At 46.5% G+C, this 576,716-nt stretch overlaps 3 protein-coding genes and 1 pseudogene across 5 annotated transcripts; 1 reads left to right on the top strand and 3 right to left on the bottom strand.

Moving 5' to 3' along the window:
• Window positions 1–12,801: 12,801 nt before the first annotated feature.
• On the bottom strand, window positions 12,802–26,889 carry LOC134932014 (uncharacterized). Of its 3 annotated transcripts, none has more exons than XM_063926086.1 (7): window positions 26,632–26,889; window positions 25,880–25,964; window positions 24,467–24,634; window positions 23,800–24,298; window positions 23,182–23,706; window positions 22,947–23,075; window positions 21,806–22,871 (listed from the first exon to the last, which is right to left on the bottom strand). In XM_063926086.1, exons 5-7 carry the CDS (start codon window positions 23,279–23,281, stop codon window positions 22,186–22,188), a joined length of 915 nt encoding a protein of 304 aa, XP_063782156.1. In that variant the 5' UTR covers window positions 23,282–23,706; window positions 23,800–24,298; window positions 24,467–24,634; window positions 25,880–25,964; window positions 26,632–26,889; the 3' UTR covers window positions 21,806–22,185. The 3 variants fall into 2 exon arrangements, 1 of the variants encoding a protein (XP_063782156.1); XR_010179246.1 differs by lacking the exons at window positions 21,806–22,871; window positions 22,947–23,075; window positions 23,182–23,706; window positions 23,800–24,298; window positions 24,467–24,634 and adding an exon at window positions 12,802–12,964 and having other exon boundaries at window positions 26,632–26,826.
• Window positions 26,890–113,609: 86,720 nt separating this feature from the next.
• On the top strand, window positions 113,610–400,633 carry FBXO10 (F-box protein 10). The gene is made up of 12 exons (XM_063914662.1): window positions 113,610–113,795; window positions 169,779–169,867; window positions 170,758–171,348; window positions 185,405–186,262; window positions 217,012–217,161; window positions 224,912–225,048; window positions 333,086–333,156; window positions 340,818–340,970; window positions 355,972–356,247; window positions 384,203–384,513; window positions 385,368–385,549; window positions 400,127–400,633. Exons 3-12 carry the CDS (start codon window positions 170,764–170,766, stop codon window positions 400,302–400,304), a joined length of 2,901 nt encoding a protein of 966 aa, XP_063770732.1. The 5' UTR covers window positions 113,610–113,795; window positions 169,779–169,867; window positions 170,758–170,763; the 3' UTR covers window positions 400,305–400,633.
• Window positions 400,634–420,481: 19,848 nt separating this feature from the next.
• On the bottom strand, window positions 420,482–561,275 carry POLR1E (RNA polymerase I subunit E). The gene is made up of 12 exons (XM_063914661.1): window positions 561,082–561,275; window positions 559,348–559,451; window positions 543,912–543,988; window positions 530,477–530,574; window positions 528,889–528,944; window positions 489,323–489,467; window positions 486,830–486,937; window positions 468,901–468,997; window positions 467,322–467,452; window positions 466,549–466,630; window positions 457,626–457,757; window positions 420,482–420,831 (listed from the first exon to the last, which is right to left on the bottom strand). The coding sequence occupies exons 1-12, from the start codon at window positions 561,140–561,142 to the stop codon at window positions 420,678–420,680; spliced, it is 1,245 nt and encodes a 414-aa protein (XP_063770731.1). The 5' UTR covers window positions 561,143–561,275; the 3' UTR covers window positions 420,482–420,677.
• On the bottom strand, window positions 501,733–501,842 carry LOC134961421 (U5 spliceosomal RNA; annotated as a pseudogene).
• Window positions 561,276–576,716: the final 15,441 nt, after the last annotated feature.

Here is a 576,716-nt window from a genome sequence, read left to right as displayed (position 1 = left end):
GTGCAAATATCCCTCTGTGCATCTCGCATATATAGAAATGCATCCTTTAAATGCTCTATAGTCAATAAAATACTGTCCCTGTCAAGGGTATCAATATTTTCAGTCAGGGAATCCGACCAAGCCACCCCAGCGCTGCACATCCAGGCTGAGGCGATCGCTGGTCGCAGTATAACACCAGTATGTGTGTATATACTTTTTAGGATATTTTCCAGCCTCCTATCAGCTGGCTCCTTGAGGGCGGCCGTATCTGGAGACGGTAACGCCACTTGTTTTGATAAGCGTGTGAGCGCCTTATCCACCCTAAGGGGTGTTTCCCAACGCGCCCTAACTTCTGGCGGGAAAGGGTATAACGCCAATAATTTTCTATCGGGGAAAACCCACGCATCATCACACACTTCATTTAAATTTATCTGATTCAGGAAAAACTACAGGTAGTTTTTTCACACCCCACATAATACCCTCTTTTGTGGTACTTGTAGTATCAGAAATATGTAACACCTCCTTCATTGCCCTTAACATGTAACGTGTGGCCCAAATGGAAAATACGTTTGTTTCTTCACCGTCGACACTGGAGTCAGTGTCCGTGTCTGTGTCGACCGACTGAGGTAAATGGGCGTTTTAAAGCCCCTGACGGTGTTTGAGACGCCTGGACAGGTACTAATTGGTTTGCCGGCCGTCTCATGTCGTCAACCGACCTTGCAGCGTGTTGACATTATCACGTAATTCCCTAAATAAGCCATCCATTCCGGTGTCGACTCCCTAGAGAGTGACATCACCATTACAGGCAATTGCTCCGCCTCCTCACCAACATCGTCCTCATACATGTCGACACACACGTACCGACACACAGCACACACACAGGGAATGCTCTGATAGAGGACAGGACCCCACTAGCCCTTTGGGGAGACAGAGGGAGAGTTTGCCAGCACACACCAAAACGCTATAATTATACAGGGACAACCTTTATATAAGTGTTTTTCCCTTATAGCATCTTAATATATATAATCATATCACCAAATAAGTGCCCCCCCTCTCTGTTTTAACCCTGTTTCTGTAGTGCAGTGCAGGGGAGAGCCTGGGAGCCTTCCCACCAGCATTTCTGTGAGGGAAAATGGCGCTGTGTGCTGAGGAGAATAGGCTCCGCCCCCTTTTCGGCGGGCTTCTTCTCCCGTTTTTCTGAGACCTGGCAGGGGTTAAATACATCCATATAGCCCCAGGGGCTATATGTGATGTATCTTTTAGCCAGTATAGGTATTTCATTGCTGCCCAGGGCGCCCCCCCCAGCGCCCTGCACCCTCAGTGACCGCTGGTGTGAAGTGTGCTGACAACAATGGCGCACAGCTGCAGTGCTGTGCGCTACCTCATGAAGACTGAAAAGTCTTCTGCCGCCGGTTTCTGGACCTCTTCACTCTTCGGCATCTGCAAGGGGGTCGGCGGTGCGGCTCTGGGACCGGACTCCATGGCTGGGCCTGTGTTCGATCCCTCTGGAGCTAATGGTGTCCAGTAGCCTAAGAAGCCAATCCATCCTGCACGCAGGTGAGTTCACTTCTTCTCCCCTAAGTCCCTCGTAGCAGTGAGTCTGTTGCCAGCAGGACTCACTGAAAATAAAAAACCTAACAAAACTTTTACTCTAAGCAGCTCTTTAGGAGAGCCACCTAGATTGCACCCTTCTCGGCCGGGCACAAAAATCTAACTGAGGCTTGGAGGAGGGTCATGGGGGGAGGAGCCAGTGCACACCACCTGATCCTAAAGCTTTTACTTTTGTGCCCTGTCTCCTGCGGAGCCGCTAATCCCCATGGTCCTGACGGAGTCCCCAGCATCCACTTAGGACGTCAGAGAAAATAATAACATAATTTCTGTGTTTCTCTCTCCTTAGGCAGAGCACAAAGGCAGGTGGCAGGACCTGCATAAGAAGGTTCCTCCCCCTCTCAACCACCATCCTCCCATCAATCATCCTCCCCCTTTCAACCACCCTCCTCCTCTCAACCACCCTCCCCCCATCAATCTGCCTCCTACTACTCGTCCTCCTCTCAAGCTGCCACCCCGCATAAATCAGTCTCCTCCTCCCCCTCTGAACCACCCTCCCTCCATCAATCTGTCCCCTCCTCCTCCTCCTCCTCCTCTCAACCACCCTCCCCAAATCAAAACACCCTTGACATTCCCACACCCTCACAACACCCTTACAAGACTCTACCCCCATTCAAACTACCACCCCCTTTCAAGACCCTTCCCCCATCCAAAGTTCCACACCGCCTTCTAATGTGGACGAAGGAGAGTGGGCAGCTGAGGCTCCGGAGGGAGTTGAGGGTGATTTTCTGGCCTTGGTGAAGAGTAAGTCATTTTTATATTTCAAACAGGGCCGGTTCTTGCCCTTGTGGCGCCCCTGGGCAAAACCTTAGGGGTGTGGCTTAATACGGGGGCGTGGTCAGTTACGCCCCCATTTGTAGTGCCGCTGAAAGAAAAGGGAAAAAAAGTATACTTACATCCCCGCTCCTGATTCCAGACCGCTGCAGACCTCTGCCGGCGCCGCTCCTCTCCTCGGATGCATAGACACTAGAGGTCAATTATGACCCCTAGCGTCTGTGCCACAATGCTGTGCGGTGCGCGATGACATCATTGCGCACCGCACAGCAAAGGTCCTCTCCACAAAGGGAAAGTAGACGCGTAGCGTCTGTTTCCCTTCACAGCGGGGGGGCACAGTGGTGGATCTTGCCATGGTACGGCGCCCTCCGGAAGGTGGCGCCCTGGGCAAAAGTCCTGCTTGCCCGTGACAAGATCCGCTACTGACTACAAATGTATTTGTAAGTTGTTTTACCATTTATAGCCAACAACATGTGTTTTCAAACTGTGTCGCTGCAACTGCTGTGCTAAAACACATTCCAACATTCCCTGTCACAGTTTAGGTATTAAGGCATGCTATCACTGAGGCAGGACATGCTTGGATATGTAGTTCCACAGCAGATGTAGATCCGCAGGTTGCTGACTCTGGACCTAGACTAGAAATGGTGAACCTTTGGCACTCCAGATGTGGCTGAACTACACATCCCAGCATGCCCTGCTACAGTTTTTGCATGCCCATTTTTGTTAGAAATTGCAGGCCATGCTGGTATGTATAGTTCAGCAACAGCTGAAGGGCCAAACGTTCACCATCCCTGACCTAGCTAGTGAGCTGTTGAAGTGTGCTTTGTGCCTTGCTTCTATATTGCGTAATGTGTGTAATTAATTTTGTATTATTTACAAACATTCATTACAGATGCTGCGGTTGGAGATCCCAATGCGGAAATGCGGTGACTGGTTTCCAGGATGGAGATGCATTGCTTGCCGGGGGCTCCTGGATGGAAATAGGTTTAGGCAAAATGTTAAAATGAAAATTTATCATCAATACACTTTTATTACATTTTTTGTTAACAAAAAAATAAAAACATAATAATCAACATTTTGTGTGTTGTGTTATATCAAAGGGAAATTACATATATCTACAGATGTATCAGCACTTGTAAAGGGTTAAAATGAAGAGCGAAAAATTAGTAGATAATAAACTACTAAATCACATTTAAAAATCAAAGGCTGTGACATGACAGTTAGGAGCTGATTGTTTGTTACTTTATCACTCCCCATTTTAACACATTCAAAACAATGAAGCATATATGCTAAACTGTAATGTACAAAGGGGGTAATTCCAAGTTGATCGCAGCAGGAAATGTTTTAGCAGTTGGGCAAAACCATGTGCACTGCAGGAGGGGCAGATATAACATGTGCAGAGAGAGTTAGATTTGGTTGGGGTGTGTTCAAACTGAAATCTAAATTGCAGTGTAAAAATAAAGCAGCCAGTATTTACCCTGCACAGAAACAAAATAACCCACCCAAATCTAACTCTCTCTGCAAATGTTATATCTGCCCCCCCCCCCTGCAGTGCACATGGTTTTACCCAATTGCTAACAAAATTGCTGCTGCGATCAACTCAGAATTACCCCCAATATGTCAGTCAGGGAATTTAATTTAATACATTTTGGGGTATTGAGCAAATAGGCCAACAAATATATTAAAATTCTATATTTGTTGCCTCAATTGATGAATGTTATTGTGCGATTAGGTTGTCAAACTCTTCATTTTGCAGAGTTTGATCACTTAATTGATCAATCACATTACAATTCCTTCAGCTAATTGTTTTATTAATTTAGAAAGGAATGGAATGTGAAAAAAAAAACCATTGTGCGAATATTTGCAAGCTACCGACTGAATCGCACATGTATGACACTCCCTGTGTTGCTAGCGATGCGTTTGTCAGTCATGTGAATGCATCGCTACCATGAGAAGCACAATAGTAAACACCTACTTTGTGCATTGCTGCACAATTGTTTGCAGTTGTACGTGGTGGGCATTTGTTTGCACTTGTGCAGAGTGTATGCTGCTGTACGAACACTGCTTGCGTGCGCATCGAATAGCGATCAACTTGGAATGACCCCCAAAGAGTGTGTTTCATGTAAGGCACAGTGTTCCTTTTCTCCAGAAGGTTCACTACAGTGTACTCAGTGCACTGTACCTTTTCAGGCTAGCAGGGCAGAGCCAGCTTGGCTGGATTCCATTAGGGGAATGATATCCAATATTTCTACTAAATTATCTCGCAAGGAGAAAGAGACGCAATACTGAAGAAAATCGATGACTGAGTTTATGAACAGAGACTCAGTACCCAAACCAGCGTCTCAGTCCCCTACCATTTGTCCGCAAAAACGTCCTTTGGCCCATGCAGTCTGACCCTGATGATGAGGGGTCAGACATGGAGGAGAGGAGGTGGACTCAGAGGTGGGGGAGGCTACTCTGTCACAGGGAATAGAGGCTCTCATAGAAGCTATCAGAGAAGTTCTACATATCCCTGATAAGGTAACAGAGGAGACTGAGGAATCTTATTTTAATATAAAAAAGAAATCCTCAGCCACTTTTCCTGTGTCGATGGAACTAAATACCCTGTTTGAAGAACCATGGGTTAATTCTGATATGAAATTTCAAATCCCTAAAAGGTTGATATCATCTATTCCCTTTCCTCCTGAGGATAGTAAAAAATGGGAAAATCCACCGATAGTGGATGCCAGTGCCGTAACTAGACATTTTAGCGCTGTGAGTAAGATAGGGCATCGGTGCCCCCCCCCCTATGTAAAAAAGGGGCAGTATGCGCCATAGGGGAGTGGCTTCATGGGGAAGGGGTGTGACAACAAAATAATACCAATTCACATTACATATTATAGTAGTCTCCATTATTCAAATTACGCTGCACAGTAGCACCACTTCACCAGGTACAACCCCTCTTACACATTACGGCAGACAGATTCCACTTTTTACACATTACAGCAGACATAGTCCCCTTTTTACACATTACGTCAGACAGCGTCCCCTTTTTACACATTACGTCAGACAGCGTCCCCTTTTTACACATTACGTCAGACAGCGTCTCCTTTTTACACATTACGGCAGACAGCGTCCCCTTTTTACACATTACGGCAGACAGCGTCCCCCTTTTTACACATTACGGCAGACAGCGTCCCCCTTTTTACACATTACGGCAGACAGCGTCCCCCTTTTTACACATTACAGCAGACAGTGTCCCCCTTTTTTACACGATAGATATTCATGGGGCATGGTCACATAAATAGTACCAATTCACATTACACCACACAGTAGTGTTATACGCATTACATCACATAGCAGTGCCACTTATACATATTGCGCCAGGTAGAGCACATTATACACACTGCGCCAGGTAGAGCACGTTATTCACACTGCGCCAGGTAGAGCACGTTATACACACTGCGCCAGGTAGAGCACTTATTAGTTATGTATAAATTGCCTACTTCATGACTTCACTACACAGCGAAGCACTAATAGCTACACGTAACATACAGCAATGCAAACAGAAGGGTATTTATATATTGTTTGGGATACATGACAGGATCATTCACATTAACTGGGCTGACAAAGGAATCTCGCTTGCAGGTCGCATTACATCTCAGTATCAGGGAAAGCGGCATTGGAGGGGTTAGCGGGAAAATCCAGGGGGTGGGGGTCACAGCTCCCACTGGATGGTTGCAGGGTTCCCATAGTAACGGTGGATTGTCAGAAGCAACTGGTGAGTGGGTTATTTGGCCAAACAATGAGGTCTGTGCTCTTATCAGGATACCAGCAGGCAGCTGCACAATCCACAGCAATGTGCACAGCCTGAAATGACCCAGACCCCTCATTGGCATGCAAATTATTGGCATTCAGCGAACCCGCTAGCAAGTCCAGTCACACCATACCCACACCACCCCCGCGGGAACTCCCAGCCGCATTTACAGCAGGCCCAGCCACCTCCCCAGACCCCCAGATACCGCGGGAAACCCCACCCGCTTGGGACCCGCTCACTGCCACTGGACTCACCCGCGGGTATATGGCAGTCACCACCGCTACATGACTCACTCACCGGAGACTGAGTCACTCCTGGCAGTTTCTGTATGCTGTGGAGACTGTGTGCGCTGCTTGAGGTGGCCGGGGGGAGTAGGGTGCCCAGTCCGCTCTGTTCCCTCCGGCGTCTCCCCGGTCTGTGGTGCAAGGAAGGAGTCTCCCCCATGCGGGAGGTGTCATGGCCGAGCCTGGCATAGAGCACACTGGGCTGCTTGGGGACCGCATGCAGCTTACTGTAACACTGCTCCCGGCACTCTTCCAGCAGCCCACAGCCTGATCGGTGGTGGCAGCAGTGACAGTGGCATCCACGACCACGGGACAGTCAGTCAGTGCCCAGCATCGGCCTATCCTTTAGGGGCGGGGCCTAATGGGAGCGCGGGGAACAATTTGGATGGGATGCAGCACTGATTGGGTGGGAGATGAGTCTGAGGATTCCTATTCGACGCAGTGAGATGTGGAAGGAGAGGGGACTGCTGCAGCAGCGCTGCTACCAGTTACATAGCGCTGCTGCGGCTCCCTGCTCCCTCTCCGGCACAGGTGGCTTGTAATGAGTCAAATTACTGCTGTGGCAATGTCAGCACGCATGCCAGTGGACTGCTGACACGGACTCCAGGAAAGGTGTGGAAGGCCTACCCTTCACAGGAGAGACTTTATTTGGAGATGAACTAGACAAATGTATCTCCAAAGCTACTGTGGGTAAGTCCACGTATCTTCCTTCTGCAGCTCCCCCAGAAAGGAAGGCCTACTCAGGAGCTAATCTACAGTCCTTTCGGACTGCCAAGTTTAAGGGCAAAACCAGAGGTTCTTCTACAGCCACCAGAGGTGCTAGAGGTAAACCACGAAAACCAGCATCTGCCGGTTCACAGGAGCAGATCTCAAGCTCTGCTTCCTCAAAGCCTTCAGCATGACGGTGAGCTGCGATGCCTGGAGAACTGGCAGGTGGGAGTCCAACTAACATTTTTCAGTCACATCTGGACAACATCATGCCAGGATCCCTAGGTCATATATCTTATTTCCCAGGGCTACAGACTGGAGTTTCAGGAGCTCCTACCTCACAGATTCTTCAAATCAGGCTTACCAGTTTCACAGGAAGCAAGTATAACCTTACAGGACACCATTCAAAAACTGGTACAGACTCAGGTCATTGTTTCAGTTCCACCTCATCTGCAAAACAAGGGATATTATTCCTACTTGTTTGTAGTACCGAAACCGAACATTTCGGTACAACCAATTTTGAACCACAAGTCGTTGAACCCGTATTTATGAGTGTTCAAATTCAAGATGGAGTCTCTGAGAGCAGTGATCTCAGGTCTGGAGGAGGGGAAATTCCTAGTATCTCTATATATCAAGGATGCCTACCTTCACATTCCGATCTGGCCACCTCATCAGGCTTATCTATGGTTTGCACTGCAGGACTGCCACTACCAGTTCTAGGCTCTGCCATTTGGTCTCTCCACGGCACCGGGAGTGTTCACCAAGGTGATGGCAGAGATGATGTTTCTACCCTTCAAACAGGGAGTGAACATAATTCCGTACCTGGACGATCTTCTGATAAAGGCACCGTCCAGGGAACGGTTGTTGGACAGCATTGGCCTCTCAACCAAACTACTCCTGGATCACGGGTGGATTCTGAACTTACCAAAATCTCACCTGGAACGGACACATAGGCTCTCCTTCCTGGGAATGATTCTGGACACAGAGTCTCAGAGAGTGTTCCTTCCCTTGGAGAAGGCTATGGAAATCCAGTCGATGGTTTGGGTGGTCCTGAAGCCAATCCGAACCTTAGTGCATCTGTGCATTCGCCTTCTGGGGAAAATGGTGGCCTCTTATGAGGCGCTTCAGTACGGAAGGTTTCATGCGAGGCCCATCCAGCTGGATCTGTTGGACCAATGGTCCGGATCACATTTTCACATGCACCAGAGGATCTGTCTGTCACCAAGAGCCAGAATCCCCCTTCTGTGGTGGCTACAGACTTCTCACCTTGTCGAGGTTCGGAGGTTCAGGATTCAGAATTGGATTCTGCTAACCACAGATGCAAGCTTCAGAGGTTGGGGAGCAGTCACCCAGGAGGTACAGTTTCAAGGAAGATGGTCAAATCGGGAAGTCATCCTTCCAATAAACATCTTGGAAATCAGGGCAATATACAACACCCTTGTGCAGGCCTCATCTCTATTTCGGAATCAGGCCATTAAGGTCCAGTCAGACAATGTAATGGCAGTAACGTACATAAACCGACAGGGTGGAACGAAAAGCAGAGCAGCAATGTCAGAGGTGTTAAGAATTCTCCTCTGGGTGGAAAAACACACTATGGCATTGTCGACGGTCTTCATTCCAGGAGTAGACAACTGGGAAACAGACTTCCTCATCAGACACGACCTGCACCCAGGGGTGTTCCGGTAGTTGACACGTTGGTGGGGATATCCACAGATCGACATAATGGCCTCTCGACTCAACAAGAAGCTTAAGCGGTATTGTTCTAGGTCGAGAGACCCACAAGCAGTGGCGGTAGACGATCTGATAACTCCGTGGGTCTACCACCTGGTGTACATGTTTCCTCCACTTCCCCTGATTCCAAGAATTCTAAAAAGAGTAAAAAGGGAAAAGGTTCAAGCAATCCTCATTGCTCTGAACTGGCCTCGAAAGGCCTGGTGTGCGGATCTTCTCGAGATGCTGATCGAAGATCCATGGACTACCTCTTTGCGAGCATCTTCTGTAACAGGGACCATTCGACTATAAAGACTTACTGCGGCTATGTCCAACGGCATGGAAGTTGAACGACCGATTCTAGCCAGTAGAGGGATTCCTGACAAGGTCATCCCGACTATGATCCAATCCAGGAAGCGGGTAAAGTCTAAACATTACCACCGTATATGGAAGTAGTATGTCTCTTGGTGTGAGAGCAGACAATATTCCGTGGTGGAATTTCATCTGAGACGTTTCCTGCTTTTTCTGCAGTCGGAAGTGGATGTGGGCCTACGCCTAGGCTCTATTAAAGTCCATATTTCGGCTTTGTCAATTTTCTTTCAGAAACAATTGGCTTCTCTCCCTGAGGTCCAGACATTCTTGAAAGGTAAAAAAGGACAAATTCCCCGGCGCCAACCAAATACCCATTGTTTAAACAACAGATTTGTCACAGCTTTCACCAAATCAGGGGATACTCAGCCCCTCTTAAAGACAAGTAAAAGAAAAATAGAAATTGCGAGCGCTGACAAACTTTATATGTATATAGTAATTTATTTTTATTAATATTTTAATACCATAAACTAAATAAAATCTAAAACATCAAATCAGTAGAACAATTAAAAGTACATTAATACATTTTTCCATATATCCCCTGTGAAATCACTCCTTTCTAATTCTCATTGACTGTTTCCATTTAGATATTGTCTTAATTATGTTACAATGTATTCAACTAGTCTCTGTAAAGTAGAAAGGTTCACAGCTCCCTTTCACTTTGCAACAAAGTAATTTATTCACTCTACGTACAATAATATGCACATTAAAAAACTGTTATTAATCTATCTGTAAATGTCGGATTATTTCTCTCATATGGATTAAAATTACATAATATCCATGCTGCAGAAGTGCTTGCTGTATAGTAGTAGAGTCCTTGTTTTAAACACAGACTTTAATTAGCAAATTTAGCAGGGACACGTTGAAGTCTTTACTTAGAGAGGATTTAACCAGTGTGTTTTGGCGTTAATATGCTTGAATCCTCTATTGCTGCACAGGAACAGTTAATCACACACATTTGGTGAGTTTTTATATAAACATGGCCATGTTCTGTTTTTAAGGTATAAAGCAACTTTACCCCTTTTACCGTCCGTGGATCGACTGCGCTGGTCAGTAAAGCTCCCGGCTCTGGAAGCAAATTCATTTTAATTGAGCCTTATCCGGAGGTCATTGTCCAGTTCCACGTGAGGTAGTGGGGATAAGAACAAATGTGCATTTCTGCTGACACCACTCAATACGCATTTCTTATATCACCGTTGGCGGCTTCCTCAGTTGATGAACGTCCTTGGCATCCCGAGGCACTTTTTATTTAAATTTTTTGCATTGCGCGCATGCGTACATCCGCTGCGTTCAGTGGTGGATTTAGCGGGGTGGCGATTAGGGCGAACGCCCCCCCTACACATAACGGCACCGGGATAGAGGCCGGGTCCCGCAACGGTGTTGGGAGCGGGGTGGAGAGCGGTGCAGCGCGGCAGGGGAAGGGGAGAGAGAGAGAGAGCGTCCTGACGTGCGTACAGGGAGGAGGGGGCGTGGTCAGAACAGAGGCCGGCGGGGACAGGCTACAGTGATTGTATACACTGCTGTCTCTGCCGTCTGTTCTGACCACGCCCCCTCCTCCATGTACGCGCGTCAGAACGCTCTCTCTCCCCTGCCGCGCTGCAACGCTCTCCACCCCGTTCCCAACACCACGGCGGGACCCGGCCTCCATCCCGACTCCTCATGCTGCTGCGGACAAAATATGAGTAGGTGTCAGTGTATGCCATGTCTCCTCCCCTGAGAGAGAGAGAGAGAGAGTGTGAGTGCCACGTCTCCCCCCCTGTGTTTTTTTTCCCCTTGCTGCCCCAGTGTAAGTTAATATGGGGGTAGGATTCCCCTTGCCCCCAGTGCCTGCATTATTTTGGCTCATTCAGTGTGCTATAAATGTGAATTTCGGCTCATTCTGTGTGCTATAGAAACATAGAATTTGTCAGTAGATAAGAACCACTTGGCCCATCTAGTCTGCCCCCCTTTTTTTTTTTTACATTATTTTTATCTCTAACCTTATTTGATCTTTATTTCTTTGTAAGGAGATCCTTATGTCTATCCCATGCATGTTTAAATTGCCCTACTGTCTTAGCCTCTACCACCCCTGATGGAAGGAATGGCAATTCGCCAGTCTGTATCACCAGTGCGCAGGGTTCTCTCCACTAACTGGCAACATTTTATTAGTAATGGCAACAATAGGAAATTTTAGAAGCGAACGGGAAGGGCATTACTAAGTGGGAGGGGCTATGATTAGGGGAGGAGTCATTATTCTTAAACCGCCCCCCCCTAAAAGTTAAGTCTAGATCCACCACTGGCTGCGTTTCAAGCCTCGTTTTCAGTCTAATTCCATAGTATGTAGCCTCGGTAATCATTTAACTCTGTTTTCCCGAGAATCTATGCATTCAGCACCTCAATCCATTTCAATCAGTATGGACCCATACAATACCAATATAACCATGTGTCTATCCTTAATTGGATCTGCTCCAAGTTCTTACTTAGATTCTCTGCTATGCAGACTTATTATATATCACACATGTCTTTTAAATTCAACATAGCTGCCGTGAGGTCGGGCAGCTGAGTGACATCCAGCTGCAGCACTACTGTAGTGCTGATCTCCCTTGTATGCCAGCCGGCTGTCCCCGCGTTTCCCTGCGCCCCCCTCTCCTCCTCTGTGTCCGCATCTCTGTCCAACATCTTTTTGATGTCGGACTGAGATGGTCGAAAAGGGGGCCAAAACCTGTCGGTTTTGGCCCCGTTTTTGACTCAAGCACGTGGATCGGCAGCTATTCCGCCAATCCACATGCTTTTTGACAAGTCGAACTCATCGACTTGTCGAAAAATTTAGGGATTAAATAGGTTGAATCAGGATTCGACCTTAAAAAGTCGAAAACTGCTGTCTTTTCAACAGACGGCAGTTTTTCGACTTCAGTTGAATATACCCCTTAATGACATCAAAATCAAACGAATTGAACAGATTAAGCTCACAAATAGAAGGGGAGATAGGTTTAGCCACCAGTGCCGAAGAGAAGCATTCTAGATATATCGATTAAACACGATGCTTCCGAATGGACTCAATGACACAGTGGAACTTACCCTGTAATCTCCTTATTTTTGTCAGGGAATGGAGGTTCATATGAACAGTTAGGAAGAATGAATTGTTCTAGCTACAGAATATATATATAATAAATCATCAGTTTACAGAATATATATATATATATATATATATATATATATATTTTAAATCATCTTTTAGTATGTGCATTTATGTACAACATGATTATTTTTGCTTGGCATACATATTCTGGATGACATCAGAGGTCCATCTGAGCCATCCAGGATAGAAAGTTAAGTTATGAAAGAAAAAAAAAAAAAATAGATAGATATATCTATCTATCTCTGTAGAGATGTAAGACCTTTCTCGCGCTAAAGGTATAGAGAGCTACACCTTAGGGAAATACAGTACTATGAACAATAAAGAAAAATATTTCCCCAGGTAGCTAATGTCGTTCTTTGGTATGTATAAGTTTGTTGTATAATGAAACAATCTTAAAAATTAGATTTTTATTCATTAAAAAAACAATGTATAAAAACTGTTTACAATTTGCCCAAGATGACAATAAATGATGTTTGTACAGACAATGGTTGTGTTGGTATTAATCCATTTCAGTCAGAACAATATCAGAAATATTCGTCCTTGAAGAAAATGACAGAAATCGCTGTCTTAATTCCAACGCGTTTTGTCCTACAGACTTCATCAGGGGTTTATAATAATCTAAATAACACAAAAACATTTATAAACAATTTTTCTTATCTATTTACAGTGTACTTATACCACTTAAAAAATACATCAAATACATACCAAAGGATCACAATATGGACAAATATCTTATCGTGTCTTCAAAAGGCAAATATATAAATATTAAAAATGGTATCGGACCAGATTTCACCACACGGAATATATGTTAGAGATGAGCGCCTGAAATTTTTCGGGTTTTGGTTTCGGTTCCGCGGCCGTGTTTTGGGTTCGACCGCGTTTTGGCAAAACCTCACCGAATTTTTTTTGTCGGATTCGGGTGTGTTTTGGATTCGGGTGTTTTTTCCAAAAAACCCTAAAAAACGGCTTAAATCAGAATTTGGGGGTCATTTTGATCCCAAAGTATTATTAACCTCAAAAACCATAATTTCCACTCATTTTCAGTCTATTCTGAATACCTCACAATATTATTTTTAGTCCTAAAATTTGCACCGAGGTCGCTGTGTGAGTAAGATAAGCGACCCTAGTGGCCGACACAAACACCGGGCCCATCTAGGAGTGGCACTGCAGTGTCACGCAGGATGTCCCTTCCAAAAAACCCTCCCCAAACAGCACATGACGCAAAGAAAAAAAAGAGGCGCAATGAGGTAGCTGTGTGAGTAAGATTAGCGACCCTAGTGGCCGACACAAACACCGGGCCCATCTAGGAGTGGCACTGCAGTGTCACGCAGGATGTCCCTTCCAAAAAACCCTCCCCAAACAGCACATGACGCAAAGAAAAAAAAGAGGCGCAATGAGGTAGCTGTGTGAGTAAGATTAGCGACCCTAGTGGCCGACACAAACACCGGGCCCATCTAGGAGTGGCACTGCAGTGTCACGCAGGATGTCCCTTCCAAAAAACCCTCCCCAAACAGCACATGACGCAAAGAAAAAAAGAGGCGCAATGAGGTAGCTGTGTGAGTAAGATAAGCGACCCTAGTGGCCGACACAAACACCGGGCCCATCTAGGAGTGGCACTGCAGTGTCACGCAGGATGGCCCTTCCAAAAAACCCTCCCCAAACAGCACATGACGCAAAGAAAAAAAAGAGGCGCAATGAGGTAGCTGACTGTGTGAGTAAGATAAGCGACCCTAGTGGCCGACACAAACACCGGGCCCATCTAGGAGTGGCACTGCAGTGTCACGCAGGATGGCCCTTCCAAAAAACCCTCCCCAAACAGCACATGACGCAAAGAAAAATAAAAGAAAAAAAAGAAGAGGTGCAAGATGGAATTGTCCTTGGGCCCTCCCACCCACCCTTATGTTGTATAAACAAAACAGGACATGCACACTTTAACCAACCCATCATTTCAGTGACAGGGTCTGCCACACGACTGTGACTGATATGACGGGTTGGTTTGGACCCCCCCCAAAAAAGAAGCAATTAATCTCTCCTTGCACAAACTGGCTCTACAGAGGCAAGATGTCCACCTCATCATCATCCTCCGATATATCACTGTGTACATCCCCCTCCTCACAGATTATCAATTCGTCCCCACTGGAATCCACCATCTCAGCTCCCTGTGTACTTTGTGGAGGCAATTGCTGCTGGTCAATGTCTCCGCGGAGGAATTGATTATAATTAATTTTAATGAACATCATCTTCTCCACATTTTCTGGATGTAACCTCGTACGCCGATTGCTGACAAGGTGAGCGGCGGCACTAAACACTCTTTCGGAGTACACACTTGTGGGAGGGCAACTTAGGTAGAATAAAGCCAGTTTGTGCAAGGGCCTCCAAATTGCCTCTTTTTCCTGCCAGTATAAGTACGGACTGTGTGACGTGCCTACTTGGATGCGGTCACTCATATAATCCTCCACCATTCTTTCAATGGGGAGAGAATCATATGCAGTGACAGTAGACGACATGTCCGTAATCGTTGTCAGGTCCTTCAGTCCGGACCAGATGTCAGCATCAGCAGTCGCTCCAGACTGCCCTGCATCACCGCCAGCGGGTGGGCTCGGAATTCTGAGCCTTTTCCTCGCACCCCCAGTTGCGGGAGAATGTGAAGGAGGAGATGTTGACAGGTCGCGTTCCGCTTGACTTGACAATTTTCTCACCAGCAGGTCTTTCAACCCCAGCAGACTTGTGTCTGCCGGAAAGAGAGATCCAAGGTAGGCTTTAAATCTAGGATCGAGCATGGTGGCCAAAATGTAGTGCTCTGATTTCAACAGATTGACCACCCGTGAATCCTTGTTAAGCGAATTAAGGGCTCCATCCACAAGTCCCACATGCCTAGCGGAATCGCTCCGTGTTAGCTCCTCCTTCAATGTCTCCAGCTTCTTCTGCAAAAGCCTGATGAGGGGAATGACCTGACTCAGGCTGGCAGTGTCTGAACTGACTTCACGTGTGGCAAGTTCAAAGGGCATCAGAACCTTGCACAACGTTGAAATCATTCTCCACTGCGCTTGAGACAGGTGCATTCCACCTCCTATATCGTGCTCAATTGTATAGGCTTGAATGGCCTTTTGCTGCTCCTCCAACCTCTGAAGCATATAGAGGGTTGAATTCCACCTCGTTACCACTTCTTGCTTCAGATGATGGCAGGGCAGGTTCAGTAGTTTTTGGTGGTGCTCCAGTCTTCTGTACGTGGTGCCTGTACGCCGAAAGTGTCCCGCAATTTTTCTGGCCACCGACAGCATCTCTTGCACGCCCCTGTCGTTTTTAAAAAAAATTCTGCACCACCAAATTCAAGGTATGTGCAAAACATGGGACGTGCTGGAATTTGCCCATATTTAATGCACACACAATATTGCTGGCGTTGTCCGATGCCACAAATCCACAGGAGAGTCCAATTGGGGTAAGCCATTCCGCGATGATCTTCCTCAGTTGCCGTAAGAGGTTTTCAGCTGTGTGCGTATTCTGGAAACCGGTGATACAAAGCGTAGCCTGCCTAGGAAAGAGTTGGCGTTTGCGAGATGCTGTTACTGGTGCCGCCGCTGCTGTTCTTGCGGCGGGAGTCCATACATCTACCCAGTGGGCTGTCACAGTCATATAGTCCTGACCCTGCCCTGCTCCACTTGTCCGTGGTTAAGTGGACATTGGGTACAGCTGCATTTTTTAGGACACTGGTGACTCTTTTTCTGAGGTCTGTGTACATTTTCGGTATCGCCTGCCTAGAGAAATGGAACCTAGATGGTATTTGGTACTGGGGACACAGTACCTCCAACAAGTCTATAGTTGGCTCTGCAGTAATGATGGATACCGGAACCACGTTTCTCACCACCCAGGATGCCAAGGCCTCAGTTATCCGCTTTGCTGTAGGATGACTGCTGTGATATTTCATCTTCCTCGCAAAGGACTGTTGGACAGTCAATTGCTTGGTGGAAGTAGTAAAAGTGGTCTTACGACTTCCCCTCTGGGACGACCATCGACTCCCAGCAGCAACAACAGCAGCGCCAGCAGCAGTAGGCGTTACACGCAAGGATGCATCGGAGGAATCCCAGGCAGGAGAGGACTCGTCAGAATTGCCAGTGACATGGCCTGCAGGACTATTGGCATTCCTGGGGAAGGAGGAAATTGACACTGAGGGAGTTGGTGGGGTGGTTTGTGTGAGCTTGGTTACAAGAGGAAGGGATTTACTGGTCAGTGGACTGCTTCCACTGTCACCCAAAGTTTTTGAACTTGTCACTGACTTATTATGAATGCGCTGCAGGTGACGTATAAGGGAGGATGTTCCGAGGTGGTTAACGTCCTTACCCCTACTTATTACAGCTTGACAAAGGGAACACACGGCTTGACACCTGTTGTCCGCATTTCTGTTGAAATAGTTCCACACCGAAGAGCTTTTTTTTTTGGTATTTTCACCAGGCATGTCAACGGCCATATTCCTCCCACGGACAACAGGTGTCTCCCCGGGTGCCTGACTTAAACAAACCACCTCACCATCAGAATCCTCCTGGTCAATTTCCTCCCCAGCGCCAGCAACACCCATATCCTCCTCATCCTGGTGTACTTCAACACTGACATCTTCAATCTGACTATCAGGAACTGGACTGCGGGTGCTCCTTCCAGCACTTGCAGGGGGCGTGCAAATGGTGGAAGGCGCATGCTCTTCACGTCCAGTGTTGGGAAGGTCAGGCATCGCAACCGACGCAATTGGACTCTCCTTGTGGATTTGGGATTTCGAAGAACGCACAGTTCTTTGCGGTGCTACTGCTTTTGCCAGCTTGAGTCTTTTCATTTTTCTAGCGAGAGGCTGAGTGCCTCCATCCTCATGTGAAGCTGAACCACTAGCCATGAACATAGGCCAGGGCCTCAGCCGTTCCTTGCCACTCCGTGTGGTAAATGGCATATTGGCAAGTTTACGCTTCTCCTCCGACAATTTTATTTTAGGTTTTGGAGTCCTTTTTTTTACTGATATTTGGTGTTTTGGATTTGACATGCTCTGTACTATGACATTGGGCATCGGCCTTGGCAGACGACGTTGCTGGCATTTCATAGTCTCGGCCATGACTAGTGGCAGCAGCTTCAGCACGAGGTGGAAGTGGATCTTGATCTTTCCCTAATTTTGGAACCTCAACATTTTTGTTCTCCATATTTTAATAGGCACAACTAAAAAGGCACCTCAGGTAAACAATGGAGATGGATGGATACTAGTATACAATTATGAATGGACTGCCGAGTGCCGACACAGAGGTAGCTACAGCCGTGGACTACCGTACTGTGTCTGCTGCTAATATAGACTGGATGATAATGAGATGTAGTATGTATAAAGAAGAAAGGAAAAAAAACCACGGGTAGGTGGTATACAATTATGGACGGAGTGCCGACACAGAGGTAGCTACAGCCGTGGACTACCGTACTGTACTGTGTCTGCTGCTAATATAGACTGGATAATGAGATGTAGTATGTATAAAGAAGAAAGGAAAAAACCACGGGTAGGTGGTATACAATTATGGATGGAGTGCCGACACAGAGGTAGCTACAGCCGTGAACTACCGTACTGTGTCTGCTGCGACTGGATGATAAATAATGATATAAAAAATATATATATCACTACTGCAGCCGGACAGGTATATATTATATAATGACGGACCTGCTGGACACTGTCAGCAGAATGAGTTTTTTATTTTATAGAATAAAAAAACACCACACAAGTCACACAACGTGTGTTTAACTTTTACAGGCAGACATTCACAATATAGTATACTATATACTGGTGGTCAGGTCACTGGTCAGTCACACTGGCAGTGGCACTCCTGCAGAAAAAAAGTGTGCACTGTTTAATTTTAATATGTGCTCCTGCTATAACCTAACTGCTCCCCAGTCTCCCCCACAATTAAGCTGTGTGAGCACAGTCAGATATTATACATAGATGATGCAGCACACTGGGCTGAGCACAGATATGGTATGTGACTGAGTCACTGTGTATCGTTTTTTCAGGCAGAGAACGGATTATATTAAATAATATAAAACTGCACTGGTGGTCACTGGTCAGTCACTAGTATAACTAACTAATACATACTATCAGCAAAATTCTGCACTCTCTGTCTGAGTACTCCTCCTAAGCTCCAGTAAATGAAGTGTCACTCTCACTCTCCTATCTATTTCTTCTCTAAACGGAGAGGACGCCAGCCACGTCCTCTCACTATCAATCTCAATGCACGTGTAAAATGGCGGCGACGCGCGGCTCCTTATATAGAATCAGAGTCTCGCGATAGAATCCGACAGCGTCATGATGACGTTCGGGCGCGCTCGGGTTAACCGAGCAAGGCGGGAAGATCCGAGTCGCTCGGATCCGTGTAAAAAAAAGCTGAAGTTCGGGCGGGTTCGGATTCCGAGGAACCGAACCCGCTCATCTCTAATATATGTAAAATTATAACATATGTCACAAAAACCATATTATGACAGAATATAGTATGTGAGGTACAGGAAAAGGAGGACTGGTTCAAAAAGTGTTCTAACGGGCTTATTTTCAGCCTCACAAATTTGTATTAACATATACAATGATCAAAAAAATGATATCTCCAAAGACTTTACCATATTTACAACATATCATTTCTATCATATTGAAATACTAAACATAATTTATACTCATACATTCACCACTTATTAACGAGTGTAGAATGAAGTAGGTGAAAGAAATGGCAGTGTATTAACCGTATTAAGGGGTATATGCAATTGCGGTCGAATTCCTGAAATTGTCAAATTTCGGGACTTTTTTGCCAAAAAAAAAAAAAAATTCAACAATGCAATCCAGTACTTTACGCCAAAAAACGGACATTCAAAATTCGACTTTTGGAAATTCGACTTTTGTCAAATTCGACTTTTTTTACAATGGTACAAATGCTGCAATTCGACCAAAGTCTATTCAATGGAAGTTTGGAAATTCGACAATAGTGCTTTTAGACAGCAAATTCGACATTTTCAATCCGCAACACTTTGGTGGGTGAAACAAATAAAAAAAATTAAAACATGTTTTTTTTTATTGATAATAGCATATCTATTTATATTAGGAGGGATTAGGTACTAGGTTTGTATTTTTTGGAGGCACAAGTATTATTTATATATTTTAATAAAATATATGTATTTTTTTTATAAATGGTAATATTCTGTAAAAAAAATGGCGTGGGGTCCACCCTCCAAAGCATAACCAGCCTCGGGCTCTTCAAGCTGGTCCTGGTTCTAAAAATGCAGGGGAAAAATTGACAGGGGATCCCCCGTATTTTTAAAACCAGCACCGGGCTCTGCGCCTGGTGCAAAAAATACGAGGGACAAAAAGAGTAGGGGTCCCCCGTATTTTATACACCAGCATCGGGCTCCACTAGCTGGACAGATAATGCCACAGCCGGGGGGGGGGGGGGGTCACTTATACAGCGCCCTGCGGCCGTGGCATTAAATATCCAACTAGTCACCCCTGGTCGGGGTACCCTGGGTGAGTGGGGACCCCTTCAATCAAGGGGTCCCCCCCAGCCACCCAAGGGCCAGGGGGTGAAGCCCGAGGCTGTCCCCCCCCCATCCAAGGGCTGCGGATGGGGGGCTGATAGCCTTGAGAAAATTGAAAGAATATTGTTTTTTCCAGTAGTACTACAAGTCCCAGCAAGCCTCCCCCGCAAGGTATTGAGAACCACAAGTACCAGCATGCGGGAGAAAAATGGGACCGCTTGTACCTGTAGTACTACTGGAAAAAAAAAATACCCAAATAAAAAACAGGAGACAACACCGTGAAAGTATAACTTTTACACAACTGCCAACACACATACTGTACTTACCTATGTTGACCCGCCGACTGACAGTCTCCGTCGATCCAGGGTACCTGTGAAATAAATAACACTCACCTGATCTCTAGTGTCCAGAGATAAATCCACGTACTTAGCAAAAAAATAACACGACAAACCCGGACCAGCAGACTGAAAGGGGACCCATGTTTACACATGGACCCCTTTCCCCGAATGCAGAGACCCCTTTGTGACTGCTGTCACTGAAAGGTCTTTTAAGCCAATCAGCGTGCACAACATCCTTGCACTCTGCTGATTGGCTGCACTTCTGAGCTGTCAGACAGCGCATCACAAAGCCTCTCCATTATATTCAATGGTGGGAACTTTGCGGTTAGGTCACCTGGCGAAGGTTTGCGGCATGGTAAATGCATGTTGTATTTTACACAACATGTTTCGCAAACCATTTGCCGATGACTCTTTGCTTTAGGATGCGGGAAATGTTCCTCTGCTCTATTGGTGGGTATGGACGAAGATGATTCCTGGTGGACAGTGTTCCAAAACTTTACTGTTGCCTGTGAGTATACATTTGTATTATCGTGTAAACATAACTAATATTAAAAAAAAAAAAAAAAACTTTATTCATGTATTTCAGAGTTTTCCATCCTGTTGATGTACCTTCCCAGGCCTGTTTTTAAAGTTTAGTCCTGTTGACAACTCATCACTCCATTTTCTCCTGTTGTTGAGTTTCTGCAAATATTGGACCCTTTTATCCAACTCTACCATGGGCAACCTACTTGTGATGTGGACCTGAGCCTCCGCCATGTAGCAGACAACCCCCCTCAGGTGAGATGTATTGCCCAAAACTCCCTCTTGTCCCAAGTCACCCCGGCATGTCCAAAGTGCAGCCCTCCGGCATTTGCAAAACTGCACATCCAATAATTCCCTGATACACCAATGCTGGTCAGGGAATGTTTGGATGTGTAGTGACGCAAGTGCCGGGGGATTGCATTTGGGCCCACTGTAACCTGCTTGTGTAGTGTTGATTGTGTACCTCTTCTTTTCAGTACCAGGGTGACACTTTACCAATAGCTGGACCCTCATACTGTTCTCTTCCACAGGTGTTTCCTTCCCAAGTGGCGTGGATGTGAAGAGACAACAGTTCCCCAGATGTTCCAAGGGCGACCAACTTCTATACAATTCTACTTTATATCAAATATTTTTTAATAAAAACTACAGAAAAATTCTCTTTTTAAAAATGTATTGAAGAAAAATTGTATTTGATTATTGAAATAAAAATTGAAAGGTAATAACAAAAAAGTAGTTAGTTATTCTTTATATTCTTTTCTTGTGTAGATAGATATCTGTGGGGAAAAGAAAAAAGTATATTAAGTAAAGACACTAAAGTCATGTTCATTTCTTTCCCAAGAACATTTGTTGAACCACACAGCCCAGCATGACCCATTGCTGGGCTGTGTGGTTCCACAAAGGCAGGCGGTCCAAAGTGGAATAGTGGCGTCAGTGGTCAGCACTTTGAAACGCTAACATTTGTGGAACCACACAACCCAACATGACCCATTGCTGGGCTGTGTGGTTTCACAAAGGTAGGCGGTCCAAAGTTTCTAGAATATATACATTGAAACATTGCTCTACTCACCTTGGTACGCACAACACGAACTTATGCCGTCCACTTCAATTTTCCACCCAATCCTATGAATAAGCCAAAAACACACTAGTGAATAGTAAATTCACACAACAGTGAAAGACTATTGTACACCATTACAAAAAGGATTTTTTGGGTAAAAGAGTGGTATCAGAATTGCTCTTTGGCCCATCATACATGTAGCCACAAGGAGCTTTCATCCGTTACCACACGCGCCCGCATACATGCCCATGTATGCCTACACAAAGCTCCTTGGTAGTACCCGGTCACGGGTGGGGAAGCCCAACAAAGAAAAACAATAGTAAGAAAACAAACAAATGGGAGGGGAAGAAAAGGATACATGAAAAACATATGAAGTAAATAAAACAATACGACCGGGCTTATGGTGAAAGTCTGTCCGGATCCTGGTGTTCCTCCTGAGTGTGGGGTGTCGATGTCCTAGGAGGCATGGTAGTACGTTGACTGGGCCTCTGTGCCCATGCGGCTGTAGATGTGGCGGCCGGTGGTGGAGGCATCTGGTGGGTGGGGTACATCCCCGTATATCCCTGGTACATCTGTGACTGTCTGTACTGGGATGGTAGTTGAGGAAGGGTACGAGGCATCCTTGTGGCTTGCGACGGCGGAAATGGTGGATCACCAGCGTGTTGATGAGCTGGTTCTGGGAGCTTGTCATAGATCTGCAGTGTGGTTGCGATGAGCTGTTGGCTGGATGAGGATTGTCGATGGCTCTCCGACATGTTGGTATTGCTGTGTGCCAGACATGTTGTGTTCTCCACGAGCCGGCCCATGGATTCGGCCAGAATGTGAAGGACGTCCATAGTCTCCCTATGATCGTCCATTCTGACCTGTAGCATTGTGGCCGTGCTGTCGGCAAGAGCCTTCTGCATTTCAAGCAGACTGTTTGACATCTTCTCCATTGTCCTCTCAATGTTGTCCAGTCTGCATCCAACAACATTTGTGTAGGTATCCTGGCGGGAAGTAATCTCCGATGCCAGGGTGTTCACCCTCTGAACAGTTGAGGGATTCTGCCCTTCCTGGGCGTCTGCCACCACTTGCATTTGGGCAGCTGAAAAGAAAATTAGAAAATTTAATACTCATTCATCATACATTTGTTTGAAGGCTCACAATTCTATTTACTCACACAGGGATGTAGCAACTGCAGCCTGCTGCACTTCCACCTCGTCATCCTCTGACGACTCCTGTAGGAGGAGATCCGGCCTGTAGTAGGAACCAATTCCCAAAGCTAGTCCGCTGCTGGTCCGTGGCACCACTGTTTGCAAAATAAATTTTTGTTTAAGTTAATAAACTATACAAAACTGCTGCACACACCCCCCCCCCCCCCCCCCCCCACACACCCCCAAAAATTAAATACAAACCTTCTACATCCTGTGGTGCCGCTGCTCCAGGAGCTTCACTTGTCCTCGTATCTGAAGACTTTTCAAGGGTCTGGCTGGATACGTCTGTCCTCAAACCCATAACTCATCTGTTAACCCTGTAGACTCAAACAGATCGGGTGATGGGTCCACAAGGGTTGTGTCTTGAGGCTCTTCAGTCAGTCCCTGAGCTCCTGGAGATACGACGATCTGGTGATGACCTGCGCGCAGGAGCTGTAGTTTGGCGCCCATCTTGTGGTGTGGTCGCCGACGGTGTATGGGGCACAGGTGAAGTTCTGTGCGCTGATGTCTGGCGCACAGGTGATAGTCTGCGCGCCGACGTCGTCTGGTGCACAGGTGACAAACTGTGCGATGACGATCTGTGGCGCACAGGTGAAGATCTGCGCGCTCCTGATGCTTGCTGCGCAGGTGTCAGTCCGCACGCTGCTGTCGATGCCTGCTGCGCAGGTGTCGGTCCGCGCGCTGGCGATGTCCTGCGCGCAGGTGATGTCCTCTGGGCAGGCCTGTCTGGAAAAAGAAAAAAAAAAAAAAAAAAAAAATCACATTAGCAAGTACAAAACAATTTTTTCGTTAATACAGCTCATCTGAATTTATTCTTACCATCAGGCCTCCTTATCTCCCGCCTTCTGGGCGGTTCTTCCTCCTCGGGAAAGCCAGCAGGACGGCTAGAGTCCACACCTCCGCGAACTCCTTCGACCATGGCAGGGTTCATGCGCCTTCTAATAACATTCTCCCAGGGTAGCCACTTCAGGTTGAGAGCCGGTCCACCTCCTGTAGCGGTCTCATGTCGGCGCTGAATCCCCATCTTCTTTTTGGTCTGTCTGCGGCAATCACTGTACCGCTTCATGCAGTTTCTGGTGCTCCGGCAGTTTCCAGATACTGCAGTGACTTGGCTCGCGATGGCATCCCAGATGCTTCGCTTTGTCCTAGCTGATGTGGTCTGTGCCCTTTGTCCATACAGAACGTCGTAGGACCTGTCGACGCCATCCACTAGAGCACAGTTTTCCGCCTCAGTGTATCTGGGGCCACGCGGCTTTTTCGGTCCTGCATCTTCACCAGAGGCTTCCTCCTCCGACTGCTCCTCTGGCTGGCTTCTTGCCTTTAGGGATTGAAAAAACAAAAAACATGCATTTAATAAGATCGGTATGTACCTGTGAGTGTCAGTATCCCTGGCATTGCGCACATATACCTGTAGGTGTGCATGGCAGTGCGCAAACTAGGGTGGGTCAAGTTGGATGCTATTTGTGTCTGCAGGTGTTGTCAGTACCTTTCTACTAGGCTTTTTCTTAGTCTTCTCATGGGCCCTTGACGACCGCGGCTGGTCACTGCAAGCCTGGTCGGTCGTATCCCCCTCCTGGGTCGGTTCCCACTCCTCGTTGCTATGCAGGGATAGATCCGAGTGGGTGGGGGTTCGGGGCTGCTTGTCCCTTGACACCTGTTTTAAAAAGACAAAAAAAAAATAAAAAAAAATTATATATATTTAATAATTTAACACATTACATAATTAAATGCAATCACATCATGCTGCTGGGACCCCAGTTCTCAAGCAGGACCAAAGCACAAAACAAAAAAAACAAAAAAATTAAAATAAAAAAAAAAAACCCTGTACAAGCATCCCTGCACATACTGGAAATCAACCATGGCCGACACCGAAAATGGCTGACACTAGCCAAAAAGCATCCCTGCACACTCAGGAGGTACACCAGAGCTAAAAGGGGAGGGAAAAAAAAAAAAAAAAAAATCATGTTTGGCATACAACCGACACCACATGCAGACCAAACTTGCTCCAAATCACCCCAAACTAACCGAAAAGCATCCCTGCACACAAAAGGAGGTACACCAGAGCTAAAATAGGAGGGAAGAAACATGTTTGACAAACAAACACCACATGTCGACCGCATTGCTACCGACACTAAAATCAGCCCAAACTAGCCAAAAATCAATCCTGCACATGCTGGAGGTACACCAATGTAAAAGCAAGACCCAAAAAGTAATTTTAAGAAAGAAAAAAAAAAAAAAAACACGTGAAAAACTACCCCAAAACACAAAAATCCACACAAAAAAAATGCAGCAAAACAAGCAGGAGCTATACACATTCCCAAACACCCCATGTACACCTCATGGCAACCCCCACTACACAAACACATACATGCAACACCAGACCCACATGTGGTACTTGCCTACAAATGCTGTAAAAGCTCCGAAAACGGCTCTCCTCCGGGGTAACAGGTATCCTCCTGTCTGTCCTGGAATAAAGCCTGCTGGGGTGTCCAAACGATACCACAGCAAACAACCAATTTGCTAGCTCTGCACCTCCTCACACCTCTCTGCAGGTTCACAAAATGGCTGCAGAGCACGCAGCAAACAAGCCCTAATAAAGGGCTGCTTTCGGCGGGAAGTCGAATTCGGGACGCCCACTACTCGCCGATTGGCCCGTTATCCGCCAAGGGGTGTGTCGAATCCGTTATGCATTGCATATGGTGAATTCATGGTCCCGGCGGCAGGGCTGCGGCTGTCGAGTGCTGCCGAATTTTTAAACGGGCGGAAAAAAGGCGCGATTCGCCCCGGGATTGCATATACCCCTAATACTCATACACCAATTCAAGGTTTATATAAGGTGTATGCATACGTACACATAAAAATAATTTCATTTAAATTGGCATAAATTAGTTATACATACCAATTGAAAATTAGATATGGCCCATTTAGTGATTTTCCACTGAGCAGTGCCCGGTTCAAAATAATTTACATAGGAAATTTTAAACCTATAATGGAAAAGAGATTTATGGTACTACATGGGTGCAGTAGTTATTCTATATAATCGCCCTTATTGTGTTCGTCATACATAACAATTAGGTTAAATCAAGCCCATAGAGCAGCTAGTCACTTGATTACGCCCAGGTTTCAATTTGAACAAGGCGGGTAACTGATAATGCCTCTGATTAGACAGAATGTGTATATAGTATAATTCTAATATAAAACAATATTCCTGGTAAATATTGCGTGTACCAGTGAAACAAGATGCATTCACCATATTCAATGAATGCAGGTGTAAGAAAATGGCCATCCTTAATTTAAATTTGAATATTACACCCAGGTGTCAATTTGTACAAAGCAGGGGACTATGAGAATGCTTGTGATTAGACAATGTATATATAGTATAATACTAATATAAACCAATATTCCTGGTGAATATTACATGTACCAATATAACAAGATGGATTTACCATATTAAATTAATGAAGGTATAAGGAGATGTCCATCTATGCCATAATCCTTATTTTGAGTATCATAACCTGCATTGAAAGTTCATCTAAAATTATTATAACAGGGCAACATAACAAACAGGGCTAGTAATTAACCCCCAAAAAATTTTCTTTCAATAATAACATATCAAAATAACATGGAGAACCATGAAGTCGGCATGCTTACCTCTCACCAGTTAGTAACACTCCTAGCTGCTGCATAAACTGAAAGCTGAATCTGATGGGTTTTTAAACCCTATAATGAACTACATCACTTCCTGTGTGGTGATTAACTAATATTAGATTTATACTCAATAATTTACCATTTATTAATATAATATCAAATTGGGTATGCTTTAATATCTACATGTATATCCATACTTATATATGCATCAGGCATAGTGTTGAACTTATAGGGGAAGAGAGATAGATTGAATAATTGCGCTCCAAAGCCCCACCGTGGCGTGCGTTCCACCATTCTTATAAAGCTTCTTGTTATTACTCGGTCTCCCAGACAACCGCTTCCCCTTTCCCTATCGTGGCGCGCCTCCGTCACCCGGCGCACCACGGCAACAGCGGCGCCATGGCAACGTATATAACACTGTCATGATGCACCTGCTCCGCCCGGCGCATCATGCGTTCCACTGCTATTAACTTCCTGCACCCGGCGGTTCGTCTAGCCAAGGTGTTGCGTTCCACTTACTGGCTATCGCTGGCCTAATTAACTAAATGAGAGCTTAATTGACTAAATGGGGGCGTGCTCCGACGCCGGTACAAATCTGTATAGAGTTAACACCTTGATCGGAATGCACAAATCAAAATAGAGTATAAACTACATAGAGACACGTATAATGATCATTATAGCACTATTTTGGGTCATATGCAAACAGCTATACGATTTAAGGCTTTTATTTAATAATACCGTATAGGCGTATTCAATTTTTATATTAATTCTGTTGATTAAATTTAATTTAATTTATTTGATTTTAATTTATTATTAATTTATTAATACGTGAATAAATTGTGTTGGCATAAGTCCTTAGTAATGAAGAGTGTGATTAATTAATTCATATATTATTTATTACACAAAACCAACTATGAGTGCCATTATAAAGATTTTTTTAAAAATATATATTAAATTGTGATACATCGGTGTGTGAATGTGTACATGAATTCTCAATATTTATTGTTTACTATTACCAACAAGTGTAAACTTATTCTGTGCTTATCCTATTACTTTGTAACATTATTAACCCCAATATAACCCAATAATATACACTACCCCAGTTAGAAATATTACAAATTATGAAATCTGATATGGTAAGAATTCCTATAATTAGCCTTATGAAGAATTGAGCCGCTACAGTCGTCAATATGACTTCATATTTAATCCAACATATATAAATAAATAAATATACAATAAATAATACATGTACCGTGCAGTTGAAGTACCTAGCATAAATATACAAGCATATATGCATATACTGTACAGTTGGAGTACCTAGCATAATCAACTTCATGATTCTCCATTTATATCACAATACATTACTCGTACAGAAAAATTGCTCATACAAAAATTCATGATGCAATTGTTCTTCACCAATCTTAACGGACCATTAAAAGACATATAATGGCCCTACATCATCAAGGTACATCAAAGAGCATACCAATTGTAAGAGAGAGGAAAATGAAGAAGAATATGAAGAAAAAAGAAGAAAATTGACCTTAATGATTAACATTAATCCAAGTAATGACTGATATTCAGACACAAGTTTAGGAAAAACTATAAAAAAGAGACAATATCAATGCCCTCGTTATGACCACTAGGGAATTGAGTGTTTAAAGTGTAACTACAAAACGTTTCACGTTTGGACAATGTAAGTTCTCGGCTACTACCTCTCGCATCTACTGGTATAAACTCCAGAATTGTGAATGAAAAGTTCTCCCTGTTAACTAGAGAGTTGTGTTTTTCTCCATAGTGTCTTGACAGACTATGGGTGGTCATCTTGTTCTTTATATTCCTCATGTGCTCTTGTATCCTAATCTTGGCTGCTCTCTTAGTCTTCCCTACATATGACATATTGCAACGACAGGTTATTCTATACACTACAAACTCAGTGTTGCAGTTAACCAAGTGATGTCATTTGAAAGTTCTACCTGTATCGAGCTTGTATCCAAAAGATTTCCGCTGCATATGTTTGCAACATATGCACCTAGAGCATGGGAAACAGCCCTTAGTGGGGATGAAAGGATTAACCTGGGATTGAGATGTTTCTGGCCCGGTAATCCTACTCTGGGACATTTTACTTTTCAAGTTTGGTGCTCTTTGGAAAACTATGTCAGTTTTTTTTGTAAAGTGGGGCCCAAGATCGGATCCAGGATTTTTCTAATGGCATAATTTTCACAATTGTACTGGGTTACAAAAGGTCTAAAAGGTTGTTTGTTATTTTCAGACTTCTTAATCTGAGGTTGTAGCATCTGCTTTCTGTCCCTGTGTGATGCTTTTATTTTAGCTTCATTGATTAAATCATGGGGGTAACCTCTTTCGATGAATTGGTCTTGTAACAAGGTGGCTTGTTCCCAGTAGTCATTGATATACTACAGTTACGTCTCAGGTGTAGGAATTGAACAAATGGAACTCCTCTCTTCCATGTAGGATGATGACAGCTTGACTGTGGGATGTAACTATTTGCGTACACTTCTTTGAAATGCGTTTTAGTATTCACCACTTCTCCAGGATTGCCTATTAAAACTAAATCTAGAAAGTCAATGTTTCTTGAATCTACCCTATGGGTGAATTTTAAATTGAAATCATTGGTGTGTATAAATGAGATGAAGTCGGTAATACCTGTTTCATCTCCTTTCCAGATAAGTAAAAGGTCGTCAATATATCTCTGATAGAATAATATATTGTTAATGAATTTGGATTTGTACACAAAAAGTTCTTCCCAGACTCCCATATAAAGACAGCGTGCGCCGTGCTGGTTGCCATGCAGCGGCTGGGGATATGGCACATGCTGTCTATGCAAACAGCAGTGCCATGTTTGGAGCCTGAAAGCGCCGGAGGCTGGGGGCAGCACAGCAGCTTCCAGATTGCTGTGCTTGCCCCTGGCGAGATGTTCCGGAGTCCCGCTCTGCAGTGTTTCCTGACGCTTGAAGATGACATCATCTCTAAGTGCCAGCTGACAAGACAGTGCACCCGGGTGCAGTGTAAATGGTGCCGATCCAGGAATATCCCGGATCGGCACTGCAGTGTAAATTAGGGGAGTCGTGGGTCTGACCCGGCTTGGAACCGTGTTTCAAATCCTGGGTCAGACCCGTGATTTTGGTGTAAAAGGGGTATTACTTGGTTAAGTATTCTGGTTTGTTCAGCTATTAATGTTGATGTTTCAAGTTTGGTTAGCATGGCTTTCCTATTTTTCTGTGTGCTGGTTCGTAATCTCACCACTCTCCTTATCTATCCTTCTGTCAAAGTATGTCCATCTCCTTGGGCACAGTTTTCTAGACTGAGTCTGGTAGGAGGGGCATAGAGGGAGGAGCCAGTGCACACTATCAAATTCTTAAAGTGCCCAAGGCTCCTAGTGGACCCGTCTGTACCCCATAGTACTAAATGGATTCCCAGTATCCTCTACGGACTACGGGAAAAGGATTTGCCGGTAGGTAATTAAAATCCTATTTTTTGTTCTCCATTTCACAGGACAGCATCCCTTTATTATTACAGCACACAGAACAGTGCCCCTTTATTTTCACAGCACCCCAGTATTTTTACAGCATACAAGTCAGGGCCAGTGTACCCTTGCAACACCCCTGTATTTTTTTACATCATACAGGACAGAACCAGCAGCCCTTTATTTCTTACAGCATACAGGACAGTGCCCCTGTACAGCACAGTGACAGGACAACACCCCTAACAGCACACAGGACAGTGCCCCTAAAGAGCACACACAGACCCCACCCAAAGCCACCACCTACAGAGAGACAGAAGTCTGTCTCCCTCACTCTCCAAGTCCAGAGTGAAAATGGCGGCGATGCATGGCTCCTTATATGGAATACAAAACTCGCGAGAATCTGACAGTGGGATGATGACATTTTGCCTCAGTCTGGGATCCGAGTTTGGCAGGAAGTCCCTAGCTGGACTCAGATCGTGAAGTTCGTGGGGGTTTGGATCTTGGAGATCAGAACCTGCTCATCTCTAGTTTTAAATATGATGATGTGATGTCTACTATTACTACACATTTTCTCTGTAGAAAAGTGAAATATTAAACACAAGGCAATAACCTACAGTATTTTGCCATAAAGGAAAACTCTAAAAAAAAAAAAAAATACATTTTAAAGCGCAACTGAATTTGCTGCACTATATAAGAAAATGTTAACAAAAAAATATATATATATTTATACATACAAATATATAAATATATCTTATCCTTGGGACCTGATACAGGTGTCCCCTCTGACCTCCCATGTTAACGGCCCCGACTACATCAAAGTGTGTCCCAGGAAAAGGCACCATCAAAGCTTATTGGATAAAGGTCAGTCTCATTATTCAGGCACAGCGTGCTAACTGACAATATGTCATAAATTCCCTATCCAGATACTGGAAAAAACTTTACCGAAATAGGTCATAATATTTAACAAATGGTGTAGTGTCTTCTATGGAAGTTTATTAATTTAGGGGGTGATTCAGATCTGATCGCTGGGCTGCTAATTTTGCTTTCCTGCGTTCAGATAGTCGACACCTACAGGGGGAGTGTATATTCGCCGTGTAAGTGTGCGATGCTATGTGTACACTGAGTTGCAAAAATCCACTTTGTGCAGTCTCTGCGCAGGCCAGGACTTACTCCTACATTGTGATCACATCAGGCTGATCGGGGCCGGAGCTTACGTCACCCTCCCTGAAAATGCTTGGGCATGCCTATGTTTTTCTGAACACTCCCAGTAAACGATTAGTTGCCACCCACAAACAGCCTCCTCCTGTCAATCACCTTGCGAACTCCCGTGCGATCGGATTTATCGCACCATCCCATCGCTGACCATTATCCGTTGCGCGTGAGCATTGCAGTGCATACGCATGCACATTTAGTACCTGAACGCCCGCTGCGCGAAAACGCACAGCAGCGATCAGGTCTGAATGGCCCCCTTAAACTGATGCTAGTGACGCCACCATGTACATTAGTTACACTAGATGCTAGGGACAATAGAATACTAATTTATACAGCCCCAAATATTGACTAAAAATTTGCTGTTAATACATGATCAGGAGAAACAGAAATGTATTATGGATTGTATTAAAAAAACAAAAAACAATGGAGGAGTATATTTGACTGGGTGATGCCATATTTGAGAAGATTCGTTTTGACCAAATATATGTACAAGTGCCTTTTATTAGAAACGGAAATTGTGACAATTTATACTATATGTGTTCACCATTGGGTAACAATATAATGTTTATGTTCTACACAAAACTTGCCAAAAACCTGCCAGTAGGTACTGCTATTTTGAATGAGATCAAATATGACCCAAATATACAACTTAGGTGTGTGGCTTCGGCAGACATGGAGTAGCACACAGGCTGGGTGTCTCTCCAGCTACCTCATCCTGACTTACTATCCTGTGTCCCCCCCTGGGCCTGCAAACCGCCCCAATACCTGCAACACAGTGTGGAGGTACCTCTGTGCCGCTCTGGGACCAGTCTGTCCTCTATCCGCTGCGGCAGAGCGATTCTAGTGTGTGGGGGTCCGGGGCCTGCTGGATCACGTGGATCCTGTTGCCTGCGCTGAGAGCCTGCACTCGGCTCCCGTCTTGAGCGCTGCCCGCACCCCAGTCCGCGGCTTCCCCTCTGCCGCTACTGGAGAGACTGTGGCAGGCGCTTCTCCTCCCTTGCTCCTGTCTGTGCCTGGGAGCATCTGCGAGCGGTCCCCGGCTGCGGCATCATCACGTGACCTGCTGCCGCTCTCCTCGCTCGCTCCGGCGGCCCCAGCCTGTGCTCTCCCGCACTGTCCTCCTGAACTCTGCTGCTGGGGATGGGGTGCGCAGCACGGCTGTGTATTATAAGTGCCTGTGCCCTCCCCATGATATAAGTGATGCCCTTCCATGCTCTGCTCCACATAGGGACGGGGAGGAGTGCGGTATTAACCCCTGGAGGGCTTACATGTTGCTCAGTCTCAGCATTCCACAGGGCATATCTGATCAAGATCTACGCTGCATGTGTCCCTTATGCTGAGGAATATCCTGTTGCATTTTCTCATTCTGTGCTAGCAGAGGCTGATTCTTCCAATATAATATATGTTCACTGGTCAGTTTTGATATACAGGTTGAGTATCCCATATCCAAATATTCCGAAATACGGAATATTCCGAAATACTGACTTTTTTGAGTGAGAGTGAGATAGTGAAACCTTTGTTTTTTGATGGCTCAATGTACACAAACTTTGTTTAATACACACAGTTATTAAAAATATTGTATTAAATGACCTTCAGTGTGTGTGTATAAGGTGTATATGAAATATAAATGAATTGCGTGAATGTAGATACACTTTGTTCACTGCACAAAGTCACAAAAAATATTGGCTAAAATTACCTTCAGGCTGTGTGTATAAGGTGTATATGTAACATAAATGCATTCTGTGCTTAGATTTAGGTCCCATCACCATGATATCTCATTATGGTATGCAATTATTCCAAAATACGGAAAAATCCGATATCCAAAATACCTCTGGTCCCAAGCATTTTGGATAAGGGATACTCAACCTGTACTATACTTACCCGCAGGCAGCGATTGGACAATTCTGATATACTACATTCAATTATTTTTGGCCTCCCCTGGACAGTTCTTGATATACTATTTACTATACTTTCTTGCTCCCTGCCGTCCGCTCGGCTATAATGGTCAAACCGCATCAGTCTGCCGCGGCTGCGGCGAAGTTAGAGAAGCTTGCCAGAAATCCGCCGACACAGTCCCAACAGGGGGGGAGGTACGGTCAACCTCGGCACCGCCTTCTCCGTCGGCTAGCTCCTCATCTGTGGAGGCCACCGCTGCTGCTTTGCAAAATGTGCTGTATGCGGTCACGGCCAGTGAAGCCCGCTTGGCCGACAGGATCGGTCAGGTCCAGACGGACTTATCCATTATACACCAAGACCTTCAGCGGGTGCGAGAGAGGGTCGGTGAAGTTGAGACGCGCACCTCCACGCTGGAAGACACGGTTACGCCTCTCGGTAGACGCACTTCTGCTCTGGAGTCTCAGATGACGGAGATACATAAAAAGATGACAGATATGGAGGGGAGATTGCGATGAAATAATGTCCGTTTCGTCGGACTTCCGGAGAAAGAGGGTGCCTCCCCTGAAAAATTTCTTGAACGTTGGCTGTTGGATGCGTTCGGAGCGGAGGAGTTCACCTCACACTTCGCAGTGGAGCGCGCCCATAGGGTCCCGATGCGCCCATTACCTCCAGGGGCACCTCCCTGTACGTTTATTGCCAAACTCCTTCATTATCGGGATAGAGATGTGATTCTGAGACTGGCCCGCACTAAGGGTCCCCTTAAGTGGAATGGTTCCCCAGTTTCAGTTTTTCCGGATTTTGCTGTCGACGTCCAGAAGGATAGAGCTCAGTTTGTCCCTGTGAAATGCAGGCTGCGTGAACTGAATATCCCCTATGCCATGCTCTTTCCATCTAAACTGGTGGTAGTTTCGGATGGAGAAACAAAATTCTTCATGACCCCTCATGAAGCATCAGTGTGGCTGGACGGACGCTTTCCGGCACGGCGGCCGTTAGCCGCTGACTGAACTTATGCATTTGATTCCTCTACTTGCAAATATACTGCTTCTTTTATGCCTGCTATGTTATTGTTATATTGTCTCGGGAGGGATGTATAGTTGTTTGTGGATATATTCTTTATGACTCCCCGTGAGATGTCAGTTTGGCTGGATAGACTCTTTCCGGCTCGGGGAGCAGCAGCCGCTGATTGCACTCCTGTATATGATTTCTCTACTAGTTAATATGCTACTGTTTGTGTTGTGCTGCTATATTGCTCACATAGGGGCTCTCTGAGGCTCTTATAGGCCTTCACTGGGAATGGGTAGCTCTGTGGAGACGGGAGTCTGTTAGATGCTACTTCTACACTGTTCTTAGGCCTTATGTTCTCGGTGTTTGCTCTGCCATAAAAAGTATTTAAGGGGTAAATGGTTATTTAGTTGGGGTGGGTGTAGTGGTCTAGGGGGGGATTGGATTTGTTTTGAGTTTAGCTGGGAGATTCTCCTGTCTCAATGCCATTATATTCTTGGCCCCTTAGTGGATATAGGAATTTGGCCTTGTTTGGTATCGGCGGAGTATGTTAAGGTGTTCTCTGCCTTAGCTGTTATTGTTAGTAGTTAGGGTATTTTGATGTTAGGGAACCAGGTATGCTGCTAGTTTTAGGTGGTATACTGGGTGGGGGTTATTTTAGACTTATTATTGATGTGTTTTCATTTTTTGCTGTGCAATGTGCTTATTTCCGCTATGTCTATGTTGCAACTAGCTGCGGGCGTATCTTTTTTGATATTCACTGGGGGTGGCTGGTACTCTGCAATATTACAACAATGCTCTGCTATGGCTTTGGTTAAGTTTCTGTCATGGAACGTGCGGGGGATCAATGACAAAATTAAGCGCTCCCTGGTCCTTCGACAGATTAAGCTTTATGCTTCGGATATAATTTGCCTGATGGAAACCCACTTACTGTGTCCCTTAAAAAGCATGGGTGGGCTGGGCTTACCATTCTATGCATACTGCAGCGTCCCGGGAAGTGTCGATCCTAATTAGGAAGTCAATTCCCTTTGCGCTTGATTCTGTGCAAACGGATCAATGGGGTAGATATGTATTTCTCAAGTGCAAAATTAACTCCGTCCCCTTGTTATTGCTGGCTATGTATGTGCCCCCTCCATACTCGCATGATGTACTTAAAAAGGCATCTGCCTTTATGGCTGCATCCCCTGGGGTAGCTGTTATCTGTATGGGGGACTTCAACAATGTTTTAAACCACGAGATGGATAGGTTGTCCACGGCATCCTCCAACCCACAGCTCAAGCGTTCCCCATTTGCAGACACTGTTTCGGAGTTGGGTCTGATTGACCCCTGGAGATTGAAGAATCCCGATTTGAGGCAGTACTCATGTTTTTCATGCTCTCACTCTTCCTTCTCTAGGATAGTAGATTTGTCTCTTCTGTCCCGGGAGCTTTTGCCCAAAGTTCAAAATGTCAAATATGAGACTAGGGGTATCTCGGATCACTCCCCTATATCGTTACATATTGACTTATACTGTCAGCGAGGCCAAGCAGTGTGGAAATTTAATCCCTTTTGGCTGACGCATATGGGTGAGGGATCCGACTTGGAAGCTAGCTGGTTAGAATTCTTTGTTATGCATGATGACATCTTGGATGTGTCTCTGCTGTGGGACACTTTCAAGGCTTTAAGAGGAACATTGATTAAACGGGTAGGGAGTCTTAAATCCTCCTTTAGAAAACGTGAATCTGAATTGGAGGCCCGGGTGGTTGCTTCAGAGAAGACGTATGTGCGGGATGGCTTGGGCGCCTCTAAGTTGGTGTGGCTCCATGCGCAGGGTGAATGGACGGAATACCTGTGGGGGAAAACCCAGCACAGACTTCTCTTCTCCTCGCATGTCCAATATGCTACTGGGGATAGACCAGGTTCTTATTTGGCCAATCTTGCAAAGGGTGACTGCTCCTCTCATACTGTAGTGGAGATTTTGGATTCGGCTGGGTCTGTACTGGACCGCACCCCCAGATCGTGGCGGAATTTGTCTCATACTATCAGGCACTATATAGTTCTAAATTGACCTGTTCCCCACTAGAACTGTGTGACTACTTGGATGGAGTCAACTTGCCCCGTATCTCCAGTGAGGCGAGGGCCCTTCTCGACGCTCCTTTGTTGCTGGAGGAGATTGAGATTGCGATCTCTGCCTCCCCCGATGGTAAGGCCCCTGGCCTTGATGGCATCCCATCAGAACTGTATAAGAAGCATACAAAAAATTTTGCCCCTCAGTTGCTTGAGTTGTTCAATGAAATTTTTGCCCAAAGTGCGCTTCCCCCGTCTATGGTGAAGGCTTTGATTATGGTGATTCCCAAGTCAGATAAGGACCCCAGGAGGGTTGAATCCTACCATCCTATTTCCCTGTTGCCCACGGATATTAAAATCCTAGCCAAGGTTCTGGCTTCCAGACTTAGCCAGGTTATCTCCCAAATTATTCACCCTGACCAAACGGGCTTCATGGTTGGCAAGTCCACTGCTGTGAATTTGAGGTGCCTGTTCACTCATTTCCAGGTTTCTCGGGTGGGGGGAGGGGGGGGGGACTGCTCTGCCATTATAGCCTCCTTAGATGCCGCAAAGGCCTTTGATTCGGTGGAGCGGGCCTTCCTCTGGGAGGCTATAAGTAGGTTTGGCATAGGCCCCAACTTTATCAGTTATGTTAAATTATTGTACTTTCAGCCCATGGCCAGAGTCTTGGTGAAAGGGTTTGTTTCGGACTCCTTCCCCCTATCCAGGGGAATGAGGCAGGGCTGCCCTCTGTCACCGACTCTGTTTGCCATTGCTATTGAGCCACTGGCATGTTTGATTAGAGCAGCTCAGGATATTGTGGGTATTAGGGTTGGCGCAAGAGAGGACAGGATAGCGTTATATGCTGATGACCTATTGCTCTTTGTGGACGATTACGTTTCCTCCTTACCTAAACTCCTTGACTTAATAACCGACTATGGACGTTTCTCCGGGTTCAAACTTAATTGGAATAAATCCACCATTACTCCACTTAGAGGCCCAGTCTCGGTGGCCCCAGTGATTCATACCCCCCTTAAATGGGTAGATTCTTTCAAGTACCTGGGTATATGGGTATTGAATGACCCTTGTACCTATGTTTCCCTTAATATCATGCCACAGATGGTGCATCTTTGCTCGAAGGTCAAAGTTTGGGGGACTCTGCCCCTGACTGTTACTGGCAGGGTCAATTTGGTAAAAATGGTATACTTGCCTAAACTCCTTTATGTCCTCCAGCAATCCCCTATATATATTAACTTGAAGACATTTAGACAGATTGACAGTTTGCTCTCTTCTTTAATATGGGCCAGCAGGAGAGCGCGGTTGAGACTTGACGTTCTGTCCAGACCGAAAGTGCTGGGAGGCTTAGCTCTCCCTATATTTCGATTTTACTATTATGCCACGCAGTTGGCACATATATGGGAGTGGGTGAATGCCCTAGATGCTCTCACTTATACACTCCCAAATGCTCTTACAGGTCTACCCTGATGGCTCTCCATTACAGATGCTTATTTGTGGTAACCCTAACTTGTCCAAGATCCCTACAATAAAACAGGCCGTCCTCATATGGAAACAGGTACATGTTATTCTATTGGGCCAAGGTATTGACCCAGATACTCCTCTGGACAATGCCTTTGGCTTCCCAGAATTGGCTTCACTGCAGACTGGGGCGGTGTGGGGGAGGTGTCCCTGGGACACTTGTATAACGATGGTACACTGAAATCCTTCCTGCAGCTTCAACAGGATTACAGTATACCTTCTCATTTTTACCGATACCTGCAGCTGAGACATGCGCTTCACGCACAGTTTCCCGAAACTCCTCCAATGATTGCTGACTCCCCAGTCAAGTCTCTCCTGCAGTCCCTGGGAAACGGACATCTGGTGTCCAACATTTATACAAGCATGCTTCGATCTCACTATTCTGACCCGTTGTCCCTCTTCAGGGACAACGGGTCAGAATAGTGGGAATCTGACTTGGGTGCCATCTCTGATGAGATCTGGGAGGGTGCTTTATGTTCTCCACCATTATCCACTACCACCACTAGATATCAACAAATCCAACTGTTTATAATACACAGAGTATATATGACACCAGTGCGTTTGCCACATATAGGGGGTACCCACTCCTGCAGATGTCCTAAGTGCGATAGTCTGGATGTGGACTTTTGGCACATTATCTAGCTATGCCCCAAGGTAGCCGTATTCTGGTCGGGTGTTATTGACGCCCTGGTGTCAGCGGGTATTCCCTCGTCTGTATGCTCCCCGACGACATGTGTGTTATCTGCTGTGGAGGATGCCCTGGACCCCCGTACCAAAAGGTATGTAATTTATCTGTGTGGCCTGGCCAAGGTGTGTATCGCCAGGCTTTGGCTAGCCAACGATGCGCCCACATTGCGATCCTGGGTCTCACTTGTAAACGATACGGCCTCTCATGAGAAATATGTATACTTAGCGAGAAAAGCGGGGGGGGGGAAATATCAGGACTTGTGGGGTAGATGGCTTGAGTCTTCGCGCTCTAGGACCCAGAGTGTCTGAGCACCCGCTACTGAGGGCTCCATGTCTGGATGAGTGGGAGGTGAGACATGTAATGGGGGGTTAGAGTGGGCGTGTGATTCTAGATCTGCATCGGGTGAGCTGCCTATCTTTGTGTCGTCCCCTGGCGCCCGCGGTCAGCCATTCCCGTGATGTAGCTGTGTGATTAGCTCAATAATTATGTTTTGTTGCCATAGACGACTATGTACAACATACATTGTTCTATAAGTTCCATGCTAACGTGACATTAGTTCTAATTTATAATCTATGTCTCGGAATTTAAGCCTGCACCTGTTTTACTGTGATAAAGGGTCCCTACTGGAAATGGGAATATGCGTATTCCCTGGGTTGGGGATTTGGTTTGGTTTGCTTTGTTTTTACTTTGTATTTTTGTTTCACTGAAAAACAGAAAATCAATAAAAAAGTATTGAATTCAAATATACAACTTAATGTGGTGTCTCAAAAATATATAGTTTTTTTTTTACATAACTTAATAAGAATATGAAGACTCATATAGATATAAATAATTATACATAGTTTCCCAGATAGAGTTGGCCTGATGTAATTAAACATTTATATAAAAAAATATAATTTTAACCAAATATGTGATAAATATAAAAGTGCAAAGCATATAATCAATACATACAAATATATAGAAGACAGGCCCTACTCCCCCCCCCCCTGCAGATGTGCGAAAGCATCGCACAGCGGTGAAGCTTTCATACCTGCCGAGTAGCTCCCTGCCTACGCAGCCTAGCTGCGAAGGCAGGCGGCTACCTGCCACGTTTTTGGCCGCAGTGGCTGCGTGTCCAGACCATGCCCCGAAAAACGCCACCGCAACGCCATTGACACCCCCTGCGACCACCTCTGCCTGTCAATCATGCAGAGGCAATCGCACTAGTTGCCTTTCGCTGTGTGCACATAGCACAGGGCTTCAGCCTGCGACCGCTGTTGTAGCAGTGTACAGGTCTGAATTAGCCCCATATACATAACAATGCGCTGCCCGATACTTTATATATTTTCATGTAATCAGTTTATCAGTTAATGGTGATGATGCTCAACAATGACTAAGTCAAGCTTGTCACAATCAGAAAAATCTGTATTATTCTTTTACAGAGAAAAGTGTTCTTCTAGTAAACAAGATCTTGTAATTCTATTTTCTAGTAAACAAGATACTGTATTTCTATGATTAAATTATAGTAGTTAAGAAATTAATAGTTTAGCTAAATGGCAAAATTAAGGAATTTTCCTTCTCTTCCTATAAACATTACTGCTGTCTGCATTAAATAACTCTTTCCTGTCTAGACTAGATGTCCACATTTACAGTAACTGGCCAACAACAGTGATCATGGAAAATATTTGATATTTTCTGAGCTTTTAACCTTGTTGTGTATATTAGTATTGGATGCCATTACCATATCTTATGGTGTGTACACACGGTGAGATTTTTTCTTACAATTTTGACTATATAGTCAAAATCGTAAGAAAAGTCAGTGCAGATCACAAGGTGAAAGTCACCTTGCGATCCCGATGCGATGCCGATGCGTGGTCCCGCGCAGTCTGCATCGCAAGCCTAGATAGACTGTGCAGGCAAGTCAGTTTTGACTATCTTGTAGAAAAGATAGTCAAAATTGACACTTGGCCAAAATCGCACATAGTCAGTATCACAAGCACAGTCATTATATGCTTGCGATGCTGACCTAGTCCCTGTCGCATAGTGAGAATCGGGGTTAGCCCGAATCTCACCATATGTTCACACCATTACAAACAGAACTCTGTGTTGCTAATTCAGAGTCGTGGAGCAAAGCAAAAAAAAAAAAAGGAAGAAAACCGTGTTGCAGGTGGGACAGTTTTTAAAAGTGCAGAGAGATTTAGAATTGGAAGAAGCATTTTAAAATGAAAGCTGTCCAATATACTGTATGTGGGCTAAATGCAAAAACAGACAGTATTCACTCTGCATGCAAAACATACTTGCCTGCTCTCCAATACATTGTTGGAGACTCCTGATTTTTTGGCCAGTTCCCCCGCACCCACGAAAGAATGACCAGATCTCCAGCGTCCTGCCTACTTCCTAGTGAAGTGGACAGGATGAGGAGATTGTGCATGGAATTACGGCATCGTATTTAGGACGCATGGCTAAATTAAATGAATTTACATCATTTAGCCCCACCCTCTCCCACGGACCAACAAAACATGCTATTTTGGGCCAACAGCTCAGCCCCTCCCCCAAAGTGGTAAGTAGCGACTCCTCTCTGGGTTTCTCCCAGAGAGGAGACTTCAAAAGTAGGCAACTATGATACAAAAAATGAAAATGTATTTACACCCATTGCATTACAATAGGTGCACTGCATACAGTAGTTATTACTTTTTTGCTTGCTCCTACCTGTGAATCAGCCCCTATGAAGAACATTTACAGACACAAAACAGCCAAGTAATGCCAAAAAATAAGCTTTGCTACTCTTGTCTATTGTTTCGACTAGAATTCAACCAATGTGTTTGCATAGTAAAATGGCGTGAGGATTAGGGTACAGTAAGATATTCTTTACAAAGTATACAGAAGGCACTTCAGTGTGCTTAGGTTTGCAGAGCTAGAACAAGATTTCATTATTCTAAGCAGAATTACCGAAATAAGAGACACAGGTGGAGCTAGGACATGTTTACGGATCTTCCTGGCTGTGCAGCTGTTTACATTTTACAAAGGGGGAATTAATGTTGTACCATTTCAGCGCTGGTAGAATATAGGTTTTACAAGATGACCAAACAGGCGCTACCTAGGGTGGCTGATCCAAAGCGGCTATAGAAAATCAGAGTAAGTCACCCTCCAATGAATAAAGAAAATATCAAATGGTACAGCACTTAAGAATAATTAGAATGATAAGCATTGTGATGATCTGGGGTAATTTAGCTTTGTAGAGGGGTGCATTAGTAAAGTGTCTAAGGGCCTTATTCAGGTTGGATTGTTTTTGCCATGGGGGTCACTTTGGACATGTGGGGTTATGCAAAAGTCTAATTTAGCGCTGTGCGCAAGGAACGATTTTGCTTTTACCTGAAAACACACTACAATACTTAGAAAAATTAGGTAGACGTGGGCCACACAAGATCTTGGTTTCTAAGAATCACAGAATCAGGACTAGAATTTGTAAGTTTAATTCCAAGAATATATCAGAGCTTTAGTTACAAAAAGTGCAACAAAGATTATTAAGAATATTTTAAAAATACATACAGAGTACAGTACAATCTCAAAAAAATAAAGACATAATAGTTCAGAAACCTAGACTTACACACAAATCTAGAATCCGGTTGCGCGGATGACACATATGAGTTGATCGGTCCACTTCTAGCTATAACTACATCCCATGAAGAATGAACGACACATTTTGAGGGAGAGAGTTAGTTATACTCTTCAGCTGCACTCACTTCCCCCCACCCTTGGGATTTTTAACCAGCTCAGTGCTGAACAGGGAGGAGGATCATATATTTTCCATGTAGCTGTCTTGCAAACACAATGGGGAGGGGACACACACACACACAGATATTCTATTCACTGCATCGTTATCTGATCAGGTTGTTTGAAAAATGGGCACTGATTAATGCAGTCTTCCACCCCCCCCAAAAAAAAATTTATGACAGGATGAGAGACCAGAACCTCGAACATAAATTTCTTCTCCCACTTTATTGCTGAGTTTAGATCTTGTCACTACTAACCACATTTATGGCCTCAGGACAGAGTGGCTTGGGGAAATGCACTCAATGAAAATCTCCTGGCCCCACCTGGGGTTATTTCCACAATATTTACAACCTAGCAGAGGGAAATGGCAGGCAGACCTCTTAGCACCCTGGGGTTATGTCCACAGGCAGTTCACAGGAAATAAAATCTTATATCACGCACACAATAGGAGAAATATCATATTCTGGAATCCGATCATGGGATGGATCGTGACAGCCAGAAACATTCATGTGGAGGGACAGGCGCGGGGTGGCCCCGTTTTATGGGAGTGGCAAGACCAAGGACTGCATCACGAGACACAGTGTCCTTGGCCGCGCAAGCCTCCCGGTGACGGCAAGCCTGAGTAAGCTGAGGCTTATTCTGCCTGCCATCGTAGATGAACATCACAACCGATAGTCACGATGATCATCCAGAGCTGCGATCGCAGTGTACAGATTGCAAATGCAGGAAGGAGGTGCTATGCACCTTCTCTTGCATTTGCATTGCTAAGGATTGCGAGCAGCTTTGCAAATACAATCCTTACTGAATTTGGAACTAAGTGCTCAGTCAGTGTCCACACACAGCTTTTCCGGTGAATAAATTAAATACTGCTTTACTGTCTGCATAAGTCAATCAGGAAAACCAAAAACAGCCTAGCCCTTGTGTAGGGGGTATAGTATTGTATAATAGGTCAACAGTGTATAGGTCAACACCAAATGGTTGACATGCACAACATCAACATGGGTTAAAAGTCGACCCAAGCAAAAGGCTGACATGTAAATGGTTAACACATGAAAAGGTCGACACAAGTTTTTTTTATGTGTTTTTTGGATATCAATTTGTAGGTTTCAGCATGTGAAATCCCAATTAGTGTACTGCATCCCCTCAAATTACTCACTTAACTTGCCTTGCTTTGGCCAGGTTGCCGTTCCCAATCGTAGTCCACGTGGGTTGGTAAAGTCAACCATATGCTGTGTCGACCACTGTCATGTCAACCAATTGAACCTGTCGACTTTTTGACCATTATTATTGATTATTTGAAGTCAACCTATTGACTGTTGACCTATGGACCGGATACCTGTGTAGGGCACTATCTCACTGCTCCACCCCTAATATAGTTGGGCAGCTAGTCTGCAAATAAAAAGTGTCAGCCCAACACTGAATCAGCTGCTCATCAGTGTCACCTTTGGTGATACTGCCACAGTATTCTTATTAAAACAACATAAAACATGCGGATGGAATAATACATATTAATATATAATAAAATGTAATATATATTAACATATAAAGTAATATGAGAATAAAGCACAATTATAAATGTATTAGTCCAGCCAAAACAGCTAGACTTATACTACACTTTGGGGCTCATGCCCTATTGGACAATGCAATATTTGTAAAAGGACAACCACAATTATTATCAGCACATTCACAGATATCACTATTATGAATTATCTTTTATCTACCTAAAACCTTATTTGGTGGTTGATATTTGTGCTTTTTTCTTGTATTAATTTATTGTTATTTATGATAGAACAGTAAAGCAACATAAACAGCAAGGTGGGCAGCACTCAGGGGCCTGTAGGTCAGATGCATCATCGCTTGGAAAGTGATAAAATGGAGAGTGAAAAAGTATCAGCCAATCAGCTCCTAACTGCCATTTTTAAAACAGACCCTGTGACTTGGCAGTTAGGACCTGATTAGCTGTGACTTTTTCTTTCTCCATTTTATCACCCTCCAAGCAATGATCCATTTAGCCGTTAGTATAAAGCTCTGACACAGCTGTCTTATGCCGATGTTTCAGAGCATCAGCTCTTTTATCAAAACATGTATGACAATACATAAAACATACCTTTATACACCACCATGTGCTCTCACAGCCAGGGGTGGATCCAGAATAAACTGACAGGGGAGCACCATGAATGGACGAGGGAAGGTGTTGTGCGCACCAAATGGAAAGTGGGTGTGGCCTTGCAACAAGGGATGTGGCCTCAAAGGGAATGCTGTATTTACGAGTCAGTGGGTGACAGGAAAGGTTGATGGGGAGAAGCAGTGGGTGATGAGGAAAGTCTGACAGGGAGAGGCAGTGGTTGACGGAGAGAGGCAGTGGGTGACAGGAGTAGGTGGCAGGGAGAGGCAGTAGATGATGCCAGGGAGAGGCAGTGAGTGACAGGGAGAGGGTGATGGGGAGCAGTGGGTGATGCCAGGGAGAGGGTGACAGGCAGTGGGTGAGAGGATGGGGTATACAAGGAGATACAGTGGGTGATATATGGGGGCACTGGGCTGTTGTTGGGAGTGGGTACACTAGGCTGGGGGGGTTCTTGCTGAGGGGAAGTTAGATGGGGCAGTTGGGTAGTTGGGGGAGGGAAGGGGAATACACTGGGCTGGCAGGTGCAGGGTGGGATACACTGGGATGTGGGATCAGTAAATGGTAAGGGACACTGGGCTGCTCCCATTTGTGAATGGGAGCACTAGGCAGGATGGTAAGGGGGGAGTGAGACAGAGGTGGGAGGGGGAATACTGGGCTCGGGTGTTCTAAATGGGAGGGCATTACCCCTACCCACTGATTTACCTTCCCTGTACCCCCACACTACAGTGTTGACATCCCATCTCTCAGCTGCTGATCTGCACTGAGGATGCTGTTCTGTACTAAGTCTGCCCTGCCATGTGAACTGCTGCCTAGACCCATCCCTGAGACAAGCTGGCGGCAGGTACCGAGGGTAGGACGATGTGCCTTTTGAAGAAACTGCTATACTATGACAGTGGAGAAACGCGTCAAGGAGCACTCCTGTGGAGCTGAACACTGAAATCCTGCATCTCGCCAGCATCGCACTGATTGCAGCCACATACTCCCTCCTCGTTCTTTGGTTGCTGGGTGCCGCTTCACCACCTTGCCCCTCCACTCCGGCAACCGGTATTTGGGTGCTGATTCCTGGCAGAGGCTTCCGGCAGTGATATCTTCAACCATCTACACTTGCTCATGCCGCATCGCTATAGCAACAGGTGCACATTGATCATCACCGCCGATCTGCGATTATCTGGAGTTTTTGCAAAGGAATACTAGCAGCGGTGAGCATTAAAACTATTTGGTGAGGGGAGGCTTACTACAGTGCTGACTGCAGTTACAGTGTGGGACTTCTTGTGCTAAACATCTGCGGGTCTATACAAGCCTAAAGTAGATACTTTACCAATGATACATTATTATACCTTTGAACTAGTAATCCGGAAATAGAGAACTGTGTTCTAATTCTCCATAGAAACTGTGTTCTAATTCTCCATAGGAGGTGATAAGCAACCTAAATTATTGCAATTGTGTTTTATTATCTATGTCTGAATTACATTTTTTATCTTTCAATTGTATCTGTGCGCCCATCGGTAGCTGTTAAGGTCGGTACACTTTAGACGATGCCGCTCTGTGAGCGACGTCGTCTAATGTTTCCCCTCCCGGGCCGGCTGGTCGGCGGCCGACTGTACACACTGAGCGATATGACCGCTCATATCGCTCAGTGATGTAACGCCTCCGCCAGCCCTGCATGCAGGTGGTGGACGACAGTCCAGGTCCTGCATGCATGCACTGGCGACAGCGGCGATCATTGCCGACCCGCGAGGCCGCGCATCGGTTGTCTCTGGTGGCATACACACTTGCCGATAAAATGAGCGACGTCGCTCAGGGAGGGGGAAAATGAGCGGCATCGCTCATTTTATCGGCAAGTGTGTATGGGCCTTTACATTGTATATATTTTACCTAAGAAGATCCCGGTGTAGACGGAGACAGCAGGACACTGGCTGCAATCACAGACACTTGGGAGATGAACAGGGGGAGGGCACATGCTTAGACTAACATCTGAATGCAACAGGACTGAACCATCTCACCCCATGCTATGTTGCAGTACTGTTAATGAAAAAACAAAAATTTTAAATGACAGGAGGGGCACATGCCTTGGTGCACCCCCCACCACACAAACAATATCCGCCTTTCCATTTATGCCCACAGCCATTGCTCATAGCGGAGAGGAGACCCAATCACATTACACAAGTGGGAATAGCCACGGCCCCCTGCTGGCATTCTGGAGGCCTGAGATCCTGGTATCATGACTACATCCCGAGTAGAAGCAGTATGCCAAAAGCCATCATAAAAAGATATTAAGATTGTGAAGCTCTATTATATTATTATTTATTATATATTACATTTTCAATTTATATTCCATATGCATGTTTATATGTTGTTTTAATAAGGATACCTATAATTCTAATTATTCTTAAACACTGTACCATTTGATATTTCTGTAGAATATGAGTTTTGTAGTACTTTTTTTTTAATCATCATATTTAATAAACAATTATGAAATAATATAATACAAATTGTGTATTAGAGAAATGAAAGGAAAGTGTTGATACTGCATGAAAGTGCTTGACTGAGCAGCATAGTGAACAATAAAAGAAGTTGTGAAACAGATTACATAGTCATTATACAAGTATATCATTAAACAATTATGCAAAATGAGTAAATCGAGAAGCAAACCAATAAATAAAAAGAACCCAAAGAAGTGAAATAAGAAATAAAAAATAAATAGAAAGGCAAAAACCCACACTATTCAAGCAGCAGTAGAGTCAACATCTATCATGCATAAGAGATACCAGGAGGTGTTATGCAAACCATGGTAAATTTGGTGCCTTATCTTTATAGACAGCGTGGAGACAGAGCTTTTCCACATACTAAAGAGTCATTTTCCAGGGTCACCTCCACCCAATCCATGTGGAACAATAGAAAGACTTGTACCTAAACAGGGACAATGATGGAAGAGATGTTGAAATCCATTCCTGCAATATTGCTTTGCGGGCAGCTGCACTAATGGCCAGGAGTAGTTGCCTACCCCCTTTATTTATCCGAGCAGTAGTCGGCAAAAGGCCAAACACACCCACTCTGCAGTAAGAAGGATATAATTAATCAGGTGGTCCTCAGCAAAGCTCATAACCTGGAACCAAAACCACCTAACCAGTGGACAGAGCCAACACTGTGTCTATGGCTAAGTTGAATAGGAGGAGCAAGAGGAGACAACCCTGCTGGGACCCTCTGAACATTTCTAGGCGAGTACCCCGATAACCATTAATCATTAAAGTAGTTAGTGGGGATGTATATAAATATCAGACAATGGGCCACATTCTGATTTGCAAGCAAAGCAAAAAGCAAGCAACCGGGCAAAACCATGTTGCATTGCAGGCGGGGCAGACGTAACATGTGCTGAGAGATTATGATTTGTTGGTGTGTGTGGTCAGGGCAAGACTGGTCCAGAGAGGTATAGGGAAAATCCCCGATGGTCCCTAGTGCCTGGTGGCCTCAGCCCTTATTCTAATGTCAGGTACCAGACTCTGCACTCAAATTATTAATTGTTACTCTATTAGAGGGTCATATACATAGTCTCTTATTACTGTCCAAGCCAATGTGGGGGCTGGCCTCACATCATTGTAACTGGCCATATCCCTTAAGCATGGGCCCCTACCACTGAATTCCTCCGGTGGGCCCTTCATGCCCTGGTCCGTCACTGAGTGTTCAAACTGAAATCTAAATGCAGTGCAAAAATAAAGCTGTACAACACTTGTAAGCTAAAATCAGCCAGTATTTACTCTACACAGAAATAATATAAATGTATCTGCTACCCTTGCATGGCAAGATGGTTTGTTTCAGACACAAAGTTACATGCTATTTTTGTTTTACGTACAAATCTGCATCAGGCACAATGTTAGTAAAAACAAGACCAAACTCTTGTGTCTGGAGTACAGCAAACAGATGTGGCCAGAGGATGATGTGAAATGCCCTAGTTGTGTACAGGGGCGGTCTTCAGTATGCCAACTGACGGGATCCCGGCGCACAGTATACCGGCGCCGGAATCCCGACAGCCGGCATACCGACACTTATTCTCCCTCGTGGGGGTCCACGACCCCCCTGGAGGGAGAATAAAATAGTGTGGCTCATTTGCGCTCGCCACACTGTCGGTAAGCCGGCAGTCGGGCTCCCGGCGCCGGTATGCCAGTCGCCGGGAGCCCGACCGCCGGCATACCATACTGAACCCGTGTACAGGACCAACAGTGTATTTTAAATAAAAGCTATGCCTGAAGCGGCCGGTATAGTCGCCCGCACCCCACTTACAGAATGGCGATCCTGTACAAATCCCAATTGATGAGTAGTGAGCAAACCCAGCAGTGTAACCTGTAAGCGATCCGCCATGAAGTTTGTCATCTGTACTTAATAGACTTATGGGCCTATAACTATCTCCTCAGTAGATGTCACAAGCATATTTGTTAGAGGATCCCAAAGCACAGTGATATATGCTTATGGCAAGGCTTTGACATTTAGGGGGTCATTCCGACCTGTTCTCATGCGGCGGTTCTTCGCTGAGGTGCGAACGGGTCGGAAATGCACATGTGCGGCGGTCGCTTTGCGCACGCGTGGCATTGCCTGGCGATGATCGTCTCCTGGCAACGCTGCCGCCAGCGACAAATGTGATCGCAGCGGTGATCGCAAGAAGATGGACAGGCAGGAGGCGTTCCGGGGTGGATACTCACAGCCAGGGCCGGATTAAGCCCTTGGGGGGCCCAGGGCACCCAAGACAGGGGGCCCCCCACCAGCAACCACCATCCGCAGGGGCAAAAGCAGGATTCGGAAGGGGGTTTCCTTTGATGCACGCACGTGTACGTGTGTGTGTGTGTGTGTGTGTGTGTGTGTGTGTGTGTGTGTATATATATATATAGATAGATAGATAGATAGATAGATAGATAGATAGATAGATAGATAGATAGATAGATAGATACAGTGGTCGAGGTGGAAATTTTGAAGTGAAGGTATGCAAAAGTCAAGGACACAATTATGCACGCGCAGGGGGTGCGGTCACACAAAAAGGGGGGGTAACACAAAAGGGGGCGTGACCAGTGTAGTAGAACCCCTTAAACTATCTAGTACTGGTGCCCCTTTCACCTTAATAGCACACGGTACGAGCTGAAATTCACATTATAGCACACGGTATGAGCCGAAATTCACATTATAGCACACTGAATGAGCCGAAATTCACATTGTAGCACACTGAATGAGCCGAAATTCACATTCTAGCACACTGAATGAGCCGAAATTCACATTCTAGCACACTGAATGAGCCGAAATTCACAGTGTAGCACACTGAATGAGCCGAAATTCACATTGAAGCACACTGAATGAGCCGAAACTCACATTGTAGCACACTGAATGAGCCGAAATTCACATTCTAGCACACTGAATGAGCCGAAATTCACAGTGTAGCACACTGAATGAGCCGAAATTCACATTGAAGCACACTGAATGAGCCGAAACTCACATTGTGGCACACTGAATGAGCCGAAATTCACATTGTAGCACACTGAATGAGCCGAAACTCACATTGTAGCACACTGAATGAGCCGAAATTCACATTGTAGCACACTGAATGAGCCGAAATTCACATTGTAGCACACTGAATGAGCTGAAATTGTGACAGCAGGGAAAGAGAGTGACGACAGGGAGAGAGAGTAACGACAGGGAGAGAGAGTGACGACAGTGACAGCAGGGAGAGAGAGAGAGTGACGACAGTGACAGCAGGGAGAGAGAGAGTGACGACAGTGACAGCTGGGAGAGAGAGAGTGACAGTAGGGACAGGGAAGGTAACGACAGGGAGAGAGGTGACAGCAGGGGAACATTACCACATTTGTTGCGGGTGAGCGGCGGGTGGCTGGCGGTGGTGAACGGTGGGAGGCTGGCTGCCGTGAGTGGCTGGCGGTGGGCGGCTGTGAGCTAGTACAGCGCTGTACACAGCCGCTGGCTGCCGCGCAGGGACGTGGAGCAACATGTGCAGCAGGATGGCCACTTCCTTCGCCTCCTGCTGCACTTTAATTTCCTCATTTTGTATACCGCCCCACTTCGACCATTATATATATATATATATATATACATACACCATAGGTGGCCGGCACTCGGAGAGCCTCCGTGGGCTTTCTGGCTCAGGTGCCATCCTTTGAGGTTTCCACCTCCATGCATAAACCCAGTGAGAAAGGAGGCACTCAGAGACTTCCAGATGCAAAAAACTTTTTAGTGGACACACTGCAAAATTACAACATGATCAACGTTTCGGGGCCCGTAGCCCCTTCTTCAGCATCCTGAAGAAGGGGCTACGGGCCCCGAAACGTTGATCATGTTGTAATTTTGCAGTGTGTCCACTAAAAAGTTTTTTGCATCTGGAAGTCTCTGAGTGCCTCCTTTCTCACTGGGTTTATATATATATATATATATATATATATATATATACTCCAAAAGTATGTCACTCAGTGGGCTTCTTAATCACATATCACAAACGCCAGCTAGTTTAGCAACGTTTTGGGTTTTATTTACCCTTTGTCAAACAGCACATATACGACAAAAGGGTAAATAAAACCCGAAACGTTGCTGAACTAGCTGGCGTTTGTGATATGTGATTAAGAAGCCCGCTGAGTGCCATACTATTGGAGGTTATGTGATGGCAGTGTAAAGAGAACCACGGCTGCTGATTAAGGAGAGGGAGTGGCGGCCAATCGATTTTGTAAATTTATATATATGTGACTCTGTTCCAATCAGCGGCACTCGGAGACTTGTAGAATATCATAAAACGTGCTTTAATAAGTCATGGTGACAATCACCATGATTTATTAAAGCACGTTTTATGATATTCTACAAGTCTCCGAGTGCCGCTGATTGGAACAGAGTCGCCTATGAAAATGGATCTCCAGAGGGCACCGGAGCATGTAATCACCAGCTAGGTGAGTGCCGATCCGTCCGCAGCATCTATCTATATATATATATATATATATATATACACACACACACACGTTACATAGAACTCATACCCCCACATACACACAAATACATAACATACACATAAAACACATACACACGCATAGAAAATATACACATATACATACTGTATACACTAATAGAACATATATACACATACATACAGTATACATATATAGAGCACAAACTGTGCACACACTTACATGGAAGCCTGCCCTGAGTAAAGGGGTGAGGACTGAGGATGCCACAGCCAGGAGATATTGCTGGGTGCCAGGGACACAGTTCACCATTAGGCCCCGCCCCCACGGCAAAAATGCCGCGATTCGCGGGTCGCCGGGGAGGGGGCGGAGCCAATATGACGTGAATCTATAACAATGATCTCATATTAGCTCCTCCCCCTCTGCTCCGACCCCCAAATCGCGGTATACAGCTACAAGGGGGCGGAGCTCCGAAAGCCTGCCGTAGGGCCGGACAGCGGGCATTGAAAACAAAAAAACATTTGGGCCACCCCCCTATTCTCTCTCTCTTTCCCCCCCCCCACCCCAGCTCCACGCTGCAGCAGGGAGGAGAAGACTGCCGGCTGCTGGGGAGGGAGGATTCCGAGCTGCCAGCAGGTGTGTGATGTCCCGCTCGCGGCTGTTTCATGTGGCTCCCTCCCCACGGGTCAGCGGCTGATACAGGGCAGAGGGAACAGCAGCACCAGAGCGGTGCAGAGCAGCTTCGGCTGGGGGGCCCCTTATGCCAGGGGGGCCCAGGGGTACTGACCCCCTTGGCACCCCCCTTAATCCGGCTCTGCTCACAGCCGTTTTTGGAGAGTGGTAAGAGAAACGCAGGCGTGTCCAGGAGAACGGAGGGCGGATGTCTGACAGGACCTTCATCGCTGGATCTGTCGCACTGGGTAAGTAGCTGCAGGGCTGATCTTGTTTTGAGTGAAACTTTTTTAGCATAGCAGGGCTGCACAAGCGAACGCAGCCCTGCTATGCTAAAATACACTCCCCCATAGGCGGAGATTAGTTGATCGCACCAGCAGCAAAAATTTGCTTGGTGCGATCAACTTGGAATGATCCCCTTAGCCAGTAGAGGACCAGTTTTATTCCCTCATTTAAAGAACTTATGTTTGGTAAAAAGAATGTCCTTTTTGGCCTGAGCTGGTTATCAAGTAATTGCTTCCTCTGTACATATATCTCGTGCAAGGCCGTGGTATGGTTACTAGTGTAAGCTTGCAAGGCTGTAGATAATGCCTTGGAGAGTCATACTGTAGAAAACCTGATCATCCCTCTGGTGCTAGGATACATATTCAATTATATGCCCCATCAAGACTGCCTTTGACATCCCCAGAACACCGCTGTGGAGTGTTCCATACATCTCAATTATTGTATGCTGGGAAGCACCAAAGACCTGGGTCACTAGTAGCATGTCTTAACGTTAAAGCCAGAGACACTGGAGCAAGATCGGATACCAGTATCTCATGAATCCCAATATCCTGAATAGAAGATACCAACATGTCTATTTTGGATCAAGACTGCTGCACTGCTGAGTGAAACGTAAATGTTCTATCAGTTTGGTTTAGTAGCCTCCAAATGTCAGTGAGCTGGATGGTTGTTTAGAGATTCTGGAATTGCTGACATACAGACATTAATTGAGATAGTGGGCATTGAAAACAAAAAAACATTTGGGCCACCCCCCTATTCTCTCTCTCTTTCCCCCCCCCCACCCCAGCTCCACGCTGCAGCAGGGAGGAGAAGACTCCCGGCTGCTGGGGAGGGAGGATTCCGAGCTGCCAGCAGGTGTGTGATGTCCCGCTCGCGGCTGTTTCATGTGGCTCCCTCCCCACGGGTCAGCGGCTGATACAGGGCAGAGGGAACAGCAGCACCAGAGCGGTGCAGAGCAGCTTCGGCTGGGGGGCCCCTTATGCCAGGGGGGCCCAGGGGTACTGACCCCCTTGGCACCCCCCTTAATCCGGCTCTGCTCACAGCCGTTTTTGGAGAGTGGTAAGAGAAACGCAGGCGTGTCCAGGAGAACGGAGGGCGGATGTCTGACAGGACCTTCATCGCTGGATCTGTCGCACTGGGTAAGTAGCTGCAGGGCTGATCTTGTTTTGAGTGAAACTTTTTTAGCATAGCAGGGCTGCACAAGCGAACGCAGCCCTGCTATGCTAAAATACACTCCCCCATAGGCGGAGATTAGTTGATCGCACCAGCAGCAAAAATTTGCTTGGTGCGATCAACTTGGAATGATCCCCTTAGCCAGTAGAGGACCAGTTTTATTCCCTCATTTAAAGAACTTATGTTTGGTAAAAAGAATGTCCTTTTTGGCCTGAGCTGGTTATCAAGTAATTGCTTCCTCTGTACATATATCTCGTGCAAGGCCGTGGTATGGTTACTAGTGTAAGCTTGCAAGGCTGTAGATAATGCCTTGGAGAGTCATACTGTAGAAAACCTGATCATCCCTCTGGTGCTAGGATACATATTCAATTATATGCCCCATCAAGACTGCCTTTGACATCCCCAGAACACCGCTGTGGAGTGTTCCATACATCTCAATTATTGTATGCTGGGAAGCACCAAAGACCTGGGTCACTAGTAGCATGTCTTAACGTTAAAGCCAGAGACACTGGAGCAAGATCGGATACCAGTATCTCATGAATCCCAATATCCTGAATAGAAGATACCAACATGTCTATTTTGGATCAAGACTGCTGCACTGCTGAGTGAAACGTAAATGTTCTATCAGTTTGGTTTAGTAGCCTCCAAATGTCAGTGAGCTGGATGGTTGTTTAGAGATTCTGGAATTGCTGACATACAGACATTAATTGAGATAGTGGGATTGGTTGCCTGTGAATAGAAGGGTTCTCCACTGAGTTAGTCACCCACCAAAATCAATGGAAAATTGGAATGTTGGTCTAAGATTTGCGGGGGTAATTCAGATCTGATCGCAGCAGCAAATTTGTTAGCTAATGGGCAAAACCATGTGCACTGCAGATGGGGCAGATACAACATGAGCAGAGAGAGTTAGATTTGGGTGGGTTATATTGTTTCTGTGCAGGGTAAATACTGGCTGCTTTATTTTTACACTGAAATTTAGATTACAGGTTGAACACACCCCACCCACATCTAAATCTCTATGCACATGATATATCTGCCCCCATCCCCCCCCCCCCCCTCCATGCAGTGCACATGGCTTTGGCCATTAGCTAACAAATTTGCTGCTGCGATTAGAATTGAATTAGGCCCTATGTTATATGAACAATAAACTCATGGGAGGCGACCTTAAGAGCATAAATCTTAACCATGGTATACTTTGATCCATCAGTCTCCATGTCCAAGATAAGATAGGGTCAGCCACATTATTTAAAATTTAATTATGCAGATTTCTGTGACAAAGAATAATCACTCCTCTGACCTTTTTGCAGTTGCTCACCATCACACCCCCCCTATCCAAGGAGTCCTTCAAATGGAACCACTACCCTCCATCCAGTGGGTCTCTTGCAGAAATATTACGTCTAAATTGTTTATTTATCTTTTTCAAATACGTAGTTGGTTACCCTCTTCATTTTAATAGGCACATTTAAACCTACCACATTCCAAGAAAGACATTTAATAAGGCACTATGAACATAATTTGTTAACACACTGATGTCATCAGCCATAGTCAATCTATTCACAATGGGTTTTGTAATCCTTTTGTAATGGAACCTATTTTGCCTTTCAGTGATGCATTTTAGTGGAGAAGAACATTTGTAACAGATATCTTAACACATGCATAACTGTGACAAGCAATAAAATTAGTCCAAATTTTCCCTCACTTTCATGGCTAACTTAAGATATGAATGAAACTAAAATGAGCAACATTTTAGGAAAAAAATCTGAAAGCTTGGTGCAAGAAAAGGGTGGTTCTAATAGGGTAGCAGGCAGGACTGGTTGTTATGCTTAGATTTTGGCACAATGTGTCTTTTGAGGTTTTTCCATATCTGCACATACTTAGGTGCACTAGTACAGAACAGGTTCTATCTCGTCGCACTCAGGGCCTCCTAGACCACAGCCTGATTGACAGGCAGCAGCCGTTTGGGGGTAAGGAATGGGTGGCTACAGGAACCGTTTAACAAAACAAGGGCGTGTAACCCACATTTTGTAGGTGAGCTGAGGACAGGGTCTGTGTTTTCCGAAGCAGATTTCCTGGCCATGGCGGAATTCCAACAGACATTCTGAGTAAACTTAGGCTAACTCAGATGGCCAATGGTTTCCTGATGGTGATCAGATCCTGTGTCTTCAACGCAGCAGCAGATCACAGAAGCCGGTGATGGAAGACTTTTCACACAAGACATTTCCTGCGACTTTTACATATTTTCGCACAGTCGATGAATCCAAAGACAAATGTGCCCCACATAGACATTGGTTTTTATGCATCCTTTTAACTTTTTCTGAAATTCAACATCTTACTTAGATTCATAGAGGGCTAGAGAGAAGTAGGTTCACATACAGCTTATTTTTAGGTAGGTACCATTGAGAGATGTGACAGCAGAGTTATGGCAGCAAATTAACTTCAAGGGATGTAAAACTCGCTTTGGCTTTCACTGTGCTTTATGACTTGAACTTCATCGCTTCACTTTCTCTATATGCAAATGAGAAGTAACTAGACGTAGACATAGACCTCACCTCTATTACTTAAGTCATGTAATTAGTAACTGATCTAATTAAGAAGTAGAGATGTGCACCGGACACTTTTCGTGTTTTGTGTTTTTGTTTTGGATCTGGATCCCCGGTCGTGTTTTGGATCTGGATTGGTTTTGCCAAAACCACCCTTCCGGGTTTTGGTTTTTGATCTGAATTTTAAAAAAAACAAAACATAAAAACAGCTAAATTCACAGATTTTTTTTTTTTTTTTGTTCCTACAGTATTATTAACCTCAATAACATTCATTTCCACTAATTTCCAGTCTATTCTGAACACCTCACAATATTGTTTTTAGGCCAAAAGGTTGCACCGAGGTAGCTGAATGACTAAGCAAAGTGACACAACTGTGCGGCACAAACACCTGGCCCATCTAGGAGTGGCACTGCAGTGGCAGACAGGATGTCAGTTTTAAAAACTAGGCCGCAAAGAGCACATAATGCACAGAGAAAAAGAGGTGCAAGATGGAATTGTACTTGGGCCCTCCCAACCACCCTTATGTTGTATAAACGGAACATGCACAGTTTAATAAATCAATCATTTCAGTGACAGGGTGGCTGAAATGATTGGTTTGTTTGGGTCCCCACAAAAAAAAAAGCCATTAATTGTCTGACATAAAAAACACAAGTACCAGCGCTGGCTGTAAGAATTATATAAGGACGGTTTGCTGAATAAAATGTCAATTTATTAAATCATTTAAAAAGACAGGTGTGAAATCCTGTTATTGATCTAAATAACACTTAAAATATAAAGTATAATAGTGCCCACTGGGTATAGTCACTTATACATCCACTTTCCTTTGGGACATATACAGATTTACACGGCTAGGACAGTCTCCAAAGTGGCAATCACTGTAGCAGCAGATAATTACCGGTTTCCACAGATGAGATGTTTAATGGCATCAGCTTTAGGAAGGGTCCATTGCTAGCTGTTTGTGTGGATCCGGTTCTTTATCCTTGGGGAATGAATCCCAGTGATAGGAGCAAAGTCCAAATGAATGCCGAGAATGTCAGAGTCCCAATGTGTCGTGGAGTGGTGCCCAGGTGGGGTATAGGGCTCAACGCGTTTCGCTGGCAACAAGGTGATCCAGCTTCCTCAGGAGCATAAATACACTGTATATTGGGTCTCTATTTATACCCTGCTTCATTAATTGATCAAAAACACCTGTCTGGTGCTTAATTAAAAATGTTGCAAACCGTCACAAAATATAATTATAATCATATCCTTATTTGCACAGAGATCTGCTGTTATATATAAAGCAAATCCCACCTCAAAACGAGCATTAGTATTTAATTTATACATAGAATTACATTTGAATGAAACCGGTCACGTGACCTGAAAAGACACGTGATCGGGAGTCTAGGTAGGACTCTACAGGTTTCCTTGGGAAGATCTAAAAGCCAAAAATTGTAAACTTAAATCTAAATCAACTCCCGTTCTGGAGGGTATACACACATGTATATATATCTATTTAATAACAAATGACAAATCCCTTATGAAAAAATGTGTACCATAAAGGTCTAATTAATAATTGAGCACCCTCACATGTAACCAGTGGTACAAATCAAATTTAATTAAATTATCTGTGGGTATACCTATTCAAGGTATATTATGTCTTAAGGCGTAGCTGTGTTTACAGATGCAGGTATGTGTGTTATATACACACATATATATTAGTGGTAATTAAATCTTATAGAACTACAATTACATTCAAAATGTGTTTTAAATTTATTATTATATATATTTTTTTTATTATCATTATTTTTTCATTCTCTATTCTCGTTTTTGTGTTATTGGTTTTAATTTGTTTTAACTATGTTTGTTTACTATTTATAATATTATTTATAATATATTGACAAGTATACAAAGAAACTCTGTTCATATGTATTATTAGTTACAGTGACTAGCTCTAAATAAGAAACATCCTGTACCGAATCACTGCAAGGAAAACTTGACAAATATTATATAATGATTCCAGTGCGTTCTCCCTCTCTCATATATACTTTACATCTTTTCTATCTAACTTGTACACAATGTATCTCTGTTGCCAATTAAAGCCATACTATTTGCGTGATATGTAACTAATTAGTAGTACTGAAAAGACTAGACAGTACTCTCCATGAAGGGGATTTTTCTCCTATGAGATCACCAAAACCATGTGACGTTTGTGAACCAATGATAACACGGTCACGTGATCGGAGACTCGGGGTCACGTGACTGGAGAGGTTTCTCTGAGCATGTAAACTGTGAACAGTGTCCTCTGAGAAGGGGATGACTGAGTCTCCGATCATGTGACTAAAACCACATGTTATATCGGACCAATAGGACTACCTAGACTCCCGATCACGTGTCTTTTCAGGTCACGTGACCGGTTTCATTCAAATGTAATTCTATGTATAAATTAAATACTAATGCTCGTTTTGAGGTGGGATTTGCTTTATATATAACAGCAGATCTCTGTGCAAATAAGGATATGATTATAATTATATTTTGTGACGGTTTGCAACATTTTTAATTAAGCACCAGACAGGTGTTTTTGATCAATTAATGAAGCAGGGTATAAATAGAGACCCAATATACAGTGTATTTATGCTCCTGAGGAAGCTGGATCACCTTGTTGCCAGCGAAACGCGTTGAGCCCTATACCCCACCTGGGCACCACTCCACGACACATTGGGACTCTGACATTCTCGGCATTCATTTGGACTTTGCTCCTATCACTGGGATTCATTCCCCAAGGATAAAGAACCGGATCCACACAAACAGCTAGCAATGGACCCTTCCTAAAGCTGATGCCATTAAACATCTCATCTGTGGAAACCGGTAATTATCTGCTGCTACAGTGATTGCCACTTTGGAGACTGTCCTAGCCGTGTAAATCTGTATATGTCCCAAAGGAAAGTGGATGTATAAGTGACTATACCCAGTGGGCACTATTATACTTTATATTTTAAGTGTTATTTAGATCAATAACAGGATTTCACACCTGTCTTTTTAAATGATTTAATAAATTGACATTTTATTCAGCAAACCGTCCTTATATAATTCTTACAGCCAGCGCTGGTACTTGTGTTTTTTATTCTATTATATTCTGGGATCTGACCATCCCCATACCAGCTGCTGCTGACTGCGCACTTACATATTCTTTTACTTTTCTATATTGTTTGGTCCGTAAGTGCTGCAGCCATGAGCTGTTTTTCTAATGTTAAAGAACGTAATGATAGAAGACAGTCCTATTGGTCCGATTTAGGAAATTCTAATACCAAATCAGCTGTACCTGATAAACCAGATCTGATTAGAGATTTCAATAGATTAGAAAATCTTCTTAAAACTGAATCCAAAAATTGGTTGGACAGTGTTAATTTACAACAGTATGTAAATAAGAAAATGATCCCTAGAGGTCTTCGACTTTTCAAATCATCTATCTTTCATGATAATCCTAATTATCAGAAAGAATGGGACCAATTACTAGATAATTGCTCCCTAGAACTAATGAAACTGATTATCAGGTACAGGAATGATAAGGTATCTTTGATTGAAAAAGAGATTGAAGAACTCAATAGAACTATGGACAAATATAAAAATGATGAACAATTTGAAAGGAAAGATAGAGCTGTAAATGAGAGAGTTATAAAATTTGAACAGAGTCTTATGGAAACAAAACAGAAAAAGTTTAAACGTGATGTATACGATTATGAGAATGACTCAGTACGTACATATAGACAGAAACAAAAACCCACAGAAAACCCCACTCAATACAAACAAAATACCTATTGGGGTAACGATAGAAGACAAAGACGAGATCAATATACTTCTAGACAACGAGACTTTACTAATCACAATAGATTCCAGCCATTAATGGATATACAAGATAGTGATACAGAATCACCATTAAGACCAAATGCTAATAGGTATAGGAACCCTAGAGCAGAGTTGGGGAAGGGTAGTGAAAGACAAACCCCTAGAACTACTGAGAATTATGAACAAAAGGGGATTTTTTTAGGAGCACGACCAAAAACCTATGTCCGGTGGATGACAGACACCGAACAACGAGGCACTCCCAAAAGAAACAGAGATCTAAGCACAGAGGATGCAGAGGAGGAGGAGGGAGGTCACAAAAACCCAAGGAGGTTCTAACAAACCCGATATCTAGATCCAAACCCACTGTTTTCAATTTATCAGATAAAGTATTGTCGAAATCAGAACTCTCTTTATTAGAAAAGGGACTTAAATTCTCACCTACAAGCGGTCCCAACATTTTTGACCTTTATGTAGACCTTAATAGGTATATCCGCACCCTTTGTAGAAAAAGGTATTTTGCCAAAAAAAGTTTAACACTCAAGAAAGATGAATCAATACCCATTATTCTGGATAGCTCTGATTATCCTTTACTTACAACATTAGAAGAACTGTGGGAAGAAAACCATATACCCACTGATTCAGGAGAGAATGAGATTAAAATTTATGATATCAAAAAAGAGGAGTCCAAATTTAAAGTAAAGTCGGAATTCTTTCCTATTTCGGCCAAGAGCAGCTGCATAGAATCATTTTATAAGATCACACTGGAAGATTTTAAAGAGCTGGTGGGACAAAATGATTCTAGACCCTCATCTAAATTTGTATCCAACCTTACCAGACAGGAGAAACGAGCTATCAAAGAATTAACACAAGACACATCCATAACAATCAAAGAGGCCGATAAAGGTGGAGGCCTAGTTATCATGAACACGTCATATTATCTGCAGGAATCCTTGCGTCAATTAGAAAACAAATTCTTCTATACCACTCTTACTCAAGACCCCACTCCAAAATTTATAGAGGAGCTTAAGATCTTATTAGATCATGGTTTCGGTCTGGGGGTCATATCCAGAGAAGAATTACGATTCCTTTCTTCACAATTCCCCACCACTCCCACCTTTTATTTTCTTCCTAAGATACACAAGTCCCTCACTGCACCCCCTGGTCGCCCCATTATTTCTGGGATCAATTCCCTCACTTCCAATCTTTCCTTCTACATCGATTCCTTTCTTCAACCACACGTCACGTCATTAAAATCACATTTATCAGACACAAAAGATTTTTTAAATAAAATACAGAATATCCAGTGGAAGGATACATATGCGTTCCTGACACTGGATGTGCAAGCATTATACACCAATATCCCTCATAATTTGGGTGTCCAAGTTATCTCCAAATTACTTAAAAGGACCTCTACACTTGATAAAAAACACCAGGATTTCCTTACACAATGCATCACCTTTATTTTGTCACACAACTATTTCATTTTCAATCACAAATATTATTTACAGCTCACTGGCACCGCCATGGGGACCAGGTTCGCTCCCAGTTATGCCAATCTATATATGGGTGACCTTGAGGACACCCATGTGTGGTGCACTGACTGGGTAGCGAACCTGGTCTTCTATGGTCGGTATATAGATGACCTTTTTATTATTTGGGATGGGGATTCTATTTCTGCCTCTTCTTTTGTTACCAGTCTCCAATCTAATTCACATAATCTCACTTTCACTTACACCTATGATAGGAGCCGCATGAACTTTTTGGATGTGACCCTCCAGATACAAGATAACCAAATAACCACATCCAATTTTGTCAAGCCAGTTAACACTAACTCATACCTACACTATAGAAGTGCCCACTACACACCTTGGAAAGATAACATACCGAAGGGACAACTAATGCGTCTGAGACGCAACTGTTCTGATATAGAGACTTTCAAAATACAAGCCGAGGAACTTCTGGAATCTTTTAGAAATAGAGACTATCCACCAAATCTTCTGAAAAAAGCATTAGAAGAGGTCCTAGACATGAATAGACAAGATTTGTTACGCCCCTCCTCCCCAAATAAGATGGAAAAATATGACAGAAAAGAGAGAGAGATGGCCTTTATCTGTAAATATAATAACTGTGCAAAAGAGATCAAGACAATAATTGAAAGAAACTATAGAGTTCTGAAACATGATAACATTCTTGGGAACCTCCTACCAAATAAACCTCAAGTGATTTATAGAAAAAACAGAGCTTTAAAGACTATACTGGCTCCCAGTTTCTTCAAAACCCCAACAATAGAGAAAAATACAAACAAAAATGACTCAAACTGGTTGACAAAGAAACCTTTGGGTTTCCATAGGTGTGGAAAAAATGGATGCACAATGTGTCAACACATGGAACGCAAAACTACTTCTATTTCCATTCCACCGTCTAATGAAAAATACCTATTGAGATCCTTTTTAAATTGTAATTCAAATTTCGTGATATACTTGTTGACATGCGGATGCGGTCTAAATTATGTGGGCCGAACCACAAGACCATTACACACGCGATTTATGGAACATCGACGGAACATAATACGCAAATACATGGCTCACAGTGTATCACGACATTATTACAATGAACATAATAACAATCCTGCTTGTCTTTCGATAAAATGTCTTGAACATATCGCCCCTACGGATAGAGGAGGAGACCGATTTAATAAACTCTGTCGGAGGGAAGTCTTCTGGATGTTAAAGTTTAACTCTTTACATCCAGATGGACTGAATGAAGCAATTGAATTAAATTCGGTCCTCTAGTCTGGAGCTCTTATATTTACCCTTGTTCTATGGTTCCCTCTCTCCTCTCCTTATGCACATCATTAGAATGTATAGGTCCTATAGACTCTACAGGTTTCCTTGGGAAGATCTAAAAGCCAAAAATTGTAAACTTAAATCTAAATCAACTCCCGTTCTGGAGGGTATACACACATGTATATATATCTATTTAATAACAAATGACAAATCCCTTATGAAAAAATGTGTACCATAAAGGTCTAATTAATAATTGAGCACCCTCACATGTAACCAGTGGTACAAATCAAATTTAATTAAATTATCTGTGGGTATACCTATTCAAGGTATATTATGTCTTAAGGCGTAGCTGTGTTTACAGATGCAGGTATGTGTGTTATATACACACATATATATTAGTGGTAATTAAATCTTATAGAACTACAATTACATTCAAAATGTGTTTTAAATTTATTATTATATATATTTTTTTTATTATCATTATTTTTTCATTCTCTATTCTCGTTTTTGTGTTATTGGTTTTAATTTGTTTTAACTATGTTTGTTTACTATTTATAATATTATTTATAATATATTGACAAGTATACAAAGAAACTCTGTTCATATGTATTATTAGTTACAGTGACTAGCTCTAAATAAGAAACATCCTGTACCGAATCACTGCAAGGAAAACTTGACAAATATTATATAATGATTCCAGTGCGTTCTCCCTCTCTCATATATACTTTACATCTTTTCTATCTAACTTGTACACAATGTATCTCTGTTGCCAATTAAAGCCATACTATTTGCGTGATATGTAACTAATTAGTAGTACTGAAAAGACTAGACAGTACTCTCCATGAAGGGGATTTTTCTCCTATGAGATCACCAAAACCATGTGACGTTTGTGAACCAATGATAACACGGTCACGTGATCGGAGACTCGGGGTCACGTGACTGGAGAGGTTTCTCTGAGCATGTAAACTGTGAACAGTGTCCTCTGAGAAGGGGATGACTGAGTCTCCGATCATGTGACTAAAACCACATGTTATATCGGACCAATAGGACTACCTAGACTCCCGATCACGTGTCTTTTCAGGTCACGTGACCGGTTTCATTCAAATGTAATTCTATGTATAAATTAAATACTAATGCTCGTTTTGAGGTGGGATTTGCTTTATATATAACAGCAGATCTCTGTGCAAATAAGGATATGATTATAATTATATTTTGTGACGGTTTGCAACATTTTTAATTAAGCACCAGACAGGTGTTTTTGATCAATTAATGAAGCAGGGTATAAATAGAGACCCAATATACAGTGTATTTATGCTCCTGAGGAAGCTGGATCACCTTGTTGCCAGCGAAACGCGTTGAGCCCTATACCCCACCTGGGCACCACTCCACGACACATTGGGACTCTGACATTCTCGGCATTCATTTGGACTTTGCTCCTATCACTGGGATTCATTCCCCAAGGATAAAGAACCGGATCCACACAAACAGCTAGCAATGGACCCTTCCTAAAGCTGATGCCATTAAACATCTCATCTGTGGAAACCGGTAATTATCTGCTGCTACAGTGATTGCCACTTTGGAGACTGTCCTAGCCGTGTAAATCTGTATATGTCCCAAAGGAAAGTGGATGTATAAGTGACTATACCCAGTGGGCACTATTATACTTTATATTTTAAGTGTTATTTAGATCAATAACAGGATTTCACACCTGTCTTTTTAAATGATTTAATAAATTGACATTTTATTCAGCAAACCGTCCTTATATAATTCTTACAGCCAGCGCTGGTACTTGTGTTTTTTATTCTATTATATTCTGGGATCTGACCATCCCCATACCAGCTGCTGCTGACTGCGCACTTACATATTCTTTTACTTTTCTAATTGTCTGACATGCCTACTTGGATGCTGTCAACGATATAATCCTCCACCATTCTTTCAACGGTGACAGCATCATATGCAGTGACAGCAGACATGTCAGTAATTGTTGGCAGCTCCTTCAGTGCGGACCAGATGTTAAAACTTGCTCCTGACTGCCCTGCATCGCCGCCAGCGGGTCAGCTAGGAAGTTTTATTCTTTTCCTAGCAGCCCCAGTTGCGGGAGAATATGAAGGAGGAGCTGTTGACGTGTGTCACGTTCCATTTAAGCTGACAATTTTCTCACCAGCAGGTCTTTACACCTCTGCAGACTTGTGTCCACCGGAAAGAGAGATACAACGTAGGTTTTAAACCTTGGATCGAGTACGGTGGGCAAAATGCAGTGATCTGATTTCAACAGAGTGAATACTCTTGAATCCTGGCAAAGCAAATGAAGGGCTCCATCCACAAGTCACACATACTTAGCGGAATTGCTCCATTTTAGGTCCTCTTTCAATTTCTCCAGCTGCTTCTGCAAAAGCCTGATGAGGGGAATGAGTTCACGCGTGGCAAGTTCGAAGGGTTGGAGAACCTTGCAAAACACGGAAACCATTCTCCACTGCGCTTGAATCAGGTGCATTACCCCTCCTTTGCCTATGTCATAGGTGAATGTATAGGCTTGATTGGCCTTTTGCTGCTCCTCCATCCTCTGAAGCATATAGAGGGTTGAATTCCACCTCGTTACTACCTCTTGCTTCAGGTAAAGGCAAGGCAGGTTCAAGAGTGTTTGCTGGCGCTCCAGTCTTCGGTACGCAGTCTCTGAATGTCGAAAGTGGCCCACCAACAGCATCTTCTGCACGCCCCTGTCTTTTTTTCAAAAACATTCTGCACCACCAAATTAATTGTGTGAGCAAAACATGGGACGTGCTGGAATTTGCCCAGATCTAATGCTCACACAATATTGGTGGCATTGTCAGATATCACAAATCCCCAGGAGAGTCTAAGTGGGGTAAGCCATTGTGTGATGATGTCCCTCAGTTTCTGTAAGAGGTTCTCAGAGGTGTGCCTCTTACGGAAACCGGTGATACACAGCGTAGCCTGGGAACCAGATGGCGTTTGTGAGATGCTGCTGCCACTGCTGTTGTTGCTGCGGAAGGCAATACATCTACCCAGTGGGTTGTCACAGTCATGTAGTCCTTAGTTTGCCCTGCTCCACTTGTCCACATGTTCGTGGTTAAGTGGACAGTGTGTACAACCGCATTTTTGAGGACACTGAGGACACTTTCCTTAATGTCCCTGTACAGTCCGGGAATCGCTTGCCTAGTGAAGTGTAAGCTGCATGGGATTTGGTAAGGGAGACACAGTATGTCCATAAACTCGCACAGGTGTACCCACACTTGGACTGTTGAGCCAGGTGCGCATACATCATGCACAACATGCACTGAGTGAGATCCTCAATAACGGCCCCACCCATATTTAATATGCTAACTCTCTATTACCCTCCGAAAATTATAAACACTGGAGGAAGTCCTGGTGGGCAAATGAGCTTACAGGTCGCAGCCCCCAGGTGAAGATGGAAGAAGACACTGCCACTGAAGCTGCAAACCCTGGGGAGGCTGTTGATATGCAAAAGAACTTACAGGCCAACACTCCCCAGGTAAAGATTTAAGAAGATGCTGACACTGATGCCACAAGCCCTGGGGAGTCGGCAGCCATTCAACAGAGCTTACAGGCCGCTGCCACCCAAGTGATGATCAAATAAGTCACCACAAGTCCTAGGGAGGTGGCTGTAACACAAAAGAGCTTAAAGGCCACTGCCCTCCAGGTGAATGTGCTGACCAATAAATTATTACAATATTCGATGTCCTGTTGATTTTTTTTAGATTTCTTTACAGGTGACTACAGATGCCAGCAGGCTCTTAATGTTCAGGCACACTGGCAGTTGTGGTTCTCCAAGTGCCAGCATGCCGAGGCCAATCTGCTGGGTCCTGTCGACTGCCTGTAAAAAACAATATTACCCTGCACCCACTGCCGCTAGGGGTGCAGGGCATAGTCCTGGTTGTTGCTTGGGAGGTGGTCCTTATTTTTTTTGGGGTCCCCACATTCCAAGGAATTCCACCAAGCTGTGTGTCCCCATGCTATTGCATTCTCCCCCCAGTTGGTTCAGCCTGGTGATGGTTATAGGAAAAATAAGATTTTAATCACCGGTAAATCTATTTTTCGTAGTCCGTAATGGATGCTGGGGACTCCGTAAGGACCATGGGGAATAGACGGGCTCCACAGGAGACTGGGCACTCTAAGAAAGAATTAGTACTACTGGTGTGCACTGGCTCCTCCCTCTATGCCCCTCCTCCAGACCTTAGTTAAGGAAACTGTGCCCGGAAGAGCTGACATTACAAGGAAAGGATTTTGGAATCCAGGGTAAGACTCATACCAGCCACACCAATCACACCGTATAACTTGTGATAACATACCCTGTTAACAGTATGAACAACAACAGAGCATCAAACAACGGATGCCAACATAACATAACCCTTTATTAAGCAATAACTATATACACGTATTGCAGAAAAAGTCTGCACTTGGGACGGGCGCCCAGCATCCACTACGGACTACGAGAAATAGATTTACCGGTGAGTAAAATCTTATTTTCTCTAACGTCCTAGTGGATGCTGGGGACTCCGTAAGGACCATGGGGATTATACCAAAGCTCCCAAACGGGCGGAAGAGTGCGGATGACTCTGCAGCACCGAATGGGCAAACAACCTCCTCAGCCAGGGTATCAAACTTGTAGAATTTTGCAAAAGTGTTTGAATCCGACCAAGTAGCTGCTCGGCAAAGCTGTAATGCCGAGACCCCTCGGGCAGCCGCCCAAGAAGAGCCCACTTTCCTTGTGGAATGGGCTTTTACTGATTTTGGATGTGGCAATCCAGCCGCAGAATGAGCCTGCTGAATCGTGTTACAGATCCAGCGAGCAATAGTTTGCTTTGAAGCAGGAGCACCCAGCTTGTTGGATGCATACAGGATAAACAGCGAGTCAGTTTTCCTGACTCCAGCCGTTCTGGCTACATAAATCTTCAAAGCCCTGACTACATCAAGTAACTTGGAATCCTCCAAGTCACGAGTAGCCGCAGGCACCACAATAGGTTGGTTCAAATGAAAAGATGACACCACCTTCGGCAGAAATTGCGGACGAGTCCGTAATTCTGCCCTGTCCATATGGAAAACCAGATAGGGGCTTTTACATGACAAAGCCGCCAATTCTGACACACGCCTAGCCGAAGCTAAGGCCAAAAGCATGACCACTTTCCACGTGAGATACTTTAGCTCCACGGTCTTAAGTCGCTCAAACCAGTGAGATTTCAGGAAACTCAACACCACGTTAAGATCCCAAGGTGTCACTGGTGGCACAAAAGGGGGCTGAATATGCAGCACTCCCTTAACAAACGTCTGAACCTCAGGAAGTGAAGCCAGTTCTTTTTGAAAGAAAATGGATAGGGCCGAAATCTGGACCTTTATGGACCCTAATTTTAAGCCCATAGTCACTCCTGACTGTAGGAAGTGCAGGAACCGGCCCAGCTGGAATTCCTCTGTAGGGGCCTTCCTGGCCTCACACCAAGCAACATATTTTCACCATATACGGTGATAATGTTTTGCTGTCACGTCCTTCCTAGCCTTTATTAGCGTAGGAATAACTTCATCCGGAATGCCTTTTTCCGCTAGGATCCGGCCTTCAACCGCCATGCCGTCAAACGCAGCCGCAGTAAGTCTTGCAACAGACAGGGCCCCTGTTGCAACAGATCCTGTCTGAGAGGCAGAGGCCATGGGTCCTCTGTGAGCATTTCTTGCAGTTCCGGGTGCCAAGTCCTTCTTGGCCAATCCGGAACAATGAGTATTGTTCTCACTCCTCTTCTTCTTACGATTCTCAGCACCTTGGGTATGAGAGAAAGAGGAGGAAACACATAGACCGACTGGAACACCCACGGTGTTACTAGTGCGTCCACAGCTATCGTCTGAGGGTCTCTTGACCTGGCGCAATACATTTGTAGCTTTTTGTTGAGGCGGGATGCCATCATGTCCACCTGTGGCAGTTCCCATCGATTTGTAATCTGTGTGAAGACTTCTTGATGAAGTCCCCACTCTCCCGGGTGGAGGTCGTGCCTGCTGAGGAAGTCTGCTTCCCAGTTGTCCACTCCCGGAATGAACACTGCTGACAGTGCTTGCACGTGATTCTCCGCCCAACGAAGAATTCTGGTGGCTTCCGCCATCGCCACCCTGCTTCTTGTGCCGCCCTGGCGGTTTACATGAGCCACTGCGGTGATGTTGTCTGACTGAATCAGCACCGTTCGGTTGCGAAGCAGAGGCTCCGCTTGACTCAGGGCGTTGTATATGGCCCTTAGTTCCAGGATATTGATGTGCAGACAAGCCTCCTGACTTGACCACAGCCCTTGGAAGTTTCTTCCCTGAGTGACTGCCCCCCATCCTCGGAGGCTCGCATCCGTGGTCACCAGGACCCAGTCCTGTATGCCGAACCTGCGGCCCTCGAGAAGGTGAGCACTCTGCAGCCACCACAGAAGAGACACCCTGGCCCTGGGGGATAGGGTGATCAGCCGATGCATCTGAAGATGCGATCCGGACCACTTGTCCAACAGATCCCACTGAAAGGTCCTCGCATGGAACCTGCCGAAGGTAATGGCTTCGTATGACGCCACCATCTTTCCCAGGACTTGCGTGCAGTGATGCACCGACACCTGTTTTGGTTTTAAGAGGTCTCTGACCAGAGTCACGAGCTCCTGAGCCTTCTCCGCCGGGAGAAACACCTTCTTCTGGTCCGTGTCCAGAATCATGCCCAGGAAGGGCAGACGCGTCGTAGGAATCAGCTACGACTTTGGAATATTCAGAATCCAGCCGTGCTGTTGCAACACTTCCTGAGAGTGTGCTACGCTGATCAGCAACTGCTCTCTGGACCTCGCCTTTATGAGGAGATCGTCCAAGTATGGGATAATTGTGACTCCTTGCTTTCGAAGGAGCACCATCATTTCCGCCATTACCTTGGTAAATATTCTCGGTGCCGTGGACAGACCAAACGGCAACGTCTGGAATTGATAATGACAGTCCTGTACCACAAATCTGAGGTACTCCTGATGAGGTGGATAAATGGGGACATGCAGGTAAGCATCCTTTATGTCCAGAGACACCATAAAATACCCCTCTTCCAGGCTTGCAATGACCGCTCTGAGCGATTCCATCTTGAACTTGAACCTTTTCAGGTAAATGTTCAGGGACTTTAAATTCAATATGGGTCTGACCGAACCGTCCGGTTTCTGTACCACAAACATTGTAGAATAGTAACCCCTTCCCTGTTGAAGGAGGGGAACCTTTACCACCACCTGCTGGAGATATAATTTGTGAATTGCCGCTAACACTACCTCCCTTTCTATGGGGGAAGCAGGCAGGGCCGATTTGAGGTAACGGTGAGGGGGCATCACTTCGAATTCTAGCTTGTATCCCTGAGAGACAATCTGTATAGCCCAGGGATCCACCTGTGAGCGAACCCACTGGTGGCTGAAATTTCGGAGACGCGCCCCCACCGCTTCCGGCTCCACCTGTGGAGCCCCAGCGTCATGCGGTGGATTTAGTGGAAGCCGGGGAGGACTTCTGTTCCTGGGAACTAGCTGTATTGTGCAGCTTCTTTCCTCTACCCCTGCCTCTGGCAAGAAAGGATGCACCTCTGACTTTCTTGCCTTTTTGTGATCGAAAGGACTGCATTTGGTAATACAGTGCTTTCTTAGGCTGTGAGGGAATATATGGCAAAAAATTTTACTTCCCAGCCGTAGCTGTGGAAACTAGGTCCGAGAGACCGTCCCCAAACAATTCCTCACCCTTATAAGGTAAAACCTCCATGTGCTTTTTAGAGTCGGCATCACCTGTCCATTGCCGAGTCCACAGGACCCTTCTGGCAGAAATCGACATTGCATTTATTCTAGAGCCCAGGAGGCAAATGTCCCTCTGGGCATCCCTCATATATAGGACAGCGTCTTTTATATGCCCCAGGGTCAGTAAAATAGTATCCTTGTCCAAGGTATCGAGTTCCTCAGACAGAGTATCTGTCCATGCTGCTACAGCACTACACATCCAGGCCGACGCAATTGCCGGCCTCAGTAGAGTACCTGAATGTGTATAAACAGACTTCAGGATACCTTCCTGCTTCCTATCCGCAGGATCCTTTAGGGAGGCCGTATCCTGTGACGGCAGGGCCACCTTCTTAGATAAGCGTGTCAAAGCTTTGTCTACCCTAGGGGAGGATTCCCAGCATAACCTATCCGTTGGCAGGAAAGGGTACGCCATAAGTAACCTTTTGGAAATCAGCACTTTCCTATCAGGAGAATCCCACGCTTTTTCACATAACTCATTTAACTCATGTGAAGGGGGAAAAGTCACCTCTTGCTTTTTCTCCCCAAACATATAAACCCTCTTGTCAGGGACAGGGTTTTCCTCTGATATATGCAATACATCCTTCATTGCCATAATCATGTAGCGGATGGCTTTAGCCATTTTAGGCTGCAATTTTGCATCATCGCCATCAACACTGGAGTCAGAATCCGTGTCGATATCTGTGTCAACAATTTGGGATAGTGGGCGCTTCTGAGACTCTGACGGCCTCTGCGCTGTAGGATCAGGCATGGGTTTAGACCCCGACTGTCCCAAGGCTTCAGCTTTATCCAACCTTTTATGCAAGGAGTTTACATTATCATTTAACACCTTCCACATATCCATCCAATCAGGTGTCGGCGCCGTCGGCAGAGACACCTCATTCATCTGCACCTGCTCTGCCTCCACATAGCCTTCCTCGTCAAACATGTCGACACAATCGTACCGACACACCACACACACAGGGGATGCTCTATTTGAGGACAGGACCCCCACAAGGCCTTTTGGAGAGACAGAGAGAGAGTATGCCAGCACACACCCCAGCGCTATATAACCCAGGAATTACACAGTAACTTAGTGTTTACCCAGTAGCTGCTGTATTTGTGATAATTGCGCCAAATTTATGTGCCCCCCCTCTCTTTTTACCCTCTTTCTACCGTGAGTCTGCAGGGGAGAGCCTGGGGAGCTTCCTCTCAGCGGAGCTGTGGAGAGAAAATGGCGCTGGTGAGTGCTGAGGAAGAAGCCCCGCCCCCTCAGCGGCGGGCTTCTGTCCCGCGATTTTGTGTAAAAATAATGGCGGGGGCTCATGCATATATACAGTGCCCAGCTGTATATATGCCCTATTTTGCCAGAAGGTACTCAATTGCTGCCCAGGGCGCCCCCCCCTGCGCCCTGCACCCTACAGTGACAGGAGTGTGTGGGTTAGTGTGGGAGCAATGGCGCACAGCTGCAGTGCTGTGCGCTACCTCATATGAAGACAGGAGTCTTCTGCCGCCGATTTTGACGTCTTCACCCGCCGGCTTCTGTCTTCTGGCTCTGTGAGGGGGACGGCGGCGCGGCTCCGGGAACGGACGACCAAGGTTAAGTTCCTGTGTTCGATCCCTCTGGAGCTAATGGTGTCCAGTAGCCTAAGAAGCGCAACCTAGCCGCAGTTAGTAGGTTTGCTTCTCTCCCCTCAGTCCCACGTAGCAGAGAGTCTGTTGCAAGCAGAAGCTCTCTGAAAATAAAAAACCTAACTAAAATACTTTCTTATTAGCAAGCTCAGGAGAGCTCACTAAAATGCACCCAGCTCCGTCCGGGCACAGATTCTAACTGAGGTCTGGAGGAGGGGCATAGAGGGAGGAGCCAGTGCACACTAGTAGTACTAATTCTTTCTTAGAGTGCCCAGTCTCCTGCGGAGCCCATCTATTTCCCATGGTCCTTACGGAGTCCCCAGCATCCACTAGGACGTTAGAGAAATAGGGAGAACCAACAACATTTTTTTTTACCAGTCCAGGTTCAGATATCCAGGGCTGTTTATTGATTTGGGGAAGGAAGACATCATGCAATTTTAGAAATAAATAAAAATCTCTTTTTGTCTCTATATAGTTTGTGGTGTAGTATAGCCCTTTATTTAAATGTTGTACATGTGACCATCCATTGAGTTCATGTATGGGCACTTTCATGACTTTCAGATCCTATCTATGGATGAAAAAAATCTGAAAATCACAACAACAAAAAAATATGTAGTGTATGGGCACAGTTTGGTGGATTGGGAGATCTTCAGATCTGGAATATAATCTTAAAATTGATACACACTATAAGATTATCTGTCCAATCTTTCTGGTTGGGCAGATAAATTGGTTAAATAAAATGGATTTAATCAATTTGTCTGAATATCCATTTTTGTCTGTTTTCCAGTGTTTGGAAGCAAATGGTCATTTGTCATTTGTTCCCATACTATACATTATCAAATTTTCATTTCAACAAGAAAGATTGGACAGATAATCTTCCAATTTAAGAATCTGCAAATTGCTTTTTTTTGTACTGCTGAAGTATGGGAGCCTTGACCCTGCAGCTGCTTTTCCATTCTGCTGTGGCTGCCTGCACAGTGACAAACTGAGTCATGAAGGGCCCACTGGGAAAATGCAATGATAGGGGACCATACATAGAGGTGTGCCTAGTCTCAAAAGGGGTGTGTTGCCAGCCTCCATAGAGGATTAATATGCATAGAGTGCAAAGTCTTTGGCTTATATTTACTTATATTACTCTATCTTAATAAATAAAAACTTTATTTGCTCCCTAAAATCATTATCATGATTGTAAACAAGACTTTAGGACTTCACTTCAAATGTACTATACCTAATTTACTATATTATTTGTAAACACAAGCGTATTTAATTTCCTTTGCAGTCCCACGAGTTTATTGATATGCTAAAGTAGATAATTTAGAGCTGGTCATTAATAAATCTGGTATGTATGTTGATTAATTTTATTCAATACTAGCGGTACTACCCATTCTTTGCACAGGAGTTTCTGATTTTTGGGGTTGTAAATATAAATGAGTGTAAAAAATGTTGTAAATCTATACAGCTGTAAATTTGAGACGTCTTATTGTAAGTAAATATTAATCCATGCTTCTTGGTGTTACCCGAGGAGCACCTGTAGCAGATACGGTAAAAAGTAACAGGACCATTTTGGAGTTTATTACATTCTGCACACAAGAGGAGCAATCTAAATTTTGATCCGATTGTTCGTTTGGGCGTTATCGTTCACGCAACGCAAGCCATGCATCGGTAGTGACGCCATTATGTCAACTCCCTTTTCTTCCACTTAGGAAAGGTTTTATTAAAATTCTAATTATGTCGTTTTCCAATTTCCCACCTGAAGAATCTATGCTAATTTAATCTTCCTAACATGGGGAAGTAACAGAATTAGTGACGAGTCAGTGAGTGAGTGAGGGCTTTTGCATTTATTTATATAGATTATTTTTTAATATAAAATATATTTTTATTAATTGAATAGTTTATATCTTACTTTTATAATTTTAATTTCCTTTTTTACAGTGTTAAAATCAATAACAATAACCATAACTTTTTCTAAAATGAAGAAAAGACACAAATATTCACTTGAATTGTGTGGCAACATTCAAACTCTTTCTGAAGAAGGCTATACTCATCGACAAATTGCTGATATATTCAAAATTCCACAGTCCAGTGTAACATATACATTACCTCAATACAAAGAAACAGGTACAAAGTTGACTAAAAAACGTTCTGGGTGATCCAGGTCTACATCAAAATAGGAAGATAAATACATTATCATGAGTCAGTGAAACCGAAGACTCCCAGCAACTGCAAACAAAGAAGAACTAAATAAAATTAGAGAATCTTCAGTATCAGTTGATACAGTTAAAAGACGTCTGGGTAATGTAGGTCTAAATGGTTGCATAGCTTGCAGAAAACCATTATTGAGGTCTTTGATGGGCTAAAGAACACTGGTATTGGACACTGGATCAGTGGAAAAAAAGTATTTTGGACTGACAAGTTTAAATTTGAACTTTTTGGAACCAGAAGATGTCAGTATGTTCGAAGAATGGTCGGAGAATGTGTTTTACATAATTGTATAAGTCACACAGTTAAACATGGTGGTGGTCATGTCATGATTTGAGGTGTTTTGGTGGAGAAAAGACAGGAGATTTAGTTATTAAAACATCACCTATCGATAAGAACTGATACCATTTATACACATTATGCCGGGTAGAGACCTTACATCTTACAAGCAGGCGTGAGAGGGTGTCGGGGACAGAGAGAGAGAGAACAAGAGCGTGTGTGTGTTCCATCTGACCATGTAGGCAACCAGTGGCCTGCCTGCTTCTCCTCCCCCCCCCCCCCTGCAATACCGCGTGAACATCCAGTCAGCATCACCAGAGACAACTACTGCGGGGCTCAGCTCGGGACTCACCCTGCTATACGAGTACATCCTACCCCACTCCCTCACCCCTGTGTCCGGTTACTTACATCTCTCCAGTGACTTCCTGAGCAGCTCCAGTCATGGCTATGACTCGCTTAATAGCCTGCAGTCTGGTGGCAGATGGGTGGGCACTGGCAGCGTGACTGAAGATGTGCCCTCAGGACACAACTCCCTGTTTGCCCTTGTCTAGAACTGCCACTGTGTATACACACTGTGGCAGGAGAGGTACTTTGCCATCTGTAAGCTACAAAAAGGGTCCTGGGGGTAGGTGGGAAGTGTGGATGGACCGGGTTCCCATCCATTGGGCCCAGACCAGGTCTTATAGGCTTAGCCCAAGAAGCTGCTTCATCAGCCAGCACCTGGCTGCTGGGTTTAAAGCAGAGTCTCTCCCATGAGTCAGGGCTCCTGAAGGCAGTTAGTGTCAGGTGATAGGCCTGCTAGGGACAGTTGGATCCGGAGGGCTGGGCCACTAGTGTCAGGATGCCGGGACCTGAACGGTTCCTTATTAAGAGGGAGTAAGGCAGGGCCTAACCTCCCTGGTAGTTTATACTAAAGACTGTGATCTTTGTTTTATCTATATCTTTGTTTTTGAGCTACCTGAATAAAAGGTATTTGTTGTTTTTGCACAAGCCTGGAGTCGGTCGTTGGTGGAATTTTTGTAGCAGAGTGCATTCTAGCAAGACTCCTGTTACAAATGGCACCTGAACAGGGACCCTTCTGCTAGTCATGTCACACAAGGCAGAGGACCCAACAGCAGCAAGGTAGCGGCACACATACTAGCGAACTCCAGACCAAGCTGAACTCGTGTGCATCAGTACCAGAACAAGGGTGTTGTGAGTAGTGGTTAAACCCAACCCCACGGGGTAAAAATAATATGTTTTGTTTAAACTGAATGTGTTTGATTTTGGTGCAAAGGTTTGCATTGGCAGCAAAGAGGTTAAACAGGGTACATGGCCTGTTCTGTTTTAAATGCTTTGCACCATTCATTGAAAGTAGCTGTGCTGATTTGCTCTAAGTGGTTGCAAGCAGCTGATAATTTATGACTGAATTTCTTTCCCAAGCTTATTTTTACCTGTGCCTGCAAAATCTGGTAATGGGAGTCTGGTGTCCCTGTTAATTAGCTCATTAAGACCAATCAGGCAAAGTTAAAACTTTTAATAAATGTGGTTTTATTTATATAGAGAAATTTTGTGGCACTATATGTCCCAGCAATCCCTGAGTTCTAGTTTTAAGAGCCTGAAGGGAGAAGTTATTTATTTGCACTACCAGTGTAAGGTATTTGGGACCACTATGTACATGCTACCTTTCAGTGCTTTGTTAAAAGCTTAATCTGTGCTAAAAAGAAAAAAATATTTTTTATTTTCCCTTTCACTTACAGTTTTCAAAGGTAACAGGGTGAATAAAGATTTTCAGATATACAGCATATTCTGAAGTGTCTCTTCAAATGAGTAACAAAAACAGAATTCATGCTAAAAAAAACAAAAGGGGTAACAGCTCTAACACCTCAGGTCAGGAATTTATGTGACCCTATTAAAGCCCCACAGTTGGAGAGTGATGTGGAGAGCTTATTGGGGAGTAATCCAGATCTTGGGGAAGATTTTAGCATGGAACCTTTTTTTTTTGGTGTCACACGATAAGTGACCTTGAAAGCAATGTCCAATTAAAGGACCAGGAGCTAGAAGAGCTTAAGGAAAAATGTGATTTCCTTCAAGAGCAGGTGAACACCTTAACGCAAAAGCTGGAGAAGGAATCTCTTTTGTCTGACTCGGACTAAATTGGGAAGGAGTAGAGAAGAGATTGCCAAGCTCTCAGGCCAGGTGTCAGAGTTGCAGAAACCCTTTGCAAAGGCTAAATCCAGATCTGAAAACTTTGTAGTATATAGCCAAGGACTATTAGAGGAAATCTCCTGTGACCAGACACGATATGGGAGTCTGGTGCTGGCCAATAAGGCTCGGTCGCAAGACTTGGCGGAGCTTCAGGAGGAGGTTTCTAAGCTAAAACGGTTGGCTATGCCTAGCTTCAGTTCAGAGACAGGTGTAGCTACACCAATTGCTGAAGACATTGTGCTGAATGTTGGGTCAGAGATATTATCAGCCGAAATGGAAATGCCATCTTCGGGGGCAATGATGCCAACGGTGGTGCAGGCTGCAGAAGAATGGTACCATACTGCAGTGAGCCCTGGCTATATTGGATTCCCTGTTCCAGCCAGAAGGAACAGAAGTTGAGCCAGAGCTGCCAGTGCCTATGGCCTGGAAGGCTCCCTGCTATGCCACTAGTAAGGCCATCTGCCTGTAAAGTGAAAATGAGGGCCCTTCCTCAGAGGTAGAGCATTTACAGGCACTAATGTCCATTCAGTTGGTATTGCCATTCCAGAGCATGGAGGAAGCTGCAGCCATTATTGCCAGCGCACAGAAAATCCACAGGAATTTTTCAAGCAGCAAGAGAGCTACATCAGATGGCAGTGTTTTGTTGTTAACCTCTAGGATGGCAGTGAGAAGTTCCTCCGAAGCAGGACCACCTCATTCTCCAGAAAAAGAATGTCGTGATAGCTTGGGTGAAGAGTGGAACAAAGCCCTGAGTTCAGTGGAACCTGTTCAAGATGGAGCATGGCAGCCACAGGGGCTCACAGATGATGTGTTTATGGAGACACAAGATGAGGATGTGGGTTTCCCGGCTGCTCCTCAGTTGACAGAGTGTGAGGAGGAAGCGGGTATGGAGCTGGGAGAGGTTTACTCGATGTCAAGTGATCATCCACCTCCAAAACAAGAATCCTCTAATCTGTTGGATCTGTGGCAGAATGATGAACCCCAGGAATCTACCTGGACAGATAGCAATTTGATGACTACTCAAGAGCCTATCCTAGAACAGGAAGTCTTATCTGAGCTGGAGATTGTTTCTGTTGAGGTATTGGAAACCCAGGATCTTTCTCCTGTTGACACGATGTATGTTCAGAAGTTAATCCCTGATGGGACATCACAGGTTCAGAAGCCCCCGGTTCTGGATATCCAGTACACATGGAGACTTTCTCTGACGAATCACAGACAAAGACCGTACCTTTGGAGGTGTGTCGCCTACGTGAGCTAGTCATGGCTAAGCTAGTTGCAATACAGGAGTCCACTTCCGAAGTCATCCAGGAATCTGCTTCTGAAGGTGTTCCCCTCGTGTATGAGGAGGATAAGGTGCAAGATTTCGATCTTGGGGTTGTTGTACCCCGGCATGATCCACCACGAGGCTCAAGATCCAAGTGCTGAACTGGGACAGTTCATAAAGGACACACTAAGTAAGGAGCAAGAACCTGTCTCCGAGGAATCGGAGTCCCATTTCTGAGGTTGCTCTACCCAGGGAGAGTTCTCTATATGAGACACGAGAGCTGGAAAACTTGTGGGGGGAGTTCCAAAACCTGGCCATAAGTAGCAGCCAGGTAAAAGAACCAGTGATGGAGATTCCTAAACTACACAGTCGAATAAGAGACCTGGACAAGAGACTCAAAATGGGTTATGTGCCAGTCATAGAACGGCAGGAGTCGGTGACTAGGGACAAAGATGGGAGATCGGAGGACGAAGCAGTCACGTTAATGAAGGAAATGTTATCAAAGCTGGAAAGACTGAAGGAAGCACTAAAAGTTCAACAAATTAAAGGACTTTCTGAGACTCGGGACCAGTGCCTCACTCTGAGGGAAAGGGTGGGGGCAAAGTTGGACCATGACCTCAGAACAATTAAAGTCAGGGCAGAGACTAGGTGTTACCAGTGCCAAGAGCTTGGCTATAAAAGGTGGAATTGTCCATATAGGCCAAGACCAGTGAGGGCCGGGGCGACTACTAGGCCCAGAGTGAACTTAAAAACCTTCCCTAGTCCAGAGTTGGTTAAGGTCAGGTGTCACAAACACCCAGACAAGAATGAAGCGACTTCCTCAGTAGCCAGTAAATCCGAGCCCGATAAGGGAAACATCCCTAAAGGTGGAAAGGTGAAGAGGAGGGAAAGTTTAGTGGGCAACGGGAAGTTGTCCAATAAAATGAGCACTTTGGCCACTATGCCAAAGTGGAGGGAAAGGGAAGGTGGCACAGTGGAGTCGGTGCCACCAACCTTTAATGGAAATAGCTTCCAAGGCCAGTTAAAAGGGCCTCGGATGTTTACTTGGTAGAGGAACTTGGGGCCCAGGTGTATGGGCCCAAGTTATGTCCCAAAGATTTGTCAGCCCAAAATAATTGGCGAAGGTGAAACCTTGCCAATGTCACATGCTGCTTTTCTGAGCCACGAAAAGCAGAGGGAAAGGGTATGTGGCAGGTGAGGTACTTTGTCACCTGTAAGCTACAAAAAGGGTCCTGGGTGTAGGTGGGAAGTGTGGATGGACCGGGTTCCCATCCATTGGGCCCAGACCAGGTCTTATAGGCTTCTTAGCCCAAGAAGCTGCTTCATCAGCCAGCACCTGGCTGCTGGGTTTAAAGCAGAGTCTCTCCCATTAGTCAGGGCTCCTGAAGGCAGTTAGTGTCAGGTGATAGGCCTGCTAGGGACAGTGGGATCTGGAGGGCTGGGTCACTAGTGTCAGGATGCCGGGACCTGAACGGTTCCTTATTAAGTAAGAGGGAGTGAGGCAGGGCCTAACCTCCCTGGTAGTTTATACTAAAGACTGTGATCTTTGTTTTATGTATATCTTTGTTTTTGAGCTACCTGAATAAAAGGTATTTGTTGTTTTTGCACAAGCTTGGAGCCGGTCGTTGGTGGAATTTTTGTAGCAGAGTGCATTCTAGCAAGACTCACATATAGCGCTACACATACATAGTGCATACACATATATATAGATCTACACACACCACATAGTGCACACGGAAAGCGATACAATACTGCTAGTCGGGATCCCGGCGGTCACAATGCCGATGCTGGAATCCCGACTAGCCATGAAATCCCGCCGCCGGAATACTGGCGCCACCGGCTATTCTCCCTCTGTGTCCATGACACCCTCAGAGAGAAAATATAACCTGTGGTGAGCGCAGCGAACCACCATGCCTGCAATGTGTCGGGCGCAGTGAGCCCGCAAGGGGCTTTCTTGCGCTCGTCCTGCTGCCAGCATACTGGTGGCCGGGATGCCGCTGTCTGTATACTGACGGCCGGCATCCCAACCACCAGTAATTCATACCGAACCCGTGCATACAGATATATAGATCTACACACACACACATACATAGTGTATTCACACATACAGATCTACACTGATAAAGCCTACTCTTTACCTTATAACATTCACTATATATTTGTACCAGACTCAGTACGCAATTGGCGTATGAAGTACCGTAATGGTACGCTTATAGCGTAGCAGACGCTGTGCCCACGAGAACACGAGCGGCGCAGACGCTCACAGAATGACACTCAGTAAACCTTGCTAGCAACACACTGAAAGGATATGCTTATACTGTAAAACCTTGTTACTGTAATATTACCACAATGTAATGCTGATTAACCCTTATCATATGAAAGCTGTTGGAGCGATTAAGACACTCAGAAACCCTATATAGTAACTAGTAAAACACACACTCCTTGCTAAGGTTCCAACACCTTTACTAGATGATATTAGTAAGTAAAAAGGGAAAAAGTACAGTTAACAGCTTATACACTACAAAACTAACATTAATATCTAAACAGAATAACTAGACATGAATATACAATAGCGGCACAATCGCAAACAATAACAGAGAGAGAGAGAGTAAATGGCTAACACAGAAGGAGAACAAAATGGTCACAGGGAAACTTACACACGTGGGAATGACTTCGCCGGAGCAACCTGAATTCAGTCCTCAGCTTATCAAAAAGAAAGCCTTGCAGAGTCTTGTGTGACCAAACCTATTGCAAGCTATATTTATTCACTAGCTCAAGACATAATACAATAGATACTGTGTGCTCTCTTTCCATTGGTTAGGGGGTGGGACATGTACTGCACCGGGGATCATTGGTTAGTTCAAGAAGTGGGCGATGGCTAGGACTTGTTAGTATTCTAAATTCCTCTTTGTCTGGTTATATTGTGGAAAGCTATTGTTTTGGATCTTCCAAACAAACTCTGTCTCTGGGCTTTGTTCACCCCACTGTCCCCTCCTTCAGTTGAGACAATTGACAACTTAGCCCTCATTATTCTGGAGAGAAACCTGGTCCTATTCATAAACAAAGGTGTAAGCCCTCTTCATAGAATCTCAAAGCTTAGTGTAAATAAGGCTATTGTATTCAGTCTGTGGGAAAGAAATGACTGAATTCCATTCACCTACCCTGCACTTATGTGTAATTTATTCGGAATACAATTAATCTTATTTTCTACTTCTGCGCATAACTATGCGTAGGAATATGCGAATCTTTCCTAACTATCATAGGCATAATACCCTTTTAATACCCTACAGTTGGATACTAAACACTACCTTCCAACCTTTGTCTGAGCCTTCCTAGCATGTAAAGAGGAATCTCTCCGGTCCAAGAAGTTTTAAACTTACCATACTTGCTGATATTGTTAAGGGGAATTAATATCTACAAAACACATTATATTTGTTAAATATGTAGCGATCGAGTCGCTCGCTAGTCGCACACAAACTCTACCGTAAATGCACATCCCCACGCGCAGGCGACGTCGGAGCGTCCCTTACGCAACCTGAGGGGATGCGTACGCACGGGGGAGTCAGTGCACGAGCAGCGGGCATGTGCATTGGGGTTAGTACATGGCGATGAGAATAACGATATTTTTCGACTTTGACAGTCCACCCTTTGGCAGTCACCAATAACTGCCACTTCCTAAACAATTCAAACAGAAAAATATATGTCATCATGTTAATACCTTTTTATGATTGGGTAAAGGGAGGAGAGGAGAAGGTGGGAAAGATATGACCTAGTGAGATAGTAAAGCATGTGTGTATGAATCCATGTCTGAGGGGTCATGTATCATTGTGCCGTACGTGTTCTAAATCAAGCTTCGAGGTATTGCGAAGTATACATTTGAATCCTTCTTATCCCGTATTAAGGGTCTGTGGATGGGCTGTCAAACTCTACCGAGCTCTTTTCGGCTTTTGGTTGCAACAAATGGGGTGCACATTAGTTGATGATACATGAAGGGGGAGAGTATGTGGATGCTAATATGTGAGAATCACCTGTCGACTATGTGGGATACTACCTGGGGGTTGTAGAGATGAAGATAAGAAACAAGCGTTATAAATGCAGTCATATAACTATGTGAGTTTTAGTAGACAGTCGCCGATTGGGGTCTTGTTGATGTCTTGTCTGATGTACGTGTTGTCTGATGTCTCGCGGTGCTTTTGCTGTAAGTGGTGAACAAAAGCTTTTCCAGTGTCCATAAAATTACAGTCTCTAAAGTATTGGGTGTCTGTGACACAGTTCATCAATGGTCTGTATAAAAGAGGTTGTCAAATTCTTCTTACAAGTGGATGTCCTTGTACCTCGGAGGAAAACAAAGGAGAAACGGGTGAAAGAAACGGACCGTGGAATCACATTTTCATCACAACATTGTCTCTATCGTTGGGTCGTAAATTAAAACCAATTGGTATTACAGTGTCCTCGCTCCTCAGACTCATCACTCTGGTACTACGTTTACACTTCATTAAAGTCCGAACGCATCTAAATATCAGACCAATCAATATGACGACTCCCAGAATACACAAGAGAAATTTCCCTACATCCATGATAATGCCTTGGGCCCATTCTCCTAAACCCGAGAACCAATTTCGTGGGTTCAACCATGACACCCAGCCGGTCAGCTCATTACCCACTGCAGCGAGTGTAAGGTTGTGTCTCCTTCAGAACTCCCACTTCAATTGCAAAATGTCATCCATCTTTTGGTCTATGACCTCGGTCGGGTCCTCAGTGCCGTTTGTAATATACGTGCAGCACTTTACACCATACTGAGTTGCTAGGGTAACACAATACCCGCCTGTCACTGCTGTGAGGTAATTGAGAATCATCCTATGCTGAACCAGCTCTGTTTTGTAGGCTTGTAGCTCTCTCCCAGTATACCTCAATGTGTCGTCATACATTTCGGTGATATTGTCTATCAGGTTCGCAAGCGCGTTTATATACCTAAAGTTTATCACTCCTCTGGCGGTACGAGTGATATCTAACGCGAGTAGGAATTGAATCCCGGTGGATTCATGGATCAGATCAGAGGCCGGATGCTCTGTCCTCTCTATCAGGTGCCTTTTAACGACGTGCTCGTAATGAGTGTGAGTATAAAGAGCTTGGGCACCGCGGTGAATGTCTTTCATTTTGTTATGGGATATAGTCATTACTTCAGGCAGTACTTTTCCAATGTGACATAATCCCTCTGAGTTTGGGGCAAGCCACTTATACGCCTTCCTCCCGCATATGAAATATGCATAATCGGGGAGAACATATGGGACGGAGTATGACATAACCATGTTACAAACTTTCCATGTGAAATCTCCTAACCCTAATTCTCCCATCTGTCTAGTACACGTATCCGGTTGTACGATATGTGCACAGTATCCTGGTGATACTTCTCCAACTCGCATGATCCTATTTCCTAGGGTGTACCTATACTGGAAATATTTTCCACTGTTGGCTATCTGGCGTATAAGTTCTGAATCTATGGGCATTCTATCGGCTCTATGTGAAAATGTCATGGTTTGATTACTCCATGACACTTCCCAATTTCCTGGCTTTCGGGGATTGGAAATGTTAAAGCATACTAAGGACCTATCTACATGATATTGGTGGAGCTTCAAACTAGGAGGACTAGAGATATTAAACCTCTTGTCCACCGGCCTCCCACCACTTAACTCAAGTACCTCTCCTGTCGTTAAAGGGAATGGTACTAGTCCTGATTTGTTATGACCTTGAGGTACTTGAGAGCACACCCAACAGTCTGTCTGGTTTAACACTTTACCCACTAAGGAGTGATAGTCACTCAATGGATGCCGGTCCATGTGGATATTAAAACTGGACTGACATTTCTTGATGCACCCATCCTCAACTATACTGTCACAATGCCTACAGATGCAGTTCTCTTCAGCTAACAATCCTTCACAATGTCTATCAATAACATGGCTACTAGATCGTTTTCTGGTACTCGCCTTTGCTCGGTGATTATGTTGCTATTGGAATTCTACGAATCCATCCTGATCATCAGAACCCATTCCAGATCCTTTCTCGACCTCACTGGTACTCTCACCGAAACAGACTGCTCTGGTCAACAACAGGGTCAACAGGAAAACACGGACTGCAGTCTCTTGGGGCGAGTCCATCTTACAGGAGGAGAAAGAGAAATTTGTAATGGGGGTACAGAAAATAATTGAGGGGAAAGAAAAATGTTACGATGATTTTTTTCTTTTTTTTTTTCTTGTCTTCTAGTCTTGTTGTTCTTCTTGCTCTGTCGTCATCTCAAAGGTGCTGTCTTTCAGTCTTCCAAACGAACATTCCGGTGATGCAATATTCTTTCCGACTCAGCGATCTTTCTGTAAGGAGAATAAATCTTGCATTACCATTTGTCTAACTGATGTGTGACATACCATCTGTAAAGCATGAAAACATGAGAAAAAACTAAAGAGAGAGAGAACAATATATATATGTTACATAAGACACAACAAAAAAAAACATTATCAGATCTTCCGTTCACCATCAGGCTGTCACATCAACACATCCATTGGTATCTTTGCACAGTCTCCCCCACCAGTATTTCCACACTCCACCCTTTTGTGCCTGGCCAGGACACAACGATGCTGGTAGGACATACTGGGGTTGGGTAGACCTCTGAAAATACCAAGTAGTCATGTGACGTTGGAGCTGTCGTGGTGAACATCAGAGATGGGAAAAATAAACATTTACAGATAAATTACAAAGCTTACCCGGCCGTCCCTGTGTCTTCAAGGAATGACCTCCCAATTACATTGACTGTAACCTCAGGCTTACTATCAAGGCTAATGACCAACTATCCTGGTTGCAAATTATAGGTGTAGCTCAAAGTTTTACATATATGGTACCTGATTACAATTTCGTGTGTCATGACTTTGCTCGTGTTCTTGTCTAGGGGGTCTGACTTTATGTGGGCTGTTACAGTTGCTGGCATAATGCCCTTCTCTTTTACAAAGTTAACAAACCCTTGGCTTCCTCCATGTGCCAGTGGCCTGGGGTTTCGGTCGATTTGATGCCTCCTCTAGTGTTTGGATGCTCATCACCATTGACCGCTCTCCCTGTGCTTCCCTGATTCCTTGGATACCACGGTTATGTTGTTGTCTAGGGGGTTTATATACCTTCTGTAGATCTTTAAACATACAATCTCATGCATAATGACCTTCCTTCTGGCAGCTATAACATCTTATCACATTCGACTTACCCACAGGGGTCTGGGGCTTCTTACCCTCCTGTGACTCCCTGTGTCTCGTGATGTTCCGATCATGATCAATAGCGGCCTCTCTCAAAGTAGCCACCGACAAACCTCGCCAACATGGTTGGGTGGTCTGTACCCTTGTTCTCAACACTTCCTTTAAACCATCCATTAATACATAAACTACTACTTTATGAGGTGCATTTGTCTGTGTATGACATACAATACCGTACTTACCTGTGGACACAACCTCACCTGACCCTCCGTTAGGGGGTTTGACTACTGCCTTTACCGATTGGGCCGTGTCCACCTGGATGTCTTGTATGATGGCTGCTGGAAAAGGTGCAGACATCGTGCTGGGCTCACTTTCTTGCTTGTAATCCTGAGGGAAGTTTAACATGGGGTGCAACTTGCACGGGTTAGAATTTGTACATTTATCAGTTTTACTTCTATTATTATTACATTTATTCTTATCATTATTAATACAGTTGCTAAGTGCACAATTATCATATACCAGTGTGCCATTCTCTGCAGCCATTTGTTCTCCTGTTGCCATAACTGTCTTACCAAAGTGAGAGTCAGCTGTGTAAGCTAATCCTCCTTGTATCTCACCTTCCCGTTGCCATAACTGTAAACAATCATAATGCCTAATCCTCTGTTTTGCAGATGTTATTAGACATATCCTTTTCTTTAAATTTTGTAACACCTCAGGACTAAAACTGCCTACTCGTGGGAACTTTTCCCCATTATGCACAGTCATTCGTTCCCACTCATTGCATAATACCTCTGCGTGTGATCCATATTTCTCACACATTATGTACCTCGCTGACCCGGCTGGGCGCGGAATATCATCAACCTGAACCTTGGTTGATCGCCCCTTACTTGAGCAACTGGCCCCCATTATTTGCAGGCGTTGCCTTCTCAGCGAACCCTTACAAAAAACCTAGTTCCCAGAGGTAAGGCAACGGTGAAAGTTTACCGAGTACCTTCACACACTCTCGCCCACGTCGACCAATATGCCCACACGCTGCCTTAGCGCTGGCGTACTCAACCCAGGGCCCCTGCAACCTGAACCTCTATTTACTGGGACATGTGGGTGTGATCCGCAGAGCACTTACCCTTCCCAGTAAATATCAGTTGCTGGAGAATTCCTGAGTGATCAGCGAACCTCCCTTAAAATAAAAAATTTTTACACAAATCACGTTAGAATGTACAAATAGCGTTTATGATCCCACAGCAAATTTTTAGTGGGTATCAAGGTAACAAACTAATGCACACAATTACATGCGGTACAGTCGCACTGCGTATAAGTAACTATACTTATGCGCCTTACGACCAGCGGAATCGATAATTGCGGCTGCGAATTCCTTTCAGCCAGAGCGTAATGGCCTATATGGGTATTGCACCAACCCTCCCGGGGTTGTGCCTCTTTCCACTGACCTTACCTTGTCAGGAACTTACTCTATCTCTAGCGGACTTCCTAGTCTGCTGTCCCTGGACCTCCTGGTCTGTATCTACAGTAGACTTCCTAGTCTGCTGTACTTCTAATGCTCTTACTTCAATATTAACAAGGGATGCCTCCCAAGCCACCACGTGCTATCACTTTCACGGATGTACCTCACGAGAACTCGATTTCCTGGGGTTCCAACCAAAATGAGAAACTTATATATATATATACACACTCTTTCACCACATATACTCTTTACTTTTTCTGTACAGAAAATTCCTTTCACTCAGGTAACACAGGCTAGTCCCAGAGGAGTTGCAACTAGAGAAGGATTAAAATTTTTGACACTGAGATTAACTTGCGCTATTATCGCGTTGCTTCCGTATCGCCTTACTAAAACAATGCTATCGTGTGATTTGTATTACCTGGGCGTACCCGTACACTCCGTTGCGTAATATACGCTACGTGTGTAGGCCCTTGCGTCGCGTACGCTTGTCCCGCCCTTTGTTAGGGACACGTGTACACAGGCCAGACACGTCCGCAGTAACACAAATAACACGTGTCTATCAATGCAAATGATATTTAGCTATAATCATTTACCGAACACCACACAGATTCCACTGTATCAACCTTTAACTAGGCCAGGCTGTGTGCGTGTTTTTATAATTACTCCCTTAAGTATTAATTTTATTTTTAACTATCAATAGCAACAAATCTTTCTCAGCACGTTATCAAATGCAAATGGCAAACAGGAAGGTAGATAGGTGAAAATACACAGATACAATACAATTCTAAATTAATCTAATAGCATACATTAATGTAAACACACACATATAATATTACATCTATGTACTAATCACTATTACATCTATGAGACCCATTCACTTCTCTAATTTGCATATGAATGTGCCCTTGACTGTGTGTGAGGGTGAGTCTCTTCACTGCTGGGGAAAAAAACCAGCCACACAGGTTAACTTGCACTTCAATGGCCATCCCACAACAAGCAGAGAATCCCAGAAGCCTGGAGGCAAAGAAATAAAAAAAAAAAAAAACCCCGTTCTATCTGCGCATCGCTCTTAAATCAAATATTCATTTTACTATTAACTTACATTAAACTCCATCTAAACTATTTATAATTGATTATGATATGGATTAAATAAATGCATTGGAAACTCATAAATGGTGATTTCTTTTTTTTTTTTACAAAGGACGGCTGATTATTCCTGAGTCAACTGAAAATCAGCCATTCAGAAAAAATAATAATATTTTTTTGACCTTCCCAAAATGGCCGCTGCTCCTCCCCCTTCCACATCCATGAGGGTTACACAAAATGGAGGACAGACCATGCGGCTTCTTTTGTCACAAAGAAAAAAAAATCACCATGCAAGCCCCTGAAGTTATTTTAGGCCTGGGTTAAAAATAAAACTATCAAGCTATGCAGAGCGATTAAAAATACTTTTAAACCTATTTAAACAGATAAGCAATCCAATCTGAATCAAACACGATATAACTTATTTGAACCTTGTTTTGCAACAATATAATCGGATATGCAGAGTACAGGTGTATGCTTGTATTGTGTGCGCATTTGGAGCCAAACAAAAATTAAAAACAGTTCAAAAAGACAATAGCGTAACGTTCCTACCTTCCAGTCCTGGATTCCACCAGCATTCCTACAGACCAAGCGAAGCAGACGCTTATCTGATCAGCACTACCGTATCCCCAACCACAAACACGGATACAGGGGATACTACCTTTTCCGCCCTTTGCTGACGGATAAAGTCTGCCTGGTTTCGCTTGACTGCGGATATGAGGTGGACTGGACGAGATCCCCAATTGATAAAGCCTACTCTTTACCTTATAACATTCACTATATATTTGTACCAGACTCAGTACGCAATTGGCGTATGAAGTACCGTAATGGTACGCTTATAGCGTAGCAGACGCTGTGCCCACGAGAACACTAGCGGCGCAGACGCTCACAGAATGACACTCAGTAAACCTTGCTAGCATCACACTGAAAGAATATGCTTATACTGTAAAACCTTGTTACTGTAATATTACCACAATGTAACGCTGATTAACCCTTATCATATGAAAGCTGTTGGAGCAATTAAGACACTCAGAAACCCTATATAGTAACTAGTAAAACACACACTCCTTGCTAAGGTTCCAACACCTTTACTAGATGATATTAGTAAGTAAAAAGGGAAACAGTACAGTTAACAGCTTATACACTACAAAACTAACATTAATATCTAAACAGAATAACTAGACATGAATATACAATAGCGGCACAATCGCAAACAATAACAGAGAGAGAGAGAGTAAATGGCTAACACAGAAGGAGAACAAGATGGTCACAGGGAAACTTACACACGTGGGAATGACTTTGCCGGCGCAACCTGAATTCAGTCCTCAGCTTATCAAAAAGAAAGCCTTGCAGAGTCTTGTGTGACCAAACCTATTGCAAGCTATATTTATTCACTAGCTCAAGACATAATACAATAGATACTGTGTGCTCTCTTTCCATTGGTTAGGGGGTGGAACATGTACTGCACCGGGGATCATTGGTTAGTTCAAGAAGTGGGCGATGGCTAGGACTTGTTAGTATTCTAAATTCCTCTTTGTATGGTTATATTGTGGAAAGCTATTGTTTTGGATCTTCCAAACAAACTCTGTCTCTGGGCTTTGTTCACCCCACTGTCCCCTCCTTCAGTTGAGACAATTGACAACTCAGCCCTCATTCTGGAGAGAAACCTGGTCCTATTCATAAACAAAGGTGTAAGCCCTCTTCATAGAATCTCAAAGCTTAGTGTAAATAAGGCTATTGTATTCAGTCTGTGGGAAAGAAATGACTGAATTCCATTCACCTACCCTGCACTTATGTGTAATTTATTCGGAATACAATTAATCTTATTTTCTACTTCTGCGCATAACTATGCGTAGGAATATGCGAATCTTTCCTAACTATCATAGGCATAATACCCTTTTAATACCCTACAGTTGGATACTAAACACTACCTTCCAACCTTTGTCTGAGCCTTCCTAGCATGTAAAGAGGAATCTCTCAGGTCCAAGAAGTTTTAAACTTACCATACTTGCTGATGTTGTTAAGGGGAATTAATATCTACAAAACACATTATATTGGTTAAATATGTAGCGATCGAGTCGCTCGCTAGTCGCACACAAACTCTACCGTAAATGCACATCCCCACGCGCAGGCGACGTCGGAGCGTCCCTTACGCAACCTGAGGGGATGCGTACGCACGGGGGAGTCGGTGCACGAGCAGCGGGCATGTGCATTGGGGTTAGTACATGGCGATGAGAATAAAGATATTTTTCGACTTTGACAACACACACACACTAGTATTTGTACCCCCCCCCCCCCCTTCACATATGCACTTTTTATGGCTGCTGGAATGGCTGGGTCCCGCAGTAAGGCTCTTCTCAGGCTGCTCCACTGTATCCTGACATAAATCCACATTGCATTCAGTGCGCGTCAACAATGACGGTGAAAGGAAACTCAGAGCTGCAATGGTGAGGGGAGAGTGGCCCCTCCTCCCCTCCCTATGGCCGGGGCCCGAACACCGATTGGCTGCAGCTCTGACGGGGACACTTGCGGCGGTGCAGCGCATCGCTGATGGCAGCATACAATGAGTCAGTGTGACTCATTGTAAATGCCGACAGCGTTTGTGGGCCCCTTCACTGCAGTGGGTCTCAGTGCAATGCACCGGTTGCACCACCGCAAGTTCCGCCACTGCTAAAAATGCTTAGTATGAAGACTGGTGAGTGCACTCATCTTTTTTTACTTTTACATTGGAATGGACACATTTTCTGTTTTTCCCTAATTGGATGCCACCCTAGCAAAGGATTTTTGAAGCGTGAGTGTGAACTATATGTGAACTGTATATATAACACAGTAACATAGTTTCTGAGGTTAAAAAAATATAATTTGTCCATAGAGTTCAACCTGTTAATGATCTCCTACACTGTAATATTTTAAAACTAATTTAACTGTGGTGAATGGTTAGCCATTAGATATTCATCTATTTAAAAAAAAAAATTATATAGTGCATGATTTACCCATCATAACTCTGTATATCCTTATCCGTTAGGAATTTATCTAGCCCATTCTTAAAAGTAATGATTGGGTCTACCATTACTACTCTCTCAGGCAGGGAATTCCAAATACGTATTGTCCTTACTGTGAAGAAATATTTCCGTCTCTGGGTGTGGAATCTCCTCTCCTCTAACCTGAGCGGGTGTCCGTGTGTTCTTTCTGTTGATCTTACCAAAAACAAATCCTCTGCAAGCTCTGTGTATTGTCCCCTTATATATTTGTAAATGTTAATCATGTCCCCTCTTAACCTCCTTTTTTCCATTGTAAACATGCCTAGCCTAGCAAGCCTTTCCTCGTATTCTAGCGTGTCCAACCTCTTAATCAATCTGGTTGCTCGTCTCTGAACCTTTTCTAGTTCCAGGATATCCTTTTTATAGTATAGTGCCCATAATTGTGCGCAATATTCAAGATGTGGCCTCACTAGTGATTTATATAATGGGAGTATAATACCCTCATCAATTGTCCACTTTATGCATGCTAATACCTTGTTTGCCTTATTTGCTGCATTCTTGCTTTGGGTACTACTGCTAAGTTTGTTAGCTATGTTAACTCCTAAATCTTTTTCCAAAACCGAAATCCCCTAATTATTCCCCATTTAGTGTTATGAACCACAAGCAGTGGTTCATTCCTGTTCATGTATTTTATGTTATAGTTCTCTTGCAGGCCAGGATTTCCTTTGCTCTGGTTTAGAAAGACTCTTGTTGGCCGCCGGTGGTGAGTCTGTGTAATTGCAGCCTGTTTTCATGTGTTTAGCCTCACCTGTTTGTTAATTGCACCTGTCAGTTTGGAGTCGTGCAGCAGGGCAGCTGCACGACATAATTAATTAGGGTTCCTGCTGTGATTGGAAGAAATCCTTGTTATATTGTGTCTCAGTGCATTACACAGAGGCCGGTGATAGCTTCTGTCTAGCTGCTTCCTGCCTTGAAGCATTCCTGTCCAGGAGGCCTGTGTCTGATTCAGTGTCTGATTCAGTGTCTGATCCAGTGTCTGATCCAGCTTCTTGACTTGAAGCGTTCCTGTCCAGAAGTCCAGTGGCTTTGTCTGTTCCTGATCCCGTATCCTGTTCCTTGGTGTCCACTGGTCAGTCGTTGGAACTCTGCCTGTCCTCCGGTCCTGAGAGCCTGTGTCAGCTACATTGGGGGTTCCTGTCCGTTAGACAGTATTTGTACCTGTTTCATGAGTAGCGGCTTTGCCGCGTCCGTCGGCCAAGGCCGCTGTATTCTTTAGTTATACTAGTTACTGGTGTTTTGCGGAGGGTTCCGCCCTAACTGTCCTCCCCGGTACACGAAGGTGCCGTGTAGGGTGTGGACAGTAGTACCTTTGTTGTCCTTTTCCTTTGGCGGCGTGCCACACATACGTTTAGTTTTAGGTTTTTAGTAGCCCCTAGCTCTGAGTTTGCTTTAGTTAGAGGTCCCCTTGTTATCATCCCGTCTCGGTTTACGCCTTGTTTCATATTAAGACCTGGGGGCATCGGAGTTGGGCAGACCTAATCCGCCCTTCAAACGCGGCTGCCGTAGGCCCAAGAAACCACAGTCTCGCAGGCGTAAACTGACCACACGGGTGAAACAACGGAGGTAGGCTGCTAGGGGCTATTACTACACCTTGCCTTTATTTCAGCGTCACGTTCTGGTGCTTTGGACTCATTACGCAACACCTCTTTCGTTCTGAGCACCAAGAACGTAACATTTAGTGTGTAGGCAGTATATCTGTTCTTGCCACCAAAGTGCATTACCTTACATTTGTCTATATTGAACCTCATTCTCCATTTTGATGCTCATGCTTCCAGTTTGAATAAGTCATTATGAAAAGACTCAGCATTCCCCTCAGAATTTATAACCTCACAGAGTTTAGTATCATCTGGAAAAATTGACAATATGCTCTCTAGACCTACTTCTAGATCATTTATGAAAATATTGAACAATAGTGGTCCAAGTACAGACCCTTGTGGTACACCACTTAGTACTTCAGTCCATTTTGAAAAAGTTCCATCTACCACCACTCGCTGCTCCCATTTATACAACCAGTTTCTAACCCAAGTGCATATTGTGCTCCCTAGCCCAAGTTCTCTTAATTTGTAGATAAGCCTCATGTGAGGTAATGTATCGAAAGCTCTAGCAAAGTCTAAAAAGATTACATCCACCTCTTTACCCTGATCTAGGTTCGCACTAACTCATACTTGCCTACTTTTGAAAAGGCATTTCAGGGAGATTGTGAAAGTAACACCTATGAGTGCAGACGTGTATGGCTACATCTGAGAGACATGCCATAATAATGACTGACATCCAAATGTAAATGAGACCCAAAGTTAGTAAGATCTAATTGTTGAAGAAGAGACACTGATATTTTGCAAGATTTGTTTACGTATTATATTTTACAAGTTTCCATATACTGTAAGTGGCCATGGGAAATCTTATTTAAAATGCATGTAGCCAATGGGATCATTGTGCCTTATAACCAATACAGGGAAATGGCACTGATGATCCAATTTGAATTTATATATTTCTGCTTTCTTTCTCCCCCCCCAGTTGCATATATCAGGGATATTGCTGGTCTGTTTAGGGAATCAGGGAGATTGCTACTATTTCAGGGAGTCTCCTGCAGAATGAGGGAGGGTAGGCAACTATGCACTAACTGTTTCATAGAAGCCTATTAAGTTAGTTTGGCATGATCTATCCTTCACAAATCCATGTTGGTTCCTATTAATAACCTTATTGGTTTCAAGGAACTCCTGTATACTGTCCCTTAAAAATACCTTCCAGTACTTTCCCCACTATAGATGTTAGACTAACTTGTCTATAATTACTCAGTTCAGATTTACTTCCCTTTTTAAATATCTGCACTACTTCTGCTATGCGCCAGTCTTTGGGAACCATGCCTGATGTAAGCGAGTCATTGAAAATCAAAAACGGGGGTCTTGCTAATTCAGAGTGTAGATCCATGAAAACCCTTGGTTGAATTCCATCAGAATTAGGTGATTTGTTAATTAAATTATTTTTTTTAATCGGTCACAAACTACTTCCTCGCTTAAATGAGCATTTAGCAGTTGGACATTATCTTTGCTGAGGTTATGCGTTAATACCGCCATCTGTCTTCACTTATGAATATAGATGAGAAAAAATAGGATTTTAATACCTACCGGTAAATCCTTTTCTCTTAGTCTTCTCTTAGTAGAGGATGCTGGGGTCTCCAAAAGGACCATGGGGTATAGACGGGATCCGCAGGAGACATGGGCACACTATAAGACTTTGAATGGGTGTGAACTGGCTCCTCCCTCTATGCCCCTCCTCCAGACCTCAGTTATAGGAACTGTGCCCAGAGGAGACGGACATTTCGAGGAAAAAGGATTTTGTTAAACTAAGGTGAGATACGTACCAGCTCACACCACAACACACCGTACAACATGGCATTTAACTAAACCCAGTTAACAGTGTGAACCAAAACAGATCAGCAAAAGGCTGACCCCTACCAAACACAATCTTTGTGTAACACAAGCAATAACTATATACAAGTACTGCAGATAGAGTCCGCACTGGGACGGGCGTCCAGCATCCTCTACGGACTAAGAGAAAAGGATTTACCGGTAGGCATTAAAATCCTATTTTCTCCTTCGTCCTAGAGGATGCTTGGGACTCCAAAAGGACCATGGGGATTATACCAAAGCTCCAAACCGGGCGGGAGAGTGCGGATGACTCTGCAGCACCGATTGAGCAAACATGAGGTCCTCATCAGCCAGGGTATCAAACTTGTAGAACTTTGCAAAAGTGTTTGACCCCGACCAAGTAGCTGCTCGGCAAAGCTGTAATGCCGAGACGCCTCGGGCTGCCGCCCAAGATGAGCCCACCTTCCTAGTGGAATGGGCTTTCACCGATTTCAGTAACGGCAATCCAGCCGTAGAATGACCCTGCTGAATCGTAATACAGATCCAGCGCGCAATAGTCTGCTTAGAAGCAGGAGCGCCAACCTTGTTGGCCGCGTACAGGATAAACAGCGCCTCTGTTTTCCTAACCCGAGCCGTTCTGGCTACATAAATTTTCAAAGCTCTGACAACATCAAGAGACTTGGAATCAGCCAAGGCTTCAGTAACCACAGGCACCACAATAGGTCGGTTCATGTGAAATGAAGATACCACCTTTGGTAGAAATTGTTGACGAGTTCTCAACTCCGCTCTATCCTCATGGAAAATCAGATAGGGGCTTTTGTGAGACAAAGCCGCCAATTCGGACACCCGCCTTGCGGACGCCAAGGCCAAAAGCATGACCACTTTCCAAGTGAGAAATTTCAACTCAACCTTTTGTAATGGTTCAAACCAATGTGATGTAAGGAACTGTAACACCACGTTAAGGTCCCACGGTGCCACTGGGTGCACAAATGGAGGTTGGATGTGAAGTACGCCTTTTACGAAAGTCTGTACTTCTGGAAGCGAGGCTAATTCCTTTTGAAAGAAAATTGATAAAGCCGACACCTGCACTTTAATGGAGCCTAACTTCAGGCCCGCATCCACACCTGCTTGCAAAAAATGGAGAAAACGCCCCAGCTGAAATTCTCCCATAGGAGCCTGCTTGGATTCACACCAAGACACATATTTTCTCCAAATACGGTGATAATGCTTCGCCGTTACCTCCTTTCTAGCTTTAAGTATAGTGGGAGTGACTTCCCCGGGAATACCCTTCCTAGCTAGGATTTGGCGTTCAACCGCCATGCCGTCAAACGCAACCGCGGTAAGTCCTGGAACATGCACGGCCCTTGCTGTAACAGATCCTCTCTCAGAGGAAGAAGCCAGGGATCTCCTGTGAGTAATTCCTGAAGATCCGGATACCAGGCCCTCTGTGGCCAATCTGGAACAACGAGTATCGCCTGAACCCTTGTTCTTCTTATGATCCTTAACACCTTTGGAATGAGTGGAAGTGGAGGGAACACATAGACCGACCGAAATACCCACGGTGTCACTAAGGCGTCCACTGCTTTTGCTTGAGGGTCCCTCAACCTGGAACAATATGTCTGAAGCTTCTTGTTGAGACGAGATGCCATCATGTCTATTTGAGGAAGTCCCCAACAACTTGTCACTTCTGCAAAGACCTCTTGATGAAGACCCCACTCTCCTGGATGGAGATCGTGTCTGCTGAGGAAGTCTGCTTCCCAGTTGTTGGAATGAAGACCGCTGGCAGAGCGCTTGCATGTTTTTCCGCCCAGCGAAGGATCTTGGTGGCCTCCGCCATTGCCGCTCTGCTCTCTGTTCCGCTCTGGCGGTTTATGTGCGCCACGACCGTGATGTTGCCCGACTGAATCAGGATGGGCAGGTCGCGAAGAAGATGGTCCGCCTGCCACAGGCCGTAGTAGATGGCTCTTAACTCCAGCACGTTTATGTGCAGACAAGCTTCCTGGCCTGACCATTTTCCCTGGAAATTTTGTCCCTGTGTGACTGCTCCCCAACCTCGGAGACTCGCGTCCGTGGTCACCAGAATTCAGTGTTGGATCCCGAACCTGCGACCCTCTAGAAGGTGAGAACTTTGGAGCCACCACAGGAGAGAAACCCTGGCCCTGGGGGACAGACTTATCTTCCGGTGCAACTGCAGATGGGACCCTGACCACTTGTCCAGCAGGTCCCACTGAAACGTTCTTGCATGGAACCTGCAAAACGGAACGCCACCATTTTTCCCAGCACTCGAGTGCAGTGATCAATCGACACTCTTGGCGGTTTCAGAAGTTCCTTGACCATTTTCTGGATTTCCTGAGCTTTTTCCAATGGGAGAAAGATCCTCTGCAGTTTGGTGTCCAGAATCATGCCCAAAAACGAAAGCCGATTTGTCGGAATCAGCTGCGACTTTGGTAAATTTAGGAGCCAGCCATGCTGTTGCAGCCCTTGCAGGGAAAGCGCAACGTTTTTTAATAACTGCTCCTGTGATCTCGCCTTTATCAGGAGATCGTCCAAGTACGGGATAATTGTGACCCCTTGCTTGCGTAGGAGCACAATCATTTCCGCCATTACCTTGGTGAAAATCCTCGGGCCGTGGAAAGACCAAACGGCAACGTCTGAAATTGGTAGTGACAATCCTGAACAGCGAACCTCAGTGTACGCCTGATGAGGAGGATAAATGGGGACATGTAGGGAGGAAACGTTACCTCCGGTTTCTTCCCCTTAAACATACAGATCCTCGTCTCAGGGACAGCGGGGTCTTCCGTAATATGTAACACGTCTTTTATCGCCACTATCATATATTGAATACTCTTAGCCACTTTAGGATGCAACTTCGCATCATTATAGTCAACATTGGAGTCGCAATCTGTGTCGGTATCAGTGTCTGCTATCTGGGTAAATGAACGTTTTTGGGACCCTGAGGGGGTCTCAGTGTGTGGCACCATGTCACCCATGGATTGTCTCCATGCTTGGTTCTGAGACTCAGATTAGTCTAACCTCTTATGCAATAAAGCCACACTGTTATTTAACACACTCCACATCTCAACCCAATCAGCAGTCAGCGGTGCCGACGGAGTCACTCCTTCATTCTGTTCAGCTCCCATACGCACCTCCTCCTGGGAAGAGCATTCAGTTTCTGCCATGTCGACACACACGTACCGACACCCCCAAACACACTGGGCTAAAGGGGACAGACTCACAGTAAGGCCTTTCAGAGAGACAGAGAAGGAGTTTGCCAGCTCACACCCAGCGCCCCACCGGTCTGAAGAAAACAACAATGCCCCAGACCTATAAGCGCTTGTTATATATAAATAACCAACACCAAACTTATGTGCCCCCCGCCTTGTTTTTAGCACCCTGTTACTTGTGACAGCAGTGAAGGGCCAGGAGCAGCGTCTCTGCAGCAAGCTGTGGAGAGAAAATGGCGCTGGTCAGAGCTGAAGGACGAAGACCCGCCCCCTACATGGCGCGCTTCGGTCCCGTTATTAATTATACTGGTGGGGGTCTCCTAACAGTGCCTATGCACTGTATATAGCTGCCAGTCCCTATAAATGAAGTTTTTATTGCTGCCCAGGGCGCCCCCCCTGCGCCCTGCACCCATGTAGTGCCTGTGCGAGTGGGAGCAATGGCGCGCAGCGCGACCGCTGCGCGGTACCTCAGGAAGACTGAAGTCTCCTGCCGCCTTTAGACGTCTTCTTTGCTTCGGTTACTCACCTGTCTTCTATCTTCTGGCTCTGTAAGGGGGACGGCGGCGCGGCTCCGGGAACGAGCAGCTAGGCTACCCAAGTGATCGAACCCTCTGGAGCTAATGGTGTCCAGTAGCCTAAGAAGCAGAGCCTATCAACTCACAGAAGTAGGTCTGCTTCTCTCCCCTCAGTCCCACGAAGCAGGGAGCCTGTTGCCAGCAGTGCTCCCTAAAAATAATAAACCTAAAAAAAGTATTTTTAGAGAAACTCTGTAGAGCTCCCCTAGTGTGTGACCAGTCTCTGCTGGGCACAGAATCTAACTGAGGTCTGGAGGAGGGGCATAGAGGGAGGTGCCAGTTCACACCCATTCAAAGTCTTATAGTGTACCCATGTCTCCTGCGGATCCCGTCTATACCCCATGGTCCTTTTGGAGTCCCCAGCATTCTCTATGATGAAGGAGAACTTTGTTTAATTTTTCCGCTATGCCATTGTCATCTTTGATTAGGACTCCCAACTTGCCTTTCAAGGGGCAGGCCTTCAGAGACTGAGGAACAGATAAGGCTGTCGACACATAGGCCTGTTGGATAGTAAGATCATTCCCTTAATGGAATTTAAAAAAGGGGAGGTAGAGGACTGCTGCGCCTCAGAGAGCTGCAGTAGGGATACCAACAGATGATCACTCAATCACCCTGGAACACAATGCACAAGAAAATAAGGGATCCCTTCTGCGCTCATCCAACAACAATAAACAGTAATGCAATAAATGATAGGTTCCCAATGGATAAGTCTATGACTAAATTATAGTCTCTTTTAGTTCTTATACAAAGCGGAAGTGCTGGATGTAGGGAGACTCAATGCATACCGTACTCACAAGGAGTCGTGGTATGTCCCGCATGTAGAGGTGTCTTAAGTCGCTTGGTTCTTCTTTACCTTCTCCGAGGTGGAAAGTTCTTATCCTCGTAGTTGGATGACCTTAAATGCAGAGATCTGACCCATCTGGCTCCGCTACCGGTTCGCCCTCCCTGCCGTCCCCGGCTGCTGCTGCTGCGGGCGGTGGCACTGACTGGACGGGTCGCTGTATCTCCGAACTTGTTTGCAGAGCTCTCATGCCAAGTTTGTTTTCACCGCCCACAGGAGACGACAGAGGAGGAGCCTGAGGCGAAGCAAAGGTTTCCTGAGCCTTCCTGGCCGCCGTAGCGGCATCTGATTGGGCTGTGCCGGCTTCCGTAATGCTCTCCGCTGTGATGGAGATATGTCCGCAGCCACGCTGCGCCCTCAGCACTCACCCTCAGTACGTTTCACACGGACATATCTCCATCACAGCGGAGAGCATTACGGAAGCCGGCACAGCCCAATCAGATGCCGCTACGGCGGCCAGGAAGGCTCAGGAAACCTTTGCTTCGCCTCAGGCTCCTCCTCTGTCGTCTCCTGTGGGCGGTGAAAACAAACTTGGCATGAGAGCTCTGCAAACAAGTTCGGAGATACAGCGACCCGTCCAGTCAGTGCCACCGCCCGCAGCAGCAGCAGCCGGGGACGGCAGGGAGGGCGAACCGGTAGCGGAGCCAGATGGGTCAGATCTCTGCATTTAAGGTCATCCAACTACGAGGATAAGAACTTTCCACCTCGGAGAAGGTAAAGAAGAACCAAGCGACTTAAGACACCTCTACATGCGGGACATACCACGACTCCTTGTGAGTACGGTATGCATTGAGTCTCCCTACATCCAGCACTTCCGCTTTGTATAAGAACTAAAAGAGACTATAATTTAGTCATAGACTTATCCATTGGGAACCTATCATTTATTGCATTACTGTTTATTGTTGTTGGATGAGCGCAGAAGGGATCCCTTATTCCCTTAATGGAATTTACCCACTCCGGTTCAGCCCCGCTATTCTGGGAAGGTGCACTGCCCTGAGTACACAGTAGTGAGCCCCCTGGTGAAGAGGAACAAGAAATACACTCTTTGCCTGACATAATGTAAATGTGACAGCACACACATACACAGGAAAAGGTTAAGCACAATTAACCCACAAAGAGTCCTTCAGGGTGACACAGAGTTATTTGGAGCCAGCCCCCACTGCGCCCTTATCGCTAATGCCAAGCTTAGCCAGGTCGCTGACTAAGTACCCTGATAGGGGACTTATTACACTAATAATCCCTGTCAGTCAGCGTCTGTGTCCACTACAGAGGGAAAATGGTGCTGGTGAGCTGCTGGATCCGCTCATAGTGAAGGCCTGCCCCTTCAATGACGCGCGGTCTTCAAGCTTTTTTATACTGGCTGAGGTAATCTGGTACTTAAAATGGAGAGAAAACCGTTTTAAGGCTGTTTTTGCCAGTGTGGGTACTGTGTGTCAGACGCAGCTGTGTACTGTGTCTGGAGACGCATTCCGCCCTGGTTAGAAGCGTGCCTCTCCGTACCCTCATGCCGTCATAATGGCCGGCGACCCACTAGTCAGAACGCCGGCTTCGTACTCACCACTCTTCTTTCTTCTGGCTCTCTTAGGGGTGGCGGCGTGCTGCGGGAATATACGCTCGCCGTGGTGGGGCTTACGAATAGTTCCCTCAGGAGCTCAGTTTCCTGTCAGCGGGGAACAGACCATTAACCCTTCAAGAGGATGGGACGTCCCCCCCCCCCCCCCCCCCCTAAGTCCCACGAAGAAGGCAGGCTGGTGCCACACACCCTGCCTAAAATAACAAACATATAAAATAAATGCAGAAAACTCTTTAGGAGCTTCCATAAGCATCACCGGCTCCTCCTGGCACATTTTCTAAACTGAGTCTGGTAGGAGGGGCATAGAGGGAGGAGCCAGCCCACACTATCAAATTCTTAAAGTGCCCATGGCTCCTAGTGGACCTGTCTATACCCCAGGGTACTAAATGGAACCCCAGTATCCTCTAGGACGTAAGAGAAATATGGTTTATCTCAACAATGGAGAAAATTACTGCATCTCTACATGACAGGTCTGACAAATATAATAAAGTTTGGGACCCATGGCTCGCATACTCTGAGGTGCCTATCCCTAGGATTTGAACTGTTAATTTTGAAAGCATGGTTTGAAATGTATTTTTGTTGGTTCTGCTTGTTACTGTGTATACTCTCTTGATGGGATGTACCATACACCTACCCAAATTGTCTACACATGTACTTAATATGACCCTAAACGGTCAAGGTTGTACTCCATTTATTTGTAACAAGTGTTTTTGGTGTCCTCAATTTATCAGCCAGTCACTTTAGCTCTACATGGTGATCCTCCCGCCTTCTTTCTTTCTATCTATCTATCTATCTATCTATCTATCTATCTATCTATCTATCTATCTATCTATCTATCTATCTATCTATCTATCTCTCTGTCACGATCCGGGTAACTAGACGCCGGTTCCTACCTGTTAGGTGCCTCCTGAGATTGGCTCAGCGAGCCAGGGCCAGGCTATAGCTATGTTTTCGGCTACTGCCTGCAGCGCTGGTTTTAGCAGCCTCCTCAGTGTGTGCACTTGCGGTGGTGCGGCGCTCTCAGTCCCGTCGCGGCTGTCACTGCCGCGCCCGTGGTCCTCTGCTGGATGTGCGTCCTCTGTGTGCTCCGGCCACCGCTTCCATTCCTGTGGCCGCTGTGCGCGTCTGGGCGTGTGGAGTTTCTGCTGTTGCGGCCTCCGCCGCCATTGTTGTACAACACATGGTTTCAGAGTGCTTCTTTCCCCTTCAATCTCCGTCTATGGGCGCAGCCATTTTGGACTTGGATCACATGTCACCATTCTCACCTATCCACAGTGCTGAGGGCATGATTGTCAGCCAATCCCTGCTATCCAGCAGGTATAAATATCCTGTCCCAGCACCCAGAAGGTTGTCAGTGCTTCAATTGTCTCTCCAGCGATTCCAGTGTGCAGTTCACTGTGGACTCTCCTGTGGACCTTTCCTGTAGCTTAGCCTGACTCCCTGGTGGTTGCCCTCTGCGGTGCAGTTCCAGCTCTCCTGTACTAGTGTCCTGTGGTGCAACCTGCCTCCCTTGTACTCGCACCCAGCACTAGCAGAGTGTATGACTCCGGCTTTCCAGCAGCCACTCTCCAGCAGTCCTCTGTATACATTCCTGCCGGTACTCACTAATATTGTGGAGTACAAATCCTGCGGACCCCAGCTTCAATCACAGCTTACCTGCGAACCCCAGTTTCATTCACAGTTTACCTGTGAACTCCAGCTTCATTCACAGTTTACCTGTGAACCCCAGCTGCATTCAGTTTACCTGCGAACCCCAGCTTCATTCACAGTTTACCTGCGAACCCCAGCTTCATTCACAGTTTACCTGCGAACCCCAGCTTCATTCAGTTTACCTGTGAACCCCAGCTGCATTCAGTTTACCTGCGAACCCCAGCTGCATTTAGTTTACCTGCGAACCCCAGCTTCATTCACAGTTTACCTGCGAACCCCAGCTGCATTCTCAGCTATTCCTGTGAACCCCAGCTTCACTCTCAGCTTTATCTGCGATCCCCAGCATCTCCTTTTACCTCACCTGGGTTCCCAAGTATATACAGCACTCCCACTCACATTCTGGATTACTGGTCTTAACCAGTTGAGGGCTTATTGTTCACTTGTGACGTTTCTTGTTTGTTTGCACATTATTGACTCTTATGATTTAATAAAAACCCTCAAAGACATCTCCTGTTGTCATGGTCACGCCTTCAGGCATCTGGTACTACTGTCTAGCGCATGTCTAGGAGTCCTCTCTCACCTCCTAAATTCCGGTACCCGCCAGCCCCTACAACTTCCAGTTCCCGACACCAGCCCTCAGTTGTGACACTCTCCTTCTTTCTCTTTCTTCTCCTTTCTCATTTTATCTTTGTTATTATGTTATTATGTTTTGCATTCCTACCTAATAAGGTTTATATATAAAATCTCATTGAATGTGATGTATATGATATGTATGTTTTGTCATATTGTTCCTGGGCCAGTGGCCCTTGTATTCTCTGTTTCGGATATCTTTTTATCTGCCTGTTTGTATTTGCTCATTCGATGTCTTACAATAAAAATTCTTAAATAAAAGAATAATTAGGCTTCACGGGGTTTGCTAGGAACTGTAGGTCACTAGTAAAAAAAAAATCAAAAAAAAAATCTTATCTTTCACATGAATATTCACATTAAACACACCTCTCAGGGGATTTGGTAATAGACCTACTGTTGTCAGCATGGGGCTGGTATTTTCTAGGAGGGGGAGGCTGCACTATTTTTTGTGGTCCATTCTCTATATGGAATACAGCCCTAGGCATACCAGTCTAGGGTTAGTAATCACTACAGAAAGAGGACATAAGGGCCCTCATTCCGAGTTGATCGGTCGCAAGGCGAATTTAGCAGAGTTACACACGCTAAGCCGCCGCCTACTGGGAGTGAATCTTAGCTTCTTAAAATTGCGACCGATGTATTCGCAATATTGCGATTACTAACTACTTAGCAGTTTCAGAGTAGCTCCAGACTTACTCTGCCTGTGCGATCAGTTCAGTGCTTGTCGTTCCTGGTTGACGTCACAAACACACCCAGCGTTCGCCCAGGCACTCCCACCGTTTCTCCGGCCACTCCTGCGTTTTTTCCGGAAACGGTAGCGTTTTCAGCCACACGCCCCTGAAACGCCGTGTTTCCGCCCAGTAACACCCATTTCCTGTCAATCACATTACGATCGCCGGAGCGAAGAAAAAGCCGTGAGTAAAAATACTTTCTTCATAGTAAAGTTACTTGGCGCAGTCGCAGTGCGAACATTGCGCATGCGTACTAAGCGGATTTTCACTGCGATGCGATGAAAAATACAGAGCGAACAACTCGGAATGAGGGCCAATGTTGGTAATTCTAAATGCTTTTTGTGCAAAATTTAGGCAGCCTCATGCTCTTTCCACTAGCAACCTAAGCTGGCAGTGCCAGAGCTGGTTTCAATTTGGGGGAAAAGATACTCAGGTGTTTTCTTTTTAAATGTATTTATTACTTAAACTAAGTAAAAACGGGGATTGAGTCTAAGTATGTGTGTGTATGTATGTGCGAGTGTGTATGTGCAAGGGTGTTTATTAAAGTTCTACATGGATTCCCTCATCCAACTGCTGAGCAACCTCGTGACATCTGTCACTAGAGGACCCGGCAGCCAATCAGGGAATGCCACGTAGTAGCTGATTTGCATATCGCTGCTGGGCTGTCAATCATAAGGAGTTCATATGGTTCTATGGAGAAAAGTCCCCATAGAAGTCTATGGGTGGGAACCGGCAGTTTGCAGTAAGCCACAAGGTTAATTGAGGTCAATCTTGTGTTTGACCTCAATTAAGCTTGTGCCTTACCGCAAACTGCCGGTCCCCACCCATACGGTAATGGCGTCCAAGTTTGTCAGAGGTGCGGGATGCTGGCCAAACTCGGATGTTTAAAAAAAAAAAAAGTCTGAGTTCGGCCGGCATCGTGTCCTGCACCTCCGCTACTAGGTGGCACTCCCTGATTGGCTGACGGGTCCTCCAGTGACAAACGTCGGGGAAGGGGATTCCCTTATTTCTTTTTAGAATCAGGTTTTGTTGTTTTTTTTTAACCCCAGGAAATAGGGTTTTTTTTTTTTACAGGTTACGTATGGATTTCTACAGGAGAAGGGGACCGAAGGGCCACAGGGATTGATTGTAGGTATGTGTGTATGTACGTACTCACGTACGTACATGCGGAAGTGTATGTGCAAGGGTGTTTATTAAACTTCTACTTTGAAGTGTGTGTGTGTGTGGTGTCTCTATTGTAATAATTGTTTTACTGGTGGGACTACAGATACCAGTGGGCCCTTTAATCCCCCACATGCTGGTACTTGTGGTTTTTCAAGTACCAGCATGCAGGGGAGGCTTTCTGAGACCTGTAGTTCCACCAGTAAAACACAATATTAATTTTTACTTTTACACTTAATTGCTATGAACTCACCACACACAGCCCTCCCTGGCCCCTGGGTGCCCTGAAGTGGGGGGATCCCTTTATTGAAGGGTCCCCATTCCCCAAGGGAACCCCAGCCAGGGCTGACTAGTTGAGAGGGGGGTATTGCTACAGCTGCTGGGACCAGTACAAACGTGTACCCTGGCTGTGGCATTATCTCCTTGGCTAGTGGAGCCCGGTGCTGGTGTTAAAACGAGTTTTATGGTAAGAACTTACCTTTGTTAAAATTCTTCTGTGAGGTACACTGATCTCCACAAGGATAGACATTGGGGTGTAGAGTAGGATCTTGATCCGAGGCACCAACAGGCTCAAAGCTTTGACTGTTCCCAAGATGCATAGCGCCGCCTCCTCTATAACCCCGCCTCCCTGCACAGGAGCTCAGTTTTTAGTTAACCAGCCCAATGCAGTAGCAGGAAAAAGACGACAACAGTTAGTAGCCACATACATCACACTCTCACGACAGGAGAAGTGTCAGCGGCTAATGCCATACCAACCCAAAGAAGCTAAGTGCGTCAGGGTGGGCGCCTTGTGGAGCCCAGTGTACCTCGCAGAAAGAGTTTTAACAAAGGTAAGTTCTTACCATAAAACTCGTTTTCTGCTGCGGGGTACACTGGGCTCCACAAGGATAGACATTGGGGATGTCCTAAAGCAGTTCCTTATGGGAGGGGACGCACTGTAGCGGGCACAAGAACCCGGCGTCTAAAGGAAGCATCCTAGGAAGCGCAGTATCGAAGGCATAGAACCTTATGAACGTGTTCACGGAGGACCACGTAGCCGCCTTGCACAATTGTTCAAGGGTTGCACCACGTTGGGCCGCCCAAGAAGGTCCAACAGACCAAATAGAATGGGCCTTAATGTGATCAGGAGCAGACAGACCAGCCTACACATAAGCATGTGCAATCACCATTCTAATCCATCTGGCCAGGGTTTGCTTTTGAGCAGGCCAGCCACGTTTGTGAAACCCAAACACAACAAAGAGAGAATCAGATTTCCTAATAGAAGCAGTTCTCTTTACATAGATACGGAGAGCCCGTACCACATCCAAAGACCGCTCTTTGGGAGACAAGTCAGGAGAGACAAAGGCCGGAACCACAATCTCCTGATTAAGGTGGAACGAAGAAACCACCTTCGGTAAATAACCGGGACGAGTCCTAAGGACTGCCCGGTCACGGTGAAAAATCAGATGTGGGGAACTACAGGACAGGGCACCCAAATCCGATACTCATCTAGCAGAGGCAATAGCTAGCAAGAACACCACCTTAAGGGAAAGCCACTTAAGATCAGCTGAACCAAGGGGTTCAAACGGAGGTTCCTGTAACGCTTCCAAAACCACCGTCAAGTCCCAAGGAGCCACAGGCGGGACATAGGGAGGTTGGATACGCAACACACCCTGAGTAAAGGTATGAACATCAGGTAAGGTCGCAATTTTTCTCTGAAACCACACCGACAAGGCAGAAATATGAACCTTGAGGGAAGCCAGACGCAGGCCTAAATCCAAGCCCTGCTGCAGAAAAGCCAACAGTTTGGCTGTACTAAATTTGGAAGCGTCATAATTATTAGATGCGCACCAAACAAAGTAGGAATGCCAGACCCTATGGTAAATCCGGGCAGAAGCCGGTTTCCGGGCCCGCAACATAGTTTTAATGACCGCCTCAGAAAAACCCTTAGCCCTCAAGACGGAAGCTTCAAGAGCCACGCCGTCAAAGACAGCCGGGCTAGGTCCTGGTAGACACATGGGCCCTGAACGAGGAGGTCTGGGCGTTGTGGAAGTAGAATTGGACGCTCTGACGAGAGGCCCTGCAGGTCTGAGAACCAGTGCCGTCTGGGCCACGCCGGAGCTATGATCAGCAGGATTCCTCCTTCTTGCTTGAACTTCCGAATTACCCTGGGCAGGAGTGACACCGGAGGGAACACGTACGGCAGCCGAAACCTCCATGGCACCGCCAGCGCATCCACGAATGCTGCTTGAGGATCCCTTGTCCTTGTTCCGAAGACCGGAACCTTGTGATTGTGTCGAGACGTCATCAGATCCACATCTGGAAGGCCCCACCTTTCCACTAAGAGTTGAAACACTTCGGGATGGAGGCCCCACTCTCCGGCGTGTACATCCTGACGATTGAGAAAGTCTGCTTCCCAATTCAGAACCCCCGGAATGAATATTGCCGATATCGCCGGTAGATGGCGTTCTGCCCATCGAAGAATCCGTGAGGCTTCCTTCATAGCCAGGCGACTTCGAGTGCCGCCCTGATGGTTTATGTAAGCCACTGTGGTGGCGTTGTCCGACTGAACTTGAACAGGATGGTTCTGTATCAAATGCTGGGCCAGGTCCAATGCGTTGAAGACCGCCCGCAATTCCAGAATGTTGATCGGGAGGAGAGACTCCTCCCTGGTCCACCGACCCTGAAGGGAGTGTTGCTCCAACACTGCGCCCCAACCCCGTAGACTGGCATCCATTGTTAACAAGACCCAGTCGGCTATCCAGAAGGGACGAGCCCTGCACAGTCGCTGATCCTGGAGCCACCAGTGAAGCGACAGACGAACCTCCGGAGTCAATGAGATCATGTGAGACCTGACCCGGTGAGGCAGGCCGTCCCACTTGGCTAGAATCATCCTCTGGAGTGGGCGAGAGTGAAATTGAGCGTACTCCACCATATCGAATGTTGACACCATGAGGCCCAGCACCTGCATCGCCGAATGTATCGACACTTGCGGACGAGATAGGAAGCAACGAATCCTGTCCTAAAGTTTCAGGACCTTCTCCTGAGACAGGAACAACCGTTGGTTGTGAGTGTCCAATAACGCTCCCAGGTGCACCATGCTCTGAGCAGGGACCAGGGAGGATTTCTTCCAGTTGATGAGCCACCCGTGGGCTTGCAGAAACCGGACCGTCAGGTCTAGGTGACGTAGGAGAAGTTCTGGGGAATTTGCCAGGATCAACAAGTCGTCCAGATACGATAGGATCCTGACCCCTTGATGGCGGAGTACCGCCGTCATCACCGCCATAACTTTGGTAAAAACTCGCGGAGCCGTGGTTAAACCAAAAGGTAACGCCCGAAACTGGTAGTGGAGGTTGCCCACCGCAAACCTCGGGTAGGTACTGCTGATGCGACACTGCTATAGGAACATGCAGGTAAGCATCCTGTATATCCAGGGAGACCATATAATCCCCAGGTTCCAATGCCAGAACTAAAGAGCGAAGGGTTTCCATATGGAACTTGGAAATTTTCACAAACTTGTTCAACGCCTTGAGGTTGAGAATGGGCCGAAAGGACCCATTCGGTTTCGGGACTAGAAACAGCGGAGAATAGTACCCCTGGCCTCTCTGAGCAAGAGGCACCTATACTACCACTCCTGTGTCCAGGAGGGTTTGTACCACCGAATGTAGTGTCTTTGCCTTCAACTGATCCAAAGGGATGTCTGTCAGGCAAAATCGGCAAGGGGATGGTTCTTGAAGGCTATGGCGTAACCTTGAGTGACGACTTCCCGTACCCAGGCATCTGAAGTGGTCTTCAACCATTCCTGGGTATACTCTAGAAGCCGGCCCCCCACCCTGGGGTCCCCCAGGGGGAGGCCCGCCCCGTCATGCGGCAGGCTTATCGGTCTCGGAAGCTGGCTGACAGGCAGCCCAGGCTCTTTTTGGCTTTGGCTTACCAGGTTTGGAAGTGCGGGCCTGTTTATGGTACACCTGACCTTTTGCTTTTCATGGAGGATGAAAGGAAGTACTTTTAGCCTTCGACACAGAAGGAGCGGTACTTGATAGACAGGCTGTTTTGGCAGTAGCCAGATCCGCCACTATCTTATTCAAGTCCTCCCCAAACAGGATATCTCCCTTAAAAGGGAGTACCTCCAGGGTTTTTCTAGAATCCAGATCCACAGACCAGGATCTCAGCAACAATATCCGGCGAGCCAGGACTGAAATAGTAGAAGCCTTGGGTGCCAGAACACCGGCATCAGAAGCCGCCTCTTTAATACAATGAAAAGCTGTGACAATATATGACAAGCATTGTCTGGCGTGGTCATAAGAGATTTCAGCTTCCAACTCTAGGGCCCACGCTTCAATAGCTTCTGCGGCCCATGTCGCTGCAAGAGTGGGCCTATGCGCAGCACCCGTGAGGGTGTAAATCGCTTTCAGACACCCCTCCACACGTTTATCCGTAGGCTCTTTCAGAGACGTGACGGTAGTGACAGGAAGACCTGAGGAAACCACCATCCTTGCCACATTCTGAGTCCACTGGAGGAGGTGTCTCCCAATTTGTCGATAGCTCTGGTGCGAGGGGATAGCGAGACAGCATTTTCTTGTGAGGCACAAACTTCTTTCCTGGATTTTCCCAGGATTCCTGACGTATATCCACTAGGTGGTCAGAGTGAGTTAAAACTTGTTTAACCACCTTCTGACGCTTGAACCTGTCTGGTTTCTTAGGAGGAATGGATGGCTCAGGATCATCCGTAATCTGTAGAATCAACTTAATAGCCTCCAAAAGATCAGGAACATCCACATGCGAACCACCATCCCCATCAGTATTATCTGTGTCAGAATCTGTGGGATCAGTGTACGCGCCATCTTCGTCAGACGAGGTGTCAGTGACAGCCGTGGATTGGGAGGAGGTAGTAGCTCACTTAGAGGACCTCTTGGACGTAGGAGAGCGAGAGTCAGACTTTTTAGTAGTCAGAGACTGGTTCAATTTCTTCAATTGAGCGGCTAAATTATCTGCCCATGGCGGATTAGCCGCAGGGACCACATACGGTTGAGCCGGCATAGGAGGTCCCATAGGAGGCGTTAGTTTAGTAACTAGCGTATTCAGAAGCGTGGAGAACGTAGCCCACGGCGGGTCATGATGGACCCCCGTTGCCACAGTTCCACTGGGGGTCAAAGAGCCCCCAGAACCAGATCCCGTAGCTGCTATATTTTCCTCATAGGTATCTGTGGCGTCAGCGACGCTAGCAGTGTGTTCAGCCCCAGAACCGTTACCCTCAGAAGCAGACATGTTAAAATCAGGTAACACAGTACAATTTTCAGCAGCACAATACCTAACCCAAACCCCTGCGCAGTGTAGTCAGCACAAGCAGGGACCTAGGAGAGATATGGTGACTAAGCTCACAGAGAAAATACAATTATAGTATATCTTGTGAATATCCTATATTACAGTTCTTATAAACCTGACGCACCAAGCCCCCTCAGGTTATAGAATATAGGGATAGCAAGCTGAGTGAGACACGAAATGAAAATCACCCAGCAGCTAATGCATTGCACACACATATATAGTCACAGTTGTACAATGCAGAGGTTATTACACACAATAATACTGCACTGGACTAGCTTACATATATAGCTATGTAGTCAATAGATATAACACTGCACAGTAACAAACTGGATGTATATCACAGGGTGCTTGTACCAGAGAACCCTGACTAAATGCACTCTTTCTTAACTATCACTGTCTAACAGACATGTAGAATACTTAAGTGTCTTGTAAAGTCACAGCGCTGACTATCAGGAGGCTTTACAAAGGAGGATTTGCCCAAGCAGTCCAAGGAAGTGTAGCTGAGAGAAATGGCGCCCACACACTGACTGGGAGTGAGGGAGAGACAGATATGCAGCTCCAGGGTGGGAACATTTACTGTAAATGGCGCCCTGGGGCTGGGGGAGGGGCTCCAGGTCTAAGCCTTTTCCCTCTGCTGGCAAAAGCAACAGGTACTGTGGGTTACTATACAAAAGGTTTATGAGAGAAACCTGACCTGCACCCATGCCCTGGTGATCTAGTGGGATCGCCTGTATGCCACAGACCGCACCGGATCGCAATATAGCGTGGGTCCCGCGAGCGGGACCCACTTACCACCTCCCAAAGCGTGGCCAAGCGATCCCGGAGAGCCCCAGCCGTGTGTGTCTGACCAGAAGAAAACCGGAGCCTCCTGCTGTAGTTACCCGGCAACCAGGGCTCGGGAGTGTACAGCGCGGCTGGGGAGAGATGGAGCTGCAGCAGTGAATGTCTTCTGACATGTACACACTGCTACAGCCCTTGAAGTCTTCACTTTTCTTCTATAAAAAGCTCTTCTTAGGGCTGCCAAGAGCAGCCCCCCTGTTTAGTGCCTGCTATCTGCAGCACCAACTACAAAACTGAGCTCCTGTGCAGGGAGGCGGGGTTATAGAGGAGGCGGCGCTATGCATCTTGGGAACAGTCAAAGCATTGAGCCTGTTGGTGCCTCGGATCAAGATCCTACTCTACACCCCAATGTCTATCCTTGTGGAGCCCAGTGTACCTCGCAGCAGAAAAAAATATTACATCCTTTTTCCCCATATTTTTGGAACCATGACTGGTCCAAGAGCCCAGTGCTGGTTCTTTAAATACAGGGGGACCTCACGCTTTCCCCCCACTGTATTTTTAGAACCAGGACTGGCTCAAAGAGGATGGGGCTGGTTATGCTTAGGAGAGGGAACCCCACAAAGTTTTTTTTACAAAAATATATTTTAACTCTTTTACACAGGGAAGCCTGCACGTATCTCACTGATCCATACAGGCTTCTCTAAACACGCTGATCAGGGGGAATGTCTGTTTGAAAAGTGCATTTTTATCGGAGTTTGCACTATTCATGGGTGTATTTGCAGAAACAATTCTCGGTTTCATTAATGTCTATGGGAAATCCAGCCAAGTTTGGCCGATTGTCAGTGGCGCACGCAGGGGGGGGTTCCGAGTACCTGGAAACCCCCCCTGATTAGCCGAGTTATCTTTTTGAGACGGAGACAGCTGTGTCTCCGTCTCAGCAAAAAAGCCGCGACCGCGGGTGCGGAGCTGCAGCAACTACAGAAAGCTAAAGGCCAGTACACTACTCACGGCCCAATGCAGCTCTCTGCTTACAGTCATGAATGTCCCGGGGGCCGGCGGCTCCCTCTGTCCTCACACGTCCGCCCCTCTGCTCCCAGCCCACTGTGTACACTATATGTAAGTTTAACTGTATATGTAAGTTTTACTTTGTTTCTGTGTGTATTTGTATGGTATGACACTATGTATGTGGGTTTGTTTGTGCTTGTGTATGTATGTATGTATGTATGTATGTGTGTTTGATTATATGTTTGTGTATGTATATATGTGTGTTATATGTGTGTGTGTGTGTGTATATATATATATATACATATACAGTTCAGATATGCAAGTGGTGATATCGGCACTTAATCTGTAGTAAAATAGATCCAGTAGACGGCAGTGCTTACTATTTTCAAACTGTTTTCAAAGATACAAAAAAACAACCATACATGTTCTTACCTCTCTAGGATAACATTCAGTGATCTCTATGCCGCTGTCCTTGCAAACGCCGTCCACTCCCAATGACGTCAGAGATCACTGGGTGTCATCCTATAGAGGTAAGAACATGTATAGTTGCTTTTTTTGTATGAAAACAGTTTGAAAATAAACTGTAACGTTGGAGTAAGCGCCGCCATCTACTGGATTTATTTTGCTGTAAATTACATCCTGAGAGTGCCACCCGCATATCTGAACTGTATTCTAGCCGACACCTGGGTATTTATTTATGTATGGATGGAGTGCAGATTGTCCGGGACTAATATATATATATATATATATATATATATATATATATATATATATATATATGACAAATGGCACTCCTGACTAATACCACAGAATCAGAGGCAGGACGGCACTCATAGAGACTGGTAAATCATAGAAAATCAGCACAGGACGCTGTAGCTGTTTGACAACGTTTCAGAGTTACTGTAGACTCTGAAACGTCGACAAACAGCTACAGCGTGCTGTGCTGATTTGCTATGGTTTACCAGTCTCTATGAGTGCCGTTCTGTCTCCATATATATGTATGTGTGTGTGTATATATGTATATATATAATATATTACACATACATATACATACACACCCAGCCACGGAAACCCCCATCGCTAAATCCTGCGTTTGCCCCTGGATTGTGTATTTGATCGTATATCCCTATTGTCCCGTATTTTGTACTTCTATTTGACTTAACACTCCCAGTTTAGGTGTTTGGTAAATATCCGAGATTGAAAATGCTCCCGTGTTGGTCATCTTGACCAAACGCAGAGCTTACTAAATTTACTCCTCAGTATTCTATAAATGCTGTAAATATATATAGAGAGAGAGAGCTTTGGGGATTCATTTTAAGACAAATAAAATAAAGCAAACTCCTTTACGATATTCCTCATTTTAATACAGCTCAATTAGAAGTGGAAACATTTCTAAAATGATACATATTGAACCTAAATGACTTAAAAACCACAGGTAACAGGTGTAGAGTGTCAGTAGTGTATATTACTGTAAGTGGGTGTATAATGTCAGTGGTGTATATTAGTGTCAATAGGTGCAGTGTTCCTGGGTATATATTAGTTTCAGTGGGTGTACAGTGTCAGTAAGGGTATAGTGTTAGTGGGCATACAGTATCAGCATCAGCAGGTGTTTAGTAGGTGTAAAGTGTTATGGGTATAGTATATATTAGTGTCAGTGTCGGTAGTGTTAGATGGCATATCAGCATCAGTAGGTGTATAGTAGTGTTAGTAGGTGTATAGTGTTAGTCTGTAATGGGTATATATTAGTGTCAGTGATTGTACAGTGTCAGTAGGTGTGTACTGTAGTAGTGTCAGTGGGTGTGTACAGTGATATGTTAGAAAACTTGAATGAATAATGAATAACGGTTTTGTGTTACAAGCAGAGGGAGCCTTCACTGCCACATGATGGAGTAACATCAGCACCATCGAGCTAGTCCTCTCCTTTTATCTTTACGAGTCCTGCGGCTGTTTCCTTCATGCTCTGAAGTCTCTATGGTATGGTACATGGCTGCTGTATTCATTATAAACTACAGGAGGGGCTTCTCTAGTGATCTCTCCTCCTGCTCTCTATGGTTTGCTGCTGCTGCAGCTGCAGGAATAAGTGTACAGGCGGCAGCAGCAGAGCACAGTACTGTATTCTCAGTACTAGTACTAGTACTAGTAGCAGCAGCAGCAGCAGCAGGCGGCGCATCCGTAGTGTGGAGGATCCGGTACAGCAGCAGCGGCGGCGTGTGTGCAGTCACTGCGGGCTGTTAGGTGGGCAGCATCTGCAGGTAGGCTCCGCCGTCTGTCTTTCTGTCTGTGTGTGTGTGGAACTTTGTGCGTCTTTGTTCTAATGATTAATTAATAGCTGCCTGCTTTCATGTTACTGTTGCTGTGCTGTAGCATTGGTTCTGTTGTTGCTATTTTAAGTGTCTATAGATCCTGTAGTTCCCCCTGGCTGGTAAGATGTGTGCAGGAGACTGCTGCCTGTCTCTGTGTGCTGTATGTGACCCTGAGATGATGAGGAGGCATACACTATCCCAACACCATTGTCTGCTGTAGCCTGATAGTGTGGGGATAACCGTGGCACTACTAGACCCAGCTAGCTATCTCATTATGTACAGTAGCTTCTGTATTATGTATGTCATTCAGTTGGGATTCTCTGTAGTGATAGAACTAGCTAAACACTTACCTGAATATGTGTGCTTGATAAATCAAATGACAGCATTGTTTTAAATAAGTAAGAATGACAGGTCAGGAAATGGATGTAGTATTGTTATGGCTTCTTATCAGTTTGTGACTTGGATACAGGTAAAACACATTTTCCAGTTCCCGATTTGACACTTCCAAGGATGTACACTTTGTTTGCTTGGTAACGTTGCACATTTACAAATAAAACTTTGAAAATGTTGGAACCAGCCCATAAGAAACCTGAGCTGGGGCCACATTGTACGCCTCATTTGCCGTTTTGCAGAGAAAAAGGTGCAGCAATACAATACATGCTCGCAATTAGTTTAACTATGTCAAGAAGTATTTTTACGCACAAAAGTGAAACATTTAATTTAATAAAAGGTATTGCTGGGTGGCTGTACATTGCTGTGATGTGTACCTTTCCGCTACCCTAAGCTAGATAGAAAGGTAGGTGTGCACAATGAGGTGTGCGGACTGGATCATTTTAGAGCATGAGTTATATATATGCTGCACATTCAGTGCTCTTGATAATTGGGGACTGGCTTGTTTGCGCAGTATGTTTATACTGCCTCCTGAGAAAGAACGCGAGGGACAGCCCGTACGCGCCGTCAAGCCTGCCACTGAGCCACACCAGGTAAGCAGTCTCATCCCCGCACCAGCACGTTACCGCGCCATCTCGGCCCCCTCCATTGCTTACGGCTCCATCGACGGCCCCACCCCCGCCGCAAGACATTGCACACATAGCGCAAGGCAGCATTGTCACTGGCAGTCCATTCAGCTGCCACTTTAGTAATTGCATCCTGCTGGGTCCCCGCTCACACAGGGAGACGCTGCCGGACACTACAATAAGTTGCCCGTGCCCTCCCTACCCTGACACTAGTCCTCCCAGGTAGCCAGCCTCATCCCCCGGACCCGCTATATGGAGGGAGCTGGGGACACAGGGAAACGCTGCTGCCAACAGGACAGCGAGGGACATGCGGGACAACCCGTACGCTCCATCCCCTGCCACTGCGCCCCCCCCCCCCCCCCAGGTAGCCGGCCTCATCCCCCGGACCCGCTATTTGGAGGGAGTTGGGGACACAGGGAGACGCTGCCGCCAACGGGACAGCCCGTACGCTCCATCCCCTGCCACTGCGCCCTCCCCAGGTAGCCAGCCTCATCCCCCGGACTCGCTATATGGAGGGAGCTGGGGACACAGGGAAACGCTGCTGCCAACAAGACAGCGAGGGACATGCGGGACAACCCGTACGCTCCATCCCCTGCCACTGCGCCCCCCCCAGGTAGCCGGCCTCATCCCCCGGACCCGCTATTTGGAGGGAGTTGGGGACACAGGGAGACGCTGCCGCCAACGGGACAGCCCGTACGCTCCATCCCCTGCCACTGCGCCCTCCCCAGGTAGCCGGCCTCATCCCCCGGCCCTGCTATATGGAGGGAGCTGGGGACACAGGGAAACGCTGCTGCCAACAAGACAGCGAGGGACACGCGGGACAGCCCATACGCTCCGTCCCCTGCCACTGAGCCCCCCCCAGGTAGCCGTCCACATTCCCCGGACACGCTATATGGAGGGAGCTGGGGACACAGGGAGACGCAGCGCAATGATTGACACCTGCTGGCTGCACCTGACACAGAACCACCCCTGGTACCCGGCCTCACCCCCCGTCCCTGCTGTCTGGATGGAGCTGGGGATGCTCTGTAGCACGCACACCTGCACGGATCCTGTGCTGCGGGTAGGAGGGCGGCTGAGCACGGCCACAGAATGAGGCCGCTTCCCGCCGCACCTCCCCGAATCCCCTCTCACTGTCAGCTACTATCTGCCGCCGGAGACGCCCCCAGTGTTACTGAGCGGCGCACTCCCTCCCGTCACCTGCTACGGACTAGCCACGACCCCGTCTCTGAGCCCCTGCCGCCGTTATCCGGACAGAGGGAGCAGCACCAGCAGCAAGTGTGATGGATCACGCATCCAGTTCACTGCAGTGCTGCTACTGCTGCTCCAGGAGATTGTGTTTGTGCTGTCTGGGGTATAGTGCATGCATGGGAGTGTCTGCCTCATGTGTGAATGGTTGGCTGCATATACAGTGCCCCTCTCCCACACACACCACCACCGCACCTGCCCCTCCACCACCCACAGGAACCTCGCACCCACCCCTCCACCACCCACAAAGCCCCCGGACCCCCTCCCCCATCCGCGAAAACCCCACACTCGCCCCTCACCCACCTGTGTCGCCTCCTGGCCCCCTACCCCACTTGCGATACCCGCCCCTCCCCCGCCCTTAGCACCTCCCCAACCCCTCCCCCACCTGCGCATCCTCACCCCCCACCCCCCCATACGCACCTCCCTCAACCATAGCACCTCCGGACACCCTCCCTATCCGTGATATCCCCGCCCCCGGCCCTCCCCCACCCATGAAACCTCCGCAACCGCCCCTCCCCAACCTGTGGCTTCCCCTCCCCCATCCACGTCTCCCCCGCACCTGTCACTCCCCCAACCACAGCACCTACTAGGTGACTTATTGTGCGCTCTTCACACCATCACATGGGACTACGGCCCCTTAACCATCGCACGCCCTTTGTCCATGCAATATTTCACCACTCACTAAATTATGATTGGCGTAAATACTCCATATAATAAAAATGTTGGGGCGTGCAAGGGTTAAGGGGGCGTAGCCCCTTCCGACGGTGTGAAGAGCGCCCGTAGGGCGCGATGAATCACCTAGTGTGTTTATATATACATGGTTGAGTCGCATTATTATGACCACCAGCTAATAGCCATAGTAACCACTTCGGAGCCCTATATGCAGCAGGCTGAACTGTCATTTTAGACACATGTCTGGTAGCCTCCAGTTTCATTTTGTCGATGAGCTACTCCACTGTTGTGTGTCTGTTGGCCCTCACGCACCTTCGTAGCCGACATTCACCTCTCACATCAACGGCATGTGGTGCTCCGCAGTTTCCACATCGGTTATTAGCAATGGTGCTTGGATAAATTGTTCCTTTTACCCATGACAGCGAATGATATGTGTGCAGAGTGCCTATCGCACACCTTATATACCCACCAAGAAAGTGCACAACACATGACATACTTAATGGGCTACGCGCTGCTGATGTCAAATGTAGGAGGTGGTCTTAATGTGACAATGTATATACACACACATACACATCGCCTATGCTCGCTGTTGGGATGTGTATTGAGAGAAGGTAACGTTAATAAGTAGGGAATTTTTTTTTTTTTTTGAAAGAATTTTGGACTATGATGTTAGAGACTTTCTAACTAAAGGCCCATACACACTTGCGCGCTCCCGCTTCATCGCTGGCAGCCGCCGTTCATCTACTGGTATTACCAGTAGATGAACGGCGGGGTGAGTGACTTTCCATAGCGTCCTGCTATGGAAAGCCGCTCAGCCCTGCTGACATCGCCGGGCAGGGGGGAAAAGCGCTCAGTGTGTATGCACCTTTAGACTTATATATATGGGTATGTTGCATGAATTTCTGGAATGCAGAATATGTCAGGCTTTAAGGATTTATGATTAAAACAAAACTCCTATGTAAACGTCAACAAAATTCAATTCGGCACTATTCCCGGCTGCATACATATAGGACACTTTAGTAGTGCTGACATCGCAAGTTTCTCCTCGCACCCCATAGATGCTCTCAGGATGCGATGTGCCCTTCTGGATCGGTACATTGCATCAATATAAGACAGTGAATTGCCCGCACAGTATTTATGCATGGCCTCGCATCAGGCAACACTAAATTGACACAAAGTGAGCCCTTGTCAGACACTGTATGTATCTGCACATTCACATAATATTATTTTGTTAACTATGGGCCTAATTCAGCATGGATCGTTATTCTGAGAAATTGCAGTTGTCTGCGAGTAGAAAGGGGCCGGCCCGATAGAAAGAAAAAATGCCCTATGCAAGTTTGTGAATGCATCGCAGATTGTTATCCATTCGTAGATGCATACGCAATTTCCGGAACATCGACGATTTTTTGCCATCTGAGCAAATTTAAGTAGGTCTGAGTCTTCAACTAATCTGCAACTGATATGGCCTGGAAGTGGTCTGCACTGATGTCAGAGACCCTCCCCCCAAAACGCCTGTCCACACCTTGCGTTTTTTCTGGCACACGCAGAAAACTGCAGGTTTCAATGCCGGCTTCCTATCAGCCGAACAGCGGCTACATTGCGATTATGATCTGTATGTATTTTCTGTTGCTAAAACCCCTGGCAAGTGCGCAATGCGAACACTGTGCAGTCGTTCAATAATCGCTCAATTTGCGAATTCTGTGAATAGCGATCCATGCTAAATTAGGCCCTATAATCATTTAGAAAAAAAAGTGTAATTGGCTTTAAACAAGAGTGAATGAGAGTAAATTCTCAATCCTTTACCACAGTGCTAGGTTGCTTGAGATCTCAGGAGGGTGATGTGGAAAAGCCTTGAGTTAAACTTCATAATGTGCCTTGTTTACAGCAGAGTGTTATAATTGATGTGCGGTTCCCCCCCCCCCCCGGGGCCTGGTGCTCCCTAGGTTTATCTTTCTCTGTGTCAGATGTGAAAGTATATTTGTGTGCCTGTTTACACTAATTCCCTAATTCCGTTTTATTGTATTTCTTTAAATCTGCATCTATTTTACAGGTTTTTTTTTAGTCAGATACTATAATACCATTTCCTCATCTTTTTGACTGTGAAGTAACATTACTCTGCTTAACATTTTTATTGGTTATCTCTGTCCAAAGAGAATTTATATTAGTAATATTAGTAATTTGCGTATAATATTAAAAATTCAACATACAAGCAGGGCGCAATGCAAATTTTAAGGTGCAGATATGCCTCTTGTGGTGTTAGCAACTAAGTGTGGCATCTGTCCCTAGCAACAAACTACGTCAGGCTTATTTGGGGTTTGTTGCTAATGCCTTCTATCTGTGCCAGATGTCACTCTTATACATACAACTGTTCATGCAACCGATCTGGAAGAGTGCCAGGGTAGGCATCAGGGGACATACTGTACAGTATGCATTAATGTGATCTGTGAATATAGGCTGATGAGGACTCCTGTCGCTAAACGAACTTGTTGCAGAAAATGAGAAATGTCTTCTGCTATAATATCCAGACAGTAACGCCCCATACACACTACCCGATCCCCGCTGACGTCGATATTGACGTCGATAATTTGCTTATAATTTTAGCAAGTTTTCTTGTTAAAAGACAAAACAAAACAAAAACACACTTTTAAACTGTTTCTATTTATTCTCTTGTGTGATAGGGATCTGTATCAACTTATTTTTAAAATGTATTGGACTTCATTAGGTTTAAAAGATGAACAACGCAAAAGCATTATTGACATGCTGCAACATTTGGGAGCAGAGCGGGGGTGGCAACCTGCACCATTCTCCAAAACGGGGGGACATTTGCCCCCTTTTGGTAGGCAAGCCGTGCCCAGGGTCTACGTCATCGTACACAGACTTCCTGGACCCAGCTGTGCAGATCCTACATTAAGTCTGAGTAAGCTTTGGCTTACGAAGACTGACCATGGTCTGTTACCATCTTGAGTCGTGACCGGTGGTGACTCGATGCTGCATCCCCAGGCAGAGCACTCAGATCTCACAAATGCACGCCGGAGGCATCTATCTCCTACAGTCACCTGCTGCATTTGTACCTTATTTATGCAGAATTTCACAGCCACTGTCCTGCAGCTGTGCAATTCCATACAAATACATCATGGTGCATGCCTACACTTCATTTAGGAAATGCATTTGCAACCACAGATTGCACTTTCATCGCCTGTTCCTTAAATCAAGCAGTTTTATTGATACATTGGTGGTTTAGAAACGTGGGGAGAGTTCCTTACACTATCTAACAACAAACAGACATTGGGGGTAATTCAGACTGCATCACTGCAGCAGCCGCTGTCCTGCAGCAGCAGCGATCTCAGTCTGAATTACTTTGTGGAGTGCACACACGCAGCGGCAGCACTGCGCATGTGCACCCCGGGAGCCCAATGAGATGCTATCAGCATCTCAGGGCTGCATTCGCCTCTGCCTGAGGCAGTCGCGGGGCGGGAGGGGGCGCCGTTGGCGGGGCGAAGTTCTGGACAACAGAGACGTGTCTGGACCGTTGTGGGGGTGGGCCGTGGCGGCTGCGTGACATCACGCGCAGCCGCTGCAACCCGGGACGTGGCGAGTAGCGGCCTGCTAGCGCACAGGTGTTGCGCTGGCAGGGAGCTACTCAGGTACAAAAGCATCCCCGCCGTTCAGTGCTTTTGTACCTGTGCGGAGGGGGGGTAAGGCCTGACATGCAGAGCGGACTAGCCCTGTGCTGGGTGTCCCCCCGCATGTCTGATTAAATGATCATAGATGTGCTGAATTTAGCACATCTATGATCAGATCTGAATTAGGCCCATTGTCAGACATTTACCAGTAATATGTATTTTATTGTAAATATGTTGCAGTTCAGTACAAAAAATAAAACAAAACCTGAACACTTAGAGGAAAATTCAATTTTCGATTACCGCAGGTACGTGCACGGTATCCAATTTAAGAAAACTGGTTGCATGGTATTCAGCACTGAAAACCATGCAGTGCGAATTTGAAAATAAAAATGTACCTCTCCAGTGGTCTCTGTGGCTCCCACCGGCTGCCTCCAGGGGGGAATACACATGCTTACACACACTTTACACTCACCACTGCTGCAGAATACCCGGATCCTGATGATGGAGAAGACACCGCTTCAGAAGGTGAGTATATATTGACAAATGAAGCTAATTGGAAACTTCCAATTGCTTAATTAGTCTTCAGCGGGGGTACCACTAGGGTCGCAGGGCAAGTCCCAGTGATTTTTCTTAAAAATAATGATCTTAGGAAAAATCAGACTTGCTTTGTAATATCTTTATTGGTGACATTGCAAATGGTATTGAAAGTATGCCATTTTGCAGATGACACAAAGGTATACAACAAGGTAGACACACCAGGAGTGGTAAAATAAATTATTGATGATCTAGGTAAACTAGAAGAATGGTCAAAAGAGTGGAAAATACAGTTTAATGCCAAAAAATGCAAAGTCATGCACTTGGGTCTCAAAAATGCAAAGGCTAAATATTATATTAATGGCACTATACTGGAAACTACTGAGGAGGAAAGGGATCTAGGAGTCACTATTTCAGGTGACTTAAAGGCAGGTAAGCAATGCAACAAAGCAATGAGGAAGGTAAGTAAGATGATTGGTTACATAGGGAGAGGAATCAGCAGCAGAAAGAAAGAAGTAATAAATAATGCCACTGTATAGGTCAGTGGTACGGCCTCATCTAGAATACTGTTTTCAATTCTGAAGGCCATATCTGCAAAAGGATATTAATACATTAGAGACTGTACAAAGAAGAGCAACTAAAATGATACCATGGCCTACATCACAAACTTACCTGGAAAGACTGAAAGATGTATAGTTTGGAGCAGAGAAGGGAAAGGGGATACATTATAGAAACTTTCAAATATATCAAGGGTTTCAAGGGTTTTAACAAGGTACATGTAAGAGAAGTAAAGGGCCGTATTCACGGCCCGATTTGGGGAGAGATGTGTGCTGAGCGAACCGCTCAGCACACATCTCTCCCCCCGCTCAGCACAGTGCGATGTGTGCTGAGCGTGCGGGGGGAGACGGGGGGAAGGGGGGGGGTCGCTCATTTCACCCAGCAGGTGAAGTAAGCGACCTGCAGGCCAATCTAGCACCAGCGATAGCGATGCGCGGGGCTGCGCATCGCTATCGCTGTGAGGGCTACACACGGAGTGATCACTGCTTAAAATCTAAGCAATCTAGTCAGATTGCTTAGATTTTAAGCAGCGATCGCTCCGTGAGTACCCCCCTTAAGAGAAGTATTAGAATACGAGGACATGCACTGAAATTGGAGGGAAGTAGATTCAGTGGAAACTTTAGGACAATTTTTTTCACATAAAGGGTAGTAGACAAGTTGAATAGCCTCCCAGCGGAGGTGGTAGAGGCTAAGACAGTAGAGCACTTTAAACATGCATGGGATAGACCTAAAGATATACTTACAAAGAAATGAGAATCAAATAGGATTGAGATAATAATATGGTTAAAAAAGGGGCAGACTAGATGGACCAAGTGGTTCTTATCTGCCATCAAATTCTTTGTTTCTATGCTCTGAAAGTGCAGGAAAAAAGATGCAGTGATTTCTATAGAAATCACTGTGTCCCACTTTTGGTCCACTAATTGAATAGGAAAACCACGCAGCTGTGGGAGAAAACCCTCACTGCTGTTTTTTTATTTTTTTTATTTACTGCCCTCAATTTAATTCCCCCCTTAGGATTCAAATGTTTGCAATGCAATGTATTAACACTAGTGACATGGAAGTGAAACCACATGCCGGGCACGGGAAGAATCAATTTACCCAATAGAGTGGGGATAGATCCTGTAGCGAGCCACCGAGCCCACATAGGGCCTCGTAGCGCTCGTCCTGCTGCCAGCATTGTGGCGGGCGGGATGCCTGATGGGATTACATATATATTCCGCCGGGCACAACATGCAACATGCATAAACTAGTGGTTTTCCTCGCGGTTGGAGATCCCTGTTGGCTTGAATAATGTGTTTACCTGTGTTAAATGCATGTCGAAAGTAACATGCATGGAGAAAACATAAATAGTATCACAATGCTAGCAAATGTTCTATATATAGAACCCATTATAATTAATTTTTAATTACGTTGGTAAAAATAAAATTGGTGGGGCAGTGGACGGAGACGCTGAGCGGTCAGCATCTCCCCTCCAGCAGCTCAGCTACAATGAAGCTGCTGGCAAGGAGGGCGCCGCTGGAGGGGAGACGCTGAGCTGTCAGTGGCTCCCGTCAGCGGCTACGATAGAATGAAGCCGCTGGCGGGGAGGGAGCCGCCTGCAGGGAGGTGAGCAATGTCACATTGTGGACATCGCTCATCGCGGCTCCGTACACACATGCGGTGATGAGCGATGTCACAATTAACATTGCTCACATTGAGCATGCTGCAGGGGCGACCGCAACCTGCAATCAATGAGCGCGGGTGCGCGCATCGTTGATTGCAGGACCATACATACTAGACAATGTGAATGATATATCGTTCACAATCGTCTGTATCGGCCATATTGGCCAAAAAAATCGTCTAGTGTGTATGGCCCTTAAGTTTTTAAAGTACAAATCATTGCGTTTTGATACATTTAGAAATATAAACTAATTTTAAGGAATATTTTTTAAAAAAAGTCATAAATCATTATTGATAACGTACAGCAATCGCCATTTATACAGGGGAGCATTGTAATAAGTTAGACAATGCTCCTCTGGTTAAATGGTGAGTTTAGCTTCATGTGGCAAAGTATCAGTAAGTGGAATTTCCAATCCTGAATATATCTGATAGGTGTGACACTATAGAGGAATATTTTTTATTTACAGTGGTCTTCCTGGTAAGAGTCATTTGCTGACCAGATTTCCTGACTTGATGTTGATCCGGATTGCTTGGCTGGTCCTCTTATACAGTGATATGGAGCATATTCAGACTAAAATGTCTAGACCAGGGGTTCCCAAACTCTTTCCTCAAGGCACCCTAGCGGTCAATGTTTTAAAGATAACCATGCTTTGGCACAGGTGACTTGATTGGTACCTCAGTAAATTTTAATCAACCATGTGTGCTCAACCATGGTTATCCTTAAAATCTGAACCGTTAGGGTGCCTTGAGGACCGAGTTTGTGTATCTGATCTAGACAAAGTTTGATGAACGTGCAGAATGTGAAAGGTGTAGATGTAAATACATTGTAAAATTGTTCTATATACTAAATTCTGCTTTTTCATTTTTTCCAGTACAATGACTGTGTTCTGCAGTGTGAATACTTGTTACTTTAATATATTTGGAAAGTGCTCTCAAAATAGTTTAACAGGACAGGTCTAAAAAATTTTTTTTAAAAACTTTGTGTATCTAATAAAACTTAAAGAAAGCTTCCTAAGGACTATTATCTGAGGGCACCCACGCATTCCTGTGCCAGAATCTTATTGATGACTCAGACACACCCAGCATGAATATTTACCATTCCTTACAGAGCAGGACTGGAAAAAGTAGTACAATTATTATTTAGATAGAAAAATAGAAGTGGCAAAACCCACTAAAACTCCCAGCGCAAATTAGTTTAAATATATATATATATATATATATATATATATATATATATATAAATAAAATCTTAAAGGTAAAAATATTTCTACAGCAGGGTACATACATTGCTTTCCACAGGATGTGTATCTTTTTTAATTAAAAGGAGTGTTGTGGTAGACTTACCATTGTTAACACTATTTCTGCGAGGCACACTGGGTTCCGCAGGGAAACATCGAGGTGTAGAGTGGATCTTGATCCAGAGGCACCAACAGGCTAAAGCTTTAGGCTGTCCCAGGATGCATTGTGGCCTCCTCTATAGCCCCGCTTCCAGGCACTGAGAGCACAGTTTTGAGTTGGTGCCTGCAGCAGCAGGTCACCTAACAGGAGGGCTGCACTGGGCAGCCCTATAAAAGCTTTTTGAAAGAAGATTCTTCTCCGGGCTGTCAGCGCTGTATATCAGAGTGACAGTTCAGCGTTGCAGCTGATAATGTCGATATTATCTTAAACCATAAAGCTATACCTTTAAACACACTTTTACCTTGGAGCCGCTGCGGCCGCTAGACTTAATATGCACTCTACGTACTTTGTACGCTATTTGCGTACAGAGTCCCATACCTTGTACGGACTTAGCGTACAAACGCCGCGCTGGGGGTACAAAGTACACACAGCGCGCACACACCCAGAGTTATACTTTACTCCTTAGTAGTAATGCAATGCAATGATATTACACCTTAAACCTTGTGCAGCAATGCAATGCAATAATGCTATTACACTTTAAACCTTATGCAGCAAAGCACTGCAATGATGTTACACCTTAAACCTTTTGCAGCGCTACGGTACAAAGTACACACAGCGCGCACACACTCTTGATATACTTTAAACCTTAGTAGTAATGCAATGCAATTATATTACACCTTAAACCTTATGCAGCAAAGCACTGCAATGATGTTACACCTTAAACCTTTTGCAGCGCTACGGTACAAAGTACCCGCAGCGTGTACACACCTTATCAATACACTTTTAAACCTTATACAGTTAGGTAATGTAATTCGCTTTAAACCCTAGCAGGGAAAAGAGGACACAACACCGATTTGTAGTTAAACACTGGGTTCCGACACCACAGAGTATATATCTGAAAGGGGGTTAACAATACAATTTATACACTACAATACAACAGAGTAAATGGCTACAGTCAATGTATACGTGAGAATATTCGAATGCGCTTCCTGGTCCAGTCATCCGCTAATCAGGTAGATAGCGTTAAGAGTCTTCTGACCGGCCAGGCAGCAACAGGCTTTTTATACACTACTTCCAAAAGCAATACAATGGATACTGTAATCCCTTTGTCCATTGGACACAGGGATGCATCTTTACATTACAGGAGAGGTCATAGGTTGATTTGAAAAGGTGGGCGATGTCTTTCTCAACTGCTCTTGTGGGTGGTCTCCTCTGGATTCCCGCCGCATACATAATATACAGTAAATACAGTTTATATCTATATTCTATTTCTGCACATAACTATACGCAGGAACATGCTGAGGGACACAATGGGCAACGGCTCCTCTGTGGTCTCCTGGATTGGAGCAAAACTCTGCGAGAGCGCATCAGCCTTGATGTTTTTTGACCCAGGGCGATATGTTATCAAAAAATTAAAGCGAGCAAAAAACAAAGCCCATCGTGCCTGCCTGGCATTGAGACGCTTCGCTGACTCTAAATATGCCAAATTCTTATGGTCGGTGAGAATTGAGACCACAAACTTAGCCCCCTCAAGCCAGTGTCTCCACTCCTCGAGTGCATCCTTAATAGCCAACAATTCCCGGTTACCCACGTCATAATTCATCTCGGCAGGCGAAAATTTACGGGAAAAGTAAGCACAGGGATGAAGGCGATTATCAGACACTCCCATCTGAGAGAGCACTGCCCCAATACCCATCTCAGAGGCATCCACCTCCACCACAAAAGGACGCTCTGGATCTGGGTGTCGCAGCACCTTGGCCGAGACAAATGCCCTTTTGAGACGGCCAAAAGCCGCTTTGGCCTCACGAGACCAGTGAGCAACATCCGCCCCTTTCTTAGTGAGTGCCACCAAGGGCGCCACTATAGACGAAAATCCAGCGATAAATCGTCTATAAAAATTTGCAAAGCCCAGGAAACGCTGAAGCGCCTTCAAACTAGTGGGCTGCACCCAATCCAGGACTGCCTGTACCTTGGAACCCTCCATTTGGAAACCTTCTGGGGAGATAATATATCCTAGAAATGCGATTTGCTGAACTTCAAATTCGCACTTCTCCAGCTTCGCCCCAAGCCGGTGGTCTCTGAGTTTCTGGAGGACTAAGCGTACATGCTTCCGATGTTCCTCCAGGGAATGGGAGAAGATTAGGATGTCATCTAAGTATACAACTAAGAATCTATCCAAATATTCCCTGAGCACATCGTTCATGAAATCCTGGAAGACTGCCGGGGCATTACAGAGCCCAAAAGGCATCACCAAATATTCATAATGCCCTGAGTGGGTATTAAAGGCAGTCTTCCATTCATCCCCCTCTCTTATTCGGATTAGATTGTACGCACCGCGTAGGTCAATCTTAGAAAAAATGGTGGCAGTACGAAGCTGGTCAAACAAGACCGAAATGAGAGGCAGTGGGTATGAGTTTTTAATCGTGATACGGTTCAATTCCCTGAAGTCGATGCAGGGTCGCAATGAACCGTCCTTTTTACCCACGAAGAAGAACCCCGACCCAACTGGAGACTGTGAAGGTCTGATAAATCCTTTAGCCAAGTTCTCCTGAATGTACTCTGCCATAGCCTGAGTCTCAGGACGTGACAGGGAGTACAACCTGCTCTTGGGAAGCTTAGCATTCGGCAACAAATCAATGGCACAGTCATAGGGGCGATGGGGAGGTAGTACCTCTGCAACTTTTTTGGAGAACACGTCCGCAAAATCTGCATAACACCCTGGCAATCCTGGCAAACTTAGCTGCGAGAGCCTGACTGGAAGGCTCAAGCAACTCCTGAAACAATCAGTACCCCAACTAAGAATCTCCCCAGAGACCCAGTCAAATTGAGGATTGTGGGCCCTTAACCAGGGTAACCCCAACACCAATGGGGCAAAAGTACAGACAGTCACATAAAAGGACAATTTTTCAGAGTGTGTGGCTCCAATAAACAAATAAATCTGGCTAGTGAAAGAGGTAATTTTACCCTGGGATAATGGTTCCCCGTTTAACCCACAAATCTCAATTTCCGACGCCAAGGGTACTAAGGAAACAGAGTGTTTCAGGGCGAATTGGCGGTCCATAAAAACCCCGTCGGCCCCACTGTCCACAAAGGCCTCAGTCTTTACAGTTTGACCGAGGATCTTCAAGGTCACCGGAATGATAAAAGTCTTCTTGGGAAATTCTGACTTCTGGCCTGACAGGATATTTCCCATCACCCTCAGGCCCTGAAGTTTTCCGGCTTTTCTTGGCATGATACTACCACATGACCTTTATTCCCACAGTACAAACACAACCCCTGCTGTCTCCTCTGCGTCTTCTCACGCGAGGAGAGGCGGGTAGCCCCAATCTGCATAGGCTCCTCGGAAAATTCCTCAGAGTCTGAGGTTCCCTTGGGAAAGAAGGAAACCTCGGTCTCCCCTTTAAGCCTACGCTCTCTCAGCCGTCTATCCACCCGGATGGATAACTGCATGAGCTGATCCAAGCTATCAGGCAAGGGATATTGTACCAGTTGGTCTTTTATCTGGTTAGAAAGACCTCTTCGGTACTGGTGTCTCAGGGCTGGGTCATTCCACTGGGTATCATGGGCCAACCTCCGAAACTCCGTACAGTAAACCTCAACTGGCCTTCGCCCTTGCTTAAGGATCGAAATCTGAGCCTCGGCTGAGGCCGTCTTGTCAGGGTCATCATACAACATGCCCAGTGCCGTAAAAAAAGCATCAACACTTTTAGGCGACGGACAGTCAGGCTGCAACCCATATGCCCAGACCTGTGGGTCTCCTTGTAGCAAGGAAATCACTATACCCACCCGCTGAATCTCTGACCCAGAAGACTGAGGTCTAAGCTGGAAATATAACTTGCAGCTCTCCTTGAAACAAAAGAACTGCGAGCGATCTCCAGAAAAACGGTGCTGCTGCTGCGGGAGCTCTGCCAGCGGCCTGGGAGGTGTGCATTTTAATGGACAAATCATTAAATTGACGAGTCAGGACCTGCACCTGATCGACCACCTGTTGCAACGTATTTTGAGGGGTATGCTCCATATTCCCACAAAATTTCAACAGGAGTATTGGGCTGCTGAATATGTTATGCACACCAGTGCCTGCAGGAATGTACTGGTGTTTGAACTGTTATGCACACCAGTGCCTGCAGGAATGTACTGGTGTCTGAACAGAGAGGGATGCAAAACAAATGAACTCACAGACAGACTGGGAAATATGACATAACGTACACAGAAGGTGATAGGGTAACAAAACCAACACAGAGTGAACAGAGAAGCCCAGAGGCTAAGAAACTGGGTGTCTCCCTAGTATTAGAAATGCTCAGATGGAAAAAGCAAGATGTTGTGTTTTAATACGTAGAGAACCCGAAATGCTGTTGCTAAGGGCAACAGCAAAACCCTAAAGGGTTACCAACGGGTGTGGCAGTAAACTCCTTGGTCAGAGATGGAATAATAGACACAAGGAGAGTCTCCACAATCCTAATTCTCACTTGCAGGGCCCAGGTTCAGCTTACTGCCACTAAACTGACACATGGACGCCCTGCACAGTGAGAGAGGATTATGCAGGCAGGTCTGAAAGTACAGCCACAAACCTGCTGGGTTCACAGAATAGCAAAAGAACCTCAGCAGGCTAAATGACTGACTCCAGTCTTACTGCTAGGTCTGGATTGGCAGAGTGTAGTACCAAATCCCCAGGCCTATTTGCAGTAAGCAACAACAAATACAAAGCTACACAGTACTGGCTAACTTTCAGGAACTGACTAACCAACAAAGATTCAGCAGCGTCTGCTTAACCTGAGAAGAGGCCTTATAAAGCAGGTGCTGTCCACGCCCCCCTCAGACCTCACAGACTGTGAGCACAAAAACCAGCACCGGATCCCCTGCCTGTAACCACTGCATAGCAAAAGACCCGAACCGGAGTATCAGCTGCGCTCAGGTTACTCCGCTAGCACTTGTCTCCCGGTTGCCTTGACGACGTGGCAGCACAGGGCAGGAGACCCTAACAGCTGACTTACCCTTGGCCAATTCACACGCTCTGGTTAGGGCGACCAGCTCAGCAACTTGTGCTGAGTGCGGTGGGCCAAAGGTTCAGCTTCTATGATACCTCTGTCATCTACGACTGCGTATCCAGTACACAAGTCTCCCGAGTCCGTTTGTCTGTGGCAACTACCGTCCGTGTAAAAGGTAAAATCTACACCTTCCAGTGGGTTGTCACTAATGTCGGGTCTTGCAGTGAAAGTCTGGTTCAGATGTTCCATACAATCATGCGTGTCAGTATCTGCACTAAATCCTCCTTCACCATCATTCTCATCCTCCACCCTTTGTGCCTGTCCAGGCACACCCGGCAGATAAGTTGCAGGATTTAGTGCGCTGCATCTCTTTATGGTGATGTTTACAGGGGCCATTAGTGCTAATTCCCACCTTGTAAACCGTGCTGATGAGACATGTCTGGTTTGGGCGGAGTTCAGTAAGGCTGACACTGCATGAGGCGTATGGACTGTCAGGTTGTGTCCTAACACTACGTCTTCGCTTTTACTTACTAGCAAAGCTATCGCTGCAACACTTCGCAAGCATGTGGGGAGAGACCGCGCTACGGTGTCCAACTGTGCACTGTAGTAAGCTACCGGCCTGCTGGCATCACCATGTCTCTGGGTTAGGACACCTGCCGCACACCCAGCTCTTTCCGTACCGTACAATTCAAAGGGTTTCCCATAATCTGGCATGCCTAATGCAGGTGCCTGTGATAGGCACTGTTTGAGTCTCTCAAATACCAGTTCGGACTCATCTGTGTGCGAGATTCGATCTGGTTTGTTCGAAGAGACCATCTCTTCCAAAGGTAAAGCCAGTATGGAGAACCCTGGGATCCAGTTTCGGCAGTACCCACACATTCCAAGAAAAGTGCGCATCTGCTGCTGGGTTTGTGGGAGAGTCATGTCGCGAATCGCCTGTATTCTATCAGCGGTAAGGTGTCTAAGGCCTTGCGTCAAGCAATGTCCCAAATATTTTACCCTGGTCAGGCACAACTGCAACTTATCCTTTGAAACCTTGTGTCCCGTATTAGAAAGGTGAAACAGAAGCTGTTTCGTGTCTTTCAAGGACGATTCGAGTGAATCAGAACACAGCAGTAAGTCATCTACATACTGTATTAATACTGATCCGCTCTCAGGTTGAAAGGATTGTAAACAGTCATGCAAAGCCTGGGAGAAAATACTTGGGCTGTCAATGAAACCTTGGGGTAGGCGAGTCCAGGTGTACTGTACTCCCCTGTATGTGAATGCAAACAGGTATTGGCTGTCAGGGTGCAGAGGGACAGAAAAGAAAGCAGAACAGAGGTCAATGACAGTGAAAAATTTAGCAGTAGGGGGAATTTGCATGAGGATGACAGCTGGATTTGGCACTACTGGGAATTGGCTCTCAACTATCTTGTTTATCCCTCTTAGATCCTGCACTAGCCTGTAACCCCTCCCCCCACTCTTTTTCACAGGGAAGATGGGACTATTGGCAGTGCTGGATGTCCTAACCTCGGATGCCCTGTTGTAGCAAGCGCTCTATGACTGGGTACACTCCTAATTCCACCTCTGGCTTCAGAGTATACTGTGGGATTTTTGGAGCTATCCTACCATCTTTTATTTGCACTACTACGGGAGCTACATTCGCCATCAATCCAGTGTCTTGTCCATTTTTGGTCCAGAGGGATCCCGGTATTTGTGAGATCATTTCCTCTACCTTGGATGGACACCTGTCTATACCAGCAGAGTGTGACATTAGCCTTTGTGGGGTGTCTAACATATCCTGCACTTCCTGAACGTGATTCTCGGGTATATCCAAGAAGACACCCTCAGGAGTACAATATATGACACACCCCATTTTACACAATAGATCTCTCCCAAGTAGATTAGTCGGAGCTGATGCAGCTAACAAAAAGGAATGCTTGGTCTGCAAAGGCCCTATCGTAATCTCCGCAGGTCTACTCAAAGGGTAGTGTTGTACTACTCCTGTTACTCCCATTGCCGAAATTGTTTTACCCGTGGTTTTCATACCTACCGTTGAATTTAACACTGACCTGGCCGCCCCTGTATCTGCAAGAAAAGGTAGTGATCTACCAGCTACATCAACTGTGACCTCAGGTTCACTACCAAGGCTAGCAATCAACTTCACTGGCTGCAGACTACAGGTGTGGCCCAACCCCTATTGTATATTGTGACCCTCCCGCAGCGCGCTGGCAGCTACAATATGTGAGGGGGATAGCTGAGAATTTTCAGAGGTCTGCCAGTCCCTCCTTGTTTCCCCTGCATGCGGCTCATAACTTCTCCTATGCGATCCCTGATCCCTATCATGTGTATTATAATGTGGTTCATATCCTGGTCTAGGGGGTCGATATACCTTATGTGTGCCTTTATAACTACAGTTCCGTGCAAAATGTCCTTCCTTCCGACAGTTATAGCATACTACTAAACGTGACTTACCATTAGGGGTCTGGGGTTTTGGCTGATGCGGTTTGGTTGTAAGGGCATTTATACTTACTGTCATCAGCTTATCCCCCTGTGACTCCCTGTGCTTAGTGACGTTCTGATCGTGCTCGATAGCGGACTTTCTTAATGCAGCCACCGAGATACCTCTCCAGTTAGGTAGAGTGGTTTGTACCCTTGTTCTTAATGTCTCTTTTAACCCGTCCATTAATACTGACACAGCTACCTCCCTGTGATGTACATTTTCCTTAATGTCCTCGACCCCAGTGTATCTAGCCATTTCCTGCAGTGCTCGGTGGAAATATTCAGATGCCGTTTCACCTTCTTTTTGTCTTATGGAAAAGATTTTATTCCATTTGACAACAGTAGGGAAATATACTCCTAATTGCAGATTGATCTGTCGTACATTCTCCTGAGTGTACTCATCTGTGAGAGGTACTTCTGCGTCTAATTTACAATCAGTAATGAATTTCGCAGGGTCAATATTGGAAGGTAAACATACTCGTAGCACTGTTCGCCAATCTTTGTTTGTGGGTTCGGTGGCGTTACCTAATTCTTTAATAAACCTCTGGCATGCGACTAGATCCTTTCTGGGATCCGGAAATTCAGACATAATTGTCCTCAATTCTGTCCGGGACCAAGGACGATGCATAGCAATGTTCCTGATGGGAGTGACTCCCTGAGCATCAGTCTTCCCATTGGGGACTGCGATCACCCTGACAGGATTTAATTCAATTACATCATTCTGAGTTGACTCCACAATCTGAGGTGCTATTGTCTCTGCATAATGTATGGTACCGTACTTACCTATGGACACGACCTCACTTATCCCTCCGCTAGGGGTCCTAACTACTGATCTTACTGGTTGGGCCGTGCCCACCTGAGTGTTCTGTATGGTGGCTGCTAGAGAGAGTGCCGATATCGTGCTGGGCTCATCTTCTTGTTCGCAGTCCTGAGGAAAGTTTAAAATGGGATACAACTTGCACGGGTTAGCATTAGTACATTTATCAACTATACTTTTATCAGATACCAATATGCCATTGTCTGTAGCCACTTTCTCCCCTACAATATATGGTGGTGGTGGTGCGGTTGCCATCATTTTCCTGCTAGGTTTGGAACCTGCTGCGTGAGCTAATTCTCTTTGCATATCGCCCTCTTGCTGCCATAAATTTAAACAGTTTGTGTGTCTGACCCTTTGCTTTCGGGATTTTATCAGACATATCCTAATCCTTAAATTCTGCAATACCTCTGGTTCAAAACTGCCTACCTTAGGGAATGGTTCCCTATCTTCTGTAGTCATACGTTCCCATTCATTGCAAAAAACTTCTGTGTGTGGTCCATGCTTCTCACACATTATGTACCTCGCGGACCCCCTGGGCCGCGGAATGTCAACCTGAACCCTGGTTGAACGTCCCTTACTTGAGCAACTGGCCCCCATATTTTGCAGGTATTGTCCTTTTGGCTAATCCCACAAAAATAACCAAAATACTCAATATAAGGCAACGGTGAAAGTTCTCCGAGTGCTTTCACCCACTCACGCCCACGTTGGCCAGTACTACCATACACTGTCGATAGCGAAGGCAATGTACCCAACCTAGGGCCCTGTGTAACCTCTATTCACTGGAAGTATCTGGGAATAACTTACCCTTTCCAGTAAATGTAAATTGTTGGAGATTTCCTGAGAGAGACCAGCGAAAACTCCCTAATCCTTTATTATACACAAATCACTCTTGCGTATGCAATATCTAGCGCTAATGATACCGCGACTTTACGCAAAGCTCGTAAAAAGGGTATCACGTTGCGTTAAATATTGCGTTAAATATTGCACCCACCAACGCGCGGTCCAATCGCACAGCGTATAGGTACTTGTTACTTATCCGCCGTACGACCAATGGAATCGATTTTTCAGGCTGCGAAACCTCAGCCGGAGCGTATCAAAAACAAGCCTATATGGGTAAACCTCGCTAACCCCCTGGGCTGCGGTACTCTAAACCTCGCTGACCTCTTGGGCCGCGGTACTCTTAACCTCGCTGACCTTCTGGTCTGCGGTACTCTGCTACCTTGCTCCTTTGTACTTCAATCTATATTAACGTGAGTCAGCTATTCTCACGCCACCAAGTCTCCACTCACCTGGTGTACCACTCGACGGGATCCCGAATTCCCTGGGTCCACAAAACCTTTTATTATAATTGCTCACTCACGTTCGTTCACTCAAATACACTTTGGTTTTTCTGTACAGAAAATTAACTTTCATTCAGATAAACAGCCTTAGTACCAGAGGTAATACAGTAAAAAAGGTTTTATTTAAACTAAATGTTGGAAACCGAGCAATTTGTGCTATTGTAGCGTGGCTACTGTTCCGCCCCTAAACTAAACAATGCTATTGTGTAATTTGTACTTAGCGGTCGTACCCTTATGCACGTTGGGTAAACACGCGACCGTGCGTATGTCTTTACGTTGCGTACGCAGTCCCGTACTTTGTCCGAGACACGTGTACAAAAACCATACGTCCGCAATAGTACAAATCCCACACTTCTATAAATGTAAGCGATATTACCTATAATCGTTTACTTAACACATCACAGTTTCTTTCTGTATAAACCTGTTTAACTAGGCCAGACTGTATTTGTGTTTTACGTTTACTTCCTTAATATTTAGTCTATGTTTTAACTAAATAGCAACAAATTTCTCCGTACAGGTCTAAATGAATCTAGTAATCAGTATTTATGGCAACAATACGAGCAGGTATACAAATACAAAGTACAGGTGTATGCTTGTGTTGTGTGCGCATTTGGCGCCAAATAGAAATTCACAGATTTTTTAAAATAGCTTTGCGTATTTACTTTACGGGTCCCACCAGCATCCCTACAAACCATGCAGAGCAGACACCATCTAATCAGCAATAAGATAGGGTTTTCCAGTGTATTCTACGGCCAGGAAAAGGTTTACGTAGGATACCTGTCCGCCCTTTGCTGATAGATTAAGTCTGCTTTAACCTGCTAGGCTGCGGGTATGTGGAAAAACCGAACGATGCGCCCAATTGATAATGTCGATATTATCTTAAACCATAAAGCTATACATTTAAACACACTTTTACCTTGGAGCCGCTGCGGCCGCTAGACTTAATATGCACTCTACATACTTTGTACGCTATTTGCGTACAGAGTCCCGTACCTTGTACGGACTTAGCGTACAAACGCCACGCTGTGGGTACAAAGTACACACAGCGCGCACACACCCAGAGTTATACTTTACACCTTAGTTGTAATGCAATGCAATGATATTACACCTTAAACCTTATGCAGCAATGCAATGATATTACACCTTAAACCTTATGCAGCAATGCAATGCAATAATGCTATTACACTTTAAACCTTATGCAGCAAAGCACTGCAATGATGTTACACCTTAAACCTTTTGCAGCGCTGACGGTACAAAGTACCCGCAGCGTGTACACACCTTATCAATACACTTTTAAACCTTATACAGTTAGGTAATGTAATACGCTTTAAACCCTAGCAGGGAAAAGAGGACACAACACTGATTTGTAGTTAAACACTGGGTTCCGACACCACAGAGTATATATCTGAAAGGGGGTTAACAATACAATTTATACACTACAATACAACAGAGTAAATGGCTACAGTCAATGTATACGTGAGAATATTCGCATGTGCTTCCTGGTCCAGTCCTCCGCTAATCAGGTAGATAGCGTTAAGAGTCTTCTGACCGGCAGGGCAGCAACAGGCTTTTTATACACTACTTCCAAAAGCAATACAATGGATACTGTAATCCCTTTGTCCATTGGACACAGGGATGCATCTTTACATTACAGGAGAGGTCATAGGTTGATTTGAAAAGGTGGGCGATGTCTTTCTCAACTGCTCTTGTGGGTGGTCTCCTCTGGATTCCCGCCGTATACATAATATACAGTAAATACAGTTTATATCTATATTCTATTTCTGCACATAACTATACGCAGGAACATGCGATCTTCCTCTAACCAACACCGGAATGTTACCCTTAAAATACCCTACAGCTGGATACCAGACATCACCTTATAACCTTAGTCTGTCCCTTCCTATCATACAAAGGCGAATCCCTTAGTCCTGGAATCATTTAAACTGTTGATACTTGCTGATGTGGTGCAGGAGGGCTATGTGTACAATGTGCACTATTTGGATTAAATATGTTATGTTTTGATAACCCTCTATGCGCTCACAAACTCCGCCGTAAATACCCATACCACGCGCAGGACCACGGGAGCGACCAAATTGCGGATATGTGCAAGCACGGCGGAACAAGTGCCTGCGCAGCATGTGTGTGTTGTTAGTACGTAATGTGTGTACTGGAATATTTCTCTAACGTCCTAAGTGGATGCTGGGGACTCCGTAAGGACCATGGGGATTAGCGGCTCCGCAGGAGACTGGGCACAACTAAAGAAAGCTTTAGGACTACCTGGTGTGCACTGGCTCCTCCCACTAAGACCCTCCTCCAGACCTCAGTTAGATTCTTGTGCCCGGCTGAGCTGGATGCACACTAGGGGCTCTCCTGAGCTCCTAGAAAGAAAGTATATTTAGGTTTTTTATTTTACAGTGAGATCTGCTGGCAACAGACTCACTGCAGCGAGGGACTAAGGGGAGAAGAAGCGAACCTACCTAACAGGTGGTAGTTTGGGCTTCTTAGGCTACTGGACACCATTAGCTCCAGAGGGATCGACCGCAGGACCCGACCTTGGTGTTCGTTCCCGGAGCCGCGCCGCCGTCCCCCTTACAGAGCCAGAAGCATGAAGAGTCCGGAAAATCGGTGGCAGAAGACTTCGGTCTTCACCAAGGTAGCGCACAGCACTGCAGCTGTGCGCCATTGCTTCTCATGTACACCTCACACTCCGGTCACTGATGGGTGCAGGGCGCTGGGGGGGCGCCCTGAGGGCAATATATGACACCTTGGCTGGCAAATCTACATCATATATAGTCCTAGAGGCTATATAGATGTAAAATTACCCCTGCCAGTATTCCAGAAAAAGCGGGAGAAAGTCAGCCGAATAAGGGGCGGGGCTTCTCCCTCAGCACACTGGCGCCATTTTCTCTTCACAGTGTAGCTGGAAGACAGCTCCCCAGGCTCTCCCCTGTAGTTTTCAGGCTCAAAGGGTTACAAAGAGAGGGGGGGCACTAAATTTAGGCGCAATATATGTATACAAGCAGCTATTTGGGGAAAAATCACTCAGTTATAGTGTTAATCCCTGCATTATATAGCGCTCTGGTGTGTGCTGGCATACTCTCTCTCGGTCTCCCCAAAGGACTTTGTGGGGTCCTGTCCTCAGTCAGAGCATTCCCTGTGTGTGTGCGGTGTGTCGGTACGGCTGTGTCGACATGTTGGATGAGGAAGGTTACGTGGAGGCGGAGCAGAGGCCGATAAATGGGATGTCGCCCCTTGTGGGGCTGACACCAGAGTGGATGGATAGGTGGAAGGTATTAACCGACAGTGTCAACTCCTTACATAAAAGGCTGGATGACGTAACAGCTGTGGGACAGCCGGCTTCTCAGCCCGCGCCTGCCCAGGCGTCTCAAAGGCCATCAAAAACGCCCGTTACCTCAGATGGCAGACACAGATGTCGACACGGAGTCTGACTCCAGTGTCGACGAGGTTGAGACATATACACAATCCACTAGGAACATCCGTTACATGATCTCGGCAATAAAAATGTGTTACGCATTTTCTGACATGAACCCAAGTACCACATAAAAGGGGTTTTATTTTTGGGGAGAAAAAGCAGCCAGTGTTTTGTTCCCCCATCAGATGAATGAATGAAGTGTGTAAAGAAGCGTGGTTTCCCCCGATAAGAAACTGGTAATTTCTAAAAAGTTACTGATGGCGTACCCTTTCCCGCCAGAGGATAGGTCACGTTGGGAGATATCCCTTAGGGTGGATAAGGCGCTCACACGTTTGTCAAAAGGTGGCACTGCCGTCTTAGGATACGGCCACCTTGAAGGAACCTGCTGATAAAAAGCAGGAGGCGATCCTGAAGTCTGTATTTACACACTCAGGTTATATACTGAAACCTGCAATTGCCTCAGCATAAATAGTGCTGCTGCAGCGTGGTCTGATACCCTGTCAGATAATATTAATACGCTAAGACAGGGATAATTTTTTGCTAACATTGAGCATATTTAAGATGTTGTCTTATATATAAAGGATGCACAGAGGGATATTTGCCGGCTGGCATCCAAAATTAATGCAATGTCCATTCTGCCAGGAGGGTATTAGAAACCCGGCAGTGGATAGGTGATGCTGCCTTTAAAAGGCACATGGAGATTCTGCCTTATAAGGGTGAGGAATTGTTTGGGGATGGTCTCTGGGACCTCGTATCCACAGCAACAGCTGGGAAGAAAATTTTTTACCTCAGGTTTCCTCACAAAAGCCTTAGAAAGCACCGTATTTTCAGGTACAGTCCTTTCGGCTTCAGAAAAGCAAGCGGGTCAAAGGCGCTTCCTTTCTGCACAGAGACAAGGGAAGAAGGAAAAAGCTGCACCAGTCAGCCAGTTCCCAGGATCAAATATCTTCCCTCGCTTCCTCTGAGTCCACCGCATGACGCTGGGGCTCCACAGGTGGAGACAGGTGCGGTGGGGGCGCGTCTCGGGAACTGCAGGGACCAGTGGGCTTGCCCACAGGTGGATCCCTAGGTTCTGCAAGTAGTATCACAGGGATACAGGCTGGAGTTCGAGGCGACTCCCCCTCGCCGTTGCCTCACGTCAGCCTTGCCTGCTGCCCTCGGAGAATGGTAGTACTGGCGGCAATTCACAAGCTGTACTTCCAGCAGGTGAAATCAAGGTACCCCTACTTCCACAAGGCCGGGGTTACTATTCCAAAATGTTGTGGTACCGAAACCAGACGGTTCGGTGAGACCCATTCTAAAATTGAAATCCTTGAACACTTATATACGAAGGTTCAAGTTCAAAATGGAATCGCTCAGGGCGATTATTGCAAGCCTGGAAAATTTCAGGGTATCACTGGACATCAAGGATGCTTACCTGCATGTCCCTATTTACCCTCTTCACCAGGTGTACCTCAAAATTGTGGTACAGGATTGTCATTACCAATTCCAGACGTTGCCGTTGGTCTGTCCCCGGCACCGAGGGTATTTACCAAGGTAATGGCCGAAGTACTTATCCCGTACTTGGACGATCTCCTTATAAAGGCGAGGTCCAGGGAGCAGTTGTTCGTCGGAATAGCACTATCTCGGGAAGTGCTACAACAGCACGGCTGGATTCTGAATATTCCAAAGTCGCAGCTGGTTCCTACGACGCGTCTACTGTTTCTGGGTATGGTTCTGGACACAGAACAGGATAAAAAGGGTTTCTCCCGGAGAAGTCCAAGGAGTTGGCGTCTCTAGACGGAGACCTCCTAATACAAATACAGGTGTCAGTGCATCACTGCACGCGAGCCTTGGGAAAGATGGTAGCTTCTTACGAAGAATTTCCATTCGCCAGGTCCCATGCAAGGATCTTCCAGTGGGATCTGTTGGACAAGTGGTCCGGGTCGCATCCTCAGATGCATCGGCGGATAACCCTGTCTCCAAGGGCCAGGGTGTCGCTGTGGTGGTGACTGCAGAGTGCTCATCTTCTAGGGGGCCGCAGATTCGGCATACAGGACTGGGTCCTGGTGACCACGGATGCCAGCCTTCAAGGCTGGGGGGCAGTCACACAGGGAAGAAACTTCCAAGGCATATGGAAAAGTCAGGAGACTTCCCTACACATAAATGTTCTGGAACTATGGGCCATTTACAATGCCCTAAGTCAGGCTAGACCCCTGCTTCAACACCGGCCGGTGCTGATCCAGTCAGACAACATCACGGCGGTCGCTCATGTAAACCGACAGGGCGGCACAAGAAGCAGGATGGCGATGGCAGAAGCCACAAGGATTCTCCGATGGGCGGAAAATCATGTGTTAGCACTGTCAGCAGTGTTCATTCCCGGAGTGGACAACTGAGAAGCAGAATTTCTCAGCAGACACGACCTCCACCCGGGAGAGTGGGGACTTCATCCAGAAGTCTTCCAAATGATTGTACACCGTTAGGAAAGGCCACAGGTGGACAGGATGGCGTCCCGCCTCAACAAAAAGCTACAAAGATATTGCGCCAGGTCAAGGGACCCTCAGGCGATAGCTGTGGACGCTCTGGTAACACCGTGGGTGTACCAGTCGGTGTATGTGTTCCCTTCTCTGCCTCTCATACCCAGGGTAATGAGAATAATATGAAGGAGAGGAGTAAGAACTATACTCATTGTTCCGGGTGGCCAAGAAGAGCTTGGTACCCAGAACTCCAAGAAATTATCTCAGAGGACCCATGGCCTCTGCCGCTCAGACAGGACCTGCTGCAGCAGGGGGCCTGTCTGTTCCAAGACGTACCGCGGCTGCGTTTGACGGCATGGCGGTTGAACGCCGGATCCTGAAGGAAAAGGGCATTCCGGAGGAAGTTATCCCTACGCTATTTAAAGCTAGGAAAGAAGTGAACGCAAACCATTATCACCGCATATGGCGGAAATATGTTGCGTGCTGTGAGGCCAGTAAGGCCCCAAAGGAGGAATTTCAGCTAGGTCGATTTCTGCACTTCCTACAAGTCAGAGGTGACTATGGGCCTAAAATTGGGTTCCATTAAGGTCCAGATTTCGGCTCTATCGATTTTCTTCCAAAATAGAACTGGCTTCACTGCCTGAAGTTCAGACTTTTGTTAAGGGAGTGCTGCATAGTCAGCCCCCGTTTGTGCCTCCAGTGGCACCGTGGGATCTCAACGTAGTGTTGGATTTCCTGAAGTCGCATTGAGTTGAGCCACTTAAATCCGTGGAGCTACAATACCTCACTTGGAAAGTGGTCATGCTGTGGGCCTTGGCGTCGGCCAGGCGTGTATCAGAATTGGCGGCTTTGCTATGCAAAAGCCCTTATCTGTATTTTATATGGATAAGGCGGAATTGAGGACTCGTTCCCAATTCCTTCCTAAGGTGGTAGCAGTTTTTCATGTGAACCAACCTATTGTGGTGCCTGCGGCTACTTGGGACTTGGAGGATTCCAAGTTTCTGGACGTAGTCAGGGCCCTGAAAAGTATATGTTTCCAGGACGGCTGGAGTCAGGAAAACTGACTCGCTATTTATCCTGTATGCACCCAACAAGCTGGGTGCTCCTGCTTCTAAGCAGACTATTGCTCGCTGGATCTGTAGCACGATTCAACTTGCACATTCTGCGGCTGGACCGCCGCACCCTAAATCTGTGAAAGCCCATTCCACGAGGAAAGTGGGCTCTTCTTGGGCGGCTGCCCGAGGGGTCTCGGCTTTACAAATTTGCCGAGCTGTTACTTGGTCGGTTTCAAACACTCTTGCAAGAGTCTACAAGTTTGATACCATGGCTGAGGAGGACCTAGAGTTTGCTCATTCGGTGCTGCAGAGTCATCCGCACTCTCCCGCCCGTTTGGGAGCTTTGGTATAATCCCCATGGTCCTTACGGAGTCCCCAGCATCCACTTAGGACGTTAGAGAAAATAAGATTTTACTCACCGGTAAATCTATTTCTCGTAGTCCGTAGTGGATGCTGGGCGCCCATCCCAAGTGCGGATTGTCTGCAATACTTGTATATAGTTTTTGCCTAACTAAAGGGTTATTGTTGAGCCATCTGTTGAAAGGCTCAGTTGTTATCATACTGTTAACTGGGTATAGTATCACGAGTTATACGGTGTGATTGGTGTGGCTGGTATGAGTCTTACCCGGGACTCAAAATCCTTCCTTATTGTGTCAGCTCTTCCGGGCACAGTATCCTAACTGAGGTCTGGAGGAGGGTCTTAGTGGGAGGAGCCAGTGCACACCAGGTAGTCCTAAAGCTTTCTTTAGTTGTGCCCAGTCTCCTGCGGAGCCGCTAATCCCCATGGTCCTTACGGAGTCCCCAGCATCCACTACGGACTACGAGAAATAGATTTACCGGTGAGTAAAATCTTATTTCTCTGACGTCCTAGTGGATGCTGGGAACTCCGAAAGGACCATGGGGAATAGCGGCTCCGCAGGAGACTGGGCACAAAAGTAAAAGCTTTAGGACTAGCTGGTGTGCACTGGCTCCTCCCCCTATGATCCTCCTCCAAGCCTCAGTTAGATTTTTGTGCCCGAACGAGAAGGGTGCAATCTAGATGGCTCTCCTGAGCTGCTTAGAGTAAAAGTTTAAATTAGGTTTTTTTATTTTCAGTGAGTTCTGCTGGCAACAGGCTCACTGCATCGAGGGACTAAGGGGAGAAGAAGCGAACTCACCTGCGTGCAGAGTGGATTGGGCTTCTTAGGCTACTGGACATTAGCTCCAGAGGGACGATCACAGGCCCAGCCATGGATGGGTCCCAGAGCCGCGCCGCCGTCCCCCTTACAGAGCCAGAAGAGCAGAAGAGGTCCGGAAAATCGGCGGCAGAAGACGTCAGTCTTCAACAAGGTAGCGCACAGCACTGCAGCTGTGCGCCATTGCTCTCAGCACACTTCACACTCCGGTCACTGAGGGTGCAGGGCGCTGGGGGGGGGGGGCGCCCTGAGACGCAATAAAAACACCTTGGATGGCAAAAAATGCATCACATATAGCTCCTGGGCTATATGGATGCATTTAACCCCTGCCAGAATACATAGAAAAACGGGAGATAAGGCCGCCGATAAGGGGGCGGAGCCTATCTCCTCAGCACACTGGCGCCATTTTCCCTCACAGCTCCGTTGGAGGGAAGCTCCCTGGCTCTCCCCTGCAGTCACTACACTACAGAAAGGGTTAAAAAAGAGAGGGGGGCACTAATTAGGCGCAGTATAAACAATACAGCAGCTATAAGGGGGAAAACACTTATATAAGGTTATCCCTGTATATATATAGCGCTCTGGTGTGTGCTGGCAAACTCTCCCTCTGTCTCCCCAAAGGGCTAGTGGGGTCCTGTCCTCTATCAGAGCATTCCCTGTGTGTGTGCTGTGTGTCGGTACGTTTGTGTCGACATGTATGAGGAGAAAAATGATGTGGAGACGGAGCAGATTGCCTGTAATAGTGATGTCACCCCCTAGGGGGTCGACACCTGAGTGGATGAACTGTTGGAAGGAATTACGTGACAGTGTCAGCTCTGTATAAAAGACAGTGGTTGACATGAGACAGCCGGCTACTCAGCTTGTGCCTGTCCAGACGTCTCATAGGCCGTCAGGGGCTCTAAAGCGCCCGTTACCTCAGATGGCAGATATAGACGCCGACACGGATACTGACTCCAGTGTCGACGGTGAAGAGACAAATGTGACTTCCAGTAGGGCCACACGTTACATGATGGAGGCAATGAAAAATGTTTTACACATTTCTGATAATACGAGTACCACCAAAAAGGGGTATTATGTTCTGTGAGGAAAAACTACCTGTAGTTTTCCTGAATCTGAGAAATTAAATGAGGTGTGTGATGATGCGTGGGTTTCCCCCGATAACAACTGATAATTTCTAAAATGTTATTGGCATTATATCCTTTCCCGCCAGAGGTTAGGGTGCGTTGGGAAACACCCCCTAGGGTGGATAAAGCGCTCACACGCTTGTAAGGGCTCTACCCTCTCCTGAGATGGCCGCCCTTAAGGATCCTGCTGATAGAAAGCAGGAGGGTATCCTAAAATGTATTTACACACATACTGGTGTTATACTGCGACCAGCAATCGCCTCAGCCTGGATGTGCAGTGCTGGGTTGGCGTGGTCGGATTCCCTGACTGAAAATATTGATACCCTAGATAGGGACAGTATATTTTTGCCTATAGAGCAGTTAAAAGATGCATTTCTATATATGCGTGATGCACAGCGGAATATTTGCCGACTGGCATCAAGTCTAAGTGCGTTGTCCATTTCTACCAGTAGAGGGTTATGGACACGACAGTGGTCAGGTGATGCGGATTTCAAACGGCATTTGAAAGTATTGCCTTATTAAGGGGAGGAGTTATTTGGGGTCGGTCTTTCAGACCTGGTGGCCACGGCAACAGCTGGGAAATCCACGTTTGTACCCCAGGTCGCCTCTCAACATGAGAAGACGCCGTATTATCAGGCGCAGTCTTTTCGTGGACAAGCGGGCAAAAGGTTCCTCATTTCTGCCCCGTGACAGAGGGAGAGGAAAAAGGCTGCAGAAATCAGCCAGTTCCCAGGAACAGAAACCCTCTCCCGCCTCTGCCAAGCCCTCAGTATGACGCTGGGGCTTTACAAGCAGAATCAGGCACGGTGGGGGGCCCGTCTCAATGAATTTCAGCGCGCAGTGGGCTCACTCGCAAGTAGACCCCTGGATCCGTCAGGTGATATCTCAGGGGTACAAATTGGAATTCGAGACGTCTCCCCCTCGCCGTTTCCTAAAGTCGGCTTTACCGATGTCTCCTTCTGACAGGGAGACAGTTTTGGAAGCCATTCACAAGCTGTATTCCCAGCAGGTGATAATCAAGGTACCCCTCCTACAACAGGGAACGGGGTATTATTCCACACTGTTGTGGTACCGAAGCCGGACGGCTCGGTGAGACCGATTCTAAATCTAAAATCTTTGAACACTTACATACAGAGGTTCAAATTCAAGATTGAGTCACTCAGAGCAGTGATTGCGAACCTGGAAGAAGGGGACTACATGATGTCTCGGGACATCAAGGATGCTTACCTTCATGTCCTAATTTACCCTTCTCACCAAGGGTACCTCAGGTTTATGGTACAGAACTGTCACTATCAGTTCAGACGCTGCCGTATGGATGGTCCACGGCACCCCGGGTCTTTACCAAGGTAATGGCCGAAATGATGATATTCCTTCGAAGGAAGGGAATTTTAGTTATCCCTTACTTGGACGATTCCCTGATAAGGGTAAGATCCAGGGAACAGTTGGAGGTCGGTGTAGCACTATCTCAGGTAGTGTTGCGGCAACACGATTGGATTCTCAATATTCCAAAATCGCAGCTGGTTCCGACGACTCGTCTTCTGTTCCTAGGGATGATCCTGGACACAGTCCAGAAAAAGGTGTTTCTCCGGGAGGAGAAAGCCAGGGAGTTATCCGAGCTAGTCAGGAACCTCCTAAAACCGAGCCAAGTCTCAGTGCATCAATGCACAAGGGTTCTGGGTAAAATGGTGGCTTCCTACGAAGCAATCCCATTCGGCAGATTCCACGCAAGAACTTTCCAGTGGGACCTGCTGGACAAATGGTCCGGGTCGCATCTTCAGATGCATCAGCGGATAACCCTGTCACCAAGAACAAGGGTGTCCCTCCTGTGTTGGTTGCAGAGTGCTCATCTTCTAGAGGGCCGCAGATTCGGCATTCAGGACTGGGTCCTGGTGACCACGGATGCCAGCCTGCGAGGCTGGGGAGCAGTCACACAGGGAAGGAATTTCCAGGGCTTATGGTCAAGCCTGGAGACATCACTTCACATAAATATCCTGAAGCTAAGGGCCATTTACAATGCTCTAAGCTTAGCAAGACCTCTGCTTCAAGGTCAGCCGGTGTTGATCCAGTCGGACAACATCACGGCAGTCACCCACGTAAACAGACAGGGTGGCACAAGAAGCAGGAGGGCAATGGCAGAAGCTGCAAGGATTCTTCGCTGGGCGGAAAATCATGTGATAGCACTGTCAGCAATTCCGGGAGTGGACAACTGGGAAGCAGACTTCCTCAGCAGACACGACCTCCACCCGGGAGAGTGGGGACTTCACCCAGAAGTCTTCCACATGATTATAAACCGTTGGGAAAAACTCGACAGGTATTGCGCCAGGTCAAGGGACCTTCAGGCAATAGCTGTAGACGCTCTGGTAACACCGTGGGTGTACCAGTCTGTGTATGTGTTCCCTCATCTGCCTCTCATACCCAAGGTACTGAGATTGATAAGATGGAGAGGAGTAAGCACTATATTCGTGGCTCCGGATGGGCCAAGAAGGACTTGGTAACCGGAACTTCAAGAGATGCTCACGGAGGATCCGTGGCCTCTACCTCTAAGAAGGGACCTGTTCCAGCAAGGACCCTGTCTGTTCCTAGAACCGCGGCTGCGTTTGACGGCATGGCGGTTGAACGCCGGATCCTGAAGGAAAAAAGGCATTCCGGATGAAGTCATCCCTATCCTGATCAAACCCAGGAAGGATGTAACCGCAAAACATTATCACCGCATTTGGCGAAAATATGTTGCGTGGTGCGAGGCCAGTAAGGCCCGATGGAGGAAATTCAACTGGGTCGATTCCTACATTTCCTGCAAACAGGAGTGTCTATGGGCCTGAAATTGGGGTCCATTAAGGTTCAAATTTCGACCCTGTCAATTTTCTTCCAAAAAGAACTAGCTTCAGTCCCTGAAGTTCAGACGTTGTAAAAGGGGTACTGCATATACAGCCTCCTTTTGTGCCTCCAGTGGCACCTTTGGATCTCAATGTAGTTTTTGGGTTCCAAAAGTCACATTGGTTTGAACCACTTAAATCTGTGGAGTTAAAATATCTCACATGGAAAGTGGTCATGCTGTTGGCCCTGGCCTGGGCCAGGCGCGTGTCAGAATTGGCGGCTTTATCCTGTAAAAGCCCTTATCTGATTTTCCTTTCGGACAGGGCGGAATTGAGGACTCGTCCTCAGTTTCTCCCTAAGGTGGTTTCAGCGTTTCACCTGAACCAACCTATTGTGGTGCCTGCGGCTACTAGGGACTTGGAGGACTCCAAGTTGCTAGACGTTGTCAGGGCCCTGAAAATATATGTTTCCAGGACGGCTGGAGTCAGAAAATCTGACTCGCTGTTTATCCTGTATGCACCCAACAAACTGGGTGCTCCTGCTTCTAAGCAGACTATTGCTCGTTGGATTTGTAGTACAATTCAGCTTGCACATTCTGTGGCAGGCCTGCCACAGCCAAAAATCTGTAAATGCCCACTCCACAAGGAAGATGGGCTCATCTTGGGCGGCTGCCCGAGGGGTCTCGGCTTTACAACTTTGCCGAGCAGCTACTTGGTCAGGGGCAAACACGTTTGCTAAATTCTACAAATTTGATACCCTGGCTGAGGAGGACCTGGAGTTCTCTCATTCGGTGCTGCAGAGTCATCCGCACTCTCCCGCCCGTTTGGGAGCTTTGGTATAATCCCCATGGTCCTTTCGGAGTTCCCAGCATCCACTAGGACGTCAGAGAAAATAAGAATTTACTTACCGATAATTCTATTTCTCATAGTCCGTAGTGGATGCTGGGCGCCCATCCCAAGTGCGGATTGTCTGCAATACTTGTACATAGTTACAAAAATCGGGTTATTATTGTTGTGAGCCATCTTTTCAGAGGCTCCTCTGTTATCATGCTGTTAACTGGGTTCAGATCACAGGTTGTACGGTGTGATTGGTGTGGCTGGTATGAGTCTTACCTGGGATTCAAAATCCTTCCTTATTGTGTACGCTCGTCCGGGCACAGTATCCTAACTGAGGCTTGGAGGAGGGTCATAGGGGGAGGAGCCAGTGCACACCAGCTAGTCCTAAAGCTTTTACTTTTGTGCCCAGTCTCCTGCGGAGCCGCTATTCCCCATGGTCCTTTCGGAGTTCCCAGCATCCACTACGGACTATGAGAAATAGAATTATCGGTAAGTAAATTCTTATTTTCTCTGACGTCCTAGTGGATGCTGGGAACTCCGTAAGGACCATGGGGAATAGACGGGCTCCGCAGGAGACTGGGCACTCTAAAAGAAAGATTAGGTACTATCTGGTGTGCACTTTCTCCTCCCTCTATGCCCCTCCTCCAGACTTCAGTTAGATTTCTGTGCCCGGCCGAGCTGGATGCACACTAGGGGCTCTCCTGAGCTCCTAGAAAGAAAGTATATGTTAGGTTTTTTATTTTACAGTGAGACCTGCTGGCAACAGGCTCACTGCAACGAGGGACTAAGGGGAGAAGAAGCGAACCTACCTGCTTGCAGCTAGCTTGGGCTTCTTAGGCTACTGGACACCATTAGCTCCAGAGGGATTGACCGCAGGACCCGTCCTTGGTGTTCGTTCCCGGAGCCGCGCCGCCGTCCCCCTTACAGAGCCAGAAGCATGAAGATGGTCCGGAAAATCGGCGGCAGAAGACTTCAGTCTTCACCAAGGTAGCGCACAGCACTGCAGCTGTGCGCCATTGCTCCTCATACACACTTCACACTCCGGTCATTGAGGGTGCAGGGCGCTGGGGGGGGGCGCCCTAAGCAGCAATAAAAACACCTTGGCCCTCATTCCGAGTCGTTCGCTCTGTATTTTTCATCGCATCGCAGTGAAATTCCGCTTAGTACGCATGCGCAATATTCGCACTGCGACTGCGCCAAGTAATTTTACAATGGAGATAGTATTTTTACTCACGGCTTTTTCATCGCTCCGGCGATCGTAGTGTGATTGACAGGAAATGGGTGTTACTGGGCGGAAACAGGCCGTTTTATGGGCGTGCGGGAAAAAACGCAGGAGTGGCCGGGGAAACGGGGGAGTGTCTGGGCGAACGCTGGGTGTGTTTGTGACGTCAAACCAGGAACGACAAGCACTGAACTGATCGCAGATGCCGAGCAAGTGTGGAGCTACTCTGAAACTGCTAAGTAGTTTGTAATCGCAATATTGCGAATACATCGTTCGCAATTTTAAGATGCTAAGATACACTCCCAGTAGGCGGCGGCTTAGCGTGAGCAACTCTGCTAAAATCGCCTTGCGAGCGATCAACTCGGAATGAGGGCCACCTTGGCTGGCAAAATAATCACAATATATAGCCCCAGAGGCTATATATGTGATAATTACCCCTGCCAGAATCCATAAAAAAGTGGGAGAAAAGTCCGCGAAAAAGGGGCGGAGCTATCTCCCTCGGCACACTGGCGCCATTTTCTCTTCACAGTGTAGCTGGAAGACAGCTCCCCAGGCTCTCCCCTGTAGTTTTCAGGCTCAAAGGGTTAAAAAGAGAGGGGTGGCACTAAATTTAGGCGCAATATTGTTTATACAAGCAGCTATTGGGGAAAATTCACTCAGTGATAGTGTTTATCCCTACATTATATAGCGCTCTGGTGTGTGCTGGCATACTCTCTCTCTGTCTCCCCAAAGGGCTGTGTGGGGTCCTGTCCTCAGTCAGAGCATTCCCTGTGTGTGTGCGGTGTGTCGGTACGGCTGTGTCGACATGTTGGATGAGGAGGCTTATGTGGAGGCGGAGCAGATGCCGATAAATGGGATGTCGCCCCCTGTGGGGCCGACACCAGAGTGGATGGATAGGTAGAAGGTATTAACCGACAGTGTCAACTCCTTACATAAAAGGCTGGATGACGTAACAGCTGTGGGACAGCCGGCTTCTCAGCCCGCGCCTGCCCAGGCGTCTCAAAGGCCATCAGGGGCTAAAAAAACGCCCGTTACCTCAGATGGCAGACACAGATGTCGACACGGAGTCTAACTCCAGTGTCGACGAGGTTGAGACATATACACAATCCACTAGGAACATCCGTTGCATGATCTCGGCAATAAAAATTGTGTTACACATTTCTGACATTAACCCAAGTACCACATAAAAGGGGTTTTATGTTTGGGGAGAAAAAGCAGCCGGTGTTTTGTTCCCCCATCAGATGAGTGAATGAAGTGTGTGAAGAAGCGTGGTTTCCCCCGATAAGAAACTGGTAATTTCAAAAAAATTACTGCTGGCGTACCCTTTCCCGCCAGAGGATAGGTCACGTTGGGAGATATCCCCTAGGGTGGATAAGGCACTCACACGGTTGTCATAAAAGGTGGCACTGCCGTCTTAGGATACGGCCACTTTGAAGGAGCCTGCTGATAAAAAGCAGGAGGCTATCCTGAAGTCTGTATATACACACTCAGGTATTATACTGAGACCTGCAATTGCCTCAGCATGAATAGTGCTGCTGCAGCTGGGTCTGATACCCTGTCAGATAATATTAATACCCTAGACAGGGAGAATATGGTGCTAACATAGAGCATATTAAAGACGTAGTCTTATATATGAGGGATGCACAGAGGGATATTTGCCGGCTGGCGTCCAGAATTAATGCAAGGTCCATTCTGCCAGGAGGGTATTAGAGACCCGGCAGTGGACAGGTGATGTTGACTTTAAAAGGCACATGAAGATTATGCCTTATAAGGGTGAGGAATTGTTTGGGGATGGTCTCTGGGACCTTGTATCCACAGCAACAGCTGGGAAGAAAAATTTCTACCTCAGGTTTCCTCACACCCTAAGAAAGCACTGTATTATCGGGTACAGTCCTTTCGGCTTCAGAAAAGCAAGGGGGCCAAAGGCGCTTCCTTTCTGCACAAGGGAAGAAGGAAAAAGCTGCACAGACAGCCAGTTCCCAGGATCAAAAATCCTCCCCCGCTTCCTCTGAGTCCACAGCATGACGCTGGGGCTCCACAGACAGGTGCGGTGGGGGCGCGTCTCGGGAACTTCAGGGACCAGTGGGCTTGCCCACAGGTGAATCACTGGGTTCTGCAAGTAGTATCACAGGGATACAAGCTGGAGTTCGAGGCGACTCCCCCTCGCTGTTACCTCACATCAGCCTTGCCTGCTGCCCTCGGATATAGGGAGTTAGTACTGGCGGCAATTCACAAGCTGTACTTCCAGCAGGTGAAATCAAGGTACCCCTCCTTCAACAAGGCCGGGGTTACTATTCCAAAAATGTTGTGGTACCGAAACCAGACGGTTCGGTGAGACCCATTCTAAAATTGAAATCCTTGAACACTTATATACGAAGGTTCAAGTTCAAAATGGAATCGCTCAGGGCGATTATTGCAAGCCTGGAGAATTTCAGGGTATCACTGGACATCAAGGATGCTTACCTGCATGTCCCTATTTACCCTCCTCACCAGGAGTACCTCAAAATTGTGGTACAGAATTGTCATTACCAATTCCAGACGTTGCCGTTGGTCTGTCCCCGGCACCGAGGGTATTTACCAAGGTAATGGCCGAAATAATTATCCAGTACTTGGACAATCTCCTTATAAAGGCGAGGTCCAGGGAGCAGTTGTTTGTCAGAGTAGCACTATCTCGGGAAGTGCTACAACAGCACGGCTGGATTCTGAATATTCCAAAGTCGCAGCTGGTTCCTACGACGCATATACTGTTCCTGGGGATGGTTCTGGACACAGAACAGAAAAAAGTGTTTCTCCTGCAGGAGAAAGCCAAGGAGCTGTCATCTCTAGTCAGAGGCCTGCTGAAACCAAAACAGGTGTCGGTGCATCACTGCACGCGAGTCCTGGAAAAAATGGTAGCTTCCTACGAAGCAGTTCCATTCGGCAGGTTCCATGCAAGAACTTTTCAGTGGGACCTCTTGGACGGGATCGCATCTTCAGATGCATCGGCTGATAACCCTGTCTCCAAGGACCAGGGTGTCTCTGCTGTGGTGACTGCAGAGTGCTCATCTTCTAGAGGGCCGCAGATTCGGCATACAGGACTGGGTCCTGGTGATCACGGATGCCAGCCTTCGAGGCTGGGGGGCAGTCACACAGGGAAAAAATTTCCAAGGACTTTGGTCAAGTCAGGAGTCGTCCCTACACATAAATATTCTGGAACTGAGGGCCATTTACAATGCCCTAAGTCAGGCAAGACCTCTGCTTCAAAACCAGCCGGTACTGATCCAATCAGACAACATCACGGCAGTCGCCCATGTAAACCGACAGGGCGGCACAAGAAGCAGGATGGCGTGGCAGAAGCCACAAGGATTCTCCGATGGGCGGAAAATCACGTCTTAGCACTGTCAGCAGTGTTCATTCCGGGAGTGGACAACTGGGAAGCAGACTTCCTCAGCAGACACGACCTACACCCGGGAGAGTGGGGACTTCATCCAGAAGTCTTCAAACTGTTGGTAAACCGTTGGGAAAGGCCACAGGTGGACATGATGGCGTCCCGCCTAAACAAAAAGCTAAAGAGATATTGCGCCAGGTCAAGGGACCCTCAGGCGATAGCGGTGGACGCTCTAGGTACACCGTGGGTGTACCAGTCGGTTTATGTGTTCCCTCCTCTGTCTCTCATACCAAAGGTACTGAGAATAATAAGAAGGCGAGGAGTAAGAACGATACTCGTGGTTCCGGATTGGCCAAGAAGAGCTTGGTACCCAGAACTTCAAGAAATGATATCAGAGGACCCATGGCCTCTACCGCTCAGACAGGATCTGTTACAGCAGGGGCCCTGTCTGTTCCAAGACTTCCCGCGGCTGCGTTTGACGGCATGGCGGTTGAATTCTGGATCCTAAAGGAAAAGGGCATTCCGGAGGAAGTCATTCCTACGCTGATAAAAGCCAGGAAAGAAGTAACCGCAAACCATTATCACCGTATTTGGCGAAAATATGTTGCATGGTGTGAGGCCAGGAAGGCCCCTACAGAGGAATTTCAGCTGGGTCGTTTTCTGCATTTCCTACAGTCGGGAGTGACTATGGGCCTAAAAATTGGGTTCCATTAAGGTCCAGATTTCGGCTCTGTCGATTTTCTTCCAGAAAGAACTGGCTTCACTGCCTGAAGTTCAGACATTTGTAAAGGGAGTGCTACATATTCAGCCCCTTTTGTGCCTCCTTTGGCACCTTGGGATCTCAACGTGGTGTTGAGTTTCCTGAAATCACATTGGTTTGAGCCACTTAAAACTGTGGATCTGAAATATCTCACGTGGAAAAAAGTGGTCATGTTATTGGCCTTGGCTTCGGCCAGGCGTGTGTCAGAATTGGCGGCTTTGTCATGTAAAAGCCCTTATCTGATTTTCCATATGGATAGGGCAGAATTGAGGACTCGTCCCCAGTTTCTCCCTAAGGTGGTATCAGATTCAAAATCCTTCCTTATTGTGTCAGCTCTTCCGGGCACAGTATCCTAACTGAGGTCTGGAGGAGGGGCATAGAGGGAGGAGCCAGTGCACACCAGATAGTACCTAATCTTTCTTTTAGAGTGCCCAGTCTCCTGCGGAGCCCGTCTATTCCCCATGGTCCTTACGGAGTTCCCAGCATCCACTACGGACTACGAGAAATAGATTTACCGGTGAGTAAAATCTTATTTTTTTCGACTTTGACACAGCTCCATCACCTCTCAAGCAGCGTTGCATACTCCCGTGGCTCAGTTCCCTGGTACTTGCGGCGGAGACGTCCCGGCTTAGGCACACAGTCGCGGACTGCTCTCCTGGTTCGCGTGGCTGCTACGGGGAGGAGGTAAGAGGGTCACCCAGGCAGGACACGCCATTAAATCGTGTTCCGTCCGTGACCTAGGGAGACAGGTCGCATCGCTGGCGTGGACACTGTCACCGAGCAGGAGCTGTGCATAGGCCCACTATTGCTGCCTCCTGGGCTGTAAAAGGTATTGAAGCGTGGGTTCAGGCGTTTGAGGAAGAGCTGCCCGAGGGTATTTCTGACACTGCCATACAATACCTGTCTCACATTACCACCGCCGCCTATTACATTCGGGAGGCGTCCTCTGAGGCGGGTGTGTTGGCAGCCAAGGCGTCGACTACATCTGTCCTGGCTCGCCGTATTCTGTGGTTGAGGTTATGGAAGGTGTACCTAGACTCCAAAATTACCTTGGAGGTACTCCCCTTCACTGGGGACATTTTGTTTGGGGAAGATCTAAATAAAATTTTGTCTGAATTAGTGGTTGCTAAAACTGCCTTTCTCCCAAATACTAATCCTTCTGCACTGAAGGCAAAAGGTACCACCTTTCTTACCTTTCGGCCTCAAGGGAAAGTAAAAGGTCAGGCATACCCGAGACAGTCTCGTGCTCCCAAAACCATCAAGCCCAAGGCAAAACAATCCTGGGCAGCTCATCAGCCTGCTTCTAGACAAGACAAGCCTGCCACATGATGCGGCGGGCCTCCCTCTGGGGAACCCCAGGGTGGGAGGCCGACTTCTACAGTTTGCCCAGGTCTGGTTAAAGATCACTTCAGACTCATGGGTGCTGGGAGTTGTCTCACAGGTACGCAGTCTCTTTCAAGAGATGTCCCCCTTGCCAGTTTTGCACCACGTTTCTCCCTTTGGATCCATTAAAGGCGCAAGCTTTGCAAACCATTGTCAGTTCTCTCCTGAGTACAGGAGTGGTTGTGTTGGTACCGCAATCCCAGAGAGACAGAGGTTATTTCTTGACCCTGTTTCTAGTCCCGAAACCCAATAGGTCTTTCCGGCCTATACTCAACCTCAAATCTCTGAACAAGTTTGTGGGAGTGTCCAGGCGGTGGAGCCTAGAGACTATATGGTATCCCTGGATATACAGGATGCGTACCTGCATATACCTATTGCCATGTCGCTTCAGCAGGTTTTACGGTTTGCTATTGGCAACCTCCACTATCAATTCCAGGCTCTGCCAGTTGGACTGGCTATAGCTACTCGGATCTTCACCAATGTCATGGCCATGATGATGGCCCATCTCCGTTGCCAGGGAGTCAGAATCCTGTCGTATCTGGACGACTTGCTGATTCTGGCAAATTCTCACAATGTCTTTCTCAGTCATCTGCAACTGACGATAAACTTCCTGCAAGCCCACGGGTGACTTATCAATTGGAAGAAGTCCTCGCTGGTCCCAGCTCAGAGTATGGTGCACCTGGAGGCACTCCTGGACACACACGGTTAACAACTGTTTCTGTCTCCAGAAAAAGTCCTGAGACTTCAAGACAGGATAAGATGTTTCCTTTGTCGCCCCAGAGTGTTGATACACTCAGGAATGCAAGTACTAGGCCTGATGGTGTCGGCATTCAACATGGTAGAGTATGCTCAATTTCATTCTCGCCCCATGCAGAGGTTAATCCTTTCAAAGCGGGATGGCCTACCTCATCGGATCAGATCTCACATGATCACTTTGACTCTGGAGGTTCATCTGTCGCTGATCTGCTGGCTACAGGACCAGCAATTGAGCAGGAGCCGTCCCTTCTGGATCCCCGACTGGGTCCTGCTGACAATGGACGCCAGTCTGAGGGGATAGGGTGCGGTGTTGGAGCAACACTCTTTTCAGGTTCGTTGGACCAAGGAGGTTTCATTCATTCCTCCCAATAAACATTCTGGAGCCGAAGGCAGTGTTCAATGCGCTATCTCTCGCCCTGCCTCTGGTACAGAACAGGCCTGTTCAAGTACGGTCAGACAATGCCACCACAATGGCGTACATAAACCATCAAGGCGGCACTCGAAGCCACATAGCAATGATGGAAGTGTCAAAAATCCTTTGTTGGGCGGAACGCCTTCTGCCAGCAATATCGGCAGTGTTCATTCTGGGCATTCTAAACTGGGAAACGGACTTCCTCAGTCGCCAGGACGTGCGTGCCAGAGAGTGGAGTCTTCATCCAGAAGTCTTTCAACTCCTAGTGGACAGGTGGGGCCTACCAGATGTAGACCCGATGGCATCTCGACACAATTACAAGGTTCCGATCTTCAGATCTAGTAGGAATGCTTCTTCCTGTCGCTCCAAAGTGGCCCAGATGGCATTGGTTCTCAAACCTGCAGGGTATGTTGAGAGGGCATTCCCTTCTACTTCCTCAGCAGCCAGACCTCCTCGTACAGGGCCCTTGTGTCTACGCACCCCTGGCCAGACTGGGTTTGACGGCGTGGCTCTTGAAGCATCACTCCCGAGTGCCAAAGTTTTTTTCCGAGGCAGTTATCCAGACTATGTTGAAAGCCCGCAAACTGGCCTCTGTCCAGATTTATTACAGGGTTTGGAATTCTTACTTCGCCTTGTGTGCTGATAAGAATTGGGACGTCTCTAGGTTCAGAACTTCCAGAATTCTGGCTTTTCTGCTACGAGGTCTTGACTTAGGTCTTCGTCTGGCCTCCCTCAAAGTTCACATATCTGCCTTTGTCGGTATGGTTTCAGAGAAAAATTGCGTCTATACCTGACATTCATACCTTCACTCAGGGTGTCCTTCGGATTCAGCCTCCTTATGTCCGTCCTGTGGATCCATGGGATCTGACTGTTGTACTAAAGGCCCTGCAAGAGTCTCCAATTGAACCTTTTTAGATGGTGGACCTTAAATTGCTCACGGCCAATGTACTGTTCTTGCTGGATATTGCCTCTGCAAGAAGGGTGTCGGACTTTGGCGCCTTGTCCTGTCGTTCGCCCTTTTTGATATTTCACAGTGACCAGGCAGTTCTACGAACTCGACGGGGTTATTTACCTAAGGTGGTGTCATCTTTCCACCTTAACCAACAGATTGTGGTTCCAGCCTTTACCTCTTTGGACTTGTCTCCCAAAGAATGTTCTTTGGATATAGTTAGGTCTCTCCATATCTATGTGGAGAGGACTGCCTCTATCAGGAGGTCAGATGCCCTTTTTGCCCTGTTTGATTTCCACAAATGTGGTTGGCCTGCGAATAAGCAAACCTTGGCCAGATGGATTAGAATGGTGATTGCACAAGCTTATGCGCAGGCTGGACTCCCAGCTCCTGCTAGAGCCCATTCTACTCGGTCTGTTTTACCTTCTTGGGCGGCCCGCTGTGGTGCGTCCCTAGACCAATTGTGCAAGGCGGCTACGTAGTCCTCAGTGAACACGTTTTTGAGGTTCTATGGCTTTGATACTTTCTCCTCCCAGGATGCTTCTTTTGGCCGGATTCTCATATCCGCTAAGGCGTGTCCCCTCCCTTGAGGAACTGCTTTAGGACATCCCCGATGTTTCCCTGTGGAAACCAATGTAGCCTGCTGCAGAAAAGGAGTGTTATGGTAGACTTACGATGGTTAACACTCTTTCTGCAAGGTTTATTGGGTTCCACAGGGTGCCCACCCTGACACACCTAGCTTCTATCGGTTTGTATGGCATTAGCCGCTGGTCCCTTCTCCTGACGGGAGAATGTGGTTCTATGTGACTAACATCTGCCTTCTCTCTTACCTGCTCCTGCATTGGACTGGTTAACGAAACTGAGCTCTCAGTTCCTGGAGACAGGGTTAAAGAGGAGGCCCCAGTGCATCCTGGGACATCTTAAAGCTTTAGCCTTTTGGTGCCTCTGGATCAAGATCCTCTCTACACCCCGATGTTTCCCTGCGGTACCCAGTGTACCTCGCAGAAAGAGTGTTAACCATGGTAAGTCTACCATAACACTCCTTTTACTTAAAAAAGATACATATACACACATCTAAATATTCGCAATAGTAGTTGTTAATCACTTGACACAAATATAACAACTACAAAAATTGTACAAATTTATATAAAAGTAGAACAAGCCACTTGGTACCGGTATCACTTAGAATTATGCAGGCTGTCAGTGTATTTATAAATCATGGAGTTATCCAATCACAACAATGTAATGCCGTAATATAATTGATGAAGCTGGTTCGCTCCGGCTGTTTAATAAGGCACTCAGTACTACTTGAAATAAACTGCCGCTGTAGGTGACAGTTGTGGGGTTTACCAATAGCAGCGGTGCAGTCCCGTATTGAAATACCTATTCAGTTTAAAGAAAAAATATCCAATCCACCTGTCACTGGCGTCCCAGTGCAGGATTGCTCCCCAATAGTAATTTTACCCGATTAAGCAGGAATTGTTTGATAAACAGCATGAAATAGCCACTCGATAGTTACCCCTCCAGATATCCGCTCAGCATGAGCGTTGCATACACTGTCACCGCCGGCACTATAGTTGGTGCAGACAATCTGTCCTGGCAGGTGGGAGTGTGGTTATTCCAATTACTGGAAGAGGTGAGTAGCCACAGACGGCAGGAATACCAGTACTCCAACAGGGGATGACGTCGACGCGTTTCATCCCATCAGCTCTTGGGACTTTCTCAAGACTAAAGGCCCGTACACACTGGTCGATATATCGGCCGTTCTCTTGAACGGCCGATATATCGCGGGACCGTCTGCCAGTGTGTACGGCCGATACGTCTGTGAACTCCGTCGTTCACAGACATATCGCGTCGGCCGCGCAGCACAGCCGACGGCCAATATATCTACCGATATATTGGCGCGTCGCTGTGTGTGTACGGGGCGGTCAGCCGACCGCCCGTACACATGCTGCGGCGGCTGGCGGTGATTGACAGGTGAACTGGGCGGGCGTGTGTACACGCCTGCCCAGTTCATGACGTCAGGCCCCGACGGATCGGGCAGTGTGTATGCTGAACACACTGCTTGATCCGTCCATAGATATATCTGCAGATCAATTGATCTGCAGATATATCTGTTAGTGTGTACCCACCTTAAAGGGCTGTTAGATTTTAGCCCTTTTAACTTCCCCTCCATGAGGCCATCAACACATGCAGATTCACCTGTGTGTTCAAACCGCATTACAGACAATATCACAAATACTTTGCTCACATTTTAGGTTCATCAATTAATGCTCCAAAATAAATCTATGGGTCTAATTCAGTAAGGATTGTTAATTAGCAGAATTTGCAATCATTTGGATCTCATGCTGGGGGCTGCCCATCGCAGGGCAAGGCCGCCCAGCATGCTGACCAGAGCCTCCTCCCGTTGAACAAGCAGAAATTGTGAATGCATCGCAATTTCTGCATGTTAACAGAAACTAAGGAAGCCTCCTGCCTGTGCAGCTTAGCTACGCCTACAGGAGGCCCGCCGCCATCTTCCTGATCACGGCGGCTGCGTGTGACATCACGCAGCTGCCGTGATCCCGCCCCTGACATGCCCCTATTTAGACGCCTTCGCCCCCCCCCCCCACCGTTCGCGCTGCACCACCCTTGCAACGCTCCATCTCCTCCCTGGAGACAGTGTTGCCTGCCTCCACCCTTCACCGCCCCGCAACCGCCTCTGGCTGATTGACAGGCAGAGGTGATTGCATTTTCTGCATTTCCTCAATATTTGCAGTTGGATCACTTACTGCAATCCAACCTGAATTAGGCCCTAAATATATGTTCCAGCATAACTCTGGAATGCCTGGAGCAAATATCACCAAACTTGATACACATATCACTGACAATCTGGAAAAAATACTGTGGGGGTAAGAAACACCCCTAGCACCCCTAGGGGTGGGGGTGGGAAGTGGATGACAAGGGGGTGACATATAAAAATCCATAGTGTTCGGGATCGCGGATATGAATAGTGACACTCCCGATGCCGTTTAGGTCCAAGTTCAGCCCCCATCAGCATGGGGTTGAGAAGGGGTGAAAAATAAAATGTCCAAAATGACTGACATTAGTGTCAAAGCCATAGTTTTCGGGGTCGCTTAGCTGATCGCATTTTGAAAATTCATATGTTCCTTAGACTGTCCGTTAACATATAGGCTATGTATCTTCACGACAATTCTTTTATGGGTTGGGTAGTGAACTTAAACTTTAAGATGGGCGCAATGAAAATAGTCTTATTATATTAAGAATTCCACGCAGGCGAAGTCGCGGGCAAAAGCTATAGTATATAAAACTGCTAAAAAAAAGATCTGTATAATAATGTGTACATTTCAAGATAAAAATAAAACACAAAACAATTAAAACATTACAAATGTAAACATGAAATTAGTTAGATACAAATCTATAATAAGATTTTGCTTACCGGTAAATCTATTTCTCGTAGTCCGTAGTGGATGCTGGGGACTCCGTAAGGACCATGGGGAATAGACGGGCTCCGCAGGAGACATGGGCACTTTAAGAAAGAATTTAGATTCTGGTGTGCTCTGGCTCCTTCCTCTATGTCCCTCCTCCAGACCTCAGTTAGAGAAACTGTGCCCGGAAGAGCTGACAGTACAAGGAAAGGATTTTGGTAATCCAGGGTAAGACTCATTCCAGCCACACCAATCACACTGTATAACTTGTGATAACTTTACCCAGTTAACAGTATGAACAATCACAGAGCATCAGATAAACTCCGATGCAACTATAACATAACCCTTATTTAAGCAATAACTATATACAAGCATTGCAGAAGAAGTCCGCACTTGGGATGGGCGCCCAGCATCCACTACGGACTACGAGAAATAGATTTACCGGTAAGTAAAATCTTATTTTCTCTAACGTCCTAGTGGATGCTGGGGACTCCGTAAGGACCATGGGGATTATACCAAAGCTCCCAAACGGGCGGGAGAGTGCGGATGACTCTGCAGCACCGAATGAGCAAACACAAGGTCCTCCTCAGCCAGGGTATCAAACTTGTAGAACTTTGCAAAGGTGTTTGAACCTGACCAAGTAGCCGCTCGGCAAAGCTGTAATGCCGAGACCCCTCGGGCAGCCGCCCAAGAAGAGCCCACCTTCCTTGTGGAATGGGCCTTAACTGATTTAGGCAGCGGCAACCCAGCCGCAGAATGAGCCTGCTGAATCGTGTTACAGATCCAGCGAGCAATAGTTTGCTTTGAAGCAGGCGCCCCAAGCTTGTTGGAAGCATACAGGATAAACAAAGATTCTGTTTTCCTGACCTTAGCCTTTCTGGCTACATAAACCTTCAAAGCCCCGACTACATCCAGTGACTCTGAATCCTCCAAGTCAGTAGTAGCCACAGGCACCACAATAGGTTGGTTTATATGAAAGGATGAAACCACTTTCGGCAGAAATTGTGGGCGGGTCCGCAATTCTGCTCTATCCGCATGGAAAACCAGATAAGGGCTTTTATGTGACAAAGCCGCCAATTCTGACACACGCCTAGCCGAAGCCAAGGCTAATAGCATGACCACCTTCCACGTGAGATATTTTACTTCCACCGTTTTGAGTGGTTCAAACCAGTGTGATTTCAGGAAACTCAACACCACGTTAAGATCCCAAGGTGCCACTGGAGGCACAAAAGGGGGCTGAATATGCAGCACTCCTTTTACAAACGTCTGAACTTCAGGCAGAGAAGCCAGTTCTTTTTTAAAGAAAATGGATAAGGCCGAAATCTGAACCTTAATGGAACCCAATTTAAGGCTTAAAGTCACTCCCTACTGTAGGAAGTGAAGGAAAAGGCCCAGCTGGAATTCCTCCGTAGGGGCATTCCTGACCTCACACCAAGCCACATATTTTCGCCATATATGGTGATAATGTTGAGCCGTCACATCCTACCTAGCCTCTATCAGCATAGGAATGACCTCATCCGGAATGCCTTTTTCTGCTAGGATCCGGCGTTCAACCGCCATGCCGTCAAAAGCAGCCGCGGTAAGTCTTGGAACAGACAGGGCCCCTGTTGCACAAGTCTTGTCCTAGAGGCAGAGACCACGGGTCCTCTGTGAGCATATCTTGCAGATCTGGATACCAAGTCCTTCTTGGCCAATCCGGAACAAAGAGTATTGTTCTCACTCCTCTTTTCCTTATGATTCTCAGCACCTTGGGTATGAGAGGAAGAGGAGGAAATACATAGACCGACGGGAACACCCACGGTGTCACCAGTGCGTCCACAGCTATCGCCTGAGGGTCTCTTGACCTAGCGCAATATCTCTGCAGCTTTTTGTTGAGGCGGGATGCCATCATGTCCACCTGTGGCAGTTCCAACCGACTTGCAATCTGCATGAAGACTTCTTGATGAAGTCCCCACTCTCCCGGGTGGAGGTCGTGCCTGCTGAGGAAGTCTGCTTCCCAGTTGTCCACTCCCGGAATGAACACTGCTGACAGTGCGCTTACGTGATTCTCCGCCCAGCGAAGAATTCTGGTGGCTTCTACCATCGCCACCCTGCTCCTTGTGCCGCCTTGGCGGTTTACATGAGCCACTGCGGTGATATTGTCTGACTGAATCAGAACCGGTTGGTCGCGAAGCAGGGACTCCGCTTGACGTAGGGCGTTGTATATGGCCCTTAGTTCCAGGATGTTGATGTGAAGGCAAGTCTCCTGACTTGACCACAGCCCTTGGAAATTTCTTCCCTGTGTGACTGCCCCCCACCCTCGGAGGCTTGCATCCATGGTCACCAGGATCCAGTCCTGAATGCCGAATCTGCGACCTTCGAGAAGGTGAGCACTCTGCAGCCACCACAGGAGAGACACCCTGGCCCTGGGGGATAGGGTGATTAACCGATGCATCTGAAGATGTGATCCGGACCACTTGTCCAGTAAGTCCCATTGGAAGGTACTCGCATGGAACCTGCTAAGGGAATGGCCTCGTATGATGCCACCATCCTTCCCAGGACTCGAGTGCAGTGATGCACTGACACCTGTTTTGGTTTTAATAGATTCCTGACCAGTGTCACGAGCTCCTGAGCTCTCTCTATCGGGAGATAAACCATTTTCTGGTCTGTGTCAAGGATCATGCCTAGGAGAGTCAGATGAGCTGTAGGAACCAACTGCGACTTTGGAATATATAGAATCCAGCCGTGTTGCCGTTACACTTCCAGAGAAAGTGATACGCTGTTCAGCAACTGCTCTCTTGATCTCGCTTTTATGAGGAGATCGTCCAAGTGCGTGATAATAGTGACACCTTGCTTCCGCAGGAGCACCATCATTTCCGCCATTACCTTGGTGAATATTCTCGGGGCCGTGGAGAGACCAAACGGCAATGTCTGAAATTGGTAATGACAATCCCGTACCGCAATTCTGAGGTACGCCTGATGAGGTGGATAAATGGGGACATGAAGGTATGCATCCTTTATGTCCAGAGTCACCATAAAATCTCCCCCCTCCAGGCTTGCAATGACCGCTCTTAGCGATTCCATCTTGAACTTGAACCTTTTCAGGTATATGTTCAGGGATTTTAAATTCAATATGGGTCTGACCGAACCGTCTGGTTTCGGAACTACAACATGGTCGAATAATAACCCCTCCTTGTTGAAGGAGGGGAACCTTGACCACCACCTGTTGAAGATACAATTTGTGAATTGCAGTTAACACTGTTTCCCTCTCGTGGGGAGAAGCCGGCAGGGCCGTCGGTGAGGGGGCATCTTCTCAAAGTCCAGCTTGTATCCCTGAGACACAATATCTATTGCCCAGGGATCTAACAGGGAGTGAACCCACTTGGTGCTGAACTTACGAAGGCGTGCCCCCACCGGGCCTAGCTCCGCCTGTGGAGCCCCAGCGACATGCGGTGGATTTTGTAGAGGCCAGGGAGGACTTCTGTTCCTGGAAACTAGCTGTGTTGTGCAGCTTCTTTCCTCTGCCCCCGCCTCTGGCAAGAAAGGACGCACCTTGGACTTTCTTGTTTCTTTGTTCGAAAGGCTGCATTTGATAATGTTGTGCTTTCCTAGGCTGTGCAGGAATATAAGGCAAAATATCAGAATTACCAGCTATAGCTGTGGAGACCAGGTCCGAGAACCCTTCTCCACACAATCCTCAGCCTTCCATATGCCTCTTAAGTCGGTATCATCTGTCCATTGCATATTCTACAGGACACGTCAAGCAGAAATCGACATAGCTTTGACTCTAGGACCCAGTATACTCGTGTCTCTTTGGGCATGTTTTATATATATATATATCTATCTCTTAAGACAGCATCTTTAATATATATATCTCTATATATACATATATATATCTCTATATATACATATCTCTATATATATCTCTATATATATATATATATATATATATATATTGGAACAAATAGCCCGGCACTCCCACGAATGATATCAACTTGCCCCGGTGCCCTCAGGAACGGCTGACATAAGAAAGAAAAACTGCGGCACTCGGGGACTGATGAAAAGATAATGTTTTTTCATCAGTCCCCGAGTGCCGCAGTTTTTCTTTCTTATATATATATATATATATATATATATATATATATATACATACTAGGGTCTCAATCTCTGCTGATAAGGTACCTGTCCACGCTGCCACAGTGCTATAAACCCATGCCGACACAATCGCCGGTCTGAGTAGTGTACCAGAATGTGCACGCTATCTGCAGGATCCCTGAGAATAGCTGTTACGTCAGGGCTACCTTTTGGCCAAACGTGACACCCTAGGGGAAGATTCCCATCATATCCTGGCCCTAGTGGGGAAAGGATACTGCCTGAGAATTCTTTGTGGGAAACTGCAGTCTCTTGTCTGGAGATACCCGCTCTTTTTCATCATGAGAGGAGGGAAATTTACCTCAGCTTTCTTCCCCTAAACATGTGTACCCTTGTGTCAGGGACAGATGAGTCATCAGTGATATGCAAATCATCTTTTATTACAATAATCATATATTGAATACTTTTCTGCCATTTTGGCTGTAACTTTGCATTATCGTAGTCGACACTTGAGTCAAACTCCGTGTCGATATCAGTGTCTATTATTTTGGATAGTGAGCATTGAGAGACTCTGAAGGTCTCTGCGACATAGGGACAGACATGGGTAGATTTCCTGTCTGTTCTCTAATCTTTTGTGCAATAAATTCACCTTAGCACTTAATTACACATATCCCAACAGGTGTCGCCGTTGTCGACGGAGACACCCTCTCACACACATATTTGCTCCATCTCCTCCTTAGGGGAGCCTTTTACCTCAGACATGTCGACACACACGTACCAACACACCACACACTCAGGGAATGCTCATCTGAAGACAATTCCCCCATAAGGCCCTTTGGAGAGACAGAGAGAGAGTATGCCAGCACACACCCCAGCGCTATTAACCCAGGAATAACACAGTAACTTAATGTTAACCCAGTAGCTGCTGTTTATATTGATTTTTGCGCCTAATTATGTGCCCCCCCCCTCTCTTTTTACCCTCTTCTACCGTGTAACTGCAGGGGAGAGACTGGGGAGCTTCCTCTCAGCGGTGCTGTGAAAAAAAAACATGGCGCTGGTGAGTGCTGAGGAAGAAGCCCCGCCCCCTCGACGGCGGGCTTCTGTCCCGCTTTCATGTACAATTTTGGCGGGGGCTCATACATATATACAGTGCCCAACTGTATATTATGCAAAGAGGTCTCTAATTGCTGCCCAGGGCGCCCCCCCCCTGCGCCCTGCACCCTTACAGTGACCGGAGTATGTGGGTGTAGTGTGGGAGCAATGGCGCACAGCTGCAGTGCTGTGCGCTACCTCATATGAAGACTGGAGTCTTCTGCCGCCGATTTCGAAGTCTTCTTGCTTCTTTCACCCGGCTTCTGTCTTCCGGCTCTGCGAGGGGGACGGTGGCGCGGCTCCGGGATCGGACGACAAAGGGTGAGATCCTGTGTACGATCCCTCTGGAGCTAATGGTGTCCAGTAGCCTAAGAAGCAGGACCTATCTTCAGAGAGTAGGGCTGCTTCTCTCCCCTCAGTCCCACGATGCAGGGAGTCTGTTGCCAGCAGAGCTCCCTGAAAATAAAAAACCTAACAAAATACTTTCTTATAGCAAGCTCAGGAGAGCTCACTAAGTAGCACCCAGCTCGTCCGGGCACAGATTCAAACTGAGGTCTGGAGGAGGGACATAGAGGGAGGAGCCAGAGCACACCAGAATCTAAATTCTTTCTTAAAGTGCCCTGTCTCCTGCGGAGCCCGTCTATTCCCCATTGTCCTTACGGAGTCCCCAGCATCCACTAGGACGTTAGAGAAATATTAATAGCAGAAGGACAACTTTAATGAGTGACATTGCTATGATGCTGTTGTCTAGGCAGGGTTATACATCATATACTAAATTAAAGGTCTTGGTCTGTAGAGTTGCAGAAAAATATTGGCATTGTAATTGGTTGCTTCGTTTTGGAGTTATGTGGCAAAATGCCCGCCTGCCATTTGCAATGCATCACCATTGTGCTCTAAAAATTGTGAACTATCCCTATGCACCTGCTGTGTGACCTGGACCATGTGATCTGCACGGTTGTCTGGAAACTGTGACAGTTATTTGCAGCCACCCACAAAGCTGTTATTTAAAAAAAAATTTACTTCTAAGGGGGGGAAAAAAGGGGGAAAATGTTCCACCCAGCAAACCTTTGTCCGCGTGAAATCGGGCACGTCAGCTAGTATACATATAAAAGTTACACATTAAATTAGCACAGCATCTAATATTCTATAGGCAAATAGATAATAGCAAGTCTCTTGATACTCATAAATATCTTGTGATAAATGTAAAGCACAGTCTCACATTTATAATTAATCCGAGATAATGTGTTCTATTCATAATAAAATTAGAATACCAGCAGGATATGTACTATATATTCTCATATTATATAGCTCTACTGTATATTAATAACTGAATCCTAGTAGTTTAAACATACTCCCAATAAACTACAGAGAGTATGAGTAACAATTTAGTCTAAGGAGATATAATCTAGGGCTTCATTCAATCCATTTGAATTTAAAGTGTCCAATTTGAAGATCCACGAGGACTCCCCAACACACAACTGCTGAAATCTATTTTGCCCCCTTCTAGTGCTCAAAAATTGTTCAACTACCGTTATGGACAATCCCTTAGGGTCATCATTATGAGCTCTGATAAAGTGTCTCAACACACTATGGTTAAGAGATTGATTGATAATATTATGTATATGCTCTCTAAACCGACATTTAATGGATCTTCTAGTTTTACCTACATATTGTAATGAACAGGGACACTGTAAAACATACACACTGTATGTAGAAGCACAATTCAGGTATTGTTTGACTTGGAAGTTCATTCCATTAGCATTAGAAGTGATAGAAAGAGCTTTGTTAGTCATATGCTTACAAGTGAGACACAGACTTATTACAACTATAATTACCTATGGGTTTAGAAAGTAACCACGTATTAGACTGAACTTTCTCCTGCACTTTCAGATCAGTAGGTGCTAAAATATTTTTCAAATTAGCATTCTTTTTAAATGTGATCCTTGGTTTCTCCCCTATGTAATCACAGGGGATAGGATCTTTGGTGGTCATTCCGAGTTGATTGCTAGCTGCATTTGTTTGCAGCGCAGCGATCAGGCTAAAAAACATCAGTTCTGCGCATGCGGCGCAATGCGCACGCGTGACGTACGGGCACAACAATTAATGCAGTTTTGCACAGGGTCTAGCGATGCATTTCAGTCGCACTGGTTGCTGCAGAGTGATTGACATGAAGTGGGCGTTTCTGGGTGGCATGACCGTTTTCAGGGAGTGTTCGGAAAAATGCAGGCATGCCAGGGAAAATGCAGGTGTAGCTGGGCGGATGTGTGACGTCAAATCCGGAACTGAATAGTCGGATCGCAAGCGCTGAGTAGGTTTTGAGCTATTCTAAAACTACACAAAAAATGTTTGCAGGCGCTCTGCGATAAAAACGTTCGCACTCCTGCTAAGGTAAAATGCACTCCCAGTGGGCGGCCGCACAGGGTTTGCACGGCTGCTAAAAACTCTTAGCGAGCGATCAACTCGGAATGACCCCCTTTATTCCAAAGTTAGTCAGTACAATCTCCTTTATGTTGTTGGACTTAAAGTTGCACTTTGATAAAAAAAGGTCACTCTTTCAGATGGTTTCAAAGATTGAATTCCTACGAACAACAGATGAAGTCAATGGAGTCTCAAATGTACCCACTGTATTTATTACTTTTCTCATTTTATTAGTAAGGAGATCTGTCCTATTAATAGAGTTGGCATACTCCATAGCCTCATCTAACAATTTCTGTGGATAACCTCTATTTTTGAAGTGATTTACCATAATCCCCATATGGTCATAATCTTTATCTCTGGTACAATTACGTCTAAAGGTGCATACACACTGAGCGCTTTTCCCCCCTGCCCAGCGATGTCAGCGGGGGTGAGCGGCTTTCCATAGCAGGACGCTATGGAAAGCCGCTCACCCCGCTGTTCATCTACTGGTAATACCAGCAGATGAACGGCGGCCGCCAGCGATGAAGCGGGGGGCGCGCATCAGCGCTCGCCGTTCATCGCTTGTGCATACACACTGGCCGGCTCAACACACCAAAAGTGACCTGCTTTCAGCTCAGAATCGCCCTGTGTGTATGGGCCTTTAGTCTCATTATTTGATTCTTCGGTATGTTATTAATCCAAAGTTTATAATGCACACTACTATAATGTAAATAATTACTAACTCCTACTGGTTTAGTATAGTTTGAGGAAACAATTACATCATCCTGTATTAAGAACCCCACATCTAGATAATTAATAGTATCAAAATGAAATGTGTGAGTAAACGCAAGATTAAATGTGTTTGTGTTTAAATAATTAACAAAATCCAGTGCAAGTGCAGGGCCTCCTTCCCAAATAAGTCCTCTTTAATTGATAAGCATTACATGTCGCTTAAATTAAAGAAATTCAAGATGTTGCATAGCATGAGGTGGCATACATAACAAGAAAAGAAGATGTTAGTACATTGCTGATGTAACATGCCCAATCTGTGCCCAGGAATTGCTGACAATGCTGTAATAATATAGGGCTTACTGGGCATGGGCACAATGCCTTGTATACATATGGATTATAAACAAAGCATATGTTTCTAATTAACAGAACAAATAATTAGCTTATCTAGTAAATCCATAAATGAAGTATTTACCTTTTTATTATGGTTTGCTTTATATTTCCCAGTGGTCTGTCGTAAGTAGATCCTTCTGTTCAGAAAGCAAGAGATTGGGAATACAGCATTTTTCACCAGTGTGAAAGCCTCACCATATGGCAAGCATTTATTCCTCCTGATTTGTCTCATACATAGGGTGATATTCAATTGTTATATCGCGCCTGATCTTCCTTCTAAAGTGATGGGAGACTGCAGGGCGATATTCATTTGTCCTCCTGTTATCACGCATGGGTGCCCTAACAGGTCACTTTTCGAGCATTTCAGCTCGCCACCCTTGGGGTAGCAAGCTGAAGTGATGAACATTTGAATCTCGACCATAGTGGTAATAAACTAGCTGGCCATAAACCAAAAGATTTATTTAATGACAATCAACCATTTGCTACCAAATACTGAAAAATGGACAAAACCTGTCCATGATTTCATTTAACCAGTTTATTTGAATCACTTTTTTGGTTAATTTTCTAGTGTTTGGGAGCAAATGGTCAGTTGTCATTTGCTCTCATCCATTGCCAGATTTTCATTCCAACCAACCAGATTGGACAATAAATGTTTAGGTATATGGCCAGCTGTACACATAGGACCATTTAAAAAAAACAAAAATCCTTCTTTTAATGTGTGCCAACAATGTTTGTGCAGGCTTTACTGCAATCACTGAGGAAGTTGTTATCTTGTTTAAGTCAAACGCATGTATAATGCTTTTAACTGCATCTTGTTGTTGTTGTTGTTGTTGTTGTTGTTGTTGTTATTATTATTACAGTATTACTACTACTATTAAGTTTATATAGCTTAACCAATAACACAGTGCAGTACAAAGAATATATTCTCATTTACATCAGTCCCTGCGCAATTGGGTCATACAGTCTAAAGTTGATAAACCCACACATACACACACTATGGTACCTTTTAGTCAACAACCAATTAATCTCCCTGTATGTTTATTGGAGCGTGCGAGGAAACCAGAGTATCCAGGAGGACACACACGCAAACAACAAGAGAAGATTGGCTCCAAACAGATAGTGCCCAGATCAGGAATCAAAATCCTGGATCGAGTGCTGTGATGCAGCAGTGCTAACCACAATATTCAATAAAATGCGTTGCTGTGCAAAGCATTTTGTACAATGATTTATATATTTACTCATTTTTGAATCTGCACTTATCTTTGCACTAGATACCCCTAAACCTGGAATTGTAACGCCCATGTGTATGTAGTATTGGGGTGGTATTTGAATTGCTCCTACGCCGGATAAGCTGGGCTGTTTAAGGGGGGACCCGGGTTATGTTTAATAGGTGCTGATTGGCGGAGAGAAAGCGCTGTCAGCGCCCACTCTTCATGACTCCTCTTTATGAGCCTTTAACGTCTAGGTTTAATGACTCACACTTGTTATGCAGGAAATATATGGGTGCAGTGTGAAAGGAGAGTACCCAGGATTAACCCAAATCCAACGTGCAGTGTGTACAGCTGTACCATGGATTCAAACCGTCTTCGTTATCCTGGTTCGGACCTGGAATTTAGGTCTTATAGTAGTAGTATTTGTATTGTTTTCCTTTTATTAAATTGTGTTGTTTTTTTGTAACATGTAATTGTTTTATTCATATTTGTTATCGGGCACAAAGGTATAATGCCACCATTGTTCTTTATTGTTGCCTAGGGGATGTAACAGACTGACACCAGGATTGAAGAAGCCAAAATGGAGATGAAACAAAAAAATGGAAGTCGATCTAAACGCTTTTAAAAAAGGTAACTTTTATTTTTTCATGTATTTTTATTGAGTAATGAAGTAGTGTTCCTTCTAGGATGATGAAGAGGCAGGGCGCCAGAGGCCCGAAATAGGGTCGCGGTCATGCAAATTAGGGTGTGTGGCCACGCCCCCGTCATTTTAGTAGGCGGTGCGGCACACAGACGCTGCTATACAGGGCGTCTGTGGCCGTCAACGTCACTGTTGGGGGTGTGCCCAGCACCTCCACCGGTGCTGGGCTTCCCCCAGCTCTCTCCCAATGCGTGAATGGATGCCGCGCGCATGCGCACGGCATCTTTACACGCTGGGAGGGCAGGAATCGGGCGGCTGTTCTAGCAGGGCGGGTTTTTCCTTCTAAAAAACGGGCAGGGCTAGAGTGAACACTAATGAAGCCACATGCTGTTACGTTTTTGCTTTAGCAGCTCTTGTCTATTACAATAACATAAATGAAATGACAGTCAATTTATCTATAACACACAAGACTGTGGATAAGGACTTTTTTGTACTAAATAACATTTAGAAGTGATCACTGTAGTCCTTTTCACATTTACTATAGATGTAGATGGCTTATTTTCATTTCTGCGTCTATGAGATTTTCACCAAAGAGCAACAATTACCTTACGGATAGTTGGTTCCTAAGTAAGAATTCCAATATGTATATATTTTTCATGCAAGTTAAGACATAGGATTTTTTTTTCGTTCCACTAAAAGATAATTTGACTTTTTGCTATTATTTCTCTGATTTAATTATAATCTTTAAAATGTGATGTGTCTGGGCCCCAAAGAGAGGAGTATTTACTTAACTTTACATTATTTTAAGAATTTAATGTACATTGGGCACCTTTTTTACATATGGATTCTGACATGTTTTTAACATATTCTAACTTTGCAGGATATTATGGAGATTGGTGGTCTACCACTTGAACTCTGGCGTCTGATTCTAGCCTACTTGCCTTTGCGTGATCTTGGAAGATGTGGGTCAGTCTGCAGATCCTGGTATGACCTGATAATCAGCCTGGACAACACAAGATGGCGACAGCTATGCCTCGGCTGTGTACAATGCAGGCACCCCAACTGGCCCATCAATCCTGAAGTAGAGCCAAAGTCATGGAGAGAGGCTTTTAAACAGCATTACGTAGCATCCAAAACCTGGACAAAGAATGCTCAAGATCTTGAGTCCTCCAACTGTTTATATTTATTTAGGCGGAAGAAGGATAGAAGGGTTCTTTATGTTGGGTATGGCTGTGAGTACGAGAACCTCAGGAGTGCCCTAGCTTCAGCTAATATTTACGACCGCATTATGCTCCAGCCAGGTGTCTATGAAGAGCAAAACGAAATCATTCTAAAAGTTCCTGTCGAGATCATGGGCCAAGGAAAACTTGGTGATGTGGCATTACTTGTTTCCATTGACCAACAGTGCCCAACCTCTCGTCTATGCAACTTGGTTTTTATGCCTGCTTGGTTCACGCCAGTAATGTATAAGGTGAGGATAGTGTCTTCTTACATGAGACATAGGTAACCTGATTTATTTATTTTAAGAATTTCCAGTTCATTCCTCATATAACAAATAGGTGTGTGTTTGTGCTGCAGGGACTGTGTTCACATAACAGTACTGTCCTGCTCCCAGTCTCTGGTAATGCCAGGATGCATAGGGGTGGGATCCCTTTATTTGCACCTGGGTGGGCAGCACATAAAGAACAGGTCTACATATTGCGGGCAATTCAATTGTTTATGCGTGCCCAATCTCCTTTCTAAAGTGATGGGAGATCGGGGGAGTGCAATTCACATTTTTTTTCATTCTGCCTATCGCATCTAGATGTGACTGGTTTAGCCGCGTAAAATGGCTAAACCCAACTAAAGTACTGAGCGTGACGCGAAAAGTGCTTTTTGGGTGGCCAAACGGGTCAGTTTGTGCACATTTCTGCTATCCAGCATGGGTTGCTGCAAGAAGAAATGTCAGCGCTGGCAGCATGCGCACTCATACGGCAGCACAATTGAATTGGTACTGGCGGACACCCTCTAGTTGTTAGTGTCCGTTAAACAATTGAATTCACCCACTGAGGCAGTCAGTTTGAGTGCTGAACAAATGTTCATGAGAATGCAGTTTATCAATTCAATAGGTACCAGTCATATCACTGGAAGCAGTGTAGACGATTTTTGTGATTAGAGCGCCAATTTTATTTCTTCGTTAGTGATGGGTCTATCCAAGCCCAACGAAGTCTCCGAATCTATGCAGGGGGAAGGTTACACAAGATAGGTAATCTGAAAGTAAAGGAGTACTCGAAGATGTGGTGTCTGAGGACGCCGAGAGGTTACATAATTTTTCATAGTAGGTTTTAAAGAGAGAGTTGATAGTGGTCGGATTATATTGAAGAGTCCCATTGTCGTCTTTTAAGGCTTTAATAGCCGCTAAAGCTTTCCAAGCTTTAAGTCTGTTGGCTAGAAGTGTATCTGCTTTGTTGCTTTTTTCATCAAACTTTTATCTAAGCCAACATAAGGATTTCTCAGTGTTTTCGGCTAGCAAAGCATTCAGAGCTGGCCTGGCAATAATAAGTTGACTAAATGAAGCTCGAGTAGGAATTTTTTTGTGTTGGGATCTTATATTGAGGACCTCATCAGTGAGGGGTTTCAATTTCAGTTTGTGCTCTTTGTGTCTGTGTGAAGCATAGCTAATGATATGGCCTCTAATAACGGCATTGTGTGCTTCCCAGTCCAAGGGAGAACACGAAGCCTCAGTCTCGTAAGACTGCTATGGCAGAATTGATTTTATCTTGAAATTGGGGAATTTTTACATTTAAATGCCATGGGGGGCGAGAGACTGGTATATCTAGGATGTCAAATGAAGCACTTGAGATCAAGTGATCCGACCATGAATTGGAAATTATAGAGGAGTCTACGATGTGTTTATCCGCTAGGGTGCAAAAAGAAAGCAATCTATTCCGGAATAAGTGTGATGCTATTCCGGAATAAGTGTGATGCTGTTTGGAAAAAAATGTGTAATCCCTAGGAGTAGGGTTGAGTGCTCTCCAAACATCAAAGAGTCCAGACTCTAATATATTTGTTTAGAGTACGGTTTGAGGAGTTGGTGTTTGGGAAGAAGAGGGGTCACCTGGCATTTTATAGAATTAGAGAAGAAAAATATATACAGCGCTAATTGACACAGTGAGATCTAAACAATTGTATATTTAATAATGATTTTAAAAAAGCTTATACAAATAAAAACGTATGCCGTTGCTACACGAACTTGCATCTATGGGAGCCTCTTTAAACGGAACACAGACTTGGTAACCACATCCAATTGGATGAATTATTACACACTTGGTCCGTACTCATGACTGTATTTACGCTGGTTATATTCATGCTAATTGGTGCCTTTGCATACTAGTTGGTGCTAGTATTAACCAGGTCTCAAAGTCCACCAAAGATTCAATAGTGAGACATAGATTTTATGTATATCCATTTCAGATTGATACGTTTTTATTTGTATAAGCTTTTTTAAAATCATTATTAAATACACAATTGTTTAGATCTCACTATGTCAATTAGCGCTGTATATATTTTTCTTCTCTCATCTTGTTTCTGAAAGGGCTTGACTACCCCTTATCCATACTGCTGCTAGGACAAGCCACCCATCACAGCGCCTGTATATATACTTGATATATATATTTCCATTTTATAGAATTAGGTCTGCATTGAATTTTGTTCTACCTATTTAGAGTGTTGTGAATGTTTTATGAATTCGTGTTCTTATTTCAACCTTAGACGACTGTATTGCTGAATTACAAATTAACATAAGAAGAAACCAAACATTGAATTTTTTTCAGTTTAAGACCTGCTCAGGTCCTCTTATTTTCAGATGGGAGAGGATCCTTTCTATCACAACTGCCTAGGGCAGGCATTCCCAACCACGGTCCTCAAGGCACACTAACAGTGCAGGTTTTAGTGATATCCAACTGTTGGCAGAGCATATTAGTTTACTGATTCTGTTTTTGGATTTAGACAATGAAACTAAAAAAACTCAATATTAGTAAGAGTTTCTTTATTAATTAATATTTGTGGTACCTTTAAAATATTATGTATCCCCTGGATGTACGTACAGTGGACCGCAGCAGATACCTCATTTTTGACTGCAAAAGCTGCCCCCATAAAAACCTTTAGGGACTGTTTCTTGCCGAATTTACCAAGCTCTGGAATGCGAAGCATCCTATAAATGTCCCCTCTTGTTGCTAAATAGTTCTATGATGGGAGATGTGCCCATCTAATGTTATTTTCATATAACATTTAAGTTAACGTAAGCTTAGATTACACTTTAAGATCTCAAAGTTGCAGATGCATCTGACCACTGACAGCTTTCTAGCAAGTAATATTACTCTGATGTTTTTATCCTGTTTTTTCTTTTTCTTTTTATTAACATTGTCATCCAGTTGATTATCAGACTTTTTCCCCCAGGATGCATCCATCCATCTGCCAACACTTCATCCCTAATTTCCTCCTGCCCAGTTTCTCTCCCTCCTACACTCATTCTCTCCATCCCAAAAACCCTCACTCTCCCTCCATTACTAAATCCTGGCACTCCCTTCCTCCGATACTCTCACCCTCAATTCTACCCAACCTTCCACCAACACTCTTAGTCCCTCCGACTTTCTCTCTCTCAATCCATAAATCCTTCCTGCCCACTTTCTTTTTTTTATATAGTCTGTTTTTATTGAAAACAATGAAAAAAAGAATATACACACCGTTTCATCATTGGAAAAACACAATAGGCCAACAGATAGAGAAAAGAATAAACAGTGCATACATATTTTTTGCAGGCATATACAGTAAATCTGGTAGGTCACTGCGAATCACGGAAACAGAAGTCCACCATGTAAAGAAAACTAGACTCGATATCGAGTCCGGCTGAGACGTCCTGCCCACTTTCTTTCCCTTCTACACTCCCTTTGTCCATCCCTAAATACTTCCCACCTACACTTCCTCCCTTTTGCCTACTTCCATACTCCCATCTCTAAATACTTCCCACACTTCCTCCTCCTATCCACAAATCCCTCCCACCCTGCGCCTTCATTCAGGCGTCAAATAGATATTTTTATATTCATTTGATTGTTTTAATAATGGTTAAAAAAATGATAGCAAGTGTTTTTCAGCATATTATTTACATTATTTTGTGGTACAAGCAAATGGCTGTATTGTGATTGTTTAGGGTTTTCGTACAAGTTTCTGAAAAGGTGGAAAAACAATTGTAATGCCTATCTGCAAGTTCAAAACATTTTCCCATCAATACATCACCTCTACATATATATCCCACATCATTTATCCCATTTTTGAGCTTTTTATAGAAAATCACCTGAAAACTGACATGTTTATATTGCCCATTTTATGCTATTTAAACATCTCCAATTTTTTCATTATTCATTGGTAGGAATATACCAGAAGCTCTGCGCTGTATCCCAACATGTTTCCTTAAAATAAAGATTTTCTCTACATTTTTACCTGCTTAGAGGGGTACACATGAAAAAAATGTGATTTGTGGTTTGAAAATGGATTGTGAGTTCAGAATTGAATTGCAAAGGTAATCTGTGGTGCTAATTCACCATGAAAGCAGCCTGCAGGACCCATCTCGCTCCTATAATTGTATTGATCCCTATGTGTATTCACCCTTAGGCAGAAGTTCTCAAATGCGGTCCTCAAGGCACCCCAACAGTCCAGGTTTTAGGTATATCCATGGCTCAGCACAGATGGTTAAATTAAATTGACTGAGGTGATAATTAAATCACCTGTGGGCCATGCATAGATATGCTTAAAACCTGGGCCATAGGGGGTGCCTTGAGGATAGTATTTGAGAACCTATGCCCAAAGGTAAAATAAATAAAATGCATAAAGTAAATTCATTTTCTGCAGCAGGTTACATTGGTTACATTAGCTTTAGGCTGTCCCAGGATGCATTGGGACTCCTCTATAACCCCGCCTCCAGGCACTGTGAGCTCGGTTTCAGTTGGTGTCTGCAGGTCACTTAACACGAGGGCTGGACTGGGTAGCCCTGAAAAAGTTTTTCTGACGGAAAATTTCTTCAAAACTGGGCTGTCAACGCTGTATGTCTATGGGACCTTCAGCGCTACGGCTCCATCACCTCCATGTGGTGTCGCATACTCCTGCGGCCTGTTACTGGGTACTTGCGGCGGAGACGCTCCAGCTTTAGGCACATAGTCGCAGTCACTCTCCTGGTTCGCGTGGCTGCTACGGGGACGGGGTAAGAGGGTCCCCCAGGTGGGACCCGCCATTAAATCATATTCTGTCCACGACCTAGGGAGACGGGTCGCTGTGCTGGTGTGGACACTGTCATCGAGCAGGATCCCCACTAGATCACCAGGGCAATAGAGCACAGGTTGGGTGTACTAACGCCCCATTTAATAAGGCTTGCTAGTACCTGGGGTGGATGTCCAGCATAGGGTAGCCATTGCTTGACCTGTAGCCTTTCCCCGGAGTCATCTACTGCAGATTTTCCCGCCCTGGAGCTGTCTCACACTCTCCGTCACTCTGACTGAGACGCTGGGTGCCATTTTCTAAGCATAGTTGCGTCTGGTCTCTGGGCTTGCAGGGCAAGGTCTCCCTTGTAAAGCCGCCTGTATACAGCACTGTGTCTTTACAAACACTTGAGTATTCTACATGTCTTTATACAGACAGTGTTAGTTAAGAAAAAGTGTACCTATTACAGGATATATTGTACGAGTATTCTTATATATACCTCCAGTCTAGGACCGTGCTGTGTTTGTTGTATGCATATACTAATCCATTGCAGTTTTATTGTCATAATAACTATCTGCATTGCCTGTGACTGTGTGTACCTGTATCTGCTGTGTGGTTTCACGTTTCAGTGTTTCCCAGATAATACCTATCACTATATAGTCTGTACCCTAAGGGACTAGGTGTGTCAGGGTCATATATATAGTGCGTCACAGTATTTACCCATTACGTGTATTCTACTGTCACATAATACCGGATTTAAACGCTGGTGTTGTTTACTGTGTCTACAGTCACTAATGGTTTTAATCGTAGGTATTGTACCTTGTCTGGCTTTATCGTACTAAGGGGGTAATTCCAAGTTGATCGCAGCAGGATTTTTGATAGCAATTGGGCAAAACCATGTGCACTGCAGGGGAGGCAGATATAACATGTGCAGAGAGAGTTAGATTTGGGTGGGTTATTTTATTTCTGTGCAGGGTAAATACTGGCTGCTTTATTTTTACACTGCAAATTAGATTGCAGATTGAACACACCCCACCCAAATCTAACTTTCTCTGCACATGTTATATCTGCCTCCCCTGCAGTGCACATGGTTTTGCCCAATTGCTAACAAAAATCCTTCTGCGATCAACTTGGAATTACCCCCTAAATCGCTCTGTTGTTGCATGTGTGTACAATGTCTAACAAGAAGGGCAGTAAGTCTGTGGACGCTCCTGCATCATGCAGAACATGCGCCAAAGATTTACCAGAGGGGGAAGCTGTGTATGATGGTGTGTGTACTAGGGGGTATATGCAATTGCGGTCGAATTGTCGCAAATGTCGAAAAACGGGGCATTTTCGACACCAAAAAAATATTCGACAATGCAATACAGTACTTTTCGACAAAAAAACGGACTTTTCAGATTCGACTTTTTGAAATTCGACAGTTCACAAATTCGACATGTCTGCAATGGTAAAAAATGCGTCTTTTCGACAAAAGTATATTCAATTGAAGAATGTCGATTCGACAACAGTGCTTTTCGACAGTAATTTCGTCAATTTCATTCCGCCTCACTTTGCTGGCGGAATCTAATAAACATTTTTAAAAACATGTTTTTTTGTGTGTTTTTTTTATTGCTAATAGCATATCTATTTATATTAGAAGGGATTATGTACTTGGTTTGTCTATTAGGAGACACAACTATTATTTATATATTTTTTAAAATAATATATATTTTTTTAACTGACTAAAATAGAGAGAGCATGGTTTTCAGTGGGAAGGGGTGGGAATGGGCTAAAATTCAGGGAAAAAAATGCGTGGGGTCCCCCCTCCTAAGCATAACCAGCCTCGGGCTCTTTGAGCCGGTCCTGGTTGTAAAAATACGGGGGGGAAATGGACAGGGGATCCCCCGTATTTTTAGAACCAGCACCGGGCTCTGCATCCGGTCCTGGTGCAAAAAATACGGGGGACAAAAAGCGTAGGGGTCCCCCGTATTTTTAACACCAGCACCAGGCTCCACTAGCTGGAGAGATAATGCCACAGCCGGGGAACACTTTTATACCGGTCCCTGCGGCCGTGGCATTAAATTCCCAACTAGTCACCCCTGGCCGGGGTACCCTGGAGGAGTGGGGACCCCTTAAATCACGGGGTCCCCCCCTTCCAGCCACCCAAGGGCCAGGGGTGAAGCCCAGGCTGCCCCCCCCCCATCCATGGGCTGCGGATGGGGGGCTGATAGCCTTGTGTAAAATCAAAGAATATTGTTTTTTGCAGAAGAACTACAAGTCCCAGAAAGCCTCCCCCGCAAGCTGGTACTTGGAGAACCACAAGTACCAGCATGCGCAGGGGGGGGGGGGGGGGGGCGGGCCCGCTGGTACCTGTAGTTCTACTGCAAAAAAAATACCCAAATAAAAACAGGACACGCACACCGTGAAAGTAAAACTTTCTTACATACATGCCGACACACACATACTTACCTATGTTCACACGCCGACCTCTGTCCACTTCTCCAAGTAGAATCCGGGGTACCTGAAAATAAAATTATACTTACCTAAATCCAGTGTGTCCTGTTCTTTTTTTGTAATCCATGTACGTGGCAAAAAAACAAACCGCATACCCGATCCACGAACTGAAAGGGGTCCCATGTTTACACATGGGACCCCTTTCCCCGAATGCTGAGACCCCCGTGACTCCTGTCACAGAGGGTCCCTTCAGCCAATCAGGGAGCGCCACGTCGTGGCACTCTCCTGATTGCCTATGCGCGTGTCGCAAAGCCGCTCCATTATATGCAATGGTGGGAACTTTGCGGTCAGCGGTGAGGTTACCCGCGGTCAGGAGTCACGGGGGGGTCTCAGCATTCGGGTAAAGGGGTCCCATGTGTAAACATGGGACCCCTTTCAGTTCGTGGATCGGGTATGCGGTTTGATTTTTTGCCAAGTACGTGGATTACAAAAAAAGAACAGGACACACTGGATTTAGGTGAGTATAATTTTATTTTCAGGTACCCCGGATTCTACTTGGAGACGTGAACAGAGTCGGCGTGTGAACATAGGTAAGTATGTGTGTGTCGGCATGTATGTAATAAAGTTGTACTTTCACGGTGTGCGTGTCCTGTTTTTATTTGGGTATTTTTTTCCCAGAAGAATTACAGGTACCAGCGGGCCCATTTCCCCCCCGCATGCTGGTACTTGTGGTTCTCCAAGTACCAGCTTGCGGGGGAGGCTTGCTGGGACTTGTAGTTCTTCTGCAAAAAAAAAAAAAAATTCTTTGATTTTACACAAGGCTATCAGCCCCCCATCCGCAGCCCATGGATGGGGGGGACAGCCTCGGGCTTCACCCCTGGCCCTTGGGTGACTGAAGGAGGGGGACCCCTTGATTTAAGGGGTCCCCACTCCTCTAGGGTACCCCGGCCAGGGGTGACTAGTTGGGGATTTAATGCCACGGCCGCATGGACCGGTATAAAAGTGTCCCCCGGCTGTGGCATTATCTCTCCAGCTAGTGGAGCCCGGTGCTGGTGTTAAAAATACGGGGGACCCCTACGCTTTTTGTCCCCCGTATTTTTTGCACCAGGACCGGACGCAGAGCCCGGTGCTGGTTCTAAAAATACGGGGGATCCCATGTCAATTTTTACCCCGTATTTTTACAACCATGACCGGCTCAAAGAGCCCGAGGCTGGTTATGCTTAGGAGGGAGGACCCCACGCAATTTTTTTTAGGCTTCTTTAACCATTTTTGTGCCGTCCGAAAAGTCGAATCCAGGACGCACTTATCCGTCAATTGGTCCATTTTTCGACAGCGGGACTGTCGAATCCGTTTTTTATTGAATATGTCGAATTCCGGCACCCGCCGGACGGAATTCGACGGTCGAATTGTGTCGAATTTAAAAACGGGCGAAAAGAAGCCGCAATTCGCCCGGAATTGCATATACCCCTATGAGTCCTACATCTCCCAGTCAGTGCGCAGCTCCTGTAACCAATCAGGAGCCAATAATTGTCCCTATGGTTAATCCGCCTTGGACCGAAAATTTGTCTAACCAGCAGCAATTAACTCATTCCTTGGTCAGGCAAAAATCTACTCCAGGTCACTCTCGTGTCTCTGGGTCATCTAAGCGGGCTGCTTCCGCTTCACAATCGACTAATCTCTCAGATGTTTCATCTGAAGAGGAGGGCAGCATACCGTCCTGTCAGTCACTGAATCCTGTGTTACTGACGAGGATTCTCCATTGCAAATTGAGGTCCCTGCCCTTGTGATTGCTATTAAGCAAATCCTACAAATCACTGATGAGGATTCCACTACTGTGGCTAAGAAAACTGATTCGTTCAATCGGCAGAAGGTGGTTAAAAATGTATTACCCCATTCTGACCATTTGGTGGACATCAGGCAGGAACCCTGGTCTAATCCAGGGAAGAAATTCCCTCTGTCTAAATGGACCATGGCTCGCTATCCTCTCCTTGCAGAGTATTGTAACAAGTGGGAAAAATTAACCGCCAGTGGATTCTCATGTCACCCGCCTAGTGGGGTCATCCACTCTGCCTGTCATCACTGTCACTTTACTGAAGGTACCGACATATAAGCGTGTGGAGGGATAACTGAAGTCGATTTGCTCCCTTACAGGTGCTGTACATAGACCCACTATTGGGGCCTCGTGTGCTGCAAAAGGAATTAGAGGAAGAACTGTCTATTACATTCAGGAGGCGTCCTCTGCTGCGGGTGTGTTGGCAGCCAAGATGTCTAGAACGTCTGTCCTGGCTCGCCATATTCTGTGGTTGAGGTCATGGAAGGTGGACCTAGACTCCAAAAAGTACTCCCCTTTAAGGGGGACATTTTGTTTGGGGAAGACTAAAAAAAATTGTGTCTGAATTGGCGGCTGCTAAGACTGCCTCTCTCCCAAATACGAATCTTTCTGCACAGAAGGCTGAATACAGGAGTGGTAGTGCCGGTTCCTCTGGCCCAGTGAGACATAGGTTACTACTCGACCCTGTCCCGAAACCCAATGGGTTTTTCCGGCCTATACTCAACCTCAAATCACTGAACAAGTTTGTGAGAATGTCCAAGTTCCATATGGAAACACTGTGCTCAATTGTACTGGCTATGGAACCCGGAGACTATATGGTATCCCTGGATATACAGGATGCGTACCTGCATATACCTATTGCTATGTCGTATCAGCAGTATCTGCGGTTTGCTATTGGCAACCTCCACTATCAGTTCCAGGCTCTGCCATTTGGACTGGCTACTGCTCCTCGGATCTTCACATGGTCATGGCCATAATGACAGCCCATCTCCGTCGCCAGGGAGTCAGGATCCTGCCGTATCTGGACGACTTACTGATTCTGGCAACCTCCCACGATGTCCTCCTCAGTCATCTGCAACTGATAGTAAGCTTCCTATAAGCCCACGGGTGGCTCCTCAATTGGAAGAAATCCTCGCTGGTCCCAACTCAGAGCATGGTGCACCTGGGAGCACTCCTGGACACACATAGTCAACGACTGTTTCTGTCTCCAGAAAAAGTCCTGAGACTTCAATTCAGGATAAAATGCTTCCTTTGTCGCCCCAGAGTGTTGATACACTCAGCGATGCAAGTACTAGGCCTGATGGTGTCGGCACTCGACATGGTAGAGTACACTCAATTTCATTCTCGCCCCATGCAGAGGTTAATCCTTTCAAAGCGGGATGGCCTACCTCATCGTATGAGATCTCACATGATCACTTTGACTCCGGAGGTTCATCTATCGCTGACCTGGTGGCTACAGGACCAGCAATTGAGCAGGGGCCGTCGCTTCTGGATCCCCGACTGGGTCCTGCTGACAATGGACGCCAGTCTGAGGGGATAGGGTGCGGTGTTGGAGCAACACTCTTTTCAGGGTCGTTGGACCAAGGAGGAATCACTCATCCCAATAAACATTCTGGAGCTGAGGGCAGTGTTCAATGCATCTCTCGCCCTGCCTCTGGTACAGAACAGGCTTGGTCAGACAATGCCACCACAATGGCGTACATAAACCATCAAGGCGGCACTCGAAGCCGCATGGCAATGATGGAGGTGTCAAAAATCATTTGTTGGGCGGAACGCCTTCTGCCAGCAATATCGGCAGTGTTCATTCCGGGCATTCTAAACTGGGTAGCGGACTTCCTCAGTCGCCAGGACGTGCGTGCCTGAGAGTGTAGTCTTCATCCAGAAGTCTTAGTGGACAGGTGGGGCCTACCAGACATAGACCTGATGGCGTCTCAACACAAACACAAGGTTCCAGTCTTTGGATCAAGGACCAGGGATCCTCAAGCAGCGTTTGTGGACGCACTGGCAATTCCATGGAACTTTTGGCTGCCCTACGTGTTCCCCCCCAGTGTCACTCCTGCCCAGGGTTCAAACAAGAAGAAGGATTTCAACTTCTAGTCGCTCCAGGGCCCTTATCTTTATCCGAACTTGGCCAGGCTGGCTTTGATGGCGTGGCTCTTGAAACATCATTCCTGAGAGCCAAAGGATTCTCTGAGGCGGTCATCCAAACTACGTTAAAAGCCTGTAAACCGGCTTCAGGTCGGATTTATTAGAGGGTCTGGAATTCTTACTTCACCTGGTGTGCTGATAAGAATTATGATGCATACAGATTCAGAACTTCCACAATTCTGGCTCTTCTGCAAAGAGGCGTGGACTTAGGCCTTCGTCTGGCCTCCCTCAAGGTTCACATATCTTCCTTGTCGGTATTGTTTCAGAGAAAAATTGCGCCTATACCTGACGTTCATACATTCACTCATGGTGTCTTACGGATTGCTTCCCTATGTCCCTCCTGTGGCTCCGTGGGATTTGTCGGTTGTCCTGAATGCCCTGCAAGAGTCTCCATTTGAACCTCTTGAGACGGTGGACCTTAAATGGCTCACGGCCAAGGTCTTGTTTTTACTGGCTGTTGCCTCTGCTAGAAGGGAGTCGGACTTAGGCTCAGTGTCCTGTCGTCCACCCTTTCTAATATTTAATTGTGACCAGACAATTCTTAGAACTCGCCCAGGTTATTTACCTAAGGTGGTGTCATCTTTTCACCTTAACCAAGAGATTGTGGTTCCGGCCTTTATCTTTTCTGATTTGTCCTCCAAAGAGCGTTTTTTGGATGTGGTTTGGCTGGCCTGTGAATAAGCAAACCTTGGCCAGATGGATTAGAATGGTGATTATACAAGCTTGGACCTCCTTGGGTGGCTTGCCGTGGAGCGTCCGCAGAGCAATTGTGCAAGGCGGCTACGTGGTCCTCTGTGAACATGTTTATTAGGATCTATGCCTTTGATACTTCCGCCTACCAGGATGCTTCCTTTGGACGCCGGATTCTCATACCCGCTAAGGCGTGTCCACTCCCTTGAGGAACTGCTTTAGGACATCCCCGATGTTTCCCTGTTGAAACCAATGTTAACTCTGTTCTGCGAGTTACATTGGGTTCCACAGGGCGCATGCCCTGACGCACCTAGCTTCTATGGGTTTGTATGGCATTAGCTGCTGGTCCCTTCTCTCGTACCTGCTCCTGCATTGGACTGATTAACGAAACTGAGCTTACAGTGCCTGAGGCAGGGTTATAGAGGAGTCCCAATGCATCCTGGGACAGCATAAAGCTTTAGCCTGTTGGTGCCTCTGGATTAAGATCCACTTTACCCCGTTATTTCCCTGTGGAACCCAATGTACCTCGCAGAAAGAGAGTTAACAATGGTAAGTCTACCATTACTCTCATTTGTTAAACTATACAAAGAGCCATATTTATCTCTGATATGTACAAATTATGTCAAGTGACCACAGTTTAGAAATATATACTGTTGTTTAGAAATATATTAACTACCCGTGTCACATTGAGTGTTTCAGTTTGGGGCTACAAATGTAAGTAAAAGATGTTTCTTCTATACAATTGCATTTTATCTTACATCAAGAATCTTGTTAAAGCGTTATTTGGAGTCATATTAGAACTAGAACAAATACATCTGCCAGCACATTGGGAGTAATTCCAAGTTGATCGCAGCAGGATTTTTGATAGCAATTGGGCAAAACCATGTGCACTGCAGGTGAGGCAGATATAACATGTGTAGAGAGAGTAAGATTTGGGTGGGTTATATTGTTTCTGTGCAGGGTAAATACTGGCTGCTTTATTTTTACACTGCAAATTAGATTGCAGATTGAACACACCCCACCCAAATCTAACTCTCTCTGCACATGTTATATCTGCCTCCCATGCAGTGCACATGGTTTTGCTCAATTGCTAACAAAAATCCTGCTGCGATCAACTTGGAATTACCCCCAATGTCACTTCTTCTGCCTAACAGGGCATACGTAGACTGCCATTTCGCATTGTCATATTGAGTTTGCACAGGCACTTAAAGCAATATTTTGCAGAAATTTGGTGACTGAAATGTGCATTACTGCTATGCTCTTTAACACATCTGTCTTTTTTTTTTCTCTTTGTTTATATTTTTTATGTGTGCCTAATAATGTGCTCCATCTCTAATTTTGCTTGATAAGGACTTGTATACATGGATGTTGGAGATGTGGACTAAACCTTTGTTTTTTTATTATCAGTTAATCTATCTCAATGCTTCCCTGCAGTATTGTGTACTATGGAAAAGATTTGTCAAAACGTGGAGAGAGATCAAGTACCAGACAATCAGATCCTGTCATTTGTCAAACACAGCCAGTAACATGGTAGTAAGGAGCTGATTGGCTTGTACTTTATCTCTCTCCAAGGCATAGTACATATCCCTCCTGGTATGATACTAACCATAGGACCTGATTCAGACGCAGAAGCACACACAGCTGTGTCTATTGGCTGTCGCCTGTCTACAGCTTTATGCAAATGCTGCTACAAACATTTGTGCGTCTGAATGTGCAAGGACTGAAACACCCGTTTTCAGCATCCGTACACACTGTAATACCGATTGGTGCGCCCAGAGACGTCACCATTGGTTGCACCAACCCAATGGCAGGTGCACTTTATCCATCTGACTGTGGCCTCCCATGCCTGCGGCTGTTTATCTGAGAACGTGAGAACGCAGCTGCTTGCATTGACACGACTGCGACACTCCCATAACATGCCCACTGAATCATTGCTTCAGCACCTTTGCGTGTCCACTCTGTGTAACACGTAGGGATCACAAAAAATCACTCAACTGCGTGAACATTAGCATTGCGTGCGTCTCTACTTTAGGCCCTGAATGTCTTATTTCATAGTAAAAGTCTTGCTGCTTCAGAATTACAAGTAAAATCTTGTTTACTGCCGCTATTCTCTTCAGAGCCGTCACAACTAATTAGAGTACATTGTGATGTGCAGAAATAAACATGTTTTTTCTTTTGCTTCATTTTTTAGACATCCATAGGTTATGTCCAATTTGACAACTGCAACTTTGAGAATGGACAGCTCCAGATCCATGCGCCCGGCACATGTCAGGTTAAATTTTGCACTTTTAACCAGTCCAGCATAAATTTCCACAATGTGGCTCTCAGTGTGCTTGAGAACTGTGAATTTGTTAGCAGTGAAAATGCTTCTGTGACTGTGGAGGGGTCGCCTACTTCTGACAAAAACTGGGCTTGTAAACATCTCTCCGCCTTTGCCAAGTCAAGGAACATGCTTTATACTGCATCAGAGACGTCGCTCCCTGGGCCTGGGAATACTGATTTCTTTGATGGGTCACCTGGTGCAAAAATGAGGACATGTGAAATTATAGTTAATGGAGACCAAAGTCACTTGCTTCCTCAATCTAAATCCCAAATATTGGATGATAAAGCTTGTGACAAGGATAATGAATTGAATGGGAATTTTTATGTGAGCAAAGACGGGGAAGCCATGACTCTGGATACAGATTATAGTGACAGTGAACTGAGCACTGTCAGCGAGAATGAAGATGATGACCAATCCGTGTACAAGTTGTCATATCATTCACATGGACTAAGTCACATGCTGACCAAATCTGTTCAGTGCAGACCTCAGACTAATGGACTCCTCACTTTGCAGAGTGACATGGCTTTGAAAAGTCTGCAACATGAGTTACAGAAGGACAAAGAACTGCAAACCATTGCCAGCACAATTCAAGGATGTCTTGTACGGAAGTGCCTTTTCAGAGATGGCAAGGGGGGGCTCTTCATCTGCTCTCAAGGGCAAGCTAGACTGGAAGGATGTATATTCAGGGACTTGACCTATGCAGTACGGTGCATACAGAATAGCAAGGTAAGCCACCTCATCTTTCCATTTTCCTTACCTGAGCACTTCCACTCCTTTTTGTTGTCACCTTTTATCTCTGCTATCTATCCTTCAAGCCATTTATCCATCCTTTTTAACTTTTATTCTCTAATAATGAAAATGTCCTATTTTACCTCGATTTCAAATGTAATTTTCTGCGCGGTCTATATTACTTTAAACCGCCACATGCACATCATTTGTTTATACCATGGGGGATAATTACTAAAGCTAAATACAGTATTAAATCGTTCTAAATTGATATTGTGTTTCAGGGTCTAAAACATACATTTACGAACAATTAAAAATTAATATTAAAAAATCATTGTTTAGTAAATGTGTGTTTTAGCCCCTGAAATGTAAGATCGATTTTAGGATCAGCTTGTAATCGATCTAAATTGATTAAAGACCCACCTTTAGTAAATTTCCCCTTTTTCCCATGACTTTAAGCTACTGGCTTGTACATGCCCTTTGGCATGTTTTACTAAAGACGTTGATTTTTTTTTCATGTGAACATTAGTGTTACTTGTTTTTATTGCTCTTGGATTCGGAATGCGGTCACAATGCCGATGCCGGAATCCTGAGCACTCAAAATGCCAGCAGTCCGGATGCCTACCCACAGGGTCTATTCCCACTTTATTGCACTTGCTTCCCCGCACGCCGGCATTCTGCTGCCGGGGTCATGATGCTGACCCCCGGGATCCTGGCAGCCGGCAACGCGTGCCCAACCCTTGGATTAAACACAGCTACTTTCTTTAGATATTTGTGTACATTGCACAGAGCACAACAGAGGTGTCTGTATCATAAGGTACAGTACATATGTATTTGCATAGCAAAAAACACTGGAGGGAGCTAGAAAGAAAACTACAGATGTGACCTCATACATTCAGTCTCTGTACACCATGCAGCGCGAGATGCCTGGCATGAGTGAGCCGCTGGGTTCTGTGCAACTCTGCTAACGATAGGCGTCTTTTTGTGCCGATAATGCATCTTCGTCGCAACGCAATGCAACTAGGACGCATACGGGGTATGTGCTGATTATCTGATGTATGACGTGTATATTGTGTGTGACTCAGTCTCTATACAGAGCAGAACAGTATAACAACAACGAAGAAGAAAGTGTCTGAATCTGGCGCACAAAAGAAATACAATTCTTAAAATGTACCTTTTATTATTTTATATTATAATATGAAATAATAAAAGGTACATTTTAAGAATCTCGTTTCTTTTCTGCGCCAGATTCAGACACTTTATTCTTCTTTGTTGTTATAATGTGAATATTGGTCTGAGGCAGCACTCCCTGAAACTCATGTTATTGGCAACATAATATCATTATAGGGATATAACTAGCACTTCATGTACAGGTCGAGTATCCCATATCCAAATATTCCGAAATACGGAATATTCCGAAATACGGACTTTTTTGAGTGATAGTGAGATAGTGAAACCTTTGTTTTTTGATGGCTCAATATACACAAACTTTGTTTAATACACAAAGTTATTAAAAATATTGTATTAAATGACCTTCAGGCTGTGTGTATAAGGTGTATATGAAACATAAATAAATTGTGTGAATGTAGACACACTTTGTTTAATGCACAAAGTTATAAAAAATATTGGCTAAAATGACCTTCAGGCTGTGTGTATAAGGTATATATGAAACATAAATGCATTCTGTGCTTAGACTTAGGTCTCATCACATTGATATCTCATTATGGTATGCAATTATTCCAAAATACGGAATAATCCCATATCCAAAATACTTCTGGTCCCAAGCATTTTGGATAAGAGATACTCAACCTGTACATATTCAGAGACTCCCTCATACACAGATATACAATACCCCCCCTACCTCCCGCCCCCATACTGAGGTGACCAACCCCAAGTGTCTTATATCAAATTAATCAGCAGTGTCTCCTTGTACATCCTATTCGCATTGTTTTGCAACCAAGTTTCATTTTTGGTAAAAAGACGACCCGTGCTAGAAGATTCTAATGCAACCTGGCGTGCCAAGAGGGGCTGTTTGGCGTAACTACAGCAAAGATGTATACCTGAATATACTGTAGCAAAGTCATCTGCTGCATTCTTTTTGCTATAGACTCCGCTTACAATATGGCTGCCTGCTTTGTCTGTAGGTGAAGTGTCTTTTCTAAATGCAAATAATAGCATGCAAGGTTAGCATTTCTGGACTGTGATATACATAAAAAGGAGAGTCCTACTGTGTGGTAAATGTTCATTTCTCTAACGTCCTAAGTGGATGCTGGGGACTCCGTAAGGACCATGGGGATTAGCGGCTCCGCAGGAGACTGGGCACAACTATAAAGAAAGCTTTTAGACTACTGGTGTGCACTGGCTCCTCCCACTAAGACCCTCCTCCAGACCTCAGTTAGATTCTTGTGCCCGGCTGAGCTGGATGCACACTAGGGGCTCTCCTGAGCACCTAGAAAGAAAGTATATTTAGGTTTTTTATTTTCAGTGAGATCTGCTGGCAACAGACTCACTGCAGCGAGGGACTAAGGGGAGAAGAAGCGAACCTACCTAACAGGTGGTAGTTTGGGCTTCTTAGGCTACTGGACACCATTAGCTCCAGAGGGATCGACCGCAGGACCCGACCTTGGTGTTCGTTCCCGGAACCGCGCCGCCGCCCCCCTTACAGAGCCAGAAGCACGAAGAAGGTCCGGAAAATCGGCGGCAGAAGACTTCGGTCTTCACCAAGGTAGCGCACAGCACTGCAGCTGTGCGCCATTGCTCCTCATGTACACCTCACACTTCGGTCACTGATGGGTGCAGGGCGCTTGGTGGGGGGGCGCCCTGAGGGCAATAAATAACACCCTGGCTGGCAAAATATACATCATATATAGTCCCAGAGGCTATATAGATGTAAAATTACCCCTGCCAGTATTACAGAAAAAGCGGGAGAAAGTCCTCCGAAAAGGGGGCGGGGCTTCTCCCTCAGCACACTGGCGCCATTTTTCCCTCACAGTTCCGCTGGAAGGAAGCTCCCTGACTCTCCCCTGCAGTCTAAGAATACTACAGAAGGGTAAAAAAGAGAGGGGGGGCACTAAATTTAGGCGCAGTATAGATATTATATATATGTAATATATATAAAAAAGCAGCTATAGGGAAAACACTCATTGATAGTGGGATCCCAGTGTTATATAGCGCTCTGGTGTGTGCTGGCATACTCTCTCTCTGTCTCCCCAAAGGGCTTTGTGGGGTCCTGTCCTCTGTCAGAGCATTCCCTGTGTGTTTGCGGTGTGTCGGTACGGCTGTGTCGACATGTTTGATGAGGAGGCTTATGTGGAGGCGGAGCAGATGCCTGTAAATGTGATGTCACCCCCTGCGGGGTCGACACCTGAGTGGATGGTGCTGTGGAAGGAATTACGTGATAGTGTCGACTCCTTACATAAAAGGTTTGACGACATACCTAATGTGGGACAGCCGGCTTCTCAGCCTGTGCCTGCCCAGGCGTCTCAAAAACCATCAGGGGCTCTAAAACGCCCGCTACCTCAGATGGTTGACACAGATGTCGACACGGATACTAACTCCAGTGTCGACGACGAAGAGACTAATGTAACTTCCAGTAGGGCCACACGTTACATGATTGAGGCTATGAAAAATGTGTTGCACATTTCTGATGTTACCCCCGGTACCACAAAAAAGGGTATAATGTTTGGAGAGAAAAAACTACCAGTAGCTTTTCCTCCATCTGAAGGGTTAAATGAAGTGTGTGAAGAAGCGTGGGCTTCCCCTGATAAAAAGATGGTAATTTCTAAGAGGTTACTAATGGCGTACCCTTTCCCGCCAGAGGATAGGTCACGCTGGGAAACATCCCCTAGGGTGGATAAAGCGCTCACACGCTTGTCAAAGAAGGTGGCACTACCGTCTCCGGATACGGCCGCCCTGAAGGAATCTGCTGATAGAAAGCAGGAGGCTATCCTGAAATCTATATATACACACACAGGTGTGATACTGAGACCGGCTATAGCTTCAGCCTGGATGTGCAGCCCTGCTGCTGCGTGGTCAGATTCCCTGTCAGAAAATATAGATACCCTAGACAGGGACACTATTTTGCTAAACGTAGCGCATATAAAAGACGCACTTTTATACATGAGGGATGCACAGAGGGATATTTGCCGGCTGGCATCCAAAATTAGTGCAATATCCATTTCTGCCAGGAGAGGGTTATGGACTCGGCAGTGGACAGGTGATGCAGATTCCAAACGACACATGGAAGTTCTGCCTTATAAGGGTATGGAATTGTTCGGGGATGGTCTCTCGGACCTCGTTTCCACAGCAACAGCTGGGAAGTCTACATTTTTACCCCATGTTCCCTCACAACCAAAGAAAGCACCGTATTATCAGGTACAGTCCTTTCGGCCCAATAGGGGCAAGCGGGTTAAAGGCGCGTCCTTTCTGCCCAGAGGCAGAGGTAGAGGGAAAAAGCTGCAGCATACAGCCAGTTCCCAGGAGCAAAAGTCCTCCCCCTCTTCCTCTAAGTCCACAGCATGACGCTGGGGCTCCACAGGCGGAGCCAGGTACGGTGGGGGCCCGTCTCAAAAATTTCAGCAATCAGTGGGCTCGCTCACGGGTGGATCCCTGGATCCTTCAAGTAGTATCTCAGGGGTACAAACTGGAATTCGAGACGTCTCCCCCCCGCCGTTTCCTCAAATCTGCCTTGCCAACCACTCCCTCAGGCAGGGAGGCAGTGTTACAGGCAATTCAAAAGCTGTATTCACAACAAGTGATAGTAAAGGTGCCCCTACTTCAACAAGGAAGGGGTTACTATTCCACAATGTTTGTGGTACCGAAACCGGACGGTTCGGTGAGACCCATTTTAAATTTGAAATCCTTGAACACATATATAAAAAAATTCAAGTTCAAGATGGAATCGCTCAGGGCGGTTATTGCGAGCCTGGACGAGGGAGATTACATGGTATCGCTGGACATCAAGGATGCTTACCTACATGTCCCCATTTACCATCCTCACCAGGAGTACCTCAGGTTTGTGGTACAAAATTGTCATTACCAATTCCAGTTGTTGCCGTTCGGTCTCTCCACGGCTCCGAGGGTCTTTACCAAGGTAATGGCGGAAATGATGATACTCCTTCGAAGGAAGGGAGTTTTAATTATCCCGTACTTGGACGATCTCCTGATAAAGGCGAGGTCCAGAGAGCAGTTGTTGGTAGGGGTAGCACTATCTCGGGAAGTGCTACAACAGCACGGCTGGATTCTAAACATTCCAAAGTCACAGCTGGTCCCTACAACACGCCTGCTGTTCCTAGGGATGGTTCTGGATACAGAACAGAGAAAAGTGTTTCTCCCGGAGGAAAAGGCCAAAGAGCTGTCATCTCTAGTCAGAGGCCTCTTAAAACCAAAACAGGTGTCGGTGCATCATTGCACGCGGATCCTGGGAAAAATGGTAGCTTCCTACGAAGCGATTCCATTCGGCAGGTTTCATGCAAGAACCTTTCAGTGGGACCTGTTGGACAAGTGGTCCGGATCGCATCTTCAGATGCATCGTCTGATAACCCTGTCTCCGAGGACAAGGGTGTCTCTGCTGTGGTGGCTGCAGAGTGCTCATCTTCAAGAGGGCCGCAGATTCGGCATACAGGACTGGGTCCTGGTGACCACGGATGCCAGCCTTCGAGGCTGGGGAGCAGTCACACAGGGAAGAAACTTCCAAGGACTATGGTCAAGTCAGGAGACTTCCCTGCACATAAATATTCTGGAACTAAGGGCCATTTACAATGCCCTAAGTCAGGCAAAACCCCTGCTTCAAAACCAGCCGGTACTGATCCAGTCAGACAACATCACGGCGGTCGCCCATGTAAATCGACAGGGCGGCACGAGAAGCAGGACGGCGATGGCAGAAGCCACAAGGATTCTCCGATGGGCGGAAAATCACGTGTTAGCACTGTCAGCAGTGTTCATTCCGGGAGTGGACAACTGCGAAGCAGACTTCCTCAGCAGGCACGACCTCCGCCCGGGAGAGTGGGGACTTCATCCAGAAGTTTTTCAAATGATTGTAAACCAGTGGGAAAAACCACAGGTGGACATGATGGCGTCCCGCCTAAACAAAAAGCTAGAAAAATATTGCGCCAGGTCGAGAGACCCGCAGGCGATAGCTGTGGACGCTCTGGTAACACCGTGGGTGTACCGATCGGTTTATGTGTTCCCTCCTCTTCCTCTCATACCAAAGGTACTGAGGATAATAAGGAGAAGAGGAGTAAGAATTATACTCATTGTTCCGGATTGGCCAAGAAGAGCGTGATATCCGGACAGACAGGATATACCGCTCAGACAGGACCTGCTGCAGCAGGGGCCCTGTCTGTTCCAAGACTTACCGCGGCTGCGTTTGACGGCATGGCGGTTGAACACCGGATCCTGAAGGAAAAGGGCATTCCGGAGGAAGTCATTCCTACGCTGATAAAAGCTAGGAAAGAAGTAACCGCAAACCATTATCACCGCATATGGCGAAAATATGTTGCGTGGTGTGAGGCCAGGAAGGCCCCAACGGAAGAATTTCAGCTGGGCCGGTTCCTGCACTTCCTACAGTCAGGGGTGACTATGGGCCTTAAATTGGGTTCCATTAAGGTCCAGATTTCGGCTCTATCGATTTTCTTCCAGAGAGAATTGGCTTCACTACCTGAAGTTCAAACTTTTGTTAAGGGAGTGCTGCATATTCAGCCCCCTTTTGTGCCTCCAGTGGCACCTTGGGATCTCAACGTGGTGTTGGATTTCCTAAAGTCACATTGGTTTGAGCCACTGAAAACCGTGGATTTGAAATATCTCACGTGGAAAGTGGTCATGTTGTTGGCCTTGGCTTCGGCCAGGCGTGTTTCAGAATTGGCGGCTTTGTCATGTAAAAGCCCTTATCTGATTTTCCATATGGATAGGGCAGAATTGAGGACTCGTCCCCAGTTTCTCCCCAAAGTGGTATCAGCTTTTCATCTGAACCAACCTATCGTGGTGCCTGCGGCTACAAATGACTTGGAGGCTTCCAAGTTGTTGGATGTAGTCAGGGCCCTAAAAATGTATGTTTCCAGGACAGCTGGAGTCAGGAAGACTGACTCGCTCTTTATCCTGTATGCGCCCAACAAGTTGGGTGCACCTGCTTCTAAGCAGACTATTGCTTGCTGGATCTGTAGTACGATTCAGCTTGCACATTCTGCAGCTGGACTGCCGCATCCTAAATCAGTGAAATCCCATTCCACGAGGAAAGTGGGCTCTTCTTGGGCGGCTGCCCGAGGGGTCTCGGCTCTTCAACTTTGCCGAGCTGCTACTTGGTCAGGGGCAAACACGTTTGCAAAATTCTACAAATTTGATACCCTGGCTGAGGAGGACCTTGAGTTCTCTCATTCGGTGCTGCAGAGTCATCCGCACTCTCCCGCCCGTTTGGGAGCTTTGGTATAATCCCCATGGTCCTTACGGAGTCCCCAGCATCCACTTAGGACGTTAGAGAAAATAAGAATTTACTCACCGGTAATTCTGTTTCTCATAGCCCGTAGTGGATGCTGGGCGCCCATCCCAAGTGCGGATTGTCTGCAATACTTGTATATAGTTATTGCTTAACTAAAGGGTTATTGTTGAGCTATCTGTTGAGAGGCTCAGTTGTTATCATGCTGTTAACTGGGTATTGTATCACGAGTTATACGGTGTGATTGGTGTGGCTGGTATGAGTCTTACCCGGGATTCAAAATCCTTCCTAATTGTGTCAGCTCTTCCGGGCACAGTATCCTAACTGAGGTCTGGAGGAGGGTCTTAGTGGAGGAGCCAGTGCACACCAGTAGTCTAAAAGCTTTCTTTATAGTTGTGCCCAGTCTCCTGCGGAGCCGCTAATCCCCATGGTCCTTACGGAGTCCCCAGCATCCACTACGGACTATGAGAAATAGAATTACCGGTGAGTAAATTCTTATTTTTTTTTCACCTGCTGATTGTATTTGTGCTGCAATATGCATGGTGGCATCATACCATTTCATCCAGGATCTAGCTCCTGTATTTACCCATGTTAACCATTGTATATTGGTTATTGGTTGTAAATGGAGATCTTTGGAAGTTCTCACACATGGAACATGGAATCCATGCACATGCATTAGTTGTAGGGCTTGTCAAGGTACAGGCATACTAGAAATAGTAATCAAAATTAACCAAATTTTTTTTACTAGAGCCAACCATAAAGGAATGATCCAAACTGAAATTCCATGTATGAGGCTATTATTCATGTATAAATGAAAAGCAGAAGGAGCTTAGTGACTGAGGGCCTGATCCAGAGGTGGACACTGTTGAAAAAATGGCTGTTAGGAGCGATAATTGGAAAATAGTGCGAGCACAGTAAAGAAAAATTCCTTACAGCGCACGTGAACAAATGTGTGCAGTGGCATACACAAATGCATATGACATTGCTTAGACTTGAGATGTCTTCTGCGATCCATGGACCTCATTCAGTTCTGGTTGAACGTGCAACCTGATGCTCAAAGTACTGATGTTTGTTACTCTGTGCATATGCATGACCCATTCTGCATGTGTGCGAGTGGGTCCTGCAAAACAATACGCAATATAGTCTGATGCTGTTTGGGGATGGGAAGGGGATGGGGACAGCCTTCATCTGTGAAAATGGAGATGGTCACCACCATTTAAGGGGAGGGAAGAGGCTAGGGATCTCTGTCGTTGGTTGGAGATTTCTTGGCCTCTGTGTTGGGCATCTTACACATCCCCATGGGTTCCTTAGTCCGCCCGATGGTAAATCAGTGATCCGATGACTGCGTCCTAGGACACAGGTTGGATCACTAGTGCAGCAGGAGGAGTCTACTTGTAATAGATGCCTCCTGCTGTATTACCATACAGAGCTATCACTGGTGCTTCCACATCTCAATGACCCTCCATGGGAAGTTCAGGGTGGAGACTGGTAGTGCATGCGGTGTGCAGGAGGGTAGTGCATGCGGTGTGGCGCACTGGGCAGCATGCTCTGGGGACAGAATCTGCCTTGCTCCCAAGCTGCCTGCTTTCTTCCAATTCCCGACTGCTGTGTCCTGCAAGGCAGCAGGGGAGCAGACTCAGAATAGACCCACCCTCCCTCCCAGCGTTCAGGTTGTTTGTGATAAGCAAGGAATGGGGCAGCCGGGGAATTGTGGGTGGGAGGCTCCGTGGCAGCACAGAGCACATGGCTGCCATGTTACGTTATTGCTGGGAGGTGGCCTAAAGTATTTGCAAAAAAAGGTGTCCTTGGCGTATTATGTTTCACCGCAGCCACAATAGCCATTTCTTAAGAAGGTTTTAGGGCAAGGCAGAGGCTGCTGAAGGAGTCGATGTTGCAACCAATGGTGCATCAATGTGGAGAGATCAGATCCACCAGTGCACTTGAGCAATGCTTACATATGCATAGTGGGTGTCACAGGGTTTGTTCAGCCATTGCACAGTAGTGCACAAGGCGAAAGCTTACACGGCCATTTGCATATTTTCCCACTTGAGAATCCATGAGAATCACAGCAGTACATGAACTACATGCCACTCTGAATACGGTCTTAATGTTGTCATTGTGACCTATCACAGAGTGGGTTGTATTGTTGTATTGCTCTATATACAGTAGGCTGCCATATAAAGGACATTTTATGACTATACATATTCTGATTTTATTTTTCTAAAAAAAACAAAACAGATTTTGAAATATAGCAGTCCGTAATGAGTAACTAATAAATTGCTTAAAGAGCTCTAATATTAAATAAAGAAATAAGGATTGCACTTCCTTCTCTACTGAAATATCAAATAGATTTTTACACATTTAACTTTAATGGCAGCCTATTATGTATATTAATGTTCATTAATAAAACATTGCTACTGTGTAAAATAGATTTATAAAAAATAAACATCTAATCGTTTATTTCTCATACGTCCTAGAGAATGCTGGGGTCACATTCAGAACCATGGGGTATAGACGGGATCCGCAGGAGACATGGGCACTTTAAGACTTTCAAAGGGTGTGAACTGGCTCCTCCCTCTATGCCCCTCCTCCAGACTCCAGTTTAGAATTGTGCCCAGTGAGACTGGATGCACTCTGAGGAGCTCTACTGAGTTTCTTGGAAAAGACTTATGTTAGGTTTTTTATTTTCAGGGAGAACTGCTGGCAACAGTCTCCCTGCTTCGTGGGACTAAGGGGAGAGAAGTATGACCTACTTCCAGTGAGTTTAAAGGCTCTGCTTCTTGGCTACTGAACACCATTAGCTCCTGAGGGTTTGATCGCTAGGTACGCCTGCATGCTCGCTCCCAGAGCCGGCCGCCACCCCCCTTACAGAGCCAGAAGTCAGAAGACAGGTGAGTAGAAGAAGCAAAGAAGACTTCAGTGACGGCATTCTGAGGTACCGCACAGCGATCGCACGCTGCGCGCCATGCTCCCACACGCAGCAACACTACAAGGTGCAGTGGGGGGGGCCTGGGCAGCATATAAATCCTCATTTTGACACTGGCAAAAGGCGACATTAGTGCCAAGGCACTGTCCTAACCCCCGCCAGTATAAATATTTGTTGAAAATTGCGGGATAGAAGCGCGCCTTTACGGCGGCGGAGCTTCTTCCTCACAGCTCACACACACACACTGCTGACGACTGCAGGGCGCAGGGGGGGGCGCCCTGGGCTGCATAAAACCTTGTTTATGGCAAAAGGCACATTGTCCTACCCCCGCCAGTATAATTCTTTATTTATTTAGGAATGAGTGAAGCGCGCCATTACAGGGACGGGGCTTCTTTCTCACTAAGCCAGCACACTAAGCAGCGCCATTTTCTCCTCACAAGAGAAACGCTGGTCTTCCCTTTACTACTGACTTGTATCAGGGTACAAAAACAGGGGGGGGGGGGGGCGCAGATATATGGTGTTTGTATTATAATATAAAAGCGCTGAATGTTTTTTCCCAGGAGAAAACTATATTTGGGACAAGGACATGTGTGGGTGGCCCTGTCGGCACCACTAATAACTGACTGGGTAATAAAATAATATTCGCATATCAGAGTAAGGTTGCATAAAGGTGTATCCCAGACACAGACTTAAAAATATCTATGGAGGATGTGATGTTCATAGCTATTTTTATTTTTTTTCCCTTAGACCCCTCGGGGTCGCAAATTTTTTTATTTTGCCCAGTTGCTACTCCCATATACTGACACGGATACTGATTCCTGTGTCGACCAGATTGTTTCCTGATTAGATCCAATATTGTGCAGTACAATTAAGGACGTATTAACGTCACGGAGAACCCTGCTGTCCCAGACGGAGGGTCTATATATGTATGTGGATTAATATATGTTTGTATGTATATAGTATGTATATGTATGTATAGATATATACGGATAGCTAATCTCATATACTGAGCGCTCTGTTTGAGAAAGAATCCTGGTGGCTTCCGATGGTTATTTGTTCCCGCTGCTGACAGAATATAGTGTGAGTCACTCCATGCTTGGCATGGGACCATGTCACAATGAGTAGTAGTATTCAAAAATGATAGGATACCTTGTCGTCCGATATAGATACCCTGAAGGGAGATGAGATACTCCTTACGTAGGGTCATATCAAGGACGCTGCAGCATGCTTAAGTGAGACTGCAGGGGAAATTGGACTCTTGGATTCACAGGCCATTTCTATAGCGGTCTCGGGTAGGCGATCGTTGTGCATTCACCAGTGGAAATGCTGATGCTGACTTCAAGAAGAAATGGAGTCTCTTCCCTAGGAAGGTGAAGCCTTGTTTGGTGATGGCCTAGTTGATTTGTTCTCATGCAACGGCCGCAGGTAAGTCAACCTTCTGGCCCTATGGTCAATCACAATGAATGAAGACGCATCATTATCGGATGCCGTCATTTCAACCCAATAGATGCACAAGAAGTTAGATTCCATTTTCTTTGCAGGTTTAGGAAAGGGAAGAGGGAAGATGTCCGCAGCCTCTTCCAGATCACAGGTGCAGAAATCATCCTCTGAGTCTGTCGAATCCACCGCATGCCACTGGGGCTCTCTTGCGGGAGTCCACACCGGTGGGGGCGCGTCTTAAAAATAAATAAATAAAAAATTCTTCAGTCAGTTCTGGATTCATTTGGAAAACTGGCAGTTTTCGAGACGTTTCACCTCAACGATTTTTTCAAATCGGCCTTACCAGTTCTCCGACGAACAGGGAGGTAGTATGCGACACAATACAAAAATTGTGTCTGAATCATGTCATTGTCCGGGTTCCCCCCGTCACACCAGGGTAAAGCCGTTAATCAAGCCTTTTTCGTGGTTCCGAGACCGGACAGAGGCCAATCCTAAACGGAAATCCCTCAATGTCTACCATAAGAGACTTGAATTCAAGATGGAATCTCTCAGGACAGTGATTTTCAGTCTGGTGGAAAGAGGTTTTCTTGTTTCGGTAGACATAAAGAATGCCTACTTGCAGATTTTGCATTTTCTTCGGCGTCACTGCGGTGTGCAAATCAGGATTGTCATTGCCAGTTTCTGACGTTGCCGTTTGGTCTATCCACGGCTCCGAGGTTTTTTCACCGACATAATGGCGGAAATGCTGGTTCCCCTTCAAAAGCATGGAGTCACGATTATCCCGTACTTGGACGATCTCCTGATAAAGGCGAGATCCAGGGACCAGTTGGTGCAAAACATTGCACTCTCCCTGACGGTTTTTCAACAACATGGTTGGCTCCTAAGCTTGCCTAAAGCAGAGTTGTTTCCAACAACGCGGCTGTCATTTTTTTTGGGAAGCATATTGTACACAGAACTAGAGTTTTTTCTTCCAGTGAAGAAGGTTCTGGAACTTCAGAGCATGGTCAGACATGTTCTGAAACCGTCAAAAGTGTGAATTTATCAATGCATTCGGTTGCTGGGAAAGATGGTTGTGGCCTACGAGGCCGTTCAGTTTGGCAGATTTCATGCCAGAAGTGTTCCAGGGGGATCTGTTGAACAAGTGATCCGGATCCCACCTACACATGCACCAAAGGATTATCCTGTCTTCTGAGACCAGAATCACAATCTTGTGGTGGCTACACAGCTCTCACTTCCTAGAGGGGCGCAGGTTCGAGATCCAGGACTGGATTTTGGTAACCACGGATGCAAAGTGCAGTCGCACGAAGGTCAATCTTCCAAGGAAGATGGTCTAGTCAAGTCATGAAACTTGTCTCCACATAAGCGTTCTGGAGTTAGGGGCCATTTACAACGGCCTTCTGCAAGCGAAACATCTTCGCGATCTGCCCATATTGATCCAGTTGGACGATGTAACAGCAGTAGCGTACATAAACCGCCAGGGCGAAACAAAAAGCAGAGCGGTGATGGCAGAAGCCACAAAGGTTCTCAGCGGGGCGGAAAAACATACAAGCGCTCTGTCAGCGATCTTCATTCCAGGAATGGACAACTGGGAAGCAGACTTCCTCAGCAAGCACGATCTCCATCCAGGAGAGTGGGGCCTCCATCAAGAGGTCTTCACGGAAGTGACAAGTCATCGGGGTGTTTCCTCAAATAGACATGATGGCATCTCGTCTAGACAAGAAGCTTCAGAGATATTGTTCCAGGTTGAGGGACCCTCAGGCAATAGCAGTGGATGCACTGGTGACACCGTGGGTGTTTCAGTTGATATATATATTTCTCTGACGTCCTAGTGGATGCTGGGAACTCCGTAAGGACCATGGGGAATAGCGGCTCCGCAGGAGACTGGGCACAAAAAGTAAAAGCTTTAGACTAGCTGGTGTGCACTGGCTCCTCCCCCTATGACCCTCCTCCAAGCCTCAGTTAGATTTTTGTGCCCGAACGAGAAGGGTGCAAGCTAGGTGGCTCTCCTGAGCTGCTTTGAAGTAAAAGTTTAAATAGGTTTTTTATTTTCAGTGAGTCCTGCTGGCAACAGGCTCACTGCATCGTGGGACTAAGGGGAGAAGAAGCGAACTCACCTGACTGCAGAGTGGATTGGGCTTCTTGGCTACTGGACATTAGCTCCAGAGGGACGATCACAGGTTCAGCCTGGATGGGTCCCGGAGCCGCGCCGCCGGCCCCCTTACAGAGCCAGAAGAGCGAAGAGGTCCGGAGAAAGCGGCGGCAGAAGACGTTCCTGTCTTCAAATAAGGTAGCGCACAGCACTGCAGCTGTGCGCCATTGCTCTCAGCACACTTCACACTCCGGTCACTGAGGGTGCAGGGCGCTGGGGGGGAGCGCCCTGAGACGCAATAAAAACGATATAAAAACCTTATATGGCTAAAAAAAATGCATCACATATAGCTCCTGGGCTATATGGATGCATTTATCCCCTGCCAGTTTCCTGAAAAAAGCGGGAGAAAAGGCCGCCGTGAAGGGGGCGGAGCCTTTCTCCTCAGCACACAAGCGCCATTTTCTTTCACAGCTCCGCTGGAAGGACGGCTCCCTGACTCTCCCCTGCAGTCCTGCACTACAGAAACAGGGTAAAACAGAGAGGGGGGCACTATTGGCAGCTAATATATAAATACAGCAGCTATAACAGGGAGTAACACTTATATAAGGTTATCCCTGTATATATATAGCGCTCTGGTGTGTGCTGGCAAACTCTCCCTCTGTCTCCCCAAAGGGCTAGTGGGGTCCTGTCCTCTATCAGAGCATTCCCTGTGTGTGTGCTGGGTGTCGGTACGATTGTGTCGACATGTATGAGGAGGAAAATGATGTGGAAGCAGAGCAATTGCCTGTGTTAGTGATGTCACCCCCTAGGGAGTCGACACCTGACTGGATGGTAGTAATTAAAGAATTACGTGACAATGTCAGCACTTTGCAAAAAACTGTTGACGACATGAAATCAATTAGTGCCTGTTCAGGCGTCTCAGACACCGTCAGGGGCGCTAAAACGCCCGTGACCTCAGATGGTCGACACAGACCCTGACACGGATACTGAATCCAGTGTCGACGGTGACGAGACAAACGTAATGTCCAGTAGGGCCACACGTTACATGATCACGGCAATGAAGGAGGCATTGAACATTTCTGACACTACAAGTACCACAAAAAAGGGTATTATGTGGGGTGTGAAAAAACTACCAGTGGTTTTTCCTGAGTCAGATGAATTAAATGAGGTGTGTGATAAAGCGTGGGTTTCCCCCGATAAAAAACTGCTGATTTTTAATAAATTATTGGCACTATACCCTTTCCCGCCAGAGGTTAGGGCACGTTGGGAAACACCCCCTAGGGTAGATAAGGCGCTCACACGCTTATCAAAACAAGTGGCGTTACCGTCTCCTGATACGGCCGCTCTCAAGGAACCAGCTGATAGAAGGCTGGAAAATATCTTAAAAGGTATATACACACATACCGGTGTTATACTGCGACCAGCGATCGCCTCAGCCTGGATGTGCAGCGCTGGAGTGGCTTGGTCGGATTCCCTGACTGAAAATATTGATACCCTGGATAGGGACAGTATATTATTAACTATAGAGCATTTAAAGGATGCATTACTATATATGCGAGATGCACAGAGGGATATTTGCACCCTGGCATCTAGAGTAAGTGCGATGTCCATTTCTGCCAGAAGAACGTTATGGACGCGACAGTGGTCAGGTGATGCGGATTCCAAACGACATATGGAAGTATTGCCGTATAAAGGGGAGGAGTTATTTGGGGTCGGTCTATCGGACCTGGTGGCCACGGCAACGGCTGGAAAATCCACCTTTTTACCCCAGGTCACCTCTCATCAGAAAAAGACACCGTCTTTTCAAACCCAGTCCTTTCGTCCCTATAAGGGCAAGAGGGAAAAAGGCCGCTCGTTCCTGCCCCGGGGCAGAGGAAGGGGAAAAAGACTGCACCATGCAGCCTCTTCCCAGGAGCAGAAGCCCTCCCCCGCTTCTGCCAAGTCCTCAGCATGACGCTGGGGCTCTGCAAGCAGACTCGGGCACGGTGGGGGGCCGTCTCAAGAATTTCAGCGCGCAGTGGGCTCACTCGCAAGTGGACCCCTGGATCCTGCAGGTAGTATCACAGGGGTACAAATTGGAATTCGAGACGTCTCCCCCTCGCCGGTTCCTGAAGTCTGCTCTACCAACGTCTCCTTCCGACAGGGAGGCAGTATTGGAAGCTATTCACAAGCTGTATTCCCAGCAGGTGATAATCAAGGTACCCCTCCTACAACAGGGAAAGGGGTATTATTCCACGCTGTTTGTGGTACCGAAGCCGGACGGCTCGGTGAGACCAATTTTAAATCTAAAATCTTTGAACACTTACATAAAAAGGTTCAAATTCAAGATGGAGTCACTCAGAGCAGTGATAGCGAACCTGGAAGAAGGGGACTATATGGTATCTCTAGACATCAAGGATGCTTATCTCCATGTCCCAATCTACCCTTCTCACCAAGGGTACCTCAGGTTTGTGATACAAAACTGTCATTATCAGTTTCAGACGCTGCCGTTTGGATTGTCCACGGCACCACGGGTCTTTACCAAGGTAATGGCCGAAATGATGATTCTTCTTCGAAGAAAAGGCGTATTAATTATCCCTTACTTGGACGATCTCCTGATAAGGGCAAGGTCCAGGGAACAGTTAGAGGTCGGAGTAGCACTATCTCAGGTAGTGCTACGTCAGCACGGGTGGATTCTAAATATCCCAAAATCACAGCTGATTCCAACAACACGTCTACTGTTCCTAGGGATGATTCTGGACACAGTCCAGAAAAAGGTGTTTCTCCCGGAGGAGAAGGCCAGGGAGTTATCCGAGCTAGTCAGGAACCTCCTAAAACCAGGACAAGTGTCAGTGCATCAGTGCACGAGAGTCCTGAGAAAAATGGTGGCTTCTTACGAAGCGATTCCATTCGGAAGATTCCATGCAAGAACTTTTCAGTGGGATCTGCTGGACAAATGGTCCGGATCGCATCTTCAGATGCATCAGCGGATAACCCTATCTCCAAGGACAAGGGTATCTCTCCTGTGGTGGTTACAGAAGGCTCATCTTCTAGAGGGCCGCAGATTCAGCATTCAGGATTGGATGCTGGTAACCACGGATGCCAGCCTGAGAGGCTGGGGAGCAGTCACACAGGGAAGAAATTTCCAGGGCTTGTGGTCAAGCATGGAAACGTCTCTTCACATAAATATCCTAGAGCTAAGGGCCATTTACAATGCCCTAAGTCAAGCAAGGCCTCTGCTTCAGGGTCAACCGGTATTGATCCAGTCGGACAACATCACGGCTGTCGCCCACGTAAACAGACAGGGCGGCACAAGAAGCAGGAGGGCAATGGCAGAAGCTGCAAGGATTCTCCGCTGGGCGGAAAATCATGTGATAGCACTGTCAGCAGTGTTCATTCCGGGAGTGGACAACTGGGAAGCAGACTTCCTCAGCAGACACGACCTCCACCCGGGGGAGTGGGGACTTCATCCAGAAGTCTTCCAAGTGATTGTAAACCGTTGGGAAAAACCAAAGGTGGACATGATGGCGTCCCGTCTCAACAAGAAACTGGACAGATATTGCGCCAGGTCAAGGGACCCTCAGGCAATAGCGGTGGACGCTCTGGTAACTCCGTGGGTGTTCCAGTCGGTATATGTGTTCCCTCCTCTTCCTCTCATACCAAAAGTACTGAGAATCATAAGAAGGAGAGGAGTAAGAACGATACTCGTGGCTCCGGATTGGCCAAGAAGAACTTGGTACCCGGAGCTGCAAGAGATGCTCACGGAGGACCCGTGGCCTCTACCTCTAAGGAAGGACCTGCTCCAGCAGGGACCTTGTCTGTTCCAAGACTTACCGCGGCTGCGTTTGACGGCATGGCGGTTGAACGCCGGATCCTGAAGGAAAAAGGCATTCCAGATGAAGTCATCCCTACCCTGATCAAGGCCAGGAAGGATGTAACTGCAAAACATTATCATCGCATTTGGCGAAAATATGTTGCGTGGTGTGAGGCCAAGAAGGCCCCTACGGAGGAATTTCAACTAGGTCGTTTCCTACATTTCCTGCAAGCAGGATTGTCTATGGGCCTAAAATTAGGATCCATTAAGGTTCAAATTTCGGCCCTGTCGATCTTCTTCCAGAAAGAACTGGCTTCAGTGCCTGAAGTTCAGACGTTTGTCAAAGGGGTACTGCATATACAGCCTCCTTTTGTGCCTCCAGTGGCACCTTGGGATCTCAATGTAGTTTTAGGGTTCCTAAAATCACATTGGTTTGAACCACTTGCCACAGTGGATTTGAAATATCTCACATGGAAAGTGGTAATGCTGTTGGCCCTGGCTTCAGCCAGGCGCGTATCAGAATTGGCGGCTTTATCATATAAAAGCCCTTACCTGATATTTCATTCGGATAGGGCGGAATTGAGGACTCGTCCTCAATTTCTCCCTAAGGTGGTTTCAGCGTTTCACATGAATCAACCTATTGTGGTACCTGTGGCTACTAGGGACTTGGAGGACTCCAAGTTGCTGGACGTAGTCAGGGCCCTGAAAATATATATTTCCAGGACGGCTGGAGTCAGAAAATCTGACTCACTGTTTATACTGTATGCACCCAACGAGCTGGGTGCTCCTGCTTCTAAGCAGACGATTGCTCGTTGGATTTATAGTACAATTCAACTTGCACATTCTGTGGCAGGCCTGCCACAGCCAAAATCTGTAAAAGCCCATTCCACAAGGAAGGTGGGCTCATCTTGGGCGGCTGCCCGAGGGGTCTCGGCTTTACAACTTTGCCGAGCAGCTACTTGGTCAGGGGCAAACACGTTTGCTAAATTCTACAAATTTGATACCCTGGCTGAGGAGGACCTGGAGTTCTCTCATTCGGTGCTGCAGAGTCATCCGCACTCTCCCGCCCGTTTGGGAGCTTTGGTATAATCCCCATGGTCCTTACGGAGTTCCCAGCATCCACTAGGACGTCAGAGAAAATAAGAATTTACTTACCGATAATTCTATTTCTCATAGTCCGTAGTGGATGCTGGGCGCCCATCCCAAGTGCGGATTGTCTGCAATACTTGTATATAGTTATTGTTACAAACAAATCGGGTTGTTTATTGTTGGAAGCCATCTTTTCAGAGGCTCCTACGGTTATCATACTGTTAACTGGGTTCAGATCACGAATTGTACGGTGTGATTGGTGTGGCTGGTATGAGTCTTACCCGGGATTCTAGATCCTTCCTTATTATGTACACTCGTCCGGGCACAGTATCTTAACTGAGGCTTGGAGGAGGGTCATAGGGGGAGGAGCCAGTGCACACCAGCTAGTCTAAAGCTTTTACTTTTTGTGCCCAGTCTCCTGCGGAGCCGCTATTCCCCATGGTCCTTACGGAGTTCCCAGCATCCACTACGGACTATGAGAAATAGAATTATCGGTAAGTAAATTCTTATTATTCCCTACACTTCCTCTCATTCCAAAAGTTCTATAGATCATAAGAAGAACAAAGATTCAAGTGATCTTCATTGTCCCAGACTGGCCAAGGAGGGCTTGGTATCCAGATCTCCAGGAATCACTCGTAGGAGATCCCTGGCCTCTTCCTTTCCACGAGGACCTGTTACAGCAGGGGTCGTGAGTGTTTCAAAACTTACCGCGGCTACGTTTGACGACATGGCGGTTGAACGCTAGATCCTAGTCTGAAAGGGTATTCCCAGTGAAGTCATTTCCACACTTATTCAGGCCAGGAAATGAGTAACGTCTAAACATTACCACCATTTTGGAGAAAATATGTTTTCTTGGTGGAAATCCAAGAAGGCTCCTACGGAGGAATTTCAGCTAGGACGGTTTCTCCATTTTCTACGGGCAGGTGTGGATGCGGGCCTAAGTTTGTGCTCAATTAAGGTACACTTTCAGCCTTATCGGTTTTCTTTCAAAAACAATTGGCCTCCCTTCCAGAAGTTCAGACTTTCGTGAAGGGTGTGTTGCACATCCAACCTCCATTTGTGCCCCCAGTGGCACCATGGGTTATTAATGTGGTGTGGCAGTTCCTTCAATCATATTGGTTTGAACCTTACGAAAGGTGGAATTAGAATTCCTCGTTTGGAAAGTGGTCATCCGATTGGCCTTGGCATCCGCGAGGCGGGTGTCTGAGTTAGCGGTCTTGTCTCACAAGAGCCTTATTTGTTTTTCCATGAAGTTAGAGCAGAGTTGAAAACTCGTTCACGATTTCTGACGAAAGTGGTTTCATTTTCCACATGAACCTACCTATTGTGGTGCCAGTGGCTACTGACGCTTTATTTGAATCGAAATTTCTGGATGTGGTCAGAGCTTTGAAAAGTTTCTGTCGCCAGAACGGCTCAGATTAGGGAAACAGAGGCTCTGTTTGTCCTGTATACTCCCATCAAGATTAGATGTCCTGCTTCCAAGCAGACCTTTGCACGCTGGATCTGTAATACGGTTCAGCAGGCTCATTCCACGGCTGGATTGTCGTTACCGGAATCGGTGAAGGCCCATTCTACTAGAAAGGTGGGCTCGTCCTGGGCAGATGCCCAGGTTGGTCTCGGCGTTACAACGTTGCCGAGCAGCTACTTGGTCGGGTTCGAACACTTTGGCTAAGTTTTACAAGTTTGATACCTTGACCGATGATGACCTCAAGTTTGGTCATTCGGTACTGCAGAGTCATTCGCACTCTCCCGCCCGTTCTAGAGCTTTGGTTTAACCCCATGGTTCTGAATGTGGCCCCAGCATCCTCTAGGACGTATGAAAAAATAGGATTTTAATACCTACCGGTAAATCCTTTTCTCTTAGTCCGTAGAGGATGCTGGGCGCCCGTCCCAGTGCGTACTGTATCTGCAGTTATTATTTGTGGTTACACACATATGGTGTTACGGTTCTTGTCAGCATATTGCTGAAATTGTTCATGCCGTTGGCTTGTATTCTGTTGAATGCCACGTTCTGCGGCATACTTGAGGTGTGAGCTGGTAAGATGCTCACCGTGGTTTAACAATAAATCCTTTCCTCGAAATGTCCGTCTCCCTGGGCACAGTTCCTATAACTGGAGTCTGGAGGAGGGGCATAAAGGGAGGAGCCAGTTCACACCCTTTGAAAGTCTTAAAGTGCCCATGTCTCCTGCGGATCCCGTCTATACCCCATGGTTCTCAATGTGACCCCAGCATCCTCTACGGACTATGAGAAAAGGATTTACCGGTAGGTATTAAAATCCTATTTTCTCTAACGTCCTAAGTGGATGCTGGGGACTCCGTCAGGACCATGGGGAATAGCGGCTCCGCAGGAGACAGGGCACAAAAAGTAAAAGCTTTTGGACCTAGGTGGTGTGCACTGGCTCCTCCCCCTATGACCCTCCTCCAAGCCTCAGTTAGATCTTTGTGCCCGGCCGAGAAGGGTGCAATCTAGGTGGCTCTCCTGAGCTGCTTAGAAGTAAAAGTATACTTAGGTTTTTTTATTTTCAGTGAGTCCTGCTGGCAACAGGCTCACTGCAGCGTGGGACTAAGGGGAGAAGAAGCGAACTCACCTGCGTGCAGAGTGGATTGGGCTTCTTGGCTACTGGACATTAGCTCCAGAGGGACGATCACAGGCCCAGCCATGGATGGGTCCCGGAGCCGCGCCGCCGGCCCCCTTACAGATGCTGAAGCAAGAAGAGGTCCATAAATCGGCGGCAGAAGACTTTCCTGTCTTCATAAGGTAGCGCACAGCACTGCAGCTGTGCGCCATTGCTCTCAGCACACTTCACACTTCGGTCACTGAGGGTGCAGGGCGCTGGGGGGGGGGGCGCCCTGGAAGCAATGAATTTACCTTATTTGGCAAAAAATACATCACATATAGCTCCTGGGCTATATGGATGTATTTAACCCCTGCCAGTTTTCCAGAAAAAAGCGGGAGAAGAGCCCGCCGAGAAGGGGGCGGGGCCTATCTCCTCAGCACACAGCGCCATTTTTCCCACACAGCTCCGCTGGTAGGAAGGCTCCCAGAATCTCCCCTGCATCCTGCACTACAGAAACAGGGTAAAAAAGAGAGGGGGGCACTTATTTGGCAAAATAACAGATATAAGCAGCTATAAGGGATAGACACTTATTGTAAGGTTGTCCCTATACATATATAGCGCTCTGGTGTGTGCTGGCAAACTCTCCCTCTGTCTCCCCAAGGGGCTAAGTGGGGTCCTGTCCTCTATCAGAGCATTCCCTGTGTGTGTGCTGGGTGTCGGTACGTGTGTGTCGACATGTATGAGGAGGAAAATGATGTGGAGGCGGAGCAATTGCCTATAATGGTGATGTCACCCCCTAGGGAGTCGACACCTGAATGGATGGCCGTAATTAAGGAATTACGTGACAGTGTCGGCACGTTACAAAAAACTGTTGACGACATGAGACAGCCGGCAGCTCAGTTAGTGCCTGTCCAGGCGTCTCAAACACCGTCAGGGGCTATAAAACGCCCGTTACCTCAGTGGGTCGACACGGACCCAGACACAGACACTGACTCCAGTGTCGACGGTGAAGAAACAAACGTATTTTCCAGTAGGGCCACACGTTACATGATCACGGCAATGAAGGAGGTTTTGCACATCTCTGATACTGCAAGTACCACGAAAAGGGGTATTATGTGGGGTGTGAAAAAACTACCCGTAGTTTTTCCTGAATCAGAGGAATTGAATGAAGTGTGTGATGAAGCGTGGGTTACCCCCGACAAAAAACTGCTAATTTCTAAAAAATTATTGGCACTATATCCCTTCCCACCAGAGGTTAGGGCTCGTTGGGAAACACCCCCTAGGGTAGATAAGGCGCTCACATGCTTATCAAAACAAGTGGCGTTACCGTCTCCAGAAACGGCCGCCCTTAAGGAGCCAGCAGATAGGAGGCTGGAAAATATCCTTAAAAGTATATACACACATACTGGTGTTAAACTGCGACCAGCAATCGCCTCAGCCTGGATGTGCAGTGCTGGGGTGGCGTGGTCGGACTCCCTGACTGAGAATATTGATACCCTGGATAGGGACAGTATTTTATTGACTATTGAGCAATTAAAAGATGCATTTTTATATATGCGAGATGCACAGAGAGATATTTGCACTCTGGCATCAAGAGTAAGTGCGCTGTCCATTTCTGCCAGAACAGGGTTATGGACGCGACAGTGGTCAGGTGATGCGGATTCAAAACGGCACATGGAGGTATTGCCGTATAAAGGGGAGGAGTTATTTGGGGTCGGTCTATCAGACCTGGTAACCACGGCAACGGCTGGGAAATCCACATTTTTACCTCAAGTCACCTCTCAACAGAAAAAGACACCGTCTTTTCAGCACCAGTCCTTTCGTTCCCATAAAGGCAAGCGGACAAAAGGACAGTCATATCTGCCCCGGGGTAGAGGAAGGGGAAAAAGACTGCAGCAGACAGCTCCTTCCCAAGAACAGAAGCCCTCTTCCGCTTCTGCCAAGTCCTCAGCATGACGCTGGGTCCTTACAAGCAGACTCAGGTACGGTGGGAGGTCGTCTCAGAAATTTCAGCGCGCAGTGGACTCACTCGCAAGTGAACCCCTGGATCCTGCAAGTAGTATCTCAGGGGTACAAATTGGAATTCGAGACGTCTCCCCCTCGCCGGTTCCTGAAGTCTGCTTTACCAATAGCTCCCTCCGACAGGGAGGCGGTATTGGGAGCCATTCACAAGCTGTACTCCCAACAGGTGATAATAAAAGTACCCCTCCTACAACAAGGGAAGGGATATTACTCCACACTGTTTGTGGTACCGAAACCAGACGGTTCGGTGAGACCGATTTTAAATCTAAAATCTTTGAACACTTATATCAAAAGGTTCAAATTCAAGATGGAATCACTCAGAGCAGTGATAGCGAACCTGGAAGAAGGGGACTATATGGTGTCTCTGGACATCAAGGATGCCTATCTCCATGTCCCGATTTGCCCTTCTCACCAAGGGTATCTCAGTTTCGTAATACAGAACTGTCATTATCAGTTTCAGACGCTGCCGTTTGGATTGTCCACGGCACCCCGGGTCTTTACCAAGGTAATGGCCGAAATGATGATTCTTCTTCGAAGAAAAGGCGTATTAATTATCCCTTACTTGGACGATCTCCTAATAAGGGCAAGGTCCAGAGAACAGTTAGAAGTCGGAGTAGCACTATCTCAAGAAGTACTACAACAGCACGGGTGGATTTTAAATATTCCCAAATCGCAGCTGATTCCGACGACACGTCTGCTGTTCCTAGGGATGATTCTGGACACAGTCCAGAAAAAGGTGTTTCTCCCGGAGGAGAAAGCCAGGGAGTTATCCGAGCTAGTCAGGAACCTCCTAAAACCAGGAAAGGTGTCAGTGCATCAATGCACAAGGGTCCTGGGAAAAATGGTGGCTTCTTACGAAGCGATTCCATTCGGCAGATTCCACGCAAGAATTTTTCAGTGGGATCTGCTGGACAAATGGTCCGGATCGCATCTTCAGATGCATCAGAAAATAACCCTGTCTCCAAGGACAAGGGTATCTCTTCTGTGGTGGCTGCAAAGTGCTCATCTCCTAGAGGGCCGCAGATTCGGCATTCAGGACTGGATCCTGGTGACCACGGATGCCAGCCTGAGAGGCTGGGGAGCAGTCACACAAGGAAGAAACTTCCAGGGAGTGTGGTCAAGCCTGGAGACTTCACTTCACATAAATATACTGGAACTAAGGGCAATTTACAATGCTCTAAGCCTAGCAAAGCCTCTGCTTCAGGGTCAGCCGGTGTTGATCCAGTCGGACAACATCACAGCAGTCGCCCACATAAACAGGCAGGGCGGCGCAAGAAGCAGGAGGGCAATGACAGAAGCTGCAAGGATTCTGCAATGGGCGGAAAATCATGTGATAGCACTGTCAGCAGTGTTCATTCCGGGAGTGGACAACTGGGAAGCAGACTTCCTCAGCAGACACGACCTACACCCGGGAGAGTGGGGACTTCATCCGGAAGTCTTCCTCATGATTGTGAACCGTTGGGAAAAACCAAAGGTGGACATGATGGCGTCACGCCTCAACAAAAAACTAGACAGGTATTGCGCCAGGTCAAGAGACCCGCAGGCAATAGCTGTGGACGCTCTGGTAACACCTTGGGTGTTCCAGTCGGTGTATGTGTTCCCTCCTCTGCCTCTCTTACCCAAGGTACTGAGAATTATAAGACGGAGAGGAGTAAGAACTATACTAGTGGCTCCGGATTTGCCAAGAAGGACTTGGTACCCGGAACTTCAAGAGATGCTCACAGAGGACCCGTGGCCTCTGCCGCTAAGAAGAGACCTGCTTCAGCAGGGACCCTGTCTGTTCCAAGACTTACCGCGGCTGCGTTTGACGGCATGGCGGTTGAACGCCGGATTCTGAAGGAAAAAGGCATTCCAGATGAAGTTATTCCTACCCTGTTTTAAGCTAGGAAGGATGTAACTGCACAGCATTATCACCGTATTTTGCGAAAATATGTTGCGTGGTGCGAGACCAAGAAGGCCCCGACAGAGGAATTTCAACTAGGTCGTTTCCTACATTTCCTGCAAACAGGACTGTCCATGGGCCTAAAGTTAGGGTCCATTAAGGTTCAAATTTCGGCCTTGTCGATTTTCTTTCAGAGAGAATTGGCTTCATTTCCTGAAGTTCAGACTTTTGTAAAAGGGGTACTGCATATACAGCCTCCCTTTGTGCCCCCAGTGGCACCTTGGGATCTCAATGTAGTTTTGGGATTCCTAAAATCACATTGGTTTGAGCCACTTGCCACAGTGGAATTAAAATATCTCACATGGAAAGTGGTAATGTTGTTGGCCCTGGCTTCTGCCAGGCGAGTATCTGAATTGGCGGCTTTATCCTATAAAAGCCCTTACCTGATATTTCATTCGGATAGGGCGGAATTGAGGACTCGTCCTCAATTTCTTCCTAAGGTGGTTTCAGCGTTTCACCTAAACCAACCTATTGTGGTGCCTGCGGCTACTAGGGACTTGGAGGACTCCAAGTTGCTGGACGTAGTCAGGGCCCTGAAAATATATGTTTCCAGGACGGCTGGAGTCAGGAAATCTGACTCGCTGTTTATCCTGTATGCACCCAACAAGCTGGGTGCTCCTGCTTCTAAGCAGACTATTGCGCGTTGGATTTGTAGTACAATTCAGCTTGCACATTCTGTGGCAGGCCTGCCACAGCCAAAATCTGTAAAAGCCCATTCCACAAGGAAAGTGGGCTCATCTTGGGCGGCTGCCCGAAGGGTCTCGGCTTTACAACTTTGCCGAGCAGCTACTTGGTCAGGGGCAAACACGTTTGCTAAATTCTACAAATTTGATACCCTGGCTGAGGAGGACCTGGAGTTCTCTCATTCGGTGCTGCAGAGTCATCCGCACTCTCCCGCCCGTTTGGGAGCTTTGGTATAATCCCCATGGTCCTGACGGAGTCCCCAGCATCCACTTAGGACGTTAGAGAAAATAAGATTTTACTCACCGATAAATCTATTTCTCGTAGTCCGTAGTGGATGCTGGGCGCCCATCCCAAGTGCGGAGTGTCTGCAATACTTGTACATAGTTATTGTTAACAAAATCGGGTTTTTGTTGTAGTGAGCCATCTTTTCAGAGGCTCCTCTGTTATCATACTGTTAACTGGGTTCAGATCACAAGTTGTACGGTGTGATTGGTGTGGCTGGTATGAGTCTTACCCGGGATTCAAAATCCTTCCTTATTGTGTACGCTCGTCCGGGCACAGTATCCTAACTGAGGCTTGGAGGAGGGTCATAGGGGGAGGAGCCAGTGCACACCACCTAGGTCCAAAAGCTTTTACTTTTTGTGCCCTGTCTCCTGCGGAGCCGCTATTCCCCATGGTCCTGACGGAGTCCCCAGCATCCACTACGGACTACGAGAAATAGATTTATCGGTGAGTAAAATCTTATTTTCTTAAGTGCAACTGTGTAATTTTATCAGGCCCGATGAATCAGTGTGTATCTAATATGCCTCTAGGTTGTGTGAGTCTACACATTAAAAGTCATTTACCAAGTGGAACATTGAGTACAGGGCAAATGTCATTTCTTTTTTTGTGACATAGTGTGCGTTCATAGTGCCAGTAAGAAATTCTGGTTATGACCCTGTTATGAGTCTGATATTTGGCGGCACATTGGGGGTCATTCCGAGTTGATCGCTAGCTGCTGTTGTTCGCAGCGCAGCTATCAGGCTAAAAATCTGCATTTCTGCGCATGCGTACGGGCCGCAGTGCGCAGGCGCGACGTACTTTCACAAAAAACTATGCAGTTTCACACAAGGTCGAGCGACTCTTTTCCGTCGCTCTGTTGATTGGTGAGTGTTTGACAGGAAGTGGGTGTTTCTGGGTGGTAACTGAGCGTTTTCCGGGAGTGCTAAAAAACGCAGGCGTGTCAGGTGAAAACGCAGGCGTGCCTGGGGAAACGGTGGTATGGCTGGCCGGACGCAGGGCGTGTTTGTGACGTCAAAGCAGGAACTAAACAGACTGAAGTGATCGCAATCTAGGAGTAGGTCTGGAGCTACTCAGAAACTGCTTGAAAAAATTTCACTATTCTGCTAATCTTTCGTTCGCACTTCTGCTAAGCTAAGATACACTCCCAGAGGGCAGCAGCCTAGCGTTTGCACTGCTGCTAAAAGCAGCTAGCGAGCGATCAACTCGGAATGAGGGCCATTGTATTGTCATTTTCTTGCCCGACAAAAATGTTCAGAGCTGCTTTGCACTTTTTTTGTAGCTGTTGTATTCTTCAGAAACGCAGTATATTTAGACTGAGTAAGTGAATATGCCCCTATGGGTCTGGCCTGTGTACTGTCTGATTACAATATCTTGTGTTGAGCTTGGACCAGCAATCATTTAGTACAGTCTACTGTATGTATCTTATAGAGCCATTGTAACTATGCATTGAGCTGAGGTACTCCAGCTCTGTGCAAATGAAAATGTCAACATTTTGGTAATTGAAAGCATATTGCTTGATGGGGAATGTATCAGGACATATCTGTTATCAGTAGACTCTTTGCAGATCTTATATACAAATCTATTTAATGAGCAAAATAGGAGGTGGCAGGGTGTACCTGGAGGTGTTCCCCTTATTTTTTCAGAGAGGAAGTAGATGATAGACTTCCAGAGTGAGTCTATGGCTTGAGGCAGATGACACACCTTTCATAATATTGGTGCCTTTAACCACTGAGTCACTTTAGTCAAACAAGCCTTTAGATTTCTGACTTTGGAATTTGCTCATGTAACGTTGAAAGCACTGCTTTAGAGCACTCGAGTCAAGGTTTGTTCATTTAAATTGTAACACAAGTCCAAGCCCCCCCATGTTTCCTTTGCCAGGCAAATAAGGTAAAACGGTAACCACAATAGTTTCAACAACGATTGTGTTAATGATTTCTAGTGGAAATAAAACACATCTGTCAAGGGAAATACTGGACTCCTGGGAGCCATACCCTCATGTGCCATAAATGCTGATGTGTAAATATGATGTAATATGTATTAATATTGTGTCCAAGCAAGCGCCATAGCTCAGAAGGAGAAGCACAAGTCGGCAACTAATATTCTCACTTCTAAACATGCTGAGTGCCTTCTGTGCTAGTGAAAACGTAAACATAGCATTACCAAAAGGTGAAAATAATACTGTACATTCCTCTGGCCATGGTGCTTTTATAAAATGATTTAATGAGCATGTTGTGAGGGGATGCAGTCAATTTACCGACAATCAAAATCCCGGCGGTCGAAATCCCGACAGCAATTGACAGACGGTCAAAATCCCAACATGGACAAAATACCGACATTTAAAACACAGACAAGGTCAAAATACCGACATGTAAAATGTTGACAGGCCAAAATGCCGACATGAGTTTTTCATAGAAACCGACTTGTTCATACTTTACCATACCAGCGGACCTGGAGGAGGAATATAATAGTGTGCCGAGCGCAGCGAGGCACCGTGCCCGAAGCATGGCGAGCGGACGCTGTGCACTTATATGGAGTCCATGTTGACCTATGTCGACATACACACCAAAAAACAATGAAATACTCATGTTGGCATGTTGACCTGTCGACATTTTACATGTCTGTATTTTGACCTTGTCGGTATTTTGTCCATGTCAGGATTTTGACCTTGTCGGGATTTCGACTGTCAGGATTTTGATTGTAGGTATTTCATACAGATCCCATTGTGAGTAGCAGAGTACACTGTGTGTGGTTTGTGTGGTCTCTATTTGACAACTATGGGCCTGATTCCAGTGTGCACAGTATTGCACAAACACAGGGAAGTGGCTGTGCAATACCGTACACCTAAAATGCTAATGCAACAGGAGACATCTGTAGAAAAAGGGCGCCTCCTGTATCTGTGCCTTCAGCCACCTGCGTAAGACTAAGCTTACTCAGACTGTCCATCAGAAAGTTCCCAGATTCGTATGTAAGCCATCGGGTTTGCAAATAAATCCAAATCGGGCCCACTGTTTCTAATGACTTTCTACTGTTCATTGTTCTTTGGGAAAAGTTTAGTGTGAATTTGTATATTGTGAGTATGGGTGTGATCCCTTGTACAGTATGTTGTTTGGTGTGTCATGTGAAATACCCCTGCCCAAGAGTGAAGATTTGTCCCTGGAAATATTCTAACACTATCCAGTTGCTTTAGCTTGAATGTTGTAATCCAGTTTGCTTTTTTACAATATGTTTACAGTATGTTTAATCTAAAAGGTAATAAATATGTGCATCTTAAAAGCATTAAAATTACGTTATGGTCATGCCTAGCATTTAGGTCGGGATGGTATCGTGATAACGGCTCTTGGGATGCCGGCACTCAGAATACCGACGTGCTGAATCCTGTTACCTGCTAGATGAGTATTCTAACTCTCCCCTTCTACCACCCCTAATCCTAACCCTCCCTCTCCGCAGCTAACCCTAACACTCCCTGCTTAGTGCCTATCCTTAACCCTCCCTACCCGCACCCTAACCATAACACCCTCCCCCCCCCTTCCCTTCCCCTCCCCTCCCCTCCCATTCCCACCCTCCATAAGCCTAACCACTCCCGGAATACTTTTCTTCAGGATGCCGACAATTGTGATTCCGGCGCTGGCATTGTGATCGATGTTGGGAAACCGGCGTCGCCTTTCTGACCAGTGTCAGGATTCCGGTGTCGGCATCCCTTTAGGTCATGTTGACTAGGTATAGACAATGGGCTTGATTAAATGCAGAAGAGCACGTCCTGGGACCTCCTCTTAATCTCACCACCGGGACCCGCAGAAGCCACAAGGTGCTTTGTTGATAAGTATGCTCCAAAGTTTAAAGGAATTGTATCACAAATATGTCCATTCATCTGGTCATGATGGGTAGGTATACAGTTCTATGTCTGTATACACTGTTGTTACATTTTATTACAAACATGTCTATTAGTCAGGTTATGCTGGATAGATCATGAAGAATTCAGTGTCTGTATACACAAATAGAATGATATTATGTCTCTTGGTATAGTCATGTTTGTAGGGGTGATATATATACAGAATGCAGTAGCTGTATACAGTATTCCCAATTAGCAATGCCCAGTTTTAAACCTAGGCCATATTGATGATACAGTAAGAGTAATACTATATTATATAAATATATTTTATAGAAATAATACACAGTGAGAAGCAGGATATTGTTACTGAGCTGGACCACCCACTGCACTTATGAGCTACAAGAGCATCAACAAGATTTAGGAGGTAGTGTTTTCCTGTATTATCTGAATTCCAGAGTCCTAATAGCTGAAGAGATGCAAAATATTCTAAACCTTCACCATATAAGGTACACACGTGGGTTAATAGCAGAAGTGAAGTGAATCCGAATTCTGTGTTGAAGATGCAGTGTTCACTGATAATAGTCTGGCACCTATCTTCCGGTATTATTTAAATGTTTGCATAATTGCATTTTGCCAACACTCAGCCAGTGTCATTTCTTTCATTAGGTTGTCATGTTAAAGAATGACATTTACCACTGTAAGGCATCAGGGGTTTTCCTACGTCTGGCAGCAGGAGGGCTCATAGCTGACAACAACATCCATTCAAACACAGAAGCAGGGGTGGATATCCGCAAAGGAGCCAATCCTGTCATACTGGTATGTGGTACTGTACAATTTCAGTCTCCTTATTTAGTTAAAGTCTGTGTTAAGTGGAAATGTGTCTCTACCACTTCATAATGTAACAGCATTTACAGTGTGATCTGCAGTCTGCACTGTTCCCCCTCCTGACAGGCCGAAAATTGATTGTGAATGGAGTTGAATGGAAGTATCCTAGAGAATATTGATCCATGTGTTAATATGATCTATCCATTCATCAAAGGGTTACAACAAATAATAATATATTGCCAAAAACACACATTTATTTTAGAAATGACTAAAGGACCCCATACACTAGTGCAATATTGCACGTTTTCTTGCAATTGTGACGAGCTACTGAGATGGATAGCATAAAAAATGTCAAATTGCATGTACTTTTGTTGCGATTGCGCGCTCCCTTGTGTCACCCATCGCAATCGCAGATCACACCTGCTGCACGTCAGATTTATCTCAATTGCATGGAAATAGGTTTAATAACATTAAATTGCATGAGATAAATCACATGTAAAAATACAATCCCAGGCCTCCCGGGGAGCTTCTGGCCAGATTGCAGGAAAATTGCATGCAAGTCAATGCTGAGATAAAACTCCCTAGTGTATGGGGCCCTTAAGGCTGAAGATGTTACTTTAGAGTTCAGTTTTAGTGTACAAGGATTGGGCCAGCCATACAGAGAGTAGCTGATTGCCGTGAGACACTAACACACTGTGGAGCAGCATGCTATTTTCACTCTTTGCATTGTCTCCTAGGCCCTCACAGTTTCATTTGTAGCGTGGGGAGTAGTGGCCCAAGCATTTGTAGGTAAATAATGTATTTCTGTAGTATTCAGTAAGATTTGTTGTGATCTCAGAGTTTGTATCTAGGGAACAAGTAATTAGAATCCATCAGACTCTGCTCGGCTCCCAATTTCGTTAATTGTTAGAAACGTGGCCCTGAACCTGGATTGTTAGACAATTCCTGTTTGCCTAGCTTAGAGTAATGGAAAGTGGTTTTATATTCATTAAGGGAGTGGGTTATTATTTTCTATTTAACTGTACTTCATCGGCTCCCTGTAATCCACCTCATCCATACAGCATTGAGTATAAGGCCTGATTCAGAGATGTGCACTAATGCTGCCACAGCTGCGAATGTATATAAATCCTCTCTGTGACCGCTGTTGTAAGTCTTTTGAGGCATATTCGCAGTTGGCTATAAATCACTCGACTGCATCCATCTGTGAATCCGTCCCATAGTGTACTGGGTGAACATTATTTCTCTGACGTCCTAGTGGATGCTGGGAACTCCGTAAGGACCATGGGGAATAGCGGCTCCGCAGGAGACTGGGCACAACTAAGAAAGATTTAGGACTACCTGGTGTGCACTGGCTCCTCCCTCTATGCCCCTCCTCTAGACCCCAGTTAGAATTTTGTGCCCGGCCGAGCTGGTTGCACACTAGGGGCTCTCCTGAGCTCTTAGAAAGAAAGTATATTTAGGTTTTTTATTTTCAGTGAGATCTGCTGGCAACAGACTCACTGCTACGAGGGACTAAGGGGAGAAGAAGCGAACCTACCTGCTTGCAGCTAGCTTGGGCTTCTTAGGCTACCGGACACCATTAGCTCCAGAGGGATCGAACACAGGCCCAGCCTCGGTCGTCCGGTCCCAGAGCCGCGCCGCCGTCCCCCTTGCAGAGCCAGAAGCACGTCCAGTAAATCGGCGGCTGAAGACTCCGGTCTTCATTAAGGTAGCGCACAGCACTGCAGCTGTGCGCCATTGCTCCCCATGCACATCTCACACTCCGGTCACTGATGGGTGCAGGGCGCTGGGGGGGGGGGGCGCCATGGGCTGCAATATAAATACCTTAGCTTGGCAAAAAAAACACATAATATAGTCAGGACTATATATGTGTAAAATCCCCTGCCAGAAATATCCTGAAAAAAGCGGGAGAAGTCCGCCGTGAAGGGGGCGGGGCTATCTCCCTCAGCACACTGGCGCCATTTCCTCTCACAGCTCCACTGGAAGGATGCTCCCCAGGCAGTTTCCCTGCAGTTTCCAGGCTCAATAGGGTAAAAAAGAGAGGGGGGGGGCACTAAATTTAGGCGCAAATTGTGTATTATAGCAGCTATAGGGGAAAAATCACTGTGTGTAGTGGGTATCCCTGTATTATACAGCGCTCTGGTGTGTGCTGGCATACTCTCTCTCTGTCTCCCCAAAGGACTTTGTGGGGTCCTGTCCTCAGTCAGAGCATTCCCTGTGTGTGTGCGGTGTGTCGGTACGGCTGTGTCGACATGTTTGATGAGGAGGCTTATGTGGAGGCGGAGCAGGTGCCGATAAATGTGATGTCACCCCCTGCGGGGTCGACACCTGAATGGATGGACATGTGGAAGGAATTACGCGACAGTGTCAAATCCTTACATAAAAGGTTTGACGACATAGCAGATGTGGGACAGCCGGCTGCTCAGCCCGTGCCTGCCCAGGCGTCTCAAAAGCCATCAGGGGCTCTAAAACGCCCGCTATCTCAGATGGCAGACACAGATGTCGACACGGATACTGACTCCAGTGTCGACGACGATGAGACTAGTGTACATTCCAATAGAGCCATTCGTTATATGATTAAGGCAATGAAAAATTTGTTGCACATTTCTGATATTACCCCAGGTACCACAAAAAAGGGTATTATGTTTGGGGAGAAAAAGCTACCAGTGGTGTTTCCCCCATCTGATGAATTAAATGAAGTGTGTGAAGAAGCGTTGGATTCCCCCGATAAGAAACTGGTAATTTCTAAAAAGTTACTAAGGGCGTACCCTTTCCCGCCAGAGGACAGGTCACGTTGGGAGACATCACCTAGGGTGGATAAAGCGCTCACACGTCTGTCTAAAAAGGTGGCACTACCGTCTCCGGACACGGCCGCCCTAAAGGAACCTGCGGATAGAAAGCAGGAGGCTATCCTGAAGTCTGTATATACACACTCAGGAATTATACTGAGACCAGCTATTGCTTCAGCATGGATGTGCAGTGCTGCAGCTGCGTGGTCAGATTCCAAGTCAGCATTTTTACCCCATGTTCCCTCACAGCCAAAGAAAGCACCGTATTATCAGGTACAGTCCTTTCGGCCCCAGAAAGTTAAGCGGGTTAGAGGCGCGTCCTTTCTGCCCAGAGGCAGAGGTAGAGGGAAAAAGCTGCAACATACAGCCAGTTCCCAGGAACAAAAGTCCTCCCCCGCTTCCTCTAAGTCCACCGCATGACGCTGGGGCTCCACAGGCGGAGCCAGGTACGGTGGGGGCCCGTCTCAAGAACTTCAGCGACCAGTGGGCTCGCTCACGGGTGGATCCCTGGATTCTACAAGTAGTATCTCAGGGGTACAAGCTGGAATTCGAGACGTCTCCCCCTCGCCGTTTCCTCAAATCTGCCTTGCCGACAGCTCCCCCGGACAGGGAGGCAGTGCTGGAGGCGATTCACAAGCTGTTTTCTCAGCAGGTGATAATCAAGGTACCCCTCCTTCAACAAGGACGGGGTTACTATTCCACAATGTTTGTGGTACCGAAACCGGACGGTTCGGTGAGACCCATTTTAAATTTAAAATCCTTGAACACTTATATAAGAAGGTTCAAGTTCAAGATGGAATCACTCAGTGCGGTGATTGCAAGCCTGGACGAGGGGGATTACATGGTATCACTGGACATCAAGGATGCTTACCTGCATGTCCCCATTTACCCTCCTCACCAGGAGTACCTCAGATTTGTGGTACAGGACTGTCATTACAAATTCCAGACGTTGCCGTTTGGTCTGTCCACGGCACCGAGGGTATTTACCAAGGTAATGGCCGAAATGATGATACTCCTTCGAAGAAAGGGAGTTTTAATTATCCCGTACTTGGACGATCTCCTTATAAAGGCGAGGTCCAGGGAAAAGTTGTTGATCGGAGTAGCACTTGCTCGGGAAGTGCTACAACAGCACGGCTGGATCCTGAAGTTTCCAAAGTCGTAGCTGGTTCCTACAACGCGTCTACTGTTCCTGGGGATGGTTCTGGACACGGAACAGAAAAAAGTGTTTCTCCCGGAGGAGAAGGCCAAGGAGTTGTCATCTCTAGTCAGAGACCTCCTAAAACCAAAACAGGTGTCGGTGCACCATTGCACGCGAGTCCTGGGAAAGAGGGTGGCTTCTTACGAAGCAATTCCTTTCGGAAGGTTCCATGCAAGGATCTTTCAGTGGGATCTGTTGGACAAGTGGTCCGGATCGCATCTTCAGATGCATCGGCTGATAACCCTGTCTCCAAGGACCAGGGTGTCGCTGTTGTGGTGGCTGCAGAGTGCTCATCTTCTAGAGGGCCGCAGATTCGGCATACAGGACTGGGTCCTGGTGACCACGGATGCCAGCCTTCGAGGTTGGGGGGCAGTCACACAGGGAAGAAACTTCCAAGGACTATGGACAAGTCAGGAGACTTCCCTACACATAAATATTCTGGAACTAAGGGCCATTTATAATGCCCTAAGTCAGGCAAGACCCCTGCTTCAACACCAGCCGGTGCTGATCCAGTCAGACAACATCACGGCGGTCGCCCATGTAAACCGACAGGGCGGCACAAGAAGCAGGATGGCGATGGCAGAAGCCACAAGGATTCTCCGATGGGCGGAAAATCACGTGATAGCACTGTCAGCAGTGTTCATTCCGGGAGTGGACAACTGGGAAGCAGACTTCCTCAGCAGGCACGACCTCCACCCGGGAGAGTGGGGACTTCATCCAGAAGTCTTCAAGCTGATTGTAAATCGCTGGGAAGGGCCACAGGTGGACATGATGGCGTCCCGCCTCAACAAAAAGATAAAAAAATATTGCGCCAGGTCAAGGGACCCTCAGACGATAGCTGTGGACGCTCTAGTGACACCGTGGGTGTACCAGTCGGTTTATGTGTTCCCTCCTCTGCCTCTCATACCCAAGGTACTGAGAATAATAAGAAGGAGAGGAGTAAGAACTATACTTGTGGTTCTGGATTGGCCAAGAAGAGCTTGGTACCCAGAATTACAAGAAATGATCTCAGAGGACCCATGGCCTCTGCCGCTCAGACAGGACCTGCTGCTGCAAGGACCCTGTCTGTTCCAAGACTTACCGCTGCTGCGTTTGACGGCATGGCGGTTGAACGCCGGATCCTGAAGGAAAAGGGCATTCCGGAGGAAGTCATCCCTACGCTGATTAAAGCTAGGAAGGAGGTGACCGCAAACCATTATCACCGCATATGGCGAAAATATGTTGCGTGGTGTGAGGCCAGAAGGGCCCCAACGGAGGAATTTCAGCTGGGTCGATTTCTGCACTTCCTACAGTCAGGGGTGACTATGGGCCTAAAATTGGGTTCCATTAAGGTCCAGATTTCGTCTCTGTCGATTTTCTTCCAAAAAGAACTGGCTTCACTGCCTGAAGTTCAGACGTTTGTTAAAGGAGTGCTGCATATTCAGCCCCCTTTTGTGCCTCCAGTGGCACCTTGGGATCTCAACGTGGTGTTGAATTTCCTTAAGTCACATTGGTTTGAGCCACTTAAAACCGTGGAACTAAAATATCTCACGTGGAAAGTGGTCATGCTGTTGGCCTTGGCTTCGGCCAGGCGTGTGTCAGAATTGGCGGCTTTGTCATGTAAAAGCCCTTATCTGATTTTCCATATGGATAGGGCGGAATTGAGGACTCGTCCCCAATTTCTTCCTAAGGTGGTATCAGCTTTTCATTTGAACCAACCTATTGTGGTGCCTGCGGCTACTAAGGACTTGGAGGATTCCAAGTTGCTGGACGTAGTCAGAGCCCTGAAAATCTAGGTTTCCAGGACGGCTGGAGTCAGGAAAACTGACTCGCTATTTATCCTGTATGCGCCCAACAAGCTGGGTGCTCCTGCTTCAAAGCAGTCTATTGCTCGCTGGATCTGTAGTACGATTCATCTTGCACATTCTGCGGCTGGACTGCCGCATCCTACATCTGTAAAAGCCCATTCCACGAGGAAAGTGGGCTCTTCTTGGGCTGCTGCCTGAGGGGTCTCGGCTTTACAACTTTGCCGAGCTGCTACTTGGTCGGGTTCAAACACATTTGCTAAATTCTACAAGTTTGATACCCTGGCTGAGGAGGACCTTGAGTTTGCTCATTCGATGCTGCAGAGTCATCCGCACTCTCCCGCCCGTTTGGGAGCTTTGGTATAATCCCCATGGTCCTTACGGAGTTCCCAGCATCCACTAGGACGTCAGAGAAAATAAGATTTTACTCACCGGTAAATCTATTTCTCGTAGTCCGTAGTGGATGCTGGGCGCCCATCCCAAGTGCGGATTGTCTGCAATACTTGTATATAGTTATTGCCTAACTAAAGGGTTATTGTATGAGCCATCTGTTCGTGAGGCTCAGTTGTTATTCATACTGTTAACTGGGTATAGTATCACGAGTTATACGGTGTGATTGGTGTGGCTGGTATGAGTCTTACCCGGGATTCCAAAATCCTTTCCTTATTGTGTCAGCTCTTCCGGGCACAGTTTCCTAACTGAGGTCTGGAGGAGGGGCATAGAGGGAGGAGCCAGTGCACACCAGGTAGTCCTAAATCTTTCTTTTAGAGTGCCCAGTCTCCTGCGGAGCCGCTATTCCCCATGGTCCTTACGGAGTTCCCAGCATCCACTACGGACTACGAGAAATAGATTTACCGGTGAGTAAAATCTTATTTTACTTCACATTGCACAGAAGTAGGATCTGTCCATACACACAGAGATCCAGATAAGTGCAGGTCGCCCTAAGGTAGAACATTATCCACCTTGTAGTGCAGTGAGGACTGATACTGAAAAACCCTTTATATCTAAAGAAGTGGTATTATGTAAGAAGCTATGGACCTTATTCAGCTTCAGTTGCAGTTTTGCTAATTTAGCAAAACTGCAACTGCATACGATAGAATGCTGGGGGCCGCCCAGCGCAGGGCAAGGCTGCCCAGCATACAAAGTGATGCCCAGCAATTGTGATCGCAGTAACTAGGGTCTACCACTGCCTGCGCAGCCTGGCTACGAAGGCAGACGCAGTGCGGCCATGTTTACCTTTGCAGCAGAAAACAGACTGAATGCGTTTTTGACACCACGTTCCCGCAATGCTGCGACACCACCCCACGAACACCTCTGCCTCTCAATCAGGAAGAGGTGTTTGCATTATTGCGTTGCGATCGCATTTCCTGGTCCGCTCACGTGCAGAATGTGCCCTGCGTGTGCGCACTATCCTGAAAGTCGGGAAAATGTGACGCATCATCGAAACTAAAATTTGCACTAGCCCTATAGCAGATTATCTGTCTGACGAGGACCCCTTATGTGAACTATTTATTCCCTGTCTGTGAATGCAACCACTATCAGCACACTCCCATAAGATGCTAAATCTCTGTGCATCTGCTTAGCCACCCCTATTACCTCCAAGCCACCACCAAGGAATGCTCCATGTATTTCCAATATATTTCTGCTACTGTGCGTCTCTGTACGTACAAAATCGGTATGCATAAGCGGTGTGACACAGATGCATGCCCAGACAACAAACATTGCTTCACTCAGTGCATCCAACTCAGATTCAGGTTCTTAATAGGATGTGTAAATTAACAAAGAGAATAGGGAGCAGAAAAAAATAATTTCACCTTGAAAAGTCAGTTTCCCCGGTGTGAAATAGATGATTACACTGTGATCTGTAAGTCTTATTCTGTGTAAGAGAGATTGTGAATTCTCTGCAGTCTGTTATTAATATTTGTGTTTTCTTTACTGTCCTCTCCCTGTGCACATAATGTAACTGGCAGTGTAACAGGATACACAGCGGCCTCCGCTCTGGCATTGTTGTCCTAGGCAACGGGAAAGGCAGCATCCGCAGCAATCAGATCTATGGGAATAAAGAAGCTGGAATTTATATATTGTACAATGGGAACCCTGTGGTGAGGTATGTTGTTCAGGTTTCATTATAATGTTTCTGTGTTTGTGCTTACAGGATGATGAACACAGTAATGTATGTTCTCAAACATTTCTCCAATGTAATGTACTGCTTAAGCTTACCTATTGTAGTATGTTATGCCGGCGCTTGGGACCACGGCGCCCAGCATCCCGGCACCGGGATCCCGACCGCTGGCATTGAGGCAGGGGGTGAGCGCAAAAGAGCCCCTTGCGGACTCGCTGCACTCGCCATGCTATTTATTCTCCCTCCAGGGGTGTCGTGGACAGGGGGGCGAGCGCAACGGAGCCCCTTGCGGGCTCACTAGGCTCAACTCACTAAGCTCACTTAGCAGCGGGCTCGGTAGCATGCTACGCTCGCCACAGGTTCTATTCCCACTCTCTGGGTGTCGTGGACACCCACAAGTGGGATTAGGCAATGTTTGCCGGCACTCCGCCTGCCAGCTTCATAAGCGTTCGGGATTCCAGAGTCGGTATCCTGACCACCGGGATCCCGACCACCGGTAAAGCAACTACATCCTGTCTGTCTGAGCTTTGCCTCTTGCAGCTAGTGTTCAGCTGGACTTCACGTCTGGTGGTCTTTATCTGGAGACTAGTTTCTGGCTGGACTGTTCATTGTCCTGTTGAAAGTAAAACTCCCTCCCTAGTTTGACTTTCTTGGCAGAGGGTAGCAGGTCTTGTCACTCATATGCACCATTCAGCTTCCCATCAATCACGATATGATTGCAGTCCCTGCCCCTAAAAGGCAACACAATAACATGATTATTTTGCCGCATATTTCCCTGTGGGTGTGGTACCAGGATTTGATTTCTATACATAATGCTAAATTCTGTGATAAATGCCCTTCCTGCCCTGTAGCAATGTTGTTGTTTGTTTTTGGGACATCCTGCTCTGGGCTGTGTGGTTGGGCTTTATACTTCTTGCACTTCTGTATTATGTATTGCACTGACCTCCAAGAGTTCAATATCTTTTGCATTGGTTCTGTACACCTGCTTAAATATATGCATCTCTATAATCACAACTCTGACTTGCTTTGGTTGCTCTTTCATCTTCATTTAGAAATGTTTTTTGGGAATGTCTCTAAAATGGGATATTTTAAATTACATAACAGTTGAACAGATAATCTACTTCTTATGGGCCCTACACACTTGTCGACCCACCGCCGAGCTGCCCAACGGCCAATACGGGGCGGGGGGAGGTAAGTTTCTTCACTCCCCCCGTCACCCGGCTCCATAGTAGTTCATGCTATTATGGACGAGATTGTCCATATTGGCCTGCATGCATAAGCGACCCGGCACCAACGATGAACGAGTGCGGGGGCGCGCATCGTTCATCGTTTGTGCCTCCACACTGAATGATATGAACGAGTTCTCGTTCATTAATGACCGAGAACGTTCATATCGTTCAGTGTTATCTGCCAGTGTGTAGGGCCCATTACACAGGTAGAGACGATGATAATGTGTATCTTTTGAGTTATTGTACTGCATCAGAACAGATTTCGGTTAGCGATTATAAGGGGTACTCCATATGAAAATACCTTCTTCATTCTATTTCAAATTCATAATCTGTGGTAATAGAGTATGAAAAAATGTTAATAGTCTTTCAAGGCACTTTATACTGGTTCAGTATGATTTACCGACGGACAAAATACCAGCGGTCATAATCCTGACAGCCATTTACCTACAGTCAAAATACAGATACGGTCAAAATACCAACATTTATTATGCTGACATGTTCAAAATGCCGACATAGGCAGAATACCAACATTTGAAATGCCGACATGCCAAAATACCGACGTGAGTTTTTCGGAGGGGGGGGGTTGTGTCAATGTCGACATGAACACCATCTAAGTGTACTGTGTCCCCTTGCATGGCTCGTTTCGCTCGCCATGCTTCGGGCAATATTATATTTTCCCTCCAGGTCCACTGGTATGGTAAAGTATGAACAAGTCTGTTTTTGGACAAAAATTCCTTAAATACGCATGTCGGCAGTTTGGCATGTCGGCATCTCAAGTGTCTGTATTCTGGCTATGTCGCCATTTTGAACATGTCCGCATAATGAATGTCAGTATTTTGACCGTGTCGGTATTTTGACTGTCGGTCAATTGCTGTCGGATTATGACTGTCTGTATTGTGTCCGTTGGTAAATCAACTGCTACCCCTTTATACAACAGAACTTCCAAGCTGGTGACTAGTGTACAGTAACCTTTCCCACCTGATGGCTAATGTATAGAAGGAAATACCATCTGCTACCTAGTGTAAAGTATAGCTCCCCTCTGATTTACTAACATCTAGCTGACAACTGCTAGGATTGTTGTGTTCACAATGTTAAATGGGAAATTATACCATTTTCAGTCTGCCACCATGACAGCTTTTAGCTATAGATGACATTACTCTTCCCTCTGGCTCATGGTTTAGATTGTTGGTTGTCCCTTAATCCAGTCATTGGGAGATATCCAATTAGCCCCGGTAATTGGCCGCTCCCCTGTCATGTGACCAAAGCCTGGGGCGGAGGAGAGGATGGATGCGGTGGACAGCTTCCGGATGCCTGCAGTCGCAGCCTACTGCTGCTGCTGCAGCGGCCATGGGACGCTGCAGGTTGTCCCACTCATCAGGGATTTTGTTTGGCCGAAACCAAATCCCCAGAAACAGCCCAGTTTCCGACGAAAACGGGGCTGTTTCTACCAAAAACACACAGGTTTCACTGAACCTGTGTGTTTTTGGGAGAAAGGGCATTTTTTTTTTTTTTACAGGCGATTAATCTGGATAGCCTTTAAAAAAAAAAATTGGTTAAAATCAGGAAAAATCGCGAAGAACATACGTTTTTCGCACCCAAAGTTTTACCGGGCCTAATAGGATATCCCCCATTATCTGGGACCCATAAATGGGTACCATTTTTGCAATTCTTTTAAGCATATACCATTGTGTAAATAGAACATATATAATTTATTCAGTGATTTGATTACTCTGTTGCAAGTCAGTGGTGAGGTGAAATGAGGTGTAATGTTCCTCTGTGAAGTAGTATGCCACTAAACAGACAAATTACCTTATAAATTGATGGTACAGTAGTTTGGTGTTTTACCATGGTAATGTTTTGGCACCTTTTTTCAGGTCCTATGCAACTCTCCTAACTTCGGGCGTCTTTGTTTGTGCAAAAATGTCTTATTTGCAACGCAATGCAAATAGGACGCACAAGGAGACTGTGCTGATTCATTTGACACTTGTGTGAATCTGTACACGAAGTGCTACAATGTAGCAGCCACAACTTTTTTCCATGCTAAGTTCTGTTATGCTCCATATACAAACTCAGTCACACACACAATATGCAAGTGTCACAGAAAATTAATCAGCACAGTCTCCTCATGCATCCTAGCCACATTACGTTGCAAATAAGATGCATTTTCAGCAAAAAAATATGCCTGACGTTAGCAGAGTTGCATGGGACCGGTCGGCTCACTAATGACACGCATCTCACGCTGCGTGGCATATTGAGGCTGGATGTATGAGATCACATCTGTAAGTTGGACCATATTGCATCATAAGTATATAAATCTAGAAATAAACTACTATTTACTCACCATGTATAAATATTTTATACCCACACTCACCTTGGTACAAGGGCTGGACACCACACACTCAAGGGAGATGATTCAATTGTTTGCTCCCCTGCGACCACCGGCAGCTATTCTATTGTTTCTCTAGATGGGCACGCTAACTTCATTTTTGCTCACAGCTCCCCGTGCTGGAGAGCAGAAATTTGCAAAAAGTGACCTGTTTAAGCGCCAAAATGGGTCACTTTTCACGTAGCGACCAGCTATTTAGTCGGGTTTAGTAATGCAATGGGAAATGCAATTTTGGGTACCCATTAAACAAATGAATTGCCCCCAAGGAGTTTTACGAAAAGAGCACACATCTGAGAGGAACATTTTTCCCCTAGATATACTGTTTATTAAAAAGCTGGACACTGTAGTTGAACAGTTTCCCCAATTCAAAACAGGCTTGGATTTTTATTTAATAACTGAAATATGGCTGATTTCATTCAAAATAGTATTTCTCTTACGTCCTAGAGGATGCTGGGGACTCCAAAAGGACCATGGGGTATAGACGGATCCGCAGGAGCTTCGGGATACTATAAAGACTTAAACTGGGTGTGAACTGGCTCCTCCCTCTACGCCCCTCCTCCAGACCTCAGTTAGACTTTGTGCCCAGGAGTGACTGGACACACACTAGGGGAGCTTTACTGAGTTTCTCTAAAAGACTTTAGATTAGGTTTTCTATTTTCAGGCAGACCTGCTGGCTACAGGCTCCCTGCAGCGTGGGAGTGAGGAGAGAGAAACAGGACCTACTTCTTCTTAGTTTAAGGGCCCTGCTTCTCAGGCTACTGGACACCATTAGCTCCAGAGGGTTCGATCACTTGGTGCGCCTAGCTGCTTGTTCCCGGAGCCGGGTGAGTATTAGAAGAAAAGAAGACTTCAGTGACGGCAGAAGACTTCAGTAACGGAGGTAACATGCAGCGGTCGCGCTGCGCTCCATGCTCCCACACACCAACGCACTCACAGGGTGCAGGGCGCTCGGGGGGGGGGGGGGAGCACCCTGGGCAGCAAGTTACTGAGGCTCTTTTAAACAAAGAAGGCTGGCTTGAGTTGTTATTCGGTGCCCGGGCACCGTGTCCGCTACCCCCATTAGCATGTCGCAGCGGTCCCGCTGCGCGCCATTGCTCCCACACACCAACGGCTGGTATCGGGTGCAGGGCGCAGGGGGGGGGGGGGGGGGCACCCTGGGCAGTATGTTTTACATTATTTTTACACTCCCAGAACACATATACAGTGGGTAGCCACTGTATATGGTCCCCTGCCTGCATATAACGGTTTTAATATAGGGGGCTACCGCGCACCGATAAGTGGCGGGGCTTAGCCCTCACAGCAAGAGACAGCGCCATTTTTAATCAATGTCCCTGCCAAAACGTGTACAGCACAAACAATGGGGGGGCACATATTGTTAGTGTTATGTAGGAATGTATAACACTATTTAATTTGGAAATGGGCATGTACTCATGGTAGTGTATACTATCTGTGTGCTCCCTGTCAGATATACACTTGTGTCGACATGTGTGAATGTTCTGTCACTAACGCCTCTGGGGTTCATTGTCGGCATCACCGACGCCTGTTTGGTACACGATACAGTAGATACTGAGTCAACAGATCGGTTGTGTTATACTTGTTCATAGTAAACACGGTATGGGAGACACAGTAGTATGTGGGTGACCCTGTCGGCACCTACTGTTATTACCGGGTGTAAATTTTCATGCTGTAACTAACTTATACCTGTATATATATATTTATATGTATTTATATGGTTCGGTTCCGTGAGCCTGTAGCTCGGGCACAGACATGGTTATATTTGTGGGGGAATGTTATTAAAATAATTTATGTATAATTCCCTCGGACCCATCGGGGTCGCAAGTATGTTATTTTGCCTGGTTACTACTCCCTGCTGTCGACGATTACTAGGTTTTCTGTCGACTATAATGTTTCCTGGTAGAGCCACAACTGCGGATTCAGTACATGGTTATACACATTCAGAACACATTAATGTCACTTGGGTCCCGAAGGTTCCGGACAATCCGCTTATATGTATGTTATATGTATATATAGGTAGGATATGTGTGTATATGTGTATTACAATATGTATATTCATCTTATGATTTATAATGAATGCTGAAGTAATAGTATTCTTTCTCATGTGCTGGTCGCTCTGTTGATAAAGCTCTAGGTCGGCCGTGACGAGTGGGTCTCCCGTCCTCTCAGGAGTCCGAATGTTTATTCTTTTCCAGCGGCGGAGAGAATACTGTGAAAGTCAACGCCTGGGCGACACGGCGTCCTGTCACAAAGGATCGGATACAGGAAGCTAATTGATATTTCTCTAACGTCCTAAGTGGATGCTGGGGACTCCGTAAGGACCATGGGGAATAGCGGCTCCGCAGGAGACTGGGCACAAAAGTAAAGCTTTAGAACTACCTGGTGTGCACTGGCTCCTCCCCCTATGACCCTCCTCCAAGCCTCAGTTAGATTTTTGTGCCCGAACGAGAAGGGTGCACACTAGGTGGCTCTCCTGAGCTGCTTAGTGAAAAGTTTAGTTTTAGGTTTTTTATTTTCAGTGAGACCTGCTGGCAACAGGCTCACTGCATCGAGGGACTAAGGGGAGAAGAAGCGAACTCACCTGCGTGCAGAGTGGATTGGGCTTCTTAGGCTACTGGACATTAGCTCCAGAGGCACGATCACAGGCCCAGCCATGGATGGGTCCCAGAGCCGCGCCGCCGGCCCCCTTACAGAGCCAGAAGACAGAAGAGGTCCGGAAAATCGGCGGCAGAAGACGTCCTGTCTTCAACAAGGTAGCGCACAGCACTGCAGCTGTGCGCCATTGCTCTCAGCACACTTCACACTCCGGTCACTGAGGGTGCAGGGCGCTGGGGGGGGGCGCCCTGAGACGCAATAAAAACACCTTGGATGGCAAAAAATGCATCACATATAGCTCCTGGGCTATATGGATGAATTTAATCCCTGCCAGAATACATAGAAAAACGGGAGATAAGGCCGCCGATAAGGGGGCGGAGCCTATCTCCTCAGCACACTGGCGCCATTTTCCCTCACAGCTCCGTTGGAGGGAAGCTCCCTGGCTCTCCCCTGCAGTCACTACACTACAGAAAGGGTTAAAAAAAGAGAAGGGGGGCACTAATTACGCGCAGTATTAAAGATACAGCAGCTATAAGGGGAAAAACACTTATATAAGGTTATCCCTGTATATATATAGCACTCTGGTGTGTGCTGGCAAACTCTCCCTCTGTCTCCCCAAAGGGCTAGTGGGGTCCTGTCCTCTATCAGAGCATTCCCTGTGTGTGTGCTGTATGTCGGTACGTTTGTGTCGACATGTATGAGGAGAAAAATGATGTGGAGACGCAGCAGATTGCCTGTAACAGTGTCAGCTCTGTATAAAAGACAGTGGTTGACATGAGACAGCCGGCTACTCAGCTTGTGCCTGTCCAGACGTCTCATAGGCCGTCAGGGGCTCTAAAGCGCCCGTTACCTCAGATGGCAGATATAGACGCCGACACGGATACTGACTCCAGTGTCGACGGTGAAGAGACAAATGTGACTTCCAGTAGGGCCACACGTTACATGATTGAGGCAATGAAAAATGTTTTACACATTTCTGATAATACGAGTACCACCAAAAAGGGGTATTATGTTCGGTGAGGAAAAACTACCTGTAGTTTTCCTGAATCTGAGAAATGAAATGAGGTGTGTGATGATGCGTGGTTTTCCCCCGATAACAACTGATAATTTCTAAAATGTTATTGGCATTATATCCTTTCCCGCCAGAGGTTAGGGTGCGTTGGGAAACACCCCCTAGGGTGGATAAAGCGCTCACACGCTTGTAAGAACAAGGGCTATACCCTCTCCTGAGATGGCCGCCCTTAAGGATCCTGCTGATAGAAAGCAGGAGGGCATCCTAAAAGGTATTTACACACATACTGGTGTTATACTGCGACCAGCAATCGCCTCAGCCTGGATGTGCAGTGCTGGGTTGGCGTGGTCGGATTCCCTGACTGAAAATATTGATACCCTAGATAGGGACAGTATATTATTGCCTATAGAGCATTTAAAAGATGCATTTCTATATATGCGTGATGCACAGCGGAATATTTGCCGACTGGCATCAAGTCTAAGTGCGTTGTCCATTTCTACCAGTAGAGGGTTATGGACACGACAGTGGTCAGGTGATGCGGATTCCAAACGGCATTTGGAAGTATTGCCTTATTAAGGGGAGGAGTTATTTGGGGTCGGTCTTTCAGACCTGGTGGCCATGGCAACTGCTGGGAAATCCACGTTTGTACCCCAGGTCGCCTCTCAACATGAGAAGACGCCGTATTATCAGGCGCAGTCTTTTCGTGGGCAAGCGGGCAAAAGGTTCCTCATTTCTGCCCCGTGACAGAGGGAGAGGAAAAAGGCTGCAGAAATCAGCCAGTTCCCAGGAACAGAAACCCTCTCCCGCCTCTGCCAAGCCCTCAGTATGACGCTGGGGCTTTACAAGCAGAATCAGGCACGGTGGGGGCCCGTCTCAATGAATTTCAGCGCGCAGTGGGCTCACTCGCAAGTAGACCCCTGGATCCTTCAGGTGATATCTCAGGGGTACAAATTGGAATTCGAGACGTCTCCCCTCTCGCCGTTTCCTAAAGTCGGCTTTACCGATGTCTCCTTCTGACAGGGAGACAGTTTTGGAAGCCATTCACAAGCTGTATTCCCAGCAGGTGATAATCAAGGTACCCCTCCTGCAACAGGGAACGGGGTATTATTCCACACTGTTGTGGTACCGAAGCCGGACGGCTCGGTGAGACCGATTCTAAATCTAAAATCTTTGAACACTTACATACAGAGGTTCAAATTCAAGATTGAGTCACTCAGAGCAGTGATTGCGAACCTGGAAGAAGAGGACTACATGATGTCTCGGTACATCAAGGATGCTTACCTTCATGTCCCAATTTACCCTTCTCACCAAGGGTACCTCAGGTTTATGGTACAGAACTGTCACTATCAGTTTCAGACGCTGCCGTATGGATGGTCCACGGCACCCCGGGTCTTTACCAAGGTAATGGCCGAAAGGATGATACTCCTTCAAAGGAAGGGAATTTTAGTTATCCCTTACTTGGACGATTCCCTGATAAGGGTAAGATCCAGGGAACAGTTGGAGGTCGGTGTAGCACTATCTCAGGTAGTGTTGCGGCAGCACGATTGGATTCTCAATATTCCAAAATCGCAGCTGATTCCGACGACTCGTCTTCTGTTCTTAGGGATGATCCTGGACACAGTTCAGAAAAAGGTGTTTCTCCCGGAGGAGAAAGTCAGGGAGTTATCCGAGCTAGTCGGGAACCTCCTATAACCGAGCCAAGTCTCAGTACATCAATGAGATGGTTCTGGAAAAAATGGTGGCTTCCTATGAAGCAATCCCATGCGGCAGATTCCACGCAAGAACTTTCCAGTGGGACCTGCTGGACAAATGGTCTGGGTCGCATCTTCAGATGCATCAGCGGATAACCCTGTCACCAAGCACAAGGGTGTCTCTCCTGTGGTGGTTGCAGAGTGCTCATCTTCTAGAGGGCCGCACATTCAGGACTGGGTCCTGGTGACCACGGATGCCAGCCTGCGAGGCTGGGGAGCAGTCACACAGGGAAGGAATTTCCAGAGCTTATGGTCAAGCCTGGAGACATCACTTCACATAAATATCCTGAAGCTAAGGGCCATTTACAATGCTCTAAGCTCAGCAAGACCTCTGCTTCAAGGTCACCCGGAGTTGATCCATTCGGACAACATCACGGCAGTCACCCACGTAAACAGACAGGGTGACACAAGAAGCAGAAGGGCAATGGCAGAAGCTGCAAGGATTCTTCGCTGGGCGGAAAATCATGTGATAGCACTGTCAGCAGTATTCATTCCGGGAGTGGACAACTGGGAAGCAGACTTCCTCAGCAGACACGACCTCCAACCGGGAGAGTGGGGACTTCACCCAGAAGTCTTCCACATGTTTATAAAACTCGACAAGTATTGCGCCAGGTCAAGGGACCCTCAGGCAATAGCTGTAGACGCTCTGGTAACACAGTGGGTGTACCAGTCAGTGTATGTGTTCCCTCCTCTGCCTCTCATAACCAAGGTACTGAGAATTATAAGATGGAGAGGAGTAAGCACTATATTCGTGGCTCCGGATTGGCCAAGAAGGACTTGGTAACCGGAACTTCAAGAGATGCTCACGGAGGATCCGTGGCCTCTACCTCTAAGAAGGGACCTTCTCCAGCAAGGACCCTGTCTGTTCCAAGACTTACCGCGGCTGCGTTTAACGGCAGGGCGGTTGAACGCCGGATCCTGAAGGAAAAAGGCATTCCGGATGAAGTCATCCCTATCCTGATCAAAGCCAGGAAAGATATAACCGCAAAACATTATCACCGCATTTGGCGAAAATATGTTGCGTGGTGCGAGGCCAGTAAGGCCCCGACGGAGGAATTTTCAACTAGGTCGATTCCTACATTTCCTGCAAACAGGAGTGTCTATGGGCCTGAAATGGGGGTCCATTAAGGTTCAAATTTCGGCCCTGTCAATTTTCTTCCAAAAAGAACTAGCTTCAGTCCCTGAAGTTCAGACGTTTGTGAAAGGGGTACTGTATATACAGCCTCCTTTTGTGCCTCCAGTGGCACCTTGGGATCTAAATGTAGTTTTTGGGTTCCAAAAGTCACATTGGTTTGAACCACTTAAATATGTGGAGTTAAAATATCTCACATGGAAAGTGGTCATGCAGTTGGCCCTGGCCTGGGCCAGGTGCGTGTCAGAATTGTCGGCTTTATCCTGTAAAAGCCCTCATCTGATTTTCCATTCGGACAGGGCGGAATTGAGGACTTGTCCTCAGTTTCTCCCTAAGGTGGTTTTCAGCGTTTCACCTGAATCAACCTATTGTGGTGCCTGCGGCTACTAGGGACTTGGAGGACTCCAAGTTGCTAGACGTTGTCAGAGCCCTGGAAATATAGGTTTCCAGGACGGCTGGAGTCAGAAAATCTGACTCGTTGTTTATTCTGTATGCACCCAACAAGCTGGGTGCTCCTGCTTCTAAGCAGACTATTGCTCGTTGGATTTGTAGTACAATTCAGCTTGCACATTCTGTGGCAGGCCTGCCACAGCCAAAATCTGTAAAAGCCCATTCCACAAGGAAGGTGGGCTCATCTTGGGCGGCTGCCCGAGGGGTCTCGGCTTTACAACTTTACCGAGCAGCTACTTGGTCAGGAGCAAATACGTTTGTAAAATTCTACAAATTTGATACCCTGGCTGAGGAGGACCGGGAGTTCTCTCATTTGGTGCTGCAGAGTCATCCGCACTCTCCCGCCCATTTGGGAGCTTTGGTATAATCCCCATGGTCCTTACGGAGTCCCCAGCATCCACTTAGGACGTTAGAGAAAATAAGAATTTACTTACCGATAATTCTATTTCTCGTAGTCCGTAGTGGATGCTGGGCGCCCATCCCAAGTGCGGATTGTCTGCAATACTGGTACATAGTTATTGTTACCAAAAAATCGGGTTATTGCTGTAGTGAGCCATCTTTTCTAGAGGCTCCTCTGTTATCATGCTGTTAACTGGGTTTAGATCACAAGTTATATGGTGTGATTGGTGTGGCTGGTATGAGTCTTCCCCGGGATTCAAAATCCTTCCTTATTGTGTACGCTCGTCCGGGCACAGTATCCTAACTGAGGCTTGGAGGAGGGTCATAGGGGGAGGAGCCAGTGCACACCAGGTAGTTCTAAAGCTTTACTTTTGTGCCCAGTCTCCTGCGGAGCCGCTATTCCCCATGGTCCTTACGGAGTTCCCAGCATTCACTACGGACTACGAGAAATAGAATTATCGGTAAGTAAATTCTTATTTTTATTTCTATTCTTTGGACTTATTTGCATTACATGCACATGAGGGAGTGTTTATATTCGGAAGGACATCCAATAAAATTATCCTGCAGAGATAGGGGATTTTCCTTATGTTGGGTTTTCTCTATATATCGTGGCAGACTACAGTGCGTATACAGGAGGTGGCTGGGGAAATGCTGAGGCTGACTCCGAGAGATACTGGAGTTTTTTCCCTGGGTCGGTGTGCCGCTGTTTGGAGATGCCTTAGTTCAGTCACTCTGGGCGGATACTCCTGATAAATCCAACTTGGTGAGTTAGATTCCCTCGCAACGGTTGGTGACGCATACTTTTGTGGGATGCAGTCGCTTTAACTAGTTCGATGCCGTTCTTTTTTCCTTTCTGGGCAGATGGAGGGTGAAAAGGTAAGTGTTCTGCAGCCTTGTTAGGTTCGCAGAAGCGGATGTCGTTTTCTGTTTCTCACACATCCACCACACGGTGCTGAGTCTACCTGCCTGGACCCCACTCCGGTCGGGACTCGTCTAATACTTTTCAGTTAGTCCGGGAATAGTCCAGGACCCGTGAGTTACTTGTAGAATCCAGAGGGGGACTGTCTGGAGTTACAGATGTTTCCCCTCACTGTTTTCCTAATAGATCTTACCGTTTCCCCTCTGGAAGGGGAGGTAATACGCGACGCCATATCAGAGGTGCGTCAGGTTCAGGGCCTTGTCCTCCTTTCCCGGTTATACAAAATAAATTAAAAAAAAAATGTGTACGTGCGTTGTTTTACGCATTCAGATTACCTGGAGGGATAGCCAGGATGGTCTTTGCCATTTCACTGGAGTGATGATAGTATGATGGTTTTCTTTAAATAGTAAGATCCATTGTTATTCTGTAATGAGATGTTCGCCTAATTGAGGCGAGGTCTAGTAACAAGTGGTGCAAATCGTTGTTTCTCTTTGGCTGTTCTTCAACACAGGGAAGGGCTGTTGTTCCCAACGACGCAGAGGTCGGAGGTGGTGTTAGAGTAGATACTGAATGGTTGAGGTTCTGTGCTTTCCTGTGGAATGAGGTCTGGGGATCCTGAGTCGGATCAGATTTGCAGTGCCAATCCATCTATATGTTACGTTGATGAAGAAGTTGGGTGTGGCCTATGAGGCCTTTTTGGTGAGCAGGTCAAATGCCAAAGTGGTTTTCACGGGACCTGTTGGGAATGTGGTCTGGGTCTCACTGCCACATGCACCGGAATATAATTCTAATGGCCAGGATATCGCTCCTGTGGTGTCTTCTGAGCTCTCACCTCCTAGAGGGACGAAGGTTCGGGATCCAGGATTAGATACTGGTGTCCATGTAGGCAGACCTCCGAGGCTGGGGAGCAGTACTTGCATGGGAAGTATTTCCAGAGGAAAAGATCAAGCTGCGAAGCTTGTCTACAATAAGTTTTCTTGAAGTAAGAGCTATGTTCAACGAACATATTCTTCGTGATCTGCCCGTGTTAATTCTGTCGGACGATTTGACAGCAGTGGCGTAAGTAAGTCGCTAGGGCGGAACAAGGAACAAAGAGGCAATGGCAGAAGCTGAAATAATTTTCCGCTGGGTGAAAAGACTGGTAAACGTTATATTAGCAGTCTTAGTTCCAGACGGAAACGACGGAGAATTAGATTTCCTCTGTAGACGCGCTCTCCATCCGGGAGAAATACTGTCGTCATCGAGATGTTTACAGAGGTGACAAGTCTTTGAGGAGTGCCTCAATTATGCATGTTGGCGTCTCGCCTCAACGAGAGACCTCAGGAATTTGGTTCCGGGTCAAGGGACACTCAAGCTATAGCAGTGGACGCCCTCGTGACACCTTGGGTGTTTTCTTTTTTTTTTAAATTCAATACTTTTTATTGAAACCGTTTTCCTTTTTTGTACATAACACTGTACATACTTATTTCCTAAAACTATAGCATTGCTGTCAGCAACAAAATCAAGCAGCATATATAATATCGCACACACATATTTATAAGTAAGCAATCGATGTCATCAAACATATGAGGTAGTGTCTTATGTGTGGTATTTTGTATATAACAAAACAACCCCGGTATGATTATAGTGAAGTTAAACTCGCAACCGCAGGCATAGCAATGCGGGCACGCTTAGCATATGGTGATGATAGCCACCTATCCCATATCGCATAATATTTAATAATGGCTTTCCTGGACACATAGACAAATCTTTCATGTGCCACTGTAGTATTCACTAAGGCAATCCATGAGTCGATATCTGGGCCATCAGGTGCCATCCACGCCCAGGCTATAGAAACCTGTGCAAGAGCACACAGGTTGATAACATAACGCCTGAAGGGGGCATCCAGCAACTCCTCATCCACCACCGCCAGCACACACACAAGAGGGGTCAGCACATCAGCAGGTACCCCAGTGGAGACCATAATCCTGAGTACTTCCTGCCAAAATGCATTAACTATCCTACAGGACCATATCATGTGCCAGAATGTACCTCCATCCATAGCACACTTGGGACATCTAGAATCCACCCTTCCTCCGAATTTCATCAATCTTTCAGGAGTAATATAGACTCTATGTAAAACAAAAAGATGCACCTGCTGGTACCGGACCGCTGTGGTCGCCACCCTAGAGGCACCCAGCGCCTGCTCCCAAGTGTCATTAGATATGGGCCCCAGATCGCATTCCCATTTAGATTTAAGAGAAAGTAGGGTCTCATCATGATATGCACGTAGTCTAGCAGAGTAAAATATGGAAATGGTACAGTTTTGAAAATTAACAAATAGTTCCCTAACTGGAATGTCCCGGAGCATCAGCGGAGCGTTTGCAAACTGAACTTGACAAGCATGGCAGAGTTGTAGATATCGATAAAAGTAGAAGGATGGGATATTATAATCCTCTTGCATTTGTTGGAACGACTTAAAGATACCCATATGATACAATTGCCCAAGAGACTGCACTCCCCGGCGGCACCAAACCTCCATCATCTGTAACGATGCAAGCTCGTTAAGAGAATGTGCGTAGGCCAGAGGCGTCTCTGGATCCCAACCCTCTCCCCGCAGCAGTCTATGCGTCTGTCTCCATACCATAATTGCTTGTTTGACAACGGGAAGGTCAAGTATTGCTACATTGTTACTCAATAGTAGTTGTAATGGGGTGCAATTCCGATCTGTTACATAGAGAATTCGGGAGATCAATTCATCTCTAGCAGGATCATGTAACCACTTACTAATATGCACCATTTGTGCCGCTAGATAATACAATCTGAATTTAGGGAGACCCAGGCCCCCAGAGTCACGGGAGCGCGTGAGGGTGTCTAATTTTATTCTGACCCTGCGTTTAGACCATACGATAGAGGACAGAACACTATCTATTTTCCGAAAGGTTTTTAATGGGAGATAGACAGGGGAGTGCTGCAGTACATACAGCAACTTAGGCAGGGCCACCATTTTCACAAAATTAATTCTACCCGTTATAGTTAGAGGTAGAGTCCCCCGTATCGCAATACGGGAATGCAGATAATCTATAAGAGGTTTTATATTTAGGGAAAAGTATTGAGAAGGATTATTTGTGACCCAGATTCCTAAGTACTTGAATGAGTCCACCCAACGTAGTGGGAGGGCCACGGGCGGGACACCCGGACAAGTACCCCGAAAGGGCAATATGCAGGACTTGTCCCAATTGATGGACAGGCCCGAGTATCCGCCATAGGTGTCAATAACACGCAACACATGTGGCATGGTATTGCGGTAGTCTGATATAAACAGCAGAATATCATCCGCGTAAAAGCAATCTTGTCCGTGGCGGAGCCCACCCGAAACCCCCCCACCCGCAAGTCAGAACGCACCAAGCACGTCAAGGGTTCCACTGCCAAAGCAAAGAGGATAGGGGATAGTGGACAGCCCTGCCTTGTACCCCTGGCTAAGGGAAATGCAGATGAAATGAATCCATTTATCGAAACCCTAGCTGATGGGCCAGAGTAAAGTAACTTGACCCACCGTATAAAGCGTGGCCCAATGCCGAAGCGGGCCATAGACCCCCACAAGAACGCCCACTCCACTGAATCAAAAGCTTTAGCAGCGTCAAGGGACACCACAACAGAAGTGTCGGCATCCCCGCGAGGGCCCTGTAGGTGCGTGAACAAGTGCCTTAGGTTAGTTAGAGTGGACCGCCCCGGCACAAAACCGGTCTGATCTGTGTGTATAATTTGGGTAATAACGGAGTTCAGTCTAATTGCCAGGATCTTTGCTAAGACCTTGACATCAGTTGTAAGTAGCGAGATAGGTCTATATGAATCTACCCGCTCTAGGTTCTTATCCGGCTTTAGTAGCACTATTATCAAAGCCTCAGTCATAGAATCCGGCAGCGACCCCAATTCCAACAGGTCATTGAACAGAGTGAGCAACTTAGGGCCATAAAAGTCAATATGTTTCTTATATAGCTCAATGGGAAGTCCATCTAGCCCTGGTGCCTTGCCTCCAGGAAATGACTTTATGGCTATTTCAATTTCCGTCAATGACAAAGGGGAATCAAGGAATTCAGCTGCCACATTAGAGAGCGAGGGCAATGGTATATCAGCAAGATACTCATTTATTTCGGTTAAATCCGCCGATAATCTCGTACTATACAGACTCTTATAATAAGCAACAAATTGGTCCGCTATTTCCGGGGTTTTTACATAAGTTACACCATCGTCCCCGCCTATCGCAAGGACAGTATTGGAGAATTTATCTGCCGCCGCTAAATGTGCTAGATAAGTACCTGGTCTATCGTCCGTAGCATAATAAGAGTGTTGGGCATACAGTAACCGGTATTTGGCTTTATCAGACAGACAGTTTCTCCATTTGGACTGCGCAAGCAACCATGCGTCCTTGGAGGCAACCAATCCATCTTGCAAATATTGGATTTCTAGGGACCTGCAGGACGCCTCAAGCTCCATTTCCTGGAGCTTGTAGTCATTTTTTAAAGTAGCAACCCTTCTGATTAATGAACCTCGTATAAATGCTTTAAATGCGTCCCAGAGGATTGCTGGGCCAACAGTACCCCCGTTTAGCTCCAGGAACTCTCGCCATGCAAGCTCAAGCTCCGCTCCAGTGCCCATCTGTGAAAGCCAGAATGAGTTAAATTTCCAAAACAACTGCCCACGTGAACCCCCAGTATCCAGCTTCAACAGTATTGGAGAGTGGTCAGAGATACCTCTAGTTGCATATTGGACATCATCAATTTTGGGAATCATACAGGGGGAGACCAGGGCTATATCAATCCTAGAAAAGGAGGAGTAAGTAGGAAGGAAGCAGGAGAACTGGCGAGCAGCCGGATGCCGTGCTCTCCAGACGTCCACCAGGCCCATACCCTCCACTAACCGAGCAAAGTTACCCGGGCGTGGACGAGGCACAGTGACATTGGTGCTAAATCTATCCACTCCAGGATCCATGACATTATTAAAATCCCCAATGTAAACAGTGGGAATGTTGGGGTAAAGGGACATAAAATCGGCAGCTTTGCGTAGAACCTCCGGGGAGTATGGTGGAGGAATATAAATAGCCAACAACAATAAAGATATGGAATTTATCTGACAGTTAAGAAAAATATATCTTCCCCACCGGTCCACCTGTACCTGGCCCACAACAAACGGGACAGATCTACGGATCCTGATGGAGACGCCTCTGGAATGGGAGGTATGAGTGGAGTGGTACGACCACCCTATCCATGGCTTTTTAAGTGATAGAACTTTGGCTCCCTCCAGGTGCGTCTCCATAAGACAAATAACATCTGCGGAGTACTGCCTAATCTGTCGAAGCACCAGGGCCCTTTTAATTTTATCATTAATGCCCCGCACATTCCAGGATAAAATTGTTATACTAAGTGATGCCATAATACATAGTAGCGCTAAGTGTTAAGTGTGTCCAAAACAGGGAAGGTATCCCAAATAGACAGGAAAGTAACTGCCCACAAAAAATGTCGCTAAATATGTCGCAACAGCAATGCATAAAAAACATCAACCCATCAAATCCACCCTTCCCGCCCATACAACCCCCCCACCCTGTATACCGGCCCGAACTGTGGCATACCTACCCCCAAAATAACCTCCCAATAACTAAACAACTAGTAAAGAGGACAAAAAAAATACAGTGGCCAAGGGCAGGCATTGCTCCCCTACCATAACCTAACCCTCCCAGGGTCAAGGCAGCACCCAGCCCCCCGACCCAGCAGGGACCCAACAGCAAGTGCAACATTCAATATACTACCAGTAAAGGCCACCTGGAAGGAAAAAGTCAACAAACATTAATAGAATAACTGTAGGCACAAAGTATGTGAGGACATATATCGCAGCTCATTCCGTGGGTAATCGTGACACTCAGTCATTTGCCAGAGCGCGCCCGGCCGGGAACTGCCGGTCATGCCATGTTGCCGCCTCCCGCGGGGTCAGAAATAATTTTGTCTCTCCTCCTGCGACCACCCGCAACTTCGAGGGAAAGAGCATAGCATAAGGGAGATTGAGCTCTCGAAGACGTCTCTTGATTGGCAGGAATTGGGATCTCTCCTTCTGGATGTCGACCGCAAAATCAGGAAACACCGAGATCCGGGTACAATTCCACTTGAGTGGGCCCTTGGTGCGTGCCAGGGTTAGAACCATGTCCCGATCCTTGAAGTGTAGGAATTTGGCTATAAGTGTTCGGGGAGGAGCACCAGGCGGTAGTGGCCGCATAGGGATTCTGTGTGCTCGTTCCACCGCATAGTGTGACGTAAAAGCATCCGTCCCAAAGAAATCTAGGAGCCACTTCTCCAAAAACCGCTCAGGTGCATCACCCTCTTCCTTCTCAGGCAGGCCCACAAACCGAATGTTATTCCGTCTCAGACGCCCCTCCAAATCGGTCAACTTCTTCTGCACCTCCGTCATCTGGGATTCAAGGGCAGTGGTGCGTCGGCCAAACGGAGCCACAGTGTCCTCAACAGTAGAAATACGGGTTTCCGCCTCCCCCACTCTCTCTCTAACGCGTTGTAGATCCTGATGGATTAAAGAGAGATCCGATTGTACTTGAGTGATCTTGTCGGCCAGCCTGCCTTCGCTGGCATTAACTGCATCCAGTACCCTTTGGAGAGCATCCTCTGTAGCTTCAGGGGGGTTGGAGCCAGCACTTGTAGCCGGAGACGGAGGAGAGGAGCCATTCTGCGACCCCCCCATTCTCTTATTTTGTGCAGGAGGATTCCTGGCGTATTTTTCAAGCTTGGCCGCAGCCTGAGAAGTTTTCCCCATAATAATCTTTATATTCACCTCCAAGGGGAACTGCAGCACTATACGAGAGAGTTATGATAAGACAAGTAGACAGTCTTCCAGCCAGTGCTATATCAACAAATCAGGAATCACACAATGGTGGGCCAGCAGCCTCCAGCCGGATATATATAATGAAAAGAGAAAAAGTCACAGCCCTATATTTCAGGTAGTAAATATGCAGCAGGGGGAGCTGTGAGCCGGGAGTATTGAGCAGATAATGACTGGGGTGAGAGCTTAATTCCCTGTCTCCCAAGCCCCACATGCAGCTCTGGAGGGGGGAGAAGAGACGGGGGGGCCTCCGTACAGCCCAATATGAGTGACACCCCACAGTGGAGCACCTCCGACTCCTGGACAGCCGCTAGCCCCAGCAGTAGTTCTTACTGAAAGCACCTGGGAGGTACTTTATATGGGGCCTGAGTTGTGGAGCTTTATTGTTTCAAAGCAGCAGCAGCGTGGCCCCTCCGGCAACAGTAGCAGGCAGGAGGCAACCGACACAGGGAGAAGCGCGCGGGGGGGGGCATGCCCAGCCTAGCAGGAGGTCAGGGGGTGCAGTCCGTGCGCGTCTCTCGTCTCCCGGCCGCCGACCGGAAGCAGCGCGGGCAGCCGCGGCCGGAGCAGAGGAGACCGCACTCAGGCAGCGGGACCAAGCGGCAGCAGAAGAGAGGAGGGCAGAGGGCACACACCGCCGCAGATCACTCCCCGGGAGCCCGAGGCAGCGCTCCGATCCTCGCCGCCACGGACACCGCGTCCCACGTGGCGCAGCAGAACCCAGGCCGAGTCCGTCACGGCGGCCAGTCACACAGGCAGGGCAGCAGACCAGGGACAGACACACTCCTATGGGTCCACCACAAGGCAAGGCAAGTCCAGGGCACCCACGAACCCCGGGTGGAAGCCGTCCGGATATATAAAAGGATGTTCAGGCAGGAGAGCTCAGCACAGTACGTGCTACTCCATGCCCATCGTAGCCACGCCCCCCACACCTTGGGTGTTTTCAGTCGGTCTATGTGTCCCCTCCGCTTTCACTCTGCTGAAGGTGATAAACGTAAGAAGAACAGAGGTTCCGGCGATCCTCATTGTTCCGGTCTAGCCAAGGAGGGCTTGGTATCCAGTTCTTCAAGATTTATTCATAGAAGATCCCTGGCCTCTTCCTCTACGGGAGGAACTGTTACGGCAAGATCCGGGTTAGTTACGGCTGCGTTTGTTGGTGTGGCGGTTGAACGCCATATCCTAGTCCGTTCGGGTGTTTCCAGTGGGGTCATTTCCACACTTCTTCAGGCTAAAAAAGAAGTAACGATGAAGCCTTAACACCGTATTTGGCGTAAATATGTGTCTTGGTGTAAATCTAAGAAGCTTCCTATGGCAGACTTTCAGCTGGGTTGTTCTTCTCCATTCTTTGCAAGCAGGTGTGGATGCAGGCCTGCAGTTAGGCTTCGCTTCTTTAAAAATAAAAAATAAAAGAATTGGCCACCTTTCCGGAAGTTCAGACTTTCGTGAAAGGAGTACTGCACATCCAACCTCCATTGGTGCCCCATTGGCACAGTGGGCTCTTGACGTGGTGTTGCGTTTCTTGAGTCTCACTGATTGGAACCTTTATTAAAGGTTGTGTTCAAATTTCTCTCTTGGAGAGTGGTCATGCTTTTGCTTTTTGGGCGACCGCAAGGCGGTTGTCTGAAGTAGCGGCTTTGTTTCACAAGAACCCCTGTTTGATCTTCCAAGTGGTTAGATTTGAGAACTCGGATAGTAGTTCTGCCGAAAAGGATTTTCGGGGTTTATCAAAAATCTGCCTAATTTGATGCCTGTGGTAACTTCAGCATTGGGTGATTCAATGTCTCTCGATGTAGTCATGGCTTTGAAGATTTATGTTGCCAATTGGGCTCAGTTTGGGGAAACAGAGGCTCTGTTTGTCCGGTATGCTCCCAGCGTGCTTGGGGCGCCTGCGTTTCTGCAGTCTGTTACTGACTGGATCTGTGATACGATTCGGTGTGCTAGTTCTGTGGCTGGATTGTCGTTACCGGAGTCGGGGGAGACCCATTCTGCTAGGAAGATAGGCTCTTCTTGGGCGGATGCCCGAGGTGTCTCGGCGGGTTAACTCTGCCAAACGGCTATTTGGTCGGGTTTCAAACACCTATGCTAAGCTCTACAAGTTTGATACCCTGGATAATGGGGACCTCATGTTGGCTCAATCGGTGCTGCAGAGTCGTCCGCACTCTCCCGCCCGTTCTGGAGCTTTGGTATAGACCCCATGGTCCTTTTGGAGTCCGCAGCATCCTCTAGGACGTAAGAGAAAATAGGATTTTAGTAACTACCGGTAAATCCTTTTCTCCTAGTCCGTAGAGGATGCTGGGCGCCCGTCCCAGTGCGTACTGTGTCTGTAGTTATTGATTTTGGTTGCACTTTGTGGTGTTTCTTCTTTGTCGGACTATCGCTGACGTTGTTCATGCCATGGCATGTGGTTTCTTGTTATTGGTTGGGTTGACACACAAGGTGTGTTACATATTCTCTCAGCATATGGCTGTATGGTTTTCATACCGTGGGCTGGTATTCTGTTGAAGGCCATGTCTTGCGGTATGTTCGTGGTGTCAGCTGGTATAACACTCACTGGGGTATATTTACTAAGCTCCCGATTTTGACCGAGATGCCGTTTTTTCTTCAAAGTGTCATCTCGGTTAATCTCGGTAATTTACTAAACACTAATCACGGCAGTGATGAGGGCATTCGTAATTTTTTGCAAGTTCAGGTAAAAAATTACGAATGAATACACCATCGGTCAAAACGCGGCTGTTTAAGTATGAATCTCGGTCATTTACTAAGAAGTGCAAAGCCAAAAAAGAACAAACACTGCCGTGAAAAATTACAACTCGTAAAAAAGTGCTAAAAAAAAACAGACCTTTTTTTTTTATTCGTGATTGGATAGGCATGCACGGATCCATGAGATCCGTGCATGTATATCAGTGGGAAGGGGTGGGAAAGTGCTTATTTTTTCAAAAAAAATTGCGTGGGGTCCCCCCTCCTAAGCATAACCAGCCTCGGGCTCTTTGAGCCGATCCTGGTTGCAGAAATATGGTGAAAAAAATGACAGGGGTTCCCCCATATTTAAGCAACCAGCATCGGGCTCTGCGCCTGGTCCTGGTCCCAAAAATACGGGGGGAAAAAAGAGTAGGGGTCCCCCGTATTTTTAAAACCAGCACCGGGCTCCACTAGCTGGACAGATAATGCCACAGCCGGGGGTCACTTTTATACAGCGCCCTGCGGCCGTGGCATCAAAAATCCAACTAGTCACCCCTGGCCGGGGTACCCTGGGGGAGTGGGAACCCCTTCAATCAAGGGGTCCCCCCCCCCCAGCCACCCAAGGGCCAGGGGTGAAGCCCGAGGCTGTCCCCCCCCATCCAATGGGCTGCGGATGGGAGGGCTGATAGCCTTTGTTGTAAAATAAAAGATATTGTTTTTAGTAGCAGTACTACAAGTCCCAGCAAGCCTCCCCCGCATGCTGGTACTTGGAGAACCACAAGTACCAGCATGCGGCGGAAAAACGGGCCCGCTGGTACCTGTAGTACTACCACTAAAAAAATACCCAAAAAAACACAAGACACACACACCGTGAAAGTATAATTTTATTACATACATACACACATACATACATACTTACCTTATGTTCCCACGCAGGTCGGTCCTCTTCTCCAGTAGAATCCAAGGGGTACCTGTTGAATAAATTCTACTCACGAGATCCAGGGGTCCAGGCTCCTCGGCAAATCCAGGGATAATCCACGTACTTGAATAAAACAAAAAAAACGGTTGCCCGACCACGAACTGAAAGGTGACCCATGTTTGCACATGGGTCACCTTCCCACGAATGCCAGAAACCCACTTTGCCTTCTGGCTAAGTGGGTTTCTTCAGCCAATCAGGGAGTGCCACGTTGTAGCACCCTCCTGATCGGCTGTGTGCTCTTGTCCTCACTGACAGGCAGCACACGGCAGTGTTACAATGTAGCGCCTATGCGCTACATTGTAACCAATGGTGGGAACTTTCTGCCCTGCGGTTGACCTAAAGTGACGTCACCGCTGAGCAGAAAGTTCCCACCATTGGTTACAATGTAGCGCATAGGCGCAACATTGTAACACTGCCGCGTGCTGCCTGTCAGTGAGGACAGCAGCACACAGCTGATCAGGAGAGTGCTACAACGTGGCACTCCCTGATTGGCTGAAGAAACCCACTTAGCCAGAAGGCAAAGTGGGTTTCTGGCATTCGTGGGAAGGTGACCCATGTGCAAACATGGGTCACCTTTCAGTTCGTGGTCGGGCAACCGTTTTTTTTGTTTTATTCAAGTACGTGGATTATCCCTGGATTTGCCGAGGAGCCTGGACCCCTGGATCTCGTGAGTAGAATTTATTCAACAGGTACCCCTTGGATTCTACTGGAGAAGAGGACCGACCTGCGTGGGAACATAAGGTAAGTATGTATGTATGTGTGTATGTATGTAATAAAATTATACTTTCACGGTGTGTGTGTCTTGTGTTTTTTTGGGTATTTTTTTAGTGGTAGTACTACAGGTACCAGCGGGCCCGTTTTTCCGCCGCATGCTGGTACTTGTGGTTCTCCAAGTACCAGCATGCGGGGGAGGCTTGCTGGGACTTGTAGTACTGCTACTAAAAACAATATCTTTTATTTTACAACAAAGGCTATCAGCCCCCCCATCCGCAGCCCATTGGATGGGGGGGGGACAGCCTCGGGCTTCACCCCTGGCCCTTGGGTGGCTGGGGGGGGGGGACCCCTTGATTGAAGGGGTCCCCACTCCCCCATGGTACCCCGGCCAGGGGTGACTAGTTGGATTTTTGATGCCACGGCCGCAGGGCACTATATAAAAGTGACCCCCGGCTGTGGCATTATCTGTCCAGCTAGTGGAGCCCGGTGCTGGTTTTAAAAATACGGGGGACCCCTACTCTTTTTGTCCCCCGTATTTTTGGGACCAGGACCAGGCGCAGAGCCCGATGCTGGTTGCTTAAATATGGGGGAACCCCTGTCATTTTTTTCCCATATTTCTGCAACCAGGATCGGCTCAAAGAGCCCGAGGCTGGTTATGCTTAGGAGGGGGGACCCCACGCATTTTTTGGGGGGATTTTACATTGTTTAATTAAAAATAAAAAATAAAAAGAACCCCAGCACGGATCACACAGATCCGGCCGAGATTGATTGTAAAAAAAAACGGCAGTGTTTTGCTAATCACTGCCGTAAAATTAGGAAAAAAAAAACGAATGACATCGACATCGGAAGAAAAGAAAAACACGAATACGACAGCTTAGTAAATCCATCGTAATAAATTCAAAAAGTTGCAGTTTTACACTCTCGATGTCATTCGTGATTGAACTTTGACCTATTTTCGGAAATTACGAATCTTAGTAAATATACCCCACTGTGTTTAAATTATAAATTCTTTCCTCGAAAGGTCCGTCTCTCCTGGGCACAGTTTTCTAACTGAGTTCTGGAGGAGGGGCATAGAGGGAGGAGCCAGTTCACACCCAGTTTAAGTCTTTATAGTGTGCCCAAGCTCCTGCAGATCCGTCTATACCCCATGGTCCTTTTGGAGTCCCCAGCATCCTCTACGGACTAGGAGAAAAGGATTTACCGGTAGGTACTAAAATCCTATTATTAATTTAAAAGTATTAATTAAATAATCCTTATACTCTCCATAATTACACACCAAGAGGGGTATCCAATTAGAGGCCGTTTTAACAACCGAAATTGGACCCACGATCGCACGATAACACAAGGGATAAGTTTCCGATTCCTTGTGTTTTCGCGACTGCTTATCGGAGGGGGGGGGGGGGGGGGGGGGCGCAGCAGCGGGGCTAAAAGGCGACCTATTAGCAGCGGTAAAGTACCTCTTCTAATAGGATATCTCCCCAAGTGTCTATGAAAGGCTGGGTGTTATTCTGCCCCAAACATAAAGGCAAACAAATGCACATGTGTATATGTTCAGTCTAGCTATGGAACACTATCATACGATTCAGATTTACGTCACCAGTATATTACTCACCAGAATACCTCACAGAAGGCGTTGAGATGTGGCTTTACAGTTAATAGTAAAGGCAAGTTTTATTACCCTATTTGTACACACTGTAATATTTTGAAGAAGTGTATTATACACAAGAGGATAGTGTCTAGACACTACTTATTAGTTATTAATAAATATGAAAAGTGCATTCTAAATCTTCATACTGAGTTATATGTACACATTCTTGGTGTGGATGCACAATAGGGAATGCATATTTATTGCAAAAAACAAAACAAATGCGCATAACCTGATGTGCATGGCCTTCTGAATGGTGCCAAATTCTGCATATGAAAATTAGGATTTGCCTTGATGCATTAACCAAGCCTCCATTTATTTCAGTGTGATGAGCACATCAAAAAGTGATATGGTTGTCATATCTGATGCTTTAGAATATCACACAATTATTCTTTTCATTTATTAATGTTTTTAGTATACAATTATTCAAGTATGCAACGCCCCCATATCCTGCTTCCATGCACCTCCCTGCCCTCAACGCAGAGGCGTAACTAGGGTTTTTGGAGCCCAGGGCAAGAGGAAGAGTGGCGCCCCCCCCCCCCCCCCCCCCAAAAAAAAAAAGCTAATTCAACTATGTGTGCGCGCCTTCGGCGCGCACCTGAAAAAATAGGCGTGGTCACACACCAGAAAGGGCATGGCCACATACCAGAAGGGGCATGGCCACTGAAAATGGGGCGTGCCAACATGACTATCACCTACCCCCTATGTCGCCTCTCGTCACACTATCACCTACCCCTTGTGTCGTCTCTCAGCACACCTTCACTACATTTTTGCACAATATGGCAGTAGAGTTCCCTTTTTACACAGTACGCAGGCAGAGTTCCCTTTTTACATAGTACGCAGGCAGAGTTCCCTTTTTACACAGTACGCAGGCAGAGTCCCCTTTTTACACAGTACGCAGGCAGAGTCCCCTTTTTACACAGTACGCACAGTGCCAGATACACATTTGCCCCACAGTGCCAGATACACAATGCCCCACAGGGCCAGATACACAATGCCCCACATTGCCAGATACACAGTGCCCCACAGTGCCAGGTACACATTGCCCCACAGTGCCAGATAAACATTGCCCCACAGTGCCAGATAAACATTGTCCCACAGTGCCTGTGCTGTCTTCTATGTGAGGGGAGAAGAGCTCAGCGGGGGAGGGGTGACAGGCTGTGAGTGGGGTGACAGGCTGTGGGGTGACCAGGAACAGAGCAGAGGACATGGGTAGGGAGAGGAGGAGCAAAGAAAAAATCATTAAAAAAAAGACAGATAAAAAAATATACTCACCTGAAATCTGAGGCTTCTTTGACTGGATCGCTCTCATCTGCCAGGGACAGGCAGCTGTCAGCAGTCCCTCTAACTGTGTGGTGACCTCCGTTCTATGGCATGGGTCCGCAGTTCCACCGAGGTTCTTCTTCCCCTGACACAGCGGAGTGCACATGGGTGACGTCATCAGAAGGGGCGGATTTCATTCTTTAGAAGACAGGGGAGGCAGAGCCCTAACTGGGTGAACATGGTGGATCGGTGATGGGTAGTCCGGTGCACAGTCCGTGGCCGGCGGTGGCCCCCTCTACTGGACCTGCCGTGACGCCTATGTCACATGCGCTGCTCACCCCGCCCTAGTTATGCCTCTGGGTGGGACAGAGAGAGAGGCAGCGGGGACAGAGAGCGACACATCAGGGACAGAGAGAGGGAGGCAGCGAGGACAGAAAGAGAGACAGCGGGGACAGAGAGAGACATCAGGGACAGAGAGAGGGAGGCAGCGAGGACAGAAAGAGAGGCAGCGGGGACAAAGAGAGACATGAGGGATAGAGAGAGAGGCAGCGGGGACAGAGAGAGACATCAAGGACAGAGAGAGACAGGCAGCGGGGACAGAGAGAGGCAGCGGGGACAGAGTGAGACATCAGGAACCGAGAGAGACATCAGGGACAGAGAGACATCAAGGACAGAGCAGGGACAGAGAGAGGCAGCGGGGACAGAGTGAGACATCAGGAACCGAGAGAGACATCAGGGACAGAGAGACATCAAGGACAGAGAGAGACAGGCAGCGGGGACAGAGAGAGACATCAGGGACAGAGTGAGGGAGGCAGCGGGGACAGGGAGAGACATCAAGGACAGAGAGAGACAGGCAGCGGGGACAGAGAGAGACATCAAGGACAGAGAGAGGCGCGGGGATAGAGAGAGACACATCAGGGACAGAGTGAGGGGAGGCAGCGGGGAAAGAGTGAGACATCAGGGACAGAGAGAGAGGCAGCGGGGACAGAGTGAGACATCAGGGACAGAGTGAGACAGGGACAGAGAGAAAGACATCAGGGACAGAGAGAGAGACATCAGGGACAGAGAGAGAGACATCAGTGACAGAGAGAGAGGCAGCGGGGACAGAGAGAGAGGCAGCGGGGACAGAGAGCGAGAGGCAGCGGGGACAGAGAGACATATCAGGGACAGAGAGAGACCCATCAGGGACAGAGTCAGGGAGGCAGCGGGGACAGGGAGAGACATCAAGGACAGAGAGAGACAGGCAGCGGGGACAGAGAGAGACATCAGGGACACAGAGGCAGCGGGGACAGAGTGAGACATCAGGTACAGAGTGAGACATCAGGGATAGAGAGAGAGGCAGCGGGGACAGAGAGAGACATCTGGGACAGAGAGAGGCACCGGGGACAGAGAGAGACAATAGAGACAGGGAGAGAGAGACATCAAGGACAGAGAGAGAGGCAGCGGGGACAGAGAGAGACATCAGGGACAGAGAGAGAGAGGCAGCGGGGACAGAGAGAGACATCAGGGACAGAGAGAGAGAGGCAGCGGGGACAGAGTGAGACATCAGGGACAGAGAGAGGCAGCGGGGACAGAGAGAGAGAGAAACATCAGGGACAGAGAGTGGCAGCGGGGACAGAGTGAGACATCAGGGACAGGGAGAGGCAGCGGGAACAGAGAAAGACATCAGGGACAGAGAGAGGCAGCGGGGACAGAGTGAGACATCAGGGACACAGAGGCAGCGGAGATAGAGTGAGACATCAGGGACAGAGAGAGGCAGCGGGGACAGAGAGACGTCAGGGACAGAGAGAGAGAGAGGCAGCGGGGACAGAGAAAGACATCAGGGACAGAGAGAGGCAGCGGGGACAGAGTGAGACATCAGGGACAGGGAGAGGCAGCGGGGACAGAGACATCAGGGACAGAGAGAGGCAGCGGGGACAGAGTGAGACATCAGGGACAGGGAGAGGCAGCGGGGACAGAGAAAGACATCAGGGACAGAGAGAGGCAGCGGGGACAGAGAAAGACATCAGGGACAGGGAGAGGCAGCGGGGACAGAGTGAGACATCAGGGACAGAGAGAGGCAGCGGGGACAGAGTGAGACATCAGGGACAGGGAGAGGCAGCGGGGACAGAGTGAGACATCAGGGACAGAGAGAGGCAGCGGGGACAGAGTGAGACATCAGGGAGAGGCAGCGGGGACAGAGAAAGACATCAGGGACAGAGAGAGGCAGCTGGGACAGAGTGAGACATCAGGGACAGGGAGAGGCAGCGGGGATAGAGAGAGACGTCAGGGACAGAGAGAGAGAGAGGCAGTGGGGACAGAGAAAGACATCAGGGACAGAGAGAGGCAGCGGGGACCGAGAGAGACGTCAGGGACAGAGAGAGGCAGCGGGGACAGAGTGAGACATCAGGGACAGGGAGAGGCAGCGGGGACAGAGTGAGATATCAGGGACAGAGAGAGGCAGCGGGGACAGAGTGAGACATCAGGGACAGAGAGAGGCAGCGGGGACAGAGTGAGACATCAGGGACAGGGAGAGGCAGCGGGGACAGAGTGAGACATCAGGGACAGGGAGAGGCAGCGGGGATAGAGAGAGACGTCAGGGACAGAGAGAGAGAGAGGCAGTGGGGACAGAGAAAGACATCAGGGACAGAGAGAGGCAGCGGGGACAGAGAGAGACGTTAGGGACAGAGAGAGGGGGGCATCTGGGACAGAGTGAGACATCAGGGACAAAGAGAGAGAGATCAGGGACAGAAAGAGAGGCAGCGGGGACAGAGAGAGGCAGTGGGGACAGAGTGAGACAGCAGGGATATAAAGCGGCAGACAACAGGGAGAGGGAGAGAGAGAGAGAAAGAGACAGAAGAGTCAGAGAGAGACAGCAGGGAGAGACAGAGCATGGACAATGTAATAATAACCACCTTCTCAGTAAGGAATTCCGCTCCTTGCTCTATTCAAACAGTCAGTGCAGCCTGCATTAATGGATGCCGTGGAGGAAGAGCGGGAGTCGGGAACCGCGGCAGCATACTTCCGCAGCAGTGAGTGAGGAGGTGGTGTCAAGACTCGAGGAAAGGAGCGTGTGCCGGGTGGTGTGATCCGGCGGCTGCTGCTGCTGCACGCCGGAATCAGCAAATATACCCGGCCCGCGGACACCGCTGCCACTCACTCTGGTGTCAGTCACACCCGCAGGAGCACAGCCGCCGCCCCCACCCCCCCTTCTTCTGCCGGGGCCTGCGGCAGCGCAAACACACACCAGTATGGGTCCGGACATCCCGCCCATCCACTGATGCTGGCTCTGGTGGATACTTCCCCATCCCCGCCCTTGCCTATACCTATTGGCCCGGCAAATGCATTGCGGGCGTAGCTACCCAGTCCCACACTACCCTGGGGAGTACAACTCGGAGGTGGAGGCGGAGTAGTGGGAGAGTCCAGCGCAGACACTGCACAGGGAACACAGCCATTGGTCGGCTGCGCCCCCGTCTGTCCGACCTCTTATGGCGCCCAGGGCAAGTGCCTTGCTCGCCCTGCCTTAGATACGCCTCTGCCTCAACGCTTCCCATCTCTCCAACACCTTTTTGCAGTAGATTTCTAATGTATAAACCTTGTTTATATACTTGAATATTTTCATCTTGATAGTTAATTTCATGTAAGCCGAGTCTCCCATATCTGAAAAACCAATATCCAAAATATTCCAACAGTTTTGAGAGCGACACCTTTGCTTTCTGATGGTTTAATGTACACAAGTTTTGTTTCATGGCAAAATTATAAAAAAAATATTGTAGAAAATGATCTTCAGGCTATGGGGGTCATTCCGAGTTGATCGCTAGCTGCCGTTGTTCGCTGCGTAGCGATCAGTGAAAAAAGGCTAATCTGCTCATGCGTCTGCAGTGCACCGCAATGCGCACGCGCGTCGTACGGGTACAAAGTCCATTGTGGTTTTGCACTGGATCTAGCGACGATTCCAATCGCACATCCGAACGCAGGGAGATTGACTGACAGAAAGAGGGCGTTTATGGGTGTCAACTGACCGTTTTCTGGGAGTGTTTGGAAAAACGCAGGCGTGGCCGGGCGTTTGCTGGGCAGGTATCTGACGTCATTACCGTGTCACTTGTCGCAGCAATCATCGCACAGGATAAGTAACTACAGGGCTGGTCTTGTTTTGCACAAAATGTGTTTGCAGCCGCTCCTGCAAAGCGAAAATACACTCCCCCCGTGGGTGGCGACTATGCGTTTGCACGGCTGTTAAAAACTGCTAGCGAGTGATCAACTTGGAGTGACCCCCTGTGTGTATAAGGTGTATTTGAAAGATATATGTTTTCAGTGTTTAGACTTGGTTCCCATCCCCAAGATACCTCCTTATGGTATGCAAATATTCCAAAATATGGAAAAATCCTAAATACCTCTGCTCCCATGCATACCTTACTTTTGATTATCAGAGACAACTGTTCATTGTATTGTTAAGTATCTGTAATGTTGAGTACATACCACACTTCTAACTCTGAGAGGTGCATAGTTCAGAAAATGGTCTGCAACAGTCCTTTCCTGAAGAGGCCTCACCTCATTACATTTTCATTTCTCACATACTTAAATAATAGTAGATTTAGAAGAGAGTATATTTCTCCCTGTTGGATGGCACTCTCATGACAGTAAAGGTGGCCATCCACTACTCAGACTTGTCTGAACTGCAGATAGCATCAGATTTCTCTTGAACTCTCCCGGGAGCGTCCCGGGAATCGGATCAGACCCTGGCTTTAATTTTCATTACATTCACTTCAGATATATCTGATGCAATATATCATGTGCCAGATCGCATCAGATATATCTGATGCACACATGCTACATGTGATTGATCTGATGCTGCTGCTGCCGCTGTTCCCCCTCTTGGTGGGTGGGAGTGGTCAGGGTGATGCCAGTCAAGTGACGCTTCAGATGAATCTGGTCAGATACATCTGAAGTAAAAAAAACAATCCGATGTGCACCTGTTTTCTTCAGATTCAGATAAATAGTTGGGGCAGCCTCAGAGATCTGTAGTTCAGATATATCTGACACGGGAGTGAGCATTGGATCTGAAGAGCCATCCAATGTGACACTTTTCTTCAGATATGACGGTCAGATGTGTCGAAATCTGAAGAAAACTGCCCAAATCGGACTAGTGGATGGGGGCCTTAAATGTTGTTCAACAACTTTCTGGAGCATTTTTTAATTTCATGACACATTTTATTCTTCTCCTCATTACTCATATAGCATATGATCATAAAGCATATATAATTATACATTTCTCTGTAATACCTGGATATCTGTTGCCTAGTACTAAAACACATATGACCGTGCTATTACTTAAACAATTCCTATTTACTGTGGATTCTAATGGAATACAAACAAATCTATAATCTTATATGTATATGACGTAGGTGTTTCTATAATGGGTGCAGTGTGTGCGGTGCACACGGGCCCCTGGGTCCAGGGGGCCCACACTGCACACATTACAAGCATATATTATACTCACCCCTCCGGAATCCCGCGGATTTTTCTGGAGATGTCACTGGGAACAAGTTTCGCGTACCATGTTCCCAGATACCTGTGCTTGCGCAGTAGACTCTGGCATTACGCCAGAGTCTGCTTGCTGCCTGAGAGGAGGGTGCATTCGGGTCCCCGCATCTCTTAAAACACCCCTGGTATATGACCTTCCTGCAACAACTTTATAATGCTATTACTTCCGTTGAGAGTAATTCTACTACAGTTAGGTCCTATGCTGTGAGCTTTTCAGCATAACCCACTGTTCTCGCCGGTTCCGGTATGAATGGTCGACCATGTTATGGTCGACAGTCATTAGGTCGACCACTATTGGTCGACATTGACATGGTCGACATGGACACATGGTCGACACATGAAAATGGTCGACACATGAAAGGTCAACACATGAAAAGGTCGACATGAGTTTTTTAACTTTTTTTGGTGTCGTTCTTTTCGTAAAGTGACTGGGAACCCCAAATAGTGCACCGCGTCCCCCCGCATGGCTCGCTTCGCTCGCCATGCTTCGGGCATGGTGCCTTCGCTCCGCTACAGCTTCACTCGGCACAGATTACCGTTCCAATCGTAGTCCACATGGATCGTAAAGTATGGAAAAGTTCCCCAAAAGAAAAAAAAAAGTTAAAAAACTCATGTCGACTTTTTCATGTGGCGACCTTTCATGTGTCGACCATGTGTCCATGTCGACCATGTCAATGTCGACCAATAGTGGTCGACCTAATGACTGTCGACCATAACATGGTCGACCATGTGAACGGATACCGTTCTCGCCAGGGTACTTTTGTATTCAAATTCTTACATTTACAGTCTTCAAGTATGTGGCATTCCACTCAGATATGTTTCCATTTTGGCAACAGTCAGATATCACACATTCTTCTTTTGAGAATAAAGAATTCTTCTTATATTCATTTTCTGTCATATATTTTGCCCTCCTGATTCGCAAACAGAAATCTGTGATAATAGTTCTTCCTGCCTTTACCTTGAGCGCGTTGACAAATATCTCTGGATGCTTAGCCTGAAATCTATGGGTTAAAATGTAAGGAAACAGACTTAAAATTGAATAGCTCCGGCCGTTAAAACTGGAGGAGATCTGCACGTGGTAAGTACTGTTGCTTATTGTATCTGTCCCTATGTCATGAGATACAGTTGTTAAGCACAAACACGAGAATTGGGAAGGTACTGTATGAGATATACGTGACTATTGTGGGAGATAGATTGGTTTCACTATCTCAGAAACTGATGATCTGGGATTTCATGCACATCAGTCTCCATAGTTTGCAGAGAAAGGTGCACAAAATAAAAAACATCCAGTGAGCAGCATTTCTGTGCTTAAAAATGCCTTGTTAATGAGAGAGTACAGAGGAGAAGGGAAAGACTAGTCAAGCTGAAGGAAGGTGACTGCAACTGAAATATCCCAGCATTGTTTATTTTTATTTATAATGTACCACAAAGGGGTATATTCAATTGCTGTCGGATCCATTATGCCAAACGTTTGTCGGAATGGATCCTACAAGCCCTATTCAATAAGTGGTCAAATTCGACTGTCCGTTTCTGGTGTCCTGTCCGATCTGCTGCTGTCAGCAGTCAGCCCTCCCCGTTTGTGAGATCACAGGGAGGGGCTGGAGGGAGCCTCAGATCCCCGCATAGCCACACAGCCCAGTGCCAGCCAGGGAGCGCCCGTCAGGTACCTGCCTATGTGCCCTGCTGCCCTTATAGCCCGTCGCCCCGCTCCCCCGTCTCATCTACTCAATCCGATTTTTTTTAAAGTCGGATTGAGATTGTCGGGAATGGGGCCAAAACCTGTCTGATTTCCGACAGAAGCACGCGGATCAGCAGCTATTCCACCGATCCACGTGCTTTCCAACAGGTTGGAATTCCCGACTTGTCGGAAAAATTAGGGGTCTAGTGAATAGGTCGAAACCCCTTCCGACCTAAAATAGTCGGAAACTGACGTCTTTCCGACAAGACGGCAGTTTCGACTTCAATTGAATATACCCCAAAGTGTCTGCAGCGCCTTACATAGGGATATCACAGTACGTGCTAAAATGAATACATGATACAAAGTAATACTATAAACAAGCTGCTTCAAATACATAAACAATCATGCAAAAAAAAAAACATTCATGAAAACAGTGAGCATAGATACAATTAGCAGAACTATTCACATAGCAAATAAAAACAATTTTGCATGACCAGAACTAGGTTGGAGAACAGACATAAGGTAGGGGTCCCTGCCTATGAGAGCTTCCAATTTAGTGGTATGCAGGAGCAGGTACTGGCTCACCAAAACTGTTGTAGGGTCACAAAGTAGTCTTATGAATCTCAGTTTCTGCTGTGACATGCAGATGGTAAAGTCAGAGTATGGTGTAAACATGGTGGATCTATGGCTAGCCCCTGCCTTGTGTCAGCTGTTAAGGCTGGTGGTGGTATTGGAATGGTATGGAGAATGTTGTCTCTGCACATATTAGGCCTCTCATTACCAGTTTAACACTATTTAATATCCTGTCATAACCTCCCATGTCACTAAGCACGCATCATCTCTTTCTGGTTTCTGGAACATGATACAGGTTGAGTATCCCTTATCCAAAACGCTTGGGACCAGAGGTATTTTGGATATCGGATTTTTCCGTATTTTGGAATAATTGCATACCATAATGAGATATGATGGTGATGGGACCTAAATCTAAGCACAGAATACATTTATGTTACATATACACCTTATACACACAGCCTGAAGGTAATTTTAGCCAATATTTTTTATAACTTTGTGCATTAAACAAAGTGTGTGTACATTCGCACAATTCAATTATGTTTCATATACACCTTGTATACACAGCCTGAAGGTCATTTAATACAATATTATTAATAACTTTGTGTATTAAACAAAGTTTGTGTACACTGAGCCATCAAAAAACAAAGATTTCACTATCTCACTCTCACTCAAAAAAGTCCGTATTTCGGAATATATGGATATGGGATACTCAACCTGTAGTGAGTGCCTGCTCATTCGCCAGATATCAATACAATAGAGCACCATTGGGACATGGTGGAATGGGAGATTTGCTATGTAAATGTGCAGCCGAGAGAACTGCCACAACTGTCTGATGCTGCCATGTTAACATGGATCAGAATCTCTAAGGAATGGTTCCAACTCCATGTTAATTCCATGCCATGAAGAATTCAGGCCTTTATGGGGCAAAGGAATGTCCTACTCAGTACTATAAAGGTGACCATAATAAAGCAGCAACTGTGTATCTGTCTGTCTGTCTGTCTGTCTATCTATCTATCTATCTATCTATCTATCTATCTATCTATCTATCTATCTATCTATCTATCTATCTATCTACTTTCTGGCCAGCCCATCTGTGTTTAACACTGTTGTGATCTCTTTACAAAGAATCCAAGCTTTGTTAGTTTACCTAGTAGGAAGTATTACAGTGTGAGAGATAGGTAATGCATGTGTCATGCTATTGAACATTGAGCACAAGCTTTCTGAATGTTTAAGGGGCTTTGATATACTACAATAACTAGCGTCAGTCATGAACAGTAAATAACATAGTATTTCATTTGTCACGCTTTCTGAATTCTATTGTATTTCATCTTCATGATGGCAATTTATCTTGTAAAATAGCTATTAATGCTGTAGAAATTGAATTACTCTTGCACAGAGACAGAATATGAGTATGCAATTACTTTGTTCTGTTTGTTTGTACTTAACGCTACTGTGTGGAAAGAAAATGCTTGCAGAATAGAAACACAAAGGAACCCAAGATTGAAGTCAGCCATATAAACATTTTTAATTGCATCTTGTATGCTTAAATTTGTATTATACATTGTTTGGTTCACTTCATAAAGTAGTACAAGTAGGTTTTTATAAATTGTATGGGAGCCATATTGTGATTTATTGTTTGCATTTACATTCTTTTAATTTGCAATACTAAACATTCATGGAGTAGAAGTTTTTTTTTCTCTGTATTGTGATAGCGTACTTCTATTTTTCCAGTGTTGTACCTGTATTTACGGAATCTTGCACATATTACCATGGCATTATAGCTTTAATTGTGGAATTCACAATATACAGTATATTTGTTTATTATTATTCTATATGGCTGGACATGAACAATTTGAGGTATTTTAATGTATTCCTCCAGCTTTCTTACAAACCAGGTCTTTACCTGTAGTAGCCCCAATTTTCCATACAGTGCTACAGGTGAAACTCAGAAAATTAGAATATTGTGCAAAAGTTCATTTATTTCAGTAATTCAACTTAAAAGATGAAACTAATATATTACATAAACTCATTACATGCAAAGTGAGATATTTCAAGGCTTTATTTGTTATAATTTTGATGATTGTGGCTTACAGTTTAAGAAAAACCCAAATCCAAAATATCAGAAAATTAGAATATTACATAAAATCAATAAACAAAGGATTTTAAATACAGAAATGTCGTCCCTCTGAAAAGTATAATCATGCATATGTACTCAGTACTTGGTTTGGGCCCCTTTTGCATGAATTACTGCCTCAATGAGGCGTGGCATGTTTTATATCAGCCTGTGGCACTGCTGAAGTGTTATGGAAGACCAGGATGCTTCAATAGTGGCCTTCAGCTCTTCTGTGTTGTTTGGTCTCATGTCTCTCTTTTTCTTGGCAATGCACCATAGATTCTCTATGGGGTTCAGGTCAGATGAGTTTGCTGGCCATTCCAGCACAGAAATCCCACGGTCATTGAACCAGGTTTTGGTACTTTTGGCAGTGTGGGCAGGGGCCAAGTCCTGCTAGAAATTTAAGTCAGCATCGCCATAAAGCTTGTCTGCTGAAGGAAGCATGAAGTGCTCCAAAATGTCCTGGTAGATGGCTGCATTGACTCTGGAATAAAGCACAATGGGCCAACACCAGCAGATGACATGGCTCCCCAAATCAACACAGACTGTGAAAACTTCACACTGTACTTCAAGCATCTTGAATTATGTGCTTCTCCATTCTTCTTCCATACTCTGGGACTCTGGTTCCCAAATGAGATGCACACTTTTGAATGGCCTTTTCCTGACAGTCCTCTCCAGACTGTCGTCATCCCTGCTGCTTGTGCACTTTTTTCTTCCACTTAACTTTCTATTAATGTGCTTTGATACAGCACTTGGAGAACATCGAACTTCTTTTGAAATTTCCTTTTGAGGCTTTCCCTCCTTGTGGAGGGTGTCAATGATGGTTTTCTGCACAACTGTCAGATTAGTAGTCTTCCCCATGATTGTGAATTGTACTGAACCAGACTGACAGACCATTTAAAGGCTCAGGAACCCTTTGCAGGTGGTTTGAATTAATTAGCTGATTAGGGTGTGACACTTTGAGCCTACAATATTGAACCTTTTCACAATATTCTCATTTTCTGAGATTTTGGATTTGGGGTTTTCTTAAACTGCAAGCCGCAATCATCAAAATTATAACAAATAAAGGCTTAAAATATCTCACTTTGCATGTAATGTGTCTATATAATATATTCATTTCACCATTTTAAGTTGAATTACTGAAATATGAACTTTTGCACAATATTCTAATTTTCTGAGTTTCACCTGTATATGCTCAATGTTAGTCGGCCCAAATTCTTCTGTATGATAGTACAGATTTACTGTGTATATATAGACTGGTGCATACAAAGTGCAATGTTAAATAATAGTGGAAAGAGAGGGCAGCCCTGTCTTGTCCTGCACTCTATATAAATCTTAACCCGTTTAGTAGGAGGGAGGTTGTGGTGTTGGTGTAAAAATAACATATTATGATCACAAAGGCAGGCTCAAACTCCTTGGTCTCAAGCACTGTGAAAAATGTTGGGCACTATGTTGAATCCCCTAAGGGCATCTAAACTCAAGAGCAAATTCGATCACTGTGCCTAATTTAGACCTGATCCCAGCATCAAATTTGTTCTCTAATAGGCAAACCATGGCCATCATTCCGAGTCGTTCGCTCGGTATTTTTCATCGCATCGCAGTGAAATTCCGCTTAGTACGCATGCGCAATAATCGCACTGCGACTGCGCCAAGTAATTTTACAATGGAGATAGTATTTTTACTCACGGCTTTTTCATCGCTCCGGCGATCGTAATGTGATTGACAGGAAATGGGTGTTACTGGGCGGAAACAGGCCGTTTTATGGGCGTGCGGGAAAAAACGCTACCGTTTCCGGAAAAAACGCAGGCGTGGCCGGGGAAACGGGGGAGTGTCTGGGCGAACGCTGGGTGTGTTTGTGACGTCAAACCAGGAACGACAAGCACTGAACTGATCGCAGATGCCGAGTAAGTCTGAAGCTACTCTGAAACTGCTAAGTAGTTTGTAATCGCAATATTGCGAATACATCGGTCGCAATTTTAAGAAGCTAAGATACACTCCCAGTAGGCGTAGGCTTAGCGTGAGCAACTCTGCTAAATTCGCCTTGCGAGCGATCAACTCGGAATGAGGGCCCATGTGCACTGCAGGTGGGGCAGATGTAACAAATGCAAATCTAAATTGCAGTGTAAAAATAAAGCAGCCAGTATTTAACCTGCACAGAAACAAAATAACCCACCCAAATCAAACTCTCTCTGCACATTTTATATCTTACCCCCTGCAGTGCCCATGGTATTGCCCATCTGCTAACAAATTTGCTGCTACGATCAGGTCTGAATTAGGCCCTCTGTCACAATAGCTGCCTTATGCCCCTAACCGAGCAGCGCCATTGAACAAAGTCTAACTGGTGATCAGTAACAACTGCTGCAGGATGTATTGCAACCTGGTCGCTATTATTTTGGCAAGACTTCGCCAGGGGCTATCCAATTAGCCCCGTAAACCGGCACTTATCGGGGATTATGTTTTGGGTGCCTAAGGCCATTCTGCCCTTTCACTAGGAAATGGGCGGGATGGAGGGGTGCCCACTCTTCCAGGGGTACTGGGGATTACTGGAAATATTGGGTGTCTAAGATACTATCAGAATTGTCTGATATCAACATGATATACTATATTCTGACTTTTGCTCAGAATACGCTCTTGAAAACACAAAAGAACTGGAAAGACAGAATTTTGTTACAAGGTTGACTCAGCCTTTTAACAGACTTCTGTTTTTCCAGTTATTTTCTTTTGTGTTTTCAAGAGCGTATTCTGAACAAAAGTCTGTATGTAGTATATCTTGTTGAGATCAGACAATTCTGCTAGTATGATAGAAATCCAGATACACTGGCAAGAACAGAATGGTGGTGAGAACAGTTGTCTTTTATATCGATCAGGTGTCAAGATAAAGTAATACCAGTTGTTGGTATTGGGAATAGTTATGTTTCCTAAATTTATGCTGTGTACAGTACCTTGTGGCAACAATCAAAACTGTTGTAAGCAACAGTTCTAGGTGGTAGGTATAGATATCCATTCATAGTGCTTATTGAAATATTTGTTTTACATGCTCAGCTGTATTCATTCTATTATCTATGTATCTGCCAACATAGCAGGGGAATGTCTTCCTGTGGCACAGAACATAATAAAACATTACAATGAATGAGACTCCAATGATAACTATGGGATAAATTTACTTCTACACTTTAGACTAGACAGAATTGAATATTGAAGCATCGTCAATGTTTTAGACCATACAAAGAATAGAAGCCACAGATTTATTGAGCAGAGATTTTAAAAAACGGCCATAAAACCACAAGCAAACCGGCTAAAACAACAGACAAATGAATTGATTTGGACAGGCGACAATTGATTGGCAGGTATATCATCCAATGGGGCTATAGAAGATTATGATGCCTCTCACCAGACATGACTGGCCTTTAATACTGCTTGTTTATACACACAGAAAGATGGCCATCTGCTGTGCTGTACAGCAGATACAATATACAGGTTGAGTATCCCATATCCAAATATTCCGAAATACGGAATATTCCGAAATACGGACTTTTTTGAGTGAGAGTGAGATAGTGAAACCTTTGTTTTCTGATGGCTCAATGTTCACAAAGTTTGTGTAATACACAAAGTAATTAAAAATATTGTATTAAATGACCTTCAGCCTGTGTGTATAAGGTGTATATGAAACATAAATGAATTGTGTGAATGTACACACACTTTGTTTAATACCCAAAGTTATTAAAAATATTGGCTAAAATGACCTTCAGGCTGTGTGTATTAGGTGTATATGAAACATAAATGCATTCTGTGCTTAGACTAGGGTTCCATCACCATGATATCTCCTTATGGTATGCAATTATTCCAAAATACGGAATAATCCAATATCCAAAATACCTCTGGTCCCAAGCATTTTGGATAAGGGATACTCAACCTGTATCTGTGAAAGACAAAGTTTAGACATATTGCTTGTACATACCCGCAGATCAGCAAAAGATGTATTGGCTGATCAGTTGATTAGCCAATATACAGTATATGCCAGTGTGTACCCCGCATAACAGAAATACATAAACATACAATAATCTAAAAAAGAAAAACGCGAATACACAATCACACTACACTCACACACAGTATAATAACACATAGGACTTTATTTTTATTTCTTTAAAGACTTTATGGAAAACTCCGTCAAATTTAAAAATATAGAACAAGACCACCTATTAGCAATGACTTTATATCTTTCTTACAACTTTCTCCTTCCCCACATAAGGTGGTTACACACTGGGTGATGTGCCCTATGAGCGACGTTGCCTAGCGTGTTCCCTTCCCGGCCGGGGTGGTCGTCGGCAGTGCATACACACTGAGCGATATGCCGGGGTGGTCGTCGGCAGTGCGTACACACTGAGCGATATGCCGGGGTGGTCTTCGGCAGTGCGTACACACTGAGCGATATGCAAACGATATTGCTCAGTGACGTCACGCTGCGGCCGGGCCGTGCATGCAGTTTTTAGACAGTCCAAATTGAGCTGCATGCATGGCTGACAACAAGGGTCGTTAATGACCCGCGGGGCCGCGCACCATTAAATTAATATTGATAGAATAGATTGCAATCTACTGCAGTCTGATTCTATGATAGCAATTGAATTTTGCTTGTATAAATTCATCCTCATATGAATAGAATGACTTCTAATTTGCAGTTGTTTCAATAGAAATCATTGCCAAATAGAACCCCCCATGGTGGATTGTTATTTAGAAACCGATAGGGATCAGCCACATATTCAGATTGAACATCGAAACCGCTGCTTAGAACTGCTATTCTAGATATAGAAACCACTTGACACCGGTTTCCAAATTACACCAAAACCGCCACTTAGTAAATTTAGTCCTATGTAAGAAGTTTCACCAAGCAGCTCCCTCTCACTTATAGTACTGGGAGCCGTTTTCATGAGCCAGAAAAAAAACTAATGACAGTTACTGGTGGGATATTAGACAATTGTCAACACTCGGGAGAATCTGTCAGGTAAAGAATAGAAAGCAGGAAAGAAGGAAGAGAGCGAGAACAGGGTTGGGAGAAAGAAACGGGGTGAGAGTGATCAGGGAGGGAAAGAGTGATCATTTGTGAGGGATGTTAAGAAAGAACTTGGGGAAAGAGGGAGAGCCATAAATGGAGGGAGAGTGAGAATGGGAGAAACTAAGGGAGAAAATTATGGGGGACAATAGAATGAGGGGGTGTGAACAGTGTGGGGGAAAAAGAGCGTGGGAGAGGAGAAAAATAATGGAGGGATTGCAGCAGATATTTCTGCAATGTTGTCAGATTTCCCAAGCTCGGGAATGCTTGGCCCCGCAGCTAACACCATTGCAATGCGATTTTGGATGCTAATATCGCACCCAGATTGCATTTCAAATGCAATTAATGATACTGTAAATGGGCCCCAGAGACAGAAGGGATGGAGCTAATGTGGAGGGACCCGGCAGCTTTTTACAGAATGGTGATGGTTTATAATGAGATCAGCTACAATTCAGGTTAGAAATTCTCCATTTTCTGAATCCTAACACCACAGTCCTTTTAATTGGGCATTTCTCCTTACCATCTATCAGTCCACAGCTTAACATTATTAATGACCATTTTGAAATTAACCAATTACAACTACAAACTAGAACTATGCTAAACATTATTGTGAAGTATCATTGTAACTAGAGAGTGTTTTTTTTATAAATAAACAATTAAAATGTGTCTGAGTTGCTTTTTTTTCCCGTCATATAGTCCATTTATAGAAAATGTACTAATACTATATGTTGCAAGCAAACAAACTGTAAAAGGTGCAAACAGTAGAACATTGCTGTTCCCCTGAAGAGGCACTGGGGATACTGTGCTTTCAATATAAGAACCAACCATTACTACTGCTGTTGCAGGGGATGTCTTGCACAAGCAGTATCTGCAATATTTGTCAATTATAGTTCATCTTCAGCAGTGAGGACACTATGGAAGTGCAGGGTGGTGCCGGCCGCTCCAGGGTGTCACCCTTGTGATGCAGTGTGACACACCCTGCAGCACTTGGCACCTGGTGACTCCTATAATCTTCAGTACATTTACTTGGGACGAATCTCAACACCATCTCAAGATAAGTGCGTGGTGTAGGGCTGTTGGATTTGTGCTCCTGAAAAACCAGTTTATAGAGGAAAAAAAGAGGTCACATTTTTTTTTTTTACACACTTTGTAAGGAAAATAACTATATGCATACAATTAGATTTCTCTAAGAAAAAAGGGATTGGAAGGGTTATTTTTTGCTTATAATTTATTAATTTGAATATAACTTTCTATTGCTTTAAATAGAAGCTAAATATAGGGGAAAAATTAGGTTAGAGAGAAGCGAGAATTGTTGTACATCACCTTTCCCGGGCTTCGAATAATTTTGCTATGCCATATTTTTGTGAAAAACTATTCTGCATACCTAGTAGATCTGTAAGTGAACTTCCTTGTAAACCACAGTGTATATAACAAAGAAAATAGACAATTTGACCAAACAGTTTATTTTCTTTTCAAGTTAACTGTGATCTCAGTATATAGAGCATTTATCCCACACTGAGAAACATAATTATTCCGGTCCCCGTAAGCAGAGTTAGCAGAATTTATGGATTTATATAAAGTTGATTGCTTTTTTTCACTTTACTGTCACCTCAGAATCAGCCCCATAATGAACAGGTGCTTTGATACATGGTGTTCCAGTTCAAATAACAGACTTAAAATAAGAATACATGAACCAAATGGTGCTGGAAACCTATGTTAATGATCATAATTATCATAAGTATACTGTATGCAAGGTGTGCAGACCAGACCTGGGTGTCAGCCTACCAAGGGGTGTCACCAAAATGCCGCCTCTTCCATAGTGACAGATAGCCGGGTGTTGCTCTGTGACATTATCTTGCAACGCCTGACTTCTGTCACCAAGGAAAACCTGAGCATGCCCCCAGAGTGATAAAAAATGGGCGTGTTGAGAGACCACCCCTCTTTCTGTATTGCCTTGCCCAGTTTTCTGACACGTGTGCTCAGGGGGCATATTCTGCGCACCGTGTGTCACCTACCCCAGTGACGCCACCGAACCTAATAATTTTGTCAATTGTCTTCAATACCTAACTTGCATAAACCTTTTCTTTGTAGTATTGGTGGGGGACTACATGAAGGGCATGTGCGCAACAGTCACAGACTGGGCATGTCAGTCACAGACATTGTACAGCATTATAAAATAGATAATTTCTGCAGCGGGCTACACTGTGTTCCACAGGGAATACGTCGGGGTGTAGAGTTGGATCTTGATCCAGAGTCACCAACAAGCTAAAGCTTTGACTGTTCCCAGGATGCATTGCATGGTCTCCTCTATAACCCCACCTCCGGTCACTGGAGCTCAGTTTGTAAGTTAGTGCCTGCAGAGCAGGTCACTTAATAGGGGGGGGGGGGCTGCGCTAGGCAGCCCTGAAATGAGCTTTTATTAGAAGATTCTTCAAGGGCACTTTTATGTCCTAGTGACATACTGTGCTGCGGCTCCAACACCTCCCCAGCAGCACCGCATACTCCCGCTGGCCGGGTTCCCGGGTACTTGCGGCAGAGGCACTCCGGTTTCCAGGCACACGCCGCTGGCGCTCTCCAGGATCGCGTGGCTGCTCATTTGGGAGGAGGTAAGAGGGTCCCCCAGGTGGGACTCGCTGAAATCGCGTTCCAGTCACGGTCTTAGGAGACGGACCGCGGCGCTGGCGTTGACACTATATCCAGCAGGGCAGAAAGCACAGGTCGGATATCACAAAAATCCTTTTTAATAAGGCTCCACAGTACCTGGTGGTGAGGACCAGCATAGAGGATAAGGCACTTGACCTGTAGCCCCTCCCCCAGCTTCGGGCGCCATCTACTGCTGGTATTCCTGCCCTGAAGCTGCTTCTCACTCTCCCTCACTCCCTGACAGAGATTTTGGCGCCATCTTTACACAAGTAGCTGTGGCTGATCTCTGGGACTGCAGGGCAATGTCTCGTGTAAATCTGCCTGCCTCATCAGCGCTGTGCATTTACAGTCACTTAAGTATTCTACATGTCATTTTAGACAGTGTTAGTTAAGAACAAGTGTACTTTTACCTGAATATTTAGTACAAGTATTTTGAGCTATACATCCAGTATCTACTGTGCATTGATTTTATATATATATATATATATATATATATATAAAATGTGTAGATTTACTGGTCCAGTGCAGTTTTATTGTTTATCTGAAATAACTTCTGCATTGTAACTGTGACTGAGTGTGCCTGTAGCTGCCGTGTGAATTTCCTTCTCGTGTATCACACTTATTGCTGTCACTATGTTGGTCATTCCGAGTTGTTCGCTCTGTAATTTTCTTCGCATCGCAGCGATTTTCCGCTAATTGCGCATGCGCAATGTTCGCACTGCGCCAAGTAAATTTGCTATGCAGTTAGGAATTTTACTCACGGCATTACGAGTTTTTTTCTTCGTTCTGGTGATCGTAATGGGATTGACAGGAAGTGGGTGTTTCTGGGCGGAAACTGGCCGTTTTATAGGTGTGTGTGAAAAAACGCTGCCGTTTCTGGGAAAAACGCGGGAGTGTCTGAAGAAACGGGGGAGTGTCTGGGCGAACGCTGGGAGTGTTTGTGACGTCAAACCAGGAACGAAACTGACTGAACTGATCGCAGTTGCCGAGTAAGTCTGGAGCTACTCCGAAACTGCTAAGAAGTGTCTATTCGCAATTCTGCTAATCTTTCGTTCGCAATTTTACTATGCTAAGATTCACTCCCAGTAGGCGGCAGCTTAGCGTGTGCAAAGCTGCTAAAAGCAGCTTGCGAGCGAACAACTCGGAATGAGGGCCAATATTCTGTACCCTTGGGGGGCTAGGTGCGTCAGGGTCTCATATATATATATATATATATATATATATATATATATATATATATATGCTACACAGTATATACTGTTTTGTGTTCTTTACTGTGAATTTCAGTCACCTCATAACACTTTAATTCTCTGTCTGTGTCCTGTATTTACTGTCACATAAATCAGGGGGTTATTTGCAGGTATTGTGTTTGTCTGGCTATATTGTACTGTTACGCTGTAAGGCTCCTTTAACTATAATGTCTGCCACACAGGGCGGGAAATCCACAGATGCGTCTGCATCATGCAGTGCTTGCACCAAGGATTTACCTGAGGGGGAAGATTTAGCTGATGGTTCAGACACTGGGTGCCATACCTCTCCCAGTCAGCCCGCAGCACCTGTGGCCAATCAGGTACCACCTTGGGCAGCGTTCTCAAATATGCTGAATACACTTTTGACACGTCTTACGCCCCCTGTGGGAACTCCTGTGCCATTGCAGCCACATAATGTCCCTGTAGTTAATCCTCCCTGAGTGGACACTCTGTCTACCCAGATACAACAATTAAATCAATCTTTGGTTAGACAAAAATCTACCCCACGCCCCTCTGTGGTCAAAGGGTCATCTAAGCGGGCCGCTTCCTCCTCACAATCCACTAATATTTCAGGTAATTCTTTTAATGAGGATGGGGAATATACTGATCCGTCAGACACTGATATAGTTGCTTCTGACGAGGAACCTACAACTCAGGTTGATGTTCCTGACCTAGTGGAGGCTATTAAGCTGATTCTACAAATTGATGATGAGGTAGATCCCACTACTGCATCTAAGAAACCTGATCAATTCAAACGTCAGAAGGTTACTAAAGTAGTCTTACCATGTTCTGACCATTTAATTGACATACATCAGGAATCCTGGTCGTCTCCAGGAAATAAATTCTCCCTGTCTAAAAAGATGCTAGCTCGTTATCCTATCCCTGCAGAGTTTAGTAACAGATGGGAAACTCCACCGCCGGTGGACTCTCATGTCGCCCGTCTTGTGGTGTCATCTACTGTGCCTGTCACCACTGTCACCTCACTGAAGGAACCGACGGATAAGTGTGTGGAGGGATGCCTGAAGTCTATTTACACCCTTACTGGTGCTGTACATAGACCCACTATAGCAGCCTCCTGGGTCGCAAAAGGAATTGAAGCATGGGTTCAGGCATTAGAGGATGAGCTGCCTCAGGATATTTCTGACACTGCCAGACAATATCTGTCTCACATTACCACAGCCTCCCACTATATTCAGGAGGCGTCCTCTGAAGCAGGTGTAATGGAGGCCAAGGCGTCTACTACATCTATACTGGCTCGCCGAATTCTGTGGTTGAGGTCCTGGAAGGTGGACCTAGACTCCAAAAAGACCTTGAAGGTACTCCCTTTTAAGGGAGACATCCTATTTGGGCAGGATCTGAATAAGATTGCGACTGCTAAGACTGCGTTTCTCCCAAGTACTAATCCATCTGCACCAAAGGCAAAGAGTACCACCTTTCATTCCTTTCGACCTCCAGGGAAAGCAAAGGGTCAGGCGTACCCGAGACAGGCTCGTACCTCCAAAACCACTAAGCCCAAACTTAAACAATCCTGGGCAGCCCGTCAGCCTGCTTCCAAACAAGACAAGCCTGCTGCAAGACGGGGCAGGCCTCCCAATGGGAGATCCCAGGGTGGGAGGCAGACTTCTGCAGTTCGCCCAGGCCTGGTAAAAGACCAGTTGAGATGCCTGGGTGTGGGAAATTGTCTCTCACGGGTACGCAATCTCTTTCAAGAGACGACCCCTTCACCAGTTCTGCTCGACAGTTATACCTTCGGATCTGTTGAAAGCGCAAGCTCTACACTTGGTTGTGTGATCCCTCCTGGACACAGAAGTGGGAGTGCCGGTACCTCTGTCCCAGAGAGGCAGGGAATACTATTCGACCCTGTTTCTAGTTCCGAAACCAAATGGGTCCTTCCAGCCTATACTCAACCTTAAATCATTGAACAAATTTGTGAGAGTGTCCAAATTCCGTATGGAAACTCTGCGCTCTATTGTACTGGCCATGGAACCCGAAGATTATATTGTATCCCTGGACATACAGGATGCTTACCATTGCCATATCACATCAACATATCTGCTGTTTGCTATTGGCAACCTACAATTCCAGGCTCTGCCATTTGGACTTGCCACGGCCCCTCGGATCTTCACCAAGGTCATGGCCATGATGACGGCCCTTCTCCGTCGTCAGGGAATCAGGATCCTACCATATCTGGACGACTTGCTGATCTTGGTGAACTCCCAAGCTGTTCTCCTCAGTCATCTGGAACTGACTGTCCAATTCCTACAAGCCCACGGGTGGCTCATCAACTGGAAAAAGTCCTCGCTGGTCACTGCTCGGAGCATGGTGCACCTGGGGGTACTACTGGAAACACACAGCCAAAAACAGTTTCTGTCTTCAGAGAAAGTCCTGAAACTTCAGGACAGGATCAGATACTTCCTCTCTCGCCCAAGGGTGTTGATTCACTCGGCGATGCAAGTACTAGGCCTCATGGTGTCGGCTTTCGACATGGAAGAGTATGCTCAATTTCATTCCCGCCCTCTGCAGAGGTTAAACCTTTCCAAATGGGATGGCCTGCCTCATCGGATCAGGTCTCAAATGATCTCCTTGACTCCGGAGGTTTGTTTGTCACTGAGCTGGTGGCTACAGGACCAACAGTTGAGCAGGGGCGACCCTTCTGGTTCCCCATCTGACTACGGATGCCAGTCTGCTGGGTTTGGGGCGCGGTGCTAGATCAACACTGTCTCCAGGGTCGGTGGTCCAAGGAGGAATCTCTCCTCCCGATAACCATTCTGGAATTGCGGGCAGTGTTCAATGCTTTGAATTTGGACCTGCCTCTGGTAGAGAACAAGCCTGTTCAAGTACAATCAGACATCGCCACCACGGTGGCATACATAAATCATCAAGGCGGCACTCAAAGCCGCATGGCAATGATGGAAGTGTCAAAAATCCTTTGTTGGGCGGAACGCCATCTGCCAGCAATATCGGCAGTGTTCATTCCCGAGGTCCTCAACTTGGAAGCGGATTTTCCTCAGTCGTTAGGACGTACACGCCGGAGAGTGGAGTCTTCATCCGGAAGTCTTTCAACACCTAGTGGACAAGTGGGGCCTACCAGATGTGGAACTGATGTAGAACTGATGGCGTCTCGACACAATCACAAGGTTCCAGTCTTCGGTTCAAGGACAAGGGATCCTCAAGCAGCATTCATGGACACACTGGCAACTCCATGGAACTATTGGCTGCTGTGTGTGTTCCCTCCAGTGTCACTCCTGCCTAGGGTACTACGGAAGTTCAAGCAAGAATGAGGAATACTACTTCTAGTCGCTCCGGCGTGGCCCAGACTGCATTGGTTCTGAGACCTTCAGGGTCTAACGATCGAGCGTCCGCTTCTACGTCCTCAACGTCCAGACCTCCTCGTTGAGGGCTCTTGTGTCTACCCGGGCCTGACCAGTCTGGCTTTGACGGCGTGACTCTTGAGGCTTTACTCCTGAGGTCCAAAGGATTCTCCGAGGTGGTTATCCATACTATGCTGAAGGCTCGCAAACCGGCTTCTGCACAGATTTATTACAGGGTCTGGAATTCTTACTTCACCTGGTGTGCTGCTAAGAATTACTATGCATACAATTTCAGAACTTCCAGACTTTTGGCTTTTCTACAACAAGGCCTAGACTTAGGCCTTCGTATGGCCTCCCTCAAGGTTCATATTTCTGCCTTGTCGGTGTGGTTTCAGAGGAAGATTGCGTCTATTCCTGACGTTCATACTTTCACTCAAGGTGTTTTACGGATTCAGCCTCCCTATGTCCCTCCTGTGGCTCCATGGGATCTGTCTGTTGTCTTGAATGCCCTACAAGAGTAGCCATTTGAACCTCTTGAGTCTGTGAACCTTAAACATCTTACGCTTAACGTTTTTCTGCTGGCTATTGCCTCTGCTAGGAGGGTGTCAGACTTAGGCGTTTTGTCCTCTCGTCCACCCTTTCTGATTTTTCACCGTGACCAGGGTTCTCAGAACTTTCTCAGTTCTCAGAACTCGTCCCGTTACCTAAGGTGGTGTCATCTTTCCATCTTAACCAAGAGATTGTGGTTCCGGCTTTTATCTCTTCTGGTTTGCCCTCAAAAGAGCTGTCTTTAGATTTGGTATGGGCTCACCGTGTTTACGTTGAGAGGACTGCCTCTCTCAGAAGGTCTGATACCCTTTTTTGTACTTTTTTGGTTTTCACAAACGTGGCTGGCCTGCGAATAAGCAAACCTTGGCCATATGGATTAGAATGGTGATTGCACAAGCATATGCACAGGCTGGTCTTCCAGCTCCTGCTACCATCAAAGCCCATTCCGCTCTGTTTGTTGGACCTTCTTGGGTAGCCCGCCGAGGCGTGTCCGCTGAACAATTGTGCAAGGCCTCAGTGTCCTCAGTGAACACGTTCATTAGGTTTTATGCCTTTGATACTTCCACCTCCCAGGATGCTTCCTTTGGACGCCGGGTTCTTGTGCTCGCTACGGTGCGTCCCCTCCCATGAGGAACTGCTTTAGGACATCCCCGATGTATTCCCTGTGGAACACAGTGTACCCCACTGCAGAAAAGGAGATTTATGGTAGACTTACCATTGTTAAATCTCTTTCTACAAGGTACACTGGGTTCAACAGGGCACCCACCCTGACGCACTTAGCTTCTTTTGGTTTTTATCGCATTAGCCTCTGGTCCCTTCTCCTGTCATGAGAATGTGGTTCTATGTGACTAACATCTGCCTTCTCTTTTACCTGCTACTGCATTGGACTGGTTAACGAAACTGAGCTACAGTGTCCAGAGGCAGGGTTACAGAAGAGGCCATGCAATGCATCCTGGGAACAGTCAAAGCTTTAGCCTGTTGGTGCCTCTGGATCAAGATCCAACTCTACACCCCGATGTATTCCCTGTGGAGCCCAGTGTACCTCGCAGAAAGAGATATAACTATGGTAAGTCTACCATAAATCTCCTTTTTAATATGTATTTATTTCAAGTGCTAGTAAATCCTATATATGAATGGCCGTGGATACCTGAGCTGGCTAATATACTGTGGTTTTGCAGCTGGTGGCCATCATTATTTTTGCTAAATAACTGAAACACGTAAACCATGAACATGCTCATTCTGTTGTGCATAAACCACAAATGTCAACTAAAGTTAGCAGCTCGCTCCCTTCCCAAGAATTTGTATCTAGCGCTCTGCAACTGTGTATTTGGCAGGATGATCAATTTTGCTTGGGAACAAACATTGGGAATGAGGTTTTCCTAGGACCATTTTATGAATAATTTGGCCTAGTCCAGGACTATTTACTTGTATGAAAACTGGATCTGTTGGGTTCTCTTTCCTTGAAATACTGCAGGTCTGATGACTATCCACTGCCTCCCGGCGGTCGGGATCCAGGCAGTCAGAGTACCAACACCGGGATCCCGGCAACTGAATGCCGGTAGGGGGGCCAGCGCAATGAAGCCCCTTTTGCGGGCTTGTGGCTCGCTGCGTGCCACAGGTTCTTTTCCCTCTCTATGGGTGTCGTGGACACCCACGAGTGGGAATAGTCCTAGCGCAGCTGCCGGCATTCTGGCGGACGGGATCCTGGCACCTGTATTCTGACCGCCGGGATCCCGACCGCTGGGAACATAACTACATCCCCCGCAGACTCCTACATATGACACTTCCGGGACTATGCCAGGAAAAGCTTGAATATAAACTGTATACAGTGGATGGCTGCTGCTGCTACTGCATTTGACTAGACAGGCTGAAACCTCCATTAATTTAGATGGCAGATTAACCTTTCACTTGGCTGTGGTTTACAAAGAAGCTTCTCCTGGTTGGAAGCCTGAGAGAAGCCTAGAGAAACATGCGTCGCCTGCAGATGTCATTAGAGTTGACTTTCCCAAACAAATAGAGATACTGGGAATGGGCATGTAGGATTATCTTTAAAACTCTCATCTGGAATAACAATTCCAATCTAAAACAATTCAATTTTAATTTAAAGTAAAAATGTGATAGTTGTATTAATTATAATTGAATGATGTTACCTGGTGAGCATTAAATGCTTTCCATAAGATTAAATTCACATTGGGACTGGTTGCCACAACGTGTTGCTCGATATTATTACAAAGCAAAATATCAGTAGTATTGTAATGAGCTTTCCTTCAGTTGATACAGTTGTGACAAGATCCATTTGTTATTTTCAGAGCAAAGCGCGAGCTGTCCAGCAATGAACTAAGTTTATATGCTCATGACAATTGTAGTTCAACACAGATGTGCAGATAGGGAGATTATTTACACATCTTTCTTTCTTAATTGCTAACTGAAAGATATTACAAATGTATGCATTACTCATGATTCAGAAATCGCTGTAAAGCTGGGTACACACTAAATGATGTGTGTACCGGGCCGACCATCATAATAATATATCAGACGTCTCATACACACTGAACTATTGATATTTCTCTTACGTCCTAGAGGATGCTGGGGACTCCAAAAGGACCATGGGGTATAGACGGGATCCAGAAATAATTTTGGTGCTTTTATTGTTATTATACAGCGCTACTGACATATATTATTGTGGTGTAGTATATGGGCGCTGGGGTGTGAGCTGGCATACTCCCTCTGTGTTTCTCTCTCCGGGCTTCCCTGTAGGCTGTCCCCTTTATTTGGCCAGTGTGTGTGTTGGGTGTCGGTACTTGGTGTCGGCATGTCTGAGGCTGTGTGTTCCTCCCCGGAGGAAGTTACTGGGGGTGCAGAAAAGGAGCTGGAGATGGATCTGTCGGCACAGCCGACTGCTGATTGGGTTGCTATGTTGAGTACACTTAATGCTAATGTGGCTTTGTTGTCTAAGAGGCTTGATAAATCTGATTCTCAGACACAAACATGGAGAAAATCCATGGAGGATGCTTTGGCTCTGGTGCAGACCCCCTCAGGGTCACAAAAACGTTCATTTACCCAGATGGTTGATACAGATGCCGACACGGACTCTGATTCCGATGTTGATTTTAATGAGGCTACTTTACACCCAAGGGTAGTTGAGTATTCAGTACATGATTGTGGCTATTAAAGATGTCTTACGTATCTCTGATGAACCGGCTGTTCAGGAAACAAGGATTTGCCTTTTTAAAGGGAAAAAAATAGAGGTGAAGTTTCCCCCCTCTCATGAAATGAATGCTCTTTGTGAAAAAGCTTGTGAGTCGCCGGACAAGAGGTGGCAGATTCCCAAGATAATTTTTATGGCGTATCCTTTCCCCTCTGATGACAGGGAAAAATGGGAGTCGTCTCCGAGTGTCGACCAGGCTTTATCCCGTTTGTCCAAGAAGGTGGCGCTTCCGTCCCCTGACACGGCTGCTCTCAAGGATCCGGCGGATCGCAAGCTGGAGACGTCTTTGAAGGCCATTTTCGTTAATACTGGTGCATTGCTCAGACCTGCTGTGGCGTCGGTATGGGTGAGTAGTGCTATTGCTAAATGGGCTGATAATTTAGCTTCTGATATGGATACCCTTGATAAAGATAATATTCTTTTGACTCTTGGTTATATCAAGGATGCTGCAGATTACCTAAAGGATGTGGCGAGGGATGTTGGCCTCTTGGGATCAAGAGCCAATGCCATGGCTGTCTCGGCCAGGAGGGCGCTGTGGATCCATCAATGGAATGCTGATGCCGACTCCAAGAAAAATATGGAAGCTCTCCCCTTCAAAGGTAGTGTCTTGTTTGGTGACGGCCTGGCTGACCTGGTGTCTACCGCTACTGCAGGTAAGTCATCTTTTCTTCCTTATGTTCCCACACAACAGAAAAAGGCACCCCATCAACAGATGCAGTCCTTTCGGCCTAATAAATACAAACGAGGTAAAGGCTCGTCCTTCCTCGCTTCAAAGGGTAGAGGAAGGGGAAAGAAGTTGCCTGCAGGATCAGGCACCCAGGACCAAAAGTCCTCCCCCGCCTCTACCAAGTCCACCGCATGGCGCTGGGGCTCCCCTGCGTAAGTCCGTGCCGGTGGGGGGCCGTCTCCGGATCTTCAGTCAGGTCTGGTTTCAATCAGCCCTGGATCCTTGGGTCTTAGACATAGTGTCCCAAGGGTACAAGCTGGAGTTTCAGGAGATGGGCCCCCGCCGCTTTTTCATATCGGCCTTGCCAGTTTCTCTTCCAGAAAGAGAAGTAGTAAATGCTGCGATACAAAAGTTGTGTCAACAGAGGGTCATTGTTCCCGTTCCCCCATCCCAACGGGGGGAAGGGTTCTGTTCGAGCCTCTTTGTCGTACCGAAGCCGGACCGTTTGGTCAGACCGATTCTGAACCTAAAATCCCACAATCCATACTTGAAAACTTTCAAGTTCAAGATGGAATCTCTTCCAGCTGTGATCTCCATCCTAGAAGGGGGGGATTTTATGGCGTCAGTCGACATAAAGGATGCCTACTTACACGTCCCGATTTATCCTCCGCATCAGGCCTTCCTGAGATTTGCGGTGCAGGATTGTCATTACCAACTTCAGACGTTGCCGTTTGGGCTTTCCACGGCCCCGAGGGTTTTCACCAAGGTTATGGCAGAAATGATGGTACTCCTTCGCAAGCGAGGGGTCACAATTATCCCGTACTTGGACGATCTCCTGTAAAGGCGAGGTCAAAGGAAAAATTGTTAAAGAATGTGGAACTCTCCCTCACAGTTCTGCAACATCACGGTTGGATTTTAAATTTGCCAAAGTCTCAGTTAATTCCGACGACTCGGCTGCCCTTCCTGGGCATGATCCAAGACACGAAGCTTCAGAGAGTGTTTCTTCCGGAGGACAAAGCGATAGAAATACAGACCATGGTCAAGGAGCTTTTGAGACCGACAAGAGTGTCGATTCATCAATGCACTCGAGTGCTAGGGAAGATGGTGGCGGCTTACGAGGCCTTTCCGTTTGGCAGGTTTCATGCCAGGGTGTTTCAGTGGGACCGGCTGGACAAATGGTCCAGGTCTCACCTACACAAGCACCGGAAAATAAGTCTATCTTCCAGGGCCAGGATCTCTCTCCTGTGGTGGCTGCAAAGCTCTCACCTCCTAGAGGGACGCCATTTCGGATTTCAGGACTGGGTCCTGCTCACCACAGATGCAAGTCTTCGAGGCTGGGGCGCAGTTGCGCAGGGAAGAAGTTTCCAGGGAAAATGGTCAAGCCAGGAATCTTCTCTCCACATAAATGTTCTCGAGTTAAGAGCCATTTACAACGGCCTCCTGCAAGCGAAGAGCTTTCTTCAGGGTCTCCCGGTACTGATCCAGTCGGACAACATAACAGCGGTGGCCTATGTAAACCGCCAAGGAGGAACAAGGAGCAGGGCAGCAATGGCGGAAGCCACAAGAATTCTCCGCTGGGCGAAACAGCACGTGAGCGCTTTGTCAGCAGTCTTCCTCCCGGGCGTGGACAACTGGGAAGCAGATTTTCTCAGACACGATCTCCATCCAGGAGAGAGGGCTCTTCATCAAGAGATATTTGCTGAAGTGACAAGGCGTTGGGGAACTCCTCTGATAGACATGATGGCGTCTCGCCTCAACAAGAAGCTTCCAAAGTATTGTTCCAGGTCAAGAGACCCCCAAGCCTGTGCAGTGGACGCCCTGGTAACTCCGTGGGTGTTTCAGTCGGTGTATGTTTTCCCCCACTTCCTCTAATTCCAAAGGTCTTGAGGATCATAAGGCGAACAAGGGTTCGGGCAATACTCATCGCTCCAGATTGGCCACGGAGGGCCTGGTACCCGGATCTTCAGGAATTACTAGTGGAAGATCCCTGGCCGCTTCCTCTAAGAGAAGACCTCTTAATGCAGGGGCCCTGCCTATTTCCGGACTTACCGCGGCTGCGTTTGATGGCGTGGAAGTTGAACGCCAGATTTTTAGCTCCGAAGGGTATTCCCAGGGAGGTCATCCCCACTCTCCTTAAGGCTAGGAAGGAAGTCACGGCGAAACATTATCACCGTATTTGGAGAAAATATGTGTCGTGGTGTGAAACCAAAGCAGCTCCTGCGGAGGAGTTTCACTTGGGTCGTTTCCTCCATTTTTTGCAGGCAGGCGTGGATGCAGGCCTGAAGTTGGGTTCCATCAAAGTGCAGATTTCGGCCTTATCTATTTTCTTTCAAAAGGACTTGGCCGTCCTTCCTGAGGTTCAGACGTTCGTGAAGGGAGTGCAGCATATCCATCCTCCATTTGTCCCACCAGTGGCGCCGTGGGATCTTGAAGTGGTGTTGCAGTTTCTTATGTCTCACTGGTTTGAGCCTTTGCGTAAGGTTGCGTTAAAGTTTCTCACTTGGAAAGTGGTCATGCTTTTAGCTCTGGCGTCTGCCAGACGAGTGTCCGAGTTGGCGAGCTTGTCTCACAAGAGCCCATATTTGATTTTTCATTCGGATAGAGCGGAATTGAGGACTCGTCAACAATTTCTGCCGAAGGTGATCTCTTTGTTTCACATAAACCAACCTATTGTGGTGCCTGTGGCTACGGATGCTGTGGCTGTCCCAAAGTCTCTTGATGTTGTGAGAGCTTTGAAAATTTATGTCGCCAGAACGGCTCTTACTAGGAAGACAGAGGCTCTGTTTGTCCTATATGTTTCCAACAAGATGGGAAATCCTGCTTCTAAGCAAACTATTGCACGCTGGATTTGTAATACGATCCGGCAAGCTCATTCTTCGGCTGGGCTACCGTTGCCGAAGTCAGTAAAGGCCCATTCTACCAGGAAGGCGGGCTCATCTTGGGCGGCTGCCCGAGGGGTCTCGGCACTTCAACTTTGCCGAGCAGCTACGTGGTCGGGTTCAAACACTTTTGCTAAATTTTACAAGTTTGATACCCTGGCTGATGAGGACCTTATGTTTGCTCAATCGGTGCTGCAGAGTCGTCCGCACTCTCCCGCCCGGTCTGGAGCTTTGGTATAGACCCCATGGTCTTTTTGGAGTCCCCAGCATCCTCTAGGACGTAAGAGAAAATAGGATTTTAATACCTACCGGTAAATCCTTTTCTCCTAGTCCGTAGAGGATGCTGGGCGCCCATCCCAGTGCAGACTGTTCCTTGCAGTTGAGTTGATACTGGTTAAGTTCGGATACACATGGTTTGTGTATCAGTTATGTTCAACTTGTTGCTGTGGTTAGTTCATACTGTTATCTGGTTTCCTGCTACTCCAGTTGCACGGTATGTTGTGGTGTGGGCTGGTATGTTTCTCGCCCTTAGTTTAACAAAATCCTTTTCTCGAAATGTCCGTCTCTCCTGTGCACAGTTCCTATAACTGAGGTCTGGGGGAGGGGCATAGAGGGAGGAGCCAGTTCACACCCAGTCAAAGTCTTTTTAGTGTGCCCAAGCTCCTGCGGATCCCATCTATGGTTCTTTTGGAGTCCCCAGCATCCTCTACGGACTAGGAGAAAAGGATTTACCGGTAGGTATTAAAATCCTATTATTGTTCACAGCCGCATTCACCTGTATTCCATCATTTGCTGGTTCATCCTGTCTGGCGCGCAACATGCCTGATGGGACAACCCAGCAAACAACCCACAGAAGTGCGCAGTAGTGGGTATACACTAGACAATGTGCCCGATATGTCAGCCCAATCCTCCAGGTCAGACGACATATTGCCTAGTGTGTACCTATCTTAACACCTTGGTATTCATGATTGTGTTGCTAATACAGATTGAATAATCCAGTGGCTACCATCACGCACTGATAACGTTCCACTGTTCAAGTTCTGAATTCAGTTGCTTGGACTTTTACCACCTTCAATATAAATTGATCATCTTTTATTGACTGCAATAGCATATATGTTTATCTTAATAGTGACTTTCCCTGTGGCTGGTTAAACACCACAAGAGTGAAATTGCATTAGGTCCCTGAATCGTCTTTAGAGTGCTTTCTTATTTTCCTGATTTATTAGCGTCTTACATATTAGTGGTAGCCAATCAATTAGCATTTTGATTTACAGGATGCGAAATTTTTTATGATCTTAATTGATTCAAATACCATTCTTAATAAATATTAAATTATATATATATATATATATTTTTTGTATTATATGTTTTCTAGATGTCTTGCAATACCTTTATTTCTTCAACTGCAATTAATATGCACATATATTTATTAGAAATACTGTATGCCATGTAAGTGTTTTCAAATTATTGTAAAGCTAGGATTGTACATCACTTTCCTAAAATTGATTTGCTGGTGGCAACTTATTCATATGGAATAATATAGCCTTTTACTGTACATTATGCCTGTTATAGTACAGCATGTCAGGTATTATCAAGCATTGAAAATGTTCTATGTATGTCAAATAATACATAAAAAAAAGGGGAAAGAAACTGGAATGAGGGATGGGAAGGGGAGGGGAGAGGTAAAGTCAGTTGCACAGGATAAGGAATTGTAGAGAAGACCCCTAATTTGTATATCTCATCATTTGTTCATGTTTCCAAGGGGGTGCTACCACAGATCATATCATAGATGCGTAACAAAGGGAAAGGAAAGGATCTGTCTTAGGTGCACAAAATTTAAAATATAACTTTTAATTGTTGTCGTTAAAATTTTGATTCAGTACTATATTGTAGCGTATTCTACTGAGTAGCTAATATGCGAAATATTAAAAACACAAATAACAAATGTGTGAGAGTATAACAACACTGTGAATTACAAAAAGAAGAAAATAAACATAGATTTAAAAAAAACTGAGCGTCTGTTTGGTGTCTGTTCTGTTAGATCCCTGTTTTTATTTATTTGTATTAATGATATTACATGTTTGTGTTTCACATAGATATGTTAGTGTTCAAATAGTAGTCTCAATATTTAGAAGAATGTTTGTAACACTTCAATAGTTGGATGAATATTTCTAGTACAGAGCCCGGGTTCTATGACTAGAGCATATGTTGCAATTTTGAAGGTGTAATGAATTATGCCTATATTTGTTGATCTGTTGCTAGTCACTTGCACTTCCAGGGTCAATTACACATGTATTTGTATGCCGTCACTCTCCTTAATCTAAAGGAACGTTATGAACACACAGTGCATCCTATGATTCTAATCATAGATCCCCATATAAATTCCACTAGTGTTTAAATCTCAGTATAATAGTGTGACATCCCCTTTCAAAAATTGTCGGATTCCTAATCATTTAAGATGTACCATTCCACTGTTGGTTCACCTCTCACTTATAGTGTCAGGTGTTTATCTTATACCATAGGATCTCACCTTCACATCTCCCTTGTATTATTGATATTATATAATCTCACATCACCTCTCACGTATAGTGTCAGGTGCGTTAAATGTCGGGAAGTAGCCCTGTGATATTTTTCATACACGAGAATATATACTGGTTCGCCTCTCACTTATAGTGTCAGGCGTACTGTGTGTTAAGGGAGTGATCCTGTTGTATATTGTTATAGGAAATTGTATATTGATACACCTCTCACTCGTAGTGTCAGGTGTTAAGTACTATCTACAATTAGTTATTCATGGATGTCAAACTATACACTGTATGTCTCTAGAGATTTATTCTGATGATGATACACTAATATGTTAATCAAAAAGAGGGGGAGGGGGAGGGGATATAATTAATGGATGACACTTCGTTGTTTGCAACAGTTATATAGTGGTCTTGTACGAGAGAGATTCACAGCATAATGAATGTGTATGAATAGATATTAGATTGCAATCAGATATACAATAGGCGTTCTGCGGTTGGACTAAGTTCAGTCGTCCACTGTAATTTATTATAATTGATTAATTCATTAAATTTTCACCCATATGTATGACTCTAGATCAAATATACAGCCGGCACTCTGTGGCTAAATTAGTTGCTATGATCTATTAATTAGTCGTAATTGTCAGTAATCCTTTACTTGGGGTCTGGTGAGATGCCCGTATAATCACCTATTGCCTGTACAAATCCCTTAGGTAAAGTATTATTTATTATCAATATATATGCAAGTATCTGATACTTCTTATGAAGTGAATCTGTATTTCAGTGATAACTGATACTGACATCTGTAAGCGGTATCTATTATACTCCAACTATTGTGTTATTTCACATCCCGCATGTGAATGCCTGTAACAGGTTACACATGCTGTGCGGTCTCGCTCGTGCGGGAGTGGATATATTATTCGGCTCTTATATCACTTAGTCGTTGCCAATGTTAACGGTGGTGTTCTAAGAGCTAACTGTTATTCTGATAGGCATTTATAGTCACAGTGTTAAGAGACCTAGCTGATGATTGTTCTAAACGATCTTTATTATGCTAGGACTGGTATGGTATTTCACATCCCGCACATGAATTGCCTATTGAACCCCGTGTCTATACTAAATATGTTCCGTATCTCGTTCACTCGGGATTCTGAGACCTAAGAATACATTCATCTATGCTGAACACAATGCATTATCTAATTACATTTCTATTAATTTATAATTTCTAAACAGGAGAAGCAGACGCGTAGGACGCTCAGGTCCTACGTACGTTTCACAATAGCTTCGTCAGGGTAACCCGAGGCCGTTACTGGAGTATCCTTTTATTCCGGCCGCTGCCTATCATTGAGTCCCGCGGGGAATTCAAACTTAATTGTCCGTTACAATCTATTGCGATCCACTGGAATTGATATACTTATAATGCGTATGACTCATCATGTCATACAAAGTATGCAGAATTATATAAAATAATGATACATTTTCCCCACAGTTTACTTGTCCGCGGAGAAATGTCATTTTGCATCTGCAGTCATATTTTCGGTATTTTTAATATTCTCATGAGTATTGGGTTATCTCCGCTGCATCATGAGAGCAGTGTCTGTCACTTAAAGGGGGGTTCCGCCTTCCCTGGGCCGATCAAATGATCTATATGAAAAGCATCTATTGAAATTATGTTGATTGTTGTTCCTAACAGACTTACTAAGCATCTAAATAATTGTACATTAAAGTGCTAAGCTATCTATTAATATATGTATATTTCATATTGATAAACATTGTATGTGCACATGCATTGATAAATAGTGGGATTTATTCTATTCATTGTATAATGAGTTTATGTCGATTACTTTAACTTGCTGAATAGTTCTTATTTTGATAAATAAATAATCCTAATCAAATGAGCTAACCAGAGTGAGCCGGTGTCTTATTCTTTATGTGTCGTGATAATGTGTGCTGCTGAAGAAAAATGAGTGGATGAAGAAATATTCTTTGTTGTGTTTAAAGATGCATTATATGGTTTTACATAATTATTAAAAAAGGGGGGAAAGCGTGTTCTTCGTATTTAATCAAAAGGTGGCTGTGATCACTGCTACTTAATAAATGTGCGTGTCTAAATAAATGTGTTACATGTGTCGTGTGTGTACTAAATATAAATAATATTAGTTTCACTAGAGATTTTGTGAAATCAAGGTGATTGACAAACAAGATCAAAAATTAGTGTGCTACTGCATAAAAAATATGTATTAATACTAAAAAGTGCGATTGTGAAGGGAAGTGAAAAAATAATGATATGATGAAATAAAATCAAAACGTGAATGAGAATAGTATGAGAATTTTTTATATTATTTATTATTATTATTTTCCATATATTTCTGTATGTATTATACTGTTCGGCAAAGTGATGATTCTGAGTATGTATTTAAACCAATTTTTTGAAAATCGGATAGGCTGAGAGTTTATAAGGTTAGATCAGTGGTCATCCAGTACATATGTGTATGTCTAGTATTTATTAGTCAATATTTGTGAATTACTATGTGTATCACCACTGTAGCTCCTAATATATTCTTGTATATATACATATAATGATCTGTCCAGTGTATTAGAATTATAAGACCTTAGAACAGCAAGGTGAGTATATGTTTCCACTGTATGGTAGTTTATTATACTGTGGACTTTATAGAAGATGCTGCTAGTCGGACCCAGAGATGAGGAGGTAAGTACATCCTTGGGTAGGTTCATCTGTCTTATGGTAAGTATATACTTTATCTGATGGTAACAGAGTTATTGATTTACTTTTTAATGTCCATATCTCCTAAATTTGCTGGGTATTCCAATTCCCTGACTGATTATCTTTGAGGGGAGAGTGTCTGGGCATTTTTCAGACAAATTATTCATGTCCTAATAAATTCAATCCCTTGATTTGTGGTAAAATCCCGAGATCCATTTGATGTGGATCTTCATGGTATATCTTCTTGTTCAGTTTGATCAATGAGCCTAAAATCATAGTTTGTGAATTTTTCTTTCTTATAGAGAAACATTTTTTATGCATGGATACTTCCATTTATCTGTCTTTCCAGAATATTTCGATTGTATATATGTAATGAATGAAGAGAAGTCTGAGATCATTCTGAAGAAAGATTCATTCTATGATGTATTTGTTTAGAGGAAGGGTTGAAAGCTATTATTTTCATTGATACCATTGGGTGTCATTGTGTTAAGGAGAAATATCCACCTGGTTTCTTTTTTCAGGAGTTCGCCATCCAAGTCTCCTCCTCTAATGCCTAAAGATATTTTCTCCATGGCAAAGAATTTTAGTTCATTTGGGGAACTATCATGAAATTTAAGAAAGTGTCTGGCCACAGGTGTCAGTGTCCTGAATCTTGTTTGATCTTTTCTTGCATTTCTGATAGAACCAACATGCTCAAGAATCCTTTGTTTTAGGGGTCTGATTGTCTTCCCTATGTATTTTTTGCCACACGGGCATTGAAGATGGTATACTACTCCCATGGTTCGACAGTCTAGATAGTCTTTTATGTGCCATGTTTTCCGAAATTTGTCCTGAAAGGATTTTGTTTCGACCATATACTGGCAGGCTTTACAGGTTTTGCATCTGAATGAGCCTGTTGTATTGTATAGGCTTCTAGTTGTTTTCGTAAGGTGACTGCTCACCAGTGTGTCCTTAAGGCTTCTAGATCGTCGCCAACTAGCCTGGACTTTTTCGGGTAGAATTTTACAGAGATCGTTGTCCGTCATGAGAACATGCCAATGTTTCTGTAGAGTTTCTAGGATCTGTCTCCATTCTGTATTGAAGGTACCAATGAATCTAGGACCGTCAGCATCTTGTTGTTTTTTCACTTGATTAGGGATCAGTAGTGAATCTCTGGTTCTCTGCTACGTTTGTGTCCTGGCCTCCCGTACCATTTTCCTGCTGTATCCTCTTGCTTTAAATCTGTCAGTAAGTTCATTGCATCGTTCCCTAAAGACCTGAGGATTGGAACAATTTCTCTTTGTCCTAAGGAATTCTCCTTTTGGTATCCCCTTAATCGTGGATGGTAGATGTGAACTACTAGCATGTAAGATGCTGTTCGTAGCAGTTTCTTTTCTGTATAGGTCAGTTGATAGCATACCATCATCCTCCATCTTGATCTTGAGGTCCAGAAAGTGTATCTCTTTCTGACTCATTTCTGAGGTTAGTTTGAGGTTGAGTGAGTTGTTATTCAATTTCAAAAAGAATTCCTCCAGGATGTCCTTCTGCCCTTCCCACAGTATTAAGATGTCATCTATAAATCTTAGCCAGATGATAATATGTGCTGTATAGATGTCATTCTCTTCTGTAAATACATGTTCTTTCTCCCACCACCCCAGGTAGAGGTTTGCATATGTAGGGGCACATGTGGTCCCCATCGCAGTACCTCGTACCTGGAGATAGTGGGCCTCATTACACACGAAGTAATTTTTAGTCAAGACAAATCTCAACAGAATCAGGATGAAATCATTAAAGTCCCGTTCGTTATTCATGTTGAGAAAGTACTCAGAGGCTCTAATTCCAGCTTCATGATCTATACTCGTGTATAGGCTTTCAACATCACAACTTACTAGCCATGCACCAGTTGGTAATGTGATGTCCTGTATCTTCATAAGTACATCTAGGGTGTCACGAATATATGAGGGTAGAGTTGTTACATGATTCCTGAGATGGTAGTCGACGAAAATGCTAGCTTTTTCCGTTAAGCTGCCTATTCCTGACACAATCGGTCTGCCAGGGGGGTTGTGTCGATCTTTGTGCACTTTAGGCAGCAAATATAGGGTAGGGGTTCTGGGGTTTTCAACTTGAAGAAATTCCTTATCTTGGGTAGTTATAGTGCCCTTCTGATATGCCTCCAGTATGATTCTATCATATAAATTCTTGTAATTACTTGTAGGATTAAATATTAGACGCTTATAGCAGCTTTGGTCTTGTAGCTGTCTAGATAGTTCTTCTAAGTACTTCTCACGGGGCCATAATACAATGTTCCCCCCCTTATCGGAGGGTTTAATGATCACATCTTGCCACTGTTCCATTTCCCTTAATGCTTGTCTCTCTTCCTTTGTAAGGTTATCACAGCAGCCACCTGAGGGTCCCAATTCTTGTAAGCTGTCTAAGTCCCTGGATACCAAATCCAGGAAAACTTTCACAGGGGGGCATATTGAGAAGTCCGGGAAAAAGGTTGATTTCTTTTTAATTATTAATTGAGATTGGGATTGATGTATCGGTAAATCCACCTCTCCCTCCTTCTGTAGTTCTTCCAATAGAGAGATCGCCAGATGGTCTTCATTTGACAGGTCCAGTTCCAATTGGTTCTCCGTCATGGCATTGGTATTATTTCTATCCTTATCTTTGATGGAATTTGCAAAAAACTTTTTTAAGAGTATTTTACGTGTGAAAAGATTCAGGTCTTTTTCACACTCAAAGCGATCAAATCTCCTCTGAGGTGAAAAGGATAATCCTTTATTAAGAAGCTTTATTTGATTAGGGGTGAGGGTCCTAGTTGAGAGGTTGATGCAAGTGACTAGCAACAGATCAACAAATATAGGCATAATTCATTACACCTTCAAAATTGCAACATATGCTCTAGTCATAGAACCCGGGCTCTGTACTAGAAATATTCATCCAACTATTGAAGTGTTACAAACATTCTTCTAAATATTGAGACTACTATTTGAACACTAACATATCTATGTGAAACACAAACATGTAATATCATTAATACAAATAAATAAAAACAGGGATCTAACAGAACAGACACCAAACAGACGCTCAGTTTTTTTTTTTAAATCTATGTTTATTTTCTTCTTTTTGTAATTCACAGTGTTGTTATACTCTCACACATTTGTTATTTGTGTTTTTAATATTTCGCATATTAGCTACTCAGTAGAATACGCTACAATATAGTACTGAATCAAAATTTTAACGACAACAATTAAAAGTTATATTTTAAATTTTGTGCACCTAAGACAGATCCTTTCCTTTCCCTTTGTTACGCATCTATGTCAAATAATACACAGTTTTTGTGGTGATTTTACTGTACAGCAGTGATTAGCGTACTCTACCTGCATTTGTTATTAATCTTTAGCTTTCATATAAAAAATAAAGTGAAATTGTAAGAGCATTTATATTTAGCTGGTAAACTGTATAATAATTATATACTGGCACAGTCCATACATCTGTTATGCCTGAAATGAGAAAGCAATAACCTTTAATTAAGGAATAATACTATACTGTTATCCATGAGAAATAAATTCTCATGTCTGCTGAAGACTGGCTTATTGAATTGCCAATGCCATGAAAATACAATCAGAGAAACACCTGGTCATTAGGAATTCTTTCAGTTATGTAAATCTTCCATGGATATTACTCATGCTACGTGACAAATAGACACTTGCTACAATAAACAGTCATAGTGTATAGTGAAGGCCATGTATTGATGCATTATTTTTCTTGCTAATGGAGAAAGGATGCATGCATATTCTATGAAGCACACCTCATCATAAGCAGGGAAATCTAATAAGAATTCTTGCAAAAAATATGCAGTCTTTAGACATGTGACCTAAAGATGTGCAGTTTCTCACAGAGAGGTTCTGCTAAAAGAAATAACATGGAAACATGGATCTGTTTAAAATATTGTGTATTCCGCTCTAAACATGATGAAAGTTTGTTGTTGTGAGACTCAGGAAAGCATACTTGCCGTTGGCTGACAAGGGAGATACAGTTATTCACATGGGAGACTTCTGAAGAGTTTCCTGTGGTAGATGTATCTATTTATATCAATTTGAAATGCTATGTATGGTGTAATATGCTGCCTTTAGTTTACTGTCGATATTCATTGTGCATGATTTAGCAATTTTTTAGTTTTTCCGGATGAAATTTATTAAAGAGGAATAATGGAGCAAGATCTTGTGCTTACAATTTGGGAAATGTTGCTCTGTGTTCAGCATTTAATTGAGCAAAACATTAAACGGCATCTTGGGACACCAGTACAAGTGGTAGGTACTGGAAGAACGTGTAAGCACTATATCATAGTGTCCATACATAAGACATAGCATATTTTTCCTATGAGATAGCAGTTGCCAGGTCTCTAAAAAAATGTATGTGATAGAGTAGGACTTGAAGTGAAATGGGGTCCCGTGAAGTGGGCTGAAAACTTAAATGCATTGTACAATTCATGAACTAAAACCCCATTGTTTATACAGTTGTATATTAAAGCATTAAGGTGACTGAAACTACTAAGGAGAGTGCAGGGTTCTCTGTATAAGTATATTTGAGCAGGTGGTCACAGCCCACTGCACCCCAACCTAGGGGTGGGGAGTACGTGAGTGCAGCCCTCTCTTGGGAATGGCGGGTGCTATGGATTCACATATGTATAAGACATATTTAGGGGTATTTACTAAGAGACATATTTTGCCCTCCAAATTTAAAATGGAAATCATTTTGAACCAAGCATGTTTTGCTTTTAATATTATTGTGGCCAGTTTAGAAAACCTGCCAGACTTTAAATGTATCCACCCTGAAAGACCTAGGTCAGTGTTTCCCAAACTGGGTGACATTACACTTGCAGGGGTGTTCTGGGTTGGTGGTCCAGGACCAATTCAGTTTATCTATGGTCAATGTAATAGGCAAAACCAGTGCTTGTGGCTTACAATCGTAAAATATGTGGACAAACTAAAGCAAATCCTGTCCGTACAGGGCTCTAGACTGCAAACCCTAACTGATTTGTAATGAAAAGTGCTTTCTTGCTGAGATTTATAGTACTACGCATAAAAAAAATGAATGCAGATGCACTATGCAATCAATACTACTCAAAATTTATATATATATATATATATATATATATATATACAATGAAATATCATATAAGAGGATGTTAGCATATATTTGGACAAAGATACGAGCCTGTCCACCAACTTTCTGGTTACCTCTTGTCGTGCAGGTCCCTAACACTCTTGGGTTCACATCTGGTGCTCAGGGCACTGCCAAACCAGCACAGCCAAAGAAAAAGAAAAACCAGGGCATCATGCTAATGAAAGATAGCAGCTGAGTGCTGTCTTAAAGAAGGGAGAGGTCCAGAAACGCGTTGACAGCAGGTGGCAGGAGTGCTATCCTATCTGTGCAGGTGGAAGGTGAATCAGACGGAAATGGAAAGCAGGACCTAGGGTGCAGGTTCCACAGCATAGATCTCCATTTTTCCGTAAGGGCTTACTTTTACAGAAAACTGGTAAACCTCCATCTTGTCCACCTTTTTTAAATTATTGATGAAATGGCATTGATGGAATGTCTTATTTTATGCACAAAAATTTTGTTTGAAGATTAAAAACTATTGTAACATACTACACTATATAGTGCTTTTCTCATATATTCCCATTTATATGTGGAGACATCAGAGGGTGGCCTGAATGATTATGAGAAAAAGTGATAAAGGGAAATACTGCCTTCTTGTTATACTATATATTACTAGCGCATCTATCTGATCTACCTATGGGGGTGATTCAGAGGCGATCGCTGCCGCACCCAGTAAGTCCTAGTGAGATTGACAGGCAGAGGCGGTAGCGCAGCGGGAGGGGGTGTGCCAACAGAGTTAGAACCGCTTGTGGGCCATGGTCCAGACAACGCAGGCATGTCCGGACCGTTGCGGAGGAGGGTTATGTCGGCTCCGTGACGTCACATGCAGCAGCTGCAATGGGTAGCCGCAAGCCAGCGCAGTTAGGCTGCGCAGGTAGGGAGCTACTTGGCGGGTGCGATAGCATCGCTGCCATGCAATGCTTTCGCACCTGTGCAGGCGGGGGGGGGAGGCAGGGCTTGACATGCAGGATGGACTAGTCCTGTGCTGGGCGTCCCCCCGCATGTCAGAGAACGTGATATGTATTTATTTGTGTTTAATTCTGGTATTGGGGCATACCACAGATCAGAAGGGTACTGCTGGGTAGAAAACTCCATCATTATTTGCGCCCAGATACTCTTCCACATTCATTAACACTTATACCCCTTTTCCACTACTAAGCACGGGTTGCAGCCGGGAGCCTGACACGGGTGCTACCCGGCTGCGGCCTGTGCCCAGCCCCCTTTCCCACTGCGCTCACCAACCCGGCATATTGCCGGGTTGGTGACGCTGCTAGTGATGCGGCAGGGGCGGTGCTGGGAGATCACATGATCTCCCAGCGCCGCCCTTCCATACAGTGTAAACGGGAGCCTTGTCGCATTGACATGGCTTCCGTTTACACTACAACCTGTAAAAGTAATTTTGCTTTCTAACAAATATTTAAAATGCCAGTTCTAATATATACTGTGGACGCCCGCGCATCTTATTACCATGTGCTATGAATGTGCGCTATACATTGCAGAACACTGCATCCCATAAGAGAAAACAAAACACCAACACATTATCTGAGTTCCAAAGCTCATTGATGTATATATTTGTTATTAAAAGGATATGTATTCAATATATCACAATGTACAGTATATATATATATATATATATATATATATAGTTACATGGTTACAATTTACACAGTAAGCAGTTATTACAACTAATTGAAATACATACATGGCCAGCGATACAATTACCATATTTTGCTCAAATAAAGTCTCCACTCCCTATCATTCTCTCTCTCTCAGTAAAATCATGCACTGGACAGACATCATCTCCACCATCATCTGGGACAAACAGGAAAAGCAGCCGGCTCTGTGTGTGATCACCTATACACTGAGTCTCTTGGGCGCGTATCCAGATCTCTTGTTACTTAGTCTAGGGGAGGAAACTTTCTCATTCATGATGAGTCATTGGTCAGTTCATATGCAAGCCTTGAAGACATCAAAAGGGCTGGCCTGAGTTTCCTGTCCATCACATGCTTTGAATAGAATCCTTTTGTTCTCATCTGAATTGTGGCTTTATATTCCTACATTCAATCATAACTACTTGTTGCAATAAGCTACAACTTAATAACAGGCATCAAATTGATATACACATTAATCTGTTTGCTTTGATACCAAGCACGACATGTCCATCTTGCTTCGTTCCAATAATACACATACATGACGTTACTCCATTATATAATTTAAAACCTTATGATGTCTGGTGCTTGCTATGTTCAAATTTATGTGCGGTATAAAATATGTGTTGAATCTTTGTGGCATGTCTGTGTAAATGCGTATGTTACCATATATTGCGGTGCGCGCTGTGCGTATTTGCAAGCATAGCGACTCAATATGTGTGGAGTCTGTATGCTCTCTCTATGTAATATTTTTGACTTCGACAAACCCTACCCGGATCATTCCCTTGTCCTACCCAGGTAGCTACCTGGGTAGGATTCACGGGTCACTTGATCCGGGTTTTTGCGGGGGGACCCTATTCCACTAGCAAAAAACACGGGTAAATGCGCACCCCCGTGCATTTACACATGTTTTTTGAGCTAGCGGACAAGGGGTATTAGAGGGAGGGGGTTCTCAACAAAGTTTTCCCTCTCCACAACGTTGCGGCACACATCACTGTTGAGCTCTCCACTGCTGCTTTATGTTAGGTGCCAATTTTAAACACACCTGTCGCTACTAGGCGCTGTTTATTAAATATACTGTCAGACCTGAACACTCTCCAGCGGCTGCAGTGATTCTATGATTATGAGCAGTGTATAGGGAGCCACTGCAGCTAGGAGTTAGTCTCGGAATGCAGGGCTATATGTGAGAGCAGAGCCACCCAGCATGGCGATGTGGACAGTTAACCCCCAGTGTGCTGCACTGGGGGAGAGTGTATGCAGCCAGGAGTTCAATCCCAGGGGTGCAGTCCTGGGGACCCGGCGTCTCATCGCTACAAAGCAGCAGGGAACTGCTTGGTCGGGCTGCAGAGCTAGAAGCACCGCAATCTGGGGAACTGGGAAAGCCATCAACCAGTGCAGAGATGGGTCAGTAAGAAGCGCCCGCAGCCTTGACTAAGTCCTGGGTCAGCGGCGCTCGGGAGGCATGCAAGGCACAACTACCCCCTGTGGTATTGTGTGTTGGATTAGGATAAAAAGGAGGCCGGTGAGTCTGGTTTTGATATACAGTATCTTGTGTGACATCAAGAAGTGTTGTACTACTGTGAACATCCCCAAGCAATACCTGCAAGGGAAAGAGTCTTTATCAAATTCCAGAACCGCCAGCATAACTTTCATAAGCTTTCCTATCCAATTACATCCCAACATTCCTGTGTGACCATATAATAGAGCCCACCAAGATCCTTTGCAATCTGGTGGACCATTATGCAGTACATAACACCTGTGTGTATCAATGTCTATTTACCTATAGATTGTAAGCTTGTGAGCAGGGCCTCTATGACTGTCTGGTATTACTCAGTTTTGTTTTATCACAGTTGTTTCCAATTATAAAGCGCTACAGAATTTGCTGCGATAAGAAACAGTTTTATTATTATTATTTATTTATTAACAATTTGAGCAATAAACATCTTGCCTTCAAGATGACTGCTTTATCCTGTGACCAACAGGAGTGCGGCAAACGTAATCCCGTTCTTTGGCTGTTCTGGGTTCAATCCAGTCTTCAAGCCCCGCCCTCTTAGGAGGTGTATCAGCAGCGTGTCTATGCATACACAACAGCAACCGGTTTCAGGTGCTGATGGTAGGAACCTGAGTGGAAATCAGAGGTTGCAGGTACTGGTCGGAGGAGCCTGTTGGTGGCAGCAAAATAACCAACCACTGTGCAGAGGGTGGAGTCAGTAACAGGCGGTTACTGGCGGTAAGAGTAAATCCCCTATTGGCTCAGGTCCCGTGGGATCAAACAAGTCTGTGATCGCTTGGCACAGGCAGTGAGGCGCATCTGGTCACAGTCTTAAACTTCTGTGCCTTCTTTACGTCTCCTTTACCTTCCCACATGCCATGAAACCTTACTACTTGACACATAAACATCTTGATGTCTTGATTTTCTAAAATGGAATGTTGGGATGTATGTTTTTATATTATATAAAATGTAATGGATTACTGTGGGGGAACTGCATGTGTAGAGTATAGAATAGAACATTGTGTTGGAACTGCAGATGCTGTCTGGCTGGATTACTGATAGTGTTTATTCTGATATTATCCCTGTTTCCTTATCTACCTAGGCTTGTCTCCTGGTTTTTTTTTTTATTATTTAAATGTTTATATGCAACATTTCTCACAATTCACATATAATAGTATATTCCGGATAAATGAGAGAGGCAGTTTATATAACATCCCTTAAGTAACATTTCAGGTATAATATCTAATTTTAAAACAAGTAGCCCGCAATATGACTTTCATATGTACCGTATTTTTCGGTCCATAAGATGCACCTGACCATAAGACGCACCTAGTTTTTAGAGTAGGAAAACTGGAAAAAAAATATTCTGAACTAAATATATAAACTATAACAGAATAGCCCTGCCTCCCTAGTTTTCACCGACCTCTAAGAGATATTTCCAGTTCTGTGTGATTTCTCAAGACTCCTACAAGTATTCTGTACAGTGCAGCCTTCTGTCAGAGTGCAGCCTTCTGTTAGAGCCAGCATACACAGACACACACACACACACACACACACACACACACACACACACACACACACACATCAGAGCCAGCATACACATAGACAGACACACACACATGCATACATAGACAGTACCAGTGGTTCCCCGCATCTAGGCTGTCAGCTAACGCTGCCCGCTGTGCACTCCTGAGGAGGGAGGAGGTGGATGGGAGCGGGGGGAGTCACATGATGCCCGCTCTGCTGCTGGGCTCTGAGATGCGGGCGCTCTGCTGATGACGTTGCAGCAGCAGCAGCATACAGGACCCGGCGCTACCCGCCGGCGCTACCCGCTACCTGCAACCTCCATCTGTGCTGGCTCTCATTCGCTCCATAAGACGCACATACTTTTTCCCCCACATTTTTGGGGAGAAAAAGTGCGTCTTATGGTCCGAAAAATACGGTATATTGTTGCTAGTGATTGGTGCTAACCACTTGCAGGGTGCTGATGCAGGCAGTCTCATCATAAATGTAGACGAAACAATATTATTGGACTTAAATCCATATTGTTAAGATCTTCTGTTGTATTTAAACATAAAAATATATACTATATTATATTTAACCTCATATGTGCGAGTTTAATGTCAAAGCATGTATATGCTGTCATTGTAAAATCCAGGATTATGTATATTGCTCAGTATTATCCTAATTGGCTACTTATTTATTCTAGCGGCACATGCATCATACTTGGCATCCTCATTTTTATGCTCTTAGTACGTGTTTTGTGGAGGAATTAGCTTCAGTTCTCTAACAAGTGCCATGGCTAGCAAAATTTCTGTCTGCATTTCGGATTTATTTCTTATTTAGAATCCTCTTGAAACTATTGCTTCCAAAACTGTACATGATGTTTTATGGCCAAATAGCCTATTAGCCCACTGTGGGGTGGTCAGGAGATTGCATTTTATGAGTTCATGTATTCTGAATAACACAATTGTGCACCCAACATGTTTTGCCATAGCAAATAAATTAATTATCTAAATAAATACTTACCTGTATGAATTTCTTCGATACAGTAGTGTTTAGTTGCCTTTCTAGAAAAAAACAACTTAGCTTCCTCGCTCTCACTTGTAGTTAGGTTACTATGCTGAAGTGCAGCAATGACCCAGCAGCTTTTTATTTTAAGTCGCAGAACAAGCTTCAGAACTAATGGTTTGGGAACTGCAAGTGGATAGCAACAAATTGACTAGGAAATTAGTCACCCAAAAGATAAAAAAAACAGACATAATGTAAGGAGCAGACAGTAGTTATATAGCCATATGGCAGACAACAAGGCGACTATTACAGTCTTGCCCTGTTGCCATGGATATAAAATAAAACTACATTTCTACAAGATGTTCTGTTACTGAACATGTCTCTCTGACTTCCCATTCTGGAGATCCACCTAGCCCTGACAATCGGGTGGTCTTCTGTATGCCGAATGTCGGGACCCCGGCGCACAGTATACCGGCGCCGGAATCCCGACACCCGGCATACCGACAACTATTCTCCCTCGTGGGGGTCCACGACCCTCCTGGAGGGAGAATAAAATAGTGTGGCGCGCATAGCGCGGCGAGCCCGCAAGGGGCTCCTTTGCGCTTGCCACGCTGTCGGTATGCCGGCGGTCGTGCTCCCGGCGCCGGTATGCTGGTCGCCGGGAGCCCGAGTCCTGGCATACCATACTACACCCTTTCTCTACCCCTGTCGCCTTTAGTCATCAGCATTAACAAAACACACATCTCATTCTTCTGAGAATGTGCTCCTTTCTACCTGTCCAGGCAGAAAAGAATGGAATAATGTTCTGGGGATTTGTCTTACTATCATTTATTTCTCTAACGTCCTAGTGGATGCTGGGAACTCCGTAAGGACCATGGGGAATAGCGGGCTCCGAAGGAGGCTGGGCACTCTAGAAAGATCTTAGACTACCTGGTGTGCACTGGCTCCTCCCACTATGACCCCCCTCCAAGCCTCAGTTAGATTTCGTGCCCGGCCGAGGTTGGATGCACACTAGGGGCTCTCCTGAGCTCTTAGAAAGTTATAGTCTTAGAATTTGTTATTTTCAGTGAGACCTGCTGGCAACAGGCTCACTGCAGCGAGGGACTAAGGGGAGAAGAAGCGAACTCGCCTGCTTGCAGCCGGATTGGGCTTCTTAGGCTACTGGACACCATTAGCTCCAGAGGGATCGACCGCAGGCCCAGCCTTGATGTTCGGTCCCGGAGCCGCGCCGCCGTCCCCCTTACAGAGCCAGAAGCAAGAAGATGGTCCGGAAAATCGGCGGCATGAAGACATCCTGTCTTCACCAAGGTAGCGCACAGCACTGCAGCTGTGCGCCATTGCTCTTCATACACACTTCACACTCCGGTCACTGAGGGTGCAGGGCGCTGGGGGGGGGGGCGCCCTGAGGCAGCAATCAAAACACCTTGGCTGGCTAAAATACCTCAATATATAGCCCCTGGGGCTATATATGAGGTAAATACCCCTGCCAGAATCCCATAAAAAGCGGGAGAATAGGCCGTGAAAAAGGGGCGGAGCCTATCTCCTCAGCACACTGGCGCCATTTTTCCCTCACAGCTCGGCTGGAAGGAAGCTCCCTGGCTCTTCCCTGCAATTCTACAGTACAGTAAGAGGGAAAAGAGAGGGGGGGCATTAAAATTGGCACTGTATACAGTATATTATATAAAAAGCAGCTATTAGGGACATAACTCAGTTAGTCCCTGTATATATATAGCGCTCTGGTGTGTGCTGGCATACTCTTACTCTGTCCCCCCAAAGGGCTTTTGTGGGTCCTGTCCTCTATTTGAGCATTCCCTGTGTGTGTGGAGTGTGTCGGTACGGCTGTGTCGACATGTTTGAGGAGGATAATGATGTGGAGGGGGAGCAGATGCCTTTAGCAGGGATGTCACCCCCTGGGGGTCAGACACCTGAGTGGATGGTATTATGGCAGGAAATGAGTGCACGTATAGACTCCTTACATAAAAAATTTGACGACATGCCGACTGTGAAACAGCCGAGTCTTCAGCTCGTGCCTGTCCAGGTGTCTCAAAAGTCATCAGGGGCTCTGAAACGCCCGTTATCTCAGGTGGCACAAGTAGATGTCGACACGGATACTGACACCAGTGTCGACGACGAGGAGTCAAATTTAATGCCCGTTAAGGCCATTCACTGCATGATTGAGGCAATGAAAGAGGTGTTAAATATTTCTGATTTACATCCAGGTACCACAAAAAAGGGTATTATGTTTGGGGAGAAAAAACTACCTGTAGTTTTTCCCCCGTCAGATGAATTAAATGAAGTGTGTGAAGAAGCGTGGGCTTCCCCTGATAAGAAATTGGTAATTCCTAAGAAGCTACTAATGGCGTTCCCTTTCCCGCCAGAGGATAGGTTACGTTGGGAAACACCCCCGAGGGTGGATAAAGCGCTCACACGTTTGTCTAAAAAGGTGGCACTACCGTCCCAGGATACGGCCGCCCTTAAGGAACCTGCTGATAGAAAGCAGGAGGCGATCCTGAAGTCTGTATATACACACTCAGGCATTATACTCAGACCAGCTATTGCGTCAGCATGGATGTGCAGTGCTGCCGCTGCGTGGTCAGATAAACTGTCAGAAAATATTGACACGTTAGACAGAGACACGATCCTGCTAACAATTGACCATATAAAAGACTCAGTCTTATACATGAGAGATGCACAGAGGGAAATCTGCCGGCTGGCATCTAAAATAAGTAAATATGAAAAAAGAAAAAATGGGAGCGCAGAATGAATCCAGTATATTGTTTTATTTAAAATATTAGTGTGTCATCCACATAAAAATGCAGTACATAAACTAGCCTAAAATGAACAGTTGATATTATATAAATGTGAACAAGACTGCCATATCTCCTAAGCAAAAATAGAATTAAATATCAATGAAAAGCTTTTAATAAACCCTAATTAGGGCTGTAGTGATACTTCATAAAAATCAGCCGTGCGTCCACGAGCTGAAATGGTTGTGAGAAGGAGACTGATGAAAAGTGCCTTTGTTATAAGTCACTGTCCTCCTTGAATACAATGGAATCTCATTAATAAAGAGTGTCCCAGTAATGGACTTGCGGACAACCGTGCTGTAGTGTTAAGTAGCAAGTGGACGCACGGCTGATTTTTATGAAGTATCACTACAGCCCTAATTAGGGTTTATTAAAAGCTTTTCATTGATATTTAATTCTATTTTTGCTCAGGAGATATGGCAGTCTTGTTCACATTTATATAATATCAACTGTTCATTTTAGGCTAGTTTATGTACTGCATTTTTATGTGGATGACACACTAATATTTTAAATAAAACAATATACTGGATTCATTCTGCGCTCCCATTTTTTCTTTTTTCATGTTTACTTTGGTCCATTGTTGGGGCAGCCCGCCCACAACTGATGAGCAGCCGTCTGAATCCAATCATACATAGTGTGTGTATTGTAGAGCGCCAATTTCTTGTTTATCTAAAATAAGTGCATTATCTATCTCTGCTAGGAGATGCTTATGGACTCGCCAGTGGACTGGAGATGCAGATTCCAAAAGGCACATGGAAGTCTTGCCTTATAATGGGGAGGAATTATTTGGGGATGGTCTCTCCGACCTAGTTTCCACAGCAACGTCTGGGAAGTCAGCATTTTTACCCCATGTCCCCTCACAGCCTAAGAAGGCGCCATTTTATCAGGTTCAGTCCTTTCGGTCCCAGAAAAACAAGCGGGGAAAAGGAGGGTCTTTTCTGTCAAGAGGCAGAGGCAGGGGAAAAAGGCTGCAGCAAACAGCAGGTTCCCAGGAACAAAAGTCCTCCCCCGCTTCCTCTTCCAAGTCCGCCGCATGACGGTGGGGCTTCACAGGCGGAGCCAGGTACGGTGGGGGCCCGCCTCAGGAATTTCAGCGATCAGTGGGCCCGCTCACAGGTGGATCCCTGGATCCTTCAAATAGTATCTCAGGGATACAGGCTGGAATTCGAGGCGACTCCACCCCGCCGTTTCCTAAAATCCGCCTTGCCGATTGCTCCCTCAGACAGGGAGGCGGTGCTAGCAGCGATTCACAAGCTGTATTCCCAGCAGGTGATAATCAAGGTACCCCTACTTCAACAAGGCCGGGGTTACTATTCCACACTATTTGTGGTGCCGAAACCGGACGGTTCGGTGAGACCCATTTTAAATTTGAAATCCTTGAACACATACATAAAAAAATTCAAGTTCAAGATGGAATCGCTCAGGGCGGTTATTGCAAGCCTGGACGAGGGGGATTACATGGTATCCCTGGACATCAAGGATGCTTACCTGCATGTCCCCATTTACAATTCTCACCAGGAGTACCTCAGACTTGTGGTACAGGACTGCCATTACCAATTCCAGACGCTGCCGTTTGGACTCTCCACGGCACCGAGGGTATTTACCAAGGTTATGGCGGAAATGATGATACTCCTTCGAAAAAAGGGAGTTTTAATTATCCCATACTTGGACGATCTCCTAATAAAGGCACGATCCAAGGAACAGTTGTTAGTGGGAGTAGCACTATCTCAGGAAGTGCTGAGCCAGCACGGCTGGATTCTGAATATCCCAAAGTCACAGCTGGTCCCCACGACACGTCTAATGTTCCTGGGAATGATTCTGGACACGGCCCAGAAAAAAGTGTTTCTCCCGGAGGAGAAAGCCAGGTGTCACAACTGAGGGCCTGAGCTGTCGGGAGGCAGCCTCAGTTGTAGGGGCTGAGATGTACCGGAACCTGGGAGGTTGTATCAGACCCCTGGACATGTAAGTAACATGAATAATAACTGCCCGAAGGCGTGACCACGACAACTTGGATAAAAGTCAATGATGTTTATTGTGACAACTCCGCAACACAGCAGCAGTAAAAGAAAACGTAAAAGTCAGCAAAGAATAAATACAGTTCCTGGGTACTACAGGATGGCAGGAGCCACAGAGCACTGGTAGTGTGAGATAGTTCTTATGATCTTCTAGATGGAAAGTCCTTACCAGGCCCGACTGTAGCAATGGAGATAACCCAGGATTGTGCCAGCTGGTGTTCCAGGAAAAGCTGGGTTGCTGAAGATAAAACAGCTGCTGTGGATACTGGCTGGAACCAGACTGTTGTTAGCACGGAGTGGATACTGGCTGGAACCAGTTAAATAATAAATGAACTTGGGAGCGATGAAATATGAACTGAAATGTAGAACTTGAGAGCGGAGAAATAATAATACCGGTGGAGAGTGGTAAAGTGTAGAAAGGACACCGGCCCTTTAAGGGAAGCTGTACTCTGCTGGAAGCTGAGCTGGAAGCAGGTAATGTTGTAGCTGGAAACAGATGAATCCACAATGGATTGGAGAGTCAGGCTACACCGCAGGTGGAATGCTGGTGCGGGTCTCTATGGTGGAAGTCTTGAGACAGGAGCTGGAACCTGGAAGACAATCACAGGAGAGAGACAAACAGGAACTAGGTTTGACAACCAAAGCACTGACGCCTTCCTTGCTCAGGCACAGTGTATTTATACCTGCAGCAAGGAAGGGATTGGCTAGGCAATTATGCAGATTATCAATACTGAGAACAGATTGGTGGAAATGATCAGCTGACAGAATCCAAGATGGCTGCGCCCATGCAGACACTTGGAGGGAAGTTTGGTTTGTAATCCATGTGGTAATGAAAACAGTAATGGCGGCGCCGGCCACCGGAGACAGGAGGCGCCAGGCTGACAGATGCACATCCAACCACGCGGACACAGCGGAGGCCGCAGCTGACGTAATCGCCACTCAGACACTCTGCATGCAGAAGTTCAAGGACGGCGGCGGAGGCCGCGGGAGACGCCATGCCAGGTGTAATATGGCGTTTACTGTGACAGCGTCCCAGAGTGACAGGAGAGGATACAGGAATGTACACATCAGGATAACAGATGGGATCCGGTCCTGGAGCGCTGAGCCAGCCTTAGGAGGCATCTGATGGGTAAGAAATGGCGTCCAGATACCCGGATCGTGACACCAGGGAGTTGTCTTCTCTAGTCAGAGACCTCCTAAAACCAAAACAGGTATCGGTGCATCACTGCACGCGGGTCCTGGGAAAGATGGTAGCTTCTTACGAAGCAATTCCATTCGGCAGGTTCCATGCCAGGATTTTTCAGTGGGACCTGTTGGACAAGTGGTCCGGATCGCATCTTCAGATGCATCGTTTAATAACCCTGTCTCCACGAACCAGGGTGTCTCTTCTGTGGTGGCTGCACAGTGCTCATCTTCTTGAGGGCCGCAGATTCGGCATACAGGACTGGGTCCTGGTGACCACGGATGCCAGCCTACGAGGCTGGGGGGCAGTCACAAAGGGAAGAAATTTCCAACGACTATGGTCAAGTCAGGAGACTGCCCTTCACATAAATATTCTGGAACTAAGGGCCATTTACAATGCCCTAAGTCAAGCAAAATCCCTGCTCCTACACCAGCCGGTGCTGATCTAGTCAGACAACATCACGGCAGTCGCCCATGTGAATCGACAGGGCGGCACAAGAAGCAGGACGGCGATGGCAGAAGCCACAAAAATTCTCCGATGGGCGGAGAATCATGTACTAGCACTGTCAGCAGTGTTCATCCCGGGAGTGGACAACTGGGAAGCAGACTTTCTCAGCAGGCACGACCTCCACCCGGGAGAGTGGGGACTTCATCCAGAAGTCTTCCAAATGATTGTAAATCAATGGGGTCGTCCACAGGTGGACATGATGGCGTCCCGCCTAAACAAAAAACTAGAGAAGTATTGCGCCAGGTCAAGAGACCCTCAGGCGATAGCTGTGGACGCTCTAGTGACACCGTGGGTGTACCGGTCAGTTTATGTGTTCCCTCCTCTACCTCTCATACCAAAGGTATTGAGAATAATAAGAAAGCGAGGAGTAAACACAATTCTCGTGGTTCCGGATTGGCCGAGAAGAGCGTGGTACCCGGAACTTCAAGAGATGATCTCAGAGGACCCGTGGTCTCTGCCGCTCAGACAGGACCTGCTGCAGCAGGGCCCCTGTCTGTTCCAAGACTTACCGCGGCTGCGTTTGACGGCATGGCGGTTGAACGCCGGATCCTGAAGGAAAAGGGCATTCCGGAGGAAGTCATTCCTACGCTTATTAAAGCCAGGAAAGATGTTACGGCAAAGCATTATCACCGCATATGGCGGAAATATGTTGCATGGTGCGAGGCCAAAAAGGCCCCAACAGAGGAATTTCAACTAGGTCGATTTCTGCATTTCCTGCAAGCAGGAGTAAATATGGGCCTAAAACTGGGCTCCATTAAGGTACAGATCTCGGCTCTGTCGATTTTCTTTCAAAAAGAACTAGCTTCAGTACCTGAAGTTCAGACATTTGTGAAAGGAGTGCTGCATATTCAGCCCCCATTTGTGCCTCCTGTGGCACCTTGGGATCTCAACGTGATGTTGAGTTTCTTAAAATCACATTGGTTTGAGCCACTAAAAACCGTGGATCTGAAATATCTCACGTGGAAAGTGGTCATGTTATTGGCCTTGGCTTCAGCCAGGCGAGTGTCAGAGTTGGCGGCTTTATCATGTAAAAGCCCTTATCTGATTTTCCATATGGATAGGGCAGAATTGAGGACTCGTCCCCAGTTTCTCCCTAAGGTGGTGTCAGCGTTTCACCTGAACCAGCCTATTGTGGTGCCTGCGGCTACTAAGGATTTGGAGGACTCCAAGTTGCTAGACGTTGTCAGGGCCCTGAAAATATATGTTTCCAGGACGGCTGGAGTCAGAAAATCTGACTCGCTGTTTATCCTGTATGCACCCAACAAGCTGGGTGCTCCTGCTTCTAAGCAGACTATTGCTCGTTGGATTTGTAGTACAATTCAGCTTGCACATACTGTGGCAGGCCTGCCACAGCCAAAATCTGTCAATGCCCATTCCACAAGGAAGGTGGGCTCATCTTGGGCGGCTGCCCGAGGGGTCTCGGCTTTACAACTTTGCCGAGCAGCTACTTGGTCAGGGGCAAACACGTTTGCAAAATTCTACAAATTTGATACCCTGGCTGAGGAGGACCTGGAGTTCTCTCATTCGGTGCTGCAGAGTCATCCGCACTCTCCCGCCCGTTTGGGAGCTTTGGTATAATCCCCATGGTCCTTACGGAGTTCCCAGCATCCACTAGGACGTTAGAGAAAATAAGAATTTACTCACCGGTAATTCTATTTCTCGTAGTCCGTAGTGGATGCTGGGCGCCCATCCCAAGTGCGGTTTATCTGCAATACTTGTACATAGTTATTGTTAACTAAATCGGGTTATTGTTGAGCCATCTGTTGAGAGGCTCTATTGTTTCATACTGTTAACTGTGTTTCATATCACGAGTTGTACGGTGTGATTGGTGTGGCTGGTATGAGTCTTACCCGAGATTCAAAATCCTTCCTTATTGTGTACGCTCGTCCGGGCACAGTACCTAACTGAGGCTTGGAGGGGGGTCATAGTGGGAGGAGCCAGTGCACACCAGGTAGTCTAAGATCTTTCTAGAGTGCCCAGCCTCCTTCGGAGCCCGCTATTCCCCATGGTCCTTACGGAGTTCCCAGCATCCACTACGGACTACGAGAAATAGAATTACCGGTGAGTAAATTCTTATTTTATATAGCACAAATAGATCATGTAACTCTGTACAGAATACGTATTCACTTACATCAGCTCATGCTCCAGTGAAGCTTACAGTCTACATTCCTTACCGTTGATACTGTCTAGGCCAATTTAGACATAAGCTATTAGCCTACCAGTATCAAATGTATACATGTTGTTGATCAATGGTAAATTGAGATGTACTATTAATTTAAATATAGGGCACATATTGGTAAGCGTGCTTAGTATATCACAGTGTGCCAAATAAGCAGTGCCCTAACTATGTGGAGCTGAGATGTGATAGTGTATCTGATGCTGTGTGCCAGTTAGCGTAGCTTATCTCGCATGAAATCACTCACACTGTGCATGCCCAGAAAAGTGGGTGCCACATATGGACTGAATAGCTGCTATAAATCTGTAATCTTGTGCAAAGCAATTGTATAGTCATGGTTCTCTGCAAATGTTTTCCTGCTGGACTATTTCACTACAGTACTTGGACTCGTATGACTCCACTGACTGCTAATTGTTAAAATGAGCTTCTAGTTCTGGTCTTTTTGCTGGTCATAGCTGCGAGGTTCTAACAAGCACTCCTGGCGACCCTCTACTTGCTTTTAACTTGGTACTCTACTGTTAGTGAGGCGCAGTGAGGTCAATGCCTGAGCAGGCACTGGCTCTATAGAATCGGCTGCCTCATCTCTGGTCTCTCCCTGACAGTCCCTGTATTTCCATTGCAAATCTGGTGAGATAGGACCATAAAAATGATTGTAATAATGCAAAGATAATTTTTATAAGTTATAAATATCTTCTTTGTATTATTCTAATCATTTTTATAGTTAAAACTCTGGAGTGTACTGCAATATGACAGGTGAGGCTCTGCCCACCCTGCCTGCACATCACTGCTCTACTCAACACTGAAAACATTTACTGAAATTACTGTTCCTTTTGAGTATAGTATTGAGGCCTCTACTGCCCAACTACAGCAGCAGTGACCTGGCAGGTAACTGTAGTGATTCCATACTTCAGCCCCACAAGTTAAGGTGTATACACACGGTGCGATTTTCTGTGCGATATGGACTATGTAGTCCTAATTCAGACCTGATCGCAGCATAAAAATTGTTCTCTAATGGGCAAAACCATATGCAGTGCAGGTGGGGCAGATGTAACATGTGCAGTTAGATTTGGGTGGGGTGTGTCCATACTGACATCTAAATTGCAGTGTAAAAATAAAGCAGCCAGTATTTACCCTGCACAGAAACAAAATAACTCACCCAAATGTAACTCTCTGCACATATTATATTTGCCCCACCTGCAGTGCACATGGTTTTGCCCATTTAGAGAACAATTTTTTTGGTGCGATCAGGTCTGAATTAGGCCCATGGAGCATATCGCACGGTGGGGGTCATTAAGACCTGATCACACGCTAGCTTTTTTCACTGTGCTGCGATCAGGTCAGAACTGCGCATGCGTATGCACCGCAATGCGCAGGCGTGTTGCTCGCGTACAAAGCGGATTGTTGCTGTGCGATGGGTTTTACGAAGAATCCATTAGCACAGCAGATAGCAAGGCAATTGACAGGAAGTGGGTGTTTGTGGGTGGCAACTGAACGTTTTCTGGGAGTGGTTGGAAAAAACGCAGGCGTGTCCAAGCATTTGCAGGGCGGGTGTCTGACATCAATTCCAGTTCCAGACAGGCTGAAGTGATCGCATGGGCTGAGTAAGTCCTGGGCTACTCAGAAACTGCAAAAGATCTTTTTGTACTGCTTGGCTGCACACACATTCGCACACTTGCACAGCTAAAATACACTCCCCTGTAGGCAGCGACTATCTGATCGCAGCGCTGCAAAAAACTGCTAGCGAGTGATCAGGTTTGAATTACCCCCAGTGTGTATAAGCTTGCTATGCCGATGCGTGGTCCCACGGGATCGGCATCGCAAGAAAATATAGTGGGTGCAGACAGGACCGATACTGACTACATGCCTCCAGTCACAATATATTCTGTATTGGCCGCGACACCCCGTCGCACCGTGTGTACGCACCTTTACATTTATATCCCTTTCCTTCTTCCTATAGTCACAGCCTCATCCCAAAAAAGGACCATTTGCTAAAAGACACTTAACAGTGTAAGGGTGATGTGGCTGCATGGACAGAAGAGGGGGATTCATTGCAGCAGTATTCTTACGGAAAAAGCAGATCCTGGTTGCTATAACTTATGTTGTTAATACCCAGATGAAAGCTCCACATGGATCTTAAGACTTGACAGTGACAGTTCAATAGCCAAGCTGTTTGTTATATGGGAGGGTTGCTCAACAGATCCCTAGAGTTCAGTTGGTATTAATCTGGTAGTAAGTAAATGTTACCTAATCAGAGCTATTCCATTTGTGAAATTAAATATGCAGAGGATGTTGTCTTCAAATGGTTTAGTGAGGAGAACTATAGATTCCTATTATATCAGCTCACCTAATATAGATGTAAAATCTGTTACCCCATTAGGAAAAATATGGTAAAATAAACAACTCATTATGCATTCTTTGTGTACATCATAACATTGATGTTGCTTAATTTTGTGTGTACTATATACAGAACATGCATGAAATGTTTTCTAAATTCATAAAGTAACCTGTTTTAGATTAGTCAGAGGTCATAAAACACCACATGTTCATGCTTTCATCCCATGTATGTACAGTGTACAAAATGTTGCTTATATTTCATAATCTACCACAGACCAGTACATTGATGAGTTGTCCTGTAGAGCGGTTACCTTCCTTGGTGCAACAAGCTGATGGAGAAATGTAGTGAACTGGTGAATTCTGGTGGGCAATAACCCAAACAATATAGAACAATGATATAGCTCAGGGGTTAATACACAGAGCTAGCGGGGGATCTGTTTTTGGTAAGATCATCAAAAAGGACACGTGTACACCCGCTTAGGTTAGAGGAGAGGAGATTTCACACACAGACGGAAAGGTTTCTTTACAGTAAGGACAATACGTATTTGGAATTCCCTGTCTGAGAGAGTAGTAATGGCGGACTCGGTCATTACTCTTATGAATGGGCCAGATAAATTCCTAATGGATAAAGCTATACAGGATTATGGTGGGTAAATCATGCACTATAGTAATAAAAATCTGAGTATTTTAGTTATAAAACATAAACATTCACCACAGTTAAAATTAGTCTTAATAATACTTCAATGTTGGAGATCATTAACAGGTTGAACTTGATGGACAAATTGTCTTTTTTCAACCTCAGAAACTATGTTACTATATTTTAACTACAGAAAGCTCTATAGTCAAATATGAACAATTATTTATTGATGCATGAAACATCTGTATGTTTTCTATACAGCACTTAAAGAATACTATATAGTAAAAATATGATCAATTATTTTTCTCTGACGTCCTAGTGGATGCTGGGAACTCCGTAAGGGCCATGGGGAATAGACGGGCTCCGCAGGAGACTGGGCACTCTAAAAGAAAGATTAGGTACTATCTGGTGTGCACTGGCTCCTCCCTCTATGCCCTTCCTCCAGACCTCAGTTAGAATCTGTGCCCGGCTCGAGCTGGTTGCACACTAGGGGCTCTCCTGAGCTCCTAGTAAAGAAAGTATTTATTAGGTTTTTTATTTTCAGTGAGATCTGCTGGCAACAGACTCACTGCTACGAGGGACTTAGGGGAGAGAAGCGAACCTACCTGCTTGCAGCTAGCTTGGGCTTCTAGGCTACTGGACACCATTAGCTCCAGAGGGATCGAACACAGGCCCAGCCTCGGTCGTCCGGAGCCGCGCCGCCGTCCCCCTTGCAGAGCCAGAAGACGGAAGATTCCGAGGAGAAAATCGGCGGCTGAAGATTCCGGTCTTCATTAAGGTAGCGCACAGCACTGCAGCTGTGCGCCATTGCTCCCCATGCACACCACATACTCCGGTCACTGATGGGTGCAGGGCGCTGGAGAGGGGGGGGGGGGGCGCCCTGGGCTGCAATTAGATACCTTAACATGGCAAAAAAACACATAATATAGTCTAATAAACTATATATGTGTAAAAATCCCCTGCCATAATATTAATAAAAGAGCGGGATAAGCCCGCCGAGAAAGGGGCGGGGCTATCTCCCTCAGCACACTGGCGCCATTTTCTCTTCACAGTTCCGCTGGAAGACAGCTCCCCAGGCTCTCCCCTGCAGTTTCCAGGCTCAAAGGGTTAAAAAGAGAGGGGGGGCACAAAATTTAGGCGCAAACTATACATGTTAAACAGCTATAGGGAAAAATCACTTTCTGTAATAGTGTAAATCCCTAATTATATAGCGCTGTGGTGTGTGCTGGCATACTCTCTCTCTGTCTCCCCAAAGGACTTTGTGGGGTCCTGTCCTCAGTCAGAGCATTCCCTGTGTGTGTGCGGTGTGTCGGTACGGCTGTGTCGACATGTTTGATGAGGAGGCTTATGTGGAAGCGGAGCAGATGCCGATAAATGTGATGTCACCCCCTGCGGGGTCGACACCAGTGTGGATGGATATGTGGAAGGTATTAACCGACAGTGTCAACTCCTTACATAAAAGGTTTGATGACATAACAGCTGTGGGACAGCCGGCTTCTCAGCCTGTGCCTGCACAGGCGTCTCAAAGGCCATCAGGGGCTCAAAAACGCCCGCTACCTCAGATGGCAGACACAGATGTCGACACGGAGTCTGACTCCAGTGTCGACGACGACGAGACAATTGTACATTCCACTAAGGCTATCCGTTGCATGATTACGGCAATGAAAAATGTGTTGCACATTTCTGACATTAACCCAGGTACCACTAAAAAGGGTATTATGTTTGGTGAGAAAAAGCAACCAGTGGTTTTTCCCCCTTCAGATGAGTTAAATGAAGTGTGTGAAGAAGCGTGGGCTTCCCCTGATAAAAAATTGGTGATTTCTAAAAAGTTACTAATGGCGTACCCTTTCCCGCCAGAGGACAGGGTACGTTGGGAGACATCCCCGAGGGTGGATAAAGCGCTCACACGCTTGTCAAAAAAGGTGGCACTACCGTCTCAGGATATGGCCACCTTAAAGGAGCCTGCGGATAGAATGCAGGAGGCTATCCTGAAGTCTGTGTATACACACTCAGGTACTATACTAAGGCCTGCTATTGCTTCAGCATGGATGTGCAGTGCTGCAGCAGCGTGGTCTGATTCCCTGTCTGATAATATTGATTCCCTTGACAGGGACACTATATTGCTAACCATAGAGCACATTAAAGACGTAGTCTTATACATGAGAGATGCACAGAGGGATATTTGCCGGCTGGCATCTAGAATAAATGCAATGTCCATTTCTGCCAAGAGAGTATTATGGACTCGGCAGTGGACAGGTGATGCGGATTCTAAAAGGCACATGGAGGTTTTGCCTTACAAGGGTGAGGAATTGTTTGGGGATGGTCTCTCGGACCTCGTTTCCACAGCGACAGCTGGGAAGTCGACATTTTTACCCAGGTTCCCTCACAGCCAAAGAAAGCACCGTATTATCAGGTACAGTCCTTTCGGCCCCAGAAAGGCAAGCGGGTTAAAGGCGCGTCCTTTCGGCCCTGAGGCAGGGGTAGAGGGAAAAAGCTGCACCATACAGCCAGTTCCCAAGAACAGAAATCCTCCCCTGCTTCCACTAACTCCACCGCATGACGCTGGGGCTCCCCTGGTGGAGCCAGGTGCGGTGGGGGCCCGTCTCCAGAACTTCAGCGACCGGTGGGTTCGCTCACGGGTGGATCCCTGGGTTCTACAAGTGGTATCTCAGGGATACAAGCTGGAATTCGAGACGTCTCCCCCTCGCCGTTACCTCAAATCAGCCTTGCCAGAAACTCCCCCGGACAGGGAGGTAGTGCTGGCGGCAATTCACAAGCTGTTCCTCCAGCAGGTGATAATAAAAGTTCCCCTCCTTCAACAGGGACGGGGTTACTATTCCACAATGTTTGTGGTACCGAAACCAGACGGTTCGGTGAGACCCATTCTAAATTTAAAATCCTTGAACACTTATATAAGAAGGTTCAAGTTCAAAATGGAATCGCTCAGGGCGGTTATTGCAAGCCTGGAAGAAGGGGATTACATGGTATCACTGGACATCAAGGATGCGTACCTGCATGTCCCCATTTACCCTCCTCACCAGGTGTACCTCCGTTTTGTGGTACAAGACTGCCATTACCAATTCCAGACGTTGCCGTTTGGTCTGTCCACGGCACCGAGGGTATTTACCAAGGTAATGGCCGAAATGATGATACTCCTTCGAAAGAAGGGAGTTATGATTATCCCATACTTGGACGATCTCCTTATAAAGGCGAGGTCCAGGGAGCAGTTGTTGGTCGGAGTAGCACTATCTCAGGAAGTGCTTCAACAGCACGGCTGGATTCTGAATATTCCAAAGTCGCAGCTGGTTCCTACGACGCGTCTCCTGTTCCTGGGTATGGTTCTGGACACAAAACAGAAGAAGGTGTTTCTCCCGGAGGAGAAGGCCAAGGAGTTGTCATCTCTGGTCAGAGACCTCCTGAAACCAAAACAGGTGTCGGTGCATCACTGCACGCGAGTCCTGGGAAAGATGGTAGCTTCTTACGAGGCAATTCCATTCGGCAGCTTCCATGCAAGGATCTTTCAGTGGGATCTGTTAGACAAGTGGTCCGGATCGCATCTTCAGATGCATCGGCTGATCACCCTGTCCCCGAGGGCCAGGGTGTCTCTGCTGTGGTGGCTGCAGAGTGCTCATCTTCTAGAGGGCCGCAGATTCGGCATACAGGACTGGGTCCTGGTGACCACGGATGCAAGCCTCCGAGGTTGGGGGGCAGTCACTCAGGGAAGAAACTTCCAGGGACAATGGTCGAGTAAGGAGGCTTCCCTACACAAGACCCCTGCTTCACAACCAGCCGGTGCTGATTCAGTCAGACAACATCACGGCGGTCGCCCATGTAAATCGACAGGGCGGCACAAGAAGCAGGATGGCGATGGCAGAAGCCACAAGGATTCTCCAATGGGCGGAAAATCACGTGATAGCACTGTCAGCAGTGTTCATTCCGAGAGTGGACAACTGGGAAGCAGACTTCCTCAGCAGGCACGACCTCCACCCGGGAGAGTGGGGACTTCATCCAGAAGTCTTCCAACTGATTAAACCGTTGGGAAAGACCACAGGTGGACATGATGGCGTCCCGCCTAAACAAAAAATATTGCGCCAGGTCAAGGGACCCTCAGGCGATAGCTGTGGATGCTCTAGTGACACCGTGGGTGTACCAGTCGGTTTATGTGTTCCTTCCTCTTCCTCTCATACCAAAGGTGCTGAGGATAATAAGAAAGAGAGGAGTGAGAACTATACTCATCGTTCCGGATTGGCCAAGAAGGACTTGGTACCCGGAACTGCAAGAAATGATCTCAGAGGACCCTTGCCTCTGCCTCTCAGACAGGACCTGCTACAGCAGGGGCCCTGTCTGTTCCGAGACTTACCGCGGCTGCGTTTGACGGCATGGCGGTTGAACGCCGGATCCCGATGAAAAAGGGCATTCCGGTTGAAGTCATTCCTACGCTGATAAAAGCTAGGAAAGATGTGACAGAAAAGCATTATCACCGCATATGGCGAAAATAAGTTGCTTGGTGTGAGGCTATGAAGGCCCCCACAGAAGAATTTCAGCTGGGTCGTTTTCTGCACTTCCTACAGTCAGGAGTGACTATGGGCCTAAAATTGGGTTCCATTAAAGTCCAGATTTCGGCCCTGTCTATTTTCTTTCAAAAAGAACTGGCTTCACTTCCTGAAGTTCAGACGTTTGTTAAGGGAGTGCTGCACTTTCAGCCCCCTTTTGTGCCCCCGGTGGCACCTTGGGATCTCAACGTTGTGTTGGATTTCCTAAAATCACATTGGTTTGAGCCACTTCAGACCGTGGATTTAAAATATCTCACGTGGAAAGTGGTCATGCTTTTGGCCTTGGCTTCGGCTAGGCGGGTGTCAGAATGGGCGGCTTTGTCCTGTAAAAGCCCCTATCTGATTTTCCATATGGACAGAGCAGAATTGAGGACTCGTACCCAATTCCTCCCTAAGGGGGTATCAGCGTTTCATTTGAACCAACCTATTGTGGTGCCTGCGGCTACTCGAGACTTGGAGGCCTCCAAGTTGCTGGACGTAGTCCGGGCCCTGAAAATCTATGTTTCCAGGACGGCTAGAGTCAGAAAGACTGACTCGCTGTTTATCCTGCATGCACCCAACAAGCTGGGTGCTCCTGCTTCTAAGCAGACTATTGCTCGCTGGATCTGCTCCACGATTCAACTTGCACATTCTGCGGCTGGACTGCCGCATCCTAAATCAGTCAAAGCCCATTCCACGAGGAAGGGGGCTCTTCTTGGGCGGCTGCCCGAGGGGTCTCGGCTTTACAACTTTGCCGAGCTGCTACTTGGTCGGGATCAAACACGTTTGCAAAATTCTACAAGTTTGATACCCTGGCTGAGGAGGACCTTGAGTTTGCTCATTCGGTGCTGCAGAGTCATCTGCACTCTCCCGCCCGTTTGGGAGCTTTGGTATAATCCCCATGGTCCTTACGGAGTTCCCAGCATCCACTAGGACGTCAGAGAAAATAAGAATTTACTCACCGGTAATTCTATTTCTCGTAGTCCGTAGTGGATGCTGGGCGCCCATCCCAAGTGCGGATTGTCTGCAATACTTGTATATAGTTATTGCCTAACTAAAGGGTTATTGTTATGAGCCATCTGTTCGTGAGGCTCAGTTGTTATTCATACTGTTAACTGGGTATAGTATCACGAGTTATACGGTGTGATTGGTGTGGCTGGTATGAGTCTTACCCGGGATTCCAAATCCTTTCCTTATTGTGTCAGCTCTTCCGGGCACAGTTTCCCTAACTGAGGTCTGGAGGAGGGGCATAGAGGGAGGAGCCAGTGCACACCAGATAGTACCTAATCTTTCTTTTAGAGTGCCCAGTCTCCTGCGGAGCCCGTCTATTCCCCATGGTCCTTACGGAGTCCCAGCATCCACTACGGACTACGAGAAATAGAATTACCGGTGAGTAAATTCTTATTATTGATGCATTAAACATCTGTATGTTTTCTATACAGGACCACATAAAGAATATACACAAATTACTTTATAGTAAAATTCTATAGTAAAAATAGTAACAATTATTTTTGATACATTATTTAGAAACCGGAGTTCCATATATGAGCACATAAAGAATATGCACAGATTACTCCTTGACTGACTGCAAAGAGAGAGATTACAAATTTTACCATTTGTGCCCTTTAAGTTGCCATCCTTCAAGAACCCAACCTTACAAGATGGCAACAGTATACACCCAGTGCATACAGCTGGGGGAAAAACTGCAATTCACTTTTACTCACACTGAGGGGACGATTCAGACCTGATCGCTAGGCTGCGTTTTCTCACAGATCTGAACTGCGCATGCGTATGCACTGGAATGTGCAGACGCGATGGACCGCTGCAACGGTAATTGCCAGTCAGCGACGGGATGGGGCGAAATTTCCGAGTGCACGGTCTTTCGCAAGGAAATTGACAAGAAGAGGGCATTTGTGGGTGGCAACTGACCATTTTCTGGGAGTGTTTGGAAAAACGCAGGCGTGTCCAAGCGTTTGCAGGGAGGGTTCCTGACGCCAATTCCGGTCCTGGACAGGCTGAATTGTTCTCAGCGGCTGAGTAAGTCCTGGGCTGCGCAGAGACTGCACAAGATCTATTTGTACAGCTCTGCTACACATGCGTTTGCACACTTGCACAGCTAAAATACACTCCCCTGTAGTTGGCGAATATCTGATCGCAGCAGTGCAAAAATCGCCTGCTAGTGATCAGGTCTGAATTACCCCCTGAGTGGGGCCGAAGGCAGGTCAGTTTGCACAGCGTATACAAGCCTGGTTTAGCATTCATTTCTATTGGCATTTTAAAATGATTGGTCAGAGTTGTGGATTACTGGCAACTTTGACAACCTCGCCTCAGTAAATCTACCCCAAAACATGTAAACCATTTCCTGTGACCATTTACTGATAACCATGTAATCACAGTGCTTTCTTAAAAAACAAAACAAAAAAAAATGACCAGTACTCATCTATAGTTACAAGTTGATAGAAGCTTTATAGTAGCTTCCATACTCGGGTCAGGTTTTCAGATGCTTATTTTATTCACTTCTGTAATTATTTCACTGGTTTCTTAATGTTTTCTGAACTACAGAAATGTCCTTTTACTTCTATACTATGTTGGCCAATCCCAGGATCAGCGGGATCCCGGGCTTTAGGCCTAAAATTGTCTGGGATTCAATCCCGGGATTGGAGCTTCCAATCCCAGGGAATTCTTGATTAGCCAGCCCAGCCCCTCCCCCCTTTCTCTGACGTCCTAGTGGATGCTGGGAACTCCGTAAGGACCATGGGGATTAGCGGCTCCGCAGGAGACTGGGCACAAAAGTAAAGCTTTAGGACTACCTGGTGTGCACTGGCTCCTCCCCCTATGACCCTCCTCCAAGCCTCAGTTAGATTTTTGTGCCCGGCCGAGAAGGGTGCACACTAGGGGCTCTCCTGAGCTTCTTAGTGAAAGTTTAGTTTTAGGTTTTTTATTTTCAGTGAGACCTGCTGGCAACAGGCTCACTGCATCGAGGGACTAAGGGGAGAAGAAGCGAACTCACCTGCGTGCAGAGTGGATTGGGCTTCTTAGGCTACTGGACACCATTAGCTCCAGAGGGACCGAACACAGGCCCAGCCTCGGAGCTTGGTCCCAGAGCCGCGCCGCCGGCCCCCTTACAGAGCCAGAAGCAAGAAGAGGTCCGGAAAATCGGCGGCAGAAGACATCCTGTCTTCAACAAGGTAGCGCACAGCACTGCAGCTGTGCGCCATTGCTCCTCAGCACACTTCACACTTCGGTCACTGAGGGTGCAGGGCGCTAGGGGGGGGGCGCCCTGAGCAGCAATAAAAACACCTTGGCTGGCGAAAATACATCACATATAGCCCCCAGGGCTATATGGATGAATTTTAACCCCTGCCAGATTCCACAGAAAAACGGGAGAAAAGGCCGCCGAGAAGGGGGCGGAGCCTATCTCCTCAGCACACTGGCGCCATTTTCTCTCACAGCTCCGTTGGAGGGAAGCTCCCTGGCTCTCCCCTGCAGTTACTACACTACAGAAAGGGGTTAAAAAAGAGAGGGGGGCACTAATTAGGCGCAGTATAACAATACAGCAGCTATAAGGGGAAAAACACTTATATAAGGTTATCCCTGTATATATATATATATAGCGCTCTGGTGTGTGCTGGCATACTCTCCCTCTGTCTCCCCAAAGGGCTAGTGGGGTCCTGTCCTCTATCAGAGCATTCCCTGTGTGTGTGCTGTGTGTCGGTACGTTGTGTCGACATGTATGAGGAGGAAAATGAGGTGGAGGCGGAGCAATTGCCTGTAACAGAGATGTCACCCCCTAGGGAGTCGACACCTGAGTGGATGAGCTTATGGAAGGAATTATGTGACAGTGTCAGCTCTTTACAAAAGATTGATGACATGAGACAGCCGGCGACTCAGCCTGTGCCTGTCCAGGTGTCTCAAAAGCCATCAGGGGCTCTAAAACGCCCGTTACCGCAGATGGCAGATACAGACGCCGACACGGATACTGACTCCAGTGTCGACGATTAAGAGACGAATGTGACTTCCAGTAGGGCCACACGTTACATGATTGAGGCTAGGGAAAATGTTTTTACACATTTCTGATAATACCAGTACCACTAAAAAGGGTATTATGTTGGGTGAGAAAAAACTGCCTGTAGTTTTTCCTGCATCTGAGGAATTAGATGAAGTGTGTGATGATGCGTGGGTTTCCCCCGATAAAAACTGTTAATTCCTAAAAAGTTATTAGCATCATACCCCTTCCCGCCAGAGGATAGGGCACGTTGGGAAACACCCCCTAGGGTGAATAAAGCGCTCACACGCTTGTCTAAACAGGTGGCACTACCGTCCCCGGATACGGCCGCCCTTAAGGAACCTGCTGACAGAAAGCAGTAAAATATCCTAAAATGTATATACACTCACACGGGTGTGATACTGCGACCAGCAGTCGCCTCAGCCTGGATGTGCAGTGCTGGGGTGGCTTGGTCGGATTCCCTGACTGACAATATTGATACCCTAGATAGGGACAGTATATTACTGACTATAGAGCATTTAAAAGATGCATTTCTATATATGCGTGATGCACAGAGGGATATTTGCCGACTGGCATCAAGAGTAAGTGCGCTGTCCATTTCTGCCAGAAGAGGGTTATGGACAAGACAGTGGTCAGGTGATGCTGATTCCAAAAGGCATATGGAAGTATCGCCTTATAAAAGGGAGGAGTTATTTGGGGTAGGTCTAACAGACCTGGTGGCCACGGCAACGGCTGGAAAATCCACATTTTTACCCCAGGTAGCCTCTCAACATAAGAAGACGCCGTATTATCAGGCGCAGTCCTTTGGGCCCCATAAGAGCAAGCGGGCAAAAGGCTCCTCATTTCTGCCCCGTGGCAGAGGGAGAGGAAAAAGGCTGCAGCAAACAGCCAGTTCCCAGGAACAGAAGCCCTCTCCCGTTTTCTGCCAAGTCCTCAGCATGATGCTGGGGCTTTACAAGCGGACTCAGGCACGGTGGGGGCCCGTCTCAAAAATTTCAGCGTGCAGTGGGCTCACTCACAGGGGACCCCTGGATCCTTCAGGTGGTATCTCAGGGGTACAAATTGGAATTCGAGACGTCTCCCCTTCGCCGTTTTCCTAAAGTCTGCTTTACCGACGTCTCCCTCCGACAGGGAGACGGTATGGGAAGCCATTCACAAGCTGTATTCCCAGCAGGTGATAATCAAGGTACCCCTCCTACAACAGGGAAAGGGGTATTATTCCACGCTGTTTGTGGTACCGAAGCCGGACGGCTCGGTGAGACCTAATTTAAATCTGAAATCCTTGAACACTTACATACAAAGGTTCAAATTCAAGATGGAGTCACTCAGAGCGGTGATGGCAAACCTGGAAGAAAGGGATTATATGGTGTCTCTGGACATCAAGGATGCTTATCTCCATGTCCCAATTTACCCTTCTCACCAAGGGTACCTCAGGTTTGTGGTACTATCAGTTCACTGTTCACTGTCACTATCAGTTTCAGACGCTGCCGTTTGGTTTGTCCACGGCACCCCGGGTCTTTACCAAAGTAATGGCCGAAATGATGATACTCCTTCGAAGGAAGGGAGTTTTAATTATCCCTTACTTGGACGATCTCCGGATAAGGGCAAGATCCAGGGAACGGTTGGTAGTCGGGGTAGCACTATCTTAAGTAGTGTTGCGGCAGCACGGTTGGATTCTTAATATTCCAAAATCGCAGCTGATCCCGACGACACGTCTTCTATTCCTAAGGATGATCCTGGACACAGTCCAGAAAAAGGTGTTTCTCCAGGAGGAGAAAGCCAGGGAGTTATCCGAACTAGTCAGAAACCTCCTAAAACCAGGCCAAGTGTCAGTGCAGCAGTGCACAAGGGTCCTGGGAAAAATGGTGGCTTCCTACGAAGCAATTCCATTCGGCAGATTCCACGCAAGAACTTTCCAGTGGGACCTGCTGGAAAAGTGGTCCGGATCGCATCTTCAGATGCATCAGCGGATAACCCTGTCACCAAAGACAAGGGTGTCTCTCCTGTGGTGGTTGCAGAGTGCTCATCTTCTAGAGGGCGCAGATTCGGCATTCAGGACTGGGTCCTGGTGACCACGGATGCCAGCCTGCGAGGCTGGGGAGCAGTCACACAGGGAAGAAATTTCCAGGGCTTGTGGTCAAGCCTGGAGACATCACTTCACATAAATATCTTGGAGCTAATGGCCATTTACAATGCCCTAAGCCAAGCAAGACCTCTACTTCAAGGTCAGCCGGTGCTGATCCAGTCGGACAACATCACGGCAGTCGCCCACGTAGAGAAGCTGCAAGGATTTTTCGCTGGGCGGAAAATCATGTGATAGCATTGTCAGCAGTGTTCATTCCGGGAGTGGACAACTGGGAAACAGACTTCCTCAGCAGAAGTCTTCCACATGATTGTAAACCGTTGGGAAAAACCAAAGGTGGACATGATGGCGTCCCGCCTAAACAAAAAATTGGACAGGTATTGCGCCAGGTCAAGGGACCCTCAGGCAATAGCTGTGGACGCTCTGGTAACACCGTGGGTGTACCAGTCAGTGTATGGGTTTCCTCCTCTTCCTCTCTTACCAAAAGTATTGAGAATTATAAGACGGAGGGGAGTAAGAACTATACTCGTGGCTCCGGATTGGCCAAGAAGGACTTGGTACCCGGAACTTCAAGAGATGCTCACGGAGGACCCGTGGCCTCTACCTCTAAGAAGGGACCTGCTCCATCAAGGACCCTATCTATTCCAAGACTTACCGCGGCTGCGTTTGACGGCAGGGCGGTTGAACGCCGGATCCTGAAGGAAAAAGGCATTCCGTATGAAGTCATCCCTACCCTGATCAAAGCCAGGAAGGATGTAACCGCAAAGCATTATCACCGCATTAGGCGAAAATATGTTGCGTGGTGCGAGGCCAGTAAGGCCCCGATGGAGGAATTTCAACTAGGTCGATTCCTGCATTTCCTGCAAACAGGAGTGTCTATGGGCCTAAAATTGGGGTCCATTAAGGTTCAAATTTCGGCCCTGTCAATTTTCTTCCAGAAAGAACTAGCTTCAGTTCCTGAAGTTCAGACGTTGTAAAAGGGGTACTGCATATACAGCCTCCTTTTGTGCCTCCAGTGGCACCTTGGGATCTCAATGTAGTTTTGGGGTTCCTAAAGTCACAATGGTTTGAACCACTTGAATCTGTGGAGTTAAAATATCTCACATGGAAAGTGGTCATGCTGTTGGCCCTGGCCTAGGCCAGGCGCGTGTCAGAATTGGCGGCTTTATCCTGTAAAAGCCCTTATCTGATCTTCCATTCAGACAGGGCGGAATTGAGGACTCGTCCTCATTTTCTCCCTAAGGTGGTTTCAGCGTTTCATCTGGACCAACCTATTGTGGTACCTGCGGCTACTAGTGACTTGGAGGACTCCAAGTTGTTGGACATAGTCAGGGCCCTGAAAAATAAGAATTTACTTACCGATAATTCTATTTCTCGTAGTCCGTAGTGGATGCTGGGGACTCCGTCAGGACCATGGGGATTAGCGGCTCCGCAGGAGACAGGGCACAAAAGTAAAAGCTTTTAGGATCAGGTGGTGTGCACTGGCTCCTCCCCCTATGACCCTCCTCCAAGCCTCAGTTAGGATACTGTGCCCGGACGAGTGTACACAATAAGGAAGGATTTTGAATCCCGGGTAAGACTCATACCAGCCACACCAATCACACTGTACAACCTGTGATCTGAACCCAGTTAACAGCATGATAACAGCGGAGCCTCTGAAAAGATGGCTCACAACAATAATAACCCGATTTTTGTAACAATAACTATGTACAAGTATTGCAGACAATCCGCACTTGGGATGGGCGCCCAGCATCCACTACGGACTACGAGAAATAGAATTATCGGTAAGTAAATTCTTATTTTCTCTGACGTCCTAAGTGGATGCTGGGGACTCCGTCAGGACCATGGGGATTATACCAAAGCTCCTAAACGGGCGGGAGAGTGCGGATGACTCTGCAGCACCGAACGAGAGAACTCCAGGTCCTCCTCAGCCAGGGTATCAAATTTGTAGAATTTTGCAAACGTGTTTGCCCCTGACCAAGTAGCAGCTCGGCAAAGTTGTAAAGCCGAGACCCCTCGGGCAGCCGCCCAAGATGAGCCCACCTTCCTTGTGGATTGGGCATTTACAGATTTTGGCTGTGGCAGGCCTGCCACAGAATGTGCGAGCTGAATTGTACTACAAATTCAACGAGCAATCGTCTGCTTAGAAGCAGGAGCACCCAGCTTGTTGGGTGCATAAAGTATAAACAGCGAGTCAGACTTTCTGACTCCAGCCGTCCTGGAACATATATTTTCAGGGCCCTGACAACGTCTAGCAACTTGGAGTCCTCCAAGTCCCTAGTATCCGCAGGTACCACAATAGGTTGGTTCAGGTGAAACGCTGACACCACCTTAGGAAGAAACTGGGGACGAGTCCGCAGTTCTGCCCTGTCCGAATGGAAAATCAGATATGGGCTTTTGTAAGACAAAGCCACCAATTCTGACACTCGCCTGGCCGAGGCCAGGGCCAACCGCATGGTCACTTTCCATGTGAGATATTTAAAATCCACAGATTTGAGCGGTTCAAACCAATGTGATTTGAGGAATCCCAACACTACGTTGAGATCCCACGGTGCCACTGGAGGCACAAAAGGGGCTGTATATGCAATACTCCCTTAACAAACGTCTGGACTTCAGGAACTGAAGCCAATTCTTTCTGGAAGAAAATCGACAGGGCCGAAATCTGAACCTTAATGGACCCCAATTTGAGGCCCATAGACACTCCTGTCTTCAGGAAATGCAGGAATCGACCGAGTTAAAATTCCTCCGTGGGGGCCCTCCTGGCCTCACACCACGCAACAATTTTTCGCCAAATACGGTGATAATGTTGTGCGGTCCCCTCCTTCCTGGCTTTGATCAGGATAGGAATGACTTCCTCCGGAATGCCTTTTTCCTTCAGGATCCGGCGTTCAACCGCCATGCCGTCAAACGCAGCCGCGGTAAGTCTTGGAACAGACAGAGTCCCTGCTGAAGCAGGTCCCTTCTTAGCGGCAGAGGCCATGAGTCCTCTGTGAGCATCTCTTGAAGTTCCGGGTACCAAGTCCTTCTTGGCCAATCCAGAGCCACGAGTATAGTTCTTACTCCTCTCCGTCTTATAATTCTCAGTACCTTGTGTATGAGAGGCAGAGGAGGGAACACATACACTGACTGGTACACCCACGGTGTTACCAGAGCGTCCACAGCTATTGCCTGAGGGTCTCTTGACCTGGCGCAATACCTGTCCAGTTTTTTGTTCAGGCGGGACGCCATCATGTCCACCTTTGGTCTTTCCCAATGGTTCACAATCATGTGGAAGACTTCCCGATGAAGTCCCCACTCTCCCGGGCGTCGGAATGAACACCGCTGACAGTGCTATCACCTGATTTTCCGCCCAGCGAAGAATCCTTGCAGTTTCTGCTATTGCCCTTCTGCTTCTTGTGCCGCCCTGTCTGTTTACGTGGGCGACTGCCGTGATGTTGTCCCACTGGATCAATACCGGCTGACCTTGAAGCAGAGGTCTTGCTAAGCTTAGAGCATTGTAACTTGCCCTTAGCTCCAGTATATTTATGTGGAGATAATTCTCCAGACTTGATCACACTCCCTGGAAATTTTTTCCCTGTGTGACTGCTCCCCAGCCTCTCAGGCTGGCATCCCTGGTCACCAGGACCCTTCCTGAATGCCGAATCTGCGGCCCATTAGTAGATGAGTACTTTGCAGCCACCGCAGAAGAAACACCCTTGTCCTTGGAGACAGGGTTATCCGCTGATGCATCTGAAGATGCGATCCGGACCATTTTTCCAGCAGATCCCACTGAAAAGTTCTTGCGTGAAAACTGCCGAATGGAATCGCTTCGTAAGAAGCCACCATTTTACCCAGGACCCTTGTGCAATGATGCACTGACACTTTTCCTGGTTTTAGGAGGTTCCTGACTAGCTCGGATAACTCCCTGGCTTTCTTCTCCGGGAGAAACACCCTTTTCTGGACTGTGTCCAGAATCATCCCTAGGAACAGCCGATGTGTCGTCGGAAACAACTGCGGTTTTGGAATATTTAGAATCCACCCGTGCTGTCGTAGAACTACTTGAGATAGTGCTACTCCGACCTCCAACTGTTCTCTGGACCTTGCTCTTATCAGGAGGTCGTCCATTTTCTTTGAAGAAGAATCATCATTTCGGCCATTACCTTGGTAAAGACCCGGGGTGCCGTGGACAATCCAAACGGCAGCGTCTGAAACTGATAGTGACAGTTCTGTACCACGAACCTGAGGTACCCTTGGTGAGAAGGGCAAATTGGGACATGGAGGTAAGTATCCCTGATGTCCCGGGACACCCTATAGTCCCCTTCTTCCTGGTTCGCTATCACTGCTCTGAGTGACTCCATCTTGATTTGAACCTTTGTAAGTGTTCAAATATTTCAGATTTAGAATAGGTCTCACCGAGCCTTCTGGCTTCAGTACCACAACATAGTGTGGAATAATACCCCTTTCCTTGTTGTAGGAGGGGTACTTTGATTATCACCTGCTGGGAATACAGCTTGTGAATTGTTTCCAATACTGCCTCCCTGTCGGAGGGAGACGTTGGTAAAGCAGACTTCAGGAACCTGCGAGGGGGAAACGTCTCGACTTTCCAATCTGTATCCCTGGGATACTACTTGTAGGATCCAGGGGTCCTGTACGGCCCCAGCGTCATGCTGAGAAACTTGGCAGAAGCGGTGGAGGGCTTCTGTTCCTGGGAATGGGCTGCCTGCTGCAGTCTTCTTCCCTTTCCTCTATCCCTGGGCAGATATGACTCTTATGGGGACGAAAGGACTGAGGCTGAAAAGACGGTGTCTTTTTCTGCAGAGATGTGACTTAGGGTAAAAACGGTGGATTTTCCAGCAGTTGCCGTGGCCACCAGGTCCGATGGACCGACCCCAAATAACTCCTCCCCTTTATACGGCAATACTTCTTTGTGCCGTTTGGAATCTGCATCACCTGACCACTGTCGTGTCCATAAACATCTTCTGGCAGATATGGACATCGCACTTACTCTTGATGCCAGAGTGCAAATATCCCTCTGTGCATCTCGCATATATAGAAATGCATCCTTTAAATGCTCTATAGTCAATAAAATACTGTCCCTGTCAAGGGTATCAATATTTTTAGTCAGGGAATCCGACCAAGCCACCCCAGCTCTGCACATCCAGGCTGAGGCGATCGCTGGTCGCAGTATAACACCAGTATGTGTGTATATACTTCTTAGGATATTTTCCTTGAGGACGGCCCTATCTGGAGACGGTACCGCCACTTGTTTTGATAAGCGTGTGAGCGCCTTATCCACCCTAAGGGGTGTTTCCCAACGCGCCCTAACTTCTGGCGGGAAAGGGTATACCGCCAATAATTTTCTATCGGGGGAAACCCACGCATCATCACACACTTCATTTAATTTATCTGATTCAGGAAAAACTACAGGTAGTTTTTTCACACCCCACATAATACCCTTTTTTGTGGTACTTGTAGTATCAGAAATATGTAACACCTCCTTCATTGCCCTTAACAAGTAACGTGTGGCCCTAAAGGAAAATACGTTTGTTTCTTCACCGTCGACACTGAAATCAGTGTCCGTGTCTGTGTCTGTGTCGACCGACTGAGGTAAATGGGCGTTTTAAAGCCCCTGACGGTGTTTGAGACGCCTGGACAGGTACTATTTTGTTTGCCGGCCGTCTCTGTTGACATTATCACGTAATTCCTTGAATAAGCCATCCATTCCGGTGTCGACTCCCTAGAGAGTGACATCACCATTACAGGCAATTGCTCCGCCTCCTCACCAACATCGTCCTCATACATGTCGGCACACACGTACCGACACACAGCACACACACAGGGAATGCTCTGATAGAGGACAGGACCCCACTAGCCCTTTGGGGAGACAGAGGGAGAGTTTGCAAGCACACACCAAAAACGCTATAATTATACAGGGACAACCTTTATATAAGTGTTTTTCCCTTATAGCATTTTAATATATATAGTCATATCGCCAAATAAGTGCCCCCCCTCTCTGTTTTAACCCTGTTTCTGTAGTGCAGTGCAGGGGAGAGCCTGGGAGCCTTCCCACCAGCATTTCTGTGAGGGAAAATGGCGCTGTGTGCTGAGGAGAATAGGCCCCGCCCCCTTTTCGGCGGGCTTCTTCTCCCGTTTTTCTGAGACCTGGCAGGGGTTAAATACATCCATATAGCCCCCAGGGGCTATATGTGATGTATTTTTAGCCAGAATAAGGTACTATCATTGCTGCCCAGGGCGCCCCCCCCAGCGCCCTGCACCCTCAGTGACCGCTGCTATGAAGTGTGCTGACAACAATGGCGCACAGCTGCAGTGCTGTGCGCTACCTTATGAAGACTGAAAAGTCTTCTGCCGCCGGTTTCTGGACCTCTTCATTTTTTGGCATCTGCAAGGGGGTCGGCGGCGCGGCTCCGGGACGAACCCCAGGGTGACACCTGTGTTCCGACTCCCTCTGGAGCTAATGGTGTCCAGTAGCCTAAGAAGCCAATCCATCCTGCACGCAGGTGAGTTCACTTCTCTCCCCTAAGTCCCTCGATGCAGTGAGCCTGTTGCCAGCAGGACTCACTGAAAATAAAAAACCTAACAAAACTTTTACTCTAAGCAGCTCTTTAGGAGAGCCACCTAGATTGCACTCTTCTCGGCCGGGCACAAAAATCTAACTGAGGCTTGGAGGAGGGTCATAGGGGGAGGAGCCAGTGCACACCACCTGATCCTAAAAGCTTTTACTTTTGTGCCCTGTCTCCTGCGGAGCCGCTAATCCCCATGGTCCTGACGGAGTCCCCAGCATCCACTTAGGACGTCAGAGAAATATATGTTTCCAGGACGGCTGGAGTCAGAAAATCTGACTCGCTGTTTATCCTGTATGCACCCAACAAGCTGGGTGCTCCTGCTTCTAAGCAGACTATTGCTCGTTGGATTTGTAATACAATTCAGCTTGCACATTCTGTGGCAGGCCTGCCACAGCCAAAATCTGTAAAAGCCCATTCCACAAGGAAGGTGGGCTCATCTTGGGCGGCTGCCCGAGGGGTCTCGGCTTTACAACTTTGCCGAGCAGCTACTTGGTCAGGGGCAAACACGTTTGCTAAATTCTACAAATTTGATACCCTGGCTGAGGAGGACCTGGAGTTCTCTCATTCGGTGCTGCAGAGTCATCCGCACTCTCCCGCCCGTTTGGGAGCTTTGGTATAATCCCCATGGTCCTTACGGAGTTCCCAGCATCCACTAGGACGTCAGAGAAAATAAGAATTTACTTACCGATAATTCTATTTCTCGTAGTCCGTAGTGGATGCTGGGCGCCCATCCCAAGTGCGGATTGTCTGCAATACTTGTACATAGTTATTGTTAACTAAATCGGGTTATTGTTGTTGTGAGCCATCTATCCAGAGGCTCCTCTGTTATCATGCTGTTAACTGGGTTCAGATCACAGGTTGTACGGTGTGATTGGTGTGGCTGGTATGAGTCTTACCCGGGATTCATAAATCCTTCCTTATTGTGTACGCTCGTCCGGGCACAGTATCCTAACTGAGGCTTGGAGGAGGGTCATAGGGGGAGGAGCCAGTGCACACCAGGTAGTCCTAAAGCTTTACTTTTGTGCCCAGTCTCCTGCGGAGCTGCTAATCCCCATGGTCCTTACGGAGTTCCCAGCATCCACTACGGACTACGAGAAATAGAATTATCGGTAAGTAAATTCTTATTTTTTTCCCCCCAATGCTGGGCAGCGTTGAGCATCTACAGCAGGTTCAGACGCTGCTTGGCTCCCCCTGCCCCTTTTTGTGCACACTGCGCATTGTGACATTATGTCAGGGTTCATGCTGCACAGCCTGATGCCAGCTACCCGGACCTCAGTGCCCGCAGCAAGTGGACCCTCCCTCCCGTCCAGAGGATGTTGAGTTGTGTGGGCTGGCGGAGGACATAGAAAAATGTAAATTTTATTTTATAATCCCGAGTGGCCGCCCTAATCTAGCCTCAGTATACCAGGCAGTGTAAGATGCCTGGTGCGCGTGAGCTGACAGGTCCTGTGCATCTGTGCTAGCGTTGGGCATCTTTTTTTGACAAAAATGCATCTTAGTTGTAATGTGATGTGGCTAGGAAGCACCAGGAGACTGTGATATGCGACACTTGTATATCTGTGTGCGACTAAGTCAAGTGACAGGGCTCTATGCTGCCCTCTGCCAGCCCCGCCCTCTAAGTGCATGATGTTGTGCAGAGGTTGCGGTGACCACAAGCAATAGAAAGTGTAGCACTGTGCGGAGCATCCAAGGGACGCTTTGAGGGGAACTGCTCTCTGCGCTGCGGCCCCTGTCGCACAACCCTAGATATGGCCCTGGTTGCACTTATTAATAATGCACACATTTATTTTGTCAATATTTCATGCTTTTTGAGAGCATAGGGCACTAATTTTATAAGAGGATATGATCGTTTCTCCTACTACTCTGTACCCCCGTACTGCTATAGATGTACATCACGTTTGCCTATTTCTATAACTTCCTAGTGGATGCTGGGGACTCCGTAAGGACCATGGGGAATAGACGGGCTCCGCAGGAGACATGGGCACTTTAAGAAAGAATTTAGATTCTGGTGTGCTCTGGCTCCTCCCTCTATGTACCTCCTCCAGACCTCAGTTTGAATCTGTGCCCGGACGAGCTGGGTGCTGTTCAGTGAGCTCTCCTGAGCTTGCTGTAAGAAAGTATTTTGTTAGGTTTTTTATTTTCAGGGAGCTCTGCTGGCAACAGACTCCCTGCATCGTGGGACAGAGGGGAGAGAAGCAGCCCTACTCTCAGAAGCTAGGTCCTGCTTCTTAGGCTACTGGACACCATTAGCTCCAGAGGGATCGTACACAGGATCTCACCCTCGTCGTCCGATCCCAGAGCCGCGCCGCCGTCCCCCTCGCAGAGCCGGAAGACAGAAGCCGGGTGAGTATGAGAAGCAAGAAGACTTCGAATCGGCGGCAGAAGACTCCGTTCTTCACATGAGGTAACGCACAGCACTGCAGCTGTGCGCCATTGCTCCAAACACACCTCACATACTCCGGTCACTGTAAGGGTGCAGGGAGCAGGGGGGGGGGGGGGGGGCACCCTGGGCAGCATATGGACCTCTGTTGGCAAAAGTACTCATATATACAGTTGGGCACTGTATATATGTATGAGCCCCCGCCAAAAAGATATGTATTTTAGCGGGACAGAAGCCGCTTCTCCCTCAGCACTCACCAGCGCCATTTTTTCTCCACAGCTCCGCTGAGAAGAAGCTCCCCAGGCTCTCCCCTGCAGATCACGGTAGAAAAGGGTAAAAGGAGAGGGGGGGCACATAATTAGGCGCTAAAAACACAATATACAGCAGCTACTGGGTTAACATTAAGTTACTGTGTTATTCCTGGGTTATATAGCGCTGGGGTGTGTGCTGGCATACTCTCTCTCTGTCTCACCAAAGGGCCTTGTGGGGGAACTGTCTTCAAAAAGGGCATTCCCTGTGTGTGTGGTGTGTCGGCACGCTTGTGTCGACATGTCTGATGAGGAAGGCTATGTGGAAGCAGAGCGGGAGCAAATGAATGTGGTGTCTCTGCCGACGGCACCGACACCTGTTTGGATGGATATGTGGAAGGTTTTAAATGATAATGTTAATTCCTTACATAAAAGGTTGGAAAAAGCTGAAGCCTCAGGACAGTCAGGGTCCCAACCCATGCCTGATCCTATGTCGCAGAGGCCGACAGGGTCTCAGAAGCGCCCACTATCCCAAATTATTGACACGGATACCGACATGGATTCTGACTCCAGTGTCGATTACGATGATGCAAAGTTACAGCCAAAGTTGGCTAAATCCATCCGTTATATGATTATAGCTATTAAGGATGTGTTGCACATCACAGAGGAAACCCAAGTCCTTGACAGGAGGGTTCATATGTATGGGGAAAAGAAGCCGCAGGTAACTTTTCTCCCCTCACACGAGCTCAATGAGTTATGTGAAAAGGCTTGGGAATCGCCAGATAAAAAACTGCAGATTTCCAAAAGGATTCTTATGGCGTATCCTTTCCCGCCAACGGACAGGTTACGCTGGGAATACTCCCCTATGGTGGACAAAGCTTTGACACGCTTATCCAAGAAGGTAGCCCTGCCGAACAGGATACGGCTACCCTCAAAGATGCTGCGGATAGAAAACAGGAGGGTACCCTGAAGTCCATTTATACACATTCAGGTACCTTACTGAGGCCGGCAATCGCGTCGGCTTGGGTGTGTAGTGCTGTAGCAGCATGGACGGATACCTTATCTGAGGAACTTGATACCTTAGACAAGGATACTATATTAATGACCCTGGGGCATATTAAAGACGCTGTCCTTTATATGAGAGATGCTCAGAGAGACATTAGCCTACTAGGTTCTAGAATAAATGCTATGTTGATTTCTGCCAGAAGGGTCCTGTGGACTCGGCAATGGACAGGTGATGCCGACTCAAAAAGGCATATGGAGGTTTTACCTTACACGGGTGAGGAATTGTTTGGGAGGGTCTCTCGGACCTGGTCTCCACAGCTACGGCTGGGAAGTCAAATTTTTTGCCATATGTTTCCTCACAGCCTAAGAAAGCACCGTATTACCAAATGCAGTCCTTTCGATCACAGAAAAACAAGAAAGTCCGAGGTGCGTCCTTTCTTGCCAGGTGCAGGGGCAGAGGAAAGAAACTGCACAACACAGCTAGTTCTCAGGAACAGGATTCCTCCCCCGCTTCCACTAAATCCACCGCATAACGCTGGGGCTCCACAGGCGGAGCTAGGCCCGGTGGGGGCGCGTCTCCGAAATTTCAGCCACAAGTGGGTTCACTCCCAGTTGGATCCCTGGGCAATAGATATTGTGTCTCAGGGATACAAGCTGGAATTCGAAGAGATGCCCCCTCACCGATACCTCAAATCGGCCCTGCCAGCTTCCCCCTTAGAGAGGGAAATAGTGTTAACTGCAATTCACAAATTGTATCTTCAACAGGTGGTGATCAAGGTTCCCCTCCTTCAACAAGGAAAGGGTTATTATTCGACCATGTTTGTGGTACCAAAACCGGACGGTTCGGTCAGACCCATATTGAATTTAAAATCCCTGAACATGTACCTAAAAAGGTTCCGGTTCAAGATGGAATCGCTGAGAGCGGTCATTGCAAGCCTGGAAGGGGGGGGATTTTATGGTGTCTCTGGACATAAAGGATGCATACCTTCATGTCCCCATTTATCCACCTCATCAGGCGTACCTCAGATTTGTGGTACAGGATTGTCATTACCAATTTCAGACGTTGCCGTTTGGTCTCTCCACAGCTCCGAGAATATTTACCAAGGTAATAGCGGAAATGATGGTACTCCTGTGGAAGCAAGGGGTCACAATTATCCCATACTTGGACGATCTCCTCATAAAAGCGAGGTCAAGAGAGCAGTTGCTGATCAGCGTAGCACGTTCTCTGGAAGTGTTACGGCAACACGGCTGGATTCTAAATATTCCAAAGTCGCAGTTGGTTCCTACGACTCGTCTGCCTTTCCTGGGCATGATTCTGGACACAGACCAGAAAAGGGGTTATCTCCCGATAGAGAAGGTTCAGGAACTCATGACACTGGTCAGGGACCTATTAAAACCAAAACGGGTGTCAGTGCATCACTGCACTCGAGTCCTGGGAAAGATGGTGGCATCATACGAGGCCATTCCCTTCGGCAGGTTCCATGTGAGGACCTTTCAATGGGACTTACTGGACAAATGGTCCAGGGCCAGGGTGTCTCTCCTGTGGTGGCTGCAGAGTGCTCACCTTCTCGAGGGCCGCAGATTCGGCATTCAGGACTGGGTCCTGGTGACCACGGATGCAAGCCTCCGAGGGTGGGGAGCAGTCACACAGGGAAGAAATTTCCAAGGTCTGTGGTCAAGTCAGGAGACTTGACTTCACATCAACATCCTGGAACTAAGGGCCATTTACAACGCCCTACGTCAAGCAGAGACCCTGCTTCGCGGTCAACCAGTTCTGATTCAGTCAGACAACATCACCGCTGTGGCTCATGTTAACCGACAAGGCGGCACAAGGAGCAGAGTGGCGATGGCGGAAGCCACCAGAATTCTTCGCTGGGCGGAGAATCACGTAAGCGCACTGTCAGCAGTGTTCATCGCGGGGGTAGACAACTGGGAAGCAGACTTCCTCAGCAGGCACGACCTCCACCCGGGGGAGTGGGGACTTCATCAAGAAGTCTTCGCACAGGTTGCAAGTCGGTGGGAACTGCCACAGGTGGACATGATGGCATCCCGCCTGAACAAGAAACTACAGAGGTATTGCGCCAGGTCAAGAGACCCTCAGGCGATAGCTGTAGACGCCCTAGTGACACCGTGGGTGTTCCAATCGGTCTATGTATTTCCTCCTCTTCCTCTCATACCCAAGGTGTTGAGAATCATAAGAAAAAGAGGAGTGAGAACAATACTCATTGTTCCGGATTGGCCAAGAAGGACTTGGTATCCAGATCTGCAAGAAATGCTCACAGAGGACCCGTGGCCTCTTCCTCTAAGACAGGACTTGTTGCAACAAGGGCCCTGTCTATTCCAAGACTTACCGCGGCTGCGCTTGACGGCATGGCGGTTGAACGCCGGATCCTAGCGGAAAAAGGCATTCCGGATGAGGTCATTCCTACGCTGATAAAGGCTAGGAAGGACGTGACAGCTCAACATTATCACCATATATGGCGAAAATATGTTGCTTGGTGTGAGGCCAGGAATGCCCCTTAGGAGGAATTCCAGCTGGGCCGTTTCCTTCACTTCCTACAGTCAGGAGTGACTTTGGGCCTAAAATTGGGTTCCATTAAGGTCCAGATTTCGGCCCTATCCATTTTCTTTCAAAAAGAACTGGCTTCTCTACCTGAAGTTCAGACGTTTGTGAAGGGAGTGCTGCATATTCAGCCCCCGTGGTGTTGAGTTTCCTGAAATCCCACTGGTTTGAACCACTCAAAACGGTGGAATTGAAATATCTCACGTGGAAGGTGGTCATGCTACTAGCATTGGCTTCGGCTAGGCGTGTGTCAGAATTAGCGGCTTTGTCACATAAAAGCCCCTATCTGGTTTTCCATGCGGATAGAGCAGAGTTGCGGACCCGTCCACAATTCCTGCCGAAAGTGGTTTCATCTTTTCATATAAACCAACCTATTGTGGTGCCTGTGGCTACTACTGACTTGGAGGATTCCGAGTTGTTTGATGTGGTCAGGGCTTTGAAGGTTTATGTAGCCAGAACGGCTAGAGCCAGGAAGACAGACTCTTTGTTTATCCTGTATGCTTCCAACAAGCTTGGTGCGCCTGCTTCAAAGCAAACTATTGCTCACTGGATCTGTAACACGATTCAGCAGGCTCATTCTGCGGCTGGATTGCCGCTGCCAAAATCAGTTAAGGCCCATTCCACTAGGAAGGTGAGCTCTTCTTGGGCGGCTGCCCGAGGGGTCTCGGCATTACAGCTGTGCCAAGCGGCTACTTGGTCAGGTTCAAACACTTTTGCAAAGTTCTACAAGTTTGATACCCTGGCTGAGGAGGACCTTGTGTTTGCTCATTCGGTGCTGCAGAGTCATCCGCACTCTCCCGCCCGTTTGGGAGCTTTGGTATAATCCCCATGGTCCTTACGGAGTCCCCAGCATCCACTAGGACGTTAGAGAAAATAAAATTTTACTTACCGGTAAATCAATTTCGCGTAGTCCGTAGTGGATGCTGGGCGCCCGTCCCAAGTGCGGACTTCTTCTGCAATACTTGTATATAGTTATTGCTGCAATAAGGGCTATGTTATTGTTGCATCAGGGTTGAACTGATGCTCTGTTGTTGTTCATACTGTTGACTGGGTAAGTTTATCACAAGTTATACGGTGTGATTGGTGTGGCTGGTATGAATCTTGCCCTGGATTTCCAAAATCCTTTCATTGTACTGTCAGCTCTTCCGGGCACAGTTTCTCTAACTGAGGTCTGAAGGAAGGGCAGAGAGGGAGGAGCCAGATCACACCAGAATCTAAATTCTTTCTTAAAGTGCCCATGTCTCCTGCGGAGCCCGTCTATTCCCCATGGTCCTTACGGAGTCCCCAGCATCCACTACGGACTATGAGAAATAGATTTACCGGTAAGTAAAATCTTATTTTTGGTTCCTAGTGTATTGATAAACTGCATTCTTGGCCACCACTTTTTGCTCATGGCAGTTGTTATTTCATTGTTTTCAATCTAGTTAAACAAGAATATCTTTATATTATTGTATGTTTTTCTGCAGTGGAAACCATATATTTCAAGGACTGGCTGCCGGTATTGCAGTGAATGAAAATGGAAGAGGTCAAATAACAGGTATTGTGCAATGCTTCTTTAAAAAATAAATGTCAAAATGAACATACACTGTTGTTTATTCTATGGACTCCCTAGTAGGAGACTGGTTTACATATATTTGTGTGCATAGTGAAAAGCCTTACTAGCAAACAGTCAATTCATTTGGTAATTGCAGGCATGTTAACCATGAAGGCAGGTTGGATAAAAATTTTGCAGGTTTGGGATTATTTGGGGGTAAATTCAGTAAGCGGTGGGTTTGCTATCATTTTGAAACCAATGGGCATTGCTGGCAGTTTAGGGGGTTAAAACACAGTATTTAATACAGTATGCATCGGTTGTGCCAGTGTTTTTAAGCTGGTGGCAATACCTATCGGTTTCTACACCTCTATCTCACCACAAATGTAGCACACTTTTCAAGCACTGTACAGATCCCTTGGATGTCTGCAAAATAGTGAAGATTACCAAGTGTAAAAAAAAAATTACGCTGTGGGAAATATATATGATATTGATAATCAACCCTACTCCTTGAAACCTAGGTTACAAGAAAAAAATAATTCAGGAGGGCAAAGTGTGTGTGGTACTGCATGATTTTTTGCAGTCCTAAGCCCCATAGAGAACCTAGCCCGGGTGCTAACTGCCATAGGGTTAGTGGAATGATGTAGGGGACACACCCACACTGCTGGTCTCCCCTCTCTTCTACAAGCCCTGGCTGGTCAGTGAAGGTTAGTGGAAAATCATGATTACTCCATGATGTTTTTGCCCCCAATTTTTCTACTACTAGTATAATTGAGGCCTAGGGCTGGTTATCACTTTGGGAATCTGCACAGACCCTAGGGATCCTGGGTATACTGTAGGTGCAGCTCTTATGTCAGATATGCCTGTCTGAGAGCCTAATTCAGACCTGATAGCTGTGCTGCAAATTTGCAGAGGTCTTCGATCAGATAGTCGCCGCCCAGGGAGAGTGAAAACCCGCCTCGTGCAAGTGTGCAAATGCATGTGTACATTGAAATCAAAATTTTCACACCATTCTGCCGCTGTTTGGCGTCGCTCCTGCGCATTGCGGTGCATATGCATGCGCAGTCATTCCATAATCGGCCGCCGTGCGAATTTGCACAACAGTGATCAGGTCTGAATCGGGCTCTGAGTCAGGTACTTATTTGGATAGGTTTGTGGTGGGTTCTAAACCTGCCAATTAATACATCTGAGGTTTCTATGCTAATGATAAAAACATTGATGGTGCTTTGAAATGCATTTGCTTTCTAAAGTCTGGATTCTCTGTGGAATTGCAGTAACTTTGACTTTAGTAAATCTGCTGGGTGCAATTCCACCGGTAAAATGCAAAGAATGTAAACTCAGATGGCAACATGTTTTTGAGACATGCCTCTTAAGGTCACCTATTCCCTCAGATACTGCTTAAATATCTAAAGTTAAACATTTAAAAAAAGTACTACAGAGTAATTTGATGGTATACCTGTACATAATATATTGTACATTTACATAGTTATATAAAAATAATGACATTGTATCTAGTAGTGCTGATAAATTATCATCAGCTGACTCAAGAGCAGAAAGAGACTCTGGTGACTTGGTTCCGTAACATACTGGCCAGGTTTGATGGTGGTCACTCTGGGAAATCATCAGTGGTGATGATTTCTGGATCTACAGTTTCAACTCCATAACCAAACAAAAGTCGACTGAATAGACACCAGTTGGAGGTGTGCCGCCACAGAAGTTCTGACATGGTCGCAGTGTGGCCAAGCAGATGGTGGTTGTTTTTATGGCCAAGACTGGTCATGTAGCTACTGTATCACTCATGCAGCAGTACACCATTACTGGGGACTGGTACGCCAAGCAGTGTCTGCCAAAGTGCTGGAAGCCAATTCCAGGTGACGTCCAATAACTCACGCTCATGGTATCCTTCTCCATCATGACAATGCACCTGCCCACAAGCCCAGGTAAGTGTGTTTCTGGCCCATGAAAGCATCCAGGGCTTGGTCATTTGCCATACAGTCCAGACCTGGCCCCCTGTGACTTCTTCGTTTTGCCACAAGTCAAGCGCAAGATGCGTGGGATTCATTTTGAGTCACCTGTAGCTGCAGTGGAGACCTTCATCCAACATGTAGAAGACATACCTGCTTTGCACTGTTCCAACTGTTTCACTAAGTGGTTTGAGCGCATGCAGCTTTGCATAAACAGCTCTGGCGAGTACTTTAAAAGAAACTGAATGTTCACTTTGTAAATATAATACTTTTTGTGTATCTAGAAATGTATTGCACACCCCTTGTATCTGGTGCTTAGTTTGTCCAAAAAGTTACAGGTTTCTTCTGAAATATAGAAAAGACCTAAGGAGGTTGTGTTAATAAAGTGTTGCACACTACAAACTTTCAGAACAGTTCCAATATGAATTTGCATATAAGCAACAGTGTCTGGAGCTGGATTATTGTATGCAGCGTATATAAACCGGGACTCGCATTAATGTAGCTGATGTTTTCTAAGTGGCTCTAGAACCATTGTCTCTGGTGTCATGATTAATCTGCAGTACATATGATTTCCTTCCCTCAGACTTCTGTGTTAGTATGTTCTAGCTGGCGTTTGTAATGCAATGTCATTAGGTTGCGCTGACTTGCTCCCTTAGGATGACAAATATGACTCAATAATTACCCATCCTTCAAAGTTGTAAAGACTCTTCCTGTAGCCAAAAAATGAACAACTAGGCTGAATCTGCATTTTTATATGTAGTTCTAATTATTATGTAATACTGTATGCTTAATTAACTCTAGGGTCACATCATTTCAGTATACTTGGTACCTCTCAATACTGAAGTATTTTGATAGTTCTCTATACGTCGTTTGGAGGAATCTTTCTTTTTAGACAAAAGTTCATTATTCTCTATCTTCTTTCATAAACTAGCACTAAACTTAGTGAGGGGTTGTCACATAGGAAAGGGTATAGATAGACATAGAATAAAATGAAACCCATAAAAATGTGGTAACTCTAATATGCAGGCAATTTTTTTATGTAGAATATATTAATGGAATAAATACATACATTACTCAGAGGGAGATGTATCAGACCTTGGGGGAAAAATAAAGTATCAGCCAATCAGCTCCTAACTGTCATTTTACAGTCATTTATCTCATTCCACTTTTTCTCTCTAAGGTTCGATGCATCTCCTCCTCAGTTAAAGTGTATGGCCATGTGCTAAAAAATGAATTACTTGGCTGATGCAACATTTTAAACTGTATATGGGTTATTCAATTTGTCCCGAGGGTGCCGGGTGATAAGTATCGCCGCCGGGGGCTATTTAATTGGCCCCAATAAGCCGGCGCGTGCCGCAGCTTATCGGGGGTTTTGCTTCGCCTGCCTCCGGCAGGCGAAGCAAAGTGCCCGATAACAGCCCCGTTTTCATCCGAAAATGGGGCTATTTCACCCGAAAACACACAGGTTTCACTGAACCTGTGTGTTTACGGAAGAAAAATCAGGTTTTACCGGCCGAGATAATTAAATAGCCTGACCGCAGCACCCGAAGAAACATCAGGGGTTTTTACTCCAGATGTCTCTTCGGGCCAAATTGAATATCCCCCTATGTCTGTTACTTCTATGTGTGTATTGGTGACTTTATCATAAGCTCTAGTTCTCTATAAACATTTGTGTAGGTGGCTATGTAGTTAATCATTATGAATCATCAGGTAACTGGATTTCATGACAAATTTGAGCCTCCATGTTAGTATAATTGCTTTTGTGAATGGCATACAAGCTCCTATACCCAGGGAAGAGCTCCCTTTACATCTGGAAGAATTCTTCACATTTGACTGGCCTCAGCACAGAACTGTACCCTAATCGTACAATGACTTATATAACTCATGAAATCACATCTGACCAGGCTCACAAATTATCTGCACGAGTTGAACATACACATTAAAAGCACCTTATAATAAGAGTAGACAGTGTATGCTGTGCCCAAGTGGCTGAATATCTACTTCACATTCTAGAGCTTGCAAAAATTACTACAGCAGTAAGTAGGTCAGTGGCATTCAGTTGGATACTTGTTCTCAAAGCCCCCAGATACTTTTTCTCTATACTGAATTTTTTTTAAAGATGAATGCAGTCTATACAAAAATATTTTTTTCTGAACATACAGATGTAGTACACATCAAATTGTCTTTCAACACATGCAGTACGGGTTCTCCACTCAATATATTAAAGTTAAACACTAAACCATTTTTTTTGCAAACTGTTTTTATTGATTATCAATCAGTAATGCCGAATACAGTGAACGTATTGTACAAGAGAGCTGAGAACACTGAAAAAATAATATGCAAAATCAGTAACCGCACATCAAAACATCAAGTACACACATGGTGTAGCAAGAAAAAAATGTTTTGTATAAATTGACCGTACCTTCCTCTAGTCTAAGAAAAATAAATAAACACTGTTTCGAAACTCAGCACATATGGTAGTGTCAAAAACACAAATTAAGAAGAAAAGAATATAGAGAAACAAGACTAGAGAAGAAGAAAAAATGAGAAGAGAGACGACAGGAAAAAGAAAAGGGAAAAGAGAAAAGAAGGAAGCCTCACAGCCCAGTTGTTATAGAAAAATAAGGAGAAAAAAGCTCCACCAAGATGCATCAATAGAAAATATGCATTCTACCAGCCTATAGGAAGGAGAAAGTTAAACAATAGACATCCAGCCAGTCTCGCGTTTACACCTACCTACCACCTGGGCAATTGTGTAGTGATTTATAATGAGCAGATTCCTTGTACAACAGCCAGGGGTACCAAGTAACTATAAACCATTGTTACGTTTTACTTGCACTTCCATGAATAGTCATATGGTTTGCTGTGTAAACATTATAAATATACAGTATAAGGCACTTTACACTGAATGACAGATGCTGGCATTAATAAATGATTACAGTACACACATCCTGTGTTTTCATTTTGCAAGTTTTGATGCAACCCTGGGCTTAATTGAATCTCCCCCTAAAATGTAAATGATTACCTTTATACTTTTGTGCTTTACAGTCAGCACAAAATTAAAATAGTGGTCAGTGAGATGTAAAAATGTACTTTAAAATAATTGGGATTGATATTAGTCTGTTTAAAAAATAGACAACTGCACAAATATACAGACATTATTATATGTGGAAAGATAAACATAATAGATAAATAAGGTTACACATTGATGCAGTGACCTAATTCCTGTTTATACGCACTTGCCTACCCAGCTGTAAATGTTTAGGGTACTGAATTGTTAATCATCTCAAGTGAAGCTGCCGCCCAGGAAAAAATATTAATGCTCACCAAAGCCATTGCAACTCATTCACAATTGTGTACACATACAGTGGGGATTGAAAGTTTGGGCACCCCAGTCAAAAATTCATTTTAATGTGCAAAAAGAAGCCAAGGAAAGATGGAAAAATCTCCAAAAGGCATCAAATTACAGATTAGACATTCTTATAACATGTCAAAAAAAGTTTGATTTTATTTCCATCATTTACACTTTCAAAAGAACAGAAAACAAAAAATGGCGTCTGCAAAAGTTTGGGCACCCTGCAGAGTAATACCTTGTACTGCCCCCTTTGGACAGCTGAGACCTGGCAGTGTCATGGATTGTTCTCAATCATCGTCTGGAAAGACCAGGTGATGTCAATCTCAAAGGTTTTAAAAGCCCAGACTCATCTGACCTTGCTCCAACAATCAGCACCATGGGTTCCTCTAAGCAGTTGTGTAGAACACTGAAACTGAGAATAGTTGATGCTCACAAAGCAGGAGAAGGCTATAAGAAGATAGCAAAGCGTTATCAGATGCCCATATCCTCTGTTCGGAATGTAATTAAGAAATGGCAGTCATCAGGAACAGTGGAAGTTAAAGCAAGATCTGGAAGATCAAGAAAAATATCAGACAGAACAGCTCACAGGATTGTGAGAAAAGCAAGTGAAAATCCACGTTTGACTGCACGATCCCTCCAGGAAGATCTGGCAGACACTGGAGTTGTGGTACACTATTCCACTATAAAGAGATACTTGTACAAATATGGTCTTCATGGAAGAGTCATCAGAAGAAAACCTCTTCTACGTCCTCACCACAAAAATCAGCGTTTGAACTTTGCAAATGAACATATAGACAAGCCTGATGCATTTTGGAATAAAGTTCTGTGGACCGATTAGGTTAAAATCAAACTTTTTGGCCGGAATGAGCAAAGGTACGTTTGGAGAAGGAAGGGTACAGAATTGAATGAAAAGAACCTCTATCCAACTGTTAAGCATGGGGGTGGATCAATCATGCTTTGGGGTTGTATTGCAGCCAGTGGCACAAGGAACATTTCACGAGCAGAAGGAAAAATCGATTCAATAAGATTCCAGCAAATTTTGGACGCTAACTTGATGCCATCTGTGAAAAAGCTGAAGTTAAAGAGAGGCTGGCTTCTACAAATGGATAATGATCCTAAACACACCTCAAAATCCACGGTGGATTACATCAAGAGGCGTAAACTGAAGGTTTTGCTATGGCCTTCACAATCTCCTGACCTCAACATAATTGAAAATCTATGGATAGACCTTAAAAGAGCAGTGCGTCACAGACAGCCCAGGAATCTCAAAGAACTGGAAGACTTTTGTAAGGAAGAATGGGCGAAGATACCTCAAACAAGAATTGAAAGACTCTTGGCTGGCTACAAAAAGCGTTTACAAGCTGTGATACTTGCCAAAGGGGGCAGTACAAGGTATTAACTCTGCAGGGTGCCCAAACTTTTGCAGATGGCATTTTTTGTTTTCTGTTCTTTTGAAAGTGTAAATGATGGAAATAAAATCAAACTTTTTTTGGCATGTTATAAGAATGTCTAATCTGTAATTTGATGCCTTTTGGAGATTTTTCCATCTTTCCTTGGCTTCTTTTTGCACATTAAAATGAATTTTTGCCTGGGGTGCCCAAACTTTCAATCCCCACTGTATGCAGCCTATATGCAACAATGAGGAACATTGACTGCTAGGGCAAACTTATGGCTACACAGACTGGACATGGCAGTAGCGACACTGTTTTGTTAATGCATGATCGACCGCAGCTGAAGACAGATACATGCCGCCAAACTCTGCTTTAAAATCTCACTGTGACCGTGAATGCATAGGTACCTTGGAATGTGAGCAATGAGATTACAGCACATGTGCAGTCTGCTGATAATCACACCATTGTGAAACAATCAGCATTGTGTACAAACATGAATTAGGCCCTAAGAAAAGAGACTTGACAATAGACCAAGCTGAAACTGAAGAGGCTAAAGGTGGGTACATACTAGACAATATTTTAAGAGAAATGGACGATTGTGATACTTTGGAATGGCATATCGTTTAAAATCGTCCAGTGTGTACGCACTATGCAGTGCTGATGTGTACTCTCACGCGTCATCAGTAAAAATCCTCCATCGGACTGCATGCAGGTCTGACTGGAAATATCGCCGGCGAGCACCATGCAAGGCCCCCACTTCCCCTGCTGTTGCTGCCGCTAGCAGCCCCGCCGGGTCAGTCGCTGCCAATATCACACTGGTTACACATCATCTAGTGTGTACCCAGCTTAGGAGAAACTTGATCGAATTGATAACAGCCTTCTTTTTGACTATATTAACATAATCTTCAATGATATCTCCTTTTTGCAAAGATACTAAAGTGTTCTATTCTTTAACAGAAAATGTAATCCGTGAAAATCAGTGGGGTGGAGTGGATATCCGCAGAGGTGGTGACCCCGTTCTCAGAAGTAATCTTATATGTTGTGGGTATTCGGATGGCGTGGTTGTGGGAGAACGAGGCAAAGGTCTTATTGAAGGAAACACCATTTATGGTAAATTCATTTTTTCTCTATGCATCAATACATTACTAAGTTGCAATGAATCTTACTATTGAGTTGTATACTTTCTTAAAAATAAAGAAACATGACTATAATATAGGGCATCTAAACCATTCCCATTAGTTATGGTGAATGCCAATCAATACGAAAAAGTAAACTGCAAGGAGTGCTGTTCAAATCATTATAAAACAGGAGGCTGTATCCAAGGCAGATAGTCTCCCATTTGTTATGGTAATGTGGCCAGGAACTGGAACTGCTGTTGAATAGGTGAAACTTAAGGTTTATTCTTTCACTCTGCAAGCATCTTCTTGATGATGACTCTTACCAGCTGCCTAGCCTAAAGGGGGGTATCCACGGGAGAGATGTGTGCTGAGCGAACCGCTCAGCACACATCTCTCCCGCCGCTCAGCACAGCGAGATGTGTGCTGAGCGATGCGGGGGGAGGACGGGGGCTGCTCATTTCACCCAGCGGGTGCAATGAGCAACGTGCTAGATTGGCCTGCATGCAGGCTCAATCTAGCAGCGGCGATAGCGATGTGCGGGGCCGCGCATCGTTATCGCTGAGGGGGCTACACACGAGTGATCTGTGCTTAAAATCTAAGCAATCTAGTCAGATTGCTTAGATTTTAAGCATGGATCTCTCCGTGAGTACCCCCCTTAACCCTAAGAGCACTATATCTGGAAATGCATCTATTCCTGCAATGAGTTGTCTTGCTACAAGGTTACTGTTTAGGTGAGCAAGAAATTATCCACATACACCTGTTTCAATTTACTATGGTTAAAAAAGCAGTATGTCCGTACGCGTGTAGTATGGTTTGCCGGCTGTCGGGGTCCCAGCGCTCAGCATACCAGCGCCGGAATCGCAACCACCGGCATACCAACAGCATGGTGAGTGCAGTTGAGCCCCTTTCGGGCTCGCCACGCCACACTATCTATTCTACCTCCAGGGGATCGTGGACCCCCAAGAGGGAGAAAAGGTGTCGGTATGCCGGGTGTCGGGATTCTGGCGCTGGTATACTGTGCGCCGGGACCCCGACAGCCGGCAAACTGAAGACCACCCTGTCCGTACGGGTGTGGTATGTTAGGTAGATAAGACTTGGGTCAACAGTGTCTAGGTCAACCACTTTTGGTCGACAGTAAGTAGGTCGACATGGTTTCTAGGTCGACAGGAACTCTAGGTCGACATGAGTTTTTTTTTTACTTTTTTTCGGGTCGTTTTCTCTGTACAGTGACCGGGAACCCCAATTAGCGCACCGTGTCCCCTCACATGGCTCGCGAGGTACCTCGCTGCGCTTGGCACAGGTTACCGTACCCAATTGTAGTCCACGTGGATCGTAAAATATGAAAAAGTTCTAAAAATGAAAAAACGTGAAAAACTCACATCGACCTAGAACATGCCGATTTAGAGTCCCTGTCGACCTAGAAACCATGTTAACCTACTTACTGTTGACCAATAGTGGTCGACCTACTTACTGTCGACCTAACGACCGGATCCCGTCTGCACTGAGTGATTCTAATTAATGTAACTGTTTTTAGAAATAGGTTTCTATGTGCAAAATATATAGGGGGAGTGAGGATTGTAGTGGTTAACAATTAGGTCCCCAATGTGATATTGGGGGTCATTCTGACCTGTTCGCACACAGCGGTTCTTCGCTGCGGTGCGAACAGGTCGGTACTGTGGCTGTGCGGCACCCGCAATGCACACGCGCGTCACCGGGCAGCGACGCCGCCAGCGCAGAAAGTGATCACAGCGGCGATTGCATGAAGACTGACAGGCGTACCCGGCCATCAACTGACCGTTTTCAAGGCATAGAAAGGCGAACGCAGGCGTGTCCAGGCGTTTGGAGGGCGGATGTCTGACGTCAATCCCGGGACCTTCATCGCTGGATCCGTCGCACAGAGTAAGTAGGTCTGACCCTGGTCTTGTTTTGCAGGAAACTTTTTTAGCATAGCAGGGCTGCACAAGCGATCGCAGCCCTACTATGCTAAAATACACTCCCCCATAGGCGGCATCAGGTTGATCGCACGAGCAGCAAAAAGTTGTTACGTGCAATCAACTCGGAATGACCCCCTTGGCCCAAGTATCTGTTTGGATACTCTGCAGCTTTTACAAAGTGGCTCTGTCAGTGGCAGATGTTTGAAGGACAGAATCAATGCTGGGTGTCAGACAGGGAATATAAGATTTGCTGGGGAGGAGATCATGAAGGTCTGGGCACTTACGAAAAGATTTCCTTTTTTTTGTGCATACTTTTTAAATTGGACATAAAGCCCGTAGGCCATATTCAAGCATTAGCAGAAGTAACCTAAAAGATTTCTAGGCCTGTGTGTACTTGGGATTTGATCAGGTTTCTGTTTATATTTCCCCCAATATTTTTTCTCCAATCGCCAGTACTCCTCTCAAACTGGTAGCGTGATCTGGGGTGTCAAGCACAGGCAATAGAATGTACAGGGGGTTCACTTCATGCACAAGGTAATGGGGGTCAGTGATAGTGCACAGTGTGCATGGGTGAGGTCACTGGCTTGAATAATTCTGGGGTTTTGTTGGTCAGCCTGACCTTATGGGGACCCTTTGTTTTAAACCTGTGTTGTTTCACCCAGTTTATTTTATTCCAAAAAGGCTTGGAGGGCTGCCTTCAGCACTAAGCCACACAATGGGAATGTCTTCGCAGTATCTGTTTCTCACAGAGTGGCTACAGATCTTTCAGACGATACGTAATTTACAGTACATACATTGTATTGCAGTTTAAGTTTCAGTGTATACACATACAAGTGGAAAGTGATTAATCTATCTCCGTGTTTCCCAACCACAGTCCTCAAAGTACACTAACAGTGCAGGTGCATTTCCATTATTGAGGATTGATTGTTATACAAAAATAACTGAGGTACTGTACTAAGTCACATTTGTTCTCGGCTATGGCTATGCTTAATACCTGGACTGTTAGTCTGCCTTGAGGACCGTCCTTGAGAACACCAGATCTGTTTGAAGGAGAGATGGTCCTTAGGGCCTTTTATGTTATTTGAACATCCCTGGTACCCACCTTTGCTCTACCAGGCGAGCAACTGTAGAATGTAAAAAGTACCCTGAACCAATTCATTTCATGTGGGAAATGATATACTGTAATGGAAGGACAAGTGTTAGTCCTTATCTATCTATCTATCTATCTATCTATCTATCTATCATGAAATATTTGCTTTAATACTCCATGGTCGTACTTACAGGTTTCCCTTGTGCCTTTCCTATCTCTAGGTTAGGAAATTTGTATGTTTTCTGTAGTGCAAAGACCTATACTTGCTTACAGAGACATCGGCATCAGGGGGCAGGGCAGAGACTGAGCCCAACCTCAAACAGCTTACTTGATTTACTTGATGTAAGTCTCTAAAGTTAGGGGTGCAGTACAGTACATATGGGCCATTGCTATACCTTATAGTAAGATTAGTACTCTCATAGAGCCAGTTTGAAAGTAGAAGGCTAACCAGTCAGAACAATAAAAAAATGTGTGCAGCCAGTCCAGTGGACACTATAGCAACAAACCAGAATTACAAATGGGTCAAGCATGATATTTCGACATGGACATAATGCATACTTCAGACTGAAAAAAGAAGACGGAATCAGCTTCTTTATAGCAGCACTCGTTCCCTTTCCACAAAAAAGATTGTTAGATTAAAATGGTAGTACTTTATTAAATGACCAACATGTTAATTAAAAAGATCCAATACCCATATGTGATGTGTATCACTTTATAATTATCACATACAGTATGAAGTATTATATGCTTCCCTTATTTTGGGGGTCATAAAAAGCGAAATACTGTATGTAAGATGTAGAAAAGAGTAACGTGTAGAGAGAAATATAAAGAAAAATTATTCTGTGTAAATAAAGAAGTGGTTTAAAACAAAATGCTTATGCACTGACTTTATTCCATAATCATGTGTATTCCCATGATGTTTCTAATTATATTCTGTTCCTACTTCTCCACTGTCATTTTTCTTAGCAGTGATGTGTAGTAATAGTTACAAATGTAACAGTATGGTCACAGGTGTTTACTGATTCCCTCTTCTGTCACAAACAATATGTGTTAATACTGTGTAATATTATATAACTCCCCATCACAAACAATGTGTGTTAATACTGTGTAATATTATATAACTCCCCGTCACAAACAATGTGTGTTAATACTGTGTAATATTATATAACTCCCTGTCACAAACAATGTGTGTTAATACTGTGTAATATTATATAACTCCCCCTCACAAACAATGTGTGTTAATACTGTGTAATATTATATAACTCCGTCACAATGTGTGTTAATACTGTGTAATATTATATAACTCCCCGTCACAAACAATGTGTGTTAATACTGTGTAATATTATATAACTCCCTGTCACAAACAATGTGTGTTAATACTGTGTAATATTATATAACTCCCCCTCACAAACAATGTGTGTTAATACTGTGTAATATTATATAACTCCGTCACAATGTGTGTTAATACTGTGTAATATTATATAACTCCCTGTCACAAACAATGTGTGTTAATACTGTGTAATATTATATAACTCCCCCTCACAATGTGTGTTAATACTGTGTAATATTATATAACTCCCTGTCACAATGTGTGTTAATACTGCGTAATATTATATAACTCCCTGTCACAAACAATGTGTTAATACTGTGTAATATTATATAACTCTTGTCACAATGTGTGTTAATACTGTGTAATATTATATAACTCCCTGTCACAAACAATGTGTGTTAGTACTGTGTAATATTATAAAAACAACACTAAGCGAAGTACACACTTATCAAGCTAAATTGTATATCACATTTCCCTTTCAATCTGGCTGTTAACAGAAAAAAACAGCATCAATACAGTATGAGTTGAATTACAGGGTGTGAGTTTGATCTAAGGCCCTATTAAACTTGGATGTAAGAGGAAATTATTTAAAAACAATACGAGTATTTAATTATATTTGAAACCATCAAATACTAGCTGACGTGAGCTTGCACTTGTCTGTATTTAAATATGGGGATGAAACAACGCAGCAGTATATAAGTTTGGAAAATATTATTCCGAATATATTAAAGGAATAACTGTGTGCACTGTGACTGTAACCCCCCATCATCGTGTGACGTAACACGTGTAATTACAAAGTATTAAAAATCAATAAATACATCTAATATTATAGAGCTGCTAGTAACATTTCAGGAGTGTCATAGAGAAGTAACGTGCTACAATTGTAACCACAGAAGAGGGAATCCGTAAACACATGTGACTATACTGTAACATTTGTAACTATTACTACACATCACTGCTAAGAAAAATGACAGTGGAGAAGTAGGAACAGAATATAATTAGAAACATCACAGGAATACACATGATTATGGAATAAAGTCAGTGCATAATCATTTTGTTTTAAGTCACTTCTTTATTTACACAGAATAATTTACTTACAGCGGCTACGTTTGACGGCATGGAGGTTAAACGCCAGATCTTAGCTCCGAAGGGCATTCCAAACACGGTTATTCCTACCCTGATACAGGCTAGAAAAGGAATACGTTTCTCACGTGGAAGGCTGTCACTTTGTTGGCCTTTGCTTCTGCTAGACGTGTGTCAGAATTGGGGGCTTTGTCCTGTAAAAGCCCATACTTGCTATTCCATGAAGATAGAGCTGAGCTCTGGACACGCCAGCAGTTCCTTCCGAAGGTTGTGTCGGCATTTCATATCAACCAACCTATTGTGGTGCCAGTTGCTACTGACTCCTCAATTTCATCAAAGTCCTTAGATGTTGTAAGGGCTCAGAAAATCTATATGAAGAGGACTGCTCGTCACAGAAAATCGGACTCTGTCCTGTGTGATCCCAAGAAAATTGGGTGTCCTGCTTCTAAGCAGACTATCTCTCGCTGGATCAGGTACACTATCCAGCATGCGTATTCTACAGCAGGATTGCCGTGTCCTACGTCTGTTAAGGCCCACTCTACTCGTAAGGTGGGTTCTTCCTGGGCGGCTGCCCGGGGTGTCTCGTCTTTACAGCTTTGCCGAGCGGCTACTTGGTCAGGGTCGAACACGTTTGCTAAGTTCTACAAGTTCGATAGTTTGGCCACTGAGGACCTGAAATTTGGTCAATCAGTTCTGCAGGTGCCCCCGCGCTCTCCCTCCCGTTCTGGGAGCTTTGGTACATCCCCATGGTACTAATGTAGACCCCAGCATCCTCTAGGACGTAAGAGAAAATAGGATTTTAATTACCTACCGGTAAATCCTTTTCTCGTAGTCAGTAGAGGATGCTGGGCGCCCGCCCAGCGCTTTGTGATCCTGCAGTGGTTACTTAGTTCAGTACGGCTTAGTTCTTGGGTAAGTACTGTTTTGTTACTTGGTTAAGTAATATTGTTCAGCTGTTGCTGATGTTTCAAGCTGGTTAGCTTGGTTTGCCTTGTATGTGTGAGCTGGTGTGAATCTCGCCACTCTCTGTGCAAAATCCTTCTCTCAAAGTTGTCCGTCTCCTCAGGCACAGTTTCTAGACTGAGTCTGGTAGGAGGGGCATAGAGGGAGGAGCCAGCCCACACTCTCAAACTCTTAAAGTGCCAGTGGCTCCTAGTGGACCCGTCTATACCCCATGGTACTAATGTGGACCCCAGCATCCTCTACGGACTACGAGAAAATAGGATTTTAATACCTACCGGTAAATCCTTTTCTCTTAGTCCGTAGAGGATGCTGGGGACTCCGTAAGGACCATGGGGTATAGACGGGATCCGCAGGAGACATGGGCACACCATAAGACTTTGAATGGGTGTGAACTGGCTCCTCACTCTATGCCCCTCCTCCAGACCTCAGTTAGAAAACTGTGCCCAGGGAGACGGACATTTCGAGGAAAGAATTTATTGTTTAAACACGGTGAGTGTGATACCAGCTCACACCTTGAACCTTCCGGAGAACATGGTATTCAATAGAACACCAGCCACGGGCATGAAAAATTACACAGCCACATGCTGAGAGAATATGTAACACAACCTGTGTGTCAATCCAACCAATAAGAAGGTACCACATGCCATGGCATGAACAACTTCAGTAACATCCTGACAGAAAAGAAACACCACAAGAGTGTAACCATAACCAATAACTGCAGACACAGTACGCACTGGGACGGGTGCCCAGCATCCTCTACGGACTAAGAGAAAAGGATTTACCGGTAGATATTAAAATTCTATTTTCTCATACGTCCTAGATGATGCTGGGGACTCCGTAAGGACCATGGGGTTTATACCAAAGCTCCAGACCGGGCGGGAGAGTGCGGACGACTCTGCAGCTACGATCGAGCAAACAGGAGGTCCCCATCAACTTGTAGAGCTTAGCAAAGGTGTTTGAACCCAACCAAGTAGCCGCTCGGCAAAGTTAAACCACCGAGACACCACAGGCATCTGCCCAAGAAGAGACCATCTTCCTAGTAGAAAGGGTCTCCACCGACTTCGGTAACAGCAATCCAGCCGTAGAACGAGCACACCGAATCGTATCAGAGATCCAGCGTGTAACAGACGGCATAGACGCAGGCGCCCCAATCACGCTGGGAGCATACCGGACAAACAGGGCCTCTGTGTCCCCAAACTGAGCCAAATTGGCGCCATAAATATTCAAAGCCCTGACTACATCGAGAGACTTTGAATCAGCCAATGCTGAGGATACCACAGGCATCAAAATTGTCTGGTTTCTGCGAAACACAGAAAAAAATCCCTTTTGGCAGAACTATTATCAGAGTTCTCAATTTCGCTCTATCCACATGGAAGATCAAACAGGGACTCCTGTGAGGCAAAGCCGCTACTTCTGACGCCAAAGCCAAAAGCATGACCACTCTCCAAGAGAGAAATTTTAACACTACCTTTCATAAAGGTTCCAATCAGTGTGACACAAGAAACTCAACACCACATCAAGGTCCCACGGTGCCAATGAGGGCACAAATGGAGGTTGGATGTGCAGTACTCCTTTCACGAAAATCCGAACCTCCGGAAAGGTAGCCAATTCATTTCTTGAAAGAATTTTTTTTTTTTTTTTAAGGCCAAAACCGCACTGAAATGGAGCCTAATTTTAGGCCTGCATCCACACCTGCTTGCAAAGAATGGAGAAGAACGACCCAGGTGAAAGTCTTTAGTAGGAGCCTTCGTGGATTCACACCAATACACATATTTACGCCAAATACGGTGGTAAGGCTTTGCCGTTACTTCTTTTCTAGCCTGAAATACACATATTTACGCCAAATACGGTGGTAAGGCTTTGCCGTTACTTCTTTTCTAGCCTGAAGAAATGTGGAAATGACTTCACTGGGAATAACCTTTCGGGCTAGGATATGGCGTTCAACCGCCACGCCGTCAAACGCAGCTGCGGTAAGTCTTTATACACGCCCTGATCTCGCTGTAACAGTTCCTCACGTAGAGGAAGAGGCCAGGGATCTTCTATGAGTAAAACTTGAAGAACTGGATACCAAGCTCTCCTTGGCTAGACCGGAACAATGAGGAACGCCTGAACCTTTGTTCTTCTTACTTTTATCACCTTCAGAAAGAGTGAAAGCGGAGGGGACACACAGACCGACTGAAAACACCCAAGGTGTCACGAGGGCGTCCACCGCTATAGCTTTAGTGTTCTTGTTGAAGCGAGATGCCAACATGTCCAATTGAGGCACTCCTCAAAGACTTGTCACTTCTGTGAAAACTTCTCGATGACGAGTGTATATCTCCCGGATGGAGATCGCGTCTGCAGAGGAAATCTATTTCTCCATCGTCTACATCCGGAACGAAGACTTCTTTGCGGCTTCTGCCATTGCCGCTTTGCTCCTTGTTCCGCCCTAGCGGCTTACTTACGCCACTGCTGTCAAATTGTCCGACAGACATAACACGGGCAGATCAAGAAGAATATGTTTGTTGAAAACAGCTCTTAATTCAAGAAAACTTATTGCAGACAAGCTTTCCAGCTTGATCTTTTCCTCTGGAAATACTTCCCCTCGGAGATCTTCATGCATGGACACCAGGATCTAATCCTGGATCCCGAACCTGCGTCGCTCTAGGAGGTGAGACTGTGCAGATACGAAAGGAGCGATATGCTGGCCATTAGGATTATATTCCGGTGCATGTGCAGGTGAGACCCGGACCACATTTCCAACTGGTCCCGTGAAACCCACTCTGGCATTTGACCTGCTCACCGAAAAGGCCTCTTAGGCCGCACCCGTCTTCTTCATCAACGGAACATATTGATGGATTGTCACTGCAAATCTGATCCGACTCTGGATCCTCAGACCTCTTTCCACAGGAAAACACAGAACCTCAACTGTTCAGTATCTACTATGATACCCACCACCGACATCCGCGTCGTTGGGAACAACAGCCATTCCCTGTGTCGAAGAACAGTCGGAGAGAAACAAGTATTTGGAGCACTTGTTTCTTGACCTCACCGTAATCAGGGGAGCATCTCAGTACAGAATAACAATGGCTCTTACTATTGAAAGAAAACCATCATACTGCCAACACACCGGTGAGATGGCAAAGACAATCCTGGATATCAACCCAGGTAGGCTGAATGCTGAGAAAAACGCATTTAAACCCTTTTTCTACCTTTACGTGCTGGAGCTCCCTGGCCTGAGAGATTACATCCTGTAGTTCAACTTCGTAAGTAGAAGTCTTTGTTTCTGGAGGATGGGGATCTGAACCCTGGACCCCAGCTGTTGTAGTGCAGAGCACTGTACCACTAGGCTACTCGAGTGGCTATATTTTTTTATTAACAGGGACAGTAGGACAAAATCCTGAACCTGACGCAACTCTGGTATGGCGTCGCGTACTACCTCCCCTTCCAGAGGGGAATCAGTAAGATATATTTGAAAACTCAGTGAGGGGAATCATCTGTAAATTCCAGTATGTCCCCCTTTGGCTTCTACTAATAACCCCCAGGTCCAAGTCCATTCCCGGACTGACGGAAGAGTATTAGACGAGTTCCCACCGGTGTGGGCTCCAGCCAGAGAGACCCAGCGACATGGGGTGGAAGAAACAGAAGACAATATCCGCTGCTGCGAACCTAACAAGGCTGCAGAACTCTTACCTTTTCACCTTCCACTATCTGCACAGAAAGGGAAATAAGAACGGTATCGAAACAGTTAAAATGACTACATCCCACCAAAGAATGCGTCACCAACCGTTGTGAGGGAATCTAACTCACGAAGGTAGACTTACCAGTGTTATTCGCCGAGAGTGACTTAACTGAGGCATCCCCAAACAGCGGTACACCGTCACAGGGAAAAACTCCAGTGTCTCTCGGAGTCAGCCTCAGCATTCCTCCGGCCACACCTACTGCAGACGCACGGCAGCCTGCCGCAATGTTATAGAGAAGAACCAACATAAGAAACCTCCCCTCTCTATCTAGGGTAATTCTATCGGATGTTTTTCCGAATACAAGCACTCCCCCATGCGCATGTAATGCAAATAACCTCAAAGCATATAAGTAAAATATCACTTAGCTTCCTGTATACGATCCTTTGTGACAGGGCCCCATGCCGACCAGGAGTTGACTTTCACCGTATTCTATCCGCGGCGGGAAAAGAATAAACACTCTGACTCCTCGTGAGGATCTGAGACCAACTCGTCACGGCCGACCTAGAGCTTTATCAACAGAGCGACCAGCACATGAGAAGGAATACTTTTACTTCAGCATTCATTAGAACTTGCAATATGAATATACGTATTTAATACACATATACACACACATCCTATATATATATATATATATATATATATATATATATATATATATATACCGTAAATACTCGAGTATAAGCCGACTTTTTCAGCACATTTTTCTATGCTGAAAAAGCCCCCCATGGCTTATACTCGAGTCAACGGCTGCAGCAGACGCCGTGGGCTGTGTGGGCGTCCGCTGCAGCCGGCTCCAGGGACAGACACTAGAGGTCATTATTGACCTCTAGTGTCTGTGCGGCGTTGCTATGGGAGAGACGTCATGACGTCTCTCCCATAGAGATGATCGGGTGCCGGGAAGCGGGCGCCGGAGCGGGCGGACAGACGGAGCGGGCGGACAGACGGAGCAGCGCAGCAGCAGAAGAAGCGGTCGGGAAGCAGGAGCGGGGCAGTGGTAAGTATTGTTTTTGTTTGTGTTTGTAAGCGGCGACGGGGGCACAGCAACAGAGGGCAAAGAAAGAGGGGGCACAACTACTGGGGGCAAAGAAAGGGGGCACAACTACTGGGGGCAAGGAAAGGGGGCACAACTACTGGGGGCAAAGAAAGAGGTGTCTTAACTACTGGGGGCAATGAAAGAGGGGGCACAACTACTGGGGGGCAAAGAAAGAGAGGGCACAACTACTGGGGGCAAAGAAAGAGGGGTCATAACTACTGGGGGCAATGAAAGAGGGGGCACAACTACTGGGGGGCAAAGAAAGAGAGGGCACAACTACTGGGGGCAAAGAAAGAGGGGTCATAACTACTGGGGGCAATGAAAGAGGGGGCACAACTACTGGGGGCAATGAAAGAGGGGGCACAACTACTGGGGGCAATGAAAGAGGGGGCACAACTACTGGGGGCAAAGAAGGGGCATAACTACTGGGGGCAAAGCAACGGGGGCATGTTTTTATCTGTCACTGGGGGTATATGTGGCACTGGGGGCACAACCCTAGCAACAAGCATTACCCCCTGGCAACAAGCATATCACCTACCGCATGAAACCCCTGGCAACGAGCATGACACCCTGAGCATGAAAACCCCTGGCACCGTGCATTTCCCACCCTAGGCTTATACTCGAGTCAGTATTTTTTCCCAGTTTTTTGTGGTAAAATTAGGTGCCTCGGCTCATATTCGGGTCGACTTATACTCGAGTATATACGGTATATATATATCATACATATAAGTATTTTGTCCAGAACCCCAGGGTCCCTAGTGACATTAATGTGTGCTGAATGTGTACGACCATGTACTGAATGCCCAAGTTGTGGATCTGACCAGGAAACCTTATGGTCGACATAAAACATAGAATTTGTTGACAACAGGGAGTGGTAACTAGGTAAAAATAACATTCTTACGACCCCGAGGGGTCCGAGGGAAGTATATACACATAAATTTAATATCATTCCCCCACAAATAAAAGCACATCTGTGCCAGTGCTACAGGCCCATGGAACCGTACCCTATACAGGTATAGGTTATTGACCTCATGTTAATTTACCCCCAGTAATAACAGATGGTGCCGACAGGTCACCCACATACTAGTGTGTCACCCATACAGTGTTTACTTTCGAAAAAGCATACAACTACCGACCTGCTGACACTTGATCTACAGACCCAAGTACCATCAGGAGTCTGCAATGGCGACAGAGGGATTCCCATAGCCAGCTCGTGGCAGAGCACACACACATGAGAACTATAAGCTATCATGGGTATATGTGACAGGGAAAACACAGAATACAAGTACAACTCATTAACTAACACGCACATTAAAGTGTATAGTGCTATATTTTCTCTTTCGCACTAAAACCACCTTGCCCCCCCCCCCCCCCTCGTTTTCCACTGTTAGCTGCCTAACAGTGCTTTTTGGCGGGAACATGAGGAGAAAATGGCGCTGTAACAAGTTGTGAGGGCTAAGCCCCGCGCCTCAGCCCCTCTAATATTATTCATATTTATACTGGCGAGGGTCCCTATACAGTGCCTATGCACTGTATACATCTTTTGCCAGTTGCAGGAAAGAGGTATATTGCTGCCCAGGGCGCCCTCCCTGCGCCCTGCACCCTTGTAGAACCGTTGGTGTGTGGGAGCAATGACGCACAGCGTGACCGCTGTGCTGTACCTCCGACCTGAAGTCTTCTGCCGTCACTGAAGTTTTCTTTTTCTTCCAATACTCACCTGGCTTCTGTCTTCTGTGAGGGGGTTGACTGCGCGGCTCCAGGAACAAGCAGCTAGGCGCACCAAGTGATCGAACCCTCTGGCGCTAATGGTGTCCAGTAGCCTAAGCAGCAGAGCCCTTAAGTCAGAAGAAGTAGGTCTGACTTCTCTCCCCTCAGTCCCACGAAGCAGAGAGCCTGTAGCCAGCAGGTCTCTCTGAAAATAAAAAACCTAGCATAAAGTCTTTCCAGAGAAACTCAGTAGAGCTCCCCTAGTGTGTGACCAGTCTCTCCTGGGCACAGAATCTAACTGAGGTCTGGAGGAGGGGCATAGAGGGAGGAGCCAGTTCACACCCATTCAAAGTCTTATAGTGTGCCCATGTCTCATGCGGATCCCGTCTATACCCCATGGTCCTTACGGAGTCCCCAGCATCCTCTAGGACGTATGAGAAAAGGATTTACCGGTAGGTAATTAAAATCCTATTTTTCCACATTTATCCATAAAAACTTTGATCCCAGGTGTGCTGTAAAAAAAAAACCACGCTGATACTCTAGGGTGCCTTGATTCAAGAAAGTTTGGGAACCATTGCTGTGAAATATTGGCTTGATAAAAGCGCTGAACGGCGCTGTAACGTTGCCTTAAAACAGCCGACTTGTGTCATTTTTTTGAACCTTTGAGTGCCGCCTTTGGAGGGATATATTACGTGGAGCCGTGCAAGCTTACATGTGGAAGGCACCGGGTGCAGTATGTGAATTATGTCAGCGGAGTGCCGGAGTTGGAGGAATATATATATATATATATATATATATATATAGCATGTAAACGGCGACACTCCAAGGACTTATTTAGTTGCAATAAATGTAAGTGACAAACACCATGCGTTGCTGTTAACGTTTCAGTTTATTTACTAAACTTTCGTCTGACGAAAGTTTAGTAAATAAACTGAAACGTTAACAGCAACGCATGGTGTTTGTCACCTACATTTATTGCAACTAAATAAGTCCTTGGAGTGCCGCCGTTTACATGCTATACACCACTCGCTGCAAGTCGTTTGAGGAGGGCACCGAGGCGAATACCACTTAGGAATACTGAGTGCCGGCTTCTTCTGCAAATATATATATATATATATAAATAAATTATATAGTTCCATGACAGTCCTTACAGTTTTATTCTGTGTCTGGCACAGTGCCACAGCCTTTGCTAGTTCCTGTGTTGCATCATCTCTCTGAACACATCACTAGCGATGACATTGCAGAAACATAGGGTACTGATGCACCGCATAGGAGGCACAATGGTCGGTTGTGGGTGCAGAGTGTGCACTGCACACTCTGTGCCCATAATAGACACATCACTAATGACTCCCATATTTTACTACTATGCCACTCTGACTTCTTCATAAATAGCAAATGTATATTAATGTACATTATCGTAATTAGTAATATTAAATTTCCATACATTTTTTTTTTTACTGTTTTGAACAAAACTTTATTGTTTTGGGTAATTATATTGATGTTAAGTTTTTATTTTGACGTTGTACACTTCTACTGACTTGAACTCCACCCAGAATTACGCCAACTCCACAGCCCTGGTGATGACCATGGCATCCTGCCATATTGTAGCTAATTATTCTGGTGCAGTTTAGAAAATTTAAATGAACATCAAATTGGTTGCTATAGGCAACAAAAAAAATTTCAGTTGCACTAGTATTCCTAAATATCGTTTAGTAATTCCCTTTTAAATTTAGGGTTAACAGTCATGTATCCTCCAACTAAGACATTTTCACGTGATGTTGGAAAAATGAAAGGTTATTTCTTTAGTACAACCTATTGTCAAGAGCTGGGAGTCCTCATTCTTTCAATCTCTCTTTTCATTGGATACTGTGTCTTGTCAATTAGCCTGTGGCAGTATTCCTTAACTAACCATCAGAGGTCATGTTTTGAATATTTCCATCTCTGGGTAGAGTAAGGATAATTAGTGACCTACACAAGAGTGTTTCAACTGTATTAAGGAAGGACTTAAAATGTCATCTCTTAGGGGTACTTGGGAGCAAATGTAAAAAATGGTTTAGAGTGCAGTATTTCAGAATATGTGTGATTTGTTATTTACAACAAACAGACGATAATATGCACTGTTACTTTTTAGGTAATAAAGGCTGTGGCGTGTGGATCATGTCATCCAGTCTTCCCCACATCACCAGCAACCAGATCGGGCACAACAGTATCTATGGGGTAGCTGTCTTCTGCCGCAAAGATGATGCCAGTGACTACCTTGCTAACCAGGCTGGGAATGAAAACTTCAATGATGAAGGAGAAGCTGCAAACTGGGAAAATGATCTAGATAGCGAGGATGATCGCTTCTCCTCGCGGAGGCCAATTAATGTGGCACTTATTGAGTCCAACAGTATTAACCACAATGGAGGTAAATGTGTATATTGCTACTTTTTCCATGAAGAGCATGATTTGGTGCTTTGTTTATGATAAGAGTTTAATGTTGTTTTGTTCAGTTCTGAAGACCTTGTATTTTGGTAACTTACAATACATGTTTGTTCAACAAATTTTCATTTTGTAGCTGGATGAAATGATTCAGTAAACCATTGCTCTGTATTCCCCACAAAATTTTTATGCTTGTTATATTTTTTTGTTAAATTGCATTTATTTATAATTTTTTAAGTTTACACCCACAATAATACACTACAGAATACAATTGGGAGTCAGGACCAATGTATAAATATAGAAGGATGAACATGTAACATTCTGATACAGATAAAAATAATAAGAATTTACTCACCGGTAATTCTATTTCTCGTAGTCCGTAGTGGATGCTGGGGACTCTGTAAGGACCATGGGGAATAGACGGCTCCGCAGGTGACTGGGCACATCTAAAGAAAGATTTAGGACTATCTGGTGTGCACTGGCTCCTCCCCCTATGACCCTCCTCCAAGCCTCAGTTAGGAACTGTGCCCGGAAGAGCTGACACAATAAGGAAGGATTTTTGAATCCCGGGTAAGACTCATACCAGCCACACCAATCACACCATATAACACGTGATAGGAACCCCGGTTAACAGTATGATAACAACTGGAGCCTCTGAAGAGATGGCTCACAACAAAACCCGATTTTTGTAACAATAACTATGTACAGGTATTGCAGACAATCCGCACTTGGGATGGGCGCCCAGCATCCACTACGGACTACGAGAAATAGAATTACCGGTGAGTAAATTCTTATTTTCTCTGACGTCCTAGTGGATGCTGGGGACTCCGTAAGGACCATGGGGATTATACCAAAGCTCCCAAACGGGCGGGAGAGTGCGGATGACTCTGCAGCACCGAATGAGAGAACTCCAGGTCCTCCTCAGCCAGGGTATCAAATTTGTAGAATTTTGCAAACGTGTTTGCCCCTGACCAAGTAGCAGCTCGGCAAAGTTGTAAAGCCGAGACCCCTCGGGCAGCCGCCCAAGATGAGCCCACCTTCCGTGTGGAATGGGCTTTTACAGATTTAGGCTGCGGTAAGCCTACCGCAGAATGCGCCAGCTGAATAGTGCTACAAATCCAGCGCGCAATAGACTTAGAAGCAGGAGCACCCAGCTTGGTGGGTGCATACAGGATAACCAGCGAGTCAGTCTTTCTGACTCCAGCCGTCCTGGAAATATAAATTTTTAGGGCCCTGACTACGTCCAGCAACTTGGAATCCTCCAAGTCCCTAGTAGCCGCAGGCACCACAATAGGTTGGTTCAAGTGAAAAGCTGAGACCACCTTTGGGAGAAACTGAGGACGAGTCCTCAATTCTGCCCTATCCATATGGAAAATCAGATAAGGGCTTTTACAAGACAAAGCCGCCAATTCTGAAACCCGCCTGGCCGACGCCAAGGCCAACAGCATGACCACTTTCCACGTGAGATATTTTAAATCCACAGTCTTAAGTGGTTCGAACCAATGTGATTTCAGGAATGCCAAAACCACATTGAGATCCCAAGGTGCCACTGGGGGCACAAAAGGAGGCTGAATATGCAGAACTCCTTTGACAAAAGTCTAAACTTCGGGCAGTGAAGCCAGTTCTTTTTGGAAGAAAATCGACAGAGCCGAAATCTGGACCTTTATGGACCCCAATTTGAGGCCCAACGTCACCCCTGCTTGCAGGAAGTGCAGGAATCGACCCAGTTGAAATTCCTCCGTCGGGGCCTTCATGGCCTCACACCAAGCAACATATTTTCGCCAAATGCGGTGATAATGTTTTGCGGTGACATCCTTCCTGGCTTTGATCAGGGTAGGGATGACTTCCTCCAGAATACCCTTTTCCTTCAGGATCCGGTGTTCAACCGCCATGCCGTCAAACGCAGCCGCGGTAAGTCTTGGAACAGACAGGGTCCCTGCTGCAGCAGGTCTTGTCTGAGCGGCAGAGGCCAAGGGTCCTCTGTAAGCATCTCTTGAAGTTTCGGGTACCAAGCTCTTCTTGGTCAATCCGGAACCACGAGTATGGTTTTCACTCCTCGCCTTCTTATTATTCTCAGTACCTTGGGTATGAGAGGTAGAGGAGGAAACACATAAACCGACTGGTACACCCATGGTGTCACTAGAGCGTCCACCGCTATCGCCTGAGGGTCTCTTGATCGGGCGCAATATCTTTTCAACTTCTTGTTGAGGCGGGACGCCATCATGTCTACCTGTGGTTTTTCCCACCGGTTGACCAGCATTTGGAAAACGTCTGGATGAAGTCCCCATTCTCCCGGGTGGAGGTCGTGCCTGCTGAGGAAGTCTGCTTCCCAGTTGTCCACTCCCGGAATGAACACTGCCGTCAGTGCTAACACATGATTCTCTGCCCATCTGAGAATCCTTGTGGCTTCTGCCATCGCCATCCTGCTTCTCGTGCCACCCTGTCTGTTTACATGGGCGACCGCCGTGATGTTGTCTGACTGGATCAGTACCGGCTGGTTTTGAAGCAGGGGTCTTGCCTGGCTTAGGGCATTGTAAATGGCCCTTAGCTCCAGGATATTTATGTGAAAAGAAATCTCCTGATTTGACCACAGTCCCTGGAAATTTCTTCCCTTTGTGACTGCCCCCCCAGCCCCGAAGGCTGGCATCCGTGGTCACCAGGACCCAGTCCTGTATTCCGAATCTGCGGCCCTCTAGTAGATGAGCCCTCTGCAGCCACCACAGCAGCGACACCCTGGTTCTGGCCGATAGGGTTATCCGCTGTTGCATCTGGAGATGGGACCCGGACCATTTGTCCAACAGGTCCCACTGGAACGTCCTTGTGTGGAACCTTCCGAATGGAATTGCTTCGTACGAAGCTACCATTTTTCCCAGGACTCGTGTGCATTGATGTACCGACACTTTTCCTGGTTTTAGGATGTCTCTGACCAGAGATGACAATTCCTCGTCTTTTTCCAGTGGAAGAAACACTCTTTTCTGGTATGTGTCCAGAATCATTCCCAGGAACAGAAGACGTGTCGTCGGGACCAGCTGTGACTTTGGAATGTTTAGAATCCAGCCGTGCTGTTGTAGCACTTCCTGAGAAAGTGCCACCCCCCCTATCAACTGTTCTTTGGACCTCGCCTTTATCAGGAGATCGTCCAAGTACGGGATAATTAAAACTCCCTTCTTGCGAAGGAGTATCATCATTTCGGCCATTACCTTGGTAAAGACCCTCGGTGCCGTGGATAACCCAAACGGCAGCGTCTGGAACTGATAGTGACAGTCCTGTACCACAAATCTGAGGTACTCCTGGTGCGGAGGGTAAATGGGGACATGCAGGTACGCATCCTTGATGTCCAGGGATACCATGTAATCCCCCTCCTCCAGGCTCGCAATAACCGCCCTGAGCGATTCCATCTTGAACTTGAACCTTTTGATATAAGTGTTCAAGGCTTTTAAATTTAAGATGGGTCTCACCGAACCGTCCGGTTTCGGTACCACAAACATTGTGGAGTAGTAACCCTTTCCTTGTTGAAGGAGGGGTACCTTGACGATTACTTTCTGTGAATACAGTTTTTGAATAGCCACCAACACTGCCTCCCTGGCAGAGGGAGTTGCCGGCAAGGCAGATTTTAGGAAACGGCGGGGGGGAGACGTCTCGAATTCCAGCCTGTACCCCTGAGATACTACTTGAAGGACCCAGGGATCCACTTGTGAGAGAGCCCACTGTGTGCTGAAAAACCTGAGACGCGCCCCCACCGTTCCCGATTCCGCCTGAGCAGCCCCAGTGTCATGCTGTGGACTTACCGGACGCAGGGGAGGACTTCTGCTCCTGGGAACTAGCTGTGCGCTGCAGCTTTTTCCCCCTTCCTCTGCCCCTCGGCAGAAAGGATGAGCCTCTAGCCCGCTTATTTTTCTGGGGCCGAAAGGACTGTACCTGATAATACGGTGCTTTCTTTTGCTGTGGGGTAGCCTGTGGCAAAAAAGTCGATTTCCCAGCAGTAGCTGTGGAAACGAGGTCTGAAAGACCTTCCCCAAAAAGTTCCACCCCTTTATAGGGTAAAACTTCCATGTGCCGCTTGGAGTCGGCATCACCTGACCATTGCCTAGTCCATAACCCCCGTCTGGCGGCAATGGACATAGCGCTTATTTTTGATGCCAGCCGGCAAATATCCCTCTGTGCATCACGCATGTATAAGACCGCGTCTTTAATATGGTCAATCGTTAGCAAAATATTGTCCCTATCCATGGTATCAATGTTTTCCGACAGGGAGTCTGACCACGCAGCAGCAGCACTGCACATCCAAGCTGATGCAATAGCGGGTCTCAATATAATGCCAGTGTGTGTGTATATAGCTTTTAGGGTACTTTCCTGCTTTCTATCAGCAGGTTCTTTTAGGGCGGCCGTATCCGGAGACGGTAGTGCCACCTTCTTTGATAAGCGTGTCAGCGCTTTATCTACCCTAGGGGGTGTTTCCCAGCGTGACCTATCCTCTGGCGGGAAAGGGTACGCAGCCATTAACCGTTTAGAAATGATCAATTTCTTATCTGGGGAAGACCACGCCTCCTCACACACCTCATTTAATTCGTCAGATGCAGGAAAAACTACTGGTAGTTTTTTCTCACCAAACATAATACCCTTTTTTGTGGTACCTGGGGTATCATCAGAAATGTGTAATACATTTTTCATAGCCTCAATCATATAACGGGTGGATCTATTGGAGGGTACACTCGTCTCATCATCGTCGACACTGGAGTCGGTATCCGTGTCGACATCCATATCTGTCATCTGAGGTAGCGGGCGTTTTATAGCCCCTGATGACATTTGAGACGCTTGGACAGGCACAAGCTGAGTAGCCGGCTGTCCTATGTCGTCAAACCTTTTATGTAAGGAGCTGACACTGTCACGTAATTCCTTCCATAAGTCCATCCACACTGGTGTCGACCCCGCAGGGGGTGACATCACATTCACAGGCATTTGCTCCGCCTCCACATCATTATCCTCATCATACATGTCGACACAGCAGTACCGACACACAGCAGACACACAGGGAATGCTCTTACAGAGGACAGGACCCCACAAAGCCCTTTGGGGAGACAGAGGGAGAGTATGCCAGCACACACCAGGGCGCTATATAACACAGGGATATCACTATACAGAGTGTTTTCCCCTATAGCTGCCTATATATTATATATATATATACTGCGCCTAAATTGTGCCCCCCCTCTCTTTTTTACCCTTTCTGTAGTGTAGGACTGCAGGGGAGAGCCAGGGAGCTTCCTTCCAGCGAAGCTGTGAGGGAATAATGGCGCCAGTGTGCTGAGGGAGTTGGCTCCGCCCCTTTTTCGGCGGGCTTTCTCCCGCTATTTTATCGTTTCTGGCATGGGTTAATATACACCTATATAGCCTCTGGGGCTATATATGGTGTTAGTTTTGCCAGCCAAGGTGTTATTATTGCTGCTCAGGGCGCCCTGCACCCATCAGTGACCGCAGTCTGTGGTGTGCATGAGGAGCAATGGCGCTCAGCTGCAGTGCTGTGCGCTACCTTGGAGAAGACAGAAGTCTTCAGCCGCCGATTTTCCGGACCACCTTCTTGTTTCTGGCTCTGTAAGGGGGACGGCGGCGCGGCTCCGTGAACGGACGACGAGGTCGGGTCCTGTGTTCGATCCCTCTGGAGCTAATGGTGTCCAGTAGCCTAAGAAGCCCAAGCTACCACCACTTAGGTAGGTTCGCTTCTTCTCCCCTTAGTCCCTCGTTGCAGTGAGCCTGTTGCCAGCAGGTCTCACTGAAAATAAAAAACCTAAACTATACTTTCTTCTAGGAGCTCAGGAGAGCCCCTAGTGTGCATCCAGCTCAGCCGGGCACAGAAATCTAACTGAGGCTTGGAGGAGGGTCATAGGGGGAGGAGCCAGTGCACACCAGATAGTCCTAAATCTTTCTTTAGATGTGCCCAGTCTCCTGCGGAGCCGTCTATTCCCTATGGTCCTTACGGAGTCCCCAGCATCCACTAGGACGTCAGAGAAAAACAAATAGAAAAAGTAATGGGTGAGGAATGTGACAAAACAGAAAAACAAGAATAAATAGTGGAAAACTGCTCTAATCAAGCTGGTAACAATCCCCAGGTGCTGCGGGAGGGGGTTACTCTAGACAAGAAATACAAAAGGGATTTTTCCCACGCACTCTGCTGGCTGTTAGTAAGAAGAGCTATATACTATGTAATAATAGGAAATTTAGAGCTCTTCGTTACATATGTTTTGCAAAAGATATGATAAGCCTCCAGGCCACTTCACGGCTGCTCTATTACTGGAGGTCCCTATCTAAGCATAGGTCCAGGGCTTGGACCCCACAAAGTCGGCTCAGGCCCGACCACCCCAGGGCAGCACACCATTGAAATACTAAAGTGTTAATATGTGTTAAGAAAGAAGCAGAAGCTATGGGTTAGAAAGTGCTACAAAAATAAGGGTGTTAATAAAATACTCAAAAGAGTAATGTTAGTGAAAAAATAGGAGTGTTACATAAGTGCTAAATAAATAATATGGCATGCTACCCCAAGGTGGCCCAGCCCCACCAGACCCGGGGGGTACCACTCCCCAAACCCATACACAGCATAATAATAATAACATCATCCACTATGGGTCATACAATTGCTTAATGTATGGCCACATGATAATGGCACATACAGAACATATCCAGATTGAGAGCTAGTTTACCTGGAGGCACCCCTGTATCCTCCAAATGGCACCACAGGACCCAGCATGCCCTCCTAATGCTGGCTCCATCTATGCCTCTCTGAACTGCAATAAATAGTGGAAAACTGCTCTAATCAAGCTGGTAACAATCCCCAGGTGCTGCGGGAGGGGGTTACTCTAGACAAGAAATACAAAAGGGATTTTTCCCACGCACTCTGCTGGCTGTTAGTAAGAAGAGCTATATACTATGTAATAATAGGAAATTTAGAGCTCTTCGTTACATATGTTTTGCAAAAGATATGATAAGCCTCCAGGCCACTTCACGGCTGCTCTATTACTGGAGGTCCCTATCTAAGCATAGGTCCAGGGCTTGGACCCCACAAAGTCGGCTCAGGCCCGACCACCCCAGGGCAGCACACCATTGAAATACTAAAGTGTTAATATGTGTTAAGAAAGAAGCAGAAGCTATGGGTTAGAAAGTGCTACAAAAATAAGGGTGTTAATAAAATACTCAAAAGAGTAATGTTAGTGAAAAAATAGGAGTGTTACATAAGTGCTAAATAAATAATATGGCATGCTACCCCAAGGTGGCCCAGCCCCACCAGACCCGGGGGGTACCACTCCCCAAACCCATACACAGCATAATAATAATAACATCATCCACTATGGGTCATACAATTGCTTAATGTATGGCCACATGATAATGGCACATACAGAACATATCCAGATTGAGAGCTAGTTTACCTGGAGGCACCCCTGTATCCTCCAAATGGCACCACAGGACCCAGCATGCCCTCCTAATGCTGGCTCCATCTATGCCTCTCTGAACTGCAATAAATAGTGGAAAACTGCTCTAATCAAGCTGGTAACAATCCCCAGGTGCTGCGGGAGGGGGTTACTCTAGACAGAAAAACAAACCTGGAAATATACTGTAGCAGTAAAAGAGCGACTCATTGGAAGACATGGACGCAAAAACACAGCATATTTATTAGGCAGTACTGTATAAGGAGCGATATAAGAAGGAAACTGGGGTAGGTACACAACAAGGAGATAAAAGCAGACAAATAGTAACTCACATAGAGCCATATTCAGATGTGGTCACAAAGCTGCATTGCACGCAAGTCAGTCGATGTTTTCATACTGCGCATGTGTTTGAGCCGCAGTTCGCACATCGCATTGATTGAATTGCAATGTTTGTTGCAACGAGGGATTAGTCACAAAGCGAGTGACAGGAAGAGAGCGTTTGGGGGTGGCTAGGTAAATGCAGTCATGTCATGGCCGCTCAGACTGCATTTTCTTGGCATGCATAAATTCTTGTAGCAGTTGCACTCTCACTTGCTACTGGAGAGCCCTCTCCATTCCAGGACAGTAGCTCAGCCTGCGTGTCTTCAGAGGCACTCACAATCTACATGATGACCCAATCTACAATGATGGTACCGATGTTTCAGCAGTTGTACGCTGTCAGACAGGAATAAAGAGACGGCAGTGGGTGTCCCTATGCTCAGGTTAGCTTCTACCCAAATTACAAGAAACAGATAATTCCAGCGCGTCGCCACCCCCTAGCTTATACAATATGGGTCATATGTGCTAAAATAAGCAGCTCTCAACTGGACAGTACTGACCTGTCCGCACAAAAAACAGCACAAAGGATAATAATAGATTATCAGAGAGCGCATATAGCTTTATAGCTCAGATTTATTATATATATATTAAAAAATCAGATAAACACATGTACATATAAAATTGAATAAACAATCAATTAAAATTTTCCCCTGCTGCAGCGGATCAAATTTTAAATGGACACTAGTGCTATGTCCAAATTTGTAGCGCTTGGTATAACCTTATTTTCAATTTAAAAAGTCCCGAACAGTGTGCAGTCCAATTTAAGAACAATTTAATGCCTGCTGTTTCAATTCAGCTGTAAGTATTTTCCACTTAATAATAGAGATCTCCTTATGTATCTGATAACAGCAGGCTTCCACTCCGTTAATTACTGCCGCTGAACGGCCAGATGCTTTGAATGCTTATGCTCCGGTATCTGTATCAAAGACCTTTTTCATCCACTCTCACTGTGCTAATAGGCCATATTTGCAAGATTGTCCACTTTATACTCACAGCCAGGAGTATATCCGTTTATTATCCGTGGACGGCCCCCGTTGTAGGTCTCAGTCACAGTTGCGAGGAGGCACCTATAGCAAGGTGCACCGGAGGATCTCCAAAGCCGGTCAGCTTCCAAACGGACAATAGTACCAAGAGATAGTACTTAACCATAAGCCGCTGGTAGCAGGAAGGACATCAATGTAAAGTAAGCCCCAGGACTATTCTACCCAAATTAGCATATTGTCAAAAGTTAACAACGGCAATAGCAAGAACAACCACATCTGTAGTGCAAAAAACCTTTACAGTACATATACCCTATACATTATCGCAATAGTGAAGCAGGTGCTTGAAGGCGCCATTCAGGCACATATAACACAAAACCAGGAGTATAGGGGATATCCTTGTATTGAATATGATTTCAGCTTTGAAAAAAAGATCAGTGCAATACAGCTATACCCAGGCACCTAATGCCACACCATGTCGCTCTAAGGTCAACCTGCATTTGCAAGTCAGGCATGTAGCAAACAAATATCAGAAAAATTGTGTTAAACTAACAAAATACATACTGACCACTGTCCCCAAAAGATGGACAACAGAATCTAATAATGAACTACCACCTCCAGGTGGCCCCACCCTGTATAACCATACCCCCAACTTGCGTTATACCTGGATCCCCAAACAAAACCTCCCCCCGACTACTACACTAGCTAACCACCCCACCCCAACACAAAAAACATGGGGCAACTATTCCCATGAACCCTAAGGCCATGATTTATCCAACCCAGGATTAAAGGGGTAGCAAAGAAACTTGAAAAATAATAAAGAAAATAACCTAATTAAATATAAAACTGAAACAAAGAGCAAGAAGGGAAACTAAAGGAACAAAAATACAGTTACTGGATGGGGCAGTATAAAACCATTCAAACATAATTCAAAAGCATGAATAGCACAGCAATGACAAAAGAGATTAAAGAACAAAAAAAACCCAGATAAACTCTGGAGGTTTTTAAATATTAAAGGAAAAGATAAATACAGTAGATAACATAAGAGAAAGTAGAAAAGCATATCAGGATAGCAAGTGTATTTAAATCATTCAAGGGGTGTGGTACATAGGGTCGACAGTCACTAGGTCGACCACTATTGGTCGACAGTGACTAAGTCGACACCTGAAATAGGTCGACACAAGCATTAGGTCGACATGACAAAAGGTCAACTTGAGGTTTTTTTTAAAATGGTGACGTTTTCTTCGTAAAGTGACCGGGAACCCCGATTAGTGCACCGTGTCCCCTCGCATGGCTCGCTTCGATCACCATGCTTCGGGAAGGTTACCGTTCCCAATTGTAGTCTCCGTGGATTGTAAAGTATGAGAAAATTCAAAAAATGAAAAAGAATTGTGAAAAACTCATGTCGACCTAGTTCATGTCGACATAATGCATGTGGACCAATAGTGGTCGACCTAATGGCTGTTGACCTAAGTGCGGTCGACCTAAAGACCGGAAACCCATTCAAGGAGGTTCAACCCTCCTCAAGGCCTGCAAATGAACCCATGTTAAAATACAGACACAGGACATGACAGCAAAGGAAGCATTATTTTTAAGTGCTTTCTTTCTGTACCCTCTTCTTTAAGTGTGGCTGCATGTCTGTCCAGTCTGATGTTACAGTCCAGCTTAGTGCACACTGGAGTATCAGTTGGTATGCTAAACCTCTGTAGCATTCGGTGTGGCATGCAGATGGCAGTGCTTAAAATAAGCTTTGTGCTGTACCTCCTGCATAATCATCTTCTTTTTGTTATCTACCTTCCTTCATTTATGTTTCCTATATCCTCTCACACAAAAGAGGAAAACTGACAATAGTGTGATATTGTAGGCTTATAACAAGAGAGATTTTCAGCTGAAAAATTACACTCTACTATTATAAGTAAAAAACAGTAATTGAAAGGGTTCTTTCTTTCTCTTCACTCTAATCAGTGGTAAAGGGTGCGTGAAAGAGAGGTCTCTGTCACCATTAAAGCAAGATGAGAAATACAATAGTGTAATCCTGAACTGAAAATAGCAATACTCCAAATATACTAGTTGAACTCCCCTTTCTTTATGTAATACCATTTTCTCTGATGTCCTAGTGGATGCTGGGAACTCCGTAAGGACCATGGGGAATAGCGGCTCCGCAGGAGACTGGGCACAAAAGTAAAGCTTTAGGACTACCTGGTGTGCACTGGCTCCTCCCCCTATGACCCTCCTTCAAGCCTCAGTTAGATTTTTGTGCCCGAACGAGAAGGGTGCACACTAGGGGCTCTACTGAGCTGCTTAGTGAAAAGTTTAGTTTTAGGTTTTTTATTTTCAGTGAGACCTGCTGGCAACAGGCTCACTGCATCGAGGGACTAAGGGGAGAAGAAGCGAACTCACCTGCGTGCAGAGTGGATTGGGCTTCTTAGGCTACTGGACACCATTAGCTCCAGAGGGATCGAACACAGGCCCAGCCATGGAGTCCGGTCCCAGAGCCGCGCCGCCGGCCCCCTTACAGAGCCAGAAGCAAGAAGAGGTCCGGAAAATCGGCGGCAGAAGACATCCTGTCTTCACCAAGGTAGCGCAAAGCACTGCAGCTGTGCGCCATTGCTCCTCAGCACACTTCACACTTCGGTCACTGAGGGTGCAGGGCGCTAGGGGGGGGCGCCCTGAGCAGCAATAAAAACACCTTGGCTGGCGAAAATACATCACATATAGCCCCCAGGGCTATATGGATGAATTTTAACCCCTGCCAGATTACACTGAAAAACGGGAGAAAAGGCCGCAGAGAAGGGGGCGGAACCTATCTCCTCAGCACACTGGCGCCATTTTCCCTCACAGCTCCGTTGGAGGGAAGCTCCCTGGCTCTCCCCTGCAGTCACTACACTACAGAAAGGGTTAAAAAAGAGAGGGGGGCACTAATTAGGCGCAGTATAAACAATACAGCAGCTATAAGGGGAAAAACACTTATATAAGGTTATCCCTGTATATATATAGCGCTCTGGTGTGTGCTGGCAAACTCTCCCTCTGTCTCCCCAAAGGGCTAGTGGGGTCTTGTCCTCTATCAGAGCATTCCCTGTGTGTGTGCTGTGTGTCGGTACGTTTGTGTCGACATGTATGAGGAGGAAAATGATGTGGAGGCGGAGCAAATTGCCTGTAATAGGGATGTCACCCCCTAGGGGGTCGACACCTGAGTGGATGAACTGTTGGAAGGAATTACATGACAGTGTCAGCTCTTTACAAAAGACAGTGATTGACATGAGACAGCCGGCTACTCAGCTTGTGCCTGTCCAGACGTCTCATAGGCCGTCAAGGGCTCTAAAGCGCCCGTTACCTCAGATGGCAAATACAGACGCCGACACGGATACTGACTCCAGTGTCGACGGTGAAGAGACAAATATGACTTCCAGTAGGGCCACACGTTACATGATTGAGGCAATGAAAAATGTTTTTACACATTTCTGATAATACGAGTACCACCAATAGGGGTATTATGTTCGGTGAGGAAAAACTACCTGTAGTTTTCCTGAATCTGAGAAATTAAATGAGGTGTGTGATGAAGCGTGGGTTTCCCCCGATAAAAAAACTGATAATTTCTAAACAGTTATTGGCATTATATCCTTTCCCGCCAGAGGTTAGGGTGCGTTGGGAAACACCCCCTAGGGTGGATAAAGCGCTCACACGCTTGTCAAAACAGGGGCTCTATCCTCTCCTGAGATGGCCGCCCTTAAGGATCCTGCTGATAGAAAGCAGGAGGGTATCCTAAAATGTATTTACACAACATACTGGTGTTATACTGCGACCAGCAATCGCCTCAGCCTGGATGTGCAGTGCTGGGTTGGCGTGGTCGGATTCCCTGACTGAAAATATTGATACCCTAGATAGGGACAGTATATTATTGCCTATAGAGCATTTAAAAGATGCATTTCTATATATGTGTGATGCACAGCGGGATATTTGCCGACTGGCATCAAGAGTAAGTGCGCTGTCCATTTCTGCCAGAAGAGGGTTATGGACACGACAGTGGTCAGGTGATGCGGATTCCAAATGGCATATGGAAGTATTGCCTTATAAAAGGGGAGGAGTTATTTGGGGTCGGTCTTTCAGACCTGGTGGCCACGGCAACAGCTGGGAAATCCACTTTTTTACCCCAGGTCGCCTCTCAACATAAGAAGACGCCGTATTATCAGGCGCAGTCCTTTCGTTCCCATAAGGGCAAGTGGGCAAAAGGTTCCTCATTTCTGCCCCGTGACAGAGGGAGAGGAAAAAGGCTGCAGAAATCAGCCAGTTCCCAGGAACAGAAGCCCTCTCCCGCCTCTGCCAAGCCCTCAGCATGACGCTGGGGCTTTAAAAGCAGACAGGGAGGCAGTTTTGGAAGCCATTCACAAGCTGTATTCCCAGCAGGTGATAATCAAGGTACCCCTCCTGCAACAGGGAAAGGGGTATTATTCCACACTGTTGTGGTACCGAAGCCGGACGGCTCGGTGAGACCGATTTTAAATCTAAAATCTTTGAACACTTACATACAGAGGTTCAAATTCAAGAGAAGGGGACTACATGGTGTCTCTGGACATCAAGGATGCTTACCTTCATGTCCCAATTTACCCTTCTCACTAAGGGTACCTCAGGTTTGTGGTACAGAACTGTCACTATCAGTTTCAGACGCTGCCGTTGGATGGTCCACGGCACCCCGGGTCTTTACCAAGGTAATGGCCGAAATGATGATACTCCTTCGAAGGAAGGGAGTTTTAGTTATCCCTTACTTGGACGATCTCCTGATAAGGGTAAGATCCAGGGAACAGTTGGAGGTCGGTGTAGCACTATCTCAGGTAGTGTTGCGACAGCACGGTTGGATTCTCAATATTCCAAAATCGCAGCTGGTTCCGACGACTCGTCTTCTGTTCCTAGGGATGATTCTGGACACAGTCCAGAAAAAGGTGTTTCTCCCGGAGGAGAAAGCCAGGGAGTTATCCGAGTTAGTCAGGAACCTCCTAAAACCGAGCCAAGTCTCAGTGCATCAATGCACAAGGGTTCTGGGAAAAATGGTGGCTTCCTACGAAGCAAGCCCATTCGGCAGATTCCACGCAAGAACTTTCCAGTGGGACCTGCTGGACAAATGGTCGGGGTTGCATCTTCAGATGCATCAGCGGATAACCCGGTCACCAAGGACAAGGGTGTCCCTCCTGTGGTGGTTGCAGAGTGCTCATCTTCTAGAGGGCCGCAGATTCGGCATTCAGGACTGGGTCCTGGTGACCACGGATGCCAGCCTGCGAGGCTGGGGAGCAGTCACACAGGGAAGGAATTTCCAGGGCTTATGGTCAAGCCTGGAGACATCACTTCACATAAATATCCTGGTGCTAAGAGCCATTTACAATGCTCTAAGCTTAGCAAGACCTCTGCTTCAAGGTCAGCCGGGTTGATCCAGTCGGACAACATCACGGCAGTCACCCACGTAAACAGACAGGGTGGCACAAGAAGCAGTCAATGGCAGAAGCTGCAAGGATTCTTCGCTGGGCGGAAAATCATGTGATAGCACTGTCAGCAGTATTCATTCCGGGAGTGGACAACTGGGAAGCAGACTTCCTCAGCAGACACGACCTCCACCCGGGAGAATGGGGACTTCACCCAGAAGTCTTCCACATGTTTATAAACCGTTGGGAAAAACCAAAGGTGGACATGATGGCGTCCCGCCTCAACAAAAAACTCGACAGGTATTGCGCCAGGTCAAGGGACCCTCAGGCAATAGCTGTAGACGCTCTGGTAACACCGTGGGTGTACCAGTCAGGGTATGTGTTCCCTCCTCTGCCTCTCATACCCAAGGTACTGAGAATTATAAGATGGAGAGGAGTAAGCACTATATTCGTGGCTCCGGATTGGCCAAGAAGGACTTGGTACCCGGAACTTCAAGAGAGGCTCACGGAGGATCCGTGGCCTCTACCTCTAAGAAGGGACCTGCTCCAGCAAGGACCCTGTCTGTTCCAAGACTTACCGCGGCTGCGTTTGACTGCATGGCGGTTGAACGCCGGATCCTGAAGGAAAAAGGCATTCCGGATGAAGTCATCTCTATCCTGATCAAAGCCAGGAAGGATGTAACCGCAAAACATTATCACCGCTTTTGGCGAAAATATGTTGCGTGGTGCGAGGCCAATAAGGCCCGACGGAGGAATTTCAACTGGGTCGATTCCTACATTTCCTGCAAACAGGAGTGTCTATGGGCCTGAAATTGGGGTCCATTAAGGTTAAAATTTCGGCCCTGTCAATTTTCTTCCAGAAAGAACTAGCTTCAGTCCCTGAAGTGCAGACGTTTGTAAAAGGGGTACTGCATATACAGCCTCCTTTTGTGCCTCCAGTGGCACCTTGGGATCTCAATGTAGTTTTTGGGTTCCAAAAGTCACATTGGTTTGAACCACTTAAAGATGTTGGCCCTGGCCTGGGCCAGGCGCGTGTCAGAATTGGCGGCTTTATTCTGTAAAAGCCCTTATCTGATTTTCCATACGGACAGGGCGGAATTGAGGACTCGTCCTCGGTTTCTCCCTAAGGTGGTTTCAGCGTTTCACCTGAACCAACCTATTGTGGTGCCTGCGGCTACTAGGGACTTGGAGGACTCCAAGTTGCTAGACGTTGTCAGGGCCCTGAAAATATATGTTTCCAGGACGGCTGGAGTCAGAAAATCTGACTCGCTGTTTATCCTGTATGCACCCAACAAGCTGGGTGCTCCTGCTTCTAAGCAGACTATTGCTCGTTGGATTTGTAGTACAATTCAGCTTGCACATTCTGTGGCAGGCCTGTCACAGCCAAAATCTGTAAAAGCCCATTCCACACGGAAAGTGGGCTCATCTTGGGCGGCTGCCCGAGGGGTCTCGGCTTTACAACTTTGCCGAGCAGCTACTTGGTCAGGGGCAAACACGTTTGCTAAATTCTACAAATTTGATACCCTGGCTGAGGAGGACCTGGAGTTCTCTCATTCGGTGCTGCAGAGTCATCCGCACTCTCCCGCCCGTTTGGGAGCTTTGGTATAATCCCCATGGTCCTTACGGAGTTCCCAGCATCCACTAGGACGTCAGAGAAAATAAGAATTTACTTACCGATAATTCTATTTCTCGTAGTCCGTAGTGGATGCTGGGCGCCCATCCCAAGTGCGGATTGTCTGCAATACTTGTACATAGTTATTGTTAACTAAATCGGGTTATTGTTGTAGTGAGCCATCTTTTCTAGAGGCTCCTCTGTTATCATACTGTTAACTGGGTTCAGATCACAAGTTATACGGTGTGATTGGTGTGGCTGGTATGAGTCTTACCCGGGATTCAAAATCCTTCCTTATTGTGTACGCTCGTCCGGGCACAGTATCCTAACTGAGGCTTGGAGGAGGGTCATAGGGGGAGGAGCCAGTGCACACCAGGTAGTCCTAAAGCTTTACTTTTGTGCCCAGTCTCCTGCGGAGCCGCTATTCCCCATGGTCCTTACGGAGTTCCCAGCATCCACTACGGACTACGAGAAATAGAATTATCGGTAAGTAAATTCTTATTTTCTTCTTCGGGGTCCATGGTCTCCAAAGGGTTAACCTTGGGTATGGCTGTTGATACCAGGACTGGCAACGAACAGCAAAGCTTTTGAGCCTCCCAGGATGCACTGGGCTCCTCTCCCCTCATACCCCGCCCCCATGCTTAGGCACTTCATTTTTTTTTTCCGGTGGCAGCTGGAACTGGTCACCACTGAACAGGGGCTGCAAATCTGCAGCCCATACTTTAGATTTTTATAATTGTTCTTTTCATTTTTACTTTTATTGAGCATTCAGCGCCTGGCAGTCCAGAGGACGCCAGCGCTGATGCTCCAACAACTCGAACCAGGCCGTGACACCCCAAGTGGGTCGGTGATTTCGGCGAGACCCCTGCACCCTTCCACTAGCAGAGGCACAGGGGACACCCAGGACTGCACCAGACACATTGGGGACGGGTAAGGCGGGTTCCTGCTTGCGGAACCAGAGAGATGCTTAGTCAATATGCAGTCGGTCCCGGGAGACGGACCGGCGGCGCTGACGTGCTCCCCAACCATTACGCGTCCTGCGGCCACACTAGATCACAAGGGCTTAATGTATACTGGCGCTGGGGATCCTATTGCAGGCCAGGAGTACCGTTGGTAGAAGTCAGCAGAGGGAAGGTCAGTGCTTCCTCAACTTCCCCTCCCCCAGCCCAGGACACCATTCCACTGCAGTCTTCCCGCCCTGGGCTGCTTCTCCCTCATCCTCCTTCACAAGAGCGTTGAGCTGAGTCTCCCTATGTACCTCTCCTCACAGTCAGGTTGTACACAGTGCTGCATCCTACCAGCCTCCTCCACATGGCTTAGTAGTTGATATCAGTGCCCATTGCATTTAAATTTACCTTTCTGCTTTGTATGTGACTTATGCTAGTGCAGCTGCTTGTTTTTTCTCTCTCTTTCACTCTGTACATTATAACTGCATTCGCTATCTTTTTTCCTCTCACTAAGTGACCCTTGAATACTGGTATGGATTGGGCTTACTTTGCCACACATTACAATATATTGTATTTGAGTGAGCCTATTCTCACATACTGTTCCGTTACACGCTGAACATTACCATATTGTGTATGTGCACTCCTTGCAGTTATGTCTAACAAAAACAAAGCTAAGCAGACAGGGGCACCTACTCTGGTAGCTTGTAGTACCTGTAACATGGAGGCTTTACCTCCAGGATTTATCACAGGATTTTCTGTGCACAGCTTGCCATGGTTGGACTCATTCTCTAACTCTATACAGAGTTTGGCTGCTTCCTCTGCTGCATTTCACAACATGGCACAAGGTCAGGGTACACTGACTGCCACTAACCGTACTAGGCCTTCCTCGCAGTCTACACCCCTCTCTGATTCTTAAGAAGCTGAGATTTCGGATGCACAATCCCCCTAAGGGGAAGAGGAGACCCAATACAAATTTAATGTGGCTGCGTTAATTAGGGCAATCAAATGCTCCCTTTAACTCAAAGACGCGGACCCGACCCCTCTGACTAAGGATCCTCTGCTCAATTAGCAGAAGATAGTGGTAGCTAAGTTTTCACACTTGGATTACTTCTTAGAGGCTAGAAATGAGGCATGGAAAATGCTTACTAAGAAATTTATGGTTCCTAAAAGGCTCAGCTTCTTTTACCAGTTACCCACAGCTGATTGTGCAAAGTGGGAAAATCCACCTATGGTGGATGCTCATGTGACACATTTAATTAAAAGTTCCATCCTTAAGGAACTACCGGGTAGACAACTGGATGTGTGCTCAAATCTTTGTATTCCCTTACAGGAGCAACAGCCAGATAGATCGGCTAGGCTACTGCCTGGGTGGCTAAAGTCATGGAGACTTGGGCCGATAACCTTGAACAAAGTTTCACGTCTGAACCTACCAAGCTAACATCAGGGATACGGCCTATTACATTACTGAGCGCAACTCTGGATACTGTTCTGTTACCCTCTAAAGCTTCGGCTGTTTCCATTGCAGCTCGCAGCATTGTGTAGCTCCGCTCATGGTTCGGACGCCAAGAAAGCCCTGCTGTACACAGGCGATTTCCTGTTTGGACTGGAACTGGACAAGATTGTCAGTATCATGGCAACCTCTAAGACTGCTCACCTGCCTTTGGCTTCCTCTGTGGCCTCGAACTTCATCCTTTCATCCACAGGGCAAGGCCAAAAGTCAGTTTCCACGATTGTTTTGCACTGCAAGGCCTCCAAACCCAAAGCCAAGCAGGCTTGGGCTGCTAGACATCCAACTACCAAGCCAGTGGATAAACCCTTTAGCTTGACTTCTTCAGTTCGTCCAAAAATGGCATCACATCACAACAGACGCCTGGGTCCAAGAAGTGGTCTCTCGCGGGTACGTTCTTTCCTTCCTGAAGTGTCCTCCCAAACATTACTTTACTACCACTCTATCGACAGATCCTGGCAAAGCACAGGTGGTGAAGGGTGTTATTCACTCCTTACTACAGTTGGTGGTCATTATCCCTGTTCAACAACCTCAAGAGGGTCATGGGATCTATTCTACACTCTTTTTAGTTCAGAAACCAAATTGGTCATACGATCCCATTCTGAATCTGAAGTTGCTGAACAAGTACTGTATCTCAAGGTACCCAAGATCCACAAGGGGCCTCTCTTGAATCCATTGTTCTGGCTATGCAGCCTGGGGATTATATGGTCTCCCTGGATATTCAGGATGCGTACCTACATGTACCTATAGCACCCTGTCATCAGCAATATCTCCGCTTTGCTCTCCTATGTCAGCATTTCCAATTCAAGGCCCACAGCTGCCAGGGTGTTCACCAAGCTAATGGCGGCCAATCTGCGACGGCAGTTCGAATACTCCCTTACTTGGACGAACTCCTTCTTCGGCACAGTCTCCAGAGGTGGTGAACCGGTACATACAGGTGACAATGTAATTTCTACCGAGCCATGGATGGCAAATCAACTGGGCCAAATCCATTCTCATCCTGTATCAGAGGATGTTCCACCTCGAGCACTTCTGGATTGTGGCATTGCAGTTGCGCATCCACAACCTACTTCAGTCACCGGGTCTTGGTCCATTCAGCAATACAGACCCTAGGCTCCATGGTATCCGTCTTCGTCATCGTGGGAATACGCCCAATTTCATTACAGGCCTTTACAACGCCTGATACTTGTCAAATGGAATGGTCTACCACAGCAAATCAAATCTCAGACTATGACACTACTGCTGGATGTTCAGGAGTCTCTCTCATGGTGGCTACCACATAAAACCTGGACAAGGGGCAATCATTCTGGATTCCACACTGGACACTTCTCACCATGGACACCCGCCTCCAGCAGGTGGGGAGCTATCACAGGGTGTCACTCCTTTCAGGGTTGCTGGTCTCTGATGGAAAGGGATCTCCTGATCAATGTTCTGTAACATCGGGCAGTGTACTGGGCCCTTTACATGGCTCAGGACCTTCTACAGGGTTTTCCGGCACAAATCCAGTCAGACAACGCCATGGCTGTGGCTTTTATAAATCCATAAGGCGGCACTCGCAGCGATGCTGGAAGTAACTTGGATTCTTGCCTGGGCAGAACTCCATCGTCTGGTCATCTCCGCAATATTCATTGTGGGAGTCTTCAACCGGGAAGCAGACTTTCTCAGTCGACAAGATGTTCATCCCCGAAAAGTGATCTCTACACTCACTTTTAAGATTCTGGTGCGCAAATCGGGTCTTGCAGATGTGGATCTCATGGCCTCCAGACACAACAACAAGGTTCCAGTGTTTGGGGACAGGACAAGAGATCCAGAAGCGAGCTTTGTGGACGCACTCACAGTCCCATCGACCTTTCATCTGGCCTATCTCTTCCCTCCAGTGTCGATCCTTCACAGAGTACTACGTAAATTCAAGGAGGACAGTGGTACACTCCCACTGGTGGCTCCAGCATAGCCCAGACGCCATACTTACCTACAATAGTGTCTACATTCCATATCAACTAACCTATTGTGGTACCAGCCTTCCAGGAGCCGGGTCTTTCACAAGAGGAAGCCTCATTGGATGTGGTCCGTGCTCTCAGGATCTACGTGAACAGTACTAGTTCCCTTAGGAGAACGGATTCCTTATTCATTCTCTATAGATTCCACAAGTAGGGCTGGCAGGCCACTAAACAAACATTGGCACATTTCTCTGCATGACCATCGCACAGGCTTACACGCAGGCTGATCTTCCTGTGCCAAGTACAGTGTCTGCTCACTCTACTCGCTCTGTGGGTCCTTCGTTGGCAAGCTGCCGTGGCGCGTCTGCTGAACAACTCTGCAAGGCTGCTACGTGGTCTATTGTCAACACGTTACTTAGGTTCTGTGCCTTTGATATGTTTGCCTCTCAGGATGCAACCTTTGGCCGCAGTGTCCTCCTTTTAGTTTAGGAGCGTACCCTCCTTATTACAATTGCTTTGGGACATCCCAGGGTTAACCCTGTGGAGACCATGGACCCCATAGAAGAAAAGAAAGAGTTATGGTAAAACTTTTGTTAACTCTTTCTTCGAGGTCCATGGGATTCACAGGGCGCCCACCCTGACGCACCTAGCTTCAATGGGTTACTTTTACACTCACCAGTTCCTTCTCCTCTATGTGAGAGTGTGTTTCCTGTGTGTACCATTCTTCCTTATCTCTGCTGCTTTGGGCTAATTAACTAAACTGAAGTGCCTGAGTATGGGGGTGAGGTATGAGGGGCGAGGAGCCCAGTGCATCCTGGGAGACTCACAAGCTTTGCTGTTCGGTGACAATTCTGGTCTCCACTAGCTCTACCCAAGGTAAACCCACTGGATCCCTTAGACCTCAAAGAAAGAGTTAACAAAAGTAAGTTTTACCATAACTCTTTCTTTTATCACTAAACCCAGGTTCGACCCATGTTTCCGGACACAGTTCCAACTTGGGTCAGACCCTGTTGTAGCACATTGGACCCAGGTTATTCCCGGATCTGCTCTGTATGTCACACACACATCCTTCCTTAAGGTGGACCTTTGCATACACAGCCAATAAGCAGCTTTTAAGCATAAGCAAGGTTGGATAACCTGTTTACACTGCATCGTTACCTGGGTCCAACCCTGGTAGCTACCAGGGTCAGATTCCCTGGTCACTCCACCTGGGTATTTCAAGGATCCTTTTACATCAAGCTGCGATCTGCGTAGACCCAGCAATTACTCGGGTCAAAAGCTTGGTGTAAAAGGGGTATAATTGTGTTTGGTAAAAGTTTATTGATGACCTTTGAATACTGTTATTCCCAATATATGTAGATTGATATGCAACACAACAGTAAAAGCTTTCTCCAGAACCAGAAGGATGGAGGATTAGCCAAGTTGTGAAGTGTAGTTTTGCTTGCTAGCAGCTATAGTTCTGCAATGATAAGTTCATCTATCATGCTTCCACCTTCCATTTTCTCTCCTTATTCCAATCATACCATGTCATTGGTAACTGCGAACTTCCAGTATTCATTGGGTACATCTTTGCCATCTGTTTTATATATTTGATTTTCTCTGACGTCCTAGTGGATGCTGGGGACTCCGTAAGGACCATGGGGAATAGTCGGCTCCGCAGGAGACTGGGCACATCTAAAGAAAGATTTAGGTCTATCTGGTGTGCACTGGCTCCTCCCCCTATGACCCTCCTCCAAGCCTCAGTTAGATTTCTGTGCCCGGCTGTGCTGGATGCACACTAGGGGCTCTCCTGAGCTCCTAGGAAGAAAGTGTTTGTTAGGTTTTTTATTTTCAGTGAGACCTGCTGGCAACAGGCTCACTGCATCGAGGGACTAAGGGGAGAAGAAGCGAACCTACCTAAGTGGTGGTAGCTTGGGCTTCTTAGGCTACTGGACACCATTAGCTCCAGAGGGATCGAACACAGGACCCGACCTCGTCGTCCGTTCCCGGAGCCGCGCCGCCGTCCCCCTTACAGAGCCAGAAGCAAGAAGGTGGTCCGGAAAATCGGCGGCTGAAGACTTCTGTCTTCTCCAAGGTAGCGCACAGCACTGCAGCTGTGCGCCATTGCTCCTCATGCACACCACACACTTCGGTCACTGATGGGTGCAGGGCGCTGGGGGGGGGGGTGCCCTGAGCAGCAATACTGACACCTTGGCTGGCAAACTGGCACCATATATAGCCCCAGAGGCTATATAGGTGCTTTTTAACCCCTGCCAGAATCCATAAAAATGCGGGAGAAAGTCCGCGAAAAAGGGGCGGAGCTATCTCCTTTCAGCACACTGGAGCCATTTTTCCCTCACAGCTCCGTTGGAGGGAAGCTCCCTGGCTCTCCTCTGCAGTCAATACTACAGAAAGGGTTAAAAAGAGAGGGGGGGCACAATTTAGGCGCAGTATACAATATATAAAGGCAGCTATAAGGGAAAACACTCTTATATGTGATATCCCTGTGATATATAGCGCCCTGGTGTGTGCTGGCATACTCTCCCTCTGTCTCCCCAAAGGGCTTTGTGGGGTCCTGTCCTCTGTCAGAGCATTCCCTGTGTGTGTGCTGTGTGTCGGTACGGCTGTGTCGACATGTATGAGGAGGATAATGATATGAAGGCGGAGCGAATGCCTGTAAATGTGATGTCACCCCCTGCGGGATCGACACCGGTGTGGTTGGACTTATGGAAGGATTACGTGAAAGTGTCAACTCCTTACACAAAAGGTCGACGACACAGAACAGCCGGCTACTCAGCTTGTGCCTGTTCCAGTGTCTCAAATGTCATGGGGGGCTCTAAAAACGCCCGCTACCTCAGATGGCAGAAACAGATGTCGACACGGATACCGACTCCAGTGTCGACGACGATGAGACTAGTGTACCCTCCAAATAGGTCCACCCGTTACATGATTGAGGCAATGAAAAATGTATTACACATTTATGATAATACCCCAGGTACCACATAAAAGGGTATTATGTTTGGTGAGAGAAAACTACCAGTAGTTTTTCCTGCATCTGAGAAAATAAAATGAGGTGTGTGAGGAAGCGTGGTCTTCCCCCGGTAAGAAATTGATAATTTCTAAACGGTAATTGGCAGCGTACCCTTTCCCGCCAGAGGATAGGTCACGTTGGGAAACACCCCATAGGGTAGATACAGCGCTTACACGCTTATCAGAAAAGGTGGCACTACCGTCTCCGGATACGGCCGCCCTGAAGGAACCTGCTGATAAAAAGCAGGGGGTTACCCTGAAAGATATAGTCACACACTCGGGCATTATATTGCGACCAGCCATTGCTTCGGCATGGATGTGCAGTGCTCCCGCTGCGTGGTCAGATTCCCTGTCGGAAAATTACTATGGATAGGGACAATATTTTGCTGACAATAGAGCATATAAAAGACGTGGTCTTATACATGCGTGATGCACAGAGGGATATTTGCCGGCTGGCATCAAAAATAAGCGCTAGGTCCATTGCCGCCAGACGGGGGTTATGGACTCGGCAATGGTCAGGCGATGCTGACTCGAATCGGCACATGGAAGTTTTGCCCTATAAGGAGGTAAAACTGTTTGGGGATGGTCTTTCAGACCTCGTTTCCACAGCTACTGCTGGGAAATCGACTTTTTGCCACAGGCTACCCCACAACAAAAGAAAGCACCGTATCATCAAGTACAGTCCTTTCGGCCCCAGAAAAGCAAGAGGCTCATCCTTTCTGCCGAGAGGCAAAGGTAGAGGAAAAAGCTGCAGCACACAGCTAGTTCCCAAGAGCAGAAGTCCTCCCTGCGTCCGGTAAGTCCACAGCATGACGCTGGGGCTGCTCAGGCGGACCCGGGTACGGTGGGGGCCCGTCTCAGAAATTTCAGCGCCCAGTGTGCTCTCTCACATGGATCCCTGGGTCCTTCAAGTAGTATCTCAGGGGTACAGGCTGGAGTTCGAGACGTTCTTCCCCCCGCCGTTTCCTAAAATCTGCCTTACCGGCACCTCCCTCTGCCAGGGAGGCGGTGTTAGTGGCTATTCAACACTATAATCACAACAAGTGATTGTCAAGGTGCCCCTCCTTCAGCAAGGAAGGGGTTACTATTCCACAATGGTTGTGGTACCGAAACAGAACGGTTCGGTGAGACCCATCTTAAAATTAAAATACTTGAACTTTTATATCAGAAGATTCAAGTTCAAGATGGAATCGCTCAGGGCGGTTATTACGAGCCTGGACGAGGGGGATTACAGGGTCTCCCTGGACATCAAGGATGCGTACCTGCATGTCCCCATTTACCCTCCTCACCAGGAGTACCTCAGATGTGTGGTACAGGACTGTCACTATCAGTTCCAGACGCTGCCGTTGGAGTTGTCCACGGCACCGAAGGTCTTTACCAAGGTAATGGCCGAAATGATGATACTCCTTCGCAAGAAGGAAGTTTTTATTATCCCGTACTTGGACGATCTCCTGATAAAGGCGAGGTCCAAAGAACAGTTGGTAGTGGGGGTAGCACTCTCTCGGGAAGTGCTACAACAGCACGACTGGATTATTAATATTCCAAAGTCACAGCTGGTCCCGACGACACGTCTTCTGTTCCTGGTAATTATTCTGGACACAGACCAGAAAAGAGTGTTTCTTCCAGTGGAAGCACACGAGTCCTGAAAAAAAAAAAAAAAAAAAAAATGGTAGCTTCGTACGAAGCATAATTCCATTCGGAAGGTTCCACGTAAGGACGTTCCAGTGGGACCTGTGGGACTAATGGTCCGGGTCCCATCTACAGATACAACAGCGGATAACCCTGTCGGCAAGAAACAGGTTGTCACTGCTGTGGTGGCTGCAGAGGGCTCATCTACTAGAGGGCCGCAGATTCGGAATACAGGACTGGGTCCTGGTGACCACGGAGGCCAGCCTTCGGGGCTGGGGTGCAGTCACACAGGGAAGAAATTTCCAAGAAGATTTAGCTTCACATAAATATTCTGGAGCTAAGGGCCATTTACAATGCCCTATGCCAAGCAAGGCCCCTGCTTCAGAACCAGCCGGTACTGATCCAATCAGACAATATCACGGCGGTCGCCCATGTAAACAGACAGGGCGGCACAAGAAGCAGGATGGCGATGGCAGAAGCCACAAGGATTCTCCGATGGGCGACCTACACCCGGGAGAATGGGGACTTCTTCCAGAAGTTTTCCAAATGCGGGTAAACCGTTGGGAATGACCTCGGGTGGACATGATGGCGTCCCGCCTCAACAAAAAGTTGAAAAGACATTGCGCCAGGTCAAGGGACCCTCAGGCGATCGCTGTGGACGCTCTAGTGACACCGTGGGTGTACCAGTCGGTTTATGTGTTTCCTCCTCTACCTCTCATACCCAAGGTACTGAGAATAATAAGAATGCGAGGAGTGAAAACCATACTCGTGGTTCCGGATTGGCCAAGAAGAGCTTGGTACCCGGAACTTCAAGAGATGCTGGCAGAGGACCCTTGGCCTCTGCCGCTCAGACAAGACCTGCTGCAGCAGGGACCCCGTCTGTTCCAAGACTTACCGCGGCTGCGTTTGCGGCATGGCGGTTGAACACCGGATCCTAAAGGAAAAGGGTATTCCGGAGGAAGTCATCCCTACCCTGATCAAACCCAGGAAGGATGTCACCGCAAGACATTATTACCGCATTTGGCGGAAATATGTTGCTTGGGGTGAGGCCATGAAGGCCCCGAAGGAGGAATTTCAACTGGGTCGATTCCTACACTTCCTGCAAGCAGGGGTGACGTTGGGCCTCAAATTGGGGTCCATCAAGGTCCAGATTTCGGCTCTGTCGATTTTCTTCCAGAAAGAATTGGCTTCACTGCCTGAAGTTCAGACTTTTGTCAAAGGAGTTCTGCATATTCAGCCTCCTTTTGTGCCCCCAGTGGCACCTTGGGATCTCAATGTGGTTTTGGCATTCCTGAAATCACATTGGTTCGAACCACTTAAGACTGTGGAATTGAAATATCTCACGTGGAAAGTGGTCGTACTGTTGGCCCTGGCTTCGGCCAGGCGGGTTTCAGAATTGGCGGCTTTGTCTTGAAAAAGCCCTTATCTGATTTTCCAGATCGATAGGGCAGAATTGAGGACTCGTCCTCAGTTTCTCCCGAAGGTGGTCTCAGCTTTTCACTTGAACCAACCTATTGTGGTGCCTGCGGCTACTAGGGACTTGGAGGATTCCAAGTTGCTGGACGTAGTCAGGGCCCTGAAAATTTATGTTTCCAGGACGGCTGGAGTCATAAAAACTGACTCGCTGTTTATCCTGTATGCACCCAACAAGCTGGGTGCTCCTGCTTCTAAGCAGTCTATTGCGCGCTGGATTTGTAGCACTATTCAGCTGGCGCATTCTGCGGTAGGAGTACCGCAGCCTAAATCAATAAAAGCCCATTCCACAAGGAAGGTGGGCTCATCTTGGGCGGCTGCCCGAGGGGTCTCGGCTTTACAACTTTGCCGAGCAGCTACTTGGTCAGGGGCAAACACGTTTGCTAAATTCTACAAATTGGATTCCCTGGCTGAGGAGGACCTGGAGTTCTCTCATTCGGTGCTGCAGAGTCATCCGCACTCTCCCGCCCGTTTGGGAGCTTTGGTATAATCCCCATGGTCCTTACGGAGTCCCCAGCATCCACTAGGACGTCAGAGAAAATAAGATTTTACTCACCGGTAAATCTATTTCTCGTAGTCCGTAGTGGATGCTGGGCGCCCATCCCAAGTGCGGATTGTCTGCAATACTTGTACATAGTTATTGTTACAAAAATCGGGTTTTGTTGTGAGCCATCTCTTCAGAGGCTCCAGTTGTTATCATACTGTTAACCGGGGTTCCTATCACGTGTTATATGGTGTGATTGGTGTGGCTGGTACGAGTCTTACCCGGGATTCAAAAATCCTTCCTTATTGTGTCAGCTCTTCCGGGCACAGTTCCTAACTGAGGCTTGGAGGAGGGTCATAGGGGGAGGAGCCAGTGCACACCAGATAGATCTAAATCTTTCTTTAGATGTGCCCAGTCTCCTGCGGAGCCGTCTATTCCCCATGGTCCTTACGGAGTCCCCAGCATCCACTACGGACTACGAGAAATAGATTTACCGGTGAGTAAAATCTTATTTTTATATGTATTACCCTCACTTATACAGCACTCTGATATGTTGGTGCTTTATGACTGTTCATGTGATAATAATATGCATGTGATTTCATTTATAACTAGCATTTCTGATCTGGTTTATATTTTACACCATCCAAAAGAGAGAATTTCACCTAAGCAGATCTGCCTATAATCCTAATCAAGTCTGTTAAATTCATATGGATGTTTGGTATGGTGGTATCCTATGTTTACTGCATGTGATTCTAAGTGGTGAACCCATGGCTAATTAGCAACAGAGTCTAATTGGATTGCCATCTACGGTAAAGAATTACGAGTATTTCCTGCAACTTCCCATATGGACCATGGTTTCCTGGTTGAGAGCTGCTGCTTTAAAATATGTCATCCATGGTGTGAGATTGAAAATACAACATGTAATTGCTAATATTATAAATTAAGAGAAAATTGTTTATTATAATGACTTGACTATCAAGATGAGTTGATTAGTTTATGTAGGTCAATGAATTCTTGTATATTGGTGTTTTTCAGTAATTTTCGGATTCTGTTTGCTGCTGCTACTACTACTACTCTTTATGAGAGAGTATCCAACTCTCTCACAGTGCCTGCTGGGGCTGCATTTTACCTGCGTCTCTTGTCTTTTATCCTGTTCCAGCTGCTGGGCTGTACATCAAGAGCAGTGAGGCACTGAACATAATAGCGAACGCAATACATGCCAACCATGACAGTGGGGTGGCTGTATTTCAAAGCACCCAACTTGCACGCATTGGAAATAACAGCATCTCCTGCAACAGACTAAGTGGCGTTCATGTGGAGACAGCCTGCAGAGTGGAGCTACGAGGTAACGGCATCTATGATAACAAAAGCCATGGCATTGCCTCCAAAGGAGATGGAACCATCATAGAGAATGATATTATAGGAAACCGCGGCTGTGGGCTCCAACTCGTACAGACTGCCGACATGAAGGTAGTGTTGCTGTTTGCATCTATGTTGCATTTTAGATGTGTGAATACAGGGGAAAGCAGTGTAGGGCAGTATAATAGTCAGTTATTGTAGTACAAATAATACAGTAAAGCGAAAAGTCTTGTGTCCTGCAAGTCTCACAGGGAATAGTAATTTTTGTAACAGGGTTTTCAAAGGACATTACTTTGCTGGGGCTGGCTGTTCAGTCTTTAGCTGCAGAGTAGTGTTTTACTACATTGAGATGTCATTTTAACATAACATTAACTTCCCTACGTCTACTACTAAGGTCATTTATAAAAATTATACAATGCTTTTGGTGTTACACGGCCTGTCCGCGATGACCCTAACTTTTTTCCTTCTTTTGTCCTGTCCCGCATGCATTTTCCATTCCACTTTTTTTTCATGTATTGTTATTTTCAGATGTCTTTTACATACATTGGTGTCCCTATTTTATTGTGTTTTGTCCTTTCTGTTTATGTACCTCTTGACTGTTTTGTCTATTCTATTCTTTGTCTATTTCTTAATGTATCTTGACAGATTTCATGCAATGTGATTTATTACCACCTTGTAAGTTTTTATTTTTATTTGTTCTGAAAATGAATACAGACCAGATGATATAAAAAATAAATAATAGATCCATGCCGTAATTTTACAAATTAGACCGTCCAATAAAGGTTTTATTTTACACCAACACCACCTCATGATGAGTCATTAATTGATAATTGTTTGGCCTTATGTATGGACTACACAAAAGCAACATACTACCCCCTTATGGGATCAAAAAGTCAACATGTAATGCTCTTATAAAATTCCTAATCACTAACTACAACTACTAATTATTATTATTATTTTTTTAGGTGACCAGGAATAGGATTCAGTCTTTTCATGACTATGCTATAGCACTCCTTGATCAATCCAAAGGCTTGGTGCAGGAAAATATTGTCTTTCAAGGAAAGCTAGGACAGAATATTTTGCAGCAGGTGTCCAACAGCGAAGACTGCATCGTTCAACATAACAAGCTACTCACCTTTAAGAAAAAGTAGGTTTTCTTTCTGGTGGAGTTGTAATATTTTTTTTAGTCCTTCTGTTTACACTTTACAGCATAATTGGATGACAAATAGCAGCTATGGAAACCACATTAATAGATTATTAAAAGGCAGAAATAAAAGCTAGGTTATTGACGAAAATCGGATCAGCCCTTCACTTAAAAAAATATTGTTATAATTAAGGGTTTAAGTCAGGCATTCCCAACCTCAGGCCTCAAAGCACACAAATACCGCTTTTATACTGAAATGATGGGTCGCACCCAAGAGCCGTACACAGGTGCGACCTGGCAAAAGACCTTTTTCTGACAGCGGCCTGAACCATAATATTGCCGGGTTGGTGACATCAGCATTGTCAAGTCCCAAAGGCGATGTTTGGAGGTGAGATTATCTCCAAGCGCCTCCTCTTTCTATTGTGTGAACAAATGCTTGGTCGCATTGACCCAGTTTACCCCATTTACACTGCACCACGACTCGGGTCCTTCCTGGGACCAACCCTGTAAGATAGCCTGATTGGATTCCCGGGTAACTGGACCCGGGTACACCCTTTTACACTGGGCTGCTCCTGGGTCATCACGGCAATAACCCGATGTCAGGGAAATCGCATAATTTCTCCTGTGAGCTAACCTCAGAGTTGTGTATTGTCAAAAGTATAAATTATATGTGGCTGGGGACCCTGACATGACATTGTAAAATGGGATTGTATTTCTACATCAAAAGCAGATATTACCAAGCTCTGGACATTGAGGTCTGATTAGCCAAATTAGTTTATGTAAACAGACCAGGGAAGTGTAATCTACTGTATGCTCCCTACCTGAAAAGAATGCCCAGAAATCCTATTTCCTATTGGGTTCCACAGGGAAACAATGGGGGCGTAGAGTAGAGCTTGATCCAGAGGCACCAACAAGCTAAAGCTTTAGGCTGTCCCAGGATGCATTGGGGCCTCCTTTACAACCCATTCCTCCAGGCAGTCCAATGTAGGAGCAGGCAAGAGAAAAGGCAGATGTTAGTCACATTGAACCACATTCTCACGACAGGAGAAGGGACCAGTAGCTAATGCCATACAAACCCATAGAAGCAAGGTGCGTCAGGGTGGGCACCCTGTGGAACCCAATGTACCTCGCAGAAAGAGTGTTAACCATAGTAAGTCTACCATAACACTCCTTTTCTGCAGCAGGGTACATTGTGTTCCACAGAGAAACCTCGGTGATGTCCTTAAGCAGTTCCTCAAGGTAGGGGACATGCCTTAGCAGATAAGAGAATCCGGAGTCCAAAAGGAAGCTTCTTGGGAGACAAAACTATCAAAGGCATGGAACCTAAGAAACGTGTTCACCAAGGACCCCGTAGCTGCCTTGCACAATTGTTCTGCGGACGCACCATGGCGGGCTGCCCAAGAAGGTCCAACAGACCGAGTAGAATGGGCATTAATAGCAGCAGGACCTAGGAGACCAGCCTGTGCGTAAGCTTGTGCAATCACCATTCTAATCCATCTTGCCAAGGTTTTGCTTATTCGCAGGCCAGCCACGTTTGTGGAAACCAAACAACACAAAAAAAAGTATCTGACCTCCCGATAGAGACAGTCCTCTCCACATAGATATGGAGAGCCCTTACCACATCCAAAGACCTTTCTTTGGGAGACAATCCGAAGAGATAAAGGCCGGACCCACAATCTCTTGCTTAAGGTGTAAAGATGACACCACCTTAGGTAAATAACCCGGTCGAGTTCGTAGAACTGCCCGGTCATGGTGAAATATCAGAAAGAGCGGACGACAGGACAAAGCGCCCAAGTCAGACACCCTTCTTGCAGAGGCAATAGCCATCAAGAACAGGACCTTGGCCGTGAACCATTTATGGTACACCATCTCAAGAGGTTCAAATGGAGCCTCTTGCAACGCATTCAGTACAACAGTCAGATTCCATGGAGCCACTTGAGGGACATAGGGAGGCTGAATCCGAAGAACCTCCTGAGTAAAAGTATGAACGTCAGGTATAGACGCAATTTTTATTTGAAACCATACAGACTAGGTAGATATTGTGAACCTTGAAGGAGGTCAGACGAAGACCTAAGTCAGGTTCTCGTTGCAGAAAAGCCAGAATTCTGGAAGTTCTGATTCGCTAAGGTAGGCCGTCCCACCTGGAAAGGATTAACCTCGGAAGAATGCGGGAATGAAATTGAGCTTACTCTACCATGTCGAATGCCGACACCATCAGGCCAAGTACTTGCACCGCCGAGTGTATCGACACTCTGGGGCGACAAAGGAAGTTTCTGTCCTGAAGTTTCTGGACTTTCTCTGGAGACAGAAACAGCCGCTGACTGTGTGTGTCCAGTAGTGCCCCCAGATGCACCATGCTCTGAGCTGGGACCAGCGATAACTTCTTCCAATTGATGAGCCACCCGTGGGCTTGTAGGAAGGTTACCGTCTTTACCGTCAATTGTAGATGACTGAGGAGGACATCGTGGGGATTTGCCAGAATCGGCAGGTCGTCCAGAGACGGCAGGATTCTGACTCCCTGGCAATGAAGATGAACAGTCATCACGGCCATGACCTTGGCGAAGATTCGAGGACCCGTAGCCAGTCCAAATGGCAGAGCCTGGAATTGGTAATGGAGGTTGCCAATATCAAACCGCAGAAACTGCTGATGCGAAATGGCAATTGGTATATGGAGGTATGTATCCTGTTTATCCAGGAAAACCATATAGTCTCAAAGTTCCATAGCCAGTACAATGGAGTGCAGTGTTTCCATATGAAACTTTGACACTCACAAACTTGTTCAGAGACTTTAGGTTGAGTATAGGCCAGAAAGACCCATTTGGTTTCGGGACTAGAAACAGGGTCGAATAATAACCTCTGCCTCTCTGAGATTGAGGTACCGGCACAACCACTCCTGTACTCAGGAGAGACCTGACAACTGTTTGCAAAGCTTGTGCTTTTAATGGGTCTGCAGGGAGAACCGTGGTGCAAAACTGGCGAAGTGGACGTCTCTTGAAAAAGACCGCGTACCCGTGAGAGACAACTTAAAGCATCCATGCGTCTGAAGTGGTCTTTAACCAGACCTGGGTGAACTTCAGAAGTCGGTCCCCCAGGGGAAGGCCCGCCCCGTCATGCAGCAGGCTTGTCTCTTTTAGAAGCAAACAAGAAATGAGACAGCGCTATTTCACGTTGTATATAAAAAATAACTTTTACTTTATATTTTATGCAGAGTACATATAAAAATTTCCTACACAATTCCACATTAAGAAAAATTCATCCAATTTTATCCAGCTAAAATAACAGATATCTTATAACTCTATAAATCTCTTAATAAGGCTCTGAGATAAGATTTTCTATCCTCTTAATATAGAACGGTATGCGTAATTAGTAAGCAGGTAGGTTTTTTCAAAAGCTCCCTATGCAGATATTAGTCAAGCAGATCAGATTTGGAAACAGATAGTTATGTCCATTAGTTCAAGTGAACTGTTTTGTTAGTGCACTATAATTGTAATTGATGATGCAGCTGTTAGTTGGAAATCAGCTGTTAATGCTTAAAGTCAGGTAGATAGGTAGAGATAAACTTCTATTAATTACTACCGTCCATAAATCATACCAGGCTTAATGCTGTTGAACATATATCACTGTTTAAATGTAGTCAGCTGTCATGCCAAAAAACAATGGATGTAAGAATCTAAAACCGAAAGTCCACACTTCACCACGAGTACAGTGTGCTGTGTACTCTATTTAATACCTCTCCTCACAGCGCTTATGAGTGTAGCAGCCTCTCCCGCAATGGGCAATGGTGATAGGGGTTTATGTCCCCCTCTCCGGTAATGGGTTTACCTCCTCGGTGCAGCAAATCCCAATGTCCACTTTAAACAGCTGCGGCAGTCAGCGTGATAGCGGTCACAGGAAATCCCGGCTCTCGGTAGCACAGCCTGTGCTGATCGGGGCGCTTCCGTCAGCTGCAGCAGCAATTCGAGATGTGGTTTTAACCACAGAGAGTGTCCCAAACGCGTTTCTCCGCCTACCCTCTGGCTTCGGCGGCTTCCTCAGTGTTGAACATTCCTCCTTCCTCTTTCTGACTTTAAATACCGGCATTTCCGGGTCTGCGCATGTCTCCTTATATATATATAGATAATTTTACTTCTTTTACTATAAATACATGTATCGCCTCAATACCATCTATACGCAATACTGAATCACAACTTATTAAAACATATATATGTGTATATGCATGCCTATATTAATACTTAGTAATCAATAGGTTACTCCTATGACATCTAGTGGTCAAACATAATTATGGCACCTCTGAATTTTATCCAAACAGACTTTTATTTATATTTTAAGCAAAACTTGCTTCCATAAACCTATGGATTGGATATTACTTACATTTTTTTTAATATGTATATAATACCCACAGTTTTTCCCCCATTCCATAGATCAATACCCATCAGAAAATGTGCATATTTTTTAATCCACAATCCTCCTTAGTAATTATATTCTTATTTTTATTTATTTATTTATATATATATATATATATATATATATATATATATTCTTTCTTTTTTTCTTTCTTTCTTTTTGGACTTAGCTCGTGATCATTACCTCCTATAAAAATAATAATCAATACCAATATTAAATTTTCTCAATAGTGTACCTTATATATATATATATATATATATATATATATATATACCCATCAATAACATAATTCGATATCTATCTGGACATTTTCATTTTTCTAAAAATATATTTTTACCAGTGAATGGATCATATTACCAAAAATCAATCCAATTTATAAGGGATTTTAACATATTCTTAACATAAAGCTTCACATTTCTAAAACCCATTAAGTTAAACGGTGTCGTTCAGTCCATTGGGTACAAGAGTATCCAATATGCCTCTCTCCTACACAATCGATTGAACCGATCCCCTCCCCTCACAGTATTTTTAATGTTCCACTGCTATCATAGAGCAATTATCAAAGTTTCCGTTCTGACAATGTGAAACGTGACTAGATAATGGATGTTTAGCTCCTTTTAGTACATTTCTTCTATGTTCCATGTATCTAATATGTATAGTGCGTGTAGTTCTCCCAATATACTGTCTCCTACAGTTACAAGTAATCAGATATATAACATAAATTGAGCTGCAGCTAAGAAAATCTTTTATCTGAAATACCTCCCCTGTGTTATTTGAAGAGAATGTGACACTTTTTCTTGGTATGTTTCTGCAGGACAGACAATTAGGTTTACCACACTTATGGAACCCAGGGGGTTTTACAGGTAACCACATGTCCTCCATTTTGGGTTTCACTCTCCCCCTTTCAAAATGGCTCGGTACTAGGATAGACCGTAGATTATCAGCTTTACGGAAAATCATTCCCCCCCCTATGATCTAATTGTGGTTTTAGAACCTCGTCTAGCATCAGAAGTGACATATTTCTTTTTATAGTTTGTTGAATCTGGTGTGCACAACTATTATATTGTGTAACAAACATCAAGTTTCTTTTTTGATCCCTTCCCATGTCTTTCTTTTTCTTTTCTTTCGGTTTGAGTAATATGGCCCTATCAAGTTGTTCTACTTCTAGCATAGCTTGTTTCTACAAATATAGCAGGATATCCTTGTTCCAGAAATGATGTCACCGGGACGTGATTCCCGTCATACAGATACTACAGACCACGTGATTATACACAGGGTGTGCGTGCTGTGTCACGTGTGTACGATGCGCTACACACCAAAGGTTGCTAGGATACAGGGACGCGGTTCCCGTCATGAAGATAGCTAAGACTACGGGACTGTATGCATCGGGGGGGGTGCGCTACGTCACGTGCTCACGATGCGTCACACACGGAGCCAAGTCGGCCCATTCAGCATCAGTGACGCTCAATGCGTCAGAAGAGGCAGACACGCCCCATTGCACTTTTAACTGGCACTGGTGGAATGGGACGTCGGAACGGGAGGACACGTCTCATGACGTGATGTGCATTAAAGGGAGGTGCGGCTTGAGGGAGAGTCTGTACCAATAAGGCAGCTCTCTCTCTGACTCCCACCTATGAAGTGAAGAGTCGAATAGGGGAAGTGAACGAATCAACAGGTGGAACGCAGATTGGAACGCATACCGGAAGTATGCTTGTCTGATCAGGTGTAAGCATTTGAACACCTCTGAAAGTGTTTTTAGATCCATATAAGGTATTAAATAAATGCTAAATTGACATTAAACAATCACTACCGTTTAGGGATTTCACTAGGAAAAAAATTTGGATTCACAAATAAAGTTTTTCAGCTTTATTCAGGCTTATATAATTATTAAGAGCGATCTAATTAAAGGAAGTGATGTAAGTGTGCTAGCAGCTTAAATAACAGCTGCAGTAATCATCAATTCACTCTGTGACTTCCAGATACAGCCTAAATTTCCTCCAGGGTGAGTCCTCATATCATTTCTATCTGTTTCATCTTGTGAAGGTTTGAACTAATAATTATGACTGTAATCCTCTTGCTGGTTTGTTATTGAGGAGTGGGGATTTTTCTTATTATTGAAAGTGAGCCCATATAAGTATTAATAACACTTTGATTTTTGATAAGAATTATTTTATGAGATCTGCTGGATTTAGCCATTATTCTTAGTATTAGAACTGAGCCTTTTTATGAATACCAATAGGGTTGTTGGTTTTTTGAAAGGATTCATTCTGTGAAAAAAAATTTTTAAACTGTTATTGTTTCTATTTGAGCTCTCTATGTGACAACAACAATGTTCTCATTTCTCTGAAAAGATTTGTTCCTTGAGATCTATTTGGGGAAGTCACATCTTTTATATTCCTGTGATTGTCAGACCAGCTATTTGAGTTTTGGTATGTACATTTAAAATTTGTTAGTGACTTTGTGACTGACACACCTTACACTAAAGATTAAATTGAGGTTTAAATTCTTTCAGAATTTTATGTGAGTCAACATTTGAACCAACAATAACCTTGATTATAAGAACTGGAGACCATACTTTAGGTATGTTTATAGTAGGATGGCATGACCGTGTAACAAATTACATGGACAAGTATCTCTCTATGAATGCCAACGTTTGTGTTTCCCTTTAGCAGTTTGCAAAAACGCCGGCATGCAGTTGTCGGCATTTCCAACGGACTATAATCAAGAGTATATCCTAGACTGCCTTTAAGGAATCATGCTTAATTAGCTTTAAGGTATGTTACCTCCTATATTAATAGGTGAGAAACCATTAAAAGTAGTCTACATTTGATTCCCCTTTTCCTTTCCTTTTTTATCAGGCAGTATTTACAAAAACATTATTATTCTATAGATTTCTATATCCAAAAAGAATTACCACTCTGGCTAGGAGCCTGAATATAGGAATTCCATCTACTAAATCCTGATAAAGGAGACTGTATTAATTCCCATTTGAGGTATGTTTTGTGGTATCAAAACACATAATAACAATGTTTCAGTAGTCCCATCAAATAAACACATCTTAGAATGTGCTATTCATATTTTCAGGTTACGTTTTGCCATATAAACCCATCGAAAGTGAATTGGCCTTTTTTCCTATATGCGGTAGGTATATAAAAAAAAATAATAATTTTTTTTCTCGTACCACATATATATATATATATATATAGATGCATATTTATGTATATACATATATGTATATACATATATTCCTATTTCATTTTAGCAGTTTTTCTTGAATAGAATATTATCTTGTCCCCAAACAAGTTGCCCCTGATGAAGTCGATAAGACGAAACGCGTTGGGTTTGTCAGTCAGAAAATCGCACCCTAGTTTGTGAAGATACTCCCTTCGAGCTCGCACCTTGAAAAAGGTGAGGGAGTATCTAGAATCCATCTTACAAACATGTTGGTTGTGGCTGTGTTTTATTGATATAATTTTATATTGTGCATAAAAATCATATGTTATTAAAATAATCTTTTATTAATTGGCCTGTTGGCCTCTTGTTTGGGTGACTTTCTTGGTGAGGGGTGTCTGTTACAGGTCCCCAGATCTAAACATCCTCCAGTTCACATTTTCTGATGAAATAAACGCTGGAAGAATTGTGTAATTACATTACATCACTAGCGCACTTGGGAATCTGTGTTTTTCTATATATATATATATATATATATATATATATATATATATATATAAAAAAATAAACAAGAATATAATAATTACTAAGGAGGATTGTGGATTATAAAATATGCACATTTTCTGATGGCAAAAAAAACAGGTTTCTGATGGGTATTGATCTATGGAATGGGGGAAAAACTGTGGGTATTATATACATATTGAAAAAAAATGTAAGTAATATCCAATCCATAGGTTTATGGAAGCAAGTTTTGCTTAAAATATAAATAAAAGTTTGTTTGGATAAAATTCAGAGGTGCCATAATTATGTTTGACCACTAGATGTCATAGGAGTAAACTATTGATTACTAAGTATTAATATAGGCATGCATATACACATATATATGTTTTAATAAGAAAATTCTAATTTTTAAGTTGTGATTCAGTATTGCGTATAGATGGTATTGAGGCGATACATGTATTTATAGTAAAAGAAGTAAAATTATCTATATCTATATATATATATATATATATATATATATATATATATATATATATGGAGACATATTCATTAGGTTATATCTAAATTAAAAGTGAGATTGGGGGGAGGAATCTAATACGAATCACAAGTGAGGTTTGGAGGAGGAATCCAATACTATTGAAAATGAGGCTTGGATCGCAAGCGCGATTGCGCATGCGCAGACCCGGAAATGCCGGTATTTAAAGTCAGAAAGAGGAAGGAGGAATATTCAACACTGAGGAAGCCGCCGAAGCCGGAGGGAAGGCGGAGAAACGCATTTGGGACACTCTCTGTGGTTAAAACCACATCTCGAATTGCTGCTGCTGCAGCTGATGGAAGCACCCCGATCAGCACAGGCTGTGCTACGGAGAGCCGGGATTTCCTGTGACCGCTATCACGCTGACTGCCGCGGCCGTTTAAAGTGGATATTGGGATTTTCTGCACCGAGGAGGTAAACCCATTACCGGAGAGGGGGACATAAACCCCAATCACCATTGCCCATTGCGGGAGAGGCTGCTACACTCATAAGCGCTGTGAGGAGAGGTATTAAATAGAGTACACAGCACACTGTACTCGTGGTGAAGTGTGGACTTTCGGTTTTAGATTCTTACATCCATTGTTTTTTGGCATGACAGCTGACTACATTTAAACACTGATATATGTTCAACAGCATTAAGCCTGGTATGATTTATGGACGGTAGTAACATAAACATAGTATCTGAGGTTGAAAAAAGACAATTGTCCATCGAGTTCAACCTATTTGTGGTCTCCTATGCATGATGATTTGACTAAAATTTCTGACTGATGCTGATGTCAGCCGTTGCATTTTATCCCTATTTATAGTAACTATAATGCATGACTATGCACCATACCCCTGGATATCCTTACCCATTAGGAATTTATCTAACCCATTCTTAAAGGTGTTGACAGATTCCGCCATTACAACTCCCTCGGGCAGGGAATTCCAAACACGTATTGTCCTTACCGTGAAAAAGCCTTTACGCCGTATTGTGCGGAATCTCCTCTCCTCTAACCTGAGCGAGTGTCCACGAGTCCTCTGTGTTGATCTAACCAAAAACAGGTCCTGCGCAAGCTCTGTGTATTGTCCCCTTAATAGAAGTTTATTTCTACCTATCTACCTGACTTTAAGCATTAACAGCTGATTTCCAACTAACAGCTGCATCATCAATTACAATTATAGTGCACTAACAAAACAGTTCGCTTGAACTAATGGACATAACTATCTGTTTCCAAATCTTATCTGCTTGACTAATATCTGCATGGGGAGCTTTTGAAAAAACCTACCTGCTTACTAATTACGCATACCGTGCTATATTAAGAGGATAGAAAATCTTATCTCAGAGCCTTATTAAGAGATTTATAGAGTTATAAGATATCTGTTATTTTAGCTGGATAAAATTGGATTAATTTTTCTTAATGTGGAATTGTTCTTAATACACTATATATTTTAGATTTATTGATACTGGCCGGTGTCATAGTGTGTTATTTATATGTGTAGGAAATTTTTATATGTACTCTGCATAAAATATAAAGTAAGTTATTTTTTTTTATATACAACATGAAATAGCGCTGTCTCATTTCTTGTTTGGTTTTCTTTAACTCTTGGGATAACTGGGATCAGTGTCCCGAGACTAGCGGCTTTTCACATTGTAGGTGACAGCGCCAAGTGTATATCCCCATATCCATCTTTTAGAAGCAGGCTGAAGAGCCACCCAGGACTGTTTGGTCTTGAGCTTGGTGGTTTTGAGAGCATGAGAATGTCTCGAGTATGCCTGACCTTTTGCTTTCTGTGCAGAAGGATTAGTATTTGGGAGAAAAGCAATCTTAGCAGCTGCCAATTCAGACACAATTTTGTTCAAGTCTTCCCCAAACAAAATGTCCCCGGTGACGGGGAGCGCCTCTAAGGTCTTTTTGGAGTCTAGGTCCACCTTCCATGACCTCAACCACAGAATACGGCGAGCAAGGACAGACGTAGTCGACGTCTTGGCCACCAACATACCCGCCTCAGAGGACGCCTCTTGTATATAATAGATGGCGGTGGTAATGTGAGACAGGTATTGTCTGGCAGTATCAGAGATATGCTCGGGCAGCTCCTCCTCTAATGCCTGAACCCACGCGTCAATGCCTTTTGCAGCCCAAGAGGCAGCAATAGTTAGCCTATGTATAACTCCTGTAAGAGAGTAAATAGCTTTCAGGCATCCCTCCACACGCTTATCTGTCGGTTCTTTTAGTGAAGTGACAGTGGTGACAGGCAGAGTGGACGACACCACGAGATGGGTGAGGTGAGAATCCACCGGCGGTGGATTTTCCCCCTTGTTACATACCCTGCAGGGAGAGGATAGTGAGCCAAAGCCCGTTTAGACAGAGGGAATTTCTTCCCTGGATTAGACCAGGGTTCCCGCCTGATGTCCACTAAATGGTCAGAATGGGGTAATAGATTTTTAACCACTTTCTGCCGTTTAAACATATCAGTTTTCTTAGCCACAGTAGTGGGATCCACATCATCAGAGATCTGTAGGATTTGCTTAATAGCAACCACTAGGGCAGGGACATCAATCTGCAAGGGAGAATCCTTGTCAGAAACACCTGACTCAGTGTCTGACAGGACCGTATGTTCCCCCTCCTCTTCATATGTAGGTATGTGGATTGTGAAGAGGAAGCAGCCCGATTAGATGACCCAGAAACGGGAGTGACCTGGGGTGGATTTTTGTCTAACCAAGGACTGTTTTAATTGCTGCAGTTGGTTAGATAAATTTTCTGCCCAAGGCGGATTAACTATAGGGACAATTTGTGGCTATAGTGGTCCCATAGGGGGTGCTACACGTTCCACCAGAGTACCCAGTAGGTTGGTGAACGCAGCCCAGGATGGCTCCTGAGTAGGCACAGGAGCTGCGGACTGACTGGGAGGTGTATTATACATAGTACATAAACCTTCATACAAAACTTTCCCCTCTAGTAAATCCTTTGGGCATGCTCTGCAATTTGCAGGATCTTCCACTGAGTTACTGCCCTTTCTGTTAGACATTGTGTATAAATGCAACAACAGAGCGACTAAGGGGGTGATTCCGACTGGATCGTAGCTGTGCTAAATTTAGCACAGCTACGATTGGGAACACAGACTTGCGGGGGACACCTAGCACAGGGATAGCCCGCCCACCATGTCGCTGAAGTACGACAGCATCGCACAGCAGCAATGCTTTTGTACTTCAGGAGTAGCTCTCGGCCAGCGCAGCTTTTGCGTGCTGGCCGGGAGCTACTTGTCGCTGCCTGGCTCGCAGCGGCTGCGTGTGACGTCACGCAGCCGCTGCAGCACGCCGCACGCATGGTCCGGCCACGCCTGCGTTGGCCGGACCGTGCCCACAAACAGGCGATCGCTAGGCAATGACAGCCGTCGGCTGTCAGCCATACACCGGCGCACTGCGGCGCCGGAGCAGTTCTGAATTGAGTGCTGCGAAGAACTGCAGCGAGCATTCAGGTCGGAATTACCCCCAAAGTATGGTAAAGCCAGACAAAGTACAATACCTGCGAATAAATTCAGTATTATGAGACTGAGTATTCAGTACAATACATATTTGATAAATACAGAGTCGCACGATATTAGCAGACACAGACGCACTTAGTCCCTTAGGGTACAGAATATAGTGAGTTATATCTGGGAAACACTGAAAGTGAAACCACACAGCAGATAGAGGCACACAGTCAAAGTCAATGCAGAAAATATCACAATAAAGCTGTGCTGGACTAGTATCACAGCACGGTCAGTAACTGGAGGATATATCAGAATACTCGTACAATATAATCAGTGCGAGGTACACTATTTCTCAACTAACACTGTCTGTATAAGGACATGTAGGATACTTAAGTGTTTGTAAAGGCTCAGCGCTGTATACAGGCGGCTTTACAAGGGAGACCAGCCGCAGCTATGCCCATAAAATGGCGCCCAGCGTCTCAGTCAGGGAGTGAGGGAGAGTGTGAGGCAGCTCCAGGGTGGGAAAATCTGCAGTAGATGGCGCCCTGGGACGTGGGAGGGGCTACAGGTCAAGCGCTCCCTTCCCCATGCTGGATTTCCACCCCGGGTACTAAGAGTCTTATTAAATGGGGTGTTAGTACACCCGACCTGTACTCAGACGCCCTGGTGGTCTAGTGGGGTCTCTACTCAGTGACCATGTCCACGCCAGCGCCACCACCTGTCTCCGTAGGTCGCAGATGGAACGCGATTTAATGGCTGATACCGCCTGGGGAACCTCCTCCTCGTATCAGCCTGCGACTGTGTGCCTAAGCCGTGACGTCTCCGTCGCAAGTACCTGGGAACAGGCCGCAGGAGTATGCGACGCCGCTTGGTAGGTGATGGAGCTGTAGTGCTGTCAGCCATTGAAGAAATTCTTCAATGGCTGTCATACACTGAAGAAATCTTCTTTCAAAAAGCTTTTCAGGGCTGGCACCAACTCGAAACTGAGCTCTCAGTGCCTGGAGGCCCCAATGCATCCTGGGACAGCCTAAAGCTTTAGCGTGTTGGTACCTCTGGATCAAGATCCACTCTACACTCTGATGTTTCCCTGTGGAACACAATGTACCCTGCTGCAGAAATATAGTTTAGGCGACTTGATAAAAAAATATAACTGGATTTTTTTTTTAGCAGTCTAAAGAAATAAAAAGAGTAAGAGATAAGCGGGTTAAGTAAGGCTATAGGACGGGAATATGAGGAAAGAGAAAGAAGGAATCGTCCAAATAAAGTCAACGAGAGTGAGAAGTGTATGGTCAGTCTTGGAGAGGAGGGTGGATCCAAAACGATTATTCTAAGCAAACCAAGCACATCAGAACTGATTCGGATTGTTATGAATAATGCTAGTATATACCAAATACATATATATACACCAAAGTATTAGACCTCGAGGACATACACTGAAACTGGAGGGAGGCAGGTTCAGGGGAAATTTAAGGAAACATTATTTCACAAAATGGGTAGTGGACAAGTGGAATAGCCTCCCATCAGAGGTGGTAGAAGCTAAGACTGTAGAGCAAATTAAACATGCTTGGGATAGGCATATGAATATCCTTACAAAGAATTAAGGTTCAAAAAGGGTTGAGATTACCTAAAGCAGGCCTGGCCAACCTGTGGCTCTCCAGATGTTGGGAAACTACACATCCCAGCATGCCCTGCCAGAGTTTTAGCATTCCCTAATAGAAAAACTGTGGCAAAGCATTATGGGACTTGTAGTTTTACAACAGCTGGAGAGCCACAGGTTGGCCAGGCCTGAAAGGATAAAAAAAATGGGCAGACTAAATGGGCCAAGTGGTTCTTATCTGCCGTCAAATTCTATGTTTCTATGTTTAGTGGTGTATTCTTAACAGATCTGACAATCTATTTATAATCAGAAAGGATAGAGTAACTGAGTCTTTCCAATATAAGGCTATTTGGCACTTTGTAGCAAGCAAAGTGTTTGTTTAGTTTCTGAGTATTTGCTAAGTCATTGATGGATGATGAGGATTATGAAGTGGGATGTGAGCCATCTTCAGCCAGAGGCTTTTACACTTTTGCTATAGCACCTGAACATGATAAAGGTCTGTTGCTATTTTGAACTAATACTTTATACATGTATGCAAACACCACTACTTAAAACAATTAAATAGAAAATGGATGTTTATTTTTTTTTTTTTTTTGATTGCTTGGTCCCTTGCCTACCTTCAAACATTTTTTTTTTTCTGACTATTCTCAAAATGATAATCATATGGTGAGTCAGGTGCAATTATTACTAGTTTGTAACAGGAATATACAGGGGGCTGGAGCTAGCCAGAAATTTATTTTAAAAAAGAAATTAAATCTGGCTATCGCACAGCAAACCCAAATATAACACCTGTAAAACTGCTGCATTCCTATTTCAGCTTAGCTGCTGTAATGCGTTTTTTACAGTCACATCTTAGTATTTTAGTATTCTATGATGCGGTGTTTGAGCATTACCATTAACAAGTGCAGTTTTCTTGCAGGTCAGAGGTTACATGGAAGTTGGAAAATCCACCTGCTAGGCCATATATTGAAGGATGTACAAGAGGAGTCTCCAGCACCCAAAGTAGTCAGAGGGTTGCCACTGTTACAACCAGGATTGCAGCACGAGTGGAAGGACGCTGTCATAACAACGGCAGCATCTTCTGTTCTATCCTTTGACTACAGGGCATTTACTTCATTGCTGACCTCTGACTATACTTAGGTCAGTGATGGGATCTAGACATTACACTTAATGGAGGAGATGAGGTCCCACCAAAGTACAGATATTTTATTGTTTGTCTATGTAAACTGGCCATCATTCACTGAAAGGTTTACAAACACAACCTATCTTATTCTCGGAGTATCATAACTTGTACCTTACCAAGGAGATCTAATAATAGAGCAAAATCAGGGTTGCCCAGTGTTGTATACAATATATTTATTAATGGACCTCTCTACAGTTTCTCTGACGTCCTAAGTGGATGCTGGGACTCCGTAAGGACCATGGGGAATAGCGGCTCCGCAGGAGACTGGGCACAACTATAAAGAAAGCTTTAGGACTAACTGGTGTGCACTGGCTACTCCCACTATGACCCTCCTCCAGACTTCAGTTAGAATCTTGTGCCCGGCTGAGCTGGATGCACACTAGGGGCTCTCCTGAGCTCCTAGAAAGAAAGTATATTAGTAGTTTTTTATTTTACAGTGAGATCTGCTGGCAACAGACTCACTGCAGCGAGGGACTAAGGGGAGAAGAAGCGAACCTACCTGACTGGAGGTAGCTTGGGCTTCTTAGGCTACTGGACACCATTAGCTCCAGAGGGATCGAACACAGGACCCGACCTCGATCGTTCGGTCCCGGAGCCGCGCCGCCGGCCCCCTTACAGAGCCAGAAGCAAGAAGTGTTCCGGAAAATCGGCGGCAGAAGACTTCTGTCTTCAACAAGGTAGCGCACAGCACTGCAGCTGTGCGCCATTGCTCCTCATGCACACCTCACACTCCGGTCACTGATGGGTGCAGGGCGCTGGGGGGGGGGGGCGCCCTGAGGGCAATATAATACACCTTGGCTGGAAAATCTACACCATATATAGTCAGGAAGGCTATATAGGTGTAAAAATACCCCTGCCAGAATTCCAGAAAAAGCGGGAGAAGTCCGCCGGAAAAGGGGCGGGGCTATCTTCCTCAGCACACTGGCGCCATTTTTCCCTCACAGCTCTGCTGGAAGGACGCTCCCTGGCTCTCCCCTGCAGTGTCAAGCTACATAAGGGTAAAAAAGAGAGGGGGGGGCACTAAATTTAGGCGCAGTATATATACTATAAGCAGCTATAAGGGAAAAAACACTCATTTATAGTGGGATCCCTGTGTTATATAGCGCTCTGGTGTGTGCTGGCATACTCTCTCTCTGTCTCCCCAAAGGGCTTTGTGGGGTCCTGTCCTCTGTCAGAGCATTCCCTGTGTGTATGCGGTGTGTCGGTACGGCTGTGTCGACATGTTTGATGAGGCTTATGTGGAGGCGGAGCAGATGCCGATAAATGTGATGTCACCCCCTGCGGGGTCGACACCTGAGTGGATGGTTCTGTGGAAGGAATTACGCGACAGTGTCGACTCCTTGCATAAAAGGTTTGACGACATACCAAATATGGGACAGCCGGCTTCTCAGCCTGTGCCTGCCCAGGCGTCTCAAAAGCCATCAGGGGCTCTAAAACGCCCGCTACCTCAGATGGCAGACACAGATGTCGACACGGATACTGACTCCAGTGTCGACGACGATGAGACTAATGTAACTTCCAATAGGGCCACACGTTATATGATTGAGGCAATGAAAAATGTGTTGCATATTTCTGATGTTACCCCAGGTACCACGAAAAAGGGTATTATGTTTGGAGAGAAAAAAATACCTGTTGTTTTTCCTCCATCTGAGGAATTAAATGAAGTGTGTGAAGAAGCGTGGGCTTCCCCCGATAAGAAACTGGTAATTTCTAAGAGGTTACTAATGGCGTACCCTTTCGCGGCAGAGGATAGGTCACGTTGGGAAACCTCCCCTAGGGTGGATAAAGCGCTCACACGCTTGTCAAAGAAGGTGGCACTACCGTCTCCGGATACGGCCGCCCTGAAGGAAACTGCTGATAGAAAGCAGGAGGCTATCCTGAAGTCTGTATATACACACACAGGTGTTATACTGAGACCAGCTATTGCTTCAGCATGGATGTGCAGTGCTGCAGCTGCGTGGTCAGATTCCCTGTCGGAAAATATTGATACCCTAGACAGGGACACTATATTGCTAACCGTAGAGCATATTAAAGACGCACTCTTATACATGAGGGATGCACAGAGGGATATTTGCCGGCTGGCATCTAAAATAAGTGCAATGTCCATTTCTGCCAGGAGAGGGTTATGGACTCGGCAGTGGACAGGAGATGCAGATTCTAAAAGGCACATGGAAGTTTTGCCTTATAAGGGTGAGGAGTTGTTCGGGGATGGTCTCTCGGACCTCGTTTCCACAGCAACAGCTGGGAAGTCTAAATTTTTACCCCATGTTCCCTCACAGCCAAAGAAAGCACCGTATTATCAGGTACAGTCCTTTCGGCCCAATAAGGGCAAGCGGGTTAAAGGCGCGTCCTTTCTGCCCAGAGGCAGAGGTAGAGGGAAAAAGCTGCAGCATACAGCCAGTTCTCAGGAGCAAAAGTCCTCCCCCGCTTCCTCTAAGTCCACCGCATGACGCTGGGGCTTCACAGGCGGAGCCAGGTACGGTGGGGGCCCGTCTCAAATACTTCAGCAATCAGTGGGCTCGCTCACGGGTGGATCCCTGGATCCTTCAAGTAGTACCTCAGGGGTACAAGCTGGAATTCGAGACGTCTCCCCCCCGCCGTTTCCTCAAATCTGCCTTACCAACAACTCCCTCGGGCAGGGAGGCAGTGTTAGAGGCAATTCACAAGCTGTATTCCCAGCAGGTGATAGTCAAAGTGCCCCTACTTCAACAAGGACGGGGTTACTATTCCACAATGTTTGTGGTACTGAAACCGGACGGTTCGGTGAGACCCATTTTAAATTTGAAATCCTTGAACACATATATAAAAAAATTCAAGTTCAAGATGGAATCGCTCAGGGCGGTAATTGCAAGCCTGGACGAGGGGGATTACATGGTATCACTGGACATCAAGGATGCTTACCTGCATGTCCCCATTTCCCATCCTCACCAGGAGTACCTCAGATTTGTGGTACAGGATTGTCATTACCAATTCCAGACGTTGCCGTTTGGTCTATCCACGGCTCCGAGGGTATTTACCAAGGTAATGGCCGAAATGATGATACTCCTTTCGAAAGAAGGGAGTTTTAATTATCCCGTACTTGGACGATCTCCTGATAAAGGCGAGGTCCAGGGAGCAGTTGTTGGTCGGGGTAGCACTATCTATCTCGGGAGGTGCTACAACAGCACGGCTGGATTCTGAATATTCCAAAGTCACAGCTGGTCCCTACGACACGTCTACTGTTCCTGGGGATGGTTCTGGACACAGAACAGAAAAAAGTGTTTTTCCCGGAGGAGAAGGCCAAGGAGCTGTCATCTCTAGTCAGAGGCCTCCTAAAACCAAAACAGGTGTCGGTGCATCACTGCACGCAGATCCTGGGAAAGATGGTAGCTTCCTACGAAGCAATTCCATTCGGCAGGTTCCATGCAAGAACCTTTCAGTGGGACCTGTTGGACAAGTGGTCCGGATCGCATCTTCAGATGCATCGGCTGATAACCCTGTCTCCAAGGACCAGGGTGTGTCTGCTGTGGTGGCTGCAAAGTGCTCATCTTCAAGAGGGCCGCAGATTCGGCATACAGGACTGGATCCTGGTGACCACGGACGCCAGCCTTCGGGGCTGGGGGGCAGTCACACAGGGAAGAAACTTCCAAGGACTATGGTCAAGTCAGGAGACTTCACTACACATAAATATTCTGGAACTAAGGGCCATTTACAATGCCCTAAATCAGGCAAAACCCCTGCTTCAAAACCAGCCGGTACTGATCCAGTCAGACAACATCACGGCAGTCGCCCATGTAAACCGACAGGGCGGCACAAGCAGCAGGACGGCGATGGCAGAAGCCACAAGGATTCTCCGATGGGCGGAAAATCACGTGTTAGCACTGTCAGCAGTGTTCATTCCGGGAGTGGACAACTGGGAAGCAGACTTCCTCAGCAGGCACGACCTCCACCCAGGAGAGTGGGGACTTCATCCGGAAGTCTTTCAACTGATTGTAAACCGTTGGGAAAAGCCACAGGTGGACATGATGGCGTCCCGCCTAAACAAAAAGCTAGAAAGATATTGCGCCAGGTCGAGAGACCCTCAGGCGATAGCTGTGGACGCTCTAATGACACCGTGGGTGTACCGGTCGGTTTATGTGTTCCCTTCTCTTCCTCTCATACCAAAGGTACTGAGGATAATAAGGAGAAGAGGAGTAAGAACTATACTCATTGTTCCGGATTGGCCAAGAAGAGCTTGGTACCCGGAACTTCAAGAAATGATCGCAGAGGACCCATGGCCTCTGCCGCTCAGACAGGACCTGCTGCAGCAGGGGCCCTGTCTGTTCCAAGACTTACCGCGGCTGCGTTTGACGGCATGGCGGTTGAACACCGGATCCTGAAGGAAAAGGGCATTCCGGAGGAAGTAATTCCTACGCTGATTAAAGCTAGGAAAGAAGTTACCGCAAACCATTATCACCGCATTTGGCGAAAATATGTTGCGTGGTGTGAGGCCAGGAAGGCCCCAACGGAGGAATTTCAGCTGGGCCGTTTTCTGCACTTCTTACAGTCAGGGGTGACTATGGGCCTCAAATTGGGTTCCATTAAGGTCCAGATTTCGGCTCTATCGATTTTCTTCCAGAGAGAACTGGCTTCACTACCTGAAGTTCAGACTTTTGTTAAGGGAGTGCTGCATATTCAGCCCCCTTTTGTGCCTCCAGTGGCACCTTGGGATCTCAACGTGGTGTTGGATTTCCTAAAGTCACATTGGTTTGAGCCACTTAAAACCGTGGAATTGAAATATCTCACGTGGAAAGTGGTCATGTTGTTGGCCTTGGCTTCGGCCAGGCGTGTATCAGAATTGGCGGCTTTGTCATGTAAAAGCCCTTATCTGATTTTCCATATGGATAGGGCAGAATTGAGGACTCGTCCCCAGTTTCTTCCTAAAGTGGTATCAGCTTTTCATCTGAACCAACCTATCGAGGTGCCTGCGGCTACTAAAGACTTGGAGGCTTCCAAGTTGTTGGACGTAGTCAGGGCCCTGAAAATCTATGTTTCCAGGACAGCTGGAGTCAGAAAGACTGACTCGCTATTTATCCTGTATGCGCCCAACAAGTTGGGTACACCTGCTTCAAAGCAGACTATTGCTCGCTGGATCTGTAGTACGATTCAGCTTGCACATTCTGCGGCTGGACTGCCGCATCCTAAATCAGTGAAAGCCCATTCCACAAGGAAGGTGGGCTCTTCTTGAGCGGCTGCCCGAGGGGTCTCGGCTTTACAACTTTGCCGAGCAGCTACTTGGTCGGGGTCAAACACATTTGCTAAATTCTACAAGTTTGACACCCTGGCTGAGGAGGACCTAGAGTTTGCCCATTCGGTGCTGCAGAGTCATCCGCACTCTCCCGCCCGTTTGGGAGCTTTGGTATAATCCCCATGTTCCTTACGGAGTCCCAGCATCCACTTAGGCCGTCAGAGAAAATAAGAATTTACTCACCGGTAATTCTATTTCTCGTAGTCCGTAGTGGATGCTGGGCGCCCATCCCAAGTGCGGATTGTCTGCAATACTTGTATATAGTTATTGTTTAACTAAAGGGTTATTGTTGAGCCATCTGTTGAGAGGCTCAGTTGTTGTCATACTGTTAACTGGGTATTGTATCACGAGTTATACGGTGTGATTGGTGTGGCTGGTATGAGTCTTACCCGGGATTCAAAATCCTTCCTTATTGTGTCAGCTCTTCCGGGCACAGTATCCTAACTGAAGTCTGGAGGAGGGTCATAGTGGGAGGAGCCAGTGCACACCAGTTAGACCTAAAGCTTTCTTTATAGTTGTGCCCAGTCTCCTGCGGGGCCGCTATTCCCCATGGTCCTTACGGAGTCCCAGCATCCACTACGGACTACGAGAAATAGAATTACCGGTGAGTAAATTCTTATTTTTACCGATATCCCATCAATATGCATTCCATTACAAACTCCATATCATTGTGATGGCAGATGACCCATCCCTCCCCAAGTCATGCATTGTCAATGTATAATGTGGCAGCTTCTCTCTATGATGTTGGTGTTTACATGTAAAAAAGTACTTTTAAAAAACAATGACTCCAAGGTCTGGATTTTGTTAGCAGTGGTACTTAACCATGGGCTACTTGGTCTGCTGGGGCCACTAAATTACAGCCTGCACTTAATGTCGATTTCTGTTTGAGCCTGAGGAATGCTTGAATGGAAATCTGCAGCCAAAGCTACCACCCTTATCCCCGCACGGTAAATTACTGCAGCCAATTGAATCCAGCCCTAAGCCTAATAAAGAACATGTGTCTAACAATTAGATTTTGCATTATCACAGCATGTTACATAATATATAGTAGTTAGTACAGGAAAAGGAATTTATCATATAACAAATATGTCTTTAATGTAGACAATTTCATAGAAGGCTATATGTCTGTATGTTGCTCAGCAGCTTTTTTTTAAATGTTTTTTAATATTTCAACCAAAAAATAAAAAAATAATATCATCAAAACAGGTTTACACTCAGTCATGCATGTGCCACAATTAGCTTTATTTTTATTTATTTTTGGGCGGAATGCAACATAATATTCAGGAGAGTAACTGTACAACAGCTGGAACAGGATTCATTTTTATTTTTTTTAAACCTAAGCTGGGTACACGCTTAAGGTACGGGCATTTGTTCTGACATCGGAACGAATGCCTGTCAGCCCAGGTTGCTCTTACACACTGGAATAATGTTAATGAAGGACAGAATGATCATGTTCCGTCCTTCAGTAGCATACTCCAGGACGCTAGCGATATCGCCAGGTTTAATGTGCAGCACATCAAACCTGACACTGTCATCAGTGACCACGGGTACCTGCATATCGGTCGTACAAACTGCCCGACAGGATCGGACAACATATCGCTCAGTGTGATATGATCGATTGTGTTATTGACACTTTAATTTTGTTTCATATGATCTCTAACAAACCTTAAGCATTGCATGAAAGTAGACCAGTCAATAATGTATACATTTCATTGGTAGATTTTAAATATCACAGAATGGTAGGTGCTCAAATCAACTTTATTAAGTAAGAATTTGTCTAGTAAAAGGTCTTCAAAATATGAAGGATCTTTTACAAGTACAGTACCAGCCATTCTGCAACTGAACGACGGTGAAAGAGGAAATATTTTCGGTACTACAAAGTCTGCTGAATCCCCCTCTCTCCCTGATTTGTATACAAACGTTAGCACATACTGTATAAAACTGGAACGGATTGCCATTTATCATGCTACAGTGGTCAACATGATATAAGTAGTACTACGATATACTTTAGGAAGTACTGGTTAACTGAGAAATGTATATTCAGTTCACTGTTAAGACCACTTTAAAATATTAATAACTGTACATGATCATTTTGGGTGTGGGTTATGGAAACGCAGTCTTGTCACTGGGTTCAGCAGGATGTTGCACATAGCAGCCTGGTAGAGTTGGTGTACCGCTGTGTTTTAACACAATTATACATTGATGATGGAATAACCTAGATATAGTAACTTATTTCTATACAAATAAAGAGAAAAGGTTATTATGTAGATACCTTTATCGGAAGGACAGCATTTTCCAATGTTTTTTTTTTTTTTAAAGTAGGTGTGTGAAAACTGTATATATGAAAAACAGTACATTAAAGCTATATTTTATGTTTACTTGTTTTAATTTACATGGGCTTGTTGAACAGTGTGAGTGTAAATGCAGTAAATTGGACAGCTGAAATGAAGAAATCACTGAAAGAACATTTTCACAAGCAGAAACAAAATGTCCTTTTATCCACTGAACTGCCCAAAAAAATTCTGATAAAAAAGGTCAGACACAGGATTCATTTTAGTTACAAACATCTTTTAAAAAAACATATTTTAAATATTCCAGTAGGGAATAAAAATACACCTCCACATGTACCATTACATAATTCCCAACCTTCCCCTCACCCCCCACAGAAGTAATAGATTACCCAAGGCCCTAGGTTTGCCATTATATCCCTTTAATCCAGGACACCTATGAATTACACAGGTTCTGCTATGGCTGGCTAAAGCTAAGCCTGCATTTCTCCTGGTTTTAATCAGCAACAGAAGTGGATTAAAGTGAATGCAAACCTACCCTTGTAGTCATTTAAACATTATCCTTCCCTATGGCAATAAGTACCCAGGGTACTTGAACATCCCATGTGGTAATAAATCCATGAACATTAAACACAAAAGTGGTCATATCCTCTACTTCCCCGTATGCAGAGTGGATTATAGTAGTGCAGTGCTGTGCTGGCAAATTTGCACTTAATTATTACTTTATTGTTTCGCTTCAGGGTGCTGTTTGCACTGCATTCTGGGGAGCAAAATAGTCCGTGAAGTCGGCGGTCACAGACTGCAACAGTACTGTCTGGGGGCCGGAAAATCTCTCTTCTGCATGCAGCCAGAAAACACAGCCACATGGGATACACTTGTATCAGGGAAAAGCCCACCTATTAATAATGCACTTATAATAACTGACTGTTTATTTATTTATGTATTACCAGTTATTTATATAGCGCACACATATTCTGCAGTGCTTTACAGAGGATATTTGCCCATTCACATCAGTCCCTGCCCCAGTGGAGCTTACAATCTAGATTCCCTATCACATGTACACATAGACACATTCACTACGGTTAATTTTGTTGGGAGCCAATTAACGGGTGGTCTTCAGTATGCAGACTGACGGGATCCCGGCGCACAGTATACCGGCGCCGGAATCCCGACACCTAAAATAGCTTGGCGCGCCACCGTGCCGAGCCCACAAGGGGCTAATTTGCACTCGCCACACTGTCGGTAAGCCGGCGGTCGGGCTCCCTGCGCCGGTATGCTGGTCGCCGGGAGCCCGACCGCCGGCATACCATACTGAACCCCCAATTAACCTACCAGTATATTTTTGGATTGTGGGAGGAAACCAAAGTACCCGGAGGAAACCCACGCAAGTACGGGGAGAATATACAAACTCCACACAGTTTGGGCTATGGTAGGAATCGAACCCATGACCTCAGTGTTGTGAGGCAGTAATGCTAACCATTACACCGTCCGTACTGTTTATGTAATTATCCATTGCTTTTTCACTCCCTTAACAGAAAATGGTCATGTTACAAATATAGGTGTTTCACTTACAGGGTAGTGATGGGAAATCTAGTTCTTTTTGGTGACTAGTTCATTATGATCTAGGTCACTGAAATCATTAGTTCATTTAATTCATTATTTTTACTGATTCTGAAACACTGCTGAGAGAAGTGATTGGAAACATAGGACTAGTCTATTACACATACAGGAGGCATTTCTACTACTAGCCCATTGGATGAATTATAGGGGTCTATTTACGAAGCCTTCGGTCAATTGGCTCCTAACTGCCATGCCACATGATGTGTTTGAAAAATGACAGTTAGGTCCTGATTGGCTGATACGTTATCTCCATCCAAGGCTTAGTAAATAGACCCCATAATCTTGTTCAAATGAGCAGATATGTTTATTATGTCTGATCCTTTAATATTTTAAAAAGCAATCACTTATACAACAAACTTGTAGCGACATGTTTAGCTCTGCAATGTTAATTACATTTTTATTATTTAATATACAAGTGAGAGACCAAAATTCAGGGTATTGCAATGTGTCACTTTTTGTAATAAAAAACAAAAAAAGAACCTTTGTCCCCCAAGCTACAGTATTAAAGATAAAGTGGAGAAGTTGCAAAGCAACTAATTAGCTTCTATAATTTGTCTAGCAGTCTATAAAATATCAGAAGCTAATTGGTTGCTATGGGTATCTTTTCCACTTTATCTCTCTCGAAGGTTTGACACATCTCCCCCTATGCCTTGTGAAGTAAAAACTACAGTATATAGCATGCAGCACTCAGCACATGTGTCTTGAGATGGTTGGGAGTGTATCTTGTAACTAATATACCAGGAGACTGAATCATGACAAAATAATACAATGCATATGCCTGAGCACAGCAGTGCCACCTGTGGTAGTTTAGAGGTACTGACTTATTGCATGAGAGAGATGAAAAGTAGTGGAGCAGCAGTAGCACATACAAAGAAAACCCAGAAGAATATTTAGCACAGCAGGCATATTCAGGACCCAGTACCAGAACAGCAGCAAGTGTCTGGACATCTGGACTAATAGGACAGTAATTTTATCACACACAGGCTTGGGCTAGGCAGTGCATGTTTTTGGGTTTTTATTTATTAGATCTGTATTTGTTGGGCTGTGTAGTACTTTCAACTTTCCTTTATACCATCAGATTAAGGAAATAAAAAGTCAGTGAGAGTGAGACAGTGAGTAGCCTGATGGAGCTAACTGTAGCCTCTGTGTCTAACTCCTCCCACTTGCTTTACTTCCTAATGAACTAATTTTTGCCAGAGCTGTGAACCAAATGAACTAGTTCACTTTGGGGATTAGTGCATTATGGACCGATAATTTATTAACTACATATCACTATTGCAGGGCAAATAGAGCATGACCTACATAATTGTAGACTTCCATGAGGTTCATACACAGAGCTGCTGTGACATCACTGGCCAGGCCCCTAAAGACTGCATCCTAAATGGAAGGTTAAAGAGCTGAACAAGGGAGCAGTCCTAAAGATATGGAAATGGCTTCCGCTTTCTGTAATGGATTGTGGAGGTATTGAAAGTCAGTTTAAAAGCAGCCAAGGATCAGAACTGAAAATCATAATATTAGAGTTTGAAAGTTCTTTAGCACCAAAGACTTATATATGATCACAAAACTTGGGATGGTAAGTCATCGAAACAGAGAAAAGTATTGCTGGGGCTGCAAAAAGTCCATAGTACTCACTTATTTTATTTCATTTATGCCTAGTAACAATAGCCTTGACTGGTATCTCTAGATAAATATACACTCAACGTTATAATCTAAATGCTGACACTTATACTGTCCTAAATCTAAACAACCATCAAGTTTAAACCCTAAATCCTTCTCAAGTCTTAAGGGGGGTACTCACGGAGAGATCCATGCTTAAAATCTAAGCAATCTGACTAGATTGCTTAGATTTTAAGCACAGATCACTCCGTGTGTAGCCCTCACAGCGATAGCGATGCGCGGCCCCGCACATCGCTATCGCTGGTGCTAGATTGGCCTGCATGCAGGCCAATCTAGCACATCGCTTATTTCACCCGCTGGGTGAACTGAGCGGCCCCCGTCCTCCCCCCGCATCGCTCAGCACACATCTCGCTGTGCTGAGCGGCGGGAGAGATGTGTGCTGAGCGGTTCGCTCAGCACACATCTCTCCCGTGTATATTGGGCTTTAAGCGGTCTTAGGTTCTGTAGCTATCCTAATCTTAAAAGATCTCTGCTCTTCTCCAATTCTAAAAATTTAATTATTCTGCAAGCGAGCCACCGTGGTAATCGCCTTGCTTTGAACAATACATACTACAATTTCCGCTTAGAGTACAGTACAATCCCTCATGCATGCAAAGACACCTGCCTAGACATGTGGCACTGCAAACCCCTTCCCCTCCCTGTACAACAGGCATTCCCAACCACGGTCCTCAAGGCACACTAACAGTCCTGGTTTTAGTGATATCCAGGCTTCAGCACAGGTGACTTAATTACTAGCCCAGTTATTTTGATTTAACCACCTGTGCTGCAGCCTGGATATCACTAAAACCTGCACTGTTGGTGTGCCTTGAGGACCGTGGTTGGGAACGCCTGCTGTACAATCATCCTGTGTTCGTGACAGGCCTAAAAAATACCACTGTCCCATCAAACTCAGGGTGATTGTAAGGGATACTAATTGATATTAGAGTGTAGCTATGTATCATTCATTACACAAAACCATTGTGTACTGTACACTTACATTTTTTTCTGCACCTACACGGATGTATCAGGCTTGTTAAAGTATTCCTCCATAAAATAGCTGCAAGAGCTCTATGTATATAAGTTCAGTTTAATTCCCTTTTATCATACGTCCCAGAGGATGCTGGGGACGACATCAAGACCATGGGGTATAGACGGGATCCGCAGGAGACATGGGCACTCTAAAGACTTTTCATAGGGTGTGAACTGGCTCCTTCCTCTATGCCCCTCCTCCAGACCTCAGTTTTAGAAATGTGCCCAGGTCGACTGGATGCACTCTGAGGAGCTCTACTGAGTTTCTCTGAAAATACTTATGTTAGGTTTTTTATTTTCAGGGAGATCTGCTGGCATCAGACTCCCTGCTTCATGGGACTAAGGGGGGCAGAAGCAGAACCAACTTCCTCAGAGTTTCATGGCTCTGCTTCTGGCTGACAGGACACCATTAGCTCCTAAAGGGAACTAAACGCTAGCCGTGTCTAGATGCTCACTCCCACAGCACGCCGTCACCCCCTCACAGAGCCAGAAGTCAGAAGACAGGCGAGTATGAGAAGAATGATCTTCAATCAAGTGACGGCTGAGGTGTGGCGCGGCTGGCGGGAGCACAGCGCGCCACTGCTGCCCACACACACAGGCACTGCAGGGCGTGGGGGGGCGCCCTGGGCAGCAAGAAAAATACCTCAAAACTGGCTAAAAGGGGGCATAAGATGCCGATGGCACAGCCCTACCCCCGCCAGTATAAATAATAAGTCAGTATACTGAGTGTAAGGACGTGCCATTGTGGGGGCGGAGCTTCTTCCTCAGACAGCCAGCACACTACTCAGCGCCATTTTCTCTCTCTCCTCAGGCTGCAGAGAACACGCTGGTCCTCTCCTCCACTTCTGACAAGTACAGGGTGCTATAAAGGGGGGGCACAAAGCGATTGTGGTGCATTTGATAGTGTATATTACTATTTAAAAGCGCTTTTGGGCTGTGGAGATACTGTGTTCACAGGCAATACTGGCACTGGGTTTGTGAACTGGCTGCTCCTATCCTGTGTCCCTCTGACAGATTTTATTGTGGGTCTGTCCCCAAAATAAGTCCCAGTGTGTCTGAGTGTGGTGTACACGTGTGAGCCATGTCTGAGGCAGGGAGTTCCTCCCCGGAGGAAGCCATTTTAGTGACACATGTGGTGGCACTACCGGCACACCAAGAGCCTGCATGGGTGAAAGAGCTACGTGACAGTATGCATCTCATTAACCGTAGATTGGATAAGTCTGAATCTAAGGCTGCATGCTGGAGAAAATCTGTGGAAGATGTGATTTTTCAGAATACTGTTATTCCTTACGCGGGCGGCCCCTCTGGGTCACATAAGAGACCATTTGCAAATGTTGTAAACACTGATACAGACATGGATTCTGATTCTTGTGTCGACAATAGTGAATCCAGAGAGATAGATCATAAATTGGCAAAAAGTATACAATATATGATTGTGGCTATAAGGGACGTGTTAGAGGTTACAGAAAGCACTCCTGTACCTCAGGAAAAAGCTTATTTATGTAAGGAAAAGAAATCCAAAGTCACGTTCCCTCCTTCACACGAACTAAATGCTCTGTTTGAAGGGATGTGGGTGAATCCGGATAAAAAAATTCGTATTCCCAAAAGGATTCACATAGCTTATTCTTTCCCGGTTGAAGACCAGAAAAAATGGGAGTCAACCCCTTGTGTTAGACAGTGCACTTTCCAGGTTGACAAAGAAGGTAATTCTCCCTGCTCCTGGCACGGCTTCTCTTAAAGAGCCGGCAGACCGCAAAATGGAAACGACATTGAAATCCATTTATGTTACCAATGGTACACTGCTCAGGCCCACTATTGCCTGCGCATGGGTGAGTTGCGCTATTGAAAAATGGTCAGAAAGCGTGTCATCAGAAATTGACATGATTGATAAAGATGAGATACTCCTTAAGTTAGGGAATATCAAGGACGCTGCCGCCTACATGCTGGAAGCAATGAAGGATATTGGGCTCTTGAGTTCACAGGCCGCTACCATGGCAGTATCGGCTAGGCGGGCGTTATGGATTCGACAGTGGAACGCGGATACAGATTCCAAAAGAAACATGGAGGCTCTCCCATATAAAGGTGAGGCCTTATTTGGCGATGGCCTGGATGCGTTAGTCTCGGCGGCTACCGCAGGTAAGTCAACATTTTTGCCCTCTGCGCCTGCACCGGCAAAACAGACCTATCACCCGCAAATGCAGTCCTTTCGGCCCAATAAATATAAAAAGGCAAGAGGTTTCCCCTTCTTTGCAGGTAGGGGAAGGGGAAAGAAGCCCACATCGGCTCCAGGTTCCCAAGAGCAGAAGTCTACCCCTAATTCTGCCAAATCCCCAGCATGACGCTGGAACTCCCTTGCGGGAGGCCGTGCGGGAGGCACGTCTCAAACTCTTCAGCAAGGATTGGATTCTGTCTGGCCTGGATCCCTGGCTGTTGCAAATAGTATCCCAGGGATACAAACTAGAGTTTCAAGATGTTCCCCCATGCCGATTTTTCAAATCGACCTTGCCAGCTTCTCCGCCAGAGAAGCAGTAACAGCGGCAATCCAAAAATTATGTCAAGACCAGGTTATAGTCCTGGTACCGTTGTCACAACAAGGGCGGGATTTTTATTCAAGCCTCTTTGTTGTTCCGAAGCCGGACGGCTCGGTCAGACCGATCCTAAATCTAAAAGATCTGAATTTCTTCCTGAAAAGGTTCAAGTTCAAGATGGAATCACTTCGGGCGGTGATTGCCAGTCTGGATGAGGGGAACTACTTAGTGTCGGTGGACATAAAGGATGCTTACCTGCATGTTCCCCATTTATCCTCCTCACCAGGCTTAGCTGAGATTCGCGATTCAGGATTGCCATTACCAATTCCAGACGTTACCTTTCGGTCTCTCCACGGCGTCGAGGGTATTCACCAAGGTGATGGCGGAGATGATGGTCCTCCTTCGTCAGAAAGGAGTCAATATAATCCCTTATCTGGACGACCTCCTGATAAAGGCGAGATCCAGGGAGCAGTTATTACAAAACATATCCCTCTCCCTGTCAATACTCCAACAACACGGGTGGATCATAAATTACCCAAAGTCACAGTTGGAACCGACGACAAGGTCGTCTTTTCTCGGGATGATTCTGGACACAGAAGTTCAGAGAGTATTTCTTCCGCTGGAAAAGGCTCTGGAAATCCAGAAAATGGTAAAACAGATATTGAAACCATCAAGTGTGTCGATCCATCAGTGCATTCAGTTGTTGGGGAAAATGGTGGTGGCCTACGAGGCCATACAGTTTGGCAGGTTCCATGCCAGAGTATTCCAGTGGGACCTGTTGGACAAGTGGTCGGGGTCACACCACAGAAAGATAATCCTGTCGCCAAAAACCAGGATTTCGCTACTGTGGTGGTTGCACAGCTCTCACCTGCTAGAGGGACGCAGGTTCGGGATTCAGGACTGGGTCCTAGTAACCACGGATGCAAGTCTCCGTGGCTGGGGAGCAGTCACTCAGGGAGAAAACTTCCACGGACATTGGTCACAACAGGAAGCCTGCATTCACATAAACGTTCTGGAGCTAAGAGCCATTTACAACGGCCTTCAACAAGCGGTACATCTTCTTCAAGACCGTCCCGTGCAGATCCAGGCGGACAATGTAACAGCAGTCGCATACATAAACTGGCAGGGAGGAACGAAAAGCAGAGCGGCAATGGCAGAGGCGTCAAAAATCCTCCGCTGGGCAGAAAAACATCTACAAGCTCTGTCGGCAATATTCATTCCGGGAGTAGACAACTGGGAAGCAGACTTCCTCAGCAAACACGATCTCCATCCAGGAGAGTGGGGCCTCCACCAAGAAGTCTTCGCAGAGGTGACAAGTCTTTGGGGAGTTCCTCAAATAGACATGATGGCGTCTCGTCTCAACAAGAAGATTCAGAGATACTGTTCCAGGTCGAGAGACCCTCAAGCAGTAGCAGTGGATGCACTGGTGACCCAGTGGGTGTTTCCGTCAGTGTATGCTTTCCCTCCACTTCCGCTGATCCCAAAAGTACTCAGGATCATAAGAAAGACAAGGGTTCGAGCAATCTTCATTGCCCCAGACTGGCCAAGAAGGGCTTGGTACCCAGATCTTCAGCAGTTACTCATAGGAGATCCTCGGCTTCTTCCTCCTCGGGAGGACCTGCTGCAGCAGGGGCCGTGTGTGTACCAAGACTTACCGTGGCTACGTTTGACGGCATGGCTGTTGAGCGCCGTATCCTAGCCAGAAAGGGTATTCCTAAGGAGGTCATCCCCACCCTTATTCAGGCCAGAAAGGGAGTAACGTCAAAACATTACCACCGTATTTGGAGAAAATATGTGTCTTGGTGTGAATCCAAGAAAGCTCCTACGGAAGAGTTTCACTTAGGACGTTTTCTCCATTTTTTGCAGGATGGTGTGGAGACGGGCTTACGATTGGGATCAATCAAGGTCCAGATTTTGGCCTTGTCAGTGTTCTTCCAAAAACAATTGGCCTCTCTTCCAGAGGTTCAGACCTTCGTGAAAGGGGTTCTGCACATCCAGCCTCCATTCGTGCCTCCAGTGGCACCATAGGACCTTAACGTGGTATTGCAGTTCCTTCAATCGGATTGGTTTGAGCCTCTACAAAAGATAGAGTTGAAGTTTCTCACTTGGAAAGTGGTGATGCTTTTGGCATTGGCGTCCGCAAGGTGGGTGTCGGAATAGGGGGCATTGTCTCACAAGAGCCCTTACCTGATAGGGCAGAGTTCTGATAGGGCAGAGAACTCGCCAACATTTTCTTCCAAAGGTGGTTTCTGCTTTTCACATAAACTAACCTATTGTGGTGCCAGTAGTTACTGACACAATCACTGATTCAAAGTCTCTAGATGTGGTTAGAGCTTTGAAAATCTATGTTGCTAGAACAGCTCGTATACGGAAAACAGAGGCTCTGTTTGTCCTGTATGATCACAACAAGATTGGCTGTCCTGCTTCCAAGCAGACTATTGCACGTTTGATTAGAAATACGATTCAGCAAGCTCATACTACGGCTGGATTGCCGTTACCGATGTCTGTAAAGGCCCACTCCACTAGGAAGGTGGGCTCATCCTGGGTGGTTGCCGGGGGGGTCTCGGCATTACAACTTTGCCGAGCAGCTACTTGGTCAGGGTCAAACACATTTGCTAAGTTCTACAAGTTTGACACCTTGGCCGATGAGGACCTAAAGTTTGGTCAATCGGTGCTGCAGGGTCATCCGCACTCTCCTGCCCGTACTGGAGCTTTGGTATAGACCCCATGGTCTTGATGTCGTCCCCAGCATCCTCTAGGACGTATGAGAAAATAGGATTTTGATAACCTACCGGTAAATCCTTTTTTCCTAGTCCGTAGAGGATGCTAGGCGCCCGTCCCAGTGCGTACTTTACCTGCAGTTTCGGTATTACAGTTACACAAGTTGTGTTATCTTGGTTTCAGCATGTTGCTGCAATTAGTTCATGCCTGTTGGCGTGTGTTATGTTGAATGCCATGTGTGCGGCATGGTTGAGGGTGTGAGTTGGTAGATATCTCACCACTAGTTAAGTAATTCCTTTCCTCGAAATGTCAGTCTCCCTGGGCACAGTTCCTACAACTGAGGTCTGGAGGAGGGGCATAGAGGGAGGAGCCAGTTCACACCCAATGAAAAGTCTTTAGAGTGCCCATGTCTCCTGCGGATCCCGTCTATACCCCATGGTCTTGATGTCATCCCCAGCATCCTTTACGGACTAGGAGAAAAGGATTTACCGGTAGGTTATCAAAATCCTATTTTCTGTAATATTTTCAAGTTGGCCTTTTGCTATTTTACGGTTAATTTGCATATACACTACGGCAAATATTGATATACAGGTTGAGTATCCCATATCCAAATATTCCGAAATACGGAATATTCCGAAATACGGACTTTTTTGAGTGAGAGTGAAAAAACCATTGTTTTTTGATGGCTCAATGTACACAAACTTTGTTTAATACACAAGTTATTAAAAATATTGTATTGAATGACCCTCAGGCTGTGTGTATAAGGTGTATATGAAACATAAATGAATTGTGTGAATGTAGACACACTTTGTTTAATGCACACAGTTATTAAAAATATTGTATTAAATGACCTTCAGGCTGTGTGTATAAGGTGTATATTAAACAAATGAATTGTGTGAATCTACACACACTTTGTTTAATGCACAAAGTTATAAAAAATATTGGCTAAAATTACCTTCAGGCTGTGTGTATAAGGTGTATATGTAACATAAATGCATTCTGTGCTTAGATTTAGGTCCCATCACCATGATATCTCATTATGGTATGCAATTATTCCAATATACGGAAAAATCCGATATCCAAAATACCTCTGGTCCCAAGCATTTTGGATAAGGGAGACTCAACCTGTACCATCAATAAGATATTCATTTGGTCTTTCACATACGTAAAACATTTTTATTTTTTTTTAAAAAGGGAAACTGTGTGTGTTCTGTTCTGTACTGAATAAGAAATGTCTCGTTTTAATTCACATAGCATTCAGAAGTTAAATTAGTTTCTACCAAATGAAAACAAATATAATCCTGGCTGAAGCAGACAGGTTTGGTCCATTCTGACAATATTAATTTTGGCAAAATATAAATTATGTGACTACAATATTTGATTTAGGTCTTTTTTCCTCATTTTGTTACATTAAATTGGCCACAGCTAAAATAAATCATTTGATATGCATTTGCCATAGATGGAGTATGTACTGCATGCACCTAAATACTTTTACATTATAATGCAACTAGCTGCAGCACCCAGCTCCGCTCAGATATATAGATAAAATGTGTCCAGTCAGGGACCCAAAATATAAAAAAAAAAAAAAAAAAATGAAAGTTCAGGTTCTAGAATCCATTATTCTTAATAAGCATCAGTTAGTTAAGATTAGATGCAATAAACCAACGGGTTTATTGTGCAAACAGCAACATTTAGACTGAAGGTTGGGTGTGTTCAAATAAAACAGTCAGTGAGGCGGGGTTGTGCTTCTTTTCTGAGAGTAGTGAGTGATGCTAGTGTTTACAGTGGAGTGATACAGCTGTGGCTCTGTGATGGGGTTTTGGTGAGTTGGAAGTATTTCAGGTGTGCGATTGTTTAAAAAAAATGCATGGTCATGTGATCTGGTGTATCAAATCATGTTAGTGGGATTCTGTCATTATAACACACCTTTATATATGGTCCCTACCTACAGCACCCTGATGACCGATCGCGATGATACTTATCCTAAAACCTGCCTGGGAAAATTACCTACACAATGGTGAAAACCGCATTGCAATCGGTTCATTGGTTTTGGAGTTTATCTCCATCAGACAGACTTTCATTTATAAGATATATAGATAAAAAGCAGACCTAGCAGTGAATACTAAAGGTCAGTGGCAAACTACAGCACATAGAGCTTACACCTACAACATGGAAAATAGCTATTTAATCTTTATGTTGCAGTAATAATCACTCCCTTTGTTGTCCGTATTACATGCTGATGTATATTAATGTGATGTCATACAAGGCTATCACAGAATTTATTAGCTTATTTTGGTATGTGGTCCCTTTTTGGGTGGCATCATGAAATTGCCCAATTCCTTCCCTACACCATCTTGAACCTTCTCATTTATCCTGCAAATAAAAGTATTTATTCTTCTCTTCCTACTCTACTACCTCTCCATTTGATCTTATAACCTCACACTAATTAGTTGAGCTCTGTCTACTGTGTTCAATATCAACCTGTCACAAAAGTAGTAATCACACACACTTACTTTCCGGTTATCTTTCCATCATTATTATTCAAACATGCAGTGATTACTCTGAAAAAGACACAACTCTGACCCAAGTACTATCAAATGACCCATTCTCTTAGCAGCCTTTCCCAAACTTCTTGAGATGGGGCCTATACTCCCCTTACACAACCCATTGGACACACATCAGTCCAGCTTTCCCTTACAACGCTCCACAGAGACTGCACTGGTGGTTGATGATTTGATCACTGCTAAATCTAATGGCCATTACTTCTAAGTCTCCTGGATCTCACTGCTACATGTGACATAGCTCACCACTCTCTTCTCATACAAAGATTACAATCCCTATGTCTTCAGGGAACCCGGTTTTCGTCCTACATATCAAATTGCACAAAAAATTGTCAAACAAATCAGTGATGATAGATTAAGGAAAGTTACAGAAAAATAAAAACTATGCATCAACGTGACAAGGGCTATAGAGGTATCTTACGTTGTCGATTATTAATATGTACTTTTTCTTTATTGAACTAATACTGTAAAAATGACATGCGTTACAGCCAGTATTAACTACACACACCTCAGACTTCTGAGAAACAATTCTGTAAATGACTACACAAAACAGTCCTTGTAAGTTATCCAACCTTTTACAGCATGACTTTGCATCTAAGTGTCTCATTGCAGTTGATTTCACATTTTCTTTCTTTTTATCCCTCCTGTTGGCTTGTACACAACCAGAGGGAGTGTTAATATACCAATTTTGTGGCTCTCTTCCACTGTCGTGTCACAGAACATCATTTTTTTACCGATCCTCAGCCTCATCGCTTTAGCTATTTCAAGAATCCTGATAAAGCAGTAAACATAGAAAACAGAAATAAGAGCTACAATAATTATATATATATGTGGCATTACTGCAATGACAGTTACAATGTTGTGCTTTAAACAAAAAAAAACAAAAAAATTTGATAATAATATCGCTAGCTATAAATACACACACTTGTCCGAAAGATGAGCCCAGGAATACACTAGACCTGTGTTTCCCAAACTTTCTTGAATCATGACACCCTAGAGCAGGCTTTTTCAACCAGTGTGCCGTGGCACACTAGTGTGCCGTGACCAGTTGCAAGGTGTGCCGCGGAGCCAGAGCAGCTTCCTGCACCTTCAGAGTGAACTGTAGGCCCGGGCTCTTCTTAGAGGATCAGTCGTGCTCTGACTGTGACCTATGCCTTGAAGACGCGGCGGTGTGATATCATAGGTCACGGACGCTGCGTCTCACCACCCAGCCAACCCACCCGCCTGCATACACATCTTCCAGTTCCTGCATTCACAGCTTTCCTTGCCCACCCACATCCACACCTGCCTGACCGCCCGCTGCTCAGTATTCGCAGCACTCCACTATGAACAACCCCTGCCACTGAGAGACAGGGAGGAGGACAGGTGACCGGTAGGGGCTAATATTTGTTATTTTATTTCTCCTGTGGGGAACAATAGGATTTATGAGGGGAGAATAATGATTTATGAATTTATGGGGGGAAGAATGTGAATAATTCATGTGGGGAGCAATAGGATTTATGTAAGGAGAAATGTGATTGATTTATGTGTGAGCAACATGGATTTATGTGGGGAGCAATGTGATTGATTTATGTAGGGAGCAATAGGATTTATGTGGGGAGCAATGTGATATTTTTTTCTGTGTAGGCCAATGTATGTGTGTTGTTCTTCTAACTGTGAGGGCCACTGTGTGTTTTTTGTTTTTTTGGGTGGGGAACTGATGGTGCGCCTTGGCAATTTTAAAATATTGTCTGGTGTGCCGCGAGTAAAAAAAAGGTTGAAAATCACTGCCCTAGAGTATCAGCATTTTTCTTGTTCGTTCACTAGGGGGCACAGGAGGAATAAGCTGGGTGTAGCTAGGTGGGGGAGCGAGCAGGCACCAAAGGTTAAAATTTTTGTACCCCGCATGCCTCGGTTTCCCTTTCCCCTATACCGCAGTTTTTTTTCATTGGTGCTGGTAGGAGCATTATTTTGGGGGGGCTGGTATCCTCAGTACCCGGTTACTTTATTTTTCATTCTAAAAGTTTTTCCCTATTGAATGATGGTACAGGTGTCCACCGGACGCCCATGCAGCCGCTCCAACACCTGGCGGCAGCATCAGCGGGTCAGTGACTTGCGTAGTGGGGGATCCCTACAAGGGCGCACACCTCTGGGAGACCACGTATGGGAGACCACGTCAGGACGACGGGACGGTAAGCGACTGGCTCCATTCTTGCAGTGGGGGGCAGGTGTGGTGGGGGCCTAGAGCACTGCGCTTCTCCACTAGACCACCAGGGGCCGTTGATAGCACCTGAGGGGGGAGATGAGCCTAGCCTGTAGCCCCTCCCCCGCTCCTGAGGCTTGCTTGGAGCCTAAACTTACTGCATGCCTCAGGCAAAATCCACCTCCCCTCATAACACTGGGCAGCCAGTTTGAGCACAGTGCTGCTCCAGCTTTTGTACAGAGAGGGAGGCTCTGTCTCCCCTGTACCTTGCTCCTAGTAGGCCTTGTCCTTTGCTAAACTCCTGCCTGCTTTTCCCAGCCAGACAACTGAGTATTAATGCTTACTGCCACTCACTTTATAAGAACAGCCTGTGGTTGGTGCCTTGCTAAATATCTATAGTGTATATCACTAATTTTTTTGTAGCTACTGCCATGCGAGGGGACACGGTGCACTAATTGGGGCTCCCGGTCACTCTACAAAGAATACGACACCAAAAAACCATAAAAAACTCTTGTCGACCTTTTGACCTGTCGACCTAGACCATGTCGGCCTAAAGACCCTGTCGACCAATAGTGGTCGACCTAGACACTGTCGACCTAGTTACTATCTACCTTTCATATCACACCCGAACTGTACAGGGGCATTATTTGTATGTGGCACTGTACAACAGGACTAAAAACGGGGTTATGACACAGTCATATTCCTACAAATCCCAAAAAATGTGCGCACAAAAATGGTGTGTGGCTTTGTGACAACTATGCCACATCCCCATTTTTGCACATGCTCTTTCCCTTGACTACAGATCTTTTCTGGCTATTTGCCTCTGACTGGTTGGCCACCCCTGTCCTAGGAGATACTGGGATGGTCTAGTATCATGGGGAACCCCAAAGCTCCCAGACCGGGTGGGAGAGTGCTGAGACCCCTGCAAAACCGATTGACCAAACTGAAGGTCCTCTGTAGCCAAGGTATCGAACTTGTAAAACTTAACAAACATGTTTGAACCGGACCAAGTAGCAGCTCGGCATAACTGTATCAGCTGATTGATGTGAAACACTGACACTACCTTAGGTAAGAATTGCGGGCGAGTTCTGAGCTCCACTCTGTCCTCGTGGAACACCAGATAAGGGCTCTTACAGGATAAGGCCCCTAACTCTGAAACACGCCTCGCTGAGGCCAAGGTCAACAACTTGACAGTCTACCATGTCAAATACTTCATGTCCACCCTGTGTAAAGGTACAAACCAGGCTGAATACGAAGGACACCCTTCAAGAACGTCTGGATTTCTAGGATAACAGCCAACTGTCTCTGGAAGAAGATAGACAAGGCCGAGACCTGAACCTTGATGGAGCCTAAGCGTAGGCCCATATCCACACCTGACTGCAGGAAGAGTAAGAACTGACCTAGATGAAAGCCACAGTAGAATACTGTCGAACCTCACACCAAGAGACATACTTCTTCCATATGTGATGGTAATGTTTTGACATGACCATCTTCCTGGCTTGGACCATAGTCGAGATAACCTTGCCGGGAAGACCTTTCCTGGCTAAAATCTCCCTTTCAACTTCCATGCCGCCAAAAGATGCCACGGTAAGTCTGGATAGACAAACGGCCCTTGTAGAAGAAGATCTTCTTGAAGTAGCAGAGGCCAGGGCTCTTCAAGGGACATGGCTAGGAGGTCCGCATACCAGGCCCTGCGAGGCCAATTGAGGGCAACCAGAATTGCCTGGACCCTTAACCTTTTTAGCCTTTTCAGAACTCTGGGGATGAGAGGAATTGGAGGGAACAGGCAGATCAACTAGTTAACCCACAGCGCCGTCAGAGCATCCACCGCTGCGGCCAGAGGATCCCTCATCCTGGAACAATAAAGTAGCAGCTTCTTGTTAAGCCGAGACGCCATCATGTCGATTTGCAGGCAGCCCCACTGATGAATCAACAGCTGAAACACCTGCAGGTGTTTCACCCCATTCCCCTGGGTGCAGATCTCGTCTGCTGAGAAAATCGGCTTCCCAGTTGTCCACTACCGGAATGACTATGACCCTGGTGTTGCGTTCCGCCCAGAGGAGTATCTTGGACACCTCTCGCATTTCAGCCCAGCTTTTTGTACCTCCCAGTAGGTTTATGTACGCCACAGCTGTGGCGTTGTCCGACTGGACCTGTATGGCCTGACAGAGAGAAGAAGCCAGTAGAAGGGCATTGTAAATCGCCCTGAGTTCCAGAATATTTATTGGAAGGGAAGCCTCCTGAGGCGACCACCGTCCTTGGAACTGGGCCCCCTGGGTCAACACACCTCAACCGCGGAGGCTCGCATCCGTAGTCAACAGAATCCAAGCATGAACTCTGAAGTGTCGACCCTCCATTAGGTGGGAGATCTGCAACCACCACAACAGGGAAATCCTTGCTTTTGGTGAAAGGACTATCCTCTGGTTAATGTGCAGGTGTGATCCAGACAACTTGTCCAGTAGATCCAGCTGGAATGGACGGGCATGGAATCTTCCATATTTAATTGGCTTGTATGGGGCCACCATCTTTCCCAGGAGGTGTAGGCAAAGATGCACGGAGATCTTGGTCAGTTTCAGAACGAAGCGAACCATTGACTGAATTGTCCGTGCCTTGTCCATAGCAAGGAACACCTTCTGAGACACCGTGTCCAGTATCATCCCCAGGAACCGAAGCCTCTGCGAAGGTTATAGTTGGGATTTCTGTAGATTGAAAATCCATCCATGATTCCTGAGCAGCCGCGTAGTCAGGTCAATGCTTTCCAACAAACGTGACCTGGATACTGTCTTTATGAGGAGATTGTCCAAGTATGGACTGATGTTCACTCCCATCAGACAGAGCTGCAGCATCATCTCCGGCATCACCTTCGTGAACACCCTTGGTGCCGTGGAGAGACCAAAGGATAGGGCCCGGAACAGGAAGTGATGTTCCTTTAGTGCAAACCTGAGATCAGCCTGATGAGGCGGCCATATGGGGATGTGAAGATACGCATCCTTGATATCTAGGGATACCAGGAACTTCCCTTCTTCCAGGCTCACAACCACCGCTCTCAGAGACTCAATCTTGAATTTGTACACCCGTAAGTATGTGTTTAGAGACTTGAGGTAACAAGAATTGGCAGAACTGAACCATCCAGTTTCAGTACCACAAACAGGCTAGAATAAAATCCTTTGTTTTGGAGTAGAGGTGGAATTGGAACAAAGACCTGCATGCACTGCAGGCTTTGAATGGCTTCTAGCAAGGTAGCCCTTGTTACAGGTGAAGCTGGCAACCTTAGCTTGAAGAATCTGTGAGGTGGGAGCGCTTGAAACTCCAACCGGTAGCCCTGGGAGATTAGGTCTTGTACCCAGGGTCCCGGCAGGATTACGCCTAAACGTGACTGAAAAATTTTAGGCGCGCACCAACCTGTAAGTATTCCCGAAGCTGGGGCTAACCGTCAGGCGGAGGGCTTGGAAGAGGCAGAGCCTGAGCTCTGCTCCAGGGAACCAGCGTCCGCTGGTCTGCATGGTTTACCTTGGTTTCCTCTAGCGGCGTTGGAGGCACCTCTGGCCTAGCCCCTAAACCTGGCCACATGAAAGGACTGCAGAGAAGGACTGGGGTAAGCACCTCTAGCTGGAGGAGCTGTCGACGGCAGATAGGTGGACTTACCTGCCGTTGCTTGTGAAATCCACTTGTTGAGTTCCTCACCAAATAGAGCCTCCCCCGTAAAGGGAAGATTCTCAACACCCCTTTTGGAATCAGCGTCTGCTGACCACTGCCGCAGCCATAAAGCTCTGCGTGCCGACACTACTATAGCCATAGAGCACACCTTCCTATCCTCAGGGGGAAAAGGAAACTATGTCAGTAACTGCTTAGGTATCTGAAATCTCTTATCAGGATTAACCCATGCTTCCTTAAAAAGCGTGTTTAATTCTTTTGAGACTGGAAGCGTAGCAATAGACTTAGGTTTTACATTAAAAAACAACTCTTCTACTATTTCCGTCTCTTTATCAGGGATATTCAGTACCTCCCGAATAGAGTATATAAGAGCTTCCACTCTCTGAGACAAGGTACCGTCTCCTTTATCAGCTTCCACCTCACCCTCCTCGTCTGGCATATAGTCATCAGAGTCAGACTGGAGAACATGGGGCAGTGTGCGTTTCTGTGAAATAACCATAGGAGGCTGAGAAGCTGGCCTCTGGTCCGAATTTTGCAACATAAAATTATCCATAGATTTTTTTAAATCTTGCCTCTCCTGTCTGGCAGTAGCCAATTCAGATAATATGTCTGTAATCATCCCTTTAAATGAATCCAGCCATGTTGGCTCCTGAGTGCTGCTTCCCTGTGAAGGGGGGCTGCACTGTGCACACAACAGAGATCCCCCTGAGGGAGGGGAAAACTTTGTGCTGCAGGACTGACATATTACTTTTTTGCCTGACTTACTGTACAGCAGAATACACACACACGAACATGTGAAAACACAGTAACCCAGATAGTTTGTGAGGTGGAGACAGAGAGGGAGAAATCAGCATACCTTGCCTCTACAGCTAAAGCAGTGCTTTGCTGGGCAATAACTAGGAACCTTATATGAAGGACCCAGAATATTACATATAGTATATCACTCCACCCCACTACAAGCCCCCCTGAAACCAAACAAGGTTCTTTTGAGGGTCCTTGGAGGAGCAGCGCTTCTCTGCATGCAGCCTGTCGGAGAAGCAGCAGGAAATGGCGCCTGAGCCGCTGGTCCCGCTCTTCCGGGAAGCCCCGCCCCCTTAAAGGCGCACAGTGTTCCTGCAATATTTATACTGGCAGGGTCACAATTATACATAGAAAATGGGGTTAAAACCCCTTTTCAGCATCAGTTTGTGGGCTTTTAAGAGGGATAACAGCAGCCACTCTATGTGCCCGCCGCCGTAATGCTGCCAGCAAAACAAAGGACCCGCTTACCGGGACCCCGATTCAGTACTCCCCACCAGCGCGTCTTCAGCTCAGCAATTAGGGGTGGCAGCATGCTGTGGGGGAGAGCGCACACCGCTGTGGGCGAGTGAAGCAACCCTCGTCAGGAGCAATGTTCTCTCAGCAGGGATGCGGACCATTAACCCTAGTAAGAGGTTGGTACCGCCCCCCCCCCCCTCTAAGTCCCACGACGCAGGCAGACTGGTACCAACCAGTCCTGCCTGAAAACAAACTTAAATAAATTTGTCTGGAGCTCCAGATAATGCACCCAGCTCCTTGGGCACATTTTTCTAAACTGGGTAGAAGGCACTTCCTTTTGCAGGAGATACGCTGTTTGGTTAGGAACTGGACGAAACTGTTTTCACACTGGCGGTGTCTAAGACGGCCTTCTTGCCTTCAGCTGCACCACCTCTAGCCAAAACAGCTTTTCGCTCCATTCGTCTGCAGGGCAGAGTCAAAGGTCAGGCGTCCTCTAGATATCAGCCTCCATCCAAGGGATCTAAGCAGCCCTGGGCTACCAGATGTCCGACTCCCAGGCGGCCCGAGAAGCCCACCATGTGCAGAGTCCTGGGGGACCTCAGACACTTGTTCAGACTACCTACACAAGGTTTCCGGGTTTCATGTGAACCAGGAGATAGTTGTCCCAGCTTCTGAGGAGGGTTCTTCTGAGGAGACCTCTCTGGATGTTGTCCGGGCTCTCCGTTTTTTTTTTTATAAATCTGTTTATTTTGATTTTCATAGAATATAAGGTCAAACAGGAACAGATCGTTAGCATTTGATGAAGTAAACAATTACATCATGTAGGTAGGTACCTCAAACTATATCTTAAAGAAAACATTCAATCTTATCTGAGCATGGGAACAAAGGTATTACTCCAGTGATTATGTCATATTCTACAATCTTGTAGCCACTAATGATCTTAAATCCGTTAAATCTCTAACTCCAAGAACCAGTCCTTAGGCCCGAAGTGTCATTAATAAGATTAATACTCAAAGTTACCGGAGTACAGAGATATAAAAAAGGCATATATTTCAGGTATTCAATATTTGTACCATAATAACCCACATGAAGATGCTCCCTAAAACTAACCATTAAAACATCATTCAAAAATCTATTTGTTTTCACATGAAGATGAGAAAAAAGTACAGAGAGAGAAGAAAGAAGATGGGGTAGAGAAGTACATTAGGGTAAATGGGGGTGGTGGGGGGGTAAAGATGTTCCTGACAATAGAATCGAGGAAAAATAGCAGTGAATGTATCAATCTCCTGGCAGGGTCTGGAGGAGTTCAGCCCTAGGATTTAACAGCATAAGCGGCATGGATGATCATGAGGTAGATTCTTCTAACAGTTTCCTATGTAGAAACCATTCAGTTTGTTCAAAAACCTTAAATATCTGGGCCTGTGTGGACTGATCCCGTGACTCTATATAAAGACCCCACTTCTTGTAAAAAGTTTTAACCCCCACCTCTATATTGACTTGAACCGATTTCCTGTCATAGTATAGTATCTGTAAAAGTTTACCATGAACTTCCCCAAGTGTAGGGGGAGAGGATAATAACCAGTGCGATAAAATAATTTTCTTTGAGACCGTTACCAAAATAGTGAGAAATGGTATAATTCGCCGTTTCTCAGTTCCTAAATTCCATTCGGAGAAATTTGCACACAAACAAGATAGGGGTGTTGCTGTTACGTGTATATTCAGAAGCTTATTAATATAGGCCAGAAGTTTGTTCCAAAAACATTTAATCAGACCACACTCCCAAAACATGTGATAGAAGGAAGCCGTGCGTATATGACAGTTGGGACATTCCCCAGTTTCTGTGGGGTGAAACTTAGCATGTTGACTCGGGGAAATATAGGCTCTCTGTAGAGTACGCAGGTGGACCTCCTGTAAGTAAGGTGAAGCCAGGGCTTTAAGGGTAGAGACATAATGATCACTGAGTTAGCGATGACTAGTCAGGCTAGGTATATCCTTACTCCATTGGTTAAGTAGTCTATCCCATCTACAGTCTAGAGTGCTAGATGTCAGAATGGAATATATTTGTCTAATGCGTGTCGGGCCTGTTCTATGTGTTTTAAGTGAAAGCTGTAGTGGGTTAGAAGACAGAGGGGCTTCATGTGGGGTAGTAAACATGTGAGTAGCTAAGCCCAAATAGTGTCGCGTCTGGAGATACATGAAAAAATGAGAGTGGGGTAGGTCAAATTTCTCTTGGAGCGCTGAGAAGGAATACATGGAGCCTCCCGGGTCAAATACTTTGGAAGAGTTTGTGAGTCCTTTCTCTTTCCAGAGTCGGTAATTTGAGTTAAGGAGGGACGGGGGGAAAGCTGGATTACCCCATAGCGGGATGCATGTAGATTTCTCAGGATTACATTTAAATTTCTTGTGTAAAGAGCGCCAGTTATAATAGATATCCCTAAAAAGGGGGTTAGCGAGGATGTGGGTCGGGATCAGTAAGGGTTTAGATAGGAGTAATGCCCCCGGGGAGTAAGGAGTGAATAGTGCCTCATCCAGAGCGGAGTCTGTATAGAGTTCCCTGTCAAACAGCCAGTCAGCAGCATATCTAAATAGAGACACCATTGAGTAGGATGCGTAATCAGGAACCCCAAATCCACCTGCGGATTTGGGTGCCATCAGTTTATCCAGAGCGATGAATGCCTTCTTGCCTTTCCATAAAAACCTCGACATAATTTTCCGTAAATATTGAATATCATGTTTAGTAAGGCGGACTGGGAGCATCTGCATGAGGTAAAATATCTTTGGGAAAACTATACTTTGTAACACAGCTATTCTCCCTATCAGGGATAGAGGTAACAATTTCCAGCCATCCAATAGTGCGGTGATACGTGCCAGAACAGGAGTAAAATTTTCTCCATATAGTCTGGAAAGGTTTGCTGGGATTTGAATCCCTAGGTATGTAATCTTAGTGAGGGCTATTTTAAATGAGAGATACGGAAGAAGTGTGGAAATGGTACGTGAGGAGGGACCTAAGGGTAAAAGTTCTGATTTGGCCACATTGATCCTATACCCCGCCCTAACTCCGAATGCCTGTATCATTCCAAGGATCTCTGGGATAGAGGTCGACGGGTCTGAAACAAATAATAGCGTATCATCGGCAAAGAGGGCAAGGCGAAGGTCAACATTTCCTATTTGAATTCCCTTAATTACACTCGATTGGCGTAAGGCAATCGCCAGGGGTTCCAGTGCCACTGCAAATAGTAAGGGTGATAATGGGCACCCCTGTCTGGTACCCTTCTGGATCTCGAAGGGAGAAGAGAGAACTCCATTACAGGATATCTGGGTTTGTGGAGCCGTGTAAAGAAGTTTTAAAAGATTTACAAAATCTGCAGGGAAGCCAAATTGTAGGAGTGTGGAAAAAAGATGATCCCAGTCCACCATATCAAACGCTTTTTCCGCGTCGAGTGAGAGAATAACTGGAAGGGAGGAAGGGGTAGTTGAAGAGGAGGAGGAGGCATAAATGGCAGAAAGTACTCTCCGTACATTGATCTCCGAGTGTCTGCCCCAGATGAACCCAGTTTGATCTTTATGTATGATATGGGGGAGTAATAATTTTATCCGGTTAGCTAAGATTTTAGTAAGTAGCTTGTAATCAAGATTTAAGAGTGAAATTGGGCGATATGACCCCGGTTGGGATAAGTCTCTACCAGGCTTGGGGAGGACTTTGAGGATGGCAGTGTTAAAGTGTTTGGGAAGAGTGTCAGAAGACAGGATCGCATTAAGGACAGATACCAGTGTGTCCCCTATCCGGGGTAAAAGAATTTTATAAAAATCAGCACTAAAGCCATCAGGGCTCGGTGCCTTGTCCCTGTCAAACTGTCCAATGACACTCCGGACTTCCTCTAACGAGATGGGAGCTAACAATGGTGATACCATGGAAGTATGAAGCTGGGGAACAGAAAGATTATCCCAAAAGTCCTTGGGCCATGGCGACTGGGTGGGAGGAGTGGAAAGGGTGGCGCTTGAGGAAGAGGAATATAAATCCTTGTAAAATGATTTCATAATATCAGAAATCTCCTGATTATTAATAGTTAATGTGCCAGCAGGGGTACGCAAAGGATGAGTGACCATGGGAGGGCGGGAACCCGTGAGGAGTGTCGTCAACAACTTGCCCGTTTTATTGCCAAATTTGTAGAATCGATAGTTCACCGAGAATTAATATCTATTACCCATAGAGGACATGAATTCATCAAAGTGTGCTTTGGCTTCAATGTATATAAGGCGATTTTGAGGGGTCGGAAAAGATTTGTATTGCTGATAGGCTGTCGACAGGGGTCTCTGAAACTCTAAATATTGAGAGGCATATTTTTTATTGGTGGCTGAGACATAGGATATAATGTCCCCCCGGAGAACCGATTTTGCAGTCATCCAGAATAGAATTGGATCTTCATCCAAATGGGATGCGTTGTTAGTTTTAAAGGCCTCCCAAGAGGATTCCAATCTTTGCTGAAATTTCAGGGAGTGAGCGAGATAGGAGGGGAATCTCCACAATCTGGGAGAGTGGGATATGTCTGGGAAATGAAGTGTTGCAGTAACTAGGGCATGGTCTGATAAAGAGATTGCCTCAATTTGTGAATCTGATACGTTCGGTAATAGGGAATGGGATAGTAAAATATAGTCTATCCTAGATAGCGTGTGGTGGGCCGCTGAGAGGCACGTGTATTCCCTCTCTGTGGGGTGTAAAGCTCTCCAGATATCTACCGTCTGTAGGCTGTCAGCTAATAGAGGGACCCCAAGTTTGGGTAGTGAAAGAGGTTTTGTCGGTGTGTGGGATCGGTCTAAATAGGGGGAGGAGATAAGATTCAAATCTCCACAGAGTATTAAGGGGTCTGTGAGAAGAGGAGTTAGTTTGGCAAGTAAAGATTGAAAGAAATTTTTGGAATAAATGTTGGGTGCATATACGTTACATAGTGTATAAACTCTACCATTAATCTTAACAGACATTATCACATAACGACCTTCAGGATCAGTAACAGTAATCAGGATTTCAGTGGTCATAGAACATTTCGCCAATATGACAACCCCTCTGGCCTTGGAATTGAAAGAGCTAAAACCTAATACCCGCCAGTTCAGAGCATTCAATTTTGCCATTTCCTCTGGAGTTAGGTGCGTTTCCTGGAGGAATGCCAGGTCTATGTGCTGTTTACCTAAATATAGGAGTATTTTCCACCTCTTTGCTGGGGAGTTAAAGCCCCCGACATTCCAAGATCCCACCATCAGATTAGGCATAGTTCAGAGGAAAGGGCAAAACAGAGGGATTGTAAACTGTCTGTATAAGGGGCATGAGCATCATCACCTGCCTGAGGACGGGGGGTGGGAAAGAGGGAGGAGGGAAGAGACAAAACAGGAGGGAAAAAGAAGAGATGGAAATAGAAAGCAGTAGTAAATAACAGGCCATACAATTGAGAAGAGAATACTTCGGTAAATAGCCAATATTTCTGTGACCAGTGACCTCCGGTCAACGAGCATGGGCGAATGCCAGCGGTAGCGGTCCCGCACCCTGGCATTAAGTGGTGTGCACCAGCAGGAAAGGAGGAGCCCCTCCCCACCGCGATATACATAAACGAGTCCCACCCAGAAACCCCTAGTAATTAAGCTATAGAACCAAATGCTCCAAGAAGCGATAGAATATTATAATATAAGCGATATGCAGTGAGCAGTATCCAGTAGAAAGCCTGAGGCTAATGTAGTGAATATGGCTGTATAACCATGGAAATGCAGCATAATGGGGTATATCCCAGCCATCATAGCGCTTTTTCAATTTGCATCTGCAAAGTAGGCGCGTAGGTAAGAACATTTCACAAGAAAAACAGAAAATCGGTCAAAACTAAATCCAAGAGCAGGCAAAGCAATTGTGGAGTAGCGACGGCTACCATAGTGCCCGTGTGTCATTGTTACTCTAATCAAAATAAACCAAGGCAGTCCATGTGTAATGAATGACTAGACTACAGGTGGTCATTCAGCAGGAAATAATCAATTTGTCGCTGAAGGGAGATCAGAAATGTCCGCGCTGTCTTGTCTGGATACATTACGGAGGTAGGCCGCTGCGTCAGCAGGTGATAGAAAATCTTTGTGGGAGGTACCTTCATAAATGCGCAAGCGAGCGGGGTATAACAGGCCAAACTTGCGACCCTCTGAAACAAGTTGAGTGCAAATAGGGGAAAAAGCTTTGCGGGCCCGGGTCAGTTCCACTGAATAGTCCTGGAATATGAAAAGCTTGTTACCCTCCCATTGGATATCCCTCATTTTGCGAGACGCGGACCAGAATGCTAATTTATGAAGGTAGTTCAGACAGCGGAACAAAGTTACACGTGGGCGCGGTTTGTTGGGGGTGGGCATAGGACCCACACGGTGAATTCTTTCAATTACTAAATCACTACATTCCCGTTCTATATTCAAAATTGCAGGAAGAGTAACACGGGCAAAATGAGCCAGCGCCGTGCCTTTAAGTGATTCCGGCAATCCCACAAGTCTGATATTATTTCTTCTTGCGCGATTTTCCATATCATCCAATTTATTCCATATCTGATAGTTCTCTGTAGTAAGAGATTTCACTGAGTGGTGTAGCCCTTCTATGTCATGTGTTGCAGCCTGCAGTTGAGATTCAGTGTGTGTGACCCTCTGCTGTAAGTGTTGCAGCGGTGTTGTTATATCACTGACAGCCTGTGAAAGCAGGGGGGCCATAGTGGCTTTTATAGCTGCCACAACGTCTCCATATGTTACTGGAGCCTCCGGATCCCGGCATACCTGTGAGCCTGCATACTCGGTCCCCTCCGCCGCGGCTTTCTTGGAGGCAGGAGTGGTGACTTCAGGTCCGAGGCCAGGCGCCATATTGCTCCCGCGCGGCGCTTCTCCAGCCTCGTGGGTGCGCCAGCGGGGGCCTGTGTAGCCGCGGTTACGGGTGTCATGAAGCGATCCATCGTGATCGCGGGTCTCGCCGGGGGCAGTCTGGGCGGTGTGGAGGCTGTAGCAGCCTTGAAAAGGTTCTTTGTAGCGGGCGGCAGGACGGAGCTCCGGCACTGAGAGGCTCACTCCATGGGTCCCGGAACCGGAAGTGGGCTCTCCGTATTTATGTGAACAGAACTGGGGAGGTTCGTAAGTTGAATTCCCCGTTTGTCCTCTATGATTCTCACAAACAGTGCTGGCTGGCTTCAAAACAGACCTTGACCTGGTGGCTCCTTTGACTATTCGACTGGCCTATTTGGCAGCAAGTCTTCTTTATCCCTGCTGGGATCACAGCTCACTCCACTCGTTTGGTGGGAGCTTCTTGGGCAGCTAGCTGTGGAACAACTTTACAAGGCGCCCACACTGTCTTCTGCCTAGACGTTCATCAGATTTTATGCCTTCGACACTTTTGTGTCAGCTGATGCATTTGGGCGTAGTGTCTTGAGCACAGTCCAGGAGCGTACCCGCTCTTGAGGGGACAGCTTTACCAGGTCCCTACGTATTCCTCCTGTGGCCCCTAGTGGGTGAACAAGAAAATGGGTTTATGGTCTTACCTGGGTAAATCCTTTTTTGGGATTCCATAGGGAGCACAGGATACCCGATCTGACACACCTGACTTACAGGATCTTCTTCCTGCACTAATGAGTATGTGGTCAGTTCTCCTGCGAGTCTGTGTGTCTTCCTTCTCCGCTCCTGCCTTGGGATTGTTAACAAAACTGGTGGGGCCGGGGGGGGTGAATATAGGGGAAAGAGAGACCAAGGCATGCTGGGTATAAAGATTGTAATCTTTTGGTGCCTGCTCGCTCCCTCACCTAGCTATACCTAATGTATTTCTCCTGTGCCCCTATGGACTCCAAGAAAATAATTAAACTACGTAAGACCATAAATTCCATTTTTTCCAAGGCACCCCAAAACCAAAAGTTTCTTATTGCAATTTTTTTTTTTTTTTATTAAATATATTATGCTTTCTAGTCATCCTTAGAGTCAGTTACGTGATGGTGGTCAGGGTTGTGTTTTTGTTTGTCCATGTATTTCATGACTGGCAGCAACCAGCATTGGTTTTGTTTATAACAATGACCATAAATAATTTGATTTGGTCCTGGACCACCAACCCCTGGCCCCTGTTCACCCACTTTGGAAACCACTGCATTGCCATTAAAGAAATGGGATTATATTTTACGAACTTTCAGGGGTTAAAAGATGTACACAGTTTTTCATTACTTCAGTCCTATGAATTCCAATTGTGTTTTTAATTCTTGCCAGCTACTGACTGATTTTAAACTATATAGAGAAAGAGAGATAGATAGATAGATAGATAGAGATAGATAGATCTTTTTAGCAATATGACTGTCAACATTCAGAACGTCTGTCAACATTGTAACAGGCTCAATTGTGCCCTGTACTGGCCAACCCTATAAGCACCCGAATGTCATGACATCATTACGTTACACAGAGGAGGAAGGGGTGGCAGCAGTAAGCGCAGCTGTACAGGCTGCCTGTCTGGAGCTTCTAAATGCTGCAGCAGCTATCCAGGCACCCTTTAGCCAGAAATAAGCACTCTGAGGCACAGGGGAGTCCTGGTCCACCGCTTGCACATACCTAGTTACTGCCCTGATGTCAACAAGAGCAATGAGGAAAGCAATGCATTTACTTGGCAAGTCGACTTGATAGTAATGCGATGCGATCTAAAGCATTGCAAGCATGATGGTTACAGATCATATCTAAAGTTCTGAAGCCGGCATGAATACAGTGCTTTACATCGCATTACTGGCATGGCGGGATTAACATACTGCTGCCCCACCCCCCCCCCCCCTTGTATAACATCAGTTTCAGACCAGTAAATCTAAGCAAACACTTTTGGTTTATCGCATCTTTCCTCACATATATATTATATATACTTTACAATATATTATAGTTTGTTACTTACAGCTGCTGCTGTTCATTATTTTGTTAAATTAGTTAATGTAGTTTCTATTTATTTTCACTAGTATTTTATTACCTTAGTGAAGCATATTATATTAGCTATATATTATTTAAAGACGTAACTTTCAGAGCTCTCTAGTGAATTCTACACATTTATCTTCACATATTAGCTATGTCTTGATGTACAGATGTGTCCTCATACACCTAGGGGGTCATTCCGAGTTGATCGCTCGCTGCCAATTTTTGCAGCGCATCAATCAGGCCTCTACTGCGCATGCACCGCAAAGCGCATGCGCGTCGTATGGGTATGGGATCGTTGCTGAGCTATGGATTTAACAAAGAATCCATTCGCACAGCCGATCGCAAGGAGATTGACAGAAAGAGGGCGTTTATGCGTGGCAATGACCGTTTTCTGGGAGTGGTAGCGGAAAACACAGGCGTGTCCGGGCGTTTGGAGGGCAGGTGTGTGACGTCAATTCCGGCACCAAAAAGACTGAAGTGATCGCAAGGGTTGAGTAAGTTCAGACCTACTCTGAAACTGCACAAAAACGAGTTTTATGGTAAGAACTTACCTGTGTTAAAACTCTTTCTGCGAGGTACACTGGGCTCCACAAGGATAGACATTGGGGGTGTAGAGTAGGATCTTGATCCGAAGCTCCAACAGGCTCAAAAGCTTTGACCTTCTTCCCAAGATGCATAGCGCCGCCTCCGTGCACAGGAGCTCAGTTTTGTTAACCAGCCCAATGCAGTAGCAAGTAAGAGAGACGACAACTGCCAGTTGCCACAAACACCACACTATCCCGACAGGAGAAGTGTCAGCGTCTAATGCCATACCAACCCAAAGAAGCTAAGTGCGTCAGGGTGAGCGCCTTGTGGAGCCCAGTGTACCTCGCAGAAAGAGTTTTAACAAAGATAAGTTCTTACCATAAAACTCGTTTTCTGCTGCGGGGTACACTGGGCTCCACAAGGATAGACATTGGGGATGTCCTAAAGCAGTTCCTTATGGGAGGGGACGCACTGTAGCGGGCACAAGAACCCGGCGTCCAAAGGAAGCATCCTGGGAAGCGGCGGTATCGAAGGCATAGAACCTTATGAACGTGTTCACAGAGGACCATGTAGCTGCCTTGCACAATTGTTCAAGGGTCGCACCACGCTGGGCCGCCCAAGAAGGTCCAACAGACCGAGTAGAATGGGCCTTAATATGATCAGGAGCAGAGAGACCAGCCTTCACATAAGCATGTGCAATCACCATTCTAATCCATCTGGCCAGAGTTTGCTTGTGAGCCGGCCAGCCCCGTTTGTGATACCCAAACACAACAAAAAGAGAATCAGATTTCCTAATAGGAGCAGTTCTCTTCACATAGATACGGAGAGCCCATACCACATCCAAAGACCGCTCTTTGGGAGACAGATCAGGAGGAACAAGTGCCAGAACTACAATCTCCTGATTAAGGTGGAACGAAGAAACCACCTTAGGTAGATAGCCAGGACGAGTCCTAAGGACTGCCCAGTCACGGTGAAAAATCAGATATGGGGAACTACAAGACAAGGCACCCAAATCCGACACTCTTCTAGCCGAAGCAATAGCCAGCAGAAACACCACCTTAAGGGAAAGCCACTTAAGGTCAGCTGAACCAAGAGGTTCAAACGGAGACTCTTGTAACGCCTCCAAAACCACCGACAAGTCCCAAGGAGCCATCAGGTAAGGTCGCAATTTTTCTCTGAAACCACACCGACAAGGAAGATATTTGAACCTTGAGGGAGGCCAGACGCTGGCCTAAGTCCAGGCCCTGCTGAAGAAAAGCCAACAACTTGGCTATACTAAACTTGGAAGCGTCATAATGGTTAGATGCGCACCAAACAAAGGGGGTCATTCAGAGTTGTTCGCTCTGTAAAAATCTTCGCATCGCAGCGATTTTCCGCTTAATGCGCATGCGCAATGTCCGCACTGCGACTGCGCCAAGTAAATTTGCTATGCAGTTAGGATTTTTACTCACGGCTTTTTCATCGTTCTGGCGATCGTAATGTGATTGACAGGAAAATAAGATTTTACTCACCGGTAAATCTATTTCTCGTAGTCCGTAGTGGATGCTGGGGACTCCGTAAGGACCATGGGGAATAGACGGGCTCCGCAGGAGACTGGGCACTCTATAAGAAAGATTTGGTACTATCTGGTGTGCACTGGCTCCTCCCTCTATGCCCCTCCTCCAGACCTCAGTTTAGGATACTGTGCCCGGAAGAGCTGACACAATAAGGAAGGATTTTGAATCCCGGGTAAGACTCATACCAGCCACACCAATCACACCGTATAACTCGTGATACCATACCCAGTTAACAGTATGAAATATAACTGAGCCTCTCAACAGATGGCTCAACAATAACCCTTTAGTTAGGCAATAACTATATACAAGTATTGCAGACAATCCGCACTTGGGATGGGCGCCCAGCATCCACTACGGACTACGAGAAATAGATTTACCGGTGAGTAAAATCTTATTTTCTCTAACGTCCTAGTGGATGCTGGGGACTCCGTAAGGACCATGGGGATTATACCAAAGCTCCCAAACGGGCGGGAGAGTGCGGATGACTCTGCAGCACCGAATGAGAGAACTCAAGGTCCTCCTCAGCCAGGGTATCAAATTTGTAGAATTTAGCAAACGTGTTTGCCCCTGACCAAGTTGCAGCTCGGCAAAGTTGTAAAGCCGAGACCCCTCGGGCAGCCGCCCAAGATGAGCCCACTTTCCTCGTGGAATGGGCTTTCACTGATTTAGGATGCGGCAATCCAGCCGCAGAATGCGCCAGCTGAATTGTGCTACAAATCCAGCGAGCAATAGTCTGCTTAGAAGCAGGAGCACCTATCTTGTTGGGTGCATACAGGACAAAAAGCGAGTCAGTCTTCCTGACTCCAGCCGTCCTGGAAACATAAAGTTTCAAGGCTCTGACTACATCCAGTAACTTGGAATCCTCCAAGTCCCTAGTAGCCGCAGGCACCACAATAGGTTGGTTCAAGTGAAAAGCAGATACCACCTTAGGGAGAAACTGGGGACGAGTCCTCAATTCTGCCCTATCCATATGAAAAATCAGATAAGGGCTTTTACAAGACAAAGCCGCCATTTCTGACACACGCCTGGCCGAAGCCAAGGCCAATAACATGACCACTTTCCATGTGAGATATTTCAGATCCACAGTTTTAACTGGTTCAAACCAATGTGATTTTAGTTAACTCAACACCACATTGAGATCCCAAGGTGCCACGGGAGGCACAAAAGGGGGCTGAATATGAAGCACTCCCTTTACAAAAGTCTGAACTTCAGGCAGTGAAGCCAGTTCTTTCTGGAAGAAAATAGACAGGGCCGAAATCTGGACCTTAATGGAACCCAATTTTAGGCCCATAGTCACTCCCGACTGTAGGAAGTGTAGAAAGCGACCCAGCTGAAATTCCTCTGTTGGGGCCTTCCTGGCCTCACACCACGCAACATATTTTCGCCAAATACGGTGATAATGGTTCGCGGTTACTTCTTTCCTGGCTTTTATCAGCGTAGGAATGACTTCCTCCGGAATGCCCTTTTCCTTTAGGATCCGGAATTCAACCGCCATGCCGTCAAACGCAGCCGCGGTAAGTCTTGGAACAGACAGGGCCCCTGCTGCAGCAGATCCTGTCTGAGCGGTAGAGGCCATGGGTCCTCTGATATCATTTCTTGATGTTCCGGGTACCAAGCCCTTCTTGGCCAATCCGGAACCACGAGTATCGTTCTTACTCCTCGCCTTCTTATTATTCTCAGTACCTTTGGTATGAGAGGCAGAGGAGGGAACACATAAACCGACTGGTACACCCACGGTGTCACTAGAGCGTCCACAGCTATCGCCTGAGGGTCCCTTGACCTGGCGCAATATCTCTTTAGCTTTTTGTTGAGGCGGGACGCCATCATGTCCACTTGTGGCCTTTCCCAACGGTTTACCAACAGTAGGAAGACTTCTGGATGAAGTCCCCACTCTCCCGGGTGTAGGTCGTGTCTGCTGAGGAAGTCTGCTTCCCAGTTGTCCACTCCCGGAATGAACACTGCTGACAGTGCTAGAACGTGATTTTCCGCCCATCGGAGAATCCTTGTGGCTTCTGCCATTGCCATCCTGCTTCTTGTGCCGCCCTGTCGGTTCACATGGGCGACTGCCGTGATGTTGTCTGACTGGATCAGTACCGGCTGGTTTTGAAGCAGGGGTCTTGCCTGACTTAGGGCATTGTAAATGGCCCACAGTTCCAGAATATTTATGTATAGGGAAGTCTCCTGACTTGACCATAGTCCTTGGAAGTTTCTTCCCTGTGTGACTGCTCCCCAGCCTCGAAGGCTGGCATCCGTGGTCACCAGGACCCAGTCCTGTATGCCGAATCTGCGGCCCTCTAGAAGATGAGCACTCTGCAGCCACCACAGTAGAGACACCCTGGGTCCTTGGAGACAGGGTTATCAGTTGATGCATCTGAAGATGCGATCCCGACCACTTGTCCAAGAGGTCCCACTGGAAGGTCCTCGCATGGAACCTGCCGAATGGAATTGCTTCGTATGAAGCCACCATTTTTCCCAGGACTCGTGTGCAGCGATGCACCGATACCCGTTTTGGTTTTAGGAGGTCTCTGACTAGAGATGACAGCTCCTTGGCTTTCTCCTGTGGGAGAAACACTTTTTTCAGTTCTGTATCCAAAATCATCCCCAGGAACAGTAAGCGAGTGGAAGGAACCAGTTGTGACTTTGGAATGTTCAGAATCCAGCCATGCTGTTGTAGCACTTCCCGAGATAGTGCTACTCCGACCAGTAACTGCTCCCTGGACCTCGCCTTTATAAGGAGATCGTCCAAGTACGGGATAATTAAAACTCCCTTTTTTCGAAGGAGTATCATCATTTCTGCCATTACTTTGGTAAACACCCTCGGTGCAGTGGACAGTCCAAACGGTAGTGTCTGGAATTGGTAATGGCAATCCTGTACCACAAATCTGAGGTACTCCTGGTGAGGAAGGTAAATAGGGACATGCAGGTAAGCATCCTTGATGTCCAGGGATACCATGTAATCCCCCTCGTCCAGGCTTGCAATAACCGTCCTGAGCGATTCCATCTTGAACTTGAATTTTGTTATGTAAGTGTTCAAGGATTTCAAATTTAAAATGGGTCTCCCGAACCGTCTGGTTTCGGTACCACAAACAGTGTGGAATAGTAGCCCCGGCCTTGTTGAAGTAGGGGTACCTTGACTATCACCTGCTGGGAATACAGCTTGTGAATGGCCTCTAGCACAGCCTCCCTGCCCGATGGAGTCGTCGGTAAGGCTGATTTGAGGAAACGGCGGGGGGGAGGCGCCTCGAATTCCAGCTTGTACCCCTGAGATACTACTTGAAGGATCCAGGGATCCACCCGTGAGCGAGCCCACTGATCGCTGAAATTCTTGAGGCGGCCCCCCACCGTACCTGGCTCTGCCTGTGGAGCCCCACCGTCATGCGGCGGATTTGGAAGAAGCGGGGGAGGACTTTTGGTCCTGGGAACCTGCTGTGTGTTGCAGCTTTTTCCCCCTTCCTCTGCCTCTAGACAGAAAGGACCCGCCTTTTCCCCGCCTGTTTTTCTGGGGTCGAAAGGACTGTACTTGGTAATACGGTGCTTTCTTAGGCTGTGAGGGGACATGGGGCAAAAATGCAGACTTCCCAGCTGTTGCTGTGGAAACAAGGTCTGAGAGACCGTCCCCGAATAACTCCTCACCCTTATAAGGCAAAACTTCCATGTGCCTTTTAGAATCTGCATCTCCTGTCCACTGCCGAGTCCATAAGCCTCGACTAGCAGAAATGGACAAAGCACTTATTCTAGATGCCAGCCGGCAGATCTCCCTCTGTGCATCTCTCATGTATAAGACCGAGTCTTTTATATGCTCTATGGTTAGCAATATAGTGTCTCTGTCTAGGGTGTCAATATTTTCCGACAGGGAATCTGACCAAGCAGCAGCAGCACTGCACATCCAGGCTGAAGCAATAGCTGGTCTCAGTATAACACCAGTGTGTGTGTATATAGATTTTAGGATAGCCTCCTGCTTTCTATCAGCAGGTTCCTTTAGGGCGGCCGTATCCGGAGACGGTAGTGCCACCTTTTTAGACAAACGTGTGAGCGCTTTATCCACCCTAGGGGGAGTTTCCCAACGTGACCTATCCTCTGGCGAGAAAGGGAACGCCATTAGTAATTTTTTTTAAATCACCAATTTTTTATCGGGGAAAGCCCACGCTTCTTCACACACCTCATTCAATTCCTCAGATGGGGGAAAAACTATAGGTAGTTTTTTCTCCCCAAACATAATACCCTTTTTTGAGGTACCTGGGTTTATATCAGCAAGGTGTAATACCTCTTTCATTGCCTCAATCATGCCACAAATGGCCCTAGTGGACATTAAATTTGACTCATCGTCGTCGACACTTGCATCAGTATCCGTGTCGACATCTGTGTCTGCCATCTGAGGTAGTGGTCGTTTCAGGGCCCCTGACGGCCTTTGAATCGTCTGGGCAGGCACGAGCTGAGAAGCCGGCTGTCCCGCATTTGGCATGTCGGCAAATTTTTTATGTAAGGAGTCGACACTTGCACGTAATTCCTTCCATAAATCCATCCACTCAGGTGTCTGCCCCGCAGGGGGTGACATCACATTTATAGGCATCTGCTCCGCCTCCACATAAGTCTCCTCATCAAACATGTCGACACAGCCGTACCGACACACCGCACACACACACAGGGAATGCTCTTAAAGGAGACAGGACCCCACAAAAGCCCTTTGGGGAGACAGAGAGAGAGTATGCCAGCACACACCAGAGCGCTATAATAATACAGGGACTAACTGAATTATGACCCTTTATAGCTGCTTATTGTATTAAACTGCGCCCAAATTTAGTGCCCCCCTCTCTTTTTTACCCTTTCTGTAGTGTAGACTGCAGGGGAGAGTCAGGGAGCTTCCTTCCAGCGGAACTGTGAGGGAATAATGGCGCCAGTGTGCTGAGGGAGATGGCTCCGCCCCTTTTTCGGCTGCCTTTTCTCCCGCTTTTTTCTGTATTCTGGCAGGGGTAATTACCACATATATAGCCTCTGGGGCTATATATTGTGGTTATTTTGCCAGCCAAGGTGATATTATTGCTGCTCAGGGCGCCCCCCCCTAGCGCCCTGCACCCTCAGTGACCGGAGTGTGAAGTGTGTATGAGGAGCAATGGCGCACAGCTGCAGTGCTGTGCACTACCTTGGTGAAGACTGAAGTCTTCTGGCGCCGATTTTCCGGAACATCTTCATGCTTCTGGCTCTGTAAGGGGGACGGCGGCGCGGCTCCGGGAACAAACACCAAGGACGAGTCCTGCGGTCGATCCCTCTGGAGCTAATGGTGTCCAGTAGCCTAAGAAGCCCAAGCTAGCTGCAAGCAGGTAGGTTCGCTTCTTCTCCCCTTAGTCCCTTGATGCAGTGAGCCTGTTGCCAGCAGGTCTCACTGTAAAATAAAAAACCTAATTTAAACTTTCTTTCTAGCAGCTCAGGAGAGCTCCTAGTGTGCAACCAGCTCGGGCCGGGCACAGAAATCTAACTGAGGTCTGGAGGAGGGGCATAGAGGGAGGAGCCAGTGCACACCAGATAGTACCAAATCTTTCTTATAGAGTGCCCAGTCTCCTGCGGAGCCCGTCTATTCCCCATGGTCCTTACGGAGTCCCCAGCATCCACTAGGACGTTAGAGAAATGGGTGTTACTGGGCGGAAACAGGCCGTTTTATGGGCGTGTGGGAAAAAACGCTACCGTTTCCGGAAAAAACGCAGGAGTGGCCGGAGAAACGGAGGAGTGTCTGGGCGAACGCTGGGTGTGTTTGTGACGTCAAACCAGGAACGACAAGCACTGAAATGATCGCAGATGCCGAGTAAGTCTGGAGCTACTCAGAAACTGCTACGAGGTGTGTAATCGCAATATTGCGAATACATCGTTCGTAATTTTAAGATGCTAAGATTCACTCCCAGTAGGCGGCGGCTTAGCATGAGCAAATCTGCTAAAATCCGCTTGCGAGCGAACAACTCGGAATGACCCCCAAAGTAAGAATGCCAGACCCTATAGTAAATCCGAGCAGAAGCCGGTTTCCAGGCGCGCAACATAGTTTGAATGACCGCCTCAGAAAACCCATTAGCCCTTAAGACGGAAGCTTCAAGAGCCACGCCGTCAAAGACAGCCGGGCTAGGTCCTGGTAGACACAGGGGCCCTGAGCGAGGAGGTCTGGGCGTTGTGGAAGTAAAATTGGACGCTCTGACGATAGGCCTTGCAGGTCTGAGAACCAGTGCCGTCTGGGCCACGCTGGAGCTATGAGAAGCAGAATTCCTTTTTCTTGATTGAACTTCCGAATTACCCTGGGCAGGAGCGACACCGGAGGGAATACGTACGGCAGCCGAAACCTCCACGGTACCACCAGCGCATCCACGAATGCTGCTTGAGGATCCCTTGTCCTTGCTCCGAAGACCGGAACCTTGTGATTGTGTCGAGACGCTATCAGATCTACGCCTGGAAGGCCCCACTTTTCCACTAGGAGTTGAAACACTTCTGGATGGAGGCCCCACTCGCCAGCATGCACGTCTTGACGACTGAGAAAGTCCGCTTCCCAATTCAGGACTCCCGGAATGAATATTGCCGATATGGCCGGTAGATGGCGTTCTGCCCACTGTAGAATCCGTGAGACTTCCTTCATTGCTAGGCGGCTTCGAGTGCCGCCTTGATGATTTATGTAAGCCACTGTGGTGGCGTTGTCCGACTGTATCTGAACAGGACGGTTCTGAATTAAATGCTGGGCTAGGTTCAAGGCATTGAAGACCACCAGCAACTCCAGAATATTGATCGAGAGGAGGGACTCCTCCTTGGCCACCGCCCCTGAAGGGAGTGTTGCTCCAGCACCGCGCCCCAACCTCTTAGACTGGCATCTGTCGTCAACAGGACCCAGTCGGATATCCAGAACGGATGGCCCCTGCACAGTTGTTGGTCCTGGAGCCACCAGAGCAGCGACAGACAGACCTCCGGAGTCAATGAGATAATTTGAGACCTGATCCGGTGAGGCAGGCCGTCCCATTTGGCTAGAATCAGCCTCTGGAGAGGGCGAGTGTGAAATTGAGCGTACTCCACCTTGTCGAATGCTGACACCATGAGGCCCAGCACCTGCATCGCCGAATGTATCAACACTTACGGACGAGATAGGAAGCAACGAATCCTGTCCTGAAGTTTCAGGACTTTCTCCTGAGACAGGAACAACCGCTGGTTGTGAGTGTCCAATAGTGCTCCCAGATGCACCATGCTCTGAGCAGGGATCAGGGATGACTTCTTCCAGTTGATGAGCCACCCGTGGGCTTGTAGAAACCAGACCGTCACATCTAGATGACGCAGGACAAGTTCTGGGGAATTTGCCAGGATTAACAAGTCGTCCAAATACGGCAGTATCCTGACCGCTTGACGGCGGAGTACCACCGTCATCACCGCCATGACTTTTGTAAAGACTCGCGAAGCCGTTGTTAAACCAAAAGGTAACGACCGAAACTGGTAATAGCAGTTGCCAATCGCAAATCTCAGGTATTGCTGATGAGACACTGCTATAGGAATATGCAGGTAAGCATCCTGTATATCCAGGGAGAACATGAAGTCCCCAGGTTCCAAGGCCAGAACTATAGAGCGAAGGGTTTCCATCCGGAACTTGGAAACCTTCACAAACCTGTTCAATGCCTTGAGGTTGAGAATGGGCCGGGAGGACCCATTCAGTTTCGGGACTAGAAACAGCGGAGAATAGTACCCCCGGCCCCTCTGCGCAAGAGGCACCTGTACTACGACTCCTGTATACAGGAGGGTCTGTACCACCGAATGTAGAGTGTTTGCCTTTGTCTTGTCCAACGGGACATCTGTCTGGCAAAATCGATGAGGGGGGTCGGTTTTTGAAGGCTATGGCGTAACCTCGAGTGACGACTTCCCGTACCCAGGCATCTGAAGTGGTCTTCAACCATTCCTGGGTATACCCTAGAAGCCGGCCCCCTACCCTGGGATCCCCCAGAGGGAGGCCCGCCCCATCATGCGGCAGGCTTATCTGTCTTGGATGCTGGCTGACGGGCCGGCCAGGCTCTTTTGGGCTTAGGCTTACCAGGTTTGGAAGTGCGGGCCTGCTTGTTGTACGCCTGACCTTTTGCTTTACCTGAAGGACGAAAGTGGCGAAAGGAAGTACCTTTAGCCTTCGACACAGAAGGAGCAGTACTTGGCAGACAGGCAGTTTTAGCAGTAGCCAAGTCAGCCACAATCTTATTTAAATCCTCCCCAAACAGAATATCTCCCTTAAAATAAGAATTTACTCACCGGTAATTCTATTTCTCGTAGTCCGTAGTGGATGCTGGGAACTCCGTAAGGACCATGGGGAATAGACGGGCTCTGCAGGAGACTGGGCACTCTAAAAGAAAGATTAGGTACTATCTGGTGTGCACTGGCTCCTCCCTCTATGCCCCTCCTCCAGACCTCAGTTAAGGAAACTGTGCCCGGAAGAGCTGACATAACAAGGAAAGGATCTGGAATCCAGGGTAAGACTCATACCAGCCACACCAATCACACTGTACAACTTGTGATAACCATACCCAGTTAATAGTATGAACAACAACTGAGCCTCAGTAACAGATGGCTCATAACAATAACCCTTTAGTTAAGCAATAACTATATACATGTATTGCAGAGAGTCCGCACTTGGGACGGGCGCCCAGCATCCACTACGGACTACGAGAAATAGAATTACCGGTGAGTAAATTCTTATTTTCTCTGACGTCCTAGTGGATGCTGGGAACTCCGTAAGGACCATGGGGATTATACCAAAGCTCCCAAACGGGCGGGAGAGTGCGGATGACTCTGCAGCACCGAATGAGCAAAGGCAAGGTCCTCCTCAGCCAGGGTATCAAACTTGTAGAACTTAGCAAATGTGTTTGAACCCGACCAAGTAGCAGCTCGGCAAAGCTGTAAAGCCGAGACCCCTCGGGCAGCCACCCAAGAAGAGCCCACCTTCCTTGTGGAATGGGCTTTTACTGATTTAGGATGCGGCAATCCTGTCGCAGAATGAGCTTGCTGAATCGTGTTACAGATCCAGCGCGCAATAGTTTGCTTTGAAGCAGAAGCACCCAGCTTGTTGGGTGCATGCAGGATAACAGCGAGTCAGTTTTCCTGACTCCAGCCTTCCTGGCTACATAGATTTTCAAAGCCCTGACTATATCTAGTAACTTGGGAGTCCTCCAAGTCCCGAGTAGCCGCAGGCACCACAATAGGTTGGTTCAAATGAAACGCTGATACCACCTTAGGGAGAAATTGGGGACGAGTCCTCAATTCTGCCCTGTCCATATGGAAGATCAGATAAGGGCTTTTACATGACAAAGCCGCCAATTCTGACACACGCCTAACTGAAGCTAAGGCCAATAGCATGACCACTTTCCACGTGAGATATTTTAGCTCCACGGTCTTAAGTGGCTCAAACCAGTGGGATTTCAGGAAATCCAACACAACATTAAGATCCCAAGGTGCCACTGGAGGCACAAAAGGGGGCTGAATATGCAGCACTCCCTTAACAACGTCTGAACTTCAGGCAGTGAAGCCAGTTCTTTTTGAAAGAAAATAGATAGGGCCGAAATCTGGACCCTTATGGATCCTAATTTTAGGCCCATAGTCACTCCTGACTGTAGGAAGTGCAGGAATCGACCAGCTGGAATTCCTCTGTAGGGGCCTTCCTGGCCTCACACCAAGCAACATATTTTCGCCATATACGGTGATAATGTTGTGCTGTCACGTCTTTCCTAGCCTTTATCAGCATAGGAATCACTTCATCCGGAATGCCCTTTTCCGTTAGGATCCGGCGTTCAACCGCCATGCCGTCAAACGCAGCCGCGGTAAGTCTTGGAACAGACAGGGCCCCTGCTGTAACAGGTCCTGTCTGAGAGGCAGAGGCCATGGGTCCTCTGAGATCATTTCTTGTAGTTCTGGGTACCAAGTTCTTCTTGGCCAATCCGGAACGATGAGTATAGTTCTTACTCCTCTCTTTCTTACTATGCTCAGTACCTTGGGTATGAGAGGAAGAGGAGGGAACACATAAACCGACTGGTACACCCACGGTGTCACTAGTGCGTCCACAGCTATCGCCTGAGGGTCCCTTGACCTGGCGCAATATTTTTTTAGGTTTTTGTTGATGCGGGACGCCATCATGTCCACCTGTGGCCGTTCCCAACGGTTTACAATCTGCGTGAAGACTTCTGGATGAAGTCCCCACTCTCCCGGGTGGAGGTCGTGCCTGCTGAGGAAGTCTGCTTCCCAGTTGTCCACTCCCGGAATGAACACTGCTGACAGTGCTAGCACGTGATTTTCCGCCCATCGGAGAATCCTTGTGGCTTCTGCCATCGCCATCCTGCTTCTTGTGCCGCCCTGGCGGTTTACATGGGCGACCGCCGTGATGTTGTCTGATTGAATCAGCACTGGTTGGTTTTGAAGCAGGGGCTCTGCTTGACTCAGGGCGTTGTAAATGGCCCTTAGTTCCAGTATATTTATGTGTAGTGAAGTCTCCTGACTTGACCACAGTCCTTGGAAGTTCCTTCCCTGAGTGACTGCCCCCCAACCTCGGAGGCTGGCGTCCGTGGTCACCAAACCCAGTCCTGTATGCCGAATCTGCGGCCCTCGAGAAGATGAGCACTCTGCAGCCACCACAGCAGACACACCCTGGCCCTTGGGGACAGGGTGATCAACCGATGCATCTGAAGATGCGATCCGGACCATTTGTCTAACAGATCCCACTGAAAGATCCTTGCATGGAACCTGCCGAAGGGAATTGCTTCGTAAGAAGCCACCATCTTTCCCAGGACTCGCGTGCAGTGATGCACCGACACCTGTTTTGGTTTCAGGAGGTCCCTGAGCAGAGATGACAATTCCTGGGCCTTATCCACCGGGAGAAACACCTTCTTCTGTTCTGTGTCCAGAATCATGCCCAGGAAGAGCAGACGCGTCGCAGGAATCAGCTGCGACTTTGGGATATTCAGAATCCAGCCGTGCTGTTGCAACACTTCCTGAGAGAGTGCTACGCTGACTAACAACTGCTCTCTGGACCTCGCCTTTATAAGGAGATCGTCCAAGTACAGGATAATTATAACTCCCTTTTTTCGAAGGAGTATCATCATTTCGGCCATTACCTTGGTAAATATTCTCGGTGCCGTGGACAGACCAAACGGCAACGTCTGGAATTGGTAATGACAATCCTGTACCACAAACCTGAGGTACTCCTGGTGAGGTGGGTAAACAGGGACATGCAAGTAAGCATCCTTGATGTCCAGCGACACCATAAAATCCCTCTCTTCCAGGCTTGCAATAACCGCCCTGAGCGATTCCATTTTGAACTTGAACTTCCTTATATAAGTGTTCAAGGATTTTAAATTCAGAATGGGTCTCACCGAACCGTCTGGTTTCGGTACCACAAACATTGTGGAATAGTAACCCCATCCCTGTTGAAGGAGGGGAACCTTGATTATCACCTGCTGGAGGTACAGCTTGTGAATTGCCGCCAGTACTACCCTCCCTTTCCCTGGGAGCAGCTGGCAAGGCTGATTTGAGGTAACGGCGAGGGGGAGTCGCCTCGAACTCCAGCTTGTATCCCTGAGATACAATTTGTACAGCCCAGAGATCCACTTGGTAGCGAACCCACTGGTTGCTGAAGTTTCGGAGACGCGCCCCCACCGCACCCGGCTCCGCCTGTGGAGCCCCAGCGTCATGCGGTGGACTTAGAGGAAGCGGGGGAGGATTTTTGTTCCTGGGAACTGGCTGCCTGGTGCAGCTTCTTTCCTCTACCCCTGCCTCTGGGCAGAAAGGATGCGCCTCTGATCCGTTTGCCTTTCTGAGGCCGAAAGGACTGTACATGATAATACGGTGCTTTCTTAGGCTGTGAGGGAACCTGAGGTAAAAAGTTGACTTCCCGGCTGTTGCCGTGGATACGAGGTCAGAGAGACCGTCCCCAAACAATTCCTCACCCTTATAAGGCAAAACCTCCATGTGTCTTTTAGAATCAGCATCAACTGTCCACTGCCGAGTCCATAATACTCTCCTGGCAGAAATGGACATTACATTAATTCTAGATGCCAGCAGGCAAATGTCCCTCTGGGCATCCCGCATATATAAGACGAAGTCTTTTATATGTTCTATGGTTAGCAAAATAGTATCCCTGTCGAGGGAATCAATGTTGTCTGACAGGGAATCAGACCATGCGGCTGCAGCACTACACATCCATGCTGAAGCAATAGCAGGTCTCAGTATAGTACCTGAGTGTGTATACACAGACTTCAGGATAGCTTCCTGCTTTCTATCCGCAGGCTCCTTTAAGGCGGCCGTATACTGAGACGGCAGTGCCACCTTTTTTGATAAGCGTGTGAGCGCCTTGTCCACCCTAGGGGATGTTTCCCAACGTAACCTGTCCGTTGGCGGGAAAGGGTACGCCATCAGTAACCTCTTAGAAATCACTAGTTTCTTATCGGGGGAACTCCACGCTTCCTCACACAATTCATTTAATTCATCAGATGGGGGAAAAGTCACTGGCTGCTTTTTCTCCCCAAACATAATACCCTTCTTGGTGGTAACCGGGTTAATATCAGAAATGTGCAATACATTTTTCATTGCAGTAATCATGCATCGGATGGCTTTTGTAGACTGTGCATTTGTCTCATCCTCATCTACACTGGAGTCAGACTCCGTGTCGACATCTGTGTCTACCATCTGAGCTAGCGGGCGTTTATGAGCCCCTGATGGCCTCTGAGACGCCTGGGCAGGCGCGGGCTAAGATCCCGGCTGTCCCAAGGCTGCTGCGTCATCGAACCTTTTATGTAAGGAGTTGACACTGTCGGTTAAGACCTTCCACATATCCATCCAATCTGGTGTCGGCCCCGACGGGGGCGATACCACACTTATCTGCCCTTGCTCCGCCTCCACGTAACCTTCCTCATCAAACATGTCGACACAGCCGTACCGACACACCGCACACACACAGGGAATGCTCAGACTGAGGACAGGACCCCACAAAGTCCTTTGGGGAGACAGAGAGAGAGTATGCCAGCACACACCACAGCGCTATATAACACAGGGATTTACACTATACTGAGTGATTTTTCCCAATAGCTGCTTTTATCTTATTTGCGCCTAAATTTATGTGCCCCCCCCCTCTCTTTTTTACCCTTCATGTACAGGATACTGCAGGGAAGAGCCTGGGGAGCGTCCTTCCAGCGGAGCTGTGAAGAGAAAATGGCGCTGGTGTGCTGAGGAAGAAGGCCCCGCCCCCTCAGCGGCGGGCTTCTCCCGCGTTTTGTGTATCTTAATGGCGGGGTTTTTTGCACATATACAGTTTTCCAGACTGTATTATGTGCATACTGTGCCAAAAGGTAATCTAATTGCTGCCCAGGGCGCGCGCGCCCCCCCCCCCCCCAGCGCCCTGCACCCTACAGTGACCGGAGTGTGTGGTGCGCAGTGGGAGCAATGGCGCACAGCTGCAGTGCTGTGCACTACCTTAATGAAGACCGGAGTCTTCTGACGCCGATTTCATCTCCTTCTCTTCTGTCTCTGCAAGGGGGACGGCGGCGCGGCTCCGGGAACAGACGATCGAGGTCAGGCCCTGTGTTCGAACCCTCTGGAGCTAATGGTGTCCAGTAGCCTAAGAAACACAAGCTAGCTGCACGCAGGTAGGTTTGCTTCTCTCCCCTCAGTCCCACGAAGCAGTGAGTCTGTTGCCAGCAGATCTCACTGAAAATAAAAAACCTAACAAATACTTTCTTTCTAGCAAGCTCAGGAGAGCCCACTAGGAGCACCCAGCTCTGGCCGGGCACAGATTCTAACGGAGGTCTGGAGGAGGGGCATAGAGGGAGGAGCCAGTGCACACCAGATAGTACCTAATCTTTCTTTTAGAGTTCCCAGTCTCCTGCGGAGCCCGTCTATTCCCCATGGTCCTTACGGAGTTCCCAGCATCTACTAGGACGTCAGAGAAAAGGGAGTACCTCCAGGGTTTTTCTAGAGTCCAGATCCACAGACCAGGATCTCAGCCACAATATCTGGCAAGCCAGGACTGACGTAGTAGAGGCCTTGGCTGCCAGGATACCGGTATCAGAAGCCGCCTCTTTAATATAACGAGAAGCTGTGACAATATAAGACAAGCATTGTCTAGCATGGTCAGATAAGATTTCAGCATCTAACTCCAAGGCCCATGCGTCAATGGCCTCTGCAGCCCAAGTAGCTGCAATAGTGGGCCTTTGTGCAGCACCCGTGAGGGTGTAAATCGCTTTCAGACAACCCTCCACACGTTTATCCGTAGGCTCTTTTAGAGACGTGACGGTGGTGACCGGTAGAGCTGAGGAAACCACCATCCTAGCCACATGTGAGTCCACTGGAGGAGGTGTTTCCCAATTCTTAGACAGCTCCGGCGCGAGGGGATAGCGAGCCAGCATCTTCTTTTGAGGCACAAACTTCGTACCCGGGTTTTCCCAGGGTTCCTGACGTATATCAAGTAGGTGGTCAGAGTGAGGTAAAACTTGTTTAATCACCTTCTGACGCTTGAACCTATCTGGTTTCTTAGGAGGAACGGATGGCTCGGGATCATCCGTAATCTGTAAAATTAACTTAATAGCCTCCAAAAGATCAGGAACATCCACATGTGAACCACCCTCCCCATCAGCCGTATCTGAGTCAGAACCTGTGGGGTCAGTGTAAGTGCCGTCTTCATCCGACGAGGTGTCAGTGACAGCAGTGGATTGCGAGGAGACAAGCGCTCGCTTAGAGGACCCCTTGGACGTAGGCGAGCGACGGTCAGACTTTATAGTAGTCAGGGACTGGTTCAACTTCTTTAATTGAGCAGATAAATCGCCCGCCCACGGCGGGTTAGCTGCAGGGATCACAACGGTTGCACCGGCATTGGGGGTCCCATACGGGGTGTTAGTTTATGAACTAGCGTATGCAGAAGCGTGGAAAAAGCGGCCCACGGCGGGTCATTATTTCCCCCGTTGCCACCGTCCCACGAGGGGGGGGGGCAAGGAGCCCTTAGAACCAGATCCCAAAGCTGCTATATTCTCCTCATAGGTATCTGCGGCTTCAGCAACACCGGCAGTGTGTTCAGCCCCAGAGCCGTTACCCTCAGAAGCAGACACGATATAACTTGCAGTATCAGGTAACACAGTACAATTTGTCAGCAGCACAATACCTCTAGCCCAAACCCCTGCGCAGTGTAGTCAGCACCAGCAGAGATAAAAGGAGAGATATGGTGACTAAATCACAGAGAAAAATAAGTAATACAGTACATCTTTGTGAAAATCCTATATTAGATAAAACCTGACGCCCCAAGCCCCCTCAGGTTATAGAATATAGGGATAGCAGGTTGAGTGAAAGACACGAAATGGACAGCACTCAGCTATCAAATGCACACACAAATAGTCACAGTCTGTACAATGCAGAGGTGATTACTAACAACAATACTGCACTGGACTAGCTTACACAGCTATATAACAATGGTTGCGGTATGAAAGATAGATAGTGTCTAGTTAGACAGTCAATAGATAGACACCATATGTTAGACTAGGGGTGGGCAAAATACGGCCCGCGGGCCGGATGCGGCCCGCAAACCGATCCTGTCCGGCCCACTGCCTTCCACCAGCGAGCAATGACAAGCAGCCCGAACGGCTGAGCTGCTTGTCATTGCTCTGAGCTGCAGTACCTCCAAGCTGCCGGCGGCGCCTCTCTCCCCTGCTGCGTTGTAGCAGCCTCCTCCTCCTCCAGAGTCCCCAGTGACAACGGCTGGGTTCAGCCAAAAAGGGGCGGAGCTACACGGGACCTCAGGGGACGGAGCTACACGGGACAAGAGCCAGACTTGTACAGAATAGATCCATCCTTCCTGCCACTGCCAGCCAGCCAGCCAGATCAGTAAAGTTAATGGGAAAAGTGAGTGAGAGAAAAAAAGGTAGGTGTGTGTGTGTGTGTGTGTGTGTATTTGTGTGTGCGGGCAGTGGCGTCAGTCTGTTTTTAGGTTTGGGGGAGAGATCTTTAGCTCTCGCTGCACCAACCCCTCCCGTGTTCTGTCACCATGTCACCCCCGTGTTCTGTCACGTATAACCCCTCCATGTTCTGTCACTCTCACCCCCTACGTGTTCTGTCACCGTGTCACCCCCCCCATGTTCTGTCACTGTCACCCCCCGTGTTCTGTGCTTCTGTCACTGTGTCACACCCCCCCGTGTTCTGTCACCGTGTCACACCCCCCCGTGTTCTGTCACCGTGTCACCTCCACGTGTTCTGTCACCGTGTCACCCCACCGTGTTCTGTCACCGTGTCACCCCCACCGTGTTCTGTCACCGTGTCACCCCCACCGTGTTCTGTCACCGTGTCACACCCACCGTGTTCTGTCACCGTGTCACACCCACCGTGTTCTGTCACTGTGTCACACCCACCGTGTTCTGTCACTGTGTCACCCCCCGTGTTCTGTCACCCCCCCATGTTCTGTCACCGTGTCACCCCCCCGTGTTCTGTCACCGTGTCACCCCCACCGTGTTCTGTCACCATGTCACCCCCGTGTTCTGTCACGTATAACCCCCCAATGTTCTGTCACCCCCCCTGTGTTCTGTCACCGTGTCACACACCCCATGTTCTGTCACTGTCACCCCCCCCATGTTCTGTCACTGTGTCACCCCCCCCCCCCGTGTTCTGTCACCATGTCACCCCCACCGTGTCACCCCCACCGTGTTCTGTCACCATGTCACACCCCTGTGTTCTGTCACCGTGTCACACCCCCGTGTTCTGTCACCGTGTCACCCCCCCGTGTTCTGTCACCATGTCACCCCCACCGTGTTCTGTCACCGTGTCACACACCCCGTGTTCTGTCACCTTGTCACCGCCACCGTGTTCTGTCACCGTGTCACACACCCCGTGTTCTGTCACTGTCACCCCCCCCTCCCCGTGTTCTGTCACTGTGTCACACCTTTCCCCAGGGGCCATAAGACACTGGATAATTTGCTTGCTGCACAATAATTATCCTAAATAAAATGTTAATGTGTAAAAGGGGGCTCTACCTGCTGTAATGTGTAAAAGGGGCTCTACCTTCCATACTGTGTAAAAGGGGCTCTATCTGGTGTAATGTGTGTAAGTGGCGCTGTGTGGCGCAATTTGACTAATGGAGACTATTGTGCAGCCTAATATGTATCTGTATTATTTTTTGCCCACACCACTTCCACATGAAGCACGTCCCTATATTTTTGGCAAGTGGGGGGAGCTGCTATTTTGTATGTGGCCCTCGGATACTGACAGGAAATGTCAAGTGGCCCCTCAGCTGAAATAATTGCCCACCCCTGTGTTAGACAGACATTAGGTCAACAGGGTCAAAAGGTCGACAGGGTCAAAAGGTCGACAGGGTCAAAAGGTAGACACCATGTTTTTTGCATTTTTGTGGTTTGTGTGGATAGTTTTGTCATCTGGGACCCCCAATTGTAGAAAGGCATACGCTCGCCACAAGGTTTATAACCAACTCTATGCCGACATGGATAGAGAAAGTATGAAATAATCCAAAAACATGTTACATTTAAAAAAAAAAACATTTGTCTATCTTTTTTATGTCGACCTTTTGACCCTGTCGACCTTTTGACCATGTCGACCTAATGTCTGTCTAATATATGGTGTCTATCTATTGACTGTCTAACAAGACACTGTCTATGTATCAAGCGGATAGGATAACAATAGATATAACAGTACACAGTAAGAACTGGATGCATATCACAGGGTAATTGTACTATAAACCCCTGACTAAATGCACTCTTTCTTAACGAACACTGACTAAAAAAAGGCAGGTAGAATACTTAAGTGTCTTGTAAAGTCACAGCACTGACAACCAGGCGGGTTTACATAGGAGGATTTCCCCAAGCATTCCCAGGAACAGTGAGCTGAGGGATAATGGCACCGCAGACACTGCCAGGGAGGGAGAGACCGATATGCAGCTCCAGGGCGGGAACATTTGCAGAAAATGGCGCCCTGGAGCTGGGGGAGGGGCTTCAGGTCTAAGCTCTATCCCCCTGCTGGCAAAACCACCGGGTACTGCGGGCTCTAATAAAACGGTTTACAGAGAAAACCTGACCTGTCCCATGCCCTGGTGATCTGTACTGCCACAGTGTCCACCGGCCGCGCCGGATCGCGATAAAGTGCACTTACCTCCTCACGAAGTGCGGCCACGCGATCCCGGAGAGCCCCAGCCGTGTGTGACTAACTTGGAAGAAAACCGGAGCCTCCTGCTGTAGGTACCCGGCAACCAGGGCTCGGGAGTGTACAGCGCCGCTGGGGGAGAGATGGAGCTGCAGCAGGCAATGTCTACTGACATCCAGCACAATCTGTGCCTCTGCTGCAGCCCTGTAGTCTTCTTTTTTCCTCAGAAAAAGCTTTTACTGGAGCTGCTGTGAGCAGCTCTTCCTGTTACATGCTTGCACTGCAAGCACCAACTACAAACTGAGCTCCTGTGCACAGAGGCGGGGTGATATAGGAGGCGGCGCTATGCATCTTGGGAAGAAGGTCAAAGCTTTTGAGCCTGTTGGTGCTTCGGATCAAGATCCTACTCTACACCCCCAATGTCTACACCCCCAATGTCTATCCTTGTGGAGCCCTGTGTACCCCGCAGCAGAAATGTTTTTGCAGAGCTCGGCTGCACAGGCGTTCGCACACTTGCAAAGCGAAAATACACTCCCCCGTGGGTGGCGACTATGCGTTTGCAAGGCTGCTAAAAACAGCTAGCGTGTGATCAACTTGGAATGACTCCCCTAGTCTCAATACGCTATACGGAGCGAGAGAGACGAGCAGTGTAGTATCTTGTGTGTCTTTTTTGCTCAAATGTGTGCCTTATTTGCAATGCGATCCAACAAACCTGCTTCAGGGGACTGCACTGATTCATCTGACATGCGGCACTTGTACATCTGTCTGCGACTGAGTCTAAATATGTATACAAAGCACATTGGAACTTGGCGTAAAAAAGCCGCAGCTGCCGAATCGTACCACTAGGTTTACAGATTCAGACTCCGCCGCACACAGAGGTACAAGTGTCGCATATCAGATTAATCAGTGCAGCCTTGTGAAACTGTTGCGATTAAGACACACATTCAAACAAAATATTATGTACCACCTCCTTACATACAGATGTGTCCTAATACACTATTGCTGCGGCCACGCCAAACAACCCTTCTTGGCGCCATGCCCTGTACGACTGGGCTTGTGCTAAACCTCGTTCCACTGTCTTGTGTTATACACAAGCTCTGCATTAAATATTATTGTCATCTGAAATGACATTATGTAATCATATCATCAGTGCACTTCTAAAAGTTGGCGAGAGGGCATTTACAAACCTTTAAGTTAAGATGACCTTAAAAGTGTTTTGGGGCTGGAGAGGATTGGCTTTCACTCCTGCTAATTCTAGTGCTTATAATACAATAGCATAAAGTGTTTTGAGTTCTGTTGCGTTAAATAAGGAATGCTTACAGACGATATTACATACAAACATTGTGGCTAAATGACACTTGCCTGCTTTCTGTAAGCTTCAAGTCTCTCTGTAAAAATGACAGATCTACCCGAAAATCAGAGATATGTAAGGCCAGGGCTATCACATAAGCCACAATTTTAGATCTCATTGTCCCAGATATTGAATTATGGAGCCTAACAGGAGAAATAGAAAACAAACAGTTATGCTGCTAAATAGACATGATTAATAATTCAGTGTGTCTTCCTATAATTAATACATGTGACTACAGGCATTCTAGCTTGTTCAAAAGATGCTTTTTAAAATGACAAGCACTTGTAAAAGGTTGTACAAGAATGGACCACGCAGAAGATTCAATCACAATAATAAAAGAAAGGGACGCTTATATGGATTAGGCATATTTACACAGACGTCTCAAAAGTAAGACTGTTAGAATGTTAGAAACCCTAATCTAGAGCAGAGGATACCAAATCACTGCAACACAGACTAGTGCAATGAAGACTAATTTTATTCCATAAAGTCCAAAACCAAATTAGTGTCTTCACAGCGAATACAGGAAGAATTCATCCACAAAAGACACTTCACATCTTATTTTAGATCATGGGATCAAATGGGTTTCTTAACACTAATGAACAGAAAATCTGTAATGGCAAACTCTAAACCTATGTCTTAATAAGAAAAAAAATGCGCTTCTTTATAAGATACACTTGAATAAACCGTGATGCAATCCATATTATTCGCACACACTAGAGTAACACGTGTACAATTACAGCAGCAATCCCATGAAAAATGACGTGTTTTTCAAATAAATTACTGTGGTAAATAAGAAATATAACAGATTACCATTTTTCTTTGGTTTATATCTGCAGACTGCTATTTATAGTTATGCACAGTGCCATGAAACTACCATGACAACCACAGTTATGTGATACAGGGCAGAACATACTAACAGCAAAATGCGGTCAAAACTGGAGTATTCTGAGGTTTCTTTCACTGCATGCCCAGTATGTATCAAGCAGCTTGTACCTGATGGCATTGCCTAATAGAAGCCTATGGGCTTCTCTCTGCATAAATCCCAGAGACGGATGCAACAGGATCCCTACCAATATCCCGCCTCAGCTTACGCACGCGCAGTAGGTATGTCTGGTCATAAACCCACAAGTCCACTCATCGCAAAAGACAGCCCTTATCAGAATATATTTGTTCTTCGCGTAAATAATTTAAAAAAACGACATCCATATGGTGTTAATAACCGCTGCTATGCATGAAGTAGCGAGATTTATCACATTTAAATGTGTTTGATCCATCCCGCCCTTAGTAAGTAGAGAGAATTCTGAGCTGGCTGCATTATAAAACTCCTACCCGCTCCTTCACCCCCCACAGCAGCCCAGGTTCTTCACAAATGTGCACTTTAAAGGGAGAAAGGCATAAATAAAAGCTTTCAGAAGAAAAACATGATTGGGCAATTTGTCCTCTACATTAGATGTATCCTTAAATTAAATCATCTTTCCCAAAAATATTATCCTTAATATGAAGCATGGTTGAGGGGATATAATTATATGATGATGCTGTTTTACTTAAGTGACTTGAAAAAGTCGTAAAATAGAAGGCAAAATAGAATGACAGACATATTTTGGGCCTTATTAAAAGTAACAAAATGCATCTGAATAGTCGCATTTACTCTGCCACATTCTTATACAGGTTGAGTATCCCATATCCAAATATTCCGAAATACGGAATATTCCGAAATACGGAATTTTTTGAGTAAGAGTGAAATAGTGAAACTTTTGTTTTCTGATGGCTCAATGTACACAAACATTAATACACAAAGTTATTAAAGATATTGTATTACATGACCTTCAGGCTGTGTGTATAAGGTGTATATGAAACATAAATGAATTGTGTGAATCTACACACACTTTGTTTAATGCACAAAGTTATTAAAAATATTGGCTAAAATTACCTTCAGGCTGTGTGTATAAGGTGTATATGAAACAAATGCACTCTGTGCTTAGATTTAGGTCCCATCGCCATGATATCTCATTATGGTATGCAATTATTCCAAAATATGGAAAAATCCGATATCCAAAATACTTCTGGTCCCAAGCATTTTGGATAAGAGATACTCAACCTGTATCAAACTGCGGCTCCCTCCCCTTCATGTGCCTGGGGCAGATGCAGCTGGAATACAACTGGATACATGCTTTCACTGGGAGTACTGAAAAGATTAAAAATTGCAGTACACAATGGAAACACAAAAAATGCAATTTGCAAGAAAAAATCCCAACTGCAAATCATGACTTGGGAGACTTCTATTTCCACATGACAATGTCGCAAACCTGTAATCAAAGTCCTCAAGTGGCTCAGTCACAGCCCAGACCCCAATCCAACTGAAAATCTGTGGAATGATTTAAAAATTGCTGCACTCAACCAAGCACAGCTAAAGGTGCCGCTACTAAGTATACAAATAGGAGTGTGGCTCTAACTAATCTTCTTTTGGTTTGTAATTAAGAATACCACTTTCTTTGTATTACATTAGTCTTATGTTGAAATGTTCAGAATCCCCTAATCAATTATTTTGGATTCAGTGATCTATGAAAAAAATAAGAAGAATTTACTCACCGGTAATTCTATTTCTCGTAGTCCGTAGTGGATGCTGGGAACTCCGTAAGGACCATGGGGAATAGACGGGCTCTGCAGGAGACTGGGCACTCTAAAAGAAAGATTAGGTACTATCTGGTGTGCACTGGCTCCTCCCTCTATGCCCCTCCTCCAGACCTCAGTTAGGGAAACTGTGCCCGGAAGAGCTGACACAACAAGGAAAGGATTTGGAATCCAGGGTAAGACTCATACCAGTCACACCAATCACACTGTACAACTTGTGATAACCATACCCAGTTAACAGTATGAACAACAACTGAGCCTCCTTTTACGGATGGCTCATAACAATAACCCTTTAGTGAAGCAATAACTATATACATGTATTGCAGAGAGTCCGCACTTGGGACGGGCGCCCAGCATCCACTACGGACTACGAGAAATAGAATTACCGGTGAGTAAATTCTTATTTTCTCTGACGTCCTAGTGGATGCTGGGAACTCCGTAAGGACCATGGGGATTATACCAAAGCTCCCAAACGGGCGGGAGAGTGCGGATGACTCTGCAGCACCGAATGAGCAAACTCAAGGTCCTCCTCAGCCAGGGTATCAAACCTGTAGAATTTTGCAAATGTGTTTGAACCCGACCAAGTAGCAGCTCGGCAAAGCTGTAAAGCCGAGACCCCTCGGGCAGCCGCCCAAGAAGAGCCCACCTTCCTTGTGGAATGGGCTTTTACTGATTTAGGATGCGGCAGTCCAGCCGCAGAATGTGCCAGCTGAATCATGCAACAGATCCAGCGAGCAATAGTTTGCTTTGAAGCAGGAGCACCCAGCTTGTTGGGTGCATGCAGGATAAATAGCGAGTCAGTTTTCCTGACTCCAGCCGTCCTGGAAACATAAATTTTCAAAGCCCGGACTACGTCCAGCAACTTGGAATCCTCCAAGTCCCGAGTAGCCGCAGGCACCACAATAGGTTGGTTCAAATGAAACGCTGAAACCACCTTTGGGAGAAATTGGGGACGAATCCTCAATTCTGCCCTGTCCATATGGAAGATCAGATACGGGCTTTTACACGACAAAGCCGCCAATTCTGACACACGCCTAGCTGAAGCTAAGGCCAACAGCATGACCACCTTCCACGTGAGATACTTTAGCTCCACGGTCCTAAGTGGCTCAAACCAGTGTGATTTCAGGAAATCCAACACAACGTTAAGATCCCAAGGTGCCACTGGAGGCACAAAAGGGGGTTGAATATGCAGCACTCCCTTTACAAACGTCTGAACTTCAGGCAGTGAAGCCAGTTCTTTTTGAAAGAAAATAGATAGGGCCGAAATCTGGACCTTTATGGACCCCAATTTTAGGCCCATAGTCACCCCTGACTGTAGGAAGTGCAGAAATCGACCCAGCTGGAATTCCTCTGTTGGGGCCTTCCTGGCCTCACACCAAGCGACATATTTCCGCCATATGCGGTGATAATGCTTTGCTGTCACATCCTTCTTAGCTTTTATCAGCGTAGGAATCACTTCATCTGGAATGCCCTTTTCCGTTAGGATCCGGCGTTCAACCGCGATGCCGTCAAACGCAGCCGCGGTAAGTCTTGGAACAGACAGGGCCCCTGCTGTAACAGGTCCTGTCTGAGAGGCAGAGGCCATGGGTCCTCTGAGATCATTTCTTGTAGTTCTGGGTACCAAGTTCTTCTTGGCCAATCCGGAACGATGAGTATAATTCTTACTCCTCTCTTTCTTACTATCCTCAGTACTTTGGGTATGAGAGGAAGAGGAGGGAACACATAAACCGACTGGTACACCCACGGTGTCACTAGTGCGTCCACAGCTATCGCCTGAGGGTCCCTTGACCTGGCGCAATATTTTTTTAGCTTTTTGTTGAGGCGGGACGCCATCATGTCCACCCGTGGCAGTTCCCAGCGATTTACAATCTGTGTGAAGACTTCTTGATGAAGTCCCCACTCTCCCGGGTGGAGGTCGTGCCTGCTGAGGAAGTCTGCTTCCCAGTTGTCCACTCCCGGAATGAACACTGCTGACAGTGCTAGCACGTGATTCTCCGCCCATCGAAGAATCCTTGTGGCTTCTGCCATTGCCATCCTGCTTCTCGTGCCGCCCTGGCGGTTTACATGGGCGACCGCCGTGATGTTGTCTGACTGAATCAGTACTGGGTGGTTTTGAAGCAGGGGCTCTGCTTGACTCAGGGCGTTGTAAATGGCCCTTAGTTTCAGTATATTTATGTGTAGTGAAGTCTCCAGACTTGACCACTGTCCTTGGAAGTTTCTTCACTGAGTGACTGCCCCCCATCCTCGGAGGCTTGCATCCGTGGTCACCAGGACCCAGTCCTGTATGCCGAACCTGCGGCCCTCGAGAAGATGAGCACTCTGCAGCCACCACAGCAGAGACACCCTGGCCCTTGGGGACAGGGTGATCAACCGATGCATCTGAAGATGCGATCCGGACCATTTGACCAACAGATCCCACTGAAAGATCCTTGCATGGAACCTGCCGAAGGGAATTGCTTCGTAAGAAGCCACCATCTTTCCCAGGACTCGCGTGCAGTGATGCACCGACACCTGTTTTGGTTACAGGAGGTCCCTGACCAGAGATGACAATTCCTGGGCCTTCTCCACCGGGAGAAACACCTTCTTCTGTTCTATGTCCAGAATCATGCCCAGGAAAAGCAGACACGTCGCAGGAATCAGCTGCGACTTTGGGATATTCAGAATCCAGCCGTGCTGTTGCAACACTTCCTGAGAGAGTGCTACGCTGACCAACAACTACTCTCTGGACCTCGCCTTTATGAGGAGATCGTCCAAGTACAGGATAATTATAACTCCCTTCTTCCGAAGGAGTATCATCATTTCGGCCATTACCTTGGTAAATATTCTCGGTGCCGTGGACAGACCAAACGGTAACGTCTGGAATTGGTAATGACAGTCCTGTACCACAAACCTGAGGTATTCCTGGTGAGGTGGGTAAATGGGGACATGCAAGTAAGCATCCTTGATGTCCAGCGACACCATAAAATCCCCCTCTTCCAGGCTTGCAATAACCGCCCTGAGCGATTCCATTTTGAACTTGAACTTCTTTATATAAGTGTTCAAGGATTTTAAATTCAGAATGGGTCTCACCGAACCGTCCGGTTTCGGTACCACAAACATTGTGGAATAGTAACCCCTTCCCTGTTGAAGGAGGGGGACCTTGATTATCACCTGCTGGAAGTACAGCTTGTGAATTGCCGCCAGTACTACCTCCCTTTCCCTGGGAGCAGCTGGCAAGGCTGATTTGAGGTAACGGCGAGGGGGAGTCGCCTCGAACTCCAGTTTGTATCCCTGAGATACAATTTGTACAGCCCAGAGATCCACCTGTGAGCGAACCCACTGGTTGCTGAAGTTTCGGAGACGCGCCCCCACCGCACCTGGCTCCGCCTGTGGAGCCCCAACGTCATGCGGTGGACTTAGTGGAAGCAGGGGAGGATTTTTGTTCCTGGGAACTGGCTGCCTGGTGCAGCTTCTTTCCTCTACCCTTGCCTCTGGCCAGAAAGGATGCTCCTCTGACCCGCTTGCCTTTCTGAGGCCGAAAGGACTGCACTTGATAATACGGTGCTTTCTTAGGCTGTGAGGGAACCTGAGGTAAAAAAGTCGACTTCCCAGCAGTTGCTGTGGATACGAGGTCCGAGAGACCGTCCCCAAACAATTCCTCACCCTTATAAGGCAAAACCTCCATGTGTTTTTTAGAATCAGCATCACCTGTCCACTGCCGAGTCCATAATACTCTACTGGCAGAAATGGACATTGCATTAATTCTAGATGCCAGCAGGCAAATGTCCCTCTGGGCATCCCGCATATATAAGACGACGTCTTTTATATGTTCGAGGGTTAGCAAAACAGTATCCCTGTCGAGGGAATCAATGTTGTCTGACAGGGAATCAGTCCATGCTGCTGCAGCACTACACATCCAGGCTGAAGCAATAGCAGGTCTCAGTAGAGTACCAGAGTGTGTATACACAGACTTCAGGATAGCTTCCTGCTTTCTATCCGCAGGCTCCTTTAGGGCAGCCGTATCCTGAGACGGCAGTGCCACCCTTTTAGATAAGCGTGTTAGCGCCTTGTCCACCCTAGGGGATGTTTCCCAACGTAACCTATCCGTTGGCGGGAAAGGGTACGCCATCAGTAACCTCTTAGAAATCACTAGTTTCTTATCAGGGGAACTCCACGCTTCTTCACACAATTCATTTAATTCATCAGATGGGGGAAAAGTCACTGGCTGCTTTTTCTCCACAAACATAATACCCCTCTTGGTGGTAACCGGGTTAATGTCAGAAATGTGCAATACATCTTTCATTGCAGTAATCATGCATCGGATGGCTTTTGTAGACTGTACATTTGTCTCATTCTCATCTACACTGGAGTCAGACTCCGTGTCGACATCTGTGTCTACCATCTGAGCTAGCGGGCGTTTATGAGCCCCTGACGGCTGTCCCAAGGCTGCTGCGTCATCAAACCTTTTATGTAAGGAGTTGACACTGTCGGTTAAGACCTTCCACATATCCATCCAATCAGGTGTCGGCCCCATCAGGGGCGACACCACACTTATCTGCCCCTGCTCCGCCTCCACGTAACCCTCCTCATCAAACATGTCGACACAGCCGTACCGACACACCGCACACACACAGGGAATGCTCAGACTGAGGACAGGACCCCACAAAGTCCTTTGGGGAGACAGAGAGAGAGTATGCCAGCACACACCACAGCGCTATATAACACAGGGATTTACACTATAAAAAGTGATTTACCCAATAGCTGCTTAAATATCTTATTTGCGCCTAAATTTATGTGCCCCCCTCTCATTTTTACCCTTCTTGTATCAGGATACTTCAGGGGAGAGCCTGGGGAGCTGCTTCCAGCGGAGCTGTGAAGGGAAAATGGCGCTGGTGTGCTGAGGAAGAAGGCCCCGCCCCTTCAGCGGCAGGCTTCTGTCCCGCATTTTATGTAACTTAATGGCGGGGTTTTTTACACATATACAGTTTTCAGACTGTATTATGTGTATTTTAAGTGCCAAAAGGTATTATAATTGCTGCCCAGGGCGCCCCCCCCCAGCACCCTACAGTGACCGGAGTGTGTGGTGTGCTGTGGGAGCAATGGCGCACAGCTGCGGTGCTGTGCGCTACCTTAATGAAGACAGGAGTCTTCTGCCGCCGATTTCATCGCTTCTCTTCTGTCTTCTGGCTCTGCAAGGGGGACGGCGGCGCGGCTCCGGGAACGGACGATCGAGGTCAGGCCCTGTGTTCGAACCCTCTGGAGCTAATGGTGTCCAGTAGCCTAAGAAGCACAAGCTAGCTGCAAGCAGGTAGGTTTGCTTCTCTCCCCTCAGTCCCACGTAGCAGTGAGTCTGTTGCCAGCATATCTCACTGAAAATAAAAAACCTAACAAATACTTTCTTTTCTAGCAAGCTCTGGAGAGCCCACTAGGAGCACCCAGCTCTGGCCGGGCACAGATTCTAACTGAGGTCTGGAGGAGGGGCATAGAGGGAGGAGCCAGTGCACACCAGATCGTACCTAATCTTTCTTTTAGAGTGCCGAGTCTCCTGCGGAGCCCGTCTATTCCCCATGGTCCTTACGGAGTTCCCAGCATCCGCTAGGACATCAGAGAAATGAGAAATGACAAAAACTACTAAAGCTGGGTACACACTGGAGCGATATCGAGCAGAGTTTCGCAACACCAAATCGTCTACATTACCCAGTGTGTACGGAGGATTTGCACGCTCCCACGCGATGTCGGCCATTCCGGACGATTTGTCATGTGACTTGTTTATGAAGGATGGAACGATATATCATTCATTAAATCGTGTACTGTGTACAGACAATCTGGCTCAAGGGAAAACGTCCCTTAAAATCGGGCCAACTGCTGGTCATTCCCGTGTACACCCAGCTTTAGGGTCACCTGTGCATAAAACCAGCAGTTCTAACACTTTAGGATACAAAGGCAAAACAAAGTAGTGACCATCTCACCATTCACTGTAAACAGTACAAATACTTGTTTTGCAACATGGAAATAAGCAAGACCAAAGACACTAATAATGTAGTACCTGGAATTCAAATGTGTATTATTATTTTATACACAGTAGTTTATTAATCCCAAGTACGTACAAGAGTAAAGCCCCCCACACACCTGAAACACCATCGGGGCGATGCGCCCAATATCGATATTTTGGATTGATTTATTGTTATGAAAGTGCAAATCATTTCACTAACAATGATGACCCAGTGCGTGGCCACAATCCCTTGTGCTGCTGCCAATCCTTTATACCTGAAAATACTGCTTCATTGGAAGAATGGATCCTGTTATGTGTAAGTATAGTCTCACCTGTCATTTTTAAAGATGGTGACAGTAAAGTTTTTCATTAAGCTGCCACATATAATCTTTGGACATTGAAGAGCAATAAGATCTACAACAGAAAACCACACAGGTTAAAAATAGATGTATTACTGCCCCCTCAGTCACAAGACACAGAGATCATAAAGAGCCACAACAGACCAAGGTTTGACCCCTAGGGGTAAATTTACTAAGCGTTGGGTTTGCAAATCAGATGAGTTTTTTGTGTTTTTCCAGGGACAAAAAGTTTAAAGTTGAAGCCTAGTCTAGTAATAGCAAAAATCATGGGGATAAAAAGCATTACGTCCCCTTGTTATTGTGCCAACCAGCCCTAGTCCAGTCAGCACAGGGCTAATTTCCTAGGAGACTCAGGCCCGCAAATAACCCGGTAGACACCACTCCTGGGCCGTCAGCTCTAGAGCTCATCCAACATACATGAGCCATGGGTTTCAGTGTAATATCAGATTTTTTTTTTTACTAGCACTACAAGTCCCAGCAAGCCCTGCAAATTTTAATGGTAGCCAGGGTATGCTGGCAAATAGATAACCACAAGCTCTGAATGAGCAAGCTCTTAAATTTGTTTAATTTGTGGTATAGAACCCCTGCAAAGCAGAATAGGATGTGCAGACTTGCCAAATACCATACATTCTGGAGCAGGGTGTTTAAAGGGCTTTTAAATGATATATTAATGGTGGAATCCACACCATTTCTAAATAGTTTTGACGACTCCCCGCATTTTAAATTCTATGAAAAATGAGGCTCACCCTTCCGTTTCACAGTTTTTAGTTGGCTCAGTTTAATCAAAATGTCCAAATACCACAGAGCTCTGGCTTGTCTGTCAATGTCTTTTACTAGCTTCAATTCCTGGAGTTCCTGGAGTACAAAATAACCATGTCTGTGGAAGGAGAAGAGAAATATATGGCATCAACAACAAAAAACAGGATATACCATCTGCACTTCTAAGAAATGGAAATCCAAGATATAACATTCATATTTTAACAAGCTGCACAGTATACATTTGAACATTTGTTTGCAAAAATGTGGACACCACTGTAACATGTTCGCTTAAAGTAAGGAGTGCTCTCTCTGCAAGGTACCACTGTAGACAGGACATAATTCTGCACAATAATAGTCACTTATTAAATGTAACAGATTGCACAATATGTTGGCATGTATACCTGAAACCCTTCTGGACGGTTTTTTTTTCTTCTAAAGCCTCAACCTTGATTGGCTGTGTAGGCCTTATATGAAGCCAGGTGAGGGCAATTCTGGAGTAGATTAAATACTCTTGACCCTTCTAATTATTCAGGATATCAAACCTGCTCTTACCCACCACAGGATCCTCTGACCAATGAAAAATAGTTAACTGTTACAAAGCAGGGATGGCTATTAAAATGGATCAAGCTTAAAATATTCACTGTCAGAAATATAATTTATCAATGAACGTAACAGCAAAATTAGGAAGAGCCAGAGTAATTTCTGAAGAACTGCTAACATATGCAAAGCAGAATTCATGGTCACACAGAGAGATCTGAGCTGTCAGGTTGAATATTTCACCAAAACAGAGATCCAAAACATACCTAAACACCAACCATGAAGTACTTATGTTAAAGCCGGGCTCGTTCCACACTGGTCACCATGGCAACTAAGATTTCAGTCCTGCTGGCTAGTTTACTGTAGTGTGTTCTATAGTTTTATCCCGATTAGCTGAGAGTCAATACCGTGTGAGTGAAGAAAGGTAGATTTCTAAATTGCATGAAAATCGCATGTAGCGATAGTCATGTTGAATGTGGACTCAACCCCATTTCTGGACTGAAGGAGGATGTGTGAAAGTGCTTTGTCTTTATTTCCCAATTTCAAATCTCCCTGTGACACAGCCCTGGCTGTACGATCCCAGCTGTCATTGAAGAGGCTACAATAATAGGGTAAGTTACAGGATATGATTGATCTCCCTGTAACTGAATAGAACAGGATGTCATCCCATAGAAGGTAAAAACAGGATATGTCAGGCGCAGTACCAGTCACCAATCCATGGACTCACTGAGAGTAAGGTGTGGTGTAATGTCTAGCACTGAATGCCTCCGTAGCCTGAAGCAATCAGAAGTTTGTAAACAATACGGAGGGTACCTCTACGGGATGCAAGGGGAAAACTTACGATATCAGCACTACTGTAAACTGATGCCGCGATTGATCCCCACATGCCTTAAATTGTCAGCTCATTTGAGAAGGGCTATCTACTTTGTTTAATATAAAGTTATGTAATTTGTTTATATCAAGATCCACTTAATGTACAGCACAGCATAATATGTTTGTGCTATATCAAAGGATTATAGGAAATCTTACTGCTTTTTGTCTTTCAAACTCTGGATCTCATCAGAAGTGATGTTCTTAAAGGAAGATGACACACTTTCCAAAGCTGCATATTCCACAGGAGAGATAACTTGGCGAGGGTTAAGACCAAACAACATGCTATTATTTTAATTATGTACATAGCTCCTACTGGATATCTATAAACACATTGCGTATTCTGTACTGGAAACCAAAATCCATTATATAACACAGGTGCATAAACAACTTCCTAGCATTTTACTGCATGCCCTGCTCTCTGCTATCTTGGAACTCCATTACTCAAACGCGTATTGGCATAACCAGTATCTACTTGTCCTAAGTATCTCAGTCATTGTGCTGCTTATTCAGCTCTATACAGATTCAGGCCTTCCTTGTAGCCTAGCAGTCACTGATAGATCCAGTATAACCTGGATTAGGGACTAATGTTAGATCATGGTTACTTTGAAACTATTAATGCTAGCAAAAGCTGAGCCTCTTAGGGTGTCCTCTGAGTCGATAAGGCCCACAAAATGTAATAAAAATAAATAAAATATCATTAAAAACTTGGGAAACCTGGCTGTACAAACTGAATATTTTTTTTTTAGCACAACTTTTGGGGTGGTCCTGCATAAAATGCCACTAACTCTGAAATAGTGGACTAGAGGAAAAGCCATCAGATCTACTAATTTGCAGTTTAGTGGATTCAAATCAGCCACCAATTTGTGTGGCTATACAATGGAAAATTCGGTGATGATGTACTGAAACCCCAGAGCAGAGGTTTTCAAATGCGGTCCTCAAGGCACCCCAACGGTCCAGGTTTTAGGTATAGCCATGGCTCAACACAGATGGTTAAATGAAATTGACTGAGGTGCTAATTAAGTCACCTGTGGACAAACATGGATAAACATAAAACCTGGACTGCTGAGGAGCCTTGAGCACTGCGTTTGAGAATCTCTGCCCTAGAGTGTTTATATTTTACCCTAGAATAATTTTTTTATTTATTTACATTAAGGATATAGAACATCAGATCTATTACCAATTAGTTTGCTGACAATTCCATTATAACAGTGCCAAGCATCTTCTTTTACCTGGCTATTAGCTTGTAGAAGAGCGGATGAATGGGAAAGCACGGCTCCAATATAAACCAGCGTTAACTAAAGAAAAGCCTGAGAGCTAGACATTGATCTCAACATCCTCTGCCCAGCATCATAAGCTTTACATGACTAATAGATCAAAAGAAAACTCTTCAACAGTATAGTAAATAAGATTATTATTTTTTAACTGCTAGTTCATGCAGAATATACTTAAAATGCAATAGATGAAAATAGTAGGATTTTAATTACCTACCGGTAGATCCTTTTCTCGTAGTCCATAAGGGATATTGGGGAGATTTAGTACGATGCACTTAAAATTTCTTCAACTGGGTGTGCTGGCCCCTCCCTTCTATGCCCCCTCCAACAGCCAGTATAGGTAAAACAGTGCCCGAAGGAGAAAGGACATACTTTAGAGAAGGAACATAACAACGAGTGGTGAGATTTACACACCAGCACACCACAAACATACAACTACCAGCAAAGGCTGGAAACAACAAACAGCAACAGCTGAACAGGTAACTATATAAAGAGAACCTGCAGAAAAGTCAACGCACTGAGGCGGGCACCCAATATCCCTTATGGACTACGAGAAAAGAATTTACTGGTAGGTAATTAAAATCCTATTTTCTCTAGCATCCCTAAAGGGATATTGGGGAGACGATGGGGACGTCCCAAATCTTCCAGAATGGACGGGAACGTGCGGAGACTTCTGCAGCACTGCCTGCCCAAACTGGGAATCCACTTTGGCCAGGGTATCCAACTTGTAGAACTTTACAAAAGTGTTCTTCCCCGAGCAGGTAGCAGCACGGCACAATTGCAAGGCTGAGACTCCACGGGCAGCCACCCAGGAAGAGCCCACTGATCTTGTAGAGTGGGCCTTGAAAGACCTAGGAACAGGTAAGGCAGCCGACACACAGGCCTGTTGGATAGTAAGTCTAAGCAAACGAGCAATGGACTGCTTTGAAGCAGGGTCACCCTTTTTCTGTACATCATATAGCACGAACAAGGAATCAGTCTTTCTGATCCAAGCCGTTCTCTTGACCTAGATCTTCAAGGCTCGCACAGCATCTAACGCCTCAGGAGGAGCTGAAGTGCCAGAACTTGACGGAACCACAATATGGTGATCAAGTGGAACGCTCTGTCCTCATAAAAAAATAAGATTCTAAACCTACCGGTAAATCTTTTACTCCTAGTCCGTAGAGGATGCTGGGGACTCCGTAAGGACTATGGGGTATAGACAGGCTCCGCAGGAGACATGGGCACTCTAAGACTTAAGATGGGTGTGAACTGGCTCCTCCCTCTATGCCCCTCCTCCAGACCTCCGTTATAGAACTGTGCCCAGAGGAGACGGACAGTACAAGGAAAGGATTTTTGTTAATCTGGTATATACTAAACCAGTTAACAGTATGAACAAAACAGCATCAGCCAGAGACTGATCTCAACTGTAACATAACCCTTATGTAAGCAACAACTATATACAAGCCTTGCAGAATTTGTCCGCACTGGGACGGGCGCCCAGCATCCTCTACGGACTAGGAGAAAAAGATTTACAGGTAGGTTTAAAATCTTATTTTCTCTTACGTCCTAGAGGATGCTGGGGACTCCGTAAGGACCATGGGGTTTATACCAAAGCTCCAAAACGGGCGGGAGAGTGCGGATGACTCTGCAGCACCGATTGAGCAAACATGAGGTCCTCCTCAGCCAGGGTATCAAACTTGTAGAACTTTGCAAAAGTGTTTGAACCCAAGTAGCTGCTCGGCAAAGCTGTAATGCCGAGACGCCTCGGACAGCCGCCCAAGAAGAGCCCACCTTCCTAGTGGAATGGGCCTTTACCGAATTTGGTAACGGCAATCCAGCCGTAGAATGAGCCTGCTGAATCCTGTTACAGATCCAGCGAGCAATAGTCTGCTTAGAAGCAGGAGCGCCAACCTTGTTGGCTGCATACAGGACAAACAGTGCCTCTGTTTTCCTAACCCGAGCCGTCCTGGCTACATAAATTTTTAAGGCCCTGACTACATCAAGTGATTTGGAATCCTCCACGTCACCCGTAGCCACAATAGGTTGGTTCATATGAAACAACGAAACCACTTTAGTTAGAAATTGAGGACGAGTCCTCAACTCTGCTCGATCCACGTGGAAAATCAGATAGGGGCTCTTGTGAGACAAAGCCGCCAATTCGGACACCCGCCTCGCAGATGCCAAGGCCAACAACATGACCACTTTCCAAGTGAGAAATTTTAATTCAACTGTTTGAAGAGGTTCAAACCAGTGTGATTTAAGGAACTGTAACACCACGTTAAGGTCCCACGGTGCCACTGGGGGCACAAAAGGAGGTTGGATCTGCAGCACTCCCTTTACAAAAGTTTAGACTTCTGGGAGAGAAGCCAATTCCTTCTGAAAGAATATAGATAAGGCCGAAATCTGCACCTTAATGGAGCCTACCTTTAGGCCCATATCCACTCCTGTCTGTAGAAAATGGAGAAAACGACCCAGCTGAAAATCTTCCGTAGGAGCATTCTTGGCTTCACACCAAGATACATATTTCCTCCAGATACGGTGATAGTGCTTCGCCGTTATCTCCTTCCTAGCTTTGATTAGAGTAGGGATGACTTCCCCCGGAATACCTTTCCTAGCTAGGATTTGGTGTTCAACCGCCATGCCGTCAAACGTAACCGCGGTAAGTCTTGGAACACATAGGGCCCCTGTTGCAACAGGTCCTCCCTGGGAGGAAGAGGCCACGGATCTTCTGTGATCATTTCCTGAAGATCTAAATACCAGGCCCTTCGAGGCCAATCTGGGACAATGAGCATTGTCTGCACTCTTGTTCGTCTTATTATTCTCAATATTTTTGAGATAAGTGGAAGCGGAGGGAACACATAGACCGACTGAAACACCCACGGTGTCACCAGGGCGTCCACCGCCACTGCCCGAGGGTCCCTTGACCTAGAACAATACGTCCGAAGCTTTCTGTTGAGGCGTGACGCCATCATGTCTATTTGAGGAAGTCCCCAACGACTTGTTACCTCTGCAAAGACCTCTTGATGAAGTCCCCACTCTCCTGGATGGAGATCGTGCCTGCTGAGGAAGTCTGCCTCCCAGTTGTCTACTCCTGGAATGAAGACCGCTGACAGAGCGCTTACATGATTTTCCGTCCAACGAAGAATCCTGGTGGCTTCTGCCATTCCTGCTCTGCTTCTTGTCCCGCCCTGGCGGTTTACATGCGCAACGGCTGTGACGTTGTCTGACTGGATCAGAACGGGTAGGTTGCGAAGAAGATTCTCCGCCTGTTGCAGGCCGTTGTATATGGCCCTTAATTCCAGCACATTGGTGTGTAGACAAGCCTCCTGGCTTAACAATATTCTCTGAAATTTTTTTCCTTGTGTGACTGCTCCCCATCCTCGGAGGCTCGCGTCCGTGGTCACAAGAACCCAATCTTGAATGCCGAACCTGCGACCCTCTAGAACAGAGGTTCTCAAACTCGGTCCTCGGGAGCCCACACAGTGCATGTTTTGCAGGTAACCCAGCAGGTGCACAGGTGTATTAATTACTCACTGACACATTTTAAAAGGTCCACAGGTGGAGCTAATTATTTCACTTGCGATTCTGTGAGGAGACCTGCAAAACATGCACTGTGTGGGCCCCCGAGGACCGAGTTTGAGAACCTCTGCTCTAGAAGGTGAGCACTCTGGAGCCACCACAGTAGAGAGACACTGGCCCTGGGGGACAGGCTTATCCTCCGATACATCTGTAGATGGGACCCTGACCACTTGTCCAGAAGGTCCCACTGAAAAGTTCTCGCATGGAACCTGCCGAACGGAATGGCCTCGTAGGCCGCCACCATCTTTCCCAATACTTGAGTGCATTGAAGAACTGACACTCTTTTTGGTGTCAGCAGGTCCTTGACCATGTTCTGGAGTTCCTGGGCTTTTTCCATTGGGAGAAAAACCCCTCTTTTTTTCCCATGCCCAGAATCATGCCCAAAAATGACAGCCGAGTTGTCGGAACCAACTGCGACTTTGGTAGATTTAGAGTCCAGCCGTGTTGTTGTAGTACTCTCAGGGAGAGAGAGACACTTTTTTTGTAACTGATCTCTTGATCTTGCCTTTATCAGGAGATCGTCCAAGTATGGGATAATTGTGACCCCCTGCTTGCGCAGGAGCACAATCATTTCCGCCATTACCTTGGTGAAAATTCTCGGGGCCGTGGAAAGCCCAAACGGAAACGTCTAAAACTGGTAATGACAATCCTGTACAGAGAATCTCAGGTACGCCTGATGAGGAGGATATATGGGGACATGAAGGTATGCATCCTTTATGTCTAGTGACACCATAAAATCCCCCCCTTCCAGGCTGGAGATCACTGCCCGGAGAGATTCCATCTTGAATTTGAACTTCTTCAAATATAGGTTTAGGGATTTTAGATTCAGAATTGGTCTGACCGAGCCATCCGGCTTCAGGATCACAAATAGGGTTGAATAAAACCCTTTCCCCTGTTGCACTAGGGGAACCCTGATAATCACTTGCTGTTGACACAGCTTTTGTATGGCAGCTGAAACTATTTCCCTCTCTGGGGGAGAAGCTGGCAAGGCCTATTTGAAAAATCAGCGTGGAGGCACATCTTTGAACTCCAGCTTGTAGCCTTTGGATACAATTTCGACCACCCAAGGATCCAAATCCGACTGAACCCAGACTTGGCTGAAGAGTCGAAGACGTGCCCCCACCGGTGCGGACTCCCGCAGCGGAGCCCCAGCGTCATGCGGTGGATTTTGTAGAGGCCGGGGAGGATTTTTGTTCCTGGGAACTAGCCGTAGCTGGTGTGCTTTTCCCTCTACCTCTGGCGAGGAAGGAAGAGCCACGCCCCTTTCTGAACTTATGAGACCGAAAGGACTTCATTTGGTATTGAGGTGTTTTCTTCTGATGTGGGGGAACGTAAGGCAAAAAAGAAGACTTACCCACGGTAGCTGTGGAAACCAGGTCCGTGAGGCCCTCCCCAAATAAAACTTCACCTTTGTAAGGCAAAGCCTCCATATATCTCTTTGAGTCAGCATCACCTGTCCATTGACGGGTCCACAGGGACCTTCTAGCAGAAACTGCCATGACATTGGCTCTTGAACCCAAAAGCCCAATATCTCTCGCAGCCTCTCTCATATATAACGCTGCGTCCTTGATGTGCCCTAAGGTCAACAAAATACTATCTTTATCTAGGGTATCAATGTCAGATGACAAGTTATCTGCCCAAGCTGCAATTGCGCTACCCACCCATGCCGACGCTACTGCAGGTCTGAGCAGGGCTCCCGTAGTCGCATAAATTGATTTCAAGGTAGTTTCCTGCCTGCGATCCGCAGGATCCTTTAGGGCCGCCGTGTCCGGGGACGGTAGTGCCACCTTTTTGGACAAGCGCGTCAAGGCCTTGTCCACCGTGGGCGAGGATTCCCACCGTACCCTGTCCTTTGAGGGGAAGGGATACGCCATAAGAATTCTCTTGGGAACCTGCAGTCTCTTATCTGGAGTTTCCCAAGCCTTTTCAAATAAAGCGTTCAGCTCATGAGATGGGGGAAACGTTACCTCAGGTTTCTTTTCCTTAAACATGCAGACCCTCGTGTCAGGGACAGTGGGGTCCTCTGTGATATGCAAAACATCTTTTATTGCAATAATCATATATTGAATACTCTTGGCCACTCTTGGGTGCAACCTTGCATTATCATAGTCGACACTGGAGTCGGAATCCGTGTCGGTATCAGTGTCTGCTATCTGGGAAAAGGGACGTTTATGGGACCCTGAAGGGTCTTGTGACACAGTAACAGCCATGCATTGACTCCCTGCTTTGTCCTTGGACTCTGCTTTGTCCAATCTCTTATGTAATAAAGCCACATTAGCATTTAAAACATTCTACATGTCCAACCAATCAGGTGTCGGCTGTGCCGACAGAGACACCACCATCTGCTCTGCTTCCTCCCTAGACGAGCCTTCCGCTTTAAACATGTCGACACACGTACTGACACCCCCACACACACTGGGATAAATGAATATGGGGACAGACCCACAAAAAGGCCCTTTGGAGAGACAGAGAGAGTATGCCAGCACGCACCCAGCGCCACTAGATACTGAAACAAAGTCCCAGCCTGTACAGCGCTTTATATATAGAATTAGCACCAAATAAATGTGCCCCCCCCCTCGTTTTTGCCCCGTTACTTGTTCAGCAGGGGAGAGTCCGGGAGCAGCTTCTCTGCAGCATGCTGTGGACAAAATGGCGCTGGTTAGTGCTGGAAGATCAAGCTCAGCCCCCTCGACGGCGGGCTTTGGTCCCGCTATTTTTATTATACTGGCAGGGAATTTATTATATACTGACTCCGCAGTATCTATATACGTGTGCCAGTCTTATGTGAGGTAAAAATTGCTGCCCAGGGCGCCCCCCCTGCGCCCTGCACCCTTGCTGTGCCTGTGTGTGTTGTGGGAGCAATGGCGCGTAGCGCAACCGCTGCGTGGTACCTCATGAAGATCTGAATTCTTCTGCCGCCTTTGAAGTCTTCTTGCTTTCTATCTTCAATCTTCCGGCTCTGTGAGGACGACGGCGGCGCGGCTCTGGGACGAACAGCAAGGACGACACCTGTGTTCCGACCCTCTGGAGCTAATGGTGTCCAGTAGCCTAAGAAGCAGAGCCCATCAGTCCAGGAAAGTGGGTCTGCTTCTCTCCCCTCAGTCCCACGAAGCAGGGAGCCTGTTGCCAACAGTGCTCCCTGAAAATAAAAAAACCTAACAAAAGTCTTTTCAGAGAAACTCAGTAGAGCTCCCCTGTAGTGCATCCAGTCTCCTCTGGGCACAGGATCTAACTGAGGTCTGGAGTAGGGGCATAGAGGGAGGAGCCAGTTCACACCCATCTAAAGTCTTAGAGTGCCCATGTCTCCTGCGGAGCCCGTCTATACCCCATGGTTTTTACGGAGTTTCCAGCATCCTCTAGGACGTAAGAGAAAACCAAATAAGGGCTTTTACACGATAAGGCGCCCAATTCCGAGACAAGCCTAGCAGAAGCCGGGGCCAGTAACATCACCGTCTTCCACGTGAGGTACTTGTTTTCTACCGTCATCAGAGGCTCAAACCAGGAGGAGGACTGTAGAAATTCCAACACTATATTCAAATCCCAGGGTGCCGTGGGCGGCACAAAAGGAGGTTGAATGTGAAGTACCCCTTGCAAGAACGTCTGAACTTTCGGCAGACTGTCAATTTCTTCTGGAAGAAAATGGAGAGGGCTGAAATCTGGACCTTAACAGAACCCAGGCGTAAGCCCTTATCCACAGCAGCCTGCAGGAAACAGAGGAAACGATCCAAGTGGAACTCCGCAGGCTGATACGTACGTTCCTCGCACCAAGAGACATCTCCTCCAGATATGATAGTGTTTGACGTCACAGGTATTCTGGCCTGAACCATGGTAGCAATAACCTTTTTGGAAAGGCCCTTGTGAGCTAGGATGTTACGCTCAACCTCCATGCCGTCAAACGAAGCCGCCGTAAGTCCAGGTAGACGAACGGTCCTTGTTGAAGATCTCTTCTCTCAGTGGCAGAGGCCAAGGGTCTTCGAAAAACATGCCCAGAATATCCGCGTACCATGCCCTCCGAGGCCAATCCGAATTGCCAGAACTCCTTGATTCCTGATTCACTTGAGCACCCTCGAGAGCAATGGAATCAGAGGAAACAGGTAGACCAGCCGGTAAGGCCAAGGGGATGTCAGTGCATCTACTGCCCTCGCCTGAGGGTCCCTGGTTCGTGAGCAATACCAAGGAAGCTTCTTGTTAAGTCGAGAAGCCATCATGTCTATTTGTGGGCAGCCCCACCAGTCGATGATCTGCACCTCTCGCATGCAGGCCCTGCTTCTTGTCCCTCCTTGCCGATTGATGTACGCCACTGCCGTGGCATTGTCTGACTGTTCCTGGATCGTGTGATCCCTGAGCAGAGGAAAGGCCTGAAGTAGATAATTGAGGTCGCCCAAAGTTCCAGAATGTTGATCGGAAGGACGGCTTCGTGGGCTGACCACCTGCCCTGGAACTGAGCCCCTAGGTGACAGCTCCCCATCCTCGCATCCGTTGTGAGGAGTATCCAATCCTGAATCCCGAAACTTCGGCTTTACAGTAGGTTGGAGGACTGCAGCCACCACAGGAGAGAAATCCTGGCCTGATGTGACAGCCGTATCATCCGGTGCATCTAAAGATGTGATCCATACCACTTGCTCAAGAGGTCCAGCTGAAAAGTCCTGGCATGGAACCTTCCATACTGGATCGCCTCGTATGAGGCAACCATTTTTCCCAACAATCTGATGCAAAGATGGATGGATACCTGAGTAGGCCGGAGAACCATGCGGACCATCTCCTGAAGTGTTCTCACCTTGTCCTCTGGGAGAAACACCCGTTGGGCCACAGTATCCAACAACATTCCCAGGAACAGGAGCCTCTGAGTTGGCTGCAGGTGGGACTTCTGCAAATTGAGGATCCACCCATGGTATGACAGAAGCTGAACAGTGTGGTCTATATGAAGCAATTAAAGCTCCCTGGACCTTGCTTTTATCAGAAGATCGTCCAGGTGAGGGACAATATTGACCCCCTGGACCCTAAATAAATCATCTCCGCCATCACCTTCGTGAACACCCTCAGATCTGTGGACAGGCCGAAGGGTGGCGCCTGGAACTGGTAGTGATTGGTCAGCAGGGCAAACCTTAGGTAGGCCTGATGAGGTGGCCAAATTGGGATATGGAGATAGGAGTCTTTGATATCCAGGGATACCATGAACTGCCTTTCTTCCAGGCCCTCAATCACTGCTTGCAAGGATTCCATCTTGAACTTGAAAACCTTTAGATAAGGGTTCAAGGACTTTAGATTCAAAATGGGTCTTACCGAACCGTCTGGTTTCGGTACCACGAACAGGTTGTTGTAGCGGCACTTTAACAATGACTTGGGATTAGACCAATTTTAGGATGGGCTGCTGCAGCGTAACATGCGTATCCTCCATAGCTGGTAAGCTTGATTTGAAAAATCACTGGGGAGGAGAATACTGTCGAACTCCAGCTTGCAGCCCTGAGAAATGAGGTCCTTGACCCAGGTAGGAACTTTCCCAGATGTGGCTGAAGTGATGCAGCCGAGCCCCCACCTCGAGATCCCCTCGGGGTGGGCACCGTCATGCTGAGGCCTTAGTGGAAGCTGTACCAGTGCTCTCCTGAGAGCTGGCGATTGCTGGTTTTCTTCTCTTACCTCTGGTGCCGCTAGTTGCGTTGGAAGCACCTCTGGCCTTAGTTCTAAACCTGTTAGACCGAAAAGACTGGGTAGATGGTCCCGGGTAGGAACTCCTAGCTGGCAGGGCTCCAGAGGGGAGAAACATGGATTTCCCCGCAGTAACTTTAGAAATCCACATATCCTATTCTACCCCAAAGAGCCATTCCCCCGAAAAGGGGAGACACTCGACACTGCTCTTGGATTCTGCGTCCGCTATCCACTGACGCAACCACAAGGCCCTGCGCGCTGTCACTGCCGTAGCAGTGGTCCTAGCATTAATATTGCCTATCTCCTTGAGAGAGTCACACAGGACGCGTGCAGTGTCCTGAATGTGCTTCAGGAGAGACACTGTAGTGACCAGAGGCTTATCCCCCGAGAGGTTCTCCTGAATCTGAGTAGCCCAGGAATGAATGGCATGAGTCATCCAGCAACCCGCCATGACCGGCCTTGGAGACAGACCCGCTGCTGTGTAGATAGACTTTAGTGTAGTCTCTATCTTCCTTTCCCCAGGGGCCTTCATAGTGAAGGAGCCTGGGTCAGGCAGTACCGCCTTTTTGGATAGGCGCAAGATTGATGCGTCCACAGCCGGGGGTTCTTCCCAGAATTTTCTGCCATCATGAGCAAATGGAAAATTGTGTAAAAACCGTTTTGACACTTGGTATTTTTTATCTGGATTTTTCCAGGCTAACTTAAACAAGTCATCTAACTCTGCAGAATCAGGGAAAGTGACACTGGGCTTATTCTGTGTGAAGAAAAACTACTGCTGTGATGCAGCGTCCTCTTGAGGGAGCTTTAACATCCCTTATAGCCAAAATGAGGGGTTCAATACCCTGTGTAGAAGGGAAATCCCCAGTAATAGGTTCCAATTCCTCCCCCTCCTACAGTATTTTTGTGGACCTGAAATAGGGAGTGGAGGGATGGTCAGCCCTTGCAGCCAGATCTGCACCAGCTTGCTGCAATTGTTGTGTTTTTGCAGCATTAGCAGTGAGCTGAGATGACATATCAGACATCATATTTTTAATGGCACCTAGCCAGGAAGGCTCTTGACTCTCCTCCCCACTCCCCTCACTGAGCTGTGAGGACGGACTACATTGTTCACATGATAATGGCCCTCATTCCGAGTTGTTCGCTCGCAAGCTGCTTTTAGCAGCTTTGCACACGCTAAGCAGTCGCCTACTGGGAGTGAATCTTAGCTTATCAAAATTGCGAACGAAAGATTCGCAATATTGCGAAAAGACTTCTCTGTGCAGTTTCTGAGTAGCTCGAGACTTACTCTTCCAGTGCGATCAGTTCAGTGCTTGTCGTTCCTGGTTTGACGTCACAAACACACCCAGCGTTCGCCCAGACACTCCTCCGTTTCTCCAGCCACTCCCGCGTTTTTCCCAGAAACGGTAGCATTTTTTCACACACTCCCATAAAACGTCCAGTTTCCGCCCAGAAACACCCACTTCCTGTCAATCACATTACGATCACCAGAACGAAGAAAAAACCTTGTAATGCCGTGAGTAAAATACCAAACTTCTTAGCAAATTTACTTGGCGCAGTCGCACTGCGGACATTGCGCATGCGCATTAGCGACTAATCGCTCCGTTGCGAGAAAAAAATAACGAGCGAACAACTCGGAATGACCCCCAATGAACCAGATGTAGCAGGAGAGAATCTGATGTGACATGCACTGCATAATTGGTGTTTTACCATGTTCACAGGAATAACACTTACATACACACAGACAAGTAATTTACTGTATGTGAGAGGGAGACAGAGAGTTCAGAGACCAGCACACCCAAGCCAAACAGCCCCAGTGAGGCTTCAAGCTGATATAACACGGTATAACACTGGTATTCAGTCCTGTTTAGGACACAGATTGTGTACAATAGCTGCTCTCCCTCTTTGCTACACCCCTGTACCAGTTGCCAGCAATATTCTGCCTATCTGGAGGAACTGTGTGTGCCTGCTGCTGCAGCTGTAAGCAGAGGAAGGCGCCAAAATGCAGCTGGTCCCGCTCTGAGGAAGCTCCGCCCCCTGTAATGACGCCGAAGCTAGTGTTTTTTATACTGGAAAGGTCTCCCAAACAGCTTAAAAACATCACACAAGTGCTAAGTTAAGCCACCGCTAGCCAGTGTACCCAGCGGGCTATAGCGGGAGCCCCCCAGGAGGGTCCCGTATGCCTCCCCTGCGTGTCAGCCACACCTTGAACCAGGGGACCCCCCTAGCGGGGCCCCCAGTCTGTACTTACCACTGTCATCACCTTCAGGCTGCTGTTAGGTGTGTGCGGCGTGCTGAGATTGTGACCGCAAAGAACCTCTCAGGATGGTAGTCCTGCAGTGGGGAAGCGGCTCTGATGCCTCGCAAGACCAGTGACCATCCCCCCCCCCCCCCCCCCCCCCACATCTCCCAACTCCCACGAACAGCATACCAAAAAATACGATTTTACTCACCGGTAAATCTATTTCTCGTAGTCCGTAGTGGATGCTGGGGACTCCGTAAGGACCAGGGGCAATAGACTGGCTCCGCAGGAGACTGGGCACTCTAAGAAAGATTTAGTACTACTGGTGTGCACTGGCTCCTCCCTCTATGTCCCTCCTCCAGACCTCAGTTAAGGAAACTGTGCCCGGAAGAGCTGACATTACAAGGAAAGGATTTTGGAATCCAGGGTAAGACTCATACCAGCCACACCAATCACACCGTATAACTTGTGATAACATACCCAGTCAACAGTATGAACAACAACAGAGCATCAGACAAACCTGATGCAACCATAACATAACCCTTATTTAAGCAATAACTATATACAAGTATTGCAGAAGAAGTCCGCACTAGGGACGGGCGCCCAGCATCCACTACGGACTACGAGAAATAGATTTACCGGTGAGTAAAATCTTATTTTCTCTAACGTCCTAGTGGATGCTGGGGACTCCGTAAGGACCATGGGGATTATATCAAAGCTCCCAAACGGGCGGGAGAGTGCGGATGACTCTGCAGCACCGAATGAGCAAACACAAGGTCCTCCTCAGCCAGGGTATCAAACTTGTAGAACTTTGCAAAAGTGTTTGAACCCGACCAAGTAGCTGCTCGGCAAAGCTGTAATGCCGAGACCCCTCGGGCAGCCGTCCAAGAAGAGCACACCTTCTTTGTGGAATGGGCTTTTACTGATTTTGGAGGCGGCAAGCCAGCCGCAGAATAAGCCTGCTGAATCGTGTTACAGATCCAGCGAGCAATAGATTGCTTTGAAGCAGGAGCACCCAGCTTGTTGGATGCATACAGGATAAACAGCGAGTCAGTTTTCCTGACTCCAGCCGTTCTGGCTACAGAAATCTTCAAAGCCCTGACTACATCTAGTAACTTGGAATCCTCCAAGTCACGAGTAGCCGCAGGCACAATAGGTTGGTTCAAATGAAAAGATGACACCACCTTTGGCAGAAATTGCGTACGAGTCCGTAATTCTGCCCTGTCCATATGGAAAACCAGATAGGGGCTTTTACATGACAAAGCCGCCAATTTTGACACACGCCTAGCCGAAGCGAAGGCCAATAGCATGACCACTTTCCACGTGAAATATTTTAACTCCACGGTCTTAAGCGGCTCAAACCAGTGAGATTTCAGGAAACTCAACACCACGTTAAGATCCCAAGGTGCCACTGGTGGCACAAAAGGGGGCTGAATATGCAGCACTCCCTTTACAACGTTTGAACTTCAGGTAGAGAAGCTAGTTTTTTATGAAAGAAAATGGATAGGGACGAATTCTGGAACTTAATGGACCCCAATTCTAGGCCCAAAGTCACTCCCGACTGTAGGAAGTGAAGGAAACGGCCCAGCTGGAATTCCTCTGTAGAGGCATTCCTGGCCTCACACCTAGCAACATATTTTCGCCGCATACGGTGACAATGTTTAGCCGTCACGTCCTTCCTAGCCTTTATCAGCGTAGGAATAACCTCATCCGGAATCCCTTTTTTCTACTAGGATCTGGCGTCCAACCGCCATGCCGTCAAACGCAGCTGCGGTAATTCTTGGAACATACAAGGTCCCTGCTGCAACAGATCTTGCCCTAGAGGCAGAAGCCATGGGTCCTCTGTGAGCACTTCTTGCAGCTCTGGATACCAAGTCCTTCTTGGCCAATCCGGAACAATGAGTATTGTTCTCACTCCTCTTTTCCTTATGATTCTCAGCACCTTGGTTAAGAGAGGAAGAGGAGGAAACACATAAACCGACTGGAACATCCACGGTGTCACCAGTGCGTCTACAGCTATCGCCTGAGAGTCTCTTGACCTGGCGCAATACCTCTGTAGCTTGTTGTTGAGGCAGGATGCCATCATGTCCACCTGTGGCAGTTCCCACCGACCTACAATCTGCGCGAATACTTCTTGATGAAGTCCCCCCTCTCCCGGGTGGAGGTCGTACCTGCTGAGGAAGTCTGCTTCCCAGTTGTCCACTCCCGGAATGAACACTGCTGACAGGCAGGGCCGTCAGTGAGGAGGCATCTTCTCAAAGTCCAACTTGAATCCCTGAGACGCAATATCTATTTCCCAGGGATCTAACAGGGAGTGAACCCACTTGTTGCAGAACTTACGAAAGCGTGCCCCCACCGGGCCTAGCTCCGTCTGTTGAGCCCCAGCGACATGCGGAGGATTTTCATAGAGGCCGGGGAGGACTTCTGTTCCTGGGAACTAGCTGTGTTGTGCAGCTTCTTTCCTCTGGCCACGCATCTCGCAAGAAAGGACGCATCTCGGCCTTTCTTGTTTCTTTGTTCGAAAAGCTGCATTTGATAATGACGTGCTTTCCTAGGCTGTGCAGGAATATAAGGCAAAATATCCGAATTACCAGCTATAGCCGTGGAGACCAGGTCCGAGAACCCTTCTCCACACAATCCTCAGCCTTCCATATGCCACTTAAGTTGGCATCATGTGTCCATTGCATATTCTACAGGACACGTCAAGCAGAAATCGACATAGCTTTGACTCTAGGACCCAGTATACTCATGTCTCCTTGGGCATGTTTGATTATAAATATCTCTTAAGACAGCATCTTATATATATATATATATGTATATATATATATATATATATATATATACACACCTCTCTCTATATATATATATATATATATATATATATATATATATATATATATATATATATATATATATATATATATACATACATACTAGGGTCTCAATTTCTGCTGACAAGGTACCTATCCACGCCGCCCCAGCGCTATAAACCCATGCCGACACAATCGCCGGTCTGAGTAGTGTACCAGAATGTGCACGCTATCTGCAGGATCCCTGAGAATAGCTAGGGCTACCTTCTGGGCAAACGTGACCCCCTAGGGGAAGATTCCCATCACATCCTGGCCCTAGTGGGGAAAGGATACTGCCTGAGAATTCTTTGTGGGAAGCTGCAGTCTCTTGTCTGGAGATTCCCGCTCTTTTTCCTCATGAGAGGAGGGAAATTTACCTCAGCTTTCTTCCCCTTAACATGTGTACCCTTGTGTCAGGGACATGAGTCATCAGTGATATGCAAATCATCTTTATTACAATAATCATATATTGAATACTTTTCTGCCATTTTGGCTGTAACTTTGCATTATCGTAGTCGACACTGGAGTCACACTCCGTGTCGATATCAGTGTTTATTATTTTGGATAGTGAGCATTGTGAGACTCTGAAGGTCTCTGTGCCATAGGGACAGACATGGGTAGATTTCCTGTCTGTTCTCTAATCTTTTGTGCAATATATTCACCTTAGCACTTACACATATCCAAACAGGTGTCGGCGTTGTCGACGGAGACACCCTCTCACACACATATTTGCTCTATCTCCTCCTTAGGGGAGCCTTTTACCTCAGACATGTCGACACACACGTACCGACACACCACACACACAGGGGATGCTCTATTTGAAGACAGTTCCCCCACAAGGCCCTTTGGAGAGACAGAGAGAGAGAGTATGCCAGCACACACCCCAGCGCTATATGACCCAGGAATCACACAGTAACTTAGTGTTAACCCAGTAGCTGCTGTATATATTGTTTTTACGCCAAATTTATGTGCCCCCCCTCTCTTTTTCACTCTCTCGATCGTGCTTCTGCAGGGGAGAGCCTGGGGAGCTTCCTCTCAGCGGAGCTGTGGAGAGAAAATGGCGCTGGTGAGTGCTGAGGAAGAAGGCCCCACCCCCTCAGCGGCGGGCTTCTGTCCCGCGATTTTGTGTAAAATTAATGGCGGGGGCTCACGCATATTACAGTACCCAGCTGTATATATGCTGCTTTTTGCCAGGAGGTAATCAATTGCTGCCCAGGGCGCCCCCCCCTGCGCCCTGCACCCTACAGTGACCGAAGTGTGTGGGTTAGTGTGGGCGCAATGGCGCACAGCTGCAGTGCTGTGCGCTACCTCATATGAAGACCGGAGTCTTCTGCCGCCGATTTTGACATCTTCTTGCTTCAACCCGCCGGCTTCTGTCTTCTGGCTCTGCGAGGGGGACGGCGGCGCGGCTCCGGGAACGGACGACCAAGATTAGGTTCCGGTGTTCGATCCCTCTGGAGCTAATGGTGTCCAGTAGCCTAAGAAGCGCAACCTAGCCGCAGTTAGGTTTGCTTCTCTCCCCTCAGTCCCACGTAACAGAGAGTCTGTTGCCAGCAGAAGCTCTCTGAAAATAAAAAACCTAACAAATACTTTCTTATTAGCAAGCTCAGGAGAGCTCACTAAAATGCACCCAGCTCTGTCCGGGCACAGATTCTAACTGAGGTCTGGAGGAGGGGCATAGAGGGAGGAGCCAGTGCACACCAGTAGTACTAAATCTTTCTTAGAGTGCCCAGTCTCCTGCGGAGCCCGTCTATTCCCCCTGGTCCTTACGGAGTCCCCAGCATCCACTAGGACGTTAGAGAAATAATGAAAGTTTTAAAAGAAACGGGAAAAAAACTCCCTGGAGTTCCCAGTGTGCGCATACTCTCCTGAGGGCACTTTTTTCTAAACTGCCTGTGGGAGGTGGCATAGAGGGGAGGAGCCAGCACACCCAGTTGAAGAAATTTAAAGTGCACCGGCTCCTTTGGACCCCGTCTATAGCCCCATCGTACTAAGTCTCCCCAATATCCCTTATGGATTCTAGTGAAATGTATGTAAACTTCAAATGTTCACACACTACCCTGAAGTACACCATTACATGGGGTCATTAGCACAGAATCACAGCACATTAACAGCCACAACCAGGAAACCACAGCAGGAACACAAGGATGCTCGGTTATCCAGAGTAGTGAATGCAGCTTACTATAATAGTATGCCCTCCAGTGCTGGCAACAGAAATACCATACTGTGTTACAGCTGGCAATGACAGCTTGGCATTAGTTCAATATAAGGTGGCAGGAGAAACTATACATGTAACATGTAATTAAAGGTTAATTTTCTATCTGAATGTAAATAAAACATTGCAATATACAGTAGTAATTTCCATATACATTAAGACCTAAAAGAGGTAGGAACAGAGAGCCGTCACAGACTGTACATCACTGCTATAGTCTTTTAGTAACATACAGAGTTATAACAGGCACAGACCAGCTGCAGCTTCTGTCACGACAGATAGAATTCTACACAAAATAGAAGGATACGGTCATGAAATTTGTAGACATTTGCTGGTTTGTCTGCATGAGGATCACATGGAGGAAGGAATAGGGAAGAATCTTCTTCTTTCACGTCCATTGCTTCTTTCACCAGTTCTTGAAATGAGAATTATTATGTTACACATATTGATTCATATTTATTCCATTATTTCCATCAGGGTTTCCAAAACACGGTCCTCAAGACACCCAAACAGTCAAGGTTTTAGGGCTATCCCTACTTGTGCACAAATTGTATAATCTGAGGTACTAATTAAGTCTTTTGTGCCTAAGCATGGATATCCTTAAAATCTGGACTGTTGGGGTACCTTGAGGACTGCGTTTGGGAACTACTGCTTACATATTTAGATAATTATGAAGGACAATTGGCCTTGTATATAGCAGTTTCCTAGCAGTACCATGTATAAACAGTATCTTAAAATACGGTGATTTAATTCCTATTGTAGCTACTAGCTCAAGGGCTACTCATCCCTTGAAGAACAAATACAAGGCAAATAATCGTTGCAGCGCACAGGAATCTGAAATAGACAATTTGTGCACATATACATACATACATACATACATATATATATATTTATTTATTTTCACTCCTCCCCGTCACCCGACTCCATAGCAGTGCAGGCAAATATGGACGATCTCGTCCATATTGGCCTGCATGCACAAGCAACCCGGCACCAACGATGAACGAGCGCGGGTCCGCGCATCGTTCATCGCTGGTGCCTCCACACTGAAAGATATGAACGGTATCTCGTTCATTAATGAACGAGATCGTTCATATCTTTGAGTATTATCGCCCAGTGTGTAGGGCCCTTATGGTTTTATTCAATCCATATATAGCGATAACCTGTCTCTTCTATGGGTCATTTTTAATGTTACATGTCATTATGAATATATTGAACTTAGAGAGACCCCAAGTTGTCAGAGTAAAGGATATCATAAATGGTCTGCTTTTTTCTATTTGGATCACAACAGTAATAATACATATAATACTTAATGCACAATAAACAATAACCATCATTCTTAGTATTCTAAAATGTATAGTTTAAATTACATAAATAAATGAGTTGTCATATATTCTATAGCAGGTTAGCAACTTTGGAGACGGTATTCTTCCTCTGTAGCACATAATGTAGTCCGACAAAGGAGAATTATATATTCTTATTAGTAGATTTCTAAATGTGTTTTAACCAAAAAAAAAAAAAAAAAAAAAGCTCCTGTCGCCGTGAGGTGTTTTTGCTCCAAATGGACCTCTGGTAGCAAACACCCCCCCGGTAGCCAGGGTCTTGATGTGATAGCATTTACTAATAACCCAGACTCCATTCACTGGTCAAAGAAAACACACAGAAATTTAGATGTTATTAAGTTTCAGAGTCATTCATACCACTGGGAAACAGAGACCCGAGCTTGTATATCCAAAACGCTTCGCGTCTGCATAATTTCTCAAAACGGTCCCCTCCTCTATTCGTAGCCCTGATCTCCTCTATAGTTATAATGGAAACACTTCTCATAACCCGATTCTGGCATGCCATAATACGATTTGATAGTAGATGCGATTTCACTCTACCCAAAATGATCCTCCTAAGTTCCATAAAACTTAAATGAAGTGTTCGTGTAGTGCGGCCTATATATTGTTTCCCACATTTGCAACTTAATAATGTGTGCATTTTATTTTATTTTTATAAATTGTCTAATTTAGATTCATGTGCGCTGTAACAATTCTTTGCCATGTTGAACAACCTGATTAACAGGTTCGGATCACTTTTTGGTTAGAATCGGAGAATGGAGTACCCCATAAAGTGCTAATTTTCCCCCAGGCATCTGCACTATGAGGAATTGTCCCAATTCATCACAGATGTAGTGTATGGGACCCTTAAGCAGGCCGACAATAACAGGTCTGAATAATCAACCTCTGCACGTGACGTCGTATCTGATTTAAGAACAGAGACTATACAGCAAGCACATCTACATGCGGGTAAGGGGAGACTGCCTGGAAAATCACATGCACAGACACACAGGGATGGGCTGTGTGCTAGCAGGGGAAAATAAGAGTGGAAGACCAACTCTGACATTCCTGTTCTTCCTTATGTCACACAGACCGCAGAACACTGTATGTGTGGCTACAGTTTAATGCAGATAAAAGGTCAGACATGTTTAGGGCATTTAAACAAGTTCTATAAGACATGTGCAGAAGCTACGTCTGACATCATTGCTCTTGCTCTATTTTGTCACGTAGTTGTGCTGAGAAAAGTTGAGCTGTGTGGACAATGCAGTCATTTGTGATAATCATCTTGCTAGTGTCACTGCTTTACCACTACTCAATGTACAGCAGACTGGGAAAATGATAGCAGCTCCAATAACAAACAAAACACCACAAAACAGAATTAATTAAAAACTTTCAAAAGTTTGAAAATAAAATTGTCAGCATCCTTTTAAGAAAAAATTATTACCCAATCTCGTATGGCTAAATGTAATGATCGTACTTGCCTGCTGTTCCCTTGGACTCAATGATCTCATCAGCAGCCTTTGCCATAGCTTTATTTAATATTTCACTGCCAACTTGGTTCAACTTTCGAGAACTTAAAGCACGTTTCTGCTTGTTGGTTCCAAAGGCTTCTATCAGAGCATCCACCTATTTAATGAAGATTATTATACATTACTGGGTGCAACAATGTTAACCATGCCTGGCTTTACCTTTATAAATTCCTATAAAGTTAAATACATTGCTCCGCCACAAAAGAAAGCCCAATTTGTCCCCACATATACAAAATTCACCAGTGTTGACTATTTAATAAAGTAAAACCAGAAGAGGATTCAACAGAAACAGGCACATCACCTAAATGTAAATTGTAGGTATATGGCATAAAGTTTACTTGTCATAAGGGTTTCAAGAATACTACTACCCCAAACTTAAAATTAAGATCTGGTTGGAGTTCAGAAAGCTACTGTATAGTAAAATGAGAAGGTGTTTCCTAATTCAAATCTAAAGGTGTGTACACACGGTGAGATGTTTTCTTTCGATTTTGACTATATATTGACTCTCCCCGGCTCTCCTCACTCGTACCTCCAACTGTCCCTCTGCTATCTCTTCCTGGATGTCCCAGCGCTTTCTTAAACTCAACATGTCCAAGACTGAGTTGATCATCTTCCCATCCTCCCGCACAACCTTCCCTCCCACAATCTCGCCTTCAGGCAAGCGTTACAGGGCCGTCCCCGCAGGGTCCACCAGAAGCCTCAAAAGTTTCTTTCCCCAAGGATCATGAATGAGTCCAATTAGAAGAAAATTGGTAAAACAGTTTGGGTTATAGATTTGGTCATACCTTGCAGTAATATTTTGACAGATAATTATTATTTGTGAGCTAGATAACTAAGGGGGAGATTTATCAAAGCTTGGAGAGGGAAAATAGGATTTTAATTACCTACTGTTAAATCCTTTTCTGGTAGTCCGTAGAGGATGCTGGGGTCCACATTAGTACCATGGAGTACAGACGGGTCCCTTGGGTGCCATGGGCACTTTAAGAGTTTAATAGTGTGGGCTGGCTCCTCCCTCTATGCCCCTCCTACCAGACTCAGTCTAGAAACTGTGCCCGAGGAGACGGACATGCACAGATGTGTGTGAGCTGGTGTGAATCTCACCACTAACAGAAAACCAAGCTAACCATCTTGAAACAAGTCAGCAACAGCTGAACAACAGTACTTAACCAAGTAAGAATGCAATACTTAACCAAGCAACAAGGCAGTACTGAACCAAGCAACAACTGCAGGAAAACGAAGCGCTGGGCGGGTGCCCAGCATAACTCTACGGACTACGAGAAAAGGATTTACCGGTAGGTTATTAAAATCCTATTTTCTCTTACGTCCTAGAGGATGCTGGGGTCCATATTAGTACCATGGGGATGTACCAAAGCTCCCAGTACGGGAGGGAGAGCGCGGAGGCTCCTGCAACACTGCTTGACCAAACTGGAGGTCATCAGAGGCCAAAGTATCAAACTTGTAAAACTTGGCAAACGTGTTCGACCCAGACCAAGTAGCTGCTCGGCAGAGTTGTATCGCCGAGACACCCCGGGCAGCCGCCCAGGAAGAGCCCACTTTACGAGTAGAGTGGGCCTTTACGGATTTCGGAAACGGCAATCCTGCCGTGGAATAAGCATGCTGGATAGTGAACCTGATCTAGCGTGAAATCGACTGCTTAGAAGCAGGACATCAAATTTTCTTTGGATCATAGAGGACAAACAGAAAGTCACTTCCTATGACGAGCCGTCCTCTTCACGTAAATCTTCAAACTCCTCACTACATCCAAGGCCTTTGAAGTAATTGAGGAGACAGTAGACACTGGTACCACAATAGGTTGGTTGATGTGGAAAGCCGACACAACCTTAGGTAGGAACTGTGGACGAGTCCTAAGTTCCGTCCTGTCTTCATGGAAGATCAGTTAGGGGCTTTTACAAGATAAAGCCCCCAATACCGACATGCGTCGTGCAGAAGCCAAGGCCAACAAGGTGACCGCCTTCCATGTGAGAAACTTGAGATCAGGCTCCTGTAGAGGCTCAAACCAAGCAGATTGCAGGAACTGCAACACCACATCCAGATCCCATGGAGCCGTAGGCGCCACAAAGGGAGGCTGGATGTGCAGAACCCGTTTCAAAAAGGTCTGAACCTCAGGAAGAACAGCCAATTGTTTTTGGAAGAAGATGGACAAAGCAGAGATCTGGACCTTGATGAAGCCCAGTCTCAGTCCCATATCCACCCCTGCTTGCAGGAAAAGGAGAAAACGGGCAAGTTGAAACTCCACCGCCGGAAACTTCTTGGCCTCACACCAAGAAACATATTTCTTCCAAATGTGATGGTAATGCTTAGACGTTACCCCCTTCCTGGCCTGTATCAGGGTAGGAACGACCTCTCTCGGGATACCCCTCCGAGCTAAGATCTGGCGTTCAACCGCCATGCCGTCAAACGAAGCCGCGGTAAGCCTTGATAAGCGAACGGCCCCTGCAGAAGCAGATCCTCCCGAAGAGGCAAAGGCCGTGGATCTTCCAGCAGAAGAACCAGCAGATCCGCGTACCAAGCCCTCCTTGGCCAGTCTGGAGCAATGAGGATTGCCAGAACCTTTGTTCTTCTCACAAGTTGAAGAACCTTTGGTATCAGAGGAAGTGGAGGGAACACATACACTGACTTGAACACCCAAGGTGTTACCAGTGCGTCCACCGCCACTGCCTGTGGGTCTCTTGACCTGGAACAGTACCTCCGTAGCTTCTTAATGAGGTGGGAGGCCATCATGTCTATGTGAGGAACCCACCCACCAACCGGTTACCTACTCGAACACCTCTGGATGGAGGCCCCACTCCCCTGGTTGGAGAACGTGTCTGCTGAGGAAGTCTGCTTCCCAGTTGTCTACGCCCGGAATGAAGATCGCCGACATCGCCACCGCGTGCCTTTCTGCCCAGATGACGATTTTTGACACCTCTGCCATGGCAGCTCTGCTCTTCGTTCCACCTTGTCGGTTTATGTAGGCCACTGTGGTCACTTTGTCCGACTGCACCTGAACAGCCCGATCCTGTAAAAGGTGTGCTGCTTGCAGAAGGGCATGTGTAAACGGCCCTGAGTTCCAGGATGTTTATTGGGAGAAGTGACTCTTGATCCGTTCATCGTCCTTGCAAGGTTTCCCCCAGAGCGACCCTTCCCCAACCTCTTAGACTTGCATCTATGGTCAGAAGGTCTTGAATTCCGAACCTTCGCCCTTCCAGAAGATGTGGAAGTTGCAGCCACCAGAGGAGTGAAATCCTGGCTTTTGGAGGCAGGCGTATCCTCTTGTGCATGTGTAGGTGAGAGCCCAACCACTGGTCCAAGAGGTCCAGTTGAAAAGGTCGAGCATGAAATCTGCCGTACTGCAGAGCCTCGTAGGCGGCAACCATCTTCCCCAGAAGGCGTATGCATTGATGAACAGATACCCGGGTAGGCCGTAGGACATCCTGGACCAGTGTTTGAATCACCAACGCTTTCTCTGCCGGGAGAAATACCCTCTGCACTTCCGTGTCGAGGATCATTCCCAGGAAAGACAGCCGCCTTGTCGGCTCCAGATGAGACTTCGGAAGGTTCAGGATCCAACCGTGCTTCCTGAGCAGCTGTGTCATGAGCGCGATGGACCGCAACAACCTCTCCCTGGATGACGCCTTGATCAGGAGATCGTCCAGATATGGAATTATGTTCACCCCGTTTGCAGAGAACCATCATCTCCGCCATCACCTTGGTGAAGATCCTTGGTCTGTTGAGAGGCCAAACGGCAGCGCCTGGAACGGATAGTGATCGTCCATCAGCGTAAACCTGAGATAAGCTTGATGCGACGCCCAAATGGGAATGTGGAGGTAAGCATCCTTGATGAGTAGGGACACCAGGAACTCCCCCTCTGACAGCCCTGAAATGACAGCTCTCAGTGATTCCATCTTGAATTTGAACTCCTTGAGATAAGGGTTCAAAGACTTTAAATTTAGAATAGGCCGTACCGAACGATCCGGTTTCAGTACCACAAAAAGGTTCAAATAATAACCCTTGTTCCGTTGCTGAAGAGGGACCTGAACAATGACCTCTGACACCACCAATTTCCTGATGGCTTCCAGAAGAATTGTCCTGTCCGCCAGCAGCGCTGGTAAGCCTGACTTGAAGAAACGGTGAGGCGGGGGCTCTTGAAACTCCAGTCTGTACCCCCTGGACACTATATCCAGAACCCAGGGGTCCAGACCAGACGACACCCAGACGTGGCTGAACTGCCGGAGTCTCGCCCCCACCTGACCTTCCTCCAGGCCTAGCTGTCCACCGTCATGCGGAGGACTTAGGGGTAGCAGAAGCGGGCTTCTGGGTCTGGGAACCTGCGGGAGCGGGTTTCTTTCCTTTGGCACGACCACCCCTGAAGAAGGTGTTCGAAGGCTTATTCTTCCTAGGCCGCGCGCGGCCCAAAAGGACTATGACGTGTTGGATGAAAAGGGCTTTTTCGAAGCCGGTGTAGCTGAGGGGAGAAAAGGAGACTTACCCGCGGTAACTGTGGCAATCCACGCATCCAGCACCTCCCCAAATTACTAGATTCCGCGTCCGCAGACCAGTTGCACAGCCAGAGACCTCTTCGAGCCGAGACTGACATGGAGGAGATCCCCGCAGCCATGGAACCCAGGTCCTTCATGGAATCCACCAGGAACCCTGCAGAATCCTGAATATTACGCAAAAACAAATCAACATCACCTTTGTCCAGCGTAGACGATTCCTCCTGCAGAGTGATCAACCACCTGGAAATAGCTTTAGCAATCCAAGCACAGGCTATAGTAGGCCGCAATATAGCCCCCGAAGCCGTGTAAATGGATTTCAGCGTAGCATCCACCTTGCGATCTGCCGGGTCCTTTAACGCGGTAGATCCCGGGACCGGTAAAACTACCTGTTTGGACAGCCTGGATACAGAGACGTCGACTATCGGCGGGGACTCCCACCTCTTCCTATCTTCCTCTGGGAAGGGAAAAGCCACCAAGACTCTCTTGGGAATCTGGAATTTCTTTTCCGGAGTTTCCCATGCCTTTTCAAAGATAGCATTCAATTCCTTGGATGCCGGAGCTGTGTCTGAAACGTGTAAAACATCCCTAACAGACTCAATCATCAATTGCACCCCCCTGGCAAGCGATGCCGTCCCCCGCAACACATCCCAATCTCCGTCTGCAGTGTCAGAGTCGGTGTCCGTGTCATCCTGCATAATTGCAAGTGCACGCTTATTAGAAAGTACCGCAGGGGACCCAGAGGAGGCAGGATCAGACCATACCACCATAGAGGACTGGAGGACCTGAGTGGCATGCTCAGTCCTAGCCACCCTATCAGAAATCTGAGAAATAGTCCCCCTCAGAGACTAACCATTCTGGCTCTCTAGCTGGGATCTGGGCTAAAACAGTGCAATCCTGATTACATGGAATGGAGTCTTCCTGGGAAGACAAATCCTCCGCAGCATATGAAACAGTGTCCCTAGACATGTTGCACACACACACACACACACACACACACACACACACACACACACACACACAAACACACAGGGTATTTTGAGGACAGAGTTTCCCCCCCAAGAATGGCAGAGAGACACAGAGATTGGAGCCAACCCACACACAGCGCTTTTCAGGCAAAGGGAGTCCATTCCCAGCGCTGACTGTGTCCCTTAATAGGTGACACAGCCTTTAAGCAGCCTCCCCCCTTCTACAGCCCCCTGGTACCGTACAGACTGCTGGAGAAAGCTCTGGAGGGACCTGGATCCAGTGAACCGTGGCTGCAGGCAGGAAAAATGTCGCTGAACGCTGCTGGGTCCGCTCTGAGGAGAAGCTCCGCCCCCTTCAATGGCGCTGTCTTCCCGCTCAAGATGATTATACTGGCCGGAGGAATATGCTGACCTGGGTCCGCAGATCCCGACACACTGAAGAAAACCAGTGCAGGGTCCGGAGCTGGCCCAGGGCGCTCCCTCCCAAGCGCTGCACCAAGGTATGCTGAGCCTTCCAGTAGCGCGGGAACAACCGCGCTCCTGACCCATAGCCGCCCTCTTCACACTGTCCCCCCGCTTACAAGGGGGGACAGTGACTGACTCGCCACACTTCAGCTTCTGAGAGGGTGGCGGCCTGCTGCCGGGACGAGCATTCCCCTGTGGTGGGGCGCGATCAGACCCCTCTGGAGCCACCGTCCAGTCAGCGGGAGCAGTGGCTCAAGACCCTGCGGGGCGGACACTGCTCCCCCGTCCCCCAGTCCCACGCTGCAGGGAGGCTGTCGCCAACAGCCTCCCTGTAAAATAAAAAAACCTGAAAGAAAAAATTACTCTTTACTAGAAGAACTCTGTAGAGCTCCCCTAGCTGTGACCGGCTCCTCCGGGCACATTTTCTAAACTGAGTCTGGTAGGAGCGGCATAGAGGGAGGGGCATAGAGGGAGGAGCCAGCCCACTCTATTAAACTCTTAAAGTGCCAATGGCTCCTGGTGGACCAGTCTATACCCCATGGTACTAATATGGACCCCAGCATCCTCTAGGACGTAAGAGAAAGTCTGCTTAGAAGCAGGACCCCCAAGTTTCTTGGAATCATACAGGACAAACAGAGTCCGATTTTCTGTGACGAGCAGTCCTCTTCACAGATTTTCAGAGCCCTTACAACATCCAAGGACTTTGATGAAATTGAAGAGTCAGTAGCAACTGGCACCACAATAGGTTGGTTGGTTGATATGAAATGTCGACACAGCCTTCGGAAGGGAAATCAGCTCTATCTTCATGGAAGATCAAGTAGGGGCTCTTACAAGACAAAGACCCCAACTCCGACACACGTCTAGCAGAAGCTAAGGCCAAAAAAGTGACCGCCTTCCACGTAAGAAACTTGACCTCAATCTCTGGTAGAGGTTTCGAACCAATCCGATTGGAGGAACTGTAACACCTCGTTAAGATCCCAGGGCGCCGTAGGCGGCACAAAGGGAGACTGGATGTGCAGAAACCCTTTCAAGAAAGTCTGAACCTCAGGAAGGGAAGCCAATTGTTTCTGGAAGAAAATGGGTAGGGCCGAAATCTGGACCTTTATGGATCCCAACCTCAGGCCCATATCCACACCTGCTTACAGGAAGAGGAGAAACCGTCCCAGTTGAAACGCCACCGTAGGAAACTTCTTGGACTCACACCAAAATACATATTTTTTCCAAATACGATGGTAATGTTTACACGTTACTCCTTTCCTAGCCTGTATCAGGGAAGAAATAACCTTGTTTGGAATGTCCGTCCGAGCTAATATCTGGCGTTCAACCCCCAAACGTAGCCACGGTAAGTCTTGATAAGCGAACGGGCCGTGCTGCAGCAGGTCCTCCCGAAGAGGAAGAGGCCTCGGCTCTTCTAGCAGTAGATCCTGAAGATCCGCGTACCAAGCCCTTCTTGGCCAGTCCGGAGCAATGAGGACTGCCTGAACTCTTGTTCTCCTTATGAGTTTTAGAACTCTTGGAATGAGTGGAAGTGGAGGAAACAAGTACACCGACTGGAACACCCACAGAGTCACTAGGGCTTCCACTGCGACGGCTTGCGGGTCTCTCGACCTGGAACAATACCACCGAAGCTTCTTCTTGAGATGAGACGCCATCATGCCTATTTGAGGTACACCCCAAAGATCTGTTACCTCCGTGAACACCTCCTGAATGGAGATCTGCTGAGGAAGTCAGCTTCCCAGTTGTCTACTCCCCGAATGAAGATTGCGGACAGTGCCAAAGCATGTTTTTCTGCTCAGAGGATGATTCTTGTTACCTCTGACACTGCAGCTCTGCTCTTCGATCCTGTCGGTTTATGTAAGCCATCGTCGTTACATTGTCCGAACGCACTTGAATGGCTCGATCTTGCAGAAGATGGGCCGCTTGGAGAAGACCGTTGTAGAATGTTTATTGGAAGGCTGAATTCCAGGCTTGACCACCTTCCTTAGAAGGTTTCCCCCTGAGTGACTGCGCCCCAGCGACTTGCATCCGTGGTTGGGAGGATCCAGTCCTGAATCCCGAACCTGCGGCCCTCCAGAAGGTGAAGTAGTTGCAGCCACCAGAGTAGCGATATCCTGGCTTTCGGCGACAGACATTCTCTGGTGTATGTGTAGATGAGATCCCGACCACTTGTCCAGGAGATCCAGTTGGAAGGGCCGAGCATGAAACCTTCCGTACTGTAGAGCCTTGTAAGAGTCCACCATCTTCCCCAGAAGGCAAATACACTGATGAACCGAAACCCGGGCTGGCTTTAGGACATTCCGGACCATTGTTTACATCACCAACGCTTTCTCCTCCGGAAGAAACACCCTCTGCACTTCCGTGTCGAGGATCATTCCCAGAAAAGACAACCTCCTGGTCGGCTCCAAATGTGATTTTGGAAGATTCAGGATCCAACCGTGTTCCCTGAGCAGATGAGTCGTGAGAACAATGGACTGCAACAGCTTCTCAGTCATGAGAACAATGGACTACAACAGCTTCTCCCTGGACGACGCCTTTACCAGCAGATCATCCAAATAATAGGATTTTGGTACTTACCAGGTAAATCCTTTTCTTTGAATCCATAGGGGGCACTGGAGTACTCTTGGGATATGGACGGGCGTAGCCGAACAAAGGCACTGAATATTTAAATTTAGGACTCTCCCCCCCCTCCATATCCCCGAGTACCTCAGTGTACTCTCTCAGTGTTTTTTACTGAGCGAACAGGAACTATATAGAGAGGTTGACAATGGAGAATACCTAACACATAACGGACAACAACAATGTTGACCCATAACCTTACTGTCAACTAAACAGTTGACACCATAACCGATAGAACTTTATAATTTGAACCAATCGGTGAAAATGTGTTACCATAAGCTCCTCTGAGCTTAATATCAATCAAGTAAAACTTGTTACCCTAAGCTCCCTTGAGCTTAAAACAACCCAGGTAAAACTGCTCTGGGTGGGCGTCCAGTGCCCCCTATGGATTCAAAGAAAAGGATTTACCTGGTAAGTACCAAAATCCTATTTTCTTTATCATCCACTAGGGGTCACTGGAGTACTCTTGGGACGTACCAAAGCTTCCCTCGTGGGCGGGAGAGCTGTTTGATACTTGTAACCGTAGGCAGGCCAAAGCTAGATGCTGATGGCGCCACCATTCATAACGTGTAAACGTGCACAAACGTGGTGCACTGAAGGCTATGTAGCCGCGTCGTAGACACTCCACGACCCGCTGGGTCTGACATTCCCACAGAACCTGTGGGATGAGCTATTACTGACGTAGACGATTGTAACTTAGCCTTAAAGTAAGCCTGACTTGTAGTCATTATTATTATCCAACTGGATAATGTCTGCTGAAAAACTGGCTAACCCCAGTTGGCAGTATCATAGAGAACAAACAACGTATTCATCTCACGTACTGTAGACGTTCGGGACATATATAAACGCGTAATGCGTGTAGCACATTCAGAATTCTAGAATGTGCTGTCCACACATGAACCACTATTGGTATATTGATGTGAAGAATACGAAAGCGGAATTCGTCCGAAGATCTGCTTTATCATGAGAAAACTCAAATACGGTGGCTTGGAAAACAAGGCACTCAAATATGAAAGCAAAACCCCTGCCGAAGCCAAGGCTAGAAGGAAAATGTTTTCCAAAGTGAGAAACTTAATCCCCCTTTGTTGTAAGGGTTCAAAATATGAAAACTATAAGAAATCTGAACCCAACTTCAAGCCACCTGGCGCTGTAGGTGGGATAAATAGAGTCTTGAACTTTGATGACACCTTGTAGAAAAGTGTGTACAGACGTAATAGAGGCAAACGTCTTTGAAAATAAGTTTACCACACAGATACCTGCACCCTTAGTGCAGATAAACGCAGTTTTCCATTCCACCCCGTTTAACAGAATACGGGTAACTTGAAGGATGATGTCGGAAACTTCCGAGGTCTACCACACGAAATTTTGTAATAATGAGCTGCCTAAAGCGGCTTACTAGCTCGTAACCTGGTTGGTATAACCGATACTGTAACGCTCTATTTCTTAAGAGGGCGGTCTGAACCCTCACTCCGTCAACCGCAGCTGCGGTACATGGGTAATAGGTACATTGTAACTATGGTTAAAAGAACGTTCCCTGATGTAACAGGTTGGACGTATTATGAGCGGCCCAAGATCGTGTGCCAGTATTCCTTGGAGATTCGAGAAGCAAGCTCTCCGAAACCCATGAGATATCACCAGTATGACTGTGACGAACTGTCTTATGATCCGTTTTGGCAACGGAAAAAGCAGCGGAAAATGGTGGAGCCAGATACACGATGCTGAATGACCACATGAATGTGAAACACTCCACTGCCACTGCCCTTGTGATCTGTTGTTTTGTACACATACTGAGCTTTTGTAATTTGGCGAGATGCCATCATGTATACCTGAGGGTAACCCCCTTCTGTGGACTCACATATGAAACACCTCTGGATTTAATGTCCAGTTTTCAGGATCCCAATCCTGACGGGTGAGATCATCTGTCTAACAGATGTGCAGTCACGGAATGATCTCTTGACATTTTCACATAATGGTGTTCTGAGCCATTGAGGATTTGAGTTACCTGCCGCATTGCCATGCGGCTTCTTGGTTCTCCCTGGTTGTTGTGTATGCAACTCCCGTTGCCTTGTCTGACTGCCTTGGTCAGACTGAAAACGAAGCATGTAGTGCATTGTAAAATGCACGGAGTTCCAGGACTTTTATCGACAGCAATCTGTCGTGCTTTTAGAACCTCTTTTTTAACTACAACTCCTGAACCTCTGAGACTGTCGTCCAGAGTATATACACCCTCGGCCCTCTGTGGGAAACGCGAGTGAAGGGCGGCGAACTTAAAGCGCTTTGAAACACATCATTATTTTTAACAGGCGAATACACCAATGTATCGCTAGTGTGCGTGTTTAGCACTAATTACTAGATGTGTAGTAGGTAAATGTCTTTGATTTACCGTATTTATAATCTTACCTAGGAATCGCTTTGAACATGATCTGCCACCGCAGTATACATTAGTAGCGCAAATTAGAGGAACTGTGTTGAGACAGAGTTTTTATGAGCAGATCATCTAAGTTAGAGGCACTCTGGTGATACAGAGTTCTAACGAGCAGATAGTCTAAGTATGGAAAGATTGTCACTGTCAGGACTCTGAGATGAGCTACCACCAACATCACTCTGGTAAATACCCGAGGCGTTGACCAGAAACCAAACGGTAGACCTGAAATGGTTAATAGTTGTGGCGTTTTGCCAAGGTTAGAACCTATTAACAACCAGAATGGGTAAATACGCATTGTGAAGATCAAATGCAATTATGCAATGTTGTGGCTCCAATATGCAAATGCTAACCGCAGAAAATCCATTTTCAAACTGCATTAAGTGACTTGCTGTTTGTTCCCCCAAACAGAGGGGAATAAGTAACCCTGACTCTGCTGGTGTACTACTGACTGGATATAAAACAGCTGAAAACCAGCAGAGACTAAATGGCAACCTGCCAAATCTGTAAATAGCTGAGACCTCATGAGTTGATGTTTCCCGCAATGTAACGTGTAAAGACGCGCTCCACAATAGGAACATGTAGATGGCCTAAGAGGTCATCAAGCCACTGGCTTGCAGACTATAGCGTCTTTACAAGGCGTGACTGTTTTTGTTTTAAAAAACTGAAGTCTAAAGGAATTAAACGCCGGCACAAGTATTTCCGTTTTGATACTGGCTGCAGTAATGTCAAATTTAAGACCAACAAGCTATGGCCTTGTCATGGTTAAACTAGCGACGATGAAAGTGACCGGCGTTAGCAGAAGCTTTACAGCTATACTCTGCAGCTTCTTTAAACCGTGATCGTCCCTGTTTCCATACATATAGTCTAGTAACTGAAATGTATTCTTTGACACAGACGCATTTACCAATGGCGGATCGCGTCATTTTGGAAACGATTAAATAGAGCTTAGAGTGTACTCAGTCTCTGTACAAATAAAGACAGTGACGCACTGGGATTTAGCAATGTATGTTGTCAAAAAACCCCTACTATATGCGTGCTGTGTAATGCACCCTTCTCACTCGTAGTTATTGGTGTGAGATCTGACATAGAATCGTGCATTAAATTATAAGACCAGTTAAATAAACACCCTGGTACCCAAAGGGAATTGGCCCTTTGAAACGACTGTCTTTAGTTAGAGCAGGCGGAGTATCCGAGACTCGGATTTTTACCGCTCTTTAAATTTGAATTGCCAATGTTAACATAGGATCTTTAAAATTATTTTTAGTCTGCGCTAGAGCCTTACTCGCTATGCAGACAGACCCCAAAATAGGCAACGAACAGACACTTGCACGACTTATTGAAGTTCTTTTGTGTCATATATATATTTTTATTGCTGAAAAGCATATTAAAGGCAGCCGTAACCAGGCATCAAAAAATTATATGAAACTCATGGTTGTTTCTCTCTACGGAAATCTTTAGTAAAAGGCGAAAGATTTATTCTCTCTGAAGAGAAACCAGAGTATTCTTTATGTGAAAAGTTCACATGGCCATGTGCAATCCGAACCAAATTCCCACTAACACCCCTTCGCCTCTAGTGGCTTAGAGATGTAGGGCAGGAATGTTCCAGAATTATGTGAAAACCTGAACAAAAAATTCCCACTAACACCCCTGCGCCTCCTTGTGGAGTAGAGGCGTATGGCCGGAATGTTCTGGAATTATAAACTGGAAGAAAGAGTAATGATTAAACTGGCCCTCCATGCCATGCATACACTGAAAATCACATGACAGGATTCCTGCTGCAGTGTTAATATATATGCTTAATAGCCTATTATACAGTTAATATAGGCTTAATAGCCTATTAAACTGTGATAATCATTTTAGCTTGCCAGTTAATAGAAACACTGTTGTATTAACATTATATGGTAACCATAACAGAAAAACAGGAAGCATGTTAAAAATGCCTGTGTTTACATCAGAAACATAGTTTAGGTTATTAGCTTAAAAGTGAACAGCCTATCTTATTATCCATGCAGCCTTTATGGTGCTGCTGCTATGGCATTTACTCCCCCTCACCCTTGCAGCTGCGCTGCTTGTGTTACCTGCAGCGGACGGGAGCGGGTGCAGGGAGCCAAGATGAAGCAGGGAAGCGCTGCTGTAAAGTGCCGGGGAGCTGTGGTCCGGACGAACGGCAGCGCCCTTCATCCTACAGCAGTGGCCGGGTAATCAGCGGCGGCGCTGGGAGAGCGGCCGGCGTCTTTGAGTGACGTGCGGCCGCTCAGAGCTGTGTCCCCGGTAGCGCCTTTCATCCTACAGCAGTGGCCGGGTAATCAGCGGCGGCTGCGGTGGCGCTGGGAGAGCGGCCGCTCAGAGCTGTGTCCCCGGTAGCGCCTTTCATCCTGCAGCAGTGGCCGGGTAATCAGCGGCGGCTGCGGTGGCGCTGGGAGAGCGGCCGGCGTCTTTGAGTGACGTGCGGCCGCCTAGAGCTGTGTCCCCGCGATCTCGTAAAGTGGCTGGCTCGGCTGGGTACAGCGTGTCTAATCAGCAGCGGCGGGTGCCTGTACTAACGGCTCTCTCATGTAATCAGCGCAGTAAAGTAATACCTTTTCCCCACACAGCAGGGCGGCAGCGTGAGCTGACCGTCCTTACACCCCACCATACCTTGTTTCAGTTTGACGGGCTTTCCTGGCTGTGACGGGGCTTCTTTCTTGTAAGCTCCGTCTCATCTTGGCTGTGACGGGGCTTCTTTTGTAAGCTCAGTCCAGCGTGGCTGTGACTGTGACGGGGCTTCTGCTGAATGCTCCGTCCCTCCAGCTCTTTGTCTCTTCTTGGCTGTGACGGGGTTTTCTGTAAGCTCCGTCCAGCTTGCAGGAGACAGTGGCTGCCTGTGGCTGTGAGGGTGCTCTTTGTGAGGACCGACACGCCATGCGCTGCCTTGCAGCGCCTGTGGCTGTGAGGGTGCTCTTTGTGAGGACCGACACGCCATACGCTGCCTTGCAGCGGCACCATCCCGGACCCAAGTTTTTCAAGAAACTGGGACGGGAAGTGTAAAAATTAAAAATAAAAAGTAAAATGAAAAATTTAATAAAATCTTCTCAAATGTGGGCATTCCCACAAGCCGATGTTCATGCTGTGAGCACCGAAAAAACACTGAGGTACTCGGGGATATGGAGGGGGGGGAGAGTCCTAAATTTAAATATTCAGTGCCTTTGTTCGGCTACGCCCGTCCATATCCCAAGAGTACTCCAGTGACCCCTAGTGGATGATAAAGAAATGGGATTATGTTCACCCTCTGTCTGCGGAGGAGAGCCATCATCTCTGCCATCACCTTGGTGAACACCCTCGGTGCTGTGGAGAAGCCGAATGGCAGTGCCTGAAATTGATAGTGACTGTCCAACAGTGCAAATCTGAGATAAGCCTGGTGCGGCAGCCAAATCGGAACATGGAGGTACGCATCATTGATGTCCAAAGATACCAGAAATTCCCCCTCCTCCAGACCTGAAATCACCGCTCTCAGAGACTCCCTCAGATAAGGGTTTAACGACTTCAAGTTCAAAATCGGTCTGACCGAACCATCTTATTTCGGTACCACGAAAAGATTTGAATAATAACGCTTGTTTTGCATATGAGGTGGAACCAGGATAATGACCTGTGACCTTTCTAATTTTAGGATGGCTTCCTGTAGGATAGCCCTGTCTGTCAGCAAAGCTGGCAAGCCTGATATGAAGAAACAGTGATGCTGGAGTTCTTGAAATTCCAGTCTGTACCCCTGGGACACAATACCCAGGGATCCACGCCGGAGGACACCCAGACATGGCTGAAACGTCTGAGTCTTGCACCCACCAGGCCGTCTTCCAAGCTGTGTGGTCCACCGTTATGCTGAGGATTTTGAGGAACCAAAAGCAGGTTTCTAGTCCTGGGAGCCTGCGGGTGCAGGCCTTTTGGATTTTGCACGACCACCTCTAAAGAAGGTGGCAGGAGGCTTGGACTTTTTTGCCTTAGCGGTCCAAAAGGACTGTGACACAGCTGAAGAAAAAGGTTTCTTCGTAGAAGGTATAGCAGAGAGAAGGAAAGGTGACTTACCCGCAGTTGCCGTGGAAATCCACACATCCAGTGCTTCCCCAAATAGAGCCTGACCTGTGTAGGGTAGGTTCTCCACACTTCTGGATTCCGCGTCTGCAGACCATTGGCGTAGCCAGAGTCCCCTGCAAGCTGATACCGACATGGAAGATATCCACGCAGTCAGCGTACCCAGGTCCTTCATGGATTTCACCATGAACCCTGCAGAATCCTGTATGTTACGTAAAAACAAATGACTCCTATCCATTGAATCTAAATCCTCTAGTAATGTGCCTGACCACTTTACTATGGCTTTAGAAATCCATGCACAAGCGATAGTCAGCCACTCCTGAAGCAGTGTAAATGGATTTGAGCGTAGTGTCAATCTTACGGTCAGCCGGTTCTTTTAACGCGGTAGATCCAGGGACAGGTAAAACCACCTTTTTAGACAGTCTGGAGACAGATGCGTCAACAATTAGTGGGTTTTCCCAATTTTTCCTATTCTCCTCAGGGAAGGGAAAAGCAACCAGAACCCTCTTAGGGATCTGGATTTTTTTCTCCGGGTTTTCCCAGGATTTTTCAAATATGGCGTTTAATTCTTTGAACGCAGGGAAGGTTAGCGAGGCTTTCTTATTGTCAGTGAAGTAAGCCTCCTCAACCTGCTCAGGTGGCGCGTCAGTAATGTTTAACACATCTCTAATGGCCTCAATCATGAGCTGCACCCCCTTAGCAAAGGTTGCCGCCTCCCCCTCAGCACGTCTCTATCACCGTCTGCAGTACCAGAATCGGTATCCGTGTCAACTTGCATAATTTGGGCAAGTACACGTTTCTGTGGGAACATGTTAGGAGATTTTGCAGGAATAGGAACAGAGCCTGACCACACTGCCATAGATTTCTTTAACACCTGAGAGTTTCATTCTCAGTATTAGCTACCCTAATAGAAATCTGAGAGATCATTCCTTTGATAGAAGCTAACCACTCAGGGTCAACAATAGGGATCTGAGACAAGGCATTACATTCCTGTGTACATGGAATGGATTCCTCCTGAGAGGAAATCTTTTCTGCAGCATAAGACACAAAGTCCCTAGACATGGCTATGTGAGATTATAAAAATAAACACCCACACAATTGAGAAATGTCAGCTACAGAATAACCCCCCCCCCCACGTATGACACAGAGGGACACAGAAATTGGAGCCAACCCACACACACAGCGCTTCAGAGGTAGCCCAAATAAACTACCAGCGCTATCTGTGTACCTTAATAGGTTACACAGACTTTACACAGCCCCGCCTAACCTAACAAAAAAGGTTAACCTGAACCAAACAAGCAGTCACATAGTGATCTGCAAACCGTTAAGCAAAAAAGGAGGAAACAGCGCTGGGTGGGCGTCCAGTGGCCCCTGTGGAATCGGAGAAAGGGATTTATCGGTTAAGTACCAAAATCCTGATTTCTCCTTCATCCACTAGGGGCCACTGGAGCGCAGTTACAATGGGGACGTCCCAGAGCTCCCAAAACAGGTGTGAGAGCGCTGAGAGTCCTGTAAAACCGCTCGGCCAAACTGCGATACAGAGGCCGCAAAAGTGTCAAACTTGTAGAATTTGACAAACGTATGTCGGCCCGACCAAGTAGCCGCCCGACATAAAGTAGTCATGGAGACCCCACGGGCAGCCGCCCACGAAGGTCCCACAGAGCGCGTAGAGTGCGCTGAAATTGAAGATGGAGGTTCCCGAGAAGCTGCCAAATAAGCTTGTCTGATGGTCAGTCGAATCCATCGAGACAAAGTCTGCTTAGAAGCCGGCCAACCACGGCGAGCAGCATCGTAGAGAACAAATAAGGAATCTGACTTCCGAATAGCTGAAGTCCTATCCACATAGATCTTGAGCGCCCTGACAACGTCCAATGATCTCGAATCCGGAGAGTCCACCGAGAGTGCCGGAACCACAAGCGGCTGATTGATGTGAAAATCAGACACCACCTTAGGTAGAAAAGACATACGAGTACGAAGCTCGGCCCTATCCGCATGAAACACCAGGTAAGGAGACCTACAAGAGAGAGCTCCAAGTTCCGACACCCGTCTAGCTGAAGCCAGCGCCAGGAGAAGAACCACCTTCCAGGTGAGATATTTTATCTCCACTGATTCCAGGGGCTCAAACAATGAAGATTGCAGAAAAGAGAGGACCAGAGTCAGGTCCCATGGCGCTGTCGGAGGGCGGAAGGGAGGCTGTATTCGAAGAACCCCCTGAAAGAAAGTCTGAACTTCCGGCAGCAAGGCTAACTTTTTCTGGAAGAAAACCGAAAGAGCAGAGACCTGCACCTTTAGTGAACCCAGTCTTAGGCCTGCTGAAAAACCTGCCTGCAAAAAACGGAGAAGGCGGGCTAAGCGAAACACGGAAGGAGAAAATTCTCGACGTTCACACCAGGCTACATAAAGCCTTCCAAATGCGGTAGTAGTGAGAACATGTGACTGACTTTCTAGCCCGAAGCACAGTAGGTATAACCGTACGAGGAATCCCCTTCCTTTTCAAGATGGCTTTCTCAACAGCCACGCCGTCAAACGTAGCCTGCGGAAGTCTGGATAAAGAAAAGGACCCTGTTGTAGAAGATCGTCTCGTAGTGGCAGGGGCCAAGGCTCGGCTACTGACAATAGGTGTAGGGTGGAGTACCAAACCCTGCGTGGCCAAACCGGAGCCACCAGGAGGACCAGAGCGTTTTCTCTCTTGATGCGCTGCAGAACCCGCGGCAACAGCGGGAAAGGAGGAAAGAGGTAGACGAACCGGAAATTCCAAGGAGCCGTGAGGGCATCCACGCCCGCCGCCGCCGGGTCCCTCGTCCGAGAGTAATAATAAGAATTTACTTACCGATAATTCTATTTCTCGGAGTCCGTAGTGGATGCTGGGGTTCCTGAAAGGACCATGGGGAATAGCGGCTCCGCAGGAGACAGGGCACAAAAAGTAAAGCTTTTCCAGATCAGGTGGTGTGCACTGGCTCCTCCCCCTATGACCCTCCTCCAGACTCCAGTTCGGTACTGTGCCCGGACGAGCGTACACAATAAGGGAGGATTTTGAATCCCGGGTAAGACTCATACCAGCCACACCAATCACACCGTACAACTTGTGATCTAAACCCAGTTAACAGTATGATAACAGAAGAGCCTCTGAAAGATGGCTCCCTAAACAATAACCCGAATTAGTTAACAATAACTATGTACAAGTATTGCAGATAATCCGCACTTGGGATGGGCGCCCAGCATCCACTACGGACTCCGAGAAATAGAATTATCGGTAAGTAAATTCTTATTTTCTCTATCGTCCTAGTGGATGCTGGGGTTCCTGAAAGGACCATGGGGATTATACCAAAGCTCCCAAACGGGCGGGAGAGTGCGGATGACTCTGCAGCACCGAATGAGAGAACTCCAGGTCCTCCTTTGCCAGGGTATCCAATTTGTAGAATTTTACAAACGTGTTCTCCCCTGACCACGTAGCTGCTCGGCAGAGTTGTAATGCCGAGACCCCTCGGGCAGCCGCCCAAGATGAGCCCACCTTCCTTGTGGAATGGGCCTTAACAGATTTAGGCTGTGGCAGGCCTGCCACAGAATGTGCAAGTTGAATTGTGTTACAAATCCAACGAGCAATCGACTGCTTAGAAGCAGGCGCACCCAACTTGTTGGGTGCATACAGTATAAACAGCGAGTCAGATTTTCTGACTCCAGCCGTCCTTGAAATGTATATTTTTAAAGCTCTGACAACGTCCAACAACTTGGAGTCCTCCAAGTCGCTTGTAGCCGCAGGCACTACAATAGGCTGTGAAACAAAGAATACTCGGTGAAGCGCTACCATTCAACAGCATAAATAAATTTATTAATAAAAAGCATATATAAAAAACTGTCACAATTCAATAAAATATACCCAATATCTTGTATTATAATGAGCTCAGGTATTATGTAACAAACAATCGTAACACAAATGGTACCAATATATATAGTGGAAGCTCCCTGGGAGAAAGAAAAACCACCTATATTCTGGTGGAGACTGCAGCATTTATAATTGTGTTAAGCTCCATGCATGGGCTGTTTAATCGTGTAGATTTTCTTTGAAAGTCCATCCGTTTTTAAATGATGTTAATGTGGTGTAATTATGATCTAACCACCATTTAATGAAGAGCTTATTTGCTCGCAGTGGGTAATTTCCAACGGAATTAAGGTTTATTGGGTAGCTCTAATGGATGAGCTTCCATATGTATATGACTTTAAGCTGTACTGGCTATTTGAAAAAGTCCCGTATATACGGCTTACCCCAACCTTTCCGTGATGAGAAGGTAGATTGTTCTCTCCTGTATAACGGTGGGTGCCGGCTGCCCACACTAAGGTCCTGCTGTGCGTCGATGTCCGGACGCTGATAGGAAAAACGGATGGAGATCAGCCTTTCAAGTGCTGGTGTCAGAGCGTGGATTTATGCCTATATTGCATAGGCTTGTAGCTCCGTCTGCGGGAGCCGCCGAACACCCTTGTGCACTGATGTAGGAGCGCGGCTTGATGTCTCCGAGTCGCGGCGTTGACCCGATATCCTGAGCTCATTAAAGCACCTACACACAAGGAGTGTGTACAACGGCTCCCGTTAATAGAACATAAGCGCACGACTCGGAGACATCAAGCCGCGCTCCTACATCAGTGCACAAGGGTGTTCGGCGGCTCCCGCAGACGGAGCTACAAGCCTATGCAATATAGGCATAAATCCACGCTCTGACACCAGCACTTGAAAGGCTGATCTCCATCCGTTTTTCCTATCAGCGTCCGGACATCGACGCACAGCAGGACCTTAGTGTGGGCAGCCGGCACCCACCGTTATACAGGAGAGAACAATCTACCTTCTCATCACGGAAAGGTTGGGGTAAGCCGTATATACGGGACTTTTTCAAATAGCCAGTACAGCTTAAAGTCATATACATATGGAAGCTCATCCATTAGAGCTACCCAATAAACCTTAATTCCGTTGGAAATTACCCACTGCGAGCAAATAAGCTCTTCATTAAATGGTGGTTAGATCATAATTACACCACATTAACATCATTTAAAAACGGATGGACTTTCAAAGAAAATCTACACGATTAAACAGCCCATGCATGGAGCTTAACACAATTATAAATGCTGCAGTCTCCACCAGAATATAGGTGGTTTTTCTTTCTCCCAGGGAGCTTCCACTATATATATTGGTACCATTTGTGTTACGATTGTTTGTTACATAATACCTGAGCTCATTATAATACAAGATATTGGGTATATTTTATTGAATTGTGACAGTTTTTTATATATGCTTTTTATTAATAAATTTATTTATGCTGTTGAATGGTAGCGCTTCACCGAGTATTCTTTGTTTCACAACCTTTTTTTGGCTGAGGATCAGCACCTCAACCTGGGGAAGCTGCAACCAGTACAACAGCACTTAATTTTAGGTGTCTTATAGCCATTTAACTAGCGCCCACCCACTTTTTTTCTTCTTTGTTCACTACAATAGGCTGGTTCAGGTGAAACGCTGATACCACCTTAGGGAGAAAATGCGGACGCGTCCGCAGCTCTGCCCTATCCGAATGGAAAATTAAATAAGGGCTTTTATAAGATAAAGCCGCCAGTTCAGATACTCTCCTGGCGGACGCCAGGGCCAGTAACATAGTCACTTTCCATGTGAGATATTTCAAATCCACATTTTTTAGTGGTTCAAACCAATGGGATTTGAGGAAATCTAAAACTACATTTAGATCCCACGGTGCCACCGGAGGCACCACAGGAGGCTGTATATGCAGTACTCCTTTGACAAAAGTCTGGACCTCAGGAACTGAGGCCAATTCTTTTTGGAAGAATATTGACAGGGCCGAAATTTGAACCTTAATAGATCCCAATTTGAGACCCATAGACAATCCTGATTGCAGGAAATGTAGGAAACGACCCAGTTGAAATTCCTCCGTCGGAGCACTCCGATCCTCGCACCACGCAACATATTTCCGCCAAATGCGGTGATAATGCTTCGCGGTGACTTCCTTTCTTGCCTTAATCAAGGTAGGAATGACTTCTTCTGGAATGCCTTTTCCTTTTAGGATCTGGCGTTCAACCGCCATGCCGTCAAACGCAGCCGCGGTAAGTCTTGGAATAGACACGGTCCCTGCTGAAGCAGGTCCTGTCTTAGAGGTAGAGGCCACGGATCGTCCGTGACCATCTCTTGAAGTTCCGGGTACCAAGACCTTCTTGGCCAATCCGGAGCCACTAGTATCGTTCTTACTCCGCTTTGCCGTATGATTCTCAATACCTTTGGTATGAGAGGCAGAGGAGGAAACACATACACCGACTGGTACACCCAAGGTGTTACCAGCGCGTCCACAGCTATTGCCTGCGGATCTCTTGACCTGGCGCAATACCTGTCCAGTTTTTTGTTGAGGCGAGACGCCATCATGTCCACCATTGGTCTTTCCCAACGGTTTATTAGCATGTGGAAAACTTCTGGATGAAGTCCCCACTCTCCCGGGTGAAGATCGTGTCTGCTGAGGAAGTCTGCTTCCCAGTTGTCCACTCCCGGGATGAACACTGCTGACAGTGCTATCACGTGATTCTCCGCCCAGCGAAGGATCCTGGCAGCTTCTGCCATTGCACTCCTGCTTCTTGTGCCGCCCTGTCTGTTTACATGGGCGACTGCCGTGATGTTGTCCGACTGGATCAACACCGGTCTTCCTTGAAGCAGAGGTTCCGCCTGGCTTAGAGCATTGTAGATTGCTCTTAGTTCCAGAATGTTTATGTGAAGAGACTTTTTCAGGCTCGACCACACTCCCTGGAAGTTTCTTCCTTGTGTGACTGCTCCCCAGCCTCTCAGGCTGGCGTCCGTGGTCACCAGGATCCAATCCTGTATGCCGAATCTGCGGCCCTCCAATAGATGAGCCCTCTGCAACCACCACAGAAGAGATACCCTTGTCCTTGGAGACAGGGTTATCCGCAGGTGCATCTGAAGATGCGTGCATTGATGTACAGACACCTTTCCTGGTTTTAGGAGATTCCTGACCAGGTCGGATAACTCCTTGGCTTTTTCCTCGGGAAGAAAAACCTTTTTCTGAACCGTGTCCAGAATCATCCCTAGGAACAGCAGACGAGTTGTCGGCATTAATTTGGATTTTGGAATATTCAGAATCCATCCGTGCTGCTTTAGCACCTCTTGAGATATTGCTAATCCCATCTCTAGCTGTTCTCTGGACCTTGCCCTTATTAGGAGATCGTCCAAGTATGGGATAATTAATACGCCTTTTCTTCGAAGAAGAATCATCATCTCGGCCATTACCTTTGTAAAGACCCGAGGTGCCGTGGACAAACCAAACGGCAGCGTCTGAAACTGATAGTGACAGTTTTGTACAACGAACCTGAGGTACCCCTGGTGTGAGGGGTAAATTGGAACGTGGAGATACGCATCCTTGATGTCCAAGGATACCATAAAGTCCCCTTCTTCCAGGTTCGCTATCACTGCTCTGAGTGACTCCATCTTGAACTTGAACTTCTTTATGTACAGGTTCAAGGACTTCAGATTTAGAATAGGCCTTACCGAGCCATCCGGCTTCGGTACCACAAAAAGAGTGGAATAATACCCCTTCCCTTGTTGTAGAAGAGGTACCTTGACTATCACCTGCTGAGAGTACAGCTTGTGAATGGCTTCCAAAACCGTCTCCCTTTCGGAAGGGGACGTTGGTAAAGCAGACTTCAGGAAACGGCGAGGTGGATCTGTCTCTAATTCCAACCTGTACCCCTGAGATATTATCTGCAGGATCCAGGGATCTACCTGCGAGTGAGCCCACTGCGCGCTGTAATTTTTGAGACGACCTCCCACCGTCCCCGAGTCCGCTTGAGAAGCCCCAGCGTCATGCTGAGGCTTTTGTAGAAGCCGGGGAGGGCTTCTGTTCCTGGGAAGGAGCTGCCTGTTGCTGTTTCTTCCCTCGACCTCTGCCTCGTGGCAGATATGAATAGCCCTTTGTTCTCTTATTTTTAAAGGAACGAAAGGGCTGCGGTTGAAAAGTCGGTGCCTTTTTCTGTTGGGGAGTGACTTGAGGTAGAAAGGTGGATTTCCCGGCTGTAGCCGTGGCCACCAAATCTGATAGACCGACTCCAAATAACTCCTCCCCTTTATACGGCAAAACTTCCATATGCCGTTTTGAATCCGCATCGCCTGTCCACTGTCGCGTCCATAAAGCTCTTCTGGCCGAAATGGACATAGCACTTACCCGTGATGCCAGTGTGCAGATATCCCTCTGTGCATCACGCATATAAAGAAATGCATCCTTTATTTGTTCTAACGACAGTAAAATATTGTCCCTGTCCAGGGTATCAATATTTTCAATCAGGGACTCTGACCAAACTACCCCAGCACTGCACATCCAGGCAGTCGCTATAGCTGGTCGTAGTATAACACCTGCATGTGTGTATATACTTTTTTGGATATTTTCCATCCTCCTATCTGATGGATCTTTAAGTGCGGCCGTCTCAGGAGAAGGTAACGCCACTTGTTTTGATAAGCGTGTTAGCGCCTTGTCCACCCTAGGAGGTGTTTCCCAGCGCTCCCTAACCTCTGGCGGGAAAGGGTATAATGCCAATAATTTCTTTGAAATTATCAGCTTTTTATCAGGGGCAACCCACGCTTCATCACACACGTCATTTAATTCTTCTGATTCAGGAAAAACTATAGGTAGTTTTTTCACACCCCACATAATACCCTGTTTAGTGGTACCTGTAGTATCAGCTAAATGTAACGCCTCCTTCATTGCCAAAATCATATAACGTGTGGCCCTACTGGAAAATACGGTTGATTCGTCACCACTGGAATCAGTGCCTGTGTCTGGGTCTGTGTCGACCGACTGAGGCAAAGGGCGTTTTACAGCCCCTGACGGTGTTTGAGGCGCCTGGACAGGCACTAATTGATTGTCCGGCCGCCTCATGTCGTCAAACGACTGCTTTAGCGTGTTGACACTATCCCGTAATTCCATAAATAAAGGCATCCATTCTGGTGTCGACCCCCTAGGAGGTGACATCCCCATATTTGGCAATTGCTCCGCCTCCACACCAATATCGTCCTCATACATGTCGACACACACGTACCGACACACAGCAGACACACAGGGAATGCTCTAAACGAAGACAGGACCCACTAGCCCTTTGGGGAGACAGAGGGAGAGTCTGCCAGCACACACCAAAAAGCGCTATATATGACAGGGATAGCCTTATAATAAGTGCTCCCTTATAGCTGCTTTATATATATCAAGATATTGCCATTAAATTTGCCCCCCCTCTCTGTTTTACCCTGTTTCTGTAGTGCAGTGCAGGGGAGAGACCTGGGAGCCGTCCTGACCAGCGGAGCTGTGAGAGGAAATGGCGCCGTGTGCTGAGGAGATAGGCCCCGCCCCTTTTTCGGCGGGCTCGTCTCCCGCTATTTTGTGAATACAGGCAGGGGTTAAATATCTCCATATAGCCTCTGGGGGCTATATGTGAGGTATTTTTAGCCTTTATATAGGTTTACATTTGCCTCCCAGGGCGCCCCCCCCCAGCGCCCTGCACCCTCAGTGACTGCGTGTGAAGTGTGCTGAGAGGAAAATGGCGCACAGCTGCAGTGCTGTGCGCTACCTTTAGAAGACTGCAGGAGTCGTCAGCCGCCGATTCTGGACCTCTTCTTACTTCAGCATCTGCAAGGGGGCCGGCGGCGCGGCTCCGGTGACCATCCAGGCTGTACCTGTGATCGTCCCTCTGGAGCTGATGTCCAGTAGCCAAGAAGCCAATCCATCCTGCACGCAGGTGAGTTCACTTCTTCTCCCCTCTGTCCCTCGTTGCAGTGATCCTGTTGCCAGCAGGAATCACTGTAAAATAAAAAACCTAAGCTAAACTTTCTCTAAGCAGCTCTTTATGAGAGCCACCTAGAATTGCACCCTTCTCGGCCGGGCACAAAAATCTAACTGGAGTCTGGAGGAGGGTCATAGGGGGAGGAGCCAGTGCACACCACCTGATCTGGAAAAGCTTTACTTTTTGTGCCCTGTCTCCTGCGGAGCCGCTATTCCCCATGGTCCTTTCAGGAACCCCAGCATCCACTAGGACGATAGAGAAAAAGAGGCAACTGATGGTTCAGGCGGGACGCCGTGAGGTCGATCTGTGGTTTTCCCCACCGGCGGACCAGTTGCCAAAACACCTGGGGATGTAGTGACCACTCTCCCGGGTGCATGTCCTGTCTGCTTAGATAATCGGCTTCCCAATTGTCCACTCCCGGAATGAATATCGCCGATAAGGACAGAGCATACTTCTCTCCACACAGAGAAGGATGTTGGTGACCTCCCTCATCGCTGCACGGCTGCGAGTGCCGCCCTGATGGTTGATGTACGCCACCGTCGTGGCGTTGTCGGACTGAACTCTGACCGCTCGACAGCGTAGTAGGTGATGTGCCTGAAGCAGAGCATTGTACACGGCCCTTAGTTCGAGAATGTTTATGGGGAGAGCGGATTCGTGGATTGACCAGCGCCCCTGAAACCGATGTTCCATGGTCACTGCCCCCCAGCCGCGCAGACTGGCGTCCGTGGTGAGGAGAGTACAATCCCATACACCGAACCACCTTCCTTCCAACAGATGTGTCGACTGGAGCCACCAGAGAAGCGACGACCATGCCTTTGGAGATAGCGTCACCCTTTGATGAAGGAACAGATGAGATCCTGACCACTGATGTAGAAGACACAGCTGAAAAGGTCGAGAGTGGAAGCGACCATACGGAAAAGCTTCGAACGCTGCTATCATCTTTCCCAGAAGGCGAATGCACAGATACACTGACACCCGACGGTGTCGAAGAACTGACCTTACCAGTGTCTGTAGAGACAGGATCTTGTCCTGAGAAAGGAAAACCTTCTGACGGACCGTGTCGAGAATCATCCCGAGAAACAACAGCCGTTGTGAGGGGCATAAGTGAGACTTCGGGAAATTCAGGATCCACCCGTGTCGAATCAGAAGGTCCTGCGTCATCCGGATATTCTGAAGCAGCAGTTCTGCCGAGCTTGCTTTTATTAGCAGATCGTCCAGATAGGGGACAATCGTCACACCCTGCTTCCGAAGAAGGGCCATCATGACCGCCATGACCTTTGTGAACACTCTGGGAGCAGAAGAGAGACCGAAAGGAAGGGCCTGGAACTGGAAATGAGTGTCCTGTATCGCGAACCGGAGAAAAACATGACGAGGAGGCCAAATGGGAACATGTAAGTATGCATCCTTGATGTCTAAGGACGCCAGAAACTCGTCTTTTTACAACCCCGCAATAACAGACTGAAGGGACTCCATCTTGAACTTGAATACCCTCAAAAACGGATTGAGATCCTTCAAGTTCAGAATTGGCCTTTCCGAGCCGTCCGGCTTCGGTACGAGAAACAGGCTTGAGTAATAGCCCCGTTTCCGATGATGAGAGGGAACAGGGATCACCACCCTTGCGGATAGAAGCTTCTGGACCGCTGCCTGTAAGGCAACTCCTCGGTTGTCTGAAACTGGCAAACCCGTGGTAAAAAACCGCTGGGGCGGTTGTTCCTGAAAATCGAGCTTGTAACCGCAAGTGATTAGATCCCAGACCCAAGCGTCTGGACAGGACTGTACCCAGACCTCCTTGAAATCCCACAGACGAGCTCACACCCTGTGATCTCCCAGGTGGGAGGGAAGCCCGTCATGCAGTGGTAGTGGTAGAGGACTTAACCTCTGACTAGGCTGAGGCCGCGGAACCTCTACCCCTGCCTCTACCTCTATGGCCACGGAAGGTAGAAGCTCCTCCCCTGGCCTGGCCTCAAAACCTGGAAGGGGCACGAAAGGATCGAAAAGAGGGACCCCTATATGGCCTGCGAGTGGCTGGAGCAGCAGAAGGAAGATAAGTCCAGATCCTTACCAAACAGAACCTCACCCGTAAAGGGCAACGCTTCTGCTGCCCTTTTGGATTCCGTATCCGCTTGCCACTGCCGGAACCAGAGAGCTCTGCGGGCCGCAATTGCTAAAGCGGAAATTCTAGCTCCGAGAATACATATGTCCTTGGACGCTTCGCAAAGATAAAGGGCTGATTCACGGATGTGTTCCGCCAACTGTATCAATTGATCCGCCGGCAATTCGTCACGAATTCTAGAGGACAAGTGCTACGCCCAAGCTTCGATCGCCTTGTTGACCCAACAACCTACCTGCGCCAGGCGATGTAATACCCCCACCGCCGAGTAAATAGTCTTCAAGGTGGATTCCAACTTCCTATCCGACGCCTCCTTAAGCGAAGTCGCTCCCGGAACCGGTAGGACCGTCTTTTTGGACAGATGAGACACCGAAGGATCCACAATCGGAGAGGTCTCATAATGTTTCCTGCTATCTGCGGAAAAAGGATAGGAAGACAACAGTTTTCTTGATACCTGAAATTTTGCGTCTGGATGTTTCCAGGCTGCCGTTATGAGCGCATCCAGCTCCTCCGAAACTGGAAAGGTCACCGGCAAGCATTGGTTGGTGACAAACCTTGAAGGGCCGTCTCCTCCACCTGTAATACTGAGCGAATAGCAGTAATAAGAGCCTCTATACCCTGAGCTACTGGTTCAGAGTCCCCGTACACCTGATCGTCATCAGTATCCTGTTTATCTACATCCTCCTGTACATCTAACCCCGCCTCATCTAATTGAGGCATATCATCGTCAAAGTCATGCAACACAGAGGCTAGCAATCTCTTTTTAGAAGCCTGTTGAGGGGGCTAAAGGACGGGGTCTGGGAAGGGATTACAGCCCTAGAGAGCACTTCTACTGACTTTGCCAATGAGACAGCCCATGCAGGTTCCGGCTCCGGTACCGGGACAAGCTGTCGGAACCGGGCCGCCTCTCTATCTTCCCGAGAGGCTCCGCAGCGGTGTCCGGCCGGCTCCGGCGAGCTCAGTGTCTCCTTCAGCCGGGGCCCATCCTGAGCCGCACGAAGCTGCGATGGGACCCCGCCGGCAGCCTCCCGCGGTGCAGACTGGCAGTGCCAGTCTGTGGATGTAAGTAAGAGAAGGAAAAATAAATAAATTATTCATAGAAGACCCAAGTGAACCAGCTCCGTTGGGCACAAATTAAAGACTGGCTTGGAGGGGGGACATAGTAGGGGAGGAGCTAGCCACAGTGTTGGAATTTTAAAGTGCCAGCTCCCAATTACTGCCTATTTCCCCATTGTAACTGCGCTCCAGTGGCCCCTAGTGGATGAAGGAGAAATAGGATTTTAATACCTACCGGTAAATCCTTTTCTCTTAGTTCGTAGAGGATGCTGGGGACACCATTAGAACCATGGGGTATAGACGGGATCCGCAGGAGACATGGGCACTTTAAGACTTTGAAAGGGTGTGAACTGGCTCCTCCCTCTATGCCCCTCCTCCAGACTCGTTATAGGAACTGTGCCCAGGGAGATGGACATTTCGAGGAAAGGATTTATTGTTAAACTAAGGTGAGATTCATACCAGCTCACCCCTCAACCATGCCACAGAACATGGCATTCAACAGAACACAGGCCAACGGCATGAACAATGTCAGCAACAGGCTGACAATAACGTAACACAACATATGTGTAACCATAACTATTAACTGCAGATACAGTACGCACCGGGACGGGGGTGCCCAGCATCCTCTACGGACTACAAGAAAAGGATTTACCGGTAGGTATTAAAATCCTATTTTCTCATACGTCCTAGAGGATGCTGGGGACACCATTAGAACCATGGGGTTATACCAAAGCTCTAGAACGGGCGGGAGAGTGCGGACGACTCTGCAGCACTGATTGACCGAACTTAAGGTCTTCATCGGCCAAGGTGTCAAACTTTTAGAACTTTGCAAAAAAGTGTTTGACCCCGACCAAGTAGCTGCTCGGCAAAGTTGCAATGCTGAGACCCCCCGGGCAGCCGCCCAGGATGAGCCCACCTTCCTAGTGGAATGGGCCTTCACTGATTCCGGTAATGGCAATCCAGCCGTGGAATGGGCCTGCTGAATCGTGTTACAGATCCAGCGTGCAATGGTCTGCTTGGAAGCAGGACACTCAACCTTGTTGCGAGCATACAGGACAAACAGAGCCTCTGTCTTCCTAATCTGAGCCGTTCTGGCGACATAAATCTTCAAAGCTCTGACCACATCCAGAGACTTTGACTCAGCGAAGGCGTCAGTAGCCACAGGCACCACAATAGGTTGGTTTATGTGGAAAGAGGAAACCACCTTCGGTAAAAATTGCTGACGTGTCCTCAATTCAGCTCTATCTTCATGGAAGATCAAATAAGGGCTCTCGCGAGACAAGGCCGCTAACTCAGATACCCGCCTTGCAGATGCCAAGGCCAATAGGATGACCACTTTTCAAGTGAGGAATTTTAACTCCACCTTCCACAAAGGTTCAAACCAACGTGATTGAAGGAACTGCAATACCACATTAAGGTCCCATGGTGCCACAGGAGGCACAAATGGAGGTTGGATGTGTAACACTCCTTTCACGAAGGTCTGAACTTCTGGAAGGGAGGCCAATTGTTTCTGAAAGAAAATTGAGAAGGCTGAAATCTGAACCTTGATTGAGCCCAATTTTAGGCCCGCATCCACACCTGCTTGTAAAAATGGAGAAAACACCCTAGGCGAAACTCTTCCGTAGGAGCTCCCTTGGCTTCACACCAAGACACATATTTTCTCCAAATATGGTGGTAATGTTTAGCCGTTACCCCTTTTCTGGCCTGAATAAGTGTGGGAATGACTTCACTGGGAATACCCTTATTGGCTAGGATTTTGCGTTCAACCGCCATGCCGTCAAACGCAGCCGCGGTAAGTCCCGATACATGCACGGCCCCTGTCGTAACAGGTCCTCTCGCAGAGGAAGAGGCCAGGGATCTCCCATGAGTAATTCCTGAAGATCTGGATACCAGGCCCTCCTTGGCCAGTCTGGGACAATGACGATCGCCTGGATCTTTGTTCTTCTTATGATCTTTAGAACTTTCGGAAATAGAGGAAGTGGAGGGAATACATATACCGACTGAAACACCCACGGTGTCGCCAGTGCATCCACTGCTATTGCTTGAGGGTCCCTTGACCTGGAACAATATCTCTGAAGCTTTTTGTTGAGACGAGATGCCATCATGTCTACTTGAGGAACTCTCCAACGACTTGTCACCTCTGCGAAGACTTCTTTGTGGAGGACCCACTCTCCTGGATGGAGATCGTGTCTGCTGAGGAAGTCTGCTTCCCAGTTGTCCACTCCTGGAATGAATATCGCTGAGAGAGCGCTTGTATGTTTTTCCGCCCAGCTTCTGCCATTGACGCTCTGCTTTTCATTACGCCCTGACTGTTTATGTACACTACTGCAGTTACATTGTCCGACTGGATCAGTACAGGCAGATCTCGAAGAAGATGTTCCGCTTTTAGGAGGCCGTTGTAAATGGCCCTTAACTCCAGAACATTTATGTGGAGACAAGATTCCTGACTTGACCATTTTCCTTGGAAGCTTTCTCCCATTGTGGACTGCCCCCCAGCCTCGGAGGCTTGCATCCATGGTCACCAGGATCCAGTCCTCTATCCCGAACCTGCGCCCCTCTAGGAGGTGAGAGCTGTGAAGCCACCACAGGAGTGATATCCTGGCCTTGGACGACAGGATTATCCTCTGGTGCATGTGTAGATGGGACCCGGACCACTTGTCCAACAGGTCCCACTGGAACACTCTGGCATGGAACCTGCCAAACTGAATGGCCTCGTAGGCCGCAATCATCTTCCACAGCAACCGAATGCATTGATGGATTGAGACACTTGCTGGTTTCAGAATTTGTTTGACCAGACTCTGAAGTTCCACAGGAAGAAAGACTCTCTGTAGTCCTGTGTCCAATATCATTCCCAAAAACGACAGCCGCGTCGTCAGTATCAACTGTGACTTTGGCAAGTTTAGGAGCCAACCATGTTGTTGAAGAACTGATATGGAGATTGCAACGTTTTGGACCAACTGGTCCCTGGATCTCACCTTTATCAGGAGATCGTCCAAGTATGGGATAATTGTGACTCCTTGCTTGCGCAGGAGAACCATCATCTCCGCCATCACTTTGGTGAAAATCCTCAGAGCCGTGGATAGACCAAACGGCAACGTTTGAAATTGGTAATGACAATCCTGAATTGCAAATCTCAGGTAAGCCTGATGCGGAGGATAAATGGGAACATGTAAGTAGGCATCTTTTATGTCCACCGACACCATGAAATCCCCTTCCTCCAGACTGGAGATCACTGCTCGGAGAGACTCCATCTTGAATTTGAATCTCCTTAGGTAGAAATTCAGAGATTTCAGGTTTAGGATTGGTCTGACTGAGCCGTCCGGCTTCGGGACCACAAACAAGCTCGAATAAAAACCTTCCCCCTGTTGTGACTGGGGAACCTTGACGATAACTTGATTTTGACACAATTTTTGTATTGCGTCGCAAACTTCCTCCGTCGGGAAGAGAAGCTGGTAAGGCCGATTTGAAAAAACGGCAAGGGGTGATGGGGGGGGGGGGGGGGGGGGGGCGTCTAGAAACTCCAGCTTGTACCCTTGGGATACTATCTGTAAAATCCAAGGGTCCAGGTTCGAACGAACCCAACACTTACTGAAGAGTTTTAGACGGGCCCCCACCGGTGCATAGGAGCCCCAACGTCATGTGGAGGAATTGGCAGAAGCCTGGGAGGACTTCTGCTCCTGGAAGCCTGACAAGGCAGAACGTTTACCTCTTCCTCTAGTAGCAAGGAAGGAAGAACCCCGGCCCTTTCTGTATTTATTGGGCCGAATGTTGCGTTTTCTTTTGTTGTGGAGGAACATAAGGTAAAAATTATGACTTACCCGCGGTAGCCGTAGATACCAAATCATCAAGGCCGACACCAAATAAGGCCTTACCTTTATATGGTAGAGATTCCATACTTTTCTTGGAGTCAGCATCAGCATTCCATTGGTGAATCCACAACGCACGCCTAGCTGACACAGCCATGGCATTGGCTTTTGATCCCAAAAGACCAATATCTCTTGCAGCTTCCTTAAGGTATGCTGCAGCGTCCTTGATATAACCCAGCATCAAGAGGATGCTATCCCTATCTAGGGTATCTATATCAGATGACAAGTTATCTGCCCACGTTTCGATAGCACTACTTACCCACGCAGACGCAATGACAGGTACCTGTGGTCACATAAATGGACTTCAATGTAGTTTCCCGTTTACGATCCGTAGGATCCTTCAGGGCCGCTGTGTCAGGTGACGGGAGAGCCACCTTTTTAGACAACCTAGACAAGGCCTTGTCCACAGTTGGGGGTGACTCCCACTTTTCCCTATCCGTCGAGGGAAACGGATAAGCTGCCCTAATTCTTTTGGGAATCTGAAACTTCCTGTCAGGACCTACAGTGAAGTCTGTCAGAAAGACACAGAGGGGATTTGCCAGCTCACACCCTGCGCTGAAAAAATAAGATTTTACTCACCGGTAAATCTATTTCTCGTAGTCCGTAGTGGATGCTGGGAACTCCGTAAGGACCATGGGGAATAGCGGCTCCGCAGGAGACTGGGCACAACTAAAGAAAGCTTTAGGACTACCTGGTGTGCACTGGCTCCCCCCTCTATGACCCTCCTCCAGACCTCAGTTAGGATACTGTGCCCGGAAGAGCTGACACAATAAGGAAAGGATTTTGAATCCCGGGTAAGACTCATACCAGCCACACCAATCACACCGTATAACTCGTGATACTATACCCAGTTAACAGTATGAAATATAACTGAGCCTCTCAACAGATGGCTCAACAATAACCCTTTAGTTAAACAATAACTATATACAAGTATTGCAGACAATCCGCACTTGGGACGGGCGCCCAGCATCCACTACGGACTACGAGAAATAGATTTACCGGTGAGTAAAATCTTATTTTCTCTGACGTCCTAGTGGATGCTGGGAACTCCGTAAAGACCATGGGGATTATACCAAAGCTCCCAAACGGGCGGGAGAGTGCGGATGACTCTGCAGCACCGAATGAGCGAACTCTAGGTCCTCCTCAGCCAGGGTATCAAACTTGTAGAATTTAGCAAATGTGTTTGACCCCGACCTAGTAGTAGATGCTCGGCAAAGTTGTAAAGCCGAGACCCCTCGGGCAGCCGCCCAAGAAGAGCCCACCTTCCTCGTGGAATGGGCTTTTACAGATTTAGGATGCGGCAGTCCAGCCGCAGAATGTGCAAGTTGAATCGTGCAACAGATCCAGCGAGCAATAGTCTGCTTTGAAGCAGGCGCACCCAACTTGTTGGGCGCATGCAGGATAAATAGCGAGTCAGTCTTTCTGACTCCAGCTGTCCTGGAAACATAGTTTTTTAGGGCCCGGACTACGTCCAGCAACTTGGAGTCCTCCAAGTCACGAGTAGCCGCAGGCACCACAATAGGCTGGTTCAAATGAAACGCTGAAACCACCTTTGGGAGAAATTGGGGACGAGTCCTCAATTCCGCCCTATCCATATGGAAAATCAGATAAGGGCTTTTACAAGACAAAGCCGCCAATTCTGACACACGCCTGGCCGAAGCTAAGGCCAACAGCATGACCACTTTCCACGTGAGATATTTTAGTTCCACGGTTTTAAGTGGTTCAAACCAATGCGACTTTAGGAAATCCAACACCACGTTGAGATCCCAAGGTGCCACTGGGGGCACAAAAGGGGGCTGAATATGCAGCACTCCCTTAACAAATGTCTGAACTTCAGGTAGTGAAGCCAGTTCTTTTTGGAAGAAAATCGATAGAGCCGAAATCTGGACCTTAATGGAACCCAATTTTAGGCCCATAGTCACCCCTGATTGTAGGAAGTGCAGAAATCGACCTTGCTGAAATTCCTCCATTGGGGCCTTCCTGGCCTCACACCACGCAACATATTTCCGCCATATGCGGTGATAATGGTTTGCGGTCACTTCTTTCCTAGCTTTAATAAGCGTAGGGATAACTTCCTCCGGAATGCCCTTTTCCTTCAGGATCCGGCATTCAACCGCCATGCCGTCAAACGCAGCCGCGGTAAGTCTTGGAACAGACAGGGCCCCTGCTGCAGCAGGTCCTGTCTGAGCGGCAGAGGCCATGGGTCCTCTGAGATCATTTCTTGAAGTTCTGGGTACCAAGCTCTTCTTGGCCAATCCGGAACAATGAGTATAGTTCTTACTCCTCTCCTTCTTATTAGTCTCAGTACCTTGGGTATGAGAGGCAGAGGAGGGAACACATACACCGACCGGTACACCCACGGTGTTACCAGAGCGTCCACAGCTATCGCCTGAGGGTCCCTTGACCTGGCGCAATATCTTTTTAGCTTTTTGTTGAGGCAGGACGCCATCATGTCCACCTGTGGCCTTTCCCACCGGTGTACAATCATTTGGAAGACTTCTGCATGAAGTCCCCACTCTCCCAGGTGGAGGTCGTGTCTGCTGAGAAAGTCTGCTTCCCAGTTGTCCACTCCGGGAATGAACACTGCTGACAGTGCTAACACATGATTTTCCGCCCATCGGAGAATCCTTGTGGCTTCTGCCATTGCCATCCTGCTTCTTGTGCCGCCCTGTCGGTTTACATGGGCGACCGCCGTGATGTTATCTGACTGGATCAGCACCGGCTGGTGTTGAAGCAGGGGTCTTGCCTGACTTAGGGCATTGTAAATGGCCCTTAGTTCCAGAATATTTATGTGTAGGGAAGTCTCCTGACTTGTCCATAGTCCCTGGAAGTTTCTTCCCTGTGTGACTGCCACCCCAGCCTCGAAGGCTGGTATCCGTGGTCACCAGGACCCAGTCCTGTATGCCGAATCTGCGGCCCTCTAGAAGATGAGCACTCTGCAGCCACCACAACAGCGACATCCTGGTCCTTGGAGACAGGGTTATCAGCCGATACATCTGAAGATACGATCCGGACCACTTGTCCAACAGATCCCACTGAAAGATCCTTGCATGGAACCTTCCGAATGGAATTGCTTCGTAAGAAGCCACCATCTTTCCCAGGACTCGCGTGCAGTGGTGCACCGACACCTGTTTTGATTTTAGGAGGTCTCTGACTAGAGATGACAACTCCTTGGCCTTCTCCTCCGGAAGAAACACTTTTTTCTGTTCTGTGTCCAGAACCATCCCCAGGAACAGTAGACGCGTTGTAGGAACCAGCTGCGACTTTGGAATATTCAGGATCCAGCCGTGCTGTTGTAGCACTTCCCGAGCTAGTGCTACACCGATCAACAACTGTTCCCTGGACCTCGCCTTTATAAGGAGATCGTCCAAGTACGGGATAATTAAATCTCCCTTTCTCCTAAGGAGTATCATCATTTCGGCCATTACCTTGGTAAATACCCTCGGTGCCGTGGACAGACCAAACGGCAACGTCTGGAATTGGTAATGACAGTCCTGTACCACAAATCTGAGGTACTCCTGGTGAGGAGGGTAAATGGGGACATGCAGGTAAGCATCCTTGATGTCCAGTGATACCATGGAATCCCCCTCGTCCAGGCTTGCAATCAACGCCCTGAGCGATTCCATCTTGAACTTGAACCTTCTTATATAAGTGTTCAAGGATTTTAAATTTAAAATGGGTCTCACCGAACCGTCCGGTTTCGATACCACAAACATTGTGGAATAGTAACCCCGTCCTTGTTGAAGGAGGGATACCTTGATTATCACCTGCTGAGAATACAGCTTGTGAATCGCCTCCAGCACTGCCTCCCTGTCCGGGGGAGCTGTCGGCAAGGCAGATTTGAGGAAACGGCGAGGGGGAGACGTCTCGAATTCCAGCTTGTACCCCTGAGATACTACTTGTAGAATCCAGGGATCCACCCGTGAGCAAGCCCACTGGTCGCTGAAGTTCTTGAGACGGGCCCCCACCGTACCTGGCTCCGCCTTTGGAGCCCCAGCGTCATGCGGTGGACTTAGAGGAAGCGGGGGAGGACTTTTGTTCCTGGGAACTGGCTGTATGTTGCAGCTTTTTCCCTCTACCTCTGCCTCTGGGCAGAAAGGACGCGCCTCTAACCCACTTGCCTTTCTGGGGCCGAAAGGACTGTACCTGATAATACGGTGCTTTCTTTGGCTGTGAGGGAACATGGGGTAAAAATGTTGACTTCCCAGCTGTCGCTGTGGAAACGAGGTCCGAGAGACCATCCCCAAACAACTCCTCACCCTTGTAAGGCAATACTTCCATGTGCCTTTTAGAATCTGCATCTCCTGTCCACTGCCGAGTCCACAATCCTCTCCTGGCAGAAATGGACATTGCGTTTATTTTAGATGCCAGCCGGCAAATATCCCTCTGTGCATCTCTCATGTACAAGACAGCGTCTTTAATATGCTCTACGGTTAGCAATATAGTGTCCCTGTCTAGGGTACCAATGTTTTCCCGACAGGGAATCTGACCACGCAGCTGCAGCACTGCACATCCATGCTGAAGCAATAGCCGGTCTCAGTATAATACCTGAGTGTGTATATACAGACTTCAGGATAGCCTCCTGCTTTCTATCTGCAGGCTCCTTTAGGGCGGCCGTGTCCGGAGACGGTAGTGCCACCTTTTTTGACAGACGTGTGAGCGCTTTATCCACCCTAGGGGATGTCTCCCAACGTGACCTGTCTGGCGGGAAAGGGTACGCCATTTGTAACCTTTTAGAAATTACCAGTTTCTTATCGGGGGAAGCCCACGCTTCTTCACACACTTCATTTAATTCATCAGATGGGGGAAAAACCACTGATAGTTTTTTCTCCCCAAACATAATACCCTTTTTTGTGGTACCTGGGGTAATATCAGAAATATGCAACACATTTTTCATTGCCGTAATCATGTAACGGGTGGCTCTATTGGAATGTACACTAGTCTCATCATCGTCGACACTGGAGTCAGTATCCGTGTCGACATCTGTGTCTGCCATCTGAGGTAGCGGGCGTTTTAGAGCCCCCGATGGCTTTAGAGACGTCTGGGCAAGCACAGGCTGAGAAGCCGGCTGTCCCACATCTGCTATGTCGTCAAACCTTTTATGTAAGGAGTCGACACTGTCGCGTAATTCCTTCCACATAACCATCCACTCAGGTGTCGACCCCGCAGGGGGTGACATCACATTTATCGGCACCTGCTCCGCCTCCACATAAGCCTCCTCATCAAACATGTCGACACAGTCGTACCGACACACCGCACACACACAGGGAATGCTCTGACTGAGGACAGGACCCCACAAAGCCCTTTGGGGAGACAGAGAGAGAGTATGCCAGCACACACCAACAGCGCTATATAACACAGGGATTAACACTATAACTGAGTGATTTTTCCCAATAGCTGCTTGTATACACAATATTGCGCCTAAATTTAGTGCCCCCCCCTCTCTTTTTTACCCTATGTAGTCTGGAAACTGCAGGGGAGAGCCTGGGAGCGATCCTTCCAGCGGAGCTGTGAGGGAAAATGGCGCCAGTGTGCCGAGGGAGATAGCCCCGCCCCTTTTTCGTCGGACTTCTCCCGCTTTTTTCTATGTATATCTGGCAGGGGTATTTTACACATATATAGTCTCTATGACTATATTATGTGTTATTTGCCAGCCAAGGTACTCAATATTGCAGCCCAGGGCGCCCCCCCCCCCCAGCGCCCTGCACCCATCAGTGACCGGAGTGTGAGGTGTGCATGGGAAGCAATGGCGCACAGCTGCAGTGCTGTGCGCTACCTTCTTCTGCCGCCGATTTCCAGGACCCTCTTCTTGCTTCTGGCTCTGTAAGGGGGACGGCGGCGAGGCTCCGGGACCGGACGACCGAGGCTGGGCCTGTGTTCGATCCCTCTGGAGCTAATGGTGTCCAGTAGCCTAGAAGCCCAAGCTAGCTGCAAGCAGGTAGGTTCGCTTCTCTCCCCTTAGTCCCTCGTAGCAGTGAGTCTGTTGCCAGCAGATCTCACTGAAAATAAAAAACCTAAAATAAACTTTCTTTTTCTAAGAGCTCAGGAGAGCCCCTAGTGTGCATCCAGCTCAGCCGGGCACAAAATTCTAACTGAGGTCTGGAGGAGGGTCATAGAGGGAGGAGCCAGTGCACACCAGGTAGTCCTAAAGCTTTCTTTAGTTGTGCCCAGTCTCCTGCGGAGCCGCTATTCCCCATGGTCCTTACGGGGTTCCCAGCATCCACTAGGACGTCAGAGAAAAAAAAAATGGTCAGAAAATTGGCAATACAATGCCTCAGACCTATAGCGCTTTTATCACATATACATTGCACCAATTATATGCCTCCTCCCTCCCTACACTCTTGGTACTTGTCAGTGTGTGTGGAGGACCAGCGTCCCTGCAGCCGAAATGGCGCAGTGAGCTGTGAGGTAGAAACTCCGCCCCCTTAATGGTGCGCTTCTGTCCCGCTTTCTAGATGTTTATACTGGCGGGGGATGGGACAGTGCCGTGGCACTAATGTCCCCTCTTGTAACTAAACTGACACCCCCTGTAGGACCACCTGTGCCACTGCAGCAGTTTATGGTCCCTGCACTTAATCGGCCATGGGCGGATCAAATTTCCACTCTGTTACAGCACTTGAACCGGTCATTGACTAAGTCCAAATCTCACTCTCAGCCACCTAAGACGTCTTCTAAACGGGCCGCTACTTCCTCACAATCCACTGCTATTCCAGACACATCCTCTGAGGAGGATGGTGCATATACTGACCCCACAGACACTGACTCAGATGCAATGGTGGATGTCCCTGATTTGATTGAGGCTATCAGGCTCATTCTTCAGGTCTCTGATGAACCTGAGCCTGTGGTTGTCTCTAAAAATCCGGACAGATTTAAACGTAAGAAAGTGGTTAAACAAGTTTTACCTCATTCTCAACACCTGGCTGACATTCATCAGGCATCCTGGGAAAACCCGGGAACGAAATTCACTCCGCATAAGAGACTGTTGGCTCGCTATCCTCTCTCTGCGGAACTATATAAAAATTGGGAAACTCATCCGCCTGTAGATTCTCATGTGGCACGCATGGTAGTTTCCTCTGCTCTACCAGTAACTACCGCCACCTCTCTGAAGGAACCGACGGATAGACGTGTGGAGGGTTGTTTGAAAGCGATTTACACCCTAACGGGGGCTGGCAAAGGCCAACCATTGCAGCAACATAGGCTGCTGAAGCTGTTGAGGCGTGGGCTCAGGAGCTTGAGGTGGAGCTGCCTTCCAGCGTATCTGAGTATGCTTGACAACTGTCAAAGCTTTGAGGCTGTTGGTGCCTCGCATCAAGATCCTACTCTACACCCCGATGTTAATCCTTGTGGAGCCCAGTGTACCCCGCAGCAGGAAAAAAAACTAAAGAAGCTCTAGGAGCTCCCGTAGCTGTGACCGGCTCCTCTGCACATATTTTCTAAACGGAGTCTGGTAGGAGGGTCATAGAGGGAGGAGCTAGCCCACAGTGCCAATGGCTCCTAGTGGACCCGTCTATACCCCATGGTACCAATGTGGACCCCAGCATCCCTTAGGACGTAAGAGAAAGTAACGATTACAAATAAATTATTTTTAAATGCCATCACAGAAAATTAGATTAAAGATGAGGAATATACCTTTTCTCTGTACGTTCTGCTTGCCTGGGCTGTCACATCTTGACTTTGTCCCTCCACTATAAAAACATATATATTATTATAATCAGAAATGTGGTGGCATGTTTCCCCTTCACATATTACTTGCTATGCTTACGAAGATTTTCATTTTCTGTAACTTGGGGGCAGATGTATTAACCTGCAGAAGGCATAAGGAAGTGATAAACCAGTGATATGTGCAAGGTGATAAAAGCACCAATCAATCAGTTTCAATATGTAAATTAACAGTTAGGATCTGATTGGCTGGTGCCTTTATCACCTTGCACATATCACTGGTTTATCACTTCCTTATGCCTTCTCCAGGTTAATACATCTGCCCCATGGTCTTATAACATACATTAGAATTATCTATTAAAAGGTCAAAACAATATGCTACAACTCAAGCGTCAAAATAAAGGGGTTGATGTACAAAGCAGTGAAGAAAGTGGAAAAGTGGGCCAGAGGAGAAGTTGCCCATAGCAACTACTCAGCTTTGAGGTAGCATTTATCATGTAGATTCCATAAAATGATAGGTAGTATCTGATTAGTTGCCATGGGCAACTTCTCCACTCTTTACTGCTTGATACATCTAGCCAAACTTTATAATTGTTTTAAAGGCACAAATATAAAATGAGTTTTGATGTCAACATGGCTAAAATATACACATATATGTCGACGTTAGGGTTACCTGAAACAGATAATCATTCTGGCCATGTCAACATTTCATCAGTGTCAACATGCTGACACATGCACGTGTGCATGGTCTCATTTCAACATTATAATGGTCTACCTGGCCAATATTGACAACATATACTGAGCCTTACTGGGCAATGACTCTTATGTCTTAGTTTTAAGCATTATATCAAAAAGAGAAAATATAGATTTAAACCTCTAGAAATTTTGGGTTAAGACATTGCTCAAAAGCTGCTTTTGCATACAACTATCCAAGTGGAAACTGTATGTTAAACAGAATACATGTAAAGCTAGTGATAGCTATTGTAAGAAAAGCACCCATTAATACTATATGTACCAGAGTATTATAGACTCCCATAGTTAAAACAAAACAAAACACAATAACAAAGGACACAAATCAAAAACCCACATTGGGAAAACATACTCTTGCCCAAGAGAATACAGTAAAGTGCAATCATGTAAAAATGTGAAGATTTTAATATGAAAATAAAAATAGCGGTCTGTAGTGTTCTAATGATATTTCCAGGACAGAACAAGAAATTACATGACTTACTGAAGCAGAAAGCATGAAACGGACATGCTATTCACAGCCAATATCTAGTTCTATGACAACACCTGCTATTATAGTCTATCAGGTTTCAGATAAAAAAACATTTTTTCAGTTTCATAATACTTAACATTTCATTTCTCCTGATCTATTCCCCCTTGATTCTTCTCTCTCATGTCAGGTTACCATTTCGGTTTTTTGGGGTGGTTTTTTTTTTTTTTTTGGGGGGGGGGGGTTTGCTTTCTCTACCCTCATACTACCCGCAGATTATACTCAATACCCAACCAATAAGGAAAAACAGAAAAATAAATAAGAAAAGGTTTAGGATCTCACGGTTATTGTCGTTTTCCAATATTGGCTGCATGTTCACCCTTTCAGCATCATAGACTTCCATTATTCCGGTTTCTTTATTCAGAACTCCGACAAAGTACCTAATTCACATTTTGATATGAAAGATAAAACAATTTTACATTACAAATATTTTCAGACATCAAAAGCAGTATGCTCTTCCTTTTTTTATGGGGGGGGGGGTTGTTTTTTTAAATACAAAGATTTGGATGCTCTTTGATATAAAAACAGCAGAAGAGGGCATAAAATATAAGCTAAAAATAAATAAAAGGTTTCCCTTACTGTAAATTTCAGTCAAGTTGAAAGCTATCATTCTGGTTAATATATTTATTTATATATTAAAAATATTTTGCTCTACAACTCTATTGCCTTAATGTTGCGCAATGTTGGTGCCCATGAGATGCCAGTGTTCCGACCCATACTCTAGCACTGCCTCTTAGCATGAGTATCCATGTAATGTGCCCGTTATGGCAAAGCAGATTTTGCTATTGCCAGAATGTAAATAAAAATGACAGAATAAAATGTTTATGCAGGGGTCCATGTGTCCTCTATAAAATAAATCAACTAATGCCTGTTTGCTTTGCTATGGCCTATCTTATTATACAAGCCGAATATACAGTATGCACAGTGGGTTATGAAGTAGACCACGTATACAGTGAAATCTCTAGCATGAAGGGAGAGTACCAAACCATTTGCTGCTTTATTTATTTTTATAAACTCTTCTGCATACTGGAGCTAACCTCTCAAAATATTGTGCAGTCACTTCCAAGTTATGTGCCTCTTCTCCAAACAAACACCAATAGCCCTGAATTAATGAACTAATGGGGGTACACACTAGGCGATTTCTGGATAAAAAAAAATACATAACATTTGTGTCGTTATTTTTTATTTTTAGCCTGAAATCGTCCAGTGTGTATGGGGGTGATGTTGCTGAACGATGCGCACTCCCGCACGTCATTTAGCGTTCACCAATATTGAGCTGACATGTAGCTCAACCCGTCATTGTCGGGCTGAGCTGTATGTTGGGGAATGCCGGCGGTGACGTCACTAAACATTATCGTTGAACGATAACATTCAGAATGTACGCACTATGGGCCTAATTCAGAGTTGATCGCAGCAGCACATTTGTTAGCAGTTGGGCAAAACCATGTGCACTGCGGGGGAGGGGGGGCAGATGTAACATTTGCAGAGAAAGTTAGATTTGGGTGGAGTGTGTTCAAACTGAAGTCTAAATTGCAGTGTAAAGATAAAGCAGCCAGTATTTACCCTGCACAGAAACAATATAACCCACCCAAAGCTAACGCTCTCTGCACTTGTTATATCTGCCCACCCTGCAGTGCACATGGTTTTGCCCAAACGCTAACAAATTTGCTGCTGCTATCAACTCTGAATTACCCCTATATCGTTGAATGCTAGTCGTTCACCACCAGCATTTAAACATCAGGTAGTCTCTATCCGCCTTAAGTCACTGGTGTCTACTTAATCTGTCAGCGGCAATAGTGGTCCAGGTCTACAAAAGTGAACGTTAAAGTTTTCCACTGGCGAAAGAAAAAATAGGATTTTAATACCTACCGGTAAATCCTTTTCTCCTAGTCCGTAGAGGATGCTGGGGACTCCAAAAGGACCATGGGGTATAGACGGATCCGCAGGAGACATGGGCACACTAAAAAGACTTTTACTGGGTGTGAACTGGCTCCTCCATGTATGCCCCTCCCCCAGACCTCAGTTATAGGAACTGTGCCCAGGAGAGATGGACATTTCGAGGAACTGAGGGCGAAAAACTACCAGCCCACACCACAAGCATACCGTACAACTGGATCAACAGGAAACCAGATAACAGTATGAACCAACAACAGCAACAAGCTGAATACACTGATGCACAAACCTCGTGTAACCAAAAGTAACCAGTATCAAAACAACTGCAAGGAACAGTCCGCACTGGGATGGGCGCCCAGCATCCTCTACGGACTAGGAGAAAAGGATTTACCGGTAGGTATTAAAATCTTATTTTCTCTTACGTCCTAGAGGATGCTGGGGACTCCAAAAGGACCATGGGGTCTATACCAAAGCTCCAGAGCGGGCGGGAGAGTGCGGACGACTCTGCAGACCGATTGAGCAAACATAAGGTCCTCATCAGCCAGGGTATCAAACTTGTAGAATCTAGCAAAAGTGTTCGAACCCGACCATGTAGCTACTCGGCAAAGTTGAAGTGCCGAGATCCCTCGGGCAGCCGCCCAAGAAGAGCCCACCTTCCTGGTAGAATGGGCCTTTACCGACTTCGGCAACGGCAACCCAGCCGAAGAATGCGCGTGCTGAATCGTATTACAAATCCAGCATGCAATAGTCTGCTTGGAAGCAGGATTTCCAATCTTGTTGGAAGCATACAGGATAAACAGAGCTTCCGTTTTCCTAACCAGAGCCGTTCTGGCGACAAATTTTCAAAGCTCTTACGACATCAAGAGATTTTGGAACTGCCACAGCATCCGTGGCCACAGGCACCACAATAGGTTGATTTATGTGAAACGAAGAAACCACCTTCGTCAGAAATACTTGACGAGTCCTCAATATCCACATGAAAAATCAAATATGGGCTCTTGTGAGACAAAGCCGCCAATTCTGACACTCATCTGGCAGACGCCAAGGCCAAAAGCATGACCACTTTCCAAGTGAGAAACTTTAACTCAACCTTACGCAAAGGTTCAAACCAGTGCGACATAAGAAACTGTAACACCACTTCAAGATCCCACGGTGCCACGGGTGGCACAAATGGAGGATGGATATGCAACACTCCCTTCACGAAAGTCTGAACCTCAGGAAGGGCGGCCAATTCTTTTTGAAAGAAAATAGATAAAGCCGAAATCTGCACCTTGATGGAACCCAATTTCAGGCCTGCATCCACGCCTGCCTGCAAAAAGTGGAGGAAACGACCCAAGTGAAACTCCTCCGCAAGAGCTGCTTTGGTTTCACACCACGACACATATTTTCTCCAAGTACGGTGATAATGTTTCGCCGTGACCTTCTTAAGGAGAGTGGGGATGACCTCCCCGGGAATACCCTTCCGGGCTAGGATCTGGCATTCAACGTACACGCCGTCAAACGCAGCCGCGGTAAGTCCAGGAACACGCATGGCCCCTGCAGTAACAGGTCCTCTCTTAGAGGAAGTGGCCAGGGATCTTCCACTAGTAATTCCTGGACATCCGGATACCAGACCCTCCAAGGCCAATCTGGAGCGACGAGTATAGCCTGAACCCTTGTTCGTCTTATGATCCTCAACACCCTGGGGATGAGAGGAAGCGGAGGGAACACATACACCGACCGAAACACCCACGGAGTTACCAGGGCGACCACCGCACATGCTTGAGGATCCCTCGACCTGGAACAATAATTCAGAAGCTTCTTGTTGAGGCGAGACGCCATCATGTCTATCAGAGGAATGCCCCAACGCCTTGTCACTTCTGCGAATACCTCTTGATGAAGAGCCCACTCTTCCGGATGGAGATCGTGTCTGCTGAAGAAGTCTGCTTCCCAGTGGTCCACGCCCGGGAGGAAGACTGCTGACAGAGCGCTCACGTGCTGTTCCGCCCAGCGGAGAATTCTTGTGGCTTCCGCCATCGCCGCCCTGCTTCTTGTTCCGCCTTGGCGGTTTACGTACGCCACCGCTATTATGTTGTCCGACTGGATCAGGACAGGAAGATCCTGAAGAAGGTTTCTCGCTTGCAGGAGGCCGTTGTAAATGGCTCTTAACTCGAGAACATTTACTCCTAGCTTGACCATTTTCCCTGGAAACATCTTCCTTGCGTGACTGCCCCCCAGCCTTGGAGACTTGCATCCGTGGTCATCAGAACCCAGTCCTGGATTCCGAATAGGCGTCCCTCTAGAAGGCGAGAGCCTTGCAGCCACCACAGGAGAGAGATCCTGGCTCTGGAAGATAGACTTATTTTCCGGTGCATGTGCAGGTGAGACCAGGACCATTTGTTTAGCAAGTCCCACTGGAACACCCGAGCATGAAACCTGCCAAACGGAATGGCTTCGTAAGCCGCAACCATCTTCCCTAGCACACGAGTGCATTGATGAATCGACACACTTGCCGGTCTCAGAAGTTCCTTGACCATGGTCTGGATTTCCAGAGTTTTGTCCAACGGAATAAACACTCTCTGTAGTTCCGTGTCTAGGATCATGCCCAAGAAGGGCAGCCGATTTGTAGGGGTCAACTGAGACTTCGGCAAATTCAGAATCCAACCGTGATGTCGCAGAACAGACAGGGAGAGTTCCACATTTATTAGCAACTTTTCCTTTGATCTCGCCCTTATCAGGAGATCGTCCAAGTATGGGATAATTGTGACCCCTTGCCTGCGAAGGAGTACCATCATTTCCGCCATAACCTTGGTGAAAACCCTCGGGGCCGTGGAAAGCCCAAACGGCAACGTCTGAAATTGGTAAGGACAATCAAGCACCGCAAATCTCAGGAATGCCTGATGAGGATATATCGGGACGTGTAAGTAGGCATCCTTTATGTCGACTGACGCCATAAAATCCCCCCCCTTCTGAACTGGAGATTACAGCTCGAAGAGATTCCATCTTGAACTTGAACGTTTTCAAGTATGGATTGAGGGATTTTAGGTTCAGAATCGGTCTGACCGAGCCGTCCGGCTTCGGCACGACAAAGAGGCTCGAATAGAACCCTTCCCCCCATTGGGACGGGGGAACCGGGACAATGACCCTCTGTTGACACAGTTTTTGTATCGCAGCATTTACTATTGCTCTTTCCGGAAGAGAAACTGGAAGGGCCAACATGAAAAAGCGGTGGGGGGCATCTCCTGAAACTCCAGTTTGTACCCTTGGGCCACTACGTCTAAAACCCAAGGATCCAGGCCCGATTGGGACCAGGCCTGACTGAAGACTCGGAGACAGCCCCCCACCGGCACGGACTCCCGCAGGGGAGCCCCAGCGTCATGCGGTGGACTTGGTAGAGGCGGGGGGAGGACTTTTGGTCCTGGGCGCCTGACACTGCAGGCGCTCTCTTTCCCCTTCCTCTACCCTTTGAAGCGAGGAAGGACGAGCCCCTACCTTTTTTGTATTTATTAGGCCGAAAGGACTGCATCTGCTGATGGGGTACCTTTTTCTGTTGTGTGGGAACATAAGGAAGAAAAGATGACTTACCCGCAGTAGCGGTAGACACCAGGTCACCAAACAAGACACTACCTTTAAAGGGGAGAGCTTCCATATTTTTCTTGGAGTCGGCATCAGCATTCCATTGATGAGTCCACAGCGCCCTCCTGGCCGAGACCGCCCTGTCATTAGCTCTTGATCCCAAGAGGCCAACATCCCTAGCCGCATCCTTTATGTAATCAGCAGCGTCCTTGATATAACCAAGAGTCAAAAGAATGTTATCCTTATCAAGGGTATCCATATCAGAAGCCAAATTGTCAGCCCATTTAGCAATAGCACTACTCACCCATACTGACGCCACAGCAGGTCTGAGCAATGCACCAGTATTAACGACAATGGCCTTCAATGTCGTTTCCAGCTTGCGATCCGCCGGATCCTTGAGCGCAGCCGTGTCAGGAGACGGTAGCGCCACCTTCTTGGACAACCGGGATAGAGCCTTGTCGATATTAGGAGATGACTCCCATTTCTCCCTGTCATCAGAGGGAAAAGGATACGCCATAAATATTCTCTTGGGAATCTGACACCTCTTATCCGGCGACTCCCAAGCATTTTCACAAAGAGGGGGGAAACTTCACCTCAGGCTTTTTCCCTTTAAATAAGCAAACCCTTGTGTCTGAAACAGCAGGTTCCTCAGAGATATGTAAAACATCTTTAATAGCCACAATCATGTACTGAATACGCCTAACTACCCTTGGGTGTAAAGTAGCCTCACTGAAATCGACATCGGAATCAGAGTCCGTATCGGCATCTGTATCTACCATCTGGGTAAATGAACGTTTGTGACCCCGAGGGGGTCTGTACCTGAGACAAAGCGTCCTCCATGGATTTCCTCCATGTTTGTGTCTGAGAATCCGATTTATCCAGCCTCTTAGACAATAAAGACACATTTGCATTCATTGTACTCAGCATATTTACCCAATCAGCAGTCGGCTGTGCCGACAGAGCCATTCCCAAATCCTTCTCTGCGCCCCCAGTAACTTCCTCCGGGGAGTAACACTCAGCCTCAGACATGTCGACACGCAGTACCGACACACCCACACTCTCAAACCAGGAGACAGACCCACAGGGAAGCCCACAGGGAGAAACACAGAGGGAATATGCCAGCTCACACCCCAGCGCCCATATACTACCAGCGATAATATACGTGGATAGCGCTGTATTTAACCACAAAAAAAGCACCAAATTGTAAGTCCCCCCCCCCCCCCCCGTTTTGCTCCCGTTACTTGATGGAGCTTGGAGGACCGGGCCAGCGTCTCTGCAGCGGCTGTGAAGAGAGAGAAAGTGGCGCTGGTGAGCTGTGCGGCTAAGCCCCGCCCCTTCCCGGCGCGCTATAGTCCCGCTTAAATTTATAATATTTATGCTGGCGGGGGTATGGTATTCGATGCCCGGCACCGAATATACACTTTGCCAGTCAGAATTGACCCCAGTAACTGCTGCCCAGGGCGCTCCCCCCCCAGTGCCCTGCACCCTGTAAGTGCCATTGGTGATGTGTGTGGGAGCATGGAGCGCAGCGCGACCGCTGCGCTGTACCTCCGTTACTGAAGTCTTCTGCCGTCTGATGTCTTCTGTTCTTCTAATACTCACCCGGCTTCTTTCTTCTGGCTTCTGTGAGGGGGGTGACGGCGCGGCTCCGGGAACAAGCAGCTAGGCGAACCAAGTGATCGAACCCTCTGGAGCTAATGGTGTCCAGTAGCCTAAGTAGCAGAGCCCTTGAACTAAGCAGAAGTAGGTCTGATTTCTCACCCTCACTCCCACGATGCAGGGAGCCTGTAGCCAGCAGGTCTCCCTGAAAATAAAAAAGCCTACCGTAAGTCTTTTCCAGAGAAACTCAGGAGAGCTCCCTTAGTGTGTGTCCAGTCACTCCTGGGCACAAAGTCTAACTGAGGTCTGGGGGAGGGGCATAGAGGGAGGAGCCAGTTCACACCCAGTAAAAGTCTTTTTAGTGTGCCCATGTCTCCTGCGGATCAGTCTATACCCCGTGGTCCTTTTGGAGTCCCCAGCATTCTCTAGGACGTAAGAGAAAAAGAGAAAAAAAAAAAGACTACAAATCAGAATGTGCTTCTTTAAACTGATATAACATTTTAAGTGGGCGATTCAATAGTTTTTGATGCGTAAATAACTAATGAGCACCCGACAGAGCAATTCAATTGTTTTTAGAAGCCAGTTACTAATTGTGCCCAAATGCTCCAGGGTTTAGCAGTGTAATGTGGCTAGACCCATCTAAAGTACTGAACGCGACAAGGAAAATGTCCTTGGGGGGGCCAAAAGCCCAACAACTTTTCACACATTCCTGATCGACACCACAGAAGGGTGTGAGCAGAAATGATGGGCACTTGCAGTCTATCGGAGCAACAATTAAACTGCTACATCGGGCACCCATTACTAGCGTAGCGGCGCACGAAAATAAGATTTTAAACCTACCGGTAAATCTATTTCTCCTAGTCCGTAGAGGATGCTGGGGACTCCGTAAGGACCATGGGGTATAGACGGGCTCCGCAGGAGATAGGGCACCTAAAAGAACTTTGACTATGGGTGTGCACTAGCTCCTCCCTCTATGCCCCTCCTCCAGACCTCAGTTAGAGAACTGTGCCCAGAGGAGATGGACACTACAAGGCAGGATTTAGAAATCCAAGGGCAAGATTCATACCAGCCCACACCAAGCATACCACGTAACCTGGATCATACAAAACCAGTTAACCGTATGAACAATAACAGCAACGGTCCAAGACCGATGTCAACTGTAACATAACTCTTATTTAAGCAACAACTATATACAAGTCTTGCAGAGTTTCCACACTGGACGGGCGCCCAGCATCCTCTACGGACTAGGAGAAATAGATTTACCGGTAGGTTTAAAATCTTATTTTCTCTTACGTCCTAGAGGATGCTGGGGACTCCTTAAGGACCATGGGGTTTCTACCAAAGCATCCAATCGGGCGGGAGAGTGCTTATGACTCTGCAGCACCGACTGAGCAAACGCTAGGTCCTCATCAGCCAGGGTATCAAACTTGTAGAATTTAGCAAAAGTGTTTGACCCCGACCAAGTCGCCGCTCGGCAAAGTTGTAATGCCGAGACGCCTTGGGCAGCCGCCCAAGAAGAGCCCACCTTCCTAGTGGAATGGGCCTTAACCGAATTTGGTACCGGCAATCCAGCCGTAGAATGAGCCTGCTGAATCGTATTACAGATCCAGCGAGCAATAGTCTGCTTCGAAGCAGGTGCGCCAATCTTATTGGCAGCATACAGGACAAACAGAGCCTCTGTTTTCCTAATACTAGCCGTCCTGGCTACATAAATCTTTAAGGCCCTGACTACATCCAGGGATCTGGAATCCTCCAGGTCACTTGTAGCCACAGGCACCACAATAGGTTGATTCACATGGAATGAAGAAACCACCTTAGGCAAAAATTGCGGACGTGTCCTCAATTCAGCTCGATACACATGAAAAATCAAGTAGGGGCTTTTGTGTGACAAAGCCGCCAATTCTGACACTCGCCTTGCTGATGCCAAGGCCAACAACATGACCACCTTCCAAGTAAGAAATTTCAACTCAACCTTGTTAAGCGGTTCAAACCCGTGTGATTTTAGGAACTGCAACACCACGCTGAGGTCCCACGGTGCCACTGGAGGCACAAAAGGAGGCTGGATGTGCAGCACTCCCTTTACAAGAGAAGCCAATTCCTTCTGAAAGAAAATCGAGAGGGCCGAAATCTGTATCTTAACAGAGCCTAATTTCAGGCCCATATCCACTCCTGTCTGTAGGAAGTGGAGAAAACGACCCAGATGAAAATCTTCCGTAGGTGCATTCTTGGTCTCACACCAAGACACATACTTTCGCCAGATACGGTGATAATGCTTAACCGTCACCTCCTTCCTAGCCTTTATTAAAGTAGGGATGACCTCTTCCGGAATCCCCTTTTTCGCTAGGATTTGGCGTTCAACCGCCATGCCGTCAAACGTAACCGCGGTAAGTCTTGAAATACACAGGGCCCCTGTTGCAACAGGTCTTCCCTCAGAGGAAGAGGCCAGGGCTCTCCTGTAAGCATCTCTTGTAGATCTGAGTACCAGGCCCTTCGAGGCCAGTCTGGGACAACGAGTATCGTCTGTACTCTTCTTTGCCTTATGATCCTCAACACTTTTGTGACGAGAGGAAGAGGAGGAAACACGTAGACCGATTTGAACACCCACGGTGTTATTAGAGCGTCTACAGCCACTGCCTGAGGGTCCCGAGACCTGGCACAATACCTCCGAAGTTTTTTGTTGAGGCGTGACGCCATCATGTCTATTTGAGGAGTTCCCCAAAGACGTGTTATGTCTGCAAAGACTTCTTGATGAAGTCCCCACTCTCCTGGATGGAGATCGTGTCTGCTGAGGAAGTCTGCTTCCCAGTTGTCCACTCCCGGAATGAAGACAGCCGACAGAGCGCTTACATGATTTTCCGCCCAGCGAAGAATCCTGGTGGCTTCCGCCATCGCGACTCTGCTTCTTGTCCCGCCTTGGCGGTTCACATGAGCCACTGCTGTGACATTGTCTGATTGAATCAGAACCGGTAGGTTTCGAAGAAGACTCTCCGCTTGTCGAAGGCCGTTGTAAATGGCCCTGAGTTCCAACACATTGATGTGTAGACAGGACTCCTGGTCTGACCAAAGTCCCTGAAAATTTTTTCCTTGTGTGACCGCTCCCCATCCTCGGAGGCTCGCGTCCGTGGTAACCAGGATCCAAACCTGAATTCCGAACCTGCGACCCTTCAGCAGGTAAGCACTTTGCAACCACCACAGGAGAGACACTCTGGCTCCTGGGGACAGAGTTATTTTCCGATGTAAGTGCAGATGGGACCCGGACCACTTGTCCAGAAGGTCCCATTGAAAAGTCCTTGCATGGAACCTTCCGAAAAGAATGGCCTCGTAGGCCGCCACCATTTTTCCCAGAACTCGAGTGCATAGTTGAACTGACACACTTTTCGGTTTTAGCAGGTCTCTGACCATGTTCTGGATGTCCTGGGCTTTCTTTATTGGGAGGAAGACCTTCATTTGTTCCGTATCCAGTATCATACCTAGGAACGGTAGTCGAGTTGTCAGAATCAACTGTGACTTCGGTAGATTTAGAATCCAACCGTGTTGCTGGAGCACTCTCAGAGAGAGCGCCACACTGCTCAGCAATTTCTCTCTTGATCTCGCTTTTATCAGGAGATCGTCCAAGTATGGGATAATTGTGACCCCATGCTTGCGCAGGACCACCATCATTTCCGCCATTATCTTGGTGAAAATCCTCGAGGCCGTGGAAAGTCCAAACGGCAACGTCTGAAATTGGTAATGACAATCCTGTACAGTGAATCTCAGGTATTCCTGATGGGGGACATATATGGGGGCATGAAGGTACGCATCCTTTATGTCTAGAGACACCATAAACTCCCCCTCCTCCATGTTGGCTATTATAGCTCTGAGTGATTCCATTTTGAATTTGAATCTTTTTATGTACAGGTTTAGGGATTTCAGATTCAAAATAGGTCTGACCGAACCGTCCGGTTTCGGGACCACAAATAGGGTTGAGTAGTAACCTCTTCCCTGCTGGTGCAGGGGAACCTTGATTATCACTTGCTGTATACACAGCGTTTGAATTGCAGCTAACACTACATCCCTTTCCGATGTGGAAGCTGGTAGGGACGATTTGAAAAATCGGCGCGGGGGCACCTCCTTGAATTCCAGTTTGTACCTTGGGAAACTATTTCCAACACCCAGGGATTCAGGTCTGATCTGACCCAGGCCTGACTGAAAAGTCGAAGACGTGCCCCCACCAGTGCGGACTCCCTCAGGGGAGCCCCAGCGTCATGCTGTGGGTTTTGGAGCAGCCGGGAAGGACTTTTGTTCCTGGGCACCTGCCGAAGCAGGTGCTCTTTTGCCTCTGCCCTTACCTCTGGCAAGGAAAGAGGATCCCCGACCTCTTCTGGACTTGTGCGACCGAAAGGACTGCATCTGATAGGGTGGTACTTTCTTTTGCTGTTGGGGAATATATGGTAAAAAATTTGATTTACCTGCTGTAGCTGTGGAAACCAGGTCCGTCAGCCCATCCCCAAACAATACATCTCCCTTATAGGGTAGTACTTCCATATGTTTTTTGGAATCCACATCACCCGTCCATTGGCGAGTCCATAAGGATCTTCTCGCCGAGATAGACATGGCATTGGCCCTAGAAGCTATCAATCCAATGTCCCTTTGAGCATCCCTCATAAATAAGACTGCGTCTTTTATATGGGCTAGAGTTAAGAATATAGTATCCTTATCCATATTATCAAAATGATCTGTCAGCTCATCTGTCCAAGCTGCAATTGCGCTACACACCCATGCCGACGCAATTGTCGGTCTTAGCACAGCACCCATATGAGAATAAATACACTTTAAGGTAGTTTCTTGCCTGCGATCTGCAGGGTCCTTAAGGGCCGCTGTGTCAGGAGACGGTAGCGCCACTTTCTTGGACAAGCGCGTCAGGGCCTTGTCCACAGTGGGGGGTGATTCCCAAATCTCCCTGTCCTGTTTAGGGAAGGGGTATACCATATAAATTCTTTTGGGGATCTGCGGTCTCTTTTCCGGAGTCTCCCAAGCTTTTCCAAAGAAATCATTTAATTCATGAGATGTGGGAAAATTAATAATCTGTTTCTTTCCCTTAAACATGTGTACCCTTGTGTCGGGGACCGAGGGTTCATCCTCAATATGCAACACATCCCTTATTGCCACAATCATACACTGAATGGTTTTGGTCACCCTAGGGTGCAATTTTACTTCGTCATAGTCGACACTGGAATCAGAATCCGTGTCGGTAGTAGTGTCTTGTGTTAAGGGACGCTTTTGAGACCCCGACGGGCCCTGTGAGTCGGTCCAATCCAAGGATTGACCCCCTGATGTTCCCCTTAATTCAGCCTTATCAAGCCTTTTATGTAAAGATGCCACACTTGCATTCAACATATGCCACATGTCCATCCAATCCTGAGTCGGCACAACCGACGGGGACACACCACTCATTTGCTCCACCTCCTCCTTGGAGAAGCCTTCCGCCTCAGACATGTCGACACACGTACCGACACCCCACACACACACAGGGATTAACCTATAAGGGGACAAAACCCCAACCAGGCCCTTAGGAGAGACAGAGAGAGAGTATGCCAGCACACACCCAGCGCTTAAAAACACTGGAATATATATGACCAGATAGCGCTTTTTTTATATATATATATATATATATATATATATATATATATATATATATATATATAACCTTAATTCCCACTCACTGCGTCGCCAAAGTGCCCCCCTCCTCTTTTTTCCAGCCTGTGAAGTTCAGCAAGGGAGAGATCAGGGAGCCAGCGTATTCTCATGCAGTTTCTGTGGAGAAAATGGCGCTGGTTAGTGCTGAGGATCAAGCCCCGCCCACCCGACGGCAGGCTTCGATCCCAGTAATTCTATATAAAAAATGGCGGGGGATTTTAGGATTTACTGTCCCACAGCCTAATCCTGCTTTATATTGCCAAAAAAATGAGGAAACTTGCTGCCCAGGGCGCCCCCCCCTGCGCCCTGCACCCTACAGTGCCTGCTTGTGTGTGTACTGGGAGCAATGGCGCGCAGCTTACCGCTGCGCGCTTACCTCATAAAGATCTGATGTCTTCTGCCGCCTGATGTCTTCTTTGCCTTCTCATACTCACCTGGCTTCTATCTTCGGCATCTGTGAGGACGACGGCGGCGCGTCTCCGGGACGAACCCCAGGTGAGACCTGTGTTCCGACTCCCTCTGGAGCTAATGGTGTCCAGTAGCCTTAGAAACAGTGCCCAACTTGACAAGCCAGCTTTGCTTCTCTCTCCTCAGTCCCACGATGCAGGGAGCCTGTTGCCAACAGGACTCCCTGAAAATAAAAAACCTAACAAATTCTTCAAAACAGAAAACTCTGGAGAGCTCTCTGCAGTGTACCCTTTCTCCTCTGGGCACAGAATCTAACTGAGGTCTGGAGGAGGGGCATAGAGGGAGGAGCCAGTGCACACCCATAGTCAAAGTTCTTTTTAGGTGCCCTATGTCCTGCGGAGCCCGTCTATACCCCATGGTCCTTACGGAGTCCCCAGCATCCTCTAGGACGTAAGAGAAAAACAATTGAATCACACCGTAATAATTATCTTGATCATGATCAATAAAAGCATAATAATTTACACTGCAAAATTTCCATTTTTCATTAAGCCAGAAATGTGAAGTGAAAGTTGTAATGTTTTCCTACCTGCTCAGAGAGTTACACTTCAGAGCCTCAGCGGAGAAGTTATTCCCTGAATAACTCAGTCTGTCTGTCTGAGCCACCTGCAGGAGTTAATAAAAGAAACTTACTTCATATTCACAAATCTGCTCTTCTGGACAGCTTTTCTCCCCATTTGGACTATTATTTATTACGGTGTGTTGACAAAGGTCAGAGCACCTTTCAATGTTCAATACTTACATCCTGCTCATTCATTCAGTTTTAAAGTGAGTGAGGCGATAGACTCAAAGCTGACTTTATGGGAAATAGTGTCCTGCAGACAGGCAAGACTGTGTTAGCAAAGGCAGGTGACAGGTGCCTCAGTATGAGGTAGGAAAATGGAGGCAAGTGGAACGATCACAAACTGTTAGATACAGACGTGTCCTCATATATCATTGCTGCAGTTGCACTAAACATCCCCTCAAAACATACCACGTCCTGTGAGACTCTACTAGCGTTGCACGTCTTTTGTGCTTTTTTTTTTTTTTTGCCAGAAATGCATCTTAGTTGCAATGCAGGTAGGACACACCAGGAGACTGTGCTGATTAATTTTATATTGACAGTGTGTGCAACCGAGTCTCTGAATCTGTATTCAAAGTGCTACAATGCAACAGCAGCTTTTTCAAATACATATTCCAGTGTGCTCCATTTACAGACTCAGTCACACACAATATACAAGTGTTGAATATAAAATTAATTAGCACTGTCTGCTGGTGCGTCCTAGTCGCATCACGTTGTAACCAAGACGCATTTTCTAAAAAAAAACAACAACAAAAAAACAAAAGAAAAGAAAAAAAGTGCACCGGCTCCAAGAACCCCATCTATACCCCTATGTAATCTGGATCCCAGTGTCCCCTATGGATGATAGAGAGGAAAAAAAATAAGCCCAGAGCTAGTAGAGTTGCTTGGGAAATGTCGTCTCCCTCACGCCAAATATCTCGCGCTGCTTGATGTATGGAGGCTAGATGTTGGAGGACGCATCTGTAATAGAAGGAAAAGGGATTCCCAGGAGTAGGCCATGTTTTAATTGGTGCTGGAAAACTATGGTGACAAACAAACCTCTATAAGAATGGTCTCACGACCAACTTGTTAGACTTTCTGGGCGGAATTCAAATGTTTTTGTGGCCGGCAGCCACTAGATGGCGTCGCATTGAACTTTCCTAATGTAGCTCAGTTCGGGCACGATCGGCTGCTGGCGTATACATTTCAGCTCTCACCCGCCGGGGGTGGCGAGCTGAAATGTGTGAAAAGTGATCTGTTTGGGCTCCTAAACGGCACTTTTCCCAACTGTGCCCATTAGTTTAGTCGGGTTTAGCCGCTTTACATGGCTAAACCCGACACTAATGGGCGCAATCAGCGCAATAGGGGACATCAATTGTATATCACCCTTTGCAATCTCCCGTCACTTTAGACAAGAGATCAGGGGCAATAACATCAGAATTCCCGCCTCTTATTCCACACAACTTTCCTTTGCTGCACTAATGACTTATTCACCAAAAGATAAATCAAACAAGGAGATCCCACTATGTATACACCACATTGGTGTAAGCCATCACAGTTTACCTACAGCTGCCTACAATGCAAAATGGAAGACAAGTAACACAGCCTGAAGACCTAATAACTGCACAAGCATGACAGTTTCCCATTTTGGTTCTCATAATAGGAGACATATCTGAGAGAAGCAGAGGAGATCCTAGTTAACAGACAATCACAGTACCTAAATTACTATGCAGCTGTACCATGCATACATGAGCCACAGAGACAAAGGGCCTAATTCAGACCTGATCGCAGCAGCAAATTTGTTAGCAGTTGGGCAAAACCAAGTCCACTGCAGGGGGGGCAGATATAACATGTGCAGAGAGAGTTAGATTTGGGTGGGTTATATTGTTTCTGTGCAGGGTAAATACTGGCTGCTTTATTTTTACACTGCTATTTAGATTTCATTTTGAACACACCACACCCAAAATCCAACTCTCTCTGCACGTTATACATCTTTTGCCCCCCCTCCTCCCCCCCGCAGTGGACATTGGGGGTCATTCCAACCCGATTGCACAGTTGCGACGAATCGCAGCGTGCAATCGGATCGGAACTGCGCATGCGCTGCGGCTGCATTGCACAGCGGCGACCGCAAGAAGATTGACAGGAGGAAGGCGTTCCGGGGCGTCAACTGACTGTTTTCTGGGAGTGGTGCAGCGAACGCAGGCGTGTCCTGGCGTTTGGAGGGCGGATGTCTGATGTCAATTCCGGGACCTTCAACGCTGGATTCATCGCACAGGGTAAGCAACTCTTACCCTGGTCTAGTTCTGCACAAAACTTTTTTTGTATAGCAGGGCTACACAAGCGATCTCAGCCCTGCTATGCAAAAAAAATACTCCCACATAGGCGGCGTCTAGTTGATCACACGGGCTGCAAAAAGTTGCAGCGTGCGATCAACTCGGAATTACCCCCATGGTTTTACCCATTAGCTAGCAAATTTGCTGATGCGATCAAATCTGAATTAGGCCCATGGTTCCTTCTGAAGTACAGTACATAGCCAGCGGCATAGGTACTGGCTTCTGGTCACAGTAGCACAGATAAGGTCAGGGGCGGATTGGAGTGTACAACCAGCCCGGGACATTTCTGGAAGCAGTCCTAATAGGGACAGGGTCTGTTGTGGGGGTGGGGTCAGTTAAGGGAGAGGGATTACCCCTTATAGGGTCTGATTCTGAGTTGGACGCAGTTGTGGCATATGCTGTAGTTACATCTGTGACGTTATGCTAATGCCTTTACAATGCCCTTCTCGGGTGTACATTCAAATATGCAATGACTGAGACGCTCACTGTCCGTGTCTACAGATGCTGCAATCGTCTTTAAACGCCACCATGGGTCGCACCATTGAAATTTTCACCAGCCCTATGCTAGGTGCAGATCAGACGAGTATGGCCTCCAATGTGATCAATTCATCATCTCTATATGCAACCACTTTCAGCAACCCGCCCACCTTAGGTTACATCTGCAACTGATTAGCCAACCCCCTGTAACCACACACGCATGCCCAACACATTTCTAATATACTTCTTTGTGTGCATGTCTGATTCTGTACTGCAACTTTGTACAAGTACCATCGCAGTGCATCCATGTGCGGTGCAGCTCAGACACATGCGCAGATGAAAAACATTGCACAAGAAAAAAAAAACACAGAAAACAAAACAAATTGTCCCCTACAGGGTTAAAAAATAAGAATTTACTCACCGGTAATTATATTTCTCGTAGTCCGTAGTGGATGCTGGGGACTCCGTAAGGACCATGGGGAATAGACGGGCTCCGCAGGAGACTGGGCACTCTAAAGAAAGATTCAGGACTATCAGGTGTGCACTGGCTCCTCCCCCTATGACCCTCCTCCAAGCCTCAGTTAGGAACTGTGCCCGGAAGAGCTGACACAATAAGGAAGGATTTTTGAATCCCGGGTAAGACTCATACCAGCCACACCAATCACACCATATAACTCGTGATAGGAACCCCGGTTAACAGTATGATAACAATGGAGCCTCTGAACAGATGGCTCCCAATAACAACCCGATTATAGTAACAATAACTATTTACAAGTATTGCAGACAATCCGCACTTGGGATGGGCGCCCAGTATCCACTACGGACTACGAGAAATAGAATTACCGGTGAGTAAATTCTTATTTTCTCCGACGTCCTAGTGGATGCTGGGGACTCCGTAAGGACCATGGGGATTATACCAAAGCTCCCAAACGGGCGGGAGAGTGCGGATGACTCTGCAGCACCGAATGAGAGAACTCCAGGTCCTCCTCAGCCAGGGTATCAAATTTGTAGAATTTTGCAAACGTGTTTGCCCCTGACCAAGTAGCAGCTCGACAAAGTTGTAAAGCCGAGACCTCTCGGGCAGCCGCCCAAGATGAGCCCACCTTCCTTGTGGAATGGGCTTTCACTGATTTAGGCTGCGGTAATCCCACCGCAGAATGCGCCAGCTGAATAGTGCTACAAATCCAGCGCGCGATAGACTGCTTAGAAGCAGGAGAACCCAGCTTGTAGGGGGGAAAAAAAGGATAAACAGCGAGTCAGTCTTCCTGACTCCAGCCGTCCTGGAAACATACATTTTCAGGGCCCTGACTACGTCCAGTAACTTGGAATCCTCCAAGTCCCTAGTAGCCGCAGGCACCACAATAGGATGGTTCAAGTGAAAAGCTGAGACCACCTTCGGGAGAAACTGAGGACGAGTCCTCAACTCTGCCCTATCCATATGGAAAATCAGATAAGGACTTTTACAAGACAAAGCCGCCAATTCTGATACTCGCCTGGCCGAAGCCAGGGCCAACAACATGACCACTTTCCACGTGAGATATTTCAAATCCACAGTCTTAAGTGGCTCGAACCAATGTGATTTCAGGAATTCCAAAACCACATTGAGATCCCAAGGTGCCACTGGGGCCACAAAAGGAGGCTGAATATGCAGAACTCCTTTGACAAACGTCTGAACTTCAGGTAGTGAAGCCAGTTCGTTTTGGAAGAAAATCGACAGAGCCGAAATCTGGACCTTAATGGACCCCAATTTGAGGCCCAACGTCACCCCTGCTTGCAGGAATCGACCCAGCTGAAATTCCTCCGTCGGGGCCTTCTTGGCCTCACACCACGCAACATATTTTCGCCAAATGCGGTGATAATGTTTTGCGGTGACATCCTTCCTGGCTTTGATCAGGGTAGGGATGACTTCCTCCGGAATGCCCTTTTCCTTTAGGATCCGGTGTTCAACCGCCATGCCGTCAAACGTAGCCGCGGTAAGTCTTGGAACAGACAGGGTCCCTGCTGCAGCAGGTCTTGTCTGAGCGGCAGAGGCCAAGGGTCCTCTGCAAGCATCTCTTGAAGTTCCGGGTACCAAGCTCTTCTTGGCCAATCCGGAACCACGAGTATAGTTTTCACTCCTCGCTTTCTTATTATTCTCAGTACCTTGGGAATGAGAGGCAGAGGAGGAAACACATAAACCGACTGGTACACCCACGGTGTCACTAGAGCGTCCACAGCGATCGCCTGAGGGTCCCTTGACCTGGCGCAATATCTTTTCAACTTTTTGTTGAGGCGGGACGCCATCATGTCCACCTGTGGTCTTTCCCAACGGTCTACCAGCATTTGGAAGACTTCTGGATGAAGTCCCCATTCTCCCGGGTGGAGGTCGTGCCTGCTGAGGAAGTCTGCTTCCCAGTTGTCCACTCCCGGAATGAACACTGCTGTCAGTGCCAACACATGATTCTCTGCCCATCGGAGAATCCTTGTGGCTTCTGCCATCGCCATCCTGCTTCTTGTGCCGCCCTGTCTGTTTACATGGGCGACTGCCGTGATGTTGTCTGATTGGATCAGTACCGGCTGGTTCTGAAGCAGGGGCCTTGCTTGGCTTAGGGCATTGTAAATGGCCCTTAGCTCCAGAATATTTGTGTGAAGCGAAATCTCCCGATTTGACCACAGTCCTTGGAAATTTCTTCCCTGTGTGACTGCACCCCAGCCCCGAAGGCTGGCATCCGTGGTCACCAGGACCCAGTCCTGTATTCCGAATCTGCGGCCCTCTAGTAGATGAGCCCTCTGCAGCCACCACAGCAGCGACACCCTGGTCCTTGCCGACAGGGTTATCCGCTGTTGCATCTGGAGATGGGACCCGGACCATTTGTCCAACAGGTCCCACTGGAACGTCCTTGCGTGGAACCTTCCGAATGGGATTGCTTCGTACGAAGCTACCATTTTTCCCAGGACTCGTGTGCATTGATGTACCGGCACCTGTCCTGGTTTTAGGATGTCTCTGACTAGAGATGACAACTCCTCGGCTTTTTCCACTGGAAGAAACACTCTTTTCTGGTCTGTGTCCAGAATCATTCCCAGGAACAGAAGACGTGTCGTCGGGACCAGCTGTGACTTTGGAATATTGAGAATCCAGCCGTGCTGTTGTAGCACTTCCCGAGAAAGTGCTACCCCCACTACCAACTGTTCTCTGGACCTCGCCTTTATCAGGAGATCGTCCAAGTATGGGATAATTAAAACTCCCTTCTTGCGAAGGAGTATCATCATTTCGGCCATTACCTTGGTAAAGACCCTCGGTGCCGTGGATAACCCAAACGGCAGCGTCCGGAACTGATAGTGACAGTCCTGTACCACAAATCTGAGGTACTCCTGGTGCGGAGAGTAAATAGGGACATGCAGGTACGCATCCTTGATGTCCAGGGAGACCATGTAATCCCCCTCGTCCAGGCTCGCAATAACCGCCCTGAGCGATTCCATCTTGAACTTGAACCTTTTGATATAAGTGTTCAAGGCTTTTAAATTTAAGATGGGTCTCACCGAACCGTCCGGTTTCGGTACCACAAACATTGTGGAATAGTAACCCTTTCCCTGTTAAAGGAGGGGTACCTTGACAATCACTTGCTGTGAATATAGTTTTTGAATAGCCACCAACACTGCCTCCCTGGCAGAGGGAGTTGCCGGTAAGGCAGATTTTAGGAAACGGCAGGGGGGAGACGTCTCGAATTCCAGCCTGTACCCCTGAGACACTACTTGAAGGACCCAGGGATCCACCTGTGAGAGAGCCCACTGTGTGCTGAAATTCCTGAGACGGGCCCCCACCGTACCCGGGTCCGCCTGAGCAGCCCCAGCGTCATGCTGTGGACTTACCGGACGCAGGGGAGGACTTCTGATCTTGGGAACTAGCTGTGTGCTGCAGCTTTTTCCCCCTACCTCTGCCCCTCGGCAGAAAGGATGAGCCTCTAGCCCTCTTATTTTTCTGGGGCTGAAAGGACTGTACCTGATAATACGGTGCTTTCTTTTGCTGTGGGGTAGCCTGTGGCAAAAAGGTCGATTTCCCAGCAGTAGCTGTGGAAACGAGGTCTGACAGACCATCCCCAAAAAGTTCCATCCCTTTATAGGGCAAAACTTCCATGTGCCGCTTCGAGTCGGCATCGCCTGACCATTGCAGAGTCCATAACCCCCTTCTGGCGGCAATGGACATAGCGCTTATTTTTGATGCCAGCCGGCAAATATCCCTCTGTACATCACGCATGTATAAGACGGCGTCTTTTATATGCTCTATCGTCAGCAAAATATTGTCCCTATCCATAGTATCAATGTTATCCGACAGGGAATCTGACCACGCAGCTGCAGCACTGCACATCCAAGCCGATGCAATAGCGGGTCTCAATATAATGCCGGTGTGTGTGTATATAGCTTTAAGGGTATGTTCCTGCTTTCTATCAGCAGGTTCCTTTAGGGCGGCCGTATCCGGAGACGGTAGTGCCACCTTTTTTGATAAGCGTGTCAGCGCTTTATCTACCCTAGGGGGTGTTTCCCAACGTGACCTATCCTCTGGCGGGAAAGGGTACGCTGCCAATAACCGTTTAGAAACTATCAATTTCTTATCTGGGGAAGACCACGCTTCCTCACACACCTCATTTAATTCCTCAGATGCAGGAAAAAATAAGAATTTACTTACCGATAATTCTATTTCTCGGAGTCCGTAGTGGATGCTGGGGTTCCTGAAAGGACCATGGGGAATAGCGGCTCCGCAGGAGACAGGGCACAAAAGTTAAGCTTTAGGATCAGGTGGTGTGCACTGGCTCCTCCCCCTATGACCCTCCTCCAAGCCTCAGTTAGGATACTGTGCCCGGACGAGCGTACATAATAAGGAAGGATTTTGAATCCCGGGTAAGACTCATACCAGCCACACCAATCACACTGTACAACCTGTGATCTGAACCCAGTTAACAGTATGAGAACAGAGGAGCCTCTGAAAGATGGCTCACTACAACAATAACCCGATTTAGTTAACAATAACTATGTACAAGTATTGCAGATAATCCGCACTTGGGATGGGCGCCCAGCATCCACTACGGACTCCGAGAAATAGAATTATCGGTAAGTAAATTCTTATTTTCTCTATCGTCCTAGTGGATGCTGGGGTTCCTGAAAGGACCATGGGGATTATACCAAAGCTCCCAAACGGGCGGGAGAGTGCGGATGACTCTGCAGCACCGAATGAGAGAACTCCAGGTCCTCCTTAGCCAGGGTATCAAATTTGTAGGATTTTACAAACGTGTTCTCCCCCGACCACGTAGCCGCTCGGCAAAGTTGTAAAGCCGAGACCCCTCGGGCAGCCGCCCAAGATGAGCCCACCTTCCTTGTGGAATGGGCATTTACATATTTTTGGCTGTGGCAAGCCTGCCACAGAATGTGCAAGCTGAATTGTACTACAAATCCAACGAGCAATAGTCTGCTTAGAAGCAGGGGCACCCAGCTTGTTGGGTGCATACAGGATAAAACAGCAAGTCAGATTTCCTGACTCCAGCCGACCTGGAAAACTATATTTTCAGGGCCCTGACAACATCCAGCAACTTGGAGTCCTCCAAGTCCCTAGTAGCCGCAGGTACCACAATAAGCTGGTTCAGGTAAAACGCTGACACCACCTTAGGGATAAACTGGGGACGAGTCCGCAGCTTTGCTCTGTCCGAATGGACAATCAGATATGGCTTTGTGAGACAAAGCCGCCAATTTTGACACTCGCCTGGCCGAGGCCAGGACCAACCGCATGTTCACTTTCCATGTGAGATATATCAAATCCACAGATTTGAGTGGTTTAAACCAATGTGATTTTTGGAATCCCCAAAACTACGTTGAGATCCCCCAGTGCCACTGGAGACATCAAAAGGGGTTGTATATGCAGTACTCCCTTGACAAACTTCTGGACTTCAGGAACTGAAGCCAATTCTTTCTGGAAGAAAATCGACAGGCCGAAATTTGAACCTTAATGGACCCCAATTTGAGGTCCATAGACACTCCTGTTTGCAGGAAATATAGGAATTAACCTAGTTGAAATTCTTCCGTGGAGCCTTCCTGGCCTCACACCATGGAACATATTTTCACCTAAACTGTGATAATGTTGTGCGGTCACCTCCTTCCTGGCTCTGACCAGGGTAGGGATGACCTCTTCCGGAATGCCTTTTTCCCTTAGGATCCGGCGTTCACCCGCCCCTGCGTCAACGCAGCTGCGGTAAGTCTTGGAACAGACATGATTCTTGCTGAATCAAGACCCTTCTTATCTCTTGAAGTTCCGGTTACCAAGTCCTTCTTGGCCAAACCGGAGCCACGAGTATAATTTTTACTCCTCTCCTTCCTATAATTCTCAATACCCTGGGTATGAGAGGCAGAGGAGGGAACACATACCCGACTGGTACACCCACGGTGTTACCAGAGCGACCCAGCTATTGCCTGAGGGTCTCTTGACCTGGCGCTTCAGGTGGGACGCCATCTTATGACCACCTTTGGTCTTTGATTTTTTGCTCAGCGAAAAGTTCTTGCTGTCATTGCCCTCCTGCTTCTTGTGCCGCCCCGTCTGTTTACGTGGGCGACTGCCATGATGATGTCCGACCAGATCAGCACCGACTGACTTTGAAGCAGAGGTCTTCCTAGGCTCAGAGCATTGGAAATTGCTCTTAGCTCCAGTATATTCATGTGGAGAAAAGTCTCCAGACTTGACCACATTCCTTGGAAATTTCTTCCCTGTGTGACTGCTTCCCAGCCTCTCAGGCTGGCATCCGTGGTCACCAGAACACAGTCCTGAATGCTGAATGTGCTGTCCTCTAGAAGATGAGCACTCTGCAGCCCCCACAGAAGAGACACCCTTGTCCTTGGAGACAGGATTATCTGCTGATGCATCTGAAGATGCGATCCGGACCATTCGTCCAGCAAATCCCCCTGAAAATTTTTTGCGTGAGATCTGCCGAATGGAATTGCTTCGTAAGAAGCCACCATTTTTCCCAGGACTCCTGTGCATTGATGCACTGATACTTGGCCTGGTTTTAGGAGGTTTCTGACTAGTTCGGATAGCTCCCTGGCTTTCTCCTCCAGGAGAAACACCTTTTTCTGGACTATGCCCAGAATCATTCCTAGGAAAGCAGACGTATCGTCGGAAAAACGCTGCGATTTTTGGAATATTTAGAATCCACTCGTGCTGTCATAGAACTACTTTAGATAGTGCTATTCCGACCTCCAACTGTTCTCTGGACCTTTCCCTTTTCAGGATATCGTCCAAGTAAGGGATAATTAAGATGCCCTTTTCTTTGAAGAGAATCATCTTTTCGGCCATTACCTTGGTAAAGGCCCGGGGTGCCGTGGATAATTCAACGGCAGCGTCAGAAACTGATATTGACAGTTCTGTACCACGAACCATAGGTACCCTTGTTGAGAAGGGCAAATTTGGACATGGAGGTAATCCTTGATGTCCAGGGACACCATATAGTCCCCTTTTTTCCGGTTCGCTATCACTGTCTGAGTGACTCCATCTTGATTTGAACCTTTGTATGTAAGTGTTCAAAAATTTCAGATTTAGAATATGTCTCACCAAGCCGTCTGGCTTCAGTACCACAATATAGTGTGGAAGACTAATACCCTTTTCCTTGATTGTAGGAGGGGTACTTTGATTATCACCTGCTGGAAATACAGCTTGTGAATTTTTTTCCCAATACTGCCTCCCTGTCGGAGGGAGCCTTTGGTAAAGCAGACTTCAGGAACCTGCGAGGAAAAGATGTCTCGAATCTCCAAACTGTACCCCTGGGATAATACTTTGTACGATCTAGGGGTCAACTTGCGAGTGATCCCACTGCACGCTGAGACTCTTGAGACGACCCCCCACCTCACCTGAGTCAGCTTGCACGGCCCCAGCGTCCTGCTGAGGACTTGGCAGACTCGGTGGAGGGCTTCTGTTCCTGGAAAGGGGCTGCCTTCTGCAGTCTACTTCCCTTTCCTCTATGTCTGGGCAGATATGACTGGCCTTTTGCCCGCATGCCCTTATGGGAACGGAAGGATTGAGGCTGAAAAGACAGTGTCTTTTTCTGCTGAGATGTGACTTGGGGTAAAAAGGTTGGATTTCCCAGCTGTTGCCGTGGCCCCCAGGTCCGATGGACCGACCCCAAGTACCTACTCTCCTTTATACGACCATACTTTCATGTGCCGTATGGGATCTGCATCATCTGACCACTGTCGTGTCCATAACATCTTCTGGCAGATATGGACAACGCACTTATCTTGATGCCAGAGTGCAAATATCCCTCTGTGCATCTCGTGTATATATATATATATATATATATATATATATATATATATATATATATATATATATATATATATATATATATATATATAGACTGCATCCTATTAAATGCTCTATATCACTAAAATATTTTCAGTCAGGGAATCCGACCAAGCCAACCCAGCACTGCATTTCCAGGCTGAGGCGATCGCTGGTCGCAGTATAACCACCGTATGTGTGTATATACTTTTTAGGATATTACTCCAGCTTCATATCAGCTGGCTCCTTGAGGGCGGCCGTATCTGGAGACGGTAACGCCACATGATAAGCGTGTGAGCGCCTTATCCACCCTAAGGGGTGTTTCCCAACGCGCCCTAACTTCTGGCGGGAAAAGGTATAACGCCAATATTTGCTATCGGGGTAAACCCACGCCTCATCACACACTTCATTTTATTTTATCTGATTCAGGAAAAACTACGGTAGTTTTTTCACTGCCACATAATACCCATCTTTGTGGTACTTGTAGTATCAGAAATATGTAACACCTCCTTCATTGCCCTTAACGTGTGGCCCTAATGAGGAATACGTTTGTTTATTCACCGTCGACACTGGATTCAGTGTCCGTGTCTGTGTCGACCGACTAAGGTAAACGGGCGTTTTAAAACCCCTGACGGTGTTTTTGAGACGTCTGGACCGGTACTAATTGTTTGTCGGCCGTCTCATGTCGTCAACCGACCTTGCAGCGTGTTGACATTATCACGTAATTCCCTAAATAAGCCATCCATTCCGGTGTCGACTCCCTAGAGAGTGACATCACCATTACAGGCAATTGCTCCGCCTCCTCACCAACATCGTCCTCATACATGTCGACACACACGTACCGACACACAGCACACACACAGGGAATGCTCTGATAGAGGACAGGACCCACTAGCCCTTTGGAGAGACAGAGGGAGAGTTTGCCAGCACACACCAAAAACGCTATAATTATATAGGGACAACCTTATATAAGTGTTTTCCCTTATAGCATCTTTATATATATGTCTAACGCCAAATTAGTGCCCCCCCTCTCTGTTTTAACCCTGTTTCTGTAGTGCAGTGCAGGGGAGAGCCTGGGAGCCTTCCCTCCAGCCTTTCTGTGAGGGAAAATGGCGCTGTGTGCTGAGGAGATAGGCCCCGCCCCCTTTTCGGCGGGCTCGTCTCCCGCTCTTCAACGGATTCTGGCAGGGGTTAAATATCTCCATATAGCCCCCGGAGGCTATATGTGAGGTATTTTTTGCCAAATAACAGGTTTCCATTGCTGCCCAGGGCGCCCCCCCCCAGCGCCCTGCACCCTCAGTGACTGCCGTGTGAAGTGTGCTGAGAGCAATGGCGCACAGCTGCAGTGCTGTGCGCTACCTTAAGAAGACTGAAGAGTCTTCTGCCGCCGATTTCTGGACCTCTTCTCTTTTCGGCATCTGCAAGGGGGCCGGCGGCGCGGCTCCGGTGACCCATCCAGGCTGTACCTGTGATCGTCCCTCTGGAGCTAATGTCCAGTAGCCTAAGAAGCCAATCCATCCTGCACGCAGGTGAGTTCACTTCTTCTCCCCTAAGTCCCTCGATGCAGTGATCCTGTTGCCAGCAGGACTCACTGTAAAATAAAAAACCTAAAACTAAACTTTTCTAAGCAGCTCTTTAGGAGAGCCACCTAGATTGCACCCTTCTCGGCCGGGCACAAAAACCTAACTGAGGCTTGGAGGAGGGTCATAGGGGGAGGAGCCAGTGCACACCACCTGATCCTAAAGCTTAACTTTTGTGCCCTGTCTCCTGCGGAGCCGCTATTCCCCATGGTCCTTTCAGGAACCCCAGCATCCACTAGGACGATAGAGAAACTAATGGTAGTTTTTTCTCACCAAACATAATACCCTTTTTTGTGGTACCTGGGGTATTATCAGAAATGTGTAATACATTTTTCATTGCCTCAATCATGTAACGGGTGGACCTATTGGAGGGTACACTAGTCTCATCGTCGTCGACACTGGAGTCGGTATCCGTGTCGACATCTGCATCTGTCATCTGAGGTAGCGGGCGTTTTACAGCCCCTGACGACATTTGAGACGCTTGGACAGGCACAAGCTGAGAAGCCGGCTGTCCTATGTCGTCAAACCTTTTATGTAAGGAGCTGACACTGTCACGTAATTCCTTCCATAAGTCCATCCACACAGATGTCGACCCCGCAGGGGGTGACATCACATTCACAGGCATTTGCTCCGCCTCCACATCATTATCCTCATCATACATGTCGACACAGCAGTACCGACACACAGCACACACACAGGGAATGCTCTGACAGAGGACAGGACCCCACAAAGCCCTTTGGGGAGACAGAGGGAGAGTATGCCAGCACACACCAGAGCGCTATATATCACAGGGATATCACCTTATAAAAGTGTTTTCCCTTATAGCTGCATATATATTGTATACTGCGCCTAAATTGTGCCCCCCTTCTCTTTTTTACCCTTTCTGTAGTGCAGGACTGCAGGGGAGAGCCAGGGAGCGATCCTTCCAGCGAAGCTGTGAGGGAAAATGGCGCCAGTGTGCTGAGGGAGAAGGCTCCGCCCCTTTTTCGGCGGGCTTTCTCCCGCTATTTTAAAACGTCTGGCAGGGGTTAATTTACACCTATATAGCCCCTGGGGCTATATATGGTGTTAGTTTGCCAGCCAAGGTGTATATTATTGCTGCTCAGGGCACCCCCCAGCAGCGCCCTGCACCCATCAGTGACCGAAGTGTGTGGTGTGCATGAGGAGCAATGGCGCACAGCTGCAGTGCTGTGCGCTACCTTGGAGGAAGACAGAAGTCTTCAGCCGCCGATTTTCCGGACCTTCTTGCTTCTGGCTCTGTAAGGGGGACGGCGGCGCGGCTCCGAGAACGGACGACGAGGTCGGGTCCTGTGTTCGATCCCTCTGGAGCTAATGGTGTCCAGTAGCCTAAGAAGCCCAAGCTACCACCAGTTAGGTAGGTTCGCTTCTTCTCCCCTTAGTCCCTCGCTGCAGTGAGCCTGTTGCCAGCAGGTCTCACTGTAAAATAAAAAACCTAAACTATACTTTCTTTCTAGGAGCTCAGTAGAGCCCCCAGTGTGCATCCAGCTCGGCCGGGCACAGAAATCTAACTGAGGCTTGGAGGAGGGTCATAGGGGGGAGGAGCCAGTGCACACCAGATAGTCCTGAATCTTTCTTTAGAGTGCCCAGTCTCCTGCGGAGCCCGTCTATTCCCCATGGTCCTTACGGAGTCCCCAGCATCCACTAGGACGTCAGAGAAAATTAAATGCATAACATAGCTTTTGATATTACAATTTGTTTAAAATTTCCACTGCTGTTTGAAAGGTCTAGTGACACAAATAGGTATTATATTTCTTGGCTGTAACCTCGCTATATTATTTATTAACATTTATGTAGCACTAGCACATTCCATTGCTCTTTTTCTCAAAGTTGGGCATATATGGATAGGGAACTCAAAGTGGCCCTGGAAAAATGTGTAGAAGTGGCCTCACATGGGCAGCACCAGAGGTATACCGTGTAACCATGGCGGCAGCACCACCCCTCACATAAAAATTATATATATGTCAGAGCGCTGTGAAGAGGGGGGGCGGGGGGGGAAGGGGAAGATACCAGTATGTTTACAGCTCTTTTTTGAGTTAATGAGGTGAGTGTCCGGAATTTTTATTTTAAACAGTATGTTTGGATTCCATATATACGCGCCTTCCGGGGTGTCCTCAGCAGGTAGATATATGCTAGCTTTCCCTGTCTCTACCTTGCTGTAGTGATGACTTCTGATGACCGGAAGTACGACATTGCCGCGACCGGAAGTGCTCCGCACCCGCGATTCGGACGTACATACAGTGAAGCAGGAGCTTGGAAACCAGCCACGGAAGCCAGAAGTCATCACTACAGCAAGGTAGAGACAGGGAAAGCTAGCATATAACTACCTGCTGAGGACACCCCGGAAGGCGCATATATATGGAATCCAAACATACTGTTTAAAATAAAAATTCCGGACACTCACCTCATTAACTCAAAAAAGAGCTGTAAACATACTGGTATCTTCCCCTTCCCCCTCCCCCTCTCTTCACAGCGCTCTGACATATATATAATTTTTATTGCTATTTCATTAAAAGTCGGAGCAGCTTACATATACAGGCACAGAACTGGGAATTTCTATACACCCTTACCACCCCTCACATGTCAACAAACAAAACAGGCCCCTCCATCAGCCCACCACAGATCTTCTCTGTGAGCCCTATGGCCAATGCGCCCCTGGATAAGGTCCTTATACTCTGCCAATTCTATGAACCCAAAAATAACTTTTCACTCTGTTGTCATACCAGAATTCTTTGCTTCTTCGTCATAGGGGATGCGTAATTTTTGTTCCTGTATAAAGTGAAATTTACACTCTCTGGAGTCTGAATATTTCCATTTGAAAACTGAACTGCAAAAAAAAAAAAAAGAAATACAAAATTTGCGTTATATTTTTTCACTGTGGCACAATGATCAGCATCTTGTGGTTTTGAATTTGACAAGGGCTTTTTACCAGTTATCTCTCAAATCCGACCTCTCCCACATGATCACCTTGGGGTGTATGACCAGCTACAGCCCAAACTCCACTCCAACTATAACTAGCTCCTAGAGCAGTGATGGCTAACCTTGACACTCCAGCTGTTGTTGAACTACACCTCCCAGCATGCCCGGCATCAGTTTTAGCATGGCCAAATAATAAAACTGTAGCAGGGCATGCTGGGATATATAGTTCAACAACAGCTGGAGTGTCAAGGTTAGCCATCACTGTCCTAGAGGCTCAGTGCTGCCTTTTCCCTCCTGCCTGTAAACTTACATAAGCAGGGCCCGCTATACCTTCTCTGCACGTAGTATTTGTTATATGAACTCCCCCCCTTGCAGTTTTGTAGTACCTTACAAGTGATGATAATTTACACACGCTCATCTAATGCTCACTGCCTTCGTTCTACACCTCCGCACTCTCAGAAAAGTGGGGAGATGGTAAATCACTCTAACCTCCTACTTAGAACCACCCCTTTCAATTAATTAAACTGTCCCCAATATTGCCTAAAATATGATCAGTTTAGCTTTGTCAATTCCATCTTTCAGATCACTCCCGTGTGCACATTCACTTTCTCAAGTAGTTCTGGTTTCTTCCCAGACTCCAAACACGGATTCAGTATGATATCCCAATGGACAGAACCATCAGAATCCCGACAGCCCCCCAGTAACTGTAACCCTCACCTGCCCCTGACCCTAACCCTGCCTTGTGGGTGCCTAACCCCCCCCCCCCCCCCCCCCCTCTCCGGTACCTAACCATAACCTTCTTGTCCCTGCATCCTAACCCCTTTTTAGTACCTACACCTAACCTCCCCCCTCCTGCGGCTAGAAGCAAGCGCATCCTGCTGGAAGAACGATCAGAATTCCAGGTGTCTGTATTTTGACACCAGAATCCAAGCTACGTCGGGATTTAGAAGCCGGGCTTCTGGCTTTGTTCGGGATTCCGGAGTCTGTATTTCAACCGCCAGGATCCCACCCGGCGGTATATTAACTGCATCCCCCAAGCACACATTGATAAATAATGGGCACATGTGAAGCAAACACATTCTCTAGGGACTGTACATCAAACTATTCAACTATTAGCAGGCTAATGTGCAGTAACCCTCTGATTGCAGGGTAAGTGCTACGAGTCTACGGGTTACCACACACACACAATAAGCCCCAGAGGGTACATTTTAGTGAGGTAGCAGCCCTAATTGAAAAGCTCATGGCAGAGTTTAGACCCCGTGGCGAACATAATCTGCACCTAATAGTAACTAAAGGATAATAACTAAACTAAAAAGCAGTAACCAGGAGATGCAGAGGTGCTTGTCAAAGTCACTATCAAGTAAATATACACACGTTCTAACAACTTTAAAAGTATGAAACATCTTTCTCTTTCAGCCCACACAGTAACGTATACCCCCACAATACAGATCATAATGGAAAGCTGCTGCAACTGCATATAAAGATATTTACATGGCATTCTATACTTTCAGTACTTATAATATCATGTATTGTCTCACCCAGCACGGCTGGCCGCTCAGGGTCGCCACTGTACTCCAATCTAGCTCTACCGGCAGCCATGTTTGTGTAGTAGAGCCTCCGTCACCCACGTTGTGCACTGAGCAGCGGCTTCTGGGAGGAGCAGACGAGCAGACGTACACACACCACAGCAAAGAGACCCAGCTTTCCATGCGTGCCACAGCAAATAGCGCCCTCTACTGGGCCTACTGTGGTTTAAACATCTGCTGAAATATAAATATAATATGCATAGCATTCCTACAAATGCAAGTTACTATATTCTTCGGGTTTGCGTAAAGGAGCATTTTGCCTCAGTTTTATTTGAGTCTAGATGATATTGTGAACGTTTGCTAATAAACTGTGTGTGTGTGTGTGTGTGTGTGTGTGTGTGTGTGTGTGTGTGTGTGTGTGTGTGTGTCTGTGTCTGTGTCTGTGTCTGTGTCTGTGTCTGTGTCTGTGTCTGTGTCTTGTATTTATTGTTAAAATCCCAGTTTGATCTCCTGTTGCGCATTACGTTGTGACTGCAGAACATGACTAATCTTAGTACCAGTCCCCAGAGACTGGATCACACTGTTGTGTGAACAGTCTGATAAACAATTCTCAACATTTTGTTATGATAAGGGCAATTTTGTATGTATGACGTTTACCTCAGTTCTAATCTCTTTAATCTCTTCCAATTATTGTTCATTTTCCCAACATGATTTTGAATTTAGGAAAATTTCTCCTTGAATTCTGTATTAAATTTCCCATAAGGATTCAACACTCCTTAAAGTTGATGCTGCATTAAAAGCTGAGGTTTTCATAAAGCAGGGAAAAAGCTTCATATTCTTATTATATGCCCTTAGCAACCAACTTCCCAATGACACGACCTCTTCCACATAACACAGACTCAGAGTACCTCCCTCCTACTTGTCTATTTTTTTTGTCTATAAAAAGGACTATTGTCTCCAACCAGTCCCTGTCTCCAACCAGTCCCAATATCAAGTTAATTGCATACTAATGTACAGATTTATCAAGCCTTGGAGAGTGATAAATAGTACAGTGATAAAGTACCAACCAATAAGCCCCTGTCATTTTTCAAACACAGCCTGTAACATGGCAGTTAGGAGCTGATTGGCTGGTACTTTATCACCGTGCAATTTATCACTCTCCAAGGCTTGATAATTGGGCCCCTAATATATTCCACATTTAACAGAGATTGCGCTTTGGGCCTGATTCTGAATCGTATGCAGCCGCATTCAGATATATATGCCCTTATTTATCAATGAGTGATAAATTTCTCTGTGAGTAATAAATTACACCAGCCAATCCCCTCCTGTCATTTTTCAAACCCAGCCTGTGACATGGATGTTAGGAGGTGATTGGCTGGTGCAATTTATCACTCATTGATAAATAAGGGCAATTGAGTCTAACATATTTGGGAACACCATCTGATAAACTCAATAAACATAGGTCTGTATCTTGCCATAGTCTGTGGCCTTAAACATGCAGTAATTAAAGCTGTTGTGGAGTTACCATCCACATATATTGTTGAAGGGGTTCTAGCACATCTGCTGTTCTCATGAAACATTCCCAATAGAGCCCTAATTTGTGCTATAATTCAGAGATGGGTTATCTATGGAAACCAAATTTTGGATGGCCAAGTAAACAAGAATGGTCACTTGGTCTATCTTGATTTTGTGCAAGACTCTCAGAGTGTCAGAGGTTGGACACCAAATGGTAGTGAGACGTCCTTCAACTGAAAGGACATTGTGTCCATCCTCCATGAACCTCAGGAGCATATCTTGGATAGGAATAGGGGAGTTTGGGCACTGGATTGAATGGCATGAGATCTATCAATGACATCCCAAGGGCTTAGTCTAAATTTTGAAATAGACTAGAGAACTTAGTACCTCCTATCCTGTTGATGTATGATATACGATCATAGGCGTGCGTAGTACATTACATTAGGGTGTGCACCGCTGGTAAAATATTTCTAGGTCTAATTACGGCAGTGTCTAGAACCAGTCAGGGTGCAAGTCCCCGTCTCCTCCTCCCCCTCCACTTTGCCCTGCAGGCTGCAACATCAGCAGTTAACTTACAGGCAGTTGTATTGTGTGTATCTGCTTTGACCTGACTGCTGGCCCCCTTCTCCTCCACTGTCCACAAAGTCACTGACACTGTGGGTGGTATTCAATTGTTTATCGCGCCTGATCTCCTGTCTAAAGTAATGGGAGATCGCAGGGGAGATATTTAATTGTATCTGATTTCCGCTACTAATCGCATATGTATTAGCATATGTGGCTAAAATGGCAAAGGACAGCTCTCCTGTTTAAGAGATGTCCTTTACAAACTAGGCCCTTTTGTGTATCAGCCCTAGGAGGAGTCCACCTGCACATGCACAGACAGCCGTGGCGACCACGGCAGGTGCTGGGAGGATTCCGATTGGATCCCTATCAATTTTTAGCTTTTACTAGCACATTAATTCAGGATGATGGTTCATTTACTAATTATTTTTGTTATTGTGTCCAGGTGCCTGTAATATATTTGTAGTTTAAGGCAGTCCTGTCAACTCCCCATCTACCACAAAAAATAAATCCTACGGCGTACTACGGAAAAAAAAAAAGTGTGTGTGTGGGGGGGGCGAACCAGTAACTTGCTTAGGACCCCATGAAGTCTTAAGGGCCCCATACACTAGGACGATAATGCCCGATTTCATCCGATTTCGGGCATTCGGCCCGACATATCGGATGAAAACTGGCATTTTGGAGGCGTTTCCGATCTGATCCGGTACGCGTTCCCGTGAGCATCGGATCGGATCCTCCAGATTGAATGTGCTGTGCATTCAATCTGGTCCGACCCCGCAGGCATGGCTGGGATCGTCCAAGATACATTGTATGCAAAAGGACAGCATACAGTGTATCTTGGGCGATCCTGCCCGTAGTGTATGGGCCCTTAAATCTGGCTCTGGTGGCAGTACTTGTACTGGAGCTGTCCATAATAAATAGGCATCTCAAAAGGCCCCGGTGAAGGCTGCTGCAATATTTTTCACCAGCAGGTGGTTTTGATAGACAGAAGCCCTTCATTTCGCAAAAAACGATATCTCCCATGCATCAAGCAACGTTTTGAAAAATTTACCCTGATGTTGATTTTTTTACAAAATAATTATTATTGCCAGTCATACCTGTATATAGGGAGGCCAATCTCAGGATCGGGATAGATGGGCAAAGTTACCGGAATTTGAATCCTGGGATTAGAAGTTCCTGTTTCTTTTCTGTCGGGCAGTGCTTAGTACTCGGCTCAGATACTGCCCAGCTGTGTGCTGCGCCGCGTGAAGTCAGAGGTCACGCAGCGCAACCCCACGCAGCCCCACTCCGTCAGCTGCACCTGCGCAGCAGTACTCTGTCCTAATGACTCTGCCAGTGTCACTGAAAGTGGACTGCGGGAGTCAGGATGGGACTCGGGAGGAGGAGGGAGCCCTGCTTCTGCAGACCAGTGCCACAAAGGCCAGCCCAGCCCCAGTGAGACAGTGCCACTGCCTGGGCCCTGCTTGACCCTCTTAGAGGAGAGGAGGACTGGGTGAGACCATTAGTTATTTCAATCTGTGCGGGGGTGGTGTGAGTATATACATATGATTATTTATATTTTATTTGATTATTTCTGTGTTGTAGATGGGGGTTGTTTGTGGGGCTGTTGGCCTGTGGGCTGGGGCTGTGGGCCATTAATGTTATTTATTCTTACCTGTGGTGTTGGGGCCCCAGCTGAGCCCTAACATAACAGCACAGGAATAAAATAACATTCATGGCCCAGCAAAGGACCACAGGAAAAATAAAAGCTTTGTTTTTTTACCTGTTGGCCTGTGCTGCTGGGCCATGAATTATATTTTCAATGGCCAACTCAATCTTGTGATCCCAGGAATGAGAGTTTTTTAATCCCGATACCCAGGATTGAAAAAATGCCCTGGGATTGGCCTCCCTACCTGTATATTCAGTGAGCTGGGGATTGCTGTCAGCCTCTGCTTTCACATTTGCTGATGAGGCACCACTTACACAGCTTTGTCTTAAGGTGCTAAAATATGACTTGTCTGTTGAGTCCATAGGCTAATGCAAAGGGGGTTTCTGGTTGCCCGGAAACCCCCCTACTCTTGGCAAATGGCTCAACTTATGACAACAATAGCAGTGATATATAATACTATTATTAGAGCTGCCGCCACATCATGCAGTTTAAGGGACAGAGCAGAGCTGCTGCACATGCCCAGTGGTAGCAGCTTCTTCTACCAAATTTGCTGTGTGTGTGGATTTGAATCCTTAATCAGTGTACTGTACCAAAGAGAAGCTACCAAGAAGAAAAGACAGGAGCCTTATCACAAGGTGGGAGAATGTGTGCTTAGAAAATGCAGTACTGGTTCTATTATCTTTGTGTATTTATTTATTATGGTATGTTTAACCTTTTCCTGACTACTTATCTTATTTATATTATTTAAATATTTAATACAGCCTAAACCATAGACCATAGTGTTCAATATTAATACCGCATTCCATCTAGTATCCAGTGTATAAAAAGACCAATGTGTGCAATAATGTCCAGGGTCATTACTAGGTTCTTCTACAGCTGCGCCAGACTCCCACACTTGCTTCAATGTTCCGCAGAGTGGGAGATTGTGGATTGTATTTGGAAACCCTGCTCTAGAAATCCTGCGTTTGCCACTGGAGTCTGTCATGGGTGGTGTATACTTGCCTACTCTCCCAGAATGGTTGGGAGGCTCCCAAAAATTGGATGGTGCTCTCGGCCCCTCAGAAAGGTGGGTAAGTCTCTGGCACTCCCATCCCGCTGCTCATAATCCCCGCGGCCACCCACTTACTTAGCACAGTTGGGTGGTCTGAGCGGGAGAGGTTATCGTAGCCCCACCCCCCACTATACAATGCCTGTTTTCTCAGCACTGTATAGTGAAGGACAGTGCCACGATGATGCAATTGCGAGGCCAGGCCACACACCCCCACACACACTGCAGCTGCTGTCCCTCCTATGCATGGAGGAGGGGGTAGGAAAGTCGGTAAGTATGGGGCGGAGTTAAGAAGAAGAGTTATAGTATACTTACCATTGTTAACGCTCTTTCTGCAAAGTACATAGGGTCCACAGGTAAACATTGGGGGTGTAGTGGTGGATGAGGCATCCGGGCACCAAACAGTTAAAGCTTTAGCTGTCCAAGGATGCATAGCTTTGCTCCTCTATAATTCTGCCTCCAGGTACTGGTAGCTCAGTTTCGTTAAGTAGTCCAGTGCAGCAAGCAGAAAGGAGAGAAGAAACATCTTAGGCACACAAGAACACATTCTCACTGACAGGAAAAGGAACCAGAGGCCAATGCCAAACAAACCCAGAGAGGCCAGGTGTGTCACGGTGGGCGCCCTGTGGACCCTATGTACTTTGCAGAAAGAGAGTTAACAAAGGTAAGTCTACCATAACTCTTTTTTTCTGCAGCAGGGTACATAGGGTTTCCACAGGAAACATCGGGGATGTCCCAAAGCAGTATTTCAAGGGAGGGGACACACCTGAGCGGATAAGAGAATCTGGCATCCAAAAGAAGCATCCTGGGAGGCAAATGTGTCAAAGGCATAAAACCTAAGAAACATGTATATCGAAGACCACGTAATCGCCTTGCACAATTGTTCAGCGGACACTCCAAGGCGTGCCGCCCAAGAAGGTCCTACAGACTGAGTAGAAAGGGTAGAGTGTAAGCTTGTGCAATCACAATTCTAATCCATCTGTCCAGCATTTGCTTATTAGCAGGCCAGCAACGTTTGTGAAAACCAAAAAGGACAAAAAGGACATAAGAACATCTAAAGGAGGCAGCACGGTCCACACAGACAAGTAGAGCCCTAACCACATCTAAAGAACGCTCTTTAGCCGACAAGTCCAGCAAGATTAAGGCCGATACCAGAATCTCTTGGTTAAGATGAAACGAGGAAACCACCTTCAGAAGGTGACCAGGTCTAGTTCGGAGAACTGCTCTATCACGGTGGAAAATCAAAAAGGGAGGACGACAGGATAATGCACTTAAGTCCGAAACTCTCCTTGCCGAGGCAATAGCCAGTAGGAAGAAAACTTTGGTCGTCAGCCATTTGAGGTCTACAGATTCAAGAAGTTTCAAAGGAGCGTCATGAAAAGCCTCAAACACAATAGACAGATCCCATGGTGTCACCAGAGGGACATAGGGAGGCTGAATGTGAATAACACCCTGTAGGAATGTGTGTACATATACGGAATGGAGGCAATCTTGCATTGAACCATACAGACAAGACAGAAATGTGTTCCTTGAGAGAGACGAAGGCTTAGGTTTAAACCTCTTTGAAGAAAATCCAGAATTCTGGAAGTCCTGAACTTAGTGGCATCATAAAGCTTAGCAGCGCATAAGTGAAGTAAGCGTGCCATACCCTATAATATATATGGTCAGAGGCCGGTTTGCGGGTCTTCAGCTTAGTTTGTACAACTACCTCAGAAAAAACTTTTGACATCGGAAGTGAAGCTTCTAGAGCCACTCCGTCAAAGACAGCCGGGCCAGGTCCGGATGAAGGCAAGGACCATGACGTAGAAGGTCCCATCGCTGAGGAAGTAGAAGGAGTTGCTCTGCCGAGAGTCCCTGGAGATCTGAGAACCAGTGATGTCTGGGCCAGGCTGGAGCAATGAGAATGTGCTTTTCTCCTTCTTGTTTGAACTGCCAAAGAACCCGGGTGTTATGATTCCCGTACTCCAGACCAGAGGAGATCTTATGGCAGAGGTCTGGGTACTGGAAAGATATGCTGGTTACCGGAGCAGGAAAGCCTAGTAACCCCTGGCGCCCTAACTCCGTTGTCTCGCCCGTGTTATCAGAAATCCCCTGCGAGACTATGGTTGCTTGAGCCCATGGCAGCCGCGTTCGAAGGGCGGATTATGTCTGCCCAACCCCGATCCCCCCTCAGGTCTTAATGGGAGACAAAGGGAAATCCGAGACAGGGTGATAACAAGGGGCCCTCTGACTAAGCAACCAGGCCAGGGGTTACAAGCTATCTAACTTAAACCAAAAGTATGTGCGGACAAACCGCCAGGGAAAAGGACAACCAAAAGATCCACTGATCCGTTACTCCTATCCAGCACCGCTGGATACCAGAGTGGATTTGTGGGAGCGGAATCCTCCGCAAAAGCTCCGGAACACAAAGAAACTAAATAATAAATAGTAAGCGGTCAAGCCGCAACACACGGCTACGCCGCGACTCACGAACACCACAGGATGTTAAAGGTGCTCGGTCGGACTCCAGGAATAGATGACAAATTCCGAGTACTGGATCACTGAGGACAGGAACAACCGGATTGAGCAGGACTGGAAACTCTCTGTAACTGACACAGCAAACAGGAAGCTATCACCGGCGTCTGTGAGAAGTCCTGAGAGTGCTTAAATTTGGGAGCCCTCCAATCATAATCCAGACAGGGTAATCACATAATGATGCCGTGCAGCTGCATGCTGCACGGCCAGAATACACTTGCACTGATTAATTAAGACCCAGCAACGGGGAACGCGGTCCAACCGTGGCATCCCCGTTGCTAGGGTCTGATCGGCTCCGTGCGCCCGGCGTCTAGCGTTGCTAGGGAGCCGGCGGCTGTCTGCCTGCGGCGTCCCTAGTTGCTAGGCGCCGGGCCGCACTGACGGGCGGACCCTCGGCGCCTAACAGTACCCCCCCCCTTGAGGAGGGGTCAAGGAGCCCCTAAGGCCAGGTTTCTGAGGAAATTCTCGAAAAAATGCCCTTTTGAGCCTCGGGGCATGGAGATCCTCATCCAGGACCCAAGACCTTTCTTCTGGACCATAACCTCTCCAATGTACCAAAAAATAAAGCCGACCCCGGGACAACTTGGAATCGAGAACCTTCTCCACTAAGAACTCCTGCTGACCCTGTACATCTATTGGTGATTTCCCCTGAGAGATCTTGCGAGGAAATCTACTGGACGAAACATATGGTTTTAACAAGGAGCAATGGAAGGTATTTCTGATCCGTAAAGTTTTTGGTAAACGTAACCGGAAAGCCACTGGATTGACTTTTTTGATAATATGAAATGGTCCAATAAATTTAGGACCCAATCTGGCTGAGGTTTGTCGAAGTTTAATGTTGCGAGTCGACAACCATACCCTATCTCCAACTTTAAAAGTGCACGGCCGCCGGAGCCTGTCAGAAAATTTTTTCTCCCGAAATGCCGCTTTTCTGAGAGCCAGGTGCACTTTTCTCCAAATGAGTTTGAGATGAGAGGTCAAGGTCAGTGAGGAGACAGAGGAATGTTGAAAAAAGGAATTAGCTCTGGGGTGAAAACCAAAAACTGTAAAAAATGGAGATACATTGGTGGAGGAATGACAGGCATTGTTGTAAGCAAACTCTGCTAACGGAAGAAACTCAGACCAGTCATTTTGGAGTTTGGCCGAGTACAAACGCAAATATTGTTTTAATGATTGATTAACTCGCTCAGTCTGCCCGTTGGATTGGGGATGGTAGCCAGACGTTAAAGATAATTTCATCTTTAATGAGGCACAAAAAGACTTCCAAAATTGTGCAATGAATTGTGGACCCCGATCAGAAACAATATCAGTGGGTAACCCATGGAGTCTGAAAACATGGCGGAGGAACAAGACTGCCAATCCCTGGGCAGATGGCAATCGGGGAAGAGCAATGAAATGGGCCATTTTGCTAAAACGGTCCACTACCACCCATATGACTCGGCATCCGGCTGACAGAGGAAGGTCCACCACAAAATCCATGGAAATATGAGACCATGGCCTAAGAGGAACATTCAAGGGCATAAGTTGACCGATAGGCAAGGAACGGGGAACCTTATGCTGTGCACAGACCTGACAAGAAAAAACAAACTCCTTAATGTCTTTGGAAAGACCAGGCCACCATACCGAGCGAGAAACTAATTCAAAGGTTTTAGCGATCCCCGGATGCCCGGCAACTTTGCTATCGTGAAACTCCGTCAAAACCGTTGCTCTCAAAAACTCGGGGACATAAAGACGACCAGCAGGAGTATTTCCAGGAGCTTGATGTTGAAGTTGCTTTAACTGGGTAAATAAATCTTGTGTGAGGCCTGCCCGAATGACTGAAGACGGAAGTATGGGAGTAACAGGACTGTTGTCTTGAACTGGAAGAAAACTGCGTGACAGGGCATCTGCCTTGGTATTCTTGGAACCTGGCCTGAAGGTGATAATGAACTTGAAACGAGTAAAAAATAAAGCCCAACGAGCTTGCCGGGCATTCAGCCGTTTAGCTGATTCAATGTATTGAAGATTTTTGTGATCAGTCAAAACTGAAATGGTATGAGTGGCTCCTTCAAGCCAATGCCTCCACTCCTCGAAAGCCCATTTAATAGCCAGTAATTCCCGGTTACCAACATCGTAGTTGGATTCAGCAGACGAGAATTTCCTGGACATAAAGGCACAGGGATGTAATTCTAGGGAATCCGGATCCTTCTGAGATAGGATAGCCCCTACTCCAACCTCCGAGGCATCAACCTCAACAATGAAAGGCAATTCTGGGTTGGGATGTCTGAGGACAGGGGCTGAGAGAAAGGCTTGTTTCAATGCCTGAAAAGATAACTCCGCTTCACGTGACCAGTTGGTAGGATCTGCTCCCTTCTTAGTCAGTGCCACAATGGGAGCAACTAGGTCAGAGAAAGAGTGAATAAATCTTCTATAGTAATTCGCAAACCCTAAAAAGCGCTGAATTGCTTTTAAATTGGTGGGTTGCGCCCAACTAAGGATGGCTTGGAGCTTCTTTGGTTCCATACAGAATCCCCGAGGGGAAATAATGTACCCTAAAAAGGATACCTCCGTGACATGAAATTCACACTTCTCCAGCTTGGCATATAGGTGATTTTCACGTAATTTTTTTAGAACCTGACGCACCTGGGTAACATGTTGTTCTATAGAGTCAGAATATATCAAAATATCGTCTAAGTAGACTACAACGAATCTTCCAAGAAATTCACGGAGCACATCGTTAATGAGATCCTGGAAAACTGCCGGAGCGTTGGACAGGCCGAATGGCATAACCAGATACTCATAGTGGCCTGACTGAGTACTGAATGCCGTTTTCCACTCATCCCCTGACTTGATTCTGATAAGGTTATATGCTCCTCTCAGGCCAATCTTAGAAAAAATCACAGCCGAACGTAGCTGATCAAAGAGGACAGAAATCAGCGGCAAAGGGTAAGTATTCTTTACTGAGATTTTATTCAAGGCTCTAAAGTCAATGCAAGGTCTGAGTGATCCATCCTTCTTCTCCACGAAGAAGAAGCCTGCACTTAAAGGGGATTTAGATGGCCTGATAAATCCTTTCCCTAGGCTTTCTTTAACATACTCATTCATGGCCACAGTTTCAGGTCCGGACAATGCATATAACCTTCCCTTAGGCAAAGTGGCACCAGGAATTAACTCAATAGCACAATCATAAGGCCTATGGGGAGGCAGAATATCCGCATTGCCCTTGGAAAATACATCAACAAAATCCTGGTATTCCACAGGAATGGGTGCGGGAATGACAGCAGCTATTCTGATGGGAAGCGTAATACATTCCTTATTACAGATGGTACCCCATTGTAAGATCTCCCCCGACTGCCAATCAATGATGGGATTATGAAAGGCCAGCCAAGGGTGACCCAGAACCACAGGAACTGCTGGGCAATGGGTAAGGAAAAACTCAATCTTTTCAGAATGCAGAGCTCCTACCGAAAGTAGAACAGGAGGTGTACAGAGAGAAATAACCCCATTGGACAAGGGACTCCCATCTAAACCATGCATGGTGATACACCTACCCAAGGCTAACTGAGGAATACCTAAGGCCTTGGCCCATGTAAAATCCATAAAGTTCCCTGCAGCTCCACTGTCCACAAAAGCCGAGACCGAGGAACAGAGGCTGCCAAAGGAAACTTTAGCTGGAAATAACAGTGAATTATTTGAGGAGATAAGCTGCAGACCAAAGTGAACCCCCTCACAACTCACTTGGTCGAGGCGTTTCCCGACTTGTTCGGACAACTACGGGCAAAATGTCCCTTACCCCCACAGTATAAACAAAGACCAGAATTTTGCCTTCTGGTTCTTTCTTCAGGAGACAGTTTGGAGAGGCCTATCTGCATGGGCTCCTCTATGTCCACAGGAATGGAAAAAACACAAGGAGTAGACCCGACAGATGCTCCTTTTTCAGCCCTCCGCTCTCTGAGACGACGATCAATCTTAATAGAGAGCTCCATGAGTTTATCGAGAGTCTCAGGAGCGGGATACTGAAGGAGACTGTCTTTTATAGACTCGGATAAGCCGAGGCGAAACTGACTGCGCAGGGCTGGGTCATTCCATCCACAGTCGTTCGACCAACGGCGAAACTCCGTACAATAAATCTCTGCGGGATTCCTACCCTGTCTGAGAGCACGCAACTGACTCTCGGCGGATGCCTCTCTATCAGGGTCGTCATACAATAGCCCTAAAGACCCCAGAAAGGCGTCTACAGACAATAAAGCCGGATCGTCTGTCTTTAAACCAAAAGCCCAGGTCTGAGGATCCCCCTGTAGCAAAGAAATAATAATTCCTACCCGCTGAGATTCCGTACCTGAGGAGACTGGTCTTAAACGAAAATACAGTTTACACAACTCTTTAAAATTAAAAAACTGCTTTCTATCCCCAGAAAAACGGTCAGGCAGATGCATTTTTGGTTCAGGAATGACCCTCGGGGAAGTCCGTAACAGATCTTCCTGTGACCTCACCCGAAGGGACAGATCCTGAACCATCTGAGTAAGCTCTTGAATCTGACTAACTAAAAGCTGGCCAGGATTTGGCCCAACACCGGTGGGATTCATGAGGCTGACAAATCTCCCAACTGAATAAGGGAAAAAATTAACTCCTGTTTAATTTTAAATTTTAGTCTGGCCGGTGATAATGTTATGATTCCCGTACTCCAGACCAGAGGAGATCTTATGGCAGAGGTCTGGGTACTGGAAAGATTTGCTGGTTACGGGAGCAGGAAAGCCTAGTAACCCCTGGCGCCCTAACTCCGTTGTCTCGCCCGTGTTATCAGAAATCCCCTGCGAGACTATGGTTGCTTGAGCCCATGGCAGCCGCGTTCGAAGGGCGGATTATGTCTGCCCAACCCCGATGCCCCCTCAGGTCTTAATGGGAGACAAAGGGAAATCCGAGACAGGGTGATAACAAGGGGCCCTCTGACTAAGCAACCAGGCCAGGGGTTACAAGCTATCTAACTTAAACCAAAAGTATGTGCGGACAAACCGCCAGGGAAAAGGACAACCAAAAGATCCACTGATCCGTTACTCCTATCCAGCACCGCTGGATACCAGAGTGGATTTGTGGGAGCGGAATCCTCCGCAAAAGCTCCGGAACACAAAGAAACTAAATAATAAATAGTAAGCGGTCAAGCCGCAACACACGGCTACGCCGCGACTCACGAACACCACAGGATGTTAAAGGTGCTCGGTCGGACTCCAGGAATAGATGACAAATTCCGAGTACTGGATCACTGAGGACAGGAACAACCGGATTGAGCAGGACTGGAAACTCTCTGTAACTGACACAGCAAACAGGAAGCTATCACCGGCGTCTGTGAGAAGTCCTGAGAGTGCTTAAATTTGGGAGCCCTCCAATCATAATCCAGACAGGGTAATCACATAATGATGCCGTGCAGCTGCATGCTGCACGGCCAGAATACACTTGCACTGATTAATTAAGACCCAGCAACGGGGAACGCGGTCCAACCGTGGCGTCCCCGTTGCTAGGGTCTGATCGGCTCCGTGCGCCCGGCGTCTAGCGTTGCTAGGGAGCCGGCGGCTGTCTGCCTGCGGCGTCCCTAGTTGCTAGGCGCCGGGCCGCACTGACGGGCGGACCCTCGGCGCCTAACACCGGGGTAGAAGTGACAGCAGAGGGAAGATGTAAGGCAGATGGAAGGTCCATGGGAAAGCCAGTGCATCCACGAATGCTGCCTGAGGATCCTTGGTTTGAGATACGAAGACCGGAACCTTGTGATTGTGTCGAGAGGCTATGAGATCCACGTCTGGAAGTCCCCATCTGTCTACCAAGAGTTGAAAGACCATGGGATGAAGAGCCCACTCTTCAGTGTGAACATCCTGACAACTGAGGAAGTCAGCTTCACAATTGAGTACACCCGGGATGAACACCGCCGATATGGCCAAAAGATAGCGTTCCGCCCAACGCAGGATCTTGGACACTTCCATCATTGCAATGCGGCTTTGAGTGCCACCTTGGTATTGCCTGACTGAACTTGAACTGCTCTGTTCTGCAGAATAGGGCGAGCCAGAGTCAGTGCATTGAACACTGCTCTCAACTCTAGTATATTGATTGGAAGCAGAGATTCTACCCTGGTCCAACGACCCTTGTCACAATCCTGACTAAAATCATATCATTCGTTGACTTAACTCTGCCATTTGAACTGTATTCTTTGTGTTTTCTGCTGGCTGGGATAAACAGCTCATCAGTACCATGAGTTCCCTGAGTGATGAGATCTCTATCTGGAAAGTAAGACTTGCTAACGAGTTGCACTTGTGATGATTAAACTTCTGTGTGAATGCTGAATTCAGCAAGCCTCTTCATGCTGTCCTATGCTTCCGTGCCAGCATCCACAAGTACAGTGGTCACCAGAAACATCTCCCTGTGCTCTCAAGCCTGAGGCCATTACTGTCTACCTCTGCAAACTACACCATGCCGGAATTCCCTCCAAAATTAGCTATGGACATTGCCATGAGAGTTACTGGTCAGCTGACCTTCCTGGGCCCAATCTGGAATCACTTTCTCATCATGTGACTCCCTCATCCAGTCAGCAGTGAGTAAGAGCTATAAGTTCCAAATCCCAGCACTGGCAAGCTGTCAGTGCTTTGTTGTCTTTCAGCCTGTAGTGAGCGCCTGCTTCTTCAGCTGTATTAGACAGAGTGCTATTACCATCACAGCACCACCTGACTCTCTGGCTGATCTTAAAGGGCCATACCGCTATTTCCATCACAGCGTGTCCAAGTGCACTGGTGTGCTATCCCAGTGCACCTAAAGACTCTTCTGCATTCCATCACGGCATCTATGCCTTGCTGGTTTCGTCTAGCCTTCTGAACACTTACCTTGCTGGTTCCGCCCAACATTAAGAAAACCTGCATTGCTGTCTTCATCCAGCATTTCAGAAAATCTGCATTGCTGGTTCCCTCCAGCACACCAGAAAACCTGCATTGCTGTCTCCATCCAGCATTCATAGAAAACCTGCATTGCTGGTTCTGCCCAGCACTCCAGAAACTCCTGCCTAGCTGGTTCCATCCCGCATTCAGAACTTCTGCTGTGCTGGTTCCGTCCAGAATCCTCAAAACCTGCCTTGTTGGAAAGCCAATCCAGACATCTGGAAAACCTGCCTTGTCGAAAAGCCAATCCCAACATCTGGAAAACCTGCCTTGTTGGAAAGCCATTTCCCAACATCTGGAAAACCTGAATTGTCGGAAAGCCAATCCCAACATCTGGAAAACCTTCCTTGTCGGAAAGTCAATCCCGACATCTGAAAAACCTCCCTTGTCAGAAAGCCAATCCCGAAATCTGGAAAATCTGCCTTGTCGGAAAGCCAATCACGTCATCTGGAAAATCTGCCTTGTCGGAAAGCCAATCCCGACATCTGGAAAACCTGCTGTGCTGGTTCCGCCCAGCCTTCTGCAAATCTACTCCGCTGGTTCCGTCCAGCATCCGGAAAACCTGCTGTGCTGGTTCTGGCCAGCATTCTACATTTCTGCCTTGCTGGCTCCAGCCAGCATTCTGACATTCATCATCAGAACATTTCAGTCTTCACAAAAACAATCAGTATTGGTGACAACCCAGCTATCTGTTGCACTGGTGGCTCACTCCACCAGTGTTCCAGTACTCTCTTAGCTGGTCACCTTCTACCCTAATCTCTCAGCCAACCTGCCACGTCTGCATGAGTAGATCTTTTATAAAGCCTGCCCAGTTCTGTCCACAACTCTCAAGACCAGACTCAGTATCTAGTCCTAGTCCGGAATGATGAGCGGATTCGGTTTTACTCGGTTTTACTCGGTTCTCAAAACCGAATCTTATTGGCTCACTGATGTCATGTGTTTTGGATAGCCAATAAGATTCGGTTTTGAGAACCAAGTAAAACCGAGTAAAACCGAATCCGCTCAGCCTCCGGATTCACAAATAACCACAGCTGTGACAACCCTGAAACGAGTGTTGCCCTGTCACTGCTCCCCAGCCAAATAGTAACATAGTTTCTGGGGTTGAAAAAAGACAATTTATCCATCGAGTTCAACCTGTTAGTGATCTACAATGTAATATTTTTAAAACTAATCTTAATTGTGGTGAATGTTTAGCAGTTATGCTTATTCCTATTTTTTTAATTTTTGTTTCTTTAACTATAGTGTCAGATTTACCCACCATAACCCTGTATATCCTTATCCATTTGGAATTGATTTAGCCCATTCTTAAAAGTAGTGACAGAGTCCACCATTACTACTCTCTCTGGCAGGGAGTTCCAAATACGTATTGTCCTTACTGTGAAGAAACCTTTCCATCTCTGTGTGCAAAGGGGGTCATTCCGAGTTGATCGTAGCGGTGCTAAATTTACCACAGCTACGATCATTCACA

Source organism: Pseudophryne corroboree, chromosome 1 (assembly GCF_028390025.1).
Source record: "Pseudophryne corroboree isolate aPseCor3 chromosome 1, aPseCor3.hap2, whole genome shotgun sequence".
Classification (NCBI taxonomy): domain Eukaryota; kingdom Metazoa; phylum Chordata; class Amphibia; order Anura; family Myobatrachidae; genus Pseudophryne; species Pseudophryne corroboree.
This window is presented reverse-complemented; position numbering and strand designations above follow the sequence as displayed.

Bases quoted from the DNA above. Each gene is read 5' to 3' on its own strand.
- FBXO10 (XM_063914662.1), top strand. From the start codon at position 170,764: ATGGAGATTGGTGGTCTACCACTTGAACTCTGGCGTCTGATTCTAGCC. The intron at 333,157-340,817 runs GTATTGTGCAAT...ATTCTTTAACAG, and splicing joins TGGAAGAGGTCAAATAACAG to AAAATGTAATCCGTGAAAAT. The intron at 356,248-384,202 runs GTAAATGTGTAT...ATCCTGTTCCAG, and splicing joins CAGTATTAACCACAATGGAG to CTGCTGGGCTGTACATCAAG.
- POLR1E (XM_063914661.1), bottom strand. From the start codon at position 561,142: ATGGCTGCCGGTAGAGCTAGATTGGAGTACAGTGGCGACCCTGAGCGG. The intron at 528,945-530,476 runs GTGAGATCCTAA...ATGTTTTTATAG, and splicing joins ATTGGAAAACGACAATAACC to TGGAGGGACAAAGTCAAGAT. The intron at 466,631-467,321 runs GTGAGCCTCATT...TTTCTGTTGTAG, and splicing joins AAAAACTGTGAAACGGAAGG to ATCTTATTGCTCTTCAATGT.
- LOC134932014 (XM_063926086.1), bottom strand. From the start codon at position 23,281: ATGGGTTTGAGGACAGACGTATCCAGCCAGACCCTTGAAAAGTCTTCA. The intron at 23,076-23,181 runs GTTTGTATTTAA...TTTTGCAAACAG, and splicing joins GGCACCACAGGATGTAGAAG to TGGTGCCACGGACCAGCAGC. The intron at 22,872-22,946 runs GTGAGTAAATAG...TTTTCTTTTCAG, and splicing joins TGCAGTTGCTACATCCCTGT to CTGCCCAAATGCAAGTGGTG.